Below are 445494 nucleotides of genomic sequence, written 5' to 3'. Positions count from 1 at the left end.
CTATACAGTCTTTGGATTGGAAATTATGATTAAACAGCTGATGAGAAAAATGTATGTCTTTGAGTCCATACATTTAGATGAATTTTTGTATCTTTTAGTGGAAAAATACATGGCCAATTTCTACCTCAGTAACTGAAACAAAATTCCAGTAAATTGTCTAAAGTATTTCTACTGTTACGTACCTCTTGTGCCATGAGATAATGTTATATCATCAAGGAATTACAGCAAAGGGACAGAATCTGAATTTTCATTTAACTCAATTGTGAGTAGGAAAAAGAATATTTCCATTTTCAGGGTGACACAAATAATTAACTCTATGGCTTTTACATTGTCTAATCTTTGAAAAAGAAAAAAAAAAAAACTACCATTTCAACACAAACATAAATATATTATTTCTTTAAAAAGCAAAATATGGCACGTATTATATTATATAATGTTCCTTGCTCTTCTAAGTGTTCTGAGCCCAAAGTAGTAAAGAGGTATTTGTATATAAAAAGAATGTTACATTTTCTATAATATTGTGATTTTAAATGAACTGGAATTACCATATCAAAAAGCACAGATTCTAAGCCAGTATTAGAAATTGTATAGTAATCATTTTAAAAAGATTTTTAAATACCACTTTGTGTTATAGCCTCTCTGGTAATTAAAGTATATTTTTTTATATTTTTCTTTAATCAGCTGTCAGCATACCTCATTAGGAAGGACTTATATTCCTATTTTGGTTCACATATTGTTTAACATACGAACTGCTTTATACATAAAATTGATGAGAAGTAAAATGAAATTAACACTATGATTAAAGTCATTCTTGATGTTCATAATATAAATTTATTGACTGAGCTTAAATGAAATATGAAGTATCTTCAAAGGCAAGAAATTTCTTTGAATAAAAGGCACAAGAAATTTCCCATCTGCTGTTATATAAAGAATTTCCTAATTCAGTATTATCTCTGATTGCCAAGAGAATTACTGAGTGCCTTCTGAAACCCTTTGAATGTTTGTTGCAGCACCAGGGTCTCTACATCTAGAGTTTGACTACTGTAGTTTTCTGGCTATTGCTTGCTGTGGAATCATTTTAAACCCTCTTGCAACCTCACATATAGTCCTTACCTGTTAACTTCCAAGTCTTTCTGTTAGCTGTAGGTAAACTAACATTTCTTTGCATCTCATTAACTTTAACCAAGATAGCATAAATAAGCCTTCCATGTTAAAATCCCTGCAGTTTTAGTGTGTCCTTTTTCGAGACTAAGGTCATGCCTTATGAAGTGTTTCCCTTGGTTTCACAGGACCAGCATTTTGTAGAACAAGTTACTGGGGTTCCTCTCTCCTGCTCTTGAGCTTTCAGCCTTCTAACTGCAAGGTTTGGTCTAATCAGAATCTGAAAATTATCAGCCAGTGGCTATTCTATCTTCCAACAGTTGACTGAATCAAGAATCAGTTAAATATATAAGAAACAGTGCATAGACTTCTAATAATTCTAATTACATGTGAAGCACATGTATGATTATGCTAATGTTGCCTTAACCCTATGGAGGGCTTTGAAAAATATAAAAGATGTGCCTTTTGAGGAATCTATTGGATTACCAGCTCCCCCCCTCAGAAGTTTTAAATGTGGAACAGTATTACATTCCCTTTCTCCCTTTTCAGTCCTTCATAACTTCACTGAAGCTGATCAATTATTTAACCTTGCTCATTCAATGTCAAATGAGAAGCCTGATTATATATATTTTGTTATAAAGCTGTCGATACTTTTAAAACTACTCTTGATAGCTAAAAGTTTAGGGAAAAAAAAAATGTTGCATGCACTCTATAAATGAGAAGAAAGTATAAACAGTACTTAGATCCCAGTAGTACTTAGTGTATTTTCTACATTGATACATGTGCTTCCATCAAATCCTTTTCAAGTGTCTCCTTTTATTCATAAGGAGAAAGAAGAGTAGTTATAAAGTTAGGTCTAAAAGGATGCTTAAGAACCCTAGACAAGAGATGCCAGGTCAAACTGGGGGAAGGCTGGCCTTCGTATGTGTCTCTAGGCAATGCTGCTCCTTTATCTGTGGCAGCTTTAAACATAGAGGACTCACCAGAGTCTAAGAAAATGAGAAAGTTTATCTTTGGCATTTCTGAACCTCTTCCCAACTTCTTTCCCCTTGTTCCCTAATGTACCCAGTATCCTGCTATTGTCTTTTCCCAAGATACATCTCCCTTTTAATACTAAAAGCTTGATTGTTTATGTAGTAGCATTTCTTAAAATGAGATCATGAGAGCAAACTTTAATATAAAGCTGTAATGAAACAACTAAGTGATGATAACTTTAAAGTATAGCTTCGTTAGCCAAAGGTGTATTTTCTATTTGGATGGTAGAATATATCCAGAAATAGGGGAAGCCTACTATTTAGTAATTCAGTTAAAATGTAAATGTCATCACAGCATATCTTGATTTGTCTTCGAGTGTGCTTTCATTACACGTGGTTTTTGAAATTTGAGATCTGTTGTAGTCAGATGTCATCATGGGGACTTCCAGAGAAGTTAATTCTATTTCTCTTACTATACTTCACACTCCTTGAAAATGTACTATTGTATTCCTGGTACATCAGTTTCTCACAAAATACCTACCTTGCATCTTTCAGGAGAAAATATTTGTTGAATAAAGTAAGGACAGGATTCTTATCATTTTAAACTCAAAAGTCCCAGAGGGCCCACATTATAACTCAGATCTTAGACCTACTCTTCCCACCATCCTGCAAGGCCATATTAGCAAGTACCTGTTAGACATCTACATCTTAAGCATTTTAAGCTTTGCATGTCTAAAATGCAAATTCTTTTCATTCAGATCTGTATATTTTCTTCTACAATGGAGAAACACCATTCTTGGCTCCAGAATCTGCCTCCAAGTCTCAATAAGACCCTCTACAACTGCCCTCATGTCCTTTTCCATCTTCTTTGTCCTTCTATTATTGCATCCACCCTAGATCAAGTCCTTGTTACCTCTTCCCAGTGATGGGCATAACTTTTCTTCTAATTCCAATGCCTTTGTGTGGTCCCATTTAAACACTGCCAGACCCATCTTGTTAAGCATAGTTCTAATCTAGTTTCATTCCTGCTCTTTACAACCTTCACTGGTTTCCGAGTGGTTTGGCATGAACACTTTTGCTCAGGTATCATATGTGGCAGCTAACCCCGACCCTACCTTCCTCTGTTCAGACTGTTTTGTCTTTTCTCATCCTCCTCCCACCCCATTTTTCTGCCTATTTACCTAAGACTTCTCTGTAACAGTTGATCCTAGCCTCTCCCCATTCCTGCAGATTAGATCTAGTTTCTCCTTCCTCTATGCTCCTGTAGCCTTTGGCTCCTAAACAGACTTTCTTATGGTGCTTATCACATTCTAGCCTTGAGAACAGTAACTGTATCTTGTTCCTTTGAGATTCCTCCTCAGCACCTGGCAGAGTGCCTTGCATTCACTGGACATTGTTGTGAATTAAATTAATTCCAATGATCTCTCACTCTTTTTTGAATGCCTCTAAAACACAAATATTCTGGAACCTATGCCATTTTTAATGTTATTTTCTAATGGAAATTTTCTAGTTGGATTTTTTTGTTAAGATAAAGGTAGTAGTAAATGTTCAAAAAAGTCTCAATATCAAATTCCCCCCTGTTTTTGAGGGGGTGGTTAGGATGAATGGTGGCAACTTTCTTTTAATAAGTTCATCATAGCATGTTAAGAACCAATATTGAAATACTATTTTTTCAAATGACATAGATTTATAGAAACACTTTTTACTTTAAAAATAATGTTTGTATCTTATTGTCCATATAGAGATATAGATCCTTTATAAATAAAATATTAGTGTAAATAATGTTATGTACTATATTTATACAAAGTAAATGTACTAAATCTACTTTCAGTATGATGTCTTTTAAATCATTTTTTATAGTCATGCAATTAGAGATGAACCACATTGATCTGTTTTCCTGAATCATAATTAGGGGAAGCTCTTTTTCACCAATAAAACATATTCCCCATTTGGATGGTTTCTACATCCAAATATTATTGTGACCTAAGCAGATTAATTGGCTGAAAAGGGGATGACCCCAAGCATCACTATGGGTGTGCATATTAGGCACTGAGAATAGAGAAAGGGTCTCAGATTACCTTTTTCCATTGGACCTATATGTAATATACTCTCTTAGCTTTCATCTTTGGGACAAACTTAAGGATTTGATCCCAGTCTGGGTGGATGGAGTAGCTGCGGTTCAGTTGCTAAGTCGTGTCCTGTCTCTGGGACTGGATGGACTACAGCACGCTGGACTCCAGTCCTTTGCTATCTCCCTGAGTTTGCTCAAATTCATGTCCATTGAGTCGATAATGCCATCCAACCTCTGCTGGCCTTTGTTTGCCTTTAGTCTTTCCCAGCATCAGGGTCTTTTCCAAAGAATCAGCTCTTCACATTAAGTGGTCAAAGTACTGCAGTTTCACCTTCAGCGTCAGTTCCTCCGATGAACATTTCAGGGTTGATTTCCTTTAGGACTTGACTTCACTGGATGGAGGAGGGCTGCTTTAAAACCACCAATTACACAACAAATGATCCTAAAAGGAAGAGAGCGACTTCTAGAGAATGAGACATAAAGAGTGTTTTCACTTGTTAGGGGTTGTTGCATGCCCCTTTTCTTTGCCCAGCTGCCTAGTTCCAGGGGGAAATGACAGAGGAGATGTTCTTATCAGTGCCCCTTGTTTTTCCTGACTTGAGTTTCTGGCCTGAATCCGCAACTGCTTTTCTAGGGCGAATCAAAACTAAGACATTAAAAAATAAATAAGATATTTTGAGGACCCCTTCTCTTCAAGACCAACCCACACAGCACTCTTTGCAAACATGGCGGCTCTTGCGACCACACCTCGGTGCTTCAGGGGCCACTATCAGAATGTGATGTTCTGTCAACACCTTATTTCGCAAATCTGTATTGTCCATTATGCATTGTCGCATAAGCTTGGAAATACATCAGTGAACAAAACAGACTAAAGCCAGTCTTCTGGAAGTTTTCATTCTACGTGATTCTACTCTAGCTCCATTTAGTCATTATGCTATTTACTCACAAAAGTTGATAAGTAAAACTTAGCCTTGCTCAACAGGGCTATGCTCCAGCTTATTTAAGGGAATTTGAAATATTTTTTTGGGATCTACCCAGTTTTGCTAAGTGTTCTAATAAACCGTTTAGTCTAAGGCAAGAGCCTGTAACAAAGCCCAGTTTCCCACAAACTAGAGACCGAACTGTCTAAAACTGATTAGGTCATCTATCTTGGCTCCTATCTGAACAGTCTCAAAACTTCCTTTAAGAACCGCCTTCTGCAAACAGGATGCTAGGCGCACGCGGCTTCTCCAAGTCCCAGATTGGGAAGCGCAGCTCTGCCGGGGCAGTCTCCCTCCTAGGCGATAGGGGGCGGTCGACTTCCAGAGGCTGGGTTCACTCAACCCTCCACTCGGGGGACGTCACGACCGCCTCTCGCCGCCTCGCCACTCCACTGGTGCGCAGGCGCGGACGGGAGCGCGCACGGAGTCGCCGAGGGAGGGGTCACGAACTCTGACACCCCTCCCCCCCCCTCCCGCAAATACACAAACCCAGAAAGCTCCGTCTCCACTTTTTTAACCCTCCCCGCTTCAGCTTTTTCCAGTCTGTTTGCCTGGAAGCCCCCCAGCCCATCCCGTCCCAGCAGCCGCCGCACGGGACATCCCGCTTTACGCCCAGCGTAGGACGCCGCTCGGTAGAGAAGCGCCGGTAAGGAGGGACGGGTGAGGAGAAAGGCGGCCGCAGCGGCGCCCGGGAGGAAGGCGGGGGCCCTGGGAAGGGCCCTTCCTCCCAACTGCCAACGGGCGCGCCCCCAGTCCCCACAACAGCCTGCGGCTTCGGCCGACAGAACCCGCACTTCGGCTTCCGCGGCGCGCTACTCGGGGCGGGCTGGGAGAGCGGCCCTAGCAGCGGGGCCTAGTGCGCGGGGCTCCGAGAAAGGCCGAGACCGGTGCCGGGAGCGGGGTCCGGAGCCCGGAGCGGGGCCGTGGCGGCGGGCGCGAGAGGGAGTCGGCGAGCGGCTCTGCGCGCACGGCAGCTTCTCCCGCGGCACCTCTGACCTTTCACCTACAGGGAAAGCTTCCGTCTTGGCGAGGGCGCCGCTTCCCCAGCCTCCGGGAGCCGCGCGCTGCCGCCGGCCCCCCGGGGTCGGAGTGGGCTCTAGTTCCTGCGGGACGTGGGAGAGGCCGGCCTGGCGGCGAGTCGAGGCCCGGATCCCTTTCACCACGAGCCTCTGACTTGTTCTGTGCTGGTACTGGGCCGACAGAATGACGCTCTCTGCTTTCACAACCGATGGCGCGGGAGCGGCCGCTGCCTTTGAATCTCTGTCTTTAGAGAAAGAAAAGGCAACGGCCGAATGTCCTCACTACAGTGCACGTCCAAGCTTCCTGCATCTCTTTTGTTAAGAAAGTCTGCTTCCAGCTCTTGCAGATACCGTTTTATGAATGGTAAATGTTGCCAGGTTGTTTTGTAACCTTCGCTATGTAGGTCAACTGTTAAAAAATAATTGCTGGAAAGGAAAAGCAAAAAGGCTTGAAATTAAGGCCTTTAGGGTTTTTGTGCCTCGGAACTTAATAAATGGACCTTCGACTTTGAGGGTTTTAGACCAGTGCCTGCTGTGTGGTTTTAGATTTTAACTGTAGGTCAGTTTGGTAGGTCTACAATAAAGAAGTTATTTCTGCTTATTTTTAAAATGGATCGCAGAAAATGTAATTTCATCATTCTTTGTAGGAGCATTTCAGCTTTTTTGAAGGACATCAAAGGCAGAAAACATTCCCAAAATATCTACCCTTTGTGTGTGTGCTAAACAATATAATTCCTACTATTTTTGGAAAGAAGAAAGAAATCGCATATAAGAAAGGATAATAATTTATATAATCATGTACCTTTTTTGAGTCATTGAACCCTCTGCAACCTTTTTAAATCTTTTGTGAAAGCCAAAGACTGTCTCTAGAAAAATGCACCCTTGCGTAAAATTTTGTTTACAATATTATAAGTAAACAGAAGTTTCACAACTGAATTTTAAAGGAGAATTTAAATGAGGGAGAAGCTTGGAATTGAATATTGGGGAATAAAGATCATTCCAGTTTGTCCTGAACGAGTCCCCTCTGGGACTGGTAGGAGATAAAATAGAAAGATGGGGAAGTCAGACTATAAAGGAATGCTCCTTTGTGTCTTCAGTGGCAGGCATGTTATAAGGACTTAGTAAATACTGAAAAAAATACCAGGAAAAGGACTGAAACTTTTTTCTTTGACCATTAAAGAGGCACTGATACTTATGAAACAGGAGAATAAGGATATGTTTCTGTTCTGTAAGCATCCTGAGATTTTGCTGTTGGTCAGAAGTGCTGACCCATAGATGATTCTTGCCTTCTAGGAGTTTTTCATATACACAAAGTTGAACATATTAAATATTCGCCCAGGAAAGTTACTTCTGGCAGTAGCTGAAATTATACTCGAAGGATTCTTAACCTGAAGACCTTGGGCTGGCCATAGGAGAGTTTATGAACCCCTTGAAATTCAGCATATATCATCAGTTGTAGAATGAATGAATGTGAACCTGTTTTCTCGTGAGGGAAACCTTACCTTCCATCAGATTTTCTTTTATTTTTTATTTTTGATTGTGCTGGGACTTCGTTGCTGTGCCTTGCTTTCTCTAGCTGCAGTGCCCAGGCTTCTCACTGAAGTGGCTTCTCGTTGCAGAGCGTGGGCTGTAGTTGTGCGAGCTTCAGTAGTTGCAGCACACGAACTCAATAGTTGTAGTTAATGGACTTACTTCATGACATGTGGAATCTTCCCAGACCAGTTCCCTGTTCCCTGCATTGGCAGGTGGATTCCTATCCACTGTACCACCAGGTACAAATTTTCAAATCTATGTTTGACCCACCCTCCCAGAAAAAAAGAAAAGAATAATTGTTTTACATCTTATTTTCAAGCATTTTTTGACTGCTACACAGAAAAATATGTTTTCCATCATGACTTAGCACACAGATTAAATTGAAATAAGTCCTTACCCTCACTATACCTTTACTATATACCTGTGTGTGTATATATATATATATATAACTATATATATATATACTATATATATATGTATAGTGAGGGTATACCTCACTATACCCTCACTTGATGCAGGATTTTCTATTCTAATTTCTTTCTTTTTTAAAGAAGAAAATTCTGACCTACTATATTTCTCCATCCACAAGTGGCTCAACAGGGAGTTTGCAAAATGCTACTTTGTAACAAGAGCCTACAGTTGGCTGATGGAAGTAGGGCTGGTGGGGAAAGAAAATGAACCCTTTATAATGTACTCAAAGAGCACAGACTTAAAATTTTGAACCTGAATGGAAGGAGGATGACACCACTGTTGTTGTTCAGTCAATAGATCATTTCTGACTCTTTGCAACCCCAAGGACTGCAGCATGCCAGGCTTCCCTGTCCTTCACTATATCCTGGTGTTTGCTTAGATTTATGTCCATTGATTCAGTGATGCTATCTAACCATCTCATCCTTTGCTACCCTCTTCTTTTGCCTTCAGTCTTTTCCAGCATCAGGGTATTTTCCAGTGAGTCAGCTCTTTGCATCAGGTGGCCAAAGTGTTGCAGCCTCAGCATCAGTCTTTCCAGTGAATATTCAGGTTTGATGTCCATTAGGATTGACTGGTTTGATCTCCTTGCTCTCCAAGGGGCTCTCAAGAGTCTTCTCCAGCACCACATTTGGAAAGCATCAATTCTTTGGTGCTCAGCTTTCTTTTGGTCCAACTATCACATCCGTCCATGGCTACTGGAAAAACCATAGCTGTCATGGATCCCAGCCTTTTCTTGACGAAAGGGCTTGCATAACTCAGTAAAGCTGTGAGCAGTGCCGTGAAGGACCACCCAAGACGAATGGGACATAGTGGAGAGTTCTGACAAAATATGGTCCACTGGAGGAGGGAATGACAATCCACTCCAGTATTCTTGCCATGAGAACCCCATGAACAGATTCAAATGGCACCACTGAGGGTATATTTTCTTCCTATGGGGAAGATACATAGAAGTGAGACTTGGGTAAAGGTGAAAAAAGAAGAATCAGAGCCAAAAATGTAGGACTGTATGTCTTCTGTATGTTAATTAGCTCTAGAGTAGTTAAGGCAGCATCCTCCTGTTTTTTTGCTTTGTCCCTCAGGTTGGTAAAAACACTTATCCTTCAATGCCTATCTCAAATGTCTCTTCTGTAAGATTTTCCCAGACCCTCCCTCTCCAGTGTGATGGTTCTCCTGACCTGTTGCTCATTTATTGAGCATTTTGTTTATTCAGCTAATTTTCAGGGAATACATTTTACCTGTAAGAGACCATTGTACACTTGTGTGTGTGTGTGTGTGTGTGTGTGTAGATGTTTGATATATTGGCAAATAGATGGGTGAAAAGTGGAAACAGTGTCAAATTTTATTTTCTTGGGTTCCAAAATCCCTGTGGATGGTGACTGCACCCACGAAATTAAAAGACGCTTGCTCCTTGGAAGAAAAGCCATGGCAAACCTAGACAGCATATTAAAAAGCAGAGATATCACTTTGCCGACAGAGGTCCATTTGGTCAAAGCTATAGTTTTTCCAGTAGTCATTGGTACAAATGTGAGAGTTGGACCACAAAGAAATCTGAGTGCTGAAGAATTGATACTTTTAAATTGTGGTGCTGGAGAAGACTCTTGAGAATCCCTTGGACAGCAAGGTGATCAAACCAGTCAATCCTAAAGGAAATCAACCCTGAATGTTCTCTGGCAGGATGGAAGCTAAAGCTCCAATACTTCGACCCCATGATGTGAAGAGCCAACTCATTGGAAACGACCCTGGTACTGGGAAAGACTGAGGGCAGGAGGAGGAGGAGGTGACAGAGGATGAGATGGTTGGAGGGGATCACTGACTCAATGGACATGAGTTTGACCAAACTCCAGGATATAGTGAAGGACGAGGAAGCCTGGCATGCTGCAGTCCATGGGGTCGCAAGGAGTTGGACATGACTGAGCAACTGAACAACAACATACGTTGACAAAGATATTTTCACAAACTCAATATTTTCAAGAATATTTTGAGATAGGCTTTACTGAATCCGTTTCATTTATAAGCAAACAGCCTTGAAGTGACTGGCATGTAGTTAAACATTTAGTAAATAGTAAAAATGGGATTGAAAGTCTGATTTATTGACTTGACTCTAGGGCACTCTACTACCTTTATAAACCCCCTCTTATATTTTTCTGTTTTTCTCTTTATCACTACTTCCTAGTTTACTTCGTAGCATTTAGTACATGGTAATTTTTAAAATTTGTTTCCTCATTAAAATATAAGCTCCATGCGGCAGAGATTGTCTCTGTCTTATCCTCTGTGAAGTCCAGTAGTCACACAGTGCCTGATGAGTATCTTTCAGTAAATATTGATGCTTTCTGAGTTCAAATACAAATACCAGGCAGTGTTAAACATTACAGGTTCATTGGAAAAAATTAGTTCATTGAAAAACTACGAGTTCTTTTCCTTTAGAAGTCTTTCATCTACACAGATAAAACCACATGATTTAGAAGATAAATAGGCACAAAATACAGTGGATTACAAATGAAGGAATGTTTACTCTTCTAATTACCCATTAGTAGATACCCATTCAAAAAGCAGAAAATAAGTGGTCTGTAAATCTCCACTTAGAGAAGTCATCATTAATATTTGAGAATGTTTGTATATTTTATTTATTGTCTGTTCTCCCACTATACAGTCCATGGAATTTTCCAGGCCAGAATACTGGAATAGGTAGCCTTTCCCTTCTCCAGGGGGCCTTCCCATCCCTGGGGTCACACCCAGGTCTCCCACATTGCAGGCAGGTTCTTTACCAGCTAAGCCACAAGGGAAGCCAAAGAATATTGGAGTGAGTATAGCCTATCCCTTCTCCAGAGGATCTTCCCAACCCAGGAATCAAACCGAGGTCTCCTGTATTACAGGCGAATTCTTTACCAACTGAGCTGTCAGGGAAGCCCTTGTTTTAATACTCCCTGACATTTAGAAAGACATATCCCTAACATTTGGAAAACTGCCTGGCTCACAGTAAGCACTCAACAATTATTGTTGAATGGAAGAATATTGAATGAATTATTGGATCAATGAACAGGAAAAGTTTTAAGGCTTTGATAAACATGGGCAAATTTCTGGGAAGGTTTTAATTTAGACTTAACATCAACAATATGTAAAGAATGCTTATTTTTCCTCAGTTTTTTTGAGTTAAATTTAGTCTTGGAAAACAAACACATGTTGACCTAGTGATTCCATGACAGTTGCAGCAGAGAGAAGCCATTAGCAGAGACATGGCAATATGAAGCAACATGGTAATAAATTCAAGGAATTACAAGTAATGCATATGGCTAAAATGTAAGGTTTAACCATTGGCACTTCATGTCCAATGAAGGGAAGGCTTTGAAGAATATTAAGAGCTAAAATAATGTTAAATATATATGTTAGAGCAGTCTGGCACCACAGTATTAAAGTATTAATAGCAAGTGGGTGAATGTTATTGGACCTTGAGGTCAAGAAACTGGGAGAAAATCAGTCTTCAATGAGTAATGCAATTGAAAGAGAAATGAACGAATGACATTAAAAACTGGTATAACTCGCTTAAGTGAGTCTCAAAGGAAGAGTTTTTCATGTAGGAAAAGTAAGTGGCCTTGTTCAAAAGACTACATTCACAGTGTCCTTGAGGTCTATATACAGCACATGGAAGGAATAGAGATGCAGTTACCCACAAGAGATCTGTACAGGACTGTCTTTTGTCTGGTGGCATGAACCCGCATGAATTGCATGGGAGGCAACAAAGATTTCTGAGAATTCATGCCAGCAGAAATGCTGCCAGGTTGGACTGAAGGGGACATAAATGGGATGAAATGAGTGAAGGCTATTGGAATTCTGGAACCCTGGAATACCGGATGGGTCAATAGCGCTGTTCTATTTTGAACATATGTTACCTTTCCAAAAAAAGGAAGAATGACACCCCTTCTCGCCCACTCCCCGCCAAAACAGAACAGAGTTTGAGAGGATTGCCAATTCCATTAGGGACCCAGAGCACACAGGCTTTGGCAGTAACCATCTTCTTGGTTGAGTTCCAGAGAGGTTGAGGGCACTTAACTGGCACTACTTTTCAAGTGGGAGATAGTTGAGTAATCTAAATACTGTATATTGCTTTTAGAACAAGTAATTGAAACATTTAAGGTTTTAAAAGAGATTGAAAGACAAGTAATTTGGTGATTAATATTAATTTGGTGATTAATATTATAATTGTAGAATTGTGAATTTATGACGGTATAAAGTCAAATGACTATTGTATTCTTGACTACCTGATATAGAGAAAAAGCAAATGTCAAAGTTAATCTGTTAATCTTACTGACTCTCAAATCTATTTGAAGACAGTTTTATGTTAAAATTCAGACTAAACTTAACACTTAAGAACAATGAAGAACAATGACAAAATTCTGGAGAAATCTTCTAGTCTTCTGAATGAAATTATTTTGTCAGCTTTTACAGTATTCTGATTAAAAAGTATGTTAAATGGCTACAGTGATATGTTTATAGACTGGGATGACCTTTAATTAATAAACCATTCCTGATCTATATCAAAAGTCTGTGATTTAGACTTCAGTAACTTTGAAAAGTGAAATTGTTTGGTATTGAATTAAGTTTTTTTGATAGACATTTTCAAAATTTGTAAAAGCGGAGAGAATAGTTTTATGAACTCTTGTATAAACTTCAGCAGTCTTTGATAATTGTCAACACACGGCCAGTCTTAAGTTGTTTATTCCTTCCCACCCCTACCCACACAACCAGATTATTTTGAAGCAAATCCTAACTATCATGTAATTTCATTTGTAAATTCTTCAGTTAATATGTTTTGTGGGTATAATTGTGAAAAAGCATCTTTTTATTTTTGGCAGGACACTGGCAATCAAATCATGGCATCAATAGAAGAAATTGCACATCAAATTATTGAACAACAAATGGGAGAGGTATGTCTAATTTACTGCTCATTAACTGCTTAACCAAACTGATTTATACAAATAAGTTTGCTAGGTTTTGGTGACACAGAGGTAAAAGATACCCTAGATTGTGGAAATCAAGATTGCCTGGAGAAATATCAATAATATGCAGATGACAGCACCCTTATGGCAGAAAGCGAAGAACTAAAGAACCTCTTGATGAAAGTGAAAGAGGAGAGTGAAAAAGTTGGCTTAAATCTCAACATTCAGAAAACTAAGATCATGGCATCCGGTCCTATCACTTCATGACAAATAGATGGGGAAACAGTAGAAACTGTCTGACTTTATTTTTCTGGGCTCCAAAATCACTGCAGATGGTGACTGCGACACTTACTCCTTGGAAGGAAAGTTATGACCAACCTAGACAACATATTAAAAAACAGAGACATTACTTTGTCAACAAAGGTCTGTCTAGTCAAGGCTATGATTTTTCGAGTAGTCATGTATGGATGTGAGAGTTGAACTGTAAAGAAAGCTTAGTGCTGAAGAATTGATGTTTTTGAACTGTGGTGTTGGAGGAGACTCTTGAGAGTCCCTTGGACTGCAAGGATATCCAACCAGTCCATCCTAAAGGAGATCAGTCCTGAGTGTTCTTTGGAAGGACTGATGTTGAAGCTGAAACTCCAATCCTTTGGCCACCTGATGTGAAGAGTTGACTCATTTGAAAAGACCCTGATACTGGGAAAGATTGAAGGCAGGAGGAGAAGGGGACGACAGAGGATGAAATGGTTGGATGGCATCACCGACTCAGTGGACATGAGACTGGGTAAACTACGGGAGTAGGTGATGAACAGGAAGGCCTGGTGTGCTGCGGTTCATGGGGTTGCAAAGAGTCAGACACAACTGAACTGAACTGACTTTCAGTTCACTCTGATCTAGTGAGAGATGGTTGAATAATTGGACAATAAAAATAGAATATGTTCAGTGCTATGATAGGTAATTTTGTAGAGTGTAATCGGGAATTGGGAACATGGAAGAAAAATAGCTAATGAAGAGTTGTGGGGTGTAAGGATCTAGTCAGAGACTGTTTCTGAAGGGTGCGAAATCTGAGGTTTAACGGACCATTAGAAAGAGATCTATATCATATAAACAGTTATGTTCTAGTAAGAAGTTCCATAATCCAGAGGTTTTCAAAATCTTGTCTAGGGACTCTTTCAGAGAGTCAGCAAGGTCCAAACCATTCTCATAATAATACTAAAATGCTGTTTGTCTTTTCACTGTCATTCTCTTACAAATATATGGTGTAATTTTCCAGAGACTACCTGTTACATGATAGGTTAAAATATGTCAAAATTTAAAAGGTGTACATAACTCATTGAACCAGTGTTTTCCAAATGACCAGTGCATAATGTAACAAAACCGCTCATAAATGAAGGATTCACATTGCAGGATAGACCAATAGATTTTAATATATTGGTTGGCTAAGAAGTTAGTTCGAGTTTCTTGTAACATCTTACAGAAAAACCCAAATGAACTTTTTGACCAACCCAATAGTTTGTGATTCCACATTGCAGCTAACCTCTAAAAAGCTATCACTTTTCAAGTTTTGATGTCATACCAAAGAACAGTTTACACAATTTGAAGAAGCAATTAAGATAGTCTTCCCCCTTTTACCCAAAAAATATAAGGCTGGATTTTCTTGCTTTGTATTAACCAAAACAGCCTTTGCAGCAGATTGAATGCACAGGCAGGTATGAGTATCCAGCTTCTGTTAGGCCAGACATTGATTCTGTTTGTAAAAATGTAAATCAGTGCCCCTGTCCTCCACTAAATTTTTTTTGTTTTGGAAAATATACTTATTTTTCATTAAATATTATATTATGTTAATATTTAATGAGTTATTTTTAAATGAATTTATAAATATTTTAAATTTTTTCTATTTGAATTTCAGTATGGTAAATATCAATAGATATAACCTATGTAAATAAAAGCTGTTTGGGCTCTCAGTGATTTTTATTTATTTATTTTGGCATGTAAAGAAATCCTAAGATCTGAGAAATGTTTCCATCATCTATTTACTCTTCTTTATTGAAGGCCACTTGGATCACTTCAGTTTCTAATTATAATTATTGTGCTGCAGTAAACATACTTTTACCCATCTAAGCAAAGTGTTTCCAGGCAATAACAGTTGGACCCTGCATGTATCTGATGCTCTTGTCTCTAAGAAATAAGTGTGAGCTATTAGATTTTTATTCGGTTTACAATGAATATTTCTGGTAGGAATATTCTAAAAATGTATAACAGCATAAACTTTACATGGTAAAATTACAGATGAACTGATTGAAAACCTCTTATAGGTATCATTGAAAATTGCAGAAATTGTTAGTGGGGAGGATGGAGACTAGACTTGGTAGAAATACCCTATGCAGAACAAAACTGACAACAGTTAAAACTACAGCCAGGAAAATAGGGCATGGTAGAAATAATGGTCAACAAAAGAAACTCAAGTTGGTAGCAGCCATCATCGATCGATACAGTGTGCTCTAGACAAAAACTAACTAGTGATTCAGAACTGTGTGGTAAATTTTGTGCAGAAAATAGTCTTTTTTTCTACCACAAGTAAGATCTTTTATTTGTCATCTTTAAAAGTGTGCATTTTAAACAGATTTTTGGACTGGTGGCTCATATTCACCGATTCATTTAACTTTAGCACCTGTCTCATCCCCAGTAGCTTTTCCAGAACTACTACCTTCAACCAGGTAGCTCCATGAGTTTTCCCAATTCAAACTTGGGCTTCTTTAGCATTTTTTGCTTTTCTAATGAAGACATCTTGGAATGGATAAGTAGATTGGCAAGTCTTTTCCAGTACTATCTGGAATCAGTTTATTGACCGCCTCTTTCAGGTCATTCCTCTGCCCCTCTCGGGTCATTGTTTTTATCGTCTTCTTGGGGATCTGCCGTACCTGCCAGTGCCGAGCATAAAAGGGCTTCCAAGTCTGATGGTCGCGTGTTTTAGTTACCCACACACAACAGATGAAGCAAGTAACCATCGGTCGTCTTGACATCAACATGAGCTTCAATTATGGTCTGCCACTTTTTGACCATGGAATATATTACGGATAAGATCCATGCCATGGAAATTAGTCAGGCAGTTTTTGCCTTGAACATTTTCAATAATTAGCTTGAATTTTCTAAATGCTACTTCATCATTCTGCAGATTAGTGAGACTCATTTCAAAAACACAATCTCTTAGGCCATCAGATGTGATTTTGGTTCCTTGAGTTCGTGTGACCAAATTTTTCCCAATATTCCTTATATTGAACGTAACTGATGCTTTCATATCATACCAATCTTTTTTAGAAACTGGGTCAACCACTGTCTTCTTGGCTCTCTTTTTGCCTCCTTTCGTGAGGCGCTTGTTCTTGACGACCGCCATGGGGCTGCGTAGAGAGCCAGAAAAAGTAGAAAATAGTCTTGATGAAAATAATTTCAGAGAAATAGAAAAAACTTGGGAACAAATCAGCTTTGCCATTTAAAAATTGAATTCAGGGAATTTAATTGGCTTATTGAGTTTTTTCCTGTAAAATATTTGCTCAGCTACAACAAAAACCCTCAATGCTAGGCTGTTCTTTTTATTCATGAACTTTTTCTTCCCCAGACTACTCTATCACAGTAGATGACAGTTCTGTCCTAATTGGTCAGGCCATCCTTGACCATCATATTCCATATCCAGTTCATCAGCATATCTCGTTACCTCTCCTTTTATAAAATAGCCCAAATTATTTTTCACCCCTAGCATGGCTACTACCCTGATCTTGGCCTATGTCTCTACCTATATACAATACCCTAGTGCTGCCGTTGTTTGTGCACTAGCATCCTTTCTGGTCTCCCTTAATTCTGTTCTTAAACATTCATAGTCTGATCTTTACACTAAATCTAGAAAGATGCTGTTTACAAAAGATCCTGCCACGTCACTGCTCTGTAAACCCTTCAGTGGATCCCCATGTCATCCAGTAGGAAATCAGATGTTGTATGGCCTACAAAACCCTTTTTGTTTCTCCCACCTCCTACCATAAATCTCTCTCCCATCCAGTTTCACCCACACAGCTCTCTTGCTGTGCCTTTTGCCTAAGCTATATCCAGCACACTCTTCCTGTCCCACAGGCTGCTTCCTCTACTAGGGATACACTTCACCTGGCTAGTCCTAAGCCTTGGTCTGTTCCTTCACTCAGGTCTGTACTGAAATGTTATCTCCTCATCACTCTCATTCCATCAATAACCCCCAGCTTACCCTGCTTTATTTTACTTTATACTACTTAATACTGCCTGACAATATTATTTGCTTACTTGTTTTTTATCTGCCTTTCCTCACTAAGGTAAAAACTTTATGAGAATAAAAATTTATCCAGGGACCCAGAACAAACAGCAATTGGCAAATAGAATACACCCAGTATATGTTTATGTATGGAAGGTAGAAAGGAGGGGAAGGGAAAGAATCAAAATAGTGAAGTCCAAGTGTTCATAGTATTGTAACTTTATTTACACATTTGTTTATTTCTGTAGGGTAGGATGTCATGGAAGTAGGATTGCTAGATTAAATGGTATGTGTGTTATGTGTATTACATTGAATCTATATTTGTAATGGTATGCTTTTCTAGTCTAGCTTTGTCTGAAGATATGAGAAAAATTGTCCTTAGAGAAGGAAAAAAGATTAAGTTGACTTAATTACTAATGACATGATTATATTAGATTGTTACAGAGCAGCCTACTGGCCAGAAAATCCAGATTGTGACAGCACTTGATCATAATACCCAAGGCAAACAGTTCATTCTGACAAATCATGATGGCTCTACTCCAAGCAAAGTCATTCTGGCCAGGCAAGACTCTATTCCAGGAAAAGTTTTCTTCACAACCCCAGATGGAGCAGGTGTCAACCAGTTATTTTTTACAACTCCTGATTTGTCTACACAACAGCTCCAGGTAAATTCATAGAGTTTCTTTTTAATCTTATCCTTGAAAAAAAGAAAGAGCATATCATAAAAGAAGTCCTGACATTAAGACTTTTTATCCTGCATGTTCAGTAGGAAAAGATTTTGTATAAAATTATGTGCTACCTTCTCCTATGGGCCACTATACTGTTCCTCATACATCTTCACAGCGTATATTTTGGTGGGTTTTTAGTGGCATATAGTAAGATCTACTCTGGCTAGTTTGGGCAGGAAGGAATTTAACAAAGAATGTAGAGAGCTCAAATTACTGTTAGAAAGGCTAAAAGAACACTTGTAGGTCAGGTTTCCAAGAATAAATATGGGAGCCTGCTTCAGAACTTGCTTCTAGGTGACCTTCTGCTTTTGCAGTTAGGAAGCTTCCAAATCAGGAGCATCTACAGAATTCTGTAACTGCAGTTTCCAAGACTAAGATGCCTCTGCTGTGAACAAGCAGCTGCCAAATCAAGAAGTCCATATTTCAGCTAGCAGCTTTGTGACTTTTGCTTCCCTTTTGTCATACACATCTTCACTAATGTAAGCAGTCTATCCTATGGTCTGCTTTAACACTGGAACTCAGTCAGTAGTGTAAATTAATTTTACACTATAAATTTACATTGTTTTTAATTTTTGCTAGTTGTACGTTATTCTTCAAAGAGCCAGTGTAGGCTTTTACACAATTATGTAGCTGCTGTTTTTACCATTGGTTGCTATGATTGAGTATAAATACAATGAACCCTTAAGTTGGCCTCCAGAGGCTTTGGTGAGGGTGCTCACTTAGAAATGGATTCCACATTTTGTGATGAAGAGCTAATCAAGAAAAAATTCCTTTTAGAATTGAAAAGCTCCAAATTCATAAGATAGAAAATTATGCCTATATATTCTCATAGATTCTATTATTCTTCCAATTGTAGAATTTTATATTTTAAAAACAGCTAATGTAGAAAATGGATAAAATACATAAAGTTATTAGAAAGAAGTCACTAAAAAAATGTATGACATTATCCATACCCTAATTTCTTTATTTTTTTAATAAACAACCTTGATTTTTTTTAAAGAAAAGTTTTGTATTTACAGAAATATTGAGCATTTAGTATAGAGAGTTCCCATATAATCACCCAACACAAGTTACTCATATTATTAACATTCTACATTAGTGTGATATATTTATTATAAATAATGAACTGGTAGTATTTATATATTAGCTAAAATCCATAGCTTTCCCTAATTTTTACCTAATGTCTGTCTGCTCCAGGATACCAAATTATAGTACATTTGTCATGTTTCCTTTGACTCCTCATATCTGTGACAATTTCTCAGACTTCCCTTATATTTGGTGACTTTGATAGTTTTAAGTTATACTGGTCAGGTATATTATAAATTGTGTTATTGTGGGACTTGGTCTGATGTTTTTTTCTTGGTTAGACTGGGGTTGTGGGTTTGGGGGAGTAGTTAGCAGAAGTTAAGTGCCATTTTCATCACATCATTCCAAGGGTACTTCCTATCATCATATTTATGACTGGTGACATCAGTTGGCTGAAAAGGTGTGTATCAGATTTCTTTACTCTAAAGTTAATCTTTTTCAAAGATTTTCTTTATTTAAAAAATAAAAATAATATCAGTATTTTGCATCTCTAAGAGCAATGAAAGAGAAACCAGTATAGGATGGAATTCCCTTGGGCCAAGATTTGATTTCTGTTCTAGTGACCTAAGATGGGATGTGGGCAAGCCCATTAACCTCAGCGTCTCTTCCACCCTTAGGAAATAAAAGATTAGCACTGTTTGCAGTAGATATGCTATTTAAAAAAAGATAGATGCTTGCCATAGATGTTTTCAAAGGATATCTAATACCAGAAATTGTTTTTTTAAGTTTTCATTGAAGACTGATTTTTATGGTGATATTAGAAGAAATTATGCTACTATAACATAGTAAGGGACAGCTGTTTTATTTTTAAAAAATATTTTTGGCCTTGCTGCATGGCATGCAGGATCTTAGTTACTCAACCAGGGGTCAAACCCAGACCCTCAGCAGTGAAAGCACAGAGTCCTAAACCACCCGACCACCAAGGAATTCCGGGGACAGCTATTTTAGTGAATGTTTAAAGTTTTTAAGGCATTCACACCCCTAAGAGAAGGAAAAGAGTCAAAGTAGAGGATTATCTTGTGAGCTTTTTTAAAGCAGGGCTAGGTTTTTACCATTTTTAAGCTTGAATTTAATTTCTTCACATTTCAAAAGATTGAAAGAAAATGACAGATTGAAAGATAAACCTAAAAGAAGAAACTAGTATTTCTTTATATTATATTAGCTGTACCTAGTGATGAGCTCTCAATATAGTTTAAAGAGATTTAGTAATTTGCCCAAGGCCACCCCTTCTAGTCCCTACTAATTTGCTGTCATTGACAGACTCCAGAGTCCAGTGTTCTCAACCTCTGCACCTAATCCTTAGACACCCAATCCTTAGACAGCTAGCTGAATGAAAAGTTTATACCTTTGTACATCAGTCATGTTCCATAGTTATAAGTAAATGCTTCAACAGATTTTTTTTTCTTCATAACCTTTTTCTATTTAAAATAATTAGATTTCTCTTTTTATGCTATTATAGCTTATTTTAGTCATATCATTCTATGGGGAAATGTCCTGAGTTATTCAAAGACAAATGTCACAGTAGGACAGATAACTGCTACAGTAATGTGATGTGTTCCATATGAATAAAATACTTTATGGGTGAGATGCAGTAAAAAATATACTCATGTATTTGTGTGTTTAAGACTCTTTACTTTAAAAAAAAAAAGACTCTTTAATGAATTGTTATGGAACAAACTAAAAAGGTATTATTTCTGTCTGTAATTTTTATAACATTGAAATTTTAATTTTTATGTAAAGAAAATTAAGAATAGTTTAATTGATACTTGCATAATAATAGAATTCAAAGTTTCAGAATAACTTACAAAAAAGAAAGCAAAAAGTAATATGACTGAAAGTTCTTTTAATTTTTTACATTAGAGTATTACTACTGAGTAACAATAAATTATTGTTTTTTTGTTTGTTTGTTTGTTTTTGGGGGGTTTCTTTAGTTCTTAACAGATAATTCTTCCTCAGAACAAGGAGCAAATAAGGTTTTTGATGTTTGCGTAGTATGTGGAGACAAAGCATCAGGTAATACTAAAAATAACCTCCTATATGTGTTGTGTTGTTAAAATAGCTGCCTCACTACTCCTTTTCTTCTACTGAAAGTAAAAAGTAAAATAAAGGAGCATGTTGTTTTTATGGTTCATATTTGTAGCCTATGAAATTTAACTGATTTTCCCCCAGAGCTTTTTATTCACCTAAAGGTTTTTTATTTCACTGCAGTTTAAAGTGATCTTGCAGTGACATAAAATGCATATTTCAAAGAATTATGAAAGACAGTTTCACTTTTTTGAAAATAAACTGAACATGTGGAAATTTTTCTGAATATGAAACCAGTTTGTCAAAGGTATTGCTTAAAAATTAGTTGTGATTCTTAATAACATGTAACATTAGATTGTTAATCTGCCTGTTGAGCCCTGTTCTCATTCTAGGAATACAGAGTAATTACTGAGATGGAAAAGATCTGGTTGCCCCTGATGAAATGCTCTGCATAGTTGAGCAGACGTTTCTCCAAGCCTGTTTTTAGTACTCAGGTTTATGCTGTTTTAGTTCTGCCCATTGTTCCTTCATGCCCAGAACATACCCATATTTATTCATATATATTCACAAGTACCATTGAGATAAGTTTAAGGGCCCAGCCTGTTTTCCTTCGTCTTTTTTATCTTTCCCATAGCTTCATTACAAAACTTGCACTAGAACTTTTCCCAGAGTATGTTCAGTTTGTTAATAGTCTTTATGCCAAGGATGTGGTTTGTGAAAATGCTAGGTTTATCAAAGTGTAACAGATTTCTCCAGAAATTTTAAAAAGTGAGACTCACTATGAGGAAGGATGATTAGATTTCAAATACTAACTGACATTATATCCTTTTTTTAGAGCATAGTTTTCAGAATAAAATAGCTTTATAAAGTATATTGTTGCTAAGTCGCTAAGTCATGTCCAGCTCTTTGCCCCGTGGACTGTAGCCCTCCAGGTTCCCCTGTCCATGGGATATCCCAGGAAAGAATACTAGATACTAGAGTAGTGTCTAGAATACTAGAGTAGGCTGCCATTTCCTTCTCCAAGGGATCTTCTTAACCCGGGGATCAAACCTGCGTCTTCTGCATTGGCAGGTGGATTCTTTACCACTGAGTCACCAGGGAAACCCTTATATAGTACATAATAGAATTGTAATTTGTAAGTGATCTCAGAAGTGAAAATAGTTTTTATATCATGGGTGTATGGGTGATTTTGTTTCTTTTCTTTCCCAAATTTTCCATGTCATTGTTAAAATGGCTTTACAAAATTTAAAAACTCATATTGTTTAATATATTTTATCAGAGAATTGTTTGTGTCATTTTCTGGTAGTTCGTAAAAAAAAAAAATTTCATGTCATAAACTCAGAAATCTCAGTTTCATCTCATGTTTAAAGGGTAGATGTTGGTGGGCCTACTTCAGTTCTGAAAAATATGACTTTCATATTTTCTTAAACATTTGTTTCTAGGGCGTCATTATGGAGCAGTAACTTGTGAAGGCTGCAAAGGATTTTTTAAAAGAAGTATCCGAAAAAATTTAGTTTATTCATGTCGAGGATCAAAGGACTGTATTATTAATAAACACCATCGAAATCGCTGTCAATACTGCAGGTTACAAAGATGTATTGCGTTTGGAATGAAACAAGACTGTATGTATTAGCTTTTAAGGAGAAAATACTTTTTAAGAATTCAGGCAAACTCCTAGAAGTGTGTTAAAATTAACACGTTAAAATATGTCAGATATATATGGTTTTTAATTTAAAGTTTTCCAACAAAAATATAAAAATGTGTGAATGTGTATTTTTTATATGTTCAACAAATCTTAATTGAGTGCCTATAATGCCAGGCATGTAATTTTAGTTTGGATCTGGTAATAATAATTTTAAAAAGGTAACTAGATACCAGTTTAGTTTTTCACCAAACTATTAATACTAAGTTAGTTAATAAGGTAATGACAGTAGCTAGTATTGATTGAACCCTCATTGTGCTTTACTCTGTGTATAGCATATGAACAACTTATTTGTTCTCACATCACTATTGTCAGTAGATACTACTGTTAGCCATTTTACATTTGTGTGAACAGAGGACATTTAGAAACTTGCCCAAGGTCACATAACTAATAAGTGGCAGAACTTGGATCTGCATCTTGGCAGTTTTGTTTTATTTTTCTCAGAAAATGTACATTTAACAACTTCAGTATACTTCTCCTAAGTATCATGAAATAAAATTGCTGTAAAATTTATTGAAAGTCGTTCAGTCACGTCCAACTCTTTGCAACTCCATGGACAGTACCCCTCCAGGCTCTTCTCTGTCCATGGATTCTCCAGGCCAGAATACTGGAATGGTTAGCCATTCCCTTCTCCAAGGGCTCTTCCCAACCCAGGGATCAAACCCAGGTCTCCCTCATTGCAGGCAGATTCTTTACCATCTGAGCCACCAGGGAAGCCCATAAAATTTATTACCTCTATTTTATTAACCTCTATTTTATAAATAAAAACTAAGTGATTGAGTTGCTGCTCAAAAATCTCCTTGCCCTGTACAAATTAAAAAACCAAAAAATTTAAAAAAAAATCTCCCTGCCCTTAATTAAAAAAAGATTTGACTTGGGTCTTTATGTGGTTCACTGTCAGTATTGTCTTTAGTTGTTTAAATACTACTTTATATTTTAATGCTCTTATGTATATTAGACATGTAAAGGACTCCTAACTTCAGGTTTTCCTTCTTGGCAGTGAGCTTTTAAAAAATAGGAATTCTACATTTCTGCCACAACTGGGGCAGGGAAAGAAAAGAGAAAAAGAGAACAAGTCAGTTTTACTATTTTGAAGCAACTTTGTTGAACTTAAAAATAATTTCTAAAGATTGATGGTTATCTTTAGAGTTTTGGTAACCATGTCTCCCATAACAACATTGCTGACCTAGAGCTTGCATTTATAACTGTTTATAAATTCTGCATTGTGATATAAATTTGGCACATTTTGTAGCTGTTCAATGTGAAAGAAAACCCATTGAAGTGTCCAGAGAAAAATCTTCCAACTGTACTGCTTCAACAGAAAAAATCTACATTCGAAAAGACCTTCGAAGCCCATTAGCTGCAACTCCAACTTTTGTAACAGATAGTGAAACTGCAAGGTATAGTAAAAAAAAAACAAAAACAAAAAAACACAGCAGTGACATATATTAAGTAGGTGGTCATTTTTTGTCTTCCCAGTGAAACTAAGGCTAAAACTTGTACTTATTTGTTACAGGTCAGCAGGACTTTTAGATTCAGGAATGTTTGTGAATATTCATCAATCTGGAATAAAAACTGAGTCAACTATGCTGATGACACCAGATAAGGTGTGTTTAGTACAAGTAATTTAAAGCTTAAAACTGCTTAAGCTTATAAAAGTTATTCTTTTTCTCCTCCATCAGTTTGGCCAATTGATTTGGTCTTAAATATTTCGGGTTACAGGTTTTTGTTTTTATTTTAATGAAAATTATCATCAACTGGTAGTATCAAATGACAAAACTAAAAAAATTTAGTAATGAGTTCAGTGTTAGGGAAAACAATCTATGGATGAGCAAATTACAGTGCTCATAAGCAGTGGAACACTCTAGTGGAGGAATTTTAGACAAGAGTTAGTTTTATAAAGGATTTGAACCAGCAAAAAGGAAACAGGTTGGGATTGGCTCAGAGGTTGAGATTTCCTGTGATGCTCTTGGGTCCTGCTGTCTAGGGCGAGGTGAGCTCACTAAAGCTGGAGCTGGAGGATTGTGACTGCTGTATGATAGGTTTCTTTGACAGATGTTTCCTTTAAGTGCAAATTGACTCAAGTTTCAGTTCAGTCGCGTCTGACTCTTCACGACCCCATGGACTGCAGCATGCCAGGCCTCCCTGTCCATCACCAACTCCTGGAGCTTCTCAAACTCATGTCCCTCGAGTTGGTGATGCCACCCAACCATCACATCCTCTGTCGTCCCCTTCTCCCGCCTTCAATCTTTCTCAGCATGAGGGTCTTTTCCAATGAGTCAGTTCTTCGCATCAGGTGGCCAAAGTATTGGAGTTTCAGCTTCAGTATCAGTCCTTCCAATGAATATTCAGGACTGATTTCCTTTAGGATGAACTGGTTGGATCTCCTTGCAGTCCAAGGGACTCTCAAGAGTCTTCTCCAACACCACAGTTCAAAAGCATCAATTCTTCGGCTCTAAGCTTTAATAGTCCAACTCGCCCATCCATACATGACTACTGAAAAAACCATAGCTTTGACTAGACAGACCTTTGTTGGCAAAATAATGTCTCTGCTTTTGAATATGCTGTCTAGGTTGGTCATAGCTTTTCTTCCAAGGAGCAAGCGTATTTATATTTCATGGTTGCAGTCACCATCTGCAGTGATTTTGTAGCCCCCAAAAATAAAGTCTATCACTGTTTTCATTGTTTCTCCATCTGTTGGCCATGAAGTGATGGGACCAGATGCCATGATCTTAGTTTTCTGAAAGTTGAGTTTTAAGCCAACTTTTTCACTCTCCTCTTTCACTTTCATCAAGAGGCTCTTTAGTTCTTCTTTGCTTTCTGCCATAAGTGTAGTGTGAAATGGGTCAGGTCACTGGAGCAGCCTCTATTTTGTGAATACTGATAAATTAATTTTATCAGTAGAAATGTTCATTTTTCCACTAGAACAACCTATAGCTTCAATGTGGAAAAGTCTTCTGGGTTTCTTTCATCTTGAAATAAAAGTCCTCAGATATAGAAATGTATAATAAGTATAAAATCCCTTATATTCCTTTTGTGTTCTCCTACAAACTTTTTAGTGTTACAATGTTGATATTTAAAATATTTCAGGTGAAGAGAAATTCTTCACCGGCCTTACTTAAAACATTGACTTGAATCAAGAGTAGGAACAGAGTTGTGTGAGCTCTCATGCTATGTATCCAAGTCATCTGGGTCCCCTTAGAGATTTGGAGCAACTCTTTATTGAGCAAGAGGTCTGAAAGAAAAAAAGATTTGCTTGTTTAGATTGAGCATGTATAATTCCATAGTGTTTGAAAGCTCCTTATAAGAACTGAAAACAAATATTGTTCCTGAAGGCAGATTTCAGAGAGCCTGTTACTGGTGTGTCTCTTAACCTATAATGTGATCTGGTTTCATATGCCCTATGAGATTATTTATTCTATATATGGCCAGATTTGTGTTGTTATTTTTTGTTTGATACTTCAAGGCAATCTTAATACTTGTACTCTGGAATCAAATTTCATCTGCCACTTACTAGCTGCATAACCTTGGGCAAGATATTTGACCTTAGTGCCTCAGTTTCCTTCCTCATCTATAAAATAAGGGATAATAGGAGTGTCTGCCTTACAGGTTGGGCTTTAGCATATTGTTATTAATCAGGGAGATTTGGTATCTTACGACATATTTTGGAATTACATTCAAGACTTCACTTAGCCTTATCTACCTGATTTGTGCTTAGAATGGTAGTTACAATTTCATTGACTTATTAACTTCTTTAGAAAAGGAAGAGAACTAAGTTTTGTTGAAAATTTTCTGTAATACTTGCCCAGACACCGTACTTCTCTAAATGTCTTTATATTAAATTGTAACAACCTTGTTTGGTTAGTTTCTGACAAATGGCCCCAAAATTGTCAAGCTGTAATGTAAGTCCTTTCCACATTAAGCACCTGTTTAGATAGACATGTTATGAAATGGAAGAGAATATATAAATGTTTTAGTTGCAAATTAAAACACCAAAAAATGTCAGTTTCTTTTACACATGAATGAAGACAGGAGTAGGGGTTAGGAGCACAGGCTATCCTGTCAGACCAATCTGACTTCCCATCCTGCCTCTACTACTTACTGCTAAAGTGACAATGAGTAATTCTTCTTTCAGTAATAAAGGGACAGTGATTCTTATTTCACAGGGTTGTTGTGTGGATTACGTAAAATACATACAAAGGTTGTAGCCATGTAAGAAACTCAGTAACTGGTGGAATTCTCAGTAAATAATTCTGGGACCATTCTTTAGTTTGGGGAGAGCACAGAAACTATTTGTCTATTTATTCAGTGAAATCAGTTTCACATAAACTAAAGAACTGATATAGAAAAATTCAAAGAAATGTATATCCTCTTAGGAGTAATCATTATCACTAAAAAACCATAAAGGTATAATGAACAATTTAAAATATCTACGGACCTGTCAGAAGTCATAGAAGACAACTAAAGAGGCTTTCATTTGATTAGGGTGGAATGATTTGAGCATTTATAAAAGAATGACTAATGAGTAAAATATATAAAAATATGAATTTTAAATGATACTCAAAATTCATCTTTCATCATAAGAAGTTGCTTGGGCATTGATTCATTGCTCTAAAATTGATAAATAAAAGGAAGAAATATCAACCATCTATCTGCTTTTTCTGTACAGATTATATTTCTGGGTAGTCAGAGTTGAGCAGGTTTTCTCATAAAAGAATTATAGCTAAATCATGCATAAAGAATGTACACATTAACAAAAATAAAAACTAGTGACAAATAGGAAAACATGCAGTATATAGCAAAAGCCCAGTCTCCTAAATAATGTAGAGGGACTTTCTCGCTACAGAGTGCTTGATGTTTAACACATTTAACACAGTGGCTGGTAAAACTTGCCATCCTAGAAGTCTGTTCAGTAATCACTTTTCTTGTTTTTTCTCTATTCCTTAGTAAAACGTTACTTTTGTCCTATGCAACTTTTGAGTTTGCATAATAAGTTTTGGAAATTAAAGCAATATCAAAATTTCAATGCTGGAAGATCTTGAAAGCTCATCTGATTTGATGTCCTTTTATAGGGAAGGCAGCTGTTATGGGGCTTCCCTGGTAGTCCTGGTTCAATCCCTGTCAGGGAATTAGATACCACATGCCCCAACTAAGACCTGGTGCAGCAAATACCCTGTTAATAAAATAAAGCAATTGTTAATGTGGATAGATAACCATTGTGTGCAGTTTTTAAAGTAACCTGTGTAAATATTAATATTTCCTAGGAAATGTGCCTGATATTTTTAAACTTGTTCCCTCAAGTGTCTAAAAGCTCAGAGCTCTTTGGTTTTACTTTCTAGATTTCATTTATCTTTATATACTTTTCTTTTGACATTTCACATTCTAGAATTAAATATTTAAGATTGAAACATTAACTGATACCAATTTGCAGAATTTTAATTTTTTTTTTAAAGGCTGAATCATGTCAGGGAGATTTAAGTACATTGGCCAGTGTGGTTACATCATTAGCAAACCTTGGAAAAACTAAAGATCCTGCTCCAAATAGTAATGAAGTGTCTATGATTGAAAGCTTAAGCAATGGTGATACTTCTTATACCTCTTTGTGTGAATTTCATCAAGAAATGCAGACTAACGGTGATGTTTCAAGGTAAGATCTGTTTTGAGCATGTGTCCCTTTGCCAATTGTCCTTTAGTATCTCTTAAAAAATACTATTTACAGAAGTTTCAAAAAATAATTATTTCTATTAAACTTAGAAAATTTAAGTAATAAGTAAATTTTCATTGAAAAATTCTGTTCAGTATAAAATGATGTCCAGCTGGTTACATTGTAAGTAATGAGCAGTGAGTAAATATGATAAGATAAGAAATGTAGTCATAAAATTCAGGAGTTTTTTTTTTTTTTCAATAAAGATGATAATTTGGGTCTGATTTTTCAGATGTTTTAGTTGCCAGATTTTATATTCTGTGTATTTAAAGTTTAACATATATCTTACTAGGCAGTCATTTCTCATTTCCCCCACCAATTTCTGGTGATGAAAATAGGTTTTCAAAATTGGGTTGAATCTATTATAGTTTTAAGTTTACACTACAGGAAACTTGTATCAGAATTCTACTTTTCATTTTTTTGATATTAATACTTAGGATGTAGAAACCATCTTTTTTCAGGCTTTTTTCACACACTGTTCCTCTTCTAAAATATTGAAGGAATTGCGTTTAAGAATCTCACTAAGTACTTTGTTGAACATGAGATTTTAAAGAACTCAAGAAGGCCTCTCATTGAAAAGTACAGGAAGCTATTTTGACTAGTTATTTACTGATATTAATTATTTGCCATCCTAATCTCAGATTCTTATAGTTCAGATGTAGCTGTGTTACCATAAGTTTAGAGTATTCTCTGCATTTTTAAATAAAATTAAAAACCTAACTTTGTGTTGTGTAGAATAAAGTCAACTTAAGTTCTTGCCCTTGTTCTTCTAAATAACTTCTGTATGTAAAGTAAATGGCCTGATACCTTGATGTATCAAATATATAACTTGTAAAAGGAAGCATAAGACTTTTTCTCCCCTTAAATCATGTAAGTTTTAAAAAAAGACATTCTCTGGTAAAATATATTAATAATATAATTAATATAATAATAATAATACATTTGAAGTTTAATTTGTTACTTTCGGAGAGTGAGTCAAAGACATCACTGAAATAGAATGCTCAGTGATATACCAAAATTCTGTTTTCTAAACAGTTTTTAAGGCCTAAATCTTAATTTCCGAATTTTATATAGAGTTCTCATTTTATTGTGGAGATTGGCCAAGCTCACAGCTTCTGATGTCTCCTTATAGGGCATTTGACACTCTTGCAAAAGCTTTGAATCCTGGAGAAAGCACAGCCTGTCAGAGCTCAGGAGAGGGCATGGAAGGAAACGTACACCTAATTGCTGGAGACTCGAGCATAAATTACATCGAAAAAGAGGGGCCACTTCTCAGCGATTCACATGTAGCTTTCAGGGTATTTATATATATATATATTTCATAATTTTTATGTTGTGTGACCATTTTGATTTTAATTGTCCTTTCAGAAATCAAAATATATTTGTTGTGCTTTTAAACTCAGAGATACCCCAACTAGGATTTGAAACAGCAGCTAAAACATATAAAATAACAGCTCAATAAAACATCCTGTTTATATAGTACTCACAATATCAATTAATGTGTTTAAGATTATAAAAGTTAGCTTTTAAGACATTTGGACATGATTTTTTTTCATTTAGACTCTGTTAGACATAGTTTGTTGATGGTAGTGTTTTTAAGTATTGGTGTTCATCATGTGTGGAATCCACTGGTTTTATTCAATGCCTAGCTACTACTGCTTTAGTGTAAATCAGTATCTAAGACACAGATTTTCCACTTTTACCAAGTTAACTACAAAGAACACAAATTAATTATATAATGCCTCAGTTAGCTAGCTCTCAGCCTCATTTTAAGAAGGTTTAAATTATTTTAATTTTTGGTTTTTAACTTTTTACACTTTAACCACTTGGAGAAGGTACATCTGTAATTTCTTTTTTGCTTCCTTAAATATATTTATGATGGAAACAATACATGTAGAATACTAGAAACAATACATGTAGAATATTAGAAAATACTATCTGGCATTTGATTTGTCAATCAGATAATATTCGGACTACAGCTATAGAAAGGCTGACCATTGAGACCCTTCATTAAGACTCTGCTGTTTTGATCCCTCTGTTTATCTTTGCTTTGCCCTCCCTGAGGACTGTTAGCAAATCATATGCAAGTGATTGAAAGTGCTTAAGAACTCTTAGTTAGCAGTGCATAGCATAACAGTCCTGGACTACCTGAGGGTAGTTGCTCATAACTTTACTGGAGATTATAAATTTCCATGGGTTCCTTATGAAAATATATACAGTTATCAAATAGATACATGTGCTACTGGCAGAAATAATGAACACAAAATAAATCTAACCCTGGCGAGGGACTTCCCTGGTGGTCCAGTGGTTAAGACTCTGCGCTTCCACTACAGGTCGGTCACGTAGGTTCTGTCCCTTGGGGAACTAAGATCCCACATGCTGTGCGGTGCAGCCAAAAAAAAAGTTAACACTGATCAAAACTGCATATGATAAAATTTATTCCTACAAAATTTGGCTTGGTAGAAATGACTCAGAGAAAAGTCACATTTAAATAATTGTGGCTGTAATTTGATAGAGTCGACAAACGTATCAGGGAAACTTGTCTTTATGGAATATTTTACCAGCGTTAATTTACATGAAAAAAATCAGAAATGCTTCAATTGTACTTTACAAGAAAAAATTGTATGGGGCTATAGGAACAGGCAGTGAGAATAATCAGTGTCATCCTTCAAAAATTTGTTTTGGACAGATGAATTAGGGAAATTAAAACATTTTTCTTTCTAGAATTGGCCTTGATACAATGCTGGAGGTTTATCTTGCTTTAAGAAAATTACGTATGTAAAACAGATAAATTCTAAGCCATTTTTCTCTATAAAATAATACAATGTGGTAGTCTTTTGAATAACAGGTTCTAGTGTATATTGCAGGTGGTTTCAGTTTTATGATTAGAGCAACAGAGTTTTCAGCATTGCCACCACTATTGTGTAACTTAGGGCGCAACTGTATTTTTTAGCCCTAATATCCAGATTTTACATATTGTAAGTATTTCATTTGTTTTAGAATGATTTTAAACTACTTAGCAAAGGGTAATCTTGTTTTTGTATCCTAATCCTACCCCCTTAAAACTAGTAATCTTTGGTGATTTCCCTGACTTTTCAGGGTTGTTGTTTTTTTTCCTAGTCACCATAGGCAGTACAAAAATGTGTGATAGTTTTCAATTTGTTTTTTATATACTTATGTGTGGAAACAGTTGCATCCTAACAATTAAATTTATGATGCTTAATATCTACTTATTATAATTCTCTTAAAGAATGATATTTTAATTTATTGCTGCAGTAAGCATTTCTCAAACATTTAAAAAATCTTTTCACATGTGGAGTTTCAGCTGTTGATTGTCCTCTTTTATTACTTGACACCATTTTGTAAATAGACAAACCACTTACGGCTAACATTGAACAAAGGAAATTAATATTTTTTGCATTTTAGCTAACATTTCCAGAGAACTTTGGTATCGTTTCAATGAAAAGCTTTGATCTGTTTGGCATCATAGGTACCTTTGAGAATCTGTTAAAAGTTATATATTCAACTCCCCAGAAAAATGCACATGGGCATTTTCACCTGTCCCCCAGCGGAGGTAGCTACTATTAACTGTGTGGTGTATCTCCTCCTATCATATATACAATACACATAAAGTATGTATCTTATTATACATACACTCTTTTTAACATATATTAGTTCATCAATATTATTTTGCTATTTTTTCTCCTTAGATGTCTGAAATGTTTTTTCTATGCTATCTCAGTTTATCTTACTAATTTTAATGCCTACTAAGTAGGCATGGATTATTCTTTTCTTAGTGATAGAAATTTGGGTTATAGCCAGCATTTAATTTCTCTGTTAAGAGCAGTACTGAAATGGACATCCTTGTATATGCTTTTTTGTGCATATATGCAAGTATCCTTTTGAAATAGAGATTTAGAAATGGCATTGTTAGGTCATAGGATAAACTCAGTTTTAAAATGTTGATAGATAACAGCCAATTTGCCCTTCATTTGACCAGTACTCAGTTCCCTGGTGGCTCAGCTGGTAAAGAATCCACCTGCAATGCGGGAGACCTGAATTCAATCCCTGGGTTGGGAAGATCTCCTGGAGAAGGGAAAGGCTACCCACTCCAGAATTCTGGCCTAGCGAATTCCATGGACTGTATAGTCCATGGGGTCGCAAAGAGTCGGACATGACTGAGCAACTTTCACCTCACTTCAGTTGTTGTATTTGTTTCCCTATATCATCAACTATGCTTGGTATTACTGATCATTTTAATAATTTTAAAATAGAAGTTTCTTATGGATGAAATTACTTTTAATTTATAGCAATAAAAAATCTCTTTAATAAGATTTTCAAAAATGCTTTGATAAGTATTCTGATGTAGGATCTTTATTTTCAACAATGGTCACACATTACCAAAGGTCAGCCTGTGACTGTTACGGCCACAGACACACTTTATTTTTCCTGTAGATTAGATGGTGAGATTTTACGTAGAAGCTGCTTTTTGAAAAATTGAAAAAGCAAGTAGTCTGAGCCTTAATTCCAAACGTTTTCAATGTGTTGAATTCAGCCATGCCCATTATCTGGGAATGTGCACTCTACAAATGGCATCAGCAGGCTCACTTCACTCATTACTCTCCTATAAGCATTTGAATTTGTTATCCCCATTGCCTAAATGAAAGGGACATTTAACATAAAGGTTGCTTCTTGAATTAAATTTGTTGTTTACATACTGTTAATGAAGAGAGAAAAGGAAAGACTTAAAGTTGATATGAAGACAGAAAGTAACTTTTAAAAACACACCGAGATAATCTTGTGGTTGGTATTTATTAAGTGGAATTCTGCTTTATCTGAATATTGCTTTGTTAGAAACTCTGGGCTTTTCATTTATTCTAAATCCTGTTTTTAGCTGTAAAATCCAGTGACTTGGATTATATCAAGATTTGCCTTTTTGGCTATTATGTTAGTTACTTGACATGTTGACAGTTAAGTTTTTCAAAGAAGTGCTCATTTAGAAGTGTCCGATGTGAGATAATTGACCTCATCCCTGTTCACACCAGCTCACCATGCCGTCTCCTATGCCTGAGTACCTGAATGTGCACTACATTGGGGAATCTGCCTCCAGGCTGCTGTTCTTATCAATGCACTGGGCACTTTCAATTCCTTCCTTCCAGGCTCTAGGGTAAGTGTCTTGAAGTTCTTGAATATTAAGTGTGATTTTGTAGCACAGATGTACATGAGGCAAGAGCTTTAATTTTGGGAGGGTTTGATTAAAGGGGGCAAACTGATACAGCATTATAACTTGAAATTTTATATGAAGAATCATATTGGGTGGTATTTACTGTATATTATGTGGAAGATTATCCGTATTTCATAATTTGATGAAGTTAACAGTTTGAATGAAGTAAGTGCACTGGAGCCAGCATTTGTAATAGGCTGTCTTTGGCTTAAATGACGGAGGCTCTAGATGACTTGGGGTACTGTTTCTCCCTACCGCCACTGTTTCAGTGTTATCTCAGGCTTGTTAATAAGGATCTGAAACTTGCATACACTGAATATGTTTGAAAATAGAAGTAATTGTTTTTCAATCATGTGGTTGGTTGCCCCCTAAAAAGGTAAGAAAATATAAATTTAGACCATAGTACCACTATGATGAGTTAGAAGTTTGGTTGTATCACTGAAGAGCATATCTGTGTTCTATTTAGATTAGGTGGTAATGAAAAATGATCTATTATGAGAAATCCAAGCTTTGTTTAAAGTTTACCGGATTTCTTCATATTGTTTTAATGTAACTGGTTTGAAGAAGCAAAGAGACCATGGAGAAAGTTAAGCCCATAGTTAGAAAAGTATTGGTCAAGTTGTAGGACCTTATTGTACAACAATGCCAATGTTATTTTCTAACTAAGAGGTATAACACAGGCCATCAAAAACTGATTTTTTAAATCTGTTTACTCTGTTCTTTTTTGTGTGCTTTGTTCACTGGTTGATTACCTTGAGGCTTTACTGTATAAAACTTTAGACTCAGAGTTTTCATTCCAATCCCTAAGAAAGGAAATGCCAAAGAAGGCTCAAACTACTGCAGAATTGCACTCATCTCACACGCTAGTAAAGTAATGCTTAAAATTCTCCAAGCCAGGCTTCAGCAGTGTGTGAATCGTGAAGTTCCAGATGTTCAAGCTGGTTTTAGAAAAGGCAGAGGAACCAGAGATCAAATTGCCAACATCCGCTGGATCATGGAAAAAGCAAGAGAGTTCCAGAAAAACATATATTTCTCCTTTATTGACTATGCCAAAGCCTTTGACTATGTGTTTCATAATAAACCATGGAAAATTCTGAAAGAGGTGGGAATACCAAACCACCTGATCTGCCTCTTGAGAAACCTGTATGCAGGTCCGGAAGCAACAGTTAGAACTGGACATGGAACAACAGACTGGTTCCAAAGAGGAAAAGGAGTACGTCGAAGCTGTATATTGTCACTCTGCTTATTTAACTTATATGCAGAGTACATCATGAGAAACGCTGGGCCGGAGGAAGCACAAGCTGGAATCAAGATTGCCAGGAGAAATATCAATAACCTCAGATATGCAGATGACACCACCCTTATGGCAGAAAGTGAAGAAGAACTAAAGAGCCTCTTGATTAAAGTGAAAGAGGAGAGTGAAAAAGTTGGCTTAAAGCTCAACTTTCAGAAAACTAAGATCATGGCATCTGGTCCCATCACTCCATGGCAAATAGGTGGGGAAACAGTCGAAACAGTGGCTGACTTTCTTTTCCTGGGCTCCCAAATCACTGCAGGTGGTGATTGCAGCAATGAAATTAAAAGATGCTTACTCCTTGGAAGGAAAGTTATGACCAACCTAGACAGCATATTAAAAAGCAGGGACATTACTTTGCCAACAGAGGTCCTTCAAGTCAAGGCTGTTGTTTTTCCAATAGTCATGTATGGATGTAAGAATTGGACTATAAAGAAAGCTGAGTGCTGAAGAATTGATGCTTTTGAACTGTGGTGTTGGAGACGACTCTTGAGAGTCCCTTGGACTGCAAGGAGATCCACCCAGTCCATTCTAAAGGAAATCAGTCCTGGGTGTTCATTGGAAGGATTGTTGTTAAAGCTGAAACTCCAGTACTTTGGCCACCTGATGCAAAGAGCTGACTCACTGGAAAAGACCCTGATGCTGGGAAAGATTGAAGGCAGGAGGAGAAGGAGACGACAGGATGAGATGGTTGGATGGCATCACCGACTCAATGGACATGAGTTTGGATAGGCTCTGGGAGTTGGTGATGGACAGGGAGGCCTGGCGTGCTGCGGTTCACAGGGTCGCAAAGAGTCTGACACGACTGAGCGACTGAACTGAACTGAATGAACATTGTGTTTTCAAATACATGAGTCAATTATAAGATTTCATAAAATATATTTGATATTTGTTTTTGTTTTTATAGGCAAGAAAACAGCATATCATTGGTGAAAGCTTATTGGAATGAACTTTTTACTCTTGGTCTTGCCCAGTGCTGGCAAGTGATGAATGTGGCAACTATATTAGCAACGTTTGTCAACTGTCTTCACAGTAGCCTTCAACAAGGTAAAAAGCACCTTATTTTTCCTTTTCTAGGAAACATAAGACATAAGACATCGGAGACATCGGTTTTATAGTATTATGTTTAAAGTTAAGTATCAGATATCCTTTTTACCTTACATAATTTTACATTTTGATAAATTCATTCATTAATCACCAAAAATAGTTTTAAATGAGAGCCCAACAAAACTGAAACAAATGTATTTAAGTGCTATTTCTGATCAGGCCTCATGAATTTTTACACTTCAACATACATACCAAAGAATCCAGGGTATGCTTATATAGAGGTAATCCAACTATTTATAAACGTATAGTTGCCAACTGTTTTTAAACTGCTTTTCTTTTTTTTTTTTTGGCTCTTATTTTTTTTTCCATTTATTTTTATTAGTTGGAAGCTAATTACTTCACAATATTGTAGTGGTTTTTGTCATACATTGACATGAATCAGCCATGGATTTACATGTTTTCCCCATCCCGATCCCCCCTCCCACCTCCCTCTTCACACGATCCCTCTGGGTCTTCCCAGTGCACCAGGCCCGAGCACTTGTCTCATGCATCCAGCCTGGGCTGGTGATCTGTTTCACCCTAGGTAATATATATGTTTCGATGCTGTTCTGTTGAAATATCCCACCCTCGCCTTCTCCCACAGAGTCCAAAAGTCTGTTCTGTACATCTGTGTCTCTTTCTCTGTTTTGCATATAGGGTTATCGTTACCATCTTTCTAAATTCCATATATATGCGTTAGTATACTGTATTGGTCTTTATCTTTCTGGCTTACTTCACTCTGTATAATGGGCTCCAGTTTCATCCATCTCGTTAGAACTGATTCAAATGAACTCTTTTTAATGGCTGAGTAATATTCCATGGTGTATATGTACCACAGCTTCCTTATCCATTCGTCTGCTGATGGGCATCTAGGTTGCTTCCATGTCCTGGCTATTATAAACAGTGCTGCGATGAACATTGGGGTGCACGTGTCTCTTTCAGATCTGGTTTCCTCGGTGTGTATGCCCAGAAGTGGGATTGCTGGGTCATATGGCATAAACTGCTTTTCTTAATTGTAGCTTTTTGAATCCTAAGGTAGGCTAAACTTTTTTTTTTTTAAATCAATTCATCAGTATGTATCCTTTCACTTAGACACTACTAAAGAGTCACAGAGCAACCCTAATTATTTTTTTCCTTTTCCTGATTACAACTCCCAGTCGTTTGAGGAGACAGGTGGGCAAGCACTGATTTATAAATGTTTAGTTCCAGAATGGCTTGTGACTGTCCAAGAGGAAGGTGCCCCATCATCAGATGGGAAGAACTATTTTTTTTTAGTTCAAGAAAAAATTATAGATGGAGAATTACATTTACTTCCTTTGCATATGCCACTTCCCGTTGTTGCACATTTTTCTTGAACTGTCTGCTTCCCCTCCTATTTAATGGCAAAGGATAGCCTTAAGGTCTCATCAGTGGTAGATATACCAGAAGTCAGTACTACATAAACACAGTCATTTTTAAGTTTCAACATAGCGTTTTACTCAACTTTTCTTTGATCTTGACAGGGTTTTTTTGTGGGGTTTTTTTGGCTAAATATTTGCTTTTGTTGTAGTAGTGTTGGTAACTTAACAATCTGGATGATTTTGCTTATTTTTCATTTTGCTTATTTTATTGATATAAACTTAAATCCTATTATCAAAATTTGAATCTTTTGTACTTTGGTTGGTTAGCCAAATTTTTAGTCTTTATGGCTTATCTTCTCAAAGGTGTATCTTAGAAGGAGACATTACCTTTAGGACTTTTTATATTAACAACCTGTTCTTTTTTTTTTCTTGAATGAACAGTGTCTGAAGATCATTAATTAGTTTCATTTGAAATTGCAGAGAGGGACTTCCCTGGTGGTTCAGTGACTAAGACTCTGTGCTCCCAGTGCAGGGGGCCTGGGTTCCATTGCTGGTTAAGGAACTACATCCCACATTCTGCAACTAAGACCCAGCACAGCTGAATATATAAATAAATAAAACATTAAACTTGCAGGTATATTGAATTTTTAACATTTGATAAATTATATTCAAAGCTAGAAATTAGTGAGAAGGAAATATATCGGATAAAAATAGTCATGCATTTTTGCTGAAGATTTTGTTTGTTTCTTTGTTTTTAATTAAAGATAAAATATCAACAGAAAGAAGAAAATTATTGATGGAACACATCTTCCAACTACAGGAGTTTTGTAACAGCATGGTAAAACTCTGCATTGATGGATATGAATATGCCTACCTGAAGGCAATAGTACTCTTCAGTCCAGGTATGTAAACATTTACTTTCTATTAAAAATAGTGTTTGAGGATGTGGAGAAATTGCAACCCTCATACATTTGCCATTGGGAGTGTACATTGGTGTGAAGTGGAAACAACTGAAGTGTCCATCAAACAAATGAATAAACAAAATGTAATGTATATATAAATGGAATATCATTCAGCCATAAAAGTAATGAAATTCTGATACATGCCAACATGGATAAACCTTGAAAACAGTTTGCAAGTGACAAACCAATCACAAAATACCACATATTAAATGTTTCCATGTATCTGCATTGTCCAGAATAAGCAAATCTATAGAGAGATTTGTGGCTTCCTTGACCTCAGGAGAGGAGAGAATGAAGAGTGACTACTGATGGGTGTTTCTTTTGGGGCCAACAAAGATGTTCTAAAGTTAGATTGTGGTGAGGGTTGTGCAGCTCTGAATATACTAAAAAACTGTTGAATTGTACACTTCAAATCTGTGAAATTTTTGGATGTAAGACATCTGGGTGTGGAAAGGAAAATTGAAGAAATCAGTGAAATGACGCAGCCTTTTAGTCCTGTTCAGCACTTGAGTGTTTAGGTATATTTCGCTAGGCATCATTAAAAGGCAAAAAGAGAGATGAAGATTGCTTTGTTAATGGGTTAAATTTCCAAACAGCTTATGAGTTCCCAATAAATAGAAAAATGGGTCTCTTTTCTTTCTGCCAATTGCTAGTTTTTACATATAGTAAAATGACAGTAAAGCTCAACAATCAATTTTAGAGTAAGAAAAATTGACTATTTTCTTAGGCTCTGTATTCTTCAATTTGGTATATGTTTTTCTGTTACTGTGTATCATAGTAAAATGGTCTGAGGAACACTGCTTCTTACTACCTTAAGTGATATGAGTAAGATAATTAAAGCTATTATTGTACTGTTCTTCTGGTGTTTTAGATAAATTAATAACATGTATCGCAGTTTCTATCACAACCAATTTGCCACTTTAATTTTCCTTAAAATTGAAAGACCATAGATTTGACAACAGAATTATAATGTACTTTTGTTTTATTAAATATTCCTTCTATTTCTGTTTGCTACTTTTCTTATTCTCCTTAGTCAGGATACCACTTTCCATATTTTAGGCATAAGTTTTATGAAATTCTTTTAACATTTCCACTTCAGTGAAACATTTATATAGGTTATTTCATGTTGCTATATTATTTTTCTGATAGAGATGATGTACAGAGTTTATAATTTCATAAGTATCTGTTTATCCTAACAATGGTGAAAGGAAGATTTTCTTATTAAGAAAATATAGAATATAGCATGCATGAGGGGGTGGGTGAAATGGGTGAAGGAGAATCATGAGGTACAAACTTGCAGTTATAAATAAGCCACAATGATAAAATTTATAGCATGGTGACTGTAGTCACTATTGTATTGTAAAGATGAAAGTTCCTAGAAAATAAACCTTGAAAGTTCTCATCTTAAGAAAAAAGTTTCGTAACTTTGAGTGGTAACTAGACTTGCTGTGGTGATCATTTCACAGTGCATGTGAATGTCTCTTCCTTTTGTTGTGTACATTAAACAGATACAATGCTGTATGTCAATTATACTTAAGTTAAAGTATGTACTATTATTTTAGTGAAAAAAATTTTAAAGGATATATTTTGAAAATGGGGGCTTCCCTCATAGCTCAGTTGGTGAAGAATCAGCCTGCAATGCAGGAGACCCCAGTTGGATTCCTGGGTTGGGAAGATCCGCTGGAGAAGGGATAGGCTACCCACTCCAATATTGTTGGGATTCCCTTGTGACTCAGCTGGTAAAGAATCCGCCTGCAATGTTGGGAGATCTGGGTTCGATCCCTGGGTTGGGAAGATACCCTGGAGAAGGGAAGGCTACCCACTCCAGTATTCTGGCCTGGAGAATTCCATAGACTTTGCAGTCCATGGGGTCGCAAAGAGTCAGACACAACTGAGCTAATTTCACTTTTACTTTCATTCTGAAAATATTTCATTGGTTAAAAATACTTTTAACTAAGCCAAGTCATTTCATTTTTTTGTTTATATTGAAAGCAAAATGATCAAAATCCTTTCTACCACTTTTGAAATAGCTGTTTTGTTTTATTTGAGCCCAATGGTTTCATTTTTTTATTAGATGTTAGAATACATGTATGAGATGAAACAGTTTTAAGGGTTTAAGTACAGTGCCTGGTATTTAGTGAGTGGGTTGCTAAAATTTTACTAGTATTTGTGGAATGAAAGAGCCATGCATATATGATAGGGCTTTCTGCTGAACTGTTGTTTATCACCTTTTCCATCTCTACTTGGTGTCTTAGTAAATGAGTATTCAGAACTAAAGTAACAATATATTCTTTAATGTTTCAGATCATCCAGGCCTAGAAAACATGGAACAGATTGAGAAATTTCAGGAAAAAGCTTATGTTGAATTCCAAGATTATATAACCAAAACATATCCAGATGACACCTACAGGTATCTAGAAGTTAAATACTATTTAATTAAATTCATCTTAAAAATTTTTGTGTATCTATTTCCTTATTCTCCATTCCAAGTGTAATTAAATTTAGTCAGCTTTGGCCTTGCAAGTAGTTAATGCCTGTTGCAAGTACTTTATATGTACTTTTTTTTTTTATATGTACTATTTTATATGAGACTTCAGCACAGAAAGGTTAAGTAACTTGCTCAAAGTCACACAATAAACAGCAGAGCCAGGTAGTTTGACTCTCACACCCAAGCTCTTAACTTGCTTTAGATGAAATAATGGATTGAATTAGAAAAGGGGATGAAAAGTGGATGAATAAAAAAATACCATTAGCTTATTTTATAATTAATTTTTAAATTTGGCTTATGGCATTTATAGCAAAGTCTTTCTTACCTGTGTCCTTTAATAAAATGAACTCAATTTTTGAGTGATTAAGCATTTGGCTGTCAGAGCAAGAGCACCTGGGTTTAATGCCTAACTCTGCCACTTACTAGCTGTATGACCTTATAGAAGTTAACAGAAGTTATTTAACTTCTATTTCAATTTCTTTACTGTAAAATGGAGGTAATAGTACCCACACTTTATAATCAGTGTAAGGATTAAATCAGTTAATATATTCAAAGAGCTTAGTAGAGCAGTACCTGTTACATAGTAAGGGCTATATAAATTTGTTTACTAATACTATTAACATACTTCAAACTAGTAAAAGAATATTTTACATATAATAACTTTTTACAAATAATAGACTTATAAGCCAGTTCCATCATGAAAATCAGCTGTAGTTTATCTTACATCTAACCAGTTTTCCTACCCTACTTCCTACCAGTTTTGTGAATACAGCTCAGCTAGTGGGAACAAACGAAATGAGTAATTTGAGCAGTATAGTACATGAATGCAGAAAGATTACTTAATTCTGGGTCTGCTGGTTGCCCTTGTTCTCAAGTGCTCAAGTGTTCTCAAGAGCATAAGGCCTTAGCATAGATGAAGGATAAAGAATGCCACAAACTTTTTGGAAAGGTGATTCTTTGGGTGTTGGTTTTGTTATGATCTTTTTTTTTTCCAGTTTTTTAAAGTGTCAAAAGTCTTATACCTTATATGAATTAATGGGCTCCCCTGATGGCTGAAATGGTAGACTCTGCCTTCAGTGATGGAGACCACGGTTTGATTCCTGGGTCAAGAAGATACCCTGGAGAAGGGCATGGCAACCCATTTTAGTATTCTTGCCTGGAGAATTCCATGGACAGAGGAGCCTGACAGGCTACAGTTCATGGGGTCGCAAGGAGTCGGAATCAACTGAGCAACTAGCACAGTTCCGTTCAGTTCAGTCGCTCAGTCGTGTCGGACTCTGCGACCCCATGAACCACAGCATGCCAGGCCTCCCTGTCCATCACCTACTCCTGGAGTCCACCTAAACCCATGTCCATCGAGTCGATGATGCCATTCAACCATCTCATGCTCTGTTGTCCCCTTCTCCTCCTGCCTTCAATCTTTCCCAGCATCAGGGTCTTTTCAAATGAGTCAGCTCTTCACATCAGGTGGCCAAAGTACTGGAGTTTCAGCTTCAGCATCAGTCCTTCCAGTGACCACCCAGGACTGATTTCCTTTAGAATGGACTGGTTGGATCTCCTTGCAGTCCAAGGGACTCTCAAGAGTCTTCTCCAACACCACAATTCAAAAACATAAATTCTTCGGCACTCAGTTTTCTTTATAGTCCAACTCTCACATCCATACATGACCCCTGGAAAAACCATAGCCTTGACTAGACGGAATTTTGTTGGCAAAGTAGTGTCTCTGCTTTTTAATATGCTGTCTAGGTTGGTCATAACTTTCCTTCCAAGGAGTAAGCGTCTTTTAATTTCATTGCTGCAATCACCATCTGCAGTGATTTGGGAGCCCAGAAAAATAAAGTCAGCCACTGTTTTGACTGTTTCCCCACCTATTTGCCATGGAGTGATGGGACCAGATGCCATGATCTTAGTTTTCTGAAAGTTGAGCTTTAAGCCAACTTTTTCACTCTCCTCTTTCACTTTAATCAAGAGGCTCTTTAGTTCTTCTTCACTTTCTGCCATAAGGGTGGTGTCATCTGCATATCTGAGGTTATTGATATTTCTCCTGGCAATCTTGATTCCAGCTTGTGCTTCCTCCAGCCCACTCTTTCTCATGATGTACTCTGCATATAAGTTAAATAAGCAGAGTGACAATATACAGCTTCGACGTACTCCTTTTCCTCTTTGGAACCAGTCTGTTGTTCCATGTCCAGTTCTAACTGTTGCTTCCTGACTAGCACACACACATACAAATAAAAACAGTGTTTAAAATTTTCCTCATTTTGACTCTACATCTGCCTGCTGACCTCTGTTCCATTAGGTTCCAGGTTCTTTGACCTCTGAAACTCTTTCTTAGTTTCTTATATTCATAGTTAGTTTAATTAATTATCTTTAGATAGCAGTTTTCAACTTATAATGTATTTTCAGACAAGACATTGTCCTACCTCACTGGCCCAGAAACTGGCAGGGATCATTTTATTGATTGTCACAACATCGTGAAAGCGACAGGGCAAGTAGTGGCTTCTACCCATTCACATAGCTAGAAGTTGCTGAATCAGGATTTGAACCTAATGGTTTTGATTCTATAATCTGTGCTCTTCCCATTAACAACAACTATTGCCTATTTTGGGCTTTCCTAGTGGCTCAGCTGGTAAAGAATCCGCCAGCAATGCGGGAGACCTGGGTTTGATCCCTGGGTTGGGAAGATCCCCTGGAGAGGGGAACAGCTACCTACTCCAGTATTCTGGCCTGGAAACTTCCATGGACTACAGTCCATGGAGTCGCAAAGACTCAGGCATGACTGAGTGACTTTTCACTTCACTTCACTTCATTGCCTGTTTTACTATTCCCAATACATTTTGCAAAGCAAAACCGAAAAAACTATCATTGAGCCTCATGTATCCTGATAACACAAAACATTGCTATTATAAAACCTTGAAAGAGTTCCTAAGCCATTAAACTTACAACTTGATCCATGTTTTAAAACTGTTCCATGGTTCATACAACCAACTAGAGGTAGCACAGCATAGCAGTTAAGAGCAAGGCTTTCCAGTGAAGTCTGTCAGACATCATATATCCATGTGATTGTCATATAGTTTAAGGCTTGAGAATACTAAAGGTTTTAAGTGTTGAAAACTGTTGATAATCTTTGTTAACTTATGACATTAGCATTCATGCAGAAATTACATATATCTTTCTACTGAGTTACTCTTTGATTTACAACATTGTTTGCCTTCCTTTTCTCTTTCGAGGTTGTCTAGACTACTACTTCGATTGCCAGCTTTGAGATTGATGAACGCTACCATCACCGAAGAACTGTTTTTCAAAGGTCTCATCGGCAATGTTCGAATTGACAGTGTCATCCCACATATTTTAAAAATGGAACCTGCAGATTATAACTCACAAATAATTGGTCACAGCATTTGAAAGCTGAGATCCCAGTTTAAAGTGATTGTTCTTTCCTAGAACACAAGAAGACACCAAATCGAGCTCGCTGATTCCAGGGCATCTGGAAATTTTTACTTTAAAAGAGAAACCAAAAACCAAAATATTTTGATTTTACTTCCTTAAGAAGAATGTTTGAAGTGACTGAGCAGGTAGCAGGAATTAGAATTTCCTTTCCTGTCTTATTTAACTGAATAAGAAATACTATCAGTTTATTCTTGGTTAAGATGACACCTAAAGCTGTCACCTCTTGACTAAGATTTCTCCTTTTATTTTATAAAACAAATAAATAAGTCTCTCTTTTTTTTCCCAGAATTGTGTTCTATTCATGTTTACTTTCATTATGAAGTAGTACAAACACTTAATCGCTAAGAAGTATCTTCTTGGCATTTTATGCTTCTAAAATATAATCTGTTTTAATTACCTGTCTAAAGAAGATTATTTTATGCTCAGTGGTATAATGATAACACTGGGACTAGAAGAGATAATAATTGAATATAAATATTTTTTTGTTTTTTTGTAAATATCATGGCACTGTTAGCATTTATCACCCTCATTGCTGGCAATGAGACATAGGTTATTTGTGATCTTAAGAGCTGATATTTTTTAGTGTTGTGTATTATTAGTTACAAGCACTTTTTATTTATGTATGTAGCAGAAAATTGTTTTTGAGAATAAGATAGGTTCATGTTTTCATATTTTTGGTTTACCATGTCGTAAAAGTAATAGAAACTGATTGAGCGCCACAAGTTTCAGTATTTCACAATAGATATTTAAATTGTTGCTGTTTATTCCACAGAAAGCATCTGTCATCTCTCCCTCTTTTCTGACCTGCGTTTAGTTTCCTGACTCTTCCATGGGATTTAGCCAGTCTCTTTTAGGTCACTGGAAATACCTCCTTTATGAAAGTGGGTTTATCATAGCCAATCTGTGTTTTCAAAGTGAGTTAGGCAGTTATTTTAAAGCAATTGATAATTTTCTGAGACTTCAGTTGTTTAATATATGGAGGAATGTGCACTGATTTTTCACTGTAAAGGGGAAGGGGCTGTTTTAACAATAGTATGAGCATCAGCCTGGAGCACTGCCTTGTACTGCCGCAATGGAAGCATTTTAGATTCCTTGAATGTCTTCCATGGTAATGTTTTCCTTAGCGGAACCTGATACTGTTAAGGATTTCTTTGCTATAACTTCATGAGAAATTACTTTGTTATATCTGTTTGTTGATTTTTTAAAAATATGGATATTTTATTGCACTCGAACATTTTTTACAAAGATTTTGCAATAGAAGAGAAGCAGAATTTGGGGGAAGGGTATGGATTTTACTAATTGCTGCTTTATAGTAAATCAGAAGTTTTAAAATATCAATTTACAGTCTTTACCAACTTAAGGGAAACTTTTTTCCCTATTTAAAACGTGATTTTTGTCAGTGGGATTTTTTTTCTTCTATAATTACAGCTGGGTAAAGTACATTTAGTACAGAATACTCAAATGGAAGAATCAGTAGGTTTATACCTTTATAAATCCAATGAAGAAAGCCAAGGATTCAAGAAATTCTTTTAAGTAATGTACTAATGGTTAATTAAGATACATGTTTGAAGTATTTTTCCTTATTACATTTACAGTTGTATTTGGAAGTGTTTTTTAAAAACGACATTAAAATGTGGCTTGCATTACAAATTTGTTTTCTGTCAATGTATTTGATTTCAGAGTCCTGTTTGTTCATTGTTTGGTCATCCTTTGTTCCATTGTTAAGAAATCTCTAGTAAGATTTATGAAAGTACTTTCAGGAAGGAAAAAGCATGGAAAATATTTTCATATCCCAATATTTTAGGATGATTTACAGTTCAATTTGAAGACTTGCAACTAAATATTACAGATTGACCATTTATTTTCTTTCTGTCCTGAAATTTCAGTAAAGTGTAACCACACAATGACAGATGAAACAGGAGAGAAGAAATCAAAGGATAAGAGAGTTGAATAAATTTTAGGGAAAGAAAATGCAGGTAGAGAAAGACAGAGCCAAAACCAAGGAAATGGTCATCTGAATGCCTGCAAAAGGTGGTACCTTGAGAAAGAAGCCAGTATACGTTGCAGAATGCTGTTTAGTACGTGGAGGAACCAGGTGCACATTTTCAGAGATGGTACTTGGAGCATTAGAGAGAGGATTGATTGCATATCTGTCTACAGAATCATTGAACTATCTTTTCTACATTTATTGAAGTCAGGTGACCACTTTCTTTTTCTTTTGTTTTTGGCTGCACTACATGGTATGTGAGATCTTCGTTCTCCAACCGGGGATCAAACCCATGCCCCCTGCACTGGAAACTTGGAGTCTTAACTGCTGGACCACCAGGGAAGTCCCCAGTGACCACTTTCTATCCTTCAGCCTTTTTGAGCAAGAAGCCAGAGATTAATAATCTTGAGACACTAACCCAGAAGATCACAGGATTTACAGGATACCAGGGATAACAAGGCTTGGATTAGATATAATCTTGAAGATATGGATTAAGTGAAAATCTGCATTGAATATGGGCTCCCTAAGTATGTTCCCATAATGCTGACCACTGGGTATAGGCTTCTATGCCAGGATTTTTTTTTTTTTTTGGAGAAACTAAGTTTCTTTGGGAAAAACTAATTTGTCTGGAGAAAAGATCTCTAGACACTCAACTTTTGATTGTCCCTGATAAGACTGCCTACCATTTTATCACTCTTCAGTGAATCTCAGTATTTCCAAGTCATGTATGTATACATGAGGTTTCCATTCAGCTCTCTAATGCCTACTGTTAAATATGAACATAGAGCCAGGATCATCAGATATTTGAGGAAAATTTCTAATACATAAGAGATCAGCTATAATTTGATGGTGGGGGCAGATAACAATGCAGTGATCAGAAAAGTACCCCATCTTCAAATATAATATTTTGAAAGTAGGTGTATTCATGAAATGAAAATAGGATGCTTTGAAAAGGAAAATTTAAAGGAAGAAACTGCCCCTGGAAATTTAAACTGATAGCCGAAACAATTCATTAGAAGGGTTACAATGTAAAGTTGTTGAGGAAAGGTTTCAAGGTTTCAATAACCTTGAAAGTACAATTCGCCCTTGAATAACATGGGTGTTAGGGGCACCAACCACGTGCAGATACTGTAGTACTGTAGTGTGTATGTATTTTTAAAGTCTGCATGTAAATAGACCCACACAGTTCAAACTCATGTTGTTCAAGGGTCAACTCTATAATCAAGAGACAGAGAAATAGATAATGAGAAAATGAGAAGAGAGAAAATCAGAGAATCAGAACAGGACGTCTAACATTTTAATAGTAAGGACTGAAGAGAAAAGGTAAGAAAATTATTTTATAAAAAAAAAAAAAATTATTTTATACAAGAAAAGTTCCACAGAAGGACATGTGCTTCTCAGGTTGAATGATTGACCTGTTAAATGAAAAAGATCCATACCATCTTGAAATGAGAACAGCATAATCAGAGAAGATAGTGTATTACTGCTTCTAGCTGTATTGTGGAATAGATAACTCTGAAGGCCTTTGATCTATTGCTGGACTTGCAGGAAACATGGCATGAGTTCTCAAAGCAGGCTAAAGTTGTCCCAGGTCATGAACCCTCTCTGTCCTAGCAGAATCAAAACTTCTTGGGGAAAACATTAATTTACATCAGTTTTGCGTACTTTTCTGTAAAAGGTCAGAGCATCAGTGTTTTTTACTTTGAGGATCTTACCATGTCTGAGTCAACTACTCTGCTATTGTTCAAAAGCAACTGTAGACTGTACATAAGTGAATGGGCATGGCAGTGGTCCAGTAAAACATTTAAAAAACAGGGAGTGACCTGGACTTGGCCCTTTGGGTGTAGTTTGCTGATCTCTAATTTAGAACCTCAAACTGTCACACATTAAGCTCAACCAAATATGAGCTCACGAAATTATCAAAGTTAGAAGGAAACAAGCCACTTGAGTCAGCAATAAGCAATACATATAGATCCTAAAAATAGATATTGAAATTGTCATCTGTACATGATTCAAACTGTACGTAGCAAGTTTTAAGAAGAAGAAAATGGAATTGAAAAGGTGGTGGGTGTTCTGACTCAACCAGTGTCCTTTTGGACATCTACTGTGTGCTGTGGTTGTAGGGACTTCTGAGTCTTCCCAACACTGCTGGCTCAGTGACCTCCCTTGGTGACCAACGCCACCAGCCACCGACTCACCTGAGCCAACACCTAGGGCATCTCTTCCGTCTTCCCACCCCCATCGAGTTCAACAGTAACCCCTGAGGCTTCAGCTTCCAGAGTTGGTCTCAAATCCCTTCACCTGTGTGTGTGTGCCTCTGCCCCCAGCAGCTTTCTCCAGCAGCACCACTGAGAACCTTCTGAAGCACATCTGTCTGCCCCCATCCATTCCCTGCTTACAACCATCCATGCTCCCCCTTGCCAACTGGACATGTCTCAGCTGCCTCCTGTGATCTCTGGAGCCCCGAGGGGTGTGCTTGACTCAGGCCTAATTCTTCAGCCTTCTCCCTGTGTGTCTGTCTGTGGGACACACCAAGGTCCCTGTCACCTTTGGGTGGGCTGCTCCCACTTGCATTTTGCTCTTCATCCCCTGCGCTCTGCTTTCAGGGATGGAGGCAATTCCCCAGGCCTTTTCAACCAGCCCATCTCTGTCCTTCCCACTGACCTGCCTTTTTCTTTATATATATATATATATATATATATATATATATATATATAGAGAGAGAGAGAGAGAGAGAGAGAGAGAGAGAGCAGAGTTGGCTTGGGTGGACACAGCACATAATGTTGGGCTGTCTGGCACCCACAGTGGAGAGAGTTGAACCTTGATTTTGTCAGTCAGCATTATGGGCAGGGGACTTATAAAAGTCATGGGGCCAGCAGACATCCTGAATAGGAAGGTGTAAATAAGGGAGAGACTGAAGAACCAAGTCATTTAGATGAAGAAGTACCAGGTTTCATAGCAGGCTGGCAATTTTACAAATCTGAGGCCCTCACCCAGGTGGAGGATAGCAAGTACAGGCTGAGCAAAAGATTCCTGCACTGCCCTGTTGCCTTACCACCAAGCAATCAGAAGAAAGTCACAGACCCTGCAGCCCTCAACCCAAATTTTACCTCTAAAAACTTCCCTGAAAACCACTGGGGAGTCTGGGGATTTAGAGTATGAGCCACCCTTGCAAGGTTGGCCTTGCAATAAACTTTTCTTTCCCACCCCCACCCCCCAAAAAAAGCAAGAAACGGGAACAGTAATGGGGAACAAACATTTTAAAACAAGCAGAAACAACACTTTAGGAAAAAATGAAATCTTAAAAATCAATCCATGGTGAAAGATTATGCCTTTAACACATCCTTTTAATACACACACACACACACACACACACACACACACACACACACACACTTATATCCCAGGGAATTGAAAACATATCTGGAAGAGATGTATACATGTCCATGTTTACTGTAGCATTGTTCATAATAGCTAAGAGATGAAAGCAACCAAAAATACCCACTGAAAGATGAACGGATAGAGAAAAAGTGATATGTACACAGAGTATTACTCAGCCTTACAAAAAGAAATCCTGTCACATGGATTTCATCCTACAATGTGGGTGAAACTTAAGGATAGCATGCTAAGTAAGATAAAAGTGTTAGTCGTGTCCAACTCTTTGTGACCCCAGGGACTGTAGCTGATCAGGTTCCTGTGTCCATGGAAATCTCCAGGCAAGAATACTGGAGTGGGTTGCCATACTGCTCTTCAGGGGATCTTCCTGAACCGAGGCAGATTCTTTACTGTCTAAGTCAAGACAAGTCCTGCGTGATTTCATTTATAGCAGGTATCTGAAGTAGTCATACTCTTAGAAAGTAGAATAGTGGTTATTGGGTGCTGGTGACCCAATAGGAGCTCCAATAGGAGCTTCCCAGGTGGCGCTAGCGGTAAAGAAAGTGAAAGTCGCCCAGTTGTGTCCAACTCCTTGTGACCCTATGGACTATACAGTCCATGGAACTCTCCAGGCCAAAATACTGGAGTGGGTAGCCTTTCTCCAGGGAATCTTCTCAACCCAGGGGTTGAACCCAGGTCTCGCAATGCGGGAGGTTTCTTTACCAGCTGAGCCACCAAGGAAGCCCAAGAATACTGGAGTGGGTAGCCTTTCCCTTCTCCAGCGGATCTTCCCAACCCAGGAATTGAACTGGGGTCTCCTGCATTGCAGGCTGATTCTTTACCAACTGAGCTATCAGGGAGTGGTAAAGAATCCACCTGTCAATGCAGGAGACGTTAAGAGATGCAGGTTCAATCTATCCCTGGGTGTTCCCTGGCTCGGAAAGATCTCCTGGAGGAGGGCATGGCAACCTACTCCAGTGTTCTTGCCTGGAGAATCCCATGGACAGAGGAGCCTGGCGGGCTATGGTCCATAGGGTCACAAAGAGTCCATGGGGTCACAAAGAGTCGGATACAACTGAAGCGACTTAGCAAAGCACAGCACAACCTAGTGTCGAGAGAAAGGGGAGTGTTGTTCTGTGGGTTGAGAGTTTCAGTTTTATAAGATATAAAAGTTCTAGATTCACTGCACAACAATATATATATAGTTAACACTACTGTATTATACACTTTAAAACAAGATGGTAAATTTTATGGGTTTTTTGCCCCTCCCCCCCCCCAGGATGCTAGGAAACCAAATTGTACTTTTGAAAACTGTTCCACAAGGGAGAGAATTAAGCCTAATTAATTATAGAATTAATAACTATATGAATGGTATTTCAGGAACCAAATAGTTGAGAGGAAGTTTTCTCTTTATAGGGCTTCCCAGGGTGGTGTTAGTGGTAAAGAATCTGCCTGCTAATGCAGGAGATGCAGGAGACGTGGGTTCAATCCCTGGGTCGGAAAGATCTCCTGGAAAAGGGAATGGCACCCTACTCCAGAATTCTCGCCTGGAAAACTGAATGAGCAGAGAAGCCTGGCGGACTAAGGTCAGTGGGGCTGCAAAGAGTTGGACACGACTGAGCACACACACCCACTTTTCTCTTTATAGGAAATTTGTGGCTAATGAAGGAATGAAATTATTTAGACAATGCTTAGCAGTGACAGCTAAAATCACAAAAAATGAGGCAAGCAGACACCATATATGTTCCTGAATGGAAAGATAACAAAAAAATGAACACAAATCTTGTTAGGTACCTAGGTTTAATACTAACAGAAATACAGGGGATAGAACACAAGGACACAACAAAATCCAGACAGTGGAAAACTCTACAGGAGAAATTACCAATTTCTTTGTCAAATAAACTGGAAGGACAAAAAACAAGGGGTGGGAAATGGGCGAATCATATATTAAAAGAAAATCAGTTATAAAATATAGAAGTTATTTGAACAAACAAATTATTAAATGATTGTGGAAATTTGAACCTTTTCCAACAGATATTTTATATTAATCAGTTATTAACTTTTTCAGGTGAGATAATAGTAATATGGTTATGCTTTTAGAGTAATTTTTATATTGTGGAATAAGACAGATGGAATTTTTAAAAAACAAAACAAGCCTGTGGAAAGCCCATGAAAGACACTTCAGCATAAAATAAATTCCTATGTAACATAATTTTGAGTGATTGAGTCTAAGAAAATAAAATTTGATCCTAACATTTGGAGATTTCTCTTTTGGGGGTTGAAGATTTAGTAGTGTGACATTACTTGTCTGAGTCCATTCTTACTACTCAGTCCTCTCAGGAAATAACGTGTTTCAATTTTTAAAGCTCTTTAGACAATTATGAAGACTTGTAGTTATGGATTAGAGTGTAAATCTTAGAAACCTTAAAGTTTTTAAAGAAATGATATGGGAAACTGCCATCTGGAAGCACGAAAGATGAGAAGTGATGAAAAAAGTGACTATGTGCCAAGTTTCTCATCTCAAATAGCTGGGAATCAGAGGACTGTTTCAAACTGATGGCTCAAGGAGTATATGTTTTAAAGCATATTGAAAGACATAAAGTTAGATGCTAGAAAAAATAATGTTCATTTAATGCCTTTTATTATTTAAAAATGGCAGAAATGCCACCCTTATGGCAGAAGGCGAAGAGGAAGGGAAGAGCTTCTGGATGAAAGTGAAAGAGGAGAGTGAAAAAATTGGCTTAAAACTCAACATTCAGAAAACTAAGATCATGGCATCTGGTCCCATCATTTCATGGCAAATAGATGGGGAAACAATGGAAACCGTGACAGACATTATTTTCTTGGGCTCCAAAATCACTGCAGATGGTGACTGCAGCCATGAAATTAAAAGATGCTTGCTCCTTGGAAGAAAAGCCATGACAAACGTGGACAGCATATTAAAAAGTAGAGGCACTACTTTGCTGAAAAAGGTCTGTCTAGTCAAAGCTATGGTTTTTCCAGTAGTCATGTGTGGATGTAAGAGTTGGACTATAAAGAAAGCTGAGCGCCAAAGAATAGATGCTTTTGAACTGTGGTGCTGGAGAAGACTCTTGAGAGTCCCTTGGACAACAAGGAGATCAAACCAGTCAATCCTAAAGGAAATCAGTCCTGAATATCCATTGGAAGGACTGATGCTGAAGCTCCAATCCTTTGGTCACCTGATGCAAAGAACTGATTCATTGGAAAAGACCCTGATGCTGGGAAAGAGTGAAGGCAGGCGAAGGGGAGGACAGAAGATGAGATGATTGGATGGCATCACAGACTCAATGGACATGAATTTGAGTAAGCTCCCGGAGCTGGTGATGGACAGGGAAGCCTGGCGTGCTGCAGTTCATCGGGTCTGAGTTGGTTGCAACTGAGCAACTGAACTGAACTGATTATTTAAAAAATTAAATATGCACCTAATTTAAATTAGAAATTAATTTTTTATTATTTCAAATATACTTTAAATATTTAAAATTTTAAACTTGAAACTGAATCATTAAGTCCTTGAAAGTAGATACTTAATCTTGTACTTTTCTATTCCTCTTCCTCAATGACCTACCTACACAACGGTAGTATCAATTATACTTACTTTCAAATGTGGAATTATCATTTTGTGCTTAACATTGAATTCCTTAATGGTAACTTCTTTCTAAAGAAGCTTGACTCTAGAAAGGATTTTTGAAGTAGTCTGAAGCAATCACTTCAGATGAGGAAACTGAGGCCCCCAAAGTAGAAAACTTCATCTGGGAAACCTTAGTATAGGTGATTTTTCCACTTGTCCTGTCTTCTAAATGGCATCTCTGAAAACTCAGCTCTGGAGGGACAACAACCAAGTTCATCTTCTCGGAGAAGGCAATGGCAACCCATTCCAGTACTCTTGCCTGGAAAGTACCATGGATGGAGGAGGCTGGTAGGCTGCAGTCCATGGGGTCGCGAAGAGTCGGACACGACTGAGCGACTTCACTTCCACTTTTCACTTTCATGCATTGGAGAAGGAAATGGCAACCCACTCCAGTGTTCTTGCCTGGAGAATCCCAGGGACGGCGGAGCCTGGTGGGCTGCCCTCTATGGGGTCGCACAGAGTCGGACACGACTGAAGCGACTTAGCAGCAGCAGCATCTTCTCTGGAAAACGGACGGAGGCCACAAGAGGGAGCTCCAGACCGGCGCATGCGCAAAACCAACTCCGCCTGCCGCGCGTGCTTGGGAACTTTCGTCGGCTCCCTGCTGCCGAGCGGCTGGTTCCGCCGGTGGGTTTTCCGCGGCGCGCCGGGGAGGCGGGGCCTGCAGGACAAGATGGAGTTGTTGCAGGTCCTGAAGCGCGGGCTGCAGCAGGTCAGCGGCCACGGTGGCCTCCGCGGCTATCTTCGAGTTTTGTTCAGGTAGGCGGCTAGCCATGCTCTTGGCTTCTGGGACTGGACTTACCCTGGCTGGTTTCTTGGAAAGGGGTTCGGGCTTGGGTCACCTTGGAGCATCCGCAACTCTTCTCAAGGACAACCGGCCAAGTGAGCCTGGCTTCCCCCGGGCGGAAGTCTGTCCCGGGGTCTCCCGGAGACGGGATCAAAGCCGGCTGTAGAGACAGAACTGTGACACAGAGGTGAGGGCATATATGGGCTGCACCCCTGCTCTGCTTCCTGGAGAGTAATGAGCCTGCCAGAAGCTCACACTGCGTGACCTTGGGAAACTTTCGGGGTTTTTTTCCCCTCCTTCGCTGGCCTTCACTTTCCTTCCGTGTACTGTAAGGAGTTAAACGAAGTGATTAGAATTTTCCCCGATTAGTCCTTCAACTCGGTGAATTGGACGAACAGCATTGTCCGGGGAAACGGAGTTAGAGACCTAGAGCCGAATGAAAGAGCCAGGCGTCCGTATCATTTTAAGATGAAACACTTTAATTTCCAGGTTTCCTGAAATTTATTGTTAACTCCAGTGCCTCAGGCCTAGGGATAATAGATTTTTAAAGGTAGTCTTGTAATTTGAAGGTATTGCGTCTATATATTTAGTGTATTTAAGGTATATCTGTTGGCTCAGTTTCTCTTCTCTTGTGCTGGAAGTATACGATCGGGGACCATACCCAGCACCTCCTCGTTTTTCTCCTTGGCACAGCTGCCTATGTTTCTGAAAGTTAATACTCTCTCTTTTACCTATGTGTTGTAAGTCAAGAATCTTTCCAAAATGTCTGTTTTGTTTTGGACATTCCCAGGGCAAATGATGTGAGGGTTGGCACGTTAGTGGGAGAAGACAAATATGGAAATAAATACTATGAAGACAACAAGCAGTTTTTTGGTAAGTGCAGTATTTTGGAGTATAAGTAATGGGAGTGAGATTGGGATTTGATTTTACTTTGTTTTCCATAATGTGCTTTTACAAAGTACTTGTAAAAGGGTGAAGAACTCAATAGAAGAAAGAAAAAGATAATCCGCAGGAAAAGAAAACTGTGTCACCCACAAAGGCATGAAAAGATGCTCATTCTTACTTTTTATTAAAAGAATACATGATTTTTTTATTTTTCAATTTTTATTGAAATACAGTTGATTTACAGTGTTTCAGGTGTACAGCAGAGGGATTCATGCATGTGTGGATAAATACACGTTCTTTTTTTACATTCTCTTCCATTATAGGTTATTACAACGTATTAAGGTCCTTTTTGGTTATCTATTTTATGGATATACTGTGTATATTTTAAATCTAAATCCCTAATTTATCCCTGTCATCCTCACTTGTAATTACAGAAATGCAGCTCAGAAAACAACGTTATCTTTTTTCACCTGTTGAATTTTGAAGTATTTGCCAATCTGATAAATACTTATTGGGGAAATGTCATAAGAGTATATACATTAGGACTTCCCTGGTGGTCTAGTGGCTGGGACTGCATGCTCCCAGTGCAGGGGGCCCAAGTTCAATCCCTGGTCAGGGAACTAGATCCCACATGCCCTAAGAGTTTACATGCCACAACTAAAGATCCTGCATGCCACAAGGAAGATTGAAGATCACATGTGCCACCACTAAGACCTGGTGTAGCCAGCTAAATAAATATATATAATTTTAAGGTATATACATTAGTACAGTCCTTTTGGAGGACAGTCAGTACATTTTCTTAAAATTTACATTGTACATATCTTTTGTCCCAGCACTTCAACTTCTAGGAATCCACCTTAAATATTCTTGCAAAACAAAAACAACCATTGCAGCATTGTTTTACTGGTAAATTCTATAAACAACATTAATGGTGCATCAGTTGGATACTGATGAATTGCATTTTTTATAATACTTTGTTGTTATTAAGAATGATATAAACCAGTACATTTTATATAGAAAGATGTCAAAGATGTTTGTAACACAAGAAACTCCAGATGCAGAACAATGTTTGATATCCTCATAGGAAGAAAATTAAGCTTTTTGTGTTCATATTCCAAATGCTGGAAGGAAATACAAGAAACTTAGAAGTATTATCAGATGATAAAGTTCTGTTCCTCCATGTTAAAACTTTGTAACTCTGAAGTTTACTTCATTAACGTCTCTCAGCCCCAGCTTCCTCATGTTATAAAGTAGCATCATAATAATAATATTTGCCTCATAAACTTGTATAAAAAATAGATTAAAAGTGAATGGGAGGAGCTTATCCAAATGTAGGACTTCAGCCTCAACAAGATTCATTCTCTGTTGTGAGGGGTTTGTCTGTGCCTTAGGGAATACTAGCATCCTTGTCATCTCGAGCCACCAAGTGCCAGGAACACTTCCCTTCTGCACGTGTGAGAACCAAAAATGTCTCCAGACTTTGCCAAATGTCCCCTGGGGGCAAAGTTGCCCCCTGTTGAGAACCACTGGCCTATTGCTCAGACTGTAAGTGCTCAAAAAATATTATACTACTGTTGCTATTATTATTACCTTCTTGAACTGTTGGAAATATTTTGCCATATGCATTTGTTTTTTTATAATAAAAGAATTATCTTTTGATTGAGATTAATAGTATCAGAGAGGGAATAATTAGTCTTTATCCAGGGGAAAACTTACAAGGTGAAATAAAATGGCCTTGAGTGCCATGTGCATTCTAAACACATATAACATACATTATCTACTTTAATATTTAACATCTACTGGAGGTAAGCACTTGAATCCTCCCCTTCCCTCATTTTACAGAGGAAACTTGGTCATGGACCTTAATAATATTTTTAGGAATATGTAAATCATGTATCCATGTGTGATTGCATTGGATACAATTTGGTCTACAAGGAGTAAACAGCAATACCTTAACACTCTGTAACCATAATATTTTAATATTTAGGCAAGTCATAGTTTTAGGCCTGCAGTTGATTTTAAGAGATTGTCAAAAAGCGGTTTTGTTTTTTTTTTAATAGAGAAAAAAACTGAGGCCCAAGAAAATGTCTTATCTGGAAGGAACTTAATTAAATAACAGCTAGGTAGTGGGAGAGCCCCAGGCCAAAATTCTTTCTATTCATCGCTTTATTACAAACTGCTGCTGCTGCTGCTAAGTCGCTTCAGACCTGTCCGACTCTATGTGACCCCATAGACTGCAGCCCCCCAGGCTCCCCCGTCCCTGGGATTCTCCAGGCAAGAATACCGGAGTGGGTTGCCATTTCCTTCTCCAATGCGTGAAAGTGAAAGTGAAGTTGCTCAGTCGTGTCCGACTCTTCTCGACCCCATGGACTGCAGCCCACAAGGCTCCTCCGTCCATGGGATTTTCCAGGCAAGAGTACTGGAGTGGGTTGCCATTGCCTTCTCCGTTGTTACAGACTAGTATGATATTAAACTTCCTTCATTTTTCCCCTTTTCTTCTTTCTGTTTTTGCCTCACATTGGAAATATCTTTACTTTTGCTGATTTAAAAAATGATATATTTTGTTGTAAAACATTGAAACTTAGTGTATGAAGTAAAAAAGGAAAGCTTTCTTATCTCATAGTTTTACCCCACTTTCATAGTGTTTTATATATATATTTCAAGATTCTTCAGTGCATATGTAAGCATTCATTTTTTAAAATTATGTAATGCATGTTGTTTGTAAACTGAAATACTTTTACTTAAAAATCATGGGTCATTTTTCCCATAGTAAGTTGAAGGTATCTACAGCATTCTTTTCTGTTTGAACACTTGTTTTGTGTTTTCTTATTTTACAAATTTTCACACCATTCTTTTTAATAGCAACACTGTATTCCACTGTATGGAAGAACCATTATTTTCTTGAATAGTTCACTATTGGTAGACACTTACATTGCCTTCAACTGTTTGCTGTTAGAGACACTGCTGCAGTGAACTTGGTTGTAACAATGTCCACGTTCACTTGTTTAAGTACTGTAAGAGTAAATTCCTGTAAGTGGAATTGCTGAGTCTGAGTATGCACATTTAAAATTTTGATATATATATAGATTATGAGATTGTTAAAGCCCAGCTCAACCATGGCATCATTTTGCTTATTGGCTTAAAATTCATTACAGGGATGAATTCAGTATTCCCTTTGTGGGGGTGAGGGCAGTGAGGAAGAGATGAAAGAAATTAATGTTTATTATGCACTTATGTGCCCGATACTAAACTAGGTGTGTGTGTGTGATATTTAATTTTCATAGCAACGTTAAGATGTGGGTATAATCATCCACTTTTAATAGATAAAGAAACTGAGGCTCATAACTTGCCTAACAAATAACTTGCCACTGATAATAAATGACAGTCTTGTATAGCACAGGGAATTCTACTTAACACTCTGTAATGGCTTATTTGGGAAAAGAATCTTAAAAAAGAGTGGATATATATATAAATAAAACAGATTCACTTTGCTCTACACTTGAAACACATCATTGTAAATCAACTATACCCCAATAAAAAGGAAAAGGAAAAGAAGTGACAGTGTTCATTAAAATACAGGCCATTGACTAACAGTTTTGTAAATTGTGGTTAGGCTCTCAGCTGCTTCATAGAAATTTGTTAAAACATGCAGCCATACTATTTGGATAACATGAGCTGTTCTACTTGTCTAACCATCATATATGATGTTTATTTATTATGTAATAACCACCAATTTCCTAAAGAATATCTGATGGTATTTAAAAATATTTATATGGAAACCTGTAGCTCAAATGTGATTGCTGTGAATACATTTCTCTTGCCCCAATTTCAGGAGGTGCACTTTTCTCTCCTGAATACCCAGAATGACTGGGAACATGTTCCCCTTCCCTCTCTGATACCTGCTTGGCAGGGGGCCTGGGGGAGAAGCAAGGGTTCTACACTGTGGAAAAGGCCTGAGCCCCACCCACAGAGTGAGTTCATTGCCCTAGAGAGGTTTTCCTGAGGTGGCCACTAGGTTGTTGATAAACCTTGCCCTGTGCTTCCTGGAGTTTGCCTTCAATAGTACATCTGGGTCTCTGTAGTTCTCTTTCTCTTACATAAGAGCATATAAAAATCTTTTCTTAATAAAAAGATTGCTTTGATACTATGCAATTATGCTGTTTTAGAAAGCTGGTCCTTATCTCCTCACATCTCTCTAAACTACACCTCGATCTTTCCACCCAGGCCGTCACCGATGGGTTATATATACTACTGAAATGAATGGCAAAAACACATTCTGGGATGTGGATGGAAGCATGGTGCCCCCTGAGTGGTAAGCTGTATCAGCATTTTATTTTATTTGAGCTGGCAGTATTTGTTGCATCACACAAATATTTGTCAAATTTCTCTTCCTAAGTTAATTGGTGGTGTTCTGAAAGCATTGGTCCCAGTTGTGATGGCTGTGTGATTAGTTATCCTAGGACTTAGTAGCTTAAAACAACAGTAAGTATTTATCTTGGAGTTTTTGTGGGTCAGAAGTTCAGACAAGACAGAGCAGGGATGGCTTATCTCTGCTCCAGGATGTCTGAGGCTTCAAGGGGAAGACTCAGAGGGATGATGCTGGAATCATCTTGTTACTGATTACATCCCATGGACCCTGATTGAGATTGACCCAGCACAAGCCTTATTCACTGGCCTGAGTGGAGAAGCAGGAACTATGTTCCCAGATCAACTTCTTACCCAGGTGGCAACAGTTGTTGTTCAGCTGCTTGGTCGTGTCTGACTCTTTGCGACCCCATGGACTGCAGCACGCCAGGCTTTGCTCTCCCTTACTATATCCCCAAACTCTTGCTCAGACTCATGTCTGTTGAGTTGATGATCCCATCCAACCATCTTGTCCACTGTTGCCCCCCTTCCTGCCCTTAGTCTTTCCCAGCATCAGAATCTTTTCCAGTGAGTTGGCTCTTCACATCAGGTGGCCAAAGGATTGGAGCTTCAGCTTCAGTATCAGTCCTTCCAATGAATACTCAAGATTGATTTCCTTTAGGATTGATTGGTTTGATCCCCTTACAGTCCAAAGGACTCTCGAGAGTTTTCTCTAGCACCACAGTTAGAAAGCATCAGTTCTTCGGCGCTCAGTCTTCTTTATGGTCCACCTCACACATCTGTACATGACTACTAGAGAAACCATAGCTTCGACTATATGAACCTTTGTCAGGAAAGTGATGTCTCTGCTTTTTAATACGCTGTCTAGGTTTGTCATAGCTTTTCTTCCAGGGAGCAAGCATCTTTTAATTTCATGGCTGCAATCACCCTCTGCAGTGATTTTGGAGCCCAGGAAAATAAAGTCTCTCACTATTTCCATTGTTTCCCCATCTATTTGCCATGAAGTGATGGGATCGGATACAATGATTTTAGTTTTTGAATGTTGAGCTTTAAGCCAGCTCTTTCACTCTCTTATTTCACCTTCACCAAGAGGCACTTTAGGTCCTCTTTGTTTTCTGCCATAAGGGTGGTGTCATCTGCATATCTGAGGTTATTGATATTTCTCCCGGCTGTCTTGATTCCAGCTTGTGCTTCATCCAGCCTAGCGTTTCTCATGATGTACTCTGCATAAACGTTAAATAAGCAGGGTGACAATATACAGCCTTGATGTACTCCTTTTCCCATTTTGAACCAGTCAGTTGTTCCATGTCCAGTCTTAACTGTTGCTTCTTGACCTGCATGCAGGTTTCTCAAGAGGCAGGTAAGGTGGTATTCCCATCTCTTTAAGAATTTTCCACAGTTCAGTGTGATCCACACAGTCAAAGGCTTTAGCATAGTCAATGAAACAGAAGTAGGGGTTCTTTGGGAATTCCCTTGCTTATTCTGTGATCCAGCAGATGTTGGCAATTTGATCTCTGGTTCATCTGCCTTTTCTAAATCCAGCTTGTACATCTGGAAGTTCTTGGTTCACATACTGTTGAAGCCTAGCTTGAAGGATTTTGAGCATTACCTTGCATGTGAAATGAGTGCAATTGTGCAGCGGTTTGAACATTCTTTGGCATTGCCCTTCTTTGAGATTGGAGTGAAAACACGTTTTCCAGTCCTGTGGCCACTGCTGAGTTTTCCAAATTTGCTGGCATATTACTGAGTGCAGCACTTTAACAACATCATCTTTTAGGAGTTGAGATAGCTCAGCTGGAATTCCATCACCTCCACTGACTTTTTTTGTCTTCCATGAGGCCCCATGCCTCTGCAGGAGACCCTCAAACACAGGCAGGTCTGGCTCAGTCTCTTGTGGGGATCACTGCTCCTTTCCCTGGGGTCCTGGTTCACAGAAGTTTTTTTTGTGTTTTCTCCAAGCATCTTTGGCTGTATGCATTAGTCTGCCAGGAAAGGTAGGTCTCCCCCCACCCTCAGGGAGTGGGGTGCCGCTTCCTTTTTATCCTTTTTTTGTCATTAATGTCTGGTCATCACTGTTGGTAGGTGTGCCACTTAATATGCTAATATCATAGAAATCAATGTATAAGATGACTCAGGGTCATTATAGTTGGAGGTCAGATTCATTGGTTGGTCTCATCTGGTTCCATCTGAGTCTTTGCTTGTAACTTCCTTTCTTATCTCTGGACCCTTTAACTTAAAAATTTATGTTCACTTTTACTAAACATGTGGGTGGAGGTAGTGGATTGTTTGGCTGATTTTAAGCAAGGACACCCTGGCTGAAGGTGGGGGTTGGAGGGTTTGAGCAAAGACCTGGAGCAGCTCTGACAACAGTCTGGAGATACGTTCTCTCACCGTCTGGCAACTGATGTTGGCTGTTAGCTGGGGGCATGGCTGGGGTGTTGGGTTAGAATACCCTCACGTAGCCTGAACCTCCTCAGGCAAATGCTCTGAGAGGGAGCGCCAGGCAGAAGCCATGTCGCCTTATCATAGTTAGTGTTGGAAATCATCCAGTACTCAATCTGCATTCCCTTGGCCGAGGCAGTTAGAAAACTCGGTTCATGTTTAACAGGAGAGGTGTAGACTATCTTGATGCAGAGGTGTCACCAATCATATTATATGTTGGGTTACATAATGGTGTGGCTGTCTTTGAGGAAGTACAGGGTGCTGTGGTATCACTTGGTCATAGTGAAGAGAAAGGGTGAAAGAGCTCTGGCTCGGATCTTATTCAGCAGTTCAACTTAAAGTACGTTCCTTAAACTCCCTGGGGCTTGGATTTCTCATCTGTTAAATGAGATTCCCTCAAATTCCTTATGTCTCTAAAAACTATGATTTTTTAATATGTATATTTTAAAAATAAAATTTCAAATCTGCATAGTTGAATTACCGAATTTTTAATAAAAATAGTTCAAATAAAGTATTTATATCTATTTCATAGATGCTGGTAGATATATTCTAGAGATCTCTAAACTCTAGAGATCCTTTCTAGAAGATCCTGGTCTAGAAAATTTAAAAAAAAAACAAACAACCACACACGTAAAAATAAAGTATCAGGTTAATTGTGATCTTTTAGTTGAACTTGATCGTCAGAAGTAGTTTGGGCTCTATTGAGTAGAAACTGAGATAATCTCATAGCATTCACTTCCATTCTAAAGGCTCAAGTAGAAATCCAGGCCCTGAGCGCGTGGTGAAGCGCTGCTGTGAGACAGCTGCGGAGGCTGGGCGTCACAGCGGCCTGAGCGCACGCGCCCCACCAGTGAGGGCGGCGGTGCTGTTCCCTCTCTCCAGCTCCACCAGGGGGGATCCAGCCCAGGGTTTCCAGACACGAGTTTTCAAGAGAAAGTGGAAATCTGTATTTCTTTATGAGATTTGTTTTCTGTTTGTTTGTTTTTGACTGTTTGTTTTAAAGATGTTTGTCAGTTTAAATATCGCACTGTCCAATGGAACTTTCCGTGATGATGGAAATGTTCTATGACTGTGCTTTCCACGGGGCTTCCCTGGTGGGTCAGTGGTAAAGAATCCACCTGCCAGTGCAGGAGGCGCAGGTTCGATCCCTGGTCGGGAAGCTCCGCTGGAGGATGGCGTGGCAGCCCACACCAGTGTTCTTGCTTGGGAAATCCCATGGACAGAGAAGCCTGGTGGGCTGCAGTCCACGGGGTCGGAAAGAGTCCAACACGACTTAGTGACTGAACTACAACAAAACCACCAGCCTCATGTAGCCCAGAGCACCTTGAAATGTGGCTAATGTGACTAAGAAAGTGAACTAATCTAATATTTTCTTATTTTTTTAATATTTTGTATTTCATCTTTAGTAACTTTATTTGTATGGTTCAAATGATTTTTTTTTTCCATTTATTTTTATTAGTTGGAGGCTGATTACTTCACAGTATTGCAGTGGTTTTTGTCATACATTGACATGAATCAGCCATGGATTTACATGTTTTCCCCATCCCGATCCTCCCTCCCACCTCCCCTCTCTACCCAATCCCTCTGGGTCTTCCCAGTGCACCAGGCCCGAGCACTTGTCTCATGCATCCAACCTGGGCTGGTGATCTGTTTCACCCTAGATAATATATATGTTTCGATGCTGTTCTCTCAAAACATCCCACCCTCGCCTTCTCCCACAGAGTCCAAAAGTCTGTTCTGTACATCTGTGTCTCTTTTTCTGCTTTGCATATAGGGTTATTGTTACCATCTTTCTAAATTCCATATATATGTGTTAGTATACTGTATTGGTCTTTATCTTTCTGGCTTGCTTCACTTTGTATAATGGGGTCCAGTTTCATCCATCTCGTTAGAACTGATTCAAATGAGTTCTTTTTAATGGCTGAGTAATATTCCATGGTGTATATGTACTACAGCTTCCTTATCCATTCGTCTGCTGATGGGCATCTAGGTTGCTTCCATGTTAATATTTTATTTCAATTGAACAGTCTACTTGATTGGACAGAGTAGTTTTTTGTTTTCTTAAATTAATGTGAGCTAAGGAAAATATGTTTATAAGATTTCACATACATACAGTTTTCAACTTCTGGTCCACTACTTGGACTCCTCAGGAGCATTTACTCCTATCAGTGGTGTAGTTTGAAGATTACGGTATTGGAGTATGTCTTTAATAAAACTCATTGGCTCTTAACATGAGAAAGCAGCACTGATGATATTTTTGGCTGGATTTTTGTGCTCTTTTTAATGGGAAATAATAATCTGTAGTCTGTTAAAATGTGAGGAGCTGTGATTTTAGGTCTGGAGCTATTTGCCTTCTCTGAAGGGGCATTCTTGTATGTCAGGGGCACTATTTGAGACCACGATCTCAAAGTGGAGTGTTGGCTTTAGGCAATGAGGTATCCTGCAGTTTTCATTTATTTGGTTGATTGTTTTGGGGAGGGGTTGGTCCTGAAAGTGTGTAGAAGGCCTGTGGGCTGTCTTGTTCAGATGGATGGCCATCTCCTTCAGAGTACCTATCTAGATTAGGGGTTGGGGGAGGGAATTGATTTAAATTATGTGGGATGAAACACATTTTAAATCATTAAATAGTTAAAAATCTGAAATGACAAGTACTATTCAGCCAAGCCAATCCTTTTATATGTAAGATCTGAGATCACATAAAAAAGAAGCTGAAAGCTGTAAAAGATACATCACCTGCTAGGGTGCTGCCTGAGGAGAGTTGAGGATACAAAGCTGGCTCTCTTTGTGGAGTGGAGCCCCCTGAGTTCTGAGCACCTTTGATGACCCTTGTTTGTAAAGAAAGCTTAAAGACTTGTGATGCGCCTTTGTTGGAGAAAGTGGTTTGGATTAGCTCAGCTGTTTGTTTCTCAGAACCCCCTTTTCTGAGTGAGTGCAATACATTGTAGAGCTCTAATCTTACTTTTGATTTGACCTATGAATAAGTCTGAAGTTGGGTTGATTTTTCTTTCATTAGAGAGCCAGGTATTACGTATAAAGTAAAGAACTATAGTTTGTCATCTTTATTCATTCAAATACCTATGGCAAAAAAAAAAACAAACCAATCGCATACCTACCGGGTGCCAAGAACAATTGTGGGCACTGAGGATACAACAAGTGAGTGAAACAAAGCCCTTGCTCTCATGAGAGGAAGCAGAAAAACAAATATGTTATGTGTTTTAGGAAACAGTAAATGCCAGGAAGCTGATATTCATAAAGAGATAGAGAGTGAGGGCCTTCTCTCGGGGTGGGGGGGGGGGGAGGAGGCTGTTTTATACAGGGGTTAGGGATGGCTTCTTGAAGAAGTGACAGTTGACAAGGGGAGGGGATTGAGGTGGGGGGAAATGAAGAGTTCCAGACAGCAGAAACCACAGGTGTAAAGGCCTTTTGTATCTGAGATGTATTGCTTGTAGTCAAAAGAACAGCAAAGTGGCCAGTTTGGCTGGAATGGAATGAGTGAGGGGAAGATGTCAGGAGATGAGGATGGAGAACTAGCTAGGGCCTACAGTGAAGTGAAGTGAAGTGAAGTCGCTCAGTCATGTCTGAGTCTTTGCGACCCCATGGACTGTAGCCCACCAGGCTCCTCCGTCCATGGGATTTTCCAGGCAAGAATACTGGAGTGGGTTGCCATTTCCTTCTCCAGGGGATCTTCCTGACCCAGGGATCAAACCTGGTTCTCCCGCATTGTAGACAGACGCTTTACCATCTGAGCCACCAGGGAAATCAGGGCCTACAGTACCTACATCTAAATGTGGATCTTAAAAAAATAAAAATAAAAATAAATGTGGATCTTGTGGGTAAATTCTTTGGCTGTTTTTTTAAAGTTCTTAGGAAGTCACTGGAAGGTAAGATAGAGTGTGATCTGTTGTACAGGTTTTCAAATTTTATTTATATAGTTTTGGCTGTGACGGGTCTTCTTTGCTATGCGTGGGCTTTCTCTAGTTGCAGTTTGCAGGGGCTACTCTTCATTGCGGTGTGCAGGCTTCTCATTTCAGTGGCTTCTCGTGTCGCGGACCACAGGCTCTCGGGCACGCAGGCTTCGGGAGCTGCAGCTTGAGGGCTCTAGAACATGAGCTCAGTAGTTGTGGCACACAGGCTTGGTCGCTCCGTGGCATGTGAGATCTTCCTGGACCGGGGATCGAAACAGCGTCCCCTGCATTGGCAGGCAGATTCTTATCCACTGCGCCACCAGGGAAGTCCTGTTTTACAGTTTTTTAAACATTGGGGACAATCCCAAATTTTCTGAAAAGTTCCAAGTACTTGAATCATTTCAAAGTAGGTTTCCAAAATGATGTCATATTACAACTGAATTAACTTTAGTATATAATTCCTATAAACAAATACGTTCTCCTGCATATATAGCTACAATGTAGCCATCAAAGTTAGGACATCAACAGTGATTCACTTGCTGCTGTGTAATGGTCAGACCCTGTCTCAGGTTTCATCAGTGTTCCCAGCAGTGTCCTTGATGGCAAGAGGGTCTGGTCATGGCTTTCATCTAGGCCTTATTTCTCTCTCGTCTCTTTCACACTGGATTGGTCACATGTGAGCAACTTTTTGATTGATTTTTATGGTCCTAATGCTTTACAGAATTACAGGCCGGTCATGTTGAGGAGTGTCCCTCAGTGTGGGTTTGTCCAGTGTTTTCTCATAACTTGATGCAAGCCATGGATCTGTGGCAGGAATGTCAGAAGCAGTGTCAGGTTCTTCTTGTTGCATTTTATTAACGGCTTCTGATTTCCCCAGATTTCTGCATTCTAAAGTTGCTCATTTTCCCTTTACAGTTAGCATTTTATGGGGAGAAACTTTGAAGTTATGTAACTATCCAGTTACTCGACAAACTTTATTTATAGCACTATGAACTGTTATTTTAATCAATGGATTATAGTCCATTAATGGACTTCCCAGGTGGCGCTAGTGGTGAGGAACCTGCCTGCCAATGCAGGAGACATAAGAGATACAGGTTCCATCCCAAGGTTGGGAAGATCCCCTGGAGGAGGGCATGGCAGCCTATTCCAGGATTCTTGCCTGGAGAATCCCCATGGACAGAGGAGCCTGGTGGGCTACAGTTCATAGTGTTGCAAAGAGTCAGACACAACTGAAGCAATGCAGCAGCAGCATAATCTGTTAATATAATTTGTTCTTCTATTGCTCAGATTGAACTCAGTTTGACCAGTAGGAGTTCATTCAGTCTGGTCCTTTTAAAACATCTCCAACATTCTTGAAGCACATTCTTTCTGACAAAAATTTTCAAGGTTCATCTTATGTTTTCCCCGCCCCACCCATGAAAACAGCCATTTCTTTGAGGAGCCCTGTGTTTGTTTTGTTTTCTTGCTGTTTTTCAGTAGAGGATAATATTTAGAAACTGTAATAATATCTAAGTGCAAGGTATGCTCATTGCTGTTGGGGCATCACTGCTCCCAGGCCGTCTGAGTGGTCAAACTTAGTTTGCTCTGACGATTGTGTGTGTGTGTATATATATCTGTATCTCTATCTTTTTTCGTCTACATATTGAAAACCATACATTCCCAGCAATGCCACTGAATCCAGTCCAACACCACAGGTTATATTCTAGTTTTTGCTCTTTCCATATTTCTGTTTCTTTTTTTTTTTTAATAGAGTTACTTATTTGATGAATTCCACTCTACGTATTGAAGTTCTCATTGCTTCCTGCCCACTCCCCAGCTCTGAACTCCCTTCTTACCCCACTTTGCTTCCAACACCCCACATCAACTTGGCAGCTCCCCCTACCTCCTCATGTGGATGCCTTCTCCCCAGGCAGGCTCTGTCACCTTACTAGTCTGTTGCCACACTCCTCTTCTCCACCCACTGTGCCAAGCAGACAGATACTTATTTTGCTTAGCCCCACCTAATGGCTCTTGGGGGCTTTCCTGGTGGTACGGTGGTAAAGAATCTGCCTGCCAATGCAGGACCCGCAGTAGACACGGGTTCATTCCCTGGGTCAGGAAGATCCCCTGGAGGAGGAAACAGCAACCCATCCCAGTATTCTTGCTGGGATTATCCCAGAGGATGGACAGAGGAGCCTGGTGGGCTATAGAGTCCCTGGGGTCGCAGAGTCAGACATGACTGAGCACGCACACGCAGTTGTCTACTCCTGTGTAACAGATTTTTCAAGTTTAGTTTAAAACAATAAACATTATCTTACAGTTTCTGTGGGTAAGAGTTTTGAGTGCAGCTTAGCTGGATATCTCTGGCTTAGACTCTCACAGGCTACACAGAGGACACCGTGTGTTTGTTGCTGCTGCTGCTGTTCAGTGGCTCAGTCGTGTCTGACTCTTTGCGGCCCATGGACAGCAGCACGCCAGGCTTCCCTGTCCTTCACCATCTCCTGGAGCTTGCTCAAACTCACGTCCATTGAGTCAATGATGCCATCCAACCATCTCATCTTCTGTCTTCCCCTTCTCCTCCTGCCTTCAATCTTTCCCAGCATCAGGGTCATTTCTAATGAGTCAGCATCAGGTGGCCAAAGTATTGGAATTTCAGCTTCAGCATCAGTCCTTCTAATGAATATTCAGGGTTTATTTTCTTTAGGATGGACTGGTTGTATCTCCTTGCAGTCCAAGGGACTCACAAGAGTCTTCTCCAACACCACAGTTAGAACGCATTAATTCTTTGTCACTCAGCTTTCTTTATGGTCCAGCTCTGGCATCCATACACGACTACTGGAAAAACCATAGCTTTGACTATATGGACCTTTGTCAGCAAAGTAATGTCTCTACTTTTTAATATGCTGTCTCGGTTGGTCATAGCTTTTCTTCCAAGAAGCAAGCATCTTTTAATTTCATGGCTTCAGTCACCGTCCACAGTGATTTTGGAGCCCAAGAAAATAAAGTCTGTCACTGTTTCCATTGTTTCCCCATCTCTTTGCCATGTGAGGCTGCAGTCATAATGAGGTTTACATTTGGAAGGATCCACTGTCAAACTCATTCACATGGGTGCAGACAGACCTTAGAACACTCGTGTCGGCCTCCCCTCAAGACTACCTCATGATGCGGCAGCTGGTTTTCCCAGGGTTACAGTCAGGATCAGATGAAAGGGAGCACCATAGTTGGAAGCCACAGTCTTTTTAAACCTAATCTCAGAAGTGATACCCCACACTGGTGCTGTATTCTGTTGGTTAGAGTTGAGTCCATCAGTCTAACCCACACTCAAGATAACTAACTCAGGATAACTAACCAGACTCCAAAGGTGTGTCCACCAGGAGGATGTGGTCACTGGAGGTCACCTTAGAGGCTGCCCACCACAGAGACGCATTTTGAAGTAAGATGGACTCAACTAGATTTGCTGATAGATTGGATTTTGAGAGAAATCCAGATTTCAAGATTTTGGCCTGAACTACTAGTGGTATACTAGCTGTGAAGAGGAGGAGCAGGCAGGATGGGAGAAGCGGAATTGGAAGGGGTAATCGAGAGTTCCATCTGAGATCCCTGTTAGACAGCCAAGTGAGTGTGGTGGGTAGATAGTTGAAAACATTAGTCGGGAGGTCAGAATAGAGGTTGGTGATTTTACTTAGCATGGTATGCAGTTTTCATAAATTATGGATAAAAGGGTTGAGAGACTCTGATCTTCAGTTAAATATCTAGCTCTGTTACCCTGGAAACCAGGTTAGATTGTATCAGTCATATTGCTGGATAAAACTGATCCTTGATTGGCAAACTGCAGCTAGCTTGAGAGGACCTACAAATGCCTGATGAGTTAGGTGTGCTTGGGCTCCCCTGTCTTGTTGCTCTTAGAACCGGTGTGTCCCAGCGGGGAATGGCAGTCCTGGAGCCGTGCCTGTGTAGCTGTTAGCAGAGATGTTAGCTTTTGTGGACGTGAAGCTCTAAAGTCAGGGCAGCTCCTGCCCCGTCTCTGTGGTTCTCATCTCCCTTGAGCCTGTGCTGTGTCATCTAGAAAGTCAAAGACAGCAGCTTCTGGATGTCTGGCTGAGCCACGGCTCCTGGATGAACTCCTGCAAGGACTCCCGGCGGGAGGAGCGCCCCATGTGTCCCTGTGTTCCTCAGGCTGTGGCTCCTGCGCTCGGCCCTTCTGGGTTGTCAGGCGCCCTCCATGGCCTCTGCCGGCCTCTGAGTCTGTTGAGTAGTTACCTCGTCTCACCTGGGGAAGGATTTCCCTTCAGAGGCATCCTTTCAGTGTTTTTGGTAGAACCAGGGCATATTTTTAATGAACTTGTGGCTCACTTAACGTTCCCCATCTTTGTGGTAGCATGAGAAATTGTGTGGGAAAATGAGTTCACTTTGTCGGTCTTGTCTCAAAGCTTTCATTATCTTTGAGCTTGTCAGCAGCCGGTGAGGTCTGTCAGCAGGTAAGCAAAAGGTGTCCATGGCGGTGCAGACATCTTGGATGGCCAGTGAGCCACGTGAACCTTGAAAATTAACGAAATTATTGCCTAGAGCCCAGCACAGCACCCAGCTTACACATAGTTCATGCCATTGAGTGAATATTTATTGAGCACCCCACTATGTTTCAGGTACTCATGGGTTTGTACATTTATACGGATGAAAATATATAAGAGCCTGTCCTGGAGTTTATAGTCACTTAATGAATACTGACTGGTAGACTAATACTGTATTGTAACTTACTATCTGTTATTTTTCTTTGTTACAGTACCTTCCTTTTCTTCTCTGTTTTATTCATTTAAAGTGAAAGTGAAGTCTCTCAGCCCGACTCTTTGCGACCCCATGAACTGTGGCCCACCAGGCTTCTCTGTCCGTCCATGGGATTTTCCAGGCAAGAGTACTGGAGTGGGTTGCCATTTCCTTCTCCAGGGGATCTTTCCGACCCAGGGATCGAACCCAGGTCTCCCACATTGTAGGCAGACGCTTTTACCGTCTGAGCCACCAGGGAAGTCCTTTATTCGTTTATGGAGTCAGCAATTAGATTTTAATTTCTCCTTTAATGTGATTGAATAGAATACTCAAAGTCTTTATTTCAGTGGATTACAAGTACTGTCTTATACCATTTTGGAGTACTCTTAATTTTATCTCTAACTTAGCTAATTGCCACCATCTATGCAGTAATGCACAATAATATTTATATTTATTTTTATGGTAGTAAACCAAGTAAATAATCAGTATCTACATGAACTTTGACATGATAAAATTGTTGTTGAATACCAATAGAAAATTTTGGCAGTTTTTTGCATAATAGTATAAAATTGCTGTTTTCATTTACATCAGGAGAAACAAAGTTTTGTTTGTGTGTGGTGTGAAATATTTGAACTCTGAAATCCTTTGAGCCAAGTTAAAAAAGAAAAAACCATGACTTGCCTGGATTTTTCTTTTCTGTGGATATACTTTTTTCCCACTTGGTGGCACCTTCTGTTCATTTTAAAGTAAATGTCTTTCCTTCTTCCGTGTAGTGCACTGGTCTCTCCTCCTCATATATTAATTTTCTTATTAAAATTAATGATTAAATTACTCAAGTAATACATAAGTACTTTTTAAAAGAAATTATAGCGTATGTTCAAAAGTTTTCATTTTTGGTTTTTTTTTTTTACAGAAAATAATTTTGTCCTTGAAGATTTTTTTAGTGCCGTGGTGACACTCACAATGGTTTTTCTTTTGTAGGGTTAATTTATTTAGGATACCTACCACAGTCCATAGGGTTGCAAAGAGTTGGACATGACTGGAGCGACTTAACACACACACATACATACACACAGCATCATTTTAGTCCGCTTTTTTTTTTTTTCCACTTGACAGAAGATGTTCTAGAAGCCTTTGTAGAGAAGTGAGGTAGCAGGTGGGGAAGATTACCTGGAGGTGATTACTTGGGGCTTGAGAGACTGGGTGGGTGGTGGTACCTTTTTAGGATGGGAAGACTAGGAGAAGGGTAGCCTGTGAGGGTGGAGGGTAGGAATCAGAAGCCTCATTTTTGGCTGTAGGAAATTTGAGATACCTGTCAGAAATCCAAGTGAACAATTATGTTAAGTAAACAGCAGGATAGATGAATCTGTAGATTAGGACAGAGGTCAAGCCGGTAAAGAATAAGTAGTTAAAGACAAGAGAGGTTAGCAGTTCAACAATCATAGGAAGTCTAAGTGTTGATTTTTGCTTAGAGGTTGAGTAATATAAGGACAGAGAAGTGTCCACGTGCATTTGGCAGTGTGAACTTCATTGAATCAAAATGGAATCTGTTATTGAAAAAAATGTGGAGAGATGAGAAAAATTTTAAAAAATCTGTTGGGTGGGCGGGGGTAATCCACGTAACACTCCTAAGAGGCAACCACTGTCAGCATTTGCCACATTTCCTTTAGTCTTTTTAAATAAATATTTATATTAGTTGTGTTCCTAATCATTCAGTTTTATTTACTGTTTTTTTCAGTCTATAAGCAAATTTCCTTGTTATTAAAAAGAATCCTTATAACCATGATTGTAAAAATGTACAGTTGTTATAGATAACTTCGAAAATCCATAGAAGGACAAACAAAAATAAACTAATTCCTTAGGCAAGAAATAAGCACTGTTAAGTTTTTGTTCACTGACTGAACAGATACCTGTTTGTCTGCTTTTGAGTAGAGGAATGTTTTCAAAGGACCACAATGTGGAGAACAGGTTGTAGTTTATTGGTTGCGTCTTCTTTAGAAGATTTGTGATTATAAATATTAATAGCTATATAGGTAAATGTGTGTATACGCATTTGTTATTTACAATATTTTGTTTCTCTTCCCCCTCCCTCACTTAATATAGCACAGATGTTCTCACTTAATATGCTGTTTGTCAGTTTGAGTGTCTTAGTGTAGAGGGGCTTTGAATATAGACAGGACTAATGGCAGTTTGGGTTTAAAATGAATATTCTATTAACTGTAGCTGCAAACATGAAAATGTAGTTGCTCTTAAGCTTTGAGGATTTGTTTATGAATAGGATAACAAGATTAGTAACTTGAATATTTGTGCATAAAAATAAAAAACAATTATATTCTCTTGTTCTTTGATGAATGGTTAATAAACTCTAATGGAAAGAATTAAATTCTCCTAAGGAGTTATCTCCATGTGCAATGTTAGTTAATTATATCCCTTTAAGCATTTTAGGGCACATTTATAAATGTAATGTATTTGATTTTTAAAAATATCTGCAGTTGCCCAGGGTAGGTAGATTAATGAACCCATCAAGCAAAATGTTCCTAAGCCCTTAAATGACTCTTGTTTATTCAAGCCAAAAATTTAAGGGTCTTTTAAACTCTTTCTCTAGTAACTATTCTATCAGCATGTTCTTTCTGCTTTATTTTCTGAAAATATTCCATGCCTAATCACAACATCTGTGGCTGTTAATCCCAGTCCAGAACACAGTAAAATCTTGCCTGGACTTCTGCAACCACTTAACTGGTTGGCTTACATTCTTACAATATACCAGTATTCCCAATATACTAAGTGATCATGTGTGTGTGTATGTGTGCATGCACAGGTGCATGCAGTTGCTCAGTCGTGTCCGACTCTTTGTTACCTTATGGACTATATAGCCAGCCAGGCTTCTCTGTCCATGGAATTTTCCAGGCAAGAATACTGGAGTGCGTTGCCATTTCCTACTCCAGGGCATATTCCTGACCCAGGGATCAAACCTGTGTCTTTGCATGTCCTGCATTGGCAGGCAGATTATTTACCAGTTTGCCACCTGGGAAGACGATTAAGTGATTAGAGTGATTATTTTAAAATGTTAACTCAGATTATATCAGTACTCTGTTCAGAACTCTCCATTGGCTTTCCATCGTGATGAGAATTAAAATTCTGGCACCTTACTTGGTCTGCAGGGCTTCCCTGATAGCTCTGTTGGTGAAGAATCCTCCTGCAATGCAGAAGACCTCAGTTCAATTCCTGGGTCAGGAAGATCTGCTGGAGAAGGGATAGGCTACCCACTCCAGTATTCTTGGGCTTCCCTTGTGGCTCAGCTGGTAAAGAATCCACCTGCAATGAGAGAAACCTGGGTTCGATCCCGGGGTTGGGAAGATCCCATGGAGAAGGGAAAGGCCACCCATCCCAGTATTCTGGCCTGGAGAATACCATGGACTGTCGAGTCTGTGGTTGCGAAGAGTCGGACACCGCTGAGCTACTTTCACTTCACTTGGTCTGCGAGTCCGTGCGCCATCCTGGCCCTTCCAGGTCTGTGTGCCCTGCCCAGTTCACCAGCCTGCTGACTCTTGACTCGTTAGCCACATTGGCCTTCTGGCTTTTCCTCAAGGAGTGACCACACTGCCACCTCAGTCACTTCGCATTAGATGTTTCCCCAGGGGGCTCGGCTCATGCCTTCGGGTTGTTCGGTGTCTGCTCCGCGGCTCCTTAGACTGCCCGAGGGGAAGAGCCCCGTCCTTCTCTCAGTGTTTCTCCAGCTGCCGTGCTTCTTGGTAAGAATCTTGTTCACCTTTGTGATGCTAATGTCTAAATCAGTGTCTCACACGTAGTAGGTGCTCGGTAAACATTTGTTAGATGAGTGTGGGCTTACTGTTTTACTTGAAACAACTGTTATTTTGCTTTTTGGATACAGTAATTTTATTTGCTTCTGCTAGCTGATCCAAAAATGGAATATCTGTCACTTCTTTTATAGCTTTTCTATGAATTTGAAGCTGTTAATATATTTACCTTTGAATTCCACTCTAACTTCAGCCTGTCTTTTTTAATATCTTGTCCCACTGAGTTGTGTCTTAGTCTTTTAGAATGTTATTTTCCTAAATAAATTGCCATCTCTCAATGCCAGAGAATATTGTCTTCCTCTTGGTATAGCTGCTTCTTCAGATAGTAAGTGTTGTATAAAATACTCTGAATTGAAATTAATGTTACTCAGTACAGTGGGTTGCAGGTTATTTTCAAAATAGTTCCTTCCTAATGTTTATTTTCTGTTCCAGAAAATAAGAATAACACATTTTATTCACTATTGAGTGTAACATTTTAACAAAGATGTGTCGTTGGAAAATTTCATACCTGATTGTGGAAATAAACTGTGTAGTTTGGTGAACAAAGAACTACTCTGCAGTTTCCAGACAAAATCTATTTGATGTTCACAGGTTATCAAAGTATAAAATATGCCAGACATAGTCATATGTAGAAATTTTTGAGGTTTCTAAATTAGAAAAATAGTTTGAACTTTTTCTATGTAACTATAGTGAAAGACATCGTGCTGTGGGAGTGACGTAGGAAGAATTTCCATTAAGGTAGACTGAGAGAAACAGTCTGTCTGCTCCTAAAACATTTAGTACTTTAAAGAGAGTGATTTTTTTTTTTTAAGTGATGGCCTAAAGTGGGATGAAATGGGGTTAGAAGTAGAAGAACCTACTTAATAGTCTTAAGTAAATGACAGATGACTTCAAGGAGGATTTAAAAACCTGCTAGTTGTTTTGAATTAGGATTTTAATTTTTAATAGCTTTCTTTTGTCTTACAAAGTAGTACATGTTTGTTACAGAAAATTCAGAAAATAACAAAACAAGTAAAAGTCACCTATTATCCTACCACACAGAGACAAACTACTATTGATATTTTGATATATATTCTTCTCATTTCCCCTTTTCCTATGCATATATATCCTTTGTTTTTGTTTTTAATGTAAGTGGATTTTTTAAAGTGGTAGCCTGTGTTTGAATCCTGGCTTCACTATCATGGGCAAGTTGTTTTTAAACTCTTGGTGCTCTAGTTTATTCATTTATTAAATCAGGTTAATAACATCTGTCTCCTAGAGTTGTTTTAAGAATTAAATGAGTTAATATTTATAAATTGTTTAGAACAGTGCCATGACTTGACAAATGCTATCTAGTATCGTTCAGTAAATTAAGTAAATAACCTCCTTTTTAAGGTTAACATTTGGTGAGCATTTTCTCAAGTCATAAAATATTCTCTGTTAACATAATATTTACTAAGACTTTAATTCTCTGTCATGTGGATATGCCCTGAGTTAGAGTGTTCCCTATATTCTTGTTTTGTTCTTTCTGTGTTTTTACTGTTATAAGTAAAACTTTGGCCAGTATCCTTGGATGTAAGCGTTTATCCACACATCCTATTTTCTATGGCACATTCCTACAAGTAAAATTGCTGAGTCCAGAAGTGTACGTGTAAGTGTTTGGTACCTGCTGCCACATTACCCTCAATTGACATTCTCAGAGTAAATACATTCACAGTATGTGAGTTTGATTTCTCTATAACTTCACCAATACTAGATATTATTTTATTTTTAAATCTTTACCAGCTTAGCAAGTAAAAAAGTTATATCTTGTTTTAATTTTTATTCCCTTGGTTGAACTTTTTTGTTGTTTATCTTTTTTCTTTTTATGACTTATCTTTTAACATCATTTATCTGTTTTGCTATTGGATGTTTCACTTTTTCTGTTTTGTAGTGATAGGTGAACTACTTTTCTGTATATTTCCCCATTTCTTTTATTTTTTAATCTTGTTTTCAGAGTTTTAGGACATAAACATACTTTAATTTTTATGTAATAAAATTAGTTTTTTTTCTTTATGGCTTTTGGACTTTGATATTAAGCTCAGAAATGGTCCTTCATATTGTGTTAGTATCAACACATCTTATGAATATAAATATTCTTGCACTTTTCTCTCAACAAAATTAATTGTCCTAGCATAATTTATTGAGAAAAATTAATTTTCCCCAGTAGTTTGATATGCCAGCCTTACCTTATATCCTTAAGTCTAGGGGATTTTGTTCTATTATTGTACTTTTGTACCAAATTCTTAGTACAGAGTTTTTGTACCAATTTTTATATTGTTCTAATGTCAGTGACTTTAAAGTCTGGTATTGCCAGCCTTCCTGATTGTTGTGTTTTCAAAGTGTTCTTAAGATAGGCTTGCAGCTGATCCTTAGAATTATAATTGTCAAACCCTATTGAGATTTTGATTCAGATTGCATTTAATTAAAAACAGTAATTACTGCACTAACGAAGTTTGAGTTGGCTATTTTGTAATGAATTATTTTTGGTTTTTATTTTGTTAAATATATCAGTCTCATCCTATGCTTAGATGGATCTCAGGATTTTGACAGATACTTAAGTGCTGTCATCCAGGCAGTTTTCATCTGTTGCTTATATTTAAGCTCCTGATCACGATGTTGTTTTCAGCTGCTGGGAAACTGTTCAAGCCTCAGCTGTGTGACATACATGCTGTGGGACCTGGGGAAGGTCCACAACTCTGTTTCCTCAATTTTAAAATACAAAGTACTTAGTACTAACTGACTGGGTGATATGCATGAGTATGTTTCATAAACTGAAGTGGGGTGGAGTAATAGCAGTTTTAGTATAATGAATATTTTTACCCCAGAAAACACTCTGGAGGGTTTGTGTGGTTTTTCTTAGTCTGTTTTTGTGTGTGTTTGTTTTTTTCTGTTTTCTGAAAAGTTGAAAAATCTTTGGTGTGTCCAGGTTCAGGGAGGTTAGGTGAAAATATCTGAAACATGAGCACAGACTCCAGCCTTGATCCCCAAAGTCAATAATGTCTATTATCCAAGGAAAAGACTCAAAACAGCCTATATTTTTGTTGCTGTTATTTGTTAATGTTTTATTTCTGAAAAGGAAAACTAAACTTTTTATCTTTGTTATTAATATCCATCTTAAAGATCATTTACCATCTTACACTCTGTTTTATATGGTGTATATTTTTATTTCTTAAATTTCCTATTAGGCTGTTTTATTCTTTCTTCAGAAATAAATCCCTCCATTTTGTACTTAGAGTTGTTAACAACCTCAAGCTTAAGTAGTATGCTTTCAAAGAAAGAGAAGGTCTTCTTTTTCTGTTCCTTTCTACACTTCTTCCTGTGTTTCAGTCTGTTTTCCTCATGAACAACTGAAAATTGGATCAACCACCTGTGGGATTTATTTCCACTTGAGTTGTGTTGTAATTATGGTTTAATATCTTTGTTATTAATTTTGACATACTTGGATATATTTAAGTACTAAGTTTTTGTGAAGAGCTGACTCATTGAAAAAGACCCTGATGCTGGGAGGCATTGGGGGCCAGAGGAGAAGGGGACGACAGAGGATGAGATGGCTGGATGGCATCACCGACTCGATGGGCATGAGTTTGAGTAAACTCCGGGAGTTGGTGATGGACAGGGCGGCCTGGCGTGCTGCAATTCATGGGGTCGCAAAGAGTCGGACACGATTGAGCGACTGAACTGACTAACTAATCTGTTTTCATTACAAATATTTCTCTCTTCTGTGTTTATAACTTTTTGCCTTTCTGCCAGTCTCCTTATTTATAGTCTCACTGACTTTATCAAGTTTAAGTTTGTATTTTGCCCTGTAATATAATATAATAACAGTGGTATGAAATTGAAGTGGGTCTGATGCCAGCCCAACAGTTTTCTAGGCAATACTCTTAGTTCATTGGTGCCTTTAATTAATTGGAATAAAAATGACCCAAATGCAAGCCTGTTTTGCTCAAACTCTTCAGTGTGAAAATCTAAAAGATTATTTCTTTAGGCTTTATTTAATAATATAGTTATAATAGAAGGGTTATATTAGGCTAGCAGATTATAAGCATTTTCTTATTTCTTGTAGCTTCTTATTCTAACATAATGAGAATAAATTATTGTTTACTCATTCCATGACTCCAGCCAATAGTCTTACAAGATGAACATTTTCAGATTTTATATGTTGGCAGTAAAAATTTCTTTTAGTTTTCTTTCCTTTTTTTGGCCTCACAGTGCAGGCTGTGGTATCTTAGTTCCCTGACCAGGAATTGAACCTGGGCCCTTGGCAGTGAAACCACTGAGTCCTAACAACTGGACCACCAGAGAATTTCCGCCTCTTTTATCTTTCTATCTCTTTTTAGCATTTTCTATCTCTCTGTGAGCTCTCAGTTAAGTTACTGAATAGGCATATAAAAGCTTTGGACTCTGCTTCTTGAAATATCATTTTAACTTTCAGGAGTCTTGATGACAATTATTTGAATAAAAATGGCTCAGACAGTAGAGAATCTGCCTGCTGTTCAGGAGATCTGGTTTCAATCCCTGGGTTGGGAAGATTCCCCTGGAGAATTCCACGGACAGAGGAGCCTGGCAGGCTGCAGTCCATGGGGTTACAAAAAGTCGGACATGACAGAGCAACTAATGTTTTTTTGAACACACTTTTTTGTTAGTTACTCAGGCTGACTCAAAAGGCAAAAGCTAAATATTTTTGCTGCGCCTTGACTTACAGAAAACCCCATGGTGAGTAAGAGCTTTGGTTTTCACAGCTCATCCCTCCTGCAGGTGCCTAGTGGGGCCCGCCTCACCACCAGTGTCTGTAATAGTCATGGTTTATTGGTCCAGGTTACTTTCACTAATCCCCGTTTTCCTTTGGAGGATGTGAGAGAGAAAGCAGCCAGTGTGTGCAGACTTCCTCATTCTTCATTGTGTTAGCTGATTTTGATATAATTATCTTTAGACACAAACATAACAACTGTAATAATATTTTATTGATCTTAGATAATTACCTAGCTGTATCTATCAATTACTGTTAGCAAATATTCTTAAACTTACATAGCATCTTGAATTTTTCTCATTAGCTTTAGTCTTAGTTATTTTACTGAAACTTCCTTGACGTGCCCGTTCCTCTCTAGCTGGGTAATCCCCCCTGACCCCACCCCACCCCTTTTTTTCCCTAGGAGCTGCAAATCTGTGCCTGTCACCTCATTCCCTTTTCTTTTTTTAAATGTTATGACATGAGGAAATGTCTTTTATTTTATTTATTTATTTTTTTAGAGTTCAGTAGTGTTTATTTACATTTTTTTTCTTATAGAGTCATCTTTGTCTTTTTTTTTAATTTTTTCTTCTTCTTTTTTTTTTCATCTTTGTCTTATGAGCTGAGTCTTGTTATGAATTCTCTCTCCCCTTCCTCTCCCATGTAAATTCAGCTTGGTTTTCTGCTCAGTTCTACTCTTTGTCCCTTGGACTTAATTTCTTTCTTTTCTGTTATTAGAGTTTTCTGTAGTCCAAGGAAACACCCGGCTTCCTTCTTTAGGCCTGATTTCTGGCACCTCCCCCCACGTATCTTTTGACAAACACTTGAAGCTGAAACACTTGTGAACTTTGGGCTGTAGTTGAACAATTTTGTTATAACAGGCTGTATGTCCTCTAGTGCTCAGACTTAAGCTTTGACTTAAGATGCATGGAGAGACCCTCTTCTTCAACAGGAGCCCCAAGGGTTTCAAACTAGAGCTTCATGAACCAGAGCATCCTGAGCATACTGAAACTGCGGACGCAGCCTCTAGCATCTAATAGTAATGCTGTACGTCATCAGTTCTAAGCTACATTTTTATATCTAAAATTAAGATACATGTTATAATCAATAGTGCCACAATTTAATTAGCAGCATCTTCTTTTCTTTCTTAGTGATACATAAAATAATGGTGTATCTTAAAATTGATGGCATCCAAGATTTGATGACATATAATAATCATAAAAGCATTAGCTAACATTTGTTGAGTATCTACCGTGCACAGGAGTATTATCTGATTTAATCCTTATACTTTTCTTAGTAAGAATGTTCAGATGATAACAACCAAGACATAGGAAAGTTCAGCTAGTTAGTGATAGAACTGAGATTTGAGCTCAAGCAACATAATACTCCAGAACTGCTCTCTTAGCTCTCTTCCTCCTACACTAGGCTGCCTCTTCATAACTGTCTTTTTTTTTTCTTCTATCTTTAAGGCATCGTTGGCTTCACTGTATGACTGATGATCCTCCAACAGTAAAACCACCTACTGCTCGTAAATTCATTTGGACAAACCATAAATTCAATCTGAGTGGCACTCCACAACAGTATGTACCTTATTCCACCACTAGAAAGAAGATTCAGGAGTGGGTCCCACCTTCAACACCTTACAAGTAAAGACAACGAAAAGCAATTTACATGTAAAATATGGGGCTTTTCCTATAATTGTACTGCTTACTGTTAACTTGATTAAAGTTATTTGATTAGACAGTGTCTTTTGTGCTTTTTTGTCCTTAACTTTGTTATTTATCAGCTGCAAAATAGAAGCTTACAAACATGGGTAAGTAAGTAAGAAGTAGACTTCTACTGGGGCAGCTGTGTGGTTTCCAGTCCCGTCACCTGTGTGGTTGTGTCTGAGCTTTGTGACCCTGCCTTGCTACCATAGCTGACTGATAGGGGAGACCTAACACTGAGTTGAGCCAAACAGGTCTTCTCATGGGAATTTGAAATTTGAATGGACAGACTAAGAGACACCAAAGTTGGATCACTTTTATGGTGTCCCTGTAAGAAAGTTATGAGAGGTTTCCTGTTTCTAAAGTTTTGGTTCTCTCATAGTTTATTTGAATCTGTGAACGACCCCAGGATCCATTCCAATATATTTTTATTTCCTTAAGCCAAGTAAGGTCACTGACAGTTTACTTTTTTGCTCACAAATAAAAGAGCTTTAACTAATATCCAGATTGGTTCCAAAAAATGGATTGTAGGAAATAAGGAATCTTGGAACTGGTTACGTTGTCATTCAGTTGCTCAATTTTGTCTGACTCTTCGTAATCCCATGGACTATAGCACATCAGGCTCCCCTGTCCTTCACCATCTTCCAGAGTTTGCTCAAACTCATGTCAAATGACTTGCTGATGTCATCCCACCATCTCATCCTCTGTTGTCCCCTTCTCCTCCTGCCTTTAATCTTTTCCAGCATTAGGGTCTTTTCTAATAAATCAGTACTTCACATCAGGTGACCAAAGTATTGGCGTTTCAACTTTAGCATCAGTCCTTCTGGTGAATAGTCAGGGTTGATTTCCTTTAGGATTGACTGGCTTAATTTCCTTGCAGTCCAAGGGAGTGAAGAAGTCCAGCTCCATAGTTCATTAGTATCAGTTCTTCTGTGTTCAGCCTTCTTTATGGTCCAACTGTCACATCCATATGTAGCTTTGACTATATGGACCTTCGTAGGCAAAGTGATGTCTCTGCTTTTTAATATGCTGTCTAGGTTTGTCATAGTTTTTCTTCCAAGAAGCAAGCATCTTAATTTCATGGCTGCAGTCGTCATCCACACTGATGTTGGGTAGGATGAAAGGCAGCACCACCTCTCTTTGTATTCTGGATGGAAAGCTAGCAGCTGCAGTGATCACCTTATCAAGCTCTTGTCCTTAAGTCACCAGGATCCATAAGCCCTCAAAGGATAAGGCCCTTGGATACCAGTTAGCAGCTACCATAGAATAGTTTAACAGAACAGAGATGGAACAATTTAGTGATGGAAAAAGATTATGGAGTCAGGTGATTGCTTTCAAGGATGCTGGATAACTTAGGGGAGAGAATGAACTTTAATCCCCAAATCTCAACTCAAAGTGTTGAGTGAAACTCAGGGCAATTATATGACTTGACCAATTCCTCAGGTTTCTTATGTGAAAATTAAGGGATAGAGTGGGGTCCTAACTGTTGGTACAGAGGTAGCTGGAAGGAATTAGAATGTCTTTTGGCTGCAAATTAGAGGCACCAGAAGTGTTTTTAAAGCTCTAGTGGCCCAAGCTATTAAACCAGCACCTCTGAGGATGGGATATAGGCATCAGTGTTTGTTAAAGGCTCACCTTCTCCCCCTCACCCCCAGCGATTCCTATGCAGCCAAGGTCCTAAAATACTGAGCTGAAGAAAAGGAACACACCAAAAAAGAAAAAAAAAAGGAACACACCAAGCTAGTTGTGAAGAAACGGAGTTCTGAAACTTTCTCAGTCATAAGAAATTAAGATTTTCCCACTGCTTCGCTGCTGAGTATTCCTTACTTAGCTGGATCTGGTTGAATGTGGTGCTCTCAGGAGATATGATAGTCTGCCTGTTATTTGGGGGCAGCTGTGGGCAATGTTGACTGACCAAAGGAGAGCAGCACCCACCGCTAAAAGCTCGCCTGTGCTAGACTGAGGTTTTGTATGCGCTGTCTACTGCTTCAGCGACTTTTCTGTCAGTGCCCAAAGCATGGCTTTCTAGTGCAGTCAGGAACAGACTGAAAAGGGAAACTTGTGAAAAATTAGAAGTTCTGACCTGGCTGTTCTTTCTGGGTTGGGTATGCTGGAGGTTCACCTGTTAGAAGGAAAATGGGTGTGGTTCTCATAAGAAGGGAGAAGGTAGACAGAGGTGGTAACTAGGAAATGGTCTGATCTGCAGCAATCTCGATAGTTAACTTAGGGCTTCTAGGAATGAAAGCAATAGGCAGCTACTTTAGTTCTTAATCTGGTTTTTCTTGAAGCCAACTTTATAGGTCTGGATAATAGGCACTTGAATCAAGCTAAATCACAGCTTCTCTCTCAATTTCACACCTGAGTTAATTTGCAGGGCTAGACCCTCAAGTGCTGTGCTATATTAATAGATATGTGTACTTAGAAAAAAGAAGTATCCAGTATTTCAGTGGATACTGTTTCCAAATTAGCACCAACTTTGGGAAGATTGAGAACACCGTGGCCCACTGATAAAAATACAGGCTATGAGTGGCACGTTAGACCCCATTTCACTCTAAGCCCAGGGGAATGGCTGAACTCCCCTTCCCTCTACCCCATGTTTTATTTCTTCAGTTCCTAAGTGTAGATGGGTGGACACCCTTTGCAGAAGCCCAGCATTGGGTCGCTGCCTTCAAGAGTAAATATACTTGTCGCGGAAAGCCTAGGGAAGGACTCTGGAGCATTCCATCCTTAGCAAAATAGTAAGTGAAAAAGCAGGATGTCTTTGGGGTAACGGCAGAGTTAAATGCAACCATTGATGGGAAGAAAGGTACAAATGCGGACATTCCTGTCATCCCCAAATATACAGTGTACTTCCATTTGACCAGTGAGAAAGATTGATGGGCCTTGGAGGGTGACAGCAGTCTATAATGATCAAACTTAGGTGATTTGAATTGTAGATGCTATCCAATGGTCTCTTTATTGGAGCAACTTAATACAGCCTCTGACATTTGATATGTAACTGTTGGTCTTGACTACTGTATTTTTACCCATTTTGGTCGGTAGAATCCGTCAACAGTTGTTTGCTTTTACCTGGCAGGGGCAGAATGGATGTCAGTTCTAGCCAATTGCTACATGAGGACACTTAATGCCGCATCAAACTGTAGGATGTCACATTAGCCCACTGTGTGGATGCAGAGCATGAAATATCAGATACCCAAATGCCCTGATAAGACACAACATATGCCAAGGATGGAACCTGAATATCATACAAATGGAGGGACTTGATTCCTTAGTGATTTTCTCAAGGATTCAGTGGTCTAGTGCATGTTGAGATAGCCCTCTTCAGTGTTAAAGGGCAAATTGCTGCACCTTCCCTGTTCTACAGTTGAGAAAGGCTCTGGATTTTAGAGACAGCATATAGCATACAGGTGTTTTGCACGTATTTGTATCCCAAGTGACCTAAAAAGTTGGTAGTGCAAAAACAGCCTCTCTAGGTGGCCCACCCAGGCTGTAGACCAAGCCGCTCTGCTGCTCGGCCCTCTCAAAGTATCTGAAAGGTTGAAATGCTTTACTGAAGTTAGAAACAAGTCTCTAGGAGAGTCACAGTAGAAGCCCACAGGATTTTGGAACAAGGCCACATCCCCTTCAGAAAATTACTATTTTCCTTTTGTGATACGGCTCCGATTTGCTACTGGGATGTTGGAGACCCTGCGACCTCAGGTGCTGTGTAATCCACCTACTCAGAAAGTTGGCTGTTTCCAGTAGCAATCCCATAGCAGATGGGACCAGAGTGGACCATGAAGACACTATAACTTTGTGTAAGCAGATTTCTCCCCACTCTGTGCCTTTATGTACCCTATTCCCACTCAGTGCCCCTATCAGCCTGTCCCTTGCCCCGCTGGAGAGTTGTTGGCCAATTAATTGAGAATGGAAAAAGTCAAGCCTGGCTTATAGATATTGTTGAACAATATGTATTACCAGGTGGAAGTATACTGCTGTATACTGTAGCCCCTATTCACAGTGATCTTGAAGGACCCTAGAGGGCAAATCCCAGCAGACAGGACTTCAAACAATGCCTTTACTATTATTATTTTGGTTTTTTTTTTTAGTTGTAGGATAATTGTTTTTAAATGTGTTGGTTTCTGCCATACAGCAATGCGTTTATATATATATGGCTGTGCTGGGTCTTAGCTGTAGCATGCAGGATCTTTAGTTGTGGCATGTGGGATCTAGTTCCCTGACCAGGGCTTGATTTTGGGCCCGTTGCATTAGGAATTCAGAGTCTTAGCCAGTGGACCACCAGGGAAGTTCCAAGCAGTGCCTTTTACCATGTACTTTGACTTGAAGAAAACCTGACCTGATCCAGGCTCTAAAACTAGCTATATATGGTCCGAGACCTGAAAAAAGCAGTGTTGACAATTGGTGTAAAGGTTTTAGGAAGGATTTTACCAATGAACCTTGAGGATGGGACCTAGAATTTAAGATTAGAACAAAGCAGCTAGGTACTTACCAGGATCACCTCCTGAGCACAAATCCTTGACTTAGGGCCAGTCTCTGAGGGAACCCGGCATAAAACACATCTAAGTCCAGCAGCCACCTGGCGACAGGTTCATTTCTTTGGCCTGCTTCCATTGTGGATGGAGCTGTGATCTGTCCCCATGGAAACAGACAGTTACTCTGAGCATGGATCCTGTCATACCTTGGCCAGCACTTCCGTTCATGGGCTTAGAATGCCTTCTGCTTTGTCACACACAGAACAGTGCCCGTGCTCAAGAATACAGGCAATGTCACAGAAAGGGGCAATGAACCAATGTCTGTGGGAACAATGTCTTGTGTTCCTGACGTGCCCCTGTTTCTCAGATATTATCTTTCCTGTTTTTCCCTCTATAACACACCATATGTCAGTCACACCAGCCTTCTTTCAGAACAAGATTCATTCTTGAGTTGGGGCCTTTGCACTTACCCTTCCTTCGGCCTGGAACAGTGACATCTTTGTTCTACCCTCTTTTGTATCACTGATATCTCACTTAACCAGTATCACTTCCACAGCAAGATGCTCCCTGTCTATCTAATCTAAAGGAGCTCTCTTGAAACTTCTTCTTATTTAAAAATTCTATTTATATGAATTTGCTTGTTTTATTTTCTTCATAGTATTTATCGTTCCTTTTTGAAAAACAAGATGAACAAAATTATTCCAGGAAATAGTCTGTGTATTCAGCACTGACTGAACACCTAAAGTAAAACAGTATTGATTAGATTTCATATTTTTGATAGAGGTGTGATGACTGAAATTAAATGGCAGCAGCCCTGAATAGCAAATTCTGAAATTTTAGGAAGTGAAAAGATCTGTGGGGGATAACATTAAAGCGTGCAACTAGTTATAAATAGAGAACTGAAAATGTTTCATTGAGCAGTTTTTTTAGAAGAAAGAAAAAAGTCCACTAATTGCCAGGATGTCGTGCTGTGTTTCCAAAAAGATTGGTGATTATATCAAGGGTTTGCAATCACTTTGTGTGATCAGTTTGCAGAGACCTCCAGGCCTGTGTCCCTGTTTTAAATCATGCTCCCACAGAAGAAAACTACTTACAACATTCTTCTCAAATACAAAATGATCCATCCGCTGGTGCCAAGTGCCCACGAGTATGAAATGCAGTTGCCTCCTAAGTGCCCTGTAATCAGGACACATTTGTTAGCGCCGACTCCAGGAGGGTAATGTCTGTCGTAAGACTCACAGAAAGAATGGGATTACTGAAGTAGAGATGTGGTGGTAGACTGTCTAACAAATTCTTTGGGACAGAACTGGCCTTACAAAAATTGTTTCCCAGATTCATGGCCGGTGTTGATCCAGCCGTCCCGTCCAGAGCAAAGATTGGGCACAGTGGCTACTGTGTCGCACTTTTCACCTACGTGAATACAGTATGAGTGGGGTCCCTTGGAGCTGTGCCACCACATAGTTCTGGATTATCCACTAGGACATGTCAGGGAGTTAATCCGGTTCCTGGGAAGCATGTGTCTGGACATCTGTTGCTGGGGGTGTCCAGCATCCCGTTTCCTTTCTTCTGTCATAGAATCCTGACTTACCTTGAGGACTATCATATCGCTGCTTGTAGTCTTTGTGGGTCAGTAGGCTCGTACCCACTCTCTAAATATTCTCAGAGTATTATGTTTCACCGGCTTCAGTGACTGGTTCAGGAATGAGTAGGTGACTGAAGACAGACCAGTGAAACTCAACTAGTAGGCTTTAGTTGGAAACACTGGAAAATAGAATTCTTCATTCCAGAAGGCTTCCCTGGTGGCTCAGCTGGTTAAAGAACCCGCGTGCCAGTGCAGGAGATGCAAGAGACGCAGGTTCGATCTCTGGGTCGGGAAGATCCCCTGGCGAAGGAAATGGCAACCCACTTCAGAATTCTTGCCTGGAAAATTCCATGGATAGAGGAGCCTGGCAGGCTACAGTCCGTGGGGTTGCAAAGAGTTGAACATGACTGAACACACACACACGTAAGACTTGAAGCTTGGAGGATAGATCCCAGGTGTGGCTGGGAGCCACTGCACTGCGGAAGGGAGCCTGAAAGGGAAAAATGAAGGGAAAGTGGAGCCAAGAGAAGGCACAGGACAGACTTACTAAGTGTGTTTGACTCCCAACACCAGCTGTGCCTGAAGGTGGGATTCACTTAGACTTTTTAGTGAAACCAATGAATTTCACTGGTTTCGTTTGTTTGTTTTCTGAATATACACTGATTTCTTTGCCTGAACTGAATGTCCTCCTGGATATAACATTCTTATGACTTTGTCACTTCTCCTCTGTAATAATGAAATTTGTTACTGGTCTGCAGCATCTTTCTTATTAAGTATAGCTCTGATTATGAATTTTTAATTTATAGATATGGGTATTTGATGACCTGTGTTATTTGTTAGGATTTATTACTATAAACTAATTTAAAAAAGCAAAAACAAAAACCTCTATTTTAAAAACTTAAAGTTTGTGTTAAAGTGGATGCCCACATTCCATGAGGCATCTGCATGTGCATTTGAGGATATATCCAGGTCTTTACAATTCATGTATGTTATGACTCTACCAGATGATTCCAGTTAGAAAGGTCTGCAGATCTGACTGCATGTAGCCTGGACTTGGGACTTTAGGCCACAATAAAATTGGTAAAAAATAGAGAATCATTTTTATGTCACTAAATAAGGCTAAGCATCAACCTCCACATTTTAAGGGATTTATGATACTCCTTTCAAAGCAATAGGAAGAGGATGGAAAAGTATGTGACAGAAAAGTCTGTGTCCTAATTTGAAATTTAAATATTAAGTTATCATTAAAAACTATTTCATTTATGAAAAGCAATTTTTTGCAGGTAGGATCAGTAAATTTGTAATGTTAAGAGTTTCATCTAAATCACTAGAACCATTAACTCTAACTTGAGCTAGGTGGAAAAAAACAAGAACTTACTCATGGAAGAAGCAGTTGGCCACATAAGAGCCATGCACACAAAATATGCACATCTTACAAGTATCCTCTAACAGAGCATATTCCTGATTGCCAAGAGACGATGCCCGCGGAGATGGGTTTACTCATCAGAATCTGGGAGGCATCTATAGTTTGAAAAAGCACAAATCTGCAGGGGTGAGATATAATTCCATTTTTATTATTACAATTTTTTTTTTTTTTACTTTACAACATTGTATTGGTTTTGCCATACATTGACTTGAATCCGCCATGGGTGTACATGTGTTCCTCATCCTGAACCCCCCTCCCATGCTTGGGGCTGGTGCACTGGGATGACCCAGAGGGATGGGATGATTCTATTTTTTTAGAGTTTTTTTTTTCCAATTTATTCTCTTATTTTTGGCTGTACTTGGTCTTCGTTTCTGTATGCACGCTTTCTCCAGTTGCTGTGATGGTGGGGGTGGGTAGCTGCTCTCTAGTTGCAGTGTGGGCTTCTCACTGCAGTGGCTTCTCTTGGTGCAGTGCATGGGCTGTAGGCATTCAGGCTTCAGCAGTTGTGGTGCATGGGCTCAGTTGCCCAGCAGCACGCGTAATCTTCCCAGACCAGGAATCAAACTCACATCCCCTGCATTGGCAGGCAGATTCTTAACCACTGGACCACCAGGGAAGTTGTAAAACGTAATTTTGCATTGGAAAAGTGAATAAGAACAATCCACCCTATTATTTTCATAATACAAACTACAAGAAACAAAATCAGTAAAAGTCTGTTAAGACATATAAGTTAAAAAAAAGGATTGAAAATTGCTTCCCTGGTGGTTCAGCTGGTAAAGAATCCGCCTGCAATGCAGGAGACCTGGTTCACTTCCTGGGTTGGGAAGATGCCCCTGGAGAAGGGAACAGCTACTCACTCCAGTATTCTGGCCTGGAGAATCCCATGGACAGAGGAGCCTGGCGGGTCCGTAGGGTGTCACAGAGTCAGACACGACTGAAGAGACTTAGCACACACACATGCACTAACAGCCTGGGATTTTTTTGGGGGGGAATGATGGGATCAGGCACATTCCAGAATGAGATAGTGATAATGGTTGCACTATATTGTAAATATACTAAAAACTGTTGAATTACACACTTTTTTAAAATTACACACTTTAAAATGGTTTATAAGGTGAATTTTGTGTTATGTGAATTTTGTCTCAATTTTTAAAAAAGGATTTAAAAACTCAATTTTCTAATGGGTTATATACTGTATCCTCAGCATAAAAGGAAGTGACATTCACCCTACTATAGATCCATTTAAAAACTACCCCATCCTTGGGCAAGCATCATGTGATTATTTCACCTTTTTGCAATTGGGCTTAATATAGATTGAGTTGAGTCTCCTAAAAATTCCATTACCTGCAGTTAAGTGCAGTGTGACTTGAAGGTGGAGAAGGTTTGAAGCAAAGGTCTGGTAGGGGGTTAAGGGGATGGAAAGGCAGAGAGGGGAGGTAAAGAAGGATGGGGATGCCAAGTTTTTGAACGTTAAAAGATCACACACAGAGTTGGGCTGCAAGTTAGAGGATGCTGGAAGGCTGATCTGACCATCATGTCCTGAAATTGGATTTTGAGACCTCTGGCTTGGGTAGAGTTTCAAGAAGCTTTGGCTTATAAAGAAAAACAATTCATAAGTGCCTTCAATACACTAATAACAAACCTATAAAGAATCTGTAGTTAAGATTTAAGTAACTTAAGTAGTTTGTAGTTTCTAAGTTCGATGGCCCAATGACATTATCAAGGACTCTGGGTTTTCCCATCTCTCTACTCTGCCATCCTCAATATGGGGATTTATTCTCTTAGTCTAGCTCCTTTCATAAAATAGCTACTGCAGTTCTGGGCATCACATGCAGGTGACTATATCTAGAGTCAGGAAAGGGAGATGCCCCTGTCTTATGTCCCTTTTTGAGAGCGTGAAAATCTTCCCAGAAACTTTCAGCAGAACTGCACCTCATGTCCATGTCTAAACTAGTCACCTGGCAAGGATCATGAGATGCCCATATTTGTTTTATTAATCAACAGTCACCCCCAGTGGCTGGACCAGGACTCAGCCTTGTTGAAAGACATGAAGGGTAAGCAAAACTAAGATTCTGCTAACAAAAGCTGGAGGAGTAACTCCTGGTTGGCATTAATGATGTCTGTCATGGAGAATCCTACTCCGAGCTTGGTGGTGTCTGACCAGCTCTTACTATATCATGATTAATATTCCCAGTGGAGAAAAATTGCCTTGTCCGCTGGGAAAACTACCACTCTGCTGGAACTTTGTCCGAAAATGTAGAGATGTTTTAATAAACATCTCTTCTTTTTTCTAAATTTATTGAAGTATAGTTGATTTACAATGTGTTAATTTCTACCGCAGCTTCCCAGGTGGCTCAGTGGTAAAGAATCCACCTACCAATGCAGGAGACATGAGTTCGATCCCTTGCTTGGGAAGATTCCCTGGAGAAGGAAATGGCAACCCACTCTAGTATTCTTGCCTGGGAAATTCCATGGATAGAGGATCCTGGAGGGCTGCAGTCCATGGGGTTGCAAAAGAATCATTCATGACTTAGCGACTTTAAAACAACTAGTTCTATTGTAGGGCAAAGTGATTCAGTTTTACATGTATATATTCTTTTTCATATTCTTTTCCTTAGTTCTCTGTGCTATTCAGTAGGACCTTGTGGTTTATCCATCCTATACATACTAGTTTGCGTCTATTCTAAACTCCCAATCCTTCCCTCCCCACTACCCCCTCACCTTGGCAACCACAAGTCTGTACTCTATTGACAAACATCTCTTTGTTCTGAATTATGTACTTCTCTATGAGCCCTTGCTCATAGAGAAATGAGCAAGGGCTCATTTCTCAGATGACTTCCCTTGCTTAGGTAGGCTTTACCAGTGAATCTCAAACAAGGCTGTTGCATTTGGAGGCAGCTTCCTCTATACAAACTGACTTGACTTTTTCAGTTTTAGAATTGAGATGGCCATTAATATTTGTTATATAACCGTGCTTGCCCCAGCTCCCTAACTGTCCCCACACCCTAAATTAAAAGCCCCTTATTTAGTTTCCCACTGGCGAAGAAGAGCTAAGATGTTATTCTCACATTTTCTCTTGTGGTACACAAGAGTCGGGGCACAGTTGTTCCTTGATTTTTGACTGGATAACAGCTGTCTTGCCTATGTTTTTTATTGATCAGTAGTTCCTCACATCAAGTTTGATGTTGAGATTTCTCTTAGGGTCTTAGAATTAGCAGGAGAAGGAAATGGCAACCCAGTCCACATTCTTGCCTGGGAAATCCCATCGATTGAAGAGCCTGGCGGGCTACATGAAGTCCAACACGACTTTTACTTCACTCATTTAGAATTAGCAACTGTTTAATTTTGCACACTGCAAATGTGTCTTCTCTTGTTTTGGGAGAACATTTTGAAATCTAAGAAATTAGCTTCTTTGCCCAAATATGAGACACATTTATACAATTTATGATTCAATAATTGTTTGAGACAATTGTTAGCGTGTGTGCGTTCTCAATCACTTCAGTCATGTCTGACACTTTGTGAACCTACAGACTGTAGCCCACCCAGCTCCTCTATCCATGGGATTCTCCAGGCAAGAATACTGGAGTGGGTTGCCATGCCCTCTTCCAGGGGATCTTCCCAACACAGGAATCAAACCCCTGTCTCCTGTGCCTCCTGCATTGCAGGCAGATTCTTTACCCACAGAGCCACCTGGGAAGCCCACTCAATTGTTAGACTCCTGGTTTATTAACAAGTATCCCACAGTTTTGTTCTTTTTTCCAGCAGTGCTGAATCAGGGTAGATTGGAGAGATAATTGACCCTAGAGTTGACTTTTAGCCAACTACTTCAACTTTGGGCAGCTAACAACTTCTAGGACCTCAGTTTCCTCATCTATAGTAGAGATAATCAGACTTTCCTTATAGAGTTCTCAAGTAAAGCATCTGACATACGCTAGCCATTAGCATTGTTATCATCATACCTTAATTATCTTGGTAGAACCATAGGCAAAAGATGCAAAACCTAACAAAAAATTTTACGGAGTAATAATTTATTGATTTATAGTTCTTGAAATCATGATCAACAGTAAGAACTGTTACTTATTTTAAATAAATAGAATTGTAAATATTAACTAGTTCAACTAAATCTTATATTAAAATATCAATACTGATGCTGTGCTGTGCTTAGTCGCCCAATCATGTCCACTCTCTGTCACCCTATGGACTGTAGCCTATCAGGCTCCTCTGTCCAGGGGGATTCTCCAGGCAAGAATACTGGAGTGGATAGCCTATCCCTTCTCCAGGGGAACTTCTGACCCAGGAATTGAGCCAGGGTCTCCTGCATTGCAAGTGGATTCTTTACCAGCTGAGCTCCCCAGGAAGCGTGATCACTGTATAGGAATGAGTAATTTTTAAAAATTATTGTATGTAATATTCCTTTAAATGTTAATAAAAATTCAATTTTGCATTATTTTACTGACTAAAAAATCCTTAATAAATGTAGCTATTCTATTTGGAAATGGAGTTCAAAATGTAGTTATTATATTAGATGTTATCTTTATCATCTTTTTATTTATGGAGAAAATGGGATTTGATATTTTCAGAGATGAACAACTAAAGTCCCACTTCCTACAGTGGCTAATTACAATTTTGCAAGGTTAAACCAAATCCACAGTACATTCCAGACAGCTGTGGATTCTGTAATGATTTGCCTTTGCCAAGACAACTTAGACAAGCTAAGGATAGTAGCGGGTTATGAAAATCACTCTCCTCACCAATTCAAGAAATGTGGCGGACATGTGTTCTTTTCTACTCAGTGCCAGGTTTTTCTCTTTTGGAAAATAGCATCCCTTTCTTTGTGGGACTTCTTCCCATCCCAGCCCTGCTAACCAGTGTATCCTACCTCCTGTCCTGACATTAGGGGTGAGCATGTGACCCAGGCCTGACCGATGCCCACATCTTCTTCCCGACCCCAGTGAGTAGCCCAGAAGACACACAGCCCAGCGTGGGGTAACACATCCTACCCTGGGATTTTTTTCTAAGTGAAACTAGTAAGGAAAGTGCTCTTTCCTCCTGGGACCACAAAACTATGCACAGTTCCAGGGTTGTTTCCAGCCATGTTTTGGCCTCAGAGAAAAGCCCGAGGAAATAAAGAAGTCATAGCAGAGGAGAAAGAGTCCCAGGTGTGTTAAATCCCTGGTTTCTAGTTCCCCAGAGCTGCCCTGACTCCTGGATGTCTTCTTTGATTCCACAACTTACTCCTTCCCCCAAATCCTCTTTTTGCTCAAGTGAAGTTCAAACTGAATTGCTTGGATTGGCAGTAAAAATACCCCTGACAAGCACAATAGGATATTAGTATTCTTCAGTTGGCACTTGGTTAACAATCAGTGCTTGTCAAATTTACTAATACTGTAGTGAAAAGAGTTGTTTTTATTCTTCTGAAATGTGATTATTAGTGTCTTATTTAATACTATATGACTTTATAGAAATAAATGTCATTGTAATTAGATCAAAGGGATTTATTTGACAGCCTTCTATGACCTTCAGTTTTCTATAGATGAAATGGTTTTCTCTGGCTAAGGCTGTCCTGCCACACCTGGGCTCTGAGATTGTGATCAGGGTCATTTTTATGAGGCCTCCTTTAGCCTACCTTGTCTTTTGCGGTTGCTTCCATCTGTGCAGTATCCCAGTAGGAGCAGCGTACAGTTGCCAGTTTTGGTCTGACGGTCCATCCTTAAGCCTCTGTTACTTCTGACTGTGTTTCCATGGATCTTTTGCTTCTACTCATGGCACTGTATCACTTAATCTTGATTTCTTTTCAGTTGTTGCTAGGAAACACAATCAGCATCCATTCATCCTTTAGAATTATAGTCAACTCAAGGTCTTCCTGATTTGAAGAGGAGTGTTACAAATGCAGAGGCAGTGTCAGAAGATTCCCCTTCAGTTTTGTGAAGGGTCATCAGGAGTGTGGTTGAGGACTGGAGGAAGGTAGGTAGTAGCTATGCAAATCAGATGTTTATTAGGGCGTTCCTGCTGCTTTAGATCAAAATATTAATAAAATTGACTCAAACTCTCACCCCTCCTTTCACATTTGAAGAAAATCCAGTAATCTAGCCAAGGATTTGGGGAAGAGTAGAGTTCATGTTCTTACAGACTAACCTCTGGCTCCAGAGGTTAATGGCTCTGGTTCTGCTGAACTGCAAAGTGATTTAGTTGTATATATTCTTTTTCATACTTGTTTCCATTATCTTGTTTATCACAGGGTATTGAATATATTTCCCTGTGTTCTAAAGTAGGACTTTGATATTTATCCATCCTATACATACTCGTTGTCATCTGCTAACCCCAAACTCCCAATCCTTCTCATTTCTGTTGAATTAGTTATTTATTAGAATATACAGTCCTATACAAGCTGTCCACTTGTATCCTACATCAATAGCCATAGAACTCATCCCCTTCTCATATTTTCTTTAAAATTACTTTCACAATAGATATTTTGGTGCCTAGCAGACTTTAAAGATTTGGGATGACAGACGGGCTTACGTTTCAAAAGAGGTTATCAGTGTCAAAAATTAAGATCAGATATTCGTAAATGTCCTTCTGCACTCTGCTGCTTGCTTCTCTCCTCCCTTCTCTTCCTGTCATTTCCTCCTCTAAGAGGGGAAAAAGATGGGAAACTGAGCTCTTCTTATTTTAACATACAAAACAATTCAGCTCTTATCTAGCCTATGCCCAGCTCTCTAAGGGCTACTTTGTCAATACCGTGTAGAAGGATCTAGGTTATCAAAGAGTGGGGATGAGGTTTACTGGGTCTTATATGACATTTGCGGGCTCGCTGTGCTCCAGGCTCTTTTCATGTATTACCTCATTCGATTCTCACATCCATCCTGTGAGCCTGGTACTATTCTAGTCCATCTTACAAAAGAGGAAACCAGCATAGGAAGATAAATGGCTGTGCCCAGGGACTTTCAGCTAGTTAATCTTGAATTTAAGTTCCAGTGTTCTAGCAACCACTAGGCAGAAAGCCAAGCCAAGTGATTCAAACATGATACTCATGGAGCTGCCCACAGCCTTGCACTGCCCTGGATTTCTTTCAGGTGAGAGAGAACTAAGACTCTACCATCAGCCATATTATTTCTCATCTCCATTATTACAACTGGACAGAATTCCTAATCAGGACAGACTTATTTTGGGATTAAAAATATAGAACACATGGGACTTTCCTGGTGGTCCAGTGGCTAAGACTCTGCACTCCTAATGCAGGTGACCTGGGTTCAAATCCTGGTCAGGGAACTAGATCCCACTCTGCAACTAAACCCAGTGCAGCTAAATATATAAACAAATACTATATATATATATATATATATATAGCAGGAATATATATATATATATATATTATATATATATATATATAGCAGGAATATATATATATATATATACACACACACATATGTATATATGTATATATCCTATGGCCAATATTTAAAAAAAAATTAGGAGATTACACATAATATACCTAAATTTTGACTTTCTCTTAAAAAAACAAACCTATCAATACCAGGCCTGTATTGCCCTTGGCAACAATTACTGCAGCTCAGCAACTTGTAGATAACATGTTACTTGCAGGCTTTTGAGTTTCTTTCACCTCCACTTTTGTCACTTTGTGTCCCCAAGTCTAGCAGCCTGGTGAGCAGAAAGAGGTGGGGGTACTATGGAACTGAGTTAGACCTTGATGTGTCCACCTTCTTCCTACCTGAGAACAGCTCTGTGATGAGGCCTTTGTGTTTCTAGATGCTGGCAGCTGTTGAGGGGGAGTTTGCAGCTTTGTTCAGGACTAAAGCGGAGGGGAGGGATTTCTAACATATTGGGAGCAGGCTTGCTGCAGTGATGCTGGCTACATAGTGGGGCAGGACTAGAGAAGGTGCCTGAAGCAGGGGACAGCACCGGAAACCCTGGTGTGTGTGTGAAGGCCAAGAAGTACCTATGGTTCCGGGTGGTGGCATTCCCTCCAAGGCCAAATGTGGCCCTGCCTGGGGAGGAGGGTGGGATCTAGAGATTATGGGATGAGAAAGGTCTCTTGGGTCCCAGAGGGGAGTGATGGACCCTTGACCCAAGTTTGAGAATCTATGTTCTTGAGATGCCTCTCCTGGGAGCAAGAAAATTCTGTCAGCAGACCCATAAGCACTGAAATGTCTCACGTGGCCAAGGCTGGGACTATTCTCCTGGAATTGGATCTCATTTCAGTGTTAACTAAATCAAAATGAGGGAACAGAGAGGGTCGGGCTTGGGATTCCCCAGAGTTTCCTTTCCTGCTCTAATTGGGGCCGTGTTTATTCATTCACTCGTTTATATATGCATGCATGCATTTCTTCCCCTGCCTCATGTCACAGAGGACCTGTGACTGCTTACAAGAAAACCACACTTTTAAGAGGACAAAATGGAAGTACAATTAAAGAGTTACAGATGTAACGGGTATAGTTTTTTAGTTCAAAATCTCTCTGCTGTATTTTTATAAGAAAAGCCATAGATAAACATTATAGAAAATTTAGAGAATGTAAAAAAGAAAAAAGATTCACAAAGAATATTCATGATTCCCTAGAAAGATGGTACTGATGAATCTATTTGCAGGACAGCTAAGAAGACACAGACATAGAGAACGGACTTGTGGACAGACTGAGGGAAGGAGAGGGTGGGATGAACTGAGAGAATAGAAGGGAAACAGATACATTACCATATTTAAAATAGTTAGCCGGTAGGAATTTACTCTGTGACACGGGGCGGGGCGCTCAACCCTGTCCTCTGACAACCTAGAGGAGTGGGATGGAGGGGAAATGGGAAGGAGGTTCAGGAGGGAAGGGACATATATATACCTTCATTCATGTTGATGTATGGCAAAAACCAACACAGTATTGTATAGTAATTATCCTCCAGTTTAAAAAAAAAAAGAATATTCATGATTCCATCATGCAGAGGAAACTACTGGAAACACTTTAAAATATATTTTCTCATTGTTTCTGTGCCGAAATATTTTCATATTTTTGAAAAGTACGTTTGTAACCTCCATGTTGTTTTTTAATTTACTTTTTTTTTCATTTATTTGTATTAGTTGGAGGCTAATTAGTTTACAATATTGTAGTGGTTTTTGTCATACATTGACTTGAATTAGCCATGGATTTACATGTATTCCCCATCCCGATCCCCCCTCCCACCTCCCTCTCCACCCGATTCCTCTGGGTCTTCCCAGTGCACCAGGCCCTTTAATTTGCTTTTTTACCCAGTAATATATTTTGAACATCATTTAAAGTTAATACATTTTTGGACTTCCCTGGCGGTGCATTGGCTAAGACTCCAAGCTCCCCGTGCAGGAGGCCTGGGTTTGATCCCTGCTCTGAGAACTAGATCCCACGTACCACCGCCAAGACCCAGCACAGCCAGATAAATAAATATTTAGAAAATGAAGTTAATACATTTTCACCTACAACATCATTTTAAGTGAAAGAATAGAATTCCATTGTAGGGGTATAACATGATTTGTTTAAAGAGTCATCTCATCTGCTGCTACAGTCTGACATAGTGGTTGGAGAATTCTGTTTCAGATGAATGTTTTGGCTCTCTTAGCCCCATGGGCCCATGGCATGAACCAAGGACAACTAGCCCAAGAAGAAAAAAGATCTCCTGAACAGTTATCATGCTACTGACTCTATTTCACTATTCTCTTCTGGGCACAGAAGAATGTTCTCATTATTCTCTGTCTTCTGTGGCATATGGCTTATTGAGAGTTTCTAGCTGGGTTACTCTGCCATTATTAATTGTATGTCTTCTTAACTTGGGAAATTCTTCAGTGAATGAACAGCCATCCATCTTCCTATGGCTTACTTGAACCAGAGGGACTTGCAGGATGTTAATACAGTGCTGGGTTTCAGGAAGAAACCATCTTTGTGAATAAATAAAGCAAGAACTTAACAGAACATTAACCCCCTCTTTGCGATGTGCCCTGTGAGTAACTCTAAGAATGTGGGGTTAAGTATGTTTATCAAGATCCCTCTTTAGAGGTGATCCATGTGAGTTGTTATCCTGAGTCTCATTTCATCGCTGGGGCAGCTGCCAGCCAGCCAAGCATGGCCACCACAGGCAAACCACGGGAGCCTTTCTCTTCTGGGCATCAGTTTTGTTTTTTTTTTAAAGCCAAAGTTGCTTCTAGGAGAGAGACTTTTGCTATTTGCCTTTATCTTTAATTTAGAAATATATATTAAGTACATTCCTCCTTTCTCCATACATTTGATACAAGGAGATCTGCTATTGGCTCTCCAGCCTCTAGTTCTCTTCCTTCATGATAACATTATCCTGTTTAAGAAGACCACCACTTGGACCGTTCTCAGCGATGCAGATTTGATGTGAGGGGCTCTATAGCCACCTATGATTAGAACCTGATTTCCCTTCCCCTAAACACAGTAATTGGTTCAAAGGTAGTCACAGAACTTAAGTCAGTCCAATCAGAGGTCCTTTCCTAGGGATTCTGGGACACAGAGTCCTTTCTCTTCTGTTGATGTTAATGAGGAAGCATGTTCCTTTTTCCCAGGAGCTGCTGGTAGGCATCTTGCAGCAATGAGAAGAGCCAGCCTTAGGATGAAGAGAGCAGAGATGGGAAGAAGTGGAATCCTTTGAGTTGCTGCATCAGATCTTTTTTTAAAAATATTTATTTACTTACTTGGCTGTGCCAGGTCTTAGTTGTGGCCCACGGGATCTTCCATCTTTGTTGCAATAGGCACGATCTTTCAGTTGCAGCATGAGAACTCTTAGCTGTGGCAGGTAGGGTCTAGTTCCCTAACCAGGGATTGAACCCAGTCCCCCTGCATTGGGAGTGCAGAGTCTTAGCCACTGGACCACCAGGGAAGTCCCTACTGGATCAAATCTTGCCCAAAGTCCATTCTACATTTGTCCCTTTCAAATTTTGTTATTGTTGTTTGATCTTTAAGTTGTGTATGACTCTTTATGATTCCAGGCTCCTCTGTCCATGGGGTTTCCCAGGCAAGAATACTGCACTGGGTTGCCATTTCCTTCTCCAGGGGATCTTCCCAACCCAGGGATATATCCCACGTCTCCGGCCTTGGCAGGGGGGTTCTTTACCACTGAGCCACCAGGAAAGCCCTCCCCTTCAAATACATGAGCTAATAAATTCTTTTTCTTTCTAAAGACAATTTGGGAAAGATTTCCTAATGCTTACACCTGACAGATACTAACACGATTGATACCATTTGTGAACAAACTGCAGCAAACTAACACCTTTCTTTCCATTGATAGCTTTCTTATTTACAAATTATTCCTCCTCTATAACCCATGGGTTTTTCTGCCCATTGAACCCACCCCTGCTTCTCATCACTGCCTTTCTGCACCTTTCCTCTTTTCCATGTATCCCAAATATCCAAACTCCCTTTCTTTTCAAAGCTGCCATCCCCTCTCCAGCCCTGGGGAGTTTTCCGTTTCCAGGAGTGACAAAGACATAGGACACAATCCCCCCATTTCCTTCTTCTTTTCTTTTCTAGAAGGCAATCACTCAGGACTTTCAGACCTCAGGAATTGGTTGTCATGCACCTCGAGGAAACATTCATGGAAGCAAAATTACAAACACAGGGTGCTTTCAGGGTTGCAGAAAGCACTTGCTATTGTTGTCTTTGAGCTGTAGGATCTAGTTTTGCTGGTTGCAAGGTGTCACCCTCATAAGACATTGAAAACCTGGCCTGAAATGCTTAGCCAAGGAAATTCAAGCTGGTGTCTCTATTAGGTCTGGGAACATTCTGAGTTGCAAACTAAACTTGCTTCCTCATTTCTGTGGCAGGTATGAATTCTTTGATCTCCTTAGAGGAGGAAAGAAATTCCTACGTGGTCCTCAGAAATTATTTCTGTGGGCTTTGAGCCACCCTGCACCTACTTGATGGATATCCCACTGCCCTTCTATAAGAGCTCTCCAAATCTGGTCCTAGTAAATCCTACCCAGTGTAGGTAAAGCCTGTTGTTTATTCCTCAGCATTAAGTCTCTTCCTTCATGGGAGGGGTACCCTAGTTCCTTCGGGGAGCCACCTCTTGCTGACTCTTAGTCATGAGGTTTAGGTGGGAATGCCCTTTGCTCTACAGGTGGGCTTTATTAACTTAAACCAATCAGCAGAGCCCACATCTGATGACAGTGATCAGTTCAGGATGGGCCCATGATCCCATTAAGGCCATAAAGACACGAGGAAACATTTGCTAAGTTCTCCCTCTAGACCTCAACCTGGCTAGTGTCATCTCCTACAACTCCCTGGATACCCCCTTGGCCTCAGACCCTGGAAGTCCTTCCTTTCTTTCTTGTCCAAATCTTTCTGTTCTACTCAACTTGCCCCTAGTGCTTTTTCAAGATACTAATGCGTATGCCTTTCTAACCAACGTTTGGTTCTTTTACCTCTTGTTCTGTTATCCCTGTTCTAAACCAGAGATAGCAAATAGATTTCATCTCGTCTGTCAACTCTGATCAATAAGTATTTAGGACTGAGATCTGAGCTAAGGAAGATGATGAGGCTGCTTCTGGCTTCAGCAAGAAAGTGTAAGTGATGTCTGCCATGAGCATGGGGTGGAGAGTAACTGTGCTTTTGCTATCACTGTTCTAAGTCAAGGTCTGAGCCTAGCTCCTCTAGCAGTGACATAGCCTTTCAGATGTCTCTCTGCAGCTCCTGGCTCAAAGTATCTTTTCCTGGTTCAGGACTTATACACCCAGTAACCTTCTGCTTCTTGTCTAAGGAGCACATCAGGTTCATAATCCTCTTGCAGACCTGACATGATTGACACACCTTTGGAAAAATGACTTGCTTGGCCCCTCCCTGTCTTATATTATTTGTTACTTTCATCTGCTCAAATTTCTGGTGGCTCATTCAGGTGCCCCCATGGTGTTCCTCCCTCCTTCCTAAGCTTCAAAGGTCATTTTAGGATTATTGATTCACAGTATCAGAATTGTTTAAACACAAGTAGAGATGATTTCTACCAAGAGAACAGGTGGGCTGTTGATCCCACACCAGTCTCCATCCATGACTAATAAAGTTTCATCCTTTTTACAGACATGGCTGAGCCAAGCTTTATTCACAGTTCTTTCCTTGAAATCACAGCAACATCTTTGGCACTCTAGAAATTCTGATTCCTGCACAAAATCCATTTGTGCTGGCGTTCGAGCTCTGCAAATGTCGTAGTATTTTTTGTGTGTGTCATAGTATATTTATCCTGTTTTTAATGAGAGAGTTTTCTATTCTGCGATTAGAAACCATTTCTTACATGGGTATCCTATGTGGCGTGTACTCAGTGTAATCAGTACCAATAGTCAGTTAATACCCCAGTTAATAGACAGATCTATCTGAAGTCCACTCCCACTCACATTGGTCAACAGGTTCTTACCGGTGATTGGAATTGTGATGTGGGCTGCATGTGGTATTAGCAGAGGGGTGTGTAGTCTGTGAGCTTCTCACCTAGTACTCTGAGCTGGGTAAGTACAAAAGGCCTGAAGTCTCCTGTGAGGACTGGAGAACCCTCATCTCAAAATCCTTCATTTAGATCTCAAGATCCACACCCACAGAGCCCCTTTTACCATGTATTGTAACAGGTTCCAGGGATTGAGAAATGGCATCTTTTGGGGGGGGTCAGTCATTAATCAGGCCATCATAGACTTATAGCTATAGGGGGACCTGCTGCTGCAGAAAAGAATCTGCTCAAAATGAATGAGTATGTCATTGTCATTTGCTTGTCTCACATTGTAGCTACCAGAAATTAACTGCATATAACCTACACAATCTATGAAAATTTTGTAACATAAGTCACAGCTCTCCCTGTGGTAAATTTTTGTGGGTTTTGCCCCCTGGGATTCATGTCCCCCTCTCAATATAGCCAGACTGTCTGGGCTCATCTCCCGTTCTGCCCCTTATTGGCTGTGTAACTTTGGGGAATGTACTGAAACTCTCTGTGCCTTAAGTTCCTTGTACATAAAATAAAATGATAATTGTACCCCTAGCATATGACTGTTGTGAGAATTGAGTTAATGTGTATAAAGTGTTTCAGAAACTGCCTCACACATAGTGTATATATCAGCTGTTGTCACTATTACCCAATTTCATTTTGGGAAATTGTTCCTCCTTTCCTTCCGTATCTGTGTTTCAGAGACAGCTAACTCCACCTTGACTACTGTTTTTGATCTAATATCTCATCTAAGCCCTCTCTGAATTCAGGATTTGCTGGTCCCATCTCTCCAGAAAGAGAACTTACTGACCAGGGATAGAGGATGGATCTGGGGATAATAATTGACTTGCTCCTGATTAACTCTCCCTGTTAAGTAAATGAAAGCTTCTATTCTATAAATTGAAGAGATCCATTTTATAAAAGAAAATAACCCCAGAATATGTGTTTGAAATTACTTTGTGAAAGTTCTTCTGGCCTAAAAGTGGTAGGAGAGGGCGAGTACTTCTGATCCACTCTCCTGCTGAGTGGCACTTTCCACGACTACAGTCTCTAGGATTTTTGAATCTTTGGTTCTGCTGTCATTGTCTCTCATTTTGTTTTGTCCTTGTGAATTTTTCCTATTTCACTCCTTTTCAGTCGTGTTATTGGGATCGCAGATGGGAGCAGAGATAAAGAGCTTGTGTTCAACCCACTTTAACCAGAAAGTTTTTGAGGGATCAAAAAAACTTTGCTGGAAAATGGACTTGCCCAGGGCAGCTCTTCTGTTGCAAGGAACTGCATAACTACACCAAGGAATTATGTGGGAATTACATCAGTGAGTCTACTTCCCTGGTGGCTCAGACCGTAAAGCGTCTGTCTACAGTGCGGGAGGCCTGGGTTGGATCCCTGGGTCGGGAAGATCCCCTGGAGAAGGAAATGGCACCCCACTCCAGTACCCTTGCCTAGAAAATCCCATGGACGGAGGAGCCTGGTGCAGGCTACTGTCCATGCAATCGCAAAGAGTCGGACACGACTGAGCGACTTCACTTTCTTTCTTTACATCAGTAAATCCCAATAATTGCTTCTGAGGAAATATGAACACTTTGAGACCTAATAACTTCAAGATAAAATAGCTTCTTTTTAAAATAAATAATAAATTGCACACTAAGAATTAATCCCTGTGTTTTGTTCAGTGAGATGAATAGTCACGGCTCCGCAGCCTATAGGCTCACAAATGAAGCCCCCGAACTTTGGTTTCTATGACCTTATACGCACACTCCTGCTTTGTCTCCTTTGGGTTGACCTTGGGGCTCCCACGTGGATACCAGCTCTTTGCCAGGGCCGAAAGCATGTTCTGGTGGCTTCTTTTCTTTTTTTTGTTTTTTAGTCGTCTGTTTTTGCTCTCTACCATGTGAGAGACAGAGGAGTCATAGCTAAATAGTCATCTGCCCCTCACCCACTTCAATCTCCTGTCGTCAGCTGCCACCATGACTACAGAACAAAAACAAGGAGAAAAGAGGATGTAATTCAGTCATCTGAAAATGGTATTTGAGAAGCGCCAGTTACTGACTCACTTACCTGGAAATAAAACATCTTGACATTTTGGGAGTCAGGATGAGTTGCCCATTCAGATAATTTTCTATAAATATCTCCAGGCATAGCCCTCAAGCCCCTCTTACTTCACTTCTCCACACTCAAACAACTCACAGAATAAATTATGATGCTGGGGAAGAGCGAGGTTTTGTGGAAACCAAAGCTTTGCAATTTAGAGGAAGGGGGGCTCTTTCTTTAGAAAAGAGAATGAAAAATTGTAAACAACTAAATACGAATATTTACATGAAATGGGAAAAGGAACTACAGCAAGTCACAAAATTTTAAAAACTGACAAATACTACAAAAATCTAGAAAAATAATATCTTCATTATTTGACAGCTTGACACATCTCTTTAATATCCTTCTCTCTATATTGATTGGTGACATACCTCTGTAAACTTCTTTTTTAATTTTAATATTAAATAAATATTTAATTTATTTAATATCCATTTATTTATTTGGCTGAGCTAGGCCTTGGTTGTGGCACATAGGATCTTTGATCTTCGCTGTGGCATGCAGGATATTTTTGGTTTTTGGCATGTGGTATATTGTTTGTTTGTTTGTTTTGGCATGTGAATTCATAGTTGTGGCATTTGGGATCTAATTTCCTGACCAGGGATTGAATCTAGGCCCCCTGCATTGGGAGTGTGGCATCTTAGCCACTGGACCACCAGGGGAGTCCCATACACCTTATAGCAAGATTACTCAGTCTTTCTTCTAGCCTGGTTGAATAAATATTTTTATTTTATTGATATGATAGAAAAAGTTTTTCAACCTCATAACTGGTTATTGATAAGTCATGTAATTTTTTTTAATTGTCAAATTTGGGAGATCCTACATCAACTTTCTTTCACATATAAGCTGTAAGAATTCATATGTATTTCAAATTCTCTTGCACAGGGACTAATGTTCAATTCTTTTTGAACTGAGGACCCTCATTAACCAGTTTGTCATTGTTTGGGTAGATTATGATGTCAGTATGTCATGCTAGATCAAGAAGAAACAGATATCAAACAATATAAAAGCTGATTCTTTCCTTCTGTTCAAAACTTCTCTCTTCTTTGTGATTTACTTCTTTGGATATAATTTGAATAAAAATGGAGGACTTACAATTTGCTTCTTAATGTTGGAATAATTTATACTGATCTTATTGCTTATTTATGACTCTCCTTCTCTTCCTACTCCTATCGAGTTCCCTTCTGCACCCTGTAGGACCTCATCACATGTGTGAACACTACAGTCCATACAACAAAGCTTTATCTATAACCTCTAGCAAACTGCTATGCCTTGACTCCCTCTTGGGCCTAGGAGTGTGCATTCCTATTCCTAAGGGTGTGCATTCCAGTCTTGGAAGTCTAGACTCAGAGGAGAGGCCCATGTAGACTCTGGGAGCTGGCTCAGGACCATATGGACAGGCAATTTTATATCCCTGGGTACTCAAAGTAAGGGCAAGAAGGGGAGGGCATAAATTCTCGGTGGGCATAGCCCCAGACCCTGCAGACTTCTCATCTAGAGGGGATGGTGCAGCAGGAGGAGGCACAGTGCGGCTCTCTGATGTGTGGGCCCCAGGGCAGGGGCCCCTGTGGCTCAGGTCCATGGGCCAGTCCTCTGAAGTGCCCATACCCACTTCAGGTCCACCCAACATGAGGGGAAGTGTGATATTCGTTTTACTAAAATGTGAGACCATGTTGAACACATTGCTAGAGTCCTCCTGGCACCTTGGAGGGGCCCATGCAAACAAGGGATTTCTTTGGTTTCATAGTAAGTTGCCTCTGTATGACATGTGGCGATCATCTGGTGATCTGGAACATCTCAAAGTTGGACCTCAGATTTAAATACTTGTTCTATTCAGAGTCAAAGTTTTAAGAGAATCTCTGCGCCGATTCTGCACCCTCAGGCCATTCCTTGCCTTTGCCTTGGTCTGCTCTGTATCTTGGGACTTCCCAGGTAGCGCTAATGGTGAAGAACCCACCTGCCAATGCAGAAGACATAAGAGAGATGGGTTAGGAAGATCCCCTGGAGGAGGGCACGGCAGCCCACTCCAGTATTCTAGCCTGGGGAATCCCATGGACAGAGGAGCCTGGTGGGCTACAGTCCATGGGGCCTGTAGCAAGGAGACATGACTGAAGCAACTTAGCATGCATGCTCGCATACGTATCTCAGGAAACCAACATCAACCTGCAGGAAATTGAGGGGAGAAGCCAGGGTATTTCTCCCTCTCCCTCTCTGCCTAAAGCCTCCTCTCCATATCTCTAACTCTCACTGGACAAACCTCTTTTGTGGATCCAGCGTTTCCTAGGTGACCCTGTACCTAAGTTTCAGTAACATCACTTCCTCCTTTGGTCTCTCCAGTTCAGTGGTTCTCACCCCAGGGACATTTCTACCTAACCCCCACTCCCTCTACTCAAGGGACATTTAGCAATGTCTGTAAACATTTTTGGTTGTTACAGCTTGGGAGGGTGGTACTACTGGCTTCTAGTGACTGAACGCCAGAGATAAAGACTAAACATCCTATATACACAGGGCATAGCCCCTGATAACAAAGGATCATCTGGCCCAAAATACCAACAGTCCCTAATTGAGAAACCTGCCCCAACCTGGAGGCAACAGTGGGTCCTTCCATTGTTCATCTCAGGTTTGCCTCATTGTTCTGTTTGGTGCTTAGCTCTTCCATTAGTAGTAGTAATGTTAGTTGCTCAGTTGTGTCAGACTCTTTGTGACCCCACGGACTGTAACCCACCAGGCTCCTCTGTCCGTGGGATTTTCCAGTCAAGAATACTGGAGTGGGTTGCCATTTCCTTCTTCAGGGGATCTTTCTGACCCAGGGATCAAACCCGGGTCTCCTGCACTGCAGGCAGATTCTTTACCACCTAAGCCTTTGGGGAAGGAAGCCCATCTCTTGCGTTATGTGTCACCAATCCCCTGTATTAAATTCCTTCTGTTTAAACACGTAAAGTGGCTTCTGTTTTTTTGGTTAAATTGACTAATGCCTTCCCAAAGTATCAGCTCAGCTTCTTTACTTTTTTCTTCTCTACTCGATTAAATCAATGATACTTTCTCTGCCACCTCCCCATCTGTATTAGTCAGGGTTCTTCAGAGGAACAGAACCAATAGGTGACTGATATCTATATAAAAGTCCCCGGATCTATCGTCTGCAGGCTGGAGATCCAAGAAAGCCAGTGGTGTAAGAGAGGCTGACTTCAAGTCCCAAGAACCAGTTAAGTATCAGTGTCTGAGGGTAGGAGGAGATGGTCATCCCAGTTCAAACAAAGAGCAAATTTGCCCTTCCTTTTCCTTTTTCTATTCATGCTCTCAATGGATTGAGTGATGCCCACATGTTCTGGTGAGGATGGTCTTCTTTAGTCAGTCTTCCGTTTCAAATGCTAATCCCTCCTGGAAGCACTCACAAGACATATCCAGAAATAATGTTTTACCAGCTATTTGAACATTTCTTATTCCAGTCAAGTTGACATAAAATTAACCGCCACACTGTTTCACTCCAGAACTTTATGGTTTTTCATAGAGTATTTTTTAATTAATAGATTATATTATTTTATAAGGAAGTTCACTCAGGGTTATAAAATGAGCAGAAGAAAATGCATAACTTTCTTTTACTAAATAAAAATAGAGTGCTCAAATTAATATAATCCAATTTCCATCCTTCAGACTACATTATTATTATAAAAATGCATGTTGTTAATTTAATATTACTATAAATGCAAAATGTAGATTAATTTAAATCTGATTAAATGGAGGTCTTTGGGGATTCTTCATTCTCTGTTAGGCAAAATTGAGGAGAGTGATTTTTTTTTTCTGTATTTTAAACATTTTCAGCATAATGGGTTGCATTCAACTTATGGAGTGCCAAAGTGACAAGAGAAAGAAAATACATTTTGGGCTTCCTGCATGTCAGGGGATGTACTGTTGATAACTTCCTAGAGTTGCCAAAGCAATGCAGCAAAAACTACATGGCTTAAAATGACAGAAATTTACTTTCTCGGTTTTAGAGGCCAGAAGTTCAAAATCAAAGTGTCAGAAGGTTCACACTCCCTCTGAAGGTGCTGAGGAAGGAACCATTCCAGACCTCTTTCCTAGCTTCTGGTGGCCTCAGGCATTCCTTGGCTTGTAGACACATCACTAATCCTCCGTCTTCACGTGGCATTCTCCCTGTGTCTTCACATGGTCTTCCCTCTGGGTCTGTCTGCCTCCATGTCCCAATTTTTCTTTTTTATAAGAATACTAGGTATATTGGACTAGCCCCCCTGCCACCTGATTGCCTCTGTAAAGACCCTATTTCCAACTCAGGTCCCATTTTGAGGTACTGAGAGTTAAGTCTTCAATAAGGGATGGAGAACACAGTTCAAGTGATAACAGAAGTGGTCACGTTTTTGTACCCTGTAAGATGATTTTTTTGAGTGAGGGGAACTTGTATATGCATTCAGATTCAGGAGATTTATTTTAACATTGCGTTTTAAAGAGTAGTTAAAACTTCTATTTGTTTTTAGGAAACTTATTCAGCAAATACCTAGTAGGCAGCTATTATGCATTAGGTATTGTGCTGAGTGCAGAGATGAACAAAATAAATTCCCAGCTGTAAAGGATCTCACTCATAGTCTAGTGGGTGCCATGAATAGGAAAACAATTCTAACGCAACCTGAGAAATGCTGTATTAGAGAGCTAAGTAGGGGATTTGTGGCTCCCACAACACTGTCTCATGATGGAATCAGGGTGTGGCATCCACCAGGAGCAAGGGAAAGGCAGTGTAGGCAGGGCAGATCTGAGAAACTGTGTCCACAGACCCAGAGAGCTTCCCGGAGAGGCAGGACTGTCTGTGGTCAGTGCTCACAGGAAGCACAGGTACAGAAGGAGGGCGTGGATGAGAGCAGATGGAGGCCTTGCTGTGAAGGACCGGATCCATGTGCCCTGCTAAGGCTTTGGTGATGAGCTACTGGATTTTGTAATCAGGGGAGTAGCATGATCAGATGTGTTTTGATGAGTTTGAGAGCGCCACTGTCAAGGGTGGACTTCTGTTTCTTTGTCATCGTTCAGCTCCTCAGTCGTGTCCGACTCTTTCTGACCCCGTGGACTGCAGCACGCGAGGCTTCCCTGTCCTTCACCGTCTCCCGGAGCTTGCTCAAACTCACGTCCACTGAGTCAGTGATGCCATCCAACCATCTCATCCTCTATCATCCCCTTCTCCTCCTGCCTTCAATCTTTCCCAGCATCAGGGGCTTTTCCAGTGAGTCGACTTTTCCCATCAGGTGGCCAAAGGATTAGAGCTTCAGCTTCAGCATCAGTCCTTCCAATAAATATTCACTGTTGATTTCCTTTAGGATTGACTGGTTTGATTTCCTTGCTGTCCAAAGGACTCTCAAGAATCTTCTCCAGCACCACAGTTCAAAAGCATACATTTTTCGGTGCTCAGCCTTTTTTATTGTCCAGCTTTCACATACATACGTGACTACCGGAATAACCAGAGCTTTGACTATACAGACCTTTTTCGGCAAAGTAATGTCTCTGCTTTTTAATGTGCTGTCTAAGTTTATCACAGCTTTTCTTCCAAGGATCAAGCGCCTTTTAATTTCATGGCTGCAGTCACCATCTGCAGTGATTTTGGAGCCCAAGAAAATAAAGTCTGTCACTGTTTCCATTGTTTCCACATATATTTGCCATGAAGTGATGGAACCGGATGCCATGATCTTCATTTTTTGAATGTTGAGTTGTAAGCTAGCTTTTTCACTCTATTCTTTCACCTTCAACAAGAGGCTCTTTAATTCCTCTTCACTTTCTGTCATTAGGGTGGTGTCATCTACATATCTGAAGTTGATATTTCTCCCCGAAATCTTGATTTCAGCTTGTGCTTCATCCAGTCCAGCATTTAGCATGATGTACTCTGCCTATGAGTTAAATAAGCAGGGTGACAGTATACAGCCTTGATGTACTCCTTTCCCAATTTGGAGCCAGTCTGTTGTCCCATGTCCTGTTCTAACTGTTGCCTCTTGACCTGCATACAGGTTTCTCAGGAGGCAGATAAGGTGGTCTGGTATTTCCATCTCTTTAAGAATTTTCCAAAGTTTGTCATGATCTACAGAGTCAAAGGCTTTAGCGTAGTCAATGAAACAGAAGTAGATGTTTTTCTGGAATTCTCTAGCTTTTTCTATGATCCAGTGGACGTTGACAGTATGATCTCTATTCCTCCGCTTTTCCTAAATCCAGTTTGTACATCTGGAACTTCTCATTCACATACAGTTGAAATCTAGCTTGAAGGATTTTGAACATTACTTTGCTAGCATGTGAAATGAGTGCAGTTGTCTAGTAATTTGAACATTCTTTGGCATTGCCCTTCTTTGGGATTGGAATGAAAACTGACTTTTTCCAGTCCTGTGGCCACTGGTGAGTTTTCCAAATTTGCTGGCATGTTACGGAGTGCAACACTTTCACAGCATCGTTTTTTAGGATTTGAAATAGCTCAGCTGGAATTCCATCACCTTCACTAGCTTGTTCTTAGTGATGCTTCCTAAGGCCCACTTGACTTCTCATTCCAGGATGTCTGGCTCTGAGTGAGTGATCACACCATCATGGTTATATGGGTTATTAAGATCTTTTTTTGGATAGTTCTGTGTATTCTTGCCACCTCTTCTTAATCTCTTCTGCTTCTGTTAGGTCCATACTGTTTCTATCCTCTATCATGCCTATCTTTGCATGAAATGTTCCCTTGGTAGCTCTAATTTTCTTGAAGAGATCTTTAGTATTTCTGATTCTATTGTTTTCCTCTATTTCCTTGCATTGTTCACTTTATCTCTCCTTACTATTCTCTGGAACTCTGCATTCTGATTGGTATATCTTTCCTTTTCTCCTTTGTCTTTTGCATCTCTTCTTTTCTCAGCTGTTTGTAAGGCCTCCTCAGAGAACCATTCTGCCTTTTGGCATTTCTTTTTCTTGGGGATGGTTTTGATCACCGCGTGTTACAAACCTCCATCCATGGTTCTCAGGAACTCTGTCTATCAGATCTAATCCCTTGAATCTATTTGTCACTTCCACTGTGTAATTGTAAGGGATTTTATTTAGGTCATACCTTAATGGCCTAGTGGTTTTCCCTACATTCTTCAATTTAAGTTTGAATTTTGCAATGAGATTTCATGATCTGAGCCACAATCAGCTCTGAGTCTTATTTTTGCTGACTGTATAGAGCTTCTCCATCTTCAGCTGCAAAGAATATAATCAATCTAATTTCGGTATTGACCATCTGGTGATGTCCATGTGTAGAGTCGTCTCTTATGTTGTTGGAAGAGAATGTTTGCTATGACCAGCATGTTCTCTTGGCAAAACTCTGTTAGCCTTTTTCCTGCTTCATTTTACTTGTTTCTAAATTTAAAGTTCATTTCCTTGTCCTCATTTTACTAATCTCTCAACAGTTTTCACCAGAGTTGACTGCTTCCTTCTTTATGAAATAGTTTTCTCTCCTGACCTCTGTTGCTCTGACTCTCTGGTTTCCCTCCTGGATCATGGTGTCTCTTTCTCACTGGCTCTTCCTCTGTTAGTCTCAAGGCTCATGCAAGGACCTTCTCCCTTCTCTTCTCTTTTCTTATCTCCCCTCTTTCCTTGGTGATCTCATCCAGTTTTATGGTTTCAGATTTGTACCCTAGCCCTGGCCTCTCCCTTAAGACCCAAATTTGTCATCAAACTGCCTAATCCATTTCGTCACCCCCTGAGTCTCTATAGGGACTTCAATCTCAGTATCCTAAATCTGTCTCTTTCCAAGGCATCCCCAGCTCACTAAATGGCCCCTGTTTGCCCAAGTAGTTGTTCAATCCCCAGAGGCAAGATTTATCTTAAATTCTTTCATTTCCTTCACCTCCCATGTACAAATCCATCTCTGCGTCTCCCTGGTTCTACAACCAAAATATATCTTTAATCCAGCCATTTATCCCCATCTCCACTATCATCAGAGTAGGCTAGGTCCCCACTGTCTTAGCTAGATGACTGCAATCATCTCCCAACTGGTTGCCCCTCATATACCCTTATCCATTCTGTTCTCCACCCAACAACCTTAATTATCTTATTTGAATTTTTAGCCAGATATATCATTCAGTGTGGAACTTGAACTACCTTACTATGGACTGAAAGGTCTACTAGGATCTATTTCCTGTTGTTCTTTAATCTCACCATTCCTACCTCTGTCCTTCCTTCTGTTCCTTGAATATGCCCACCCCTTTCCTGCTTCTGAGCCTCTGCACTGGCTGTTCCCTCTGTCCAGAACCCACTCCCTGGACTCCTTGTGTGGTCTCTTTCTCAGTCTTCAGGACTTAGTTCACATATCACCTTCTCAAGGAAGCCCTCCTGGCCGATTCCATCTAAAGGAGGCCTCCACTCTTATTATGCTATTGTATTTGGTTTTTTCTTGTTTTTTCTACCTTGTTTATTTCCATCAGAGCACTTTTAAAATATGAATGTATGCTTATTTATTTATTTGTTTATATTTTGTTTCTTCCTCTTGTCTCTAAACAACATTCCCTCCCTCTATTCCACACTAGGAACCTGTCTGTCTAAAACATTTGTTACACAGTGTGGTACCTCAGGGAGATTTCTAAATACCCACCATCCATCAAGTAGCTCCAATGGTCCCATTGCTCCAAAGAGGTCCCAATGGTCCCTCTTTGTTTGCATTGTACAATTTCATTTCCCCATCCATCCTACGGGGTGGAACTATTATCCCCTTGCTACCAGTGAAGACACTCTTTTAGAGGGTTAGATGATTTGCTGAAGGCCACACAGCCTCTAAGAAGTGATGGTGGCAGGATCTGGGCCCATGTCTGTCTGGTCCTGAAGCCCTCTCTCCTTCTACCCTGTTGCATGCCTCAGTCCCTGGCCCTTAGAGGAGCAGGAAGGAATGTGGAGAAAGCATAACTTACGTTGCTACTTCTTTTCTTCTTTCACTTGTCTAACTTTAAACATCAGCCTTGTGACACTGTCATGGACAAATGTTCATTGGCCCATCATCCTTTCACTTGGGAAGCTACTGTCTCCCATGCCATAGGAATCCTGCTTAGGCATGTGGTACAAGGAAACTAACCCCACCCCTCCCTTCGCCACTGAGTGCCCATGTGACCTATGCTGGCCAATCAGAATATTCCTTTCCCAGGTCTCCATAGCATTGTAAGAAGGAGCATGTGATGTGATCCAGGTCTATCAACATCCTTCCAAGGACATGCTGGAGCTCTAGGGACAATTGTTCCTTTAGGATCATCATTCATTAGCATAAGTAGTCAGGAGCTGCAAGTGGCCATCTTAGTCACATAGAGAGAGGTGCTGGAATAGAAGACAGCAGAGCTAAGAGATGGATGGAGGAGATAAAATCAGAGACTTAGAAATATAATAACACTCGATTCTAACCATTTACTTATTTGATTATTTGGTTATTATCTCGCTTCTCCCTAAACTAGCTCCACAAGGGCAGGAATAATTCTTGCTCTTGTTCACCCTTGTCTCCCCGGTGCCCAAGGCAGTGTCTGCCACGTCACAGGTGTTGCAGATAGATCTCAGTGATTGAGAGTATTGATTCTACCAGCAGTGTCTGAGCTCACAGCACAATGATAATATTCAAGAGAAATCATTTCTATCTCCAGCTTTTGGAATGAGCTACCGGGATATAGGAGGCTTGATTAAAATTGGAGGAAACTTACTTCATCTTAGAGTCACATTTAACCTTCTGATGTATAATGGGATATGTCATAAGAATAATTTAGGTTATAATGGGTGTGTGTTGAAACTGGGCAGGTTTAATGCCTTCTGGCTCTGTTCTTTAGAAATGTGTGTGATGTCTGAGGCACTATAATTTAATTTGACTTTAATATGTCTTTAAGCACACTGTCAGATTAGAACCTGATTCATCACTCACTTGGAGACCAAAAATAGAGGATGATACCAGAGGTTACTATCACCTAGCAATGTGCTTTTCCTCAAAGGGACAGACATAATCCGAGGAAGCACATCACTCATGCCTCTCCAGTGCCACAGGCTGGGTATGCCTGGCACTTGGCAATTGTTTCAGAACAAAATGACTCTGGTGCTGAAGCTGCCGTCATTCAGGAGAGGCGGTTTCAGAGGGCTTCAGAAGATGAGATGCCTGAAAATTTGACCCCAACCAGCCCTTGATAAGCATTCCCTGTGGACCACAGTCCCTGATAGCCAGCTGCTTTCTTTTGGTGTCCAGGGCAGCAGTTCAAACAGTGGGGTGGGTGGTGGGAAAGGATGACAATTTGAGATTTCTCTCAAATGTTTTCTGGAAAAACCATTTATTTTTCATTGTGTCCTAACTTCCCTCTTGATAACATAAAAATGGTTTATGTTTCCCCTCTGGAGTCTGCCAAGTCCTTAGAGGTCCTCAGAGCAGGGGCAGTAGGAAAACAAAGAAAGCAAAATGTCAGGGTGCTAACAAGGGGAAGGAGAGGGGCTGACCTCTAATGGCTCAGACCCAGGCAGCGGAATGAATGAGCTCGGTGACTTCTGCTTGCTTGGGGTGGGCAGAGTGCAGGACTAGAGTTATAGATGAGGGAAGGAAGCACTCATCTGTGGAACATGAGACTGTGTGCTGAGGTGTTACCTTAGTAGGTATTACCTGCTTACCTGACAAGTATTGCACAACATATGGTGTTACCTTAAAAAGTTGCTATGAACTTCTGTCTAGATGAGGAACTTGACTCTCATGGAAGGTAAGTACTTTCTAAGCCAGCAGATGAAAGAGGCAGCATTCATCTCCAACACTAGCTCCAAAGTGCTAAGCCTTTCCTCTTCATTATACTGTGTTATCAATATTCATCTGAGACATAAAATCAAAAGAGATATTTGCCTATGACTTCAGACCCATCCCGGGGACCCCTGGTTTAGGTAGGAAGGGACAACTGCCCATGGATGGCTCAATTTCATGGGCAACAATAAGGTTTGGAAAGAATTGAGATCTCATCTTCTGCGTCCTCTGAGCTTTTTTCCATGAATCCCTTTTGTTATTTCAGGGCCTTCCGTCCCCCTGACCTCCAACTCTCACTCTGGCTCTACCCACTTTGGTTCTACCCTCTGCTTCTTCCCAGCCACAGTCCCTTTCCCTTACAAAACTTATTCATCTTAACCTCCTTTCTTCTGGTCTTGGGAAGTCATTAGTTTGCTTATTTCCTTAACAAACTAACTCATTCACAAGTATTAGTGGCAAAGAAGTGTAACGCTTGGAACTATGGGCAGTGTTTAGTAGTTCCTGATGTCAGTAAGACTCACTCAGACAATGTTCTGTCTTATTTAATAGGTCCTGATATGAGCCTTCAATCTGTTCTCACTGGGGTAAACCGGGGTGGTTAAAAGAAACACCTTCTTGTAGGCTAGCCATTGTACTGATAACAGTCCACACTTGGAATATTCAGCCAGTTATTCATATTATGATCCAGTAACAGCACAGAATGGCCAAGCTTTTGCTTCCTGATGCGCTTGACCATATAAACCTGTCCCACCAGATCCAGAGCCCCGTGGCCTCCTCCCTGGCCAGCCTCTAATTTTCCATCAGAATCTCTGCTCATTCCCTTCCTTCTTCCTGCCAGGAGGCTGTGGTCTAAGAATAGAAGCTTTGAAACTAAGCACGTCTCTATCAGTGGGATGATTTTAGTTACTTTGAGCCTCAGTTTTCCCTTCTGTAAAGTGCATTGGGAGCTTTTATGATGTTTGGAGATAATGTACCTAAACTACCCCATCAGCCAATCAATGAATCAATCATAACATTCTTTAAGATATCTTTTTATGGTATATATGCTCAGTGGTAAAGAATCCACCTGCAATACAGGAGACACAGTTTCAATCCCTGGGTTAGAAAGATCCTCCGGAGAAGGAAAGGTTGTCTGGGAAACCCCATGGACAGAGGAGCCTGGCGGGCTACAGTCCACGGGGTCACAAAAGAGTCAGACATGACTGAGTGACTAAAACAACAAGACAAGATTTGTTTTTCTTGATTGGTTAAATATATGTTTTTGAGATTTCGATTAACATCTGAAAAAACCACAATATATGTGTGTATATATATACATACATATATATATATATAAATTGTATTATTAAGCAGGATTATTGGAGATAAGAAATTTTAAACTTAAGATATTTGACCCACCTGGGTGATATTAATTGTTCCTTGTTTTTTGAGGTTTCTGGAGTGTGAATATTCGCTAATCCTCTTTCATCATTGTACTGAGATGATAATATAACCTCAGGGTTTGGAATTCTCTGTGTACTTATGTTCATGAGATTTTCCTCTCAGACCTTATCATTAAATATCATGTAGCATGTTACCTACAATCCTTTTTGTTTCAGTCAAGGGAGAATAAAAATATTTCCACAGTGGAATGAATTCATTTCACTCTTCAGACTGTACCCAGAACCAGCTATGGACTATTACTTTTCTTCCCTCATAATGGTTATTTTCGAAGGCAGTACCACTTGGTTCCCAGCATTTCATTTTCTTTGTCATTCCCAACTTGATCTCTAAAGATTTTGATTATTCTCTTCCTCACATATAAAGAAGCAGAGATGCTGTGACTAGCTAAGTGGGAAGGCCAGGCTTCGTGCTTGGAACCACAAGCTCCAAAGATACAGTTGCTGCTTCCTAGCTCCAAGCAGCACCTCAATCTGTATTTGCATGTGTGTGGACTCTGCTGTTTATGTTTGTGGCATTGTTCTGTCAAGCAATGACCCTTTCCCCAGTCTCTACATTCTGTCTCGCTCTGTCGGTTTATTAAGCATGAGCACTCTCTGAGCTGTGCTTGGAAAATGAACTCTTAACACTCCTGGGCCTTGCTTCGGGTTCCTCTCTCTGTTCAAACAGAACAGCTGGAAGATGGTTCAATGTTTATTTGCTTTTTTGATTTAGATCGTTTCTCTTTTCCTGAGATCTCAAGGGCACTGTTCAAAAACCTTCTTAAGCAGCAGCCTGGAGGAACATAAGAGCTGTCAGGGAGGGAGGGGAGAGCTAAGGAATGAAGGGTTCATTGAGGAAGAAGAGAGAGTGGGGAAGCAAGGCTGGTGATTTTCTGGGGCTGGCTATGGATCTGAGCACTGGATGTTTCTCCCAGTCTGGCCCACCCCTCCCTGCTACTCATCCTTCTATCCACAGGGCTGTGCACAGAGGAAGTTATGGGAAAAAAACATCAAAGTGGGCTTTGTAGTTAGTTACACAAGGGCTTTGAATCCATCACTTTTAATCTACTGACCTTTGGAAATTTACTTAAATGCTCTTATATCTTATGAAGTGCAGTATATCGTCTGGTCTTTGTTTTTGGTGGATTCATGTTGTATGGATTTTTTATTTATTTATTTTAATTTTTTTTATTAGTTGGAGGCTAATTACTTCACAACATTTCAGTGGGTTTTGTCATACATTGATATGAATCAACCATAGAGTTACACGTATTTCCCATCCTGATCCCCCCTCCCACCTCCCTTTCCACCCGACTCCTCTGGGTCCTCCCAGTGCACCAGGCCCGAGCACTTGTCTCATGCATCCCACCTGGGCTGGTGATATGTTTCACCATAGATAATATATATGCTGTTCTTTCAAAACATCCCACCCTCACCTTCTCCCACAGAGTTCAAAAGTCTGTTCTGTACATCTGTGTTTCTTTTTCTGTTTTGCATATAGGGTTATCATTACCATCTTTCTAAATTCCACATATATGTGTTAGTATGCTGTAATGTTCTTTATCTTTCTGGCTTACTTCACTCTGTATAATGGGCTCCAGTTTCGTCCATCTCATTAGAACTGATTCAAATGAATTCTTTTTAATGGCTGAGTAATATTCCATGGTGTATATGTACCACAGCTTCCTTATCCATTCATCTGCGGATGGGCATCTAGGTTGCTTCCATGTCCTGGCTGTTATAAACAGTGCTGCGATGAACATTGGGGTGCACGTGTCTCTTTCAGATCTGGTTTCCTCAGTGTGTATGCCCAGAAGTGGGATTGTTGGGTCATATAGCAGTTCTATTTCCAGTTTTTAAGAAATCTCCACACTGTTTTCCATAGTGACTGTACTAGTTTGCATTCCCACCAACAGTACATTCTCCACACCCTCTCCAGCATTTATTGCTTGTAGACTTTTGGATAGCAGCCATCCTGACTGGCGTGTAATGGTACCTCATTGTGATTTTGATTTGCATTTCTCTAATAATGAGTGATGTTGAGCATCTTTTCATGTGTTTGTTGTATGGACTTTTTAAAAAACTTGTTTGATGAGGAAGTTATCCTGAACTTACAGATTCCCCTGATCTTAATTAGTTGGCCTCTATGATTTATGCTGTGGAGACCCAGCATTTTGAAGGCAAAAAAATGGGACATCTGTTCATCTTACCCCAATCACAGTCATTAATCCCGTCAAGAGCACCTGCCCTAACATTGGCCTCCCTGTGTTGTCATCAGGGTCAAATGAAGAACAAGGTGATTTAGGTATTATTACTAGCATCTCCATGTTATAGATATGTGGTCTGAGGCACAGAAATATTAACTTGCCTATCTCACAGCTAGTAATTAATATAACTAGGATTTGAACCCAGGCCACAAAAGACTCAAAGTTATAGTAAGTAAAAACATAAAATTATGGGACTATGTTATTTTCTCTTATATTTAAGGTTAGTTTACTTAATTATTTTGCATCTAGGCAGTTTTCTTAGCATAAGAAAAAGGAATATTTTGGTGACAGTTTTTCATAATATTTCTCCAAAACTGGTATGACAGCAGAACACATAATATTTCATGATCAAATTTCCCAACATGATCCAAATAAGAATATTCTTACAAAGTTATTTTAGAGACTCATTGGTTTTCCCAAGGGCCTCTCCTAAGCCTCTGATAGTCAAATAATTTTTTTTTGAAGTGCCCATGCAATTGGTTTTGATTGTATTTGCATTGCAGACTCGCGTAATTAGCAGGAGGTACTCTGGCAAAATGTGATCTAAGAGGACATATACTAGCATTAAGAGAAGAAATGTTTTTCAAATGGGAACTAATTTGATATTAGTGAATATTTTTATCTTAAGATGACCTTTGCTTCCCTATGTAACCTGACAATAGCTGGGACTTGAGTAATGAAGGCTGAGTTAATGAGGACCCTCTGGCATTTCACAGACATTAACTGTCCAACCTTCTTTAGAGAATGGCTACAGCTTAGCTGATTCAATAAGGGTATTTGGTGCATCACTGAGGCAGACAGACTATAAGGAAGTCCCAAAGATTTCTGCCTCCTTGTATCCATGATATTGTATAATTCTCTCCCTTTGAGTGTGGGTAGGCCCTGAGATTTGTTTCTGATCAACAGGTAATGGAATGTGTGTGGTTACATGTGTATCAGTTTATTACATAAGATTTTAATGTCCATCATACTAATAGACCCTCTTCCTTGCTGGCTCTGAGGAAGCCAGTGACTGTGTTATGAGCCTCCCTGTGGAGAGGCCCACGTGGCAGACACTGAGGGTAACTTCCCACTGACAGTCGGGAAGGAACTGCAGCCCTCAGTCTAACAACCCTCAAGGAGCCGAATTCTTCCAACAATCATGTGAGTTTATAAGTGGATCATTCGCCAGTCAAATCTTGAGCTAATATTGCAGCCCTGGCCAAGACAGTGATTGCAGCTTTCAAATGAGACCCTGGAGTAGGGAACCAACAGTCTTGCCTGGACTCTAGACTCACAAAAACCGTGAGATGATAACTGTGTGCTGTTCTAAGTTTCTAAATTTGAAACAATTTGTTATCTAGCAATAGGTAATTGACAATACAGTTATCATAATAAAAATCAGTGAGTCATTTATTCCAACATTTATTGAGAAAACCCCATGTACAGAGAACCCTGCACCAGTTCTGGGGATACTGTGGTGAAGAAGAAAAAAATGGATGTTCATGGACCTTACAATCTAATGAAATGGATGACTCTGATATTGTGATTTTTTTTAAATTGAGGTATAGTTGATGTATTTTTGGTTATCTGATGTGAACAGCCAACTCATTGGAAAAGTCCCTGATGCTGGGAAAGACTGAGGACAGAAGGAGAAGAGGGTATCAGAGGATGAGATGGCCGGATGGCATCGCTGATGCAATGGACAGGAACTTGGGCAAACTTTGGGAGATGGTGAGGGAGAGGGAGGCCTGGCATGCTGTAATCCATGGTGTCAAAGGGTCGGACACAACTGGGTGACTGAACAACAGCATACTTGATGTACAATATTATATAAGTTACAGGTATGTAGCATGCTGCTGCTGCTGCTAAGTTGCTTCAGTCATGTCCGACTCTTCACGACCCCATGGACTGCAGCTCACCAGGCTCCTCCGTCCATGGGATTTTCCAGGCAAGAGTACTGGAGTGGGTTGCCATTGCCCTCTTCGATATGTAGCATAGTGATTTACAATTTTAAAGATTATACCATTGATTTTTATTATAAAATTTTGGTTACCTAGCCTGTATTGTACAATATATACTAGTAGCTTATTTTTAAATACATAATAGTTTGTACCTCTTGATCTCCTATTCTTATCTTGCCCACCCCCACCAATCCCCACTGGTAACCACTAGTTTGGTCTCTATATCTATGAGTCTGTTTCCTTTTTGACACTACTCTAATTTTTAGATTCCATGTATAAGTGATACCAGTATGTGTCTTTCTTTGTCAGACTTAGTTCACTTAGCATAATACCCTCCAGGTCCATCCATGTTGCTGCAGATGCAACATATCATTCTTTTTTTTTATGGCTAAGTATTTTTCTATTGTATGTATACCACATCTTCTTTATCCATTCATCTGTTGATGAACACTTAGGTTGCTTCCATATCTTGGCAATTGTAAATACTGCTGCTATAAATATTGGGGTACATATATGTGATATTATGACTTACATTAAGAAATATATATTTGGTTTTCATTCCTGGCTCCTGGCACAGAGCTCCTAAAACCCTTGGAATTTCCTGAGCGATATGATAGTCTTTTATTATTCATAAGGACGTCCTTCTGAGCACATCTGTATCTTTACTGATGAGGTAACTTAGGGTGTACATTCCATCAAGGAATATGTGGCCTCTGAACTTCACATGCACAGGCTGCAACTGAGACTCAGTCTGAGACAACCAGGCAAGAAATTGACACCTCTTCTGATTGTTTAATCTAGCACATTGAATCCAGGACTTTTTGGTGAGGGCGCCTATAAGATGAAATTGATCCAATCTAAAATGATGGCCTTCTCTTCCTAACAATGTCAGAATACTTTCCCATAGTCCTGCGATGCTTTTGGTATCCCAGCCTGCTCTTCCCAGGTCTGATTTTGATTTCAGGGCATGCTAGAATCGGACTTTAACTGTAGGTCAGGAGTCAGTGAGCAGAGGTAGGGGTGGACCATGAGGACAACCCTTTGCAAGGTCACCACCAAGTGAAGTTGGTGTCTTTGAACAGGATAGGACCAGCCTCATCAGAATGGGGCTGTTTTTGTTGATCCAGGGAGTTCTGTTCTGGGACTTTAGATTTTTGGGGCTGACACTTCCAAAATATGTCCATTCCAATACTCAGGGCAAGAGTTACTTTTTCCCAATAAATGCCCTGAAAGACCTGGTGAGACTGTGAATTCAATCTGTTTTATAATCCATCGATCTTCAGGCTCCTCTGACTTTTCAGCTTCATTAGCTCTGTGCCTTCATGAGATAAAAGAGTGTTTTAGGGAGGTCATAGAACCTTTCTCATTCACTGACCATGCTCTGAAGTGAGAATTAAACTCCTAAGCCCATGATTTTTTTTCTTTAAATTATTTTCTGCAATTAGATGGAACTTCTCACCTGAGAGCCTTTGTATTCCTTCCTTCTCCACCCACCAGAGCCTTGCTTTCCCTGACATTTCATTCTACGTGACCGTAGGTGATCAGTTTTGCCACCGGATGTGTGTGTGTACTTGCGCTTAGTCGCTCAGGCGTGTCCGACTCTTTGTGACCCCATGGACTGTAGCCCACCAGGCTCCTCTCCCATGGGATTTCTCAGGCAAGAGTACTGGAGTGGGGTGCCATTGCCTACTCCTGGGGATCTTCCCGACCCAGGGATCAAACCTGTGTCTCCTGCATTGACATGCTGGTTCTTCACCACTGAGCCACCTGTGAAGCTTCAGTATGAACACAAAATGCACTTTTATGTTTACCACCAACTCTTTCAATTTCTTTCAGGGATGGAGGAGGAGAGGTGATCTTCCCCTCCCTCGAGATGAAACTTCTGTCAGCTTCTCTTGCTCTCCTCGACGACCTTCACCTCTACCTGCTAGCTATCATTTTCTTTTTCTCTCAGATTGAAGATAGGGTAAGATGAGAGGGAAAGAGGCCAGTGAGATATGGCTTGATCTATGGCTTCATGTTCTCTGGGCCTTGGAGATGATTAAAGCTGGTGACCCCCAGGGGGTCATAGTTTGACTCAGGAGGATCCTTCCCTCCGCGTACTGGCCCAGGGATTTTTAATGCTCCCTGCCGTCCTCCTCTCCTGCAATTCCCTCAGTAGGACAAATCTCTATTCTGGCTGGTTCCTTTCAACTCCTTCCTTAGCCCCTGGATATCCAGCAGTACATGCTCAGCTTTGATCGTCAAGGTCTGTCTATAAAGACCTATCGTTAGGATCCAAGGCTTTCTCCTGTGCAACCCGCAAGTAGTCATGGGAAATCCCCTCCCTTGGCCCCAGCAAGCTCCGAGAGTGCCCGATGATTCCAGTGGAACAGCCTTCCTGGTTCTGCTCTCTCCAGAGCACTTAACCGGCCCTTCTTAACATTTGACATTTTGCTGGAGAGACTGGACTTCATTCCACAACTGGATCGCACTTTCTTGGTCATTAGTCAGACCCTGGTCCTCCGTGTCTTCTAGCTGCAGGGGGCTGCTGCAACTTACTCAGTGGTCTACTGGAAATTTCTTTCACCGGGCTTGATAGCACCAAGCACCCTCCACCCTTGTCCAAAGGAGAAAAGACTTAGAGCAGAAACCTCTTCAAAAAAGATCTTCTCAGCCATTTTCTCCAAATAATCTGAGCCCTGTTTACAGTCTTGATTTCTCTGAGAAGCTCAGGAGATGTAGGGCAGGTTCTTCAACCCTACAAATCCTGCCTAATAGTGGGGAGATTGGGGAATAGGGGCCGGCCTCACTCTAACTGTGGCATCCTGAGATATAATCTAGTGATGTGTCTGTGTAAACTGAGGAAGAAACAGCATTATCCTAATTTGTATTGCAATAGTTTTCATGACTCTTTTACCACTGGGTGCCACTGTTTTACCTGCATCCCATCCTTACAGCTTTCTTTTTTTAAAATTATTTTATTTATTTGCTTTTGACTGTGCTGGGTCCATGTTACTGTGCAGGCTTTTGTCTAACTGTGGCAAGCAGGGGCTGCTCTCTAGTGGCATGCAGGCTTCTCATTGCAGTGGCTTCTCTTATCGTGGAGCACTGGCTCTAGGGTGTGTCGGCTTAAGGAGTTGCAGTGTGTGGGCTCAGTCGTTGTGGCTTTGCTCTGGAGTGCAAGCTCAGTAGCTGTGGTGCACGAGCTTAGTTGCTCTGCAGCACGCGGGATCTTCCTGGATCAGGGGGCTGAACCTATGTCTCCTGCATTGGCAAGCAGATTCTTTACCACTGAGCCACCAGGGAAGTCCCCTCATTGCTTTCTGAGCCAACCAGTCATCTAATCTAAACCGGATTCCCAGTACCTTGTGATGTCTTTCAAAGAAAGAATCCATTCTATCTAGTTTCAGTAGAACTTCATGACATGGTATTAACTAGAATTTCTGGGAAGGCCAACAACAAAGCCTGCGTGTCAAACATTCAGAAGCAAAGCATCCAGGAGAAATGTCCAATGATATCCCAAATGTCTGAACACACCATCGGAGTGTTCTAGCAGAAGTCCTGCTGTGGCTGCCAGGCAGGGGATGCTCAACATCTATAAAGCCTGGACTAACAACCAGTGCCCCCACTGCAGTTCCTGCAGAAAGGCAAATCCCCCAGGGCCATACTTACCAAGAGAATAATGTGTAGTTTTTTTGCTTGTATTCCCAGTCTTGCTTAGGTTTGGCGTTTATTGGAATATAGTCACATGTCTATATCCTAGCAGCAAAGGGTTTCAGGATATGTGTTATCTTTGTTTCTATCTATGGAAAGGAGAATTCACAATATAAAAGAACTACAAAGAAAAGATGTGGAGCAGACGCAAATATCAAATGTCCATTATAAAACTCTTGGGACAAAAAAGTTATGGTCCCAATCAATAAACTATTTTGATTAGATAAAATAGTCAGAAGACTTTCTTTGTATCTTTTGAATTTTGCATATAATACCCATTCAAAATATAAATTAAGAAGAATTTAGATCCATTTGTTTGAGGCTCTTCCCAAGGACCATCTTCCTATTCTGTCTCCTCTTAGGCTGTTGACGTCTTCTAATATCTTGCATTGTCATTGCTCTTCAGCACTGTTGATTGTTCTAACTGACCCTTTGATAGTCTTTGTCCTTGTGTTGTTACAGTCAGTTCTTGTGTTGTTACAAACATGAATGAGGTAATGCATTTAAAGCTCTTAGCACAGGGCTTGACACATAATGGGCTTCCCTGTGGCTCAGCTGGTAAAGAATCCGCCCGCAATATGGGAGACCTGGATTTGATCCCTCGGTTGGGAAGATCCCCTGGAGACAGGAAAGGCTACCCACTCCAACATTCTGGCCTGGAGAATTCCGAGAACTGTATAGTCCATGGGGTTGCAAAGAGTCGTACAAGACTGAGTGACTTTCACTTTCACTTCTTGGCATATTGTAGGTCCTTGATACTGGTAATCCTCCGCCTTGTGCTTCCCTAATATTTTTGCCGGTGGTTGTTTTTCAAGTCTTGATTATAAAGAACTCACTGAGAGTAGGTGCATTTGAGGGGTTTTTCCAGTTAATGTCCCCACAACTTAAACATGAAAGCTGTGATTTATAATAAGAAATATATATTTGGTCTTTGTCCTCCTTTCTGGCACTGAGCTCCTAAAATCCTTGGACTTCTCTAAGTGATAAAGGTGTCTCCATATTCACAACAAACTCTTTTGAGTCACACATGAGTTTATATTAATGAAATGACTTTTGGAAAGCACCTAAGGATGGAGGGTGGTTGCCAGGGGAATGGACCACAGCCGTTTGGACTATTTTGGTATCAACTCTGAATCCATCTATATGTGGTCTTATCTTTCAAGCATCTAACCCCTTCTCTGAAGAAAGGGACTTTCAGTTCCACTCCCTTCCGCTGCCTCTGGGGAGGAGAGAGGAAGTGGAGGTTGAATTATTCACCAATGGTCAAAGATTTCATCAAGCATGCCTATGTAGTGAAGCCTCCATAGGAATCAAAGGGACTGGGTGCTTTCACTTCTGCAGCCTGAGTTTAATTTCTGGTTGAAGAACTGAGATCCCACAGGCCATGCAGTGTGGCAAACAAACAAATAGAAAAACCAGAAGGACGGGATTTGGAGTTTCCAGATTGGTGATCATAAGGAGGTGCTAGGAGACTGGTGCTAGGAGACCAAGCCCCTTCCCACATCTCTTGCTCTGTGAATCTTTTCCATCTGGTTCTTCCTGGGTTATATCCTTTTCTAATAAGCCAGTAATCTAGCAGGTAAAATGCTTATGTGAGTTGCTCTAATAAGTTAATCAAACCCAAGCATTCAGTCTCAGGAACCTGTGATCTCTAGCTAGTAAATCAGAAGCTCAGGGCACAACCTGAATTTGTGATTGGCATCTGAAGTTGGGGGGTAGGGAAGAGGGAGTGTTTTGGACTGAGCCCTTAACCTGTGGAATCTCACACCAGGTAGATAGTGCCAGAAATGAGTTAATTTAGGACACTCAGGACCCAGCCAGTGTCTGCTGAGAATTAAGGAATTACTTGGTCATGTTAAAATAAAAAACCCATAGTGAAGACACTAATTCATCCTAGGTCAGTTAGACTTCCTAGAGAAGCAGTTACATGCTTGAAGGACAAGGTCACATACAGATGGGATCAGAGTTGGCACCAAAACAGCCCAAAGGTACACATACTGGCTAAAGAAAGAGCTAGCACATAGTCTGATATCACATCTGGTTTCTCTAGTCAGTTTGTCTTAAATCCCTGCCCGGCTCTTACTAGCTATGGGTTCTTAGGCAAATTACTTAGGTTCTCCACACTTCTCTTTCTTTTCTTCTCATTTTAAAATATTATTTCTATTTATTTATTTGGTTGCACCAGGTCTTAGTTGAAGCACGCAGGATCTTTTAGTTCAGCACATGGAATCTTCTGTTGCGGCACGTGAGCTTTCAGTTGTGGCATCTGGGTTCTAGTTGCCTGACCAGGGATCAGATACAGTCCGCTTGCATTGGGAACATGGAGTGTTATTCACTGGACCACCAGAGAAGTCCCAAGCTTCAGTTTCTTCATCTGTGAAATAGGGAAAAGATGACATCTGTCTCAGAAGGTTTTGTTAATTGCTTTGAGCGACTCCTTTCACATAGGAAGTTTGATTTCTGGATTTCATTTACTAGAAAATTTATGTTTGAGAAACATTTTAATTCCCCAAGTCGTCATCTTCCAATGAACAAATGATCCTGCATTTTGTGTCTCCTGAGTGTTATAAAAATGTCTGTAAACATAGTTAGGATGTTATAAATGAAGATTTTTATAACTAATCAACTTCAATTTGAAACTCAGTATTATCACTTACAAGAATGGAAGAGAACTGAAGATCTAAAAGGTGTATTAAGTATCAATTGAGCTCAAAGTTTCTTTAGAGAGAAAGTTTCTCTTTAAGGCTAGGTTGACATCCATTCCATGGGTGAATTGATTTACTATATGTTCAGTCAGGTTTATCCCAGCCAGGCTGTGGAAAATGTGTCATTTCACAATTGGGTCAAGCACTCCATGTGAAATGCAGAACTAAAAGTAAGGTTATAAAAATGTCTATCTACTTCTTTATGAGATTGAGAATAATTGACAAGATCTCTATGGCTAACTACCCAGAGATCCTAATTTTATAAAGGGGACATTCAGACTGGTAACCCTGGAATACAAGCTTTCTATGTCCTCTTCTACTTCGTTGAGTTAGTAGGAAAATCTCGGCATACTAAATTATAAACCATTTCTTTTAGTGGATGACATTTCATAAACATCTTATGAGTCCTAGACAAGGCTTTGAAGGAAAATCTTGTAGATAATTCCAACTTAGTTTTCCTAGATTATTTTATTCCTTCACTTAAAACAATTTTTAAGTAGATCTAATACCATGACCTTCAATTTCCTCAGATTTCCCTGACCTCAGGGTTGCAGTGGTGGTCCACTAATGGTGGTACCCACATTTTGCTGAATTCATCTCACATCTTCAAGTTTCAGAGCCTTGAGTGTTCCCATCCAAGTCTCGTTCAGTTATTTTTGTGATTCCCCAGTGGTTGTATTGCAAACCAGTCTGTCCAGTACCGTTACCAAGGGACATTCATGATGTCTTCTTCCTGTGCCGGGATCACCTCCCCTCAAAGATATCTGTTGCCCACTGAGCCATTTGGGGAGTGTGCATTTCCACGCCCATGCTGCTGATGTCCAAGGTGATAACACCGAGGACTGAGCCAAGAGTACCGTCTCTTTTGTGATCCCCAGACAGCCATCCTGGAGATGCCAGAGCAGTTCCATGTTCCCTGGAGCCCTAAATGTGCCACAGCTGCTTCCCTTACAGAAGATGGAGAAGGCTCTGCCCTGGTGGTGCTTGGTCACTTGGTCCCAGAAGCTCTGCTTCTGCAGGAGGGAGGCTCGGTGAAATAGAGTCTCCATCATGTGTTTGCAGCTTCTCCTGCTGCACTCGCTGCTCAGACACGCATCCCCGGGGCTGGCTGGGCCAGCCTCCCCAGTCCTCTCCCTCTTCCGGTGAGGGGGCTCTTTCATACAAATCACCTTATGTAAACAGATGCCTTTTCTTTCAGTTCATCAGTGCATTTGTTCAAACTCTCTTGGTTTCAAATAGCAGACACAACTTGAGCCAGAAGTGAATAAAGGAGCTGAATTATAAAGCTCTTGGAGTGTCTGGAGAAGTGAAATGGCAGGACTGCAGCTGGGCTTCAAGAAGAAATTAAGGGACCGAAAAGCTACCATAACGTTTCCTTTCCTCTCCAGCTGACTGACTTTCCCTGATCCCTACTCCACAAGGAGCAAAACAGGCCTCTATATATGGGCTTTGCTGGGGAAAAGCAGTGAACTGGCCAATTGGCCGTTTGTTTTTAAATGTATTTATTTGTTTTTATTTTTGCATGCGCTGGGTCTTTGTTGCTGTGTGCCAGCTTTCTCTAGTTGGGGTGAGCTGGGGCTACTTTTGCTTGTGGTGCACAGGCCTCTCATTGCAGTGGCTTCTCTTGTTGTGGAGCACAGGCTTTAGGTCCAGGGCCTTCAGCAGTTGCAGCATGTGGGCGCTTCCCAGACCAGGGATCAAACCAATGTTCCCCGCACTGGAGGTGGATTCTCAACCAATGAGTCACCAGGGAAGTCCCCAACTGGTCATTTCTGCAGCATAGATGCTGGTGAAGGTCGGAAATAGGGAAGGGGCTTGATGTAGACTTGGGATGTGGGCAAGGGCCAGGTCAAGGTTGATTTTTAACAAGTGGGAACTTTATCCCAAGGGCAATGAATGCCAGAGCCACTGCAGAGTGTAGCTTAGAGCAAACAAAATTTTATTGTAGTTCGATCATACCAGTGCTATTCAGAAACATTTGAGGGAGCAAGACCAGAGACAGGTAGAATAGTTAGGACACAATTGCAATATATATTCTTGGAAGGAAAAGTAGAAATCCTGCTGGGAGCAGAAATAGAAAGAAAGGATGGATTAGAGAACTATTTAAGTAGTAGAATCCACAAGAGTTGGTCATAGATTGGCTATGAGAAGGGGGTGGGGAGGAATTCTAAAGTGAATTCCAGGTTGTTGGCCCTGAAGACTGGCTAAATGGTGGTGATGTTGACTGAGATGGGGGATGTGGAGAAGGAGCAGATTTTATTTTGGGGAGAAGATGAAATGGCACTCTCCCCACAGACTGGCTGATGCTAACTTGATTACATATAGCAGATGAAGTCAACTTTGTGTTTGTTGAGTTTGAGATGCATAAAGGATGCTCAAATGGTGATGTCCAGGAAGCCAAGAACATTTAATTCTGTCCCCCTTGGAGAATCAGCACTAGAAATTGATGGTAGATCTGGGACTCGTCAACAGAAAATATGGGCATTCAATCATGATGCTGAGTAAAACCCAAGGTGAGCATGTGGTAAAAAGAGCAGTTGATACAGGATGAAAGTCTATAGAACATCAACAGGTAAAGGAAGGGGACAAGGGGATTAAGGACGAGAAGCCCGTGAGGAGACAGAGAAAGAGATAATTAGCAGTGTTAAATATAACAGAGAGGGCCAATGAGATGACTCAAAGACGTCCATTCACATATGTATCCAAAAATTAGCCTACTATATTTAGCATGCTCAGGCTCTAGAGCCAGACTTACGTATGTATGTATATAAGTATATATAGTGAAAGTTGCTCAGTCATGTCTGACTCTTTGCAACCCCCTGGACTGTAACCAGCCAGTCTCCTCTGTCCATGGAATTCTCCAGGCCAGAATACTGGAGCAGGTTGCCATTCCCTTCTCTAGGGGATTTTCCCAATCCGGGGATTGGACCCAGGTCTCCCACACTGCAGGCAGATTCTTTACCATCAGAGCCACCAGGGAAGCCTATATATATAGTGAAATAAATGTTATTGTCATGTGTCAGCCACTCTTCAGGACTCCAGGGGTAAAGCTGTGAATAAGATAGACCAAGTCTCTGCTCTTATGGAATTTCCATTCTATTTAGAGGTAAGAGGAGTACAGACTGCAAAAACAACAATAACAACAAAGAACAAGAAAATAGCAGATAAATTAAAAAAAAAGAAAATAAAAGGATGACACGATGGGAGGCTGGGTGAGATGGAATCATGTAGATGGGTAGTAAGGGAAGGCCTCTCTGAGGAGGTAACAGTCATGCTGGAACTTGAGGACAAGTGTGGATGAACCATGAGAAGTCACAGGGGCAGAGAGTTCCAGGTCAAAGATGAACATAGGCAATGACTCTAAGATAGGAACAGATTTGGTGTGTCCAAAGAAAAGAAAGAAGCACATTTTTTCTGTTATCATGGCCTGTGATCTTTTCACTATACCTCATGGTCTTTCTGACACATCACACTGATGAATCCATAGGCAAACAGAAAGTCCTAAAATTTATGTGGCAGATACTATAAGTTGACTCAATAAACTCATATTCCAACCCCTTTCTGTCAAGAAAGCTAAAATCTACATTCTTAGACTCCCTCGCAGATAGACTGAGACTTGTGATAGTTTCTGCCAACTTACGAGGCCTAGATGCAAGAAGGCAGCTGAGTCCAGAAAGAGGGAGGGAGGGAGGGAAGGAAAGCAGATTCTCTGTTAAAGCTCCAAGGTAGAAGCACTTGGTTCTTTGTGGGCTTGCATTAAAACAGCTCCATGTTGTGGTAGGGCATTTTTTTCTGGCTGCATTGCATTCAAGCTTGATTCTTCCCAAAGATTTTGTGAGCTTTTTAGCTTCTTTCATGTACTTATTTCTACTTAAGCCAACCAGAGTGAATTCTGTTGTCTGCAACAAGGACTCTTGATTTATATACTGGAGGAGGAGGTCTTGCTCCGTCATGTCCAACTCTTTGCGACCCCGTGGAAGGTAGCCTATAAGGCTCCACCATCCATAGGATTTTCCAGGCAAGAATATTGGAGCGGGCTGCCATTTCCTTCTCCAGGGGATCTTCCCAACCCAGGGATCGAACCCAGGTCTCCTGCATTGCAGACAGACGCTTCACCATCTGAGCCACCAGGGAAGCCCCCTTGATTTATATAATGCCCTACTAATTCTGAAATCTCAACAGCTTCTCAGCCTCTTCTCCCAGCCCCTCCCCATCTCATTCCTCTTTGGTAAATCTAGCTGTTTTCCTGAGAACAGGAATCTCAACTTCACTGAAAAACTGGACCTCCTCAGCTGAATCATGCAAGATAATTTGCGAGCTGTTTAATTAAGTACTTCTGGGTCTGGCATTGAGCTTGGAGCTGTAAAGGCTGTAACAGTATATAGACATTCCTTTGTCATAGGAATATGCAATCCAAGACTTAAAATGAAAATAATCCTTATAAGAATATATAAAAATGATTAGAGGATGATGACCAGAAAATAATAATAGCAGTAGTTTACTCATTTAATGAATGTTTACTATGTGCTAGGTAATAAATAAGGTAATTACACAAATTCTCTAATTTTATCCTCAAAGTCCTATGAAAGTGAAAGTGTTAGTTGCTCATTCATGTTTAATTCTTTGTGACACTGTGGACCATAGCCTGCCAGGCACCTCTGTCCATGGAATTCTCCAGGCACGAAGACTGGAGGGGGTTGCCATTCCCTTCTCCAGTGGATCCTCCTGACCCAGGGATTGAACCCAGTTCTCCCACACTGCAGGCAGATTCTTTCCCATCTGAGCCACGAGGGAAGCCCTGTAAGGCATGTATTATTATAATGCACTTTTAAAGATGAGTGAACTGAGGCCAAGTCAGTTCCCAAGGGCACACAGCTAGTAAGGAGTGGAGGCAGGATTACAACTCTCAGGTTAACTCTAGATCCATACACTTAAAACCATGTGCTTGCTGTGTGCCACACACTGAAACATATGTTATCTTATGTAATCTTCTCAATGATCATGTTAAGTGGATACTATTTTTCCAACTTAATGGATAGGGAATTGAGTCTCAGGAAGGCCAGGTGATTTTCTCAAGATTCTAGAGCTCTTAGTAGAAGAACTACAGGTTGAACTAGTATCTTCTGCCTTTGGCCTAAAGTTCTTTCTGCTAAACTACACTTCTTTTCCAATCTCACTCCCCAATTTTAGTCTGAACTCAGCTGCATCATACAGACAGCCAAAAATAACAGTGGCATAAGCAAGCATGGGTTGTACAAGAGATCAGAAATAGGCAGTCCAGGCTGGTGTGGGAACTCTACACACGCAGAGACCCAAGCTCCTTCAGATATCCCATCCCACCATCACTAAGGTATAGCCTTCATTCTCATGGTTTAAGACAACTACTGGAACTCTAACCATCATTACCATGTTTCAAGTAGTAATGGAAAGAACATAGAAGAAAAGGTCAAACAACATTAGCTTTCTTTTGAGCTTTCCCAGAAACTGCTACATTTGACTTCTGCTTACATCTTACCAGGCAGAACTGAGCCATAAGGCCATAGCTAATTGCAAAGGAGGCTGAGAAAATAGATCTTCATTAGGAGTAGCTACATGTCCAGCTACAAATAAAGTGGGTTTATTATTATTATTATGAAGGCAGAAGTGAAGTGAAGCTCAGTCTTGTCCGACTCTTTGTGACCCCATGGACTATATAGTCTGTGGAATTCTCCAGGCCAGAATACTGGAATGGGTAGCCTTTCCCTTCTCCATGGGATCTTCCCAACCCAGGGATCCAACCCAGGTCTCCCTCATTGAAGGCAGATTGTTTACCAACTGAGCCACAAGGGAAGCGAATACTGGAGTGGGTAGACTATCCCTTCTCCAGAAGATCTTCCCAACCCACAAATTGAACCGAGGTCTCCTGCATTGCAAGCAGATTCTTTACCAACTGAGCTATCAGGGAAGCCCATTAAGGCTGAAGGAAAGTTGATAAATAGACAGCTAGTTCTGCCTACCCCTTCTGGAGCAATTATTTGAAGGCTGCTGTAGCTGTCAGTGGGGCTTTGTAGGTGGCTCAGTGGTAAAGAATCCACATTCGATCCCTGGGTCAGGAAGATCCCATGAAGGAGGAAATGGCAACCCACTCCAGTATTCTGGCCTGGAGAATTCCATGAAAAGAGGAGCCTGGAGGGCTACAGTCCATGGGGTCACAGAGTCAGACATGACTGAGCAACTGAGCATGCATGCATATAGCTCTCAGTAGCTATATCTGAAGGCTGCTAACTGTCCTAGCAGAAACAGATGACACAATCAGAAAAACTTAACTGAAAAATTAATGGAGAGAGGATTTTCAAAGATTTGGGAAAGATTAAGGAAAGATTGAAGGCAGGAGGAGAAGGGGATGACAGAGGATGAGATGGTTGGATGGCATCACTGACTCGATGGACATGAATTTGAGTAAGCTCTGGGAGTTGGTGATAGACAGGGAGGCCTGGTGTGCTGCAGTCCATGGGGTCGCAAAGAGTCAGACATGACCGAGTGACCGAATTGAACTGAACTGAACTGAAGGGAACTATCAAAGGATGGTGAGATATCTGGAAGCTAGCAAGAGAAAGTAGCTGCTACTAGCCCTGGAGCCAAGAGAGAGGGGCCAGAGACTAAAGACCCCAAGCTCTCCATCTTCTTGCCCTCCTGTCTTTTGCAAGCAGCTGCCTGGATCTAACCTGAGAGTAAGGGAGCCTGGTGAGCCCAGAGACCAGCCTTCAGAGTCCAGAGCAGGGAGAGGAGGCAGAAGATCGTGTGGGACAAATAGAGAATATCCAGCATAGTCACCTCTGCAAGGTGCCAGCCTGTGTCCATCCACACATTAGGGAAAGGGGCTGGCCTATATGGTGAGAAGATTTGCAGTGCTTTGAGTGCAAAGACTGAAACTTCCAGCTAGGGTTTGGGAAGGGAGAGCCCCAAGTGTGGCTTAGAGGTGTTTGAGGAATGCTTTGTCAGCTCAAGACTCAGTACAGAAACAAGACCACTGTCTGTCCCCTCTTTGGCCATTAAGGGGAAAAGTTACCTGCTTTTTCTCTTTACAGTTTTGTAGCTCTGAGTGAACCTCAGAATGAGTGGGCATGGGTTCCTGCCCAGAACCCAAGTGTCTCTGAGGACCTCCTAAACCTCCATATGCAGGCCGAGAAGAGCAAGAGAACTGGGAAGTCAGGGAGATCTGTCCGATCACACTTTTGTCTCCCCTGTTCTTATATTGTCTGTTATTGTTTCATTTATTTTCTTAATTATTTTAAATGTGTAATTTCATATTGGAGTATAGTGCATTTACATTGTTGTGTCAGTTTCAGATATACAGGAAAGTCATTCAGTTATACATATATATACATCTATTCTTTTTCAGATTCTTTTCCCATATAGGTTATTACAGAGTATTGAATAGAGTTCCCTGTGCTATATAGTAAGTCCTTCTTGAGTATCTATTATATATATATATGTATATATATATTAGTGTATCTATGTTAATCCCAACCTCCTAATTTATCCCCCACCCCTGCCTTTCCTCTTTGGTAACCATAAGTTTATTTTGTAGGTCTGTGAGTCTGTTTCTGTCTTGTAAATAAATTCACTTGAATTATTTTTTTAGATTCCACGTATGAGTGGTATCATGTTGTATTTGTCTTTTTCTGTCTGACTGACTTCACTTAGTATGATAATCTCTAGGTCCATCCTTGTTGCTGCGTGTATGCATGCTAAGTCACTTCAGTAGTGTCTGACTCTTTGCCAGCTTATGAACTCTAACCTGCCAGCTCCTCTGTCCATGGGATTCTCCAGGCAAGTATGCTGGAGTGGGTTGCTGTGCCCTCCTCCGGCAGATCTTCCTGACCCAGAGATCGAACCCCCATCTCTTACATTGCATTGTAATTATCTGCATTGGTAAGTGGCTTCTTTACCATTAGCGTCACATAGGAAGCCCCCATGTTGCTGCAAATGGCATTATTTCAGTCTTTTTATGACTGAATAATATTCCATTGTATACATGTAGTACCTTGCCTTTATCTATTCATCTGTTGATAGACATTTACGTTGCTTTCATGTCTTGACTGTTGTAAACAGTACTATGAACATTGGGGTGCATATATCTTTTCAAATTATGGTTTCCTCCAGATACATGCCCCAGAGTGGGATCGCTGGATGATACAGTAGCTCTATTTTTAGTTTTTTGAGGAACCTCCTTATTGTTCTGTATGGTGGCTGTACCAATTTACATTCCCACCAACAGTGCAGGAGGCTTCTCTTTTCTCCATACCTTCTCTAGCACTTCCCCGGTGGCTCAGATGGTAACGCATCTGCCTACAATGCGGGAGACCTGGGTTCAATCCCTGGGTTGGGAAGATCTCCTGGAGAAGGAAATGGCAACCCACTCCAGTATTCTTGCTTGGAAAATCCCATAAACAGAGGAGCCTGGTAGGCTACAGTCCATGGGGTTGCAAAGAGTCGGACACAACTGAGCGACTTCACTTTCACTTTCTCTAGCATTTATTGTTTGTAGACATTTTGACAATTGCCATTCTTACCAGCGTGAGGTGATATCTCATTGTGTTTTTTTTCCCCATTGTATTTTGATTTGCATATGTCTAATAACTAGCTATATTGAGCATTTTTCATGTGCTTTTTGGCCCTTGTGGCTCAGCTGGTAAAGAATCCACCTGCAATGTGGGAGACCTGGGTTCGATCCCTGGGTTGGGAAGATTCCCTGGAGGAGGGAAAGGCTACCCACTCCAGTGTTCTGGTCTGGAGAATTCCATGGACTATATAGTCCATGGGGTCGCAAAGAGTCAGACACGAATGAAGGACTTTCAGTTTCTTTAGAGAAATGTCTATCTAAATCTTCTTGGTTTTGATTGGGTTATTTGTTATTTTTCATATTGAGCTGCATGAGCTGTTTTTATCTTTTGGAGATTAATTCTTTGTTGGTTTGTTCTTTTGCAAATATTTTCTCCCATTTTGTGGGTTCTATTTTTATTTTGTTTATGATTTCCTTTGCTGTGCAAAAGCTTTTAAGTTTAATTAGCCACCCCCCTTTTTTTTTCATTACTCTAGGAGGTGAATCCAAAAAGATCTTGCTGCAATTTCTGTTAAAGAGTGTTCTGCCTATATTTTCCTCTAAGAGTTTTATAGTATCTGGTCTAACATTTAGGTCTTTAATCCATTTTATTTTTGTGTATGGTATTAGAGAATGTTCTAATTTCTTTCATTCTTTTACATGTTACTGTCTAGTTTTCCCAGCACCACTTACTGAAGAGACTGTCTTCTCCACTGTATATTCTTGTTTCCTTTGTCATAGATTAACTGACCATGGGTACGTGGGTCTATTTCTGGGCATTTTATCCTGTTCCATTGATCTATAAGTCTGACTTTGTGCTGTTTTGATTACTATAGCTTAATAGTTTAGTCTGAAGCCAGCAAGCCTGATTCCTCCAGCTTCATTTTCTTCCTCAAAACTGCTTTAGCTATTTGGGATCTTTTGTGTTTCCAAACAAATTTTAAGATGTTTTACAAAATTTTAGATCTCCAAAAAATGCCATCAGTAATTTGATAGGGATGTCTGCTCTTGTTTTGAATGCATATCGATCCCTGGATCAGGAAGATCCCCTGGAGAAGGGAATGGCTACCCAATCCAGTATTCTTGCCTAGAGAATTCTATGGACAGAGGAGCTGGTGGGCTTCAATACATGGAGTTGCAAAGGGCTGGGCACAGCTGAGCGACTAACACTTTTCTCACTCAAACTTGAGCAGGTATTAGCATCCTACTTTATCTCTGTCCTTCAAAATACCCGGTACCAAGGCAGTATGGTATATAATCCTGCAGTCTGAAAGACTTGGGTTCAAGACCCTACTAGGAAGGACCACATACATTGTACCCTCCATATCCATGATCAGTTGAATCTGCAAATGTGAAACTATACACCTAGAGGGCCAACTGTATTCACTGTGCGTCACCATTTTATCTGTGGGATTTGCATACCTTTAGGGTTGGCATCTGTGGGAATTCCTGGGACCAATTCCTCATGGATACAAAGGGAACTGACTGTATTGTATGATCCCATTTGTAGGACACATCCTGACTAGGCAACTTGAGAGACACAGGGTAGACTAATGGTAGCCAGGGGCTGAGAGGGTAGGCAATGAGGGGAATGCCTGCTGAAAGGGGCAGAGGTTCTTTTTAAGGTGATTTAAAGATTCTAATATTGATTAGGATACATGGCTTTTATTGATTTGGGTACATGGTTTGCATGGGCTTCCTAGTGGCTTAGTGGTGAAGAATCCGCCTGCCAATGCAGGAGACACAGGTTCAATCCCTGGGTCAGGAAGATCCTCTGGAGAAGGAAATGGCAACTCACTCGAGTATTCTTGCCTGGGAAATCCCATGGACAGAGGAACCTGGCAGACTACAGTCCATGGGGTTGCAAAAGAGTTGGACACAACTGAGCAACTAAACAATAACAAGAACTGTTTGCACAACTCTGAATATACTAAAAATTATTGAATTTTGCACTTTAAAAGGTGTGTTGTATGGGATGTGAATTATATGTCACTCAATCTGTAACAGAAAACAAAAGACCCTGCTCGGCATTTATTTGCAGCTTCTGCATCTGTAAAATAGTCATAGTAACATCTGTTATACCTCACAGAGCTGCCTCAACTGTTAAATGAAACACTATATGAAAAGCAATAACCACAGTGCCTTGAACATATGCTCATTAAATGTTTTCCAGATGATTCCTATATTTTAGAAGTCGAACTGCAGTTAGTGTAAAGCTGAATGTTAAAGCAGAAAAGGTGCTTAGAAATCAATCTAGTTCTAGCTTCTCATTCTGTAAATGAGAAGCGAGTGATAAACTCAGAAAATTACCACTGACCGGAGGTTGGAAGGCAGTCATGAAAGAGTGAGTGAGTGAATTCAAGATCTTAGAACGATGGCCACTTACTGCATTACTTAATCGTATATGCTCTGCTGAGGCAGCAACACTGAACCTGGTTTGGCCCTTTGCAAAAAGAGCAAGCAGAAAGAGCAATTACATAATTCATTTTCATGTTAGAAAACTTGGTGCCTGCTCAGTAGAATCTAAGATAGAAATAAATTCGTACAGGTGATAATATAAAAAATTCTATTAAAATCCCCAAGTGGATTTTTAAAGCAATATAGTAATTTTCTTTAATTTTAGAAATGGTGAAAATATGAAATATCAAAACTGCTCCAAACCACTTATATGAGTTTTCTTTTTCCCCCACTACATCTTTCTCTTTCTCCCTACACACGCACACACACACATGATTGTATTGATAAGATGCACAATTTTTGACAACTTATTTCTGATCAGGACCCAATCTACAATCAATGGTTTATTCTAATTTAATTGACAGCATTGTTGTCTTTTTTAGCTTTACATAAAATAATGTATGTATGTATGAGTTAGTCCCTCAGTCATGTCCAACTCTTTGTGACCCCATGGACTGTAGCTCGTAAGGCTTCCTCTGTCCATGGGATTCTTCAGGCAAGAATACTGAAGTGGGTTGCCATTTCCTTCTCTAACATAAAGGTGCATCTTAAAATGGATGACAAATTACAGTATGGCGTGAAAGTGAAAGTGATGGTTGCTCAGTCATGTCTGACTCTTTGTGACCCATGGACTGTAGCCTGCCAGGCTCCTCTGTCCATGGAATTCTCCAGACAAGAATACTTGAATGGGTTGCATTCCCTTTTCCAGGGGATCATCCTGACCCAGGAGTCAAACCTGGGTCTCCTGAATTGCAGACAAACTTTTTACCATCTGAGCCCCCAGTGTCCATAAATATACTTTAAAAACGATCTAGAAATTTGTGCTGGTTGAATGTTCAGGAATCTTAGAGAGGACATGGCTGATGCAAGTGCCGGAAAAAACACAGAGTTCATGTACTTCCACCGGACATTGTCCTCTTCATGTGAATAGCATGTGTGTACATGAACCTGGGACCCATTAACAGGAACTCTAGACTTATTGATGGTTTTGCCAATGTAATCCTGGAGAAATGATTAACCAACACAGAGGTGATTGGATATACCTGAATCCTTTTAGGAACAGATCCTTGGACATTTAGCAACTGCATACTCTAGCATTCCTCCTTCACAGTGTTCAGTGTCTGTGTGAGGCTCCTGGAGGCAACACTTCAGCTGTTAGGAGATGCAGCAGAAGCCAGAGGATTGGGTGAGGCTTCCCACCTGGATCAGCAAAGCTTTTCTCTAACAGCCTTGCTTATTTGAGGGGTAAAGGGATTTCTGCAGTGAAAGGCTAAGTCCTTGGCGTGGTTTCAGGGTCTCTAATGGATGCGCCAAAGTCTCTGACTGGCAAACTCCTCACAAAATAATAATTATTTAGATGCTGCGGAAGATAATTAATTTGGGCTTTGGAAGGTTTCCTGCTTGGTGCATTCAATTCAAAAGGCTGCCTCCTCTCAGCATGTGCCTGTAAACACAATCCCTGGAATGACAAAAGGGGATAATAAAAGTCAAAAGTGTTGCCAGCTCTGGCCTTTTGAACTAATGCCAAGTTTCCATGGAAGTGGGCATTGGGGTGGATGGACTTGTTTTCTTCTCTACTTGAGTGATGAGGTTTTCGTCATGCGCTGGTTGGTCTGGTGCCTTTAGAACAGTGTCCCCAGACACGTTTCCATCGAGAACACATGGGAAGCCAGAGACGCGCAGGGAGCCTTGCACGTGGCTTTGTCCATGAGCCTGTTCTGCTCAACCCAACCGAGCAGAACTACTCAACACAGTAGCACTCCAGCCAGAAAAGATTTGGTCAGGATCACCCTGGAGTTTTGACTCCTAAGATGGAAAAGAATGCAGAGTGGAGAGTCTTTTTTTTCTTTCTTTTTTTGGCCGCATGTCACAGCATACAGGATCTTAGTTCCCCAACCCACATCCCCTGCAATGGAAGTGTGGAGTCTTAACCACTGGACCACCAGGGAGGTCCCAAGAGTCTTTCCAAAGGCTGACTTTAGGAAAGCTGAAGCAATCAGCAGAGGTGCCCTGTTCAGATGACATGAGGCTCTTTCCATTCACTCATTTGTCAAATATTTATTGTGTACCTACTGCATGCACATAAATAGTCTTCTAGGCCTTGAGGTTACATAAATAGCGGACAATAACACAGATAAAATCTCTATCCACCTGGATCTTCCCTTCTAGAGGATGGAGACAATAAGCAAATAGGTGAATAGAGCACATCAGGAAGTGATAAATCCTGTGGGGAAAAAAAGATAAGACAGGTTAAGGGGGAGGGAGTGCCCAGGTGAGGCTGGTGCATCGCTGTTTTATGTAGGTTGTCAGGGTGGTCCTCTCTGCTAGAGGGGGATGGAGGAGCACAGTGGTTTGAAGGATGCTGGGAAGTGAGTCATATAGGCAACTTCGTGGGGTACATCCAGCAGACAGAGAGTGAAGGGCCTAATGCGGGAGCTGGCTCAGCCCCTGCAAGGACTGGTGTGGAGGGGTAGGGGCTGGAACAGACAGGGTTGTGGATTGTGGTGCCAGGGGATGTCCGAGAGAGCTGAGGGAGAGCTGTGGATAATGACGGGCTTCTCGGGTCCTCTGAGGTGGGAGATTGTGGAGGAGTTTGAGCAGAGGAGCCTGGCGATCTGAGGCAAATGTAACAAGAGTACTCTGGCCACTGTGTGAGGATGACATGATGGCAGAAGACAAGGATGGAAGCAAGAGATCAGCGGAGTCTGCTGCAATGGTCCTGATGAAGACGCCATGCAGAGACTGCGTATGGTGGGGGTGGAGATGGAGGGAGGTGGTCAGGTTCTGGATGTATTCTAAAGGTAGAACCATCAGGACTGGATGAGGGATGAGCCAATAGATTAGATATCAAGGGCACGAGAAAGAGAGACATGAAGGACAACTCCACACCTTTAGGTCTGCTCAACCAGAAGAAGGGAGTTGTTAGCTGTTGAACTGGGGCCACCGGAGGTAAAGCCAGTTTTGGACTTAAGACTGAGATGAGAGTCTTAGATATCCAGGTGGAGAAGCTGAGTAGACAAATGTGAGTAAAGGATCGAGTCCTTGGGGCTGCTGCTAGAACACACCCAGTGCTGGGGGATCAGCCCTGTCTTGTATTGCCTTAAAACAGAGAGTCAGGCAGAGGCAGGGTCAGGGCTTTCCACCTCCTGGGGATTTACTTGGAGAGGTCACAAGAAAGTAGGGTCCTAATCTGGTTGGCAAATGTTTGGGTGAGGTTTGTAACTAGACAGAGGGTCCGGTACTCTACCTGACGCACCAGTCCAAACCTTTCCGAATACCCCACCCCCACCGCACTCCACAGAAGCAATGACCATAGAGGTCTTCTCCTTGAAAAGCTACCATCTTGCCGCCTGTGTATTTTCTGCTTGTTATCTTAAAACTGGGTAATCAAGAGAACAGTGTTTTTATACTGAGATTGGTACTTAAATCTTGGCTTTGTTGCCTGCTAGCTGTATGACCTCAGGGAAGACTCTTAGCCTCTGTGAGCCTCAGTTTCTTCATGTCTACAAAGCTCACATTCATTTGATAATCAAATGGAATTATGTATGTAAAGAGGCTACCCTGTGTGTGGCAAGTAAGAGGTAATTGTAATAGTAAAAAATGTGTGTTGGCCACTCTTTTGTACATCTTTAATTATATTTACTTAAATATCACAGCAACCCATGAGATAGAAACTGTTGTTATTTCTACTTTACAGATAAAGTTAAGTAACTTGGCTAGCTAGTTACTCAAGTAGGCTGAATCTAGGAATTATTCATTTAACTACTATGCTTCTTGAAAATATTTTAAAGTTTTTCTTCTCTCTCATTTTCAAGTATTTTTATTACATGGTTCAAGTTTTCAATTTGCAGTTTTGTATTTTTCCTTGTTAGTAAGTTGTGTTTAGTATCTGACCCTAAGACAACTGTCATCCCCTTTATACTAAAATAGCAGTTTAATGCAGTGGCAAGAAAAGAAAATTCAACATTTCTGAAATTCAAAAGATGAGGTCTTATTGCCAACCATCTCTGTGGGAAGCCTGGTCAGTGTAGCCGGGCATATAAAGCAAGCTGGAGACATGACTTTTTCTCCTTGAACAAATAAGAAAATGTGTTTGGAAAGCCGTGAAAATCTGAAAAGAGAATGAGGGATCTGCATTTTAGAGTGTTAGGAGAAATTAAAATCTGTTTGTACTCTGTGTGTGTGCATATGTATACATATATGTGAAAGTGAGTGCCTGGGCATGTCTGAAGGTGTGTGGGTGTCTGTGAATGCATGTGTATAAGGGGTGTGTGTGTGTGTGAGCCTTTGGAAGATGTAACACTTATTGACTACCAGAGGAGTTGACTCAGTGGGTTGTTTGACACAAAAGGATGATCTCAATTGATGAGATCAATTTTCTGGTTTATGCTTCTTCAAATCACTGAGCTGATGACGCTGAGAAGGAAAAACCATGTCCAAGGAAGAAAGAAAATCATGTTTCTCATGAAATAGGTCTGTCATATTTAGCACAGAAAAGTACAAGACTCCCAGTTAAAGTTGACCTATCAATAAAATTAAACAATAATTTTTTAGTATAAATATGTCCCATATTTGGGACATCTTTTACCAAAAAAATTACTTATCTGAAATTCACATCTTACAGGACATACTGTGTTTTATCTGGAAACCTAACCATGAAAGAGAATGAAGGTAAATAGCTGTTGATTTTTTAAAAAATCTTTTAAAATCCACAAACCTTTTGTGAACTAGAAAGGATTTTTGGTTCTGGCTGGGGCATCAACTCATTTTTTTTTTTCCCTCTTTCATGAAGTTTCTTAAGAATTTGGCACCACCATCTGTGAAATGGGGAAATAACCTGATAAGCACGCTATCATCTCCCCAGGGGAAAACCCTGTAGAATTTCACATCTGTATCCCCATGTATAATTGCCTGGGGCACCTCCTCTTCATTCTCCACTCCAGTAAAAAAAATCAATTAATACTTTTAAAAAAGGATTCTTATAATATGTCTTAATAGACAGTCAGTATCCTGTGGTGTTCAATTTCTTCTTTCTTTTTCCCCTCTCTCTAGCTTGCATGGAGACAGAGTTCTCCTCTGAGGGGGGTAGCAAACTGTGGGAAGTCTTTGGAAGAAGGAGAACGTTGATGGGAATTCAGAGAGGAAACTTCCCATGAGCCCTGGGAAGCCAGAAGCAGGCACAGGTGAGGACCTGGATCCAGAGGGCCCATGATGGTGTGATGGAGGGGAGGGACCACCTCATCACTTCTTTCGACTGGAACAAAGTAGCGTGTGAGGGTGAGCCTCAGGTTCTCTAGTGATTGGTCCTGAGTTTGTGGTGTGTCTGTTACTCTCTTGGTGTCTGAGCTGGAACCTCTTGGACCTCTACCTTCCTTGTCAGTAGAAATAAGGCTGAAATACTAGTGCCTCGGCCACAGAGTTGTTGTAAGGACTAAGTACAACATTAATGAAGCCAATGTCTGGGGGTTCCCTTGTGGTTCAGTGGTCAAGACTCTGCTTCCACTGCAGGGGGCAGGGGTTCAGATCAATCTCTGATCAGGGAACAAAGATCCGACATTCCCAATTGCCAAAAAACAAAACAAAAACAAGACAAAGAGCATCTCTAGCTCTCAGCAAAATGTTAGTCTTTATTATTTCTTGTTGCCTAGGGTGATTTTTCCTAATATGTTCAGTTATAATTTTTATTAATAAGCTTTTCTGATCATAGATGTAATGCATGTTCACAGTGTTAACAATATGTAGGAACACAGAAAAACGACATTAAAATTAAATCAGAAATACCCCATAAAGCCATTTCTGGTTTTTTAATTTTTCTCTATATGTACTAGTGGTCCTCAGTGCTGACGGTACATCCGAACAACCTGGGAAGCTTTTTAAAATAAAGATGCCAAACCAGAGCTAATAAATCAGAACCTCTAGGGGTAGGGAGGAGAAGGCAATGGTAACTCACTCCAGTACTCTTGCCTGGAAAATCCCATGGACAGAAGAGCCTGGTGGGCTACAGTCCACGGGGTCGCTAAGAGTCGGACACGACTGAAGCAACTTTGCAGCAGCAGCAGCAGCAGGGGTAAGGATGATGGGTCTGTGTTTTTTTTTTTTTTTTTTTTTAAATTCCAGAACATTCTATTGCAAAGTCAGTTTTAAAAACCCTGGCACTCACTCATGCCTATTGCCCGCCTGTCTGTATCTCTCTTGTCGTTTTCAAAAATTGGACAATATTGTACGTTCAGTTTTGTAAACTGCTTTTGTCAAGCTGCTTTATCTCTCATCATCATTATTTTTCTATTGTGTCTTCTGTTTTTTCCTTACGGCTTCAGCTGTGGTTTCTAATAAGCCCTGACCCACTGCTTGTCACCCAGCTGTCTTCTCACAGAATGAATTCATTTAAAAATGTCATCACTCCTGCCTTTTGATGGCCTTCTAATCTGCCACAGTGGATGAATGGAGACCTCATCACCATTATTCATTCTCTCCCTCTCTTGGATTTTGGCTCCCTAATTGATGGCCACGGATGACGCTGGCCCTCAGTCGTTCCTCTGCAGTTTTATGGCTAACGCTTGAGATTATGCTGGCGGACCTGCTGGTGTGGGTTCACACATTTTCTTCCCTAAAATATTAATTTGACTTATAACACTGATTTCCATTTAGCACCCACCATGGGGGTGGTGGTTTCAGCTCAGAACAACCTCCGAGGACTCTAAGGGGAAATTTTCTTGGCTGTCCAACTGGCATTTTAGGAAAATAAAATAACATTAAAACACCATAAAAAAAATTCCTTGTAGACAGCTGTCTCCAGTTACTGATGAACAAGACGGCATGGGGTGAGAGAGAGCCCTAAACCAATCAAGAAGTAATCACCTAAACATTTCTGCCCATCCTGCTGCCGATATGTGAAATAAATGCAGCAATTGCAGGACAGCAATGTCGCCCTGACTTTCCACCTCGCCACACTGATACTTCAGCTGCTGAGTGGAAACGCAAGTGATGGTTGTTTGAAAAGTTTTCAAAACATTGCAAGCAAGAGGTTTCTCGAGAAGCGCTCTGGGTCTTATTTGTATGGAAAAGGAAGAAGCGTGAACTACCACAGGTTATTAACTGGTCTTCGAGTGGGGAAACCAGAGGAGGTCTCTACCCCCAGAGCTGAACCATCTGCTTTGGTCTCTGGCTGGGCCAGGCGAGGAATAACATAAAAGGGCTGCAGGCCCCTGAGGACACCAGGACATGGAACAAAGAGGCTTGACCCATTCAGCGTTCAGCAAATGAAGAGCTGCAGATGAACGCTGCTTACAGTTACTGAGAAAGAATGTGCCAGGCTCTCATAAGGTTGATTGAGAAAATATCGGAGAATAGCCTCTTCTCTGGGAAAGGAAGCATTTTGCTGTTGCTGCTAAGTCGCATCAGTCGTATCTGACCCTGTGCGACCCCATAAGATGACAGGCTCCTCTGTCCCTGGAATTCTCTGGGCAAGAACACTAGAGTGGGTTGCCATTTCCTTCTCCAAGCATTTTGAATGGTGCTAATAGGATGGCTTTCTGTTTTAGAGTAAAAAGATGAAGATTATTAGGAAGATGAAGCCCACGAATGTAGTTAATTAGGGGTGTGCTGGCCTAATTGGCCTCATTGCATGCCTTGGAAACAAGAGTCTTAAATATGTGGATACTTTTTTTGCAGTAGGGAAGAATGTGGGTGTTGTTTTTATGCAGACTAGCAAGTTCTACTTACCAACTGGTTACCTTGTATCTCTAAGCCTGTTTCTTCCTCTATATAAGGGGGATAGTTACCCACCTCACGGAGGATGCATATGGTGTGACCCAGAGCTCTGTCCAGGACAGTGAAGGCTGGTGGCCCTGACTGAGGCTGACCCGCTGAGTGTGATGATTTCATGGTTCGTCAAGCCTGTGTCAGCACTACCTTGCTCTGGTTGGTTGTATAGCAAGCCCTAATGGCTGACCGGAAGCTTCTCCTCTGTGGGGCAGTTTGTACTGCAATTCTTTTTTATCCCAAATAATGGAAATTTCAGGATCCCAGGAGGCTGAGACCAGTCAAAAGGGTTTTGCTCTTACTTTATCTCAATTATACCAGATGTACCATCCAGGTAGCAGCTTTATGGCTCCTGCTTCAGCCTTAACCTGGGCTTCTTCCATTTTCCAAACTCTCCTCCCCTGGGGTTGGGGGGGATGGTACCTCCCATTTGGTGGTGACGGCAGACAGCAGAAGAGTTCCCCCAGGACCCAACCAAGTCTTTGCAAGCCCATCCAGTGACCGTGCCAACCAAGTCTTTGCCAGCCCTCTTTGTTAATTTCCTCAGAGCAGTAATTGAGCGCCCCTGGTGAGATGTGGGCGCCAGCAAGGTTGGGTGCTGGCGAGAACCCTCTCCTTGGCTTGCAGAGTACTGCCTTCTTGCTGGGTGCTCACGTGGCCTTTCCGCAGAGTGTGCACACAAAGACAGCACCAGTATCTCTTCCTCTTCTTATAAGGACACCAGTCCTATTAGATCAGGACTCTACACTTAGACCTCACTTAACCTTCATCCTTCTGAATGGCCCTGTGTCCAGTACAGTGTAAGGGCTTTAAGATAGGAATTTGGCAGGCACATAATTCAGTCCATTGCATCCTGGGAACTAGATACTTCCAGAAGCTATAATCCATCTCTGTTGCAGAGACATCTTATGTTGGAAAATGATTACGAGAAATATCTGAAATTCTGAGTAAGTGGAACTCGAAAGGAAAGAACTTGCATTATCTAGATTCTAAGCTCCAGGAGGGCAGGCAGGCACTGTGCTTCAGTATTTCAGCATGGGACACAGCAGAAGGCCCTCAGAAACATGTGAACTGATGAAAGGTGGTCTTTCCTAAAGACATAATAATATCAGTAGTTTGTGGGCCTTCATCTGATCCCTGTTAAGAACACAAGGGAGAGAGGGAGGCCCCTGCTGTCATTAAGGGCTGACTAGTCTGGAATTTTTACGAGGCAGTCAGTCAGTTTCCTGCTGCTCCTTCCCCTGTCTGGTTCTGCTTCTGAAGACACAGCTACTAATGATCAGCTCTGGTGCTGTCTGCACTGTCCTTAGAGAAATCAAGTTTTACACATGAACTATGGTGTGATAAAAGCATATTCAACAAAATAAAATATAGATACACATGCACATGTGACCAATTAGTTTAATAATAATAGCCTCAGAAAAACTCTCATTCTCAGGCTTTTTAGAATATCCTCTTAAAAGCTAGGACAGTTTTTATCATTTTGTTCTGGGGCTTGTCTGTTTATTCTCTTTCCTGGCTTTTGGCTTTCATATCTAGTCATAATTTCATAGGGGTGGAAAATGTCCCCCTCTTCCCTTCTACAACAGGTTTCTTTGGCTGGCCTAATATGTAAGTTGACATAAGGCAGATAAACAGGAAGAAAACATTTAATGCTGTGTGTACGGGAATCCCATAAAAGTATGAGACCAAAACTGGCAGCTTTTATACCTTTTACACACAAAATACAGTAAATTTATAAAGAATTGACATGACAAAGGGGTTTGGACTTAGGGTAGCAAATTAGTGAAGACGGAACAAAATTTGTTTATACAGCCTTCCCTGTCCTAAATTCCCTATTTCTGGTGATAAAAAATATCTTCTACCTTCCTGGGACAGGGAAGGTAGCTTTCAAGTGAGAGATTTGTTTCCTGCCTTCAGGGGGACAAAGAAGGGTCAGAGTGTCCTTTTTAAACTGGCTGTTTCTCAAGTAACTTTAGTTCAGAATAATCAGTATGCCATGGTATAATGTTTGGGGCTAGCATAGTCTGCTCCCCATCTGTTCTCTGCTGAATTAAAGCTTCTGTATTTCCTCAGATGTTTAAGAATAAGGAGACCAGGTGTAACTGCTTCAGAAGAGCACCCATCTCCATGGATCACAGCAGTGGCTGCTGTGGCCTACTCAGGCCTGCATGGGTCCCAGAGTGGCTCCCAGCTCTGCGGCTCTGGGCTGGCTTTTCTTTCTCAGTCTCTTAAAGTTGTAGGATGTATGGAATGTAGACTTAGCCCAGTGCCTGTCCACAGGAAGTGCTCTGAAATAAAAACTGCTATAACGACCCCTCCCTTTTGCAAATTGCTCAATGTGCCAAATGCTGGGCTCTAAACCTTCAATGCCTTCAGGGCCAGGAAGGTCATTTAAATGTGTATATACTTTGTGTGGGGCAACAGAGAATGGAGGAAACCCTGGTTAAGTTGGGGAGTCCCTGCTTTGCTAAAAGAAAGTCAGATATTTTATATCAGGAAGGAAGGGAGGGAGGGAGGGAGGCAGGAAGGAAGATGACACTACACATTTCTGCTAGCTGGATTTGGCCCTGAAGCCACCAGTTTGCAACCCTTACTCTGATTTAAAGGTGAGTATATTTTAAGGAGCTGAGTGAGCTACATAAAAGAAACAAATTCGAAGTCTTAACCTTCAACATTCAGCTGTGAGTGCAAAGGAAATTCCTCGTAAAATTTCTAACTAGAGAGGAGTCAGGTCACTATGCATTCATTGTGAATCAAGACCATGATGTGCTTGCTAAAAAAGCCAGTTCTCCCTTAGGATCCATTTATAAAAAGATAAATGCTTAAAATCACTTGTGAATGAATCAGTGGATGAAACAACAACCACACAAGCAAGATGGTGGCTCGTTCTGGTCTATGTGGACCAGAAGCCCCCAGAGTCCTGGGCTCCATGCTGGGGATACAGTGAAAGAGGGAAAGGGAGCTGGATCCCTGGAGAAGACTGGCTATTGGAGCTCACTCAGACGAACTGCTGAGGGGGTACTGGAATTGCATCAGAACAAGTGAAGGAAATACAGATGTTTATCCCAAAGAAACAAATGCCCAAGAGGGTTACCAACAGCATCAGTGTTGATGACATTTATTTTTTAAATTCATTTATTTATTTTTGGCTGTGCTGGGTCTTCACTGCTGCATGAGGGCTTTCTCGAGTTGTGGCAAGGCGGGGGGGCTACCTCTAGTTGCAGAAACGCAGGCTTCTTGTTGTGGAGCACAGGGTCTAGGGTGTGAGGCCTCAGTGGTTGTGGTGCACGGACTTGCTTGCTTTCTGGGATCTTCCTGGACCAGGGATCGAACCCGTGTCCCCTGCATTGGCAACTAGATTCTTAACAACTGGACCACCAGGGAAGTCCCCATTTATTGAGTTTTAGGCACCATGTATGTTTGATGACATTGCTGACAGTGATTGAATCTCATGCAACAGGTTCCTTAAGTATGTTATTTCATTCAGTCCCCACAACAACCCTATGAAATCGGCAGTATTACTATGCCTTTTTGGCAGATGAGGAATCTGTGGCATAGAAAGATTAACTTGCCCAAGATCACACAATCAACAAATTGTGTGGGAAGCTGAGAGTCAGTCCATCCATGCAATCTGCCCATAGCGCCCACAGGCTTAACTGTACACCATTAGCTGTCCTCCATTATTTAAAGGGATGTTAATAACCTTGTTGTCTCTGATCCCAACAGAGAGAGCAAAAGTCAGAGCAGACAGAAACAGACTCAGCTCAATGCAAGGGAGGCCTTTCAAATGTCTGGAGATGGAACAGGTTTTTTCAGTGTATTCTTTCAAATGTCCAGAGATGGAACGGATTTTTTTTTTCAGTGTGTTCAAGTAGGGGCCAGATGACTCGGCCAAGATTTCAGAGAGAGGATTCCAGAATGGATGAGAGCAGATGGCTTCCAAGATTCCTTCCCCCTCTTGATTCTGTCATGGTCTGAGGCTTGAGGCCTCCCCCAGGAAGGTCAGCATAGGTCAGCAAGAGGCAGCAGTAGAAAGGGACCTGAGCGGGAAGCACATTTCTAAGGACTTTATCTATGTTAATTTGCTCAGTTCTCAAACAGCTGAATGAACAGATACTACTAACATCATTGTTCCCCTTTAACAGCTGCAAAACCTGAATCATATGGTGGCTTCATAATTTATCTAAAGTCACACAACTAATAGATACTAAAGCCAGGATTTGAATTTAGGCAGTCTGAATCCAAAGCCTGTGCTCATAATTGTTTCTGTATAAAATCTGTTATTAATGGGATGTGTAATTTGAAAAACATCCCTCTGTCACCCCACCAAGATTTTTAATACATCTCCTTCCCATCTTGCAAACCACTGTACTAGTAGAAGTTAATGGTAGCACTTGTCAATGTAACATTCTGACTTTGTCAGCTGATATTTTACAGGGTCTGATTCTTCTGCTTCGGAAATAGGATCTGAGACAGAGGGTTCTCAAATGCGTCATAAACTCCTACAGACTAATCAAACTGCTATGACTGTGTTCATTTTCTCAGAAGTCCCAACTGAAGGTATAAACAATAATGTCCTACTCACAATATATGTCTGGTTCCTATTTAAGTATTACCTCCACTCTGGGAAACATTGAATTTCTATACTTCTTCTACAGAAGCAAGGCTGAACTTTACAACAGTGATGTCTGCATATTGATTTCCCTGATGATTAAGGTGGAAGTTGGTAATAGTAGAGACTGCACTTCATACATTGTTATTATTCAGTCACTCAGTCATGTCTGACTCTTTGCAGCCCCAGGAACTGTAGCGTACCAGGCTTCCCTGTCCTTTCCCATCTCCCAGAGCTTGTTCAAACTCATGTCCATTGAGTTGATATTGCCATCCAGCCATCTCGTCCTCTGTCCCCCTCTTCTCCTCCTGCCCTCAATCTTTCCTAGCATCAGGGTCTTTTCCAAAGAGTTGGCTCTTTGCATCAGGTGGCCAAAGTATTGATACACTTGATACATAGTAGATGCTTAGTATGTATTTCGAACTGATGTTGGAGAAGACTCTTGAGAGTCCCTTGGAACTGCAAGGAGACCAAACCAGTCAATCCAAAAGAAAATCAACCCTGAATGTTCATTAGAAGAACTGAGGCTGAAGCTGAAGCTCCAATACTTTGGTTGGAATACAAATACAAGCTGGAATCAAGATTGCTGGGAGAAATATCACTAAGCTCAGATACGCAGATGACACCACTCTTATGGCAGAAAGTTAAGAAGAGCTAAAGAGCCTCTTGATGAAAGTGAACGATTAAAGTGAAAAAGTTGGCTTAAAATTCAACATTCAAAAAAATTAGATCATGGCATCCAGTCCCATCACTTCATGGCAAATAGATGGGCAAACAATGGAAGCAGTGAGAGATTTTATTTTGGGGGGCTCCTATTCACTGCAGATGGTGACTGCAGCCATGAAATTAAAAGACACTTGCTCTCTGGAAGAAAAGCTATGACCAACCTAGACAGCATATTAAAAAGCAGAGACCTTACTTTGCTAACAAAGGTCCATCTGGTCAAAGCTATGGTTTTTCCAGTAGTTATGTATGGATGTGAGAGTTGGATTACAAAGAAAGCTGAACGCTGACGAATTGATGCTTCTGAACTGTGGTGTTGGAGAAGACTCTTAAGAGTCCCTTGGACTGCAAGGAGATCCAACCAGTCAATTCTAAAGGAAATCAGTCCTGAATATTTGTTGGAAGGACTGATGCTGAAGCTGAAACTCCAATATTTTGGCCACCTGATGCGAAGAGCTGACTCATTTGAAAACACCCTGATGCTGGGAAAGATTGAAAGCAGGAGGAGAAGGGGACAACAAAGGATGAGATGGTTGGATGGCATCACCGACTCAATGGACATGAGTTTGAGCAAGCTCTGAGAGTTAGTGATGGGCGGAGAAGCCTGGTGTGCTGCAGTTCATGGGGTTGCAAAGAGTCGGACACGACTGAGTGACTGAACAACAATATATATTTGCTTAATACATGTGATCAATTGGAATTTGTTGACTCTGGGGGAATGAAGGTGTCACGGTTATTTATTTTTCCTCATGGTGCTTTTTGAGCTCTGACAGTAGATAGCTAGTCCTATTTAATTTTTTTTTTTTTCCTCCAAGAGATTCGTGCTTCCAGTAACTGGGCAAACACAATTAGAGCATCTTCTCAAGTATGTTACATTCCTGACTGTAAAAGTCTTTCTTAAGAAAAAATGTTGTTTTTATTTAGACAAATGCTATGCTTCCAACATGCTTTTACTCTAGGTCTCTTTTCCTCAGTATTCAAAGAAACCATTGCTGGTCCAATTAGGACACGAAACATGAATTGTTAAATAACCGATTCACTCTATAGATAAAGATGCCAGCTTTTGTGTCTAAGGAGACTGCTGGATTCATTGTGTACAAGGACAGGCTGTTCCTTGCCTGGCTTATTTACTGTGTGTTTAATTAGCTGCCAGGACTTTCATGGCAGTCAGTGTTCCAAAGGTGGAGAGATGTGAGCTTGTTAGGTGATGTCAAAGTAAGAGCTTTGACACTGGGTCTGCACTTTTATTGCTCCTCCCATTTCCGCTCAGGGACTGAGGTTTGTACCTCTCTATGGCAAAACTGTCATCTTCCCCATGGCCCCAGGGCACAGACCTTTGTGGGCTCCTCAGTGGTGTGAACTTTATCTTAGCTTAGTACAGTGCCTAGCACACAGGGAATGCTTCTGAAACACTGGTTGAACTATTCAGCTGAGGCCCATTCAGAAGCCACATACCCGTTTCATCCTCTCTCTTATCTCCATGTACTGCCAGTCTCAAAACCCTGTGTAGTCTTCCCAGAGGTCATAGTCAGGATATATTTTTTATTATTTATTTATTCAGTCAGTCATGCCTGGTTTTAACTGTGGCACTCTGGATCTCTGATTTTCCTTGTGGCATGCAAACTGCAAAATCTTAGTTGCAGCATGTGGGATCTAGTCCCCTGAGCAGGAACTAAATAAGGGCTCCCTGCACTGGGAGTGCTGTCTTAGCCACTGGACCACTAGGGAAGTCACCACGGTCAGGATGTTGAACCAACAATGTAGTCTGGGCAGTAACCAAGCAGCCAGTGAGCTGGAATCCTGAAGGACCCCTCCCGGGGTAGACTTGAACTTTTCTGAAGAGGGGGTTGGGGGCACAGGAAAGGAACATCAAGGTAGGAGAACTTGGGTTTGAAATAGTGGTATTTACTAGTTGAAATGCTGCTGCTGCTAAGTCGCTTCAGTCATGTCTGACTCTATACGACCCTATGGACTGTAGCCTGCCAGGCTCCTTTGACCATGAGATTCTCCAGGCAAGAATCCTGGAGTGGACTGCCATGCCCTCCTCCAGGGGAACTCCCCACCCAGGGATCAAACCCTGGTCTCTTATATCTCCTGCAATGGCGGGCGGGTTCTTTACTACTAGCGCGACCTGGGACTAGTTGAGCCTGGTGCTGGTTGAAATGGATGTATTTAAATATTTCACTAGTGGTACAGCTGTACTAGTGCATACCAGCTGATTTTATCTGTTTAATTCCCCCAAAGCCAAGCAGTACAATGCAGCCAGACTTATCTTTTTTTCCTTCCCCAAATGAAAATATTGTTGCTTTTCCCTCCTTCCCGGAAAACATAACAGCCTAAACATAACCATTGTGAAAATATAGTAAAATAAGACGAGCTGGGAAGATCATAGCTGCAGCATATTTTCTGAAATTTCTCTGAATTGCCAAATACAGACAGAGAAACTAGACAGCTAAATCCAAAACCCGTGGACACAATTCCAACAAAACTGGCTGATAAGATATCACTGAATCCCCCAATATGGGAAGACCTGCATGGTATCAACATCTCTGCTGACAGAGCATAGCAAAACAGCGGGGCACCTGCTGGATGGACAGCAGGAGAAACCCCATCCAGAGGTGATCACTGGAAGGCATGGTAGCGTAACCTGAGAACAGCTGTTGTCGTGGGAAGAGATCCATCAGCTCCAGCAGCAGGAGAGTGGAGTGGGTTCGCAGTAAACGCCAGAGGAGCTGGAGCAGTGTAACCTTTACAGATTCTTCTAGCTGACCAGCCAGGGATCCTTTTCAGGGTAGGATATTGCTTTGAAAGAGAAAGAGTGGAAGTGGACAGTAGAGAAGGGAAGCCGAGTTCAGAGTTAAGTGGAGAGAAAAGAGACAGTCTTTCGTCTATGTACATATAGCCTGTGGTCTATAGATTATATACAGGTTGTAGGTGTCTTTGGGGACAGAGCTAAGACTATAAGACTATACATAAATCATATATATCCAGAGGCCTAAAATTCGTGAGCAAGGCAGAAACATGGAGCATGCCTAGTACCAATATTATGGTCTTGAAATATTTGCCTCTCTTAATTTACCTCTCAATTAAATTAAGGCTTCTTGGAGAAATGATTAAGTCTCAGAGAAATAGTTAATTCCTAACTGGGACAGAAGATCTACCAGTTGAGCTTGGAAATCTGACAGGGGGGAAGGTATGAAGCATTTTAGGGACATGGCCAAACAGAAAACAAACAATAAAACCCACAAGCTGAACTGAAGAGGCTTTAACTGGCCAAAGATGAGGCAATACAGACAGGGAAACTAGATGGCTAAATCCAAAACCCGTGGACATGTTTCTGACAAAACTGGGCTACAAGATATTGCCGAATCCCCCAATATAGGAAGACTTGCATGGTATCAACATCCGTGCTAACAAAGCTGAGGGAGCAGCCGGGCACCTGCTCAATAGACAGCAGGCGAATCCCCAGTCCAGAGGCATTCACTGGAAGGCATGGCCACAGAGGAGACAATCAGAGCCTTCAGAAAGGATAATAATCGCAATTGATTAAAATCCACCAAATATGTGCAACCCATGAATTCATATAAATATTAAACAATAATTGATTACTTTCAGAATATGATAAAGAACCAATTCATTATCTTCAAAACTGGTAAAGAAAACAGAGTCAAACAATGATCTTGCCTTTTCTGTATAAATTGCAACACTGGGTAACCAATGAGGGAAATTATCTCCATATAAAAGCATTTCAATTAATGAATGAGAAAGAAATGTAGAATTCAAAACATTTTTGTGGCATCTCAGTTCCCTGACAGGGATTGGACCTGGTGCCCCCTACAGTGGAGGTGTGGAGCCCTAACCACTGGACTGCCAGGGAATTCCCTAGAAATCTTTTTGTTATTACTTATTATTTTTATTGAGGTATGTAGAAATATTTTGCAATCCTAAAAAGTCAATGGATTGAGATATTAATCAATAGCTACTAACATCACCCAAAAAGAGTCAAGCAGGCATGCTATAGCACTTGATAAAGGCATAACATCACTCATAGTCTTGCCAAAGAGAATCTGGATCCAACTGTCATTCTGTAGGAAATATGGAGGACAGACAGAGGAACAAATTAAAGTGCATCATAACTGTGCAAGCAACCAAGCCCAGCTTGCATCTGTGGAAAACTCAAGACAGATGCTCCAGGGCTTTTCAACCAATATCGGAAAAGAAAGGAATAGAGGGAGAAAGAGACATAGATTAAAAGAGACAATATATCAAAGTATTTTTAAGTGCATGCGTACTTGAGTGATAAAACCATTAAGAAATGTAAGGATATCAGTACTTCAAAAGTCATGATAATACTAATATTTTGTGGGGAGGAAAGAGGATGGGGCACCAGACAGGTTTTGGGGCTACTGACAATGTTGTATTTGTTGACTTGGGTTGTATTTACAGGATGTTCACCTTAGGAACTTAAAAGACTACACATTTACTTTTTGTTTGTGTTTGTACCTGTGTTTCATTTTCAATTTTAAAAGGTTTTAAAAAAATTATACTGAAATTATAAACCCTTCTCTTAAATTCTTTATCCCAGCTTCAGAGATACTGCTAACATTTTGGTGTTTGCCTTTTCAGACTTATTAATTTATATATTAGCATGTATGTTATGTAGGTTTTACCTCAAATAATGATATATTGCAGATGCAGTTTTGAAACCAGCAATATTTTCACTCAGCAATGTATCATGGACATCTTTCCATGTCAAATCACTTGGAGCAGCCATATTCATTTTATTAATAAAAAGGTAATTATCTTAAAAATACCTGTTCCTTACCAAAAATTTCAGGCAATACAGAAAAATACAAAGGAAAAAAAGAAAAAAAGCACATTCCTCAAAATCTCATCACCCAAAAAAGAAGGAAATCCTGCCATTATACCTATGTGAGGTGATGGATGTTATCTAAACTTACTGTGATAGTCACTTTACAATATATACATCAGTATGTTGTACATATTGATTAAACTAATACAATGTTATATGTCAATTATATCTCAGCAAAACTGGGAAAACATCTCACCACCCAGAAATAGTAACACAACTCAAGGTCTCTTTTATGTGTATGTAAAGGTAGAAGATGAGAGACAGACAGATGGAAAGAATTTTATGATTAATTACCAAAGTTATTTTAATTGAAGTACTAAATTTTAAGCTTCCCTGGTGGCTCAGCTGGTAAAGAATCTGCCTGCAATGCAGGAGACCTGGGTTTGATCCTTGAGTTGGGAAGATCCCCTAGAGAAGGGAATGGCTACCCACTCCACTATTCTGGCCTGGAGAATTCCATGGACTGTATAGTCCATGGGGTTGCAAAGAGCTGGACACAATTAAGCGACTTTCACTTTCACTTTACAAAAGGAAAAACTAAAATTAAACTGAGGTAATTTAGTTTCAGATAACTTTTTCCCCTCACCTTGGGAGAAGTGTTTTTATAAGACATTCCTGAGCTTAAGAAAAAAGTTAGGAAATTGTTAGGAAGTTACACTATTTCCCTCCCTTGGTTTATGCTTCAATCATTGGATCCCTGCAGGTGAGAGATGAAGTAATTAGCATTTTACTTCTTCCTTCTCCCACCTTCTGATTTGTAAAATCTAGTATTTTTACTTTGTCAGGATTTGTAATATCTACATTTTGTTCCATAGCTAGAATCCCATCAGTTCTTTGTCTTAATTCTGTATATAAATAGTTTACCTGCCCATCCTGTCATCATATTCTTTTGACTCTTACATTGGTGTCTTCTGTTCCTGAATTCTTTTTTAAAAAATTTCATTTCTTGGTCCTGATTGGTTGGAGTTTTAGGAAAATTTTATTTATTTCTCTGGCTGTGCTGAGTCTTCCTTGCTACACAGGCTTTTCTCTAGTTGCAGTGTGCGGGCTGGCTTCTCTTATTACGGAGGCTGGGCTCTAGGGCATGCAGGTTTCAGCAGCTGTGGCTCTCGGGCTCTAGAGCACAGGCTCAGTAGTTGTGGCACATGGCCCTAATTGCTCTGTGACACGTGGGATATTCCCAGACCAGGGATGGAAACCCATGTCTCCTGCACTGGCAGGTGGATTCTTTACTCTTTACACTGTGTCACCAGGGAAGCTCCGGTTGGATTTTTTTCTCAAGAAAGATTCATGGGTGTTTCACTCTCTGTTCTTTCATGCTTGAGACATCTACTTGTGACTACTTGTAATATTCCAAGGCCACACTTTTTTCTCTCCAAACTTTCTAGACATTGTTTTATTATCTTCTTACATTGAGGCTGTTTGGAAATGTTTGTATCCAGCTTGATTCCATCCCTAGCCACCTCTGCTTTCATGGGTGATTTGCCTTTTCTGCCCAATGTCTAAGTTATTTCCCTTGAAAATTAGTAACAACCAGGCTATATCTTGTTTGTTCAAAGCAGTATTTCCCCCTGGTACACAATGGAAAATTTCCTCTGCAGATTCAGTTCTTCCTTCATTTTAGGAAAAATGTCCCTGTATTGTGTTTCTGAATGCATATTTTGTTGCGTTTATTGGATTCTCTATTAGGGACACCAATTATCCTTATGTTTGATGGTCTCTTGGTTCTCTTATTATCTTTTCCTTAATTGCTTTACTCCTCTGTGTTTTTCCTTTGTATTTCCCATAATTATCTCAAGTCTTTTATCCATGCCATTAATTCAATTTTCAATCATGTCTTTCCTGTTACTTTGACATTTCTAATTTATGTATTAGATATATAATGGTGTTGCTTCTGTTCTTGATTCATTTCCTTAGCTCTGAAATCTCTTTACTCTCCCTCTTTCATTTTGTCATCTGAATTTTGAGGTCTTATTTTTCTCAGATTCATTTTCTTACTGAGGCCCTTTTGTGCAGTGTAATCCCTGAGGATCTCCTGTATCTTGGCATTATGTTTTCTTCCAGACTAGTTTCTTCATAGTTCACCCACTACCTTCCTTCCTCCCTGTCTGTCCCATGTTTGACTGTACTGTATTTACATGGTCACCATGTAATTTCTTTTCTGCTGCTGCTGCTAAATCGCTTGTCGTGCCCGACTCTGTGCGACCCCATAGATGGCAGCCCACCAGGCTCCCCCATCCCTGGGATTCTCCAGGCAAGAACACTGGAGTGGGTTGTCATTTCCTTCTCCAGTGCATGAAAGTGAAAAGTGAAAGTGAAGTCACTCAGTCGTGTCCGACTCTTCGGGACCCCATGGACTGCAGTCTACAAGACTCCGCCATCCATGGGAGTTTCTAGGCAAGAGTACTGGAGTGGGTTGCCATTGCCTCCTCCTAATTTCTTTTCATCTCACTCTTATTTAATAAGGGCATCTCCAATCAGAGCTTCTTGTAACTATTATTGAGTGGATATAGTCTGTTTGCCTCTGTTCCCAGCTTATCTAGGATGAATGTATTGCCCTCTCTCTAAGTTAGTTTTTGTTCATTACATTAGGTATTAGGACATCTTAGGATGCTTTTTCTAGGATGCAAATTTTATCCTGCCATGTCTTGCCTAAAACTCCTTGGTGATTTCTCATAGCTTTTAGAGAAAATGTCTAAACTTCTTTTTTTTTTTTTTAATTAATTAATTATTTTTGGCTGTGCTAGGTCTTCACTGCTGTGTGCAGGCTTTCTCTCGTTGTGGGAAGTGGAGGCTATTCTCTATCGTGATTGTGAGGGCTATTCTTTATTCTCTGTTGTGAAGGCTTCTCATTGCAGTGGTTTTTCTTGTTGTGCAGCACAGGCTCTAGGGCTCAAGGGCCTAGTTGCCATGAAGCATGGTGGGCTACAGCCTATGGGGTCAAAGAGTTGGACACAACTAAGTGACTAACACAGGCACACATGGGATCTTCCCGGATCAGGATTGAACCGATGTCCCTTGCATTGCGAGGCAGATTCTTAACTACTGGACCACCAGGGAAGCCCTAAACTTCTTAACTTACATGCAAGATGCTTTATTATTTGGTCCACATACCTCGCTAGCTCAGGTCTCCTATTGTTCTCTACCTCATTTGTTAATTGATCACAGGAGGCTTTTTGCTGAGCCTTGATCTGGCCTCGGAACCCTTCTCAACACGGGGCTTCAAGTAGACTATTAACCTTCTTCTTCTCTAGTTAAATCCCATTCATTCTTCAAAACTTAGTTCCAGTGTTCTCTTCTGTGGGAAAATTTCCCAGAATACTCCTCCCTTTCTTTCCCTCCATCGTATAGTTCAGATACCTCTCTTTTGTGGTTTTTCTGTCATATAGTTTATCATACTTAACTGTAATTGTCTTTTACAATATGGTGTAATAGACTTTGGAGCCAGAATGCCTGGGTTCAGAAATTAGCTCTGCCTCATTTGTTATCTGTCTGACTTTGGGGTCCTTTCTGTGCCTGCTTCCTTGTGAGAATTAAATAAGTTAATGCATGGAAAGCTTTCACTGAGTACATGCTCAACAAATGCTATTTATTGCTTTTTATTGAGAGGAGCCATCAGACAGTGATAATGGCCCCATTCCACCCACAGCCCCTGCCTTGCAAGTCAGGAGCTGTCCGTGGTGCTAAAACAATGCCCTTCAACACAGAACAATGTTGCTATTGTCTGTCATATTTTTAGCCCCTAGTAGACATAAACCCATATTACAACCTTCCAGCTTTAGCAGTAGATGTAGAAATGGATTCTCCCTTCCCATTTCCACAACCATCATCCTAATCCTGGCCTTGGCCACCTCGTCAGCACCCTTTGGTGTGACTGAGGTGAGTCTCCTAAGTGGCCTCCTTACATCTGGGCCATTTGACCAACCTCATTCATATTATTTGCCTCTAAATTTTTGCTTATATCAAGTCATGTCTCTACTTAGTAACTCACAAAGAATTTCTAAAGAGTAGAAAGAACTGAAATGCCTTGAAAAGATGGTTAAATGATAATATATCAATGTGTGCAATGCAGGCATGCACTCAGTCATGTCCTGACTCTTTGTGGCCCGTCAGACTCCTTTGTCTATGGGATTCTCCAGGCAAGAATACTTGAATGGGTTGCCATGCCCTACTCAAGGGAATCTTTCCACCCCTGGGATTGAACTTACGTCTCCTGCATCTCCTGTGTTGGCAGGTGGATTCTTTACCACTTGAGTCACCTGGGAAGCAGCACCAAGGAGATGTCCATATAAGCAGCAATAAAGATAATTATTAATATAGAAAATCTTTTTTCAATGGAAAGGAGAAGACTACAATATGATTTTAACATCATTCATTCATTTATTAAACATATATTGAGTACCTATTTTGTGATAGGCCATAGAGATGTAAGGATTGTTAAGACAGTCCCTTCTTTAAGGAGATGAGCAATAGTAGCTCAGAAAGTAAAGAATCTGCTTGCAATGCAGGAGACCCTGGTTCAGTCCCTGGGTCAGGAAGATCCCCTGGAGAAGGGAATGGCAATCCATTCCAATATTCTTGCCTGAAGAATTCCACGGACAGAGGAGCCTGGTGGGCTGCAGCCCATGGGGTCACAAAGAACCGGATATGACTGTGTTACTAAGACTTTAAGGAGCCTTCTATAAAAGAGTCTAAAAGAAGAGAAAGCCATGTAAATAAATTGCAAGCAGATACACATTTGGATTGAGACTAGAAAGGGATGTGGAAATATGTAAACAGTATGAGGAGTATAGATGAATTTTTATCTTTTCAAATACCTATTAGGGAGTGAACCCTGCAAAGAACCTCAGGAGAGAGAAGAACCAAATTTCTCCAACAAAGGCTACACACAACTCCAGGTAAGCTCTTCCTTACTCTTTCTCCAATCATGCATCCTCAGGTCACCTAAAAAAATAAAATAATATTACTGGAGTGCCTGATTCCTTGTTTGTGGCTCAGAGAAGACAAAGAGGTCTTGGCAAGGGCAAGAAGAAAAATAATGGCATAGCAACCATGCTGAACTTCTACAGCAAAATGAATGGATATTTTTGGCTGATTGTGATAGTGCAAATAAAAATGGAGGGAATGTGTATGATTGTACCCTGATGAGGATCCTCAGCCTCTTATTAACTGGCCACCAGGCATATCTGGAGAGATATGCCTGGGGAGTCATGTGCCCCAGGACTCCTTAGGAGATCAGGTCTTTTTTTGTTTGTTTGTTTTTAATTGTTATCTTCTCCATGTTTTGGCCATTCTGCTGACTCCTCTCAAGAACAGTCTTCACTCTTTTCATTCAAACCTTGTCCTTTCTTTAAAAAAAGATAAGGACTCATCTTCAGAGCTTCCTGGGTGGCTCAGTGTAAAGAATCTGCCTGCCAATGCAGACCTAAGAAATGCAGGTTTGGTCCCTGAGTTGGGAAGATCCCTTGGAGGAAGGCATGGCAATCCACTCCAGTTATTTTTGCCTGGGAATCCCATGGACAGAGAAGCCTGCAGGCTACAGAGAAGTCACAAAAGAGTCAGACAGGGCTTAGCAACCGAAGCAACAAACATCATCTTCTTTAAGAACCCTTTCTTAGTTAAATCCATTCTATTCAAGTAGAGATACTTGAAAGTCAGCTATACTGGATATAAAACTCTTGGCTCACATTTCCACTGCTTTGAAGAAGTTCTAGAGAGAGGAGTCTGTGATATACCAGCATCCACTTGTCACTGGTTAATCTCATAGGCTCTGGAGTTGGACAGAATTGGGATAAATCTGCACCACTTATTAGCCACGCCACCTATCAGTTAGTTCAGTTGCTCAGTCGTGTCTGACTCTTTGTGAACCCATTGATTGCAGCAAACCAGGCCTCCCTGTCCATCACCAACTCCTGGAGTTTACTCAAACTCATGTCCATTGAGTCGGTGATGCCATCCAACCATCTCATCCTCTGTCGTCCCCTTCTCCTGCTGCCTTCAATCTTTCCCAGCATCAGGATCCTTTCCAATGAGTCAACTCTTCACATGAGGTGGCCAAAGTATTGGAGTTTCAGCTTCAGCATCAGTCCTTCCAATGAATATTCAGGACTGATCTCCTTTAGAACGGACTGGTTGGATCTCCTTGCAGTCCAAGGGACTCTCAAGAGTCTTCTCCAACACCACAGTTCAAAACTACAAATTCTTTGGTGCTCAGCTTTCTTTACAGTTCAACTCTCACATTCATACATAACTACTGGAAAAAACCATAGCTTTGACTAGATGGACCTTTGTCAGCAAAATAAGGTCTCTGCTTTTTAATATGCCGTCTAGGTTGGTCATAACTTTTCTTCCAAGTAGCAAGTGTCTTTTAATTTCATGGCTGCAGTTACCATCTGCAGTGATTTTGGAGCCCCCAACCCAAAAAAAAAGTCTGTCATTGTTTCCACTGTTTCCCCATCTATTTGCCATGAAGTGATGGGACCAGATGCCATGATCTTAGTTTTCTGAATGTTGAGCTCTAAGCCAACTTTTTCACTCTCTTCTTTCACTTTCATCAAGAGGCTCTCTAGTTCTTCTTCACTTTCTACCATAAGGGTGGTGTCATCTGCATATCTGAGGGTATTGCTATTTCTCCTGGCAATCTTGATACCTATGGAAGGGGTTTATTCATGATAAACCTTAGTTTCCTATCACATGGAGATAATAACAACTATCTGGTAGGGTTCTGTGAGGGTGAAACAGATTGATATATGTAAAATGGTTTGTCATGGTGCCTGGGGCATATGTAGTTGTGACTATTTCTTTTCCTTATATTATTCTTGATCTGTTTCAGGGAAATATGGGTTGATACAACCAATACCATATGTCCTTCATAGTAGGTATTTAATAGATGCTTTCTGAAGGAATCTGATTTAAGAACATCGGCAAAGAAAAACAATATCCCATTGCTAAGTCATTTCCAGCTGATGACAGACTGGTAAGAAGTTATGCTGACTGGCAACATTTCTTATCTACAAAAAGTAGACAAATTATTCATTTCTCTTTTACTATTTATGTGAAATTGCAAATGGGTTCATTTTTGCCCAATTTTATATCAAATACCTATGGATGTTAATAACTAATGGAAGAAGTTAAATTGGCCTCCTAATCCTAGTACATTGCCTGCTGTGTTTAAGTGGAGGACCTATAGTCTGTCCTGAAGATCAAGAGGACTAAATACCACTGTTTGAGACTGGTGGAAATGTTGTTACACAATTGAAAAAAAAGAAAAAGGAAAAAAATACACTATGTTCTCAAATATTAGATGGTTTTCAAGGAAACAAACAGTAATATATCTCAGTATAGAAGGCTTATGGAGGTGTGATAATATGAACCAGCAATATAACTTATTATTAAAACACTTTGAACATGCTTTAACTATATAAAGGAAACAGAGGCCCTCCCCTGCAAAAAGAGGAAACTCTGATTCAATCTGGTTCCACTTTTAAATTGGTTCTTCAAATTAGTTAATGATAGTATTAGAAACATGGGGATTTCCATAGGTGAGCTTTAGTATCACTCTGTTCCATTGAGAAATGATATGTTGTCATTTATCTGATACAGCTGAATAATCGTGTTGGTTTCTGAAGGGAGTTTAAGAATTACTTAAGCTAACTAAGGCTTGAAGATCACCATAACAATTACTTAACTGAAACTTCCCCCATCACACCAGGGGTCTTATTCAAGTTGAGTAAGAAATTAACATTAATTAGATTAGAAATTGCATTCATAAAGGAAAGGACTTTCATTAGAAGGAGGAGAGAGAGGTAGTGTTGTAGAAAGCAGCATAAGCAGTACAAAACCAGAGGCTCTGGTGAGATATTATAGAAACCAATGAAGTTGCTAACTTCTTACTTCTAGGTTCAGATTTCCTGCAATGCTGAGCACAATACATTCACATGGTAATACTCTAAACATAATTTCATGCAGCCATGAAATTAAAAGACGATTACTGCTTGGAAGAAAAGTTATGACCAACCTAGACAGCATATTAAAAAGCAGAGACATTACTTTGTCAACAAAGGTCTGTCTAGTCAAGTTTATGGTTTTTCCAGTAGTCATGTATGGATGTGAGAGTTGGACTGTGAAGAAAGCTGAGCACCAAAGAATTGATGCTTTTGAACTGTGGTGTTGGAGAGGACTCTTGAGAGTCCCTTGGACTGCAAGGAGATCCAACCAGTCCATCCTAAAGGAGATCAGTCCTGCGTGTTCATTGGAAGGACTAATGCTGAAGCTGAAACTCCAATACTTTGGCCACCTCATGTGAAGAGTTGAGTCATTGGAAAAGACCGATGCTGGGAGGGATTGGGGGCAGGAGAAGGGGATGACAGAGGATGAGATGGTTGGATGGCATCACTAACTCAATAGACATGAGTTTGCGTAAACTCCAGAGATTGGTGATGGACAGGGAGGACTGGTGTGCTGCAATCCATGGGTTCACAAAGAGTCGGACATGACTGAGCGACTGAACTGAATTGAACTGAACACTCTAAACTTCTCTTAGTAGTTCAGCTGGTAAAGAACCTGTCTGCAATGCAGGAGACCCCAGTTTGATTCCTGGGTAGGGACGATCCACCAGAGAAGGGATAGGCTACCCACTCCAGTTTTCTTGGGTTTCCCTGGTGGCTCACTGGTAGAGAATTTGCCTCCAATGTGAGAGATTTGAGTTCGATCCTTGGATTGGGAAGATCCCCTGGAGAAGGGAATGGCTACCCACTCCAATATTCTGGCCTGGAGAATCCCATGGACTGTATAGAACATGGGGTTGCAAAGAGTCGGACATGACTGAGCGACTTTCACTTGTAGATAATACTTTAAACTAGATCTTTACTTCTGGACAGGTCTTTAATGCATTTATTTAGTCTAAGTTTTCATCTTATAGATGAGAAAGCCAAGGTTCAGAGATGGGAAGCAACTTCTGTGATTTATGACAGGAGCTCATGTTTTAACTTTGAGTAACATTTTTCACTGTTGGATCTTTTATATAAAGCAGAGCACAGAGGGTAGTACCACATTGGGATTAAGTGGATGGGCCCCGGAGTCAGACTGCCTGAGTTCAAATCCTGACTGTGCCACTAACAAGCTGTATAAGCCGGGCAAATTACTGACCCTCTCTGAAAAACCGTAAAATTGTAGTACTCACTTCATAGGGTTGTATGGATTCAAAGTGCTAACAGAGGTAAAGTCTGTGGTGCATAAGTGAGTACACTGGCTACAACTGTTATTTCCCCAAAGGCAAAATATCAAAGGCCAGTCTGAAGGATTCAGATCAAGGGAGCAAAATCCCCACGTACTTATGCATGCAGATCACAAATATGTAAAAAGGGGGTTAGCAGAGTTCATAGATTTCCTTTCTTTACTTTTTCTCCCAATACATCATCAGTCATCTCTCCTCTTATCTGTGCTGGTAGGCACCCAAGACATATCTAGATGAACTATTTTCATTCATTTGATCATAAAAGTACTTAGTCTGTTTAATAATTGGTGCCGCTGACACTCTATCAAAGTTAGAAAATTATAGCAGTGTATCTTTGACAGCGGTAAGTGGTGATCTGCCAGAATAATTGGCAGTCAGGCAATGTAAAAGATGCAATTCTCCCAAGTGTTTACCCAGCACAAGCCTTTGCGTTCCTACTGCTGTTGCCTGCTTACCTGTCACAGCAGAGTTTGAAAACACAAGCGTCCTTGTAAGTTTTTCAAAGGCTCTTTTGGTAAACAAGGGATTTTTTTTTTCCTTCTCTTCTACATTGAATTCAGGCTGCCTTGAATTCTGTGCTATTTGATTTACTTTGTTCAGCAACAGAAGCTGAAAAGAGAAAGGCCAGGTTTCTTCCCGAAGATCTGCACACGTCGTTCCATTCTAATCTGTTCTTGAAGAGTTGGCTCCTGCATACTCTGGGTCCAGGTGTGCGGTGTTTTCTTGATCAGGAGGACGATATCCCGTGTCCCTCATCCTTTCCCCAGCATTAGCAGTTGGGGATGGGCTTTCTCTGTTGTTTGGAGAAGTTGGGGTGGGGGTGGGGAGACTGTTTGTGAAGAGGAAGCTTAGCAAGCAGGGGTTTGCCAGGAAGACCTGTGGGTTCTTCAGTAATGAGGATGCCCTGGCGCTACCGAGTTCGTTCATCTGAACAAAACTAGATCATTTGTGTTCCGTGAGGCTGTCTTTCCTCCTGCCTCAGGCTGATCTGCGGTTTCCCACCCTTAAATTCTTCCCCCAGCCCTCCTCCCCCGACAAAGGTTTCTGAATGCTCAGGACTTCCAAAAGACAATCGCTGACTCTATTATAGAGGGGATGGGACACTAGCAGGCACCCTCCCATCCAACGGGCAGTACAGAAGTACTTTCAAAGTGGGGAGAACTCTCATTTCAGTTCTCCACCAACCCTCTTGCTCCTTAAACCGCAGGGTCCCCACGTTCAACTCCAGCCGTCTCCCAGCGCTGGGGTGGCCGCGAGGACCGGTTCCTCTCCGGGTGGGGCGCGACCTCGAGAAGGAGAAGGGCGCAGCGGCCCGAGGAAGGTGGGGCCGCCGCGACCTGGGAGGAAGGCCCCCGGAGCGGGAGGTCCCCGAGCTAGGCCCGCGGGAGGGGGCGGACCCGAGGACCCAGCCGCCTGGAAGCCACCGCCCCGCCCCGCCCCGGGCCGCGGGTCCGCCGGCTCGCCAGCCGCGGCGCACGCGTGTGCGGGCAGGGGCAGCGCGGTCGTCCCCGCCAGCCGAGCGGCGCTCCCGCCCCGTCGCCTCGCGCCGGCGCCGCCGAGCCCGGCCAGCACCGTCCCGGCACCATGCGGAGGGTGAGTGTGCCCCGCCTCGGAGGCGCAAGGGGCCGGGGAGCGTGAGAGCGCGTCCCTCCCGCCCCGCTGCGGGCGACGGGAGAGCCGGGCGGGAAGGGCAGAGGGCTGTGACGGCGGTTCTCGCGGGGCCGCTGCCGTAGCCTGGACGAGCGGAGGGGGCGGCGCCCTTCGGACGGCGTGGGGGTTCACGGGGGACCGTGGGATCCCTCCTCGCCCGAGGGCATCGGTTTCATCGGTTGCCTGCGGCCGCGCGGACACGTCGAGAGCTCTGTGTCCGCGCCTCCCCGAGGCCAAGGTGGGCTCTTCCCCGCACCCTGCGCCCCCAGTTTTGGGAAGAGCCCCTTTCCCCGCGTTCCCCAAGCCGGCTCGGCTCGCCGCTGGGTTCTGAGTTCGGCGCCTAGCTCGCTCCTCGGGAGCCTCGTAAACTTTGCCGGCAGACGCGGTTCGGGCTCCCCTGGCGCACACGCAGGGAGCGGCGGGCCCCAGCCCGAGTCCTGCAAGTGACGGCGCCGCGGCGGGTGCGTGCGTTTGGAGGAGGTAGTGGTCCCTAGTCTTCTCCAGAAATGCGCTCGCTTACGGCGTTTGGAAGGCGCGAAGGGGTGTGAACTCTAGTCGCTCCCGCTAGCCAGGCGCTGCCCACCGACGGGAAGCCGCGCGGAGTCCGGGAGGCCGAGTCGGGGCTGGGGGCGCCCTCGACAGCGGCTCCTTCCCCAAACCGCGAGTGTGAGGGTCTTGCTCACACCGTTCCCCCTCCACCAGAGCTCCTGGGGTGGGGGTGGGGGGGAACGCCAATCCGCAGGCTGAACTGCAGGGTTTATTCCATCCCCAAGGAACAGTCTGAAGGTTGGTGATGCTTGTTGCCCTCCTTTGCAAAGCACGCTCCCATGACCTGCGCAGTTTGATCTTGCATGTCTGCGGGAGCTGATTAACATGGAAGTGTTGGTGATTGACATGGAAGTGTCGGTGATTGACATCAAAGCACTGGTGATTTTCTGAGTTATCAGTCCCCATATGCCGTTTGGATCTTAATCTTGGGGACCAGGCTACTTTAATCAAATGCAGGATCTCGGCACTTACAGAGTAGAAGAGGGAGTAGCGGAAATCCAAGGAGATCCAGGTAGATACCGTGACATTTCCCCAGACCTCCTAAAGGCCAACCCTCATGACAGTTTATGTGCCAGAGCAGAGAGTGTTTTCTGAAGAGATAAGGTTGAGAGAGGAAATGGGAAAAACAGAGTAATTCACCGGAGCCTGTGAATTTCTCTGGGTTGGAGTTTGGGGTTGCCTTGTGACTAAGGTATGTGTGTGTTTGTTCAGTTCAGTCAGTACTTTCTGACTCTTTGAGAGTGTGTCCGGCTCCTCTGTCCATGGGATTTTCCAGACAAGGATACTGGAGTGGGTTGCCATTTCCTCCTCCAGGGGATCTTCCTGACCCAGGTATCATACCCGCTTTCTCTTGCCTGTGTCTCCTGTGTTGGGAGGTGGATTACCACTTGAGCTGCCTAGGAAGCCCTATGTATGTGCTTATTAATTTGGTCACCTGTGACCCTTTCAAAGATTTCTTCCTCTCAGGGGTTAGGGTGTTTCAAAGGGAACTCTGACCTGTCCTTTGGCAGATGGTGCCAGGTTAAGACTTCTGTTTGGTGGGGGTGGGTGATATTTAGAGTGAGTTTATGTAGAGCAACTGTGAATTGGCCTCAGCTGCCTCTGGAAAGTCTATTAGTGAGCTGACCTGGAAATTTACCTGGCTTGCCTTTGGAGTGAGTCCAAACCTGCTCAGGTGTTTCTGGGGAGAACAGGATTCCAGCGGGGCTGGCCAGCTAGTTTGACACGCCTGGCATCAGAAGAGCAGCAGAAATGGAAACTGGCAGGGTTACTTGTTTAAACGCCAAATTCAGTAACCTCCTTTTACCTTGAGTGCCACTGGGGTTATAAAGGAAAGCAACTGAGATAGGATCTGTAGGACTAGGTAAGGTGTGTTAGATGGAGATTCTAGATTTGAGGATGGAGGGCATTGACCAAAGTATTTTGAAATGAGCTTGCATACTACCTTCTTTAGGATGAAAGAGGTGAATGCTTGCTAGAATGGCAGATTTCTGGGTGAACCTCAGTCGTTTTATATGAGAACTTTTAGGACTGGAGCTCAGCAATCTGCATTTTAAACACCCACCACCACCACTATAAAGTAGTGAAAAGTGTTAGTGACTTTCAGTGTCACTCAGCCGTGTCTGACTCTTTGTGACCCCATGAACTGTAGCCCTCCAGGCTCTTCTCTCCATGAGATTCTCCAGACAAGAATACTGGAGTGGGTAGCCATTCCCTTCTCCAGGGAGTTGAACCCAGGTCTACTGCATTGCGGACTCTACCATCTGAGCCACTGGGGAGCCACCACCATAAGGCATATGTATTAAACACTTGCTATGTGTGGGCACTGTTCTGAGCTCTAGGAGTACAGAGGGCAGATGATAGCTAAAAGCCTTGTTTTCTTGGAGGCTACATTCTGGTTGAGAAATTAGACGATACAGTAGTAAACAAATATTCAAATAATTTTACATAGTGATGAGTGCTATGAAAAAAATAAAGCAGGATAATGGAATTGCTGCTAGCCGAAGCCAGTTGAGCTATTTCAAATCCTGAAAGATGATGCTGTGAAAGTGCTGCACTCAATGTCAGCAAATTTGTAAAACTCAGCAGTGCCCCCAGGACCGGAAAAAGTCAGTTTTCATTCCAATCCCAAAGAAAGGCAATGCCAAAGAATGCTCAAACTATCACACAGTTGCACTCATCTTACACGCTAGTAAAGTAATGCTTAAAATTCTCCAAGCCAGGCTTCAGCAATACGTGAACCGTGAACTTCCAGACGTTCAAGCTGGTTTTAGAAAAGGCAGGGGAACCAGAGATCAAATTGCCAACATCTGCTGGATCATCAAAAAAGCAAGAGAGTTCTAGAAAAACATCTATTTCTGCTTTATTGACTATGCCAAAGCCTTTGACTGTGTGGATCACAATAAACTGTGGAAAATTCTGAAACAGATGAGAATACCAGACCACCTGACCTGCCTGTTGAGAAACCTGTATGCAGGTCAGGAAGCAACAGTTAGAACTGGACATGGAACAACAGACTGGTTCCAAATAGGAAAAGGAGTACATCAAGGCTGTATATTGTCACCCTGCTTATTTAACTTCTGTGCGGAGTACATCAAGAGAAACGCTGGGCTGGAGGAAGCACAAGATGGAATCAAGATTGCCAGGAGAAATATCAATAGCCTCAGATATGCAGATGACACCACCCTTATGGCAGAAAGTGAAGAAGAACTAAAGAGCCTCTTGATGAAAGTGAAAGAGGAGAGTAAAAAAGTTGGCTTAAAGCTCAACATGCGGAAAACTAAGATCATGGCATCTGGTCCCATCACTTCATGGCAAATAGATGGGGAAACAGTGGAAACAGTGGCTGACTTTATTTTTCCGGGGTCCAGAATCACTGTGGATGGTGATTGCAGCCATGAAATTAAAAGACGCTTGCTCCTTGAAAGTTATGACCAACCTAGACAGCATATTAAAAAGCAGAGACATTACTTTGCCAACAAAGATCTGTCTAATCAAGGCTATGGTTTTTCCAGCGGTCATGTATGGATGTAAGAGTTGGACTATAAGGAAAGCTGAGCGCCAAAGAATTGATGCTTTTGAACTGTGTTGTTGGAGAAGACTCTTGAGAGTCTCTTGGACTGCAAGGAGATCCAACCTGTCCATCCTAAAGGAGACCAGTCCTGGGTGTTCTTTGGAAGGACTGATGTTGAAACTGAAAGTCCAATACTTTGGCCACCTGATGCGAAGAGCTGACTTATTTCAAAAGACGCTGATGCTGGGAAAGATTGAGGGCAGGAGGAGAAGGGAATGACAGAGGATGAGATGGTTGGATGGCATCACTAACTCGATGGACATGGGTTTGGGTGGACTCCGGTAGTTGGTGATGGACAAGGAGGCTTGGTGTGCTGCGGTTCATGGGGTCGCAAAGAGTCGGACACAACTGAGCGACTGAACTGAACTGAACTGAAGCTTGTACTGCCAATAAACTACAGGCCAATAAAGTAAGAGATGAGTTGTTGAGTCAAGGAGTAGCAGCTTTATTTGGAAAGCCAGCAGACTGAGAAGATGGTGGACTAATGTCCCCCCAAAACCATCTTACCTAAGTTAGAATTTAGGCTGCTTTTATACTAAAATGGGAGGCAGTGTGGCTGACTGTTGCAAAGTCCTTGGTGCCAAAATCGCTTGTTCTTGGAGCTGTCCAGGAGGGTCTGGTCACAATGTTCCCATAAATCTTCAACAAGACTAAGGTTAATCTCTGTTCTGCAACTTTTTCTATCTATGTGGATGGGAAAGTGTTATACTTTTAAAGGTCAGAGTCTTGGGAATGGGCTGTCCTATGTATTTCAGGCTATGGAGAATCTCCATGACTTAAGCTCAGGCAACAGAGCTCAAAAGTTAGAGTTAAAGGAATAGGTCAATATGGAGTTGGGTTTGTTCTGTTACAGAATGGAAGGTGAAGCCAGGAGTGAAGCCATTTTAGTTTGTGTGTGCAGGGAAGATGTTCCTAAGGAGTCGACATTTGAACTGTGAATTACACAGGAAAGGAAGTCAGCGATGCGAAGTTTTGAGGAAAGTGCTATAGACTGAAGAACATCAAATGCAAAGGCCCTGAAGTAGGAGCAGGCATGGCCTGTGTGAGAAACAGAGAGAAGATACCAGAGTTGAAGCAGAGTGGGGGTGTGTAAGGGATGAGGAGAGTGGAATGAGGAAATTTGGATTTAGGCCTAAATGCAGAGGGATGCTCTTTGTTTTTTGTTTTCACTTTATTAAGCTTTTCATTTTGTATTCGAGTATAGTTGATTATCAGTGTTGTGCTAGTTTGAGGTGAACAGTGAAGGGACTCAGCCATATGTATACATGTATCCATTCTCCTCTAAACTCCCCTCCCATCCAGCCTGCCACATAACGATGAGCAGAGTTCCCTGTGCTATACAGTAGGTCCTTGTTGGTTAGAGGGATGCTCTTTAGAGAATCTTAATGAGAGGAGTAGAATGGTCTGCTTTACTTGTTTGAAGATCAGTTTGGCTGTGTGTGTAGGATGGATTGTGGGATGGGAATGGTAGTGGGTGAGGAAGACCACCTTTGAGTGCAGGAGTGATGGAGCGGGGGTGGGGGGGTATTTTGGAGCTAAAGTCAACTGAGTTGCTAATGTGGGAGGAAGGAATAATGATGCATAATGAAAATAGTGAGCATTCAGTGAACATTTGCTGTGTGTGGTACACGTATTAACAAGAGCCCTGTGAAATAGTAACTCTTGTCACCATTCTACAGATGCAGTCACAAGCTCAGGAACGTTGAGTATGTTGCTCTAGGCCACCCAGCTAAGTGTTGGAGCTGGGATTGGACCTGGGTTTGCCTGCCCCCAAAACCCTGCTCTTGCCAGTCTGCTCTGTTGCCTGCAAACTGCTTGCTCCTGTCTCGGACGTTTTCTGGTCCTGACAGATAATTTTGCTGTTTGGAAGATGCATGTGGTGACCATTTAGCCATTGTAAATCAGTAAATGCAGAGGGAGGGACGACATTCTATTACAGTGGAAAGCAGTGACTATTTTCCCTGGTATTCCTGATTGAAAGGGAAAGTGCATGAGGGTGTTCAGAATGGCCAGTAACTGGGTTTCTCCAGGGAGAAGCTGGCATGGTGCATAAACCACTCTGCCCGGTACTTTGAACCTCATGTGACCTCGAGAGAAGCCACCTGCTCGATTCTTCTTTCACCCCTTCATGTAGCTGGTTAACATTTTGTTCTCTATTTTGCATCCAGAATGAGCTCCTTCCTATGAGAGCCAAGGGTTTCAAGAGTTACTTTTAAAACTTACTTGTATTTGGCGGAGAATAGATGGATGTATGTGTATGGCTGGGTCCCTTTGCTGTTCACCTAAAACTATGACAACATTGTTAACTGGCTATACCCCTAAACAAAATAGAAAGTTTAAAGTCTGGAGTAGTCGGGGGTGGTGGGAGAAGGAGGAGGCAGCAGTGAATCGCTTATAAATGACTTCGAGGCAGGACCTGAGCCTCAATTCCAGGAGGATGATGGTTATCCATGACCAAGAAGGAAAGACCTGAGATGTGAAGTCAGCGATTGCCACCCTTCAATGTGAGTCAGCGGGCCCGAGAAAGGAGAATGCCTGCCACCTGGCCTGTATTTGCCTGCAGCCACTCCAACCACTACCTGTGGTGAACCTAAAGGAAACTCTGAGAATGCAGGATAACAGGCCCCAGTTACCTTAGATGCCCTGTGACGTGCAACCAGAGGATTATGCATTCTGAAAAAGACATAATTCAAAGGACTGTCTCCAACCTGGAGAGAAGGACCCTTATCAGATGACACAGATTTACATCAAGATAAAGATGATATGCAGAGAAAACCAATGCCCCCAAAGAGATTACAGCCACTCCTCCGAACAGATCTAGCGGGAATAACCGCAAAAGTCACCTTGGGGCCCCTTAATAGAACAGGGTGTAAGCTCCACGACCCCAACTAAGTAGGGTCTATGAGCTGAGTGTCAACATTAAAGAAGTTACAGAAGACTGACTATCACCCCAATAAAGATTTCTTGGGTTCATATCTCAAAGAAAATTTGAAGTAGGAGATAGATGGGTCCCTGGGCTGAACAGCTGGTGATTTTCAAACTGAAGTTTGTCCTCAGCCAGACAAGAAAGACATGCATTAATATGGAGGGAAAAACCTGATGGGGGAATTTGTTGCACTGGAAAGGAAAAAAGAGGAATGAGTTTTTCTTTTTCACTTCTCTGAGAGCAAAGAAGATAAAGAAAACAGTGAGTAGGCCTGAACATTCCGGGTTTATTTTAATTTCAGTTCAGTCGCTCAGTGGTGTCCGACTCTTTGTGACTCTATGGACTGCAGCGCGCCAAGCCTCCCTGTCCATCACCAACACCTGGAGTTTACTCAAACTCATGTCCATTGTGTCAGTGATGCCATCGAACCATCTCATCCTCTTCATCCCCTTCTCCTCCTGTCTTCAACCTTTCCCAGCATCAGGGTCTTTTCAAATGAGTCAGCTCTTCGCATCAGGTGGCCAAGTATTGGACTTTCAGCTTCAACATCAGTCCTTCCAATGAACACCCAGGACTGATCTTCTTTAGGATGATGATGCAGTTCAAGGGACTCTCAAGAGTCTTCTCCAACAACACAGTTCAAAAGCATCAGTTCTTCAGCGCTCAGCTTTCCTTATAGTTCAACTCTCACATCCATACATGACTACTGGAAAAACCAGAACTTTGACCTTTGTTGGCAAAGTAATGTGTCTGCTTTTTAATATGCTGTCTAGGTTGGTCATAACTTTCCTTCCAAGGAGTAAGCGTCTTTTAATTTCTGGTTGCAGTCACCATCTGCAGTGATTTTGAAGCCCAAGAAAATAGTCTGTCAATGTTTCCACTATTTCCCCATCTATTTGCCATGAAGTGATGGGACCAGATGCCATGATCTTCGTTTTCTGAATGTTGAGTTTTAAGCCAAGTTTTTTACTCTCCTTTTTCACTTTCATCAAGAGGCTCTTTAGTTCTTCTTTGCTTTCTGTCTTAAGGGTGGTGTCATCTGCATATCTGAGGTTACTGATATTTCTCTTGGCAATCTTGATTCCAGCTTGTGCTTCATCCAGCCCAGCATTCTCATGATGTACTCTGCATTTAAGTTAAATAAGCGGGGTGACATTATACAGCCTTGACATACTCCTTTTCCTATTTGGAACCAGTCTGTTGTTCCATGTCCAGTTCTAACTGTTGCTTCCTGACCTGCATACAGGTTTCTCAAGAAGCAGGTCAGGTGGTCTGGTATTCCCATCTATTTAAGAATCTTCCTGAGTTTGTTGTGGTCCACACAGTCAAAGGCTATGGCATAGTCAATAAAGCAGAAATAGATGTTTTTCTGGAACTCTTGCTTTTTCGATGATCTAGTGGATGTTGGCAATTTGATCTCTGGTTCCTCTGCCTTTTCTAAATCCAGCTTGAACATCTGGAAGTTCACTGTTCACGTACCACTGAAGCCTGACTTGGAGGATTTTGAGCATTACTTTACTCACATGTGAGATGAGTACAAGTATGTGGTAGTTTGAGCATTCTTTGGCATTGCCTTTCTTTGGGATTGGAATGAAAACTAACCTTTTCCAGTCCTGTGGCCACTGTTGAATTTTCCAAATTTGCTGGCATATTGAGTGCAGCACTTTCACAGCATCATCTTTTAGGATTTGAAATAGCTCAACTGGAATTCCATCACCTCCACTAGCTTTGTTTTTATTGATGCTTCCTAAGGCCCAAGTGACTTCACACTCCAGGATGTCTGGCTCTAAGTGAGTGATCACACCATTGTGATTATCTGGGTTGTGAAGATCTTTTTTGTACAGTTCTTCTGTGTATTCTTGCCACCTCTTCTTATCTTCTGCTTCTATTAGGTCCATACCATTTCTGTCCTTTATTGTGCCCATCTTGGCATGAAATGTTCCTTTAGTATCTCTAATTTTCTTGAAGAGATCTCTAGTCTTTCCCATTCTATTTTTTTCCTCTATTTCTTTGCATTAATTACTGAGGAAGCCTTTCTTGTTTCTCTTTGCTGTTCTTTGGAACTCTGCATTCAAATGGGTACATCTTCCCTTTTCTCCTTTGCTTTTTGTTTCTCTTCTTTTCACAGCTATTTGTAAGGTCTCCTCCGACAGCCATTTTGCTTTTTTGCACTTCTTTTTCTTGGAGATGGTCTTGATCCCTGCCTCCTTCCTGTACAGTGTCATGAACCTCCATCCATAGTTCTTCGGGGACTCTATCTAATCCCTTGAATCTATTTCTCACTTCCACTGTATAGTCATAAGGGATTTGATTTAGGTCATACCTGAATGGTCTAGTGGTTTTCCCTCCTTTCTTCAATTTAAGTCTGAGTTTGGCAATAAGGAGTTCATGATCTGAGCCACAGTCAGCTCCCGGTCTTGTTTTTGCTGACTGTATAGATCTTCTCCCTCTTTGGCTGCAAAGAATATAATCAATCTGATTTCAGTATTGACCATCTGGTGATGTCCATGTGTAGAGTCTTCTCTTGTGTTGTTGGAAGAGGGTGTTTGCTATGACCAGTGCGTTCTCTTGGCAGAACTCTGTTAGCCTTTGCTCTATTCTGTACTCCAAGGCCAAATTTGCCTGTTACTCCAAGTGTTTCTTGACTTCCTCCTTTTGCATTCCAATCCTCTATAATGAAAAGGACATCTTTTTTGGGTGTTAGTTCTAGAAAGTCTTATAGGTCTTTATAGAATTGTTCAACTTCAGCTTCTTCAGCATTACTGATCAGGGCATAGACTTGGATTACTGTGATATTGAATAATTTGCCTTGGAAATGAACAGAGATCATTTGTCGTTTTTGAGGTTTCATCCAACTGCTGTGTTTTGGACTCTCTTGTTGACTATGATGGCTGCTCCATTTCTTCTCAGGGATCCTTGCCCACAGTAGTAGATGTAATGGTCATCTGAGTTAAATTCACCCATTTCAGTCCATTTTAGTTCGCTGAGTCCTAAAATGTTGACATTCACTCTTGCCGTCTCCTGTTTGACCGCTTTCAATTTGCCCTTATTCATGGACCTAATATTCCAGGTTCCTATCCAGTATTGCTCTTTACAGCATCGGACTTTACTTCCATCATCAGTCACATTCACAACTGGGTGTTGTTTTTGCTTTGGCTCCATCTCTTCATTCTTTCTGTAGTTATTTTTTCACTGATCTCCAGTAGCATATTGGGCACCTACTAACCTGGGAGTTCATCTTTCAGTGTCCTATCATTTTGCCTTTTCATACTGTTCATGGGGTTCTCAAGGCATGAATACTGAAGTGGTTTGCCATTCCCTTCTCCAGTGGACCACATTCTGTCAGACATCTCCACCATGACCCGACTGTGTTGGGTGGCCCTACACAGCATGGCTCATAGTTTCATTGAGTTAGACAAGGATGGGGTCCATATGATCAGATTGGTTAGTTTTCTATGATTATGGTTTTCAATCTGTCTGCCCTCTGATGGAAAAGGATAAGAGTGCTTCTAATTCTGCACGTCTGTAACTAAGTTTGCTTTTCTGCCCTCTAACTGCAGGAGCTACACTTCACTTGACTCTATGCTAAATACATCCTCTATCTGGTGTTTACCTTACAACACCCTTCCCCTTGTAGTTACATGCCAGAAAGAAGGCCTCAGAGCCACCAAACTGCCAGATGCAGTTACTGGGTTACTGACACCAGTTTATGACTGTCTATAAAACAATCCAAGAGGAAGAAATTAAGATCCTGTCACCTTTGCTTCCTCATCACAGACTCCTGACTGCGAGCACGTGCCTTAGGGGTATAGTTCCTGAGGCAGGAGCATACTGTGTTCCCCTCTCCGCCAGCTGACAATGAAAACACCATTCTGTTTCTTCCAAAAAAAAGGTTTAAAGTTTGAAAAAAAGAGTTAGAAATCAGTCATGGACAAATAATGACAATGGTAGTTACCACTTATTGATGGCTTCTTTGTGCCAGGCATGGGTCATCTCCCTTCATGTTTGTAACAGCTTTAAAGTTACAATTAACAAGTGATACATTTACATAAAATTTAAAAGATAGGAAGTTTTCAGTGAACATTGTTCCTCCTACTCTTGCTCAACTGGCTGCTTCCCTCCCCCTAGAAATGATTGAGGTTAAACCCATTTCTTGTGTACTTTCAGAAATAGTCTATGCAGAGACACAGCAGATGTATATTCACAGCCCCTGCCTTTTTACACACAAATGTAAATGTTAACATATAATGCTAACATATAAATGCACTTTGCTTTTTTCTGTGTACACAAGATTGATGTTTGTAGAGCTACCTCTTCTTTTTATGGCCTCACGTGGTACCTTCATATGGATCTGCTGGAATTGATTTTTCTAGCTTTGCTACTATCAGTGGTGCTGAATACTCTTATACATACATGATTTCATATGAGTATATCTGTGTGATAAATTTCTGAATCAACTGATGCAAATGTCTTTACCTTTGTTAGGTAAAGCAGCATAGTGTTGGGGAGGTATCTATATAAATATATAGACACATAGATATAGCACATATTTAGGAGCCGAATTGCCTGGGGTGGACTCGATTGCCATTTAACAGTATGTGCGTGTCATTTAACCTCTCTTTAACTCCCTTGCCTGACTTGTAAAATAGGAATGAGAGTAGTGCCTACTTAACATGATAGTTAGGAAGGTTGTATCAGTTAGTTTGTGTTGATTTGTTAAATCATCCCAAAGCTTAGCGACTTAAGACAATAGCTGTTTTACTCATCTCATGAGTCAGTAGGTTGGCTGGGTGGCTCTTCTTGGCTTGGCTCCACTGAGTTCTCTCCTGCTTTGTGGTCCTGGTGGGTCAGCTGGTAGCTGGAGGATCTAGGGTGGCCTCACTTGTTTCTGGCAGTCGACAAGTGAGTAGGTCTTTGGGGACCTCGTTTGGGGTGGCAGATCTTCATGTGGAGGTCTCAGGATTCAAAAAAGCAGCAAGAGATGGCAAACCCCAAAACACAAGCATTTTTCAGATCTCTGCTTATGTCATATTTGCTGCTGTTCCATTGACCAAAGCAGGTATCCGGCCAGCCTCAGAGTCCATGTGGGAGGGGACTCTTCAAGGCCTAGGATACGGTAAGGGGAATCATTGCCCCCATTTTGGTAAACAATCTGCCACAAAAATTGAGTTAGTTAATAGTTGTAAAGTGACTGACTAGTACAGTGCCTGGCATATTGTAAGTACTGTGCAAGTTTGTTAAATTGAAAAAAGAAAGAGGTATTACCAGACTGAAAAATTGATGCTTTCAAGCTATGTTGCTAGGGAAGACCCTTGCCAGTCTCTTGGACAGAAAGGAGATCAAACCAGTCAATCCTAGAGGAAATCAACCCTGAATGTTCATTGGAAGGGCTGATGCTGAAGCTCAAACTCCAGTACTTTGGCCACCTGATTCAAAGAACCAACTCACTGGAAAAGACCCTGATGCTGGGAAAGATTGAAGGCAGAAGGAGAAGGGGTGACAGAAGACAAGATTGATGCCAGGTTGGATGGCATCACCAACTCAATGGAACTGGTTTTGAGCAAACTCTGGGAGATAGTGAAGGACAGGGAAGCCTGGCGTGCTGCGGTCCATAGGGTCACAAAGAGTTGGACACAGCTTAGTGACTGAACACCACCATCAATTACCAATCTGCCCTCACTCTTCACCTCCATTTGCTATGTGTTAGTGCTATCTTCCCATTTCTTTCTGATACTGTAGCAATGTGATTTATCCGTGAAGAGGTGGGTGTTCTTGTTCCCATTTCACATATAGAAAAAGTGATGCTCAGAGATGTCAGGTCATTTTTTTCAGATGCTCTGGGTCAGACAACAGTGCGAATCCTTTGTGTGTCTGACTCTAAAGCCCTGCAGCTTGTCTTGGTGCTCTGGGTGGGGGCACCATTTCTGTGTCCCTGACACAGTGCTCGGCTCTCCTCCCCACCCTCTCATTTCATGACCCCGATGTCCACTTCACATTTGGGTCTTACCAAGTCGAGAGGGATCTATGATCCTGTTGCAGTCTTTCACAGTGACTTTAATTTCATCCTGGCTCGCCAGATACACAGTAAGGTGTCAACCACAGAGACAGTAGGCTCTGTGCATGCGAAGGGATGATAAAGGGAAACCTGTCACTTTCTCTCTTTTAAATTCAGAAAGTAGTTGAGTCTGACCTTATTTTGTTTATTCTTTCTTCTTTTCCATTCCTTACATCTTTTTTGCTTCACTTTCTCCTTTTCAAGGCAGAAAGCCCATTCCCCAAGGGGCAGACATGAAGGTAGGATTCATGATTTCATAGTGGTTCAGGACTTGATCTCTGGCAACAGATCGCCTGGATTCAAATCCAGCTCAGCTATTTATTGGCCTTGTGACTTGGATTGGCTCACTTGCATTAACGGATTTTTCTGAAGACTGAATAATAATCTGTTCAAAGTGCTGTTATTATTATGTAGCAGATGACTTTTGCTTCTATCTTCTTCATTCTATTTCACATCCCTGCTCCTCCAAATCTATCCTTCTGCCCCTAGATATGTCTGACACTTACGGAGCCCTTACTCTAACTGCCTTATGTGTAATTAGCTCATTTAATCCTCACAGCAAACCTCTGAAATAAGTACCGTATTATCCCCGTGTTCAAGTGAGGAAGCTAGAGATGCTGAGCAGCTAAGTAATTTGCCCAGCATACCACAGCCAATAAATGATGTAGCAGGGATTTTAAACCAGGCATCCTGGCACCAGAGTCTGTGTTCTTAATGTTTATGCTAATAAAAAAAAGAATAGGATGGAAGGTTGGGGATATAAAATGGAGAGCTTCTGCACTAGGTAACTGCTGGTGAACTCGCGGGCAGCCTCCATCCTTGGCAGCTGTTAAGCATAGCCACCTGAGCCTTAGACCAAAAATCCTTGCACAAAAAAACATAAATGAATGAACTTTCAGTCCTTTTGCCAAAAACCTTTCCACTTCAATCATAGTAATCCTAACAAGATTTCAGGCATTATGTCTCTCTTTTAACCGAGGTGTTGACCTTTGAAAATACATGGGGCTTTTTTTTTTTTAAGGTTTGAGAATCAAGCCGGCTAGTTCTGAGGCTTGCCACCTTTTGCTCCTTTTGATGGAGTGCTTCTCTGGTGGCAAACAATGTTTGCCAAAGCAGCAGAGAGGATAAAACATAAACACTGCAGGTAATTCATGGCTTTCTGAATTTAGAGACCTGCATATCTTCAAGTTGAAGGAAACAACTGAGGTGGTTTCATAAGCATTGTTTGTACATGGACTAAATGTAACGAGGTAACGCTCATGGAACAGATATTTCAAATGAACATCCTAATGTGTGCTCGGCATCCATGGTGAGTAAATGATCTCTGCGTGGCCTTGGTCTCCTCAGAGGGCTTGGAGTCTGTCTGAGGAGGTGGTGAAGCAGATCTGTGAGTGGTGGCATGCTGTTGCAATGAAGCTGGAGGTTGTTGTTCAGTTGTTGGGTTGCTCAGTCATGTCTGACTCTTTGCGACCCCATGGACTGCATCACACCAGGCTTCGCTGTCCTTCACCAACTCCTGAAGTTTACTCAAACTCATGTCCATTGAGTTGGTGATGCTATCCATCCATCTTGTCCTCTGTCATCCCCTTCTTCTTCTGCTTTCAGTCTTTCCCAGCATCAGAATCTTTTTTAATGAGTTGGCTCTTTGTATCAAGTGGCCAAAGTATTGGAGTTTCAGTTTCAGCATCAGTCCAATGAATATTCAGGATTGATTTCCTTTAGGGTTGACTGGTCTGATCTCTTTGCAGTCCAAGGGACTCTCAAAAGCCTTCTCCAACACCACATTTCAAAAGCATCAATTCTTTGGCGCTCAGCCTTCTTTATGGTCCACCTCTCACATCCATATGTGACTACTGGAAAAACCATACCTTTGACTATACAGACCTTTGTCCGCAAGCTAGAAGTTCCTCACTTACTCAGGGCAGAGGTGAAGGGAAGGTTATAAAAGCTTTCAGACAGAATGACTGTTAATAGAGACTTGAAGTGTGAGCAGGGCAACCAGGAAGGAGGAGGAGGATTTCGTTCCAGGTGGGATGAGCAGCGTGTGCAAGCTGGGGAGAGGAGTAGCGCCTGAAAGAAGCCAGAAACCTTTAGAGCAGCTGATGCCTAGAACACGGGGAGTGCACAGGAGCTGAGGAGGGAGAGAGAAGGGGAAAGGCCCAGCCGGCGGTGTAGGTCATGTTGAGAAGTGTCCAAAGAACAGCCCAAAGCCATTGAGAGCTTCTAAGCAGATTTTTGAAAATCAGATGTTTGCTTCAGAAGTTTCCTTTGGCCGTAAGGTGGAGTGTGGACTGGAGGTGGAAAGTTGGGGTAGGAAGCCTGGTTAGGAGGCTAGTAGTCATTGATCCAGATGACCATGACCAGGGGGGTAAAGGGAAACGGCTTGTTCTGTTTGAGTGGGGTTTTGGCAGTAGAGTCAGTAGAACTTAGTGACTGATAGGATGCAGTGGGGGCTTCCCTGGTGGCTCAGCGGTAATGAATCTGCCCGCAATGCAGGAGATCCAGATCCAGTCCCTGGGTCGGGAAGGTCTCCTGGAGGAGGACGTGGCTAACTCACTCCAGTATTCTTGCCTGGAGAATCCCATGGACAGAGGAACCTGGCAGCCTGCAACTATAGGGTTGCTCAGAGTCAGATACGACTCAGGAACTAAGTATTAGCAGCAGGATGCAGAGGATCAGGGAGGACAGGGGTTAAGGATGACAGACTTATAACCTTGAATGTTTTATTATATCTGCATATATCCTTAAGCAAGACATGCTGTTATTTTGCCTGTCTTTAAACTTTATATGTATCACAACATATATACCATATGTGTGTGTATGAATGCATTATGTATTCTTATAATTTGCTTTTTTGCATTGTGTGGCATTTATCCATTTGATACCAAAAGCTGATAATGCACTTTTATAGTATGTTCATGAAATGAAATAACTGTGTGATTAAGTTATCCTTTCTCTTTTGCCATACACTTAGGTTGTTTTAAAGCAGAGCTGCTCTATTATTCTGTGTATCTACTTGTTTGCCAGGGCATTTAGAGGTGGGGTAGTGGGACAGTATTCTTGCCTGGAGAATCCCAGGGACCGGGGAGCCTGGTGGGCTGCTGTCTATGGGGTCGCACAGAGTCGGACACGACTAAAGCGACGTAGCAGCAACAGCAGTGGGACTGCACGGTAATCATACTGTCTGTTCTGCTAAACATTGCCATGCTCTTCCCTAAAGAGATTGATCAGCAGTTTATGAATGGCCTGTATTTTACCAAACACTTGGTACTGTCAAGAGTGTATTTTTTTTTTCCAAATCAGATAGGGGTAAAATATTATCTTACTGTGGTTTTAATTTGTGTTTCTCTGATTACAAGTATAGTTGAACATATTTTTATGTATTGATTTGCCTTTCAAGTTTCCTCTTTGGTGAAGTATCAGTTCATAGCTTTTGCTTATTTCTCTTTTATAGTGTCTTTTTCTTACTGAGTTGCAATGTTTCCAGTTTATCTTTTTTAATAGAATATTTTAAATTTTAATGTGTTTGAGGTTGCCAATTCATTCCTTTGTGGTTTGTGCTTTTTGTTTCATAAGGAGTCCTTCCCTGTCTGCAAACTAAAGATATTTACCTGTGTTTTTCCTAAAAAGAATTTAAACTTTGCCTTTAGTATTTAGACCATTAACCCACTTGATATTAAGTTCAACATATTAAGTGAGTTAGGAGTTTAGTATTTCCCCCCATACTGATAACCAACCACTTCAGCAACACTTACTGAATCTCCATCCTTTCCTCATGAATGTGAAGTGCCACCTTTTGCATTTATCGAGTTTCCATATATGGATGAATCTGTGGCCTCTTTTTTCAGATCTTAGTTACTACTTATTTATACTAACGCCTGATGTCAGATAGTAGTGTCACCTTACCTCATTGGTCTTGAGTATGTTTAAGTGCTTTGTTCATTGATGTGTCTATTGCCTAGAACAATGGCAGACTCATAGGAGGGGCTCAGTAAATATCTATTGAATGGCTGAAGCAACCTCATGTGGTGACAGCTAAGTCAGTAGTCCAGCAGTTCCTGACACCCTGGACAGTATTGGGAAGGGGAGGAGGAGACAGTCTGGAACACCATCTCTCGCTTCTTCCCTCCCTTACTCTGTGTTGCCTTTTGTCTCTTCTCATTAAGATCAAACTTTAGGATTCTCCTGGCTGAATCCTCAGCCAGCCCAACAATTACTGCTCAATATGGCTTCAACTTGCAAGTACAAGGTTAAGTGAGGTTGCTGCTAATTGGAACCTTGGAGGATTCTGATCACAAAATGTAGATAGCTCTGTGAGGTTCTTTGAAATCGGACCCTTAAGTTTTGGAAATAAGACAAGGGTCCCCTAAAACTAGGTCTTCTATGCATTAGGACATCTCTATTTTGCAGGTTAGTGTAGTTTCAAAAAAGACTTCTTTCTGTAGCATAGTTCTTAGCTTGTGTTGTTATTAAAGAGAAACTCCATCTACTAATGCTCATGACATGTAAAACATTGTACTAAGTGCTTTGCATATACATGTATAGTTAATTGATTCTTCAAAGCCATCTTTTTTTTGTTTACTTTTTGCAATAAACAGTTATTCATTTTTTCATTCATCTAATTTTCTTAAACCTTATTAGACTAAATAATGGACCAGGACTGCCATTCCAAAAACTCATAGTGTAAAGCAGACTTTTAAAGAAATGTTTGCATGCAATGTGATAATTGCATTTACAAAAGCATATCCAAAATACAGCCTAACAAAGAGCAAGTTTAACTCTAAGGGGCAGAAGAGAGGGGAATCTAGGACAGGGTTTAAATAGGACATAACACCTGGGAACACGCTTGAGGGCCTCTGTCTGGGCCTCTGGTTTCATCTGTTTACTCCCGCCTCCTGGTCTCTTCTCCTCAGTGAACATGTCTCTCTACTTGCTCATTTTCATTGATGGCTTCTTGCCTTAATCACAATTTTAAAAAATTAACTTTCTAACAACTTTATTGAGGAATGGCTTACATATTATGAAATTGGCCAATGGTAAGTGTGTAATTCAGTGATATTTAGTAAATTTCCTGAGTCAAAATCATCATTTAAAGTAGTCTTAACCTCAGTTGTCAGCTGCAGACTGGAGCTCAGGGAAATGACATATCATCTCTGTGCACATCCCCCTGGCAGAGCTGGGATTCATACTAGAGTTATAGTTTGTGAAAGCAGATTCAGGTTTTCAACAGGGAAATGAACCCACAGAGTTCTTCAGGATGAGGGCAGCTCCTTTCTTACCTTGGCACCTAAGGACTGGATATGTTATGAAACTGGGAACTGTTGTTCTCAGAGGGTTTAGGTAAAAACACTGGGAAAGAGGGTTGGATTAGGTGCTGTTTGAAATGTGAGTAAAATGCCTTAAGAATTCAACCATAACACATAAGCAGCCAAACAAGAAGCCTTAAAAAAAAGTTAACCAGCAATCAATGTGTGTGATACAGCCACAGTTTAAAATATGTACTTGTGCTGTGAATAATAAACCACTCTGAACCATTATGCTTATTAACTGGCTTTCCAGGGTATTTACATTAATTTTCTAATGGAGAATATTTTCGTTTTCCTCCCCTCACCTCAAGCAAGCTGTGACATGGAATAGTCAAAGAGGCAGTTCAAAGGCGCGAGGCTCCCCACTCTTTTGAGTCTAAATTACAGAGTTTGAGGTATCCTGACAATTGAATTAGCTGACTGGTGCAACAATATAAAACACTTTATACATAATTTGTGTTGCCTTCAGAGATGGCAGAAATGAGACTATTCATAATAGGCCAGAACTGTCTGGACCCTGACAGACCACCTTCCTGCCTTCATGGAAGGGGAGTGCAGTAGCTCCTGCCATTCTACTTTGAATTATGTGTTTTGTCCCACATTTCAGATTTTTAAATATTAATGCTAGGAAAATGGCAATAGTGCCTGAGATATTTGTTGATAGGATAAAAAGCTCTTCATCCCTCAGTAAAAGGAAGGCTCAGACCCAGCCCATGCAGAGAGCCCTCCATGATTAGCCTGCTTGGCTTGCCTCTTCATGCATCCGTCATTGTAATGATGGATTGTAATGTTGTAATGATGTGATGTGCAGAAGCCCTCACCTGCCCCGACTTCTGGATTCAGAAACCATGGGAATAGTTTCAGTTCAATATCAGGACACCCATGCAGAGGTTACTCAATAGTGATGTCTATGCTTTTTAGGTCAATATCAAAGAAAATAAATCTGAGATAATTCTAAGTTCAGTATTTTATTTATTTATGATCAGAGTCATTTTTCAGGAAGTAATCTAACACCTGCCCTAAAGCAGAGATTGGTAACTTCCTCTTTGAAGGGCCAGATAGTAAAAGCTTCCTGGGTCATATAGCTTCTTGTCACAGCTACTTAACTCTGCAGTATGAAAACAGCCATAGGCAATACATAAAATGACACAGAATGAATAGGTGTGGCCGTGTCCTAGTAAAACTTTATTTATGGATGCTGAAATCTTAATTTCATATAATTTTCACACATTATGAAATATAATTCTTCTGAGTTTTTCAATCATTTAAACATGTTAAAGCCATTCTTATGGATCACACACACACACAAGACAGGCGGCAGGATCTGGCCATGATTTTCTGGTAGCATTAGGTTCTTGCCTGTGTCCCAGGTGTGTCTGCAGTTTGTTTTCTAGTATGTGAACCAGCCTTTCTTGCCACAGCACTCAGAAGTTATGCAGAACCACATGGACCGAAAACCAGGAACCCATTCCAAGCCAAGATATTTCATATTTCATTTCCCTGCTTGTCTCTCTGGCTGCCTACACACACATGCATACACATACACATCAATCCACTTACCTTTATTTGTTGTTCGTAGCACCCTTCCTAATTACAAAGGATCTTGTTCTCATGCTTCAGGATCCTAGTGAGTTTCATTAACTAGAATTATGGAAATTTATTATGGAAATTAGTAGTGAGGCTTGTGGGCATCGCTTTCTTTTCTGAAGTGGATGCCTTTGTCTTCTTTATCGTCAGATAATTTATCATTACAAGTTATAAAATAAAATTAGAATGTTACAAGCTGTGCATTCTGCAAATTTATTAAAGTTCCATTTAATAGATTTTGCTAGTGCTTGTATAGTAAGAAGTGGTCACTTGGGATGCAGTTAGTCTTTCTGAACTACGGGTAGTTGTAAGAATTGTCTGGGTGCACCACAGTGATTTGCCAGTTGGGTACATGGATACTCTGGGAAATGGGACTCAAGATCAGGTTAGAGTTCACCAGTGCTCAGAAATTTGGTTCTGGAGTAATGGTGCAGTGGAGATATGTTATTAAACTGTGGCATCTGAACTGAGATGTGACACATGCAGGCTTGTGGATCTTGGACCACTCTGAACCTCATCATCGATGACATGGTGATGAGATAGTTTATGTGAATGTGGCTTTTGTAAACTCTGAGATGCTGCCCACATGAAAACTGTTACTGTTATTTGCTGAGTCTGAGTACAATTTCTTGTTCATGGCTCACACACCTGGCTGGTTATTAGAATCATTTGTGGGAGTGGGGAGGGCTTTGGAAAAATACAGATTTCCAGTCCCACCCCAGAAATTACTGAGTCAGATTTTTTCTGAGAGGGCCGAGAAGTCTGTATTGTTAACAGGTTCCCTAGGTAACTGCGATGTGTTTGGGAAGCTTTGTTTTGTTCATATGCCTCAGCTGATGGATTTAAGAAAACCAGAACTTCCCTCTTAATCCTCATCTGGACTTTCCCCTTAAAAGTTCATGCCATTTGTCTTCACAGACAATAAGGGAATCAAACATAGAGGATCAGGAAGAACAAGAATTATTTTCACTTTAGCTTCTTGGGTATGTGTTTCAGCAAGTGGAGATAGGAGAACTGGTGATTTGATATCCAACCTAGCGTAAGAACCCAAATTGTGTTTCTCCTTCTTCAACTCTCTCCCCGTAGTCTTGAGTTTTACAGTGTTGTTTTCACATCTGTGCTCTGAAGCATGCATGTGAGAGAAAGAGCAGGACGTTCAGCATACCCTGAATGCACACTAAATTGACAATATCCTTTCCAGTTTTGCCGCTCAACGCTCATCACTGAAAATGTTTTTCTGAGTTATTTCTGGAACTAGCACAATTGTAGTGTTGGCACACACAGATCACGAACACAAAAAGAATCTCAGTAAGTACTAAAAAGATAAATTGATTCTGAGTTTCTCACATTCCTTACATTGCCTCTGATTTACATATGAGTAATTGTAGATTCAAATGAGTGAAAGCACCCACCTCCACTTTGGCAGCCCAGATTGTTTTCAGCAGGAGAACTCAGTAGTATGTACATACACTCAAATGCTCTCATATATCGTACTCTACAACTTCCTCATGTTTGAGAACCATGCAAAGTCGTCCTTGGTTTGCAAAATTTCTTCCATAAATATTAAGTGTTTGCTATCCTCCAGATATGTTGTTAGAAATTTACATGAGACAGTCCCACAGTCCTTATCTTAGAAGTTCACAGGCTTAGTTGGAGGGTGGTTCTGAATATATGGCTGCAGAAAAAGTTAGCTTTCATGTTAATTATTATTATTTAAAAAATATATATATGTTTATTTATTTGTCTGTAGCAGATCTTAGTTGTGGCATGCAAACTCTTAGTTGTGCATGCCACAATTAATGTGGGATCTAGCTAGCTCCCTGACCAGGGATTGAACCCCAGCCTCCTTCACTGGGAGTGTGGAGCCTTAGCCACTGGATCACCGGAGAAGTCCCTCATGTTAATTGTTATTAATCAAATCATGTTTCCAAATTATGTTCATTATAAAAGAAGAGAGTGGTTCTCATGGAAAATTAGGTCAGTGTATCTACTCTGTGTGTAGACTGATCCTTTATTCTATAGTTTATTGTATTGTTATTCTTTATTCCATTTTGTTGCTGTTACTGAGTCACTTAAGTTGTGTCCGACTCTTTGTGACCCCATGGACTGCAGCCCACCAGGTTCTCTCTGTCCCTTACTGTCTCCCAGAGTTTGCCCAAGTTCATGTCCACTGAATCAGTGATGCTATCCAAACACCTCTACTCCACTTATTTTATTAATTTGATAGCAATACTACTTTGAAAGTGAGTAGATGCTTGAATATTTGAGGGGCTAAAAGGGGTGTATCTTTTCCATTTAGGAGTGTTAGGTGTTCAGTATTCATTTCTGGTTTCATCTGTCTCCACAAGATGACTTGGATTCTGAGTCTCTACCCTATGGCTCTAAATCTCCAGAAGTAATTTTCTAGCACAGTCCTGCATACTTCTCCCTCTCTTGTTGACACTGAGTTTCCCAAGTGTTCAATGTCAACTGTTGAAGTTTAGTTTTTACTTTCAAACTTTATCTTCTCTTTGGGTCTCTTGTTTTAGGGAACCCCATCACCATTCTCCCAGATGTGGAGGCTTCAGGCTTTTAACTGCATGTCTGCTTCTTTTCTTTCAATCCTCCTCAGGAGTTCAATACTGTTGGGTGAATCTTTGTTGTCTTTCCTTTCCACTGCCATCCTCCTACTTTTAAAATCTTTGTCTCTCAAACCAAGGTCTTGGGGATTTGAGTGTTCTTCATTGTAAGTTACACAGGCTTCCCCAGTGGCTCAGCAATAATCTACCTGCAGTGAGGAGCTTCAGGCAACAACGGGTTTGAATCCTGGGTCGGAAAGATCTCCTGGAGGAAGGCGTGGCAACCCACTCCAGTATTCTTGCCTGGAGAATCCCATGGACAGAGGAGCCTGGCAGGCTACAGTCCATAACATCACAGAGTCCAACCTGACTAAAGCCGCTTAGCACACACACACACATCATAAGTTTCACAGTTTTTTTCTTCATGTCCAGGAAAAGCTAATAAAATCAATAGGTACATGTTTGGGGACGATCAGATTTGTAACTGAGTTCTGCTACTGATTTGAATGTCCACATTTGTATTGTGTTTGTGTGTTGGCTCTGAGCTGGGCAAGTCTTCTCTCTTGCACCATGAGGTGACCAGCTTTGTCTGGAACTTCTTGCATTGCTATAACTGTCTGAGTCTGCCTTTCCCAGTGTTATTTTTGGATTCTCAGAGCTTAGCATTAGGCCTGACACATATTGGGCACTTATGGTTATAACCATTGTATGTATCTTATTCTGAAGCTTGCCCCTCACATAGTGTATGGGGATAGTTACAGCTGTGTATTTTTTGTTTTCTTTATGTATTTATTCATGCATTTAGTTACAAGTTATTTTTTTTAGTTATGGCTATATTTAATTTTATGTCTTACTTAGTCATGTTGATGACAGTTGACTTAAACTGTTCCTTAGCTTTAGGTTATTTTCATTTGTTGGCTATTTGAGTAATAGACTTAAAAATATCTTTGAACAAAGTTGTTTTTCTCTCATCAGTATTGTTTCCCTGGGACTCTCTTAATGCAATTAATAGGTCTAAAGGCACCGGCAGTTTTATTCATCTTGTGATGTGACGCTAGGTTGTTTTTTGTTCTGTTTTGCTTTAATGAAGAGTCTGGACAGAGTTTAATGGATGACCTCTTCTTAGATATCTTTCTTTAATTTTCAGTTACACTCCCTTTGGTTTGTAATCAAGCTAAGAAGAACATATGATGGTCATTATCCTCCTGCCACTGCACCATCATTGCTCTCCTGCACCATTCTCCCTTCCTCCAGTCTTTATACCCTTGACCACACCTTCAGAAATGTGTGATGTGCATATTACTTCAGCCCGAGTAATATTTCAACAGACACATCTAATCGTTTAATCCATTCATGCTCAAAACACAGCACAGGCTTTCCACTGCTTGCCAGACACAGTGCAGCTGTGTCGATGCGCGTTCTGTCTCCCTTTCTAGGCTTGTCTTTGGCCACTGCCCAGATGCACTCTCTGCTCCCCTTGAAGGCACTGTTTTCACTTGGGAATGTGCATTCTGTTCCCTCTATCTGAAATGAACTTCCCAACCCCTTGCCTGCCAGGCACTGCCTTACTCAACATTCTTTAAGACTCTGCTCATAGTGTTAAGTGCTGCCCTCTTTCCAAACCTTATGACTTTCCTCACTCCCATTCTTTTTTTTAAATGTTTATTTTTATTTACTTTTATAGTATTTTTAATTATATTTATTTTGATTTATTTGGCTGTGCGGGATCTTAGCTGGGGCATGCAGGATCTTTGATCTTCATTGCAGTATGTGCGATCTTTAGTTGTGGCATGTGGGATCTAGTTCCCTCACCAAGGATCGAACCTAGGCCTCCTGCATTGGGAGCACAGAGTCTTAGCCACTGGACCACTTTATCAGTCATTTTGGAATCCAGCTTTTAATTTAGTAACTAGCACACAGCTTGTCCTCAATAAGCATTTTTTTTTTCCTGAATGAACAGAGCTATTATTTTGATTTACTCAGTTGTAAGTAGACTACTTGTAGGTAAGTCTACTTATTTGTGAACTGAGAATCCATTTATGGTATATGTGATAATTCTCAATTGCCCAGAATATCAACTTTTCCCAACTATTTTTTTTAATGGGCATCAGTTATAAATTTCTTTCTTAACTAAGCTGTAAACACTAGACTGTAAGCTCCATAAGAAGTTATCTAGTTTACCATCATTTCTCTAGTTCTTAGTATTCATACCTGACACTCAGTGAGCCCTCAATAACTGTTTGTTGAATGAGTGAATAGATGGATGAATAAAATTTTGAGAAAAGGCCACTAACCATGGGGCATGTCCCAAACGTATGTGTTTATACATATATGTCTGCCCTGTTTTATTCACTGTTCTGTGCTGTGTCATTGTAACTCAGGGCTTTTCTTCATCACCCCTGGGGCATCTTCACCCTCCACCATTGCATGACTGTGGGAGGGCCTGCTTTAACCATGCCATCTCACGCTCCCTTCTTTAATGTGTTAATGTTGTTTAGTCGTTCAGTTATGTCCGACCCTTTGGGACACCATGAACTGCGTCACGCCAGGCTCCCCTGTCCTCCACTATCTCCTGGAGTTTGCTCAAATTCATGTCCATTGAGTTGGTGATGGTACCTAACTGTCTCATCCTCTGCCTCCCTCTTCTCCTCTGGCCTTCAGTCTAGCACCTTAAAAATGTCAACTACGAGCCAGGGAGCTGACACCTTAGTGTAGGAGGCGGGCTAGTCCCTTTGAGCCTCAATGTGGAGCTAGGCAGTCTCTAGGACTGGCCTCCTCGTTTGCCTCCAAATGTCAGCCAAACATCCTGTTGTCCTGGGAGATAACTAAATCATATCTGCGTGACTGAGCTGATTTATAGAGATGTGATATTATCCAGAACCTGCTGCCAAAACCTTAAGAGGTTCTTTTGAGGTATCGGCAGAGAGAGATGACATCTGAGTCCCCTTTTGGAATCTTCTTGGTATAAATGTCTCCTTTCTTGGTATCCTGGTGAGCATTTGCATGATTTTTTGGCCACAGCCTATTACAAGGAAACAAAATATTCCACCTACTAGTTAGTTTCTGTCTTATGTTACTAGTCCTATTAAAAAGCTTTATAACAGAATACAAAGTGGAGGTAGGAATTAGTGGAGGGGAGGGAGTACATGGTGTTGTGAGGGAAAAGAATTATCTTCAACTGTGTTTCAGAATGATGAGGGCCGGGAAGCCTTGAAAACCTAGGATGGCAACAAAAGTCCTTCTATTTCATTCATTAAAAAAGGTGTTCTCCATTTTCAGTGACCTGCTCTCCGGCTTAAGACTTCTATTAAAGCCCTGCTGGGTGAAAGCTAAAATCTTAATTGAAAATAGGACGGATTATATTTATTAAAGCTATTATCAGTGGTGACTGCTCTCAAATGCATTTTTTTTTTTCTTTTATGATGCTGGAAGGACTGCAGGAAGCATTTCCAACTCAAGCATCATTTAGATTTAGCCACAGGGCTAGCTGGTGCTCAGCAGGCAGAAACCAGAGTCTGAATATCTGCGTGGCAGAGGCTGGCGGGTCTCTGCCAGAAGCAGTGTTGCATCCACGTGGCGGGTGGTGCTTAATGAGGTTGGCTCCCATCTGAAGTCGTGGGTGAGCAGTCACGGGGGTAAGAGAACAGTGCCTGGCACACTAGAGAAAGATGAGTGCTGAATCCTAGGAGACCAGCGGGGGCAGAGGAAGGCGAGGACTGGATCTGACAGAGATGCTTTTCTTGCTCCATATCCAAGGCCATTGACATTTACTTGGCCCTGAAATTCCGTGGAAGCGGATATATTAGGGTTCTCTAGAGAACCAGACGAATAGGATATGTATAACTATATATACAAGAGGAGATTTATTATAAAAATTAGCTCACGTGGTTATAGAGGCCGAGAAAGTCTATGATTTGCTGTCTGTAAGCTGGAGAACCAAGAAAGCCAGTGGTATCATTCAGTCCCATCCCAAAGGCCTGAGAATCCACTGGTGGTATAAATTCTGATCTGAGTCGGAAATCCAGAGAATCAGAAGTTCTGATGTGATATCCAGGAGCCGGAGAAGATGGATGTCTCAGCTCAAGCAGATAGGGAATTGGCCCTTCGTCTGCCTTTTCACTCTATTCGGACCCTCAATTGATTGGCACATGGCCACTCCCCCTGGGGAGGGCCATCTGCTTTACTCAGCTCATCAGTTCAAATGCTCATCTCTTCCAGAAACAACCTCACAGACACACCCGGAAATAATATTTTACCAGCTCTCTGGGCTTCTTGTAACCCAGTCAAGTTGACAATATAAAATTAACTAACACAGCATATGAATTCTTGTGTGTATGTGTTTAGTCACTAACTCGTGTCTGACTCTTTTGCGACCCCATTGAATGTAATCTGCCAAGCTCCTCTGTCCATGAATTCTTCTAAGTGTCTCCAAAAACTCCTGTGTGTATTTCCAGAGGGGGCCCCCCACTTTCCACCGCAGGCACTGCAGAAGCAGCCAGACTCTGGCAGCATAAATAGACTGAGTGAGGTGGAGGCTATTTATAAAGATTAATGGAAAAAAGACACATTTAGAATGGATGGATGGTTGGGTTTGGTCCTTTATGAATTTGGAATTCTCCAGATACTTAGAAGAGAGAAGGTTTTCTATTTTGTTCTTGTCGTCCCCTGCCCTACCCCCAACCCAATGAACAGGACTGAAAACACATTTTGGATGAGAAATAAACAGATTGGACCCCAGTGAGATGGGGAAGGTAGAGAGTGGGCTGGGATGTTGGTTGGACCAGTTATACTCTTTATTAGTTTTGTGATTCTGGACGTGTGAAAATTGTGGTTTAGGAGAAAGGTGTGTAAGACCAGGAGGCAGAAGGCCCAGGTTCTAGTCCTAAATCTGCCTCGAGTTTGTCAACAGAATTGAATCAGGAGCAATTCAAATGTCAGTTGATATTTGTGTCCTGAAACAAGCTGTGTTTTCCTTGTGGAAAACCCGTAGTGCCAGTGTGTAAGTATTATAGGTTCTTCAAATTTTTCTTCAACTGAAACAAAACTTGAAGCATTATTTTAAATCTTATTTTGACCAAAGATTAAAACTGAAATAGTGGAGAAACACTCATCACAAATTGCTAGTGGGAATATAAATTGACCAAGAGAAGGGGTCAACAAACTTTTTCTGTAAAGAACCCGATAATAAATATTTGAAGCTTTAAAGGTCATGTGAGGTCTCTGTCAAATTTTCTTCCCCACCCCCCCACTTCCTCCTCCTCCTCTTTAAAAAAGTAGCTCTTTAAAAATGCAAAAATATCTTTAGCTCATGGCTGGATTTGGTCTGTGGATCATAATTTGCCATCATCTGATCTGGAAGTGGTTTGGCTTTATCTGTCCAAGTTACAGAGGCTACCGTCTGAGCCCCCAGGGAAGCCCAGGAGTACTGGGGTGGGTAGCCTATCCCTTCTCCAGTGGATCTTCCTGACCCACGAATCGAACCCAGGTATCCTGCATTGCAGGCGGATTCTTTACCAGCTGAGCTTCCAGGGAAACCCATGCAGTTATCTACAGATGGAGTAATTCCACTTGCAGGAATTTATCCTTTGATATGCTTTCATCTATGAAAAATAGCTGGTGTACAGAGATACTTAGAGCAGCTTTGTTTGAAATACCAAAATACTGGAAACAACCTAAATATTCATTATGAGAACTGGCTGAGCAATAGAATATCCATACAGCAGAATATAATACAGTCTTTTAAAAGAATGAAGCAGCTGTGAATGGAATAATGTCCAATATATGCCATTAAAAGGGGAAAACGTAAGATGTAAAACAATATTTTTAGTATAATACCATTTATTAGTTTTTAAAAGGAACAGTGTGTATGTGTGTGTGTCTGCCCAACTATGCACACTTGATACACAAATGCTCGCACTTATTATATGTATTGGATACTGGTAGCTATGGTTGTCCCTGGGGGGAGGGTAATTGAGTATTTTAGGAATAAGAATGCTAGGGAAGCCTACACTTTACTTTGTATTGTTTATAACTTATGAGTTTGGTTCCATGTCCATGTATCACCTATTCAAAAAATAAGTTGAATTTTTAAAAAATAACTGGAATGGGGGAAATAATAGTACTTCTCAATGTGAAAAAACTCAGCAGTGTTATTGCTTACAATAAATCTGAGTCTTTCTTCAATTAAAAGTGGACCTGCACTGCCCTGAAAAATATACACTTTTGATTTCCTTCATACGATGGTCCTTTGGAAGCTTTTGATCATCTAGGGTGGCAGAATCCATATCTTGAGAGGTTGGAGTTAAGGTTATGCTGTTGGTAGTGTTCCTCTGATCTTTAAAATTGTAACCAGTTGTACTACAGGTTGATCTGAAGAATGAGTATATATGAAGAGAGTTCAGCTTGGTAACAAAATAAAATCCACAGCCACGGAATGTTGGTGCTGAAACGTTGAGACTTAGCCAACCCCTTGTTTTTAATGAGTGTCCTAAGAGGTCTGGGGGCTTCCCAGGTGGCTCGGTGGTGAAGAATCTGCTTGTCAGTGCAGGAGACAGAGGAGACTCAGGTTTGATCCCTGGGTTGGGTTGGGAAGATCCCTTGGAGAAGGAAATGGCAACTGACTCCAGTATTCTCGTCCATGTTCTGGGCATCCCATGGGCAGAGGAGCCTGGACGGCTACAGTCCATGGAGTCGAGAAAGAGTTGGACACGACTTAATGACTAAACAAGAGGTATAGAGCCACCCAAGGTCAGGCAGCTAGTGACTGCACAGCCTTTAACTCGGACTTGCCCATCTTGACACATACTGCTGACATGGAGAAGCTCCACCTCTAAGGGGAGTACTCTGTGCCCCTAAACTTAATTTTCCTGTATTCTTAGCTCACTGAAAGGCAGGGATGCAGAACATGGGTCCCCAGCAGCCGCTCTGCACGAGCCATGGCCAGCCACGTCTCTGTGTTCTGCCAGGAGTCTCTGTTCTTGTGCCTCCCTGCCCTCTCCCCTGGGACAGCTTCTTAACAGCTCACTTAGCACTTCTTGTTCCTTCCCCTGAGCAGAAAGCCCAGCTGCTTCCTTGGGTCCCTGAGACAGTTGAAGTGCTGGGGTTAAAAAACAGCCTATCTCTTCTGGGGGAAAGGGTGATTTATGGCCAAATGTGGTGGTGGTGAGATGTGAGTGGAAAGGATCCAGTGTCACTAATGTTTAGACGCAGAGAGCTGAAGACAGAGGAGATGTAGTGTGGTTGATCACAAACATGGCTAGTTCTCTACCTCTCCTTTTTTCGGTTCCAGACTCCATTTCCTCACCCCCTAAAGCTGGCCTGGCCTTGTGGTTTTCGCTCTGGCCATCAGAGTGCTGTAGTAGTGATGAATGGTGTTTCAGCTCCAAGTCCAGGCCTCAAGAGGCACTGAGTGTTTCTGCTTGCTCTGCTGTGCTTCCATCATTACCATGAGGACATTTTCAGAACAGAGCCAAATGACCCTAATTTTCCTAGCCAAGAACTTCCTAAATCAGTGAAGAGCCAGCTGACTCCAGGGTAACAATTATACCATGGTAAGTAATTCCAGCCAAGATCAGGAGAACTACCTAACTGATCACCATACCTAACAGTAGGAGCTGTAAGCACTTATTATTGTATATCAGTGATGTGTTTGTATTGCTTATTCTGCAGCATTATTGTGAACGTATGTAATTGATGCATATGGAGATGGTGAGAAATGGACAGGTACTTGGCTCTGTGTTTCCACCTGGAGAAACTAAGGTTTTCTTTGCCCTCCTAAGTCATACTGTCTGAAACGTGGAGAAGTGTCTCTGGTGCAATAGAACAAAATAAAACAAAACAACAAAAAGCCAGAGCTAAGTCCCAGCATCAGGCAAGTATTGTATAGTTTTGTGTCTAGCAGCAGCTCTATAAGTGTCAGCGTCTCCAGTGTAATACCAGCGTTTCAGCAATTATCCTTCCTTCCTTCTTTCCAAACTGTTTAACATGATCTGTTGGGATTTTTCCTCTCTTGCCATGAGGTTATGGGTTCCTAAGGCAATTTTACTTATGAACTTATTTGAATTTCCAAATACCAGGTAATTTGCATGTTATATATTTGCTATCATACTCAAGTAGAAGAGCTACCCTAGTCATGTGATTTAAAAAACCTGATAAAGTACATGAAAAAGAAAAGTCTAATTAGAAGAATCATTCACGATGTTCACATAACATTTTATGCCAAAAATATAAAAAAGTTTTTTTAGGAAGTCTGTAAATTAGACCAAGTCAATTCCAGTATGACAGACCATACTGTGCACACCCGTTCTTAACTTAAAAAAATAAAATTCTTAGAAAAATAAGTTGTTTCCTTAGATAATTTCTATCTAAGGATAAATCAAAAAATAAAAATGTATGTGTGTGTATCCACACATGTACATGTGTCTTAAACTAGCATCTAACATCTTGCTTAGTGGGAAACACTAGAGATTTCAGTTTAAAAAACACAAGATGATATTCATTATTGTTCTGGCATTGCTTGCTTGTGCAATAAAGCATGAAATATGTTTTAAAGTGTAGTTGACCATAAGAAGAAAGAAAGTTTTTTTTTAAAATAAACAACGTAATTACATATCAATAAAAACAGTCTAGATGGTGACACTCCTAGAATTACTGAGACATCAGTAAACTTGTGAGTATATACCTAAGAAATAATACCAGTATTATGTATCAGCAACAATTTGTTGGCTGTAATGGGAAAATGCTCCCAATCACAGTAGTGCCAAAAACACAAAACCCAAAGAAAAACTCTCACATCCTTGGACTTAGGTGAATAAAGGAATTTACTAGGAAATTTTTTTAAAAATTGGAACAAGTGAGAACTATATCAGTTGTCTGGATGTTAGAATATTGAATACTTTGTATTTGTCCTTTCACCCAGTTATTTTTATAGATTTTATATAAGCCCCCAGAGTGCTAAAGAAAAGGTCCATTGCTACTGTGTTTAAAGAGTCTCTGTCCCTTTGCCCTCACAGGAAACAGAAAATCTGGTTAAGAATGGTTTAAGCAAGCAGAGATTTAGGTTTCTTGTCTTGCTGTCCAGTGGTGGCTTGTTTCCAGGGAATTCAGTGACTCAGCCCCAGCCGAAAGGACAAAAAGACGAGGGTTCTTTCCTTTTCCTGCTTCGTTATGTTTACCTGTTGACTCTTCCTCTTCTACCTCAGGTGTAGCTCCTGATGGTCACAGAGGGCTGCATCAGTTCCAGGCAATACTTGCTCACACACTGATGGGTGGAGCTGAGAAAAGGGACCTTTCCTTCCTGCACAGATGTCTTTTTATAAGGAAAACCTTTTGCAAAGCTTCCCAGAAGACTTCTCCTGTCTCACAGAGGAGAATGACATTAAATGGACCATACAGTAACTGGTGATGATGAGATGGATTTAGTTTGCAGCTTAGACTAATCAAGAGTTTCCTCTCTTTCTTTTGCTGGGGAGAACCTCCCTGCCCAGACTCTGAAAATATGGTCGAGCACAGAACTGAACAAAATGGATTTCTGCCGGCAACCCAGGGGTGTGTGTGTGTGTGTATGTATGCAGGGAGCTAGTTTCTTTGCTCCAGTGAATAGCATTATTTATAATAGTGAAAAAATAACTTCATTAGTTTTACAGTAACTACAAAATATATGGCACAGGTTGAAATTGTGAAAGTTAGTTGTCCAGTCGTGTCTGACTCTTTGTGACTCCATGGACTATAGCCCACCAGGCTCCTCTGTCCATGGGATTCTCCAGGCAAGAATACTGGAGTGGGTTGCCATTATTTCTCCAGAGGGTCTTCCTGACCCAGGGATGAAACACAGGTCTCTTGCATTGTAGGCAGATTCTTTACCATCTGAATCACCAGAGAAGGCAGATTCTTTATCATCTGAGCCACTGTGATTTAATAAATTGTACATCTATGATAATATTATGAAATTATTAAAAATTGTTTTCACAGCACAAAAACTTCTAGAATGTTTGTGGGGGAGAAGCAAGATATAGAATTATAACTAAACCGATCCCAGTTTCATTTGCTCATACACACTGAAGATTGGGAAGAAATATACCAGAGTATTGGTTTTTTTGTACCGCTCAATTAGGGGTAATTTTCTCCTTTTCTGTTTTTGCTGACCTTTCCTCAATAAGTACATAATACTTTTAAGATCAGAAAAATTAATTGCATTAAAATTGCACACTTCCATTATATTGGCTAGGTTTTGCTGTGTAATAAACTATCCCCAAATTTAGTGGCTTTATTTACGTAGCTTGTGACTCTATTGGTCAGCAGTTTGGGCTGGGCTCAGGTGGCCTCAGTCAGGTGGGCAGTTCTGCTCTTGGCTGGAATTGCTCATGTATCTGAATCAGCTGATGGGTTGCCTGGGGTCTAGCTGTGAGACCTCATCTTCATGCTACGAGTTTTCTCATCCTAAAGCCCGCTAGCCCTGGCTTGGTCTTGTGACTGTTGGAGTTCCAGGAGAGTGGGCAGAAAGGAAACAAAGCCTTTCGGGCCTAGCTTCAGAACCAGCATGCTGTCAATTCTGCCACATTTTATGGGTCAAAGCAAGTTACAAGGCCAGCCCAACTTCTAGGGGCAGGGAAAATAATGCTCCCTACCCCCACACCATTGGTGGAGGAAGTCACATAATGTTGAAAAAGGATGTGGATACAAGAGGAGTCGTGAACATGTGGCCATTTTTACAAGTCGTGTGTCTGCTGTCTTTTTATTTATTTATTTTTGGCTGTCCTGAGTCTGGGTTGCTGCACGCGGGCTTTCTCTCGTTGTGGTGCGTGGGCTTCTGGTTATGGTGGCTTCTCTTGTTGCGGAGCACAGGCTCTAGGTGTGCAGGCTTGCTTCGGTAGTTGCAGCACTCAGGCTCCGTAGTTGCGGCTCTCGGGTGCCGGCTCAGTAGTCATGGCACATGGGCTTAGTTGCTCGTCGGCATGGGGAATCTTCCCGGACCAGGGATTGAACCCTTGACCCCTGCCTTGGCCGGCAGATTCTTCACCACTGGACCACCAGAGAAGTCCCTCACTGCATCTCAAAAACGAAGAGGAAACAAAAGAGCCTCACCCCAAAGATTATAGAAATGAAATATGAAGTAAAATGCATCTATTTAGATGATGAGAACTTTTAAATGTTTTCCTTCAAGGTTATTGGGAAGATTTTATCTTCTCAGTCATGGATAGGTTTAGTGACAGCTTATCTCTGAGGTAGCATGAAGTATTAAATCAGGCTGTTTCTAGAAGGAGAGGAGGGAAGCAAAACCCTCTTTGTAAATGAATTAATATTGATGCACACTCAGAATGTGTCCTCTGGGTGTGTCAGTAACTCATCCTGTGTTGGAAACTAGCAAAGTGCTGAGTGATGAGACCAGAAGCAACAAACTGGAGCTTCGCCATGCTCAGATCCGTAGCACTGTTTTCATCCTTTTCCTTATCAGAATGGAGTTTAGAAAGGGTCTTTGGTGTAAAGACAGCTGAATAATTAAGATGGTACATGCCATTTCTTGATGATGTGTAATTGTCACAGCTATGGCATTAGGCAAGAGATGATAGCTGAGAGATGTGTAGCTTCTCAAACACTTAGGGGTTTTATGGGGACCTGAAGCCTTTAGCATAAGCACAGTGCAGCTTCCTGAAACATCAGTTTTATTTTGAAATATTCTTAGATTTACATAAGAGTTTGCAAATAGTATATATTGATAGTATAGACAGTCTTTGTACGTTCTTCACTTGCCTTCCCCTCGTATTAACATTTTATGTAACCGTGGTGCATTTGTCAAAACTAAGATGTTTACATTGGTACAATACTCTTAACTTTAGTTACTAACTATAGACTTTATTCATATTTCAGATTTCCCCAGTTTTTCTACTAATGTTCTTTTCTGTTTCAGGATTCAATTCATATTGCATTTAATTATCATGTCTGGTTATTCTCCTCCAGTTTTATCTTCCCTTGTCTTCCATGACCTTGACACTTTTTTGAAGAGTAGTGACCAGGTAATTTGCAGAATGTCCTTTCATTTGGGGTTTGTTTAGTGTTTTCTTGTGGTTAGCTTGAGGTTGTAGATTATAGCGATGAGTGAAATAGAAGTGATATGTCCTGGTCATTTGTATCAGGTTAGGAAGTACATGACATCAGCGTGACTCACCACTGATGATGTTAACCTTGATCGCTTGGTCATGAGGTGGTGTCTGTCTTTAAAACAATCGAGTAATTAATAATACTTTTATTCATATATATTGATAGTTGGAGATGATACTTTAAGACTGTACAGATATTCATAATGTTTCATCCATAGGTCATCACAGGTGCTAACAGTCCACCCTTGTAGGGCCACTTCTTGGACTGAGACATTTCTGTTATGGTTGTCCTTTTAGAAGAAGTGTCACCCCTGTCCATTACACCTGGATTTGAGTTAGCCTTCTGGATTATTGTCTTCATTGATGTCTGCCCAGGAAGAGCCTGGAATTGGGCTGGAGCTTTTACAGTGAGCAGTGGAGAGTGCAGTCCAGTTCACAGGTCAGGGAAGGGGCAGGCAGCAGGCTAATGACCTTCTTGTCCTGGTTCTGTCACTACACAGATTTGTGACCTCGGACAAGGCCATGAATCAGATGGTCTGGGGATCTGATCTGACTTTGTTATCTCTTCTGACTTTGATAGGCTCAGACACAGAATCCTCTTTTTTCTGTCTCCTTTTTCTCATCTGTGAAATGGGGAAACTTGGTGAGTGGTTTGGATGAACCTTAACATGCGGTGAGCCTCGATAGCTGCCCTTCTTGCGCACACCAAGAGCGGTGGGGGGGGAGATGAAGAGATGCAGGGGGTTGGCGGGGGAGGTTGTGCCCTGCTTCAGCTGATCGCAAGGTTGGAGGCTTCTCAGAGGAGAGTGAGACCCTGAACAGGAGATGCTGGGGTGGGAGTGATGCTGTCCTCTGCCACCTCTTCTGTGTGTCTTGTCCTTCTGTTCCATTTGTCTGCCCTTCACATGAGCAACAAGAAATTGAGAACTCAAGAACTGGAGACTAAAAACAGGCCAAGAAGATGTGTAGAGAAAGATTGCAAGCTAACTCAATCTTCTTAGACCCCACGGGAAGTTCTGGGCTCCCTGGCTTCTGTCCGTGTCAGCGGTCCCAGAGTCAGCAAATGCATTTCTCCCATCTGGCTGCTGGAAAGAAGGACTTTCTTGGTCCTCACTGGGGATGGGGGATGGTCTTAGACTTGGAGAGCGGCTGGAAACACCAATCCCACGTGGCTTGTTCCAGCCTTGTCCCCAGTAGGGGCCCACTGTTCCTTTTTACAGCCATCTTGATCTTTTGCTCTTTAGTTCTGGTAACTGATCTGTCTCAGCCAGAAGGAGAATTGGCTGCTGGTTAGCTTTCTCCAGAATTTTTCTCTTTCCCCCTTTTTTCCAGGCCTTCATATCTCTCTCTTTAAACTAGGGACTGTGGAAGTCATCACTCCCGTTTTCTTTTCTTTTTGAAATTTGTTCTTATTAAAGAGTTCTGCTGGCCCCTGACCTTTTTCTTCAGGCATCAAATTTCACATTTCTTTGGTGGTTTGAGAGTCCCCCATCTCCATCTCTTGGGCTTCCCACCCAAACACAGGCCTGAACACAGGCCTGGCTTCTTAGGGCTCCACCCACCCCATTGCAGCTACTCTGTAACAGCCCTTCAGCCATTTGAGAGTTGGCTTGGGGTCAAGTTTCCTCTTTAAATACAATCTTTAAAACTCAGCTTTATGTTGATTTCTCAAGTAGTACAGTCTGCAGAGTTAAAACTTGGAAAACAGAGAAGTTAATGAAAGTCAACCATAATCCCGAAGCTCAGAGAATGGCAGAATGTTTCATTTATTTTCATTTGTCTATTTTCTTTCACTCTCTTTTTGAAGTGTGTATGAATGTGTGTCTACAGGTATGATCATTTAACATAATTGGAGTCATTTTGTATCTTTAGTAAACAAGTTCTTGTTTTGCTTTCATTTTCCTGGCAGCTCCTGGTGTGTTTGTTTTTTTTTTTTAAGGTACATTTATTTGACTGCGTCAGATCCTAGTTGCAGCATGTGAACTCTTAAGTTTTGGCCTGTGGGATATAGTTGCCAGACAAGAGGTTGAACCCTGGCACCCTGCATTGGAAGCTCAGAGTCTTAGCCACTAGACTACCAGGGAAGTAACCCCCACTAGCTACTGTTAACATGACTCTTGGTGTGTCTAAATTTTGAAGTTAAATGGTCACAACGTGTTCAACTTACTTAATGATCACACATTCACTTTTTTTTTTTTTTCCATTTAATCCCCATTTCCACTTTCACTTCCCCTCTCTTTTAGAATGGTGATGATGTTGAGTTTTGTACTGCTTACATCAGGTACTATTTTAGAAACTATGTTGCTACATTTCATTCTCAGAATAGTCTACGGGGTTAGTGCTTGTCTTAGCCTTCTAGATAGATGAGGAAACTGAGGTTAAGGATGTTGCCCGCAGTCACACACTTTTGGTACAAGACAGAACTAGATATGAACCTTGTCATCAGCTCACTTTGTAGTCCCCCTGTGAGCACTTTTTGGGTCAGGGACCTGTGCTTTAATGGAGAGGGTGGACTGTAACTCAGAACAACATGTTTCCCAGTTAGCGTGGGAGAAGTTGGGTGTTAGTCTTGGCTTGGTTGCTTCTGTGTTCTGTGACCTTTGGCAAGTCATTTCACTTCTCTGGTCCCCTGTCGGCCTTCTCAGCTTTCAAGTTCTCTGCCTTTGTAGTGGAAAAGCAGAATAGAGGCAACACTCAAGGACAGATCCAGAATGACAGGAGCATCACCCACTCAGATTTTAGGGCATTTATATCCGGCCCTCATTTCATGTGGGGAAGTTTCTTTCCTTATTATTTTTTGTTGCTGTTATTTTACTGCTATTTGGATGAGCAGGAGGACTTCCTTGACTGTCTGGTGAATAAGAATCCGCCTGCCAGTGCAGGGGACACGGGTTCAGTTCCTGGTCTTGGAAGATCCCACACGCTACACAACAGCTAAGCCCGTGTGCCAGAACTACCGATCCTGTGCTCTAGAGCTCATACTCCCCAACAAGAGAAACCACGGAAATGAGAAGACTCCTGTACACCATAACTTCGTGGCCCCTGATCACCGCAACAAGAGAAAGCTCACGCAGCAGCAAAGACCCAGCACAGCCAAAAATAAGTAAATCAAAAATGAGCAAGAGAAGCCCCATTGAGGCCACGAGGTCTTCTTGGATGCTGAGTTAAAGCGGTCCTCTTGATAGGTCAGTCCCATGACACAGTTCCTATGAAGACTTTGAGTTCTTGGGGCTTTGGCGGCTGACCAGCAAGTGAGGAGACGGAAGGCCACGTGCCCCGTGGTCACGTGTGCAGGTGCCTGGCCCCCTGTCATGTTTCTGGTGTCTCTTCCCAGATGTTCTCTGAGCTGTTGGCCAGAGGGCTGTGCTGGGAGACTTGCGTTCTTTAGGGGCTGCGTGCGCTGGTGGCCAGTGGAGAGGGACATGGGCTTGGCAGGTGTAACCACTGTACGTTTCCAGTCATTGGTGATGAAGTGGTTTACCTGGTACCACAGGTACTTTTTGTTGCCTTTTTAAACTTTTTTATTTTGTATTGAGGTATAGCTGATTAACAGTCAGTGTTGTGATAGTTGCAGGTGAATAATGAAGGGACTCAGTATGCATACGTGCTTGTGCTTAGTCACTCAGCTGTGTCCGACTCTTTACGACCCCATGGACTGTAGCCTGCTAGGCTCCTCTGTCCATGGAGATTCTTCAGGCAAGAATACTGGAGTGGGTCGCCATGCCCTCCTTCAGGGGATCTTCCCAACCCAGAGATCGAACCCAGGTCTCCTGCATTGCAGGCAGATTCTTTACCAGCTAAGCTACCAGGGAAGCTCATATAAATACATGTATCCATTCTCCCCCAAACTCCCCTCCCATCCAGGCTGCCACATAACATTGAACAGAATTCCCTGTGCTATACAGTAAGTCCTTGTTGGTTATCCATTTTAAATATAGCAGTGTGTATATGTCCTTTCCAAACTCCCTAACACCCATTTCCCCAAGCCTTTCCCCCAGTGAGCATAAGCTCGTTCTCAGTACCGCAGATACTTTCCCAAAGTTCTGTCCCCCTACACCAAGCCCAGAAGGAAGACAAGGAGAACCAGAAGACGCTTGTCTTACAGAATAGAGTTCACTCTCATGCAGTTTCCCTTCCTCTTTCATATAGATTAAAAAAAAAAAAAAAAAAAAAAAACATAAAAAAGAAAAGGGCTTTTGCTCTTGGCTGGGATCCAGCAGTTGACTGAGAAAGCAGCCCGCACTGAACCAGGGCCTCTTGTTCACTCGGTGGGTGTTGGTGACCCTCTGGGGCAGGGTCTGGTCGTCACGTCCCTGCCCCAGCTCCTCTGGCAGATGATTTTATTTTTCTAGTGCTCTTTTCCACTGTTTGCCGGGCATCTCTGAGGAAAGGCTGACGTTTTCTTCTTTATCCAGTTCTCCTAGAGACAAACAACAAAAGCCTACCTAGTAAATTTTTTTCTGTTGTGTACTTGGAAAATACCTAGCTTTTCCCCGGAGAGGGGACAGCTTTTGTTCTCTCTTATGAGGTGATCTGGGGACTTTATTTCAAAGTTGGAGTCCTGAAGAGAACAAATGAGGATCACAAGGAGTCCTGGTGATGTCTGTGCTGTGGGAGTCTGAATTAAATGGACCAGAGCAGTCATGAAGCGCTGAATGTACATCGAGAACATGTGTGGATCAGTCACGTTTTCATGCTCCCTGAGGGAGGGGCAGTCATATTGATGATAATGATGATGTGCTGATAATCAAAATCATAGCATCATCATTTGCTGAGTACTTCCTGTGTGTTAGACCATGTGGTATGTGTGAGGTTTTTAAAAAAAATTGCTTATTTTATTTATTTCGGCTGTGCCGAGTCCTCGTTGCGTCGTGAGCTTTTCTCTAGTTGCGGTGAGCAGGGGCTTCTCCCGGGTTGTGATGCCCGGGCTTCTCCCTGCAGTGCCTTCTCTTGTTGTGGAGCGCGGCTTAGGGTACACGGTCTTCAGTAGTTGTGACCTGTGAGCTCACTAGTTGTGGTGCACGGACTTAGTTGCCCCGTGGCCTATGGGATCTTCCTGGACCCATGATCAAACCCATGAGCCCTGCATTGAGGCAGATTCTTTTCCACTGGACCACCAGGGAATTCTGCTATGTTTGAATTTTGTTCTACAGGAACAAGAAACAGAGGCTCAGGTTCAGTCACATGCTCAGGGTTGCCTAGTTAAGTCGGAAAGCAGCTTTTAGATTCAGGTTGAGCCCATAGTCCCCGCCTTTAACCTCTAGGCACACTGACTCCAAAATCACATTATAAGAGAATCTGGCACTTATGGCTTCAAATTTTGAGATTCCTGAAGACATTGCTTTTGATAAGTAAGACAGAAGAAAAAGGAAATTTGTTCTTTTTCTCCATTATGTTTCCATGAACTGAAAATGACGTTTGTAATGAACATGACTAAAAAGATCTACCATCTGATCCAGGCCTACTTTTTCATGGGTCTCAGGGCTGTACTGTATTTTAAAAGAGTTTTATTGAGGAATATTTTGCATACTGTAAATTTCATCTGTTTTAAATTCAGTGACTTTTAGTAAATTTATAGAGCTGTACAGCCAGCAACATAATCCATGTTTAGAACTTTTCTGTTACTACCAAAAGTGGCACATTTGCAGCTGGTCTCTGCTGTCACTCCCAGGCAAGCACTAATCTGCTTTTTTTCTCTGTGATTTTGCCTTTCCTGGAAATTTCACATAAATGAAATCATTCAATGCATGGTCTTTTGTGTCTGGCTTTTTTTTTTTTTTGCCCTTAGCATAATGATTTTGAGGTTCATTTATGTTGTCATATGTATTGGTGGTTCATTCCTTTTTATTGCTGAATAATATGTCACTGTAGGGATATACCATGTTTATTCACTTCTTGGACATTTGTGTTGTTTCTGCTATGATCATTTGTGTGCATGTACTTATATGATCAAACGTTTTCATTATTCATTGGTAGATAGCTGAGAGTGAAATTTCTGGTACATATGGTAGATGTATGTTTAACCTTTTAAGAAACTGCTAAATTGTTTTCCAAAGTGGCTTATCATTTTACTTTCACACTACTGGAGTATGAGAGGGGTTCTGTTGCTCTACAAATTTCAAACTGTCTTTTCACTTGTAGCCGTGCTAGTGGGTGTGTAGGGATGTCTCATTGTGGTTTTAATTTGTATTTCCCTAATGACTATTGATTGTGAACATCTTTATATGTGCTTATTAGATTAGATATTTATATATCTTCTTTGGTGAAATATTTGTTCAGTTTTTTTTTTTTTTCATTTTTTACTTGGGTTGTCTTCTTATTGAGTTATAAGAGTTCTTTATTTATCCTTGATACAAGTCCCTTTTCAGATGTAATTTTATTTTTTTTAATTTTTTAAAATTAATTAATTAATTTTTTTTTCTTTTTTTTGCTTCAAAAGACATAAGTCTTAACTTTTATTGAAGACAAAGTTATATACAAATCATGTTCCCTAGAAGTGATAGCTGAATAAAAAGAGACAAGTGGCTCCTGGGTCATTGTTTCAGGTTAGAGGGATTAAAAGTTGAAGGATGTCACCTGGAGTTAAAATACATAGGAACGATAACAGGCATTTTACAGTGGCAGAGAATTTAAACATTCTTTTGCAAACCGAAAAGAAAGGCTCAAGAATTGCAGTTTATTATGTTAAGAATGATAAAAAGCCAAAAAGGTAGAGGCACCAAGTGCTGTTCACCCCTTTTTCTCTGGTAAGAAACATAAAGAATTTCCTAGAGGGCTAAGTTTTGAGTGCTTCAGCTAGACATCTCAGGAGGACACAATTTTTAAATGCCAACATCTGTCCTGGATATATTAAAAAAAAATATCTTCTTTTATTCTGCCAATGCGTAGATCAATGTGACGGTTCAGGTGTTCTCCAGAAGTTCGCAGGTTCTTACCAGATTCTTCTCTTTACCCTCTTTGCGGTGCTGGCATCAACAGCTTTCCTCTTTCTAGGTAAGGCGTCCTTATATTCAGCACTGTGGAATTTAGACTTGGAAACTGCCTTCATTTTATTTCACAAATTGCCCCAAATGACTCTGGAATCCACTCTTCTGGTTGCCCCTGAATACGTGAGGTAGGAACTTCCTTCTGTAAGCCTTGCTTTTCCTCCTGTAGGCTGGCAGAGGACAGTAGAGCAGCCAACACACAAAACTACTGTTTGTGCATGGCTAAAGACGGTGGTGATTTTATAGCATCCTGGGCATTTTACATCCATAAAATAGGAATTGGGGCTCTGCACCAGGCACTTCTTGTGTTTCCACTTCTCCTTTTCTGGAGAGGGATGAAGAAGATCCTTTGCGAGAGGCATGTTCTCGTGAGGAGGTCGTCACCGCCGGAAAAGTCAGATGTAATTTTAAAATATTCTCTTGCATCTGTGGCTTGTCTTTTCATTTTCTTGATGGTGACTTTTGCAAAGCAAAGGTTTTTAATTTTTGCCACACCTTCTTGGCTTGTGGGATCTTAGTTCCCTGACCAGGGATTGAACCCATGCCCCCTGAATTAGAAGCATGGAGTCATAACATTAGACTGCCAGGGAAGTACCCAAAAGGTTTTAATTTTGGTGAAGTACAGTTCATCTATTTTTTTCTTTTGTAGCTTATGCTTAGGCTGTGCCTTTTAGCCCGTGTCTTTGGTTTGTTGTTAGTTTAGGTGCTCCAGTTTTCACTCTTACATTCTCACTGAATCCTGCATATATTCTTCTTTGAGGACAGAAGACAAAGCCCAGACTCCAAGTTCTCTTGCTAATATTTTGTGGTGGATACTCTGTTGAAATTGTGTATGCAAGAGTCTGGCATTCTGTTTATGAAATTTTGAGATGAAGATAAAATTAGATCTGCCTTGGAAGTTTATAGTTGAGAGAAAAGAAGAAACTGCTGCTCTATATGAAAGTGTTTTCTTAAAGTTAGTGGGTGCTTCTCTATTTACTGATCACCATCAGTTATAATGAAAATCCCTTATATTACTTTGAGTTTCTTAGAGTTTATTCACTTTTATCATCTCATTTAAGTCTTTTTGCAGATAAGTAATAGGGCTTAAGTACAATGGAAAAGTATTTAACAAAAATAGTTAATATTTGAGACTCTGATGTTACTTAATAATTTTTCCAGGCCTACCAAGAGTACTTTTAAATGTTCACCAATTACAACACAAAGATGAGTTGGAGGAGAGGTAAGCACGGGTTGTGTCTACTAGTGTGATGAATTTCAGTCATAATCAGAATCATAGGACTGCAGGTTCTTGGTGCTGGAAGAGACTTTAAAACTCTGGGATCCTTAGTTTTGGGACCCACCACAGGATCCTTAGATTGCTCTTGCTGGCACATAATCGTCTGTTCAGTAGCCCAGCGTGTCCAACAAAATAGAGCTTCTCAAGCCCGTGAGATCAATTCTTGGATGACTTTGAGTACAGGAAAATTACTTCACATATGGAACATAGCATTCCCCTGTAATTTTCACCCTTTGGCAACACACAATGACATAGGGCCATCCTCTATTGACATTTCTTCAGATGTTTAAATGTAGCTACCTTAAACTTCCACATTTATGGGTCCACATACGCCCTGTTCCATCAGCTATTTTGTATTTAATTTGAATTCCAGACCTATGGCTATCCTGGTCACTCCTTGCTAGATATACTTTAGATTATCCGTATCTTCTGTGCCCACACCCAGCCTATACATCAGACATGGCCTGTCTGGTAGAGTTTACTGAACCTATCAGTTCCTTTGATGCAGACAAGGGCTGCCTTGTGGGGATAGTTATTTAGCAACTGCATTGCCCTGTTGGCATATGTTAAGCTTGTGGTCAACCAAAACTCCCAAGTTTTTTCCCTCCTGTGGAGTTTAGACAAGCCAGTTTTCCATTAGTCTCTTTTTATATAATTACTGTTTTAAACATAATTCAGAGTTTTACAGTTAATATTGTTATTTAGTATTAATGTTAACACTAACAGTTGGCATCTGTTGGAAATGTACCGTATTGGTCTTGTTGGGTTTTCCCCAGTATTCACCCTTTGGGACTGCTTTGAATCTTGTTTCTTCCCTTTCTTGTTTTCTTTACCAAGAAACTTCTGTCTGTCTGCCTGTGGAGAGAGATGTTTGCATATCTAGTACCTGTCCATCTGGATGTCCTCTCTCCCCAGCTATGTTTTGGTTTTGGCAGGTTCATAGTGATGACAGCTGTGTAGGAGGCAGATCCAGGGGTAGGGATTTGAGCTACCTAGACTTGTGCACACGTGTTTATGTACTCCTCCACGGACCTTCTGGTCTTGGGGTAACATGGCTCATAATTAACACATCTCTGCTTTTTTTGTGGCTCAAGTCAGGTTCTCCAGATCACTGCCCTATGTAGCTCACATACTGATGAGTATGAAGACGTAGGCCCTTTTAGAAAATAGTGACAAAGAGAGATTTTAAAACAAAATGGAGGAAGGAAAATGGTGGGCAGTATTTTTCACTTTTTAAAATCTGTGACTCACTAACTCAGCTCTAACATTTCTTTCCCAGTCTGCTCCATCTTCCTGCTTCATGATTATTTTCAAGTCTTTAGTGACCCTTCTGTGCTGTGGATTGAGAGGGTTTCTCAACTGCTCCACATTAGAAAGTGAAATGCCCTTTAAAAAATGTTGTCCTTTAGGTTTTCAGAAGATATGTTCCTTCCTGAGCAAGGAATGGGGCTGTTTGCTGGAGAACCTGACTTGATTCATACAAGAGCAGATTCAAAATAGGAGAAATATTTTCAAATTGTGTTCTGATAAAGAAACTGTATCCAGACTATATATGAAACTTTACAACTTCGCAATAAAATCAACCCATTTTAAAACAGACAAGACTTTCAGTGACTGTGAGGTTGGAGAGATCCTGGCTGGACCTGGATCTCATTGTCTTCCCAAACCTTGGACCCTTCCTTGGAGCTCCTCAATGAAATGGATTGATTTTCCCTTCCCCAGTACCCCCAGTCCCTGAAAAACAGCAGCAACAACAATAGGCAAAGGATTTGAATAAGCATTTCTCCAAAGAAGATACACAGATGGCCAGTAAACACATGAAAAAAATATTCAGCATCACTAGTCTTTAGTGAAATGCAAATTGAACTGTAATGAGGTACCATTTCACTCCAACAAGAATGGCTAAAATAAAAAAGACAGACAATAACAAGTGTTGATGAGGTTGTGGGGAAATTTGAGCCTCCATATATTGCTCGTGAGCTTGTAAAATGGTACAGCCACTTTGGAAAACAGTTTGGTACCTCCTCAAAATGCTAAACACAGAATGACATATGGGCCAGCATTCTACTCCTAGAAATGTAAACATATGTCCACACAAAATGTGTATAGGTTGTCTTCTGATTGTTGAGTTGTAAGAGTTTTTTAAAAATACAGTTCAGATCTAAGTCCCTTGTCAGCTGTGTGATTTGCAATTATTTTCTCCCATCTTGTCTTTTTACTTTGTTGCGGATGGCTGTTTTTACTTTGCTTCCCAAAGTTTTAAATTTTGATGAAGTCTAACTTATTTACTTTTTTCTCTTGTCACTTGTGCTTTTGGTTCTGTATGTTTTTGAAGTACTAGAAACATTAGCTTATTTTATAGTCTGGGCTGACGTTGCTAACTGTGAGTAATTGAATAATTACTCTTTGTAGAGAAAACTAACAAGCCCATGTGACTCTCAAGTTCAGTGTATTGTTTTCCTTGTTTACCTTTGTTTGACTCCTTCACTCAAGCACTTAGCATGGTATTGTATATATAACAGATGCTCAAAAAATACTTATTGATTAAATCTAGAAAGGAAAAGTTGTTTTTGCTAAAGACCACAACTGTGCTTTTTTTTTTTTTTTTTTTTTGAGGGTTGGGTATAGTCTTGAAGTTCAATTCTTATTTCCACTTACTGTGTGGCTTTTCCTAAGCCACTTAACCTCCTTGAGCTTCAGTTTTCACATTAGTGAGAGAAAGACAGTAATGTGTGTCTTGGAAGATTGTTGTAAAAATCACATCTAAAACCCTTTGGACATGTAGAGATTCTACAAATAGCAATTACTGTCTATATCAATTAACTGATTTGTCTCTCAGTTTCTCCTTTAGTAATAATGGGAATAATGCTCACCCTTAGCCGTGGTAGTGGTGTACATGAAGATTCAGGAGATACTGAACTCAATTGTTTCCTTCTTACTTTGATAAGTAAAATAATCCATTTTCCAGAACCTAAGAAGAACCTCCCTTGATCCCTGACCACCTCTCTTTTTGTGGAATTCATGTTGAAGGAACTTTGACTATATTAACTAGTTGTACTATTTAGTCCAGAAGTCATGGGCCACATGGCTTAGTGGTTATCTAAGTTAAAATTAACTAAAATTGAAATTTCAGTTCTTCAGTTGTACTAGCCACAGTTCAAGGGTGGAATAGCTATATGTGGCCAGTGGCTACCATATTACAGTGTTTGTACAGAACACTTTCTTCATCGCAGAAAGTTCTATTGGACAGTGATGGAGCAAAATGGTGGCAATTTTAGGTGACATTCTGTTCAGCTGCAGAGCCTGTGAGATAAGGCTTTTCTGTAGATCTATTCAAGTAACACCTTCCCCACACTTTTCCTCCCCCACTTAGGGGGTTCTCAGTCTCAAGGATCTTGAATGCCTTTGAGTCCTGGGAAACAAAGAGTTACATAATCCAGGATGCTTTTATTCTTAGTTATTTTAGAAACTTCATGTTCCTCTCTGCTGATGCTGTGCCTTTTTAGTAAGTTTGGTCATTAGGGAGGCCAATAGGGGGCCCTTTTGGACAGTTATGGTCGAGTGACTATCATAGTGACCTGAGGGTGGGAGGCAAGATGCTTCCAATATCCCTAATTTTATGTGTGGTTTCATGTGCTAGGAAAAAACTGTATTGCAAATAGCTATTCAGGATTCTGGAATTTTTTTTCCAGTTACAAATTTTAAGATAATATTCTAGAGATTGGGGTCTTTGGAGATAGTTTAACAAGGAACCCCTGAGCATTCCGCTCTGATTGGAGCTGAGTTAAACTGGCCTCAGTGAGTTTCTTCCTAAAGACTTTGAACATGTTCTGATTAGATTGTGATGCCCTTGCATTCTTCTCCTGGACTTAAATAGGAGGACAATTAAATTTCTTTTGTTGGTTAGATTGCTTTTTTTCTCTTATTCTCAAAATCTTCTGAAATGATGCTCTATGTGGACCATTCCTAGAATTTATGGGTGCCTTCCTGGGTTTGGGATATACCTCACAGGGATCCTGAGGATAGTTTCTTTTTGACTTGATTCCAGTCATGAAAACATGCACTGAATGAGGGGCCTTGAGAATGCATAAGGTTAACATTCTTTCCTATCTGCTTTTAAGTGTTGACTTTGCCAGGCCAGGTAATGAGCCCAATGTCATTCTTAAATGGCAAGAAGTGGTTAATTTTAGGCTATTTCAGTTTTCAAAATGGAAATTCGTGTGTGTGTGTGTGTGTGTGTGTGTGTGTGTGTGTGTGTATTTATTTATTTATTTATTGTGTGTGTAAAAGAGTATATGTGGCTGATTTTTTTTTGGCTAAAAGAAAAATGCGCAACAAGTTTTATTTGAGGACCTTTACTGAGGGCTATAGCCTGGAAGACAACCTTTCAGATAGCTCTGAGAAACAGTTCTGAAGCAGTCAGGGAGGAGCCAGAATATATATGACATGTTTGCTGGGAAAAAAAAACAAATAGACATGTGGTCAGACGTAAAAAGATTACTGCTAATTGCAAAGAACAGCATCTCAAGTTAAATGCTTCTCTATCTATGGGAAGACTGGGGAATCTGGGGTCATTGAGATTTCTCCTTAGATATGTATCTTAGCTTCCTCAGGACCAGTAAGTACTTGAAATATGGTGGTGGTGGTTTAGTCACTTAAGTTATGTCCAATTTTCGTGATTCAATGGACTGTAGCCTGCCAGGCTCCTCTGTCCATGAGATTTTCCAGGCCAGAATGCTGGAGTGGGTTGTCATTTCCTTCTCCAGGGGATTTTCCCAACACAGGGATCGAACCTGCATCTCCTGCCTTGGCAGGTGGATTCTTTTACCACTGAGCAACCAGGGAAGCCCACTTGGAATATGCTCTTTTTCTCTGTCCTGAATTCCCCTCAGGCCCATCGTGGGTGAGTGACCACACTGGCTACTGGCTGGATCCTCACAGGATTGGACTGGCAGGCAGCATTTTTACTTTACATTCTCAATGGATAAATCTCAGTGGATAAAGCACAACTAACCAAGTTCTTTCCTGGAAGAAGCTCAAGACCTCTGATATGTTGGTGGGCATTGTGACTCTCTGGAGAAGAAAATAGTATATATTTTCCAAACTTGACCTCGGGGCCCTTGTATGGCCCTGCACCTTGGGGACGGGCAGCCCGCGGAACACTTTGGGAACTGCTGACCCAAGGCGGGTGTTCTGAGAAGCAGGAAAACGCCCACTGTGGGAGAGGGCGAATGGAGCAACTTTGAAAATACTTCTGCTTTCTGTTTCTCGGTGGTATCTCAGTTTTTATTTCTCAGTGGCTATTTTTGACCCAAACAGTAGTCATCTGAAGTTCTCGCACACACAGACCCATGTCAGATAAAAGTGCCCCAGACCTTTCTGAATCAGGACCATCATCATCTGGCCTGAAGAGAAGGTAAAAATTGCTCTGTGAATTTTTTTAAAGAACCTTTGAGTGAGGCTGCTAATTCACTTCTTTTGGGCTTCATTTAGGGTCTGCTAAGTATACATTTCTGCTTCAAAGTACCATTACATTCTAAAAAACAAACAATTTATAGGCAATTTTTTACATGATGAGAATCCATTAGTGGCTTTTAGAAGATATCTAAAGCTCTGAGGGTAAATTTTGTTGTCATGGGGATAGATTATATGTGCATCTTGCTTCTATTAATCCTTTTCTAGGCAGATTAACTAAATGAACTTCTCTTTAACTTGGGTAATAGTCTTAGCCAGGACAGTGCCTGATAATGGTGACAGCCATAATAATAGCTAACATTTCTTAAGTGGTCACTGTCTGCCAGGCACTATCCTAAGTACTATTCATGTATTAACTCATTAATCCCTCAAAAAAATTCAATGAGGTAACTGTGGTTTTTCCCACTTTATAAACTGGAAAATATAAGCATTCTATAATAGTGAAGGCTAGAATTAATTATTGGTTCTGTGTTCATACCAATGAATAACAAAGCTTGTTTTACAGTACATTTTTTTTTATATGAAGAGAGTGCTAATTTCCATCAAATTCTGTGTAGTATGTAGTGCATAATTGATTTTGCAGTTTATTTGTTCTTAAGATATCTATCACACATTTTATATGTAAATTTTATAACTTCTAATTTGGAATTCTTAGATGTCAGCAGATGCTATAAAGATAGAATTTACTTATGTATTTATTCAACAGCCTTTTCTTAGGCTAGTTTCTGTATTCAGTGCTAGGAATACAGAGTTGATTGAGCTGCAGCCCCTATCCTCACAGAGATGTCATCAGATAAGAGAGGAATAATCATCTAAACAGTTAGCATTTCTGTAGTCACAGCAAGGAAACTGATTTCTTGAATTTTATTTTAAAAATGTCAAAGAGAAAATGTTTCTAGACTTCAGTGGGACAGGAAGCTGGGGAGAAACCACAGGTCTTGGTACTTTTTTCTAGCTTTATTGAGATATTATTGACATATATAAGTTTAAGGTGTACAATGTGTTATATGTTTTATATATATAGCAAATGATGGCCAAAATAATGTTAGTTAGTATTTCCATCCCCGCTCATAATTACCCTTTTTTGGTGTGGTGATAACATTTAAGATTGACCTTCTTAACAACTTTCAAGTATGTAATACAATATACTATTAATTTTAAGTCATCATGCTGTATCTTAGATCCTTAACTTATAGCTGGAAGTTTGTACACTTTGACCAACAATTGCCTGGAGAAGTCCATGGACAGAGAAGCCTGGTGAGCTACAGTCCATGGGGCTGTAAAGAGTTGGACAGGACTGAGCAACTAACACACGCATCGTACCACCACAGTTAAAATAGATAGCCAATGGGAGTTGGCTATGGATAGCCAGTGGAAATTGTTGTCCAATTTCTCAGCCTCTGGCAACCACCATGCTACTCAATTTCTATGAGTTTGGCTTTTTAAGATTCCACATAGGTTGGGAAAAATAAGATCCCAGAAGCCATGCAGTGTGGCAAAAAAAAAAAAAAGATTCGTCTATAAGTGAGAACATGCAGTGTTTGTCTTTCCCTGTTGGACTTTTTCCCTTTGCATAATGCCCTCGAGGCCCCTGGATGTCTGTTAAGCCCCTGGCTTGTTTCCACCCAGAGCCGTCAGCCTCAGGGTGAAGCATGTTGTGCTGCCGAAATGCAGGCTTCTGACCACTTGGGGAGAGGGGTCTTCAGGAAGAAAGAACCACGTGCTGTGACAGCAATACCAGTGGTCCCTCAGTGATCCCCTGAAGCATCCTCTCCAGGGCGGGGTCCGTGTACTTCTCTGAATGCAGATGGAGAGAGGAGAGCCAAGCTGCAGGGAGAGTTTTCCAACTGTGAAGAGCTGTGAGAAGGGCTGGCAGCGTGCTTCTCCTGCTGGGTCTCCTTTGACACAGGGTTTGGGGTCTTCTCTGTGGGAAGCACCAGGCCAGGGCCCTGTTAGCCACATTAGGCCTTGGCCGCCAGGCCCGTACTTCCTTAGGTGAATCATTTTTTTCCCTTTTGTTTTTTTTAATCAGAGGAGAGTTGCTCTGCAATATTGTGTTGGCCTCTGCCGTACGTCAGCATGAACCAGTCACAGGTATAGATGTGTGTGTGTGTGTCCTCCCTCCTGCACCCCTCCCATCTCCCACTCCACCCCAACCCTCTAAGTTGTCACGGAGCACTGGGTTGAGCTCCCTGTGTCACAGAGCAATTCCCATTGGCTCTCTGCTTTCTCTGTGGTGATGTATGTGTGTGTCAGTAGCTCAGTCGTGTCCAACTCTTTATGAGCCCATGGACGGTAGTTCACCAGCCTCATCTGTCCATGGAATTCTCCAAGCAAGAATACTGGAGTGGGTAGCCATTCCTTTGTCCAAGGGATCCTCCCAGCCCAGGGAATGAACCCCGGTCTCCCATGATAATGTACATGTTTCCATGCTATTCTCTTAATTCATCCCACCCTCTCCTTCCCCCACTGTGTCAGTTGAATCAGTTTTAAAGGAAAACAAGTGGAAACTGGGGGTGGGGTGAGGGGGCTGGGAGGCAGAGTCTTCCTGGGAAGTTTTGCAGAAAGTGCCAGTTGATAGGTAGGGTTCCAAGCTCTTGGAAAAGCCAAATCTTGCAACCAACCCAGGCCATTAACAGTGGCCTGAGACGTGCCTCTCCCACCCTCCAAATCCACCTCTCTGCTTGGTGTGCTGTGATAATTATGCGTTCATCTGTTGGGTTGTACCTTTCATAGATGTGATCCTCTCTAGATAAAATGAAGCACTGAAAGGAATGTTGGGAGGTTCATGTTTTTGAGTGTGTGCTGGGTGCTTCATATGTGCTAGGCGTTCTAAGCACTTTTCATGTCTTTAATTCATGTATCACCACAGCCCTGTAGGTGTGTATTACTGTCCCCATTTAACAGTTGAGGAAACTGTCAGAGAGGTTGAATGACTTGACCAAACCAAGACTCAAGTTGGGAAGCCAGGTTTTGGAGGACAGTGGTTTCGTTTCTGCCTCAGACAGGAATCTAGTTAAATCACCCTGAGAAGATGGAGATCCTTTTTGAAAAAAGGTCATCTAGATACACAGCTCTCAACTCATCTTTACTAGCGTGGCTCTTGTGTGATTACAGTATTTGTCTTTGGATATGACCAAGAGACGGAGTCATTTTTGGTTCCTAGGTTTCTGGCCTGGGTGACTGGGTGATGGTGATGAGAAGTAACAGGGACTTAAGGAATTCACTCGCGTGATTTTTACCTTTGGGCCAGGAGTCTTGAGTTGAATACAATGTGATATAATATGGTTCCAAATCAGAGGGGTCGGGAAGGAACCACGATAAGAACAGTAACCCCATTCCTGCCTCTGCCCACGTCCCATGGTTCCCTGAACAACCACTTCCCCATCTGTGGTTACCTGTCAGAATGTCAACTTAGGTTTCTGTCTGTTTTGTTTATTCCTGTTTTCCCAGTACTTGGCACATTAATGGTATTCAGTATCTATTGAGTGGATGACTAAGGGAATGAATAAATCTCACATGGCTAACCATTTTAGCTTTCTAGATAGCCGCATGGGAGTTTATATCCTGTTGTATATCCTGTGGAAATGGCAATGACAGAAAGACAAATGCTGTAACGCTGGTTTAGAAGAAAGCTTTTAGAACTAACTGCATTATTGCTCTGTTTATTGAAATAAAAATGCACAATGTGAGAGCTGTGAGTTTCATTTGGGGACTTCCAGGGAACTACAGCTGAGGAGACAACCTCTCAGTTAGCTCTGAGGAACTGCTCAGTATATATGTGGGTGGTCACTATAAATGTGATTTTGGTGAAGGGCTACATAAAGCACATATCTTGTTACAAGGTTGTTGATAGGAGGAGGAACAGACATCTTAGTTTATGGTTGTACTTTTCTAAGTATGGGAAGGTGAAAGAAGCCAGGTTTATAAAAAGTTTCTCCTGAAAATACCTAACTATTTAAAGGTCTATTGTTTCCGTTTTCCCAGAGCATAGAGTGCTTCATTGCTAATCTCTGCCCTGAACTCCTTTCAGGGTGTGTTAAAGGTCAGCCACTGCAGTGGCTAGTGACTTAATCCTTGTAGAGCTGATGGCAGGTGACAGTCTTTAGCTGGCAATGCTGATGGAAGACTTTAAAAAAAAAAATAAAAGCACTACCAAAATATTGATAGGCTTTCAAGTCAGCTCAGTCACTCAGTTGTGGCTGACTCTACACTTGTTCTAAATCTTAGATAAGAATTATCTGCATTTGATAGGAAATGGATTGATTGATTAGACTGTGAAATAAGGTAAAGAATTTTACATATTATTTATTGCTACAGTTGTAGAACTTGCTGGAACCTCTCAGGGAATTTTTAGATGATTTTATGATTAAAAGAAGAAATAATATTTGTTAGGCTTTACCTATATTCCAGAGTCTGTTCTAAGTGCTTTATGTGTATTAACATTTATTCCTCACAACAACCTCATGAAGTAGGTACTATTATTATTCCCATTTTACAGATAAATAAACCGAGGTATTGAAAGATTGTCCAAAATTACACAGAAAGTAAATGATAGGTCCACATTAAAATCTGGATAGTTTAGCTCAGAATCTGTTTCTTAATTCTTATACTCTAGTGTCTTTGATATCCAAAGTACTCTGAAAAATCTTGTTAAGCAAAGGAGAACCTATTTCTTTGAGAAAAAGAAAAAAAAAAAAAAAAACTTCTCTGCCACTCATATTATTCCCCCTGTCTGAAATGCTCCCCTCTATAGTCTGACTCGTCTAGAAAATATCTAAATATCTAGGAAATATTAAAAAATTTTTCAACTCAATCAGGATAAAACTGGTGTGATGTGAGGCAATTTCAGCTTTTTTTCTTACTTGATTTCATAGTTTTTCCACCATGACACCATACTTCTTATGAACTTTATTTTAAAATTAGCATTCAAATCAAAAGAAAACTTATAATAATCTAGTTTGACTAGTACCAACTTAGCTTCAATAGTATACACTCCATTTCTGTTCCATTCCTCCTCTGTGCTATCATTGCCATGGCTTCCCTGTCGCTCAGACAGTAAAGAATCTGCCTGCAATGCAGGAGATCCAGGTTTGGTCCCTAGGTGGGAAAGATCCCCTGGAAAAGGGAATGGCTACCCTCTCCAGTATTTTTGCCTGGAGAATTCCATGGACAAAGGAACCTGGTGGGCTATAGTCCATGGGGTTACAAAGAATTAGACACAACTGAGTGACTAACACTGTCACATTTACCCCACCATACACTGCGTGCCCCAAAACAAGATTTATCTTATGTATCTGCCTTATTAGTAATATAGGAAAAAAGAGAAGTCATAAATTAAAAGTACAGTAATGCTTGTTTTTATATTTACCTGTGTGGTTGCCTTTACCAGTGTTCTTTATTTCTTCCTATGGCTTTGAGTTTCTTTTCATTTTAGCCTTCTTTTATCATTTCTCAGGGAAGCTCTTGCTGGTAGTGAACCCCTTTATCTTTCTTTTATATAGACATTAATTTTAATTTCTCTTTCATTCTTGAAGGATAGTTTTGTTGGATATAGAATTCTTGGTTAACTTTTTTCTTTCTGGACTTTAAATGTTATTCCACTGTCTTCTGGTTTCCATGGCTTCTGATGACAAATCAGCTATAAATTTATTGACACTCCCATGTATTTGAAGAGTCACTTCTCTATGCTTTTAAATTTTTCTCTTTCTTTGGGTTTTGACATTTTGCCTATAATTTGTCTCCATGTGGATCTCTGACTTTATCTTTCTTGGAGTTTGTTGAGCTACTTGCAGTATATACAGTAAGTCTGCAGCATATGAACCTCACTTAGATTCTGTTCACTTTTCTTCCTTCTTTCTGCTGCTCAGATTTGTTAATTTTGATTTTTCCTATCTTCAAGCTTGCTGATTCTTTTTTCTGCTTGTTCAGATTTGATGCTGAACATCTCTAACTCATTTTTCATCTCAGTCATTATACTTTTAACTTCCAGAATTTATTTTCTTTTTATAATTTTTATTTTTTTGTCAATATTCTTTTTGCTTATATCACATTTTTCTTATTTTTATTAATTAATTGTTCATAATTTCTTTTAGCTTATTGAACAGGTTTAGCACAGTTGATGTAACATCTTTGACCAGTAATTCCAATGTCTAGGTTTCCTTGGGGATGGCTTCTGATGCATTCTATTTCTTTTCCTGTGAATAACCATATTTTCCTGTTTCTTGTATACTTTGTATTTTTTTTTTGTTGTTGTTAAAAATTCTGTATTCTGACTAATATCACATGGTAACTGGAAATTTCATTCTCCCACTCTTCAGGGATTGTTGACCTTTTTGTTGGTGAGGGCTGCTGCTATTTGTGACATTTCCACAGTGGTTGTTGCAAATATGCATTTCTTGTTGTATCTGGCCACTGAAGTTTCTGTTCCCTTACCTTGGAGGTCAGCCAGTGGCCTGACAAAGATATATTTAAATGTCTAGCTCCAAAAAGAAGGGTTTTTTTTTGTTGTTTTCTTTCTTTCTTTTTTTTTTGTGCCTCACCATGCAGCATGTGGGATCTTAGTTCCCCAACCAGGGATTAAATCTGTGCCCCCTGCAATGAAAGAATAGAATTTTAGTCAGTGGACTGCCAGGGAAGTCCCAGGAGGGATTTTTTTTTTTTTTTTTTTGGTCTTCTGAAATTTTCCAGTGAATGCCATCAGGGAAGCTGCTGCCACTGAGAGGGCTAAAACCAAGGGAACTGTCTGCGTCAGTGCCTCGAGCACCACCAGATCAACCAGAGTGCACAACCCCAGATTTTTAGAGGACGAGGTCCCCACGCCCATCCTGGCATCAGCCAGCCATTCCAGGAACGTGAACTGCTCTCCCCACAGCTGTGATGGAGGAATGGAGCTGAGGAATGGAGGGTGGTGGCCGGTTTACCCACACTGCTTGCTTAAGAAAGATGAGCAGCCTCTTTCTTCATCAGGCACTCCCCACGTTGCTGTAAGTGTCCAGTTAGGTTCTAGGTTCCCAAATAGTTGATTCCCACCACTTCTTCCACCTCAGTGGCTGCTTGAGTGGCGGGATGATCCCTCGAGCTTCCTGCTCTGCCATTTTTCATGACATCACTCCTGAAAGCCTTGTTTTAAATGGAAGAAACTTGGTCTTTATAGCAGAAGGGTATCCCCAGGGAGAAGCACCGGCAAGAAGCTCTTTCTTTCCATATCTGTTGGGTACCCTGTGGGGTCTCTGCCCTCAAGGAGCTCACTGGAGGGGAGATGAGGCAGGTAAAATAGGAAACTTAAATTCCACAGAAGTGCTGAAAGTGCTGTAGTGGAAGAAAGGACAAAAGGCCCACGGGGCAGAGGAGGGAGACGTCAGGACTGCTGTAAATCTTTGTGAATAAAGGAAAACTTTTTGCCAGACACCAAAGTTATTTTGTTAGCTGAGGTCCAGACAAAGGGTAGTAAGTGCAGGGGCCCCGCTCTCAGCTTCTTGCCACCCTGCAGCTTCTTACATCCTGTTCACGCCTGAATCTCACTCCAGTCACACTGATTCCCCCGCTGTCATTGAGACTGTTCTTCTTTGCTTCAGTGTCAGCATTTCAGAAGCCTTCTCTGGCCACCCTTTTCAACATGGCACAGCTTCCTCTATCTTACTCTGCTTTATTTTTGTTCCTAGCCTGGGCACTCTGTGGTATTGTGTTTATGGATGGGCAGGTGATATTCATTCATTCAACTGTTGCTGATTTCAGCACCACTGCGTGCCAGGCACCCTGCTCTAGGCTCAGTTGACAAGACAAAGCCCCTGGTTTTGTGGGGTTTATGTTCTGGTGTGGAGAGGCAAGTGTAAACCAAATAAACGAATAGGATAATTTCCGGTAGTGGTAAAGGTACCAAGAAAATAAAGTATGGCATTGAAATAGAGTGATGGGTGGCTGGGGAAGAGTTTGGGATCTATAAGTCCTTTGAATTTTGAGAGCCAAAGTCTTCAGATAAAGTATGATAATAATTGAGTTCTTCCTCTTTGCTTAGCACTGTGCTGAGTGTTTTACATGGATTATCTCATTGATCCTCCCACAAATCTTACTAGATGGCTAACATCCGTTCACAGATGAGCAAACCAAGGATCAGGGAAGTTAAATAAGTTGACGAAATTAGCTGGTAAAGCAGTGAACCTGTGACTTAGATCTTTAGACTCTTTCATGCTAGTGTCTGAGCTTTGACTTTTTTTACTTGATGACATCATTTGCCACTGCAGAATCATGGTGGGTGAAAGATTTCAAATTTGAAAAACCAAAAAAAAGAAAAAGAATTATCAGTACAATCTGCTATAGATAAAGAAATAATAGGCTGTTGATATGTAAAGACAGTTTCAAGATTATCATAGAAATCCTGGCATGATTGGTTCTCCAACTTAAGAAAACATAGATGTAAAAAGTGTATATATTAAAAATTAATTTACATATAATAGAAACAAAATCCTAATCCTAATCCAGATACTGTTAAAAAGTTACCTTAAAGATGTCATGTTTCCTCTTTCTTTTTTGGGACTGTGAAGTTTAAATGAGACAACCACAATATACACTTCTCCTTAAATCCTAATTGACCCCTGTTTTTAGATGAGAGGAAAAGAAACTAGTGTCTGAGATGGTATTTCATCATTTTCCTCCCTCTCACAGAGAAATGGCTATTATGTGCACTCTGGTGTACCCAAATATAGAGGGAGGGAAAAAACCTGCTTTCTTCTACTGTTCTAGGTTTTCCAGCTGAGCCCTATAAATTAAATTGACAAAAGACAGATCAACAAGAGAAAAGCAAACAGAGGTTTATTAACACATGCATCATGCATACCTGTGGGAGGACTCAGAGATGAGAAACTGAAGAGGTTATATATAGCATTTTCACAAGAGAACAGTAAATTTCTAGACAAGTGATAAGACAAAGGAGAAGGACCTGAGGATTCTAGGGTTGGCAGATTGTGAGAAGATAAATGTGTAAGGAAACTAATGGAAGATAAGGGGTTGTTTTAGCAAGGATAGTTACATAGAGTTCTCCAGTGCCATAGCAAGTTCTCTGGGCTGATAGCAGTCTAGAATGCCTTGGTGATTAACTTCTGTCCTTCCTGGAAGAGAGAAGGGTGGATGATCATATTTTCCTGTTTCTTGTATACTTTTGTTGTTGTTGTTAAAAATTCTATATTCTGACTGTTATCACGTGGTAACTGGAAATCTCATTTATCTTCAGCTGAAAATAATCCTTATGTTAAAGTAGCTTATTTTGGGGCTGATCTGTTCTTCTACTCTTCACAAGCTGTGTGTAGATCCTTATAGAGTAAATCATTTTTTTTTCCCCACAAAAGTGCTTACTGTGTTCTAGGCAATATTTTAGGTGTTGGAGATAACCTCAATAAACAAGAGAGTAAACCTCCCTCCCTCCTTGGAGCTTACATTATAGCTGGAGAATTTAGGCAGTAAGGAAATACATGAAAATAATACAAAATACATCAGATGGTAAAATTTTATGGGGAGAAATAAAGCAGGGGAGAGAGGAAGAAGAGTGTACTTTGAGGGAAAAGTTGCAATTTAGAATCATCAGGTTAAGTGATATTTGAGCAAATACCGAGAGAGGTGAGGACGCGAGCCTGTGGGTTATGCAGGGAGGTGTTCCAAGCAGAGCAAATAGTAATTGCCTAAGCCAGTGCTGGCTGGAGTGGCTGGAATGGGGAAGACTGATTGGAGATGAGGGCAGAGACATGATTGTAAATGAGTTGTAATAAGAACCTGGAAGGACTTGTAAGTATTACAAGACTTCGGCTTTAACCCTCAGTGAGGTGGGAGTCAGAGAGACCCTGGCCTGAACACCTAGATGAGTATGGTGTCCATTTACTGTAGAAGGTCTTTACTAAGGGCAGAATTACGTGGGAATTAGAAGCTCATTTGGGGGCATGAAATGCCTACTAGATATCTCGCTAGAAATGTCAAGTGGGCAGCTGAATATAGAAGTCTGGAGTTCCAGGATGGATATTTGACAGCAGCATGCAGATTGCATTTAAATCCATGAACCCAGATGAGAACACCCTGAGAATTGGTGTAGACAAAGGGGTCCAGGACTCAACTCTGAGGCACTGCATTGGTTGGAGAGGCGAGGATGAAGCAGCAAAGCCAGATCAGAAGTAACAGCACAGTGGGGTAGAGGGAAATATAGAAGAGACTAGCATCCTGAAGTCAAGTGAAGAGCAGATGCTGCAGATCGCTCAGTTAGGATGACCAGAAATGGACCACTGGCTTTAGTAATGGCTTCTGGAGGTCATTAGTGCAATTGCTTTGGAAGATGACTGCTGGTCAGTGCCATCTGTCAGGACTTTTCTCTGTAAAGTGGGCTCAGTTGTACACTGTGGCTTACATTTGACTTTTTTCTACTTCACCATCCAGGAAAAATGGTTTCTATATGTGTGTGCTCCTGGACGTGCAGTTTTAGATCTGAAGTATATTCTAGTAGAGCCGCCTCCTTTCACATCTGTGAAGGACAAGGCTTGGACAGGTTGCGTGATGCAAGCAGGTTTGCTCATGGTGGAACCAGGACAACCCTGGGCTTCCAAGTGCCAGGCCTGCTCTTTTGTCTGCCACACCTGGCCACCTTGCTAAAAAGTGCCGAAGGTCAGAGAAGGTCAGCTCTAGTGCATGGAGAAAGTGGCTCCTATCTTGTCCCTTGAACCCTTAACCTTTCTCTCTCTGATAAGCCTGTTGAGCGCTGTGCTTCAGACACTGGGCTTGGATCTCAGTTCTTCAGCTAACAAACTCTATGACTTTAGACAAGTTAATTCACCTCAGCCTCAGCTTCTTCATCCACAAAATGGAGGTAATAACGACACACTGTTGTGTTGTAAGGATTAAAGTCTCGCCTGCCTTGTGGAGTTCTTTGGACAGTGCCTGCCAGGACCTTTTGAATGTTCCATACATGGTGGTTCTCAAGATTATTAGGATATTGGGATTTTAGTTTACAGGGCATTGCTCATGTTAAAGCCATCTTTAAAAAGATACTTAATTGATGACACTGCCTGGGGTTTATTTATGAAACAAATTGACTAGCATTACACCCACAAATCTGTTCAAATTTTCCCTAAAGAAGTTACCAGATGTCTTTTTTTCTTTTTTGCCTAGTTGCTGCTACTGGGGGAAAAATGCCAACAAAACAACTCAAGACAACGTACCGCACACTCAGGGCAAATACATTATTTGTTCCCCTTTTATCAGCGCTGAGAAAGGAGAACTGTCAGTTTCCAACTCCCCAGCTCGCCATCTCTCATGCAGGAAGGAGCAACATAAGGAGTAGCCGGACGTGCCAGCTTTACCTAAGACCTTTCAATCCAGGAGTTCAGTGTTGCTAACCTTCAAGATGCTTAAGGCTTCAGTCAGTCAGTCAGTTCAGTCGCTCCGTCGTGTCCGACTCTTTGCGACCCCATGAATCGCAGCATGCCAGGCCTCCCTGTCCATCACCAACTCCCGGAGTCTACTCAAACCTATGTCCATTGAGTCGGTGATGCCATCCAACCATATCATAAGCTTAAGGCTTATCCTCACTATTTATTAGCATCTTGGTTGCTGGTAGGAAAAAATGCATCTTTTCAAATGAATCTGCACCAACTTACTCTTTTCAAAACATACTTCAGAATTCATGATAGAGCAAAGTAAGCCGTAAGGAGGTTATAGATTTGCCTTCCTCAAATCAGTATCTGCTTAAAAAATGACCATTTTTAGCAACAGCAGCAAAGCATTTCTTAATTCCAAGCCTTTCTTTCTGTCTTTTTTGTCAGTGAACTGTTTTCCTGACTCTGTGTGTATATGTGCATGTGTAAAGACACATGCACTTGCTTGTGTAGCACAGAGCTTGAGAAAGAAGAGGGCAGGAGCATAAAGAAAATGTGAGTTACAGAATATTTTTCAGAACTGTTACAGCTGAATTTCCTTAAGCACATACATGGGCTTCCTTGATGGCTCAGTGGTAAAGAACCCACCTGCAGTGTGGGAGATGTGGGTTTGATCCCAAGTCAGGAAGATCCCTTGGAGGAGGAAGTGGCAACCCACTCCAGTATTTTTGCCTGAAAAATCCCATGGACAGAGGAACTTGGCAGGCTGCAGTCCAAGGGTTGCAAAGGGTTGGATATGACTGAGCCCAGCACAAGCACATACATGGACTTGAACTCACTCCAAAGTATTGGGTTGGCCAAAAAGTTCCTTCATGTTTTTCTATTATATCTTATGGGAAAACATGAACAAACCTTTTGGTCAACCCTATATTTTTGCCTGTATTATTAGAATACCTGATGCAGTGAATAGGAAAGACTAATGTGTTTAAACAGTCATTCATAGCATTATTTATTTACCTTTATGCAATAGATACTGAAATCCCAATTATGTACCAGACACTATGCTTAGCATGGGCCAATAAATAATAACTTATGCTAAGCTCTTTTAATTAGCATTAATATTATGCAAATAACATAAAAATGGTAAAGAATTCCACATTACAAAAGTACAGTTAAGAAAATGGTTTGCTTTTCCATGCCAGGCCATTTGATTTTCTTAACTTGATTTCCTGAGAATGTCACTGCATATGTACTTATGTAGGTAGCTTCTTATTCATATCATCTTGTTATTTTTTCAAATAAATGAGATACTTTAGAGAGAGTTCCACCTGTTGTTTTTTTCATTTAGCAATTGCTCTTGTTAATATGTTAGCACCAACCGATCTACCCCACTGGTTTTATTATAATTGCAAGGCATTCTACAGTATGGATGTACCATACTTAAATTTTCCAGACTTTTAGCTTATTTTAAAATGAATACATTACTTCTTGCACTACAGAGTTCTCTTTTAATGAGAATTATACAAAATAATGTCTCTGCCACCCTACTGCTAGGACATAAGAGATTCCCAAAAAGTATTTGCAGACTGGATAAATAGATTTTATTTACTCATGTATTATGCATATTGTTTTCATTTATAGATAATTAAAAAGTAAAATTGAATGGTAAGCATTCTCACATATTCCAAATTAATAGAGTCCATGTTAATGAGGTTTGTATCCTATTACCTGCCTTGCTAGCACCTGATTAGCACAGTGACATACTCAGTAAAGTGTCTGTAACGATGACAACATGAAGAGTTTTGTTGTCCATCAGAGCCAAGGTGGGTAATGGTTGTGCTCTACAGATCAGCAGACTTTGAGGCACATTTCATTCTGTCTGGCAGGTATTTTAGTTTGAATGACTCACAGAGACCTTCAGCTGAAACAGTTTAGACTCTGGGAGTGTATGAACACTGGTCAGATTGTTCTCAGAGTTTTTCAAACCGTTAGGGATCTGACTCTGAAAACCCAAGAGCTATATTTGGGGAGGGAGCTTCCATTCCTGTGGCAGAGATCCTCTATGTTTCCTTCAGACATGCCTTCTTCAGTAGACAGATGGTCTACTTCAAGGTCATCTGACAAAATAGGTGTTCTGGAAATTGGTCAGTTGTGTCTTGCCTGCCAATCAGATTTCAGGTGTCTGGGGCACTCGTGGGGGCTCAGGTTCCCTGCTAGCTGTCATGGAGGTCCCTGAGAAGTACACAGTGCAGGACATGCCCCGAGGAAGCTCTCCAAGTTGCGTGGGGAGACGTGACCCTGCCTCCAGACAGCAAGGGTATGGTGTATTTTGGCAACAGAGAACAGAGGCGCTGGGGTCAGATGGCCTGGACTTGAGACTCAACTGGACAAACTGTGTGACCTTGGCATGATGTTGCTTCAGTTTCCTCATCTGTCGTTTGGAGATAATAATAGTACCTGCGTCACTGTGGGAATCAATGCCTTAGTACATGAACTGTGTTAGAGCACTGCCTGACGCAAGAGTACTTAGTAATTGTTAGCTCTCATCATCATAACCTCCAGCTCTACCAAATGGAAGAGATGATAATAGCGCCTATAAGTTACTAGGCATATAAATGCCAGCCTCTGTGCTGATTGCTTCACATTCAGTATCTCATCCAATCCTTAGTGAAGTGAGATGTTTTATTTTTTTTTAATTAATTTTTCTGGAAGTATAATTGCTTACAATGTTTTGTTAGTGGGAAAGATTGAAGGCAAGAGGAGAAGGGGATGACAGAGGATGAGATGGTTGGATGGCATCACCGACTCGATGGCCATGAGTTTGAGTAGGCTCCAGGAGCTGGTGATGGACAGGGAAGCCTGGCGTGCTGCAGTCCATGGGGTCGCTAAGAGTTGGACATGACTGAATGACTGAACTGACTGACTAACTGTACAGCAAAGTGAATCAGCTCTCCGTGTACATATATCGCCTCTTTTGGATTTCCTTCCCATTTCGGTCACCACAGAGCACTGAGTAGAGAGTCCCCTGTGCTATGCAGCAGGTTCTCATTACTTATTTATTTTATATGTAGTATCAATAGTGTATGTACGTCAATCGCAGCCTCCCAAATCATCCCACCCCCTTTCCCCCCTTGGTAGCCACATGTTTGTTCTCTACGTCTGTGTCTCTATTTCTGTTTCACAAATAAGATCACGTGTACCATTTTTCTAGATTCCACATATATACATTAAATATGATATTTATTTTTGTGACTTCACTCTATGACAGTGTCTAGGTCCATATACGTTTCTACAAATGACCCAATCTTGTTCCTTTTATGGGTGAGTAGTATTCCATTGTATATCTTTATTAATACCACATCTTCTTTATCCATTCCTCTGTTGATGGACATTTAGGTTGCTTCCATGTCTTGACTCTTGTGAATAGTCCTGAAGTGAACATTGGAGTGCATGTGTTTTTTTGAACTATGGTTTGAAGTAAGATATTTTAAAGATGAGAAAACTGAGGCTCAGAGAGATTAACTAGCTGCCCAGGATCACATAACTATTAAGTGATTTGAATATGTATCTACTCAAAAACCTCTGCTCTTCCTGGTAAACAATATTTCTAGGGGAGATAGAAGGATGGGATCCTCCCTGTGTGGCTAAATAACAGGCTTTAAACATGTGCCCAAGGCCACACGGAAATCCAGGTTTTCTTAGACCAAATCCCACAGTGTTTCTGGGCACTTGTAGGGCTGACATGTCAAGGGGGACAGACTGGAATGTTTTTCTCCAGAGGAGAGAGCCAGGCCCAGGGCCTTCATGGAGGCTGACTTGGGATAAAGATCAAGGACTAACTTCTGGGCGAAGCTGTCCGACATGCAGTGAGAGAGAAGTGTCTTTCTCTGGAGTGTAAGAGAGTTTGGAGGGAAGCAGTCCAGAGTTAGTGACGATGGATCCACAGAGTCATCCGGGACCCAGGGCATGGGCTTCTGTTTGTTGAACCCTCACCCCGAATCCACACTGAGAACGAGACTAGGGTTCTGCCTTCTAGCTTCCCAGCATCTTTCACTCAAAGCAGTTTCATCAAATGAACAGAAGCTATATATGCCTTTCGGAAGGCAGACTATGGAAAATGTATTTTTTTTGTTTATTGGTCTTCTGTCCTCCAGTGTTTTCTTGATTTACTTTTCTTTTATTTCCTGCTGTTTTGCAAATTCAATACTATACATCTTTTCAGTCTATTTAGTACCTATCGATCCTTTTGTGTGCATACTGAAGATGGCCCAGGGCATTCAAGTGCCGGTCAAGAATAATTACTGTGCCAGGTAGTGGAAATAAAAGTGACAACAAATGAACCCTTGCTCAGGACAGGGAATTGAGTGAAGTCTAGATTTGTTTCATTATGGTAGAAAGAAAATACCACTTATTAGAATGTTTCCTGTTGCAATCTTCTGTTTTTCTATTTTTTAACCTCAATTTGCTCCTTCATGGGGGAAAAAGTCATATTTTATAAGTCATTTATTCAGTTGTTCTGAGCAGTATAGGTGCCATCCCTTGTGTAGTTTACCAAGTAGCAAGAACTACGAATACAGTTGAGGAAAGTGAGTGCTGTGATGGAATAATTCCAGGGGCTGTAGGCATACACTGGGGAGGTACTTCACTCAGTATCTAGAGGGAAGGGAAGTTTTCCCTCTAGCCAATTCAGGTCACATTAGGGTGACCCTAGACCTAGAGGTGCTAGGGATTAGCCACAAGAAGAGTTTTCCAGCCAGAGAAAGCAACCTCCACAAAACTGGTGGACAAAGAGAATGCTCATGCATTTGAGGAACTAAAGGGGGGTTCTGCTTGGTGGAGAGCCTAGAGGCAGTCTGGTCAGTTGTGGCTAGCTCACAAAAATCCTATAAACCACATAAAGTTTCGTTAGGGCATTGAGATGCCATTATAGGATTAAAACTGGGAAATGACACCTGAGATTTGAATTGCAGAAGAATCAAGCCAGTGAGGGATGGAGAGTGTTTTAGCACACGCAAATGCCCTGAGGTGGAAAGAGTTGGCTGTGAATGATAAACCTAAAAGATGATTCGTTTGGTAGGAGTGCGGGGAGCGATGGGGAAGGTCTCTGTTGAAGGCTGGAGTCTCCACATTGAGGCTTGAAGTTATTTAATGATTTTTTACTTTAGTCTAAGAAAATCATTACTTGAGCTTCTATGTAGCAGATGGACTGGGGGCAACAGTAGGAGATAGAAACCAGCAGGGAAGGCATTGTGGTACAGGTAAGAGAGGTTGACGCCTTGGACTAAGATCGTCCAGTGGAGAAAACAGAGAGGAGCGGCCCAATTTGTGTGTAATTTAAAGGCCGTTCTACAGGGCAAGAGAGAAGGATTAAGAGGTAATGAATTTCAGAGATTTTTTTTTTTTTTTAATTTCAGCGATTGTAACTCGTGGTTGTTCACAGTAGACTAGTCTGGGATGGTGCTCAGATGGTCCTCAGGATGGTGCTGTGTGGTTTCCCAAATGTTACCAAAACGATTCATTGGCTACCTCCAAGGAGCTCCTTGCTGTGGAGCAGGAAGGAAGCCTGAGGTTCATAGTGCGATCATGCAGTGTGTTTGCTTCTTGAGCTCAATCTTCATTCTCCCCTTCTCTCCTCCTTGAACCTTTGATCCATCGGTCTTGGTTCCAATCTCTCGGTTCTAGTAGAGCAAGGGTAATCCCTCTTCCACATGACAGGTACTCCAAGAAAGCTATCCTGTTGACTAGTCCTCCTCAAGGTACATATCCCCTTCCCTCCAGCCATTCTTCATGGGTCTTGCTGTTGAAGTCCTTTGTCAACTTGACAGTCACCTTCCTTCTGACACCTTCCATTGTGTGGTGGTGTCCTTCTTAAAGCATGATGAATTGCATCTGGCTGTCACCTTGATGACAGAGATAAAGGCCTGTGGAGAAGGAGACACAACCTCTGTGTTTCAATTTATAAAAGGTAACAGGTACTCATAGAAGAATATTGAAAAAACAGAAAAGTATAAGGAAGAAAAGTGTAAATCCCTGTAGTATGATCTTCTCAAGATAATTAGCTTAAATTGTGGTTTAATTTCCTTTAATTTTTTCTTCTCTGTATACTTGTTAATATTTTTTGATGGGTAACCTATAGGTCTCTTCCTTTCATATTTAACTTTTTCATGTCATTAAAACTTCTCACCACCATTATTTTATTTACCTATTTCCTGAGATAATAAGTTGTTTCCAGTTTTTCACTTTTATAAAGAAAATGCTTTGCAGCATATACAAATCTTGTTTGCATGTCTCATCTCCTTAGGATACTAGCATGGAATTACAGGATGCAAACATTTTTGGGGGGCTCTTGGTACATGTGGCCAGACTGTCTTCTGGAAGAGACTTACCCATTCCTCTCCATAGTCCCCTCGACAGGGGTAAGTGGACTTGTCCATTTCAATATGTCCTCACTCTGTCCAGAGTAGATGATAAATGGAGATGCAAGTCCCAAATATGAGGAAGGCCAGCATAGAAGGGATACCACCAATTCAAACAGCTAACATTTTTGAGTACCTACTTGTGTGCTGGTTCAAAATTGGGAAAGGAGTATGTCAAAGCTGTATATTGTCACTCTGCTTAATTAATTTATATGAAGAATACATCATGTGAAATTCTGGGCTGGATGACTCATAAGCTGGAATTAAGATTGCTGGGAGAAATATAAACAACCTCATATATGTAGATGATACACCACTCTAATGGTGGAAAGCAAAGAGGAACTAAAGAGCCTCTTGAAGAGGAGAGTGAAAAACCTGGCTTAAAATTCAACATTCACAAAACTAAGATCATGGCATTTGGTTGCATCACTTCATGACAAATAGAAGGGGAAAAACTGGAAACAGTGGAAGATCTTATTTTCTTGGGCTTCAAAATCACTGCAGATGGTGACCGCAGCCATGAAATTAAAAGACACTTGCTCCTTGGGAGGAGTAAGCTATGACAAACCTAGACAGTGTATTAAAAAGCAGAGATATTGCTTTGCTGACAGAGGTCTGTCTAGTCAAAGCTATGGTTTTTCCAGAAGTCATGTAAAAAAGAGTCCTGAGTACCAAAGAATTGATGCTTTTGAACTGTGGTGCTGGAAAAGACTCATGAGAGTCCCTTGGACAGAAAGGAGATCAAGCTAGTCAATCCTAAAAGAAATCGATCTTGGATATTCACTGAAAGGACTGAAGCTGAAGCTCCAATAATTTGGCCACCTGATGGGAAGAGCCAACTCATTGGAAAAGACCCTGATGCTGGGAAAGATTGAGGGCCAGAGGCTAAGGGGGCGACAGAGGATGAGATGGTTGGATGGCATTATTGACTCAATGGACATGAGTTTGAGCAAACTCCAGGAGTTAGTGGACAGGGAAGCCTGGTGTGCTGCAGTCCATGGGGTCTCAAAGAGTCAGATACAACTTAGGACTGAGCAGCACTTGTATACCAAGCACTTACTAAGTATGTCTCATTCATTTGTACTTAGTACTTCTCATGTAGACACTGCACATCAGTTGCTATTGGTGGTGGTGTAGTCACTAAGTTGTGTCTGATTCTTGCGACCCCATGGACTGTAGCCCACCAGGCTCCCTGTCCATGGGATTTTTCCAGGCAAGAATCCTGGAGTAGTTTGCCCTTTCCTTCTCCAGGTGCTGCTTCCTTTTCTAGGTGCTATTACAGGTAGAGAAATAGATACATAGAAGTTAAGTGATTTGCCAAAGGGCACACAGATAATTTAATAGTGAAGGTTGATTCTGGTACAAGTTACAGACTATTTGACTAAAAGAGACTTCAATTTTAGGTTTTTTAAAAATTTTTTCCAAGTGTAACATACATACAGAAAAATGCACTTGTCTTCAGTAGTGTTACTTGATGACTTAGCATAGTTACCACATCTGTGATCACTATCCAGATGAAGAAATGGAATATTATCAACCTAATCATTATTCTTTACCTCTTCCTCATTTCTGATATTGTAGTTTAGTTTTGCCCATTTTTGAACCTTCTATAAAATCATATTGTATGTAATACCCCTTTTTTGCTTCTTTTCTGCAACATTTTGATTGTGAGATTAATTTATCATATGTATTATTAACTTATCTGTGCCTTTTTTACTACTGGAATGCATTCCTGCTGTGAGTCTATCACAATTTATCATTTTACTCTTGTTGAACATTTGTGTTGTTTCCAAATAGTGTGGATGTGAGCATTTTTGTATAGCCAAAGGCAGATGTGTTCTTCAGGCCGAGGAGATACTGTTCTGTAGTTCTCTATTTCTCCATGTCTAAAACATTAAAAACAAACCCACTCTTCTCTAGCCAGGTCAGCCCTTTAGGAGCTCCTTAGTAAAGGACTTAGTACTGTAGCTTCACAGTACAGAGCTCTAGTGATTTAAACCAGAAACACAGAACAGAAACTTGAGATGCCCCAGCTGCTGGTGAAGATGCAGAAACAGGTCTCATCAACTGTATATTTCATTAAATTAAAGAAAAAACTGTGTGTGAGAGAGAGACAGATAAGAGACAGTGAGAAAGGACACACTCATGTACCCGGAAAGGCACAAAGGCTGGGTGTCTCAGTGGACCTGCTGAAGGAAAGGGCTGTAGAGCCTCCAGTCAGAGGACGTGGCCGCAGCTTCTCAGGGTGATGCTCGCTCCAGTGAACGGGTCATTAACTCTGCTGATTCTTTGGGAGGAGGAATGTTGCTCTAATTTAATTAGGAATCAGGGAAGCAAATGACGATCCTCTCCAACCTGCTGTGCTGGATGGAAGGATGCTACTGGGATGTCATTCAGGTCTTCCAGGTTTACTGGAGAGGAATGGGGGACGGATTCCAGGTGTCCTTCTGGGGAGCTGCCTCTCTACCCCAAAGGAGTGTGAACCCTAGAGAATAGGGTCCAAAAAACCTGGTCAGTCCCCCAAGTTAATTGTGTCTGAACTGGGAAGATTAGGAAAGCATGTGGGAAAAGTTAGAACTAAAGCCATCCTGTGTCATGGAGCCCGTTGACACCTGTTTTCCTGGTGTGGTTGTTAATAGCAGTACCTTCTCACTCCCAGAAGTGTCCTGATTTGTCCAATAAATTATATGGTCACCGACTTAGACACAGTCTTTGAGGCTCTGCTACTTACATGCACTGTGACCTTAGACAAATTTCTCCCCCTCTCTGAGCTTCATACCTGCTACCCAGGGTAGGAGTAAAGATTAAATGAGACATTAGATGCTGAGCCTTTAGCCCTCTTTGGGCTCAGAAAAAGGACTTGGATTTGAAGGCATTTCAAACATTATCTTTGCTCTTGTTATCACCATAGCTGGAATTTTCTTCAGACAATGATAATAAAACTGCGAATGTCTGAGACAGCAGAGGATTGGGAAGCTGTGCATTTTCTCCATCTTACTTTCCAAAGAATTTGCTTTTCTTTTTCCCAGGATAAAAGAGATAATTAGTTGTCAGGGCTCTCCTTCAGGGTTATACCTCCAGGTGAAGATGCTAACAGCTTTTGAAATGTAAACCATCAACACTGGATTTAAATGCCTCGGTTTTCACTTTACGGAGCTGATTAAGAAATCCTACAATAATATTCAGGATTTAAAGGGTGACATACAAAATAGTTTATTCTTCTTGTCCTAATGTACTTATTAATAGCATTTCCTTTCACTCTCAAATGTGTCTAAGTTTGGATAACAAACTGTATGGTTATCTTGAATATTTAGGTACTGTGTAAGTGCCTGAACAACAACAAGCTTGTCTTGAGGTTAGGGGTTTTGGACTAGAAACAGGCCAAATATCATAAACAGGAGAATATGTAAGTTAATTGTGTTATATTCCTACAATGGATTATTACTAAATATTGATGCAAATGAATGAAGTATAATTATATGTGTAAATGTGGATAAAACTTGAAAGATAAATATTGAATGATGCAGAAGAATGTATAATTTCATTTACATGAAGTTTAATAAAAATATATAATCATATACAATTATATGATTTATTGCTTAGGGATATATATATCCATATATATGTGGAAATATATATATATATATAGGGAAATTATAAGGAAAAGCAAAGGAATGATTCATTCAAAATTCAGATTGGCATTTGCCTGTGCTGGTTGGGAGCAGGTAGGGAAGGCAAGTAAGGGTTGGGAATCCTAGAAGGACAAAAAGGACTTCAAAGATATTGATTTTTATTCTATTTTGTAAGCTGTGGGATGGTGTGTGGGTGTTTCTTTCTTTTTTTTTTTTTTTAAATGTGTGCACCTGTTGTGTACATTCTCTTGATTCCTTGGAATATATTTACCCCCCCCACAAACACACAAAAACAAATATACGAAGAAAACATATACATAGCATAAAATAAAAATACAACACGATGTTTGTCATATCAAACTGTACACTTTGTGTGTTGTCTTGGGTGATTGTTCGTGGTTGAGTGAACTTAGGGAGGTGGTGAGCTCTGGCTGAGCAGACAGCGAGGCATTTTGATGCACCTTTGAGTCTTTAAAACTAGTTTGGTCTTGTCTCTTTCTCCTGCTGGTGCTGCTGCCGCCACTCCTGCTAAAGCACTGGCATTCATCCAGAGAGCAGTTTGTTCCTCCCTCCCTGGGTTGAGAAGATCCCCTGGTGGAGGAAATGGCAACCCACTCCAGTATTCTTGCCTGGAGAACTGGATGAACAGAGGAGCCTGGCGGGCTACAGTCCAGGGGTTCGCAAAGCATCGGACGTGACTGAGTACTTATGTACGACGCACATAATATTTTAATTCTCAAAAAAGTGCAGTGAGATCCTGTGTCATCTCCATTGTGCAGTTAAGGACAGCGGCGCACTGATTAGGAAATCTGCAGGGGCTGTAGGAGCCTGCCCCGGGAACCTGCCCTTCGTCCTCTGCTGCCTCCAGGGCTGCCTGTGGGGGAGGCTAAGTCCACCCCACCTGGGTCTGAGCTGTAGGCAAGGCCTGACAATTTCAGGTTTGTCAAAGGCCTTCGCCCTTTTGTGTTTTTGACGGTGACATCGTTGGCAGGCTCTGCTTGCCCCATGTCTCGGAGACCAGCGAGTCCCTGCAGCTCTGTTAACGAAATGACTGCCCCTCTGGTGACCCTGGGGAGAGTTTCCAGCACGCGTGCATGTACTTGGTTGTGTCTGACTCTGCAGCCCCATGGACTGTAGCCCACCAGGCTCCTCTGTTCGTGAAATTTTCCTGGCAGGACTACTGGAGTGGGTTGCCATTTCCTTAAGGGAATCTTCCCTGCCCAGGAGTTGAACCCACCTCTCCTGCATTGTCAGGCAAATTCTTTACCACTAGCACCACCTGGGAAGTCCCGGAGTGGCTGTTTTATGCAGAGCAGACACTGAACCTCAGGGACTCTTGACCTGATGGATTTGGGCTTAATTCTTACAAATGGGTGGGGAGGAGCTGATCTCTACAGATTACGGTGAGATTTGAGTTCAGAGATTCAGTGTGGCTATCGTAAGAAAAAATACATATAATGAAAAAAAAAGGAGGGACCACTGTAGACAGAAGGAATTAGGTCGCAGCAGGAGGGACTGTTGCAGTTAGAGTTTACTCAGGGGTTCAGAAAGCACCCTGACCCCCTGTTTTGGATCCTTGTTCTGCCACTTACTGCTAGCTGTGAACTTTGGCAGGTTATATCACCTCACCAAGATGCTGTCTCCTCATCTGTTGTTTAGAGATGGTAGTACTATTTTGGACTATTTGTTGTTTCGCCCCAAACCATTACTGTTTGTTTTTTTGTTAACAAAACCACTTAAAGTCAGGAAAGATGGGCCTTGTTTCTGGCCTAAAGGTGCAGACGTGTGACCTTCTGGTCCATGAAATGTATGGGGAAGTCTTCTGAGAGGAATTTTTTTTCCCCTTGGGTAAGTAGGAGGTAAAAGAGGAGCACTTCTGCCTAAGCTACTTTCTGCTTCCTGCTTTGAATGCAACAGTGCTAGGATATGATGCTTGGAGCTGCTGCAGCCATTTTGTGACTATGAGGCAGAAGACCAGGAAAATCAGGGATGCCAACCCCAAGTCCTACCATTACTGGACCCCCCTAAACATCTGGAACTGTTTCTTGTTATGCAAGGAAAATAGGCCCCCATTTATGTAAGCTTCAATTGGTTATGTTTTCTATTCTTTGCAATCAAAGAATGATTTAAAAAGTATTTATTCCTTATTAAGTTCTCATGAGACTTAGACTGTATTTTTAACATATCTGGAACAGAGTAGATACATAGTGGTAGTTATTGTCATCCTTACCTCCACCATCACCCCCAGGGTATCTCCAGGAGCAAGTCAGACTAGCGGTGGCAGAAGAAAAGAAATGTTGAAGAATTTTGTCTCTTCTCTTCCTCATTATTTACCTTCCCTTTTATCAAATGTTGTGCAAAGCATGGTGGGATGCCTGATATTGAAGAAAGAGTGTTAGGAGTGGAAAGGAAAAGAGGAGGAAAAAAAAGTAGCATTAGAGGGAAGTCAGCTAAGCAGTCTAGGCTCATGGTTTGAATTTATTGCTCTCACATTTTTTTCCCCCCAAAAATGGGATTCAGTCCTTCTGAGCCCCTGATCAAAATAAGCATTTAAAAAAATAAATGCAAAGGTATTTATTTCTTATAGGCTTTTTAGCATTCATAGATTTAAAACACTGGAAATGGTAACACTCTTAGCATCTTTAATGGCTACTTCTTTAAACAGGTGCCTAGGGAATAGCACTTTTTTACACAGTAAACATTTCTGGTAAAGGATTATTATAATGAGGCAAAGTCTCTATTTTCAGCTCCCAGTTACCTTTCAATCCAGTTGCTGTCATTAAATGATGCTTGCATTTAGTTAGTGTGCTGGAAGTTGGAAAAATGAGTGCATCACCATCAAAGCATGAAAGGCCAATAATGTTTTGCATAATCATCACTGGAGTTGGTCCTCAGATTTTGCATCTGTCACTCTTGCCCTCCAGTGCCTTAGTTTGGGATTCTACCCGAACAAAGGTCTCCTTACTGGTTTTAATCATTTTCAGACCCTGTTGTGGATTATCTAGTCACCCACTGTTACTTTTTTTTACCCCCATGACACTTTTTTGTTTTAAGCAGAGTGCCTGTGACGATTCCAAATGTGTCAGAATAATAAGGGAAAACCTACTTGATGCCACTGACAAAGCCGACACTTTGAACTTGCCTTGAGGGGAAGGTTGAAAGACCCAGCTTGTCTTACTCACTTACAGTCAAATGGAGAGATGGAAATCCTGGTCCTCTTGAGAGGTGAAGAGGGAAGGTCTTTGATCTCCTGCAGAATGGCTGTGTCCAGGAGAGGGGACGAGGTGACATGAGAAGATGGGAAGCTGTGGGTGAGGTGGGTGAGTGAGGCTGCACTGTTGGATCTGTGGGTCAGGGGAAAATAAGGAGAAGCAAAAGCAGGGCTGTGCTGAAAATATTTATCAAATGATGCAAAACAATTACTGCTCAGTAACTACTAGAGCAGTGCCCTAGGGTTCCTGGGTCATGTGTTACTATGTTGTGAGTTCACGGAGGAGGTCTGGGTGCTGGAGAAGACGCCAGTTGGCAACGGGACATAGAAGATGCTCAAGGCATAAGAAAATGTGGAAAAGAAATGACATGACCTTACTGCAGCTTGCAAGCAGAACACTTAACTCTGAACAAAACCCTTTGTGTTGCCCAAAATGATACCATATAGGTAAAGAGCAGACAGGGTCTATGCCTTGTCTAGTGCCTGGCACATAGTAAGTTCTTCATGAATATTTATTGAAAGAATTAATAAATGAATGTACCACCAAAGGATGTATCAGAAATCCTCCCTGTGTGCTAAGCGAATTAGTTTTCATGAGAACCTTCATTAGTTTTGCTTGGTTTGGTGGTGTTTGTATTTTATTTGATTTTCAAAATGTGAAACAATGGCATGGACAGAAAAGAAAAACATCATTTTATAGAGGCAAGAGAATAACTTTATATTTAAATAAACCAGAGAGTGATTGAATCTCCTGTTATTTTCCCCTTTTGTAGTCTGTGTTGGAAAATAATTTATACAGGATAAAAATCTATAATCTTTACAAAGGCAACAAGTTCGGTGTTACAAAGGGCATGCGTTAGATGGTTTGAATTATTTGTGATGGAGAATTAGAATAGAATGTACATTTTTTCTGATGAGAAAACATGAATAGAAAATGATGGCAAGCACTTTCTAACCACAGGCTCTACATCAGAATGAAGCATGCTGTTTGTATTTTAAGGCCAGATGTCTCCTTGGGGGAGATCATGGAGGTGTCAGCTGTCATGGCTGAATCTAGCAGAAGCTGTCACAAAAACTTTGCGTAGTGGTTAGTTCTGATGAGCTCACATAGGAGGAGCTACATTATATGTTAGGTTTGGTGGAATATAAATTCCAGGGAGTTCATTTGACTTACCCTGTTGCTTGCTGCCAAGAATTTGGAGTGAGTTTCAACAGATGTATACTAATGAAGCTAGTAAAGTGGATCTAGCAATTGAAAATAAGAAGCAAGGAAAAGAAGAGAATGCTAAAATAGTAATACTAGCCATAAGTATTAAAATTGACCATAAGCCATAAGTATTAAAATTGATTGATTTTACGTGGAGCCTCGTGGCAGCCATGGCAAAGGAGGGAATATGACAAGGCTCATAACTCATACTTGTAGAAAGAAGAGAGCATGCAAGTGTCTCATAGGAAGTATGCGTGCATACTAAGTCACTTCAGCCCTGTCTGACTTTGCGACCCTATGGACTGTAGCCAGCCAGGCTCCTCTGTCCATGGGGTTCTCCAGGCAAGAATACTGGAGTAGTTGCCATGCCCTCCTCCAGGGGATCTTCTCCACCCACGGATTGAACTCGCATCTCTTGTATCTCCTGCATTGGCAGGCGGGTTCTTTACCACTAGCGCCACTTGGGAAGCCCCATAGGAAGTATACCTGTTCTAAAAGATTTCTAAAAGTTTCTTTAAATTTATTTAGTTTTTTTTGGCTGCGCTGGCTTTTCCTTCTGTGTATGGGCGTTCTCTGGTTGTGCACAGGCTTCTCACTGTGCTGACTTCTCTTGTTGCGGAGCACAGGCTCTAGGGTGCGTGGTCTTTGGGTTGTGGCACTGGGGCTTAGCTGCCCTGAGGCATGTGGAATCTTCTGGACCAGGGATTGAACCCATGTCCCCTGCATTGGCAGGTCGATTCTTATCCACTGGACCCACAAGGAAGTCCCTCAAAGAGGGCAGTTTTAACAGTTGTTATTTGGGAACTGATGAGTTAATTATGATCATTCAGTTTGCTTTTTCTTTCACTTCTTTTTTTTTTAAACTCTTGAAGTTACTCCTTTGCCTCCTAGTCTCCACATTGTCAGTGATCTATTTATTTTTAGTGCTATTAAATGATAAGGTCAAGAGAAGGAGGTAAATTCAGAACAGTTAGCTTTGCAGCTGTTTTGCAGTTCTGGTTAGAGTCATACATGAGGCGTCATTTTGGCTAAGTTGGTACTATCTGTTGATTTAAATTTCTTTTTTTGTTCTTCAAGCCCACAGAACAGAGAATTATTTTGACTTTAAAGCCCATCTAGCTTTCTACTGGTCTGGGGACTGGAGCACCTATCCCAGTTGGTCATTGTTAAAAAGTTTTCATTATATGCATTTAATGTATAGCTAATAATAATCAGTAAAAAACTTCTGTTCACTTCATAGGAGAAAGTTTGTACATGGATTTTATTTTTAATGACCATATATTGTAGCATTTTGTTTACTAATTCTGTAATTCAGTTCTGTACGATTAAGTATTGCTTTTTTCTTATTGAATACTCTTCAACAAATATATTTGTACATATAGTTTACGTCACGGTTGAAGACAATTCAGGTTATAGGTTAATTGGATCAAAAATATGCCCCCTTTTGCCAATGCATTACTTTGTGAAGCATCAGTGAACTTTCTTTCACGTCATCATCCACAAAGGAGATAAAAAGAGCTGTTGATGAGCTAGTTATCTCCGAGCAGTTTATCAACAGCTTTTCATTTCATTTGTGACTCACTTCTGAATACTGGTTCTTCCATTAGTTTTGTAAATCTTTGCAGCTAGAGTTCTGCAAATTTTTTGTAAGTAGCATTTAGTGATGTCAGTGATACCCTCCTTTTGAAATACTCATTTGTTATATTTTGAGTTTTGAGTATGTTGCCTGTGGTGGCAGAGACTGCTCGTTATACTTTATGACTTCTTGTTCATGCTCTTCTCATCAGAGCTCACAGCTCTTAGCTGGGCACAAGCCGTCCGGGATAAAGACTACATTTTGTAGCCTCCCATGCAACCAGAGGAGACCAGGGAAGTAGTTCTGGCTGGTTGGATGTGAGTAGAAGGGTTGTTTGGTACCCTGCAGGATGTTTTTGAAAAAACTGGTGGGTGCTTTTTGCCCTCTCTTTCTTATTTGTTCCTTCTTCCATCCTTGAGCCTGGAACACAGTTATGATGACTGTAGCCACCATATTGAATCACGAGAACAAGGTCGACACTCAAAGGGTGTATGAAAGGTGACCTGGAAGGTTTTGGGGTCTATGAGGACTTTAAGGCCTGGAGCTAGCATGCTCAGGTTTGTGCTGCCTGCCTCTGGACTTTCACACACAAGAGAAAGGCATTTTTGTTTTGTTTAAATCATTGTTTGGAGTCTCTATTACTCACAACTGAATCTAACCCTAACTGATGACAGAGGTTCATATAAAAGATCCTGTGCTTTAAGTGTTGCAGACATTATTTGACATAAATATTTCATGGTTAAACTGAAAGTTGAGACCAAAGTAAAAGCAAATTCCAAGGATTCCAAGGATTTTCTCAATTACTTTCTGACTCCTTTCTATTTAAAAAAAATCATGTTGATGGTAAAAGTTGTGTTTCTTGAACGCCTCTTCTGTACTCACCTCACTTAATTCCCTGTGAGGGGGTACAGTTGTCAGGGGTCAGGGGAAAATGGAGTCACTGCTGATGGGTTTAAGATTTTGTTTTGGGATGAAAATATTCTGAAATTAGATTGTGTTGATGGTTGCACTATAATAAACATACTAAACCCACTGAAATATGTACTTTACGTGGGTAAACTTTATGTTTTATGTAAGTAGTATCCCAAGGAAGCTATTAAAAACCTTAGCAGCACTACCAGCATTTTATAAGCTGAAGGTGTCTATCATGAAAGCAGTCTTCTTTTACCCTTCATAGCATAGAATGCTATACTTTTTTGGAGAAGAACTTAGGGAGTTGGCATAAAAAATACAAAGAAGAAAATTAAAATATCTTGTTTTCCAAGTTGTAAGAAAGAAAAGAAAAATTTGGCACTGTTTATCCATTTCTTAAACTGTAGCATTTTGTTCTTTCACAAGTGAGGACAGAGTTAATAAAATTGAACTTTGTGTCAGAGGACTGTAAAAAATCTGAAAGCTATTTTTGCTCTGTCTTTCCCTCGGATTGTAAGTCTTTCGCTGCCAATTTTCGTACACCCTTATCACTATACATGGGCTTTCCTGGTGGCTCAGGTGGTAAAGAACCTTCCTGCAGTGCGGGAGACCTGGGTTTGATCCCTGGATTGGGAAGATCTCCTGGAGGAGGGCATGGCAACCCACTTCAGCATTCTTGTCTGGAGAATCTCCATGGGCAGAGGAGCCTGGCGGGCTCCAGCCCATGGGGTCGTAAAGAGTCGGACATGACTGGGCACACCACTGTACATGCACCATACTGCTTTACCTCTGTCCTGTATTATAAGCATCAGAAACTTCCCAGCTAAAGGTATTTCCTTCTTGCCTGTGATCCTCTTCTCCCTCAGTTGGTGGTTAGTCTGCCGTTTGACTGAACTTTGATAACCAGCAATCTCTCTTCCCTCTAATAAGCCAGTCTCAGGCAACAGTAGGTGTGTTTAAGGCTAATTAAGAAAGATTTACCTGTTAATCTTTTGAACAGATTTGACCTGTTCAATTAGTTTAAATCTGAGGTTGTCTGTGGATTTTATTTATCATTTATTTACCATTCCTAGCTTTGTTTAACACATAAGCAAACATTGCTTGGCCTCTCCTTTCATTCTCCCCAGACTTTTTGTGTCCCACCCCTACCCCCACCCACCCATCCCCACCCCTCACCCACAGGGCTTTTTGCCTGGGTACCTGTCTCCTTTTCTTCATCAGATTGTGGAATCCTGGGAGGACCAGGGACAGCTTTCAACTTCTCATGGTGCCTTGCACTGCATAGGTGCTTAGTAATCATTTGTGGAATGAATAATTCTGGGTAGATAGAACTTTAGGAAGTGAGCCACAGGACAGCAGTTCCTAGGTGGTAGTTTTGTTATTTAATGTCTGCTGAGAGAATGTTACACAACCAGCTGAGACAAATGCATACTGCTCACTGTCTGATGGGCCATGACATAGGTTTACAAGCATGCTAACATGGCATTGAAGCACATGAATTAAACCACAAGAATGAAAATAATGTTTTGTGTTTCTTCCTGACAATCTGTGCTTAAAATTTTCAGTTTAGAAGCTACCGGAAGCACGCTGAAATGTGAGCTCTGGATGTCTTTTTCCTTTTGCTTTTTTTTTTTGGTAGGGTTGATCAAAGCCATCATCCTATCAGATGGTTTGACCCAGAGGAAGGTAAATCCAATCCAGAGTTAAGCACAGACCATTTTCTTTTTAAAGGGGAGGATAATTGTTGTGTTGGTTTCTGCATTCAACAGCGCAAATCAGTCATAACTATATATATCCCCACCCACTTGAGCCTCCCCCACCCCAATCCCTCCCACTCCTCTAAGCCATCACAGAGTGCCGGGCTGGGCTCCCTTGTTACGCAGCAGCTTCCTGCTAGCTGTCTGTTCTACACATGGTAGTGTATATCTGTATATCTGTCAGTGTGACTTTACCAGTTAGTCTCACCGTCTCCTTCCCCTTCTGTGTCCACCGTCCCTTCTCTACCTCTGCCTCTCCATTCCTGCCCAGCATAGACTTTTAAAACAAATGTGTTTGGTATTATAACTTGATTTGAATTGGCCATTGAGAATGTAAATGATTCTTCTCAAGAAGAATCCTGTATTTTTACACCTTTTGTTAGAACTAGGATAAGAACTTGCTGGTCCTTTAATGCACAGGAACCTGGTGGTCCGGAGTAGACGATGAGAGAGTGAAAGAAGGAAAGAGGCTAATATTCCCTGGGTTACGCAGCCAGCTTTCGTGCTCCAGGGAATCAGCCAGAAGTAAGAGAGATAGAAAAAGAAAGACAGACACGGGGACCCAAGCTCTGATGGAGCAAAGGTGTTTTAATCAACATGGTGTGGGCATATATACTGTCTTACAAGGTAGTTATTCTCAGCAAAGATAAAGATTAAAACTCCAGACTTGCAAAACATAAGGCGATTCCTATCAAAGAGAGAGAGTTGCAAGCAATCACTTTTTACCGTATGGTTCATAAGAAGGAAGAGGGTACTTATCATCATATTGAAAAACTAACGAAGGACAAGCCTGGATTCCTCAGCCCCGGGAAAGGCGTGCCTCTCCTCTTAATTCCTGAATATTCAGTACTAGACAGTACTTTGGATATTTTGGGGGACAGTTTTAGTTGTCACAGTTATGGCTGTTACATTGTTTATGAGTTGAATTTCATTTCAGGATAATAAAGTTAAGATTATATATGGAGATAATAACCATGAGGATAGGAGGACCCTCCTGTTTTCGTTTCCATGGTGCCTAATGTCAAATAAATGAATAGATAAGCTATACAACTTCTTCTGCTATGTTTGTACATAAGTTATTATTGGCACTTGATGGCATTAAATGATTAGCTCTTATCTCCAGCCAGAGGGTACACATGAAAAAACAAAAGCGCTTCCCAGCCCAAGAAGCCTGTGGTTTTAGTGCCAGTTTGTTGTGGGTAGACGGTAGTTCTTGCTTTCATATCTTTTTAGCATACTGGGGTCATTAGAAGCAGAGGGAATGTTTCTGTGTGGACCCCATTGAAGTAGACGAAATATGATTGATTATATTTCATCTTTTCTAATTATTTTGAGGATCAAATGTGGAAATAAAGTGAACAGAGTCACTGTTGTCGTTCATTTGCTAAGTTGTGTCCGACTCTTGGTGACCGCATGGACTGCAGCGTGCCAGGCCCCCTCTGTCCTCCACTGTCTCCCGGAGTTTCATGTCCATTGAGTTGGTGATGCTGTGTAATCGTCTCATCCTCTGTCGCCCCCTTCTCCTTTTGCCTTCAGTCTTTCCCAGCAAGAGAGTCTTTGAGTGTCTCTGACTCAACTGCAAAGTGGAGATAATGCCAGCTTAGCATTGCCCTTGGAAGTTTTAAGTAGGGTCACATACATAAACTAGGTAAAGCAAAATGTAGCAATAATCTATCCACTATCAATTATTTATTTAATTCTGACTTCCTGCCATTAAATCTGCTGCCTAACCAGCTGTCTTACTGTTTACTGGATATAGCTGGTGATGTTCCATCTTTACACTCCAGACCTCACTGTGCTCTCTTTCTGAGCCCTTGCTGAAATTTTTTTCATCTTCTCTTCATCTTCTCATCATCTGCCCAGTCTGCTCTTCCCTAAAAATTTCTCTCATCTAATCTGACACAGGGGCAGCAGGAAGTGCCTTCTCCTGTTAATCTTCTGTTCAGTCATTTACTTCTTGGAACGGTTGGTTCTCTTTCCACACACGTGTGTCTTAGCACTCTCTGGGATGGAAGGCATGGGGCTGCACTGGAAAATAGAACTCAGTGGTAGTTTCTTGATTTTCCACAGCCAGGAGACATGCTTGAGAATGAAGCAAGCCAGCAAACCTAACTCTGGCTTCCTTGAAGATGTGTAACCACCCAAGCAATATAGTTACATAGTCACAGACCTTTAGAATAGGAAAAGGCCTTAGAGAATTACTCTTATAATAGATGCTTTCTATACTTTATATCCATCCTTTGTTTCTCATAGTAATATTCAAAGATAAGTATGGTTACCCACATTTTATAGGCTTGCAGTCTAAGACCAAGAGATATTAAGTCACTTGCCTGAGGTCACTCATCAAAAAGTAGCAGAAGGCCATTTGGAACCTTTCTCTCTCTCTTCAAAACCCTTGTTCCACCATTTTATTCTGCTTCTTTAGGGAAATAAAATTATATCATCACTAGAAAATAACATTTGGCATAAGAAATCTCGAAGAGTCAATGTTAAGTTGTTTTTTTTTTTTTTAAAGCATGAAACAGCAATCTTCTCCCGGGTCGAGGCAGCTGAAACGTAGACACTGACCAACAGGTGTGAGATGCCCACCATCGAAGGCCACCTGGTGTTTTGGTAGGATTTCGAAGAAGGGGAGAAGGAGTTCATCCTCAAATGTCTTGAGTAAACCCAGAAACACGTATGGAGCACAGTAAGCAGGTTCGGATACCACAGTGTCAAGTATACAACCTCTGGGACCAGACTGTGCATTTGAATACCAGCTCTACAGGTCTTTCAGCTGCAGGACCTTGGCTAGCTTCCTTCTTTACATTCCCTGTGTCTCACTTTCTGCATTTGTAGGATGCGGGGATGATGATAGAACTTGCCTCTCAGGGTAGTTGTGAAAAGAAAAGAGATACTACTTATCAGAACAGCACCTGCCATATCACAAGGGCTCAGTAAGTTTGGCTGTTACTGTTGTTGATCTTGAGGCTGAGGAAAATATTGTACAGAGAACTTTAAAAATTCCTACTGCTCAGAAAGGGCCAGAAGCTGCTGGCCTGGAGTCAGTCTGAGATACCTGGTGGGCGTGTGATCAAATGTCTCCTAATTCCATGGAGGGTCCCCCTGAGGTCCCCTGTGCACGTGTGTCTGGCAGCCCTTAGAGCAAGCCGTTCCCCTGTAACAGCAGTAACAATTTTCTTTGAGAGACAGGCGTAGACAGGTGCTAGGCAGTTTTGTTATTAAAAGTAAATAGCAACACATTCTATTCTTTTCCCCAAGAATTCAGAATAATATGACTTCCCAGGCGGCTGTCACTCAATGCCGTCTTCCCTCGGCTCCTGAGAAGTCCCAGGGAAGCCCTGGAGAGGCATGAATCGTTTGTGAAAATTTTGTATTGTATTTGCTGATTTAGGATCCTTCTAAAGCCGGGCTTGCCTGCTTTTAGGAGAGAACTTCTGTTATTAACGGGCCGAGGCGGTATGGGCCTGAAGTTTCCTGTTTGGCTGGCAAGGTATTGAGGAGGTCAAGGAATGTTTCCCTGATGAGACTTGGGAAACAGTAAGGATGAGGTCTGGAAAGCAATTTCAGCCTGTTTCTGCCCTCCGCATTCTGCCAGCTTTGGGCTGGAGCTTGTCTCCTTCCCCACTGGAAAATGAAAGTGAGGGACCCGCTGACCTGTTGATGTGTTGACACTTGATCATGTGAAGTGGGAAACAGCAATTATCCTTTCATCAGCTTTTTTAAAAAAATTGATTTACAACATTGTTCCATCTCTGCTATATAGCAGAGTGAGTGAGCTTTACACACAGACATTCTTTTTAAAATATTATTTTTCATTATGGTTCATTCCAGGAGACTGGATATAGTTCCCTGGACTATACAGTGGGGTCTTGTTTTTTTATCCATTCTGGATGCAATAGTTTATATCTACCAACCTCAGATTCCCACTCCATCCTTCTCCCTCTGCCTTGGCTTGCCTGTGAGGCTGTTTCTGTTTTGTAGATAGGTTCAGTTGTGCCATATTTTAGATTCCATTATAAGTGATATCATATGGTTTTTGTCTTTCTCTCTCTGACTTATTTGCTTAGGATAATAACAGTTGCATCTGTGTTGTCATCAGCTTTTTTTAATGTACCTTATAACACCTGTGTAATTGTTTTCCTTTTCTTAAAGGCCTTAAAACTGCACTGCTGGACATAGGCACATGGCCCCGCTGGTTATGAGCTTATATTGCTCTGCGGCTTATGACCTGAAGCTGAGGTGATAATAAGGGATTATTTTTCACTGTGCACTGCAGAGAGGGTCCTTACCTACCCTTAGTATCCCTTTCCCTAGGATTCCAGCATCCCTTTCCCTAGGATTCCAGGAGGCCCACAGGGCCACCATAGTGCCTGATTTCTGGGATGTGAAAAAGCTGCTATTGAGTAGGGCTTGTGCTGGGCAAGATACCCTTGGTCTCAGAAAGATGGGGGTGAAGGAACCCTGGGAGCTCACTGTCACAGCTCCTTCCCAGAACTTAGCACATCTGGAAAGGCTGCTAGTATTCTGGGGACAGCAGCTCTTTGCGTTTTCCCCTGCTAGCCTGGGGGATGTGGGGCCATCCCATTGCCCTGGAGAGCAAAACAATGGAGGTCAGGGCGGCTGCGAGAGGGAAAGGAGGTGCCTGACTCACCATCTGTTCTCTGAACAGTGCTTGAGAGGATTTCTCATAAACTGTACAACGAGATGGAGAAAATGAGCAAACGTTCTCTGCTTTTATTTCTAAAGGTCAACTTCATATCTTAGCCCCTGTTGTGCATTGATCACGTGACAGTTGTTGAACGCTTACATCTCTCATTAAATCCTCACCACTTTGTGAGGAAATTGCTAGTACCCCCATCTTTACAATAAGAAAATCAAATCTCAGAAAGAATCGCTTTCCCACTGTGTCACAGCTGGTGAGAGAAGACACTAGAATTTGAACCCGGGTCCAGCTGAACATCATTCATTTTGCCACGATGCTCTGCTTCCTCTTGGCTTTGCCTCCTCTATTTTTCTCCAACTCAGTGCAGACACTGCGTGCAATATGTTAAGACCTTTCATGGTCTGTATTTTTGCATTGGGGAGGTTATGTAAATTGATTGTTTAACATTCAGCTTTCTGGGCCCGGAGGTTCATGTCCATCTAGTTTCTGCATGCTCTGAAAAGGAGGAGCCCCTCCCTTTTGAACAGAGCATGTCTGTTCACAGGTCTGCAGCATGCCCAGCAGAGCCCTGAAGGAGACTGTCTTGTGGGAACAGCTTACCCGGGGGCCCTGCTCCTCTTCTTCCACCCCCCTGGTCTCCCTTCCCTTGATCCTGGCTACCACTCCCCTCTGCTCCTGAGATCTTAATTCCTTTGTTTCTATCCAGCCCAACCCCTTTCTAGAAGCACATCTAAGAAATAAATTAACATTTTCAACAGAGCTTTTGCTCAATGGCAGGGAAAACCAAAAGAAATTAATAACAGTAGAGAAATATTTTTTTTAAACTGCATGTTGCTGTTTCAAAAACTGAATTTTATCAGGCACCTAACTCCTTCCTCTAAAATAATTACACTTCAGTCTTTAATAAATGTGAACAGCTTCCTGGCCCTTTGCTAGCCTATAGGTGCCATCTTATTTCCCCAGCACCTGGGATCTGGTTTATTTGTCACCCCATTTTTTCTGGAATGCAAATCTTTTTCTCTAGATAGAGTCCTTGCAGTCAATTCTAGTTTCCAGTCTGAGGTCTAGTGGTGGTTAAAAAACATGTCCAAAAATTCCCCTCCATTTAAACGCTAGAAGAGATTATCTTCCCCTTAGTCATGGCCTGTGCTTAACAACTCACTACTTCTTTTTAAAAATTATTTATGTGGCTGCTTAGCGTCTTGGTTACATCTTGAGGGATCTTCGTTGGGTCCCTGGTTGAAGGACAGGGGCTCTCTCTAGTCGTGGCACATGGGCTCAGTAGCTTGCAGTGCATGGGTTTAGTTGCTCCTGGGCATGTGGGATCTTAGTTCCCTGACCACGGATTGAACCTATGTCTCCTGCTTTGCAAGGCAGAGCCTTAACCACTGGACCCCTAGGGAAACCCCCCAAAACTCACTTCTAGTTAACAGAAAGTTGAGGAAGTGATGACGTCAAACTTTGGAGAGTAAGTCATAAAAGGCACTGTGGCTTCTGTGTTGCTCTCCTTTGAAGTCCTAATTCTGGGGGAAGCAGCTGCCGCGCTGCAAGGATGTTGACTCCTGTGGAGAGATTCCCAGAGCAAGAAAAGGAAGGCTTCATGCCAGCAGCCGTCTTGGAAGTCGATCTTCCAGCCCCAGTCAGGCCTTCAGTTGAACACAGCCTCAGTTGCCACCTTGACTGCAAACTCCTGGGGGATCTTGAGCCAGAACAGCTCAACTAAGCTGCTCCTGAATTCTTGACCCACAGAAACGAAAAGATAAATAATGTTTACTGTTTTATACCACTAAGTCTTGAAAGTAGCTTGTTATGTAATAGCAGATCATCAGGAACTTTACACCTAATTTTCAAGTGGTATTTGGGGCAATGATTGTTATACACAGTTTTCACATCTTTACTTCCAGTTTCTTCTCCTTACGGTTATGAACTTAACTAGCTGGGCACATTATTTAAACTAAGTTTCAGTTTCCTCCTAAGATGGGGATAATAATAGGTTCCACCTCAGTGAGTTGTTAATGGGTATCCTCATTCCATAGGAGGGCGCTCAATAAATGGGTGACTTCTAGTATAATTAATATACTCTCAATGAATATAGTTCATGGTCCTTCTTGCTTTCTAACAGTCCATTCTTTTTTCTTATTGCCACAGCTTCTCACTTCCTTGAGAAGCCTGGTCAGAAACTCCCTGTAACATGGGCATGGGTCTCTGTGCTTTTCCCATGTTGTGCTGTGATAGACTGCTTATAGATCTCTCCAGCTGACAATCGTGAGGGTAGGAGGAGCCTCCTGTCTGTCTCCTTGGGGCCTGAAAGTGAAAGTCACTCGTGTACGACTCTTTGCCACCCCAGGGGCTTTACAGTCCATGGAATTTTCCAGGCCAGAATACTTCAGTGGGTTGCCTTTCCTTTCTCCCGGGGATCTTCCCAACCCAGGATCGAACTGGGGTTTCCTGCGTTCCATGGTGCCTAATGCCAAATAAATGAGTAGATAGGTTATACAACTTCTTCTGCTGTTTGCACACAAGTTGTTATTGGCACTTGATGTCGTTAAAGTGATTAATTCTTATCTCCAGCCGGAGGGTACATATGAAAAAACAAAAGCAAATTGGAGAATACATTGTTCATTTTGCTTCTGTCTCCCCAGCCCAAGAAGCCTATGGTTTTATTTCGTGGTGGGTAGACAGTAGTTCTTGCTTCCATATCTTTTTAGCATACTGGAGTCACTAGAAGAAGGGGGGATGTTGCTGTGAGAACCCCTTCAGAGTAGATGAAATATGATTGATTACTTGAGGCACTTTAAATTTGAAACTGTGGTTCAGATTATTTATTGCAGCACAGGTTTTCAGAAAGAGGGCAGTAAATGTTCTCTAATGTGAAATGGCAGCATAGAACAGAGAAAGTGAATGAGGTTGTTTCTGACCTAGGTCCAAATCCAGGTTCAAGAATTTAGAGCAGTATAGCCCACTCAGTATAACCAGGCTTCCATGAATCATCTTCCCCATATTCCCTCTCTTTGGGGTCTGTTTATTCACTAGACACTTAGCAGGTATTTACCATGTGTCAGAGGCTTCCCTCATAGCTCAGTTGGTAAAGAATCTGCCTGCCATGCAGGAGACCCTGGGACGGGAAGATCCACTGGAGAAGGGATAGGCTACCCACACCAGTATTCTTGGGCTTCCCTTGTGTCTCAGCTGGTAAAGAATCTGCCTGCAATGCGGGAGACCTGGGTTTGATCCCTGGGTTGGGAAGATCCCCTGAAGAAGCGAAAGGCTACCCATTCAAGTATTCTGGCTGGAGAATCCCATGGACTCAGTCCATGGGGTCACAAAGACTGAGTGACTTTCACTTCACCTCACTTTACCATGTTTCAGTCAATGCTGAGCATAGCGGATATACCAGCAAACAAGACTCCAGCCCCACCCCTACTGATTCCTGAGGACTGACAAGTTGTGGTCTACACATGGGGTGAATGGGTACCAGGCAGCTCCCCATGGTGGCATCATTGGGTTAAATTTCTCTCAGTACAAATTCTAGGTCAGCTGCAGCCCCTGGTGATTGTATCTTTCTAGGTGGTAGGTTTGGAGGCTATGGAGCAGTCCATTATGGTGTTTACTTTCAGTTTTGCTTTGCTAAGGAAAATCTGGGACTTGTTATTCTGCTGTTAAAATGTTAATTAGTTATACTTGAGACTGTAAACATGTAAGCCCAAATTAGTGATTTTAATATCTCTTTGCTGAAGCCAACTGTGAGGGAGAGCCAGATTTGGTGGAATATGAGCCGAATGCTTTATAATCAAAAGCAAAGCGATGCCCAGTGGAATTTAACCAAGGAGGAGGGACTGTCGCCATGATAAATACACAAACCAGTCAGGAGTGTCCTGGAAATTGGAAAAAGAGAACTTATTCATGTGGCTCAGTGTCTTTCCTGGTGCTCCTTAACAAAATTCATCTGTTCAGTCCATCTAGTCTGTCCAGTCCAGTCCATCCATCCATCCATCCATCCATCCATCCAGTCCATTCATCTATCCCCTCATCCATCCTTCCACCATCAAGTGCCTGCTGTATATCAGAAGTAAAAGTTTTCTTTCTCAGGAAATCTGTGATCTAATTATTTAATAGAGATAGAAAATTGACAGTTTCAACATGGTATTAGATATTTTTAAAAATATTAATACCCAGTTTAGTAAAAGAAAAAGGAGATGACTGTGTTTAAACACTGATGCTGGAGTGTTAATCGATGCACTTGTTCTGGAGAGCAATTCAGTAATACTTCCAAATGCTCTAGTTTGTATTTCCATTTGTCAGGCAGTTATAGGAATCTGTCTGGAGCATATAATAATGGAAACATATGTGGAGGTGAAAGAATGTTTATTATTGTTTCTTATGATAGCTAGAAAAAGGGAAACAAATGGAATGTACAGTAATAGGGGATTAGTTAGTGACCTTAGTTTGGAGAGTCAGTGAAATGCAGTGCAGTCTTGAAATAACATGTTTTGGAAGAAAGTTTAATGCCACATTGTTAAATGAGAATAGTAGGTCACAAAATCGTAATAGTATACCAGTTTTGTATACTAAATGTATGCCTAAAAGCTCTGCTGACAGTGGCTATCTCTGAATTAATCTTCAAATTTTTGTTCTTTGTGAGTTCCAAGATTTTCTACAATGAACGTGAATTACCTTGGTAGTTATGAAAAACTATTAACAATAGGTGTGATGAAAGTGCAGCTCCACTCAGGGGCTTGGCCAGGTGCTCTGGGGCACTGAGGTGAGAACTCAGGAGCAGAGCTCAGCTGAAATGAAGCAGTCTGTCTCTCATGCTTGTGCGTGTTCATTAATTCATTCAGTACACACCCACATTTACACGTGTGAGTCAGGCAGTAAGATCAGAAAGGGCAGCAGAAGCCGGCTTACAAAGAGCTTCACAGACCATTCTGGGACTTGGATTTTATTCTGAATGAGGTGGACAATGTTGGAAGGTTTTGAACTGAGGAGTAGTGTGCTCTGATCACTTCAGCTGCTCTGAGCCACCATAGGCAGATGTGAGGAGAAGGCGATCCATTGAATGTTTGGAGAGCTCGAGTCCTGGGCATTGCCATGTGTCCACTTAAGCCGTGGCTTGGTACAGTCAGGAAGGTGGCTGTGAGCCCCTATGTCCTGCCAGCTTTCGCTGGCAGCCCCAGACTTCCTTCTCCATCCTGCTCTGAGTCCTGGGAGATGAACTGTGAACCAGCTACCAGGCTCCCTCATCCTCTGGTTTCCCCATTGGTTTCAGCCAGTGAGAGTGGTCAGGAGAGAAGAGTCATAGGAGAGTGAGTTTCCCCAGCTTCCTCCCTCTTAAGTCCCCTCCGGCTCCCGAGTCCACCTTGACCACAGGTTTCAGCTCTGGTGAAGGAGATTCTCTCCATATTCCTCCCTCCTGGGGCTTCAACAGTTCCTTCCTTCACCCTGTTGAGCCTGGGGCGGTGGCTGTCCCCATGGTTGTGAGTTCTGGCCTCATGCCCTGCCCACACCTTTGTAAATAATCCCTTTGGTAATCTTACTTCAGATTATACAGTCTGAATTTGCCATCTGTTTGCTGCAGCAGCACTTGTCTGATAATCCACCTTCTTCCTGGTGGGATTGGGAATGTTCTGACTCAGCAGGGCACCAGGGGCTGGTCCACAGGAACCCCCAGCCCGGGGTGGCCTGCTGGTTAGAGGGACATCCCAGAATAGGTGTTGGTAACCGCGATTCCAGGTGAAATCTGGGAAAGCTGATACCCTTGAGGTCATGTCTGTAAATTGTTGTCTGGGTCCCTGTCTGCCCCAGGGATTTCCCCAGACCTTGGGAAGGAGAGTTCCTTCTGTCTTTTCCCATCTATTCCCATCCTCAACACACACTAGATTCAGAAGGACATTAACCTTCACCTGTACTTTGGAACCAATGAACATGTCAACAGGAGGTGGTAGGGTGGTAGCACTGTTAGGAGCTTGGACTGCAGCGTCAACTAGACCTGGGTTCAAATCCTGCCTCTGCTGTCTGCTGCTGGGCAACCTTGAATGAGTTACTTCACCTCTTTAGTCTCTCTCTTTTGTGTATTTGAAGTTTTTACAATAAAGAGTTTCAACTTCATGCATCAATAAAAGTTTGGGGGAAGAGGAGCCCCCAGAAAATCTCTCTTAAGTCTTCTTTCTTCTTGAGAAGCAAACGAATGCATAATAAACTCTCCTTTCTTTGTGATGTTCACTATTCAGCTGCTCACAGTTGTTAAGATTCCTTTCAGAGGCTGTTTTGAAGTCATCTGTCGGCAAGGAGTAGAGAAGTGTTTTGCTACGAAAGCAGCAGAGGGTGTTTTTCTTAATGACTTTTAAATTATATTCTGCTTTGAACTTTCTAAAATAATGTCTTCTAAGGAAATAAGCTTACGGGATGGCATAGTTTGCTTTTAAATTGGGTTGCAGACTTAAAAAATCTAGGAAAGTGGTACAGATGAACCTATTTGCAAAGTAGAAATAGAGACAGAGACATAGAGAACAAACAGATGGACACAGAGGGGCAAAAGGGGAGTGGGATGAATTGGGATTGACATATATACACTACTGTGTATAAAATGGGCTTCCCAGGTAGCACAGTAGTAAAGAATCTGCCTGTTGATGGAGGAGACGTGAGCTCGATCTCTGGGCTGGGAAGATCCCCTGGAGTAAGAGGTGGCAATTTGCCCCAGTATTCTTGCCTGAAAAATTCCATGGACAGAGGAGCCTGCAGTCCTTGAGATAGCAAAGAGTCAGACATGACTGAGCAACTGAGCACACACATGTATAAAATGGATAACTAACGAGAACCTATTCTATAGCACAGGGAACGCAGTGCTCCGTGGTGACAAAGAGGGATATACATATATGTATGGCTGATTCATTTTGCTGTAGAGCAGATATTAACACAACATTGTAAAGCAACTAAACTCCAGTTTTTTAAAAAAGAAGACTCATTTGGGAATTTATATGAGTGAGGGGGAAAATCGATTGTCTTAAGCGACTAAGATTGGGGAATTATCTGTTATAGCAACTGGTGTCAATTTACACAAGCACACTTTAACTTTTACCCCCAGAATTTTCCTGAAGATGATTTTAAACATCAAATATAAAAGTACTAAAATAAAGAAAAGGAAAGAGGAAAAAAACATTAGAGTCTCACCAAAACAGTGTCTTTTCAGGGAAGGGAAGGGTGTAGTGGAAGAAAGAGCACTGGGCTGAAAGGTGTGTCAGTCGCTCAGTGGTGTCTGACTTTTTGCGACCCCGTGGATTGTAACCTCTCAGGCTCCTCTGTCCATGGAATTTCCCAGGCAAGAATACTGGAGTGGGCTGCCATGTCCTCCTCCAGGGGATCTTCCCGACCCGGGGATCGAACCCGCAACTCTCATGTCTCCTGCATTGGCAGGTGGGTTCTTTACAACTAGCGCCACACGGGAAGCCCCTCTGCCCTCTAGGAGTTGGTAATTTAATGGGTACACTATTCCCTACAGCTTTACATGTCAGATGCTTCTGGTGAGACAGAGAAGCCCTTTCATCTGTCACTTAAATCCACTGAGCTTTAATGCTATTGGTGATCCAATTTTACTCATACGTGACGACTTCTTTTCCCTGCATGGTACTTCTTCAGATTACATGCTGAAGGAGAGCTGTGATGGGCAGGCTAATGAGAGGATAGACTTTCTCTGTTCTGTTCGGTATCTGACTACCTACCCAAAGGTATTAAGGACTGATAGGGAAGAAGCAACTGATCACCTTTGAATTTCTTCTGCTTTTCCTCAGACCACAGGGCCTCACCTGATGGAGGGGTAATGGGCAATATGACAGCCACAGAGGGAAAGAAGCTTCAGGAATAAGAGATCACGTGGAAGCAACCCTTCTTCCCTGGGACAAGCCACCTTGCAACAGGAAGCAGCTAGAAATTGGACCTAATATGATAAGAGGGGAGAGGGCAGGGAGGAAGGGGGTAGGAATACTGAGAGATGCCAATTTATTTGGATAAATTGTGCTAAAGGCCACTTAACTTTCATCCAGCATGCCAAGGATGCATTATTTATTCATGAAAGTTTTGGTCTGTTTTTCCACTCCAGTCTTGAAGTGGAGATGTGTGAGCCCTGCTTGGCGGAGTGCCCTGCTTACACAGCACCGTCCCTGTAACCTCGCCCTAGTTTCTGGGGAGTCTGGGGCTGGAGGTGAAGCAATCCAGAGCAGTTTTCTTGCATTACATGCACCTTCCCAGAGTCTTCCAAATAAATAGATGGTCAGTTTGAGCAAGAATAACTTGTGTGTTTTTTATACTGCAAACTTTGAGTATGATATCTTTGAATTCAGTTTAGGTCAGAATCTATTGCCACTCCATTATTTGAAAAAGGTCCTTAGCCCACCCCTACAAATGAAATTTGTCTTCCAAGATGTGGGAAAGAGACATAAAAGAAGAAATAAAAGCAAGGTGAAAAGCCAGCCTTCAGAATGGGAGAAAATAATAGCAAACGAAGCAACAGACAAAGGATTAATCTCAAAAATATGCAAACAACTCCTACAGGTCAATTCCAGAAAAATAAATGACCTCATCAAAAAATGGGCCAAAGAACTAAACAGACATTTCTCCAAATAAGACATACAGATGGCTAACAAACACATGAAAAGATGCTCAATATCACTCGTTATCAGAGAAATGCAAATCAAAACCACAATGAGTACCATTACACGCTAGTCAGGATGGCTGCTATCCAAAAGTCTACAAGTAATAAATGCTGGAGAGGGTGTGGAGAAAAGGGAACCCTCTTACCCTGTTGGTGGGAATGCAAACTAGTACAGCCACTATGGAAAACAGTGTGGAGATTTCTTAAAAGACTGGAAATAGAACTGCCATATGACCCAGCAATCCCACTCCTGGGCATACACACTGAGAAATCCAGATCTGAAAGAGATGCGTGCACTCCAGTGTTCATTGCAGCACTGTTTATAATAGCCAGAACATGGAAGCAACCTAGATGCCCATCAGCAGACGAATGGATAAGAAAGCTGTGGTACATATACACCATGGAATATTACTCAGCCATTAAAAAGAATACATTTGAATCAGTTCTAATGAGATGGATGAAACTGGAGCCCATTATACAGAGTGAAGTAAGCCAGAAAGATAAACACCAATACAGAATACTAATGCATATATGTGGAATTTAGAAAGATAGTAATGATAACCCTATATGCAAGACAGATAAAGAGACACAGATGTATAAAACAGACTTTTGAAGTCTATGGGAGAAGGCGAGGGTGGGATGATCTGAGAGAATAGCATGTATATTATCGAGTGTGAAACAGATCACCAGTCCAGGTTGGATGCATAAGACAAGTGCTCGGGGCTGGTGCACTGGGATGACCCAGAGGAATGGGATGGGGAGGGAGGTGGGAGGGGGGTTCAGCATGGGGAACACATGTAAATCCATGGCTGATTCATGTCAATGTATGGCAAAAACCACTACAATATTGCAAAGTAATTAGCCTCCAAGTAATAAAAATAAATGAAAAAAGAAGTAATAAATATTAATGATGGTATACATTTGAGATTTCCCAGTTCTTAAGAAATTCAGGCCTGACCGTAACTTATTTGGGTATTATCCAGAAAAGCTGTTAGAAACAGCAAAATAAAAGAATACCCAAGGCTGAAAACAAACTTCGGGTTATATATGGAGAGGGAAATTCTAATATCGTAACAGAAAAGGGCCTTGGAAAATCTACCTTCCATGTAAGAGTGACACAGACCATATGTAGTGCAGAAACTTGGGTGTTGTCTAATTTGGAAGAGAAGCTTCAGGTGTAACATGCTAGCTCTCTGCAGATGTATAATGGGCTCCCATGTGGAAGAAGGGTTGAATTTTTTCTGTCTGTGAGGCAAAGGGTTGAACTGCTATCTTAATGTGTAAACTCATTAAATGAGGGAGAGAGATGGGTTTTGCTTTAGTATAAGGAGACATTTCTGGCGAGCGGTGCAAGGATGGAAGAGATCTTTGCAGAGAGAGGTAGAAAGGTTCTGGTCACTAGACAGAGGCTGGGAAACTGCCTAGCCCACGCTTCCTCTATTTGCTGCACTCCAACCATGCTTCTTTTTTCCGGTTCCCCAGAGGAACCAAGCTCTTGTCTACACCATGGTTACCTCTGCCTAGAATGCCCCAGGCATTCTCCCCCACCCCCTGACACTTTCAGCAGGCTAAATCTTGCTCTTCCTGTAGACTCAACCTAATTCTTACATTCACATAGGTGTTTCCTGAACCTCTTGTTTAAAGCGAGTCTTACTAATAAAACTATACCACAACACCTTGTGTTTTTTATTTTCCTTTATGCATGCATATAAGTTGCTTCAGTTCTGTGCAACTCTTTGCGACCCCATGGACTGTAGCTCGCCAGGCTCCTCTGTCCATGGGATTCTCCAGGCAAGAACACTGGAGTGGGTCGCCATGCCTTCCTTCAGGGAGTCTTTCCAACCCAGGGACCGAACCCTTGTGTCTTATGTCTCCTTCATTGGCAGGTGGGTTCTTTACCACCAGTGCCATCTGGGAAGCCCTTTTTTGTTTATAACACTTACCAATAAAGGCATGTTTATGTGTGTGTGTGTGCGCACGTGCGCGTGTATACAACCTTATCACATATCATATGTTTATATATCTTACATGTATCTACATATATTTATATAAAACAACACAAATATAGTTTTTTGAGGTTTTTTTTTTAATTTCGTTTTTTGGCTGCACTGTGTGGCATGTGGGATATTAATTCCCTGACCACGGATCAAACCTATGCCCCTTGTAGTGGAAGCATGGAGTCTTAATCACTGGACCACCAGGGAGGTCCCCACAAATATACTTTATGTCACCATTTGTTTAATGTAGGTTTCACCACTGAAAGGTGAGCTTTTTGTAAATGTATTATGTTTGTTTTGTTCATTCTATTGTATACAATGCTTGGAACATAGTAGGAGCTCAGTAAGTGTGTTGAATGAATGAATGAATGAATGAATGAGATTCAGCCACCAAAGTGTCTTGATTAGTATGCCTCTTGAGTAGGACATGAACCACTAGAGATGATTTTAGATGGAGCCTGGATCTAGCACTAAATAATATTGCATCACCTTGTGTGAAAGTAATTTCTTTTCAATTTAATTTCAGCCCTTCTGATTTTGTCAAAGAGAAAGCTTTTTTAATGATAGCCTTTAATAACTGCTCTAACACTTGCCAATCTCCCTTGGCAGTGCAGAGAGAGAGCAGGCAATAGTATCTAGCTGGAATTTAATAACATGTTTTGTTTTTATTGCATTCATTTGTGGTTGCTTTTATTTGAGGCAAGTGATATTGATTTTTCCTTTATGAACATGATCCACAGTTTTCTTTTAAAAGAAAACTAAAAATGTGAGTTTATTTAATCAAAAATATTAAGGAAATAATGTACAGTTTGATATGATGATATCTTGAATATCTAAAACTTTGGTTCTTGGAGGATCTGAAATTTTGGAACAATCTAGGTCACTGATTCCTATTAGTCCATCCCCAAACCAGCTCAGGTCTATGATAGAGGAAATGCAATGAAGTCGGTTTCATAAAGCTAAACTTAATCATTGTCATTCTGGTAGCATGTTCTTTTGTGATACTAAAGTATCCTTTTCCAAAAGAGATGGTGATTTTAAAAAGTCCCGAAATTAGTAAAATAGAGTATTGGCAGCTCCATGTTGTTCCTTCCCTTTTATTTATGTAGGATGACCGTGTGGGGGAGACAGTTGCACCTGCCTTGGAATCCGAAAGTCTGGGCCCTACTGAAATTAGAGGACCGCTGTAGTCCCTCCCAGTGTGGAGAGTGGATTTAACAGTTGCACGTAGAATCTCATGTGCCCTCTGTGTGAATAACCATTGAGAGTGTGTGTGTCGCGCTCACTGTGGACCCTTGCTCCCTGTCCATTCTGTTAAAAGGATTTGTCCGTTTTCCATTCATTTCAAGCAAGGATTCCAAGTAACATATTTATAATGAAAGAGGATGGGTAAATAAGTTATAGAAATGATGAGCAGAGTGTGAGGGGTGTAATGGGAGAGAGAGATGGTTGGAGGTGGTGTGGGGTATCCCATCCTCTTCTGTTGGAGAGAGGACAGGGTGAAATGGGGCGAACCTGAGCTGGCAGGATGGATGTCCTGTTTCCTGAGGTGGGGTGGTGGGAGTCGGGCATGGAAGAGAGCAGAGGCTGGCAGGGAGAGGGAGGTGATCACATGTGGCCAGTCATGCACACGAGTCATATGCCACCAGGAGGCTCTGTTACCCAGAGAGCAGCCTGGGGAAAGGTTGTCCTGTCATGGAGCTGTTGTAACTGCTGCCTTTTCCTGCCATCTGTGGCTGTGCGGAATTTGCTTTGCTTCCAGAACCTGAACACTGAGGCTAAGATACTGATATTCCTGTTAGAAATTCAGAAGAGATATTAAGACTGGAGAGATTATAGCCTTACTAATTGAGTCCATTTTGATGACCCCCTGATTAAAAACATCCAAAGAACCAGATCCTTAAAATGATTTAAACTGTGTGTAGCCCATGGTCAGTGTTTTGGCTTTGCATGTGAAGCTGCTGACCTTGGTGACATTCTTACTGTGGTTGCTATCATCTCTCACCACCTGAGCTGGTTATATCCGTGGTGTATATGTGTGTTTGTATGTGTGTGAAGAGTGTGCTCACACGTATCCAAGTCAGTGGCTATTTAGATCTGAGCCATGTAATCAAAGGTTCACACTTTCAACTTGGCAAATATTCAGTGGATATTTATGGCACCCCTGTCAAACATCATGGTGGCGGGGGATGCTCTGTGAGTGCTAAGTGTCCTTGTCTGCTGGTACATACAACTCATGTTTGCAACAGTATCGTGTAAGTTAGGGGGGAGCAAGTACTGCTAGAAACAGACCAACATAGTTCTCCAAGACCACAGAACAAGAAACATTTACTTCTTGGGGGATAAATTAAACAAGGCTTTACTGACATTTGATGGAGGCCTTAAGAAGATGGCATGGGGTGGAGAGGCAATGGTGAAGATATGCCGTCCTGTGGTAAGAAAAGAATGAATGAAGGTATAAAGGAGAGCATTTTGTTTGGGGAATGGTGCCTTGTGAAGTAAACTCCCAGATTATCACGCAGCACACGGGTAGTGGTAGTCAGGGCTGTTTTTACGCCTTCTGTTCAGACAGTGCCAAACAGTTGTGGCAATCGATGGTGCTGTTGGAAGCGTGGGAATGCCATAGGGCAATGGGAAAAAGTCAAGGGGTGATGCGGATTGACATCTGATAGAATATAGACCTAACTTATAGTCAACAGTTGTTGTTTCATCGCTAAGTTGTGTCTGATTCTTTGCAACTCCATGAACTGTAGCCCTCCAGGCTCCTCTGTTAATAGGATTTTCCAGGCAAGAGTACTGGAGTGGGTTGTCCTTTCCTTCGTCAGCTTATGGTCATCAGTTAATAGATGTTTTTGTGAAGACGGGTCCAGTAGACATATACTTTGCTTTACATATTGATATTTGGGAGGGATGCATTTAGGAACATGTGGACTCTTTGACAGGTGACCAAATGAATAATGTTACACCCAGCAGAGTATGATTTTCTTTATACTTAAAGCATGGTCAATGGAACTGTATTTTTCTTTGGAAAAGTCAGAATTCTTTTAACATAGCTTGCTTAAAGAGAGCTTCCTACTTTAAAGTATGCTGTCCATCACAGTAAGTGATTTTTTTTTCCCTCCTGAATAATCCAAATGTTACACTTCTGAATTGAAAACAACTTGAAGCCAGTGAGTAGAACTTCAGACCTGCTGCTTACTGTTGATGAGTCTGCGTTAACCTGAGTGGTCCTTCTAAATGTTTGCCAGCAGGTGGTGACAGTGCAGTCCGTACAGTTTGTTTCCTTTTATTTATTTATTATTTAGGAAACACATACTGCCTGTTGATTACAGGAAAAATTAGAAAGCCCCTTGGAGGAGGGTGGGCAGGAGTCTCAGGGTCCCACCATTCGTCATAATCACTGCTGAAGTTCCGGCATATGACAGCCTTGGTTGCACAGTGACCAAAGTCAGTTCAGTAGTTCACAATTAACAAGGTCATGCTTGGTAGGTGTCAGTAGCCTCCAATGATTACAGTTCCCTGGAGGCGAGGACCATGGCGAGGCCCATGGCAAAGGCCATTGCCACAGCCTCCCAAAGAGGTAGAAGGGTAAATCGAAAACCGTTCTCTGAACCAAATCCTGTTCCAGCGACAAACGTGCACCACCAGATGGGCACACAGTCCATGCTGGGGACTGCCGGGGGGCCCCCGGCTCCCAGCCTTCTAGGCAGTAAGGGGAGCACCTTGAATGGAAGCACGTGGGGCAGGCACTTGTAGCGCCGCAGCCGTGGGTTCAGCCGGCCTCACAGGCTGCTCACACCACAGAATCCACCTTCACACGAGCTGGAGGGACAGAGGCAGCTGGGCTCGTCTGATTCTCATACCCAGACCGTGGCGGAGGTGCCCGAGTAACATTTCAGCCTGAGCCATGTATTTTCAACACCTTTTTATCAGTAAAAATCATTTCCAATATCCATTGTGGTTATTAACAAACCCTCTGATATTGATCAGAGAATAAAGGTAATTGAAGCTTTATAATAGACACTACTAGGCTGTCAACGTGTGATTTGTTGTTCTGGTCGTTCTTTAGTCACTAGGTCATGTCTGACTCTTTGCGACCCCATGGACTGTAGCCTGCCGGGCTCCTCTATCCATGGGATTTCCCAGGCAAGAATACTGGAGTGGGTTGCTATTTCCTTCTCCAGGGGATCTTTCTGACCCAGGATCAAACCCGTGTCTCCTGCATGGGCAGGCAGATTCTTTACCACTGAGCCATCTGGGAAACCCCAACATATAATTAAGTCTTTAAGATGCTAAATAACTGCTTACTTGTAGGACAGAAATTAAAACTCACACATCTATATATCACAATGCTTATGCTAGTGTATTTTGAAGAGAATTATACTTTTTCAATTTATAGGTCAGGATGTGTGTGTGTATAAATTGCTTAACACTTTTCAATTTATATTCTTTATATGTCTGTATTGCTTAACAAAAGTGAAATTTCATGCTGTATATGGTGTTATAACCTGCTTCTGTCATTAATAGCATGTTATGAATGTACTTATGAATCAATATGCCTCTATATTATCAGTGCTAATGACGTGTGTAGTATTCCATTTTATAAGATAATTTCCTCACAGCTAACTACTAATGGAAATTTGTGATTTTTACAACTTTTTACTATTATAGGTTATCACTACGAAGATTATCTTTGTGCATCTTTCTTTGTATGCTTGTTTATTTCATTAGAACATGTCCCTAGACATGAAATACCTGAATCACCTCCAGCTAATAAAATAAAATTAAAAAAAAAAAAAAAGAAATACCTGAATCATAGCGTATGCACATTAAAAGATGTTTTGAACGAAATTTCAAGTTATTCTTTGAAAGGAAGTATACTCTCACCGGGACCAGCTTTCTTTTTTAAATAATTGTATGTATGCATATGTTTATTTTAGGCAGTGCTGGGTCTTTGTTCTGTGTGGGGTCTTCTCTAGTTGCGGAGAGTGGGGGCTGCACCCTACCCGCAGCGCTCCGGCTTCTCACTGAGGTAGCATCTCTTGTTGCAGAGCACAGACTCTAGGGTACAGGCTCAATAGTTGGGGCGCTCACTCTCCGTTGCTCTGAGGCATGGGGGGTCTTGCCGAATCAGGGATCAAACCTGTGTCTCCCGCATTGGCAGGCAGATTCTTTGCCACTGAGCCACCACGACAGCCTAGCACCAGTTTTCTTAAATACTCTCCCACCTTGGAAGAATGTTTTTAAAAAATGTGCCCATCTGATAGGTTAAAAATGGTTACTCGTTAGTCTTGTTAGCAATGTTGGACTTTAAAAAAATGTTTGCTATTTCATTTTCCCCTTTTGTTATTGTTCCAAATATGGGCAGTATAGGACGATTAACCCTCATATATTTACTCTCCCTATCAATTGCCAGATGCCTTAAGATTACTTATTTTTTGGATTGGGAAACATACAGTCAACTTAAAGCATTTTAAATCATCACCTTTTTGTAACTGAAGCCCCTGTTTAAAAGTGGGGCATGTTTCAGCTGTGCTAGTTGCGGTACTTCCCCCAGGATCCCTTGGACATTGTTTTAGACCATCCTTTAGGAAGGGAGAAAGAGACCTTTTAGCTGCCAAGCTATTCACAAATGCTGGTGAGATGCTTATTAGGTCATCAACATTGAACCTGCCAAAGTAATATTCATATACACAATGTGAAATGAGAGCTTAGGGTTATTGAATTAATTTGATGGATGTGGACAGCCCAAGAGACCATTTAACCACCAGAGGGATACTTTCTCAGCAGAATTCACTAGTTTTCTTGTCTCCAGTTGATTAAATTAACCAGAAAATGGCTATAGCTTCAGTTCATTTGCTGATGTGTTTTAAGGAAATGTGCTACAAGGGAGTAGTAATATTCCCTTACCTCTACTCAATCAGTGTTTTAGAATTCAGCCTATGGATCCTGGACCAAGCTCACAGTTCTGAGAGGGCTGTTTCCATGTGGTTTAGACATGAAAAGAAGACTAGCTTCCAAGCGTAGGTGACTCTTTACCCACGGCCATGAGGAACCTTCTCCCTCCATCTTCACCTGTTGCCTGATGCTCACAGTTGCTTTAAAAAACATTGGATCTCTAAATTAAGGATTTGTATTTAGTGAAAGCGTTACTTGCTCAGTTGTGTTTGACTCTTTGCAACCCCATGGACTGTAGCCCGCCATACTCCTTTGTCCATGGAATTCTCCAGGCAAGAATACTGGAGTGGGTTGCCATTTCTTTCTCGGGATCTTCCTGACCCAGGGATTGAACGCGGGTCTCCTGCATTGCAGGCAGATTCTTTACCATCTGAGCCACCAGGGAAGTTAGGACCTAAAATTTAAATATGTTGAAAGGTAAGAATGACTATAAGTTCACACTGAAGTATAAACCACTTACCTTAGATCTTTCTGAGAGAAGGATTGGGCCCCCAAAAGGGAATGAGGTAAGTGAGTCTCCACCAGGGAGAAAGAGAAAGGAGAGGCTGGACTTTGGTCTGAACCTCATCTTGGATGAACTACAGGATTGCTTTCAAAGCCCTTTCCATGTGTCACTGGTATTTGTAATGAAACAATTTATGAGTAAATTGACATTTTAATTTAAATTGTTCTGTTGCTTAAAACAACCTTCTGTCTCCCTCTGCTTTCTGTCTTACCAAGCAAAGTTATAGGAGGGATTTAGTGAGAATTTAGTTTTTAATCTGTTTAGTAGGTACCCTCCTTTAAAAAGATGTATTGATACCTCTGCTCTTCAAATGATTCCTACTTTTCACTCTTGAAAATCCCTGGTCCGCGTTTGGAGGCTTCTTTGAGCTCGCAGAGTAGACATCATGAGCAAAGCACACCCTCCCGAGTTGAAGAAATTTATGGACAAGAAGTTATCATTGAAATTAAATGGTGGCAGACATGTCCAAGGAATATTGCGGGGATTTGATCCCTTTATGAATCTTGTGATAGATGAATGTGTGAAGATGGCAACTAGTGGGCAACAGAATAATATTGGAATGGTGGTAATACGAGGAAATAGTATCATCATGTTAGAAGCCTTGGAACGAGTATGAACAATGGCTGTGTTCACCAGAGAAATCAACTGCTTCCATGTGTCCCCTTCTCCACATTTTACTACCAGAAAAACTGGGTTGTGTATATTTTCTTACTTAACTTTTTTGTTAAATAAACCTTTGTAATAGCCAAAAAAAAAAGAAAGAAAGAAAGAAAATCCCTGGTCCACTTTCTCTGTACAGTTCTCATCTGTTTGAAGAATATCCTTCGGTCCTTCTGTTCTTGTGCTGTTTACTCGTTCCACACTGTCTGCCCTCTGTTCTCCAAGGGAAACCCCTCATTTCTGTCTCTTCTTCTGTGAAGTCTTCCCTGGATCCCATCACCTGCACTCGGGCGCCTCCTGTATTCAAAGAGCAATCATCTATTTCTGAATGCCTGCGTGTGTGCTCAGTTGCTATGTCGTGTCTGACTCTTTGAGGCCCCAGGGACTATAGGAGCCCATGAAGTTTTTTTCCATGGGATTCTCTAGGCAGAAATACTGGAATGGATTGCCATGCCCTCCTCCAGGAAATCTTCCCGATCCAGGGATTGAACTTGCATCTCCTGCATTGGCAGGCAGATTCTTTACCACTGAGCTGCCAGGGAAGCCTGTTTCTGAATACACACTCTCTAAAATCTCTGCTTTTTTTATACTCATAACTGTCCAGTTAATAAACTTTTAAAAAACTTTTTTAAATACTAAAGAAATATGTTGTCTTAAAAATGTAAATATAGAGAAGGTGAGAGAATGAAATTCCCTCTCCTCACCCCTCTCCCTCCCTACCAGCTCTCATAGGCCTAATATGGCTTATTGTGTATCTTTTCTGACTTTTCCTATTCATATGCAAATGAAGTATATATAAAATTATTATACAAAAATAAGATCATACTATTCTATAACTTGCCTTTTAAAACAATATGCTATTTGTAAGTTGTATATTTTCATGGTTATATTCTGGTGTACCTCCTACTTTATTTAAACAATCCCTTCTTGATGGACACTTAAGTTATTTCCAGTATCATCTTCTTATATACAGTGATGCAGTAAACATCTTTTAACACAGACCTTTGTGTGTGTTTCATGGCATTCATTTCGGTAGAAGAGGAACATCTGAGTGGAAGAGTCTACCCATTTTATTTTATTTTAAAAAAATATTTATTTTGTTTGGCTGTGCCAGGTCTTAGCTGTGGCAGGTGGGATCTTGAATCTTTCTTGTGGCATGTGGGATCGAGTTCCCTGACCAGGGGTTGAACCCAGGCCCCCTGCATGGGGAGCAGACAGTCTTAGCCACTGGACTACCAGGGAAGTTCCTGACATTTTAAATACTGACAGATATCCCCAGATTGCTCTCTAAAAGGGCTGTACTTATACCAGTTTACACTCTCATTGGCAAACTATCACTCAATTCTTGTCTCACCTTAGGTACCACTTTCTTGGGGAAGCCTAACTTGTCACTTGTACCTCCAGCTGTTGTGGGGTGCCATCCTTTCTTCTCATGGGTCCCATCAAAGTTCTGGTTCTTTCCTGAATTTTGGCATTCACCCCTGTATTTGAATGTTAGATAATCAGTCATACTGTTCCATCATTGAGCTCTTTATTTTTCCTGTAAAGTTTTTATTTCCCCTAATTTCTAAAGTCACCCCTGTGCACTATATAAAATCTCAACATCATGGAAATATATTAAGGAAATACAAAAAGATCTTTGTTTTAGATAGTCCATTTATAAACCTGTGTTTCTCATTAGCACTGACAGCGTGTACAGTACTAACTGATTCATGCAACTATCTCACCTGCAAGCCTGACTTCTTTGAGGGGAAGGGGCCATATCTTTTCACTTTTGTGCCCCAGCCCTTAATATGGTACATAGTGCATCTCAGTAAATACTTGTCACCTGAAAGGACTGGTTGAGCGGAGGGTGTAAGATAAGCCTCAGAAAACATGCCAAGTTACTTAGGTGTGTGTTTTTTTTTACTTCAGTTCAGTTCGGTCGCTCAGTCGTGTCCGACTCTTTGCGACCCCATGGACTGCAGCACACCAGGCCTCCCTATCCATCACCAACTCCCGGAGTTTACTCAAACTTATGTCTATTGAGTAAGTGGTGCCATCCAACCATCTCATCCTCTGTCATCTCCTTCTCCTCCTGCCTTCAGTCTTTTCCAGTGTCAGAGTCTTTTCAGATGAGTCAGTTCTTTGCATCAGGTGGCCAAAGTATGGGAGTTTCAGCTTCAGTATCAGTCCTTCCAGTGAATATTCAGGACTGATTTCCTTTAGGATGGACTGGTTTTTCTGCCTAGCCTTCTTTAAAAAGGATGGCTTTGAATGTATTCCTCCCATAGTACTAGGCCCTTAACAGAATCTCTAATTCTGATGAAACTCACCCTTTTCTAGAAGATTTGGTTTCATAGCCCTCAGGACCTATTGAGTTCTTTAACAAAGCAAATGCAGTAGCCTGGGAAGCAGTTATTAGTGGAGGGAGATTGGTTTACCAATGTGATTTGTTGTTATGTGTGCTTATTAGGCACTGGCTCTGTGCTTGTGAAGTCAGTATTCCCTACACTCTGCTGAGCCAGGCAATCTGGTGAAATAAGAAGTGAGGCCAGGCCTTTTCAAGTTCCAGAATCTAATTGCAACCACAATAATAGCTACCATATTTTGAATGTTTTCCATGTTATTTCATCCTCATAAAAACCCTACAAGGAAAGTATTGTTTCCTCCAGGTTCCAGATGATATTCTGCCTCGGGGATGTAAACTTTCCAAGGTCACACAGCTCTTAAGTGGCAGTGTGTGATTCTGAATCCGAGTCTTTTTGTTAATAAACCATCTTTACTCCTTTTTTTTTTTTTTTTTTTTAGTTCTCTTTCCTTGTCCCCAGGTGCCCAAAATAATCTTTCTGCTGTGAAATAGGAAAAACAGATCATTTTGATAGAAAAGCTTGGAGTCTCTTTGTTCATTGAAAACACTCTTTGAATCCTTGAGAAAACACCTCATCTTTAACTTTGCTTTTTTTATACTCCTCTTCTAAAATCGTGGACCCTTGGAGATGAAAGGAATCAAGTCCTCAGCTCACATACTTTAGGGAGAGGAGCAGGCAATGGCTGACTTGTTACCCATCCTTACCATCATGGTAGAAAATCTTCTGAACTTTGCTGTGTGCATGAAAAGCCTGGTGTTGCTTTGGATTTATCTGGGTGCAGAGGTAGAGTTTTACAGAATTAATCATCAGAGGTAAACTCTAAACTAGGGCTGGAACATAAGGATAGACTTGTCCATAGACGCTATGAGGACACGCAAATTGCCTCAAAGCCACGTTCCTTCGAAGAGTCTAAATGAGATCTTGCAGATATCTTTTTGATTGTATCCATCCCATCCCAAATTGTCCAACATTTCTCTGATTTTTACTGATGTGTAGAAAAGTGGATCTATATCCATAATCAGTTATCTGAAATTTTAAAGGAAATTCTTTGCTTATTACCTCTTATATTGCATCAGAACCCCAGTGGGGCTGGGGTTGCACTCTGCAATCAGACATGTTGATATATCTGTGGTACGACTTACAGCTAGAAGGAAAGACTATAAATATGTGTCACTTGGGGTCAGATTTTTGTTACCAAGTGATTGATTTACACACACTTAGAAAAAAAGCTTTCATATTTCAGAATTTTCTGGGTCCCAGAATTAAAGGTAAAAATGTGTGGGCCTATAATTTCCTTTCTCTTTGCTCTGATAGAAGTTGAACTTACGGGGCACCAACATAATGTCTGATAGAGGATGCTGTGTTCAGTTTTTAGTCACTAAGTTGTATCTGACTCTTTGTGACTCCATGGACTACAGTATGCCAGGCTTCCCTGTCCCTCACTATGTACTAAGACACTCCAGTATTCTTGCCACAAGAGCCCCAGGCTCTTTGTTAAAATAAAACAAACTTTGTTTCAAGGCAGCGTCTGCCTTTCTGACATTTAGGGGGCTGCTTGGCACCTTTCTTGTGTGTGTGTCTGATTCCTTTCTTTGTGTGTGTGCTGAGTCCCACACTTGACAGGTCTCAGGCGTGGGGATTTCCCTCAGGCTGCTCCCCCTGACCCCCACTTCAACCAGCTCCTCAGCCACGTTCCCTTTCTGTCTCCCGAGGGAACCTGAACAGCCGGTCTCCACCCTTGTCTTTGTGAGGACCATCACACCTCACACTGCTCAGCAGGCTGCTTTTCTCGAAGCCACATACTCCCTAAGCCTTTGTTCCTTGGTTCTGGGAGCCTTCACCATGGCAACCGTTTTGGCTCATCTCAGTCCATTCCCAGGTGGTCTCTGAGGCTTTGCCCACGCGGTGCCACGCTGAAAAAATGCAGCCTGGCCCACGAGATTGCTTTCATGTTTTAATTGCTTATTTTGGCTTGTGGCACAGGCCCAGGGATTTTTCTGCAGAGGGATGGGTTTCACCATGCCTGGTGGCCAGGCTGCTGTCTCTCACCCTTCTCGGTGTGAGCCACACACACTTCTTACACCCATGGTGATACCTCGCAGTTTCCAAAGCCTTTCTGAGATTAGGAGAGGCCAAAGCCAGATGGTTCGACAAACTCTTGTTTCTGCTCCCGCTCTGGTTCCTTGTGGCCGCTTACATTCTGTTTAGCAAATGCTTTTCCAGTTTGTGGGCTCCATCAAGCCGTGAGTGTCTTCAGAAACTATTTATACCCCGAAGTGTCTGTCTGTTGCTGCTAGTGGCTGGAGTTTGACAGCTGGTACCATCAGCTTCTCCCCGCACCTGATTTATCAGAGTGCGGTATTCATGCCAGGTGGCTCTTGGGCCAAGAGTCTTCAGTCATCCCGTGACTTAAATTGCCAAGGCAACAATGTCTGGTGATACCTCAGGATTTACAACCTGTTCTCAAGGCTCTCGAATTCTTGCTGACACAGTTTTTATTCTCATAACCACCCAGAACTGCGAGGTGTGTAAATCTTTGAACTTTTCTGCAGAATTCATTTTTCTGCCTTGAACAAGTGCTCAGCCCACAGAACATGGGCTTTAGGGAACCCATGAACTTCTGGAAATTGTGGGCACTGTTTTCTGGGGACATGAGTGTGGGTATTTGTTGAAGAGAGGCTTACATGAGTTCTTAACATCCTATTCTAAAACAGTGTGTCCTCAGGAAAATGATTTAGTCTTCTGAGCCTCTGAAAAATGAGAATAGTAAGAGGTCTTACCCCATTCATTTGCATGAGGAGACAATGACAAGATGTATATAAACTGCCTGGTACGGTGCCCGTAAACATTCAGTAAATGCTGTTGTTGTTTAGTCCCTGAGTCATGTCCAACTCTTTTGCAACTCATGGACTGTAGCCCACCAGACTCCTCTGTGCGTGGGATTTCCCAGGCAAGAATGGGTTGTCATTTCCTCTTCAGGGTATCTTCCCGACCCAGGGATTGAATCTAAGTCTCCTGCCTTGGCAGGTGGATTCTTTACCACTGAGACACCAGAGGAGCCCTTGAGTAAGTGTTGGCTGTCACTATTCATCTGTGATCCTCAAAAAGTTGAAATTATGTGACTGCTTTTTGTCTCTTGGAATTAAGTACAGATGCATAATCAGTAATGATTATCAACATTTTTACAGCCCTTTATGCTGCACCAAGAATCTTTGCAATACTGCCTCATATGATTTTCACAACATCCTTGTAAATGGTGGGAGAGACTGCATAATTATCCCTTCCCGCAGATGAGGAAACTGAGGCTCAAGGGAGACCAGACCACTTGGCTAATTGGGCTCAGAAAAATGACTTCTGCTCAGTTCTGTGATCAAACAGACTATTAGACAAATGGTTACAATACAGAGTGTGATGAGTACCTTGACCCTTGAAGTCCAGAAAGCTAAGGTCATCACGAGGGTCAGGGAAGGCTTCTGGAATAAGTGACTTTTAATCTGAGCCCTTACACAGAGGTAGGAATAGGCCAGGTGGAGAGTGGACTGCAGAGTGTTGCCTCTAGAGGCGGAAGCACAGGCTCGTTCCTGGAGGCAGGGGTACCTCTGGGGTTGGGCGCTTTGTGGCAGAAGGGGATGGAGATGAGGCAAAAGAGCAGTTTTTGCGCCCCCCCGCCCCTTGTGGCTCAGCTGGTGAAGAATCTGCCTGCAATGCCGGAGACCTGGGTTCCATCCCTGGGTTGGGAAGATCCCCTAGAGAAAGGAATAGCTACCCACTCCAGCATTCTGGCCTGGAGAACTCCATGGACTGTATAGTCCATGGGGTGGCAAAGACTTGGACACAACTGAGCGACTTTCACTTCACTTCACTTCCAAAAGATGAATGACTGAAGAAAGAGGAAAGGAATAGAGCAGAGAATTACATTTGGATTTATAGGCATACCTACAAAGCATGCAGCTATGTAAAATAATTCTGAGGAAGACAGACAATGTGGGGATTATATTAGGTGAGGAGGAGCATGTATAAAACTACCCATATGCTATGATTTTAGTTGTGTAGAAGTGACTCTACCAAGGACTAAGACTTAGAAGTTAAGTTGAAGAAAAGAGAGTAACTCTTTTGTTGAGTTGATATTTTGGGGTTTTTTTTTTGTTTTTTTTTTGGCCATGCCATGCAGCGTGTGGGACCCAGTTCCCCAACCAGGGACCAAATCCCCTGGACCATCAGGGAAGTCCCAAGATGGTATATTTTTGAAACTCACTATGTTATTTTTTAGGTTTTATTTTACTTGTTTGTTGCTCCCAGTACTTGGCCTGGGTGATCCTGGCTCCAGCATTCATTCCACTGGGCCTCTAGCCTCTTTAGTTTTGATTGATTGATTCATTCGTTCATTTTGTGCTTTTGTGTGCTTGAGCAAGCCCCAGTTATGTCTATGTGTCCGTCCCTGGATGGGTCAGTATTCAGAGAGCTCAGCCCCCAGGCCCCAGAGCCCGCTTTCTCTGTGTCTAGACAAGATCACTTGCTCTCGTGACACCTGTAATTAACACTCCCCTTTTCTTTATGTGAAGAAGAAGAAAAGGCAGCGATGGTCAGTGAACCAGGTGGCCCTTTCCACTGTCCAGGAGGAATGAAGCAGGGAGACTAAGTAACTGGAGAGGTGACAATTGAAATGACCGGGTATCAGGCAGAAATGTCCATTTGACCCGGCGTGTTACTGTTTGGAGTCTGGTGCTTTTGGAAAATTGCCTGGTTCCTTCTAAGTTTTTCACAGGGAGCAAAGGCGTTTGCTGAGTGTGGTTTTAAGCAGTTAGTTGGAAGGTTTCCCTCTCATGCAGGTCAGTGAGGAAAAAATCAGCGTGAATCTGTGAGAGTGTACATCCCCAAGCAGCCTTTACCCGCTGGTACTCTATACATTCTGTGCATTTCTGAGGTTCTGTGCCTTCCAAAGGCAGCTTCAGGGCGCAGGGACAGTTAAGAACGGTGTTTAAGATTTCAAACATGGTGTCTGCTTTAAAGTACTCCCAACACACATAGAGTGTGGGGGAGAATATGAAATAAGGGTGAGGGGCACATGGGTTCTTTCTGTTCCCTTCACCTTTTTTATGCTTTTGTTTGTTTGTTTGCTTATTTAGCTGCACTGGGTCTTTGTCGTGGCCTGCAGGCTTTCTCTAGTTGCAGCTCGCAGGGCTTCTCTCTCGCTGTGGTACGCAGGTTCCTCTTGCCGTGGAGCATGGACTCTAGAGTGCGGGCTTCAGTAGTTGCATTGTGCAGGCTTAGGTGCGCTATGACATGTGGGATCTTTGCTCCCTGACCAGGGGTTGAACCCCCATGCTCTGCATTGGAAGGCAGATTCTTAACCACTGGACCATTAGGGAAAGTTCCTTGTTGTTGTTTGTTTTTTTTTAAAAAAAAAACAAATTTAAGTAGCACCTAAAAGGCTGGTCACAAAATACTTAACCGGAAACAAATGTGAAAAGCCCTAGTGACAGTGCGCCCTCTGATGCCCCTGGGGACAGCCAACCGCAGATGCCATGGCCCCCCTTGGACCCGGAGTGAATGGGGGCTGATGAAGCAGGGGCAGCAGAGGTGCCCAGAGGTGGCAGCTGTCCACGGGCATGGACCTCATTAGAATATATAACACAGAAAGGATGATTATGTGCATTTTAGAAAACCAGAAAGAAATAGTCCAAAATTCTACTCCTGCATGATTCATTTTATTGTTTTATATTTTCAGTGTAATACAGAATTAAAAGAAGTCTCTTTAAGTCTCTGTCATCCCTTAAGAGCCCTGAAGCTCTGATGATGGGATTACATGAAAGTGAAACTTGAGTAAGTGATGAGGAGCTGGGGCCAAGTCCCACATCCAGTTAGAGGCGAAGCTTGGCCACGTGCCAGGTGTGGCGTGTACTTGGCATTACACTAAAAATAACAAAACAAAAGCATCATTTTAGTTCTGCACCCTTTTCAAAATGAGCATGGTCTTTTCTAACGAGCCACGTCCCAGGTTCCTCATCTCCCTTCTGTTTTGTGCTTGGCGTTCCCTGACGGACAGTTGTCTTCCCATATTCAAATTGCTGATACCTAAGGAGTAGATGTTCCTTACATGGTCATCAGTGAGTCACTTGTCAATCAGTATTGAACATATATGTATTGTCAGACACTGTGTTAGGCACCAGGAATGTAATGGTGAACAAGACACAGTCCTTGACGGGAAAAGTTTACACAGTCTGCAGAGGCAAAAAAAAAATAAATAAAAACAAACACTTAAAACACAGGGGGTCCCTGCCTTGATGAGCGCAGGCTTGGGAACATGGCCGTGGGGGGAGGGGAAGCACTGACCTGGCTTTGGGGATGTGGATTGGGGCGGTGGGGGGGTGTTCCAAGGGAAGTTTCCATCAGGAAGTTGTTCCAAGCAAGCATCTGAAAAGCTATTAACTAGAAAGAGGAGTGCAAAAAGGTGAGGGGAAGCTTTCCAGGTAGAGGAAATAATTACAACCTTTCCCCGAGCAGGTCTGCCTGCAGGATATTAATATTGGATTTACTCTTACCACTTGTATTTGCAAAGAAAGTGTAACTTAGTTTTCTAGAGTGAACTCAGGCTTCATTTGAGCTCCTTGGGTAGCAGAGGAAAACCAAAGCTTATTCTAATCCGATAGCTTCGTCTCACCCGACAACTAAAATTGGCTGTCTAGGTAATTTGGTTTTGGCTGGAGGTGTCTGTCTTTCAGAGCCCTATCCTCACTCCACCTCCTCCTTAAAATGGCCCCTGAGAAGAGCAGGAAGTGTGGTTTGTATGGCTGGTAGTGGCCAGTGGTCGGAATGAGCGGACCACATGCTGAGTCTTTGAGTCCTTGTGTGTGCCTGGCCGGACTGTTCCCTGGAGGGTAGTGGCTGAAATGCCTCTGGTTCCACCTGACTTCTCAAGGTGGCTTGTTGGCAGCAACCAGCAGGGGCTGTGAGCCTGGTCATTCACCACTAGCCTCCCCATCCCTGCCTGCTGCCAGTCCATCAGCCTGCAAATCCAAGGGTGGAAAAAAGCATAATGATAGATTTTAACATACACCCAACATTTGGCTAAGTTTCTGGCTGCGGAAATTTGGTGCCTCGATTAATATATATTGGCTCCCTGTCCTCTTCCTTCTGGGCCAGTTTCTCCCCTCCTCCCTTGAAGAGAGGACAGGCAGGAAGAAGATCCTTATGGACTCAAAGTGGCATTTGGGAGGTAAGACCTTTGGTACTCAAACAGTATGGGATTTTAAGAATAAAGTGGAAGAAACCTGCCCACGTCCTCTAAACTTATTGAAACCCTATGAATTGTCAGTAAAGGCCAACAATAAAGTTGTTATTACCATTGGTATTTGTAAAGTGCATTGCAGTAATTTCCACAGAAGAGTGCCTGACTCATTGTAAGCACAGTGAATTGTTGCTGCAATTACAGTTCTCATTTTATTTCATCTCTGCACTGTCCCTCCTTGGTAGATGAAGGTATGATTCCTTTTCACAGATGAGGAAACTGAGGCTCAGATAAATTGACTTGCCCTAGAGCACTGTGTCGTAAGTGGGAGGCAGCTTGTGAAACTAGGTCTTCCTGCTTAAGCTCCTTCTTCAGTCTCCTAGGTTCCTCCTCCATATCTGTCTCCCAGCCACTCTGGTTCACTTACAGAGTCTTAAGGTGAGACAGGATTTCCATCTTTCAACAAGCCCAAAGGGAAATTCTTAAATTCTAATACATAATCTTCCTTAAGGCTTAAGCACAATGGAGCCACATAGGATCAAACTAATTAGCTTTTGATTTTACCCTTCAGGTAAATTTAGACGCAAATAAAAAGTACGAGCATCTTTAAAGGATTGTCTTCAGATTTTAATGTTAGATCCTATGTATGCACACACAAACACCTGATAAATTATTTTAGTTGGTATTGATGAGAATAGAATAATGAGCCTCATTATCTTTAGGCTCACTAAGAGCTTTCTACATTGATTTAGAAGATAATGAATGCACAGTTTGAACCATTTCTAATTCCAGCAAACAAACTTAAAGAAACCCTGCATCATTTCAGTTCAGTTCAATTCAGTCGCTCAGTTGTGTTCAACTCTTTGTGATCCCGTGAACTGTAGCACACCAGGCTTCCTTGTCCATCACCAACTCCTGGAGCTTGCTCTAACTCATGTCCATTGAGCAGTGATACCATCCAACCATCTCATTCTTTGTCTTCTCCTTCTCCTCCTGCCTTCAGTCTTTCCCAGCATCAGGCTCTTTTCCAGTGAGTTCTTTGGCAGTCTACAAGTAGGTCATTAGGAGCTTCCCTTGTAGCTCAGTTGGTAAAGAATATGCCTGCAATGCAGGAGACCCAGGTTCAATTCCTGTGTCTGGAAGATCCCCTGGAGAAGGAAATGGCAACCACTCCAGTATTCTTGCCTGGAGAATCCCACAGACAGAGGAGGCTGGCAGGCTACAGTCCATGGGGTTGCAAACAGCCAGACATGACTTATCGACTAAACCACCACCAAATGGTTCATTAGTGTTGACCATGACTGTGCAGAAAACAAAATCAAGTGAACCTTTTGACCTGAATATGGAAAGCAAGACCTTTCTCCAGATGTTCAGTAGAAAGACAACCAGCCCAGGAACGAGGACTCTGGCAAGAGGAGCGTTAATCATTTAGCACTTTTCTGCTATGATTCTGCTGTGTTGCCTACTCAGGTGGACTCCAAACGAGTGTGCAGATGAATAATTCATGCTGGCAATGGCTTTGACCTCTCTGAGCAAGTCTCCCTCCTGAGCAGGGAGCAACTGACCATGGAAAGACACACCCCGGCCTAAGGTTAAATCCTTGTTGTCCCTGCCCTACTGAATTGGCCATTTCCTGTTCTGATTGCTAATCTTTAGTGCAGTGCCCAAACCACCCACCTTTTGGGCCCAGCTAAGGGAAACCAGTTGATATGTGGGGTATGCATTGGGGGAATGGCCCTCCAGCAGTCCAGATTTTGAAGGGGCCTCCATGGAGTGTGTGAGAGGGTCAGCTGAGCCTGGCAGTTTGGGGAACATGGGCCACTTATGACCCCATAAAGCTGAGGCTTGGGTGAATCATTTAACTTTCCTGAGCCCCAGCTTCATCAGCCTCGAAAGCCAGACCTTTAGTCCTACCCTGCCCACCTCAGGAGGAGGAAGTGGTAACACTTGGTAAATGTTTACAGTTTAAAGCACTATTAAATGTAAGTTGTTTCTAAAAGGTCAAATACTATTTACCGAGGTCCTTAGAGGAATAAAATTGATGGAGACAGGAAGTGGTGTGGTGGTTACAGGTGGGTGAGAGGAGGTGGGAACGGGACTTGTGTTTAATAGGTACAGAGGTCCAGTTTGGGAAGATGAAAAGTTCTGGGAATTGATAGTGGTGATGTTTGCACAACAATATAAATGCATTTCATGCCACTGAACAGGACACTCAAAGGGTTAATTTTATATTCTATACATTTTACTATACTAAAAAAAAAAAAGAAAAGTTGTTTTAATGTTCCTACACCCACATTCATCCAAGCCAGCCTCGAGGAGCAGCCTCCCTGCTACCAGATCTCTGTCTCCCTTCTCAGACTTCCATGCCGCCCCCTCCTCCAAGTGCGCTGGTTGAGTAGAGGTTACTGGAGATTCTCAGGTCTGTCCTCAACCCCCACTGTGCCAGGCTCCGCGCCAGGCCAGGACGGACGGAGATAAAAGGATGAGTGCCTCCCGTCTGGAGAGGGACGCAGACTGCAAACAAGCCAGCTTCCAAGACAGCGTGGGAAGGGCTGAGATGGGCCGGCCAGGCTGCTGAGGGAGGGCAGGAAGGCTTCGCAGGGTCCTGAAGGATGTGCCAGCGCCAGAGTTAAGCAGACCAGGAGACTGGCAGGGGCACGGCCATCCCCTGCATTTGCCCTAACGCTCTATTTATTTCCTGCTTCTCTGCATTTGCTGGTGCTCCTCCTTCAGCTAGAGCGCACTCTTTCCCTTCTTTCCCCCTGAAAAGCCTCCTCATGCTTCAAGTGCCAGCCCAGATGCCACCTCCCTTCTGGAAGCATTCCCTAAACCCAGCCCCAGTTCATCTCCCCTCTTCTGGAACTTCCCAAGGCGGCCTCTTCCGACTCCATCAAGTGTGTATTTCACTCCGTCAGGTGATACAGCCGTTTGTATTTCTGCGTCTCTCGTTGGATATAGACTGGGATTATTCCAAGTAGGAGACACCAGCTGGAACTCACCTTAGCACAACAATCATTTATAAGAACTCGGACCGGGGCGCTGTGTTCCTGCTTTCCTCCCCACTCAGCCAACTTCACAGTCCCTGCGGTGGGGAGATGGCATTCTAGGCCTCCGGGGCTGGTTTCTGCACTGCCTGGGGCAATGATCATCTCTTGACCGGGTAGCTGTGATGGGGCAGCAGGATCTCACATAGACTGGGTGTGGGTCAAAGCCCGTGTGTGCTGGGGAGGAGCAGCCTTGAGCTGTTGGTGTGAGCTGCATTTTCTGTAGTGGTGGACCCTGCAGGCCACTCAGGCCTTCAGCTCCTCCCTGGGCTTCCCACCTTGCTTCCCTGCTCCCTGCCCTGCCTCCCCTGTGGTTCCCTTCCTACCCTGCTGGCCATTTCTTTCTTCTCTTATTTGTAGATGTTGTGGCTTTCATCCATCCCTGTTGTTAGTGTTTTTTTTTTTTTCTGTGATTTCACTGATACATCTTCCTATTTTAGTCATTTTCTTTAGCTGATTCGGTTCATCTAAAGTTTGATTGCTGTTTGTTTGCATTCACGTTTAGTTACTGTTCAGATCTGAGTGCCTGACCCATGTGTTTACTGTCTAGTGGTTAATCTCCAGGAGATGTCCCACCATATGCACAAAAGTGCAGGTGCCTTCTACCTGTCACTCCTGGGTCACCCCCATTCACCTGCCGTCCCTGCATTGTCTATGGCTGTGAATGGTATCAACTGTCCCCTGTCAAATCTGGGAGCCGCTGTGATGCTTTCCTGTCCTGTACCAAATGAACCTAACCTGATGTCAGACCCAGTCCCTTAATGCCTCACAGATCTGTCGGTTGCCATGGCCTGCATCATTTCTTACTAATTTGTAAGTGGCCTCTTGTGACGCCTGCAATTCATTTCCCTATCGTGCAGCCCATGTGATCTTTCTAAATAAAACATCTGAGGATGTCAGTTTCTTATTTAAAATCCTTCAGTGGCTCCTCGTTGCCACTGGAATGAAAGTCAGTCTTTAATGTGTGAGACACAGAACTCTCCCACACCTGCCTGCCCATGTATGAAACCTCAGCTCGTGGTGCTCTCTAGCCTTAGAATTTCTGAGTACGCCTTGTTCTCTGGGACTCCCCCCATGCCTTCTTTTTTTTAGAATAAACAAATAGATAATGTTTTATTATTTACAAATGAAGCATTAACACAAGAGTGAGTAAAAAAGCATAGACTGCTTCTCGATTTAAAAGAGGGAAAGGTGAGGTCATTAGGTTCAAGTGAAATGCATCTGCCTCTTCTCTGTGTATTTATACAGCTACCATTGAGTCCAGGAGTACTAATAATCTTATATCAAATATACCAGGCTCCTAGAAACCTACTTCTACCAAAAAACAGAGAAAATGGCCTGAAGGTTCTAACAGTAAAATGGACTTGCCCTGAAGTAAACCACATTTCTGCACCTCGTATTGAAATCTCTCATATGTAAAGTGGAAGCTGGAAGCTTAACTGTCTACACAGTCGCAGAGCACAGCCCCGAACCAACTTTCCTGTCTTTTATTAGGTTTTGCCCAGGTGACTCAAATGGGACTTGCTCTGGGGCTGGAAAAGAACATGTTGGTGAGAAAGAAGACAGGGACACATGTTGAGTAAACAGCCAACAGCCTCTGCCACCATCCTGACTTGATGTTCCATGATGAACAGTATTTTATGCTGCTCTGTACCAGACTGGCTACTTTCTACTGTCTGCACTGAGTCACTGATTATAGAGAATTCTCTGTCTTGGTAGCTATAGTTACCCAGGGTTCAAACTTCTCAGTACAACTTCCTGTCTTAAGCTATTCTGTTAGCAATGTTCAGTTGCAAAGAACAGAAATATCAAAGAACAGTGGTTAAAACAAGTAAGAGTGTGTTTTTTTTTTTAATCACATAATGTAAAGCCTACAGGTAGTCTGGTTGAATTCCTCATCTGAGCTACTTTCATCCTCATGGTGACAATATGGTGGCTGCAGCTCCAGCATCACGTCTACATCCAGATTAGGAGAAGAGTAGGAGAAGGGATCCTTTTGCCAACTATTTCCTTTTATTAGGAGCCAGAAACAGACTTGGACTTTATTCACCAGAACCATGACCTATGGCCATCTGTGACTTCAAGGGAGGCCGGAAAATAGTATATTTAGTAGGGCATGTTAGAGTAGTGACCAAAATTGGGGTCATGTTCACAAGAAAGAAAAGAGTAAGTACATTCACAGCTAACAGGGTCTGTCATATACTCCATCAAATGTGTTTCTATTGCTATAGCTACACAATCATATTTACTCTAGCTGCAGGCACTTTAGTGGTGTTCTTTTATCTCTTGAAATGCAGGTGTCTGAATACTTTTGCAAAGTGCTTTCTGCAGAATGCAGTTTTACATTGGAGTGGACAAAAGATATTGGCTGAACTTAGTGTTTTCTGGAAACCATACTCTCAAATTGTATTAGTTTTTCCACTATTGAACTATTTAATTAGACATTCACAATATATATGCAAATCATGTTAATCTTCTGTTAATGGTAACAGTCAGTCTAGATGGTCTGTGCTTGACAGGGGAGCATTAGAATGACTCAGTGCATGAAACTCGACTGCTTGCATCAGTAATTCTTCACAAGCGTTTGGTTTTATAATCTAAATTTGTTGGAATTAAACTTGAACAGCTCATAAATACTATAATTAATTTTTGTTCCACTTCTGGTCCAATTACAAATTGATTTAAACCCACTGCTGATAATTCTCTCTGCTGCCCATATATTCCCTGGATTGTGACACTCACCCTGTTGTTGACTTTTCACTATAATTGTATGACCTGGGAGAGCACGCACCACATTATCTGCTTAGCAGAGTCCCTGGCCTGTAGTAGGTGCTTGGTAGCCTTGGTGGAAGAATATCATTGCCAAATGACTCGACAGTGATCAGTTACGTATCGGCAGCAAGAGGCAGTCCCCACTGGCCTACCAGTTCCTGTGTGCCAGCCAGTGTTTTATTTAAAAAGAAACCATCGGCTACAGGGTAGAACATGTCAGGCTGGGTTTGGATGTCTAGGCTGTCTCTGGTTGTTTACTGTTTTCCTTTGAAACATGTGTGCGTCTCATTGTCCAGAAGAGAATGTCTTTGCAATGCCAGCTCCCAAGTTGCAGAGAACTGTTGTTAATGGTCCTAATTTGAGTCAGAAGCCAACCCCTGCACCAGGCAGGCATCTGTGTCCAGGAGGCTGGGCCACTTGTAAACATTTAAGATGGGATAGAATCTTTGTGTAAACGTTTAATTTGGGATAGAAGCAATGCCTATAAGAGGTTTGAGGAAGACAGCCCCAGGCAACTGACCCGGCCACCTCGGCAGATTTGCTCTTCAGCTACTTCACCCGCACCTTGCTGTGTGCACACTCGAATTTTATTGATTCATTTACTCAACGATGGCTGAGCACTAGCTGGGGAGCGTGTGTTGGTGTTGTAGTCTGCTGCTTACCCTGTGTGTTCCATGTCTTCTCTGTGCCTCAGTTTCCTTATCTGAAAAATAAAGCAGTAACTCTTTATAGGATTGTTTTGAGCACAAAATGACATTTTATAGATGCAGCCTATTATTATTTATAACATGTTCAAAGATATATGTAGAATATGTTGTGTTATATATAATTGTGTAGAAACTTGGAACAGCGCCTAGAAGATGAGTATTAATGAAATGTCAGCTGTCGTGAGTCCACAGCCCCTTTCCCATGATTAAAATCCCCAAAAACTTTTTTTGTGGTTTTAAAAAAATTTTTATTCAATGCTTATAGAAAAAAATTCAAGAACCTGCTGTGACCAGGTAGGTAATGACTTTCAGCAATTCAGGAAAGTTCTCAGCTATTATTTCTTTGAATGTCTTCTTACCCAAAAGCTCTTGACAACCAAAATTCCTTCATAACTGGGGCAGAGAATTCTGACCTGCTCTGAACTCAGTGGCTTGCAAAGCCTGACCCAAAAGGAGTCAGGGTGAGAGTATTTTGAGGCTTTATTTAGCCACTCAGTGTGACTATTCACACATTTTGCTGCAGAAATATCAGTGGTGGCAGATTACTGGGTGCTGCCCCAGCTCCACTAGCACGATTATATCATGCTATCATTTTCAAATGAAAAATTCTGAATCCCAAAGTGCATCTGGGCCCAAGGTTTCTGACTAGGGATCGTGGCCCTCTCATCATTTTCCAGCCTCTTCCCCAAGGACCGCACTGTGCCTGCATGACTGGATCACAGTCTCTGCCCTGAAGGGCTCAGAGAGCTGAGCGGGTCCATGTCAGTAGCATGTGTCAGAGGCAGCCTGAGGTCCTGAGAGCCCTTGGAACAGCCATTAGCTCATGTGGTATGGGGACGGTGGTTAAGGAAAGCATCTGAAACAGGTGCCATGGGTAAAACTGGAAGAACCCAACACCTCCTTGCATCAGGCCTGGTGTAAGAATCTGAGCTGCCCCAACCCGGAGGCCAAACAGCGAGGCTGTTGCAGAAGGCAACCACAGCCAGTAAATAAAGAGCAGAAGTGATGAGTGGTGTTCTGGGTGCCCTGGAAGCCTGTGAGAGGGAACCAACCTTGTCTCAGGGGTCAGAGGAGACCTCCCTGCCCATGTTCCTTCCAGACTGAGACCTAAGAGGGCTGAGCAAGAGTGGGGTGAGGGAGAAACCTGCAGATCCCAGGAACAGGGAGAGGAGAGTGGATGTCCAGGGCGAGGAAGTGGGAGAAAGCCTGTGGGTGGTGGGAGGGAAGGGGGGTCCCTGGGCTGAGCCAGAGGATGCCCAGAGTCTAGTGTCTCTGAAGACAGTCCTGGTTTATGACTGTTGTTCCAGCATTGTTATGAATAGCAGTGTCTTTCATTCTCCAAGGTGTCATTATTTGGACCATTTAAGTATATGGTCTTCCCTACATAAAGGCCGACACAGAGAACTGAGAATTTATCCTCAGGGAAGTAGGAATCCACTGGAAGATTTTAAACAATGCACATTTTTAAAAAGTTATTTGGACTTTTGCACAATAAAACACCTTTTTTTTTTTCCTAAGAGACTGTTGATCAGTCTCTTAGTCCCAAGGGTTCCTGGAATAGATGCCAGACCTGGCAAGACAGCCCAGAGTGCTGAAGGCAGCCCGGCCTTTGATGCCATAGGAAGAAAGGACCTATGTGGAATCATGGACATGGAAACAGAGCCGGTCTGATGATCCTGTGGCGTGCACATGTGCTCTTCCCTCAGCTGAACTCTCAGGAGTTCCTGTGTTGTCTGGACCACCCTCCGAAACAATTGTAGGGCTGTCCCTGAAAGTTCAGGAAGGGCGGTGGCCTTTTCTTTCCTTTCTCCCCACGTCTGGCCTGTGTGTGTTTGCCTGCCAGCAAGCCCGTGCTCAGGCGCCTGCCTTTCCCCCATCTGATTTTCTTTGCTGGCCAGAGCTCGCAGTTGGCAGACACTGACTTATCAGTCTTTTAGCCAAGAAAAGACAGAGGAGAATTCAAGAAACCCAAGATTCATGTTTTACTTTTGTGTAGGATGCATTCAGCGCCTCCGAGAGACACAGACTCGCCCCTCTGGGAATTTCTTTACTCCTAGTTCTTACTTCTGTCACATTTTGAGCTCTCCTGTCTGCTGCTGGGTAGGTGGGAAGATAAAAGCTCCATGACAGCTGGTAATCCCCTTTGGGCCGCACAGCGGGATGTAGTTTAAGGCGATTTAGCAGTAAGCATCAGATCAGTCCTCTGCGATTAGAAGGAATTGGAACAGTTCACAGCTGCCGGAAAGGCTCCCATGGGGATTGGTGTCCTCAACTTGATGGTGACTGTGAGGATAGACACTTGGAGGAGGGAAGAGGTTAACAGGGCTCCCCCCTGAGGCAGGCTGCCTGGGGCCCCACCGGCTGGCTCTCACCTGGGTGAATTTATCTCAGCTGCTAAACTGAGGAACAGTATCGTGGGAGTGGACGATTCGTCCCTCAAGGGTGGACTCACGTGAACACACACAACTCCCACATTCACGTGCACTTACACACACAGACACACAGAGCATTAAAATACCAATTTAGTCACTTTCAAGTCAAATCCTTGCATTCCCCCCCCCCCCCCAAAGGCCAGCTGAGCTATAAATTCAGAGCCTGTTTTATTCATTTTATCTCCCTGCCTCTGAAGCAAACTTCACAGGTGATGATGCTGTCATTTTAGACTGTCTCTACTACAGCCCCTCAGGGTACACTCTCCCCGTACCCCCCCTCAACCTGTAGTTAAGTTTTGATAAACTTGGGATCCCTAGCCTTGCACTGGGAGCCTGAAGGCCCCAGGAATATTTGTGTGTGTGTATGTAGGGGAGGTGTGCACATGTGTGTTTTTCTGGGCAAAGAATTCATAGGTTTCCCGAAATACTCAACAACCACCCCCCACCCTAAAAACAGAGGCATGTGGACATCCACGGTTGGCTACTAAATTGAAACCCTTTAAAGTAATACTTTATCACTTTTAATAATCTTTAATACTTATGCAGCATACACTCAAAGGGATGGCGTGAGAAACGGCATCAGCTTTCCCCCCTTTTGTCTCCAAAATTGAACTCTGATCCCGACTTATATTTGCCACTCAGCATAAGAAAAGCCCTGCAGATATTCAGATCTGTCGTTGCCCCCAATCCCACATCCCTTCTAGAATCTCAAAATGGTTCTTAATTAGAGGAGAAATCGTTGAATGGAAAGAGAAGTATTTCCATTAAGGAAGGCTGAGGTAGTTGCAAAAAACTTGAAGAGATGGTCTTCTAGAGTTGGAGTTACTGAACAAAGCCATATACTTGAAAGGTGTCTCCAGATGGTGTTATTCCTAAAGGCATAATGTAAATGCTTACCAGTTTTCCCAGCAGAGGAATAGCACTGCACTTTATTAGCCGAGAGGGAACACACTTTGCATTCTAGGATAAGATTCAGGCTGTTTCTAAGGCAGCCATGCACACCTCTAATCTGGCAAAGCCCAGCCACACAGTGTGTGGTGGCTGGTCCCCCTTAGGGACCCCTCCTTTTGTCCTTGGAGGTCTGATGTGCCCACGGACTTGTGAGTCTGGCCTGGCGGGATTTGGGTGTTTAATGCAGTGTGATTCTGGGGATGACTCTTCCCTGTCTCCCCTTGTATTTCACAGGTGAGATGTTGGCACTCACCCTACCTATTCCATCTGACTTTGGCCTATTCCTGTTTACAGCTTCACTCTTCCTGTGTCAGTAGTAATGCATCTTCGTGATGGTGACCATCATACGAAAATGATGCAGGATAATAATGACTATGCATTAGTTGTAACCTAGCGTTAGTTTACTTTGAAATCTTAGTGTAGAGTATTCTGCCGTAGAACTGGGCTTATGAGAGGCTCTCACTTTCCACATTGTGTGTTTTGACAGTATTTAGATTTTCATGAACATGTATGCTTCTTCTGCTGCTGAGTCGCTTCAGTCGTGTCCAACTCTGTGCGACCCCATAGACGGCAGCCCACCAGGCTCCCCCGTCCCTGGGATTCTCCAGGCAAGAACACTGGAATGGGTTGCCATTTCCTTCTCCAGTGCATGAAAGTGAAAAGTGAAAGTGAAGTCGCTCAGTCATGTCTGACTCTTAGCGACCCCATGGACTGCAGCCTACCAGGCTCCTCCGTCCATGGGATTTTCCAGGCAAGAGTACTGGTGTGGGGTGCCATTGCCTTCTCTGTGAACCTGTATGGTTTTTATATATAACTTGATTGAGGGTAACTAGAACAGCTCTCAGAGCACCTGGTTCTCAGCATTGACCAGCGCCCCCCCCCACCCACCCACTCCCACCACCAGCACTTGCATCCACGTGTGCGATGGAGACGGGGGGATGGGCCAGGTAGTAAATACTTCAGGCTTCTGGGGCATATGTTCTCGAATCTCAGCTCCTCATCTCCACAGCTGTAGTGCAGAAGCAGCCATAGATGATATACCAACAAAGGGAGCTGGCTGCATGCCAATAAAAAACTATCACAGGCACTGAAATTTGAAGTTCATGAAATTTTCACACATCACAAACTAGTACTCCTCTTTAGATTTCTCTGTTAGCTGTTTGAAAAAGTAAAAAACATTCTTAGCTCATGAATCATGCAGAAATGGATAATGGGCTGGATTTTGCTAATCCCTGCTCTTTTTATATTAACTTACCCCCAAGGTAGGTTGCAATGATAGAAGTCTTAAAACTAAGATATGATGTTAGAGGAAATCAGTGTTTGCTTTTGGGTATGAGGTGGCGATTGACTCAAAAGGGCCAGCTTTTTTACTTACTGGGGTAATAATGGCAGGGTCCTGTGTCTTGCCAGGGGCGTGGGTTACACAGGTGAATACTGATTGAAAGGGTATTTAAGATCTGAACATTTCATTGTGTATAAATGATACTTCAATACAAAGGAAAGGAATAACTGTTACATGTTGTTGTTTAGTCACCCAGTCGTGTCCTACTCTTTGCGACCCCCTGAAATGCAGCACGCCAGGCCTCCCTGCCCCTCACCATCTGCTGCATAACAACCTGAATATCCCAGTGCCACCTCGTAGGCAATAAGCACTTGTTTCTCCCTCTCAGGTCTGTGGATCAGCTGGGGCGATTCTGCCCCATTCATGTGCCTATTTTGAGCCCAGGACTGGGGTAGTAGTTCTCTTGGCTGTGGCAGAAACGCAAGGCAGCGAAGCGAGCAGTGCGTGCACATTTCAAACCTTCCCGTCCCCCACCTCAGTTGTTATATTGCTCAGACCCAGTCCAACTGCTAGCAGCTACATACCCTAATTTAAGAGAATATAATTAAAATGCAAAAAATTTTAAAAAAAGCTTCATCCCTCATGTATGAAACCTGCCAAATCTCCACCTTTGAAAGGATGGCAAGTGTTACAGAAGGACATGCATATGGAATGACGGAGGCTCAAAACAGGACTGAATACATGTCAAAATACATCTCCAGATAAAAACAGGTGTCTGGAGCGTCTTCTGTTGTCCGTGCGATGGTGACGACATCCGAGATGGCGCTTCCTCTGCCCGTTCCATCAAGACGGTGATGCTCACCCTGCCGGGCCGCTCCCTCTGCGAACTCAGCCTGCGCACGGCTTCAGCAGCCCGCTTGTGCTGCAGCCTGACCACTCTCTTGAGCTCTAGACCCTCACTGCTGTCCGTCTGCTCTCTGCCCCAACTGCCACAGACACGTCCATGGCTGTGTTTGTGAACTTCATGCTCCGATTTCGCTTCATACTCTGATCTCAGTGAGGCAATACCATCGTCAAGTCAGGCATGCAGAAGTCCTTCCAGGCTCTTCACTCTCTTTCATCCCCAAATCCAAGCACTGCTGTCTCTAAATGACTCATTCCCCCACCCCTCTTATATTCCACAGAATCTTCAAGTTTGTTGTTGGTCAGTTGCTAAGTCCTCTCCAACTCTTTCCGACCCCATGAACTGCAGCATGCCAGGCTTCTCTGTCCTGCATTGCCTCCTGGAGTTTGCTCAAACTCATGTCCATTGAGTCGATGAGGCCACCCAACCATCTCATCCTCTGTCACCCCCTTCTGTTCCTGCCCTCAATCTTTCCCAGCATCAGGATCTTTTCTTCTGATTGCTGTGGTCCTATTTCACAAATTTATCATGGGTTGCCAGAACCATTGCGCTATCCTCCATGCTGACCTCCTGGTATTTGCCTCACTTGCCCTAATCCTCCCTCCACTGTACCCAGACTGACCCACGTCTGATCCTATCACTCCCTTTCCTGTTTGTGTGTTTTTTAACAGTAACAGTTGTCTCCAGAAAAGAGCACTTGGGGTCTATAATGGGAGGGAGACTTACTTCTTCTATTATCTATCTTTTTATAGTGTTAGACTGTCTTTCTAACAGTGGATGTTTTTCTTTGAAACTCAGTAATTATAAACAGAAATATTAGAAGAATTGGTGGCTGGACTTTATGATTCATGAGAGATGGAGATGAAGGAGAAGGAAGTGTCAGATGATTTTTGAAATGTGAAGCCTGAATTACTGGCAGGTGGTGGTGTTTTGGGAGCTAATCAGCACGCAGATATTCTGCAGTTATAAATTAAGGACTTCGTCTTCTGGTTTATGGGTCATAAGCTTCACCAGGCTGCACGGGGCTGTCTGCTCAGATCGCTGAATCCCACAACTCCTAAAGAGCACGTAATGCTTTCTTATCAACCCTTCACTGTGCCCAGCGTAGTCAGTAAAAGCTGGTACAGTAGACCATTACTTTTAAAGACCTTTGGACTCCTGAAGCCTGACTCTAACACATACTAATTCTATAAATTTGAGCAAATTACCTGACTCCTTTGAACTATATTGCTCTCATCTGTGGAATGAGAAATATTAATAGTGCTTCCCTGGAGGCTCAGACAGTAAAGAATCTGCCTGAAATGCAGGAGACCCAGGTTCAATCCGTGGGTCAGGAAGATCCCCTGGAGAAGGGAATGGCAACCCACTCCAGTATTCTTGTCTGGAGAATTTCATTTACAGAGGAGCCTGGTGGGCTACAGTCCATGGGGTCGCAAAGAATTGGACATGACTGAGCGACTAACACACTCCTCTATAGCAATATTTTGGGGATTAAATGAGGCATTTCATGTAGAGCTTTCATTATAGTGCCTGGTTCATTTTATACCCTTGGTAAATGCTAGCTTTTTGTGAGTGGCGAGGGAGGAGGGTGCTGCGCCTTGCATGGCTCGTGGGATTTTGGCTCCCCAACCAGATATTGAACCTAAACTCTTGAAAATGAAAGCATGGAATCTTAACCACTTGCCTGCAAGGCAATTTCTTATTTTTGTTAATGAAGTGTGTCCAAGAAGTAGTTTTCTTTTTGCTTGAAAACCTCCATTGCACAGAAGGTTATGTTTTTGGTAGCTGTGTCCTACTGGTAGGTCATGTTGAGTTAAGAGTCATCTGTAATTCTTCCTTCTGAATCTACTTTCCGTGTTATGTTGGTGGTTTACTTGCTATGTCGTGTCCGACTCTTGCAACCCCATGGACTATAGCCTGCCAGGCTCCTCTGTCCATGGGATTCTCCAGGCAAGAATACTGGAGTGGGTTGCCATGTCCTCTTCCAGGGGATTTTCCCAAACCAGCAAGCAAACCTGGGTCTCCTGCATTGTAGGCAGGTTCTTTACCAACTGAACTACAAGGGAAACCCGTGTTATGTTACTCATATTTCTTTCAGCCCTGTCCCCTCACTCTACCTCCCACCTCCCCCACCAATATTTTGCAGGCTTTGCAGTTTGTTTGTTTGTTTTTTTAATCACATTTCATCTTGTTTAGCCTTATCCTGTGCACTGATCTAGGATGAAGATGTGGGCGAGTTTAAAAAGCATTTGTGTAGATCTGTGGATTATAAAACCAGAATGGGTTATGAAGTCACGTTATGGTGAAATCACCAACATTTTGAAGTCATAAAGTTCAGTCCTTCAACAAATATTTAGTTGCTGCAAGTGTCAGTCACTGTTCTGGGTGGAACAGTGAGCAAACCAGAGAATCTTCCCCCTGAGTTGACTTACTGACAGTGAGAATGTAAGTCAAGGAGGTGGTCTCGGGTGGTGATAAGTGAGGAAATGACACCTGAGCTCTTAAGAATGAATCAACCGTGTGAACTTCTGGGGAAGGACTGCCCCGGATGGAGGGAACAGCAGGGGTAAAGATTCTAGGGGGAGAGCCAGCCTGGCACATGGACAGAGCGACAGGAGGCCTGAGTAGGAGGAGAATGTGAGTGAAAGACAAGCGTGAGAGGTGATCAGGTCTGGGCTGCATGGGTGACAGCAGGATGGTAAGCCGTGGTCAGGAGCTGCTCTGTTCTTTTATGCTGTGTTTTTTAAAATAATTTTTATCAGAATATAGTTGCTTTACAACATTGCATTAGTTTCAGCTGTACAGCGAAATCAATCAGCCATACACATACATTCACCATTCAGACTTCCTTCCCCTCAGGTGACCATTAAGTAGAGTTCCCTGTCTTGTACAGTGTATCTTCATTAGTTGTCTATTTTATATACAGTGTCAGTGGTGTATAGGTGTCAGGCCCAATCTCCCAATTCCTCCCGCTTCCCCTTTCCCCCCATAGATTTGTTCTCTACATCTGTGTCTCTGTTTCTGCTTTGCAATAAAGATCGTGTTTCTGCTTTGCAATAAAGATCGTCTATACCATTTTTCTAGATTCCATGTATATGTATATGGGATGGGGCGACTATCCTGAGTGACCTGGGTGGGCCCAGTGTCATCACAAAGGTCCTTGTTCGAGGAGGGCAGGAGAATCAGAGCAGGTGAGGAAGGAGTCACAAGTTGAGGAGTGTACAAAGTTCTAGAAGCTAAAAAAGGCAGGGGAACAGGGTCTCCTCTGAAGCCTCTAGGAGGAACCCAGCCCTACTGACACCTTGATTTTACACTTCTGATTTCCACAACTGCAGGAGAGTACATTTGTGTTGGGCCAAGCCACAAAATTATGCTAATTTTTATAGCTGCAATAGGAAATTCATAAATATTTTAATTCTAAAATGCAACTGGGGGATTTCCCTGGTGGTTCAGTGGTTAAGACTCTGAGATGCCACTGCAGGGATACTAGTTTGATCCCTGGTTGGGGAACTGAGATCTCACATGCCATGGAGCATGGCCAAAAAATTTTTAAAAACCAGCCAAAAATTTAAATAGAATAAAATGCAGATGGAAGCTATTGAAGGGTTTTAAGCAGGAGAGTGATGGAATTGTATTTAATTTTTAAAAGAATGGGTTGTTGGGAAGCAGAAGTGACCTCAGGGAGGCTATTTAGGAAGTGGTGGCAGTAATCTCAAATAGGACATGACAGAGATCCAGATTAAGGTGGTGGGTGGGGATGGGATGGAGAGGAATGGACAGGTTTTGGTTGCAGAGTCAGTGAGAACTGCTGATGACATGGTTGTGGGGATACAGAAAAAAGAAATCAAGGGCGATGCTGACTTTGGGCTTATGCAGTTGGGTGCCATTTATTGAAATGGGAAAGATAGGATAAAAACTAGACTTAGAGGAGAAATTATGCTTTTTGCTTTGGACATGTTAAAATGTGAGATGCCTGTTAGACATCCAGGTCTGTGTTGAAAGCAGATGAGTAAATCAGCGGATGTCTTGGAGGAGAATCCTTTGCGTGTCCCCTCGGCCCTGGATAGGGCTTCCCCTCCCGCAGAATTTCCCTAAGTGCCACCATCACTAACAGACTACCTGGCCAGCTGAACTTGACCCACTGCATGTTTTTATTTTTTATTTTGGGTTCATTTTTCATGGCTTACTCTGTGAAAGCTGAATGAGCAATTAATAGAGTCTAAAATGAGGCCCAGTATGTTTGATAACTAAAGAGTGATGGAAAACAATTTAGGATTAATTTGGGCCCCAAATGTGTATGGTTATTTAGTGATTTTTTCAGAGAGCCAAATGGATTGCATGAATTTTAATTGATGTTTAACTTTTAATTGTGTTCATGTGGGGTGGCCAGTTGGAACCATGCCCAGTAAGACTGATGAGTATACAGACATTTGCATGCAGCTTGCCTTCCAAGGGCCAGTCAGGGAGAAGAAGGCTTCAAGTAAGGGGGGGCGGGGAGAACTGTAAGGAGTGGATAATATTGAAACACATTTATTTTGAGAAAAATGAAAAATTGTTGAATACTTTGGTTTTCTATTCATCTTAAATAATATGAGGTTTACTATTATTTCTTCTCATTGGTGTTATTGTTCTTTGGGTTTTTTTCCCAGAAAATTTGAACCTGTCTTTAAAAAGAGCTAGGTTGTTATTTACAATGGAAAGAATTCTAATTTGCATACATTTAAGGTTCAGTTTGTGAGCCAGGTCAACAGAATGTTGTTTACTGAACGAGTTTCCTCTGTGAAGTACTTTGCTAAGCGTTGAAGGGGGTATAGTAGTTAGGATGCTTTTTGGCCAACTCACTGTCTTAAGTAATACAGAAGTTTGTTGTCTTACGTAAGAAGAAGGAGTAGTCTGCAAGCAAAGTGTGTCGTTTCTGCTGACCTCTGTGATTCTCATGGCTCTGCCCTCCTGTGGCTTCATTTTTAGATCGGGAGCAAGATGGCTGCAGTGATTCCAGGCATCACATCCAGATCTGCTAATATCCAAAGGGAAAAGGAGGGTTGTCTTTTCCTTAACTGTCTAAAATGTGAAATAATCTTTCCTAGGAGCCCCTCAGCGAACTTCTGTCACATCCCCCATACCAGGATTGGTCCTGTCTCCATCTGTGAACCGTCGTTGCCTGAGGAAGTGGGCTTACCATGATTAGTTCAGGGCAGGGTTTGGCAAATATTACTGAAGTGTAATTGGCATAAGCCAGGCTCCGTCATTTATATAATGCCTGTTGCTGCTTTCATGATACAGCAGCAGAGTTGAACAGTTGCAACAGCGATCTTCTGGCAAAGGCTAATCTATTTACTGTCTGCCCTTTACAGAAAAGCCGCTGATCCTTGACTTAGAGTAATCATCTGGGATATATGAGTCCTGGAGAGTCAAGGACAGCAGCCACTCTAAACAGAAAAGAAGTGTAGGATGTGATGTGATCCTATCCCTCAAAGAATGTGTCAAATGCCATAGTTTAATATGGTAAGGGAAAATGATATGCTAACGTGGTAAGAGATCCACAGCTTTTGGTTACAGTTTCATACTCAGATGAAAGATGTCTCATAAATACTTAATAACTGGAAACTATCCTCCCTTCTGCTACGAAGTTGGAAAAGTCTCTCCACCCATTTATCATGCTTCATTCTAAAGAAATTATAAAAGTGAACATCAGATAAAGAACTCCAAAGAAATTATAAAGATGAGCATCAAATAACACCTAAGGACTTAAAAGTATTTTTAAAGAAAATTCTGGAGTGTGTAGTAGTAGTATTCAAAAAACAAGTTTATACAGTTTTAAGAAACCATGCTCAAAAGGGGGAGGAAGCAGTGATGTTAGTCAACAGCCCAGTGAAAGTGCTTCTCAACTCATATTTTTCATATTTTTTTCCTTTACTGCAGTTGATCCAGAAAGAACAGAGCAAGCATATTTGAAAGATTAGTGGGTAGGCAACACAAAGGACTCTTGTGGTGTTAAAACCATTTGTTCTGTATCTTGACTGGATACATGATTTTGCACAGGTAGTGATGTTATGGAGAAGTTCACATGCACACACATACACACACACACACACACACACGAGTACAAGTAAAATTAAGGAAGTCTGAAGAAGATATGAGGATTTTATCAATATCAGTATCCTGGTTGTGGTATTATATTGAATATGACAGTTTTGGAAAAACCATTGGGGGAAACTGGGCAAAGTACACAAGGATATCTCTGTTATTTCTTATGACTGAAAGTGAATCTTCAGTTACCTCAGTAATATTTTCAATTCTTTGTGATCCTATGGACTATAGCCCACCAGGCTCCTCTGACCATGGGATTCTCCAGGCAAGAATACTGGAGTGGGTTGCCATTCCCTTCTCCAGAAGATCTTCCCAATCCAGGAATTGAACCTGGGTCTCCACTACTGCAGGCAGATTCTTTACCATCTGAGCCACCAGAGAAGCCCCAAATAAAAGATAAATGAGTTAGAAGAGCACTGAAAGGATAGGTGGAAAGATGGTAAGAAAGCCTTGTCTGATTACATTCCATATGTAATGGCATTGACCTTAGGGCAACTATTAGCAAATTTTGAAAAGTTGTGGAGAATAGGAGCATTGCCCTCCAAAATGGGAAAATACTGTTTTTCACAGTCTTTGACCTTTCTCTTAATGCTTAACAAATTTAGAATAGATTCTCAAATAGATGATGGTAATGACTCTTCAGAGTCCCTTGGACTGCAAGGAGATCCAACCAGTCCATCCTAAAGGAGATAGTCCTGGGTGTTCATTGGAAGGACTGATGCTGAAGCTGAAACTCCAATACTTTGGCCACCTGATGTGAAGAGTTGACTCATTGAAAAGACCCTGATGCTGGGAGGGATTGGGGGCAGGAGGAGAAGAGGACAACAGAGGATGAGATGGTTGGATGGCATCACCGACTCGACGGACATGAGTTTGAATAAACTCCGGGAGTTGGTGATGGACAAGGAGGCCTGGCGTGCTGCGATTCATGGGGTCGCAAAGAGTCGGATACGACTGAGTGCCTGAACTGAACTGAAATGAGAAAATAGTAAAGATCACTAAGAGCCATAACCCTGATGCTGGGAGGAATTGGGGGCAGGAGGAGAAGGGGACAACAGAGGATGAGATGGCTGGATGGTGTCACTGACTCGATGGGCAGGGGTTTGGGTAGACTCCGGGAGTTGGTGATGAACAGGGAGGCCTGGCGTGCTGTGATTCATGGGGTCGCAAAGAGTCGGACACAACTGAGAAACTCAACTGAACTGAACTGAACTGAAGAGCCATAAAGATTTACTAAGAATATTCCTTGTGGTGACTTGGCTCAGAGAAAAGTACATAGTAAATCTTAATTTCAACAAGGTACTCACAAAACCCCATGTCAGATTTTGAAAAATGAGATTGTACAGTTAGCTAGCATAACTCAATGAAGCTATGAACCATGCTATGCAGGACCACCCAAGACAGACGGGTCACAGTGGAGAGTTCTGACAATATATGATGGGAATGGCAAACCACCCCCGGACACTCACTGTGAGAACCCCGTGAACAGCATAAAAAGGCAAAAAGATATGACACCAAAAGATGAGTCCTGCGGGTCAGAAAGTGTCCAATACGCTACCAGGAAAGAGTGGAGGACAACTGCTAATAGCTCCAGAAAGAATGAAGCGGCTGGGCCAAAGTGGAAATGATGCTCCGTAGTGGATATTTCTGGTGATGAAAGTAAAATGTGATGCGGTAAAGAACAGTATTGCACAGGAACCTGGAATGTTAGGTCCTTGAATCAAGGTAAATTGGACATAGTCGAGCAAGAGGTGGCAAGCGTGAACATCGACATCTTAGGGATCAGTGAACTAAAATAGACGGGAATGGGTGAATTTAACTCAGTTGACCATTATATCCACTACTGTGGGCAAGAATCCTGTATAAGAAATGGAGTAACCCTCATAATCAACAGAAGAGTCCAAAATGCAGTACTTGGGTGCAGCCTCAAAAAATGACAGAATGATCTCGGTTTGTTTCCAAGGCAAACCATTCCACATCACAGTAATTCAAGTCTATGCCCAATCACTAATGCCGAAGAAGCTGATCAGTACTTTGAAGAACTAGAAGACCTCTTAGAACTAGCATTACAAAAAGATGTCCTATTCATCATCGGGGATTGGAATGCAAAAGTAGGAAGTCAAGAGATACTTGGAGTAATAGGCAAGTTTGGCCTTGGAGTACAAAATAAAGCAGTGCAAAGGCTAAGAGAATTCTGCCAAGAGAATGCACTGGTCATAGCAAACACCCCCTTTCAACAACATAAGAGATGATTTTACACATGGCTGAAATCAGGTTGATTACATTCTTTGTAGCTGAAGATGGAGAATCTCTATACAGTCAGCAAAAACAGGACCTGGAGCTGACTGTGGCTCAGATCATCAGCTTCTCATAGCAAAATTCAGGCTTAAGCTAAAGCAGGAAAAGCCACTAGGCCGGACAGGTATGATTTAAATAAAATACCCTATGAATATAGGTGGAGGTGATGATATGATATGAATATAGTGATGATGATATGAATATATGTGGAGGTGATGAATAGATTCAGGGGATTAAATCTAGTAAACAAAGTGCCTGAAGAACTATGGACAGAGGTCCGTGATACTGTACAGGAGTCAGCAAACAAAACCATCCCAGAGAGAAAAGGAAAGCAAGAAGGCAAAGTGGTTGCCTGAGGAGATTTTTAAATAGCTGAAGAAAGAAGAGGAGCAAAAAGCAAGGAAGAAAGGGAAAGGTGCTGCTGCTGCTGCTGCTAAGTCACTGCAGTTGTCTCCGACTCTGTGCGACCCCACAGACAGCAGCCCACAGGCTCCCCCGTCCCTGGGAGTCTCCAGGCAAGAACACTGGAGTGGGTTGCCGTTGCCTTCTCCAATGCATGAAAGTGAAAAGTGGAAGTGAAGTCGCTCAGTCGTGTCCAACTCTTCCTGACCCCATAGACTGCAGCCTACCAGGCTCCTCCATCCATGGGATTTTCCAGGCAATAGTACTGGAGTGGGTTGCCATTGCCTTCTCCGGAAGGGAGAGGTACACCCATCTAAATGCAGAATTACAGAAAATAGCAAGGAGAAACAAGTAGGACTTCTTCAATGAACAATACCGAGAAATAGAGGAAAATAACAGAAAGGGTAAGACTAGAGATCTCTTCAAGAAAATTGGAAATATCAGAGGAGCATTTCATTCAAAGGTGGGCACAGTAAAGGATAGAAATGGTAAAGATCTAATAGAAGCACTAGAGATCAAGCAGAGATGAAAAGAATATACAGAAGAACTGTACAAAAGAAGATCTTAAATGAACCAGATAACCATGATGGTGTGGTCATTCACCCAGAGCCAGATATTCTGGAATGTGAAGTCAAGTGGTCCTTAGGAAGTATGGCTGTCAATAAAGCTAGTGGAGGCAATGGAATTCCAGCAGAACTATTTAAAATCCTAAAAGATGATGCTACCAAAGTGTTGCACTCAGTATGTGAGCAAATTTGGAAAACCCAGCAGTGGCCACAGGACTGGAAAAGGTCAGTCCTCATCCCAATTCCCAAGAAGGGCAATAATAACAAATGTTCAAACCACCGGACAGTTGCACTCATCTCCCGTGCTAGTAAGGTTATGCTCAAAATCCTGCATGCTAGGCTTCAGCATTACATGAACCAAGAACTTCCAGATGTCCATGCTGGGTTTAGAAAAGGCAGAGGAACTAGAGATCAAATTGCCTACATTCACTGGATCATAGAGAAAGCAGGGGCATTCCAGGAAAACATATACTTCTGTTTCATTGACTACACAAAAGCCTTTGACTGTGTGGATCATAACAAACTGTGGACAACTCTTAAAGAGATGGGAATACCAGATGATCTTACCTGTCTCCTGAGAAACCTGTATGCTGCTCAAGAAGCAACAGTTGGAACTTTGTATGGAACAACTGACTGGTTCAGATTGAGAAAGGAGTGCAACAAAGCTATTTATTGTCACCCTGCTTATTTAACTCATATGCTGAGCACATCATGAGAAATGCTGGGCTGGATGAATTACAAGCTGGAATCAAGATTGCCGGGAGAAATATCAACAACCTCAAATATGCGGATGATACCATTCTAATGGCAGAAAGCAAAGGGGGTCTAAAGAACCTCTTCATAAGGGTGAAGGAGGAGAGTGAAAAAGCCAGGTTAAAACTCAGTACTAAAAAAATGAAGATCATGGCATCTGGTCCCATCACTTTATGGCAAATATAAGGGGAATAGGTGGAAGCAGTGACAGATTTCCTCTTCTTGGACTCTAAAATCACTGCGAATGGTGACTGCAGCCATGAAATTAGAAGGCAGTTGCTTCTTGGCAGGAAAGCTATGACAAACCTAGACAGTGTGTTAAAAAGCAAAGACATTACTTTGCCAACAAAAGGTTCATATAGTCAAGGCTATGGTCTTCCCAGTAGTCACGTACGATTATGAGAACTTGACCATAAAAACGGCAGAGCGCCACAGAATCGAACTGTGGTGCTGGAGAAGACTCTTGAGAATCGCTTGGACAGCAAGGAGATCAAACTAGTCAGTCTTAAAGGAAATCAACCGTGAGTACTCATTGGAAGAACTGATGCTGAAACTGAAGCTTCAGTATTTTGGCCACCTGATATGAACAGCCAACAAATTGGAAAAAACCCTGTTGCTGCAAAAGATCAAGGGCAGTAGGAGAAGGAGGCAACAGAGGATGAGATGGTTGGATGGCATCACGCATTCAATGGACATGAACTTGGGCAAACTCTGGGAGATGGTGGGGGACAGGGAGGCCTGGCATGCTGCCATCTATGGGGTCATGGAGAGTCTTGGTGACTGAGCGACGAATACAGTTAACTGGAGAGAGTCCAGTTAGTGATTTTTTTTTTTTGCTAGTGATGTTATTTCTGTCAGTTTCAGGCCACACAAAAGGAAGGGTAATAATGAAGAACCCTTTTTATTAGGAATCTGGGAAAACACATAGAGCCCATGGTCATGAAACTTACAGATGATAAAAAGATCTCAGAAGGAGACTTCGTGATGATACATGGCAATTTAATTTCAGAATTCTATAGGAGTGCTGGGATAATGGCCCCAAACTAATAAAAATAAAAACATTTTTAATGAAAAAGCAACAGTCAGTCCTATATATAAATTTAAAGGAATAATCATAAACATGTCAGATGAATGAAGAACAGCTTCAGGACAGTTCATGTGGGAAAAAAAAACCCAGAGAGGTTTAAGTGATACTGCGATTGGCATAGCATGCAGACTGACTGTGGGTGGAGTCTGGGAGAGAGTGATAGGTTGAATTGGGGTGAGGTGGGGAGGGAGGTCAGTGACCAGAGGGAGCTGAACTCTAGAGAGTGACCTATGACTAGATTTTGAATTACCAAAGCTGTACTGAACAGAGTTCCTTCAAGGTGAAGAAAATGATATCAGATGCAATAGATGAGAAGGGCTGCTAAGAATTAGGTCGAGGTTCAGGATTGAACCCCAGTCTCCTCAGAGAACCAAGGAGAGCCCAACTCTCAGGGTGCCGGGAGCAAGTGAAACATCTCAGTAAGGCCAAGGCATGGGGCTCCATTGGGGAAAGGGTACCAGCTTGAAGGACACATCTTTGAAATCTGCAGAAATGTTCCCTATCCCTCCCCTTTCTTCCTGTGAGTGCCTGGGACAGGTTACTTGCCATTTCTGAGGACTGGTTTTTGCATCTGGTTAATGGAAGTGATAATAAAATCCATTTCCCAGAATTGTTGGGAGACTTGAATGTGGTTCATTAAATGCCTAGTGCAGTTTATGAATTGTTTTGTAGAAGTCCCGTTAGGCGCCTTGAGCTCTATTTACAGATAGCGAGCTACAGACAAATTCCAGAGCGGATTTACCTATTAAGAGGGATTTCCTATTGCAGTGACTTTGAATCCTGGTTGTACATTAGAATCATGGGCGCTTTTACAAATAAAATACTGATTTTGAAAAGAATACTCAAATCGACCCAACCAGACAGAATCTCTGGTATTAGAATGAAGCGTTAAGAGTTTCTAAAGCTCTCCAGCTGGTTCTAATATGCAGCCAGGATTGACAGCCACTGTCTTACTGTACCCTCAGTCCTGCTTGTCATTGACTCAGAGCCTCACTTAACGTGGATGTGGCCAGGTGGGGCTGTGGACAGTGACAGTCATGTCTAACCTTGTGATGATCCAGAGGAGGAGGGAAGCTGCTAAAAATCAAAGCCACAGATGCATTCACAGTAACAACCATCTTGAAAAGTACTGCATGGAATGGGTGAAGCACAGGTCCCCTGAACTCTGAACTGATCAAGGCACATGTGGAATGTTGATTCCCTTTAAAGGGGAATTGGATGAGAGCAGACACGGTGTTTTTTTCCTGTGTAAAAATTACAGAGAAAGAAGCGCAGTGGAGAAGGTTTTGCTTGGGTTTGTTTAAATAGAGTCACTATCCATGTTGGTCTACAATGTTCTTTTTTAGGGGGGAGAACTTAATATATCATGGACATTTTGCCACTTAATTTTATATTGGAGCAGTTGATTTTTTCCCTTTATATATATATATCTTTTTTTTCCTTCTGTAGCAGTGCAGCTTCTGCCCACCAGCAAATAATTTTGTCTTTTTGCATGAAATGCCTGTGTTTGAAGCCTGGAATTTCTGTGGGCTTTGACCAGAGCTTTCACTGCAGGTTTTGGGCAGCTCCCACCCTTCTGGTTATGAATCTTTCCTGGCATAGGATCCCCATAGGAACCACTGACCCGAGCCTTCTCCGTAGGATTCTGCTATCAGATGACAGTTGTAAAGCGTGTTGGAAATTCAGCTCTCTGATACCCATGGTTTGGGGGCCAAATATTTGTGAGAGCTAGAAAAAATACTGTTGAATTCCTATTGCTTTTTTGTGATTTTGTATAATGTGAATTCTCAGTGACTCATGTACATTGATCAGTTAACAGAGGGGTTTGTGAGAGGATGGTGTGGCGTTTAAAAGAACAGAGTGGATGAATAGGTGACCAGCCTTGCCTCCATGATGGAGCTTTCTGTTATTATCATGCTGGGAAATTGACATAATTTAATTCCAGTGCCTCTTGCAATAGCTGCTCTTTGTTCATTTCCCTTTTATTCCAGTGGGAGAAAGACAATCTAAGCTTTGAATAGCTTTTCTTTCTCCCTTACCCTTGAGGATCACAGTGAATATCATGCTTTTCATGATATACTTCCAAAGTGCTTTAAAATATTGCTGTCATTATTTCATTCTCTTATCAAATATTTTCAGAGTAACTATTCTGTGCCAGTCATAGTACCTGGCCTTTCGGAGCAGAGAATGCAAGATAAATCAGTTTTCACATTATTGTCTGGGTGGAAATTCTAAGGTTGGTCACTGAGGAAAGATGGATATAGGACTGAAGTGGTGAGTGTTTTTAAATGAGGATATTTTGTGTATATATGGAACAATAGATACCATTTACTGATTTATTACTCTGTGCTAAGTGCCTTTCTGGAAATTTTATATCAGTTATCTCATTTAATACTCATAGGAAACTTTATGAAGTATATGCTCTTATTATTTCCCTTTTGTAGATAGGAAACTGAAGCACAGGAAGATGAAATAATTTACTGGGAATCACCCAGCTAAGAAGTGGTACAGTGTGAATTTAAACTTAGACAGGATTTCCCTGGCAGTCCAGTGGTTAAGATGCTGTGCTTCCAATACAGAGGGTTCAGGTTTGAACCCTGGTTGGGGAACTAAGATCTCACATGCTGTGTGGCCAAGCAAACAAAAAACTCAGACCATCCAGTTCCAGAATCTGTGCTCATTGTGAATTATTACTAAAGAATCTGTTGGCTCTCTGATATATTGTATTGGCAGCTTTCAGTTTTTAAAAAAGAAAAAGATGGTTAATTATTGTTAACCATCAGTATCCCTGGAATCTTTTGGATTTTCAACCTTGAAACACGTTGACGAGCTTTTAGAGATATAGTATCATAATGAAGTTGGGGATCAGAACTGATTTCCAGACTTTAAAGGAAATTGATCAAATCTTTGTAGTGTGTTATACTTTCAGGGGATGAACTTCTACCTGTAGTGGGTGCAGAGTCGGATCAGAATGGATCTTGTTCTCTCGCTTGCAGTGTTTCTTGTGCCGAAAGGAAATCCACGGAGCTGTTATTTTTGCTAAGTCAGTTTTACAGTTCATCAGGAAGTTTGCTATAATGTGGGAAAGTGTATGTTTCCCCAACCTGCATCAGTGTGTATATATGGTCATTCTTCAGTCGCTAAGTCATGTCCGACTCTCTGTGACCCACGGACTGCAGCACGCCAGGCTTCCCTGTCTTTCACTATCTCCCAGACTTTGCTCAAACTCACGTCCATTGAGTCGGTGATGCTATCTAACCATGTCATCCTCTGCCGCCCTCTTCTCCTTTTGCCTTCAATCTTTCCCAACATCAGGGTCTTTTCCAATAAGTCGGGTCTTCACATCAGGTAGCCAAAGTATTGGAACTTCAGCTTTAGCATCAGTCTTTGCAATGAGTATTCAGAGTTGATTACCTTTAGGATTGACAGTTTTGATTTCCTTGCAGTCCACGGGACTCTGAATTTTCTTCTCCAGCACAACAATTTGTAAACATCAATTCTTCAGCACTCAGCCTTCTTTATGGTCCAACTCTCACGTCCATACATGACTATTGGAAAAGTCATAGCTTTTACTAGATGAACATTTGTCGACAAAGTGATGTCTCTGCTTTTGAATATGCTGTCTAGGTTTGTCATAGCTTTCCTTCCAAGGAGCAAGTATCTTTTAATTTCATAGCTGCAGTCACCATCCACAGTGATTTTGGAGCCCAAGAAAATAAAATCTGTTTCCACTTTTCTGCCTTCTATTTGCTATGAAGTGAGGAGACTGGATGCCATGATCTTAATTTTCTGAATGTTGAGTGTGTATGCCTATGTTTAAATGCATGTAGGCATTCTTTGCTTAAAAATGTGAAAATCTCAGTGCATTCCTAGATTCTTTTTTTATATATCTTGTACTCAGTGATTTTAAACTCTTTCAATTGGTAATCTAGTCTGAAACTAACAGCTGCGAGTCACTATAAGCTAGGCTGTATAACCCTCAATTCAAATTCATAGTTCCAGATTACATATTTCCCCTTCACTTTACCATAATAATCATGAGAGCTGTCACTCACTGGGTGTTGACAATGTGTTAATATTTATATTAAGCACTTTACCTGTATTCTCATTTAATCCTCACAATAACCCTTTGAGATGGATCTTGTTATTCTGATTTTCCAGATACATAAGCAGAGGCTTAGAGAGATGGTTACTTGTTCAAAGTCACATAGATCCAAGTGGGAACCTGAATCCAGGTTTGTCTGCCTCCCAGGTCAGTTGATTTACACTGTGGAAACACTGAGGCAGACACTGATGAAGCAAGGAAGATGTTTTGTGTACTGTGTGCTTGTGTGAAGCTATGTTTATATGTAGCTTAATTTTAAAAGATAAACAATAGTAACTATAGCTTCCTATGGTAAGGTGAGGTCAAAGACATCAGAATTTGTATCCTAGCCCTGTTTAATATAAAGTTATTAAACCAATCACAATTTCTCTGAGCCAGTTTCCCCATCTGTAAAATAAGGATAATAATATTTGTTTAACCAACATTATGATGTTTTTGTTAGAAGGAAGTGAGATCACAGATATGAAAGTGCTGAGGAAGTAGTTTACAGGTGTAAGGAATCACTAGCCAGTTTCTCATCCCATTTACCTCACATGAACCCTTAAAACTTATTTCATATGATTCAGATTAAATCTTGCTGTGGATTTGGTTTAACTGTTTCCTTAAAAATTAGGATGTAGTCTGGTTTTGCACTTCATTAATTCAGGTTTTTTGCATCTCTATCATATCCCAAGTCTTGGCATTGTTGCTGGAGGTATAAATTCACTCACACCGGATCACAGATCATTCTAGACATTTTCTGGTTAGGATTGTTGTCCATAATCCAGTCTGACCCAACTCCATGTCACCTGACCCCATGCAATGTGCACAGGGCAGACTCTGTCCATGGCAGACAGACTGCTCTGCGTGAAGAAATCTCGGGTCGGATGGGGCATCTGGCACGCGTTGCCAGTTTGTATCTTGTCCTGTGAGGTGGGGAGGGATGGAGGTGGGTTCAGATGAAGCGCAGGTGAAGAATTTCCCCAGACACCGAGCACACTCGTGGACTTGTGTCGCAGTCTGCCTAGACACAGGAGGCCCCTGGCAAGTGTGTTTCAACTGGAACTGCCTGTGTGGCTTTTTAAATCCCCTCAAATGAAAAGAGCCACGTTTCCCTCGGAGCTCACCAAACAACAATAATTAATAATAGACTCTAGTCCATTTCAAATACATTTTAATTGTGTGTTCAACAGTATTTCATACTTGCACTCTGTTTTTTTGTTTAATGTTCAGACTGAACATGCACACAGCTCTATAGCAGCTGGAGTGGAGACAAAGGCTGCTCAGTTCAGTAAGTATTTACTAAGCTTTCCCCAGCTGGGCATTGTGAAAGATCACGACAGGGTCGGCTCCAACCGTAATCATCAAAACAACTAAACCTCTAGCTCTGTTTATTTATTTAATTGGAGTATAATTGCCTTACAACATTGTGTTCATTTCTCTGTACAACAAAGTCAATCAGCCATGTGTATACATTTATCCCCTCCCTCTTGAACCTCCCTCCCACACGCCCATCCCACCCCTCCAGGTCATCAGAGCACCGAGCTCCCTGTGACGTTTAGCTCTTTTTGATGCCAGCCCTCCTCTTTGGGTGCTTTTGGTCCAAGCGCTGACAGTGCAGTGCAAGAGGCTCTGAGACCATCCATCTAATTTCCCAGGGAGCGTAGGCAGATGAGAAATCCGAGGCCTGGAAAAGTATAAAGTGCACAGTTTGTGTGTTCATTTGGGAAAGGATTAAAATCAGTTCTGTACTCTGTGATAGCACATGTGCCACTTTCCAGCTCACCCTCTACCACCCCCTACATATGCACACATAACCACACATCCATTTCAGAAGGCTCATCAGTGAGATATGGAATTTGGGGCAGTGAGGGGGGATGGGTTTTGCTGGGGGAAAAGGGAGAATGAGTTTCTGTTTCCAAAGACTGGGATCAGAACTGTTTCTAAAACATCGTTTAACTGAATCAGTGCAGCAAGGTTAATTTGTAGGTGAGTTACATCTTAATAGACTTCCCTGGTGGCTCAGATGGTAAAACATCTGCCTACAATGCGGGAGACCCAGGTTCAATCCCTGGGTCGGGAAGATCCCCTAGAGAAGGAAATGGCACCCCACTCTAGTACTCTTGCTTGGAAAATCCCATGGACGGAGGAGCGTGGTAGGCTACAGTCCATGGGGTCACAGAGTCGGACACGACTGAGCAACTTCACCTTCACTACAGCTTAATGGAAACGGCAGCTTCATCTCACTTGAGTTGCACATTTCAAAGCGGTAACGTGATAGCGACTCCAGTGGCAGCCCTCGAGCTTCCCCCACTGACAGCTGTCCCTGTGTGGTAGACGTGGCCATGAGTGTCTCAGGTCACCCTGTGTTCCTGTGTTTGTGGGTCACTGTCAATGAGCACATGGTGACCTCGGCAGAACACCCCAGACTCGTGCCAGTGACTGTCTAACCCTCAGTTCATTAGGAAAGTCAAGGCTTCAGAAGTAATGTGTAGATTGCTTACACTTTTCATTTAAACTGGGCTTGAAGCTTTCAGCGTTTCCAGCTGTACATGCTTCAGAGGGGCAGGTCTTTAGAAATCAAAAGGGTGTCCTGAAGGAGGGCTCAGTAATTCTGATTGGCCAACAGGCCAGGCCAGATGTCAGTGAGGATTCAGGCCACCTGAGAGAAAGAAATCACAGAGAGGGTTGCTTTGCTGGCAGAGCAGCTGGGAACCTTCCCCGCCTGGCAGCATGCCTTCAGCAAGACAGATGTTCCCAGGGCAGTCTCTGGGTATGTCTGCTCCTGGGGAAAATAACTCTCATGCCTGTTCATGCAGGTCCACCCTCCCTGATTACCTTCAGTTCTCTGAGCGATTTGGCAAGAATCTTTGAGTGGCTGTGGTATACTCAGCTCCTGGTCTAATAAGAGAGGAGGGGGCTGCTGATCACTCAGTCTCCAGACCCCTTCCCTGGGACATGCATCCCCATCTTCTCCAGGCCAGTGGTCCTAAAGGAAGCAGGAGGAAAGTGTTCCAGATATGCCAGGGCAACGCGTGTGTAGCTGATGCCTGTAGTAGTTACAAAATGTAAAGGATGTTGGTCTCTTTCCGATCCTGTAATCTCCCCAGAAACAACTATTATTAAGTTTATCTACTTCTACAAAGATATTCTATTCATAAATACATATACTTATTGTACATATTATACCTATATGTACATACACACATGATATGCATACATGTATTTATCCATCCTTTTTATTTGTATAAATGGGGGCATACTCTGGAATAATAGGTATTTCATACCTTACTTTTTATACTTACCTTGAGAATTGTTCCAGGATAGCACATGTAGAGCTGCTATATTTTTTCTTTTTTTTTTTTTGTAATTTTTATTGCAGTAAAGTTGATTTACAACGTTGTATTAGCTTCAGGTAAACAGCAAAGTGAATCAATTGTACATATGCATATACCCACTTATATTTGGACTCTTCCTATACATATGCATATAACCACTTATATTTGGACTCTTCCCATACAGGCCGTCACAGAGTATCAGGTAGAGTTTCCTGTGCTGTATAGTAGGCCCTTATTAGTTATCTATTTTATATATAGCAGTGTGGACATGTCAGTCCCAGTCTCCCAATTTTGGGGCTTCCCAGGTGGCTCTGTGATAAAGACTCCACCTGCCAATGCTGGAGCTGCAGCAGACTCAGGTTCAGTCCCTGGGTCGGGAAGATCACCTGGAGGAGGCAATGGCAACCCACTCCAGGATTCTTGTCTGGAAAAATCCCATGGACAGAGGAGCCTGGTGGGCCACAAAGAGTCAGATACAACTGAGTGTCTCAGCACGCACATGTACAATCTCCCAATTTATCCCTCCCCACAGCTTATGGTTACCACCTGGTAACCATAAATTCATTTTCTACATCTGTACATATTCTTTTTAATAGCTGTGGAATGTTTGTTCCATGTTTCAAATGGACCATCTAAACCATTTACTTCAGCCTTTTATTGTTGCAGTTTGGCTGTATGAACTTTTGTCATCCCAATAATACTTAGTTGAATATATGTGAATGTTTATGGGCACATGTGCTAATTTATATATAGGACCAGTTGGTAGAAGTAGAATTACTAGGTCCAATGTTATATCCTTTTTGTTTTGTTCTATTTATTGGCCATCTATATTTTTCTTTATTTTTGGTCTCAGGCATATAACAGAATGATCTGATAATTGTATATATTGCAAAATGATCACCAGAGTAAGTCTAGTTAATATCTGTCACCATACATAGTTATAGAATTCTTTTTCTTGTAATGAAAAGTTTTTAAGATTTACTCTTTTAGCTACTTTCATATATACAAATACAGTATTATTAATGGTAGTTTAATGCTATAATTAATAATAGCTTAATTAATTCAGTATTGTTAATTATAATTTAATATATAATGCTGTATATTATATCCCATGACATTTATTTTATAGGGTATATCCTTTTTGATATTAATAGAAATTGCCAAATTGCCTTTCTAAACAGGATTTATTCATTTACACCTTCCCAGACATGCATAAGATGCATAATTTGACTGTCTTTCCCCAACGCCCACCCCCACCTAGGCCGTATCAGTCTGTCTGTTGTAGAGGAGAAAGTTTTGGGCTGGATATGAGCCTGAGTATTTTTAAAGCACCTCATGTGTGTTAGCAGTCTTTTAGTTGGTTTCAGGTCATGGAAAATCTACCTCAAACCAAAAAAAAATTTTAAGTGGAGAAATGTATTGGTACACGTAACAGAAGTCCAGAGTGACGAGGTTCAGGCATAACTACATCCAATAAGGGCTGCCGTGTTGTTGCATCCCTCCAGGGGCTCATTCAGGTTTTCTCAGAAGACAGTGTGCTGTGCCTCTGGAATTAGTGGCCCCATGCTTGGGGGTGCAGTTGAAGTTGTGGGGACTTGGTCTTTCTCCACCTCTTAGCCCTGTTTTTGTGGGGTTTGCTTTATTGTCAGGCAGGCCTTCTCTTAAGAGGTCACCCTAGGGGTGGCTCTAGGTTTCTATTTTATCAGTTTTATAACCTCAGAACCTTCTCTGTAGATGTGGCAAAAGACTCACAAATGAGCCTCCTTGACCTGACTTGGGTCAGGTGCTCATTCTTAACAACTCATCACTTTGGGGACTATGTTTTGATGTATGTGCCCATCATTCATTCTCTATCTTATAACAGCACTTTGATTGATTTTTTCTTCCTCAGCAGTCAGTTCATATGGCCTGACTCCCTACCTTCCTGCAGGGGTGAGCATGGTACCCAGGCATCCATCTTACCAATGGCCAAAGCAATTCTGATCCTCAGATACCACCGCTAATGTATCTGGGCTTCTTTAACTGGAGAGAGTTACAGCTGAAGGAGAAAGGATACAAATTTTGTGCATCCAGAATACCTGGTGATCTTGTAACAAAGCAGATTTTGGCTCATTAGTTCTAGGATGGGGCCCAAGATTCTGCATTTCTAACAGGCTTTAGAATGATGCTGATGCTGCTGGTCCAAGGGCCACACATTAGAACAAGGGGATACACCATGGATCCAATGAGTTTTTTGAGTTCCCTTAGTCTAGTACTTTTGAGATTTCATAGCATATCCAGGTTATTAAATAAACAAAATCTCCACACGCAGTCAATTTCAGTATGTCTTCATTTCAAAGAGCAAAGAGAAATTACTTTCATAATCACATTTATCAGAAAACATTTTTATAGCGTTCGTTCATTTGAGACATAAAATTCTATTGCCGGCCATGGTGGGGAGGGGAGAGGAAGCCTTTGGTGGACTGTTTCTGAAGAATTGTACTTTTGTCCAATGTTGGCAGGAAAGTACCTTTTCCCTCTGGGGACTATGAGCTCTCTGTTGTCTTAGTTTAAAAAAAAAAAATAAACTGTTGTTTCCACCATCAAACCAGTGACTTATTAGTGCTTTGCCTGAGGAACCAATTTGCTCTTGGTAGACACTAAGGTTTACATATCCCGTTATCCCATCCTGGCTGGGTGGTCTGTTAGCAAGTCTGCAGACTGTATACTGGTTTCTTGGAAATAACAAAGTCACTTTCTCTCATGACCAAGTGCTCCTGGATTTTCTTTTCTCATCATCCCTCAGAACCAATATCTCAGTGCAGGATTAACTTGAAAAGCATTAAAGATTTTCTTTACTCTCCCTAATTCAGATCAGGATTGAATGGACCTTTCCCTTCCCCCGTACCACTTATTGAATCAGAAAAATGAGTTCTTTTGCAAAGCAATTTCATGCCTTGTTATCCTCCACATGTCTCTCAAATACAAAGTTAGATGGCATTGCCAGAAAGTTTCTATTCATTCTAGAAATTGAAAAGGGAATTTTTTAAAGGGGGCTCAGCAAACCTGTGACACTGCCCATTCGGTTTTCTCCTGCCTTGTGTAGCATCGTGATAGCATTTGCTTTCAAACCATGCCTCCTCCAAGGAAAACTGTGGCCTCAAACATTTGCATCATTATGTAAATGGAGGTTAATGAATCAACTGTACAGAATGTACTGTGACTGATAATTTGGCTTTCTTATGAGAAAATAAAAAGCAGCTGGGTTTTTCTTCTTTTTTTTTTTTTGTGCATCCTCATACTCTTCTGTTTTACAGGTATGGCTTTTATGAGAAGGTTAGTCTAGAGAATTCTGCAGAATTCTCATCTTGCCCTTCATTTTCTTATTGCCAAACTGCTAAGTAAAGCCAGTCCCATCTGTAAGCTTGGAAAACAACTTTAAGATTTAATTATTAAAAGGTAGCATTTTGTCTGTAAATTCTGTGGGTTCGTGCTAAATCGTTTCAATTGTGTCCAACTCTTTGTGACCTTGTGGACTGTAGCCCTCCAGGCTCCTCTGTCTGTGGGATTCTCCAAGCAAGAATACTGGAGGGGGTTGCCATGTCCTCTTCCAGGGGATCTTCTGGACCCAGAGGTTGAACCCATGTATCTTATGTCTCCTGCATTGGCAGGTGGGTTCTTTTCCACTAGTGCCACCTGGGAAGCCCTCTGTAACTACTGATCCTCTATAAATATTGTGTTGTATACATTTGCTTTTTGAGATTAGTATAATCTACCCAATGAGTTGGAATTAACCTAAAATGCTTAGAAAATGGGACGTTGAGTCCCTCTCTTGGTTCTCTGACCTACTATTGACTCACTAGTGACTGAACTGTACTCAGATGATACCCAAACTGGCAAGTCATGAATCAACAAAGATGGCATAGAAGGGAGAGGATCATTTATTGCAGGAGTCTTCTTTCATGAGCAGTATGAAGAGCTGGAGACACAAGCTGGAGTTTGGTCAACTGGCCAAATGACATGTTTCTTAACAACCCCTTATTGAATACTTGCTGTGTTCCAAGGCATGAGGGTAGGTTCTGGGAATATAATGATAAATTCAACATATGGAGCCCTGACCTCATGGAGATAACTTAAATGAACTATTTCACTTCTTCTGGCTTTACTTGAAAAACAAGGTGAATTCTTAACCTCACAGGATTTCTATGCTGACATATTTGAAAGTGAAAGTCACTCAGTCCTGTCGAACTCTTTGCAACCCCATGAACTGTCCATGGCATTCTCCAGGCCAGAATACTGGAGTGGGTAGCCTTTCCCTTCTTCAGGGGATCTCCCCAGGCCAGGGATCAAACCCAGGCCTCCCGCATTGCAGGCAGGTTCTTTACCAGCTGAGCCACAAAGGAATCTGAAGAACACTGGAGTGGGTACCTATCCCTTCTCCTGCAGATCTTCCTGACCCAGGAAAAGAACCGAGGTCTCCTGCATTGCAGGCAGATTCTTAACTGAGCTATCAGGGAAGCTGACACATTTAGAAAAGTATAAACTGTTGAACAGTTGTAAAGTTCTTTAGGTCAACATGTTTACACAGCCTCAGCAGTGTCCTTATCCTTGAACTTTCCTAGGTAGGCTGTTTTGCTTATTATTTACTTTCATCAAGTTATCCTCAAATGACCTTCCCTTTGCCCATTGTCTTTTTGCAACAGTTGCATCTTCCTCTCCAAAGTTGATCCCATTTTCCTGATTCTTGATCAATGCCCACTTCTTATCTGCTTCATAAAACAAAACAAAACAAACCTCTGCAAAAGGAGGAGGCTCCTAACTCAGAAATTTCATAGACATTTGATGGGAACTCAGAAAGAAGAAAAATGATTATTCATAAAATATGGAGAAAAAAGTAATTTTCTGTATTTTATACACAATAAAACCAGATACTTAAATTAACACCCCAGAATACAGTTCATGAGACATGTCTCTCATTTCCTAGAGTTAGAAATAGAGAACAGTGTTAGAGAGCTGGGCGAGTGGCCAGCCTTGTCGTTTGTGGATAGGAATGATGGGGGTCATGGTCTGAGCAAGGGAGAAGGCTGGGAGGGGCTTTCTCTGGAATATGCTGGAGCAGCTGTGACTTAGAAGCATGCGGGGAATGCTTCTAAGCATGCCTTTGCTATACAAGTAGGAGGAGGATCTCAATGCTTGCATTGAAAGATCCCTGGCCTGACACAAACTCTCCCAGGGTACAGATTTTTGACTCACTGCACTAATTTTATGTACCATCTGTTCATTGAGGGATCTGCCCCCAAATCCTACCATCCATTATAATGTGTGTTTCTCTGTCTTTTTCTGCTCTGTGTCCCTGTCTCCGCATCTCTGCCTGACTCCCACCCAACTCCTTCACCCCACACATATGAGTTCATCACTAAGAATGGGAAAGCACAGCAAACCTTGAATCTGAGCTCCTAAAGAAATGTTTCTGAGGGTCTTGTTTTACACTTTGTAAATTGCACAATTAACAAATCTTCTTAGGGATGAAGGGATTCTTCTTTTCTCTACCCCCTGACAAAAATGAGGCTGTTTGGTGGGTAGTTAGCATCATGGCATAGCACAGGATTGGCAGATAGTTTCTGAAAAGGGCCATACAATAAGTATTTTAAATTTTTGAGGTCATATGGTCTCTGTCACAACTATTCAGCTCAGCTGAGGTATCATAAAAGTGGCTATAGGCAAATATATAAACAAGTAAGCATTGCTGTATTCTAGTAAATTTGATCTATGGACAAATTTGAATTTCATGTAAGTTTTACATGTTAGGAAATATTCTTCTTTTGACTTTTATTTTTTAACGTTTAATTTTATATTGGAGTATAGCCAATTAACAGAGTTGTGATAGTTTCAGGTGGATAGCAGAGGGACTCAGCCAAACATATACATGTATCCATTCTCCCCCAAACTTCTCTCCCCTCCAGGCTGACACATAACATCGAGCAGTTCCCTGTGCTATATAGTAGGTCCTTGTCGGTTATCCATTTTAAATATAGCAGTGTGTACATGTCCATCCCAAACTCCCTAACTATCCCTTCCCCCCAATATTTTGATTTTTTAAAACCACTTGGAATATAAAAGCCATGCTTAGCTTGGAGGCTTTATAAAAACAGTCAGAGAGTAGAATCTGGCCCATGTTACCATCATAGTTTACCAACCCTTGGCATTGTGGAAGCAACGCAGAACTGGGGGTGAGAAGTACTACGTTCCAATTTCAGTTTTACTTTCTAACCTTGACATAGTCATTTGACTTCTAACCTGTTTCCTCATTTGCAAAATGAGTGTGGAAAGCAGGAGTGGGGGAAGAGTAAATCTAGAGAGACCTGGTGAGTGCTGTCTCTGCCCAGTGATCAAGGTTCATGTCATTACATGTAAGTCATGTTGATAGCACGTATCCTTGCTGTGGGATGAAAATGGCACTTCACCTCTGGTCATCCTCCAAGAAACTCATCACCTCTGTCAAACATGAGAAAAACATCAGACAAACCTAAATGGAGGGACATTCTACCAAATACCTGACCAGTATTCCTCAAAGCTGTCCAAGTGTTCAAAAACAAGTCTGAGCAACTGTCACAAACCACAGGAGACTAAGGAGATGTGATGGCTAAGAGTACTATATACTGGGAATGGGATCTTGACACAGAGAAAGCACACGGGGAAAATTAGTGATGTCTGAATAAAGCGTGGAGTTTCCTATGTGACAGCTGCCCCGTGGTACCATAAGGTGCGAACATTGGGGGTATCTAGGTCAGGAGAATATGGAAACGCTGTACTATCTTTGCAGCTTTGTTGGAAATCTAAAACTATTCTACAATAAATGGTTCATTTATATTTTAAAAAAACTAAGCAAGAACAGTCCCAGGATATGGCAATTGATTGGATTTGGAGGGTAAAGGAGGAAGAGAAGTGAAGATTATGTCATAGTGTTCAACCTAAGTACCTGGGAAGGTAGCCCTGCCATTGGACAGAAATAGTGAATATAAGAGGCTGGTTAGGCTTGGAAAATTAAAAAGACACTTGCTCCTTGGAAGAAAAGCTATGACCAACCTAGACAGCATATTGAAAAGCAGAGACATTTCTTTGCCAACAAAGGTCCGTCTAGTCAAGGCTATGGTTTTTCCAGTAGTCATGTATGGATGTGAAAGCTGGACTATAAAGAAAGCTGAACGCTGAAGAATTGATGCTTTTTAACTATGGTGTTGGAGAAGACTCTTGAGAGTCCCTTGGACAGCAGGGAGATCCAACCAGTCCATCTTAAAGGAAATCAGACCTGAATATTCATTGGAAGGACTGATGTTGAAGCTGAAACTCCAATACTTTGGCCACCTGATGTGAAGAGCTGACTCATTTGAAAAGACCATGATGCTGGGAAAGATTGAAGGTGGGAGGAGAAGGGGATGATAGAGGATGAGATGGTTGGAGGCATCACCAATTCAATGGACATGAATTTGAGTAAACTCCGGGAGTTGGTGATGGACAGGGAGGCCTGGTGTACTGCAGTCCATGGGGTTGCAAAGAGTCAGACACTACTGAGCGACTTAACTGACGGACTGAGGCTTGGAATAGGAAATAACGAACTTTGAGTACCAGGTCGCATCCATAAATACAAGATACTGTTTAATACTTAAACTGATAAAATACTTGGAGAGAGGGCTTTTGGATTTCAGATGTTTTGTTTAAAGTTATCTCCAGCCAGTAGTTGACAGTGAGGTCCTAACTTAAGAAAGATTAACTCGATTAAATAATAAAATAGTTATTGAACTTTGTATAAATGCCTGGATTCCTGCTCGTAAGTATATCTATCTTTTGTGGGTGTGTGTTTCCTGTTGTTGTTAATGCATTGCTTGGAACTTGGAGTAGTTCTGAACATCTCTTTATTTGCAAAAGGAATGAAAGTTATGTTGCCAAGTGGAACATAATCTAAATGACTCAGCAGCCAGAACCAGCCCTTTTTCTTTAGCAAGACATACTAATTGTGTTGACCCACAAATGGAGAGCGTGTTTTATTTACTTCAGACAAGAAGTAAGAGATTTGTTTGAGTCATTCCTTTTTTTTGTCACTCTATGTATATTTTATAGCCAGAATTGCTTCAATAGTGCATTTAGTCCTCTGGAGGCCTGTGGTGTCTGCTCTGCATTAACAATGTATGTGGTAAAACCCACACCTGCATACATCCTGATCAGACAGTTCACAACAACAGAAATTCAAATGATTATAAATGTATGAAAAACACACAAAGAATCAAAGCTATGTCATTAAACAAATGTCGCTGAGATGGTAAGGACAGTAAAGAAATGGACAATCCAGTGCTGGCCCAGGTGTGGGGAAGAGCTATCTGGTTGGAATGTAAATTGATAGGATTTGGGGGAGGAGAGTTTGAAATCTATATTCCAAGCTTTAAAATGTATATGTTCTTTGTCATAGTAATTTCACTCTTAGGGGACTATCCTAAGGAAATAAAAGGGCAGGCATGTAAAGCTTTGATATAAAGAATGGTTGTGTTGCTGTTTAGGCTCTGACTGTTTTGCGACCCCATGGACTGTAGCCCACCAGGCTCCTCTGTCCATGGGATTTTCCAGGCAAGAATACTGGAGTGGGCTGCCATTCCCTTCTCCAGGTGATTTTCCTGACCCAGGCCTTGAAGCCTGTGTTGGCAGGCGAATTCTTTACCACTGAGCTACCAGGGAAGCCCTAATGATTGTATTAGCCTTGTTTACAATAGTGAAATGTTGCATATAGTATCCAACAATAGGCCATCAGTTAACTTCAGCATTGTGATGTAGCTAAAGTAGAAATACTTGCATTATCATTTTGAGAAAAACATATTTCAAAAAGAGTTCATAGCCCAGTTTATATAAAAGTGTATGTGTGTAAGCACATTTCTAGAAAAACATGCTAAATTTTTAAATGCTTTTAAAATGTTGATGAAAATTAAAATGTTTTAAAATCTAAACCAAAATCTAGACTTTTAGTATTAAATTTGAGTGGTATAAACTATCCTTGTCTCATAAATTACTATTACTAGTAGAGCCTAAAACATGTTCCTGTCACCACCCATACTTTCTTTTCCAAAGTAATCTTGACTCTCTTAAAAGTTATAGCTCATCCTAAATTATTGAGTAAAGATTTTTATTCACAATGTGAAGAATCTAGTGCTATCTTAACCAAAGAGAAACCAATAAATAGTTATCATTCCTTAGTTTTGTTTTAGATACCCCAGGGAATTCCCTGGTGTAAGATTCCATGCTTTCACTGCTGAGGGCCCAGGTTCAATCCCTGGTCAGGGAACTAACATCCCATAAGCTGTGTGGTGCAGCCAAAAAAAAAAAAAAAAAAAAAAAAAACCCCAAACAGAACTTATTAAAATGCACTGTAAATAAGGATAGAAGGTGGGAAAAAAAAAGATTTTAAGGGAAATTTTGTCCTTCAACTTTATTTCATTAATTTATGTCATATCTCTTTCCAGCTATATTTAAAGTACCTAGATTTCTTCATAGAATGTGTGCTGAGCATAAAAGCATGTTTACACACATGAACAAACTAGCTATATCATCGTACTACCTCCAAGGTATGATGATTTGTAGATAACAGAATGTATATATCCAGAAACGCTCACGATCTCTGAACTAGAGGCCTTATCTTTAACAAGTGAATGAAATGATTCAAAGGCATCTTCCTAGTCAATAGAAAATAGTGTGGGCATGTCGTTCAGATCAGGCGTAGAGCTTGAGAAAAAGAGCTGACTGTAACTAGCAGAATTCTCCAGTAAATAAAGCTTCATGAAATCACACACAGCCTGATAGAAAGGGGAAAACAGTAAAGGGGTGGGGAGAGTGGAAGGGTTCACAGGTCACCTGCTCTTGGCCCAGCATTGAGCTTAATTACTGTGCACTGTCTCATTTAGTAGACTGCAGGCATGGATATAATGTTTAGGTGGTAGTTTGATCTGAATATTTCCAAGTAAGTCAGTCCTCTTCCTGATGTGGCTGTCACCAGCTGCATCCCGGAGGCAGCCATTCTCTAGATCTGCCAGTTATGCAATTAGTTGTTAGATCCCAGACTTTCCCTCTTCCCACCGCATCTCAGTACTCCATCAACCACTGATTAAACCATGCGCCACAGCCAGGGTGTGGAGGGCTCGAAATTGTTGGAAAAGGTCTATCAGATGTCTCAGATTTCATAGCCAGCGTAGTGGGCAGTACATTGTCTTCATTTCCCTAACATGTGTCTGTCTCTTTCCAAAAAGGATTTGATCTTCCAATAGGATGATGTGTGTCACAAGACATTTCACAAGAGGGAGAACCTTAGGATCCCCACACAGATGGGCACCATGTGAAAAAGCAAGCAAGACAGTGAGAAAAGAGAGAACGTGAAAATCTCTCCCTGTGTGGACAGAGGCAGAGGGGGTCGGGGGGAAAGCCTGAGGACAGTTCATGAGAGTGCAGCTCCTGAAATGGCTTTCGTGATGAAAATAGATGGTGTGTGTGAAGGGCCAGCCCGTGGCTGATTGTCTCCTGATGTTTCCCTGCATCAAGAAGCCTTCTTGTGTTCAGACTTCAAGACAAGTTTCCTTAAAAAAACCTTGTGCATGTCAGTTGCTCAGTCGTGTCTGACTCTTTGTGACCCCGTGGACTGTAGCCCAGCAGGCTCCTCTGTCCATGGAATTCTCTAGGCAAGAATACTGGAGTGGGTAGCCATTCCCTTCTCCAAGGAATCTTCCTGACTCAGGGATTGAACCCTGGTCTCTCACATTGCAGGCAGATTCTTTACCTTCTGAGCCATGACGAAAGTCCTAGAGAACCTTGTGCCTGGTTAATTCCATACCTGGCATGCTTGGCTACACCCTAAATGTCAGCCTCTCTTGTTGTTCAGCCCTCTTTGATTTTCCCATTCCCTTACCACTGTTCCCAAACCTCCCACAATGTCCCAGACAGGGACGCTGGGCTAAGTCTGACCCTCTGCACATTCCAGCTTTATTCCCACATGGCAACCACTGGCAAGAGCCAAGAGTCTCCCTGAGAGGGGAGATATGCTCTCCTGTTTGCTGAAGTCCCAACCACTCTCTGTTGTTCCCCAGACCTGATGAAGGTGTCGGATGAATGTGTTCAGTTTGTGCAAATTCATAGAAATTTTAATTTTGTATATTATTTGCATATGTTATATTTAAGTTTTTTTAAAAAATTAAAAAGCAGAGTCTTGGTTTTCCCCTGCAAACCTGATGCAATAGACATTATTTCCCCCCATTTTGTAGATTAGGCTATGAGGATGTTGAAGAATCAAGCAAATTATCCATTGTTGTACAGCTGGTATATGGGGTAGGAATCATACCCAAATGGTCTGTGCTCCTGACTAATGTGATTTATTTCCTCCCAAGAGAGGCATCTGGTAGACCTTTTCAAACAATCCAGGACCCTCCACGCATTTAAAGATTTTCAGAGACACATTTACACTGTTTCTCTTTGATGTGCTATGGTAGATTAAAGGTGCTATGGTAGGTAAATTACTTGAAACTCCTCCTGCTGAGATATGGAATTGAATTCTCCTCCTCCCCTTGAACTTGTGCTGGCTTTAATGGTTTGCTTAACTGGTAGAGTGGAGCAGAAATGACACTGTGTGACATACAAGGTGAACTACAAGAAGACTCGCAGCTTCCGCCTTGGCTTCTTTGAACACTGACTCTTGGAAGCCATGCTGTAAGGAAGCCCAAGACACCAAATCAAGAGGCCCCCATGGAAAGGAAATAAGGATGCTGGTTACAGTCTGTGCCAGCTTACCAACCACATGAGTGAGTCATGTGCAAGTGGATCTTCTAACCTCCATTGAGTGACCCCAGTTAATGCCACATGGAACACAGATGAGATGTCCCCACTGAACACTGCCCAAATTGCAGATTGCATGAACAACATAAATGATTATTTCTGTTTTTTTTTTAATAGTTTTTAAAGTATTTTACCACTGTGCATTATTTGAAAGCAATTTTATTTTTAGCTTTACTGAGATATAATTTTCTTTTTTTTTTAATTTTTTTTTTATTTTTCAGTGGGTTTTGTCATACATTGATATGAATCAGCCATAGAGTTACACGTATTCCCCATCCCGGTCCCCCATCCCACCTCCCTCTCCACCCGATTCCTCTGGGTCTTCCCAGCCCACCAGGCCCGAGCACTTGACTCATGCCTCCCACCTGAGCTGGTGGTCTGTTTCACCACAGATAATATACATGCTGTTCTTTCGAAACATCCCACCCTCACCTTCTCCCACAGAGTTCAAACGTCTGTTCTGTACTTCTGCGTCTCTTCTTCTGCCCTGAATATAGGGCTATCGTTACCATCTTTCTAAATTCCGTATATATGTGTTAGTATACTGTAATGTTCTTTATCTTTCTGGCTTACTTCACTCTGTATAATGGGCTCCAGTTTCATCCATCTCATTAGAACTGATTCAAATGAATTCTTTTTAACGGCTGAGTAATATTCCAAGGTGTTTATGTACCACAGCTTCCTTATCCATTCGTCTGCTGATGGGCATCTAGGTTGCTTCCATGTCCTGGCTATTATAAACAGTGCTGCGATGAACATTGGGGTGCACGTGTCTCTTTCAGATCTGGATTCCTCAGTGTGTATGCCCAGAAGTGGTATTGCTGGGTCATATGGTAGTTCTATTTCCAGTTTTTTAAGAAATCTCCACACTGTTTTCCATAGTGGCTGTACTAGTTTGCATTCCCACCAACAGTGTAAGAGGGTTCCCTTTTCTCCACACCCTCTCCAGCATTTATTGCTTATAGACTTTTGGATAGCAGCCATCCTGACTGGCGTGTAATGGTACCTCATTGTGGTTTTGATTTGCATTTCTCTGATAATGAGTGATGTTGAGCATCTTTTCATGTGTTTGTTAGCCATCTGTATGTCTTCTTTGGAGAAATGTCTGTTTAATTCTTTGGCCCATTTTTTGATTGGGTCATTTATTTTTCTGGAATTGAGCTTCAGGAGTTGCTTGTATATTTTTGAGATTAATCCTTTGGCTGTTTCCTCATTTGCTATTATTTTCTCCCAATCTGAGGGCTGTCTTTTCACCTTACTTATAGTTTCCTTTGTTGTGCAAAAGCTTTTAATTTTCATTAGGTCCCATTTGTTTATTTTTGCTTTTATTTCCAATATTCTGGGAGGTGGGTCATAGAAGATCTTGCTGTGATTTTTATCGGAGAGTGCTTTGCCTATACTATTTCTGTTTTAAACCACTAAATTTTGGCATGGTATGACCAGAGCACCTGCCAACTTCAACCGATATAAACCAGAATCAAATGTAAGGTCAGTGAAGTATTGTTTTCTTTTTAAATTTATTTGTTAATCAGAGGAAAATTACAATGTTGTGCTGGTTTCTGCTGTACAACATGAATCAGTCATAATTATATACACATATCCCCTCCCTCTTGAGTATCATTTTATTTAGGACTAGTGCTATTACACTAGTTAGAAGAAGTATTAGAAGAAGAATTAGAAGAAGTATTAGAAGAAGAAACTTAACTCTTAATTCAGACCATACCTGAAAATAATCCCAGAAATTATTTTTGCACAGTTAAAATGTTTTTCCCCCCTCTATCCTCACTCAAGCAGATATCAAAGACCACCTACCTTAGTACAGATTTACTGACTAAATTGAAATCTTGTAAGTAAAAATACATTTGTTGGTTGAATGTCAAGAAAGTGTCACCAGAAAAATTACAGAAACTGAGTCAATGTAAAATCAGAGTTTAAGTGAATCTGTGAGTTGCTGGAAATTAGGCACACGTATTACACAGTCTAAAGTTGGTTACTCACATCAGATAAAAGGGCAGAAGAATAAAATCTATTATTTTTGTTCAGGGCTGCCCACTCACTTAAGACATTTGTTTGGCAATTATTTTCCCAACCAAACAGCACAATTACAATGGGTGTGTTCCACCAGACCTGGCCAGCGCAGTTGGGGAATGATTGATTACCAGGGTGTTGTGTTTACTTTAAAGGGAAATCAGAGGATTATTATGCCATTTCTCCTGAACTTTTTCCAATTTGCACTTCCTGTGCTTAGTATGAAAGATAAGCGAGGAGAAGAAGAAATGCCCTCGAATGCATAACTGATGATGAAATACCTATTAGAAAGTTGGTGGGTCTAGGAAAACTTAAGATGGCCATGATATATATTTGAATGAAAAAAAGCAGGCAGACAGAAGGTATTGTGTCAAGCAATCTGATATATAGATGGATGAATAAAAGATAGTGGGTTAGAAAGAGAGTTGTTTTTAGAAAGGCTGATAGGATCTATTCTGTTAAATGAGGGATGCTGCTCAACTCTACAACTCTGGTGAAAAAGCAGCCACAGACAACACAAAAGCAAATGGATGTGGCTGTGTACCAGGGGAACTGTGTATGGAAATTGAAACCTGATTGCATGTCAATGTCATATGCCACTAAATACTCTTCTTCTTTTGACTTTTTTCAACTATTGAAAAAAATGTAAAAACCATTTTTTAGCTCACAGGCTGTACATAAACAAGTGGCAGGCTGGTTTGACCCTTGGGCCATAGTTTGCTGACCTCCCTGGTCCTTTGGGTGGGGGAGGAGTTGAAGGATGGGGGTGGGAGGTGGAGGTAGATGGGAGAGGAAATGACTTGCTTTTCACTTTCTACTTTCTAAACTTTTGTATCTGGGGAGCTTCTAAGACCAAATCTGTATATAGGTTTTTTTTAAATAAAAAATTAAAGATATGTCCAAGGTAGGGTCAAAGGAAAAGCAAGTCTGTACAAGGCCCTTGTTAGGTTTCAGTGGAAAAAGGACAAGTGACAGACCTTGGTGCTCAAGTTCATATCATTGAAAATCTCATTCATTTAGATTTATCCATACAGAATTTGGGTTGAAGGTCCCATTTACTTACTCCAAAAGGAAGATTTATTTATTAACTTTCATTGTAATCAGTTTAAGACAAATGGTGTTAATAATGATAAATCATTTTTATCTGCTTCTTAAAGCAATTCCATTAAGAATGTCTGTCTGAGAAGGCTGTGGGCCTAAATGAAGATACTTGAAAGCAATGCTGTATTTCTTTTTAAATGCGGTGTTAGTCTAATTCAGACTACCCTCTTTCTCATGTTACCCACAATTTGTTGTGCTCTTCTGATACCTACCTTAGGCATTAGGGTTGTTTGTGTTCTTCTTTTTGTCCATTTCAGTCTCTATATAAATTCCCAGGAGGCATGATACTGGCTGTTATAGATCACAACTTTTATTCCTTTATTCATTCATTCATTCAATAAACATTTACTGAGTACTTCCTATGTACCAGGACTTCCCTGGTGGCTCAGACGGTAAAGCATCTGCCTACAATGTGGGAGACCTGGGTTCAACCCTGGGTCAGGAAGATTCCCTGGAGAAGGAAATGGCAACCCACTCCAGTATTCTTGCCTGGAAAATCCCATGGATGGAGGAACCTGGTAGGCTACAGTCCATGGGGTCACAAAGAGTCAGACACAACTGAATGACTTCACTTTTTTTCTTTCCTATGAACCAAGCACTGTTCTAGGCCCTTAGAGATAACTGGAGTGAACATAGCAAAGTTCCTGTTCTATGGAGCCAGTATTCTTTGTTGAATCTAATTTTGCCCTGTTCATCTGAATTGATGTTTTTCTTCAGAGATAGCAGGTGAGGTTCAACTCACAAGTCAAATCTGATGACTGTTAGTGGCTGCTTGGGATAACATGTTAGGAGAATTTCTGGGGACCGGCTAGAAGGAGGACCCTCTTCCATTACTTATTTGGGGAGAAGAATGAGAGCAATGGGCCACATCTGTGTTATCTTTTATGTAGACTGTGAATTGTGGCAACGTGAGGTGGGGGTAGGGGGGTGCAGGGGTGCAGAGGGGAGTGTGATGTGGTGATGGTGGAATAGATACAGATTTAGTGTCAACAGGATTCAAATTAATTTCTCTCCTTTCATAAAAATTTTAATTAATTTTTATTTAGAGGAAGATAACAGAAGATTCTCAAATGTTTTATTATTGGTCTTAAACAGATGTAGGATATTTCCCTCGTGGCTCAGATGTTAAAGAATCTGTAGGCAACAAGGAGACCCAGGTTCAGTCCTTTGATTGGGAAGGTCCCTTGGAGAAGGGAATGGCTGTCCACGCCAGTATTCTTGCCTGGAGAATTCCATGGACAGAGGAGCCTGGCAGGCTGTAATCCATGGGTTCACAAAGAGTCAGACATGACTGAGTCACTAACACTTTCATTTCACTTTCAACAGATGTAGAAAGAAGGTATCTATAAAATGACAGAAGATTTTAAGATCCTAAATATATATTGTGTATGATTTTTGAAACATGAAAGTAATAATACTTCTTTGTGCTATGCTTATTTGCTCAGTCATGTCTGACTCTTGGCAAACCCATGGACTATAGCCCGCCAGGTTCCTCTGTCCATGGGGATTCTGCAGCAAGAATACTGGAGTGGGTTGCCATGCCCTCCTCCAGGGGATCTTCCCAACCCAGTGACTGAACCTGGTTTTCCACACTGCAGGCGGATTCTTTACCAGCTGAGCCACCGGGGAAGCCCAAGAACACTGGAGTGGGTAGCCTATCCTTTCTCCAGGGGAACTTCCCAACCCAGGAATCAAACTGGGGTCTGTTGCATTGCTGGCAGATTCTCCACCAGCTGAGCTACATCTAATACTTCTTTAGGGTTAATTAACTGTTGTATGAACAATGACACAATGCTGATCAATTTTAAAGAATGTCATCACTTTTACAAAAGTGTTTTTTCCAACTTTATGTGTTTGTAAAATTGTAGATTCCCTATAGCTCCTTAGACTTCCCTGGTGGCTCAGATGGTAAGGCTTCTGGCTACAATGTGGGAGACCCAAGTTCAATCCCTGGGTCGGGAAGATCTCCTGGAGAAGGAAATGGCAACCCATTCCAGTATTCTTGCCTGGAAAATCCCATGGACGGTGGAACCTGGTAGGCTACAGCCCATGGGGTCGCAAAGAGTTGAACACGACTAAGTAACTTCACTTCACTATAGCTCCCTAAGGAAACCTTTATCTTCAGATGAAGATCTGAAACTTCTGGTGCCATAGCTCTTCACAGAATGCTTTGAGAAGGCATCAACCTATTCTTCTTGCACAAGTGAATTCAGTAGGTGTAAGATATTTTATTCATAATTAAAGAGTCAAAAAAATATCAGGGTACTTGATTTAAAAAAATAATAGTTTTTATTTTAGTTTTCAGTATGTGTCGTGTATACATGTATGTACAGTTGACCCTTGATTTAAACTGCAGAAGTCCACTTACATGCATATTTTTTCCAATAAATATACAGTTGGCCCCCAGTATTGTCAGGTTTCACATCTGTGAATAAGGAGGGCTGATGGTACAAGCCATTTTCTATAAGGGACTTGAGCATCCTTGGATTTTGATACATACAGAGCTCCTGGAACCAATCCAAGGGATGAAGGTATTTCTATTTTAGTTGATTAACAGGTTAGTTGTCTTTTGGACTCATTAAAGAATTCATTCTTACATAGAAAGCACAGTCAACAGATCAGCGTGGTCTTTTCTATCCTCAAGAAGCAGCCCCAGATTAATCTCTCTTCTGCCTCCACTTTGTGGTGTAGCTCATGAGCCCCAAGTTTACTCCTCTTTAAAATGAGGAAAATACCTACCTCAGAAGATTGTTTTAAGAATTGCCTATTCGTCTTCATAACTATTGTCTCTTCAAAAGCATTATTATTAATAGCTAACATATATCGAACATGTATTATGTCCTGTCGGGCACTTGACAGTGTTATCTCATTTAGTTCTCCCAATAACCCTACAAGGTGGGTCCTATTATTTTTCTCATTTTACAGATGAAAAACTGGGATGCCGAGAGCTTACAAGTCTGCTCAAAGCTACACAGTACATGATGACACAGTATATGTGAAAGTCCCTGCATCAGACCTGCCGTATCATAGGTGCTCACTGCGAGTTGAGGGACCCACCAAGTCTTTGTGGGCGGTTTGTTTATAGGTGGATAGGTAAAGCCCATTCATTCTGTTCTTCCTCCAGGCCTCCTAAGGTTAGATATGTCCCTTCGGATATATCTAATAGTGTCCTTCTTTTTCATTTACTGTGAAGGCTTTAGGTTGGACTTTAGTTAAGACTTTCGTTAAGACTTGGACTTTAGTTAAGACTACAGTACTAACTAGAGTCCAAATAGGACAGAGACGACACACATAAATCAGATAAATTGAAGAGAATTAATAAAGAAGCTCCTTATAAAGGTGGAGAGAAAATGCAGGACATGTGAAGGGCTATTCAGGCTGATACCAGCCCTAGAGCAGAAGAGGAAGGGAGTGGTCACCAGGACCGAGGACAAGAGGCCGTGTGCAGGGGGCTGCCTGACCAGAGCTATGCCTTCTGGTTAAAAGATGCAGCCAGCTTACAGGGAGCCGAAGAGAGAGATTGGTGTAATGACTATCCCAGCCTCATTCTTTTCCCCTTTCTGACAGTGTTCCCCCAAGGTGAGCCTATCTGGAGGTTCTTGCTGCAGCCTGTGTGGGCTGAGCTCCCAGGGAAGGTACAGTAGATCCTTGAGGCGCAGCTGGAAGACCCTCAGCACCAATCCCATCCCTGGGTGTGACTGGGAAATGGGGAGGGGGATCGCAGACTCAGTTTTTCATACCTCTTGGTATTTGTGCAGGTTCCAATGTTCTTGGCTCCAGCTGTTTAACAGATAGATCCACCAGGTCGACAGTTATTTACAAGTTACTTTTTATAAGTGCATACGTGGGAGAGTCTCTGGCAGTGATTTAATTGGAGGACAAAGAATTGGATGGATATATCCACAGAGCCTTTGAAGCCTATTCACCATCTCAGCTAGAATTCTTCAAAGTCTCAGTTCACTTTTTTATAAGCTGGACATAGTAAGATATTCTTCTCAGAGATATGTGAGGCTTCATCTAGTCAAAGTCGGTTCATTTTTTGAGATTTCTCATGGAGATAAGTTTTATTATGATGAGCATCAGATGCATTAGTAATTGGACATAAATCTCTTTCATTTTGATTTGAGATAAAAGTGCCCTTGACTTTAGGTTGCTAATTATGTGGCTGATTATGGACTATTATGTCTTAGAGGTTCATTTGGGAGGGTAACAGCTTGACTTGAAAGGTTATAGGGGTTTTTCTCTGACCTTTTTGTATGTTAGAAGGTCTCAGACATGTTGACCAGAATAATAATGATTGTAATAGTACGGACAGTTTCTACCAAGAATCAATCACTTGAAACAACTGTCTAAACCCTCCTTTGTTATTGTAATCTATGTTCTAATGGTGAAAATCCAGAATAAATTATTCTAATATAAATGGAATGTGTAAGACTCTGTCATGTCATCTCTATATGTATCTTCATGTTTAGACATCATATTGGTAACTGTGTGGAATAACTGGAACTAATCTCATATTACTTATGGGAATGTAAACTGGTTCAGTCAGTTTGAAAAATCTGCAGTTTCCTTCACGCCTCTACCTAGCCCTTGAACAGCAGCTCCACTGCTAAATAAACATATAAGAAAGATGTGTTCACTGGAAGGGAAGGGAAAAATAATTTTCTGGGTTCTTAGCTGAGACTCCCCATAATAAAAAGGCAAATTAATGGGAGAGAAATGAATTTAATTACATACAGGAGTCCCACAAGATATGAGAATCAAAGGCAGCCATGCAGTTATGCTTAAACCCTATCCTGAGATAAGGAAAGGGACAGGAATCTGGAGCTTCAGAGGAGAGGAACGCACACAGAACTGTAAGAAAGAAAGGCAAGCGTTTGGTAAACAAATGTTTACCAAATAATGACTCTATTCTTAGTACAGTCCCCCTTTCTACTTTTAGGCAGTTAAGGGAGAAGCAAAAAAACTTTTCCTGTTGCTGGATCTTGTTTGCCTTCAGGTCAAAATGACCCACATGGTGAGGTGGCACGTTTTGGGGTGGCCTCTTCTGCCCTCCTTCACCACCAAAAGATGTGAACAATGGTGTTGATAGCAGTCTTATTTCTAATAGCTCCAAGCTAGTCACCCAAGTGGACATCAACAGGGAAATGGATAGAATGAATTGTGGCACTTTCATGTAGTAAAATATTTCATAGCAATGGAAATTATGAACTAATTTTAAAAATGATCCAGTGACACATGCAAAAGCATGACTGCATCTCAAAGGTATTATGTTGGGTAAAAGCAGCCAGCCATGAAAGGAGTACCTGTATGAAGTTCGTGCTTAGTCGCTGAGTCGTGTCCGACTCTTTGTGACCCCAGGGACTGTAGCCTGCCAGGCTCCTCTGTCCATGGGATTTTTCCCGGCAAGAACACTGGAGTGGGTTGCCAGTTCCTTCTCCAGGGGATCTTCCTGACCCAGGGATTGAATCTGAGTCCCCTGCACTGGCAGATGAATTCTTTACCACTGAGCCATCTGGGAAGCCCTGTATAAAGTTCAGAGACAGGTAAAGTTAACTGATGGTGATAAAAGTTAAAAAAAAAAAAAAAAAAAATCCCTGTGCCAGGTGGGGATGGGGAGGTATTCTTGGGAAGCTCATGCTCAAAAGACCTAAACACTCCAATGGCTTTCTGGAAAGGGTTTTTAAAGACAGTGTGTGAGAGAGGCTCGTGAGATGGATGATCAGATTGTGTTCAGTTCTCTAACCACAATAGTGGTTAATAGTGAGGTAACAGAGTGATGTTTTGGAAATATTGATCATTAACTTTTCTGATTTTAACCAATCTGGGGTCTGCGTGCTGTTGGTCAGCATGCAGTTAACTTCTTCCACCTGGCCAGGGTTTTAGTATCTATAAAACAGCTCAAAGATATGGCTCAAGATATTATACATAGGCCTTGAGGAGGAACTAAAGATCCTTGATTTTGTTTTTTAGGTAAACTGTCATAGTTTTGTCTTGTTCACCTTCCTTTGGTTTATTCTGATTCTGTAACTTTTCTGAGCCTAGGAGGCTAAAGGTTTTTTTTACAGGGAAGAGGCTAGGGACACGGGGAGGGGCGATGAGAGGCCTGTCTCCAGGAAGATCCCACGGGGTCCTGCTTGGCTTTATGACCGAGTAAAATCCTGTAGACATCACTAAGAACATATGTACATGTTTATCTATAAGGATGTTTGTTTCAGTGCCCCTTGTAATATTGAGCATTTGGAAACAATCCAGTGTTTCCAGAGCATATTGGTAAATATGCTTTGTAATAATGTGCAGCTATTTGAACAACATGGTGGGGAAAGGGCCTATATTTATAGTCATGTGTGTTTCTACTAAGGAAACCAGACAGACACAGTAAAAACTACAGGAAACTGTGTTAGTTGACTCAAAATGTAGCTGTGGTGATGATGAAGACATTTGAAATGTACATATTGAATCAAATTGATAGATGAAAATATAATCGATATCGATTACATATTATTCACCTCCCTGGATGAAACATACTGTAAATTTTATGTTTCTTCCTAAAATCTATTTATTCTCATATTCTTTGGTTTGGCCTTAAATTTACTTTTTACTCTTCTGACTTAGATTCAGTAAATGAAATCTTGTCTGTGGCCTGAAATAGCAGTTTTCCTTTTCAGTAATCGCTGGTTAAAAAAAGCCCTAAGCGTGTAAGAGAGGGTGTTAATATAAGTATAGAGACTGGGAGCTAAACGGTAAGGCTGTGTGGAAGAGAAAGCTGTTGAATAAAGTTGAAGGCTGAAAACATTCCCATAATAAAATCCTACTCTGTTTTTAGTAACCATGAAATGTCTTTTTAGAGTTGTCTCTAAGAAACCCACTGGGAAACACCCAGATTTTCTAAAATTTAGTATTTCCAATGGAAATAACATTACCTGCCAATTAATTGTCATGGGATAACATTATTCAAATTAGGAACTGTGGTGGCTCAGATGGTAAAGAATCTGCCTGCACTGTGGGGGACCTAGGTTGGATCCCTGAGTCAGGAAGATCCCCTGGAAAAAGAAATGGCAACCCACTCCAGTATTCTTGCTGGGAAAATCTCATGGACAGAGGTGCCTGGTGGGCTACAGTCCATGGGGTCACAAAGAGTTGGACATGACAGAGCGACTAACACAAGATTACATAAAGTTTTTTCAAGAAAGAGATCCTCGAAAATTTATTTCTATCTTTTCTTCTTCTGGCCAAAGGAAGAATTAAGTCAGTGACTTTGGTGGGTCCTTATTTTGAACAGTGCACATCAGAAATTGTGTACTATCATTTTTTTTTTTGTACTATCATTTTTAAAAGCTTTCTCACTTCAGTTAGCCAAGTATCTTTGAAAGAGGGTAATTTTTTCATCGGGAAAAGGAAGAAGCACTTTATTGTCAAGGTTGCTTTATATTTAGCCATCTTAAAAACTTCTTGGCCTCAATTTCCGTATCTATCAAATGGAAACAACAGTGCTACAACATCTTACTAGTATTAGATGAATTAAATGGTGTCTGAAATGAGGCAAGTGCTAATAAATAGTAACTGTATATTTCTGTATACACATATATAACAGCACACAGATATAGCTCTGTGTCCAGGAGTCTTTATCTTAGTTTTTCATCACCTGTCTAGCACCATATTTGGCTCACACTAGGCCCCATAATTTTTTATTGAAGCGCCCCCCCTTTTTGGTTTGTCATATATAGCAGAAAAAAAAAAAAAAAACTTTAGAGACTCATTTTATTCTCCAGGCCAAAGCAACCTGGGGTTTCAGTAGAATTAGAAACATCTCCTAGGAAAACTTAGCATGACAAGAGCAGGTGTAACCCCTTCCAAAACTCCGCTTTTTAATCAAAAGGATTTTTGTGGCGCCCAGTCTTCCTGCCTCCTTCATCCATGCATCCCATAAATATTTACTGAACAGTAATTATAACTTGGGCACATAGATGCTGGAGACATTGTGAGCAAAACAAGAAGAGGCCTCTGCCCTCATTCATGGAGATTATATTCTGCTGGGGGTGCCCCCAGGCTGGCACTTCTGCTGCTCCAGTTTACCAAGCAACTCCCACCTCCCCGCCGCGGCACCCCCATTGTTGGGGAGAGCAGCCTCTTGCTTCAGTGGGCGCAGCTGTTCTCTGAGCAGTGGGCTTTGAAGACTTCCTTCTCCTCAACTTTGCTGGACTTCGGAACAGTAGTCCAGACTACATCTGGAACCCTCTCTCCAGGAACTCCGCTGAAATGAACTTATTGTTGTACAGTCTTGGCCCCAGGCTTGAAAAATATCCCACAAACAAGTACCAGCTTATCTGAGGCTTGTCCACATGATTTACTAGCACCCTTTTGCCTTACAGGGATGGGAAAGGAATACCAAGGCAATGTGTCAGCTCCTACTGGCAGCCACAGACATATTTTCAGGGAAGGGTAAGGCATTCCCATCCAGAGTCTCTTCAGATTCTTGAAACTGCAAAGACAAAAAGCAAAAGTAAACACTAAAACTGTGAATGAAGAATGAACACAAAGGGGGGATATCCTTCTATGGAAATAAGCTTTCCTGCAGAGGAGAAAAACAAGAACCTGATGAAAAATCTGTCAGCCTGGGCTAATAAGTGGAGCCCAGACTCTGCACCATGCCTCCTGCATCCCCATTTCTCTGCTAAAACACTTTGTTTTGAAATGGAAATTAATGTTTGGTAGCCGAGGGACTGACGTCGTTGACGCCGGCTCCATTGTGGAGCGGAGACGCAAACCACAAACGGGAAGATTATTCTGAGAGTGGGTTAAGCAGACGGTGAGAGGGGGCAGTAAAGTGACGGAAAAAACCGAGCAAATTCTGTGAAGTCTGGCTCACCTGTAGAGGCAGCTGGAATTGAGAAGTTCCTCCCCTGAGTTCGGCATTTGTTCACCCCAAGCGTCACTCGTTCAGTATCCAGGCCTCTTACCTGCTGCTGGGCTCTGGGGACCCAGTGCGGGGTGGGGTGGGGGAGGAGCCAAAATCCATCCAGCCCCTCCCACTCACTGCCCCACCCCCACCGGCTTGGAACTCCCTCCCAACGCTGGGAAGTGGGGGAACCAGATTCACATTGAGGTCTTTCCACTCTGGATCTTCCCCCACCCAGGGATCCAACTGGGGGTCTCCTGCATTGCAGGCAGGTTCTTTACCACTGACACCACCTTCAAGCCCTGTTGTGATTTTGTTTTTATTTGTACTTTAAATCCTGGCTAAAATCTTTATTTCTTCTGTGGAATTTCACTTTTCCTTTGATCTTGGAGGCAGCTTTGGGCCACAGTGTCCTTCTGACCCAGAGAACCATATTCTCAGGTGATATGACTGATTCTACAGTTTCTTTCCAGTGTCAATATTTTCCCCCCCTTACCCTCTGAATGGGTTTCTTTCTAAGCTCCGATTGATGCTTTCTGCTCCCAGATATTCTTTCTCAAGTCCTCCCAAGATTTTCTCTGCTCCCCAAGACAGACACAAAAGCCACCTCCTTTCGAACCAAACTCAGTATAAACTGAAATGAAAGCAGGAAAAGAATTACTGAAAGTGCTCCAGAATTTTGACTTTTCTCATTCTGAAATCAAATTCTGTTTGAAAGGCAGGGACATGTTTACAGGAGAACATGATAAATGAGGGTCCTCATGTTTGATTTCAGAGAACTCTAATGCAGAGGCTATAGAAGAACTGTAAACAAACATGATTATGAAAACTTTAAAATGATTATATATTACACTTACATTTTTAATTTTAACCATTCATTCGTTCATTCAACCAACTGATGGTTATTGAACACCTGCTGTGAGCCAGATCCTGCGGTGCTGAGGAAACATTGGCAGAAAGCAAAGTAAACCAAAAAAAGTTTCTTGCTCTTACAGAGTTTATATTCCAGCTCTGTGAATATTGACTGGAGGAAACAGTCAATAAACCTAACAAGTAGGCACACTCTATGTTAGAAATCGATACATGCAAGAAGGAAAATAAAGCAGTGAAGAGATAGGGCACATTGGGGATATGGTTGCATTGCAGCTTTACGCAGGGAGGCCAAGCAGAGCCTCTGTGGTGAAGGCGTGAATGATTGTTCAGTCTGAGGGAACCGCATGCACAAAGGTCTGAGAAAGAATGCCCACTGAGTGTGCTTGGAAGAATGAAAATGCCGGCTGGGCTGAGGCACAGAGGGTGGAATGGGTGGACCACCTGTGGAGGTCTTTAGTAGATGTTGGCCTTTCTCTAAGTAGCGTGGGAGCCTAAGGGGTTTTGAGCAGCATGGATAAGTTCTGACTTATAAGGTTTTCACCGTGATGTGGTCCAGAGAGGGATTTTTAAGGATGAAAAATTACAGCATGTTTGTGTGCTTTTGTAAAGGATCCCCAAGGGAGAATATAAGATAATGTGAGAAAGAGAGGGGAGAACCACTGGCGATATGCCCTGAGTAGGGAAGGAGGCCTGGGGTGTAGAGCAGGAAGAGGAGCTTGGCCTCAGGATCACAGACAGCTCACCTGTGACAGGAGGGATGACAGATGTGTGTACGGGCACAGGTGCACGTGGTGGGTTGATGTGTTGGGGGGTACTTGTGGAAGTTCTCTTCTACTTTTTTTTTTTTCCAAGAGCCATGGAAAGCAAAATCATGAGCCAAGAGTGAGGCTGGGGGAGGAGCAGGTGTTGGAAGTTTGAGGAGAGAGGGGTATGAATTAACCGTCTAGGAGAGAGGGAGAAGAGTAACCGTCTAGGAGAGAGGGAGTGCAGAGGGACCAGACGGCAGGGTTATCAGATGGCGATCCTGGTTTCTGGTCATGGATTTAAGATGAGAGCAGCCACATGGGTATGTTTTTCTCCAGCCGTGTTGAGCTGCACTGATGCAGGCACAGAGTGAGACAAGGCAGAGGTTTTGCTGCGTGAATATTATGATGGGAAGGAGAGGCAAGGAGTTGGAGGGATACATAGATGAATGATAAGCTGTCTGAAGAAGCTGAGTGGAGGTAATGGAGGATATTATTAATAGTAAAAAGATGGTAAGATCACTGCATCATAGGTCTCCTTGGATTGGGAGGGAACTAAATGGAGTAAGCTGGAAGTCAAGCAAGTGGTGATTGGGATGCTTGAAATGGAGGAGGCGGCATTGGGGTTTGGAAGTGACATGACCTGGAGCATGACTATGGGGGAAGCTGAGGTAAGGTGGAGGACAAGACACTTGATGGGAAAGTGGTCAAGGAACCTAGAGGCCAGTAGTATTGGAAGGCTCCCCTGTGATTTGGAAATCAGGAAGTGTTTTATAATGTAAGTAATGTTGGCAAAGGTAATAGTGAGTCAGGGACTAAAATCTTTAAGGAACGAGAGCGGATGGGGAATTTCCTGGCAGTCCAGTGGTTGGACTCCACGCTTTCACTGCCAAGGGCCCTGGTTCAATCCCTGGTTGAGGAACTAAGATCCCCCAAGCCAATTCAGTATGGCAAAAGGAAAACCAAAAGGAATGAGGGGAGAATGGTAAGGGGTGGCCTTCTTTTGATAACTGCAGCAAGGAGGAGCCGCCTGTCGTTGAATCTAATGACAACTTTTAAAAACTGAGAGTGTAGAGAGAAAGGAAGATCACTGACACGGAGGAGGCCACCTGTAGAGATGGACTCAGGCCTTAGCACAATGAAAATGCGAGAGAAAGCAGCAGGGGACGAGGTGACTGCAGGTTTCAATTAGAACAGGGAAGTGAAGAAAATGTTTAAAGTTTGAGAACAGAGAGGAATTTGCTGCTGGAAGACTACGGACAGAGGACAGAGTGGAGCGCTTTGGGATTCTGGGCTGTCAGGAGTGTATGAGGGTAGCAGCCTGGTGGTGATGCTTACTTGCCTGCATCCCTGGAGATCCTGGGCTTGTATTAACCACCATAGCAAGGGTGATGGGATAGGTCTTGTTGGTTTTGAAGGCAGAGAATATATGTGCTGGGAAGGAGGATAGTTCGGTAAAGGCAGGACTTGGCAGGACATCTTAGAACTTTTTGTCCTCTCAATTGCAAGTGTATATATTGACTGCTTAGGAGGAAAGTAAACAAACATGCATTAAAACCCTCATGGTAGTTGTAGCAGGATGATGGAATTTTAGACTGCCTTCCTCTCTTACTCACTATTTACCCCTTGAAGCCCATACAAAGATCTCACCACTCAGTTTAAACATTTTACCACCTCTTGCTTGTAGCTTAAATAAAACATCCAGTACTCTTTTACAGGGTTCAACTAATTTTGTCTAGATTCACAGAGGAGAAAACTATGCACTAAAAACAATGATGATCACAAATAATATCCCTGCTGGTGATATTTCCCTGGGTGTTCTAATTGTGTTTTCGCAGGATAGCTCAGATAAAGCAAATGCCTTTCTGACCTTGAATATAGCTAAGTACCATGCATCCTGCCCCAGTCTGGATTACTGTTTGTTGGCCAGATCCAGACTCTCAGGTTCTTCCAGGAAGTGTGTTTCTAAAAATTTCAAAAGCCTGTATAGAGAGTTCTCTTGTGCCCAGGTAGACAGATTTGAGATTAATAACAGTTAGAGTTCTTTATGCCTTTGGTAATTCATCTAGAGCGTCATGAGATGTTAGAAGTGAAACTATTCTAAATTTTAAGTTTGGTTATCAAATCTCTTTATTTTTATTGTTAATAGATGAAGAATGCAGTTATTCCCTTAGCCATCAGTCTTATCCCCAGGAGGACTTTGTAATGAAACCTCCTGAACCTGCAAACCAAGATTTTTGTACAAACATGTGTAGAAACTTGCCAGCCTGTTATCTACCTAACATATTAAATACTATAGAATATTTTTGTAATTAGCTATCATGTTTTGCTTTAAAGAAAGTATATTAATTTTCCTCTATAGGTAGTATGATATCTAAAGAGAGAGACACTGAGATTGAACATAAGTTTGGGGAAAACCTTAATCACAATGTATTTCTAGAATGAATGAATGACTATTTGATTAGTATTTCTTAGCTATTAGTATTTCTTAACTTTCTTAACCTCCAAGCATTTCAAGAGATTGAACTGGATCTTGAGTATGAAATCCTGCAGAAAAGGTAAGAACTACTTGAATCTAGCAACAGAAAACTGAACTGTATCCATGAATGTATCTAACAGTAAATACCTCTGTCGACTTTGGGCAGTTGGCTTAACCTCTTTTTGGTTTTCATTTTTGTCACGAACATGACAGGACTAAAACCATAGAATTGTGTAGAGTATGAAGGGATCACAGGGATTTTATAATTTCCCTCAAAAGAAACTAGGCGTTCTAGAGAATTTCCTGGTGGTCCAGTGGTTGGGACTTTGCCTACCAATGCAGAGGATATGGATTTAATTCCTGGTTGAGAAGCTAAGATCCTGCATGCCTTGAGGCCAAAAAGCCCCCAAATATAAAACAAGCAACGCTGTGCTGTGCTTAGTAGTTTAGTCGTGTCTGATTCTTTATGACCCCATGGACGGTAGCCCGCCAGGCTCCTCTGTCCATGGGTTTCTCCAGGCAAGAATACTGGAGTGGGTTGCATGCCCTCCTCCAGGGGATCTTCCCAACCCAGGGATTGAACCCAGATCTCCCGCATTGCTGGTGGATTCTTTACTGTCTGAGCCACCAGGGAAGCCCAAGCAATACTGTAACAAATTCAATATAGACCTTAACAAATAATAATAATAATAATAAAGAAACTAGGGGTTCTAATTCCAGTTCACTTCCTTCTCCATTATGCTGTGCTGAGCTGGAAGCCACTTTCAAATCAAAAAGGTGATGATTCCAACTTTAAAGGTAGTTTCAAAATTGTGATGCTTTTGCAAGCAGGTTTGCCCAAGTCTGTCCCCACCACCTTCCACACCTCATGCCTCCTGAGCCATTTCTGAGGAGTTTTGGATCAAAGCACAACTCTGGAAATGTACTAAAAACCACTGAAGGAATATATGCTTTAATTGAGTGAATTGTATTCTGAATTATGTCTCAGTAAAACAAGGTCAAAATTCTTTCTTTGCAGGTAATAGGAAGTGAAGTGAAGTGAAGTGAAAGTTGCTCAGTCGTGTCCAACTCTTTGTGACCCCATGGACTATAAAGTCCATGGAATTCTCCAGGCCAGAATCCTGGAGTGGGTAGCCTTTCCCTTCTCCAGGGGATCTTCCCAACCCAGAGATCAAATCCAGGTCTCCTGCATTGCAGGCAGATTCTTTACCAGCTGAACCACCAGGGAAGCACAGAATACTGGAGTGGTTAGCCTATCCCTTCTCTAGCGGATCTTCCCAACCCAGGAATCGAACTGAGGTCTCCTGCATTGGAGGTGGTTCTTTACCAACTGAATTATCAGAGAAGCACCAACTCCCAACTCAAACAGAGAAAAAAGGGAGTTAATAGAGCAGGTCATTGAAAAGTCCTACCCCAGATGTCCAGGCATGGCTAGATTCTGGTCTCAAGCAATAACATTAAGCCCCAGAAATGACTGCTCTGTCTCTCAGCTCTCTCTCTTCTGTGGGAGACTCAGTCTTAGGAGGACTTTCTCCACAGGCGGCCCCTGGCAGTTCTCATATGTTTACCAGTTTAGCGACTCTAGGAGAAGTGTATCCAGTGAAAGTTCTGGGACTGAGTGTCTTTGGCTTGGTTTGATTCACATGACCGTCCAATAATAGCATCCAATAATAATAATACTTACTATGAACCAACTCTATTCTTCCACCATCCCATTTCATAGATGAAGAAATTAAGGCACAGAGACGTTAGGTAACTTGCCTAGAATCACATGGTAGTGAGTACAGAAGCTGGATTTGAAACTCACGCAGTCTGCCCCTAGAGTTTATGGTCTTATTGGTTTTAAGTATTGATACTGTTCTGTCCCCAGTCACTGGAGTCAAGGGAAAGAAATGAATACTCTCATTGGTCAATTCTGAGGCAGGTCTAGTATTTGCAACTGCATTCTCTCCTGATGTCCTTTGTTCCAGATCTTTGATGATTGATTTTATATTTATATAAATATATATTTATATTTATATATTTATATTTATATATTTATATTTATACACATGTATATATATATATCACTTATATAATTATATAAGTTATAACATAATTTTACAAGTTATTTATAATATATATTATAATCAATGTCAAGATCTTGGCCTGTCTTAAAATAATGCACTAATCTACAACTTTGGGAAGGAACAATGGAGTAACTTTTCAGTGTTTCATCAACAACACTAAGTTAAAGGAGACTTTAAAGCTACTCAGCATAACTAATAGACAATAATAGACAATAAGTTATAACTAGAAGATACATCCCTTATTGTAGAATACAAGGTTAGGCTGAAAATGAGCATTGTTTTTTTAAAATGCAGATAGAGAGTTAGAAAATTAAAAGAAGATTTTTGATCTTTTTCTGATGCAGGAAATAAACTTACACATGGTAAGTATTTCTAAGGTGTCAGGCTTTTCAGAGTGTGGCACCCAGAACCCCTGATATTGAAATCACCTGGGATGCTCTTTATTAAATCATAATCCCTGGTAGTGGGCCTGGGAATCTGCATTTGTTAAACACCTTCAGTGATCCTTATGGCCTCTAAAGTTTAAGAATCATTACTGTAAGTAGCTAGGGAAAGTGGCTAGGCTCTTAGAAGTAGGATCTTAGGGAACTGAGGTTGGACAAAGGGCAACATCCATAGGAGGCATCATCTGTTGGGTAGGAAAGGGAGCGCTCACAATCTCAGATTTCAAACAGCTTTAATTGTTAGATGGTCCCTCTGTAGTTTATCTCCCCTCCTTCTTTATGTTGAGAGGTGTGGGTATCTGTATTCACTGTTGGCTCTGCAGATCAGGAGAAAATAGCACTAACCGGTAAACTTCAGTGAGGAATTTTTCAAATGAAAAAAGTGTTCCTGTGAGCTATAAACCATGGTTTCCAACAGTGGCCATTTAATATTAGTAATTGTTGTTGTTCAGTCACTAAGTCATGTCTGACTCTTTGTGACCCCATGAACTGTAGCCTGCCAAACTCTGTGGGGTTCTCCAGGCAAGAATACTGGAGCGGGTTGCCCACTTCCTTCTCCAGGGGACCTTCCCAGACCAGGGATCGAATCCCATGGTTGACAGGTGGATTCTTTACCACTGAGCCACCAGGGAAGACCTCTAATATTAGTGATAGTGATCATTAAATATTTAGAGCTAGCACTTTCTGAGTACACTCTACTGTGCTCTTTATATGCATTATTGCATTCTGTCCTCCAGTCATCTTATGGATGAATAGATGCTGATTATCAGACAAGCAGACCCAGGCTCAAATGTTAAGTCTTACATCACAAAAATGGAGCAGAATTGGGAGTGAAGGAGTTCAGGACATACTACCCCAATGGGGCCCTTGGTGTATGAATATTTTATGCTGTATGGCCCTTGGTGTATTGAATATTTTAAGCTGAATGAACAATACAGGCAGGAAGGTCACTCTGACCTTTCCACTCCCTTCTCCCAACACAGATCATAAAACCCTTCTGTGAGAGGTGTCCTTCCTACACCCTGAGCAAAGGAGCATCCTTATCTCCAAAGACAAAGGTACTCAGAGAGAATCTGAACAAACAAGCTTTGCTCATTTCCCTCAGTTTATTGCAGTTGCTTCATATTCCTTAACCTGTCATATTTCTTCACATTGTGCCTTCTCCATCAAACCTTGCATAAGAGTACACAGGCTTAACTGCTTCCCAGGGTCTTCATTTCCATGTGAAGCATCTTGTGTTGGATAAAGTTGTATGCTTTTCTCCTGTCCGTTTACTTTTCAGGCCCAGTCAGGGACCCTAGGGCTTCCCTGGTGGCTCAGTGGTAAAGAGTCTGCCTGCACTGATTCTTGTTGATGTATGACAGAAAACCACAAAATTCTGTAAAGCAATTATCCTTTCATTAAAATAAAGAAAAAAAGAATCTGACTGCAATGCAGAAAACAGAGGTTCTATCCTGGGTTGGGAAGATCCCCTGGAGAAGGAAATGGCCACCCCTCCAGTATTCGGGAAATCCCATGGACAGAGGAACATGGCAGGCTGCAGTCCATGGGGTCACAGAAGAGTTGGTCACGACTGAGGGACTAAATAACAACAAGAACAGGGACCCTAAGAGAGTTGTGGAAAACTTTTTCCTCCTCCACAGGACATTCAGACCAAATCCACTTAGCAGGAAAGCCCACCTGCTTTTGAACCACCTTGCCTTATGCTCTCAGCAAGAATTTATCATTCTCCATGAGACTGAAAACAGAGAATTTAAAGGAACGTTGACTGCAGCAGGCATACATTTATAATAAACCTACCTGGAAAGAAAGACCCTCTCAAGACTCACCATTCTAAGTGATCTATCTGATGCGCACAAAGGCAGTTCTGACATGTCTCAGATATCTGGTCACCAAAATTAGGAAACAGTGGTGCGCATGTCCTATGGGCCTTTTTTTTTTTTAATTTATTTATTTTAATTGGAGGCTAATTACTTTACAATATTGTAGTGGTTTTTGCCATACATTGACTTGAATCAGCCATGGGTGTACATGTGTTCCCCATCCTGAACCCCCCTCCCACCTTCCTCCCCATCCTATCCCTCAGGGTCATCCCAGTGCACCAGCCCTGAGCACCCTGTCTCATGTATCCAACCTGGGCTGGTGATTTGTTTCACATATGATCATATAAATGTTTCAATGCTATTCTCTCAGATCATCTCACCCTTGCCTTCTCCCAGAGTTCAAAAGACTGTTCTATACATCTGTGTCTCTTTTGCTGTCTTGCATATAGGGTTATCATTACCATCTTTCTAAATTCCACATATATTCCCTTTTGATGCTTCTCAAATGTTTTAAGGATCAGATTCCCTCTACTTCCTGGGTCTTGGATGCTTGACCTTGGATGGCCAATTATAATTGTCATTCTTGACTTGTCCTAAAGCCTTTTTGCTGGATGAAATAGAGAGCAATCCCATGCCTGGAAAAATCAGGCACAGTGATCTATCTAGAAATGCATAAAACAACACCAAGCTACTTTTGCTTGAATTCAAGCACCCACTTTGAGCCAGGCCCTGAGTTAGTATAATGGGATAGCCAAAAATATACGACCTCAAAATTCACAGAGCAGATGGGCCACTGTGCATATTACAGTACAAGGCAACATGCAGGAGAGCGTGTGAGCTCCCTCACTGCCCTTTTAAAATACCTAACATTTCTCAGCCTTGGTTTTCTCATCTGCAGAAGGAAACAATCATGGTGTGGATGGAGGTCACTGTGAGGATTAAAGGGAAAAAACTATCAACTGTGTCACATGATTCCTGTCCCATAGTATGTGCTCAATAAGTAATCTTATTACCAACTTTACTGACTCTTTTAGACAAAGGATTATTTGGGGTGAGATGAAGAAGTTATTGCTTCTGGTAATTGAGGAAGGCATCTTTGGGGAGGAGCATTTGATCTGGGCCCAGAAGGGTGGGGCTCCTGTGAGAGAGGAGGGGATGTTGTTGTTGTTTAGTTGCTAAGTCCCATCCAACTCTTTACAACCCCGTGGACTGCAGCATGCCAGGCTTCCCTGTCCTTCACTGTCTCCCAGACTTTGCTCAAACTCATGTCCATTGAGTCAGTGATGCTATCTAACCATCTCGTCCTCTGCCGCCCCCTTCTCTTTTTGCCTTCAGTCTTGTTTCCCACCATCAGGACTTTTCCCAGTGAGTTGGCTCTTTGTATTATGTGACCAAAGTACTGGAGCTTCAGCTTCAGCATTAGTCCTTCCAATGAATATTCAAAGTTAGTTTCCTTTATAATTAACTGGTTGGATCTCCTTGCTGTCCAAGGGACTCTCAAGAGTCTTCTCCAGCACCACAGTTCGAAAGTATCAGTTCTTTGATGTTCAGCCTTCTTTATGGTCCAACTCTCACGTCCATACATGACTACTGGAAAAAACTTAGCTTTGACTAGACAGACCTTTGTTGGCAAAGTGATGTCTCTGCTTTTTAACATGCTGTCTAGGTTGGTCATAGCTTTTTTTCCAAGGAGCAAGCATTTCATGACTGCAGTCACCATCCTCAGTGATTCTGGAGCCCAAGAAAATCTGTCACTATTTCCACTTTTTCCGCTTCTGTTTGCCATGAGGAGAGGTTACGCCATCAGCAAAGAAAACAGAGTATGGAGATGGGACAGGTTAGCATATGTAGGGAATGATGAGCAATGCAGGCTGACCGAGGCACGGAGGGCAGGCCAGTTGCAGAAAGGGAGGGAAAGCCTGGTCAGAGGTATTTGTGGAAGGTCTCCCATGCTGACCATCATCATGTGAACAAGCAAAGGGCTTGTGTGCCTGCGGTGCAGAAAACCAAATTCTGGCAGTGGGAACCTGCAGCAAAGTGAGGGTTTCTTGCAGAACACCAAGTATGGGAGGAGGAGATCCACTCCAATGTGGTCTTTGAGTTTAGGAGTCTTTTTAAAGGAGAAGAACAAAGAAACTGGTCATCATCATCTTGTGACATTTCTGTGATATTTCTTAACTGTGGTTTCTGGAGTCAGGATGTCTTTGGTTTATGATTCTCTGGCCATCCCATCGGGGATCTGTGAGCTCATCATGCCCTGGAGAAACAACCTGAGTTTGTACATTGAAGATGACATCTATAAGAGCAATTCTTATCTATACAAACAATTTTAGTACGTTAACACTGTTATCAACAACAGCAATCTTGGTCATCTGACTCTGGTTGATTAGTGTTCAGTTAGCACAGAATTGAGGTCAGAGAGGACAAGAATGGGAATGAAATTTTGGAGAGAGATTAATCATCAACTTGGTAAGAGAAGTCAGTCTTTGGGGGACTTGGTTTCAGTCATATTTATTTTCTAGTCCAATTTCAGGGATTCCCTGATAGCTCAGTTGGTAAAGAATCTGCCTATAATGCAGGAGACCCCGGTTCGATTCCTGGGTTGGGAAGTCCAATTTCAGTTTTGGGTGCCAAACACACAGTAAAAAAGGATTGCACTGCCTTTTTTTTCCTCTTTCTCTCCTACCCCTCTTCTCCCCCTTCCCATCCTCCCACTCCTTCTCTCCTACCCCCTCCCTTTTTTTGTCATTGATAATACTCATGATCCTGGTGCTTCCCAGGTAAAGAACCCGCTTGCAATGCAAGAGCTGCAGGAGACCTGGGTTTGATTCCTGGGTAGGGACAATCCCCTGGAGGAGGCAATGGCAACCCACTCCAGTATTCTTGCCTGGAAAATTCCATGGACAGAGGAACCTGGTGGGCTACAGTTCAGAGGGTTGCAAAAGGTTGCAAAGAGCACGCACAGGCATACTCGTGATCTTAGCCAGGGCTGACTTGGCGACAAGGAGAATTCCCAGAAGCCTTAGGAGGCAACTCTTTTTTAATATTAAGAAAAAAATTATTTATTTTTGGTTGTGCTGGATCTTTGTTGAGGCTAGTGGGAGCCACTCTTCATTGTGGTGCATGGGCTTCTGATTGCAGTGGCTTCTTTTGTTTTGGAGCACGGGCTCTAGGTGCCTAGGCTTCAGTAGTCGTGGTACACGGGCTCAATATTTGCAGCTCACAAGCCCTGGAGCACAACCTCAAGAGCTGTGGCAAATGAGCTCAGTTGCTCCGTGGCATGTGAGATCTTCCCGGACCAGGGATCAAACTCGCATCTCCTGCAATGGCAGGAGATTCTTTACTGCTGAGCCACTGAGAAACCCAGAGGCAACTCTTTTTGAAATCACAAGTATATCATCAAAGTTGTGGTCTCCCCAGCCCCACCTTGGCTGTTGCTAACTACAGCCGCAGCAGCCTGGAAGATGGTGTGATTCAAGTGTTCCTGTCATTGGGCAGCCAAGGACCTAGGCCCTGGGGTCAGGGTGAGGAAGAAGAACCAATCTTGTTTTGCAGATAGAGGAGGATGCCGGGAAGAATTGTGTACAGGGGGTGATTTAACTGTTATCTGCTTGGATGTGGGATTGATTCACTCCTACTCAGAGGTTCTGGGAGCCCAGAATGTTACATAAGTGAAACATCTGATGCTTTTGGTCTCTGTAACAGTTAATCCACCACCTCTGCCCCCATTCAACATTTTCAATATTTGTAACATACAACTATAGCTAAAGGGAAGGAAAGACTTGATGTTTTAAATTTTAAAAGAAAAGCCCTTGTGGTTCTGTTCTCTGTCCCTTTCATTGGAGATGGCTATGGCTCTGTGTCTCCATAAGAAATGGCCCCGGTTGGGGAGTAGGTACCAGGCTGCAGTCATGTATGATCTTGCCCTAAGTAAGCCTCAATTAGGAACTACCTAAGAGAGGCTTAAAGCCTGTCTGGTCTATAATTAGACTGGCTGTACTGGTTTTTCTTTGCTTAGTAAATGCACAAGCATTTACTATGTGCCAGGATTTGCGTACAGAATTGTTACACTGTCAGATTCAGAGCAAACTGAAAGTAAGTATGTCACACTCTGCATTTTCTGAGAGCAGACCGCGCTTCAAGTTTAGGCCTGGCTTAACCTCATTGTCAGTCGGCTTCCGCAGCCCGGGTGGTAGGAATTAACAGTAAGTATGCAGGTGTTTCTAAATAAACGACATGTGAAATTGTTAAGCAATCACTGAATTTTTTTGTTCCCCTGAATCAGTTGGTGAATGTTTGTACACATATCCAACCGGTTGCTGTCAGCTTGCATACGTTATTAGAAGTAGCTTTTAACGCTTGCAGCTGCTTCGTCGTGTCAGTTGTATCTGACTCTGTGCGACCCCGTGGACGGCAGTGGCAGGCTCCTCTGTCCATGGGATTCTCTAGGTAGGCAAGAGTACTAAGGTGCCATGCCCTCCTCCAGGGGGTCTTCCTGACCCAGGGGTTGAACTGGGTCTCCTGCACTCCAGGCAGATTCTTTACCGCTGAGCCACCAGGGAAGCCCCCTTTTAAAGCTTACTTACCTTCAATCACAAGAAATAGGGTTGCATTTGCATAAAGCACTTTTTCGGGCTCCTCCTCCTCTGAGTCTGCCCAGACCCAAGGGAGCCATGATAAACATCATTCTGACTCTGACGTTGGACAGATTGCACAAGATGACAGAGCTCAACAGCGCTCATCCAGAAGGACTAGCCAGCTATGTTTTCTTCCTCCATGTACAGTGTGGGGTCTGTGTTCCAGGTTGTCACAAAATTGTATGGCTCCATTGATTTTTCTAAAGCTCTGAATTTTCAGCCTCCCAAGAGAACTGGAGTAGGTCTTTTTGTTTCTTTGTTATGTTGACCCAATTACACATCTTTTCTGTAGACTTTTCCATCTTGTAGGATGTGGGAAGCAAGTTTTATGCCTAGCCGAGGACTTTTAAAAACCAAATTTGTAAGCAAAAAATCTGAATTTCTTTGGAGCAGGAAACATGGAAAACAAATACCTTATCTATGCTGATTTTTCCCATAGAGTTGCTAAGCAAAACTTTGAAAAGGGTTGGGTTTTAGAAATTCAAATTATTTCATCGTCACCTAAAATAAGACCCACCTTGATTGTAAATTAGTGCAGCCACTGTGGAAGACAGTGTGGAGGGTTCACAAAAAACTAAAAATAGAACTCCCATATATTTCCACTCATGGGTATATATCTGAAAACACTAAAAAGACTAACTCCGAAGATACATACACCCCAATGTTCATACCAGCATTATTTATAATAGTCAAGATATAGAAACAACCTAAATGTCCGTCAATAGATGAATGGATAAAGAAGAGTGAGTGTGTGTGTGTGTGTGTGTGTGTGTGTGTGTGTACATACATGTGTTTGTAACATACAGTGATCACTAAAGAGCAGGACTTGATGTTTTAAATTTTAAAAGTAAAGCCTTTGTGGCTCTGTTCTCTGTCCCTTTCATTTGAGATGGCCATGTCTCTGTAAGAAATGGCCACAGCTGGGGAGCTTGCACTGGGCTGCAGTCATGTATGATCTTGCCCTAAGTTAGCCTCAATTAGGAAGTACTGAAAAGAGAGAGAGAGTATGTGTATATATATACATACATACATACATACACATACATACACATATGTATTACATACACACTGGAATACTACTCAGTCGTAAAAAGGATGAAATTTGTAGCAATGTGGAAGGACTTGGAGGGTATTATGTCATGTGAAATAAGTTGGAGAAGGACACATACTGTATGATGTCACTTATATGTGGAATCTAACAAATACAGTAAACTAGAAGCAGATTCACAGATATAGAAAACAAACTAGTGGTTACCAGTGGGAAGAGGGAAGTGAGAAGGGGCGAGATGGGGTAAGGGATTAAGAGGGACAAACTACTAGGTATAAAGTAAGCTACAAGGATATAGTGTAGAGCACTATATATAGGAATATAGCCAATATTTTATGATTATAAATGGAGTATAATCTTTAAAAATTGTGGCTGCTTCCCTGTCCTCGTTTCCTCTCCTTCCTCTCACCTCTCACTCTTCTCCAGTCTGGAAACTGCCAGATTTTTGTTAAAAAATCTGGTCTCCACGTTAATCAGTTCAGTGGGCAGTTTTTAGGACTCAATTTAATTCCTCTCTTAGCAGGACTTCGTACACATGGTAACTTTGGAAAATTACTTAACTTCCTCTTAGGATTGTAGCCAGGTCTGAATGAGATAGTTCATGTAATGGTGAGCACGGTGTCTGCTACAGCAATGTGTGTGCGTGTTAAGTCACTTCAGTCCTGTCCAACTCTCTATGACCGTATGGACTGTAGCCCGCCAGGCTCCTCTGTGCATGGGATTCTCCAGGCAAGAATGTTGGAGTGGATTGCCATGCCCTCCTCCAGGGCATCTTCCAAACCCAAGATAGCGATAAGCAACAATAAATGTTAACTACTGCTTTTTTTTTTTTTTCTTTAAGCATCACTTTTTTTTTCTTTTTTTTATTAGTTGGAGGCTAATTACTTCACAACATTTCAGTGGGTTTTGTCATACATTGACATGAATCAGCCATGGAGTTACACGTATTCCCCATCCCGATCCCCCCTCCCACCTCCCTCTCCACCCGATTCCTCTGGGTCTTCCCAGTGCACCAGGCCCGAGCACTTGTCTCATGCATCCCACCTGGGCTGGTGATCTGTTTCACTATAGATAATATACATGCTGTTCTTTCGAAACATCCCACCCTCACCTTCCCGCACAAAGTTCAAAAAAATATGGAACGCTTCATGAATTTGCGTGTCATCCTTGTGCAGGGACCATGCTAATCTTCTCTGTATTGTTCCAATTTTAGTATATGTGCTGCCGAAGCGAGCACTAACTACTGCTTTTATCAGCACACTCTTCTTTGGTTTTCCTCTTACATCCTCAATCCCTTCTGCTCTTCTGTGGTGTCATGAAATGTTGGGATTTGTTTATTCCACAAATAATTTAGCAAGTGCATATTTCATGCCAGGAAATTTTCTCGGCTCTAGGGATGCAGCGGTGAACAGAATTAAGTTGCTGGTTTCATGGAGTTATGCTTGGGGCAGGGAAATTGTAAAAATTAACACATACTATATGAGATGATGACTGACACATACTAAATGTATATGATATATACTACTGTATTGTATAACACTATATTGTATATAATGAACCATATGTCTAGTGGACGTATATCAGATATTACTAAGTTTCAGTAGGGAAAGGGGAATGGACGAATGCTGCAATTTAGGATAGCATACTCAGGGAAGTCCTCACTGATTGGCTGATTTTTGACTAGAGACCTCGGGAAGTAGGAAGTAATACATGTAGAATATTTATAAGACCATTCAGGCAAAAGGAACAGCTGATGCAAAGGCCCTGGGGCAGGGGAGTACTTGGTACTTTGAGGAGCAGCAAGAAATCAGTGAGCCTGGAGCACAGTGAGCCCAGCAGGAGAGGGGTGGATGCAGAGATGAAGTCAGAGAAGCGGCCTGTGGTGAGGAGAGAGGCAGGGTAGATCCTGAGACATTTTCCAGGCACTGTAAGGACTTGGCTTTATTTCAAGTGAACTTAGAGGTCATTGGAGGGCTTTGAGTAAAATAATGACTTTAATTTTAAAATAATCTCCCTAGATTCTCTGTGGAGAATAGACTACTGGGAACAAGGGTGGAGGCAAGGGGCTGGAGAGGAGGCTGTTGGGATGGTCCAGGCTTTCTCTGGGTCTGTAGGTGACTCTTCCCCTCCCATCCTGCTCTCTCTCCTAGACCACGCTTGGCTTCACAGAGCACTGATGTGCCTACAGCTCCCACCCTCAATTCTTTGGCTCCTCCCTGTCTTCTGACCTACAGTCTTACTTATTTGTTTACCTCTGCCAGCACTTGGCCACTCTGCATCTGAATATAGCCACACTCCTCCACGCCCCCTCTGGCTCCTCTGGGGTCACACTGGCCAATGAATGGCACTCCCACACAACCAGCTGTCGAGAGCCCTCCTTGGAGTGTCCCTCCCTAGCACACTACATCTGGGGGATCAGCACGTCCTCTTCTTTTCCACAGCATCTCTCCCCTGTTCTCTTTACCACAAGCCTCACAGAGCAGTGGGAAGACTCTTGGGAGTCCCTTGGCCTGCAAAGAGATCAAACCAGTCAATCCTAAAGGAAATCAGTCCTGAGTATTCATTGGAAGGACTGATGCGGAAGCTCCAATACTTTGGCTACCTGATGCAAAGAGCTGATTCATTGGAAAAGACTCTGATGTTGGGAAAGATTGAAGGCAGGAGAAGAAGGGGATGACAGAGGATGAGATGGTTGGATAGCATCACTGACTCAATGGACATGAGTTTGAACAAGCTCTGGGAGTTGGTGATGGACAGGGAAGCCTGGCGTGCTGCAGTCCATCGGGTCGCAAAGAGTCGGACACGACTGAGTGACTGAACTGAGCAGAGCAGTAGCCTCCTAGCTGGTAACCCTTATTTACTCAGCCCCTCCAGCTACTATTGGGTTGTTTTATTTGTTTGTTTGTTTGAATTTATTTATCTGGTCATGCCGTGTGGCATGTGGGATCTTAGTTCCCTGACCAGGAAGGACAAACCCACGCTCCCTGTGGTGGAAGTACAGATTCTTAAGCATTGGACCACCAGGAAAGCCCCTGGGTTGTTAAATGATATTTTCCACAAAAATGCAGAACTCTATAAGGAGCAGAGTTTTTCTGTAAAGATGTGTCTTTCTCACAGTGGAACAGCCTTTTCATTTATTAAAGGAGACACTTAATAACATCAGAACATTTGCTTTTGGATTACATTACTGGCTTGGAGAGCTATCGAAGGACAGTGGGTATCCCACTGACATTTGCATGACCAGAAAGCTACTTCCCAGAATAAAGAATGCTTTTCTTTAGTATCATATCTGGGCAAACCCCAGATATGAATTGTAACAGTTTCTCTTGACCATAGGAAGCTTATTAACATTGAATAATAGTTTTGGACCTGCATCCTGCTGCTCAGAGGACTCTCCTACTTAATTGGGTTTTTTTTTTTTTTAATTAAAAGAAGGAGGTGGAGTGGATGTGGTACCTATGCATGTTCCCAACTTTATTTAGTTTTATCAGAAGAAAGAAACTAGATTCTCTACTTCCACCCCAGCTGCAGCCAGAGTGACCTAAAATGACCACAAACAATAATAACAATCAGATCATATGACTTCTCTGCTTGGAACGGATCAGTGGTTTCTAATTGCCCTGGCAGTCAATTCTAGATTCCCTCTCCTGGCCCACCAGGCTCTCTTACCCTCTCTTCAGCTTCATCGCTTACTTTTTCCATCTGCGTTATATTTATCTCCATTTCTCAAGTGTACATCACTCTTCCCCTCAGCTGTCTTTCTCTATCCTTTCTGCACCAGCTTAAAAGCAGTTCTTTCTTTAGGCTTCAACTTAAGAGTCTCTTTATTAGGGAATCCTTCTCAGCTCCAGACTTGGTTAGGTCTGTTGCAGGAAGGGGGACCCCTTTCAGGGCCCAAAACTGGGCTCTTGTCTAACACTCGGAAATGAATTGTCTGAGGAGACACATGTGCTGACAACGCAAGAGATTTTATCGGGAAAGGGCGCCCAGGTGGAGAGCAGGAGTAAGGGAACCCAGGAGAACAGCTGCCAAGTGGCTCACAGTCTTGGGTTTTATGGTGATGGGATTAGTTTCCGGGTTATCCTTAGTCAATCATTCTGACTCAGAGTCCTTCCTGGTGGTGCACGCCTTGCTCAGCCAAGATGGATGCCAGAGAGAAGGATTCTGGGAAGTGGTCGGACAGGTGGTGTCTCCTTTTGACCTGTCCCAAACTCTTCCGGTTGGGGGTGGCTTATTAGTTCCGTGTTCCTTAGCAGGACCTCCTGTCATAAAACAACTCATGCAAGTGGTTACTATGGTGCCTGGCCAGGGTGGGCGGTTTCAATCAGCGTGCTTCCCCTAACAGGTCTGCGGGCCACAAGACTCCAACACACCTCTTTCTCCCCCGGAACCCACGATGTGCTGTGTCGGTCTTCCCCATCAGTGCTTTGCTGCGTTCAGCCGGTGGCAGCTCGTTCTGCAGCTGTCACCCTACAACCTGGTCAAAACTTGACACACAGTGGGCCCCCAGGAAATGCCAACTGGCCGGTTTGCCTCGGTTTTGCTGTAAATGTCAGGATGTTTCATAAAACAAAGTGTTTCCCAAGTGAAGGTTGCAATGACCACTTGTTAATTTGGTTGTCTGAACCTCTTAAAAAAATGGAAATAGATTTTCCAAGGGGGGTGGTGAGCTCGGAGAGCAAGAAAACAGGGATAATCCTGAGACTATTTATCAGCCTGGTTTGAGGTTTCATTTGGCTTGTTCCTGTTTCATCAACTGTACTGACTTTATATGCCTAACCCAGTAAAATAAGGTTCCCCACACTCTAGACTTGAATGAATTGGTATCACATGTTCTCCCTGAGTGAAAAGTCTAGGGAAGTCTGGGATAGTGAAAATGGAACGTATCCTCACAAACCCTCAAGTTCAGAATTAAGTGACTTTTGGAAAGGGGAGGGGGAGGGTCGGTTTAGGGGTAGGTAATTAAGAAGTACAAACTATTATGTATAAAATAAATTATAAGAATATGTTGTAAAACAAAAACAAAACAAAAAGAATGTTTTATAACAAGGGAAATATAGACATTATTTTATAGTAACCTAAGTGGAATATAACCTTAAAAAATTGGGAATCACTATACTCTACACCTGTAACTTATATACTATCTTACATCAGCTATACTTCAATATTTTAACAAAGGTTTCTTTTGCCTTCCTGCCTGCTCAGGTTACCATCAAAAGCTACATATAAACTCTGTGGAGTTGGTTGTTGTGGTACCAGTATGTTTTATAATTTGTATAGTAATATTCATGAAATAAGGGACAAGTTTCCAATTTCCATTGGAGTAGGATGAACTCAGATCCTGCCAGAAGTTTTTTCCGTGTTAAAAAGACTTAACCCAAGCTTAAAGATGTCAGCTTCCTTCTTTAAAACATGGCTTCTTTTCTTCAGGAAATGTGTGTTTCTACTGGGATACAAATGGGAATTTAAATACTGACGGAAGTGGATGTAATTTACTGAATGTACTTTTGGCAACTGGGAGAAGGCTATCTGAGATTTAGAAAGCATAATTACCAGGTTTGTCAGTATTATCACTTTGGGTTACAAAAGGACACAAAATTACAAGGGTATGTGCCTTGAACTTTTTGATTGTTTTCTTTTGAAAAACATGGCCTCATTATGAACATAGTGACGTAAAAACAAAAACAATTCATTGCCTTCCCAATTTCCATTCTACTGAGGACGACTCAAGGCAGACTTAGATTTTTCAAAGTGATCTGAAAGAAGATTGGGTATTAAAATAGCTTTAATGTTAGGCTCTAACCTCATGCATTAAATGTGAGCAGAAGAACACACAACGTTTGCTAATGAATGTTACTTGCTGTCTGTTAAAAACTAACATTATGCCGTTGGCTCCTACAGTAGTAATAATGTTGGGTTGGCCAAAAAAGTTTGTTTGGGTTTTTCCAGAAGCTGTTATGAACAAACTTTTTGGCCAACCCAATGCATGCCCTGTGGGTTGTTTTATTACAGTAATGTGTCACACTCTTACCTAATCACTCATGCAATTCAGATTTACCAAATGAAGATTTAAGGATGACCTTTGTGGTGACAGCAGTTTGAGTCAACAGGAGTGAAGCATCAGGTCTCATTAGCCCTGTGGTCCAGCAGCGTTGAGTTGTAGCTATGTCGCTACCAAACTGTTTTAAATAAATACAAATTATTTATTCTCTCTGCCAAATAAAACCGTTTCTAATTAACAGGGCCAGAGAAATTGAGCACCAGTCCTCAGTTTGATGAAACGGTTCCCAAGAAGACTGTAATTTCTGTGAAACAAATACAAAATTCTAAGAAGCTTTCACATTTAGCTATGCTGGATGTATTTTAAATGTACTTTCTGCCCCACTTCTTGGCTTGGTTTCTGGTGCCGCCGGAGCAGGAGACATGGGAGACGTGGGCTCAGTCCCCGGGTCAGGAAGATCCCCTGGAGGAGGGAATAGAGACCCATTCCAGTATTCTTGCCTGGAGAATTCCATGGACATAGGAGCCTGGCGGGCTACAGTTCACAGGGTCACAAAGAGTCGGACGTGACTGAGCACACACCCATCATGGCCTTGAGTTTGCATCAATTGCTAGCTGATTTCTTGTACCTGTTTGTGCCTCTCACCATGAACATTAGGTGATGGGTATGATAGATATGGAGAAGGAAATGGTAGCCCACTCCAGTATTTTTGTCAGGAAAATCCCATAGACAGAGGAGCCTGTCAGGCTATAGTCCATGGTGTGGCAAAGAGTCCAATGCAACTGAGTACACACACACACACACACACACACACACACATAAGACATACTCAGTAAATTTCCAATTTAGGTAAGACATGCTAAAGGGTCTGCATTGCATTTCCTTCAAATAATTCAAATAACCCTTCAAAAGATTATGAATTTTTTATCACTGACTCATTAAGGTCAGGCAGCTGGGATTTCAATTGATTTGTACCTAAATATGTATTAATTCCGGAGAAGGCAATGGCACCCCACTCCAGTAGTCTTGCCTGTAAAATCCCATGAACAGAGGAACCTGGTGGGCTGCAGTCCATCGGGTCATGAAGAGTTAGACATGACTGAGCAACTTCAATTTCACTTTTCACTTTTATGCATTGGAGAAGGAAATGGCAACCCACTCCAGTGTTCTTGCCTGGAGAATCCCAGGGACGGAGGAGCCTGGTGGGCTGCCATCTATGGGGTCGCACAGAGTCGTTCACTACTGAAGCGACTTAGCAGCAGCAGCAGCATGTATTAATTCATACTTTCTTAGAAAGTGAAAGTCGCTCAGTCGTGTCCGACTCTGTGTGACCCCATGGAATTCTCCAGGCCAGAATAGCTTTTCCCTTCTCCAGGGGATCTTCCCAACCCAGGGATCAAACCCAGGTCTCCTTCATTACAGGCAGATTCTTTACCAGCTGAGCCACCTGGGAAGATTAAATATGTATTAATTCATACTTTCTTAAGTAAATGTCAATTATGCTGCCAAAGTTTAAACTGGTAAAAATCAGAGATTGAACAGTAAGGAATAAACCCAAGGTTTCAAGAAATTTTATATAATGCCATTGTAAATATCAGTTTTGAGCTTAATATAACTTGGTCTATTTATTTTCTTTAAAAGTATGGGGAAATTGGGAAGGGTTGGTGTGTGGTATCAGACAGACTTGGGTTTAAATCAGTCCCTCCCGGTGACAGTGGGCAGGTTTCCTAACATCTCTCAGCCTCAGTCCCTCAGTCCCCCTATCCTGGGACTGTGACAAGGATGCTGTGAGGTGTGTGTGTGTGTGTGAAAGTGCAAGGACATGGACCTGGGTCTGGACCTGCCCACAGCCTCTCTTCTCTCTTTTCTCCCACCCCTTCCTCTAACCATCTTACCGATATAGTGAGTCACTTTACATATCTGTGGCTCAGTTTCCTTATCTAAAAAACAAGGCTAGACCATACATTCTTGAAGATTCTGAAAAGCTCTGCAATTCTAGGTTTTAAAAGTAAAATATTAATTAAAAGAAAAAGAGTTCCTACTTGGAAAAAATATTGGCACCATGCTGAGAATTATGACTGATCTGTAAATGAAAGTGTCTACAGACCATGAACTGGATCTGTTCTTTATGCCAAAAGTAGATTTTTCTGAGAGCAAGTTAATTGGAAAATTTGGAAAGCACCAATAAGTTCTTGCATTCACCTTAAAAGAGCAATGAAATTCCATATCCTGTGGTCTTGAAGTGAGTAATGGAAGGATGTAAATATTTATTGAAATGAGAGTGCAGCAGAGAGAAGATCTGCTTTGTCTATTGGTGGGTGGTAACACATCTATGGATCATTGTTTGCACTAAGCATTTAATAATCCCATCTGTTGAAAATGTATATTCAGAGGTACTTTGAAACTGCTATAAGCTACCTAGAAATTGGCAGGGAAATACTCCTGGAGAGATTCCAAACTCTGCAGTAGACCAAGAAATCCAATATAAATCAATATGTAATTATAAAACCCCATCTTTAGCCAGAGCTTTTTAAAAGATATTTTTTTACTTAGGCATGGTATAGATTTTTAACACCAGAGTCTGGGACTGTAGAGTCCTTTGCTAACCTCAGATTCAGTTCTGTTTATTTGACCTGAAAAACCCACTCTTCATTTGACCCAGCAACAGCAGAGCTTCCTTCTGTCCCCACTCCCAGCAACTGCTATGGTGTCATCTCCTCATACCTCCATGCTTTCCTTGTCTCCCAGGTCCTTTTAAGTAGATCACATCTCATTTCAAAAATCAATCACCGAGCTTTATAACAGCTTTATACTTCTTTTTCCATTCTATTACGTCTTTTTCACATCCAAAATTCTCTTGGTCCATCCTGCATTTCACAGCTCTTCTGTTTCTCTCACCACACTCTCCTTTTCTGCCCGTTTATCACTAGGCCCTACACATATGTTTTATACAGAAAGATGACACAGTGAGAATTGGAGAAAAGGCTAGGTATTTTGCAGGAGCTGTTAGAGGCAATTAATGGACCATTACTTCTTTAGTGGGCTTTCGTGGCGGCTCAGACAGTAAAGAATCTACCTGCAAGGCAGCAAATCCGGGTTTTATCCCTGGTTTGGGAAGATCTCCTTCAGAAAGGAATGGCTATCCATTTCAGTATTTTTGCCTGGAGAATTCCATGGACAGAGGAGCCTGGTGGGCTATAGTCCATGGGGTCACAAAGAGGTGGACATTACTGAGTGACTAACACACACACACACACACACACACCTCTCTTTAGTTATCTCTTTGGATGAAATCTTTTACATAAGTCTATGTGAAATTTAAGTAGGAGTTTAAGAGAGTACATAATCAAAATGAGCAGTTTTCTACAAAAGAAATCAGGCATCCCTCACCCCTCCACCTCCTACAGGTCATGGAGTTTCTCTGTGGGCTTAGAGATCCCTTCTCTTTCACTTCTCAGCTGCTGTTCCTCCCAGCCTCACAATATGGCTGCTTACATGTATTTGGCAAATTAATCATCCCATAAGTAGTGTTTGGGGCTGCATTGCGTCCCCCTAAAATTCACATGTTGAAGCCCTACCCTTTCATACTTGAGAACATCACTGCGTTGGAAAGGGGGATCTTTAAGTTAAGATGATTAAGTTAAAATGAGGCTGTTAAGTTGGGCCCTATGTCAGTCTGACTGGTGTCCTTGTAAGAAGAGGATCTTTGACCACACTGAGACACCAAGGATATAAGGGCACAGGGTGATAGCCATGGAAAAAAGGCAAAGTGTCGAGGAGGGTGCCGTGTGCAAGCCACGGAGATTGGCCCCAGAGGAAACAAATCCCTGTTGGTCCTTTGATCTTGGACTTCCAGAACTGGGAGAAGATATGTTTCTACTGTTGAAGCCACTCTATCATTGAAAGTATTTTGTCATGATATCCCCACAAACTAATACCAATGGTGATAGCAATATCACATCTGTGTTACGAGGTCACTACAAGACCACTCAGGAGGATCGAAGCTATGAAATCTAGAAAACAGGCTTTTTTTTTTTTTTTTTTTGAAAACAGGCTTTTGAGCAGGAAATAAACTCATGTGCGAGATGATCTGAGCACATGCGATTTTGATAGGCAACGTGTTTGAAACATTCATTTCTTTTCAAGCCTGGTTTTGGGGTTTTTGCCTCCCTGGAAGTCAGGGAAGGAATTCCACCACTTGTTCAGAACTGCAGAAAGTGTAAGCAAGCCCTGCGACACGCGGATCGCACTGCCTCTGCCCTGAGTGTCTGATGTGTGGGGTTACACCGACAGTAACTGGCTTAGATCTGGGTGAGTGAGGGTCACACTGAGCTTCGCCTCAGTGAAACAACCCAGGTGGGGGTGAGTCAAGAGGCGCTGTTCAATAGAGTGGAGCACTGTCAGTGTGCAGCTGGACTTGGCTCCAGCTTTATGGAGTTAACTTCAAAGAAGTTCTTAGAAGTACTTTGCACAGTAACTGAGTCCCTCCATGGATTTACTGGCCTCTACCGCAGTTCTGAAATTTTGACCTTCATAAAGCCACAGTGACTTCTGGCTTGGTTCAGTACATTAAAGAAGAAAAAATGTGTTTTATGTACCCTGTTGTGTGGGCATCTTTAAAATAAGTCCTTAAAAGTACTCATTTCTGATCCTTTCTATTACCATTGGGTAGGAACGGTGTGTTCACTGTGTGTAATTTATGTGGTGCATAGGCCACTTGGAAATCTCAATGAATCATCAGTAGTCGAAAATATGACATAATTTTCAGAGATGAGTTGCACCTGAGTTTTTTTATTTTGGTGTGAGAGTCTAGTGCAGTTTTCCTTTTCTCCATGGGAACTACCAGTATTTTCCTTTCCCCACTAACTTATAATGCTGTCTCTGTCATAGATTATGCTACTAAATATGCTTGAGTCTATTTCTGAGCTCTCTCTATTGGTCTTATTCCTGGTCATGGTAACTGATCAGTTTCATTTATCAATTAATTTAGGGGAACTTGTCATTTAGTTGATATTGCATCTTTCCTTCCATGAGCATAGAATTCTTCATTATTAGCTTTAGGCTTTCTTTTATAGAACAATTAACTTAAAAAAAAAAAAAAACAACTTGTATACACTGTATTCAAGTTCCCAAACATTTATGAAAGGATTTCCATTGTAAGAACCACAGTGGGCAGTGGCAATGAGCAAGTTAGTCCTCCTATTTCAAAATGATTACAGTCTAGTAGAGAGGGTGTGGTAGATGTGCACAGTTTATTTAATATAAATTAGACTGTCAGGAATTCCCTGGCAGTCCAGTGGTTAAGGCTTCATACTTTCACTGCCTAGGGCTTGAGTTCAATCCCTGATAGGGGAACTTAAATCCTGCAAGCCACCTGATGTGGTCAATAAGAATATTAGACTATCATAAATATGGTACTAAATTTATACATAACATGCTAGCAGGGCAGGAAGATTAATTTTGACCTGAGAGATCATTTGAGGAGAAAGAGATATGCATAAATAATAGTATGTTTAAATTTGTCTCATATTTTCTGTAATGAGATTTAGAGAATACTTAGAGATTTAGAGAAGATTTAGAGATTTAGAAAACACAGTCAACCTCTGTGTTTTCATATTTTGGCAACTAAATAAATAAAAGTGGCCTTTGTTGTTTATGTTAACATGTAGTCAGTACCAAAAATATTAATGAATATTTTACATTTGGGGGTGCTCAATCCTCAAAATGTAACTTAATTAAAATTAAATAAAATAAAAAATTCAGTTCCTCAGTCCCAGTAGGCACATTTCAAGTACTCACAGGCCACATATGTCTCGTGTCTGTTGTGATGGACACTGCAGCACTAGACAATCATTTATTATGCAGTTAATCTTTATCTCAATGAGGGAAAATATTTAAAACACAATAATTTAAGTAGGTGCTTGTGCACTGGAATTTTATGAATAATATACATTCTAATTGATAACCTGTATTCTAATGGTTTATATCTAAGACATTATGCCATTTTTGAATTGACAAAATGTAATTCCGTTTGTAAAAGGATCAGATGGAACTAATCAAGCTTGGGAAAAACTTCATCTTGGTAGAGCTGTGTCTAGAGAATAGTTTTACAATTATGAGTGTCAGGAGGTCACAGTGATATTTATGGATTTTCTTCTTCTTTGGGAGCAGAAATTCCAAATCAAGCTTTATATTTGGTCTTTTATTCATGTTTGTTTGTTTTTTCCTCTTATTACCTCCAAGAGTCCCTTTTCACAGTTGAAAGGGTAATTATTGTTTTTAGCGCCAAATGACCAAACCCTGTTGCATTTTTGGTAACTTCTGATAATTCATGTGTGTGTGTGTGTGCGTGTTAAGTGCATGTTCATGCTCATAAGCAAGGGTGGCTACCAGCTGGGTACCCTGCATGATGCTTTGTTAGCTATTTTAAATCTTGTGCCTAGGGTAGCAGTTTTTTCTTTTGTGAAAGACATTCCTTCAATGGAATGTCAGAAATACTGGCTGGGAGTGCATCAACCACAGCTGATCTGGCAAGAAGCAATGAGAAATAATGGAACTGTAGAATACCTTTCAACGATGTCAGCTAGGATGGTGAGTACTTCTAAATACTGGTAGGAAATTTAGCCTTCCCTTCCACAGTGATCTGAGAATTGAGTTTTCATTTTGCATTTTGAAATGAAAAACTGGAAAGCTAAAAGTGCTTGGAAATGACAAAAAAAAAAAAAAGAAGAAGAAGAAGAAGATTTACAAGGAGCCTTTAGATAAGGTCCTAATGATGTAATTTTGAATTTCAAAAGCCCTGCTCATTTGCTTCCTTCAAGGAAAGAACAGGAAACAAGAAGCTTAGAAAATAGAAATCATCTTCATGGGGCTATTAGCAATGCTGCTGTTCATTAAACTCTTCAAGAAATGCAGGAAAAGATCAAGCGGGAGGTGGGGAGCAAGTTCATATGAGCTGAGTGTTAAGTGAGGCGCCAGGCATCAGTGGAGTTTCCAGATGCCTTGAGGTTCTTCCTTGTTCCTTTTCTTAGTGATGCCAATATAGACTAGTTAAGAGACAGTTACTGGGTGTGGTGTGAATGGATGCAGTTATCCCCATTCTACAGGTGAGGAAACTGGGGCCTAGAAAGATTAAATAAATTGTCTAAGAATATTTACCTAAGTGGGCTTTGATATCAAATAGGCCTGGAATTTGGACTTCACTTTCGCCATTTATTAGCTGAATACCCTTGGTCAGATAACTTATTTAGAGACCCAGTTGCCACTCAGCAAAATGAAAAAAATAATAGCATGTACTATCACAGAGATGGGGGCAGGGAAGGGGTTTGGCATAATTCAGAGTTGGTGCATTTAAAATTCCAGTGCAGATGGAGTAGGCTGCTCCTACTCTATATTATCCAAAAGACGATAATAACTATCATCTTTTGCTGACTCTGTACAAAGCACTGGACAGATGCCATAGGAAGACACAAAAGTAGTAGAGGAAGATTTTTTTCCTTACTCTTCAGTAGCAAAATGTTTCAGGGCTTCTGCTAATCATTTAGCTCTGAACATTTGGGGTAAGTCAGGGAGAATTAGCATTTATGATACTTTATACTGGGCATTTTATTTGACTCTGGGTCAATCAGTTTGGCTACTTACAACCAAAAAGCCATACTTTGTAAAAATTAGTTAAGATAATGAGAAATAGGCTCTAGTTAGCTTTTTCATGCGTTTGATTTTCAGCAACAGATGACAGACATTAATCAGAAAATATAATTCTCAAATACAACTGCTACAGTTTACCCATTTGTAGTTGATAACAGTTGGGTTATTTCCTGCTGGGGACTCTTACCATGTTGAACATCCTTGTCTTTCTGTTCTGGTTGACTAGTCTCCTCTAGGAAAGGGGTCCCCAACTTCCAGGCTGATACCTCCTGTCAGATCAGCAATGGCACAGGATTAGAAATAAAGTGCACAACAAATGGAATGTACTTGAATCATTCCAAAACCATGCCCCTAACTTCTGGTCCATGGGAAAATCGTCTCCCATGAAATCACGAAATCAATCCCTGGTGCCCAAAAGTTTGGGGATCATTGCTCTAGGATACATACTGATGAGTGGAGAGGTTGACTCATAGGAGAGGCATGGCCTCAACTTTATGAGATAATGCCAGATGGTGCTTCAGAGGGGTTGTACCTGTTTATGTTCCCACCTCCAACGTGTAAGAGTTCCTGCTGCTCCAGGTCATTGCCAGCACTAAACTAGAATACTTTAAAAATTTTTGTCAATCTGACAAATTAGGGTTATCCTGATTTTTTGTATAGTATTATTACATAAACATTTCCCCATATGATTACACATTCTTCCTAAGTATAATTTGCAATAAGTATGCTCTCTTTTTGTAGAACTATCATAATTTGTATCATTAACCTTTTATCTTTATAAACAATAAACAACTGTTTCACAAACAATCCTTTATATTGCTCTGAACTTTGCAGAATGACAAAACACTGTGATGGGCAGTCTTCGTCTATAAAACTTTTCCTGTGTTGTATTACTTTTTTTAAGATAGAGTCCTAGAAGTGGAATTATTTGGTCAAAGTGTACAAGCAAAAAAAAAAAAAAACCCACCCAACTCTGTGTTATGTGGGAGCAGGTACCTTGGAGATGAAGGGAATCAAAGGTTAGTGTGACGAGAAGTTGACCTTTCTTGGTCCAGAGCTTGGCCACAGGTTCCTACTTTCTTAGTTCTCTTACAAAATTCATGAAGATAAGGTATGACATTGGAGCGCACCCTCTTCCTTAATAGGATACTTTCCAGGATAAGGCCAGTTGTTGAAGTCTTACTGATCAGGAGAAAAATGAGTCACGTGAAGACAGATTTTAGGTTTTGTTTTGTTTTCTGTAGACATTTATTGAGCCGTCATTTGGAAATGTTTTTCACATATTGTCTTTTAATCCTTAGCAATAATGAGGTAGTTTCTTTTATCATTCTCAGCTTACAAATGAGAGAGCCAAGGCTTTATAGCTAAGTAGGTAGTAACATCAAGATTAGAATCCAGGCAGTGTGTCTCTCCAGTGTGTACAGTCCTGCCTCCCTGCAACAGTAGAAGAACGTTTCTACTTAAATGTTCATCTGACTGATAGAAGCAACAGATGCTGTCAGAATTCAGAGACGGGATACGTGAGTGTGAACTGGGGTGGACAGGGAAGGCTTCAGCAAGCAGCATCCTCCCTCTTGGTTGGACTGGGGCTTGTTTAGACATCACATCAGATTTCTCTGGCAGTTTCATCTCCCACCATCCTTATCTTGCAAAGTGAATTGATAAAGTGCAAAGTGAATTCACAGACACTGTGTTCCTGAAGTGAAGCTAGCTCAGCCTTCAGGCTCAGTATGTGTTTGATGAGAAAGAATTCTCCTTGGCTGGTCATGCATAGCGTGAAGTCAGCTAGAGATCAGAACACTGCTGCCTGTGTGGTGAAGGGAAGTAGGAACCTTGAGCGTCACGACTCTAGTTAAAGAGTTAACCAAAAGGAACACGTTGTGCCGAGTACAAAGTAAGGCATTTTCATCTAGGTTTGTTTTCTGTCATTGTTGTGGCTTCTGGGAAACTGCAGGAGCAGACAGCCAAGAGTCGTAAACGGTGATCAGACAATGCAACCCTTTCCTAGTAAATGGGAGGTCAAGAGATTAAAAAAAAACATAGCATTCATGTTATCATGTGTGTGTTACAGAATGTAATTCAGAGGCTCAAACAAATATGGGAACTCCTCAGCAGAACAGTGAAATTCTCTATTCAATGTAGAGAATATGAATTTTTGCATTTTACTGAAAATGTTGTTGTTCAGTCACTAAGTCATGTCCAGCTCTTTGTAACCCCGAGGACTGCAGCACGCCAGGCTTCCCTGTCCTTCACTGTTTCTTGGAGTTTGCTCAAACTCATGTCCATTGAGTCGATGATGCCAGCCAACCGGGAACTCACTGTGTAGAGTTTTTTGAACCAGAGCCAAATCTATAAACTGTGTTGTACTCTTCCAACCAAATCAGGACTTAATTGTCAGTCATTTATTCAAACAAAAACGTAGAATGACTGCTTCTCTGTTAAAATGCTGAGCACTGGGCTGGCTCAGGATAAAGGACTAGCCCCTGGCCTCAAAGTCTTCAGAGTTGACTAGAGCTGCAGACACAGTGTCTCTGCAGCTAGGGGCTGCTGGTGGTGATCTCATTCATGGACACCACCTATGGTCTGGCCCTTACTTGCTGATCTCCACAGTTGGTCCTCTCCTGTGCTGTGCTAAGGGGCCAGAAGCTGGAGGAAGCAGAAAACATGTTTTCTGCTCTGTGGACCGCTCCTCCAGAGAAAAAATTCTCTCTGCCACCTGCTCCCACTTGCTGTGTTGTTTCCCCTTCCCCAAACCCAGAGATTTTCCTGTGAAAACTATCCCAATTGCATCTACATTTAAAATACATTTTATTTTATTTATTTTTAAAATGATGTGTTTTTGGTCGTGCTGGGTCCTTGTTGCCGCTCATGGACTTTCTCCAGTTGGGGTGAGCAGAGGCCACTCTTTGTCGCAGTGCATCATGGCAGCTTCTCTTGTTGCGGGGGCACAGGTGCTAGGCGCGCACAGGCTCAGTAGTTGTGGCACATGGGCTTAGTTGCTCTGGGGCATGTGGGATCTTCCTGGACCAGGAATCAAACCCTGCATTGGCAGGCAGATTCTTACCCACTGTACCACTAGGGAAGTCCTAAAATGCATTTTACATTAACATTTTAATTTTGAGATAATTATACAGTCACCTGTAGTGATAGGAATATTACAGAGAGATCCCGGGTACCTTTTACCTATTCCTCAAAAGTAACATCTTTTGTAGAATTAGTACTACAAATAACATGGTAGCATTGAAACAATTCACAACTTTAATCCGATTTTTTTTCAGTTTTGCTTGTGTGATTCTTGAACAACACAGATTTGAGCTGCGTGGGTCGACTAATACACAGATTTTTTTTTCCAGTGAACACATTCCATACTATACCTGCAGTTGGTTAAATCCGAGGATGTGAAACTATGGATATTAAGGGTTGACTACGGGAGCATCTGTGGGTTTTGGTATCTGCAGTGGGTCCCGGAACCAATGCCCCGTGGATACTGAGGGACCATTCTGTGTGTGCATGTGTGTTTAGTTCTCTGCAGTTTTGTCACATGAATGAGTACTGTCTGCCACTACAGTCAAGATACAGAAGACGTCCATCATCACCGGATCCCTAGTGTTGCCCTTTGATCACTCTATTCACCTCCTCCTGCATCCCCCTTCCTCCCCACCCAGTTCCTAACCTTGGCAATCACCAGTCTTATTTCCATTTCTATGATTTTGTCATTTCAAGAACGCTACATGAATGAAATCATCATGTGGTATATAGCCTTTGGAAGATTAGCTTTTTCATTCAGCGTAATTCCCTCAGCACTCACCCAAGTTGTTGTATATCATTGGTGTGTACCATTTTCTTGCTAAGTAGTATTTCATAGTATGGATGTCCCCCAGTTTGTTGAAACATTTATCTGCTGAAGGCCATCCGGGCCATTTCTAGTTTGGGGCTTTTATGAATAAAGCTACTCTGAACATTTTTGTGTAGGTTTTGATGTGAACATATGTTTTCTTCTCCCTGGGATAAATGACTTAAGAGTGTAATTGCTGAGTCATATGGTATTTGCATATTTAGTTTTATAGAAAAATGCCAAATTATTTTCCAGAGAGATTGTACCATTTTACATTCCTGCCAGAAGTGTATGAATTATTTAGTTTCTCCATATCCTTGCCAGAATTTAGTGCTCTCACCATTTTTTATTATTACCAATCTGATAGGTTCTCATAGGTATGTCATGATGTCTCATTTGAGGTTTTAATTTGCATTTCCCTAATGGCTAATAACGCTGAACCTCTCTTCATGTGTGACCTGCTATCTGTATATCTTCCTTGATGAAATATCTATTCATGTCTTTTGCCCATTTTTCAGTTCAGTTCAGTTCAGTTTAGTCACTCAGTCATGTATGACTCTTTGTGACCCCATGAACTGCAGCATGCCAGGCTTCCCTGTCCATCACAAACTGCCAGAGCTTGCTGAAACTCATGTTCATCGAGTCAGTGATGCCATCCAACCATCTCATCCTCTGTCATCTCCTGCCCTCAATCTTTCCCAGCATCAGGGTCTTTTCCAAGGAGTCAGTTCTTCACATCAGGTGGCCAAAGTATTGGAGGCTCAGCTTCAGCATCAGTCCTTCCAATGAATGTTCAGGACTGATTTCCTTTAGGAATGACTGGTTTGATCTCCTTGCAGTTCAAGGAACTCTCAAGAGTCTTCTCCAGCGCCACAGTTCAAAAGCATCACTTCTTTGGCTCTCATCTTTCTTTATGGTCCAACTCTCACATCCATACATGACTACTAGAAAAACCATAGCTTTGACTAGACAGACCTTTGTTGGCAAAGTAATGTCTATGCTTTTTAATATGCTGTCTAGGTTGGTCATAGCTTTTCTTCCAAGGAGCAAGCATCTTTTAATTTCATGACTGCAGTCACCATCTGCAGTGATTTTGGAGCCCAAGAAAATAAAGTTTCTCACTGTTTCCATTGTTTCCCCATCTATTTGCCATGAAGTGATGGGACCAGATGCCATGATCTTAGTATTTTGAATGTTGAGTTTTAAGCCAGAGTTTTTACTCTCCTCTTTCACCTTCATCAAGAGGCTCTTTACAGTCTCTCTTCACTTTCTGCCATAAGGGTGGTGTCATCTGCATATCTGAGATTACTAATATTTCTCCCTGCAATCTTACTTCCAGTTTGTGTTTCATCCAGCCTAGCATTTCGCATTATGTACTCTGCATAGAAGGTAAATAAGCAGGGTGACAATATACAGCCTTGACATACTCCTTTCCCAATTTGGAACCAGTCTGTTGTGCCATGTCTGGTTCTCACTGTTGCTTCTTGACCCACATATAGATTTCTCTAGGAGGCAGGAAAGGTGCTCTGGTATTCCCATCTCTTGAAGAATTTTCCACAGTTTGTTGAGATCCACAGAATCAAAGGCTTCAGTGTACTCAATGAAGCAAAAATAGGTGCTTTCCTGGAATTCTCTTGCTTTTTCTATGATCCAACGGATGTTGGCAATTTGACTTCTGGTTCCTCTTTTTTTAATCCAGTTGGGTTGTTTATTGTTTTTACTGCTGAGTTTTGAGAGTTCTTTATATATTATGGATACTAATCCAACTAATTTGTTGCATTTGTGGTTTTGCAAATATTTCTTCCCATCTGTATTCTGTCCTTTCATCCTCTTAACAAGGTTTTTACAAAACAAGAGTTTTTCATTTTGATGAGATAAAATACATTTTTGTACTTCTTAATGTAGCTTCATATCTTCAGGGAAGATAAATGTTAGGGATCAGTTTCTTAAACACTTGAAGTCTTCATGTAGAATCCTCTTTTAAGATTCATTGCTCTTAGCAGTGAAGACACGGACATAGACACGGACACACGACTGATGGACAAGAGTGAGGGAGAAGAGGGAGAGGGCAAGATGAATGGAAAGAGTAGCATGCATACATATACACTAACATATGTGAATAGATAGCCAATGAAAATTTACTGGGGAACTCAAAATGGGGCTCTGTAATACCATAGAGGGGTGAGAATGGGCCGGAGGTGGGAGGGAGATTCAAGAGGGAGAGGACATATGTACACCCATGGCTAATTCATGTTGATGTATGCCAGAAATCAAACTAACATTGTAAAGCAATCATCAGTCAATTAAAAAATTTAAAAAAGATTCATTGCTCTTGAGAAATCAGTAACATGAAATTGTTAAATTAAAAAAAAAAAAAGGAAACTTAGAAGGCAAGTTCACAAGCCTGCAAAGTTTGAATCTTTTTACTTTCCTGTTTTTATCAAAATCTTGCCAAGTGGAAGTTATGGGTTCCTGTGCCAGATGATTGCTAATGCTAAATAAATAGCAGCAATTGTTTTCTTACAGTTATATAGAACATGCTATCTTGAAGATTAAATATAAACATTAAGAGTGGTCATTTCCAGTTGGCTGTAAATCAGGTGGTTAAAATTAGAGATTAATATTTGTATCAGCCCTGGAAGCTTCTGGTCTGGGGTATAAACAAATTATATGTTTATATTTTATATATATATCAGCATGCATTCTCCTTAAGCTATTTGAATAAATTTTAAAAATCTGATTTATTCTTCTCTTTCCACTTTCTGTCCTTAAATCCCTAGGAGAAAATCTTGCTGTACTTTTTGTCTTACATATTTTCCCTGGAGAAGGAAACTTCCCTCTACTATTAAATAAAAATATTATGTGAAAGGAAATACATTTTCCTTTACTTTATAAGAGGCTTACATTTTCATCTTTAAAGTCACATTTTCTTTTATGTTTATTTCCTTCTCCCTGCTATAGTGACACGAAGCCTAACATACCTAAGGAATTGAGTTTCACCAGGAGACGACTCTTTCCCTTTGCCCCACCACTGTACCAAGGATATAACTATCTTTGCATTCATAGGAACCTTTTTTTTTTTTTGGCAGTCTGTCTCCCTGTCTAAATGGGATAGACTTTCGGGATTGGACCATGTCTTCCTCTTTAAAAAAAAAAATTATTATTTCTGTTTTTTGGCTATGCTGGGTGTTTCTTGCTGCACACGGTCTTTCTCCAGTTGCAGCGAGTGGGGGCTACTCTCTAGTTATGGTGTGCGGGCTCTCATTGCAGTGGCTTCTCTTATCGTGGAGCACAGGTTCTAGGTGCGTGGGCTCAGTAGTTGTGCACGACCTTAGTTGCCACCTAGCATATGTGTTCTTAGTTCCCGGACCAAGGATCGAACTTGTGTCCCCTGCATTGACAGGCAGATACCTAACCACTGGACCACCAGGGTCATCCCTCTTATTCATTTTTATATCCTCAGCACCAGGAACAGAGCCCATCACATCAAAGAGGCTCAATAAGCAATCTCAGAGTTCACAAATTTCAGTAACTACTTAGTATATGAAAATTAGTAACACTCATTGTTCAGCACATTTTCATCCTTATAATATTCTTCATTCCAACCCCTGGAGGGCAAAAGCTACCTTCTGCTTACCTCTTACTCATTTTTAAAACCCTAGTGCTGGGAAAATAACTAGGCATTTGATAAATGTTGCATCTATCCATTCACTCAGCAAGTATGCATTGAATACGAGGTACTATGTTAGCAACCAAGACTTCACACACCTACCTAGAAGGCATCATCTTTTCCTTCAGGTAACCTATAATCTAGTTGGGGGAAGTCACATGCAAAACACCACACAAAATATTTAAATAATGTGATAAGATAACTTTTGTGCTCAAACAAGAGGTATAGACTACAATTAGTTCAAGAGTCTAGGAGGTCATCTGGCATGGACTGACCAAGGAAGGCTCAATTAGTGGCCTGATAAAAACTGTGTCCCCACTGGAAAATTCTCTGCTCACTCTTCCTCTGTGTTGTCCTTAGTTCCTGCTTTCTCTTGAAGTGCCACCCTTCTCACTGTCTTCTGTCTACCCAGACCCAGCATTAAATGTATTAGGGTTTTAAAAACTGGTTTAAGTAAAAAGAGAAATTACCAGAAAGGAAGGGAGGATCTAGCCACATTTGATGTGGTGGATCGTCTGCCACGATGGCATCCAGCGGTTCTCCCATCCCTGTATGTGCGTACTACTCCAGTCAAGAGTGGACACTACTGCTCCTCCCCTTGAGCCTGGTCTGGGCTTTTGACTCATTCTAACCAATAGAATGTGACAGAAGTGCTACTCTGCCAACTCTAGGCTAGCCCTTAAGAGGTTTGGCATCATTTATTTTTGATCTCTTGAAAACCACTCACCATGTAAATAAATCCAGCTATCCCAATAGAGAGAGGGGAGGCCTGGAAGAAGGGAGACATGAAATATAAGAATATTTTGTTTAAATATATAAACATATACAAATTGAGACAGAGGCCTGGCCAGCCCCAGGTATTCCAGACACCCCCGTTCCTCTTGGTGCTGACAGGTGAGTGAAGCCATCGTGGATACTCCAGCTCCAGCCAGTATCACCAGGAGCAGAGAAAAGCCAAACTCTGCAGACTTGCTCAAAATGCAGGCTCATAAGCAAATGAATGGGAGCTGTTGTAAGCCAATATATCTTAGGGTGAAATGTCATGTGGCAGTAGATAGTGGGAAAGCTAGATTCAGTGCTCCAACAATTCAGCAACGAGTCTTTCTCCTTTCATGGCTGTTATCCCTGGGGGAGGAAGTTGTCTTTGATGCCTACCACATACAGCAGGAATGCCCACCATGGCAACAGACTTATATTCTACCGGCTGAACCTGGTGCCAACTTGATGGGCTCAGCTCTTTCCCAGCAGTTACAGCAGAAGTCTCAGGGGAGACTCTGATTGGCTCTGACTGGGTCACGAGCCTCTTTCTGCACAAGTTGAAGCAACTCTGATTGGCCAAGTCTGGATCACGTGCCTCTTCCTGGTGCCAGAGGTTGGGAGTGGTCAGTCTCACCTAAATTACTTGAATTGAGGGTGGGGTTTGAGAGTAAGAGGCTGGATGCTGGGGCAGGCAGAAACAACAAATATTTACTATGAGAATCCAGTACAATCCTGTCTCTTTTATGAAGCCTCTTCTCACTATTTTACACTATTACGGCTCGAATGACCCGGTTTGCTGCTTTCCTGCTGAGAACAGGCTGCGTTATTGTGCCTTACACCTTGGAAGTAAATTCTTAGTTTACACCCTAGATTTTGTACCTTTATCTTCCGTATTGTTCTGATTGCATTTGCTACTTTAAAGGTGCGATTTTTTAAAAATTTTAATTACCTTTTGCAGAGAGAGGCTTTTGGAGGCTTTTATCAGAGGCACAGATAATTCTTACATTGAAGAAAAAATGTGTGTGTTCTCTCTCTCTCTCTCTCCCCCTGAGTCTGACAAAACCTGCATTGCCTGCAAAAGAAGGCACATGGTCTATTTTCCCCATGGGTCCTAATTCCAAATAAGAGAGCCAATGGTGATCCACACGGCTTGTTTTCTTTCTTTTCTGGGGAGCTTGCTCTTGTGCTATTTAATTTGGGCTTTTAAAAACATTATTTTGTATGAGTGCCCAGTAGAGCAGCTTTTGGGCAACTGGCTTATGAAATAAATAAAAATGATCTAAAAAAGAACATCCTCTGTTAATTGAAATTGAAGTGAGCCTAATATAATTTTAATTCATTCTTTTTCTGGAGGATCAGCGTTTCCTTCCAGAATGGAGTTCTTCTAAGCAACACCAAGACAGTAATAGAAATGAAAAATAGCTGCCTGCTGTCACACTAACCAAAGCCCAACCTTGGCTTGTCAGAGACCTTACTTAGGTCTGGCCTCTCTAAAGTTACACACAGATACAGTTATACACACACGTACATGCATACACCTGATCAATATAATTTTTACAGTCCTAGGTACCTGAAAAAATGAAGCATCAGGCAAATGAGGGGAGAAAACCCAGAGACAGACTCTTACAGATTTCAGAATGGATCTTTATAAGATTGCATTGGCATAAAGATAATAATAACAGACTGTCTTGCCTTTATATCAAGATTTATACTTGTAAAGTGTTACTCAGTTCAGTTCAGTTGCTCAGTCATGTCTGACTCTTTGCAACCCCATGAACCGCAGCACGCCAGGCCTCCCTGTCCATCACCAACTCCCGGAGTCTACCCAAACCCATGTCCATTGAGTCGGTGATGCCATCCAACCATCTCATCCTCCATCATCCCCTTCTCCTCCTGCCTTCAATCTTCCCCAGCATCAGGGTCTTTTCCAATGAGTCAGCTCTTCGCATCAGGTGGCCAAAGTATTGGAATTTCAGCTTCAACATCAGGCCTTCCAATGAACACCCAGGACTGATCTCCTTTTGGATGGACTGGTTGGATCTCCTTGCTGTCCAAGGGACTCTCAAGTGTCTTCTCCAACACCACAGTTCAAAAGTATCAATTCTTCCGCACTCATTAGATTTGTGTATATGAGTAGATACTCCACTGTTGACTTAAATCCAGGATTAAGGATGCCATCATCACAGCTGTCTTTTGAGTCTTTGTTATCTTTAGAATTTTAAATTATTATGAAATATTGTGTATATGTGTAGGCATGAAAACATATCTATTATACCAATAGCCATTGAGTAAATATGGCATTATTTATAATCTTGTTTCCATTTCTTCTTGAATCCTTCTTTATCTCCGCACTAGAGGTAAATACTCTCCTGAAATTTGTGTGCATCATGCTCTTAACTTTTCTTAATAGCTTAGCTATATATCTTTGTTCTCCTAAAAATACCATTTATTCTTCCTATTTAAACTTTACTTGAATAGAATCTCAACAGGCAGTTTTATGTGGTTTGCTTTTTTTTGTTTCTCAGTACTGTTGATGAAATTCATCTATATTGATTATTTTTAGCTCATTTTGTTTTGGCTTATCTTTTCACTTTATTTTTTTTTCATGAGCAGAAAATTTAAGACAGTGTAGTTGAATCTTTATGGTTTATGTTTTTTGTGAACTACTTTTTATGACTTGAGATCAGAATGATATTCTTCCACTTTCTTTCAGCAGTTTTAAAAATTGTATTTTCTCCTTTAGGTCTTTATCTGATACTGATTTTTGGGTATGCCTTGAGGTAAGGATTAGTTTTTTTTTTCCTCCCAAGTGAAAAGGCAGAGCATTTGCTTAGAAAATTTCAGATATTCCCATCTTTCTCAGAATTAAACTCGAAGTTCTTAAAATGGTCTAAATTACCCTATATGACCTGGTCCTTTGAAATGTTTCTGATTCCATCTACTGTTGTTCCAGGCAACACTGACCTCCTTGCTCTTCCTGAACACTAACAAATGTTCCTGCTTTGGGGACTTTATATTAATACTTGCTGTTCCTTCCATCAATAGTCTTCAGACATCTACGTGGCTAGCTCCCTTTCTTCCTAGATCTCTTTTCAGATGTTATCTTATCGTGGAGGTCTTCTGTGGCCACCCTAGCTAAGATCATACACACACTCACATTTGGGATCTCTTCTCTGCTTTGGAATAACTCACCTAAAAAACTCTCTGGGACTGGTGTAGTTGTTTCGTATATGAGGAGTATTTTTAAATGTTGATTTAATTTTTGAATGATTTTAGGACTCTATGGGGTTTTCCATTTCTTCTTAAGTTAGTTTTGATAAATTTGTCCTCTCCATTTAAAAAAATATATATATATATTTAGAAATCCTTGCCTTTTTTTAGAACTTTTTATTTTATATTGGGGTAAGGCCAATTAACAGTGTTATGATCGTTTCAGGTAAACAGTGATGGGACTCAGCCATACATGTGTGTGTATCCATTCTCCCCCAAACCCCCCTCCAATAAAATATATGTTTTATTTCACTTTTTAAATAGTCAATATATGCACACAATTTAAAGCATTCAAGTTCAAAACGCATACATGATGAGAAATAAACCTTCATCCGTTCCTTCTAGCTACCTAGTTCCTGTCTCCTACCATCAGTTTCTTATCTATTTCTCTAGTTTCATGTTAATTCTCCCCCAAATATGCTATGCATATTTAACCACATATATATATATATATAGTTTTTATATAAATGGTAGAATACTATATATATATTATTCTGCACATTCCTTTTTTCACTAACCAGATATGTTAGAGATATTTCTGTAGCTATACATTGAGAGCTGCCATTCTATTACAGGTACCTAACACTCCACTGGATGCCTGTATTGTAATTTACTTAATCTCCTTCTGAAGGACATTGAGTCAATTTTTGCAGTAGCTTTCTAGCCAGTGTCCCTTACCCATCTTTAATCAGTGCATCTCACAGCTATTAGATATTTCTTCTTCTTTAATTTCCATCCTGATACTGTCTTGTCCCCTTTCAGAAGCCTACAGCAGCTGCCCAATATCCAAGAATAGGGCTGAACTAATTAGCCTTGAAGTAGAGCCCTGCACCACCTACTTTTTCTATCCTGTCTTTCTGTTCTTGAAGAGACTCCCTAAACTGATGGCTTGAGGCTTTCCAAATGTACCTTTGTTTTTGGGCTTCCCAGGTGGCGCTAGTGGTAAAGAACCCATCTGCCAATGTAGGTAGTGGTAAGAGATGCGGGTTCCATCTATGGGTGGGGAAGATCGCCTGGCGGAAGGCATGGCAACCCACCCCAGTATTCTTGCCTGGAGAATCCCATGCGCAGAGGAGCCTGGCGGTCTACAGTCCATAGGGGTTGCCCCGAGTTGGACGTGACTTGGCATGCACCTTTGTTTTTATGCTCAGGATTTTTCTTCTGCCTGAACTTCCCTTCCCCCTCAGCCCTTTGAAGGAGAGGATCACAATCCTCCTCCTTCTGGGTTGGTAAGGTCTAACTCTAACTCTTCTCTGGAGCAGCTGCACTTTCAGTATTTCAACTCATTCTCCCACTGGTACACCGTCTATAACCAGATGAGGTGTTTTCACGGTCTCCTCTAGACTCAATATTTCTTGTGGGGAGGCACTCTTCACCCGAAATAGGGAATACTAAACTGAAAAGATGTATCTTGATTTTCAAGTAGTTTCCAACATAAAGGTGAGCCAGACTTGCAAAATAAAAATACGTAACACTATAGATGGTTGTTTAAGGGGAACTGTAGTCTTTGCTCAGTGGAATCAGAAGAAGAAAAACATGAGATCTTAAAAAGAAAGAAATGTCAGAAACAAAAAAAATAACTCTGATCCCTACCCCAGGGCCTAGCACGATGCCCCATAAGTACATGTTGAATAAGAGTTACGTGAAGCATTAAAGGCATGCCTCAACATCTTGACCAAAATCCATCTTTTATCAGGTAAGTCAACGAATGGTGTAGATGCCACTCATCTCTTGAGTGAAAAGAGGGCAGTGTGGAAGGAGGTGGAATCAAGTTTAAGCAAGCGAGGGAGGCAGAGCCGAGGCACCTGGAGAGGGTCTCGGGAGGGCGGGGCGCTCAGGGGGCGCGGCGGGGCCGGGGGGCGGAGCCTCTCGCGTCCCTGCCCCGCCTCCCCCCACCCTCCCCACTCCGCGGCGGCGGCGGCGCAGGGCGGCCGCGCCGGTGTTGGCAGCTGCCGCGGGAGCCCGCACCGCCCCTTGGCCGAGGCTCCCCGGGCGAGCCCGAGCCGGAGCACGCCGGCAGCTCGCGGCGCGGCGGCACTGGACCCCGGGAAAGTTCCCGGCGCCAGCGCCGAGATGCCGGGCAGCGACACGGCGCTCACCGTGGACCGGACCTACTCCGACCCGGGCCGGCACCAGCACTGCAAGAGAAGGGTGAGGGTGGCGGTCGGTGCGGCGGTGGGGGCGCCCTCCGAGGGGCGAGGCTGGGTGGGCTTGGGCTCCCGCGGGCACGACCTCGCCCTGCGCGTTTCTCCGGCTCGCTCCCTCCCTTCCCTGCCTGCGGCTTGGAGCCCGGACTTCCCAGCACCTTTCGGGCCGACGGGGATGAAGGAGGGCGTGGGAGCTCGGCCCGCGGTTCCGAGACCTCCGGGGTGGGAGCGGCGCCAAGCTCAGGCCCACCGCCCCTCATCGGTCCCGGCGTGCCAGGGTCTCCTCGACGACCGGCGCTCCGCCGCCCTCTCCGCCAGGGAGCGCTCGCCGCGCGGGGCCAGACGCGAGAGGATCCCGCCGCCCGCGTCGTCTGGTCCCCGGAGTTCGGCCTCCCGGCTGCCTAAGCTCAGGTGCGGCCCCAGCCGTCGGGGCTTTCGGGCTCGGGGCTGTGCGCGGCCGGAGCGCGGACCGGCGGCCGACCCCGCTTCGCGGTTTCCCGCGGCCGCTCCTCCGGGGTCTGCCCCAGTGAAAAGTCAGTCTTGCGCGCTGCCTGTAGAGAGTTTCTAGTCGTGAGGAGCAGGCGCCCTCTCCATTGTTTGCTGTGTAATTTGCTGTTGCTGATTTTGGCTGTGGGCGAAAATAGCTTTTCAGAGTGAGCCGCAGAGACGAGCCTTGTATTGCTCGAACGGGGAGGGAGGCCTCAGCCTGCGCTCCGGTCCCTCGGGAGAGAGGAAGCCTCACCTGCCCCGGGGATCGCTTTGCTCTCTTAGGGCTGTTTGATCGTCCAGGTTGAACACTTGGCTCTCCCCTTGACTGATTGAACTGCCATTTAGAAATGCACCTCCTCTGCCTGGCATTTGTTCGGGCAAGGATTGCCTGAAGGTGTTCTTTGCGCTAACTGCTCTCTTGCACGATCTTAGTCGTTGAGTGCCAGCCTCTCTGCTTAAAGTTCAGGAGGTAGGATCGTGCTCGCATCTGTTAATCAGTTTCACAAAATGATTTAATTTTTTTCGGATTAAGTGCATTTAGTGGAGTAATACTTATCTCCAGCATCCAGTCCGCACTCCCCTCCCTGCAAAAGAATTCTCCCTCTCTTTTTCTGCACTTTCTTAAAAGTTCCATAACAGTTTGTAAATGAAAATAGCTAGAAACTCCATTCGAAAGAAAATATTGATAATAGAAAATCTTTGGTTACCTCAAGTTAGAAGTTTGTTGAGGGATGGCTGCTGACTAATACACTGTTAACTGCAAAGGAAGATGAAAATCTTTTTATGATGCCTTTGTAATCAGGGGGATGTGTGGTCCATAGTGTTGTAGTTGACGGAAAAGACGTTTCAGGTTTGAAAAAAGTGTGGAAGCTGGGTTTCTCTTGTCACAACTGTGATAATCTTTGTGTAAACAACAGGATTAGTAATCTTTGAGGGAGGGATGGCTCATTGTGAACCCATTTAAGCAATTTGGCAAAAGCACACGGAACTTTCCAAAACTCAGCTCTTTTTAGCTTAACTACTGAGATGGAAAGTGGCAAAGCAGATGTGTAAGTCAGCGACAGACTTTATCTCTGCTGTATCTGCTGCTGTTCCATTTCCACACCCATCTTTCCTGTTAAAGTAGGGGAGCCATTTGTGAAGGGGGTTTCTTATTTTGTTTAAAATTCTGTTGACCGTGTTAAAGTACTATATTGTTAGCATAGAGACACCTGGTTTTTATATAGATCATAGATTAAAACTGAGTTAGACTTATATATACTGACTATTCTATATTAGCTTATATAGGGCAAATGAAATCTGGTAAGGGCTGGACAAAATCAAATTGAGGAAGGCTAGAAATTCAGTGGACAGTGATCACAAGTTCTACAGCAAAGACCTTTACTCAGATGGGGCTGATACAATTTTGATCTGTCCCGAAGGCTGCCATAAGGCTGCCGGAATGAAGGCCAGGTGGAGGCAATCTTCGGGTGCAGAAAGCATCCCATTAGATGATTTTAACTCCTATTTTGTGGTACTCATTTGAATGTAGCTATGAAACGTATTTTCTTTACACTCAGAAAGTACGTGATGCTGAGGAAAACCTCAAGGAACACTGATACTTAATTTCTTGATGTCCCCTTTGCCTTGACAATAAACCATCTAGTATAGGATTCATTTATTTATTTTTTGATGGGAATATAGTTGCTTTACAGTGTTGTGTTAGTCTGCTGTTCAGCGAAGTGAATTGACTATATGTTTACCTGCATCCCCTCTCTTTTGGATTTCCTTCCCATTTAGGTCACCAGAAAGCATTGAGTAGAGTCCCCTGCGCCATACAGTAAGGCTCTAATGTGGGATTTAAAAAGAACCTTTTTGTGGACTTATTTGGTAAATTAGCTCCCCTAAAAACATTATAATGAGAAATGGAGGTGTGTGTGGGGAGTTGATTAACCTTTCAGAGATAAGGAGTTTCCCCCTGCCTAGGGGCTAAGACTCAGTGAGATCAAGTTCTTGTTTACTGAATGGTCACTTTCTCTGCTCAAAATTGATACCCTGTTGAGAGAGCAGGGAAAATAGACATCTTGCTTGCTGAGCTTGTTTAAACCTTTGAGACTGGAATAATAATGAGGCAGTGTACTATTTTAATAGTGCACAAGTCTATTTTTACAGCCAGGTGGATTAGCCTAAATTCTGCACCCCGCCCCCCTTGGTGAAAATGTAATGTAACTGATGAATTCTGTGATTGTCTCTAAGCTGACAAGTCAGGGTCATTCACATTTTTAAACTTCATCTGCGTAAAACTCAGAAATGGTACATGTTAAAACTCACTGCACATTATATCCCTTGATTTTAAAAGAAAGAGCATACATAATTAGAATCTTACTTTTTTTTTCATGCCCTAGATAGTTAAAGCCTATTATCTATTTAAGAATATAGGCAGTCTGCTTTCTATCCAGTAACTGGTTTTTATTAATTATGTCTGAATCAAATTTTTGTCAGTTCTAATTTTAAGTGTCCTAAAATGCCATCTTCAGCCACTGGGGTCTAGAGCCGAACAGCTGTGGCTCTGGAAGCAGAAGACTTGGATCATAGCTGGCTCTTCACACTTCCCAACTGGGTGACTGCTGGGGCAGGCTCTAACCTTTCCAGGCCTTCGGTTGCCCATGTATAAAAGGTGATAATGATCCCCACTTTGGGGAGTGATTGTGAGTCTTCAGTAAGAGAATTTGTAAAAACAGTGGTTGTTTATACTCAGTAGTAGCTGTTTTTCTCCATGTGTGAGATAAGTAATTTTTTTTCCTTATACTGTTGGGCCACTGATCAGAACTGCTAGTTGTCTGGAGTGCCTGCCTTCCCCGCATCTCTAGTCTGTCAACCATGCCACTGGACCTCTGACATTTCTCTGGAATCCTTTCCTCCTTCCCGTGTTCCCCAGACATCCCACCTTAGTTTAGCCACTTATGACCTCAGGAGGAGATAGCTGGTGCTTTACCTTCCTCTCTGATGTCATCAACTTCTATTCCATCCAGCCTGCACAGACCAGACTGTTCTGTCTACAGAACCGCTTTCATGCGGCTAGCCCGCAGAAGACAGACCCTGTGCTAGTTAGCGCTGCTTACTAAGCACTCGACCTTGGACCTTATAGTTATCCTAGGTCTTAGCTTCCTCTTCCACACCGTTGATGTGTGGTGAGTGATAAATGAGTCATGTCTATAAAATGTCAGGTACACAGTAAGACTCAATAGATGGTAGCCAGTTTTTGTTATTACTATGTAAGACATGAGTTGAGCAAGCTCCAGGAGTTGGTGATGGGCAGGGAAGCCTGGTGTGCTGCAGTCCGTGGGGTTGCAAAGAGTTGGACATGACTGAGCAATTGAACTGAACTGAAATACATATTCATAAGCTTGAGAATGGGAAGACTGCTGATTTTATGAATAATATAGAGACTTTTCTTGGATTTTTAGCATATGGTACCTTCCTCCATTGCATGTTCCTCATCAATTGATTGCTTACATGTTTATAAACTATAGACATTGGCGCTGTAAGAGCAGGAGGCTTCATTCAGTGCACCTTCTCTGTGCTCACTGCAGTTCTAGGCATCAGCAATGTATGGGTGATGAAATAGTCTGGCCTCTCTGGAAATTTAGTATCTAGTGAATGTATCTTTTTTATCCTTGCAGCCCCAGGAAATACCCTTCTGTTTTACAGGCGGAAGTGATGATAGTAAGTGCAAGTCTCTAGTGTCTGAAGTAAAACCTGTGTCAGGCATAGTTGCCACCTGTAGTACATCTTTAAACCTTCTGAGCTGTGGAAATAGATTCAGAACTGCAGGATGAGTAATGGCCAGAGGCAGTCAGGGAGAGGAAGATGTCAGAGCCCTTCTCACTTTGGAAATGGTTGGGCGGTGATGTAATAAGTTGATGATTGTATGCTGACTTCCTGAACAGGAACCAGAGTGAGTGGAAACAGACTTCCTTTGTAGGTGACACTGACCTGGTGAAGGGGTAACCCGAGTGAGTGGTCTGTGAGTACAATTTTTTTTTTTTTTTTTTTGTGAGTACAATTTTTAATCAGTGATTTGTTTTCTTCTAAAGAGTTAATTTAAGGGATGGTGAGTAGATGAATGTGTGAGTTGGAATTGTCTTCAGTGTAGCATGAATGGATTGATGTGGTGTGTGTTTTTTGAGTGATGCTTTGCTGTCAGCTCACCGGTTTTCCCTCTAGAGGAAAACGAATTGCCAGCCTCCAACAACACGCCCGCTTGTCACATCCGCTGTGGAACACCAAGACAGCTGCTACCAAGTTGGATCACAGGATGTGTTTGCTTCAGACCCACTGCCTAAATTTCCAGGTCTGCTGTTAAGGCCAGAAATGAGCCTCGTGCTTCTAGGTGGAAGTTGCCCAGGTCTTGACTTAGGAGAGGCTGCTAAGTCAAGCCCAGCTTGACTTTATTTCAGCCCTGCTGTTTCTTTGTTTAATTGTGTTTTTGTGTTTTCAGTCAAGCGAGGTGGGGGGGGAGGGGGAAGTGGTGAGAGAGAAGAGAACCATGAATCACTGTACTATGAATCAGAGTGAGGACTTCACATTCCTCAGAAAAGGAACATGGGGATATATGATCTATGCATAATCCAGCTGCTTCCACTGACTTGGGGGAGGGCGATGCTGCTTGAAGCAGAATGTAGTGTCTGTGTCGATTATTCCTCTGTAAGAAGGCAAAAAGAATGTAAATAAAGAGAAGAATGCAGCAACAGTGATAATAGCCAATAGGTACCAGTTCCTTACTATATACCAGGTGCCAATATTAAATACTTCAAATGCACTCCTTAATCCTCACGATATCCTGTTTACAGTTCCATTTTACAGATGGGGGAGTTAAGGCCCAGGTGGGTTAAGTGATTTGTCCAAGGCCTGTGGCTGTTGGGAAATAGTGGAGCTAGGGTTTGATGAGCCCAGATCTAATTCCAGAGCTTGCATTTTAGCCACTTCCCAATCTTCTGCCTCTGAGCTGAGGGCAGGAGAGCAGTTCTGTCTTAGTAAACCTGCTCAGGGCTTGGGGATGAATGTGCTCACCCTCTGCTGGGGGCCCGCCACACTGCACACTCGAGATTGTTAGGAGACTGCACACTGCTGGTACCCTGCACGTAGTTGGTTGTTCCCAGTAAGCATTTGGTGGATGACCAATTTAGTGGGATCATTTATAAAGTTCTTATAACGCCTAGGGTGTAAGAATTTTGGCAGTAGCTGGGGACATCTTCAAGGCTGTTGAACAAGCTTACAACTTAAAGACGTTGTTAAAGAATCATATTCTTACTGGCGTGTTTTCTCTGGAGGATGAGCAGTGGAAGGACAGAACAAGGGTGGTTGCTTCTTGTGATGGTCGAGTCACATTCTGGCCTCATGGGATCTCTCTGTAGGACTCAAGCTTCACTGGGCGGGCGTGTCCTTCTAATCCTTAAGGCAGAGATTGGAAAGTTAGACTTAAAAATTTCACCGTGTCAGAACTGGAAGAGAATTCAGTCTTTAACTCCACATCGTTCTCTTTATACTTGGCAAAAAGAAATCCAACCAGACCGTAACCAGGTAGAATGACTGCAGACTGATTAAGGACTAACCATTATACCAGCTCCTGTCTTAGAAGAAAATTTCCTGAAAGAAAGCTACTTAAAACACTTCAAAGTAAAGGGAAGTCGCTCAGTTGTGTCTGTCTCTTTGCGACCCCCTGGACTGTAGCCTACTGGGCTCTTACGTACATCCATGGGATTTTCCAGGCAAGAAACTGGAGTAGGTTGCCATTTCCTTCTCCAGGGGTATCTTCCCGACCCAGGGATCAAACGCAGGACTCCCACATTGTAGGCAGGTGCTTTTACCATCTGAGCCACCAGGGAAGTCCTTAAAACACTTTAATACCATACTAATTGCTAAATTATGTGATAAACATCTCAAAATTGAACTTGATGAAAATTTTAATTATTTTCAGTAGAGAATTAATTGATAAACAGATTTAAATTTTTGTGATTTTGGGGTGAAAAAAGTGAATTTGAATAATTTAGTGTTAGGCCATTATGCTTCTGAATTTATTTCCAGATTTCTGGAGGGGTTGGAGTGAATAGGAGGGGTAGCAATTCATGTATTAAACTACTTAGCTGTATTGGATCTGCTGCAACTGTTTTAAAATTATCTTTTCTGGGGCTTCCCGTGTGGTTCAGTGGTTAAGACTCTGCCTTCCATTACAGGGACACAGGTTGGTTTATTTATTTATTTATTTATTTTCATTTATTTTTATCAGTTGGAGGCTAATTAGTTTACAATATTGTAGTGGTTTTTGTCATACATTGACATGAATCAGTCATGGATTTACATGTTTTCCCTATCCCGATCCCCCCTCCCACCTCCCTCTCTACCCGATTCCTCTGGGTCTTCCCAGTGCACCAGGCCCGAGCACTTGTCTCATGCATCCAACCTGGGCTGGTGATCTGTTTCACCCTGGATAATATACATGTTTAGATTCTGATCTCTCGAAACATCCCACCCTCGCCTTCTCCCACAGAGTCCAAAAGTCTGTTCTGTACATCTGAGGGACACAGGTTTAATCTCTGGTCAGGAAAGTAAGGTCCCACATGCTGTAGGGTGTGACTAAAATTTTTTTTTAAAAAATCTCTTTTGAGGTCCCTTTTATAGTCTTTTTTTTTTCTTTCTTTCTAAAATCAAGTTTTGTGATGTGAGCTCATCTTTGTCTTGACCTCCTACCTGTTGGGAAAAGGTATTGGGAAAAACATGTGCCGGATGCAAAAGTCATGGAATACATCATGTTCGGATTTAACCTAGAATTTCAGCCCCAGTCTTTTGTCACCTCTGAAGCTCTCTGTTCCTGTGAGTCTCTTTTTTTTTTTTTTTTAAAGTGAAAGCAGGTTTATTTAGAGAGATAGACCCTCCATAGGCAGTGTGGGGTCTCTCAGGAGGCATGAGCAGTACTGTTATATGGGGTGGTTCATTTTTTTTTTTTTTTTTTAATATTATTTTATTAGTTGGAGGCCAATCACTTTACTTTACAACACCTGTGAGTCTCTTTTGAGAGCATCTTCCAGCACTTTTTGTCTTTGGCATATATAATTTCCATACAACACAGCCCCTAAACTCAAACCGGCAACATCATCAGCTTCTTAGCCTAAGAAACAGTCATGCGCTGGCACCCTGGGGGAAGCCAGGGGAGGGGTCTATCACCTTCTGGGAGCTGGCAGGCCTATCCCGAGGGGCACGCCTCTCTGTGTGAAAGTGTGTGTGCTGCCTCGTGTGCTGACCTGGGAGCTCAACCTTGGTGTGGCTTTATTACATAGTATGTTTCTACCCTACCCTGCCGACTCAGATGGTAAAGAGTCTGCCTGCAATGCAGGAGACCCAGTTTCAGTCCCTGGTTGGGAAGATCCCTTGGAAAAGAAAATGGCAACCCACTCCAGTATTCTTGCCTGGAAAATCCCATGGACAGAGGAGCCCAGTGGGCTAGAGTTCATGGGGTCACAAGGAGTTGGACACACCTGAGCAACTTTCACTTTCATATTTCTGTTTTCATATTTCTATGCAGATGTTCCACAGGCACCTCAAAGTCTGTGTGTCAAATTTAATTTGTTCTCTCAAGCCACCCCCCCGCCCCCAAATCCTGATGAAAACTTTTCCCATACAGCCAATCCCCAAACTGGATGCTGGGGAAGCCCCCTCAATCAGCCCCCTTACCCACCACATCCAATGGTTTGCTTCCTCGATTTTCTCAACCATCTTTTCCTCTTTATCCCTAACACCACTTCCTCAGTTTGCTTCCAGATTTGAGGGTTGGAAGGAAGGGTTCAGAGTTTGGAGTCAAACTGGAACGTCAGCTCCTCCCCCTGCCTGCTTGTGTGAATGACCGTGAGAAGTGGGGTTGGCAGATCCGTCACAGTGTGGGTTGTTCTGACACTGAGTCATCCTTTGTCTACTGCAGAGTTCCCCAAACCTCACTCATTCCCACACCTCCTACGCAGACCACCAGCACCTTTATTTATTTAATATTTCTAAATCAGTTTGGGCTTCCCTGGTACCTCAGTGGTAAGGAATCCACCTGTCAGTGCTGGAGATGCGGGTTCGATCCCTGGATTGGGAAGATGCCCTGGAGAAGGAAATGACAATATTCTTGCCTGGAGAATCCCAAGGACAGAGGAGCCTGGGGGGCTACAGTCCATGGGGTCGCAAAGAGTCAGACACGACTAAGCAACTAAAAAAACAACAGCAGTATTAACTGCTCTAGGTGAATATCATCTGGGCCTCTGAGGCCTCTGCACCCGATGAAAAAGGGGATGAGTAAACGCGGGAGCTTTGTAAAGGGCTGTTAGCGAAGAACCCAGACTCTCTTCCAGCCTCAAGCAGCGACATTCGGTTGAGGATTGTTTTCAAGGGACTAACTCACTCTCTGTGATTCTGTGTGTATTTAATGCTTTCAATTTTGTCCACCTAACATGATTCAGAATCTTTTAGGAAAACACTGGTCTTAATGTGTCATCTGTCTTCCTTTATGAAACAGTTAAGATCTTTGGTCTTGAAAATGCTAAGAGATTTTTCTTCTTCTCTTGGATTGCAGAAATTTAAATAATTGAATGTTTGGGATGAACAAAAGCGCACTCTGGTGAGTTGAAGGCAGCCTTGTCGGGATAGGAATGCTTGGGAGAGGTTGGGAAATTGAGAGTTGTGTTCCAGACTGCCTTTCTAGTCTTCTGATGACCTGAGAAAAACTGAGACAATGGAGGGCGTGGAGCTAAAGAGTAGAACATCCAGAAGATACAGATTCTTTGGGAATTTCAGGCTTGGACAGAAAGATGGGTGGAGAAGAAATGTAAGCTCTGTGTTTTGCTGAAGTAAAGTTGAATCTAATTAAGCTGTATCTGTAAGCTTGTTGTAAGGAAATTAAATGATGCCTTGAGCTGCAGCTTTTCTCAGAAATTTTGATGTAAGCACTTGTCCAGAAATAAAGTCTGTCTTTAGTGAAAGCTATACTTTGTCACCTGGATATATTTACTCCTGTATGTGCAACTGTGTGTTAGGACCAAAATTCTCTCCTTTTTTTTTCTGTCTTTTGTAAAGATTTTGTGATATCCAGAAGACTTGGGACTCGACTTCAGATAGTCAGTAGTATACTATTTTAATCTCACTAATTGGAACAGGTGGCCTCGATTTGAGACTGAAAACCAGTTGGCATAGATTTTAATTTATCTGAAAATATAAGATCCATTCAGTAAGAGCTGTTCAGGCTGTGTGTTGGCATCAGGGATGGTGCTTGAAAGCTTCAACCATTAAGAGCACAGAAGATAGGAAGGTTGTAGAAATGCAGCAGAATAGTTTGCTGCTTTGACTCCATCCTTAAATGTTGGATGAAGAACTAGTAAAAGAACATGGTTAAGGGAAGCATGTCCAGGTGCATGAGACATCTGCTTGTAAATATTTCTCCACGTGAGGACGATGTGTCGAGTATATCCTCTGACTCCAGTACGCAGGATGGCATGTTTCAAGAGGACTTCGTGCTGTCCTCATGGTTCTGGAGGTCTTAGCAGGGGTGAGGTGAAGGGGTGTGCCTGGGTGACTCAGCTTATGGGAAGCGCTCAAGGTGAGATGTCCTAAGACATCCCTCATGAAATCACACGTGGTCTCCAGATCCTGAACTTGTCCAGCTGGACCCCTCCTTGGTTTTTACAGTAACTGTGTGCTTCACTGAGTGTCTTGCCAAGATTTTGCTTTAAATCCTTCAGCAGAACAGAATCCCAGCCTGTCACCCAAGCCTCTTCATTTGATCTCTGTCTTTTGTGCCCTCTTGGCCCTTGAGCCCTGGTCTCCATTCTTTGTGGGCTCTCCTGTCTCCCCTCTCTCCTGTGGGCACTTGCTCCATCTTCTCACATGGGGATAGTTACGTCCTTTTTATCCAGACATGGAGCGTGGTACATACTTGGAACATGTAAATACTGACCAAATAAGTGAATGTGGGTATGCTGTGAAATTGCTCTGCAAGACTTGGGAAGCTGGAAAACATATTCTACTCTTGATCTTTATCAATGCAGATTAATCGATCTTGTTATAATTGCTATACAGGATTCCAGTCTATGGGTATTCCATAATTTATTTAATCATTTCCTTATTAAAGGAAACATGTATTGCTTTCAGTCTTTACTTACTATAGGCACCTCACTCACCGCACTGGGGCATGCTTTTTTTTGCACACATGAAGAATATATGATAGTCCCTCAGTCATGTCCGACCCTTTGTGACCCCCTGGACTGTATAGTTCATGGAATTCTCTTGGCCAGAATACTGGAGTGGGCAGCCTTTCCCTTCTCCAGGGGATCTTCCCAACCCAGGGATTGAACCCAGGTCTCCCACATTGCAGGTGGATTCTTTACCAGCTGAGCCACTAGGGAAGCCCAAGAATACTGGAGTGGGTAGCCTATCCCTTCTCCAGCAGATCTTCCATTTGTAAGCTAAATTCTTAAACGTGGGTTTGCTTAGCAAAGGGTTTGTGCCTTTTAAGTTATGGTATTGTGAAATTGAACACTGTACCTATGTCACACGGTAGAAGCTGAAGGTACAGTAGAGAGTGAAACTGTTACAGTTTATGTAACCATCAACATATGAACATCTTTCTGACACATAGTGTATTGCAAGGTTTTTTGATGCTTGCTAATCTGGTAGGTGAAACTGGTACCTCATTTTAATTTATATTTTTCCTGATATGAGTGAGATTACCTGTATTTTTAAATATTTTGAAATAATTTTAGATGCAGAGGAAGTTGTAAAAAGTAGTACAGAGGTGTCCATTTACCCCCTCCCACCACCCAGATTTTCCCAACAGTTACATCTTATATAATTATAGTACAATGTGTTAATCATATTTTTATACACTTAAAAACATTTCTCTTTATTGTGAATTACCTTTTAATATATTCTGGTCATTTATTTATTGGGTTATTAATCTCAAACTGATTGGTAGAAGTTTTTACTTATTAAATAGGTTGTTTTGCACATTTTTTTTTCCTGTTTGTCATTTTTGTCTGTTAATTTTCAACTGTCATGTAACACATTACTGCAAATCTAGCAACTTAAAGCAACACCCATTTATCATCACACAGTTTCCGTGAGCCAAGAGTTCAGGCCCAGCTTACCTGTATCTCTTCTTGTAAGTTTCATCAGCCTAAAATCAAGGTGTCAGCCAGGATTACAGTCTTGTTGAGGCTTTTCTAAGCTCATTTGCTGTTTACCGAGTCAAGTTCTTTGCAGTTGTAGGACTGAGGTCCTCAACCCTCACAGGCTGCCTAACTGCTACTGCTCCCTGCCACGTGGCCCTCTCTACAACGTGGTAGTTTATTTCTTCAAGGCCAGCAGACGAGTATCTCTGTTGCATCACCTTTGGAGACCTGATAGGCCAGGCCCACTCAGTTATTCCACCTTTTGATGAACTAAAGTCAGCTGATTAGGGACCTTAATTATATCTGCAAAATTCTTTTACCCTTGACAAACAGTGTAACCTACTCATGGGGGTAAAACCCCCATATACTCACAAGTCTTGTTCACACACAAGGAGAGGTTATCATACAAGGTGTATACACCAGTGAGTAGGAGTCTTGGGGTCTCTCTTAGAATTCTGCCTTCCACACTGATTTAATGATACATTGTGTATATATAGTCATAGCATGTAGCAAACATGGAATATATATTAACCAGACTTTGCCATGAAGAAATTTAAAAATTTTAGCACTTGTTAAAGGTTTGTGTCATTCTTAGAATGGCCTTTTAAATGACTCTTTAAAAAAACCATAAACACCATGGTGTTTTACAATATATTTTATGATTTTTCTTTTTATATATTTTAATCTTTGATCCAGTTAGAATTTGATCCTCTTTAAGATGTCTGCACATAAATGCCATAGTTATTCCTGCACCATTTTTTGCAGTTACTTCTCTTTAAAAATACACTGCTGTCCATATGTATAGTTTCATTTTCATGAATTTCTTTCTCTGGTTGTATTGAATCAAAGGTTATGCTTTTGGTTCATTTTTTCTGGATTGATATCCTCCCTCCCCTTCTCCTCCTCCTCCCAAAATAAGCATTTTGAAATGAGCATTTTGAGAACTCTAGCTCATGTATTTAGAAACTTTCAACAGGTGTATTTTCAGTATCTCTTATGGTAAGGAAAGACCAAAAAGTAAAAGAAGAGATGGTAAAGTTTGTCATTTAAAAATAAAAATTTGCTCTCAACCCTTTTGAACTTGATGTTACCTCTTAACAAGTTCTGTTTAATGTAAAATCTTGGAGAAGGAAATGGCAACCCACTCCAAATATTCTTGCCTGGAGAATTCCATGGACAGAGGAGCCTGGTGGGCTATGGTTCATGGGGTCACAGAGTTAGACACGACTGATCAACTAACACTTTCACTTTCATTTGTCCTTCCATATGTTTGCAAAAGCTGTTACAGTATAAAGAATATGTATTCTTGCTGCCTTAATCATTGTGGTCCACCATCTTAGCTCCAGAGATGAAAGAACCGGAATAACTCTCAGCAGACTACTCTCAAGCTTAGGAAAAGCTTGGTCCTCTCCTTAGGAAGCATCTGTAGCTCCCTTGTGCTATCCGTGGTACTAGGAATTTAAGTTGGTTTATGACTCATGTTAACATAATGAAACAAGATTTCGTGTTTGTAGGTAATAAGGTGTTACTGTATTTGGCTTAATTACCCATATTTGTAAGTTACTCCTGTGGCTTGCTAAATATCACTAGATATTTAGTGGTTGTTATATGCACCGAAGTTAATTACCGAGAGGTTCACATGGGTTACAGTGTATGTGTCTGACACAGAGGGAAGTTGAAACTGTTTGTTGTACCCAGAAATTAGCACTTAACATTTCATAAGCTGACCCATGAGTGTATTATAATGGTGAAACAAGTATGCTTTTATTACATGTGTTTTCATTTGGGAAGGGCCACTGTGCTTGTCGAAACTTCCTGACTTAAGCAGATTATCAAGTAATATTTCTTTTTTATAAAAAGCCAGCCAAAGTTTACCTCATGTGCCGAGCAGTTTAGAGGTACTCACTGATTTGGCATCATCTGTTGGATATGTGGGCACCAAAATTAAAGTGAGAGTTTCCTTTCATCTAAGCGGCTCATTCATCTGTTGGTACCACCATGGGCGCCGTGAGGGCTTTTGTTTATACCAAGTCATTGTCTGTTTTAGTACCCAGACATGCTCCTACTGTTTGGGTAGGTGGGAGCGCATTAAATTCTGTTGAGAAATTTAACTAGCACTTTGGCAATTTAAAATGATTTTAAGTACTCAGGGCTCAAATTAGGCTCTATTTATAAAGAAAGAATTAAAAGGAGAACTTTTCAGCTTTATGCTGTTTAAGGATGGTTTTGCTGAGCCTACCATTTCAACAGACATTTTTTGAAACTTTTCTTTGGGCAAATAAGAGATGAATGAAATAATATATTTATGTGGTTTCCTTTAAATTAATGTTGATGCCTTCTCAGCCTTCATTTTTTAAAATTATTTGTTGCACATTTGGGGTGATTTTAGTGATAGCTGATTTGTTTAATAAGAATAATACATATACAGTTGAGAAAGATATTAAATCTATACACAAAGATTACTTTATGTTTTCTGCTATTTTGAACATTTCAGAAATCACAGTTACTTTGTTAGTAAATAATTTTTCCCCTCTTGCTGCCCTGGGTCTCAGTTGCAGCATGCAGGATCTTTAGTTGCGACATGCAAACTCTTAATTGCGGCATGTGAGATCCAGTTCCCCATGCTGGTCTGTGCTAAACTGCTTCAGTCATGTCCGACTCTTTGTGGTCCTATGGACCGTACGTAGCCCACCAGGCTCCTCTGTCCATGAGATTCTCCAGGCAGGAATACTGGAGTGGGTTGCTGCGCCCTCCTTCAGGGGCTCTTCCTGACCCAGGGATTGAACCCACATCTCTTACATCTCCAGCATTGGCAAGTGGGTTCTTTACCACTGGTGCCAGGGAAACCCAGGGATCAAACCGGGGCCCCCTGCTTTGGGAGTGCAGAGTCTTAGCCACTGGACTGCCAGGGAAGTCCCGTAAATAATTCTTTAAAATAATTGTTCCTTAGTTTATTTAAACAATAAAATGAGGCTGGATGTTTTTCTAGGGCAGCTAGCTTATTAAACTCTCAGTGGATTTTAATTTTCTTAAGTTTATGCTTACTGTGGTTGTTGATTTTAATTTAAGGTTTAATTTAAGGTTGATTGTCCTATGGAAGTAAATGCAGTGACATCAGATTCCAAAATGATAAGGTAACAAAATGGCCCATCAGAAACAGCAACTTACACCATTTTTAAAAATGGTTCTACACATGAGGAAAACCCGTATCAAATCATTGACCAAATTGTTCTGAATAAATAGTAAGTTTATTTTTAATTACTAAATACTTCAGATATGGAAAAGACGTTTTTCTAAAGTGTAGCACTCATAGACCTACCATGTAGATTTAAGATGTTAATATTTTCCTGTGCTTGTACCAGATTTCTTTCTTTCTTTTTTTTTTAAAGAAATAAGTGGTTCCAGATACAGTACTTTGACTTCTTCTCCCTTTCTACTTTCTCAGAGTTCTCTGTAACCTGAATTTGTTGTGTCTCATTCTTTTAATAGTTTTACATTTTGGGAGAATCCATGAGGACTGTCAGAGTCTCAGTTCTCCTTCTGGAAAATAAAAACCAACCAACCAAAAAAAAAAAAGAATCTGTCCACAATTTATAGTATTGTTTTTTGTATTAAATATTTATATAAATGGCACCTCTTTTGTAACTGGCTATTTTTTCCCAACATGATGTTTATAAATTTATCCAACTTCATTCCCATTTATACTGATGTATATTTTTTCAGTATATGAACAAACCAGAGTGTGTCTATAGCCACTTTCCTGATGGTGATCAGGCAGGCTGATTCTGAGAAGGTCTGTATACTCGTGGGAGGGTTTCTCTAGGAAAGACACTTTGAAGTGACATTCCTGGGGCAGAGGAAAAAGAATATCTTTAAGTTTACCATCTATTTTTAAGTAACTTTATCTATTTTTAAGTAACTTTGTCAAATAACTATACTTACAGGAGTGATTTTTTAAAGCCGTATTTTAATATTTGTCATAGAAAATGTTCATAGTGATGTTAGATTCTATGTGTATGTTGAATAGTATTTGTTTAGAGTTTGTATGCATTTTAATTTTGCTTGAAAGCAAATAAGTGCAGTTATCCTCATTTTATGCATGAAGAACTGAGACTCAAACAGGGATAAATGACTCTAGCATGATTATAGCAGTAAAAAGTGGAAAGGCTCAAACTTGAATCCGTATTGGTCTGCTTTCCTGAGCCTTTGCCTCTAAGCATTAGGCAGAACGACCACAATCCCTGGAAGGGTAGTGACACTGAAATTCAAATACAGATGCTGGAAGCCTGGTGGCTCAGATGGTAAAGAATCACCTGCAATGTGGGAGACCTGGGTTCAATCCCTAGGTTGGGAAGATCCCCTGGAGGAGGGCAAGGCAACCCATAGCAGTATTCTTGTCTGGAGAATCCCCATGGACAGAGGAACCTGAGTTGCACACGAGTTTGCGACTAAGCATGCACACACACAACCTCTGGACAAATAGAACGATGGGAGCTCTATTTCTCTTCCACTGGCTTTTTGGTATTTTCATAGCTTTTCTAAAACAAACATGTTTTGCAATTAAATCTAGCTAAGTGATGAGCAGCTGTAGTCCTGGAAAGATGATAAACCACATTAGTGCTGTAACGTTCTCATTTACTCTTTGTTTTGCCCCAGGTCTGGGGAGGCGTCAGTGGTCACGACTCAGGACCAGTTATGGAAACCAGTAGCAGCGCTGGACTGCAGGTCCCAAGCTGCACGCTGAGAGCATGGATCTAGAATTCCCTGCTTGCTTCTCAGGCAGGCACAAGTTGAAGCAGGATGGGTTCTAACTTGAGATCTCGGTAGAAAATATAAGGAGTGACTGCCTTATTCCAGAGCCCCCTTCATTGTCCTAAGTGCTTCTCTCTGCACCTGGCGCTTGCTGGGCCCTGTGACCAGTCAGACGTGGGCACTGCTTTGGAGGAGCTCGGGTCAGCAGTCTTTCAGATAGAAATGGCAGTGCTCCAGGGAGCCCTGGCCTCATGTGGGCCTTTCTGAAAGGAAATGACCGAGAGTCTACCCTGAGATGCTCTAGGCGGGAAGAAGTGTCCACTGCCGAGGCTTTCTCGCTCGCCTCCCTTCATATTCACACTCTCTTGCCCGGGTATTTCCCGATAGATGTTTGTAGGAAGAGGACAAGTGGTACCCGTTTTTGAGCTTTTGGTTCACCTCTGATTAGCCCTTTTTTTTTTTTAAGATTTATTTATATCTGTATGGCCGTGCTAGCCCTTTGTTGCTGCATGCAGGCTCTCTCTATTTGCAGTGAGCAGGGACTACTCTAGTTGAGGTGCTCCAGTAGCTCAGTGCAGTAGTCTCTCTTGTCGCAGAGCACAGGCTCCAGGCACGCGGGTTGCGGTAGTTGTGGCGCGTGGGCTCTGTAGTTAAGGCTCGTGGGCTCTAGAACACAGGCTCGGTAGTTGTGGCACATGGGCCTAGTTTCCTTCCGTCCTGTGGGATGTTCCTGGACCAGAGATCAAACCTGTGTCCCCTGCACTGGCAGGAGGATTCTTTCCCACTGAGCCACGAAAGAAGGCCCTGGTTAGCCCTCTGATGATGTATTTTGTGTATGCGTATGTGTGTGTCTATGCATTTTTATATCCTCATGCAAAGGAAATACTAAACCCTAGCTATCACAGATAGGTCCTTTGATTTGATTCAGATGTAAGAAGGATGCTACAGAAAAGGGAGGAACAGGGATGTTCATTGTCATAGCAACCAGCAGGTTTTTATAGTGGAACACTGCCTTTGTAACCCAAACCAGGCACCTTTTTTCTAACTACAGAAAACAGACTGACGCAAACTCAAGAAATTATAGTACCATCTCTCAGTGAGGTTTTGTTTGCTTTTTGGAAATAGTTTTGCAGTGATTTTGGTTCCTTTGTAGAATTTCCGAGATGAAAGGCACCCTTTAAGTGCCTTAGAATTTTATGAAGTCAGTACTTAATGATTGTCCCATTATTATGATGTGTCACCCCCATTTCCAACCCTACTCCCACCCCAGTCTAATCCACATGGCCAGGACTTTTACAAAGGATTAGCTGAGGTTGAATTTGGAGTTTGGGAGACGTTATGCACTCCTCTTCTCCCTGGTGAAGAGTATTCCCTCTCCCTTCTCTTGAATGCATTTGTTGTTTGACCTTGAGCCGTATTCTTGTGCTTGGGTCTTCACCATCCTTCGCTCTTTAGATTCAACAGACTCTGAGATGCCTAGAATATCTCACTCCTGCCAGTCACTCTGTAGGCAAGTTCAGAGTCCACCTTTGCTGTGAGAATTCCTGGAGGACTGAACCCTTATGGTTTTCTTTTAGGATGGTGAGTTTCCTGGACCTGGCCCTTGGGAGGAAAGATGGAGGTTAACTTGGGAGAATAATGACCTCCTTGAGTGGCCAGGCAGAGTTTTCCATTGATTAGCACTTTGGGAGAAGGCAGAAAAGTAGGCTAGCCTTTACTTTCCGAGCTTCGTGGTCTGAGGTGTCCCCTTCACCCAGGACCACACCTTGAGATTGACAGCTCTGATGGACAGTAGCCCTGATGTGCAGCACAGCCAGCTGGGTGGTACCTGCATCTAACACATGCTGGGGAAGAGGAGTTACTCGGGCATCTTGGCGTGGCACTGGCTGAAGAATGAGCTCCCTGTAGTCCCTGAGGGGCTTCTTCCAACCCCCTCCCACCCAGTCTCTCCTCCCCGTCCCTTTCCACCAGCTCAGCAGCATCTTACGGGGGAGATGTCAGGCCAACATCCGTGCAGAAGCGGCACAGTTAAGGGTCATGCTTGTCACGATTCTGCTTTCAGCCTAATTCATCACATATGTATGGAGCACCTGCTCTGCACCAGGCTTCCGGGAAGATTCGGGAGTCTGGGCTCACTGAAATCATTCCTTTGATAAGCACCTTAATCATCTAGGGCCAGTATCCTGTTTTTCATCCCCTCAGGGTGCACAGTTGAAGGTGGCTGCAGTGACTGATGGCTCGATGGCCGCTCTATCCTTTGTTTAACGATACGGCAGGTGACATTCTTCGTCCACACATGTTGAAGGGAAGTCATTAGGGTGGGCCTTAATCCACTTATAAGACTGGTGTTCTTATAAAATGGGGGATTGGGAGACAGACATGCACAGAGGAAAAATGATGTGAAGACAGGATTACTGGATGAAATTATAAGTCAAGGAATGCCTGAGGCGGCCAGAAGCTGGGAGAGAGGCCCTTCCCCAGCACCTTTAGAAGGAGCATGGCTTTGCCAGCACCCAGATTTCAGGCCTCCAGTGCTGCAAGACGATACATTTCTGTTGTTTTAAGCCACTCATTTTGTGGTCCCTTGTTATGGCAGCTCCAGCACACCAAGACAGTTAGCTGACACGTTTCCGGTCCACCCATGACAGCTAAAGAAGTACAGATACCTGGCCTCACATGAGCAGAAGTGGAAAAAGCCTTGAAACCCCAGAGTTTCCAGTTAACTTGTTTAGCAGGTGGTTGTCTCTATGACCCTCCAAATTTTACTATTTTTCACTGTCTAAATAAACACATTCTTTTAAATTGTTTGTAGCAAAATCATGGAACCCCAGAATATACCTGTGGACCCCATTTGAAAAACTCAGGTGTAGAAACAAGAAAAGCAGCTCAGAGTTTGGTTTCAAGTTCAAATCTCATCTCTGCCAGTGTGCGGCCATGCACCCCTCATCACCTTGCACAGTCTTCCTGAGTCTGTTATGCACCTGTAGGGTGGAGCATACCTCTAGACTGTGGATTGAGAACTAGAGGTGATGAAAACCGCCTGGCATCAAACCTTGTGCATGGCCGGTGTTCAGGAACCAGTTAAGGTGCACGGCTGGGCTGAAGGGAAGAACCAAAGGAGGGAACTTAAAGAGAGTCAGCGAGAATGGTATAGATCTTGGCCTGGCCGACAGATAGGGTCTGACGCCCCTGTTTGAACACTTGCCGAGAGGTTCATCCACGTGGTTTTTCCCCTCTAAATCAAAAGTCACAAGATTCCTTTTGTTCATGTGGGGCAGCAGAAGAGAATGTCAGGTTCAGGCTTGAGCCTTGTTTCCTTAAAAACACAGAGACCCCAGAGACAAAGTCTCGTGTCCCAGGTCAGGTGGTCTTGTCAGTTGGGTTATTTTCATTTAATAGGACAACAAAAAACCAAAAAAGGGCTGTGTTGATTTTTCCTTTAAAAAACAGCTTTATTGAGATATAATTCACACACTATTCACCCATTTGTAAATGTACAGTTTAATGATTTTTGTATACGCACAGAGTTGTGAAACCACACAACAATCAATTCCAGAACGAAAAGAAGCTCCGTGTCCATTAGCAGTCATTCTCCATTTCCTCCTTTCCCAAACTTGAGACCAAGGCAATCACTAATTTACTTATTTGTCTCTGGATTTGCCCTATTTTGGACATTTTCTGTAAATGGGTAGGTTTTCTGTCATGTGGTCTTTATCTCTGGCTTCTTTCAATCAGAATAATGTTGTCAGGGTTCTTCCATGGTGTAACGTGCGTTAGTACCTAATTTCTTCTGCCAAATAGTAGTTCATTGCATGGATGTACAACATTTTGTCATCCATTCATCAGGTGATGGACGTTGGGGACTTTCCATTTGGGGGCTGTTATAATTAAAGGTGCTATACACATTTGTGTACAAGTTTTTGTACAGGCATAAGGTTTTGTTCTTCTTGGATATATACCTGAGAGTAGAATTGCTGGGTTATATGCTAATTCTTTTTAAAAATATTTATTTATTTGGCTGCGCCAGGGCTTAGCTGTGGCATGTGGGGTCTAATTCCCTGATCAGGGATCGAAACTCGGCCCTCTGCTTTGGGAGCACTGAGTCCTAGCCACTGGGCCGCTGGAGAAGCCCCTGGTAGTTCTATATTTAACCTTTTGAGGAACTGCTAGAGTGTTTTCTACAGCAGTCGCACCATTTTTTTGCTCCCACCAGCAGGTTATGCAGGTTCTGATTCTCCCTGTCCCTGCTAACACTTGTTATTTTATGCCTTTTGATTGTGATCGTCCTAATAGGTGTGAAGTGCTATCTCATTGTGGTTTTGTTTGGGTTTTTGAAATTTCTTTTAATGAAAGCGGTTGTATTTCGTTATGCAAGGAAACAGACAAAGTATCTTTAGCCGAAAGGCTGATATGAGTAATAGTATAACTTTGAAATTAACTTCTATGCTTTACCACATTCCTCCTTACTAGTCACTTCTCGAAGCTGGATATCCACAACCAGGGTTGAGCAGAATAATTGTTGAGCTTTCCTGACTTGGCTTTTACTTCGCCACTGAAATTGCACAGAAACAGGTACCGAGAGCTTGCTGGTCCTCTCCGTTCTGCGGGGTCCGGGGTTGGAAGGCCTTGTCAGCAGGCAGCCTTTTGAGGGGTGTAGTGGGGTGTCTGGCCCCCTGTCAACTCAGGTAAGAGGCCAGGGCATCTACTCACGGTTCTCCCAAGAGTTAGCTGCTGCTGTTCAGATGTGGTGGCTATGGTAAGCAGGGACAGCCAGAAGTGGCCCCTTGTGCCGGTAAAGAAAGATGCCATGCCCTCTTTACAGACAGGGTTTAGAAGCTGCAGACCCTACTGTCTTTATTGTAAGGAATAAGAAACATAACAAAATGCAAAAGCACCTGTGAGGCCAGAAATACATGTTGGCTGAACAAATGAATAGCTTTGACTTTGGGTGCCAGACACCATTCTAGCATGGCAGCTTGGAGCAAGCTGTTTTAAGCTCTCTGAGTCTTGGTCTCTTAGCTGCAAAACAGAGATAGGGAAATGTGTCTGTTGCTGGGTCCTCGCAATGACCTCAAAGTGCATAGTTCATGGTAGGCACTCAAGACATGTTCATGCTCTTTGCTTAAGCAGCTCTGTAAGTGACTCTGCTGTCAGTCTCAGGGATTTTTTTTCAGTCTCTTTGGTCCAGCTCCACATATGAGAGAACACTGGGTGGATTGTACTGCTTAGCTTATCTTTTCTTTACAGAGAGATCATGAGCTCTTGGCAAAAATTAAGTATTGGTGGAAATGAATATTGCAATTTGGTAGCTGCTGATTGACACATGTTTGCTAAACAGCTACTCAGATTTCAGAAAGACTGCCTGGAAGGGAAAAAAAAAGGAAGAAATCCTAAGAACATTTTTATCCTCTTTGCCAGGTACTTATTTATAAAACCATCTTTTGGGAATGTCTCAGCTGACAAATTTTTATAAAACATTGGCTAGCTTTGGCTCAAGCGTTCAAATTAGCCAGCACAAGAGCTTAAACTTCAGTGGATATAAAAGGGTTGGGTCCTTTTTGGAGTCTTTTTGCCTTATAAATTATTATTATTATTTTCTTTTTTTAAAGAAAGGGCTGTTCTTTTTGGTCACTCGGTCTTTTTTTAGACCTGCAGGGAAGTCATAGTAACAGGCTCCAAGTCTGATTGGGTTCCATGGCAACAGCGGGTTGTGACTTTATTAAAGGAGAGTCGAGCATGCCAAGAAAGATAAAAATCAAAGTATGGAAAATGTCTGACCAGATGAATGTGTTTTTTTGGATCGTGTGCCCTGGAACGGAAAGGTTTCACGAATTGGCATCAGTCTCTGTTACAAATTTGAATCCCTTTGGGTTATCATTAAATCGGAGGGTTTGGTGCTCATTTCCAAAAGATCTTTCTGCATCTTTGCCTTTTATTCACTCATTCATCCTTTTCCGTATCTTGGCATTAAAAAAAAAGAAAAAGAAAAACAACTATAATGTTGTAAGAACCTTACTGGAAATGATTCTGATTTCCAAGGGTAGAAAAGAAATTTAACACATTCTTTGTGGAACTGATTACAGCTGTAAATTGTGAGGCCGTGTGGGAGGGCCAATTAGAGGCAATTATAACTCCATGGAGCCCTCCCCAAATTAAAGCTTGCTGCGTGCTTTCCAAGCTGAGCACATCGGTTTGTCTCCCATCGGTTTTTCTCGTCGATGGGTTAAGAGATACTGGTTTCAGGTCAAGGTTGTGGGATCTTGGTGGGAGCTGTCTTCTGTCTCCCAACAGCAAGGTGTGGGCTGTTGCTGTAATGAAAGTGTGTGGTTATTAGACTTCTTTGGGTAACGGTTCTGACATTTGAGCAAGAAGTAGTGAGATCAGAGGACTTCGAGTCTTCCCCACCTAATTATCATTGTGTGGCGCTGTATGCCTTTTCCCATCACATGTTCCACTTTATGTGCCTCCTCATCATGATGGAATTCCCAGGTAGCGCTAGTGGTAAAGAGCCTGCCTGCCAATGCAGGAGATGCAAGAGACGTAGCTTCAATCCCTGGGTCAGGAAGATCCCCTGGAGAAGGAAATGGCAACCCACTCCAATATCCTTGCCTGGAAGATCCCACGGACAGGGGAGCCTGGTGGGCTATAGTCCATGGGATCGCAAAGAGTTGGACATGACTGAGTGTATGCACACACACACTCATCCTGATACTGAAAGTGAAAGAACTTTAGGTGCAGGTAGCTAGATGTTGGACAGCCTTACAGCGATATCATTCTTTAAACAAGCGGCATGTCATGACACGCCCTCTGCCTTCAGACTTCATTAGTCACTTACTTGGGGCCTCATCGTGATGAATCAGAAACTTCACAGATACTCATGGTAAACAGAATAATAAGTAATAAAGGTGTAAGAGGCGAGAATCAGCTCACCAGGTTTCGAGTGTCCCAGCTGTCAGTGATCAGCTGGTCTTTGGAAAACCTATGTAACAACTTAGACCTTGACTTCCTTATCGTAAAACGAGTGTGACCTGAATTGGTGTTTTCCAGACGTCTCATTTTATTAGAGTAACCTGGGTCACTGGTTTAACACCCAGAAACTCTTGTAGAGATTCTGATTCACTAGGTCTGGGGTGGGACAAGGATAGGAGGGGCCCCAGGTCCCATGGACAGAGGAGCCTGGTGGGATACAGTCCGTAAGTTCACAGACACAGCTGAGCGCTCAGCACAGCACACACAGGTGATCTTATAGTCAGATGTTCAGGAAACACCAGATGAGCTCAGTAGTTGTCAGACTGTATTCGGACAGAAGACTAGGGCGGGAGTGGGTAGGAGAAAGGAGGCTGTGCGGTCAGGGGATTGCAGCCACAATCTGAGAAAATAAATGAACCAGAGGTTCTGCTTGGAGCCAGCGTCAGCTCCAAACTCTGTATCAGTGTTTCAAAAAAATAATGATTTTAAAATCTTGGAGTGGTGCAGTAGTGAACACCTTTGTTTATAGAATTTTATACTCTGTGGTGTGTGCTTTCATTCAGATGAGGCATAGAATTTGCTAAACACGGTTATTTCTGCTGTGCTTGAGGTAGGACCAGCCATGTAGAAATTACCTGGAGAGCTGGTTAAAAGATACAGGAATTGGACTACCAGACCCAAAGCTTCAGCGAGTCCTATATGGAGCTTGAGCATCAGTCTTTTTTTTTTTTTTTTTTAAGTTGAAGGGTTTTTTTCCTTTTTCGAGGTTTTGACAAAAGTTATGAGCTCCTCCCAATCTGCCCTCAATTTCCAGAATAAAACTAAGTTTAAGTGTCAGAACATATTTATTAGCACAAGGGAGGTGGTTAAATTGAGCCACTAGATTGTGGAAGAGTCTGTAGCACATTCAGCAGGTACTTTAGAGAAAAGAAGCCTGATCTTCTCAGACTCTGAGACAAGGGTTTCTAATGTGTAATGATGAGATCATTACCTGCTGGAACAAACACATTTTAATATGTAGACTTTCTATTTGTTCCTCATTCTATTTCCTGTTTACAAAGATTGAATAACATTGTTAAATGAAGTGTCTTTTAGATCATCCACGTAAGTGAAAATTATGAAGGTGCACTTTGCTTTCCTATTTACAGTCCGCACTTAAATGCGAGTTCACAGGAAAAAAAATCCGTAGCACTAAAGGGCAGATGCTGTAAAATGGAGTCTCTTTCCAACGTCTCATATTTATCCCCAGAGATATGGGCTATTACGTCTCCTATGTATCTTTACAGAAAAGTTCTCTGCACACAACCTCCATATCTGTCATTTATTTAACTAGTCTCCTATTGATAATACAATTTAAGTTCCTTCTAGAGTGCTTTTTTCCATGTTTCTTTTGACTTGTTAATAGTGTACTGAGTATTTTTGTACATCTCTTTTTCTGTAACCATATATGGATAAATTTTTAAAAGCAAAATTGTTGGGTCAAAAGCCATATGTCTTTTAAATAAGGATCAATGGGGACAAAATGTCCTTCTAGAGGGTTGTGCCTGTTTACCATGAAAATCTTTTCTTTTCAAAGGCTTTCCTGCCCAAGTTGGTTCTGATGCAGCAAGTAAACAGCTGACTCTCCTTGTTTACTCCAAACCTGAGTCTCCAGAGTCTCTGCTTGAAGGAATTAAATGAGATCTTTCATGAGAAAGAAAAGAATTAAAAAGGTATCTTAGGTTTTCAGAGGGAGACGAGTATATAGAATAGCTTAGCAAAGCAAGTAGCTAATCCTGAACTTGCAAGGAGAAAGCTTTGGGTCACACGAGGTCCCAGAACCGGGTGAAAGTCAGGGTTCAGAAGAAAGGCAGGCAGCCCTGGAGCAGAATGTGATGATGAGAAAAACCATGCCCCAGATCATGGTAAAGTGTTTCCGGGGCCTGACCTGCTCCGTTAGTGGATGCCGTAGGGCAGTTTGGGTGAAGTGTCGTGGAGAGGCGATGCTCTTCAAGCACCTCTAACGTGAATCACCATGTAGTAGTTAGATGTGTGTGTGTTTCAAAGTATTTTTTTAAATTATTTATTTCATTTATGCTTATATTTTGGCTGTGCTAGGTCTTCATTGCTGTGCAAGCTTTTTTTAAGCTGTGGTGAGCAGGGGCTACCCTAGTTTCGGTGCATAGGCTTCTCATTGCGGTGACCTGCATTGTGGAGCACAGACTTTAGGGCCCACGGCTTCAGCCTTGGGCTCAGGGGGTGTGGCTCCCGGGCTGTAGAGCTCAACACTTGGGGCACACGGGCTTAGTTGCTCTGCAGCATGTGGGTCCTCCCAGATGAGGGATCAAACCCGTGTCTCTTCCATTGGCAAGCAGATTCTTTACCACTGAGCCACCAGGGAAGCCCCAAAGTAACGTTTAAATGGAAAGAATTACATCACATAGGCTTTTGCCCTGGAGAAGGAAATGGCAGCCCATTCCAGTATTCTTGCCTGGAGAAGCCCATGGAGAGAGGAGCCTAACGGGCTCGTAAAGAGTCAGACATGACTGAGCGCACACTCTGTCAGATGTGCGTGCATCTCCTTAACACAGGAGCTGGGCGGCATGGGGGCGTGCTGGTTTAGTGGCAGATCCCATCCCGGCTGACGCTATCTGCCTTTGTCTCTCTGCCTTCATTGTGTCTGCTGGTGGCAGCAAGATAGGAGAGGGTCTTATAGACACATAGAAAATTAGTTGAGTTTATTCAAGTCTGGGAAATTCAAGTCCATTCAAGGCAGGGAAGAACTAGGGGGTATCTTTGAGGGGATCTGTATGTCAATGAGGAGTCAGAATCTTAGATATTGGCTAATGTGGGTTGGCCAGGTGTGTTGTGTGAGCTTAAAGGGAGCCATCCAGACAGTCTCAGAGATCCTTGGGTTAGGGTTAGGCATACTGGGGAGAGGATATGTGTTCTCCTTCAGCACCGAGGGACCAGAGTGCTCTCTGACTGGTCACTCTTGAGCCAGACCACCTGTGGCCAAGTTGAAGGCAGCTGGGAATGAATCAAGTCCCAAAGACCATAGCTCTGAATTAGATCGTTCTGTCTTTAATCAGACTAATTAAATAAGCCAAACAACAAGAGAGCTTTGAGGCGGTTGTAGAACAAATTTATATTAGAAACTTTTTGGCCATATTTTGACTGAGAGAACATGAAGTAGGTATGTTAAGCTAGGTTGTGGATGAAAGAATGGGAATGTATGAAGCTAGGGAGGGATCAGGAAACATGGTCAAGTAAGACTGTAGCAAGTAAGTTGAAAATGCAATAAAATATCCAGGGACCAAAATGTTTCCAGGCTAGGAAGACAGCTAATAAAAAATGGGTAAAACAAGTTAGTGCCCAGATTTGAAGGCAAAACCAGGAGGAAAATGAACAGGCTTGGCTATGTAAAATTGAATTCTATATGCCTTAGCAGACCAGTGTTCAATTTTACTGTAGTTTTTAAATGTCCATTTTAAGAGTTATAAATGGAAAAAGCAAAATGAACCTTACAAAGACACCATGTATTTCTTACATACAGAGTATACTATTGACTTAACATTAGGTTTAAGACAAGACCCATTTGCTAGAGTTCATTATTTAACATTTAAGACATTTATTTGAACTGAACCAGAGGATAGAGGCTATGTAAATACTAACTTCAGGAGACACTCTTCCTCTTAAATGTTACAGTATAGTTTTCCAAAAAAAAATAAAAGTCCTGTTATTTTCACGAGGCTTTATTAGACCGAGACAGTTTTCTGTCTTGCATATATCCATTGCCCTTTTCTGCCCCCATCCCATCACGCCCCCAAGACAGAATTAAATCAGTACCACATAAACCACATAACAATCTTGAGATCTTTGCATTAGTTATTTAATGTCAAGGGCAGGAAACCCCTGGTCTCTTAGACTGATTCTGGCCTGAGCTAGCAGTTCAGATATTTGAGAATCTCTTGAGACTTCCCTGGTAGCTCAGACAGTAAAGCGTCTGCCTACAGTGTGGGAGACCTGGGTTCAGTCCCTGGGTCGGGGAGATCCCCTGGGGAAGGAAATGGCAACCCATTCCAGTATTCTTGCCTGGAAAATCCCATGGACTAAGGATCCTGGTAGGCTACAGTCCATGGGGTCGCAAAGAGTCAGACCCGGCTGAGCGACTTCACTTTCGCTTTCATACTAGGAAGGTCAAAAGGATTTGAAGACAGGTGACTGACAGCAGGGCAACTTGTAATCTGTGGCAGAGGTTAGTACTCAGCTTACTATTGGGGAAAGCCATTTATGGTTAAAGAAGGGCAAGAGAGAAATATTTAATATTTGTGTCTGACCTGACATCACGTTCTTTGCTGCTCTCATTACATTCTAGGAGGAATTTCCTCAGATGAGACTACAGCCTCAAAAGAATTAATTTACTTGCTCGGGGTCAGCTACTAAGTGGCAGAATGGGGTTTTGACCGGGTCTGCCTGACCCTACGGAGAAGGCCATGGCACCCCACTCCAGTATTCTTGCCTGAAAAATCCCATGGACGGAGGAGCCTGGTGGGCTGCAGTCCATGGGGTCCCTAAGAGTCGGGCACGACTGAGTGACTTCACTTTCACTTTTCACTTTCATGCATTGGAGAAGGAAATGGCAACCCACTCCAGTTTTCTTGCCTGGAGAATCCCAGGGACGGGGGAGCCTGGTGGGCTGCCGTCTATGGGGTCGCACAGAGTCGGACACGACTGAAGCGACTTAGCAGCAGCAGCCTGACCCTAAATCCAGGCACATCCTCTGAGTGAGCGAGCTGCCCCAAGGCAGTGTCGCCCACGGGCTCCGGTTCTCTGTCTTCAGCCCCTGTCTCTTTGAACATCCCTCTGTATACCTGTATTGGAATGTTCCACAGGCACCTGGAGTTCATCTTGTCTGTTGCTGAATTCCCTGCAGATCCCTTCCTCCTCTTGCCTGTCCTCAGTTGCCTGTCTCATGAATGATCTGTTGCCCACCAGAAAGAATGAAACAAGTGGGGTTTTCCTTGACTCCCCTGTTCACCCCCCACATCCGATGGGTATCATGTCCTTTTGACTCTGCCTCCTGTGTATTCCCCAGACACTGTTCTCTTCTCCCCAGCACTGCCCCTTCATCCCACCGCTACCAGCTCTTGCCTTGGATCTCTACTGCGGGCTTCAGTCCCTGCCACTGCAATGCATTTTCTCTCCTGCCTTTTCAGAGTGACTTCTCTGAAACAGGGAGCTGATTACCCTCATCCCCTTAACTGCTGCCACCTGTCCTCTCAGATGAACTCCAAACACCTTAGCACGGTTTAACTGGAATCCTCAACGTCTGATCCCTGTCTGAAGACCCAGTTCTTCTGCCGCCTTTGCCACGCACGGTACCCTTCACATCTTCACGGGCTGTCTGGCTGGCTGATTCAGAACGCACCACCCGAAGCACCTTCTGACTGACAAATCTCTTTCTTCCTGCCTTATGCCCGGCCTTGTCGCCTCTCCTGCCCTCCTCTGCCTTTCTCCCCCAGGGGCTGCCCCTCCCATATGCTACCTGATAGCACCATGTACAACCTCCCATGGCACTCAGCAGCAACTGTCATCGTTCGCCTTGCCTGTAGCCCAGGGGTGGGTGCCCCCTCTGCAACTCCAGCACGCCTCGCTGCGCCAGACACGCGCAGGCACCGGCAGGCAGCTGTCTCATGAATGAGGCAACAGAAGCAAGGTTCTCCCGACTCCACTCACGGCCCTGCCCTCCGCGCTCTGACCACTTGCTGCTCACCCTGCCTCCGTCCTTGTCCGGGATTCCTGTGCTCAGATCGCTGGTGTGTGTTGGCTCTGCCCGACTGAAGTTGGTTGAATTGAGCCCGTTTCCTCGTCTGTAAACCAGGGGTGCCAGTCCGAACGTCCCCCCTAAATTCCTCTCGCAGCCCCAGAGTGGTGTGATAACAGGACTCTGTTCTAGCCTGCCTCTCTCTGAAAATACAGAATTGTATCTTTTCTTCTGGCAGCACAAAGAGCCCATTTGTCAGCAGTGGGTTGAATACAGCGTATTACGGCTGGCAGTAGTATGGTTACGGTGCAGGGTGTGGAGTTTCTCTGAGGCAAGCCCGGGAATACCCAGAGATATGTGAGCAGTATCTCCAAAGTCCAGGGTGAGTCATACGGCAGGAGCTGTTGCGGTATCCAGCCCGCCCGCCTTCCAGGCTCAGATGCCTCCCGAGCAGGAGGGTGAGCTGGCTGCCGGTCCCGGTCTCTGCTGCCTGGTGTGCGGCGTGGTGTTCGGTGAGTCTTCCCCGCGCTCCTGTTTCAGCCGGGCTGTGTCAGTATGTGTGGGAGAGCTGCGTGGTAATTCGTGTCCTGCGAGGTGCTTGAAGGAGAGAGCCAAGTTGTTCGGGGACTTTCAATAGTTGTTTTGCTTGCCCTGCACCTTCCGTAATTTCTCAGTGGATTTCTAGACCCTTAAACTACCGCAACTCCTAATGAACCACTGAGCTCTTTACCGCTTGGTCCTTTAAAAGTGTACATCCAATGTGTGTGATTTAAGAGGTGAACAAACATCTGGGTATGAGTGTGCCGGCTTGCTGGAAAAGAGCCAGTCCTACTCCTTCCCTGTCATTTTGAAAGTGATCCTGGTTCTGAGCTGACTGCGTTGGTATCTGACTTTGTCTTTTAACGTCCGGCCTGTTGACAAGTGGACATCGCTCCCTGAAACTTCAGACCGCGGGAAACCGACTGCGTGACCGTGTGTGGTGCGGTGCCTGTGGCTGGAGAGGAAGCAGCAGGGGGAAGCGCTGTGACCTGAAGCGGCAGGGCTGTTCTGGCCGTCCTCGGCCGCCCCAGGTGGTGGGTGGGGGGTAGGGAAGATTCCATTGCACCTGAGCTCTGCCTCCGAGAGCTGCTGGATCTCATGGGAAGTCTGCGTTCAGTTTGTGGCCGTGCTTTTGCATCTATGTCCTAGAAGACTGTGGGGTTATTGCTGCAAATAAATACAAACTTTCTTTCATTTCTTGGACATTAACTTATGTTGAACACATGTATTAATTCAGATCATTTTCCCTCAGTTCTGAATCGGTTATTTGCCTGGAATGTCCCAAAAGTAGCCTTTTATTTATTTTACTTGGCTGTGCTGGGTCTTAGTTGCAGCCTACAGGATCTTTTAGTTGCGGTTTGTAAACTCTTGGGTCACAGCCTGTGGCACCTAGTTCCGTGAACAGAGATCGAACCTGGGCCCTCTGCATTGGGAGCACAGAGTCTTAGTTCCTGGACCACAGGGAAGTTACCAACTATGGTCTAACTGTTGGTAATGACCCCCAACCTTTAGAAGCTAAAACAGCCTTGGTTGGGGGGTGAGGGGTATGGAGAGTTGGAGAAGTCTGCGGTCATTATTTATCCTTTGAATCTTGAAAATTAAATTTCTGTTACTAAAAAAAAAAAAAAAAAAAGCTGGAGGGCTAGCTATTCTAACAACAGAGCATCTTAATAGCCTCATAGCACTGTGATCGGAGAAGGCAATGGCACCCCACTCCAGTACTCTTGCCTGGAAAATCCCATGGACGGAGGAGCCTGGTGGGCTGCAGACCATGGGGTCACAAAGGGTCGGACAGGAGTGAGCGACTTCACTTTCACTTTTCCCTTTCATGCACTGGAGAAGGAAATGGCAACTCACTCCAGTGTTCTTGTCTGGAGAATCCCAGGGACGGGGGAGCCTGGTGGGCTGCCGTCTATGGGGTCGCACAGAGTCAGACACGACTGAAGCGACTCAGCAGCAGCAGCATTGTGAGCGTGGTGGTTGACAGAGATTGACACGCAGGGTTTCGGTCGGAATGAAAGGGGGAAATTGTCACCCAAGCTGCTAGAGCACAGCTTGTGAAACAAGCGTGGCTGCTGTCTGCGCGAGGCTGCTCAGAAGGGGTGTGGGAGTGGGTCTCTTCTTGCCTGCCGCTGCTGGTGGATGGGCTCCTCCGGTGAAGTCCTTGCATGCCTGGCTGGCCCACTACCCCTCAGGCTCTTCCTCCTCTCTGTTCCCTTCCTCCAGCCACTGAGGAGTCCAGTTGGATTGCCTAAAGTACACAGTTGAGTTGTTTGCAGCCACCTGTAGCCTGGGGGAAATTTGGGGCTTTATCCTGACTAAGTTATTCAAATTCCTGGATGCAAGCCACCTAGGATAATGCCCCGGGGAGATTAACTCAGGCCCAGTTGAGGGGTGTCACCTGAGGGCCTTTAAGTCCAGGTCACAATTTAAGTAGGGCCTCAAATTTAGATTTTAAGATAATACCCAAATAGTTGAGTGTAGACTCGGAGATAAAACGATAGGATTAAAAGAGGTTGGTTTTTTTTTTTTTTTCATTTATTTTTATTTAAAAGAGGTTGTTAGTCATCACATAACATAAACATATTCAAAGTACCTATTCAAGGGTGAGTGCCTGCTAACTCGCTTCAGTTGTGTCCGACTCTATGCGACCCCATAGACTGTAGCCCACCAGGCTCCTCTGTCCATGGGATTCTCCAGGCAAGAATTCTGGAGTGAATGGCCGTGCCCTCCTCCAGGGGATCTTTCTGACCCAGGGATGAAACCTGTGTCTCTTAGGTCTTCTGCATTGGCAGGCGAATTCTTTACCAATAGCCTCACCCGGGAAGCCTTAAACATACACACGTGGGGTTTTTTTGTTTTGTTTTGTTTTATTGCGTAATTTGTTCTATGGAGGAGGAAATGGCAACCCACTCCAGTATTCTTGTCTGGAGAGTCCCATGGACAGAGGAGTCTGGTGGGCTACAACCCATGGGGTCACAAAGAGCCGGACACGACTGAGTGACTAACACTACTTGTTCTGTAGTTCTTATTTTTAACTGTTTGTAAATTGTAAAATACTGCACACCGAAGATATGCCATTTAAAAAAGTAACATGAGACACCCCTGCAGCTAAAACCCAGGGCAAAAATTCAGACTTAACCCTCTGACCTTCTCCCTGATTTCCTATCACTGTATCACAAATCTCCTCACCTAGGAGCTGATGCTATCCCAAGGTTTGTGTTAACTGCCCCCTTGCTTTTTCTCTGCCATTTCCCCAGAAGTAATTACCATCCACAATTCCTAAGGCATCCTTCTAGAAATTTCTTGACCAATAAAATACACTTGTATCACATTTGTATGAATCCTGCCACCGCCCCTCTTTCAAAGCTCAGGTGGATGTGCACTGTAGATGTAGCTCTGAATATTTCCCCCTTAACAGTTTAGCTTGGACGGCTTCCCATAGTAGCCCATTCAGATCCACCTCTTATTTTAGCGACTGCGTTGTTCTTCATTGTACTGGTTTTTAAGTGGTTCTCCATTAGTGGATGTCTAAACTGATTCCAGAGTTAGATAATGGTGGGGGCGGTGGTAATGGTGGTGATAAAAGGCAGACTGTCCTGTTAGAAGAAGCGAAGAATAAGAGAAGGAGGCAGAGACTTGGAAATACTTTCATCTCCATTTCTGTTCTTTAAATCTCTCAAAAGTGTTTTTTTAATGTTTTAGTGTGTTTGGAGAAATGTATGGAAGCTCAAAAGGACTGATTTTTTTTTTCCTGCTTGTCTTTCATTCCTTGTGATGGTCATGATGGTGAAAGAGATTGTGATATTTAAGGATCTCAGGAAAATGAGTGTATTTACAACCTATTGGTTAAAGAACTGGGAGATTCCAGTTCTCATCTCTCCTAGTGTGTAAACAACACTCTATTGTAATAGGATTGCTTGTTATAACCTGATTAGCAGAACTTTCTTAAGATAATTCATCTATTTGAACTGTGAAGGGGTTTCATTATACAGAGCTTATCATTGCATTGATATTTCTCTAATAGTTGGTTGTCTATCCAAATACTGCTCTCCTTGCCTTTCTCCCTGGCTGGCGGAGTCAGCACTGCAAGTCACTTCAGTTGTGTCCGACTCTGTGGCGACCCCATCCCTGGGATTCTCCAGGCAAGAACACTGGAGTGGGTTGCCATTTCCTTCTCCAATGCACAAAAGTGAAAAGTGAAAGTGAAGTCGCTCAGTCATGTCTGACTCTTTGCGACCCCATGGACTGCAGCCCACCAGGGTCCTCCGTCCATGGGATTTTCCAGGCAAGAGGACTGGAGTGGGGTCAGCACAGTAGAGGCTAAGAATGTTAGGTGCTGCTTCCACAGCCTCCTTTGCAGCTAGCTCAGGGATGCAGGACTCAGTCCTATCCAAAGTCCTGTCCAAAGGGAAATCTACTAAGGAGTTTCTAGAAAATAGTTTCGTTCCTAACAAAATATGAAAGAAGAGCAGTGTACTTGTCTTTAGCCAGAAATTATCTATATGTGATTCCTAAAACTACAGTAGCTCATTTGCCTCCATGAGGGAACTTGCAGATGCGCTAAAGATTGTATAATGAAAAAATGGAAAGAGCTTGGATCTTTGATAACATTTTTAAGCCATCAGATTAGCCCTGTCTGTTGATCTTAGGTCATGACATCATATTGAATCTTTTATTCGGTTACTGAAATTATCCTGCCGGTATGGAATTTTACCCATAGGACATGCTGTCAAAGTAGAGAACAACTCAGTTATAAGACAGCTGAGTGCCTTCTGTGTTCAAGAGGCAACATGAGGCTGGGGGACTATGAACAAGGGGGAAAATAAGGCAATTAAGAGTAAGAGGCAGTAAAGAATTTACTGCAACCAGAGAGACTCAGACAGTAAGAGCGGCAGAGGTTCTGAGTAAGCTCTGTTTACTAGATTGGAGGTGGTGAGAAACACCTTTGGGTAGAAGAGGTTAAATTGAATCAGACTCTGAAGGAAGCCCAAGGTTTTGGTAAGGAGTGAGTTGTGGATGGTATTCCAGGAATCCTGAGGTTTTAGAAAGAACATAAGCTATGGATTCAGACCTGAGCTTGAGTTCATCTGTCACCAGTTTGTGAATTTGTCAAAGTCTTTGATTTCTTTGATACTCATCATGATAGATGAAACATAACTTGTAGGACTGAGGTGAGGATTAGAAACATGTCAAACATCTGTCATGCTGATGGGCATGTGGCAGGCACCAAGGAGATGGTGGAGGTGGAAGGGGTGGTTGGACTGCATGTTGGGGGCTGCTCTTGAGCAAAGGTGAGGTGAGTTAATAGTGATCTGGGCATGTTGATCTTGATCTAGTCAGAGATCATTGGATCAAGTCATTTGGTCTAGGTAAGAGGGTGTGTGTACAAAATCTAGATAGAGACATCTGTCAAGATGGGTCAAGACATGGAGGACCTTGACTTTTCTTTCTTTCTTTCTTTCTTTTTTTTTTACTTTTCTAACTAATAGAATTTAGATCTCATCCTTAGATCAGAGGTCCCGAGGGACCCATTTCACAGAAGACGGAAAGTTTTTCCACGGACTGGTTATAGGGGATGGTTTGGGGATAATTCAAGTCCATGTCATTTATTGTGTACTTCAATTCTATTATTATTACATCAGCTCCACTCAGATCATCAGGTGTTAGATCCTGGAGGTTGGGGACCCCTGCTGTAGACAACCTACAGTGATCATTGATGGGGCAGCCTAGAGCAGTGAGATGAGTTCTGAGATGGCTGTAGGTGCAGTATAGAAGACCTGAACAAGCAAGAATCAGATGTTGGAGAGAAAGGAAAGGTTAGGTGTTAGAAAATAAAAAAGAAACTTAGTGATGTGTGAGGCAAGGGGGAGAAAAGACTTAGCAATGAGCCCCCCAAACCTGAATGGCCATCATTTGTTCAGTGTGAAATTCAGAAGTGATTTGGAACACTTTCCGATAATTATATCCTAGATTGGGTCAAGAACATTTGGCAAGATTTATTGAAACTTTTGATGAAAGATGCTATATTAGTGGTAAATAAATGATGACACCCAAGTCTGTCATTTAATCCTTGCCGAGTTATGTTTGTCACTTTCTCACTGTTAATATATAAAGTTTAGCTTCTTTGAAGGATATGCCCCTTAATAAAATAAATACGCTCTTCCCTCTGATTAGGTAGGCGCACTTTGAGTCAGTCCTGAAGTATGAAGAATATGTTCAGTAATTGTTGACTATGTGTTCAGTTCCGTTCAGTCGCTCAGTCCCGTTCAGTCGCTCAGTCATGTCCGACTCTTTGCGACCCCATGAATTGCAACACGCCAGGCCTCCTTGTCCATCACCAACTCCTGGAGTTTACTCAAACGCATATCCATTGAGTCAGTGATGCCATCCAGCCATCTCATCCTCTGTCATCCCCTTCTCCTCCTGCCCTCAATCCCTCCCCGCATCAGGGTCTTTTCCAATGAGTCAACTCTTCGCATGAGGTGGCCAAAGTATTGGAGTTTCAGCTTCAGCATTAGTCCTTCCAATGAACACCCAGGACTGATCTCCTTTAGGATGGACTGGTTGGATCTCCTTGCAGTCCAAGGGACTCTAAAGAGTCTTCTCCAACACCACAGTTCAAAAGCATCAATTCTTCGGCGCTCAACTTTCTTCACGGTCCAACTCTCACATCCATACATGACCACTGGAAAAACTATAACCTTGACTAGACGGACCTTTGTTGGCAAAATAATGTCTCTGCTTTTTAATATGCTGTCTAGGTTGGTCATAACTTTCCTTCCAAGGAGTAAGCGTCTTCTAATTTCATGGCTGCAATCGCCATCTAGGACAAAAAGTGGTTGAGTAAAATTTTCTCTGTCACAGGGATTGTGGTCCTTATTGATATATTTACAGTGGCCTCAGTAATAAAACATGAGTCAAATGAACATCTGAAGTAATGAATGACATCACAGGCATCATCAAGTAGAGAAATCAAAAAAGTTTCAGTTCATCAAATTCAGGATCAGATCTTGGGCTGAATGAGTTTTCATAATTTTCTCAGCTGGTGAAATCTTGAACAGATGGTCCTCTAACATTTTGGAATGCTGAATAAGGTAGATGGGCTGAGTCTAATTAATAAAGTGTACTACTTTGGAATATTCGTGTGTAGTTAGCAGCCCTTAGAGTCTTAATAAGTTCATGGGCTTTCCCAGTATTAGGCAAAAGACTACCCCACCATTCATATATCTTAGGGAAGTAGGCTTGAATAAAGCCTTTTAAGAAAGGCATTCTTCCATTTGGGTATAAAGTTAATGTGTTTTCCATTGGTAATTCTGCACAAAGCAGTTCTCTGATAAGCTCAGAGCAGGTGTCCTGTCTGAGAGTTTTTACAGTCTTGTTGGAAAGTTAGGGCTCTGAGCCAGGTACTGGCCTGTGATTTGTTTTCAGTTCCCAGTAAAGAGAAATAAAAGCATCTGTCATCGAAATTTTCCCAAACTACCTTCTATCCTTCACAGCCTTTTCCCCCCTCTTTTACTAATCTAATTTGGATTTTTTATATTTTTTTCTTACAGAATTTGAGTCATAATAGATATATAGTGTAGAACAGGGTTACTGTGGTGCTTTCCTGCAGGCAGAAGAATCTGAGATGTTTCTGTAACAGTGGCTTACAGTGAAGAGAATATAATTTGTAACACGCATACATTGAAAGATTTCTTTTTTCAATCTGTAAATAAAAGACAAAAGGAATTGTACCTTTCAGGGAAGTCATTTTTAATTCTGGCCTTTTCTTTCATCCTAGGTAAAAATTTTGTCCTTTGCAATCTGTCAAGAAACCCTCTGATAAAAAAGCACCAGCCGCTGTGATAATTAGTTTAGCATTTCAGATCCCTTGCAAAGAGATGAGTAAAGATGGAATAAATCACCAATCATGTTTCTGAGGCAGAATGCCTGATTTCTCATCATGTGATGGGCACTAGTGTTTTAGGGGAGAATTCAGCTGTCCTTAACTTCAGATGATTTTTTTTTTTTTAATAGATCTGGTTACCTGATCCTTGCATCCCAGTACTGTTGCTATGCAGTGCAGTGTGAGTGTACAGGCACAGTATTGATGGAGTCTTACAAATTCATGAATAAATCTTATGTGACTGTGAACAGTACATGAACCAAGTCTGAAATCCTTATGTACAGTAAGTATAGTCATAGTTCTGTGTTTCAAAAAAATTACTGAGAGTCTAAGCAGTGTCTGTTTTTAAGGTGGGGCTATGGATGATTTTTTCCTCCTACTTGTTTTGACATTTCAGCTTCTCTATTTCTCAGTATCTTATTTTTATGATTAAAAAAATTTCCCGGGACTTCCCTGGTGGTCCAGTGGTTAAAACTCCACGATTCCAAAGCAGAGGACATAGGTTTGATGCCTGGTCAGGGAACTAAGATCCCACATGCTGTGCATCCAAATAAATAAATAAATGTTTAAAAAAAAATTTCCCAATCACTTAAAAAATCCCAGCTTCACCTTGTCTGCATGATGAGGTATCAAGTCTAACATGGTTTACATAGAGCCTGGCACAGACTGTCTGTATTCTTCAGTATTTCATGTCTCCTTCCTTTAGAAATTCTTACCTTGCACTTCTTTTTGGCCCCAGCCTGACTTAGAATGACCCATTTAGTTGTTATAAATTCTTGACATCCAAAGAAACTTTGTTTCCTGAGTATTCTGCAGTTTGCCTGTGTGGACCCATTGTGGTCTCTCTCGGGTGATTTTTGAGCCTCCACTTCCAAGTCCAGGTCAGATAGCATCTTGGAAGATGTCTCACTGCCCTCTGTATCCAGTATTTCCACTTTTTTGTTTTCTAGAGTACCTACTACATTTTTCTACAGTTGTATAGCTCTGTATGTCTCCAGCCCAAACAGTGAACTCCTAGGGTAGAGTTTATCATTTCATCTTTCTGACACCAGTGTTTTTAACATACTGCTTGGCTCACAGAAATGCCCAGGAAAACATTTTTTGAGTGTGAGTTCTGTATCTTAGGGAGCCTGGCTTGGAACCTAAATTAATCAATTCTGTTAACTGTCATAATTTGGTCTTATAAATGAGTAAGCCCTAGTTGTACTTGGTGTACAAAGAGGTTTCTTAGCCTCTTTGAGAAACACTGGCTTTCTAAATAACTATCATGTAACAAACCAGGTCATTTTCAATCTGCATCAACATGGTATTTAGGATTTTACTGCATTTGGCAGAATGTAAGATAAAATATTTTTGCATCTAAATCTGATGTATTTAGTTACATTGTAGATATTAGTGCCTTGCTAGTGTATCATGCAGATTTCTACTCTTTTTCTGTGCTTGGTACCTTTGCTCTTCTGTATGCCAGTATTAAAAACAAATATTTATAAGAGAGTATCATGAAAATTTCAGAAACATTAAAAATGTTAAAGGGCTGACCAAAAGTGTGAATGGACACATCCATTGAAATGAAAATTCCTTTCCTGCTAGAATCGAACAATTTCATATGTTAATCAACATGCATTTATCGAATACTTGCCATGTTTTAGGTCCTGTAAAGATAAAATAGTAATTTTGACAGTAATCTTCATTTTCTATGATTTTTTGTATTTATTTTTTTTAACTCTTTTGAAGAATAACTTGCGGTAACGTGCTTACGTCTGAATGTACAGTTGAATGGTTTTTGCCTGTGTTACACCATGTAAACTATCCCTTGCGTTGGCCTGGTCAGCATCTAGCACTCCACTGTGCCACCTTCTGGCGGGTCCTCTCTGCTTCCCCACACGCATAACCAGTTTGACATCACAGTCACTGGAATCACAGAGCATGTCCTTCTTGGTCTGTAGTTTCTTTCATTAAGAATGACGTTATTGAGATCCACTTATGTGGTATGTTAACAACTGTTCGTTTTCTTTCTTTCTTTCTTACTTGCTACATATTATTTTTAACTGCTTTTTGCTTGATTTTCTTTTGGTGAGTATAATTCATTATGCAGAAATATAAATATTCAACGTGTGTTAATTGGTATGTGCTGAGAGCAGCCAGCTTTACAGACCTAGTAGTAATAGAATTGTGGAGAAGAAGAGCTGCAAAGGCATGTGGGTTGCAGAGTTCAGCCACTTCATTTTCTTAAATGAGGGACCTAAGACTGGAGGGTTAAATCGACCCCAGGTCCCGCATGGATCTAGACCAGGTTTCTTCCTGAGGTCAAGATGCTGTGTCACAAGTTCAGACTTGGTCATAGGATGATGTCAGGAAAGCAGTCGTGGGAAGCTAGTAATTTAGAAATCCACAATCAGCAAGACTTAATATATTGGCCCATAAATGGTAAGAATTCTAGCTACCTGGAAATTTCTTTCACTCATCTATAATACTTCCCTCTTTGGGTCAATTAAATTGAGGTGTTACTGACTGACTGTGAAACTTACTCTTTTACGAGACCCAGTGCTTAAAGGAAAAGGAAGGGGACTGTCTTAAGCAATGTGCATGTTTATTGGAATGTTTCCATTTCAGTGCATCGTTTTGAACTTTTGCCATTCCCAGATGTTATTCTTTTAAAGCCTTGATGAAAACCACAAAGATTATTCTTAGGATGGGAAGTCTTAAGGTAAATTCTGCTTCTGTGATCTCTGCAAGTTAAAAAAGAAAAGTCCTTAATCTTATACCTTCCTGTGCTTCCCTGGTGGCTCAGAGGTTAAAGCATCTGCCTGCAATGCGGGAGACCTGGGTTCCATCCCTGGGTCGGAAAGATCTCCTGGAGAAGGAAATGGCAACCCACTCCAGTATTCTTGCCTGGAGCATCCCATGGATGGAGGAGCCTGGTGGGCTACAGTCCACGAGGTCGCAAAGGGTCGGACATGACTGAGCTACTTCACTTTATACCTTCCTGCTAAGATAGTTGTGATTCACAGAAAGTTCCATAGAAAGGATTTTAGAGGAGAGGTTAGTGGCTCATAGCAGTGGAAGATTAAATCCCTTATTGACCTCCTGGCCAGGAAGTAACTGCAGAACATTCTTCAGTATGTTGTTGTTTAGTCGCTAAGTCATGTCTGACTTGAGACCCCATAGACTGGCAGGGGGATTGCTTGCCGCTGAGCCAGCCACCAGGGGAGGCCCCCTTCAGTCTGTTAGCGGCTCCTTAAATATAATTAGTAAACATAGAAACAAGTGGTTTATATCTTTTTCTTAATTATAAAGCACATTTTTTCAAACAAGGTAGAAACCCACTAGTTGGTTATGAAATAGATTTAATGGCTAGCAACTATCATTTTATATTTTTAGATAGAAAACTAGAAGGAAGAATATAGCAAACACCCATCCATGTTATCAGATTCAGCAGTTAAGATTTTTCACATTTCCTTTGTGTCTGTGTGTGTGTATGTAATCTTTTTCAAAGTAAGTTATATGTAGACATCAGGGCATATTGTTTCTGATAAGTATTTAAAAACAAGGACTTTTTCTACATAATAAAATTAACATACCTAACAGAATTAATTATAATTTACTAATATGCAGTTGTCATGTTAAATGTTTAAAAAAAGTGTTAGCCATGTTTTTTAAAAATATAGTTGCGTTGCATGTATAAAGATAAGTACTTGTTTCATAAAAGTTATGTTTCGGTTATGTATATGTGTGTAGATGCACACATATGTACGTATGTAGTGATACCTGTGTATTTCTTACTGTGGTCTCACTCAGAATTGGGAATATACTGCTTTATAGCATAGGGACGTTGGTTATAAGTATTTGCTACCCAGTGATATTGCCAGTTCTGTGCTGAGTATTGTGTGACGTCTAAAAAGTGAATACTCCTAGTAACCTAAAAGTCAGCAAGGAAGATAAAGCAAGTAGGAACCAACTGGACCGTATAAATAAGAGCCAAAATGAATTGGGAAGGATGGGACATGGACCTCCTGGAAGAGATCTTGAAAGAGTGGTAGAATTGGGGTAAGACAGAGACTTTGGAAATGGTGTATCCACTGGGGATGATGTTTAAGTATTAAGGTTTAAAAAAAAAGTACAAAAGTGTGTTCAGTGTACTGTGGTATCGGGATCTGTCTGGTGGGTGGTTGGTAGAAAGGAGGAAGACATTGAAGCGTTGAAATGGGAAAAAACACTCAGATTAAGTACCAAGAGGAGGAAGAACCTCATTTCTTTATTAAAGGCAGAACCATTGTACATCTTGAGTATCTTGTTATAACGTGTTGAAAGTGGAAGCTTAGAAAATTAGTGTGATGCTCTCTATGGACTGGATTGAAAAAGTCAAATGTTAAAAGCAGTAAAACTGATTAGACCATTGCCCTTTGTGTAGGGTAAGGTAAGGAATGGGCTTGGATTCAAGAAGACAGACCCAGAAATAGCAAGAGTCAATCTAGAGAGAAATTGCTGCACAAAGAAATAACAGAATTTGGTGGCAATTTGAATAACGGATGAAGGAGCAAGAACCTTGGCAAAATTAGAGAATGTTGTCATTGATAGATAAGGTCATAGAATTAACTGCAGCCTGGCTGGGAAAAAAAAAATTTCCACACTTTATCTATAAAGACAAGCTTCCATGACATAATAATCTCAAGAAGTAATTTGGGAGGCTCTTTAGAAAAAGTAGCAAGTTATCATCATTAGATAAGCTCATCTAATACAATTTCCTCTTGTTTGTCTTAAAGACTTAGAGATGGGAAATGTTAGATATCTGTCTATAGGTCTTAATTTAGACTTCTGGTTTTACCAAAAATAGCAACATAGAAAAGTAATGAATTTATTTAAAAATTAAGGACCAGATATTGAGCTTTAAAATTTTAATCATTTAAGATACCGTACCTTTTAAAAAGTTAGATTAAATCATTCATATACTAGGCCATCTGGTTTTGATGGGCATTTTTAAAAAATGTGTTTATTTTTAATTGGAGGATAATTGCTTTACAATATTGTATTGGTTTCTGCCATATATCAAGATGGATTAGCCATAGGTATACATATTCCCCTCCCTCTTGAACCTCTGTCTCACCTCCCACCCCATTGCACCCCTCTGGGTTATCACAGAGCAACAGGTTTGAGCTCCCTGCGTCATTAAATTTCCGTCGGCTGTCTGATTTTACGTATGGTAATGTGTGTGATTCAGGCTCCTCTCTCACTCTGCCCCCCTTCTCCCACCGTGTCCACAAGTCTGTTCTGTGTGTCTGCGTCTGCACTGCTGCCCTGCACATAGGTTCATCAGTACCGTCTTCCTAGATTCTTATACATGCGTTAATATACGGTTTTTGTCTTTCTCTTTCTGAGTTACTTCACTGTATAGTGGGCTCTAGGTTCATCCATCTTATTAGAACTGCATCAAATGCTTTCCTTTTTATGGCTGAGTAAGATTCTATTGTGTATAGGCAGCACAGCTTCTTTATCCATTCATTTGTTGATGGACTTGATGGACATCTGGGTTGCTTGACGTCCCAATTATTGTAAATAGTGCTGCAGTGAGCATTGGGGTACATGTGTCTTTTTCAGTTATGGTTTCCCCAGGGTACATGTCTAATAGTGGAATTGTTGGGTCATATGGTAGTTTTATTCCTAGTTTTTTAAGGACTCTTCAGACTGTTCTCCATAGTGGCTGTATCAGTTTATATTCCCACCAGTAGTGCAAGAGGTGTCCCTTTTCTCCACACCCTCTCCAGCATTTATTGTTTGTAGATTTTTTTAAATGATGGCCATTTGGACTGGTGTAAGGTGATACCTCATTGTAGTTTTGATTTGTATTTCTCTAATAATGAGCGATGTTGGCATTTTTAAAGAAGTCTTAGCGTCACTATTCAGGCTCATTGGCACTTGATCCTTAAGGCACCTCCTGGTGTGAGTTTGATACCCTGCTTGTCGTTTCTTTTCTTCGCGTGCAGCTAGATGCAGACACAAGCAGATTCCATGGGGTGGGGGCAATGATCAGCTTCTGCTGGAAGAGCTTGATCATGGCAACAGCAGTATCTTGGTTCTTGGTTCTGGACTTTTCCGAAGTTCCCACCTGTTGGGTGTGCATATGTGCTCAGTCGTGTCCAGCTCTTTGTAACCCCACGGACTGTAGCCTGCCAGGCTCCTCTGTCCTTGGGATTTCCCAGCAGGTATCCTGGAATGGATTGCCATTTCCTCCTCCAGGGGATCTTCCTGACCTAGGGGAGTACCTGTTGGGGGTATGTTGTGTTTAGTAAACGATAGCTTACACTTAGACAGCAGTTATTCTGTATGAGGCCCTGTTTCAAGCAGTTCATAAACATTAATTCATTTAATCCTCACAGCCAGCCTGTGAAGTCGATACCTGTTCCCACTTTACAGATGAGGAGACTTGAGGCATAGAGAGAGGAAGTAACTACCCAAGGTGATACAGTTAATATGGCAGAGCTGGGATATGAACCTACATAGTCCAGCTCTGAATCTCTGCTTCTAAACCACTAACTTAGGCCACCACTGTGACACAGTTAGATCTCTGTTTAGGACACACGGCTTTGGAATCAGGGCTTTCCCCTGAGTCTGCAAGTTGCTACAAGTGTTATAAGTGGCTCTGGAAGGCTGTTGCCTCTGTTTGGAAATACAAACCAAATATAGACTTGGATTCTAAGTAGGGTCATGGTATAGTATTTATCTTAAAAATCACAATCTACAATTCGTTTCTTTGCAGTTTCCTTCCTCCGAGATTACAAAACAGTAAGTTCCTAGAGGACAATTGTCTGTGAACCGTGACTCTGGTGCTTGTGAACTGCTGCGTCTGTGGGAGAAGGAGGCCCCCTCTTAACTGCATCTTGGGTGTATCCACTGGAGTTTTAGCCAGGAGAGGGAGTTGATGCACAAGCTGGCATGTTTCCCCGGCATTGAGAATCATTTTTAATGGTTGAAACAGGAGCAAGTTACATTTTTTATTACCCATGGTATCTTGGGATTTAAGCATAGTGTTTTGTCTTACTTATTAAATGTCAGATTCAGAACATCTCCAGTAATTGCCTTGTGGCACCAAGAACTGTCTAAATCCTTCTGTTAGTGTTCACCCTTCTGGTTTCTCTACCATACATACTTTTTACTTTATAGCATTTAACAGTAACATAGTGATTTAAGTAAACAAAATCTTAGGGGTTGTAGGGATTATGGGAAACACACTCATGTCTAGGAAAGAGTCTGGTATATGCAGGAGGTCTCGGTAGAAGGTGGGAATATTATTAGAGCCCAGTCCTTGAAGCCAACTGGAATGATAGCTCTTCTACATACTAGCTTTATGACTTTAGAAAAGTCAGTTCCTTTTCCCATCTGTAAAATGGAAATAGTTGTTCTAATCTCGGATTCTTGAAAGGAAAAATACAATAATCTATGTGAGGCATTTAGAAAATTATATGATGCTTCCTAAGTCCTTAATAGCTAGTAGCTTCCCTTTTAAAAATAAATTTGGACAATTTTGCCAAGGTTCTGTTCTTTCTTGGACCCTGCTTTTGGCCTTTATAAACAAGTCATTTCCTTCTTAGACTTTGGAGGAAAGAAGGACTCTTTTATTTTTTTGTTCCAGTTCTATTGAATTGTGATTTCCTAAGGGACAAGGAACTACAGTCGACATTGGTGTCCCTGGGACATTGGTTCCAGGACCCCCCCACCTTGGATACTGAAACCTTTGGGTGCTCAAACCCCACACCCCCCTCTCATTTCTGCCCCTCTTTCCCCTGCGTCTGCAGATTCAATCAGCCAAAGATTGTGCGGTACTATACTATCAATTGAAAAAAATCTGTGTGCAAGTGGACCTGCCCAGTTCAAATCCACATTATTCAAGAATCAGCTGTATTCTTGATAATCTTGCTGGCACATTGAATAAATTATTTTTTGAAGATTTTCATTTAATGCAGCACAAGACTGTTTCCTTACATGCCACCACAAACGATGGATTGAGTTGAGACATGGATGTGTTAGGAGCAGACACCTAGTTCTCTGCCACAGTTAGGATGGTAACCTCAGGGGAGATGTCACTTAGGAAGAGAGTACATCTGTTGCACATTGTGGGCCTTAGTATCTATCAACTGATAAATCGGTCACATGTATTCCACTTGGAGCGTCAAAGAGCCATGAGATGTATTAGTCTCTTGAGTATTTGACCTCTTGCATGAATCAAAAGCCATTAGCAGTCCACAGTCCAGTCTGTCTTGAAGACAATCCAGCACCACTTCAACTGCAGGTTCTTCTTGATCTCGGATGCAAGCAGCTAAGAGGATGTAAACATGTGGGATGACTGGCTGCCCCAGTTGGCTGTTTGTCAACCATTGATTCACCCAACAGATGACAAGGTCCTGTTGAAGAAGGACTGTGGGCCAGGACACTGGTGGCTTAGGAGACATTCCCTCCTCCTCCAGGCTTTAAGACAGAAGGGGAATAAATGTTACACACGTGCTTGCCACACCTGGAGAGTATGCCCCTAAAGTGCATACTTGTGGGGAGAGTGTAAAGGAACCTGGGCTTTGGCATGAGGGAGGCTGTGTGAAAGAGACAGTATTTGGATTAGACCTCAGAAGATACCTTGGGATGGAGGTGTGAGAGGTCGTGCTAGGGTAAGGAACCAGCAGGTATTTAACACACAAGTGCGTGAAGCATTCAGGAGCTTACTGGACGAGTGCAGTGAACGTTAAAGGCTTTAGACCTTGGTACACATGTTGGTTCTGTGTCTTATTAGCTGTAATCACAAATTATTTGATGGCTCCTCACTTCTAAATCTATAAAGCATAGGTAGTGGCTCCTACTTCATGGAGCTGCGGGGATTCAAATGAGAGTGTGTATCAAGCTTCATCCTAACTTTAGTGCTGGTGTGTAAATGTGCTCACGGTAACATTGTGGATGAGTCTACTAGCAGTATAGGCTGAGAAGACTCTGATCAAGAATTTTAAAGTCTTTGCTAAGGATTTCACACTTTAGGGATTTCGAAAGTGTTTTGAAAAGGACTTCATCTGCTTTATCTTTTAAAAAGGTAATTTTATTCAGCCCAAGGAGGTCAGAGTTTTTATTTTGATTGTCTCATTTGAAGGTCCAACGTGACTTCAAAGTCAGATGGTTTTTCCATACTGCATAAAGAGCAAAATGTTGATTGAGTGCACTTTTCATGGACATTAAAGTTTTTTTTTTTTTCGTAATGTTATTTATACTTTTCGTGACACTAAAAGCAGCTTTTTATTTCCAATTGCTATTTGGTGATAATGCTGCTGGCTTACGTTAGAAAAAAATAAAATTGCTCAAAGGAAATAATTTCCGTATTGCCAGAGGGAAAGAAATGAATATACATCAGTTTTCCTTTGCTTCCTCAAAACTTAAGTATGTTATTTCTAAGCCACGTCTGATATCTAGATTCCTTTAAAACAGAGTTCTATACTACACAGATCATCCAGGGCATGTTCCCCTCCTCCAGTATTTGTTATAGGACCAAAACCAAATTAAACCCCTGGCCTGAGGGAATAATTCAGTTAAAAGGCTTAGGTTTGCTTGGGGATGGTGCTTTCGGGCCTGAGTGTGTTTTCTGGCTCAGTCTTAATACAGCATCTTTTCAGAGCACTTGGATGAAGCTGTAACACTCCTGTGGCTTTCTCTGGGTGCCCTGGGGAAGGGGGGGAGGCAGTAGTGCCAGTGTGTGAGTTCAGTGTTCAGCCACATTCCCGCAGTCACATATGGGAGTGAGACTCTCGTGTTCATCTCTCGGCAAGATGACACCCCCAGCATCATTAAAGTTCACCTACTTCTTTCCACTAAGAGTCAGAAGAATATGATAGGTAGAGTAGCAATAATATCCAAATGTTCAAAAAAAAAAAAAAAGGAAAAGCAAACTGACTCGTTGACAAGTCTAACAGTTACTCTGAAGTTGGTTCTAAACTTCCTCCTATCCTGGTAGCAAAAAGGGAAACGTGATGGTTGGTGTCTGATAGACGTCCCTATCATATTCACCATTATATCCACCTTATGTATTGATCCAAGAAGTTGTACTTCTAAAAAATTTATTTTGTATTGGAATATAGTGGATTAACAATCCTGTGTTAGTTTCAGGCGTCCGGCAGAGTGATTCAGTTATACACACACATGTATCTATTCTTCCAATTCTTTTCCCATTTAGGTTATTACAGAGTATTGAGCAAGTTCCCTGTGGTATACAGTAAGTCCTTGTTGGTTATCTATTTTTAAGTACTTTGTTTGAAAGTTTCTAAAATTGAGTTCATAAGATTATAGAGCAAGATGGGTCCATTGCACATGTGGTCCAGATATCAGTATACAGCTAAAGAACCTGAGTGGAAGCTCCCGCAGGGCTCACACAGCAGCTGAAGCGCAGAGCTGTTATTGTCACACAGCCTTCTGATCCCTCGTTAAGTGGTTATCTGTTTTAAGTGTAGCAGTGATAACATGTCAGTCCAAGACAAATTACTTTCCCTTTGGTGTAGGCCACCTAGAATGAAGAGAGCATAGATTGCAATGAAAAGTAAGTTGGGTACATAGTCAGGCTGCTGCCTTTAAAAACAGGCATTTGGCCAGATGAGATTTCCAAGGATTCTCCCCTCTTGAGAGTAACTTCTGCTGCAGGTCACTGCCCCTGGTACGAAGTTATCCATCATTGTGTGTCTGAGAGGGAGATGAGTTTCCATCTCTCACCTTGTTCAGATTGGAGGTGCTGAAAGATACCAGGGCACGGCTGGCTTTGTAGTTAGCATTCAGAAGCTCCGCTTAAGCACGTGGCCCTCCCAAGAACACCCACCATCTGTGTTTTGAGGTAGCGGAGGCAGTGAATGTTCCAGGAAGAGGAGAAGGCTGGCCCCAGCCTAGCATGACGCAGACGGTCTGCCCCCAGGCCACCACTCTGACCACCGCTCTCCCCCGCCCCCTGGCTCAGGACCTTGGGACCTGCCTTCTTTTGAGCTGCCTCTGCTCCCTCAGTTCCTGGGGGTGGGTGGGCCTCCTGGAGCAGAACATGGTCCTCGCTCCTCTCCCTTCACCCTTAAGGTAGGTGCTCAGGAGCCTTTCCTGGATCTGTTTGGCTGACAGATGCTGCCAGGAACGGACTGGGAATAACCATGGTGGGGACAGATCCCAGAATCCCTCCGAAGTTGTTAGGTTGGTGCCCGGGGCCACTCACTCACCTCTTCCCTCCGTTTATTCTGAGTATAGGAACTAAAAGCCTCAGTGATGTTTATTCTGTGTTTAGTATTAAAACTGGGGCTCCCTCTTTCCCCTTCTTCAAAGCTCCCCATCCCACGTCTCCCCACAAGAAGGAACTGTGATCGTTTCTGCTGCACGGCATCGTGAATCAGCCACATGTGTGTGCACACCCCTCCCCTCGGCCACCCCTCTCGTCTGCACAGAGCGCCGGGCTGAGCTCCCTCTGCGGCCCAGCAGCTTCCACTAGCTGTCCGTTTTGCACATGGTAGCATATATATATGTCAGTGCTACTCTGAAAAAAAAGATAATTTAAAACAGAAGAAACCTCAGTAGGAGAAGTCTTAACCTCAGTGAAATAAAGTTTAAAAATCCTCTTAAAAAAAAAAAGAACTGTGACCTCTTCCTAAGAGAAAGCTGAGTTCTTGGTGGAGGTGAGGGGCTCACTTCCCTTTCTTGAACTTGCCTGTTTTCAAGGTACACGGGGTCCCCAGAGACTCCCTCCTCTTGTCAGCAGCACCCTTGTCTCATGTTGCCTCACACACGCCTACACTCCTTAGGGGACTGTCCTTGAACCACAGGTGGTTCTCTGGGTAGATTGGTTTTCGTGATCATAGCCTTCTCCTTCTGCTCTTCAAGGCACAGTCTTTTAAACTCTGGTCTCCCCTTCTTTAATTTAATTCTTAGATAAATTATAAAGTATACAGTAAATCTTTACCAGATCAGACTAACTTGGCAAGGGATTAGTTTGCATTAATTGAAGGCTGTTTTGAAGAAATAAGTATTTTTCTAGTATATGTAACTCAAAGTAGGTTACCTACCACTGTTGCCTGGTAGAGGCTTAACAAGAAGATAATTATTTCTAATTACAGTATTAAGTGTTTGTAAGTGCTTGAAGATATTTGAAGAATTTATTTTTGAGATCTCTGAACACTTTGCCTAATCTCCCTTACACTATTAATTAGCAGGATCTGTGAATAAAAGATTGAGCTCTCAAAAGGACATATGTTTCAGCCCCAGTTCCAAATGATCCTTGATTCCAGGTTTACTTTACCTGCCAATCAAGAAATAGAACTTTTGACGCTACAGGTTTTCTTTTGTCAGTGATATTGAGAGGAAGAGGTGGGGAGAAATTAAACTTTTATGATAAAACTAGTGACTCAATTCCCGTTCTGTACACCGTGAACAGAATGTGCCATTGTTAGATTTGAACGGAGAAAGGAAGTGTTCTTTGTCTGAACAAATTAGAACAAACATTGTACTAAGACAGTTTACTAATAACATATCCTTTTGAATGCCACGTGAGCATCTTTCAGATTTTTCATTCCTAGCATATAGTTATGGGAAGGGAAGTGGCCTTCTCAGATATAGGTCTTAAATGTTCTGTATAGGTGTCCCCATGGATGTAGTAATTACTCTTGGTATGGATGCTTATTGACCTTCAGAATTATTTTTCCAGTACAGATTGACTTAGTTGGCAAGAAAACCAAGTGTTTGAGTCCAGGGTCCAGTGATTGGGTTGGTTAGTTGTTCAGTTGCTCAGTTCTGCCCAACTCTTTGCGACCCCATGGACTGCAGCACACCAGGCTTCCCTGTCCTTTGGTATCTCCCAGAGTTTGCTCAAACTCATGTCCACTGAGTCGGTGATGCCATCCAGCCATCTTATCTTCTGTTGCCACCTTCTCCTGTCCTCAATCTCTCCCAGCATCAGGGTCTTTTCCAGTGAGTCTGCTCTTCACAACAGGTGGCCAAAGTACTGGAGCTTCAGCATCAGTCCTTTCAAAGAATATTCAGGGTTGATTTCCTTTAGAATTGACTGGTTTGATCTCCTTGCAGTCCACGGGACTCTCAAGAGTCTTCTCCAACACCACAATTTATATATTTGTATATTATTCTATTCATATATTTGTGAAGAATATATAAACAAATTTAGCATAATGCCTGACTTGGAATAAAAGCACTCAGTCATGATTATCAGGGAAACAGGCTCTGGAGACAGACGGCCTGGATTTCAGTCCTAGTTCTGCTGTTTACTAGGCAATTTACTTCTCAGCATCTAGGGTTTCTCATTTGTAAAATGGTAATAACTGTGGAACCGGTCTCCGGGTTTTTAGCCAATAAGATATGGCATGTGTCACTAACATGATATTTTTTCTCCTGGGCATGTGGCAGGATTGAAGTTAGGTAGGACCAGTGCATTGAATTCAGGAAGCCCAGGAGACTTCTGGAGAAGGCTTTAGGAGCCAGTGGATGATTCACCGAGTACCCTGCCCCGCCACGGCCACCAGCAGCATCCCTGATGCAGGGGCTCCACCACAGCCCGGGTCCCTCAGCCTACTCGAAGCAGGCTTGTTAGCTTGAAAGAGAGATAAGCCTTTCCCTTTTTCTTAAGCCCCTGGGATTTTGATGTTAGTTGTTACCGCAGCAAAGCCTAGCACATTCTGACCAGCACACCAGAGGGACAGCCCTGATGCTATACCAAATGTTAGAGTTCGGCTGAAATGAGTAATAATACAGAATGTCAGCTGTGTTGGCTTGGACACCTAGGCCATGGAGACCCTGAAAATCCCTTGTGGGTATGTCTGTAAAACCACCCTTGTGTGTGCTCTGAAATACGAAGGGCCTGGGCAGTGACCACCAGTTTGCAGGACCTGACCCTTTCTTTATATGACCGAGCTCAAGCAGCTTTTCTGTAAGCAGAGGTTCATCGTATTTGGCCTTGCGCCTAAGGTGGTGGTGGTTGCCTGTTGCCTTGGTTCTGATCTCTCTGCCCCTGCAGCTTCTGGCCACTCTGTGACCCCAGAGCCTCAGGCTGTCTTGCCTCAAGTCCACGCCAGTCCACAGGAGCCCACACTCTGCCCTCCAGTCCTCCTGGTTTGGATAGTGTGCCTCTACTTGATTATGCTGCTCTTCTTGTTCATGTCTCTCTGAGCTTTAGGGGGTACACATGAGATGTCCTGGGGGATAGCCCTCTTTTGAAGCCTGAACAATGTGTTTGAGCAGCACTGGTAATGTCTGAGATGTGCCTGGCATCCCAGTGAGGAAGGTGAGCTCCCAGGGGTAATTGTGCTGGAGGCTTGGGTTGGAGCAGAGATGATTCAGTGTCAGGTTTTGACGTCTGTCCAGGGCTTAAAGCTCTTCGTTAGCCTTTGTTCCAGAACACTGAGGAGACAGTGGAAATGTTACTGCTGCTGGAAGGAAAACATTATGAGGAATGGCTTTTCACTAGAATGCTGGTGGTCTGCTTTTCATGTAAGGTAATAATAGACAAATCATTCCAAGAGAACTGAAGCTTAGAAGTCATTTTTAAAACCAGTGTCTTTTCTACCACAATGGTAATTTGGGTTCCTTATTTTTTAAAAATTGGAAAATACAAAAGCATCATAAAAAGAATGGCTCCTCATAACCCCACAGGACAAAGATAACCACTGTTAGCCCTTTGGACCTTGTTTTTCTTTTAGTTTTTACATAGGTACATTTGTAAATAATATAGGGATGATAAACAACAGAACATCTTATTGAAACCAAAATGGTTATTTTCTGTGCCAGGAAGTCTTTTAAGTGCTTCATGCGAATTAGTTCATTTATTCCTCACAACTCTTCAAAGAATCACTATCTCCGTTTTACAGAAGAGGAAGCACAGAGAGGCTAAGTCATTTTTCCAGGGCCACACAGCTCCCAAGAACAGTGCCAAGATGGAAACCAAAGCAGTCTGTCTTTCACGTCCAGGGTTTTGATGATCCCGTGATGCCCTTTCACAGTCAAGATAGCTTGGAGTACGCTTCAGGGAATTTTTCAGTGTTAGCTCTCAGCTGTCTGGTTCTGTCTCCTCATTCTATAGATTAGGAAATCAGAGACCACACAGGTGATTAGATATAGCTGAGAACACACAGCTGGTGAATGTTAGTGCCAGCACTGGAGCGCATGTGCCCTGACCCACCTGCTCCCCAAGCTCATTGCTCTGGGTGAGCTCTGGACCTTTATCCTCCTCCCTGGGCCCCAGCCCCGAAACAGCTGCGTTTGTACCATGACCTCAGTGCCAAGTCTGATAATGGTGGCTGGAGGACTCACTCAGCTTTCTTCCAGCGGGTACCTGCAACCCCAGCTTGAGGTCAGGGATTGTATGGGTGTGCTGACTGTTAATTATCTTGCAGAGTCTGGGCTATAAAAGGCTGAAGCCTGCAGCCCAGCACCAGTTTCAGCTCTCCACCCTCATCAGAAGTTTAACTAAGATTTGCGAGCCAGCAGAAAGAGTCATTGATTGAGATTTAGACACGGTTGCTATCCTCCACCTGGACTCTCGAGGACGTTCCAGGCATTGTTTTAACTTTAAAGTGAGCCAGAAGTCAGCCAGCCATCTGAGTGCAAACATTCTTGTGTACGCGGCTGGCCGGGGCCAGCGTTTGTGAGGGAACTGGGCCAGCGCCCCGAGACACCAGGGCTGGATAGGCAGCTGCTGTGGGCTGAGAATTAAAGGAAGAGAACAGGCGGTGACTTCTTGCTGTGTTGGTAAGGTAAGGGTTAAGAGCCCCTGTAGCCTTCAAGGTGTGGTGGACTTCTTAACAGGGAATGTCTAGCAGGGTTTTGTTTTCTTTAAAAAAAAACAAAAAAACGTAATCTGATTTTATCTGAGTGACAGGAGCCTTTCTCCTTATGATTCCCACGATGTGGAGCAAAAAAGACAAGAGGACTACATGATATATTAGCCAAAATGAATGTGTGCTGTTAGAAGCTAGGCTTGTGGTTACCTCTGGAGGTGGGGGTGATGTTGTTGTGACTGACAGAGGCACAGGGGAGTTTGTGTTCTTTTCTTTTTTTTTAAACTGAGTCCTGGTTACACTAGTTTTAGAGTATGTGAAAATTCGAGTTTTATTCTTTTCAAATACACTCTTTTCTGCATGTAAATTAAGCTTAAGGTTTAGAAGTCCTTGTTTTTATTTGTGCTTCATGTTGCATGTTGATACTCAGAAAAATCTGATCAGTTGAATCAGGTTGAAATGATGTAGAAATTACTACCTAGCTATTAAGAAAATGTCTTTACCTGAAATTGTCGGTCTGGACAGAAGTTCTAAGGCCATGTTTTTATTCTCTTCAAATGTAGCTTATAGTTTTATTTACTTATTTTTTGGCTGCACTGGGTGTTTGTTGTGGTACACAGCCTCAGTGGTTGTGGCACGGGGGCTTGGTGACCTCATGGTATGTGGGGTTTTAGTTCCCTGACCAGGGATTGAACCTGTGTCCTTTGCATTGCAAAGTGGGTTCTTAGCCACTGGACCACCACCGAAGTCCCTTCAAATATATCTTAAATCAGGGATCCACATCGTTTTTGGCACCAGGGATTGGTTTTGTGGAAGAGGACATTTTCCGGGCCTAGGGTGGGGGCGGGGATGGTTTGGGGAAGATTCAAACCCATTACAATTATTTTGCACTTTAGTTGTATTATTATTATTATATCAGTTCTACCTCAGATCATCAGGCATTAGATCCTGAAGGTTGGGGACCCCTGTCTTAAATGACTTCAGTGTAGATTCTTCTGGAATAAAGGATGAGGTCACTTTAGTTCAGCAAGCATGTAATTGACAGCCTCTTGTGAAGCAGGGACAGAGCTTGCTCTAGAGCTGGGGCAGTTGCGACACCACCTTTCCCCTGGAGGAGTGGGTGAGTGCTCAAAGGCGGAGTAAAGTGAAGCAAGAGCGCTATGGAGCTTCACAGGAAGGACAGGCAGCTTTCTGACAGGACTAGGAAAAGCTTCAGGGAAAAAAAGTGGCATTTGAAATGGATCATAAAGAATATACTGAATTTTGATAACCAGAAGTGGATATGTAGCTGCCATTGAGAATACCATGCATATGAGGAAATCCATAGAAAATGCATACACATTCTGGGAACTTTGGGTTGTATGGTTCACTTTGTTTGACATTCATCAGGTGCATGGTGGAGGCCTGACAGATAAGCTGGGCCCTTAACAGTGGCCAGGTTGTATTAAATAAATTGAGAGGCATTAGAGAGCCAAAGAGATTTTTCTCAGAAGTAGAGCAACATGGTCAGATGGGCTATCTTAAGTGAAACTGAATTTCTAACCTCGCAGTTATACTGTTATTAACTCTGTCTGCCCAAAGTAAACATTTCCTCAGCTTAGTGCATCCTTTGTTTCTGTAATTTGAACCTGTTCCTGTTTGGATCCATGGGGTGAGCCATAGGTACTTGGCTTCCTTGAGCTTCCTGTGGTCATCTCTTCAGGACTTGAAGGTGATCATTATATATCTTCTTTAGTTCCTACACCCATCCTTCCCCCTTGACCCGGTGAAGTCACAATTCCTTTATCGCTTTTTACAGTCTTATAGTGATCTGGCATTTAATTCCTTCCAGCCTTTCCTATGTGATGCTCATCTGCCAAAGAAAGCAACCAGGATGTCTTACAGCCATGTCGTGTGTGAAAAGAGGGGGCCAAGAAGTAAGTTAAGAAACTTTTTTTAAGTTGTGAAGGAGGCCCGCTGACCCGCTGACCTGGGATTGTGTACCCCCGGGCCACTGGGCTCCCTCCATGGAAAAAGCACTGGGTAGGGTTTTGCATATGGCAAAGGGTTAATGCTAATTATTGGAAACGGTTCACATTTGAGCCTGGGTCACTTGATCAGTATGAGGTCTGTTATTGTCATTACAATTTTTGGCTGTGTCAGCCTATTCTCCCATTAAAAAAGCTTACTTGAGCTGAACACTGTCTTCCATCCCATCTCCCAAGACTCTATATCAAGTCATCTTCTAATCAAAAGATTGTCAACTTTACAAGTAAGTTGCTTCAGTTTAGAGCCTAAGAATTTTTGTTCAGAGATTGTGTTCAGATGCTGTAAAGACCTGTTTTTAGTCCTCTAGGGACAAGAGTGTCCTGACGTGTAAAGAGGACAGAGGTAGAATGTGTTGGATTCAAATCCTGGCTCTTTAAGTCCCTGTTTCTACGTGTTATACGGATATAACATGTTCTCTGCCTGGTGTGATGGTGAGGCCCAGACAAGACCAACCCTGTGATCATCCAGTGCCTGCCATGCGGATCCCATTTGCCTTTCCCTTTTAGAGCAGAATCTAGTTACCTGCCCTGGCCAGGGTGCTCAGTGATGCAGTTCTTTTCTCCTGGTGGCCCTTGAGTGAGAAAGCTGTTTCACATGGTCTTAGTATTGTCACTGTGGTTGTTTATAATCGCTTTGGTTGTGGTTTGGGTTATTTGTTTCCACATCTAAATATTGCTGTTTTATTACTCAATTAATCTTGTACCGTATTATTCTATCACATCTGTTTAAATGGTTCCATTAAGAAAATGATCCTTGTGTTGACAAATGTACCTACTGGAACTTTGCTTTCTTTTTTTACTTTTATTTTTCTGTCCTCCTGTTAAATGATTGAGTTCTGAATTGAGTGCATTTCCCACAGTGGTGAAGTTCACTGTGAATGGGACATGGCAGGCATTCCGCTTACCCGGGCACTTTGGGAAACCATGAGGACTGATAACGTCATCCCGTGATGGGTTTTCTACCCTGGCAAAAGATACTTACCATCTAGTCAGACAGAACATTGGATATCCTGGCAGAGCTGAATCTCATTGGCCCTGTACATGAGTGCAGGAAGGAGCTGGGTTGTCCTTCATTCAACTTGAGAGGATAATAGGGAGTTTTTATCTGGTGAATACTTGCAGCTTGAAAATCTGGGGCATAAAGTGTGTCTGTTGTGTGTGTACAGGGTCGGTCACAGTGACTCTCTCTTGGACTCCCAGTCTAAAAATGGTTCCTGCTCCCCCCCACCCACTGTCTCCTCCAGGTAGAACGTCATGACATGAATACCCTAAGCCTGCCCCTGAACATCCGCAGAGGTGGGTCGGACACCAACCTCAACTTCGATGTACCGGATGGCATCCTGGACTTCCACAAGGTCAAACTCAGTGCGGACAGCCTGAGACAGAAAATCCTCAAGGTCACAGAGCAGATAAAAATCGAGCAAACGTCCCGTGATGGGAACGTGGCAGAGTATCTGAAGCTGGTCGACAGCGCGGACAAGCAGCAGGCTGGCCGCATCAAGCAGGTGTTTGAGAAGAAGAACCAGAAGTCGGCTCACTCCATCGCCCAGCTGCAGAAGAAGTTGGAGCAGTACCACCGGAAGCTCCGGGAGCTCGAGCAGAACGGGGCCCTCCGGAGCACCAAGGACACTGGCAAGGATAACCCGAAGGACATCCCGCCCTCTCTGAAGGATGCCCAGGCCAAGTCCCGCACTGCCCCCCACAGCCTGGAGAGCAGCAAGTCGGGCATGCCGGGGGTGTCCCTCACCCCTCCCGTGTTTGTCTTCAACAAGTCCAGAGAGTTCGCCAACTTGATCCGGAATAAGTTCGGCAGCGCTGACAACATTGCCCACCTGAAGAACTCCTTGGAGGAGTTCCGGCCCGAGGCCAGCGCCAGGGCCTACGGGGGCAGCGCCACCATCGTGAACAAGCCCAAGTACGGCAGCGACGACGAGTGCTCGAGCGGCACGTCGGGCTCCGGCGACAGCAATGGGAACCAGTCGTTCGCAGCCGGGGGCTCGGGCGCGCTGGCCAGCCAGGGCAAGCTCACGGCCATCCTGGAGGAGCTCCGGGAGATCAGGGACACGCAGGCACAGCTGGCTGAGGACATCGAGGCCCTCAAGGTGCAGTTCAAGAGGGAGTACGGCTTCATCTCCCAGACGCTGCAGGAGGAGAGATACAGGTATTTCAGGCTCTGCTCTAGGAGCTTGAGTTTCTAAGATTGGAGGGATTGTTTGAAAGTGATATGCTGATGGTGGTATTTTTTAAAAGATGTGAATGTGGGTCAAAAGGCATTTAGGAACCGAGAGTTCCTTCCGTACTTTGCAATTCTAAATATTGTAATTTGCAACTTGAAGCTCGACAGCTTAGAGAAAGACATCGTGCATGTGGGTCTGTTAAAATATCACCATATAGTCAATGACTCACGTGCATATTAAGCTCCTGATTCAGTAGACAGTTGGTACGAGATCTCGGAATACTAATTTCAAGATCTGTATTTGGTTCCCCCCCGTAGTAACTGTCAAGTAAAAAAAACAAATTCACGGTCCAGCAAGGTAGCTTTTATTTGGTACATAAATCTCAAAGTCTTTATATAATGTATTTTTTTGTGAGATTACATTTTGCTTATTAATAAACCTTTCACCCTAAATGAAAATCTTTCAAAAGGAAACTTAAAAATTCAAATCTTGTGGATTATATTAGCTAATTTTTCAATTCAAATGTTATATATGGTTGGCTTTTTGGTGCCTCTTGCTTAAGAAGTGTACATGCCCAAATATGAGGTGATTTTCCACCATTTTCCCAGTAAAAATATCCTCCCCCCTCAGGTTTTTTTGTCAAGTGAATGTTAACTTCTAAAATTACAGATGAAACAGTGAATGCCTATTATATATTATAAGATTTAAATTTTAAATTTAGTTTACATGTTGTTTTATACCTGATATATGATTTTATGTGAGTGTTAATTTAGATATGTGGCTTTCTCAGCTCTTATATTTTATGAAACAATTTTTTAAAAACTTTCTGTGTACATCTTTGACTTTGGATTCTTTGTCACATAAGAACTATTTTTGAGTCACAGTTTTTCTAAATAATATTGGCTTTAATTCCATTCAGGAAGTTTGGGATGCAGCTCTGTTGGGTCCAAGTTTTATCTCAAGTCACAAATATCCATTCAAACAGTTTGGGTTCTCATTTTGTTATGTAGTTACATTTGTGATCCTCCTGATTTGGTCTCTCACTATATTGCTTACGTTAGGAGGTCTTTGTTTTTAGTCTTTATTTTATATTGGAGTATAGCTGATTTATGATGTTGTGTCAGTTTCAGGTGAACACAAAGTGATTGTTACACAGATACACATATCTATTCTTTTCCAGCTTCTTTCCCCATGTAGGCTTTTACAGAGTATTGAGTAGAGTTCCCTGTGCCACACAGTAGGTCCTTATCATCTCTTTTATATATAGTAGTGTGTCCATGTTAGCATCAAACTTCTAATTTATCCCTCCCCTACCTTTTCCCTTTGACAGTCATCAGTTTGTTTTCCAAGTCTGTGAGCCTGTTTCTGTTTTTTAAATAAGTTCATTTGTATATATTTTTTTAAAAGATTCCACATAGAAGTGATATCATGTGATGTTTGTCTCTGACTTATTTCACGGAGTGTGGTAATCTCTAGGTCCATCCGTGTAGCTGCAAATGGCAGTATTTCATTCTTTTTTATGGCTGAGTAATATTCCGTTGTCAGTTTGTACCACCTTTTCTTTATTCATTCATCTATTAAGAGATCTTTAAAAGGCTTGCTTACAAACACCAACGTTGAGCAGTTACAAGCTGCTCCAACATTGAGCATCTCCTACCTAAGAATGATCATTAAATCTGTATTAAAGTGTTTTTTTTAATGCTTTTTTTTCAAGTGACCTATATGAAGTGTCTAAAACTGGCATTACTCAAAAGTCATCCAGGCTAATGCATCTTCCTCAAATAGTGCTTCCTGTTTCAAAATAAACATTATATAAGTTTTCAGATAAAAGAAAAAATTCCCCTATTCTGAGGGGACTGGGCATTGGGAATAGGAATCTTTGTGCTTCTCTTACTTTAGATTTGAACTTTTGGAACTGCCACCTGTTAAGCCATATTGAATTTGTAACAAGCTGAATTTTTTTTTTATTGGCACTTAAGAACTAAGACTTGTATTCACTATTACCGTGCACACTGGGAAATCAGTGGAAGTGGCTCCAGCCTAGAAACTGGTCCTTTCCTTATAGACCTCTGGTGCATGAGAGCTATGGCGGTGAACTACCAGGCTCTGAGCAGTCAAAAGAGGGAGAAGCACCAGGATGCCAGTGGGTCCTCACCTTGAGCAGGGTTCTTGACAGCCCTGTCTCCTGACCAGCCCAAATGAGCAGCCGATGAGGTCTGTCCTGTTGTCCCCACAGCCGCCAAGGTGCTGGTGTGATGTGGGTGGAAAAGCCCAATTTGGTTTGCATGAACCCTCAGTAGTGAGGACAGAGTTAAGACTGCAGAGACCAGTCCTTTCTGGAGCTAGAGTTCAGCATTATCCAAAAGCATGTCCCCTACAGCTAGAATTACTCTTGGAAGTTCAGTCTGCCTGGAGGAGAACAAGCCACAGGGCAGTGGCGACAGTAGGCACAAAGGATGTCATTTTCCAAGGGCCGTCCGTACACTTTTGAAATGTCGCGCTCAGAATCGATTCATCTCTTTACAAAGGTACGAGCGACTGGAGGACCAGCTCCATGACCTCACCGACCTGCATCAGCACGAGACGGCCAACCTGAAGCAGCAGCTAGCCAGCATCGAGGAGAAGGTGGCCTACCAGGCCTACGAGCGCTCGCGGGACATCCAGGTGCCTTTCCTTCCCCCACCAGAGCCCCCGCGGACCCTTCCCAGCTGTTCATTCATTTAACAAACCAATATATTACCCCCAAGCCTGGAAGGATTTCTGGCACTGAGGGGCAGACATTTAACTTTACCCTGTTGACCCCAGTAGCTCATGTTATATCCTTTAAGCTATAGTCTGTCTGCCTTCTGCCTAAGTTAGTTAACAATTATTTTTTATCTACCCCAAGCCTATCACCTGTACTGTACTCTCCCCCACCATCACCACATTTTTACAAATTTTAAAATCTGAGACAAACCTTGCCTTCAACGTGCTTGCTTAGGTGAGAAATCAAAAGGAACACAGCTGCCAGTGGGCTCAAGACAACATGAACAAGGGCCAAGTTACATGAGTGTAGGCTCTGAAAGCATCAGAAATTCAGGCGTGCAGTGCCCAGCAAGCTATGGACTTGTGGGGCATGGGCCACAAAGTGATCAGGCCCTGGATTTCAATCCCAGCTGTTTACCAGCTACCTGGTCCTGAGCAAGCTCTAAGTTTTTTTGCTTATCTGTAAAATAAGTTTTTTTGCTTATCTGTAAAATAATAGCTTTCGTATTTGTGGGAATTTCAAGCACTTGAGTACGTACTCTGTGCCAGGCACTGTCAAAGCACTTTAGATGTCTGTATGCCCATTTGTTTCTGTTTGTGATAGCTCCTATTCCTCTCCCCATTTCTCAGATGTAGAGACCAAGGTGCAGAGACCTTGTTCAAGGTCTTACAAATACTCCTTGAGTAATGAATCTGAATAAAAGTCCTGGAGAAGGTGGGTTTTGAAGGGGTGGGTAGGATCCCAGTGGATGGAGGAAAATAGATCAGTATAAACAAAGGCATGTTCTAGTGGTAATGTGATACTAATGCTCTCATGGTGCTTCCCTGGTGGCTCAGATGGTAAAGAATCCGCCTGCAGTGCAGGAGACCTCGGTTTGATCCCTGGGTCAGGAAGATCCCCTGGAGGAGGAATGGCAACCCACTCCAATATTCCTGCCTGGGAAATGCCATGGACAGAGGAGCGTGATGGGTTACAGTCCATAGGATCGCAAAAGAACCAGACACATCTGAGCAACTGAGCAACAACGCTGTGGTGAAGCACCCCTAGGCTTCTTGAGCTCCTTTTTGGGGGTTCCAGAAGGTCTTCTTTTCCCCCCAGTTTTTATTCAGACACAATTTTCATACAACTGTATTAAAGTATACAATATAATGATTTCATATGTGTACCTATTGCAAAAATATCACCACAATAAGTTGACATTTGTCACCTCACATAGTTACAAATTTGTTCTCTTGTGATGAGAACTTTGAAGGTCTACTCTCAGCAACTTTCAAATACACAATATACCCTTGTTAACTATAGTGAGCAAGCTGTACATTACATCCGCAGGGCTCATTTATCTTATAACTGAAAGTTTGTGCTTTTGACCCTCTTCACCCATTTCACCTCCCTCCCCTTTTAGATTCTGTGGTATTTGTTGTCTGTCTGACCCATTTCACTAACGTTAATACCCTTTAGGTCCATCAATGTTACAAATGGTATTGTCTCCTTGTTTCTTAGGGCTGCATAGTATGCCTGTGTGTGTGTGTACCACATCTTCTTTATTGATCCATCAGTGGCCACTTGGGTTGTTTCCATGTCTGGGCTATTGTCAGTAATGCTGTAATAAATGTGAAGGTGTGAATTTCTCTTCTAGATGCTAGTGTCATGTCCTTCCGGTATGTACCCAGAAGTGGGATTTGTGGATCACATGGTAGTTCTATTTGTAATTTTTTGAGGAGCCTCTATACTGTTTTCCATAGTGGCTGCAGTGATTTACATTCGCATAGATTGCCTTTTTTAAAAAAAGGAAACAAAAAAAGAGTGCTATCCAAGTCATGCTCAGCTTCAGTTTTACAAATGTTCTTTGTAGGCGTGGTTATTTTCTCCAACCCCACTTTACAAGGGGCTGAGACACAGAGATTTCTCCCACAGTGTGTGAACCGGAGTCTCAGCTGCCCATGTTTTGTTCCTTCCTGTCAAAAGCTGAGCCTGTGCTAATTCCAGTTGTCTGCTTGGACGATGCTGAGAGCCAAAGAAAGCATCAGGCTTGTTTGCCTCTGAGGACCTTGGTGCAGAAGACACCAAGTGGATTTCTGCTCTGGGCTAGGAGACTGAACTTCACTGCTGACTGGTGTGAAAGATGTGAACCTGCTTAAATGTGACGTGTTGCCAGGCAAACAGTGCATTCGTTTTATTAGAGCATGCTGTTTAGCTACATCTGGGATTCCACTGGCTTATATCTAAATATTATGTATGGTTTGCTTATTTAGGGGGTTGTTTGGGTTTATATTGTTATTCCTTTTTTAAAGAAATATACTTTAGAGATGGAAGGGGTAAGATGGGGGGGTGGCGAACTTCAGAGAGAGCTTAAAAATTCAGAAGATTTCATTTTACCGTGTTCTAGTTTTACCTGTAGCTCAGAAGTGCAAAGGGGATGTCCGTGTGAGTGACTGGAGGGCCTTTCTCATTAGAATCTTGCCTCTCTCTATTACTGTGACCCTGAACAAGTCAGCGCTGTGCCTCAGCTTCCTTATCTGTAAGATGGAAATATTAACGAGCTCTACCTCAGAAGTCTGTCAGAAGGATTAAATGGGATAAAAGACATGAAATACTTAAATCTTTACCTGACACATCAGACAAAAAAATAGATGCTGGTCAGTTTTATATTTAGTATGTATGAGTAGCTGTATTTCTTGGGGCTTTGGTGGCTGGGCCTGCTCACCTTCCTCTTTCTTGTTTTTTTGTGCTTATAGGCAGGGCTATACAAGGTGATGGAGTAGTATAGATGAGGGTAACTGTTGCCTATAAGGATACAAAGGTTTTATTGTTGTTTTAAAGAGCAAGTGAGTTTTTTTTAACCCTGAATTCGAAATAAAAAGGTTAAAGGTAATCCTGTCCTTTGTCCTTATCCCCAGTAAATTTAGTACTTACTCTGGCCCAGTATTTAATTTCTTAGTGGCTACTGTGACTAAAATTCCTTACAGTTGACGGCTTAATTTTCTTGAATTTTTCTTTTGGTTAAAAATTTGACAGAAGTTCTAAGGCAATTCTAGAATCAGCCTACTCTGCATATGTAAATCATCTCCCCAATCACAGATGAATGCATTTACCTAAAATGGTCATCTTTTGTCCCGTTCCATCACCACTTCCGTGCCATGCCTAAAACAGAGGATGCTCTCTGTGGACCTAAGCATTTTAAAAGAATACATGATTCGGGGGGCCCTTGCCTGTTGCTGTAGAAAGTCAGCGCTATTTAGAATGTGAAGATCTGAAGAAGTTTTACCTTCTTTGTCAGTAGCCTGTGTGATGAAAGTTACTATAGTAACAGAGAACCCTTGGCCCATAGAGTATGTTCAGAAGAAGGAAAGGAAATCAATGTTGGCACCATTATGCTTGTTTAAAATCTGAAAACATGACTGATTTAATTGAGCAAACATATATCAGGAAGTGAGTTAGAAAATAGGCTGGTGAACTAAACTAGGTCATTGTACTGCCTCCACTTGGGTCTTTTTCTCCTGGGAGGTGTATGTTTCTTCTCTTTTTCAAGCCTCGTGTCCCCTTACTGGCATTCAGTCTCTGGAGCATGCGGCCAGCTTGTGCCTCCTGCTGGAGATAACGGTGCAGTGTAGGTATGGTCCCCCACTTGGGCAGGAGGCCCGGAGAGGGGCTTGACAGTTTGGTGGGTCCAGGAATGCTTCCCTCAGGATGTGACCATCAACATAGGACCCGAAAGGTGGAGCAGGTGGTGTATGGGGAGGCAAACCTTTTAGGCACACCACATGTGCAAAGGCCCTGAACACGGTCCCTTGCAGCACTTTATAAAGCCAGTATGGCCGGAACACAGTGAAGAGGGGAGAAAGGGGGCTTATCTGGTAAGCTTGGCAGGAGAGAGTGGCTCAGCCTGGGCCACGTTAAAGATTTAAAAGGTTCTACAAGAAAGAGCCATACCAGATCTGCATCTTTAAAAGATCACCTGAGCTGCTGTGTGGAAAGTGGATTCATGAGGTTGAGGATGGAGAGTGTGTGCAGAGAAATGAGTATAAAGTTATCGCAGGCAGAGACCCTGGTCGTTTAGGTGGGGGGTTACTGTGGGCGGGAAGAGGAATGGACCAGTTAGGATAAATACCAGACGTTGCGTGGGTGGGGCTGGATCATGAAAAGGGTGTCAGGAAATGCCCCTCATGCTTCTCATAGAAGAATTTGGTTCACCAAGTGCTGTTTTCTGAGAAAAGGAACTGGAAGGGCAACAGGGCTGATGGCAGGAGTGAGGATGGTGAGGACATGTATACAGAACCGGCCACATTGCATTTGACGTGCTTCTGAGAAACTCTGATGGAGGTGTCAGGGCCTCCCTGGTGGCTCAGAGGTGAAGAATCTGCCTGCCATTGCAGGAGATGCAAGAGACGTGGGTTCAATCCCAGGGTCGGGAAGATCTCCTGGAGAAGGAAATGGCACCCACTCCAGTATTCTTGCCCGGAGAATCCCATGGACAGAGGAGCCTGGTGGGCTACAGCCTATGGGGTCACAAGAGTCAGGCATGACTTAGCGACTAAACAGCAGCAAAGATGGAAATGTCAGAGAGTCATGTAGACACACAGCTTGGTCTCAGAAGAGACAGCTGGGGTGGAGGTGTACTTGGAGTACAAGTAATCAAAGCTGGCGAGGCAGAGGCCTCGGGAGAAGGCGTGGCCTCAGGTCGGGCCCTGGGGACGCAGCGCTCAGAGAGCAGCCGCGAGAGCCCGCGGAGCACGGCGCTGTCTCTCCCGCTGTCCCCCTCTGCTCTGCGGCGGATGCGCACAGACTCGGAGCAGTGGCGGGAGGACCAGGGGTTGGAGATGCCACTTCCTCCATCGCTGGAGGTAGACGCTGTCACAGAACGGGACCCCACCCCTTCCTCTGGTTTGTCCGTGAGGGTTCCACCAGATGCCAGTATTTTATGCACTTTATTCTAAATATAGGCAGAGTCAAAATACCTAACCGTGGGACTTCCCTGGTGATCCAGTGGTTAAGACCCTGCGCTACCAGTGCAGGGGGCATGGGTTCGATCCCTGGTCGGGGAACTAAGATCCCACATGCTGTGCAGTGTGGCCAAAAACTAAAATACCTGCCCGTAAATTCCTTATTCATGGTATTTCACGGTTGTAGATACATGCTCGTTCTATCCATGAATAGCAGGATAAGGCGAGCCCTGGGATTCTTGTTTGACACCTATCTGTCATCACCACCATTATCATCAGCGTCGGTTTGAAGCTGCCCCAGTAGCAGCGTTCTGAGCAGGGCGGGCCTCATGCACGTTCCGGCTCACGCTCCCGTGTTGCCCCAACAGCGTTTGATCCTCGCTCTCCCTCTCGCCCGCAGGAAGCCCTGGAGTCCTGCCAGACTCGCATCTCTAAGCTGGAGCTCCACCAGCAGGAGCAGCAAGCCCTGCAGACGGACACTGTGAACGCCAAAGTCCTGCTGGGCAAGTGCATCAACGTCGTGCTGGCCTTCATGACCGTCATCCTGGTGTGCGTGTCCACCATCGCCAAGTTCATCTCGCCCATGATGAAGAGCCGCTTCCACATCCTGGGCACCTTCTTCGCTGTGACTCTCTTTGCGATATTTTGTAAAAACTGGGACCACATTCTGTGTGCCATAGAAAGGATAATAATACCAAGATGAAGTCTCCAGTTCCTGTCCTCACATCCTCTCAAGTTTTTATTTTAAAGAAAACTCTGTGCATACTACCAAATTTTAAAATGAACATTTGTGCCGACGGACGAATACAAGGACCGGGGCTGTGCGTTGTAGATAACTACAGTTCTCTTCGTTCGGTGGCGCTCGCCAGCTGGGTCCCTGTGTGTGGTTACCGTGAATCTGTTTCCAGGCTCTCCCCACCTTGCTCACTGCCTTAATCAGCCCTGGTTCCTGCCGCCTGCCCAGCTCAGCACGGTCAGCCTCTGGTTGTCAAGCTCTCGGGGTAGTCAGTGACCCAGAAAAAGAGATTTTCCGTCTCTCTCAAAGTCTCTGTCAATCTTGAGCTTCACCATTGCTAGGGCTACATTTCCCCTTGAGTCCTGCAAGCCGTGGTGGGACTTGGGGAGGGGAAGAAGCTCAGACGGTGACCCTGGAGCCTGTGGGGCCCGTGAAAGCACAGTAGGTCCTGTGTGATCTGTCCCACTGTCCACTGCTGACCGTCAGTCCACTGTGCGCCTCGTGTCCACCCTGGCCAACTGTGTGACTGTGTCATGGGGGGATCTTACAGTTCCTCTGTTATTCCATCGCAAGTCTAACCTAGGTGTTCCATTGCTCTTTAAATGGTAAGACGTGAGGATTTATGGATGGGTCTTACCTTCTTACACCCAGGGAGCCATAGTCCTGATTCCACCCTCACTGACTGTTGAACGCACCACCTTCCAGGCATATAGAGAGGCTCCCCAATCCCTCTTCAAACTGTGTCTTTAATTGAGGTCCGGAAAGCACTGTATTTGTGTTCCAACAAATTTTCACTGTGATCAGCCCCTCTCAGGATGTGTTTCGTTTTCTGTGATTCATTTTATTCAGTCTGTGAGGGCTGGCAACGTGTACTCAGTAAATAAAAAAGGCTGCTAATGTTTCGAGTTTTCTTTTTTTTTCTCTCTTTGAGAAAGGACAACAGGATCATAGTTTCTAAAGCTAAAGTGCCCTGAAGTGGGAACACTGGAAAAAGGGAAGAAAATAGGATATGTGGTTTAAGGGGGTGGCATCTAGACCAGTGGGTGCCGGTGACCTGGGTGAAGATTGAGAGGGTCCTTGTCAGACCCTGAAAGACCTGCAAGAATAAAATAAATTAGATTCGGTGTCTGAGCCAAAGTTGCCCTCTGTCGCTTAGGATAAGTTCTAAGGGAGTAGATGGAGTGGTCACACTTCTGCTGAGGTGAGAGCATGCAGAAGTCAACATCTTTGGCCAATTTGGGGGATGTCGTTTACTCTCTTGGGCCCAGATGATACTCTCTTAAATCTGTTTCTCTGTCACAAAAAAGCAGCTCTAGAAGATGTTAATGGAGACTGGTTCATCCCCTCCTCCCACCAGCTGTTTTGCTATCTAAAAACAAAAGAAGAGTATTAGTGTACGTTATCTTCCAGAAAGCATCAAATGACCCGGATTTAAATTTTAAGCACAGTATTTTTGCAAATAGGGCTTCCCTGGTGGCTCAGCGGAAAAGAATCTGCCTGCAGTACAGGAGTCGCAGAAGATGCAGGTTTGATCCCTGGTGGGTCAGGAAGGACCCCTGGAGGAGGACATGGCAACCCACCCCAATGTTCTTTTCTGGAGAATCCCTTGGACAGAGAAGCCTGGCGGACTACGATCCACAGGGTTGCAAAGAATCGGACACAACTGAAGTGACTTTGCATGCACACATGCTCTTAGGAAAATCTCCTTTAAAAAAGCAACATAGGCCATGGTTTGAGAGAACAGAACTGTTGAACATCTGGTACAAGTCCAGTGTGGGTGAGACCTAATACAACTCAAGTTTGCTTGCTTTTATTTTTTTTTAAGTTTACCCTTTAGTGGTTTTAGTCCAGTCACATGTAAGCAACTGTGGCTATCATCTAATTCCAGACTTGAGTTACTTAAAACAATAAACATTGTTTCATGAAACCTTTGGCTTCAAGTATCTTGCATTCAGGGAAGAGGGAGTTACAGTCCTACCTCTTCTCATGGCTCTGTCCCCTTTCACTGCAAGACTCTCCCCTGGTCTCTATCCATCCAGTCAAGGAGGTGGAGGCAGCTTCTGGATCCAGAGAAGGAATCTGGTTCTGTTTTCATGGCCAGCGTTCCCTGTTGTCTCTGGGCCTCAGTCTCCATGTGGGGAAGGGCTGGATGTAAAACTTATGCCCTTGAATCAAGCTGCCTCCTAGATGGGTCCTCTTGATTTCTATGAACCTTTCTGAGGCCACTTTGGACATGCCAAGGGGCTGGGGTGGGTGTGGATGCTACTGGTGGTTTAGAGAGGAAATTGATCCCTGGCCCTTGAGATAAGAGCTCTGGGAGGACCCAAGAAGGCTCAAGCCTGCTCCTCATGCCCCCATACTCCACTCCGATGCTCAGCCTGGCACCTTTGCTTTGGTGCTCCCCAGAATGTGATCAGTGTCTCTCCTCCCCAGTGAGAGAGATGGAGAAGTAATCAGATAGCAACACGATTCGCCCCCCTGCAACCTGGAGCTGTTAACAGAAGCTGCTCGAAGCTGACTCTTTTCTGAAATGTTGGAGGGTCTAAAGTCACTCCACCTAACGGTGAATTTTTATTTTTAAGAATTCTTCTTTCCAGTGATTCTCATTAGACTTCAAAACCCTTGTTTTCACTTGGGTGTCCTCACCCTACACAGTGTATTTATTTTCAAGTCTCGTTGAAAGTTCATGAAGCTTTTTAATAAGATGGTATCCTCCAAGGAGACTTTTACTCTCTGCAGTTTATTATTCTCCTCTCAAAGAATAAACTCTCCCTCCGCTGCTGCTTTTTACTGCCAAAGGAGATTAAATAAAATGTTATAAATATGCAATAAAAATAGTGATCTTGCTATGACATATTCTGGAATTGGGTATTCAATTTACACTTAAGTTAACGAATCCTTTTCCCCACCTTTCCCTAGCTGTCAGCGTCATGTGCATACCTAGAGATGAAAGCCATCTGTAGGATGGTAAGTGCCTGCTCCCTCCGTGAACTTAAGTGATTGAAGATACTGGGCACTGGGTTCTAGTGCTGGAATTTTTGGTGACATATTATTTTCATGATCACCAGGATAATGATAGTCTGCTGAGGACAAAAGAAAAACCCAAGAATACTCTCTTGTGGGTTTTGAGTTGGTTATTGCAGCTTATATTTTGAGTATGATTGAGTCAAAACAAAACATCCTCCCATTGAGTTCTACCCTCCCCACAAAAAAAAAAAAAAAATGAAACCAACAATGAAGCAGGAAATAAAAATATTCCATTGCTGATTTGGGGCAGTGAATGTAGAGTCCCAAGTTTCTAGCACGTACAGTTAGTTGTTTAGCTTATATGGTTGCTGTGATCTATTGATAAATTAAAGTCTCCTGAAATTCCTCCCTTTTCCATCACAGCCCATAATGCTGTTATTATCCCTCCCTATCTATCAGTGAGCATCTGTGTGGTTTTAGCCTTTCTCCTGCTGTCACTCTTTGTTTTCATTTATGTATTTCCCCACTATGTATGTTTCTCACCTTGTCTTCTACTGTATCAGGTTTAATTGTGGGTTAAGTAATAGGGAGAGGAACTAGTTCTCTTAGGCAACTACTTACTCACGTCCTTTTTCTTTGTTTTTTAAATACCAAGTTATTTTGCGTCAGATGGAACAATTTTGCATTGAATCCAAATACAGTTGTGTTGGTTCAGGAAAACGCTTAAATATACTTGCTAATAATATGAACATATATGATTAAACAGTTGATTTTGCATTTTTTTTCCATAATTTTGAGGAACTGGGTGGGTAGGATGAAATGGCATTATTTAAAATTTAGAACTTTATCTGGAGAGAGGTGTTATAAGAAGTTTAGCACATATGCTAAGGAAAGAGTTGATCTAAAAAGGTAAATCACTAAAAAGAATGAAATTGGCCTATTTATATTAGAAGTAGTTAAGAAACTTTTCTGAAAAGAAAGGTACATTTAATTAGAGTGGTAACCCAGAAGGTATAAAGCAGATCTATAATTTTCTAAAGTCAATGCAATTCTCTGTTTATCAGAAGCTGGAAAGTAACATATCTTGATTGTTTTAGGAGTGATTTATGTATTGCAACTTTGGTTTATTTAAAGCATATCTGCTGTGTTTGTCCTTAGAGAAATATTTCAACAAAGCTCTCTGTTTAAGATGTGTTTAGGCAGTAGTTAGTGGCTCTGAGCATAGAAACTGGAAGTGTTTATTGTGAGGTCTGTTGCAGAATTTCTGTTTTATGGGACATCATATAGTTTCCTGTTAGCCTAAAATTGTAAATCCTATGTAGATCTTCACCCCATTCAAAACAGGGCTGTTATTTTTTTAAATAAACACTTGATGTTGACTTTGATGTTAAATAAAGAGCTGGATTTCTTATATATCCACATTTGTCAGAGCCCATCCCAATAGCAGATCTCTATGTGTGTATATAATCATTTTTAAAAATAGACTATTTTAGAGCAGTTTTAGGTTCACAAAAAGCTTGATTGGAAGGTATAAAAATGTCCATACACCCCTCTGTTCCCACACATGCACAGCCTCCCCTCCTGTCAACATTCCCCACTGGGGGGTACATTTGTGACACTTGACAAACCTACACTGATGTATCATTATCACCTAAAGTCCCTAGTTTACATTAGGGTTCAGCCTTGTATATTCTGTGGCTTTGGACAGGTGTGTAATGACATGTATCCACCGTTAATTACATTAATAGTACCATCCAGAATAGTTTCACTGCCCTAAAAATCCTCTCTTTATCCCTCCCTGTCTCCTCTACCTCCCCCCCAGCCCCAATCAATTTTTCAACTAATTTCAGCTCTGCGGAAAGTTGTCTGTGTGCCCATTCCTTAAGTTTGGGGGGAGGGAGAAGGGTGGTTTGTCACAGCACCTGGAAATCTAGGAGCTGTTCCCTGGTGTTGTGGGCGGAGGTGTGGTGGGATGCTGAGGACCGGGCAGAGCCATCCTGGGCTGGAGTGAGCAGGACAAGAAGGGCATCGCCGGGGTGGATGTGGGCACAGGAGTGAGTGGACCCTCTGGCAGGAGCTGCCAATTTAGCGGCGTCTGTCTTTTGTGTGGAGCTTCGGTGCTGACGAAGCACTTTGTTTTGCTCGTGCTGTAACTCACCTGAGCCAGTCCTGTGCCGTGGGCATCGTTATCCTGGGTACATGGGTGGAACTGAAGCTCAGATACATGCAAGCTTCCCAAGGTCACAGCTAGTGAAGCAGGGAGCTGGGACTCTCTTGGCCTTTGCCTTCTCCGGCCTTTTTATCTACTTCCTACTCAGCTCAATGTGATGAGCAACTTCTGCACTGGTCCTTCCAGCATCCACCCTGCACTGACATGATAACTAGAACATTGAGAGGATGGAGACTTTGGTAAATGCATCAGCTCCTCCCCTGCCCTGGTTTATTTGCGTATCTGAATCCTTGGAAATCTTAGGGCACCCCACTGTTATTTTGCACACCCATTGTTATTTGATGTCTGAAGATGTATATACAGAAAATAAAAATAATTATATTAAGCATGGGACTGATCTGGCATATTCCCAAGTGTTGCTTTAGGGAAAACACCAAGTCTATATTTCCTTAAAATGAGAGATGGGGAAAAAATGTGTTTAGTTGGATTATAGCTAATAATGAAAGCTATTGCTACACAATAAAGCAGTGCTTTCTGATTTTGAATCGTACTTGGACTCCTAATAGAGGAAATTATCATGGAGACTTGAGAATATCTATAGTCACAACTTGACCAAGTAGCTTAAGACCATAATAGCAATTGGTAATAATAGCTGTTGTTAATTTCCAACCATAAGATCGCATCTGCTGCCATACATACAGAGTTACTTTCTGATACGTATGACCTTTAGATGGAGGACTTTATGGGACACAGCAGGACTGTGACAATATCGAACAGCACCTTCTGGACTTTCATAGCTGTGAAGTGATGGCTAACGTTCTTTGAGCATTTACTGTGTACCATGCTATGTGATGGGGCTTCCTTGGTGGCTCAGCAGTTAGGAATCCTCCTGCAGTACCGGAGATACAGGAGACCCGGGTTCGATCCCTGGATCAGGGAAGATCCCTTAGAGAAGGGAATGGCTACCCACTACAGTATTCTTGCCTGGAGAAGTCGATGGACAGAGGAACCTGGTGGGCCTCAGTCCATGGGGTCGCAAGAGTCAGATATGACTTAGTAACTAAACCATCACTACCACATGCTATATGTCAAATGGTTTATTTTCACTATCAAACATAATCGTACCAACACCCAAAAAGATAGGTACCTTTATCCTTGCTTAACTGATGAGGAAACAGGTTCCCAGTGGCTAAAGTTTATCGTGGGGTATGGTGGGTCTGTTAGTCGGCCCCATGCGTGTGTGACTCTGAGTCTGTACTGCTAACCAGCCCCTGTGCTGTAATAGAAGGACTAGTGACTGCGGTCCAGTTGCTTGGAAACTGCCAGCTTCTGCGAGGCGAATGACCCTCCTGAACCCCAGTTGCAAACTGGGCGTTTTTACCTTCACTCTTTGGACGCACTAGGTGAGGATGGTTGCCTGAAGCTGGTACACTTGCTCCTTGAAAAGACACAGGCTGACAAATTTGTGGCTGAAAAGAATGGGAAGCTGTTAGCTAAAGAAACTTCCACACCCTCCCTGGCTTCCTGAGCTTCATGGGCTGTATAATTGGCAGTTGGCTGGGCCGCGTATTTATCGGCTTTTTTGCTCAACTTTGAGACGGTGAGGTCCCTTTTGGTTTCTGCCCTGTGCCCTGTTAGCACCTGCCACCCACCGTCTGGGATGGCGACTCTCAGATTCCTCTCCTTGCTAAGCCAGCCAGAATTTCTCCCCTGCCAGGCCTTCAACTGGACTAAAGCAGCTGACAGGAACGAGCATCAGCCGTGTAAACAGCTGTATTGGTGGTGGTTACATTGCTCTGGCCCAGGTACTGGGAATTGGGTTTTTTTTTTTTTTAATGTTATGCTTGAAAATAACTACTAAGTAGTAGAAAAGAAGCAAAGTCATGCCTTGGTTTCCACTAACAGTTAAGGGACTCCATTTGCCAAAGAATCCCTTTTTGGAAAGGCCTAGATTCTTCTCTGATTCTCAACCACCCACATTATAAGTTTGCTTTCCAAACTTCCACTGGTCACTCCCCAAAGTGATTTTTTTTAAATATAGTATTTTAAAAGATCACTTCCTATTAGTACATAAAGACTTTATTTATTTATTTATCTATTTATTTAGCTGGGCTGGATCTTAGTTGTGGCACCCCGGCTCTTCGATCTTCACTGCGGTATGTGGGATCTTTCCTTGCGGCATGTGGGATCTAGTTCCCCAACCAGGGATTGACCCCGGGTCCCCTGCATTGGGAGTGTGGTGTCTCAGTCACTGGACCGCCAGGGAAGTCCCTCTGAAGTCGTTTTGGTTGTTCTTCTGTCTCATACTCCCTTGTGGTTTGAAGCCCATACCCTTTTAGCTGCAGGGAAGAGACAATTATAAGAGAGATCCCCAAAATTCAAACCATAGGCAGG

The 445494-nt window shown here is 41.8% G+C and overlaps 3 protein-coding genes, 2 non-coding genes and 2 pseudogenes across 16 annotated transcripts; 5 read left to right on the top strand and 2 right to left on the bottom strand.

The window, feature by feature from the left end:
- The first annotated feature begins 5519 nt into the window (after nucleotides 1–5519).
- On the top strand, nucleotides 5520–46095 carry NR2C1 (nuclear receptor subfamily 2 group C member 1). Of its 2 annotated transcripts, none has more exons than XM_065934237.1 (14): nucleotides 5520–5772; nucleotides 13000–13071; nucleotides 17791–18021; nucleotides 21102–21183; nucleotides 22638–22817; nucleotides 24150–24297; nucleotides 24414–24504; nucleotides 28351–28544; nucleotides 29734–29887; nucleotides 33647–33768; nucleotides 36027–36166; nucleotides 38310–38447; nucleotides 40812–40917; nucleotides 44226–46095. In XM_065934237.1, exons 2-14 carry the CDS (start codon nucleotides 13018–13020, stop codon nucleotides 44398–44400), a joined length of 1815 nt encoding a protein of 604 aa, XP_065790309.1. In that variant the 5' UTR covers nucleotides 5520–5772; nucleotides 13000–13017; the 3' UTR covers nucleotides 44401–46095. The 2 variants fall into 2 exon arrangements, with proteins under 2 accessions (XP_065790309.1, XP_065790308.1); XM_065934236.1 differs by having other exon boundaries at nucleotides 5521–5772; nucleotides 29734–29899.
- LOC136167922 (small ribosomal subunit protein eS1-like) lies at nucleotides 15699–16477 on the bottom strand (annotated as a pseudogene).
- A 7927-nt stretch (nucleotides 46096–54022) lies between the features above and the next one.
- Nucleotides 54023–142853, top strand: NDUFA12 (NADH:ubiquinone oxidoreductase subunit A12). Of its 5 annotated transcripts, none has more exons than XR_010663049.1 (5): nucleotides 54023–54215; nucleotides 55034–55116; nucleotides 56520–56673; nucleotides 59353–59440; nucleotides 70600–70725. XR_010663049.1 is itself a non-coding variant. In XM_065934224.1 (5 exons), the coding sequence occupies exons 1-4, from the start codon at nucleotides 54130–54132 to the stop codon at nucleotides 80180–80182; spliced, it is 342 nt and encodes a 113-aa protein (XP_065790296.1). In that variant the 5' UTR covers nucleotides 54026–54129; the 3' UTR covers nucleotides 80183–80192; nucleotides 80615–80739. The 5 variants fall into 5 exon arrangements, 3 of the variants coding, with proteins under 3 accessions (XP_065790296.1, XP_065790297.1, XP_065790295.1); XR_010663048.1 differs by lacking the exon at nucleotides 70600–70725 and adding an exon at nucleotides 80615–80744 and having other exon boundaries at nucleotides 54024–54215; XM_065934224.1 differs by lacking the exons at nucleotides 56520–56673; nucleotides 70600–70725 and adding exons at nucleotides 80098–80192; nucleotides 80615–80739 and having other exon boundaries at nucleotides 54026–54215.
- Nucleotides 95528–95600, top strand: TRNAR-CCU (transfer RNA arginine (anticodon CCU)). Its single transcript has one exon. It is a non-coding gene; the product is annotated as a tRNA-Arg (tRNA).
- Nucleotides 142854–166382: 23529 nt separating the features above from the next.
- On the top strand, nucleotides 166383–438865 carry TMCC3 (transmembrane and coiled-coil domain family 3). 7 transcript variants are annotated; one of them, XM_065934216.1, is made up of 5 exons: nucleotides 372278–372514; nucleotides 427169–427253; nucleotides 428609–429525; nucleotides 432070–432205; nucleotides 437628–438865. In XM_065934216.1, the coding sequence occupies exons 2-5, from the start codon at nucleotides 427182–427184 to the stop codon at nucleotides 437928–437930; spliced, it is 1428 nt and encodes a 475-aa protein (XP_065790288.1). In that variant the 5' UTR covers nucleotides 372278–372514; nucleotides 427169–427181; the 3' UTR covers nucleotides 437931–438865. The 7 variants fall into 7 exon arrangements, with proteins under 7 accessions (XP_065790290.1, XP_065790289.1, XP_065790294.1 ...); XM_065934220.1 differs by lacking the exon at nucleotides 427169–427253 and adding an exon at nucleotides 376929–377005 and having other exon boundaries at nucleotides 372479–372514; XM_065934218.1 differs by lacking the exons at nucleotides 372278–372514; nucleotides 427169–427253 and adding an exon at nucleotides 166383–166470.
- On the top strand, nucleotides 266605–266955 carry LOC136167921 (small nuclear ribonucleoprotein G pseudogene; annotated as a pseudogene).
- LOC136167973 (U6 spliceosomal RNA) lies at nucleotides 346312–346418 on the bottom strand. Its single transcript, XR_010663143.1, has one exon. It is a non-coding gene; the product is annotated as a U6 spliceosomal RNA (small nuclear RNA).
- Nucleotides 438866–445494: the final 6629 nt, after the last annotated feature.

This window comes from Muntiacus reevesi, chromosome 4 (assembly GCF_963930625.1).
Source record: "Muntiacus reevesi chromosome 4, mMunRee1.1, whole genome shotgun sequence".
Lineage (NCBI taxonomy): Eukaryota > Metazoa > Chordata > Mammalia > Artiodactyla > Cervidae > Muntiacus > Muntiacus reevesi.
This window is presented reverse-complemented; position numbering and strand designations above follow the sequence as displayed.

Bases quoted from the DNA above. Each gene is read 5' to 3' on its own strand.
- NDUFA12 (XM_065934223.1), top strand. From the start codon at position 54,130: ATGGAGTTGTTGCAGGTCCTGAAGCGCGGGCTGCAGCAGGTCAGCGGC. The intron at 54,216-55,033 runs GTAGGCGGCTAG...GGACATTCCCAG, and splicing joins TATCTTCGAGTTTTGTTCAG to GGCAAATGATGTGAGGGTTG. The intron at 59,441-80,614 runs GTAAGCTGTATC...TCTATCTTTAAG, and splicing joins AGCATGGTGCCCCCTGAGTG to GCATCGTTGGCTTCACTGTA.
- TMCC3 (XM_065934222.1), top strand. From the start codon at position 372,437: ATGCCGGGCAGCGACACGGCGCTCACCGTGGACCGGACCTACTCCGAC. The intron at 372,515-428,608 runs GTGAGGGTGGCG...TGTCTCCTCCAG, and splicing joins ACCAGCACTGCAAGAGAAGG to GTAGAACGTCATGACATGAA. The intron at 429,526-432,069 runs GTATTTCAGGCT...CTCTTTACAAAG, and splicing joins CTGCAGGAGGAGAGATACAG to GTACGAGCGACTGGAGGACC.
- NR2C1 (XM_065934236.1), top strand. From the start codon at position 13,018: ATGGCATCAATAGAAGAAATTGCACATCAAATTATTGAACAACAAATG. The intron at 18,022-21,101 runs GTAAATTCATAG...GGGTTTCTTTAG, and splicing joins TGTCTACACAACAGCTCCAG to TTCTTAACAGATAATTCTTC. The intron at 33,769-36,026 runs GTAAGTGTCTTG...TTGTTTTTATAG, and splicing joins CCTTCCTTCCAGGCTCTAGG to GCAAGAAAACAGCATATCAT.